This window comes from Eschrichtius robustus, chromosome 4 (genome assembly GCF_028021215.1).
Source record: "Eschrichtius robustus isolate mEscRob2 chromosome 4, mEscRob2.pri, whole genome shotgun sequence".
NCBI lineage: Eukaryota > Metazoa > Chordata > Mammalia > Artiodactyla > Eschrichtiidae > Eschrichtius > Eschrichtius robustus.
The window spans coordinates 78,394,051-78,884,709 of record NC_090827.1 but is presented as its reverse complement, the minus strand read 5'-3'; the positions used below and the strand labels follow the sequence as shown (position 1 = coordinate 78,884,709).

Genomic DNA, 490,659 nt, shown 5'->3' with positions numbered 1-490,659 from the left:
CGAATAGTATGGTCTTGGCACCTGGAAAGTTAGTCTCATCATTGAAGGAGTACCAGCACTGGTGACCCAGGAAGGGAGGCATTTAATATTTATTTATTTATTACTTTTTGGCTGCGCTGCATGAGGGATCTTAGTTCCCTGACCAGGGATCAAACCCACGCCCCTGGCAGTGGAAGCACAAAGTCTTAACCCCTGGACCACCAGGGAAGTCCCTAATCTTTATTTTTAACATGGACATTCTTTACTTCTGGTCAACGTGCCCTTTTCTTTAATAATTAAAGAAGAGGTACAAAGTATGATTCATAGGCCACAAACAGGCTAGTTAGCATAAAATTCAAGTTAACTCATGGATAAGCCAGAATGACTTCCCCATACCTCAATATATGAAAACTTCTTTTACCAGTCACCTCTAACTTGTCAAATGCTTTCACATTTGAAACTTCATTTTACCCTTGTTATCCTTCCAAGAAGTGGGTATAAAATGCTATTTTAATATATCAATTTACTGATAAGGAAAGTGAGGAACATTGAAATGACATAACTAAAGTTGGCAATGAATAGTATAGTCGAGCCTAAATGCCATATCTATTCAAAACACATCTATTAGTACTTACTATCTACTAGATACTGAGCAAGGCACTTTTATTTGATCTTTACCTCCCGTCATCATTTTAATCATCATCTACTGAGCATTCCCTTTCAGTACTTCTCAGAGATAGATACATTAAAACTGATGCTTTGTTGTTTTTGGCTATTTTTTTAAAATTTATTTATTTATTATTTTTATTTATGGCTGTGTTGGGTCTTCGTTTCTGTGCGAGGGCTTTCTCTAGTTGCAGCAAGTGGGGGCCACTCTTCATCGTGGTGCGCGGGCCTCTCACTATCGCGGCCTCTCTTGTGGCAGAGCACAGGCTCCAGACGTGCAGGCTCAGTAATTGTGGCTCAAGGGCCTAGTTGCTCTGCGGCATGTGGGATCTTCCCAGACCAGGGCTCGAACCCCGTGTCCCCTGCATTGGCAGGCAGATTCTCAACCACTGCGCCACCAGGGAAGCCCTGTTTTTGGCTTTTTTTTTTTTTTTTTTTGTGAAGAACCAGCAGATCTCTCTCACACACACACCAACACAGACACACATACACACACACACAGTGGAAAACAAATATCATCAGAATATATGGAGTATCGTAGTTTGATAAGGTCATAATTTTATATAATATCTTCAAGCTACCTATCTTTGAAGTCTCCCCTGGTGGGAGATAAAGATAACTTTAACTAAGGAAGTCCATCCAGGCAAAGAACTCAGTTTGGAAGCAAGGAAGGAAGAGGTTTTTTAAGAGTGGTTATTAGTGATTTATGGGCTTCTCTGCTTGTGAAAATCTTCATTTTCAAAGCTTAGCTCAAATGCTACCTCCACCATGAAGGCGATTCTGATGCATCAATTATTATTCATCAATTCTTCAGTTCAGTTTAAGTAATGCCTTGAAAGACAAGCTCATTTTAGGCAGCTGAAAGGAGAAAGAGGCTCCTCAGCAAAAGGCAGTTTGTTCTCCCATGAAACCACCAAAGGTCATTACAGACTCATAGAATGATAAATAGAAACATAAACAGACAGGACTGTGAGTGATTGCCTTATGATACTCTCGAGCAGAATGTAAAATCTTCACTTTGTTACTGTCAGTAGAGGCCAAGAAGATCTCCTAAGTGCTAGGCACCACACCAGGAATTAGAACGACATATAAGAAGATGCCCTGTTTGAGGGAGGATTTGGTGAAGAGTCTTAGGAAAACAGATATGTAGTCAAATAATTACTATATGATGTGATAGACACATGCCACGGAATCAGCATAGTGTGCAGAAAGGAATGATTAGCTCTGCACTACCCACTCCAGAATAACTCTAATCTCATCTATATATCCCCTCTCTCCCTCACTCCACTCCAGCTACATTTGGGGTTCTTTGAATGCTCCAAGTATGCTTCTGCCTCAGGGTCTTTGCACTTCCTATTCTCTCCATCTGATAGGGCTTCTCCCAGAAATTCACAACGGTTTACTTCTCTCCGTTCAGGTCTCTACTTTTGTACCACCTCATTAGAGTGGCTTTCCCCGACCACTTGATATAAAATTGCATCCTATCCCTCTTCATCACTTTGCTCGGGGTCCCCCTTTCCTGCTTACCCTACTTTATAATCCTTATCACTATCTGACATACTGTACATTTATATGTTTATTGTCTGTCTCCCTTTCATTAGAATGAAAGCTTCACGAGAGGAAGGACTTTGTTTTACTCATTGCTGAATCTACATAGTTTAGAAGAGTCCTTGGCACTTGGTAGGCCCTCCATAAGTATTTATAGAATAAATAAAGAAATGGGGTTCAGGAAAGATTTCAAAAGTTGACTATATTTCAACAGACTTTAGAAATACGCAAGGGATTATCCTCTTCAGATAAGGGAGACTGAGAATAGCAATAGAGGAATGTTCAAAGGTTAGGGAGATTAAAACCACATGATTTGTTTAAATAGCATGAGATGGTGTGGCATTGGTGGTATAAAAACACTTTGTGCTTCTATTAAGACCTGCTTTTCCCTTGTAGGAGAGTTAATTGTTTACCATCCTTCTGCCTTTCTCAATAAATTGAGAGCTCTCCAAGGGCAGGGGCTGTGTTTTACTCATACTTTTATTTCCCTAGTTCTTAAACAGCAGATATTCAATAATTGTTAAATAAATAAACGAAAAAATACGATGAAGCCCTTAAAAAATGAACATAGTTTGACATACACAAATATGGAAAGGACCTCCAAGACACGGCTGAGGAAAAAAAAAAAAAAAAAAAAACCAACCAATCAAATAAAAAAATCTACACAATGATACATACAATATTGTACCCTTTAAGACTCATTAATCTCAGGTTCTGTCACCAAAACAACACACGTGTAGCAAATATGTATAAAATTTCATAATGCTGCACATGAAACAGAAAAACAAGGGCTACTTCTGGAAAGGAGGGTAGTGGATGAGAAGGTCTTTGACTTTTTGACAAAGAGAATGCATTATTCATTTTTAGTTTGGCTTTTGTTTGCTGTTAAGATTAATTTTTCAGGAAAGTGGGTATGAATTATGATTTCTTCTCTAATGAGAAACAGGGACTGATAAGGCAACGATTCTGTATCAAGTCTGATGCAACAAGTAAAGAATGAAACAAGGCCTTCCGGAAGATTTAAAAAAAGCAAAACAAAACGAGAAAGCAAGCATCGCATGCAGAAAGTAACAACGGCGCACTCTCCAGCAAAAGCAATACAGGTTATCAGAAGGAACGTTGGGGGAGGGGAATCGTAGCCTACGTAGGACGTCACGGGAGAAAGCCACGCTAAAAGGCAAGCGAGATCCCGTGGGGGCGGGGTCAACTACGGTGCGCAGGCGCAACCAGGCTCAGGTGGCTGCCGCCGCGGAAGCGAAGCCACCTAGAGACTCCGTGCTGCTTGGGTGCTGCTGCGCGTGCGCGGGCGCGGGCGGCGCGGCGCCGGAGTCGTGTTCTTTGCCGCCTCCGCCGCCGGGCCATCTACTCGGGATTTGAGTCTCGCGCCTTCTTCGTTCGCTCGCCGGGGGTTCGCGCCCCTCTCGAGACCCCGGGCAGCGAGGCTGGGGAAGGGGTTGGAGGGGGCTGTTGATCGCCGCCTTTAAGTTGTGCTCGGGGCGGCCATGTCGGCCGGCGAGGTCGAGCGCCTAGTGTCGGAGCTGAGCGGCGGGACCGGAGGGGATGAGGAGGAAGAGTGGCTCTATGGCGGTACGGAACTTCCTGTCCCTTCTCTCTCTCCCGGGTTCTCTCAGGCCTCCCTTCCCGGCCCGCAAACGGCCGGCGTCCTGGGGCCCTCACGCCGCCGCCTGGGGCCTCTTACATGGAGCCTCATGCGGCCTGACTTAGGCCGAGCGCGGCGTGTGCGTCCCCCGCCCCCCTTGCCTCCTCCTGCCCAGCCCACGCCCCCAACACGCACCCACCCGGTGGTGGCTGGGACCCCGCTGGGCAGGGGACCAGGGGCCGGGCCCCCAGCGTCGCCGTCCACTCCTCCCGGGCTTCTCGGCCGCCTCGCCTCTGTGCTCATTCCTCTTGTTTTCTTATATCGATTCTAAGCTGTGTTGGTGTGTCTCTTCTTGCCCCTTGACTGTGGGATGCCCTTCCTGTCCCAGGAACAGTCATTCTGTAATAATAGCTAAATAAAGTTGATGCTGTAAAACTAACGTCTTGTTTCTTGATGGTCAGTTTGTATGGAATGCACCTGCAAGGGTACCTCCTTGTGTGAAAGTCGTGCTTTAAAAATAATTAATTAAAGGGAGAGAGAGAAAGAAAGAGAGAGATGGAATACATTATGGCCCATAAAGAAAACCCCGAATGTCTCCTGTATTAAGGTGAAGTTTTTCTTTTTTAAGAGACTGCGTTTTAACCCACGTAGAAGTACCTCATGTCCCTTACGCTTATGGTTTTCAGTATCACCTCGTGTATATCTTTTTCATAAAATAAATTTACTGCATCTTTTACTTCCCCCTTGAAAGGGAGTTGTTTGACATCTGGCTTTTAACTTCCATGAAGTCACAGCCCCTTCTTGTCTGTTGCCGGTACTAGATTTGAAAGTTAATGTGTGTTCCTTGCCTAAAATGCGTATTCTTGATTGTCTTTAGGATAGTTTAGTAAAAGTGCACGTTTGGGCACCACGCAGCTCCTTGATGATGTGACTTCGACAAACTTTGATTTTGATAAACTTGTAAAATACGTTATCTTTGGCGGCAAGATTTAGCATTCGTAGTGCTGTTTGAAATGTAAATGTGTAGGGTTTCTTTTACAAAGGTCTAGAAATCTTTAATACTTCTTAAGTTTATTTTTATAGAAGTAAAGTCTGATTTTTTTTATTTCTTTATTTTTCATAAAAGACATATCTTGTTAAGTCATTATAAGGTGATCTAACTTTGGATGTGCTTATAGGCCCATGGGACGTGCATGTGCACAGTGATTTGGCAAAGGACCTAGGTTAGTGCTTGTGATGATCACTTCAGATTTTTATAATACTGGTTTCTTTAAGAGTGGTTTGTTTGTTAATTTTATTTATTTATTTATGTATTTTTTTTGGTAGATGAAAATGAAGTTGAAAGGCCAGAAGAAGAAAATGCCAGGTTAGTGAAATTTCTTGTCGATGCTTATGCAGATTGTGCGGTACAGTGGTCCTGTCAACAGATTGTCAAAATTATTTCGTTATCATCATTGGCTTGATTACATTTTGACAAAGATAGCAAGACACTGAGTCCTTTATCGTTTTATTACTATTTCAGGACGTAATCTTATACCAATTCTATTTATTTGCTAGTAGCCCAGGGGACAAAATGTTTTTGAAGTAAGGGTTTGGATATTTTTCACTATTAAGTAACTTTGTACTCTTAAATGAGCTCAGTAGTGGAGTATACAGTATAACCATCAGACTACTAAGAAAAAAAGTTTTAACTTAAAAATTTTTTAAAAATAAAGAATTCCTTGGGTAACTACTTCTACAACTTAATATTTTTGATGGTGTAATGCATTGTGGTTATAATTTCAATGTTTCGTATTTATTTAAAATTCGAAGTGGAATTAATGAATTTGTTATAAGATTGATTGCCTTTGTTAGATTACTAGTAGAAAGGTCTGAGTATCATTTACAGAACATATCAGGGAGCCAGAAACTTATTCTAAATTTCAGAATAGCTCATGGATACAAGTACATGGATACGCTGACATCACTGAGCACATGCCTTAGTGTCTTATAATGGGGGAGGCGTGATTACAAAAAGGACTTTTAAAGAATATTTGGGTTTAAAAGAGGAGGAAATATGACTTCACACCCACTAGGATGGCTGTAATCAAAGAGACAGATAGTTAACAGGTGCTTGTGAAGATACAGAGAAATTGGAACCCTTATACACTGATGGTAGGATTGTAAAATGGTGCAACTATTATGGAAAACAGTCTGATAGTTCCTCTAAAGGTTAAACGTAGAGCTACCATATATAGCAGCATTATTCATAATAGCCAAAAAATGGAAATAACCCAAGTGTCCATCAAATGGATAGATTTAGAAAAGTGGTATATCCATACAGTGAAATACTATTTGGCAGTAAAGAGAAATGAAGTACTGATATGTGTTAGAACATGGATGAACCTTGAAAACATGCTAAATGAAAGAAGCCGGTCACAAAGAACTACATATTGTATTTCTTATTTTTTTTTTTTTTTAAATTTATTTTTATTCATATTTATTTTTGTCTGTGTTGGGTCTTCGTTTCTGTGCGAGGGCTTTCTCCAGTTGCGGCAAGTGGGGGCCACTCTTCATTGCTGTGCGCGGGCCTCTCACTATCGTGGCCTCTCTTGTTGCGGAGCACGGGCTCCAGACGCGCAGGCTCAGTAATTGTGGCTCACGGGCCCAGTTGCTCCGCGGCATGTGGGATCTTCCCAGACCAGGGCTCGAACCCGTGTTCCCTGCATTGGCAGGCAGATTCTCAACCACTGCGCCACCAGGGAAGCCCCTGTATTTCTTATTATATTAGATGTACACAATAGGTACATCCAAAGTGACAGAAAATAGTAGTTACAAGGACAGGGGAAAATGGAGAGCGACTACAAATATATAACGTTTCTTTTTGAGGTGATGAAAATGTTCTGGAATTAGATAGATAGATACATACATACACTATTCTGTAAACGTACTTAAAAACCTTTCAGTTGTACACTTCAAATGAGTGGATTGTGTGGTATATGAATTGTATCTCAAAGCTGTGATTTTTTAAAGTTAATGGAGGGAAGAAGTGAGAAGTGGAAACAGCTCAGGGAGTGCTGAGATAATTGTCCCTCGCTTAAAAATACCCCTATGTTGGAAGATTTTTTTTTTATTTATTTTTTTGTTTTGTTTTTTCTTTTATTCATTGCTATATCATCTGAAATCTTTCATTTAGGGTTTTTTGTTTTTTTTTTTTTGTTTTGTTTTTGTCCGCCTCTGGTGGCATGCGGAACATCCCCCTGGGATCGAACCCCCACCCTCTGCAGTGGAAGCTTGGCGTCTTAACTACTGGACCACTAGGGAAGCCCTTGTCATTTAGTTTTGAAATGGATATATCCAACCCAGTTCCTAACCCTGCTCTCAGTTAACCACAGAGTTGGGATTTGTGTAGTTTAATAGTTATGAAAGTAATATTTCTTCATACCCTGTTTTTCAGTTGATCAAGAAATTAATGATAACAATCAGATACACATTTTTGTGAACTAATTTTTATTTTACTTTGTTAATATTAGTTCTTGGCTGCAATTCTTGAAGCTTATTTTCTGATTAAATATTCCTCAATACACAGCTTGATTAAATTGATTGGAGAGGAACCCTTCTCCGTTCCCTATCACTGTCAGAATGTCTTCATATTCCTTATTAACACTTTATTTGGAAAGCTATTAAGTTTATTTCATCCAAAGGAAAAGATCTACCCTTAAAATGTTATTTTTGTAGATAAGCTTATAATTTTAGCATGTTTCTAGTGTTTTAATGGTGATAGAGAATTAAAACTTTTAAAAGTCTGTTGGGGAAGAGAGCTCTGCCAAACTTGTGTTTTACTATCCAGTGCAGTACCTACTTCGTTGCCCTAACTGAGCCGAGTCTTTGCCATTAGAGTTTTCCCCAGCTTCTTTGTGATTGGCCCATCGTTAAAACTGTTCTTAACCACTGCACTGTGCCGTCTCTGTCTTGTTTTATATCCAAGTTGTGGCTAAACATACTGTTTTGTGACATAAAGAACAAGCTCAACTTATATCTGAGAAATGTACTGAATAATTATAATTGCAATTTTTTTTTTGGGTCAAGCAGTAGAACTATGAAAATTTAACAGATAAGTTTTCAGGTTTTGTCCTTCATTTTGTTTTGTCTGGAGATTGTGTTACAGAATACCACTATAGAGATTAAATTGGTTTATATAGAAACTGCTTGACAAAAAGTGAGGTTTAGAAGAGATTAGCAGAAACCCAGTGAAAAGAGCTTTGAACTATATTAACATCTGGACGGTTTTCCTAGAAATGCTACTAAGTAATTGTCAGTTGCCTTGTATTTCAATTTCTTTATCTATAAAATGAGGTTAATGGTTAATTCCCACTTTCAAACTCATAACTATTAAAAATATAAGGAACCAATTGCACCATGGTACTAGAAGTTTTATTTCATGGTTAATGGCCATACACTTGAGTCTCTTGAAAATAAGTGTTTATTGTTATATGTCAATTTTGTTGTAACAAGGCAAAATCAAGTATTAACTGGCTTTAAAAAAGTAATTATTTTTTAATGCATCAAAATTAGGTCTGGAGCTCCTTAGTGTCAAATTGGAAGGCAGTCTTACATGAAAATAAACTTTTTTTAAAATTTTAAAATTTGTTTTTTATATAACAAAGGACATATATCCAATAAGACTGATAAAACAGAAAACTAGGAGGAAGCGTGTGTGTTAACTCAGTACTGGGTTAACGTCATCATACCGCACATCTGAGTTCCTTGGGCACCAGGGGAAAGAGGAAACTGTGTGTGTTACATAGCCCTTGGCAATTCCTAGAATACTTTGACGTTCAGTGTAGTTTTAGGATAAATAAAATTGATTAAGTATGATGCATATTTTAAAAATGTAAAAACTCAAATTATATCCCACCGTCAAATTGCAAATTTGGCATCATTAACAAATTGTGGAGGCAATTCCATTCTACTTCCAGTGTTGAGTGTACACGTTTTATGTTGGGCATTAGGAATAGCAGAATAGGACAGGCAGTTTTTACCATCTTTTTTCGTCTCTGGTGGAGACAGTAATTTCAGGAAACTATCAGACATAGATTAAAAATACTAGTATGCTCCGTCTGTACTTCAGTAAAGTAATACCAGTTGTGTACTTATTTTTGTTGTTTGTAGTGCTAATCCTCCATCGGGAATTGAAGATGAAACTCCTGAAAATGGCATACCTAAACCGGTAACATAAGGCTTTGAGATCTGGTTACTTATCTGTTTAAAATCTTTATCAATATCTTCCCGTTCACTTAGGAAGAAAACCAAAATTTAACATGACTGCCAGTATTTTGCATGATCGGGCCCCTTTTATATCTCCTGTGTCATCTGGTGCCGTCAAAAAAAGTGTAACCATGAGAAGAAATAGTGGGAGGAGAGTTCAGATGAAATGGGGCATGTGCAAAGGCTTGATGTTTATTGCTACCAAGGAACCCAGTGGTCATAGGTCAATTAGATAGATCATAGTGAACCTGGTTGTCAAAGCAAACATTGAGTCTTTCAACCCAAGTTTGTCAAGTTTTTTAGCAAAAATTATTTTTTATATAAGTGACAGTCTGACCTCATGCCTGTTAAAAGTGATGTTTTGGGGGGGGTGGTGAACAAATCATTGGTCCCATGAGAATTTTAACATTTTAATCCTGTAAAAAGAAGGAAATTGTTATTCTGCAAGCTTGAACTTGTATACAAAAAGTACTTAGCCTTGGTGATCTACTTTTTAAATTTACTATTATGTGACTAAGCACAGAACAGCCTTTTAGAGCCAAAATAAAGCCTTCATAAATGTCCCTACTTTTACTCATAGAAACAAAGTATTCCCTCAATCATTTGCATGCAGGGCCTTTTCTATGTGTACATGAATGTCAAGAATAAGTGAGCTACTTTTTAACTATTTGGTGCTTTTAACGATGACACTGTGACCCTTAAAATTAGTTGTTTTCCTCTTCATGTTCTTTTTGCTAAGAATTCCTCAAATATTTTTAAAAAATTTATTTTCTAGGTATTTTAGTACATTGCCTTAGATCCTTTTTGCAAGAGGAGCAGTTATAAATAGTAGGAAAAAATACATGTAGTATTATTTACAAAAAGACAATGTTGAAAAAAGGTTTTACTTCACATTCTTATCCCTTTTTATCATGCAAAACATCAAAGCTGTAAATGAGTTGAAGTAGGTTGTAGCACTATAACTTTTTCCTCTAGAATTAGCTCAAAAAATGCAAAATGGTTACCTTTTCAGTTACTCATATCAGACGTTGAAATGGATTATTGAGTGTATTTTGTGGTTGTTTATGTTGATATAGAAAGTGACAGAGACTGAAGACGATAGTGATAGCGACAGTGATGATGATGAGGATGACGTTCATGTCACCATAGGAGACATTAAAACGGGCGCACCACAGTATGGGTAAGTTATTTTCAAGTAACAACTGTGTGCTTAAATCAAAGGTACTGTGTCTATATCAAACAATTAGTGGTTGATTCCAGTGTTTTTACATTTTTTCATCTTACCATGATATGAAAGAACTCGTTAAAATTTCACGTGATGAGTTGCTAAGACGTAGGTAAAATCTGTTGACACGAAAAAATATATTTGTAACTATCTTTGGTGATGGATGTTAACTAAACTTATTGTAATCATTTTGGCAGTTTGTATATATATCTAATCATTATGTTGTTTACCTAAAATTAATACAGTGTTATATGTCAAGTATCAATATATCTCATGACTAAAAGGAATTTCACCATGAAAATATTTTTTCTTAAACATAAAGTTAATTAGGTAAAGTTACGTGGAAGCAGCAGCAGTTTTTGATTCCTGATATTGAAGTGTTTTTACAAATGAATTGAGTGATACAGATTATTTTTTTAAAAAAATTTATTTGTTTATTTGGCTGCGTAAGGTCTTAGTTGCGGCACGTAGGATCTTTTCGTTGTGGCGCATGGGCTCTTCTTTGCAGCGCGCGGGCTTCTCTAGTTTTGGAGCAAGGGCTTCTCTAGTTGCAGCGTGAGGGCTCAGTAGCGGTGCACGGGGCTTAGTTGCCCTGTGGCATGTGGGATCTTAGTTCCCCTACCAGGGATCCAACCTGCATCCCTTGCATTGGAAGGCGGATTCTTAACTGCTGGACCACCAGGGAAGTCCCCAGATTCTTTAATTAGAATTAGAAAACCTTAAATTGCTGTTTACATCTATATTGTTCTTACATTTTATTACTTATCCAGAGTTCAGTTTAGGTTTTTAATTTTTTTGTCCAATAAAAACAATATCAAAAGTATTTCTTTTTGCTTTTCATAGTGTATTTTTCAAGTGGTTAATTATCCTGTATGCTATTTATGCCAATAGATTGTCTCAAAGTTTATAGTCTGTAAAGCTGGATCAAGTGAATGGACTGTCATTGACTCCTTGAGCACATAAAGACTCTTACAGAAAGATTGGGAGGGAATAAAGTACAGATTGTGATTTTGTTATGGTGGTAGAATATGAGTTGATGTTTTCTCTATTCTTTTCAGATTGGATGTATGATGTGGTACTAGTGCGTTGGGAATATAAAGTAAATTTTTCCTTAATTGCACTATAGTTCATTAAGCAGCCTTATCTGAAATGAACCAATATATACATAAATCCTTTTGAATATTTTATTTCTAAAGTAGAGAAATTTTTTCAAAAGTTATTTCAAGAAGCTTAAAGGTAATTCAGTTGTCATAATCAGTTTTGCATTATAATAATGACTGCTGATGTAATTTTAAGACCCTAGCAACTTTTTTAGGGAACAGGTTTGAGAAGAGACTAAATTATTCAAGTTAGGATAACTCTTGATGTTCTCCTCATCCCCACTTACAGTAAATAATTAGTGTTGAGCTATGATATTAGTAAGCCTTTATGCTAATAGGCCTTTATCCGTCTGCATTATGCAGAAGGAACACTTTAACATAATACTATAATAATCAATTGCATATTTAGTAAATACTTATATTTAATATAAAATTATTTGTATTTTGAAGTACAGAACAATTAAAGCAAATGGTGATTACTTTTTATTAATATGACCAATTTTGGGGTGGGACTTGCATGCAAATATTAAATACATATAGGCTCCCATAGTGCTTTATCTGAACTTTATTTCTTATAACAATTTCCAGTTTCATGGATTGAATTATGTTTGCACGTGTTTATTACCTTTAGATTCTAAATTCTTTGAGTGGTTTATGAATTTTCCTATTCCTTACATTGTCTTAAATATAGTAAGTATTTAGTAAGTGTTTATTCACTAAATTGACTGCGTGTTAACACAATTGTCTTTGAACTTTTTTTTCTCAACATTTGATTATGAAAATTATCAAACACTCGAAGTTTAAGGAATTGATGTGAACACCCATTTATTTACTCATCACCTGGATTATACGATTTACGTTTTGCTGTGTTTGCTTTATCACCTATCTATCTACCTACCTACCTACCTATCTCCATGCCTCCACCCACTCATCAATCCATCTTTTTTATTTCGTACTTTTAAAAATTTTTATTTATTTAGTTAGTTAGTTGTGCTGGGTCTTAGTTGCGGCTTGCCCGCTTCTTAGTTGCGGCACATGGGCTCCTTAGTTGTGGGATGCAAAGACTTAGTTGCGGCTTGCATGTGGGATCTAGTTCCCTGACCAGGGATCGAACCAGGGCCCCCTGCGTTGGCAGTGCGGAGTCTTAACCACTGTGCCACCAGAGAAGTCCCCTTATTTTGTATTTTTTATGCATTTCAAAGTAAGTTACAGATCTTTCTGAAGCGTATAAAGCTTGTTTAACCTTAATATCTCAAGATATATCCATTGAAAACTGAAAGAAAGCCAGGGAGAAAATAAAATTTGATGATTATTTACTTTGCACAGCATTTCAGAGGCAAATTTAAAGAGCAAATTGTTTTCAAGGAACAATACTAAATTGGTTTATTATAAGGTGTTAGAAGTTAAAGACTAGAATTTTTTTTAGGTGACATACTTTTGTTACAGAGCTTATTGTATCTGTAAGTAAGGTATGAGGAAAATCAAATCTTAGGGTAGGAATAATTTACCTTGTATAGAGGAGTGGTTTCTTAGCTGTATCTTTGAAATTCAGCCGCTCATTCATTAACACTTTTTAAAGGCAGTTTGTTTGGCACTCTAATAATTGATGATGGGAATATCAACTGTCCTTATTTATCAAAAGTAGTGAGGAAGATAGACATGTGAGCAGATACTTTCCTTGCAGTGTAAATGCTTGAATAGAAACATGTACAGGGTGATTTGAAAGCTTTGAGAGGACAGTTGCTAAAAGTCTGCATGTGTTGAAGAGAAGATCCTAGAGGAGGTAATATATGAATTTGCTTGAATAATTCTCGAGACAGAAGGAAGAGGACTGATGATTTTGGCAGAAGAAACTACTTAGATGTAGTGGAAGCATGACTTAGACGAACCACAAGACTGGAGGATAAGGTAGATGAGAGAGGACGCTTGAAACCACAGAAGAGGGGAGTTAGGATGTTTTTGCTGTGTCATCATGGAGCCCTTAAAGGTTTTTAGGCAGGGCACACTGTTTGAAAATATAACTCTAGCAGTAGTAGTTGAGATGGACTAGATAGAACTTAGTTAATAGATTTGAAGTAATCATCCAGATGGGATGGTAGTCCAAACTAAACCAGCAGCAGTAATATAGGGATAGATGGAAGAATTCGATATATCTGAGTGAGTAATAAATGGAAATAACAGGGGTAATGGGTTGGTTGTAGATGGAAAGGGAGACAAAGGATTCAGTGACTTGGAGCTTTCTAGAGTAGTTCAGTGTGTATATAGCAGTGTATTACCATATATGGGTCAGGTGGGAGGAGCAGGTTAAGATAAAATTTTCTGATACATTTATTTTTAAGTTTTTGTAGACATCCAAGTATATAGGATCTAGCCCCTAGAGAATCCTGAGACCTCATGGTGGGTGCTATTGAACGGTATCAGATTTACTTAAGTGCAATTTTCCAGACAGCTAAGGTTCTTTACACACAATGAATGTGAAGGCTTGGAGGCATTAAAAAAGAAAAGTAATGTTTTAAAGGGCAGAATGGGGAAGGAAGGAAAGTAGCTGGGTGGGAAGCAAAGAAGTTCATTTAATGAACTATGGTAAACCTTTTATAAATACTGTTTTGGTTTATCCTTTAGCAGTTCTGTAAGAGGACCATTTGGAGACAGTCCTTGGTTTTTGTATTTTGACTTTCAAACAGCTAGGACTTTTGTACATCATATATAGATATCTCAGAGTGCTTTGGCTGTGCTGAATTTAGCTTGTTGAAATGTAAGCATCATGGGGCAGGAACCATATTTGTCCAGCTCCTCATTTTCTCTCCTTGGCTTAGAACTATATGTGATGTATTGTTGGAGCTTAAGCATTTATTAGAGAATTAGTCAATGAGATGATTAAACCTTTCAAGTTGGTAATGATAGTACAACTTGACAATACCAATTTATTTTAGGCTCCTTCATACTTCTTGCATTTATAGTAGTGGATCTTTATACAATTATTTGAATATTTTATTGAATATATCCTTATTTTTTTAAGCAGAATAACCTAGGTCTCATAAATTTAATACATTGGAGGCAAAAGATGGAAATTGTTAGGCAGACCAGAAGCTGTGAGTTTTCACAAGTCCAGTTGGATGACTGGGAGGCAAGGAAGTGAAAACAAGGCATATAAACTATTCTTCCCTTCCCAGCCAAATTTCTCGAAAGTTTGTTAGAGTGGGATATTGAGTTAATCGCAGGTACGTTTTTGAGATGGAAAATTAGTCAGACTTTTAAAAAATATTTGTTTTTATCTTTTATTAAGCAAGTGACAGACTTTTTAAATTAGTTTAAAACATTTTCTAAAATGTTTGAGTTAGTGTCAGTCTATCTAGTTAATATGTGGGTATATAATTTATGTGTACATATTGAATATATTGCTGCTTTTGTTTAAGCATCTCAGGATAATTTTTTTAATTTTGCTTTTAGGAGTTATGGTACAGCACCTGTAAATCTTAACATCAAGACAGGAGGAAGAGTTTATGGAACTACAGGTAAAATTTGTATTTGCAGTTACATCAATAGAAAATAGGGCATATATCTGAATAGGTCATGAATAGATTTTAATAGCTATTACAGCTCAATTAAAAAGAGCAGTTTTTGACCATATATCATAGAATGGGCACTTTTCTGTAAATGGCTAGATAATGAATAGTTTAGGCTGTGTGGGTCACATGGTTCCTGTCGTGTGTGTGTTTTTTTTTTGTTGTTGCTGTTGTTTTTTGGTTCTACAACCCTTTCTTACAGCTCATAGACTGTACAGAGACAATGATGTAAAACATGGAAGTTAACTTCTTGGTACAGGAATCCCTTATTATAAACAAAAAGTCTCTAATCTCTCTGTTTTATCTTATAGCTACACCATAAACTTTGACCTCACTTTTTATTTGTGGTAACCATTACTACTCTGTTTGGAATCTTGGCCATATTTAGTGCTGATAGTAGTAAAAAGGTGTCATTGTTTTCTGTTTGTCTGTGGTATCTCTCAGCTTCTTATTAATATAGTTCCTTCACCATTTTGTAATTTTCTAAAGTAGGAACGAAAGTCAAAGGAGTAGATCTTGATGCACCTGGAAGCATTAATGGAGTGCCACTTTTAGAGGTAGATTTGGATTCTTTTGAAGATAAACCATGGCGTAAACCTGGTAAGATTATTGTGGATTATATCAGTTTCAGAAGATTTTTAGTCTAAACAATTATTAGAAAAGTTTTTTTTCAGCATCAATTTAGAATATTATTTTTTAAATGTAATTTTCATTATCTTAAGCACATGAGTGATAATGAACCTGTATTATTAAATCTTACAGGTGGCCTAGCATTGTATAAAAGTAGACTTGCATATTGTTTTATTATAATGCCAATTCTTTTTTTTTTTAACATCTTTATTGGAGTATAATTGCTTTGCAATGGTGTGTTTCTGCTTTATAACAAAGTGAATCAGTTATACATATACATATGTCCCCTTATCTCTTCCCTCTTGCATCTCCCTCCCTCTCACCCTCCCTATCCCACCCCTCTAGGTGGTCACAGAGCATGAGCTGATCTCCCTGTGCTATGCGGCTGCTTCCCACTAGCTAGCTATGTTACATTTGGTAGTGTATATATGTCTGTGCCACTCTCTCACTTTGTCCCAGCTTACCCTATAATGCCATTTCTAAAGAGAGTAATTTTGATCAAAAATTTGTATAGTCCTGTTGCTTTATGGTAGTGATTGGGAGAATTGGTAAAATTAGAAGATGAGACTAATAAAACTCTAAATTTATTTTTACAGTTTATTATATTTTATGTGCTGCATAAAAATAGAATTGAAATATTTGTACACTAAAAGTGTGTTTTATCTTTAGGTGCTGATCTTTCTGATTATTTTAATTATGGGTTTAATGAAGATACCTGGAAAGCTTACTGTGAAAAACAAAAGAGGATACGAATGGGACTGGAAGTTATACCAGTTACCTCTACTACAAATAAAATTACGGTAATTAGTAGATATTCCAAAATACCCCAGCCTTTTCTACCATCCCAGTTTTGCTCCCTAAATACATCAGTTTTTCCCTGTAAAGGTGGTTAAATGCTATATGATAGTTTAAAAATTCCATTTTACCGTGTTTGTTTTTTTTCCCTTCCTTCCCTTTCAGAGTTTCATATTAATGATTATCTGATGTTTTTAGTTTCAATTCACAGTCTAGCCACAGCTGGTTTGTCTTTATGTGGCCTATCAATTAAAAATTATGTGGTATCTTAATGGGGAATATGTTATTTAACTTAGGCCGAAGACTGTACTATGGAAGTTACACCAGGTGCAGAGATCCAAGATGGCAGATTCAATCTTTTTAAGGTGAATTTTAGTAAATTATCCTTGGTTGCTCTCATTTTTTGTTCTTGAGTCTGCTCCCATACCACTACTCAAGGGACAAGATTAAAGTGGAAATAGCTACCTTTTTTCCAAACCTTCAGCTTCCTGGTGACTTACAAATTTGCTGATTGTTGTTTTATCTCCACTTTTGCAAGCATGTGAATTATAGCCTATTATACTAACAAATGCAAAGTAAAACTATTCTTGCTATATGTTGTGATTTTATTTTGAGTCAAGTGTGTGTTTGCTTGTAGGATATAAAAGTTCATGCCAACAGGCTAAGCACTCATTGTAGATTCCGCTATAATCTTTATCAGAATTGGAGACTTATTTGTCCTAATTTTCTGTTAAAAAATGGTAAGGTAGATGACATACTGCTTATTATCTGTATGAGACTGAAATCTTTGGTGTAATGTCTTCTGCAGTTTAAGATGTCTCAAGAATCTTAGGTGTTCTTTGACAGTCGCCAAGAAAGACTCAACAAAATTAGGATAAAGTCATTGATTTTTTAAATTAATATTAAAAGGAGTAGGTTTAATGAGGGACTTGCAGGTTGATACCACTTGGGTATCAAGTCTGACTTCTGGCTTCTCCATTCCATAGGATCAGTCCCAAGAATAATAATATATTTTCATACTTGTGTGATACACAGCAACCTACAAACTGTTTTCAAAATCTGATTGTAAACTCTTCTTCCTTTACCTTAATTCTTAATTCTTGATTCTTGTGTTGAGTGACACGGGGATGAAGACTGGGAGTCACTTTTAGATTGGGTTATATACCCAGGGAACTTTTGTGGGCAGGAACTTCTCTGTGTCCCGTTTGGGTCTACAGCCCTGTCCACCAAAATACTGCCTTATGCAATGCATGTGCTATATCCGCAGATGTAGCCGCTCTGCTGGACACAGTTCTGTATAGAGAATTTAATTTTAATTTACATCCTACTTTGGGTAAGTATTTGGTTCTTGTTCTGCTGTAAATATTTTGAAAGTGTGTGATGATGTCTATCTTATTTTAAATGGTCATCAAGTTCTTTTTGGTGATATCTACTTATTGAGACATGGAATATATTGTTTTTCATGATTACAATGAATAATTAGAAAAGTTATCTTGATGAGGAAATAGTTTGTTTGCAATGGTGCTTTTAATTTTCTTCCAACAGAAATGAGAACTGCCTTTTTAAACTGCCAGCTCCTCTATACTTTGTCTTTTTGCAGTAAACTTCTAAAACTAAAGGATAAAAAGAAACTCCTAGAGTCTGGTCTCTTATTGAAGGTAGCCATTGTTTATAAGTTATATACATACAGTCTACTAGAAAAATTATTTTGAAGCTTCTTTTTATCATGTGAGAGGAGGTCATTGTTCCATTCTGATTTATTTAATTCTGAATGAATAAGGACTTGAATTTGACGGGTATAGTCAAATTATTTAAGAAATCAGCTTTATTGGATCAGAGAGTTCTTTCTGGAGAAGAACAGAAGACATGGCTTTGTAGAGTGTGGTTTAATTTTAGAAAGCCTAGAAACCAGAAAGATGAATTGGTGGAATTACTGCCTGTTAGTGATCAGGAGAGTGACTTGTAGTAACAGTATTCTGGCAGCAGTGTATGGTATGGTTGGATAAAGTCCAAGCTCTTGTCCACTTATCTACCATTTGAACTATAATCAGTAGGATTGGTGAGAAAGAGATAGAAGGAAAAAAGCTTGTCCAGCTTTCTTGATGTATCTGAGTACCTTCAGTGTGCCCAGCACTGTGCTACATGCTACAGTAAAAGAGGGTCTTTGTATTCAAGGAGCTCATGATCTGAGTGATGTGTACATGTGAACTGATAACAATGATGTATTGTGACAAGTGTTATGTTGGTGTATTGACAAAATGCAGTAGGGAGTTCAGAGGAGAGAGTGGGTTATCCTGCATTGCAGAGTCTAGAAGGATTCAAATGGGATGTGATAAGTGAAAAATGAGTGAGTTTTCATTAGTAGGAGACAGGGGAGTATAGAACATTGTAGGCAGAGAGAGCAATGTGAACAAAACCAGATAGCATTCAAGGAGAGTTGGGGTAGATGACAGAGGAGAGAAGCCTGGAAATGGTAGAAATGATGAGAAAGATCTTAATCTAAAACTAGCTTGCAGACATATATATGGGCAGTAGGAAGCCATCTCAAAGTTCTTGGGTAGGAGAATAGTATGAGCAAATCTGGTTTTTAGAAGAGAACTGGTACCAGGGTAAGCTATAGAATGTAAGAGGGAAAAAGGGAGACAGAGACTAGATAGGGAGCTGTTGGAGTACTATAGGTACGAAATGAAGAAAGACCCAGACTGATACTGGTGGATGGACAAAGGAACAAATTTAAGAATCAAAATTTAAGTTATTTTCATATCTACTACAAAGATATTTTTTCATCCTTAGTCAAGTGAGAGACAAGCAACTCATCAGCATCTTTAAAATAATTTTTTTTTTTTTTTACTTTTTATTAAGTAAATTTTCAAACATTCTTAACAAGTAGATAGAATAGTACAAGTGAACTGCCATGTGTTTATTATGGCAGTGTCTCAAGTGATTTATCAACATTTTAACATTCTTAAAGTCTTTTTATATACTTCAATATAAAAGATTTTTTATATTTTTTTTAGCAGAATGAAAGATGAAATTTAATAAGTATAAAAATAAAATCACTCAGTTGGGTACAAAAGCAGTTGTATAATTACATAATTTGGGGTGAGGGCAAGAGAGGAGTGACTAGTGAGAATGGGTGCACACCTGCATAGATGTGTTTTTTTCCTCTGTGGAAGCATGTATGAGTTTTGTCACCAGTGTTGTGAATTTCATAAGCATGTGTCTTGGTCTGTTATCAGCCATTGTACCAAGCTTTCATTTGTACCTTCTTAATCTGGAAGTACATATCCTTCACTTCTGGGATATTTTCTTATGTTACTATTATTTTTTTTACTTTTTCTCTGCTTTCATCTGCCTTTTGGACCTCTTATTCAAAAATTGGACCTCCTTATGCTGGTTCCTTTAATTTTCTTAGTTTTTCTCTTTTCCTTTCTCTTTGTTTTCCGTTATCTGGGAGATTTCTTCAGCCTTAGAATGCTTCTGTTCACTTTTTCATTTCTGCTATTGTATTTTTGAATATCCAAGAAGATTTTCTTTCAGTATTTAACTTTAGCCTATTTGTATTCATGCATGCAGTGATGCAGTATTTTTTCCTCCCTCTATCTTTCAGAAGATCTTAATGTTAATGATAGATTGTTTCTGTTAAGTTTTCTTTTTGTGCATGGTCTGTTTTCTACAAGTTCATCTTTTAAGTTTGTTGTTTTTGGCTTCTGACTTTGACTTTTCTCAAGTATTTGTTGATCCTTGCCCATTATTAACTCACGAGAGAAGGGGCCACTGAAAAGGTGATTGGAAGCTCTGTGCATGTGGGTAGAACTTGTTGATTGTAGGCTTTACTGTAGGGCTAAGTTTTTCTCACAGTCTCTGATGTCAGTATCTTTATCTTTGTTTTTTATCTTTTTGTTTTTTCTTTTTGTGATAATCTGAGTTTTCAGAGAAGACATTCTAGTATCCTGCCTAGAGGGTTTATATTTATACTTGGCTGCTTGAAATGTTCTGGGAGCTAGAGTTGTCAATTCCTGAATCTTTGCGGGTCTTGCTGTGAAAATCAATATGTCTTTGCTTTCTCATTGCTGACTTAGGATTCAGATTCTTTGGTCTGCTCAGTTACTATTTTTTCATCTGCTTTCAAAGTCCTAACTTTTGTTGCCTTCCCAGTCTTTTTGTTCTTGTGAGTTGAAACAAAATTGTAATAAATAATTTATGTGATTTTCTATTTTTTCTTTTTTCATCTTAACATGTAAATGTTTTCCTAGGTTATTAAAGTTTTTTGATAAATAACACTTTATAAATAGTTGCATAATCCATTATTTGGGTGTTTCACAATAATTTCTTTTTAGATATTATTTTGTAGTATTAAACTTTTATAAATAATGCTATGAAGGGCAGTTGAAGGAAATTTTACAAAATAATTAAGTTTCAGCATAATTTGAGTAAAAATCTGATAATTTGTTTTTATAAAATCAGTCATAATGTCTTACAGTCATTTCTTAAAATATTAGATCATGTGGAAAAAATAATCTCATGTTGTGATTAAACAAATTTTGAGTCTATGTAATGCTGAGTGCAACATCTGAAGACAAAGTGATAATGCAGGTTGATTAGGAGGGTTGCTAAAATGGTGAAGACTTTCAGAATTGTTTACTACAATGAGTATATTATGAAGAAATTAACAAGAAAAGAAAACTAAGTTAGGAAACACAAGCAATTTTTACATGTTTGAAAATGTACCATGTCTTCCTGATACCTTTTCTCACTTTTTCCCCTATTGTAATTACTCTTTAATTTATAATCTCTTGCCCCTCTTTCTACTTCTTTCCAACCCTTCTCCCTTCCTCCTTCCCAATTTTTATTATTTATTTGTTTACTTACGTGTTTGTTTATTTTTAAGATTTAACATATTATTTTATCTTTATTACTTTCTTTAAATTGCCTTTCCAGAGATACTCATGTTTATGTAGTTTTTGGCAGAATAACATTAATACCCCATGTTTATAAAGTGGTTTCCCATTATCTCACCTGATCATCACAAGAGCTTGGTGAAATAGACTGAGTAGTTGTTACTGGTATTTGATAATAGGGATAGAAGGATTAAAGACTTTCTCAAAGCCTCAAGAGCGGAGACTAGAATCCAGGCCTTCTGGTGCCCAGTAGAGCTCCATTTCTGTGAGACCAGATTTGCTGCTCTGCTCCGGTGTTAGGGTTCCAGTTGCTCTCCAGATCCCAACTTTTAATTGAACATTGTCTATGTCAGGAAGTGTCTTAGGTTTGGGTGGAGAGGGGAGGTAAGCATTATAGACATAGACTTTGTGGTCTTAAGAGTTTATCTGACTTAATGGGAAAGATAGGTAGTAATTAGATAATCGTGCCAAAAATTATATAAACTCCATGTTGTATGAAAGACTTTAAAGAAGTGACATTTAAAGCTGAATCCCAAAGCCAATCAAATAGCAAATATATTTGAGCACTCGTTACATGCCAGGCAATGTATTTAGGCACTTAGGATACAGATTTGAACTGGACGCCATCCATGTCTTCAGAGATCCTATGCTATAGTGGCAGCAGGCAGACAATAAACATAAAATAAGTAAGAGGACTTAAGATAATGTGAGAAATTCTATGAAGAAAATGCGAAATGATATGATAGAGATAATATGATAGAGATTGGGATTGGCCACTTCAAGGAGACATTTGAACAATACTTGAGCCATGATGATCTTTTAAAGCAGAATGAACATCTAGTGCAAAAGCCCTCATAAAGGAGGAACTTACCTGTTAAAAAGACAAGAAGAAAGGCCATTGTGACTGGGCATAGTTAAGGTAAGTTGGGGAGGAATAGAGGAAAACAAAGTTGGAGAGGTAGGCAGGGCCCATACCATAAATCCTTGTAGGCCATGATAAGTTTAGGTTTTATTCTGTTTGCATCGGAAAGCTATTGGAGAATTTTGAGCAGGGGAGAGACATGAGCTGATTTACATTTTTAATAAGATTGCTTTGGCTGTGTACAGAGGATGGATTTTAGAGAGGTAAGATCAAAGCAGAGAGACAGTGTAGTAGAACACATGAGTTGTGGTGGTGGGTTTGACCTGAGTTTTAGGAGTGGACAGAATGATAAGTGGTTGAATTTGGTGTATATTGTCAAGGTAAAGTTGACATTGGTTGTTCATATGTATTGGATCATTGCTAGGTTTTTTTTGTTTTTGTTTTTATTTTCTTGAGCAACTTGATGCCATTTACTCATAGGAAGAAGACTTGGAGAGGATCAGATTGGGGGATAGCGGGAAATCAGTAGCTTTATTTTGGCCATGTAAGTTTGAGATGCTTAGAAGACATGTGAGAAGCTGGGTATAAATTATTGGGGCTCAGGGGAACAGTTGAGACCGTAGTGTCAACTCTGAGTATTCCTTAAATCCCCAGGAAGAATAGTGCATTTCTTCTTCTGTGTTCTCATAGTATGTTTTATCCCAGGGATATTTTTTTCATAACAGTTGTTGTATTGCTTTGGTGGTTTGTGTGTGTCTTTTCCCACAGTCTGGAATTTTGTTGTATTTCTCTCTGTGGTCTCAGTTTCCAGTACATAATAGATATTCAGTAAATGTTTGATGAATAAATCATGTTTATTTCCCGTCACCACATTCGGTCAGTTTTACCTGCCAAATGTCTAACAAATCTATTTCTTTCTTTCTATCCTCATTGTCTTAGTGCTGATCCTCATCATCCCTCATATAATTAGCATTAACATTAATATTTTACTTGAAAATGAGTTCCACATAATGTTTATTTGAGAGGTAGATGGTTTCTAGAATTGAATCAGTGGTTTGAATGTATCAGAGTCAAGGTGTCTGAATTCTCTTGGCCTTTGCTTCATAAGGAAGGAGAGTGATGCTGAATTTAGACTGAACAGGGGCAGTAGAATTTAAATAGGGCCTAAGATTTAGTGATGTTATTTAAGTATAGGGCAACTTGAACTTTATTTAAATTTAATAAATTAATGACGATTTTTAAGATAGGAAGGTGAGTATAAAAGCAAAAGAGCATAAAGAAGATTTTCACCAGTCTAAAGGAATATGACTGGACCATACTTCAAAGGATCTGGCAGGAGCACAAAGGATGGGCAGATATGGGAGAAATTATGAAGTAAGTGGGTAACTGGCTTGAAAGTGAACATAAAGAGTGAGAAGAGGGATTAAGGAGACAGATGACTGACTTCAGGCTTCTGGGTATACTGAATTCTTCAAGGCCTTTCTTGAACTCTGAAACATGGAGTCTTAACTGAGTATCTTGGACTTATTTATAGTGGTCTGAGAGAATTTATGAAAGTCCTTAAGAGTTATAGTTTATTGGACTTTTAAGTGACATTAATTTGAACTTTTTACTAGTTGGGAACATTTTGGTCCCATAATCCATCTTTGGTGCCTTTCACCTAATGCTGTTCTAAAATAAGTTTAATTTTATTATATACTGGGCAACGAAGCATTCTTCATATTTAATTTCAAATCAAATGTTATGAACTTATTTTAACATCTTTACTGTATTAGGTTTGAGTGTTCCGTTGAATTAAACAAGCTAATAACCCTTTTTTTTAAGGTACAGCAGGGAAGAACTGGAAATTCAGAGAAGGAAACAGCGCTTCCATCTACAAAAGCTGAGTTTACTTCTCCTCCTTCTTTGTTCAAGACTGGACTCCCACCAAGCAGGTTAGTGAGATATTGATGATTCAGTTTATTGAAGGCATTGGTATCTTCACCTTTAGTGCTATATGAAGTATAAAAACTCTGAATGATATACCAAAAAACTGGAACACTCTACTTGGTTTTAGTACAAAATGAATTCTTTGTGAAAAACTCTTCTGGGTGCTATTTCATCTAAAAAAATCTAGGTAAGCAAGAAATGAACAATGGAATATAGTTACATGTATATATAAAGAAACAACAATCTCACATTCAGGACAGGTGGTGACAACAATGGTCGCGCTGTTTTCTGTGCTTATTATTCTTACATAAAGAATTATTGAACTTCCTAAGTCTAGATATACTGGCCTAAAGATGTTTCACTGATTTTAGTAAAAGAGGTTGTAGAAATTTCAGCCTGAGAAATTTTTCAAATTAAAATCATTTTCTTTTCTTTCTTTGGTTTGTTGTGATAATACCTAACTTTGAGTTCTACACGGTACCAACTGTAAGAGGCAAAGATGTTGGCAAATGTCCTTTTAACTTAAACATCACAAGTGATTAGCCCATTACCAGGAAAATGGTAAAGGATAAGCCAAGACTAGGGAAGTTTTATGTCAGCAGTTTAATCTTGGGTTAAAGATGACTCAAACCAGTTATTTCTGTGAGCCTGAAACAAGTCAGTAACTCAACTATTACTAGTTCTCAGCCAGATCATTTACCTTTTCTGTTACTTACTTAAATTTATTTTATGTAGTTTCCTGGTTTTGTCATTCTGATATTTCATACTATATGAATGCAGAAAGAAAACTTGTAATTTAGCCCTAAAATAAAGAGTTTTGAAACTTTCAGCCAAAATTCAATATCATAAAGCCATCTCAGATTTTGACTGTCTCTTCCTAACAATTTCTAGTCATGCATATATACACTACCAAATGTAAAATAGATAGCGAGCGGAAAGCAGCTGCATAGCACAGGGAGATCAGCTCGGTGCTTTGTGACCACCTAGAGGGGTGGGATAGGGAGGGTGGAAGGGAGACGTAAGAGGGAGGGGATATGGGGATATATGAATACATATAGCTGATTCACTTTGTTATACAGCAGAAACTATAATACAACATTGTAAAGCAATTATACTCCAATAAAGATATTAAAAAAAAAAATAAGGGGAAAAATGACTAAATCACAAAAACAAAAAACAAAAAAACAATTACTAGTCATGGACTTTTCCAAATAAGGTTTTTTAAACCAAATGCAATCTCATAAAAGTGTTTGTCTAAGAAGTTATGATAGCTGAGGAATATTGATTCTTTTAATATGTAGTATTCTTTTTTTTTTTTTTCATATTTTAAAAGAGGCCAACCTTCATTCATTGAGTTTATGGTGTTCTGCATTGTAGAATGATATTAAGAGCTTGGACTCTAGAGCCAGACTTCTGGCTCAAATTCTGGCTCTATTACTTACTAGCTGTGAATTACACTAGCTGTGTATTACTAGCTAGTGTGTACTGGGCACATCGCCCAATCTTCTTGTTCTTTCATTTCTTAATCTATAAAATACAGTAATAATACTACATGATACTCTCACTGAATAGTTACGTATATTAAATGGATTAATTTATGTAAGGTGTTTAGCACAGTGGTACATACATAATAAATATTCTATGGATGTTTGTTATTATCATAATTAAACTAATTGAACTTTAAAAAATCAGTAGCAGTTTTTTTGTGTTTTGCCCACTTCCACCCCCCTCCCCTCTTTTTTAAAAATTTGGGCCAGATTATATAGGACATTGTGCCATTATAAGGGTTTTGGCTTTCCCTGTAAGTGAAATATATGGGGAGTCACCATCAGATTTTGAGCAGAGGAATGAAATAATCTGATTTAGGTTTTTAAAGTCTTCAAAGTTAAATTAAATTTAACTGCTTTATTAAGCTCAAGACTACAGAGGAATTAAGGGCAGTAATGTGGAGGCCAGTTAGGAGGCTGTAACAGTTATCTAGACAAGAAATAATGGTAACTTAGACCACGGTGGTAGTGGTGCAGATGGTGAGACACAGTCAGATACTGGATACATTTCAAAAGACATAAAAGATCTTTTATATCTGAGGCGGAAAAGACTATAGGAGGAATGCTTTTTGGAGGGAGGAGACCAAAAGTTCAGTTTAGAATCTGATAAAATTGAGGTGCCTGCTAGTTATACAAGTGGAATATTTGCATGGGAAGTGGATAAGTAGATCTGGAGTAAGGGGAAAGGTATGGACTGGAGGTACAAATCTGGGAGTGATCAGTGTTTAAATAGTACTTAAATGAATCTGTGAAATTGAATTAGATTGTAAATGAGGTAAGTATTAATAGAGAAGTAGTAAGAAGACAGCCTTGAGGCACTTCAATGCAGGTCAGAAAAATAAGGATGGAACAGTAAGAGGAGACAAGTAGAGAAGAATGACTAATCAAATAGGAGGAAAACCCAGTGTATGTCTTGAAAAGGGTGTGTTTCAAAATAGGAGGAATGTTTTAACTATCAAATAAATATTGATTGGCCAAGAAGAAGAGGACTGGGAATGACTTTTGGATTTTAAAATGCAAAGGTTGTGGTGATTCTGACCAGGACATTTTATTTTCAGTGGTATAAGGTGAAGATTTAAAAAAAGACTTTGTGGAATGGATTCAAGAGAGAATAGGAGGAAAGGAATTAGAATGCACAATTTTTTGAGTTTTTTTCTTTTTTCTCTTTTGAGGGGACAGAGAAATGGGACAGTATCTGGAGGGAAATGTGGGGTCAGGAGGAGGGTTTTTTGCCAAAATGAAAGAAATTACAGCATGTTTTTATATTTATGAGAATGAGTTACTAGAGGGGACAATTGATGATGCAGGAATTGAGAAGGGACAGTTGTTAGAGCAGTGTCCTTAAGAAGGTCAGAGAGGGGGGGATGTAACATGCAAGTGGAGGATTTAGCCTTAAAGAGAAGCATGAACAATTCCCTCATTGTAATAGGAGGAAGGGCAGGTGAAGGTAGGTGGGTGGTTAATGGCGATGGAAACAACTGAAAGTTCTCTTTCTGATTGCTTCAGTTTTTTCCAGCAGCATAGAATGCAGACTTATCTGGTGAAAATGAGAATAGTGGAAGAGGGTGTTGAATGTTTGAGAGGAGAGGAGGTCTGAAATAGTTATTTAGAGGTGTGTGAATAAATCTGGGGGAAAGGAGCAGGTTTGCTAGGCAGTTACCTGGAGGGAAATGTGGGGTGAAGAGATGGCTTTTTTTTCCAGGTGGGAGAAATCACAGCATTTTTATATGCTGATGGGAATGAGCAGAGTGAAAAATTTATGACATGGGGAGAGACTGTACATTTCCAACTTTTCTTGAGGTTAATGGCCATAGGTTGAAAATGAAACAAGTCAGCTTGTTTGGGTGTGTTTGTCTTTCCCTTGTCAGGTATTCATGTGTTCATGAAGAGTAGCTAGAGTCGGATTTAGCAGGGGTTGAAGTTATACCAGGCAAATATGCCCAAGGGAGAGAGGGGCAAGGAAGGCGAGAGTGTACTTGAGAGAGTGATTATAATGATGGATCATGGATCTAAGGAGAGATGAAGGAGAGATGGATAAGGAGTGATGGGAGGACACTGGTGGATAAGGCACAGTAAGAAGGAAGTAAAAAAAAAAATGTCAAAAATTAGCAGATTCATCACTTATGCTGAAAAGAATGGATAATTACCACCACAGTTTGTAGAAACAGACGCAACATGTCAATACTGTCACTTTTGGATGCAGAGAACAGTACTCATTGCTCATTAGAAAAGTTTGTTTTCTGGATTCATCTTCGCTTGATGGAAAGGATACTTCTCAGCCACTGTGAAGTATTTCCCTAAATATCTGTGTTTTATTCTTTATATTTATAAAGTATTTCCATTTTATTCTCTGTATTTATGGAAATTAGATGTTTTTGGAAGTAAAATTTTATTGACTTTAGGGAGAAGACAATAATGTCATGTAAGTCATAATAGAGACTGTACAGCAAATATTTAGCAGTAATGAAGTGTAGTACTGACCTAATCACTGTATTTCTGTTGTTTAAAATCTTAGATTGCCATATTAATATATAAATGGCTAATGGTATGTTTACACAGAAAAATTTTTTTTTAATGGTTCTTTGTACTTTATCAGTAGGAATGTTGGATTTCTAACTTTCTGTACTGCCCAGCAAATTGTTAATATTTGATATATCAGAATGTTTTGTTTAATCTTTAAAAGTTTTCATATAGATCAATAAGCAGAATGTTACCATTACTACCAGCAGCCCCTGTTGTGCCCCCTTCATTTATTGTTTTCATTTTTTAATGTTTTGTTTTGAAAAAAATTCAAACTTACAAAGAGTTGCAAGAAAAGTATTAAAGTCTATACACTGTTTACTCAGATTCACCAGTTATTAACATTTTGCCATATTTGCTTTATAATTTCTCAAAAATATTTTTTTCCTGAACCATTTGAATGCTAATTGTAGACATTGTGCCCTTTTACCCCTGAATACTTCAGCATATATTTCCTAAGAACAAAGACATTGTGTTCCGTAATTATAGGAAACAGTTAATCAATGTCAGAACATCTCATAATGAATCAGTACTTTAATATACAAGCCATAAATTTTGCTGATTATTTCAATAATATCTTTCACGGCAGTTCTTTTCTTTCCTCCTTGATTTAGGATTCAGTCCAGGATTATTCATTACAATTAACTCTTTTATCTCTTTATTCTTTTTTGATTTGGGACAGCTTCTTGAACATTCTTTGTATTTGTTGACATTGACTTGAAGAGTACAATCTGGTTATTTTGTAAATCATCCTTCAGTCTGGGTTTGCTTGATGTTCCCACGTTATTAGATTCAGGCTTTGCTTTTGGGGCAGGAATACTACATAAGTAATGTGGTGTTCTCAGTGAATCAGCCTGTAGGTACATGATGTCAGTTTGTCCCATTATTAGTGGTGATAACTTTAATTACTTAGTCGTGGTGGTGTCCTTTGCGTTTCTGCAAAGTTACTGTATAAATAAGTAATCTGTGAGGGGACTGCATAAATATTCCATTTGTCTTTGAACTTTCCATGAATTTTAATGTCCGTTTATGATTTTTGATTTAATCTATTATTACTGTAATGACTGAAAATAGTCATTGTCTAACTCTGTTATTCCTGTTACGTTTATTAGTTGGCATTCTACTTTAAAAATGAGCTTTTCCACCTCCCTCACCTACTTACTTATTATTAGACTCATTAATTTTTATTTTATGTGTGAGTGTGTGTGAGGCTTATAAATGGGGTATATAAACTATATATATACACATACACACACACACATATATACGTATATACACATATATATATATATATATATATATATATATATATACTGTAATTCATATTGATGCTCAAATTGTTCCAGATTTGGTCCGTGGGAGCCTCTTCAAACTGGCTCCTCTGACCTTTTGACATGTCCCCATCATCTTTTTTTGAGGATTTCTTTATTTTCTGGTGTTTCAGTCTTACGTTGTACTTTCCCTGCCCCTTCCCTAGAAGCAGCCATTTCTTGAAGGAATCCTGATGCTTTTTAGTGGGAAATGGTAATTAGAAACCACAGTCTTGGCAATAGTTATGCTCATTGCTATTGGGGTGTCACTATTTCTAGGTCTTTTCAGCACTCAGAGCTAGGAAAAAGCAAGCAATTTCAATGTGAAATTGCCGTATGTATGTTATTTTTATAAAATTTTAATCATATAGTCATGTTTCTTTTACTTCTAGTTTGACACCACAGGTTCTACTCCTCTTTCCCTATTTTGTATTGCATCTTCCTTTTTCCCACAGTGAGAACCTAGTTCCAACAAGTTCAATATATACACTCATTTGCTTAATAATGAAATACAGACAAAATAGATTAGAACTGTGCACCTACCATTACAAAAAACAAACCTATTAAATAGAATTCAAGATTTCTTTCAATTTTTCTTTTTCTTAGATTGAGGGTATATAGTCAAAATATTGTGTTCAGAAATTTCCTTCAGAGTGGTTATATACATTAATCACTTAAAAGATAATTTGATCCATTGTTTCTGTTTCTGTTCAGTATTAGCATTTCTTTTCCTCCATGCTTATTGACTTACTTTCTACATATCTAGAACATTTAACATAGTTCCAAAGGCAAGACTATCCAAAAGTATACTCAGATTAGTCACTCTTTTTGCAATTTTTTTCACTCCTGTCAGTAAACCGTTTCATCTAGTTACTGGCTTAGTCTTCCTGTGTTGTTTTTTTTTTTTTACATAAATAAGCAGCTACATAAACATGTTTTTCCTATTACTTTGAAAGAGTGTCTTATTACTCCTTTAAAGGATTGGCAAGAGTGTAAATAGGTGAACACCAGGGATAAAATTAACTTTTATTAGAATTTTACTTTGAAAGACTTTAATTCTGAAATGGAATTTTAATGAAATATATGCTTAATATAGGCTTTTATGAAACAGTGTTGCTGTTAACTGGTTACACTAACAATATTTATTTCTATTATTGAAGAATTAGGGAAAGAAATACCAACATTTCAAATAAGGTTTTATGAAACTGCAGAAATTAATAATTTGTAAAAGCACTGAAATTTATTTCTGGATAATATATATAACCTGAAGTAAGCCTTTGGTTCTTTTCTCATTTCTGCATTTTGACATCATACTATCTATTTTGAGAAGTATTTCTAAAAATATTCTAGAATTAATAAAATGTTGATAACAAAGACATCTATATTTGAATACCACTAGCAGTCTTAGTTCCACAACAAGTATTTCATATAACTTGAAGAGAATGATACTATCAGAACATGCTAAAGGACTTTAGAAAAAGCATGTCAAGGAAAAGAGAAACAGAACAAGGGGGGTCAGAGACAACAGTATGTAAGAAAAAACATAGAAAATTTATCTCACCAGAAACAGCACCTCTTCTCAGTCTCAGACAAGTACTGCCTCCAAAAAAGCCAATTCAAGCGTTGGGAAGTGGCAGGATCAATATGGGAGGGCCGAATCACCTGATCTAAGGTAAGGCTATTTTTAAACATTGGATACTCCTGATGTTTAGGTCATCAGTGTTGTTTTATCTTATTAGAAAGATAATAAATTTTGACTAGGCTGTACCATTTTCCCCCCTGAATTACACTGTTTCAGTATAGAATTGAGGGTTTTTACACTTACCTTATGAATCAGCCCTTACCACCTCATGTCTCGCCCCTCGTCTCTCTAGCTTTTTATAACATAAATTGCCTGGAACCATGCTAATGGGTGCTCAATAAATGTTTTCCTTCCCCTTGCTGCAGGTTCAATTTTCCTTTCTTGTATCATACCCTATTCAAAAACCCCTGGGTGCTTTTCACTATCTGGAATAAAATTGAGCCCTCTGAGCCGGTCTTTAGGACCTATAAAATTGGACGCCATTGAATCTTTCCAATCTTTATTTCCCAACTACAGTGCATAAACCTGCCATTCTATTAAGTGGGTCTAGGAAGTACTGTCTCCCTTATTGTTGCTATGCTTTTTCTTCATAATCCACCCTCCATAGAATTTTGGTTTGTGTTCTAAATCTTAAATTTACAAAGCATACAAACCTTGGATGGATATTGTAAACTCTCTGAGCCTGTGAAAATGGGAATAATAATTTCTATCCTAAGCGATGTAATGAGAAGCAAGTGTGTTAGGGTATGAAAATGCATTGCCAACAATAAGCAGTTATACTTTGCTTGACTATACAACCTAAGCAGTTATACTTTGCTTGACTAGAAATACAGACTAAGATACCTTCTTAATTTATCGTTTGAAGTTTTAAATAAGGTAATAGTATATGGGAGTGTATTTTGTTTGTTTTTTTTGGTGAAGAATTTAAAGCTTTCTTCCTGGGCAGCTTGATGCTGTATTAATGTGTGTTTTGTTTTGTTTTTTATGTATTTTATTTTATTTTTGGCTGCGCTGGGTCTTCGTTGCTACGTGGGCTTTCTCTGGTTGTGGTGAGCACGGGCTACTCTTCGTCGCGGTGCGCAGGCTTCTCATTGTGGTGGCTTCTCTTGTTGCCGAGCTTGGGCTCTAGGCGTGCTGGCTTCAGTAGTTGTGGCTCGCGGGCTCTAGAGTGCAGGCTCGGCTCGGTAGTTGTGGTGCACAGGCTTAGTTGCTCCACGGCATGTGGGATCTTCCTGGACCAGGGCTCGAACCCGTGTCCCCTGCATTGGCAGGTAGATGCTTAACCACTGCACCACCAGGGAAGTCCCATGCTACTATTACTTTAACATCTGAAATTTCTTTTATATAAACCATTTGACTTATAATTTTTATCTTAAAATAGTTATGCTTTTGATATAACAGTTTATTTCTTGAAATAAATTGGCCATTTTATAAGGAAAATATTAGTTTTTAAATCTGAAAGTGATACATTTCAGTGCTTAGACTATGTAACTTCCCCCTCGCTACCCGCCCCCCACCCCCCCGTACCCCAAAAGATGGTTTGGTAACTCAGAAAACTCCCTATTCTGATTTTGTGATTAGTCTCAGGGAGTATATAGGTAGTAGGAAATTTGACACTGTATTTTCAGTGTGTATTTTGTGCTTTTGAAAATTAAAAAGAAAAAACAACTGTAGATGAAAGCTACATACACTTTCTTATAGCATAAGATAAAAAATGAGATTCCAGCTCTTGTAATTAATGTAACTGAGAAATGGGGAGTTTTTTTAAAGCATTCCTTAAGTCTCTTTGTAAAGAACGATTAAATGATGGTTGAGATCCTTTTCATAAATTACTGTATTTGGAGACCCAGACTTTTCTCACCCTGTTACTCTTAATTTATATATTATAGTGTTTTTTAAATCTGTAAGCTAACTATAGTATATAACAATAACATTTTATTGGTGCAAGTTTGTTTTGTACAGATTTGTAACTCTTGTAAAGCGAATTAGTGAGAAGAATGAAGTAGTTTTAATGAACACAGAAAATTGGAATAGGCAATATGGATGATTGCTATAACCTTATGCCAATGTCCAATTTATTTCTGTATTTTGTTTCCATTTTACAGTCTTAAACTATGCTCCTTTTAGGTAATTAGTTGCAAATTCTAGGTTGTTTTATTAAGCTTGTTTTCCAATATCAGAATACTTTTAAACTAACCCAGACTCTTGAAGGAGGAATAGTAAAAATTGCTTTACAATGTAGAATCACTAAAATATTTAATCCTGCTTGCGTGTTTTATAATAGACAAACAAAACTTAAAAGTGGATGTTAAATGAACATTGAATCTAAGATTGACTCCCTCATTTGTTCTTGCTGCTTACTATTATGTCTTGATGAAGTCGTTTACTGAAAAAACGTACCTGTACTTCATAGCATTTGAGCACTCTGAATGCATGTTGTTATACGTGTAGCTTGTAAGATTTTATGTGATTGGACATATGAAGGCCTTTTTTTTTTTTTTAATTACCTGTAGAAACATATCTTTTCCTATCAGTGATACATTTAAAAAATGCAACTAAGCATAAATATGGCTGGTAAAGCTTTATTCCAAGCTCTGCACAAAAGTAAGTAAACTTGGCTGCCCTAATAAACACAATTTATGTCCTGCAGTGAGTCAAATTTTGGCATATTTCACCTTTAAGTATTCAAGGTTTTTTGTTTGTTTTTAATATAGCTTAACAAGTAACGTGACATTTTAAAAATTCAGGACCCAGAAAATTAGCATGGAAAACATTCTGTGGGTGGGAGGGGGTTTGGAGTTGGTCATACCCAAGCCTGAATATTGACGTTGGCGCGGTACTTCACAAAAGAGCCTCTTTCCACATCTGTGAAAATGAAACTGATTGGACTTACACCTTACTTTCAATGTACTTACGGATGAAATAATTTTTAAGCCTGTGAAAATGCTCTTGCAGGGCACCCACTAAAGTGTTAGTTCCCTTTGGATCTCTGCTCCCATCATAGGCTTTACCAGTCTCTTTAAATATGGTGTGATAGGAAATTAATGTCCTGAAGACAGTTTTTAAATTCTGTGATTTTTTTTTTTTTGGACATGTATCACTTTTCTAGACAGAATTCTTTTTTATTAAGAAGTCTCCACTTGAAAAATGGAATGTAAGTATAGAAGCAGTACTGTCAGTCCACAGAACTCAAAAGATCAATGTGAAAGTATGTATGTAATGAAATCCTTACCATAATTGCTAAACCTTTTTAGATATGACTTTAAATTTATTGAGTAATAAAAACATTAATTTTTATTAACTGCTTTTAGTTCTTTCTAGAAGAGGACAAAATATAAGTCTCTTCTTTGGGCATGCCATTAGTTGTAGTCCTCGACTTTAGCTCTGTATTGGAGTTACATGGCGAGCTACAAAAAATATTGATGCTTAGGCCTGAGAGACTCAGATTTAACTATTTGGTGTGCACTCTGGGCATTGGGGATCTTAAACACTCACTCTCTAGATGATTCTGATGTGCAGGCAAAGTTGAGAACCCCTAATCCATTAGTGGGGTGTGAAATCAATTTGCTGGTCTCAGCCACCAAATATTTCTTGGTTTTATTTTGTTTTTTTTCCTGTGTTATTTGTAAATATTAATAAAATCATATTTGATATTAATGTTATTCTTTTTCCTTTATAGTAAGTGTAAGTAAGTACTGTTTTATGAAATATTTGTTTTTTTTAATATAATGTATATACTGGATTGCTGTGCAAAATGTATTTCCTAAATAACTGTTTTGTGGTTTAAAAAGTTTAAAAACTACTGTACTCTATCATACTTTGACTTAAGATGGACTCAGAGGAGAAACTTTTTTCTTTTTACTTTCGTCTTTAAAATGGGAATAATAATAGTTGCTACCTCATAGGATTATTATGAGGAGTAAATCTATATAAAGTGCTTAAAACAGTGCTTTCCTAGCACCATAGTAGGTGTTCAGTAAATACTAGCAATTGTTATTACCAAGAACAGTAATCTTCAGAGCTGGTGCTTTGTTTTTCTCTTAATGCACATTAAAGACTTTTGTTATGAAGACTGTCCTTTATTTTGGCTGGTAAAAAATAAGCTCAGAGATAAATTTGTGGTCAAAGATTAATAACTAACCTTTTGTCTGTTTTCCCTTGGTTCTGATTTTGTTACTCTTAGGATTTCTATTGTACCTATGTAAGTAGCTCTCATACCCTTTCTGGAACATCAGAATCATCAAAATATGTCATTTTAATTTAATTCCACTAAAATTTCAGAGATATTTTCATATTCATCTGTGCTAGGAGGACAGGTAGAGGTTCTTGTGAATATTCACTGCCTGTATTAAACTGTAGATTAATGAAACTGTAGCTGTCCACTGTGGTTAGTTGCTCTCTCTTTCAGCTTTTTACTATATGATTGAGTCCAATATAGAGAAGAGAATCTTGATAACTGCATTAGCTGTCTGCCTTATTGAACAAATTTGTAAACCCAGTTAAACCTGTGCTATGTAGAAATCCAAGTTACAGTAGATCCTCATGGTGAAGCTCTACTAAATTTTTTTATTCATTGAAATAGAAAGTGGTACATCAGAAACTTTAATAATAATGTGGTTCAATATTGTTTTCCGTAATGTGACATCAGAATTGATGTTTAATTATTCACCTGTGTTAGATATTAAGTGATTTTTGTTACTTTGGTACATATGTGTCTGTTGTAAAATATTTCTAGCAAAATTTCTGATTAAGGTAAATCAATTTGTGTGGTAAAAATGCTTGGGCAAGGAGCTGTTACTATTATGGACATACAAGGAATTGCAATTTTCTAGACTCCCTCTAGTGATATACTTTTATTAAGGAGAATTTCTCATTTGTATGTTTTTATTTTATTTTATTTATTTATTTAAAAAAATATTTATTTATTTATGGCTGTGTTGGGTCTTCGTTGCTATGTGCAGGCTTTCTCCAGTTGGCGGTGAGCGGGGTGCTACTCCTCGCTGCAGTGCGTGGGCCTCTCATTGTCGTGGCCTCTCGTTGCGAAGCACGGGCTCCAGGCATGCAGGCCTCAGCAGTTGTGGCACGTGGGCTCAGCAGTTGTGGCTTGTGGGCTCCAGACCTCAGGCTCAGCAGTTGTGGCACACGGGCCCAGTTGCTCCGTGGCATGTGGGATCCTTCTGGGCCAGGGCTCCAACCCGTGTCCCCCGCATTGGCAGGCAGATTCTTAACCACTGCACCACCAGGGAAGTCCTGTATGTTTTAGAAACATAGTATTTACCATTTTGAATCTTTAGTGATAGAGCAATCCATTTAAAGCTGAAAAAGGTAACCAGACATCTCTGAACATATTGAAGATAAACTTTAATAAATGAGTACTCCCATGTGTCCCAGAATTTTTGGAAGCAGAAGTCCTTAGAAATCCATGGTCAAAAGTTATAGAATCTTTCCCCTTTTGCTACTTTTAACAATTCAGAGAACTTATAATCCAAGTTGCAAATCCAAACAAATTTGTGAGAATTTGTTCTTGATGGGAATAAATTTAAGAAGATGGAGAGGGGAGAATCCAGCGATTGAGAATAGAAGAGAATGGAAAAGAAAATAGTAGGGTAGAAATAAGGATTTTTTTTACAATGAAGTTTAGGTAGTAATAAATGGTGAGGGCAATCCTGGTTTCAGAATATACACCTTTATCTTTTGGGCTGTTGGATCTGAGATGTATTTATATATGGGAGAGCTGATGGCATGTGCTTTGATATGAAATTATAGTGGTCATAGCTTTGTAAGTATTGTAAGTTTTAGGAAAAAATTAGAGCAATATTTGTTTTGTCAGAAGTATTTCAATTTTTATAATGTGTGACTGTTAGGATAGTTTCCCAGCTGCACTGAAGTGTACAAGTTAAGTAAAATCACTTTTGATCTTTGAGATCATGAGGGAACCTAGGGGGTCAATGACCTAGGCATAAAATCAGAAAGGCTTGAACATTTTTTAAATGTATTAACAGAAATCTTAAGTGGCAGGATGGTAAGCAGGAATTAACTATGTAGTTGAAGACATTTCAGATGCCATTATAGACTTTTTATAGGGCTCTCTTCTTGTTTTTGTGAGCATAAAATTATTTATGGGGCTTTTCAAGGTTTACTTGAAACATAGTTTCACTAGTTTTTGATTTCCAAAAGTCTTAAGTTTTTCAAAGGCTGCTTATCTTGCTAGAAGGCAGCATGGCTCAAGGGAAGGGGTCTGAGGCTTTGGAATCAGGAAGACTCAGGTGTGAAAGTTAGTTTTGCCATGTAATTATTACTGAGGTCAGTGACATCACTCTGGCTCTAGCTTTATCATCTCTAACAAGTATATATTAATTTTTTAAGTTAAGGGTTATTGTGAGGTTTAGGTATAGAATGTAGTCATTCAATAATTGGTAGCTGCTGTTATTAGTCATTTTAGGAACCTAATAACTGTGGTGACCTGAAGGATCTATTGTACTTTGATTGTTTTACTTCTATAAAATTTTAAAAACAGAATTGTTCAGAACTGAAAGATAGGTGAAGAGAAATTCATCTAATTTGCATCCACTTTTCATTGCCAATTCCTACAAGTGACTTCTGTATCTTGTTAAGCATATATATTTTTATAAGGTTCTTAGCTACACGTAAAAATGGCTTTTAATGTTATTTTATTTTCTTTTATTGTTAGATTTTCCTATTAAATTTGCAGCATTATTTTGTGATAGACTGTTTTTCCATCTACTCACAAACTTTAATGGTTGTAAATACAATTGGAGGTGGGGCTGGCATTTAAATATTTGAATTTTTCTATCTAAAGGCAAGTTATCAAGAATGAAAAAGTGGTTCCCTATTTATTTTTTCTAATTCTCAGAATAAATCACTAAGGAAGATAACCTTTATGTATCAAAATGAGCATCATTTCTTTTCAAGCCCTTTTGAGGAATTTTTAAGATTTCTGTAATAGAACTATGATATGTGTTACAATTATAGTGGCCAAAAATTTTTATTTCCATTTGTTTAGCATTTGCTACTGATTCAGTTCCACAAAGATAAATTCACTTGGAGACTATTAAAAAATAGTAAACTTTGAAGAAAACCTACAAAAATACTTAAAATTTAGCATTATGATCATTGTTGGGTGTGTTGGTCTTAGCTTATTAATAAAACTTAGTTTTTATGACTATGCAAAGTAGTGAGACCTAAGTGATGTTTTTTCAATGTGTGTTGTGATCTGATTTTATTTTAAATTACATTGCAAAGGGTTTTAGGCTTTATTTCTCACCTAATATTTGTGTTATTGTCCAAACATCTAATTAGGTGAAACTGAAATGATTTAATTTTTATGTTACAGGAGATTACCTGGGGCAATTGATGTTATTGGTCAGACTATAACTATCAGCCGAGTAGAAGGAAGGCGACGGGCAAATGAAAACAGCAACATACAGGTTTAGTATTTTAAAAGTTTTTTTTTTTTTTTAAATGAAGGATTATATCTGTGTTCTAATTTAATTTATTCATTCATAGCACTATGCTATGTGTAAGGTGATTTAGGTGCTACAAAGGGGATTTAAAATGTGGAATCAATCACCATGTTATTTAAATGGAACAAAAGCTGTTCCATTTAAAATTTATAACCTTTGGATCTTTTTCAGTAAGATATTTTTTTTTCCTTGCTATAAATGTGATATATAGGCTCATTGGACTAAAAAAGGAAAATATGGGAAAAGTTTAAAGAAGAAAATAAAACAGTCGATAGTTCTGCCATCTAAAGATAACCACTCTTGGGCTTCCCTGGTGGCGCAGTGGTTGAGAGTCTGCCTGCCAATGCAGGGGACACGGGTTCGAGCCCTGGTCTGGGAAGATCCCACATGCCACGGAGCAACTGGGCCCGTGAGCCATAATTACTGAGCCTGTGCGTCTGGAGCCTGTGCTCCGCGACAAGAGAGGCCGCGATAGTGAGAGGCCCGTGCACCGCGATGAAGAGTGGCCCCCGCTTGCCACAACTAGAGAAAGCCCTCGCACAGAAACAAAGACCCAACACAGCCATAAATAAATAAATTAAAAAAAAAAAATCACACACACACAAAAATTCTTAAAGATAACCACTCTTAACATTTTGGTACATCTCTTCCTCGTCACTAAGCAAGATTGGGATAGATGCTACTATGGTTATATTTTTGTGTATCCTTTTTTTTTTTCCATATAAAATTATCATTTGCATTTTCCCATATTCTTAAAAATATTTAACACCTCCTCATGATAGATTTATTGTATGACTATACCATAATTTATTTAATGTGACATTTCTGGGTGAAGTACATCTCTTGTTTTTCAAGTGAAAGAATGAAAGAAGATGAGTTATTAGTAGCTTGTATAATTCAAGTTTGAACTTTGAGTAATTGAGACTTTCAGCTATTAGCTTGACCACACTTTTTTTCATTATTTATTTTCTTTCTCTGAGTACTTTAAAAGATGTCCAGTGTTTTGATTCTTTATTACCTTTAATAAATTATGTAAATGTTCTTTTTAACACCTTTAAAGGTAAATTATTTCTAAAATGGAAGATAATCCTCTTTTTTACCCCCACCATTAAAATGCCATGCTTTCTTAAAATAATACTGCTTTCTACTTTAAAAACTAGCTTATCAGCATAAGCCTTACAAAAATTACTGTACTTAAATGTAGGAAAAGTTAATGAAAGGAGATTATATGTTTAAATGATATGCTTTAGGCAGCAAGGATTTGGAAAATATAAATTAAATATATAACATCATGTTGCCTGTTTTTTCTAGTTTTCTCAAACATGTTTGCACATCAGAATCCCTTGGGGAGCTTGTCAAAAATTCAGACTTCTAGGTGCCACTCTCCTGTAGGTTTGGTTTCTGTCCCTTACCTGTTCACATAGATCAGTATTTTGTAAATACTTTTACTTTTTAAGTATAAACCCTTGTTCTTAAAGGTACAAGGCTCACATGAAGAAGTTTTTTATGTATCTGGCTGCCTGTTAGTTGCACCCTATTGATGCATGCCTTACAGTCTCTTACTTTGCAACCTGATAATGACAGGCCTTGGTACAGTGAATATCGGGTTCTATTGCTGTGTTAATTTCTTAATGCTAGTATCTATGACTAATGATTATATCGCCTTAATTTGAATACTTTAACTTTGGTTGGGTAACAAAGATAATACTCATTACATTTTATTTATGAAGTACTTAATTGTCTCTTGTTTAGAATATTTTTAAAACAATTATTCCTTAAGACTTTTATTTGTAATGATTCAGTTTTGTCTAGGCTTTGAATATGAACATTTAAAAAAGTGTGTTTGAGAGTGAATACTCACATCTGTATAATATCTGTATAATATACACACATATCACACACACAGAAAAATTACTCCTGCTCCCCCAGAATATGTGGAAGTGAATAAAACTTATTTCTTAGATTAAATGAGATTCACTTACTGAGTTTAATCTTAGATAAGAACATTTATTCGTCTTTTTAATTAACTATGCTCTAATTTTAGGTCCTTTCTGAAAGATCTGCTACTGAAGTAGACAACAATTTTAGCAAACCACCGCCATTTTTCCCTCCAGGAGCTCCTCCCACTCACCTTCCACCTCCTCCATTTCTTCCACCTCCTCCAACTGTCAGCACTGCTCCACCTCTGATTCCACCACCAGGTAAATAGTAAATAAGACATTTGATTTTGAAAGAAAAATAATCTATGAGTGTATTTAAAATTTTGAGTTTAACAAAGTATGTATTTGAAAATAGCATCTTCATTGATTGCACTACATTAAAAGTAATAGAATATGAAATTGATTATGTAAAATCTTCAGTAGGTTCACACTGAAACAGATGTATACGTGTCTTACTATTTCAGTAAAGCAAAGAAGCAATGTACTAAAATAGGGAAGAATGGACAGACACTAAAATTGTTATCCAAAAATATGATAGTGATCCCCAAATTAAAGTTGCTACTTGTGTATGTATAAATTCACATTGAATCGTATTAACTTGTTTTGAAAAAAAATTTAAAAATACTTTCAGAATGGCATAGGTCAAAAAAATTATATCCTGTGAAGGGATTGAAATGAAAATCTCAGTCTGTCTGGTCATCTTTCTTTGTATACTGGTTTCCTTTTAGGAGACTCTTTCTGGGTGCCAGGTATCTGATATTTACTTCTATTAAACAAGAGAGAAAATTAATGTCAATTTTTATCATATTCTTAGTCACTTTTGGTTATTTATTAAAAACTAAATCAGTGACAGTAGAAAAAAATTCACAAATAATTACCAAATTTTATACTTTCATCCTTTTGTCTGAAGACCTTTGTTATTTTATTCACAACAGGCTTTCAATATTTATATCCCTTAATCAATTTTTAATGAAACTAACAGGATTGATTGAGATAATAATTACTTTCTTCCTAGGGAGAACGCCAGTAGTAAATGTTAAAAATTAGCCCCTGGTCCTTACCAGAACTACATGCGCTACATATGTTAAAATTTGCTTTCTATTAATAAAATCAGTTTATACTAGAGAGGCTTGTCCACTCACTTTGCATTTGCAAGAGAGTTGTCTTTGTTTTAAGCGGTGGTGATTGTAATTAGAGTACAGAAGCACTTAAAGAGTGTGACTAATCTTCCCTGTAATACTCATCCTTGACCTCGGAAATTCACCTACATTAGCCCCACAAGCACAACGCCTTTGATTTTCTTCTGAGATTACTTCTGCTTTCAAAAAGGATAATTATGAAACCTGACTACAGCTTTAGGGAACCTGTTGTCTCAGAAATAGAGGAAAGAGAAGACTGGAGAGGTTACTCCAGATAACATTATTTCTAAAGTTCAGTGAATTTCTTGTTCCAACAATAAATTGCTTGTTCTGAATCCGAACCCATTCAGAAGTTGTGCCTGGATCTGTGACTCTTGAATCTTTAATGTGGTGAGAATTAACTAAATGAAAAGAGAAAATAATGAGGATTTAGTGATCCATAAATGAGTCCTTTGTCCTATGAAAAAGATAAAATGTAGAAATAGTTAATTTTGAATGTATTTGATTTAATGAGACTAAAAAGGTGATCAATGTATGTGTTAATAGTCTTTACATTGCTTTGTAATCTTATTTAAGCTTTACTAGCTACTAAAGGTGATTTAAAAGAATTTTCTTATTTACTAGCTAATATAGTATTTTCCCAGATGGCTAACATATATTTCAACACTTGCTATTTATTAAAGTAAGTGAGAGAGAGGTGGTATGAACTAATGATAAAAAAATAAATACTTCCCTGGTGTAAGAATATTTAGAAGCCCTGTAGGATATTGATAGGCAATGGCATTATCTGGATGTGCGTTCTTTTTCAAAATGGCAAAATCATTCCATTTCTTTGCCATATAACCTCTGTTTATAAGGATGACAAATCTTTTAATTATGTTTAGATTATCTATGGCATTATACTGTAGAGTACCAGTGATTATTGCTTAAGCTGTCTATTTAATATTAATTTTCAGCTACATGCTTTCCATATTTTAAACACCTGTCCAGATTTCCTTTGATGCTTATCCTTAGAGAACATTTCCATGTCATCCTGTCAGCACTTAAGGAATACAAATTCAGATGAATTCTAATGCTGGTTAAGCAGTACCTATCTGTGGTATATTTGCTGGGGGTGGTAGTGAGGGAAGGATACCAATTCATATTAAAACCGAATATTTGTAAATTGAGACTATCTGGATTACTCCTTATTTTACTAGATTGTGAGCTGTTGGAGAGAGCATAGGCTGTGTATTTCCATTTATGTTTCCCCGCAGTGCTAATCACAGAGGTCTTGTGTATACTTGACATTCCCTTAATATGTTAGCTAATTGAGTTAACAGGATATTTATGTATCCATAACACCAAAGGGATTTTCACATTGACAGTTGGTACAGGCACTTATTAATCAGAACGAGCACTGGCTTTAAACTACAGTATGGCTGCATAGATATATATACATATACCAGATGAATGTAGGCCTTGATTATAGCCACATTTTCAGTTACCATTTACCACAGAGTCACATGCTTACAGTATATTCTGTAGAGTTTACTGTAATTTAGATCACCTTAAGAAGCATAAGCAACTAATGAAAGAAGGCTGTGGTTCAGGAGTCTTTTTGTAAGTACTGCCTTAAAAAGTACTCCATTTGTCTTTGAGAAACCTTGGGTTTTCTTTTTGCTTCCTTGAGAAATAATAAAAGGAAAAATGAAAAAAAATCTTTGGAGAATTAATTTGAACATTTTAATGTTGCATTTGTTAACATTAGCTTTCAAATGCTTAAGTTTTTAAGACTGTAGTTCTGTATATGATGGAACAAATATAGTAATGATGTATAATGCCCTTAATTTGGGGTGTTATCCAGATTTGCTTGGAATAGTCCTATTATACCTTTTGTCCCAGCTTAATTATTACTATTCACTCTCAGAAACGCCCTGGTGTGGAGGATTAAATTTATGGTCAGCTCTTGGAAGATTACAGATGTGGCTTCTTGCATGAGTGGACAGTTACTCCTTAGCAACGATGAATTGATAGAGACAGCTTCATTCAAGGAACTTTTACTGTCAGATAGTTAACAGAAAAGAAGAGGTGTGTTGCTTCCTCTCCCCCTCAAATACACATACATCTAGAACATACATGAAAGTGACAGGCCACAGTCGTATTTCTGGCCACAATGGATTTGTACGGAGACTAGAGGAGGTTTTGTTTTGGAGAGTACAACAAACATGTAAGGTCCTAAATGAATGTTGTGAGTTCTGGATTAGCTTTTTTAAATGAAAAAGTATTTAATATGGTTCCTTGCCACCATACTAACAGTAGCTTGAAAACAAACACTGGTTATTCAAGATCTTCCTTAATTTTCAGAAAATCTATTATTTTCATTTTCTAGTGAACCAGAAAACTAGATTATTAGATAATCTAAAATTAGATTATTTTCCTGTTAGCAGTATGGTTTCTAGCACAGCGGCTATCAAACTTTTTGGTTACAGACCCTTTTATACTCTTAAAAATTACTATAGACCCCAGAGAGCTTTTATTTATGTGTGTTATACCTATTTTTTATTAGAAATTAAACCTGAGAAATTAAAATATTATATTTAAAATATTATTTTGAGAGTATACATAATAATCCCATTACATATTAAGATAACATTTTTATGAAAAATTATTTTTCCAGAATGACAAAAAACATTTAGTGCAAACAGTGGCCTTGTTTTACACTTTTGCAAATCTCTTTACTATGTGGCTTAATAGAAAAAAACTGGAGTCTCCTATTTGCTTCCACATTAAATCTGTTGTGATTTCACATGTCATGTAGCCTCTGGAAAACTTCATTGTACACTTGTAAGAGAATGAGCATGAAAATGGCAAATAACATCCTAGTGTTTACGAAAGGAGTTTTGACCTTGCAGATTCCTAGAAGGGCCTTTGGGACGCCCAGGAAGCTCCAGATAACACTTTGAGAACTGCTGCTTTGGCAGAAGCTTGGCCTGTATTCGATGAATATTTTCTGCATCCTTGAGGAAGTACAATTTTGTCCCTTTATTTGAGAAGCTATTTTGTGAATATAACATTTATTAAGCTGATTTTATAGTTCCATGAAGATTTTTGGTCTTACACAGCAAATCTGCATATTAACTGATGCTGTTTGCCAAAAATGTAAGCATTTTAAAAATGTAGTTTCTAGAAGTACCTTTTGAAAAATAATTTCTTGAAGTTTTTGAGAACAGTACTCAGTAGTTTTCTATTTTGTTGTGTTTTTCTGTATTTTTTTTTAAAAACCAAGTCTGTCAGTGTTTTCAGTAAGCTCAGAGTAGGGTATAATGCTAATTATCTGTAACAAACAGTATTTTTTGGCACAATTAAAGTTAATTTAAATTTAAGTTTTAATAGAAATTAAAAGCTCCTTCAGGATGTTGATTTTTTTAAATGTCTTTTTTCCCCATGGACGCTCCCTTTATAATAGTTATATTTTTAATACACCATAGATGCTGTATTTTGTAGAATTTAATTATGGTTTAATATTTGCCTTTTGTTTGTGCTACTCTTCCAGTCACTTTGCCATTAGATGTGAGCTTGTAGAGATTAATTCCTTTACAAGTTATTTGTAAAAATATTGCTATTTCTATCAGAGACGTTTTTATTTGTCTAACATAGAATTTTTGTTTTCCATAGGCTTTTAGATTACTTTATAATGGGAGGATTAAGAGATCTTAATAAAGATAAAATAGTTCACCCATTTTATAGTTAATGTAAAATTATCTTTTTTACTTTTTAGGTGTGGAGTATGCTGATAACTATTTTTGTTGCTTTAAGTTTAGTGACCATAGCACCTTTTAACATATTTTTTCTTTAAAATTGCTTCCATTCCTTTTTGCACCTTTGTGATTATTTTACTTTATTAAGAAATAATTTTATAGTAGTCTACATCCTGTTTTTTTTTAAAGGGTACGTGGTAGATGATGTATGTGTATATACAGTATTTAAAATATTGATACCTAGAAAAGCATGTGGTGGAAGGTAAGATTTAAAGATTTTTATAAAACTTTTTGTACTCAGTTTTTTTGTGCAGAATTTACTTACGAGCTTGATGACTTGAAAGTAGAAATTGGTGAGACATAAGGAAAGTGATTAGCCTATCTATTTGTAACATACTTAGTGTTGATGAAATTTGTAATTTCCAAGTGAGAAATAGGAAGCATAGTTCACATAGTTCTTCTGCTGTGCTTTTTTCTTTCATTTGAACTGAATAGAGAAATGATAGGTAGTAACTATATGTATTAGTTAGCTCTTGCTCCATAACAAATTACTGTAGAACATAGTGGCTTAAAACAACATACATTTATTATTGAACAGTGTTTGTGGGTTAGGAATGTGGCGCCAGCTTAGCTGGTCCTCTGCTTCAAGTTCTCTCACAGGCTTTGAGATGGTCATCTCAAAGGCTTGACTAAGAAAAGATTTCTGTTCAAGTTCACTGACCTCTTTGTTGAAAAGATTCACTTCCTTTCCAACACGGTAGCTTGCTTCATCAAAGCGTGAATGCTGAGAACACAGTAGAGGAAACCAGCAAAATAGAAGTCACTCTCTTTTGTAACCTAGTCACGGAAGTGACATCCCATCATTTTTGCTGTATTTCGCTTGTTAGAAATAAGTCATTACATCTAGCCCACACTCAAGGGGAGGATATAAATACCAGAGGTATAAAAAGACATGAATACCAGGAGGCAGGGATCTCTGGAAGCCATGTCAGAGATTGCCTATCACATCACTCTTTTTTGCCATAGCTATATAAAATAATGATGGGATACATTGAGAATGAGTTCATAGATAATTTTGATTCATTTATCTTTTGAGTACAGAGCCTCTATTAACTTTGTGAGAATTTTTGAAATTTAGATGAGTTGCTCTTGATATGTTTTGCTGGTCTGCTGCCTTTCTGTTTCTTTGCATCAATTCCTTCAGTCCCTAAATAGGATTTTAGGTCCCCCCCACCCGTATGCTTCTTTACATTTACAAGTACTTATTACATACTGGAATTAGTTAAATCCTATTCTCTTTCTTTTGAAGATGGCAGATAGTATAGGCTGTCATACAGCTGTATTGTTTTACTTCAGAATGTCACATGCTTTGTTTGTTTCATAGAAATTTGAAATGGAATTTAGTTTATATGTTTTGAATATTGAGGTGCTCAGCAGTGCAATTAGTAGAGAAGTTTGAATGTAATCCAGTGATTCGCAAAGTATGGTCTCTGGTCAGTGACATCATCATCTCCTTGTTTGGGATGCAGATTCTCTGCCTCACTCCAGACCTACTGAATCAGAAATTCTAGGGGAGGGGCCCAGCAGTCTGTGTTTTAACAAATTCTTGAGGTGATTCTGATGGCCCCTGAAGTTTCAAAACCACTAATCTATTCATCATTCCCTTTAGAACTTGAATATTACTTTTCCAAAAACTTTTGGCCTGTAATAGAAATCTTGCTTTTACTATTGTATACAAAACTTTCCAGGAAAACAAACATTTTTTCCCTACTCATTTTACAGATAAAGGATACAAAAAAGAAACACAGTGCGTGCTTTGTGTATTTCAAGCCTGTTGGCTGGGCAGCATGTATGTTGGCCAGGAAAGGTGGGATTGTTGAGGGAGACAGGACCGGTAATTTTGAGATGCATTTTCTTTTTCATTACATTGTTTCTTTTGTTAACAAAAGTCAAATACCGAACGGTGATTATTTTAGATGAAAATTGTGTTGGTTTAACATTATATCACATATTAAATTTTCTTAGTAGCGTTTTGAAAATACATCTGCTAATTGTCAAAGAATGGGTTGTATAGTGTTTCATCAACTTTTAAGTTCTGTTTCAGTGAACACCTAACCAATAAAGATTTGCATTGAATTATCTTAGATGAAATATAGGTCTCACAAGAAGGACCCTTTATAAGTTCTCATGCCAGCTTTCTGATGTGTAGATACTGTTTGGAAAGACATCTATATCTGTCTATCTATGTTGCATAATTTTTGTGTTCTTAATTCTTTTCAGTTGATTTTTTAAAAATCTGTCCTATGATACTACTGTAGTAAGATTAAAATGTAAAGCAAAATGTTTGTAATTTTAACTACCTTCGTAGCATACTTAATAGTTTGGTTATATTCTTTTATTTTTATGTTTTGTGAAAGTTTGATAAATGTTTTTGAGGACTAAATTTTGAGAGGGCTGACTAGTATTTTCTTACTTCACATGAATTCACATTGTAGTTAGCTGAAGTGATGCATGTTGCTCGTGTATTTACTTAGGTAAAGTTATTAGGATTACAGAGTGGGTTGCTGAATTTGGTATGGTTTTTTATCTTACACACCTAGGACAATAGTCATTCATTTAAATAGTCATGTATTTAAATGTGAAAACTAGGTCACATAGTGAAGTCCAGTAGTGCTCTAAAAAAATCTGTACTGTTCTAAAGAAAATCAAGTAATAGTAGACATTAAGAACATTTAATATGCTCTACCTTCCTTAATTTCCCATTTAGTTTGGTGTCTGGGACTCTGCTAGTTTGTATTGTTTGCTGGATTCTTTTAGCTTAGTAATATAGGAAGCAGCAAGGTACCTCAGGATGGATGAGAATTACCATGAAGTGTAGCTCATTTTAGTAGACTTGTGGATGCCTAATGATTTTTGAAACATGATGGCTGCCTTATATATCTTTTTCAATCTTCTTGGTTTTGTAAGTTTAGCATATCCTTTTATTGCATGGGTGGTTAAATAAGGTGCTTCATTCTCCATTTTAAGGCCACTTGCTGCTTTAAGATCTTTCTGTATAAACCTCTTATTTTGGTAAAACATGCACAGAAAAAGTTAAAATAAATTATTGACAGATGTTTCATTGACAAGCAAACACTTGAAAGCAGTTTTTTTCACTATTTTTTCCTATGCATTTAGTTAATGAATTAGATTACTTTTTCCTCTTTGGGAATAGTTTTGATGCAGTTTTTAAGATTGGATTTATTAGTAAACCATTCTGACTTTGTTGAAGTTATGGTATAAAATTGTCCTTGAAAAAGTTTTTTATTTTTTTAATTTTCCTACTTAGAAATGTCATTTTTCTTCAAACAAGAAACTGTTGTAATTTGCATGACACATAAATTTTAAATTAGGATTTATGGGCACATTCGACCAATGTAAATCGAGAATGTTTATACATAGCTTATTTCTTAAAGTTTATAATGTGTGCTAATGAGTGAGAGTCACTCAAATTAGTATTTACTGACTTCTATAGAAGTAGACTTAGTGTGCCCTAGGGGTTTATATATATGAATTGGCTATACCCCCTATCTCTGCTCCCACAAGTCAAGGGAAGTAATAACCTTTCCACACTCCTGTCAACAACAGTAAAACAATTCACACTAACACTTGAACCTCCCTCGTAGCTTTACTAAAGTGAATATCCATCATCTTCCAAGTTACCTTGCACTACCTGCAGTATTTAAGAACCCATTGATCACTTTCCCTATTAAACTGTTAAAATAACAAGATCAGATGTTGATTATCAAACTTAGTGTTAATTTCATGGAGTTTGATATTTGTGTATGCACAGGTGTGCTTTTTTAACTGATGTCTCACTTCGTTTGTGATTACAACTAGTGGGGGAAACCTTGTTATGAAGTTGTTAGACTGGGATTTCATCAGGAAGTCTGACGTTACATTTGAATTGTTGGTCCTCCGCAAGAAAACAGAATGCTGCTTTTGACTGAATAAGCCAGGACAATGAGGCGAGGGGTTTTATTTCAAGGTTTTCTTTGGTGATGGCATAAATACATAACAGGTTATGAAATCCAATTACTATATTAAATTTCATCACTTGTTTTTTAGGTATTCCAATAACTGTACCACCTCCAGGTAAAACTTTTTTCATGTTTTCTCCATCATTGTTAATAAACATGAAATTTCAAGCTTACAGTTACAGGAGGGACAGTGTTGATGTGGTTAGAATGTGGAATAGGCTATTGGGATTTCAAGGTCCTATTTTCAGCTCTGCCTTTGCTTCATTCGAGTTTTGATTAAGATATTTAGTTTTCTTATACTTGTCTTACCCATTTCTGTAGAAATAGAGATTCTGAGAAAATTCTTACCATATCAATTTATTAAAGAAAACAGTATAGGATTAAAAATAAATTTTTATTAAAAATTGTTTTTTCAGACCAATGAATTTTTTATATATGATGAAGTGACTGCAAGAGAAGAGAAAGATCATTTATCTTGACTTTATCATGGTTTCTGATTTTTTTTTTTTTTTACCCTGCTGGCATAACTCAATGTTGTGAGAAAGTATGTTCTGAACCATACAGATAGGTTGACAGCTGGGCAGATGGTTGTTCATAGAGCAGTGATTAAATTGTTCATTGTTGTAAAGATATGATCAGTAGGAGTTTATATGTGGCCCAGTGTTTTTTACATTTTTTTTCAGTTCTTTTTTTATTTTTTGGTAGTGTGATACAAATATGATAGCAAGTGTGTTTACTGAGTTCAGTTTTAAAAGTCAAGTATAAAGAGAATGAGAGGTGACAATGCTTGGAAGGGTGGGTCTAAATTCAAAATGACCTTGATAAACAGAAAATAGTGGAGTTTAGATAGCATGGGATGGGATAGTATACATATTTAGATGTGAGATAGAGAGTCACTGATTATGTATGAATATGTCTGAAAAAGACTTATTAAGAAAAGTCATAAAGGAATCATTGGTGTGTCTTTATAGGTTAAAAAGAAGTGTGATTTTAAGGCTATATAAAGTAGGATTGTGACTCTAGGACTAATGTAGTAATTGCTAAATTTTACACTGCTAGGATGTTTAATAGAGGAGAACCTAATACTGGACACAGTGAAGATGAGCATGGTGAATTTGAAACAGCTTGAATCAGGGCTAAAAATGGATTTAAATGGACTTTTGAGTAGGATTAGGAGAACTGGGATTCATTTTTACCTAGAATACTGAAAAGGAAGCTTAGTGGAAGTGTTTTCAAACATGTATTTCGATGGATTGCTTTTTGTCCTCATGCAGATCAGCATATGATTTGTAGTGAGAGAGATTCAAATTATATAATTTAATGTGCTTCCTAATAGTCAGGGTTATTAAAGCTTGGCAGGAATTGGTGTCATAAGGAATTGGTATCATAAGTTGTAGAATCTTCAAGTCTTGTTGGGATATTTTATTGCCTATCTGAATTTGAAAGTGCAGAGTAGATTAACTGTTAAGGTCCCTTGTAGCCATACTCTGTGGTATTTCATTTAAGTTTTGTGAATTATTCAGAATGCAGACCTCATGATATAAAGGTGCAAATTATTTCCTTTCTAAACTAATTAAAAAACTGTATTATGTGCCTTTCTTTATAAATTAGTTCTTTAGGGTTGTGCTATTTAAAACGTATTTTATGATGGATGTTCTCAGCCTTAAGCATTTATATATTTACTGGTAAGATTTTATTTATAAATTATACATTTTAAGGAAATTTCTATACATCTAAACTCTCAAAATATTTTTTGAAAGAGGTAAATGCTATTTTATTTGCTTTTCTTCTAAAATACTTAAAATATATCTGGTGGCAACACTACTACTGTTTTATATATGGAAAAGGTAAGGCATTGAGATTAACTTTCTCACACTCACAAAATGGGCTGTGTGTGGTGCTGAAAATAAGACCGGGTGTCCTGACTCCCAGTTTGTGCTCTGTGTATTAGACCAGACTGTTCACTTAAAGTTATATTCCTCCAAAAATCTGTTCATAAATTTAAGCTCCATTTTTTTTCTGTCCATTATAACATAGAGAAGCACGTTATATCCCCAGAGAAATTTAGTGACACACAGCAACTTTAACTCTTGGCATTAAGTGTATGTTCTATTAACTTTTTTTATCTTATGATTGAATGTTTCAGGTTTTCCTCCTCCACCAGGCGCTCCACCTCCATCTCTTATACCAACAATAGAAAGGTAATCAGTATGGATACTGTAAACTTTTTTATCATTGATAGGCTTCTGACAGAAGAATCATATGTATCTTGGTAATATTTTCAGAGGTTTAATTTTATAAACAATAGTACCTGCCTTTTAATTCATAAGTCTAGATCTATATTAGTTACTTGTATATAAGATGTTGGAACTATAGCCTAATAACAAAACAGGACAAAGAAAACTAAATGATAGTATTTTGAAATATCTTGCTTTGATTTACGATACTCTTATTAAAGAAACCCCTAGATTGTAAAAACTTGGCTGTAGTCAAGTTTTGTGGGATGTACAAACAGATGACTAGTAATCATGAATAATGCATGTCTGTTTTAGGATTAAGTAAGGATAACTATTTTCAGGGACCACAGAGCAAAGCTGCCTTATTCCTCGCTACCCAGTGCAACTCAGCTTCCACAAAGGAAGATTGGATCCCTTCTGCGTGGCAATAGCCTTATTTTTCATACCCTGCGTTTATGGTTTATGTTATTTGGAATGCTGTGGTAAAGAACATTTACCTCATGGATGGCAATGCCATGTTTAACCCCACAGGTTTTGGAATCACACTAACCTGGTTCAAATTTGGCTTCAGAATTTCCCAGCTTTGTGTTCTTAGGCAAGGTTCAAAACTATTCATTGAGACTCAGATTCCTCTTTTACCAAATGGGGGGTTGATAGAGTTGTGAAGATTAAAACAGCTAGTGGATATAAAGCATCAGCACCATTCTTTGCAGATAGAAATAACTAATAAATGGTAGCTATTATTATTTCCTCTTAAGTGGCAAATAAACTCTATAAAAAATACTGTATTTCTGAAAAAGTGATTTAAACTATATAAAAAGAAAAGTTGTGAGAACTTTACATCAATAACATCAAACCATGCATATGTTTTTCAAACGAAATGATAAAACTCAGTGAAGTGTGACTTGTGAGACCATAGGATTTAATTTTAAGTTCTTGTTAAACATATATTTGTTTTCACGATCAAAATGTTAAAAAGTATTTGTTGATTCTATCAGTAGGGCTGAATTTCTGATTTTTAATCATTAAAGTCAGTTTTTTAAGGCAAAATTTTAACTAAAGTCTGAAATACTTTGTTAACCTCAAAGTTTCTGTTACTTACTGTGAGTCAGGCTTAATTGATTGGATTACTCATGTTAGTACTAACAAGCTATATTTTCTTTACAAGTAGGTGTTAGGTTTTGAGGTTAAATAGCCTGTGTTTTAAAGTATTAAAAAATAAAGTTACAGAATTACAGCTACCATTATATGGTGGTTAAATAAAAGCCGTAATTCTGCCTTATGTTTTGCATTTGCACCAAATTATTAAAATTCAGAACTTCCTTGCAACACATAAAAATATATTTTTCTTCGACAGTGGACATTCCTCTGGTTATGATAGTCGTTCTGCACGTGCTTTTCCATATGGCAATGGTAAGTGTTATTTTTTAATTGCCCAGATTCAGTTTGAATCAGTAAAGTACTTAAGTACTTTTAAAACAATAGAAACATACTTCCATGGTTTAAAGTACTATCTTACAGAGCAATTAAAAAATATTTACTACAGGAAGAACTAGGTCCTACATATATTCCAGGTTACTTAACAGAATACTTTTCATTTCTTTATCAACTATACTTTTAAAAATTAACAAATGGTGATACAACGGGAATATTTGTCCCTTGCCTTTTCCTAAAAGGATTTAGGATTTGTCACCAAATTGTCGATCTTCATTGTCCATAATCTTTTTTGTTTAACTCACACGGCATCTGACTAACCTCTTTCTCATCTTTCCCCCTCACTGGTTTATCTTTTCTTCTAGATCATTTGGCAGGTTCTCTTTCATGTTCACTCTTGACAACTTTGTCCCTTCTAAAGCCTTCTGATACCACTTTCTGCTTAGATTTCTTGATCCATTCATTTATTTTAGAAGAGCTGTGCATTGTACTAGGTTTTAAGGATGCAGTAAACTAGACATAGGTTTGCTTGCCTTCAACAAATTATAAGCTAGTGAGGAAACAACCAGGTGACAGAAGAGGGTATCATAGGAGCATGATGGAGGGGTCTCCCACTCCACTGGAGTGGGGTGTAGATAATTTGATTTGGGGTTCAAATCATGTTCAGAAACATGGGGGTGTGAGAGAGTGTGGTAGGCTTTATGAACTGAATGAAGTGTGGTGTGGGCGGAGTGTGGAGAACACGATGAACATCTAGAGATGAGATAAGAAATGGTGTGGGGCGTTACAGCCATGCTGTAGAGTTTAGACCTTAGTCAGAGGGCTGTGAGGAGCCATTTAGTTTTATGCTGATTTGCATAATTGTTAGGTTTACATTTGAAAAGCGTCCATTCTGGCTACTTACTGTGAGGAAATTGGGGATTTGTAGGGTGGGAGAAAGGTGGGAAGGGCAGAGGTGCCTGCTTGATTGGGAGAACAAGAGGCTGTTAGAGTAATCCAGGGGAAGAAATTTATAGTCCTGAATTCAGCTGATACCATGGGGGATGGAGAAAATTAGTGGTTCCAAAGGCATTTATGGAATAGAATCTGTAAGTCTTGGTGAGAGATCAGATCATAGTATCAGTCATATACTTTCAGTTAACCTTCTAGGTGTCTGTGTCAGGGTTTTTTACTGTCCTTCAGACCCACCTTGTTCAAAGCCACATACTCCATTCATTCACATCAGAAGGTGGTCTTTCTGTTATTTGTTTCAGTGGTTATATCACATTTTTCCCCCTGGGCTCCCAGGAAGTCATACTCTTTGGGTTGGAATCTTGCTTCCCCCTCTCATTATTTATGTGACTTTTGTAGATCTTTAACCATTAAATGGAGAGCAAAATTCTTCCTCATGAGATCAGAGAGAATACACTGAAGCACGTTAGTTCTGCCATTTAATAAACACTCAAATATTAGCTGTTAATTTTCTGATTATCCCCATCTCCAACAAGCTCCAAGTTCCTTCCCTTTTCTGCACTTGGAGGTGGTTATTTTTCACATCTGTTAATTGAATATAAAGGACTCAGCACACTGCCTATAATATGTACATACTCGATAAGCATTACTTATAAAATTAATTAAAATTTATTTTTACCTTTTTTATGGCGCTTAACATTTTCTGCTTTGTCATTAAATTCCTGTGTGTGTGTGTTTCAGTACAGATGAACTTGAGGAATAGCCCATATCAGAAAGAATAAGACTTTATTCTTGAGAGATTACCCGTGCAGTTTCCTTGTGGAAGATTTCATTTTAAAAAAACTGGCTAAGCATTTAACTTTTTCTCGAAGTAATATATGCACATTTTTAATAAAAAAACAAGAGTTTTCTGCTCACTCTTTACCACCCCCTCAGAGATGGGCTTTTTCCCCCCCTTTAATGAGGATGTCTTTAGTACTAACAATGATAAAGCATAGCACAAGAATTACATAGAGGAAAGTTAGGTGTCTTTATCCCAGGCAAACAAAGCCTTGGAATGAAGATGATAAATACTACTTCCTCTTTATTGGTAATTCTGTTTTACCTTTGTTTATTTTAGAATTTTGTAGTTCATCCTCAAACACTACTAAGTAACTGTAGATGGAAACAGTGATTTTTCTTGATGTGCATATTAAGATTGTGCTTATAAAGTAATACCTAGTTAAAAAGTAATCTTTGCAGGAATATTGAAGAACTGCAGAGACAAACATTTTTAATGGTTTTTAGTTCTTTTGATGGTCTGCATGGCATTTCTACATAGGCTTATCACCCTATTTCTTGATTATATAACTTTAGATACCATCTGTTATCTTCCTAGTGTGATAGATGTGTATTTTACTCACTTACCATCATTACTCCTCTCCTATTCTCCTGAAGTGAAATTATATTACTCTCTTTCTTCCCCTTTTTATTTATATACCTACCCTCTGTTTCATGTACCATCAGTCTCTACTACTGTGTGTCTTTCCAAGCCTTCACCTCTTTTTCCATCTCTGCCTCCCCGCTTTGATCAGCTATACTTCTAATATTCTGTCTTGTAACCAAAATTATCTGTGCCCTGACAAATATTTTATTCTAAAAGCTAAACAATAAACCATAGTCGCATTATTATGACTGTGTAAATATTCTGTACTATAGCGATAATTATACTCAAGCCCCTCAAAGAAGAAATTTTCTATGGCAAATACGTTAAAAGTATCATTTTTTTTTTTAACACTTCATCAACTGTGCAGTCATACCACATTTTAATTGGGTTCATATTTGAACCATGAGTTTCTCTACCTCAAGTATACAAAGATATTCTTTAATACATTTTTCCCCAAAAAAAGTTTTCAAATTTCTTTTTCCTGTGTAAGTTCTTAAGCCATCTGGAATTAATTTTTGCCTACGTTATAAAGTAAAGATGTAATTGTCCCAGTGTTACTTGTTTATCCTTCCCTGAGGGATCTACAGTGTCATCTCTCCATTCGTATATCAAGTTTCCCTGCATGCATGGATCTGTTTCTTACCTTTCTAGACTGTTCATTTGGTTAATTTAACTGTCCCTGTGCTAATAATGCCACACTACCTTACTTTTGAGTTGTATAGTAAATCTGATATTTGGTCCAGCAAAATCTATCTACCTTATTCTGCTTCAGAAGTATTTTGGGGCCATTGCTCTTACGTATCTATTTTAGAATCAACTTTGCAAGTTCCATGAAAAACTCTGTTGATTTTTATTAATAATTAACACTTATATTATGCGTACAGTATGATAAACACTGTGAATTCATGTAACCCTGACAGTTTGTAAAGCAGGCATACTGTTACGACTCTCATTTTATGGACTAGGGAATTTAAGAACAGCCAGATTAAGGCCATTTTCCTAATGTCACACAATAAGTGGCAGAGGCAGGATTTGAAACCTTGTAGCCTCGCTCCAGAGTCCTTTCTCTTACTATACCATGTTATTGTTACATTGATGATCTAGAACAGTTTGTAGGAATTCATACCTTACGACATTGAGTTAATGTATGAACAAGTACTCTCCATTTAGGGAGGTGTTCTTTAATGTGTTTCAGCTGAGTGCTATAATTGTCTCCATACACTTCTTGCACATCTTTGGTTAGATTTAGTCACAGGTACCTAATATTTTTTTTTGTTCTTATAAATGGTGTATTCATTTAAGCTCATGTACTATTTGTATTTGCTTGTATTTAGAAATATAATTGGTTTTTGTTTTATTTATATGTATATATATTGATTAATATATATGTTGATCTTGTAACCTGTTACCTGTTGAACTCTCACTATAATTTGTCTGTGAATTTTCTTCAGGCAGTATCATCTGCAATTCCTTCCGTTTCAGACTCTTACTCCTCACCTCCCCCTGCCCCCAGCCCCCTTTTTTTGGTCTTATTGTTCTGGCTAGGATCTCCGTATAATATTGAAGTACTGAAAGTGGAGTTCTTGTCTGGGGACACCCCCCCCCCTTTTTTTTTTTAAAGGAAATGCTTTTATATTTATACTACTAGATTTTTACTCTTAGGTTTTTGATAAAACCCTGTGTCAGTATAAGGAAAATCTCTTCTTGTTTTCCAAGGGCTTTTAAACTGTGAACGGATATTGAGCTTTATCAGATGCTTTCTGAGTTGATCATATTGTTTTCCTTCTCTGTTAATGTGGCAGATTTCTAAATTTTTCTAATATTGAGCCAGCTTTTGTTTGCTGAGGTAAACCTAACTTGGTCATGATTGATTACCTTTTTATTTTTTAAAAATAAACACTGACTTATTTAGGATTTTGACAACTAAGTTCATATGTAAGATTGTTCTGTGATTCTCCTTTATTTGTACTGTCCTTAACTGGTTTTAGTATTAAGGTTATACAAGCCACATGGGATAAGTTAGGCAATAATCTTTTTTTCCTATTCTCTGGAAGTTTGTATATTATTAGAGTGATCTGTAGTAAAAGTCACCTGTAAAAGCCATCTGGTCTTGTGGGAAGGTTTTAAATTACGGATTTAATGTCTTTAATAATTATGGGACTAGTCAAGATGTCTTTTCATTCTTGCGTTACTTAATGTGTTGGTCTAAAGTATATAATATTCTCTGTGTTGTTTAATCTCTGCAGCGTCTGTAGTTGTAGTCCCTTATTGGTTCTGATAATTTTTATGAGGTCTCTTTTTTTCTTAATCTTGTCAGAAGATTATCATGTTTTATTGGTCTAGTCTTTAAAAACCAACTTTTAGCTTTGTTTATTGTATGGTAGTTTTCTATTTACTTGATTTCTACTTTTATCTTTATTATCTCCCTTCTGTTAGATTATTCTATTTTTTCCTAGGTTCATAAGTTGAAAGCTTAATTCATTCCCTTTCCATCTTTTCTAATGTAGTGTTTTTTAAGATTAATTTCCCTCCAGAACAGTTTTCATCTCTAGACTTTTGATATATTGTGTTTTTATTTATGTTCGGTTTTTAAATTATTTTAAATTTATGACTTTTTTGACCCCTGAGTTATCAGAAGTGTGTTTTAAATTTGATATATATGGAGATTATTTTCCCATAATTTTTAATTTTTACTTCTAATTTAAATTGTATGGTGGTTGGAGAACATGGTGTCTATTATACTTATCCTTTGAAAGTACATAGTATAATTTTATAGATGTTTCATATGGGTGAGAAGAATAAGTATTCTTTACCTGCCCTGGGCAGTATTCTATGTTATGTCCATTCAGTCAACTTTGTTAGCGGTATTTTGCTCGGTCCTCATGTATCTATAGTGATTTTTTTGTTTGCTTAAAGTGTCAGTAATTGAAAAAGTATGTTAATCTCCCATGATCATGGTGGATTTTTCTATTTCTACCTGCATTATTTCTATTAGTTTTTACTGTATAAAAAGTAAGGCAATGGTGTTAGATATTTGGAAGTTTAATTTGTTCTGTCTTCTTGGTCAGTTGCATCCTCCACCTTCAAGTAGTCATCCTTTCTTCCCCGAGTAATCCTTTTTGTATGAGTCTGCTTTAATACAGCTACTCATATGGAAATTGGGGGATATTAGTATTAGTATTTTATTTTATTACTATTTTATTAGCATTTTATTTTATTTTATTTTATTAGTATTTTCCTTTTTTTCCTCCCATTCTTTTACTTTCAACCATTTTGTGTGTTTTTTATGTCTCTTCAGCATTTAGGTAGAATTTTTAAAAGTACAAATCAATAATCTCTGTCACTTAACTGATTAATTAACTCAATGCCTTTTGTATTATTGTGATTTTTGAGCTATTTACACTTGTCTCCCATACCCGCATTCTTTCTAATTCTGTTTTGAATTGACTGAATTTTTCAGGTGATTTTTAAAAAATTCTATTTTTCCCTACATTGTTTTGAAATAATATACTTATTTCTGTTTTTTAGTGGTTACTCTTGAAATGTAATATGCATATATCTGGTAGAAGTTTTTTTTGGTGAACTCTGTTGTTTATGACTTTCGCTTATTTTTGTTTATGAATGCCTTTGTTTTAGTCTTATTCTTGAAATATAATTTTGAGTACATATTTCTAGGTTGATTGTTACTTTCTTTCAGCACTTTGAAGATGTCCTTATGTATTCTGGTTTACATTTTTTTTTTTTTTAAACCCCACATTTGTTTATTTATTTATTTTTTGGCTGTGTTGGGTCTTCGTTTCTGTGTGAGGGCTTTCTCTAGTTGTGGCAAGCAGGGGCCACTCTTCATCGCGGTGCACGGGCCTCTCACTATCGCGGCCTCTCGTTGCGGAGCACAGGCTCCAGACGCGCAGGCTCAGTAGCTGTGGCTCACGGGCCTAGTTGCTCTGCGGCATGTGGGATCTTCCCAGACCAGGGCTCGAACCCGTGTCCCCTGCATTAGCAGGCAGATTCTCAATCACTGCGCCACCAGGGAAGCCCCCCTCTGGTTTACATTTTTGATGTATTGGGAAGTTTGTGGTGTATCTAATTCTCGTTTGCTGTTCACGTTGCAAAATGAAGAGTCTTTATATGTTAGATCTTTAAGGTTTGTTTCTGGGTATTTACCCAGACTGTGGGTATTCACCATATGTTATTTCTATATTCTATATATAAAATAATTTTCTTTTTAATCTAGTGAAGCATTTTTGTGGGATATTTACTTTTTTTGGTCTTTTTTGTTTTTTAAGTACCATAACTTTTGTTTTTAACTATTATTATTTTTTTCTGTAGTTGCCTTTCCCCACCTTCCTGGTTCTGCTCCTTCATGGCCTAGTCTTGTGGACACCAGCAAGCAATGGGACTATTACTCAAGAAGAGAGAAAGACCGAGACAGAGATAGAGACAGAGACCGAGAACGAGATCGTGATCGAGACAGAGAAAGAGAACGCACCAGAGAGAGAGAGAGGGAGCGTGATCATAGTCCCACGCCGAGTGTTTTCAACAGGTATGTTCAGCGTACAGGAATTTGTACACCTGTATTTTATATGCACTTTAGAATTTATATTCAGTGCCAGGATGGAAAATCCACTACAATTGGGAAAGGATTGCTTGAAGAGTAGTTAAGATAGCCATTTTAAAAGCATCAAGGCTGTTTATTCGTAAGGACTTCCCACTATCTAAAGCAGCAGTCTTCAAATTTGTTTGTTCATTTCTTCCTTAAAACAATTTTGAAAACGTCGTACCTCCTCACATATTTTTATCTTGCCATCAAAAATTTTTCACCTTAAATATAAATAGTTGGCTATATAGATATAATTTCCAGTCTGTTATAAATCTCACAATTTTAAAATAAAGTTATCGTTACTCTATTAAATATATCCAGTGGATTAAGAATACTATAGTGATTTGCTAAACATCATTATCCATTTTTAAAAAATGTATAAACAAGCTCTGTAACAGTTGGAAATTCTCTGCTTCTTTTTGTGCTTGAATTCTTACTTCTGAGCCACGACCCCCAAAGAATTTTATTCTAATGCAAAATATTTTTTTTCTTGAAAAAGTTTTTTTAATTGATCCATCCTGTCAATCTTCCCTGCAACATACCTATGTAAGTTAAAATGTATTAAAAAATTAATGACCATAAGATTAAGTATTTTAAATTGTTTTGATTTTATTTATTTTTATATATAAATATAATACAAATTATGAAAATAATTTAACAGAACTACATTCTTTAATGTGGTGAAAGAGCTTCTTCCCATCCCTAAATAATATTTGTATCCATGAATGAATGTTACTACTGTTAGGGGAAAAAAGGCTTTGCCATTAATTATATTTCTTTCTTTTTTTTTTTTTTTTTTTTTTTTTAATATATTGATGTAAGCATTGAGAAACCTTGTTCACATAAAATATGTAAATAAGAATTGATGGAATTTTGTTGCGGCTCTGTCACTCAGTTATTTGAACACTTTAAGATTTAGTGATATGTCAAAATTACACAGCTAACCTGTCATCAAAAGTTATTTTTAAGAATCTGTTAGCTCATGGCTCAGTTTTCTTAAAAGCAGATAATTGGAAACCAACTGATTGTTACTTGGTGTAATTGCTTTCTATGGCTGCTGCAATAAATGTACCATAAACTGGTTAGCCTAGAATAACAGAAATTTACTCTCACAGGTCTGGAGGCTAGAGGTCTGATATCAAGGTGGCAGCAAGTTTAGTTCCTTTTTGTAGGCTTTGAGAGAATTTGTGCCCCGCCTCTCTTGTAACTTCTGGTGGTTGTTAGCAATCCTTGGTATCCCTTGGTTTGTAGATGATGCTTCACTCCAATCTGTGTCTCTGTCTTCACACAGCATTCTTCTCTCTGTGTCTGTGTACAAATTTCCCTATTTTTATAAGGATAACAGTCTTTGGATTAGGTTGCAACCAAATCCAGTCTGACCTCATCTTGCCTTGATGATTACATCTGCAAAGACCCTGTTTCCAGAGTCTTTAGTTTTCTCACTTTCTTGGAAGAACACCAAAAGGGCTTTACCAAGACTTATCAGAAGACTACCAATTATACTTAATACTCTTTATTTTAGAGGTACCCTGTTCAACTTAATGTGCTTAGAAAGGGTTAGGAAAATGGAAATATATCTTTTCCAAAATGTCTTTAAGAAATGAAACACCTTTATGTGTATTTGATATTTATTTTCATGCAAACCTGGAGCTGCAAATTTCCCCCATTCTATTTATGGAAAATAGCTACCAAATAACTTAATTGGTAAAAGACAGCTCCTATTGTCAAGCCAGCCAGCCACATCACACCCAATTTCTATGGGAAAAAAGTCTGACTTCATTTTTCTGTTCAGTTAAATGAGTTAATCCATATTTCCTATCTAAGTCTAAGATAAAATAGTCACAGAACTCAAGGTGCTGCCTCCCCAGCACTTTGTTTTGCTTTCCTTCAGAAGGAATTTTTGGTTTTCTTTTTTTTTACTAGTTCAGGGAAAATTCTTATGACTCCACCACACTACTCTACACGATATCTGACGTTAGAACATCCCAGGACACAGGCCAAAATATTCCATTTCTTACTTCATACTTTGTAGCAGACAGATGTATAAGAGAGAAAGGAAGGCCTAAAGCCGTATAGAAGGTTTATGGTTCTTTGAATAAAATAGGTCTTACTGACACTAATATTTTAAATTAGATCTTCTTGATGGCATGATGGTTTTTATACCCTGAGCCAATAATGTACTATAGTAAAATTGGTGAAAAGAATGCCTTTCTTTTGTAAAAGGCCAGGAACTTGATGGAGGAGAGGTTAGCCAGAGAAGTGGCATATGTGTTACCTGCAGGTGTATCATTAGGCAGTTCGTGTTTAGGAAAGAATAAATATGGAAGTTGGGGATCTAGAAATTGATTCCCTAAAATTTTCTGTGCCATTGGAAAGAATTCATTTATTGCGAGCATAAAAAATAAAGTCAGAATTCTTTTTATGATCCATAAGTCACAAATTCAGTGCACCTTTCTATATTTTAACCCCGGTTCTCTCCCAAGGCAATATACTGCATGCTCTAGCTACACTGAACTAGTTGCTCTTCTGGAAAGCCTCATAGTTTAACACTTCCCTTCTTCATGTTATTCCTATCCTCTCTGCCTCACAAACTTTTACTGATTCTTCAAGGTTGGACTCATATTTGTCTTCTGTGAGCAACTCTGAACCTGAAAGAAAGAATTAATTATTCCTTCACATGCTCCCTAAGCATTTTATGTATTTTCTTTAAAGCATGTCTTTCTCTTTCAGGGTGTTGACTATCATTTTTCATCTCTGTATCCTCAGTACTTTGTACAGTAATGCCTGGAACATAATGAATGTGTCAGTGAATAAAATGACTTAACACGTGTCAGGGAGGAGGGTGAATACAATAGAGAAAAAACAATCTTGAAAGCTGTCGGTGAAACTGTGTTAGCTAGATAGGTTTTGAAATGGATAAAAATCAACCTTTATATCAAAGCATTAATTTGGGCATCTTTCTAATTAACATATCCATTTAGGTACCTTCACAATGTAGAATGAAATAAGTTAAAGATAACTTTTGTTATCAGCTATTTTTATGGATAAGATAAATGTAAGGTACACAGTTTTCTGATTTTGCTGGATGAGATGAAGTAATATATCAGTTCAAGATGTGAGCATGTGCTTGATTCAGACAGCATTTGTTTTGTTAGATGTGATCATGTAATCATATACTTCTTAATCCAGAAAGGTCCTTAGGGGTTATCCAATCTAAATTTTGATTTGTCAGATGAGGAAATGGAAACAGAAATTAAAGCAACAGTAGAGCCATACTATCTACTGGAAATATGGTTGAGATATTACTTAAAATCCTTTCTAGTCTTGAAATTAGGTAGTTTAAAAATTCTATTACTTTTCATTTGTTTTTATTACTCTTTCTGTACTTGATTTTTTTTTTTTTTTTCTTCTTTCCGGAGTGGTGGGGAACCAGATTCATTCTTTCATTCATGTAACTGACATTTTTTTTAACATCTTTATTGGAGTATAATTGCTTTACAATGGTGTGTTAGTTTCTGCTGTATAACAAAGTGAATCAGCTATACATATATATCCGCATATCCCCTCGCTCTTGCGTCTCCCTCCCACCCTCCCTATCCCACCAGTCTAGGTGGACACAAAGCACCGAGCTGATCTCCCTGTGTCATGTGGCTGCTTCCCACTAGGTAGCTATTTTACATTTGGTAGTGTACATATGTCCATGCCACTCTCTCACGTAACTGACATTTTTTTGAGTCCCTGTTATGTACCAGGCACAGAGTTGTGTGCTGAGGATACAGAATTACTCATACACTGTCGTTATAGATTTAACCATATAATATTGTCACGATAGCTAGGACTGGTTAGAAGTTTAAAACTTTATGTAAAAAAAAGTACAAGAAGAAACTCCATAGGATTTATTAATCTTTTTCCTTCCTGTAGCTCCTAATAATATGACTTATACATTGTAGGCACCTGGTAACATTTTATTGACTAAATAAGTAAAGGTATGGTACATACATACATGTTTGTGTGTATGTGTGTGTATGTTGAAGTATATGTTTTGAGTTTGTGTGGTGGGACATGTGCTGTTAATAACTTCAGTCACATAAGTGCATGAATTCTGTTAAGTTCAAGGGCATTACTTTCTGGGAAGTTGAATTGTTTCTAATGTAGTTAAAATTAATATATTTGAGATAGTACTGTTATCTCTAGAATGTACATGTTCACACGGTAAGGAGCTTAATGCAAAACTTCATAGGAAAGAAGTCTGAAATGAATTGCTCTGCTAGAGCTCGTAACTTTTCTTTGCATAAATAATAAGTGTTTATAAAATTCTTTGTCCATTTCAAACACACTCATGCACAAATGCTACTTAATTTTTATTGAAGCTAAAAGGGTTAATGGTTAAACCATATTTGATTTTCATGTTGCTAGCTGTAGGGCATCAGGAGTAATGTTTACTTAAATCTGACTAAAAGTTCAAGGCCAGAGAGGGAAAAAAAGGTGGAAGAATTTTGTGTTGTTCTGAATTATCCCAGGAATAAAGTGTTCTCTGGAAAATCCAAATGAAGTATAAGTAAAGGCCATTTGTTTCTCAAGACTGAGATTTCAGCAATATGGCATGTAGTATGTGTTGTGTTACAAGTTACAGTCATTGTTTTGAAAATTACAGACCAGTTTCAACATCTGTTTTTTAGGCCGCTTAACTGTGGGCCAGAGCGAAGGCTGGTCATTCTAGGGTGTTTGAAATGAGCTCTAATGATTTCCAGGCTCAGAGAAACCTTTGTGCTGCAGCTGCTTATCAGAGAAGGGGTCTTTATATTTTGTGTACGAGACCAAATCTTCCACCATCTGTAGGAAGGGTCCCATCAGATGGCTGCCTTCAGAATCTTAAAGGTCTCAAAGCTAACAAAAATTGGCGTTAGGGTGAGAGGGAAAAAAGAGGGTTACAAAGGACAAATTATGAGATAATTGACCTTAGTTATTTTTAGGTAAATCCAGTTGGAATCATTACAAAGAACCTCATTTTTAAAGAGGATAATATTAATGCTAATATTTGTTTGTTATGGTAGGTGTGAGTTTATTCTCCTTTAGAAACTTTATTAGAAACAGTCACCTTTACAAAAAGCGTTCTGCTTCTGAAAATTTTAACATTAAATTTAACGAAGATGGTGAGCCTGCCTGTTAGCGGCCATTTGAGGGCCTGCTCTTGTTCCAAACACTGTTATTTATTGCCAGTTCTGCAACAACCCTGAAAAAGACTGTTGCCAGTTTTACAGATGAGAAAACTGAGTGTTCACAGAGGTTAAGTAACTTACCCTGGGTCATACACTTAGTAAATAACAGAGTCAGGACATGCTCCTGGGCCTGCTCTGCACGGACTCTTCCTGCTACTCCACACTGCCTGTCATGGTGCATTGCCTTTCTGATGACATGCTTCCACCTTCCCAGTGCCAAGTACACATTTATGATTAGAAAAAAAAAATCGTGTTTGTGTATGTATATGTGTCCATATGTGTGTGTGTGTGTGCGTGTGTGTGTATATATATATAATCCATATATATATATATGCATATATGAATACTTTTTAAAATAACATTAAAAATTATCACAGGCAATAATAACTTGGTCAGCAATATGACTTGGCTTTAGGTGTCACACTCCTGAATTACCACTTTTGCTAAGAGACCACAGTTAGGCTGATTTGTTTTTATATGGCTTATACTTTCACCTGATTCTGTCTCCTGTTATTCTCTCTCAGATTCCTTAACATCTTGACGCTATGTACAAATTCTAATTTAATAATTTGTATTAAACATATATTTCTAGAAACCAAAGCTCTTTAGCACACAGTGTTCTAAAAGATATTTTTATTCGTTCTAAGAGAGTTTACTGACATTAGGATGTACAAAATGTTGACTTCTATGCTGAACAAAAAGAAAAACTAGACTTGAAGGATTGAGAAAAATAGAAGTATGTCTGCATTTTCACGAAAGGACACGACAAGAGAGACAGGTCTAAGAAGGTAAAGATGACTACCATCAGTCCCAGTTTCCCTAGGTCCATTCTCTCCAGAATCAGAAAATGGAGGCAGAGCTTAATATGGATTTGAAGTTGTTCCCATGGTCCCCTCCCTCCAGCTTCCTCCAACCCCTTCCACCCCCTGCCCCGCCTTCCTCATCACACAGACAGTGTTAAGTTATTGGGATGTCAGAATTCAAGTATGTCCACAGGCAATTTTCTGCCTGCATTTTGTGTGGATATTGTGGAAGTTGTTTTTTTTTTCCAGTCTTTTTCATAATACTTTATTATCAGCGCCACTTTTCTAACAGGATTTGCTCACTTCGTGTTTCTTTGTCACATTTTGGTAATTCTCACAATATTTCAAACCCTCCACCAGCAAAACGTTATGACTTGCTGAAGACTCAGGTGATGGTTAGCATGTTTTAGCAATAAAGTATTTTAATTAAGGCATGTACATTGATTTTTTAGACATAATGTTATTGCACACTTAACAGACTACAGTATAGTGTAAACAACTTTTATATGCATTGTGAAATCAAAAATTCGTGGACTTGCTTTATTGTGATATTTACTTTATTGTATTGGTCTGAAACTGAACGTACGGTTCATATCATTGAGGTATGCCTGTATTCATAAATTTGCACATCTACTAAGAATGCCAATATGACAGTTTACAATTGCCTAATTTTCACTGGAAAATGGAAGTTGCTTTGATGTCACTCTGTTCTTAATGTTTATACCACTTCATTAGATGAATATATACTTTATGTGATTCAAAAACTTAAGAACCTTTATCTACTTTCCACTATGTCGTCATAAACCAAATATTTTTAATATATTTTTAGAATCTTAACTGTGTGCCTAAGATTTTATAAATAATCATAAGAATTTTGGTTGGAAATCTGAGATATACGAACATGCTTTTATCTAAAAAGTAAAACGAAGCTGCTGATTAAAATTTAAATCAGTTACAGCTCCCAATTTTTGAAGAAAAACAGCATTTATATAAAATTTCTACCCTATAACTGTGAAAGCACAGAACAGACTTGGCCCTTTAACATAATGTGTAATTATTATATATTTTGTATTCTTGTATTAGATCTAGTGCTAATTTGGGAACAGCATTGTTTTCCTCTCAGTTCAACAAATATATACTTTGCACCTATTCTGTGTAAGATGCTAACATTGGGGCTTCCGGTTTCGACTCAGGTCACATCTTTTGTAGCTTGAAGTCATTCAGAATCAACAATCCAGTTGTCAAGAAAACTTGTTTCTATTCTGATTTCAGTGATGAGGAACGATACAGATACAGGGAGTATGCAGAAAGAGGCTATGAGCGCCACAGAGCAAGTCGGGAGAAAGAAGAACGACACAGAGAAAGACGACACAGAGAGAAAGAGGAAACCAGACACAAGTCCTCTCGAAGGTTTGCTCTTTAATAGTGAATCATTTTGAAGCCAAGAGAAATTGATTTGACTTCAGGAAGTAAAAGCAAACATTTCTAAGTAACCACTAGAGCATATATGTGTTCCTAATTGGAAGACTATAGTTGGTTCCTTATAGGTTTCAACAAAGATATTGAAATCTAACCAGATTATAATTCCCATAAGTCAAAAATTAGCATGGAATAAAAAATATGAGAATTAGACTTACTACATTATCTTGGGTGGGGGAGAGGAATTTGTCATTTGAATCAGTTTTTAGTAGTAAATGTTATTAAACAAACTGATGTTCAGTTTAATCAAAGAAAATTCAGGGCCTTGTGGTTCCCCCCCCCACACCCCCAAAAAAATCAGCATTAAATTTTAATGCCTATTGTTTGCCTAAAATCAACTCTAGGAAGTATTTCCTGTTCTGATCTAGTGCTTCAGTTTCTAATTTGTAGTTAGTCTTTTAGAATAAAGTATATGGGGCCTGGCGGCCCTCTTGGCATAGTGGGCAGTGTGTCAGTCTCATAATCTAACGTATATGGTTCTTAGGGTTCTAGGAGAATATCAGTGAAGGTGAGCATTAAATGTAAATATAATCTCAGCATAAAAGTCACATAAAAAATGATTACTCCCCAAAATGTGTTTGAGAAAAAGAAAGTATTAGATTATTTAAAACCCACTGTTATACCGAGAATTTACCCAAAGTAGGTTGATCTGTCACTACTTAAACATTTTTAAGAATACACCTTTTTTCTTTAGTAATAGTAGACGTCGCCATGAAAGTGAAGAAGGAGACAGTCATAGGAGACACAAGCACAAAAAGTCTAAAAGAAGCAAAGAAGGAAAAGAAGCCGGCAGCGAGCCTGCCCCTGAACAGGAGAGCACCGAAGCTGCACCTGCAGAATAGGCGTGGTCGTGGCCTTTTGTGCACAGTAGTGCCGGAAGTAGATGCTATAAATCTTCTTGTTCTTCTGGATGATGTTTAAGAAATTTGCCTTTAATCTTGTTCTGTTTGTTAGTATGAAAATTTAACTGTTTTCTTCTGAAATAAAAGAGTGAATTTTTCATGTTAAGTTAAAAATCTTTGTCTTGTAATATTTAAAAAATAAAAAGACAGTAATGACTTTGTATCGAAGAAAGTAATGTGAATGAGTCACTTAGCAGGGAATTTAAAGAGCTATGTTTAGCTGTGTACATAATATCTGATTGATTGATAAAGGTCAAGGTTCCCTCTTGGCCAGTTTCCTTGAGTGAGTTAGTTAGTTAATCAAATACCAGTCTCTTAAGAAGTTGCACTGCAAAATGCATCAAAATGCACCTCTGAGTCGTCTTGAGATTAAAACTAGTCTTTCTTTTATATCATCACTGCTGTGGCACTGTTGCTTTGCATCTTAAAGAACTCCTCATACAGTTTTGATACTGCAACTTTTTGATAGCAGGTTTTCAGTGTTCTAAAATTTGGGTTCATGGTGAAACTAAAGGGGAACTTCTTTTCTATCCAAAGTAATAAAATCTAACGGCATTTGGGTGGCCTGTGAAATAACGTGCCCTAAATGTAGTTTCTGGCAGGCACATGGACAAATACTCGTCACTGTGACACAAATTTGAATTGCCTCAACGCCATCTTTTATGAGCTAGGTCAAGCTGGTTTGGCCTTTCTTGATGCTTCTTCCAAGGCTCATTGGTTGAGCAGCACGTAGAGTTTGTATACAGTTACTAGCTATACTGTGAATAAAAATAAATAAGAGCCTTGGATTAGTCATTTCCCATTACATTTAAGAAAGTACAAGTTGATATAATTCTGTGAACATTTTTAGGGATAGCCCTTAGAAGGTATTTGTCAGTGATGGTAGCAACATGGTTTTGAAAGAATGAATTACTAGGAACTTTTAGATAGTGATAATAGAAACGAACTTAGTATCACATACTAAAAGACAGCTACATAATTTTTGAAAAATATTTATTTCTCATTTGATGAACATTTTTCAGCAATGCACTTTTAAAATCCTCTGTCTGGAAATTGTTTTTAAAATGCCCATAATGTACCCTTTGCAGACCTCAGCATATACCAGATTTTAATTTAACTGTATGATTTGAATTCAGTGGGGGCATACAAACCATGTCAGCTGTTTAAGAGCTTTTTATTGAATAGAAAAATATAAACTTAAAGTTCAGAGTAATGAGAAATGCTCCACACTGAATAAAAACTATTAGTAATGTTTATATTTTGAGACTTATATTTTCTGAGGTGTAATTGGCTTTTCATTAGATCCTTTTTCTGACATTAAAGTTTATATTTTTACATTGTAGCCTTCAAATGCAAAAATTGACAAGATAAATAGATTGTTTCAACTTAGCTTATTTGTGATTTCCTGTTTTTCTATGACCCATCACTGATTCTATAAAAAAGTGCCAGGCCAAGAAGCAATGGTGAGAGTAATTTTTCCTTTAAGTTCTTTTAGCATCCTTGCCAAGCAAGCATGTATCATTCCTGATGTACTTCTGCCATTGACAGCAAGAAGAATATCACCACATCTAAAAAAAAATAAATAAGGCACATGATTAAAATTTTTGAGCCACGGCTGAAGTTAATGCAAGTTTTTGTGGTGGTCCTAGTTTTTGCTTCATCTGTCAGTTTTAGTCATATTATCAATACTTCTAATTAAGGTTCTCCCTACACCCCTCACTTAAATTCTTCAAATTCTATCGTTCAACTTGTTTTAGAAAGAATGCTAAAAGTATAGGAAGTTGCTGTATGGGACCAAGAGTTAACAAATCATTTTGGATTTCTTAGAAATGGAATGCTGCATAAATGTTTGAAATTTCTTACCAATAAAAAAAGATACAATAAATAGGTGCCTTATTTCAAATGGGGCCAGGCTTTTTGCACGTAATAAAACACAATCTTTGAATGTAAGTTTTTTGTTAAGTAGTCATTATTATTACCTGATTCTTCCATCGTTGTATGCTGGTGTTCCTTCAACAATGGATTTGATAAAAAAAGGTTTGTTCCCATTGTATTCTTCATAACCTCCTACAATGCAGAAGCCCAGACTTCCAGCTGTGTTTCTTCGCAGTATAACATCTTTACAGTTGTACAGGTACCTGAAATAAAACGAAATCAATGTAAATGCACAGTTAATTTGAACTCATAGTAATTACTGTGATTCATCTCCCATTCCCTTTATTGGCGTTATTTTTTTTAGGCTTAATAGCACTGGATGGGTCTCACTCAAAATTGTGTCATAGCCCAGTGACCTTTGTGCTTTTAGCTGGCTTTTTCTAATTGAACTCCTCTTTTCCAGAGCTAACCACACTTTTAAAAGTGACACCATCTATTATGTTCTGTTTATATGTCTACTGGGAAAGAATCATTTCTGGCTTAAAGAAGATTTAATTTCTCAACTTATATTAAAAAGTTAGTTATGCCTAAATCTTTACTGATGAACCACATTCGAGCATACTTACCGTATTTTTGTTTCCTTATGGATGTAAATAATTTTTAATGAAGGAAAAATTCTTTGAATAAATGGTTAATATCTCAGTGAAAAAAATTTAAATGTAACCCTAATTAATTCATTGGCTGAAGTTCTGACTTGAAAGATACCAGTTTATACATAGTTCTACATGTTTGATAGGTTGCATGCAGGCAGCGTAATATAGTGAATGGAGATTGAGGTGCATTTAAAGATTGTAAGAATGATTCATACTGAAGGAGAAAAAACTGGCGGTAAACTGAATAGCAAGTTATAACAGGAATGGGAGAAAGACCACAGGTCTTTTGTAAATGGGTAGAAGCCTCAGCTAAAATAGAAAATTAGATTGAGGAAGCTGTTCCTTTTATTATTCGGTGGCAGTTGGATCAGTGTTAACATAGGTGCAGGCTAAGTACAAAACTGTGTTACAGTTATGACAGAGGTATGTCAGCAGCTGGATTTGACTCCAAAATCCCCCAGTCCAGGAACTGGTTTGAAAGAGAATTAGCATTTTCATGTTGGTAAAAGTCAAGATTTGGTGATTTTGTTTATAAACTGTACCTTGAAATACTAATTTTTTTGAAAAACCAATAAAAAGTCTCTTGAGAAATGTTCTGGTGATGAAGTTGGTCATTACATTTGTTACTGACCTTGCTAATCAATGTAACATGAATTTTTCATGGCATTTCGACTCCCATTTGAAGTAAAACAAGCTTTGGGTTTGTCTGGTGGGTAACTTTAAAATGTGCTAAAATTCAACTCAATTTTGTTTTGTATCTGTTGTCATACATATATATCATTTACAATAATTTCTTTCGCTGAAATTGCTGAAAAATATGAATTTCATTAAATGAAACATAACCATATTTTTATTATAAAATATTCATTTGCTGTATTTCACAGTAATACTTGATGTTAGTAAATTCATCCTGTAGGAGTTGTGGTGTGTTTGACGCCACATTTACACAGTGGCTCACTGACTGCTCATGTTCAAAGCAGGTAATTGTTCCTCAGACACTAGAGCATTATGTTCCCACCTATGCCCAATGTTTGGAGGAGAGCTGGTGGGTGCTTCTTACCCAAGGTTATGATTAAATATGTCTTAACGTTCTTTAAAACATATAAATGGGTACATGGAGCAATACTCGAAACTAAGTATTTCTCACCCTTTTGGCCATTGGGTTTTTCATTAATTATCACTTTGGACCTTGACTCTTAATATTTTATTCCATGTGGACAAACTATAAAAATAATCATCTAAAATGTTTATGTTACCAATACAAAAATTTCAACATAACATTAATGAGTCATTCTCATTTTCTTACAAGCATATGGTGACATTTTCCCGAGGACATGTGATAGGTGATCTGGCAGGACACTGAATGCAGAAGTAGATATGAGAGTCCAGAGTTATCTTCTATTAAGCCAAACATTAAAGAGGTTTGTAAAAAACATACACTGCCACTCTTGTAATTTTTAAAAATACTGCTTCTTATAAAAGATGTTATTTATGTTAATATATAATGGATTATTTTAAATGAGTTAATAAAATTCTTCAGATTAATTTATCATAAGGTAAAATATTAGTAGGTATAACCTATATAAGCAAAAGCTCTTGGGGATCATCAATACTCTAAATAAGTGTAGGGGTCTTGAAACAAAAACTTTGGGCATTGCTGCTGTAGACATGTTTATCAAACTTGATGTTCCACTGGTATCTCAACCTCAACATGTCCAAAACAACTAATATCTCCTCATTCTTCCTTACTGTGTAAAATAATTACATTAATGGCCCCAAGTCATCACCCTTCCCTGGTATCATCCGTGCCACTTATTGTATAATTTTGTGGTGCCCTCCTCCAATTCTGGATTCAGCCATAAGATCATCAGTGGGATGTTGGCCAGAGCCAGCCAAATCTAGACCCAGGAGCATGGCCAGCCAAGATTAGCAGAGCCACCTAAACGACCCAGAAAGGGCTGCAAATGCATGAGGGAGCCAGCCAAGATCAATCACGCCTGGCCTGGATCAGCTGAAGCTGATCTGTGTCTGACGTTCCCTGTGGAATGGGCATTCTGCACATCAGAGGGGCCGCTCACTGTGGGCCCAGGGCTCTGCAGGCTTGGCCTGCACGCTCCAGATGTGGGCAGCCTCACTTCCATCTTCCCTCTTTGACTTTCACTTTCTGCTACTGAGGTTTTGTGGCTAGTTTGTTACGTACCATGACTGTGAAAAGTAACTGATACTCTTAACTCTCCTAGTTTGGTTATATCCTCCAGCTAGATGAAACATACCACCATTCACTCCAATGTATTTTCTAGGTTCCCAAAGCACCCTGTGCCTACATAATATTTTAATTATAACTTCTTTAATTTATAATTTTTAATAATTTACTATGACATGTTGTTGCTTACTATATTATGAAGTCCATGAGGGCTATTCCTAGAACTTACTCTATTGATTATTTCATTCAACAAATGCCTGCTAAGCAGAGCCATTTAAAGACCTACAGAGACACTAGGGATTCCTGTGGAGGCTCCACCCACTATTACAACAAACACATTAAAGTGCATTCATATCCCACTATAAATATAGGTGAGTTTCGGGCAATTATAAAAGACTAATTTTGCTCCTTAAATGACTTAGCCAGGAGCTACTCATTTGCTTCCTGATTGACTGTGACTTATTAGCAAACATCACACAGGGAAGGTAATGGTGGGAGGTGGGGAGGAGAATGGCAAGAAATTTGAGGCCTAAGAGGCTAAGCAAATGAAGAAAAATACATACTGTGCTGCTGGGTGCATGAAACATCCACTGAATGACAGAAATCTGAGGCGTTTACAGTCCTGCAGAACTTGTTTATGGTAGAGAGAGAAAGGGTAAGACTCAAATTATAAAAGCTAAATACAGGCTTCACATCCTCTTAAAGGATGCTCACCAAACATTGCATAGTGGTTAAGATCCCAACCAGGCAGCCTGGTTCAAATCCCAGTTCTGCAATATTAACTAGCATGTTACCTTGGGCAAGTTACTTAACCACTCTGTGCTTCAGTCTCCTATCTTTAAAGTGGGGATAATATTAGTACCTAGATCATAGGACTGAGGTGAGTTTTAAATGAGTGAAAAATGCAAAGAACATGTAAAGCTCTTAGCAGAGTGCCTGGCACACAGAAAAGGTTATATCAGTGTGAGCTACTGTTGCAGTTGTTATTTCTATCCCGGGTTTGGATGTACTTGACAGTGTCCCTGTCCTATAGTTAAAATGTAAAAGTTTTTGACTTAAAAAAAAAACAACCCATGATATTTGCCTCCCTGCTCTTCAATACAGACCAATCCTCATCAAAATGCTTTATGAAGTTCAGGAAAGTGAAAGGTTAAATTCTTACGCAAGAGAAGAAATGAGTTAATGTGTATTACTATCATACTAGTCTGGATGAGAGCATGTTTTTCAAAGACTTCCAGATGTGGAGTGTGGGCCCTGAGAGCCAACAGTGAATAAAGCAGAAGGTCTTCAGTGTTTTCTGAATCCCCTCCAATTGAATGGCATCTGATAATTTGTATAGCTTAGAGCCCATGTCTGGAGCTACTGCCCAGGGGTGCACAAAAGGCACCCCTGATAAGGGTGAGACATATTTGCAATGTCCTTAATAACCTACTTTTACTCTCTGCTACTGTTTATTATATCTGACACCCACTGGTTCAGCATACTAATGGTACCCTCTTCATATACATTCATTCTATGTGTTGGACTGCACTTGAGGACATGATCACAATGTCCTAGAAAAGAGATTGTTTGTTTCTAGACCTGCTGACATATCACTTTTCTTCACTGGTAGGGAATCTTAGGTAAGTGGCTGGATCATACTTTAGGGCAAATAGTTTTCCCTCAAAATCTGTTAAGCAAAAGGGGAAAAGGTTTGACTGGGTAAATGTATAACTTGGAGGGAAATGTCTTCTTTGTGAATTAAAAAAAAAAAAACGATTTGCAGCCTAAATCTCTAGTGGTTCCGGCAGGCAAGTAACTTTTGCTAAGGCCTGAAACTCTTAGGACATCACTAATGCCAAATGACTAGAGAGACATTTATGCCCATGGTATTGCATCAGTGAGGGAGAACCTGGCACCTTTGGGGCTCTATGCAGTCAAGATCAGAAATGCCAACCTGCAAGATGGCCCTGGTTCCTTCCTTTTATTATAAACCTCCAGCAAACAGCCACTCCAGGAAAAATTTAGCTCAAAGGTTAAAAAATGAACCAGAGACACATTATAAAAGAAAAGGCGGAGAGTAACAGTAAAAACAGTAACAGACAAAAACCACTCACCAGAAGAATGCTGCCACAGAAATTAAATGCTGCTAGAGAAAAGGAAATTTATAACCAACCCTGTTACTGTGAATTTAAAATACTTCTGAAACAATGGCTCTGTAAAAGAGATCAAGGCAGAGATATAAGATTTCAAGGGGAGATATAAGACAAGAGGAGAAGAAATGGGCCGAGAAGAAAGACGTGGAAGGGAAAAATAAGAACACAGAAATGAAAGTGACTACAAAGATGTACTACTGAAAACACAGTAAGGGTTATGAAGGACAGATCAAAACAAGCAAAGAAAGCAGAATGAAAGTAAACAGAATTGAAAAGGATTCAAGAGAAAATGAAAGATATAAAACAAAAAGAGGTAACAAATACATATCTGGACTCCCTGAAAAGAAGACGCCAAATAACAGAACATTTATCTTGAACGTTAGGTAGAAAGACCAAGCCACACAGAGAAGGAAAGAAATGAGGCAGGCCTCACTTCTCCACATCACCACTCAGTGAGAGTCAGTGATGCAATGCCTACGAAATCCAAAAAGAGGTGATCAGATAGTTTTATAACTAGGTAACCTATCACAGGGTTGTACAGATATAGCATGATTTCTTTATCCAGTTCCTGTTGGTAGTGGACACAACAACAGCGCAATGAGCATCACTGTACCTTCCTTATGAATTCTTTTTGCAACATTGCTTATGAAAGATGAAAACAGCCTAAGTGTCCACTACCAACAGGACTGGATGAATCAATATGGTACTTCTATACAAGAGAATACTATCGACAATAGAAAAGAAGGAGGCAGCTTGATGTGTACTGATGTGAAATGATACCCAAAGTATATTCTTAGATTAAAAAAAAATTACGGTACATCACAGTGTGTATGTTACCATTGTACGTGTGTGTGTACATATATACCTAGACTAGGGGTCAGCAAACTACAGCCCAGCCCAACACCCAATTTTATAAATAAACAGGCATGCCCATTCATCTATGTATTGACTGTCTATGGCTGCTTTCACACCACAACAGCAGAAATGAATAGTGGCAACAGAGACAGCATGACCCTCCAAATCTGCACTCTCTGGCCCTTTTCAGAAAAAGTTTACCAACCTCTGACATAGACACTCCCTGGGAAATTACACAAGTCATTGGTAACTGCGACCTCTGTTGAGCAGATCTGAGGCGCCAAGGGTGGAAGACTCACTTTCACTCTCTCTCTACCCTTTGGTGCCCTCTGAATGTTCACTGTGCTTATTACTACGAGGAGAAGAGGGGATGAAGGAAACTAAGAATTGCCAGGGTGACTGCAAACCAGTGTTGTCTTTGCTGGCTTCATACTTTCTATTCTTTTAGAGGAAATGAGCAAAATCCAGATTGGACTTCTGATAAGAGCAGGGAAGTGCTGTGCCCAAAGTCAAGGGCAAAGGTAGAGGGAGAGAAAGCCATTCACTTGGTTGTATGTGAAGTAAAACACATCTCACATTTGTTCTGTCTTTACATGAATGAACGGCAAGGAACTCTGTTTTATAAGACAAGTAGCTTTCAAGCACAAAACTTTTATTTAAATGATCCATTTTAATAGATTGAAGTTTTAGAAATTTTTTTTTTCATACGATTTCAGTTAAAGTAACATCTCTTCTTCCACCCAGGAAGAAAATTTTTTAAAAAACTTAAAAAAAATTTTAAACTCAATGCTCAGTTTTTAACTTAAAATGTACTCATTTAAAAAATATTTTATCAACTAGTGAAGGCTAAAAAGGGAATCTCAGTGTGTATTTGAGGTAGGGATGTTTTTTAAAACCTCATTTAAAATTAAGAGAGAGAGAGAGAGACCAACCTATCTCCACCCTCGAGAAAAATGTACTAAAACCAAACATCCTACTTTCATTCATTTAATCCTCTGCCAGCATATCATCATCAGTGACTCTAATGTTTAACATTTAAGTCGTGTATTTGGAATTATTAAGGCAATCCTTTGAAGGCCAAGAGCTTACACTCTGATGCAGGTGAGCAAACCCCAATTTATCTGTCCTTCGAATATTTGATTTCTGTATCTAGCCATTTAGCAAGGCTGCCCTCAAATCCTTTCCTGAACTTTCTGAAACATTTATCTGGCTCCCCTCTAAGGCTCTAGTTACATCTCACTGAGATGACAAACTAGCTGCTTCCTGAAGGTTTACACAAGGACTTTTCAAGAGCAGGAACAAGGGAGAGGTGATCTGAGACAGGCCCTCAATCAACACAGGACCCAACATCTGGGCAAAGGCAAAATGTGCTGCTGCGTTGCTCTGGGTTTAGCTGGGGCCACCGGAGAGCTGGAGAGGTGAAGCCACAGACGGGTTTTACCTCATTGCAAGTTCCTAGGCCCGCCACTAGCCAATTGGGAAAAGGTGACCTTGCCCTGCTCCAGAGTGTGTGAAAACAGCGCCCTCTCTCTGTCGACTGAGCTTCCTGACGCACAAACAACCCACACAGTCGAACGTGGCAGCCCTACGAGCTCCTCGAAGGCCGAACAGTGTTTCCACACCCAGGCTTTCGTCCCTGCCCAAGAATTACTGCAGTTTCAGTTACAAAAGGGAACACAAATTCTTTCAAATAGACCCGCAACCAAGCCTGGACCTCATTAACATGTCAGTGCCCTGAATCAGCCCAAGAGAGTGAAACAGTGATCTAAGAACTATCATCGTTTCCTCCCACACCTCCGCAAGGAGGTCACGCTGGGACTCACCGTGGTAATTCCAGCCACATGACCCAGGAGGGGGACCGGTTGCCAGGTGGGGCCGTGACTCTGTGGTTGGAGTCCAGCGCTGCTGGGCTGCTGCCTTCTTCCTGGGGCTCACGTTCTCTGACTTCCAAAGCTTTAAGTACCACCGAGGAGGATGTGCTTTTCAATAAAGCAACCGCCTCGCTCCGGCTGATCTCTGTTAGTTCGATCCCGTTCACATTCAACAAAACGTCACCTAGTGACCGGAGAAGCAGAAGCCATTCTTAGTGAGAGTGCAAACTGGAAAGGCAAAGGGGCAGGGACTGACTGGGATGCGGGTACGTGGGGAGGGCAAGGGGCACTTCCTTAGCCTCACGTCGACATGCGGCTGGGTTTTCACACATCAAGTCGCGAGCAGTGCGCATGTGCCAAGGCGCTGGTAAATCACGTGGGGGGGATTCTAAAGCACACCTATTGGTATTTGGCTCTTGCCTTAAAAAGGGGGAGAGGGAGGGAGGAAAGAAGGAAGGAAGGAAGAGAGGGAGGGAGGAAGGAAGGAAAGAAGGAAGAGAGGGAGAGAGGGAGGGAGGGAGGAAGGAAGGAAAGAAGAGAGGGAGGGAGGAAGGAAGGAAAGAAGGAAGGAAGGAAGAGAGGGAGGGAGGAAGGAAAGAAGGACGAGAGGGAGGGAGGGAGGGAGGGAGGGAGGAAGGAAGGAAAGAAGGAAGGAAGGAAGAGAGGGAGGGAGGGACGAAGGAAGGAAGGAAAGAAGAGAGGGAGGGAGGGAGGAAGGAAGGGAGGGAGGGAGGGAGGAAGGAAGGGAGGAAAGAAGTGAGGGAGGGAGGAAGGAAGGAAGGAAAGAAGAGGGAGGAAGCGAGGAAGGAAGGAAGGAAGGAAGGGAGGAAGGGAGGAAGGGAGGAAGGAAGGAAGGAAGGGAGATAAAATAGCCACGTTCACTATTTAATCAAAGAAAACCTTTTTTTTTTTCTTTTCTTCCCATTTTTAGCACAAAGGCGGAGCATGTGGCAAAAGCGCCCACCACCCACACGGAGCCAGGCATGTAGTAGGCACCCAATAAATAAGGGTTGAATGAATAAATAATAAGCTTCCCATGAGAGAGTCTGACAGATGAGTCTGCGGCAGTTAAGAACAATGGGCCTGGAACTGTGTTCCTAAAGAGGTGGGAAGAAGAGGTTCCGTTTCTATCCAGTGCGAAGGTGCTGACAGCTACCACTGGTTAAGCCCCTACTGTGTGCGGGCCATCCTATCATATAACCCTCTGCTCACGTTCTCTCACTAATAAGTCACTTCGTGGTTGACCACATCGTTCCCCACCTGGGTGCTTGGGTGAAAAAGAAAAGAGAAACTAAAGTACATACCTCCCCTACCCTCCATTTCCTATCTTTTTATCTCCCTCCTTTAAATATCAACTTTCTCACACAGAATAACCGTAGCAAGAGTAAAAGGACAGGAGGAGAAAGATGGGAAAGGCCTTGAGTTCATCCTGAACCCCAGAGAAGCACCGTTAGGTTGGCTGACTGAACCCCTTCACACATGCCATCCCCCTGTGGCCCCTCAGGCTGAGCAACTGTACTTCAAAAACTCCACATTTTATTTCTTGAATCTGAACACCCTGAAAGGGCATATCGGCTCAACCATCAGCTACCCATCCATGGGAACTGACATTACTATCAAAGATACAAATTGGACATCTCCTTCCTTCACTCTAAGGAGCCCAAGTCACATAAGATTAAAGTAGTGAAACACTTTTCATCAATGGGAAAGTACCTGGCTTGGTATTTTCACTTAATAAATATTCACTGAATCAAAATCCATCAAATTATTTCTCCTATCCAACCCATAAATGGAACGATTCATGAACAGTTTCATCACTGGATCAATCCACCGAAGAATTACTTAGAATGAATGGAACCAAATTATGCCAGTTAATCAAGGCAACTTGCTCATAACTGTAGCTCTTCCCTATTAATTCTTGGCATTGTTTGCAGATACTCACTTTACCAGCAAGCAAGGTGGCCCACATCAACCCACATGAACCAAGAGGGGTGAAACCCAGTCCAGGAACTATACTCAAACCAATCATGGTCAATGGGTAACAGATGCCCTGGCCAGATCACCCTCACATTCTCTTGTTAATTCTGGAAACAGTTACCTAACCCAGTAAGCTGCTAATTCCTTTTAACACTCTGCTGCCCCAGTACCTTAAGTCTCTTTACTTTTTACCTGTTTTTATTCTTCCGTCTCTGCTTATGACTCCTCCGGGCTCAACACTGATGACGTAGATTGGCAAATTCCACTCCCTATGTGATGCTCCCCCTGCAACGGTCATGCCGAGTGATTCACTGGGGTCTTTTTGGACACTTACCACCTTCTCATGACAAGTGACCGCAGGGTGGAGGGGCTGAAGGTGCAGACAGAAAAACAAATATAGCACATTTGTTCACAAGTGGGTTTGCATTTCTTTTTTTTTTTTAGAAAGTAAATCATCACCTTTTTTGACCAGGATTCTTTCTTTATTTATTTATGGCTGTGTTGGGTCTTCGTTTCTGTGCGAGGACTTTCTCTAGTTGCGGCAAGTGGGGGCCACTCTTCATCGCGGTGCGCGGGCCTCTCACTGTCGCGGCCTCTCTCGTTGCGGAGCACAGGCTCCAGACGCGCAGGCTCAGTAATTGTGGCTCATGGGCCCAGCCGCTCCGCGGCATGTGGGATCCTCCCACACTAGGGCTCGAACCCGTGTCCCCTGCATTGGCAGGCAGATTCTCAACCACTGCGCCACCAGGGAAGCCCCTGCATTTCTTACATACAAAAAACTACCACGATTGCATAAATATATGATGGTGGTTCTTGGTCGTACATAGAAGGAGGGAGAGAGAGGGAGACAGATGCAGAGAACTCCTCACTTGGTCCTCACTCAACAGAGTTACATTACCCCAAATTCCATAGGCTGACTCAGAGAAAATTTATATTCCAAATGGGAGAAGTAAAAAATGGGAAGAGGAATAGGTTGGAGACCACTGGAGAAATATTAAGTATACAAAGTGAACTGCACCCAAAATTTTTCAGGTGACCCATTTATTCCTGATACAGTGAGTCAACATTTCGTAAAACTCTTGTCATGCATGAATATCAGGAAGTTTTTCTAAGTTAAAAGGTAACCATATTTAAATTAAATAATCCCAGTTTAATTTATGCAGGTAATGAATTACAGAAATCCTCAAAGAAAAATAATGAATTTCCTAGATATTATACTCTAAAAACTCACCGATATCTAGGTTTGCCCCAGCTGACAACTTTACTCTTACTTTAGCAGTCCTAAATAATGTGCAGTTATAGCCTTTAATTTTATTACATAAAACATATACATTATATAATACACATTGTAGACCAACTTTTCAAAAGCAAATTAATTGTGATTTGATTCAACAACACTAGATTAAAAACATTGAAGCCACATTCAACGTTATCTTGAAGCAATAGGAGTAGGTCAAGGGTACTGCTTTATCAATGAATATGTATCAATATATATTTTTCTAAAAAGTTATTCTCCTTCCTGCTTGGGCAGTGACCTAGGAGACTAGGTGGGCATTTGCACTGCAAATAAATACTTATAACCCTTGATCAAACCTCAAAGAAGTCTATGGTTCAAAACGTAGCTTATAGTTCTATCTAAAGAAAGAAAATTTAAAAACACATCTGACAAAAATAACCAAGCTACAGAACAAAATATAAGTACACTACCTTTCATTTAAAAAAAAAAAAAAGGAGGGAAATAAGAATTTGTACTGATATTTGCATTTTCATAAAGAAATTCTGGAAGAAAAAGTGGTTTCATGGGGGTGGAGGGGGAAACTGGGCAGATCAGGGAAGGGTGAGAAACTTAATATATACTTTCCATTTTTTGAACCCTGTGAATATATTATCTATGCAACAAATCAAATGAATTATAATTAAACTTCTGTAAATTTGATGGTTGACATCATATAGAACTAATGCTTGCATGTACAGAATCAATTTTTAATGCTTCATTATGAAGCAAGCCTAGGATTTTTGTGCATTTATTATCTGATGATTTCCTATGGTTTTAAATAACCCACGTCTGTTTTAATGGCCTTATTGTATACGGTAATGCCCTGTGACTGTATCCCTAGCCCTGAACATTGTGTTTAACACATTGATGATGGTAAGTACATGTTTGTCGAATAAATGGATGGATGAATTGCAAATTGCCACATTGTTTTTGATAGTAATAGAATAATAAATTGGAAATTAAGATTATAGCAAGGTATATGTTACAATTAGTACTTGTAAGGTCTGGGTTGTGTTTATATAAACCTTAGAACTTTGAAGTGCCCTGTAGAGACTGGTTGTCAGATGAGGGCTGTAAAACTGAAATGGGGCTTTCTTCAGAGAAAAGTTTCAAGACAAGACAAGCAAGTAACAGTATGAACATAGTGGTCCTAGCATTCCAGCTGAGGCAAAGGAGTAGACTTGGAGGGGATCTCAAGATCTGTCCTTAGTACATGACTTTTCCTTTTTAAAAAGCAATTAGATTCAGGATGTCTCTTCCTTTAACCACAAATAGCTCTCAAAAGATCCCAGCTTGGAGATGCAGGCAGTTCTGAAATGCCCCCAACTCAGGGCAAAGCTCTAAACCCAGAGACTCCAACAGGCTGCCCTGCTGCTTCAGCTTGTTTCTGGGGATATTCATAAGGCATTTACTCCCTGTGCTCTCAAAGAAGGGCTTAACTCTATTATTTCCAGGGGGCCTGGGGTATTGTAGGGGTAGTTAGTCAATCTCTCAAGGTGATGCCTTATACACATATGGAATGCTCTGGAAAATAAGGACATCTTTTTGATGTAAATACACACACACACACACACACACACACACACTTTATCTCTTCTTGAACAGCTGCCTAGTATTTCATCGTGTGAATATGCCATATCCACCATTAATGACCTTTTGGGTTTTTTACAGTCTTTCACAAAATTAAAGTGTCACTGTGACTATCCTTAGACACACATATCTTGTGCACTTGTGTAAATATTTCTTCAGGCTAATGTCCTAGAAGTATAACTGCTAAATCAAAGAGCCTGAGCGTTTAACATTTTGATAGATATTGATAAATTACCTTTGAAACAGCTCTATCATTTATAATCTCAACAATATGCTGTGAAAATGCTAATTTCCCACAATTCATCCAGTACTGGGTTTTAGCAATACAGTATTTATAATGTTTACCCAGGTGAAAAAAATTCCGATAATTTAATTGCCTTTCTAGTAGGAAGTCTGAACATCGTTTGTTGCTATTTGGGTTCTAAAAGTAATAAGCGAGAGATTTTATAAAACTGTAATCACTCCAGGTTCCTCTGACTTCATCTATAAAATGGGTCAGAATGCCCACATGCTGCAAACCTGTGGCTAAAAGAAATGCAGTTAAATGGAAGATATGGCTTTTATCTGAGAATACTTTGGTTAAAAAATGTGTTACTAAATTCATGTAAAAGCAGCAAAATTACATATCCTATGAAATATTCCAGAAGTTCCATTGGCTTCTCTCCTGCCACTCCAGTTAATAGGGAGTATTACTGAGGCTTTAATTATTTTGTCATGAATAAATATTGCCTGAATAATGTACAGACTGGCCAGATACTCCTTTAGGAAAAGAAAAAATTATTTGTTGTTTACTTCCATGTGTCAGGCCAGGCAAACCGAGGCTCACCATTAAAAAAAAATTTGATCAGTGAATCGCAACTGGCAGGAGAAAGATTGAGTGCTGAAATCTAGGATGTCTGGCCCTAAATCCTTGCTCTCCCCTGTACACCGCTCTGCTTTTAGAGGTACCATTTAAACACGTGATATAAATTAATCTATCAAGTTTCAGGTGACGGTGGAAAAACACACATGAAAGAATTAATTACCCAATTATTCCAGAAAGAATTTGTCTCACTGAATAGAGAACTCAAACCAAATTTGATGCTGTCAAATAAAATACATGACATGTAAGATTTGAATGCTGAAAGCTATGTCCTCCTGGCTGCAGAGGTGTGCTGTCTGTGCTTTCAGATACAAGTCCCTGGAGACAAAGTCTTTCCATCACACCTCCTCAGTGCTCACCAAGCAGTCTCGCTGCACTGAGCACAGGCATGCTTTGTCGAGCTGGTACAGCTGTGCTCAGCACGAATGTCTGGGCTACCCCCAAATCAAGGTGTCCTGTGCCTCCGACAGCCACTGGGTTCCCCGCCAGAGAGAGATCCACGTTAGGGACAGAAAAACCCAAGTCATCATCCCCCGACACCCCGAACCCTTCACACCCGGAGTTGCCTAACTTTGGTTGGGAGAAGAAGAGCTACATACGACAGAGATCTTCTTCTCCATCCGTGTTCTGTCCCCACCCCCTTCCCTACTGTGGAGACCTCAGAATATTCCCTAATGTTTAAAAATATAATTTTTTATGACACAGTTCAAACTGATTAAAAAGTATCACGGGCACCTGTATACTCATCATTCAGCTCTTAAAATACGTTATGGAATGTTCGCTTGGGATTTTTAAAAGAAAACATTTCAGACGTATAATAAAAGTATAAAGATGAACATAATGACCTACCCGTGTACTCTGCAACGCAGCATCAGAAATACAGGTTCTGTGTGCAGCTCAAGTCCCTCTGTGATTTTCCTCTGGTCACGTTCCCTTTCCTCTCCCACAGAGGTAACCACACTCCTAAATTTGGTGCCTATCATTCTTTAACTTTTCAATTGGCTAAAAACTTCTCTGTCTCACAAATCTTGGTTTGCCTTCTTTGGTATTTCTTTGAATCATTTAAGCTCTTACTTTCAAAAAGCCATGTTGATTCCTAAATAAAACAAAACTTTAGTAGGATCATAAAAAACTAAATCATCAAATGTCTATATGTCTTAGTTTAATTTTAAATATGCCAGTGTGTGTGTGTACATTTCAGAAGGCAGATAGAACTATAAATTAAAATGAAAATAATTACAATTTCCCACTAGGCCAGTCTGTTATATATGTTTTCCAGGAACTGGACACATGACAGGAGGTTGCAGCAAAAATTTTATCAGATTACCCCGGCTGTTTCCATCATTCATGATGGTTAGGCAGAAGGGATTTTGAAGCCCACAGTGCTGGTGGAAGCTGCATTCTTAGTGGTGTAATGAACCAGAATATAATATGGTCTAGTTAACTCAACTATAATTAGATTAAAACTTTAATTAATTGAGCTAATAAGCTAGTTTTCCATTAATAAATACCACTGGGGCTTCCCTGGTGGCGCAGTGGTTGAGAATCTGCCTGCCAATGCAGGGGACGCGGGTTCGAGCCCTGGTCCGGGAAGATCCCACATGCCGCAGAGCAAATGGGCCCGTGAGCCACAGTTACTGAGCCTGCACGTCTGGAGCCTGTGCCCCGCAACAAGAGAGGCCTGCGCACCGCGATGAAGAGTGGCCCCCGCTCGCCGCAACTAGAGGAAGCCCTCGCACAGAAACGAAGATCCAACACAGCCATAAATAAATAAATAAATAAATAAATAAATAAATAAATAAATAAAATTAAAAAAAAAAAAGCCTGTGTAAGAAACACATAAGAAATTAAAAAATAATAATAATAAAAATACCATTGGTTTAATTTAAACACTAATGGTATTTATTAGCAAAAAGACACCAGGGAGTCCTTATCCATAAAAGGTTTTAGCAGGAGGTACTTGGTTTTTCTAGATTGTTTATTGTAAATAAACCTGAAATTTATGGATTTATGGGGCATGGCTGTCTGGCTGGCTGGAGAAAGGAGAGGTGGTGTAGCTTTGTAGGCTGTGCAATTAACAGTATATAAAGCAGAGGTATTCCAAAATCAAAAATTTGAGTACTGTTTCTGTATCCACTGCTCAAAAACTCAAACTCATGAGTTATTCCAAACTGAAACACAGCCTTATGTAGAATGTAGGTATTCCTTAATCTCTGTTGCAAGAAGAATGGGCTACCTATAAGATTTTAGTGACAAGTGATTTAATGAAACCAGGTCCCAGGAGGAATGATGGCTAGAAACTCATTGCCATCACAACAGGATGCCGAGCCAAGGCTATAAGACTCTGAATTTGCACTAAACAAGGTTTGTGTTGCTTAGATACCTATCCAAATGGAGAGGTTACAGTATTGCCTCTAATAAAAGCCATGACAGAAGTACATATCGCGCTGAGTCAGTCACCTCACTTAAAGATAGGCTACATTTTGCTGCCTTGAAGGAGGCATTCTGCCTAGAGATGCATTCTGCTTCATCCACAGTGTTTTAAAATTTTTCTGGAATTTAACACCGTAAGGACATATGCTCTCTGGTTTGTCCCGATCCCACCACTCCCTAATGTTACATGAACTTCAAGTGTTTTTATTATCTTTCTGGGTCCTTCTTGCAAAAACAAACTTACTAAAGGGGAATCATTAATTTTCAGGCAGACTGGGAACTTCAAAAACTAGAAACCAAGCAAACCTCTTGTTTCATTTCAAAGTGAATGGGAGCAGTCCTCAAACAAAATGCCTGTTGGAAAAACACGACATCCATCTGGCTTAGGCTAGAAATTAGGTCCCCATATGAGGTCTGGTTTTCAAGATCAGGTTTCAAAACTCTCACGCACCTTCCTCTCTCCTGCTTGGATGAAAGACACCTGTTATCTCACCAGTTCTCGAAGATGGGATTTGGGGCTTTCCATTTCACAAGACAAGTCAAATAGTGTTTAAGTGATGAAGTCCAGAGGTGACACTTAAAAATGTTCAAGTATGCAGCCTTCCCAAGAAAGAGCTCCCTGCAGGAGCTGTGGACATACCCTGGCTGGGCCTCACCTTGGGAGGGTTGCTCCTGTCCCCTGGCCCTGGGGACCGGCTGCCGCTGCTGTTCCAGCCAGCTTCCTGAAAGATGTCAGGACTCTGCTGCCGAAGCTGGCGGGACACGACGAGGTGAATGCGCCTTTCACTGGCCTGTGTGATAAGACACAGGTGTTAGCCACTCTGAGCTTCCATTCAAAGCACCCAGCACCAGTGGCTTACCAAGATATGAGTTTGGTTTTACCTTTTTTTATGAAAAAAAATTATTTCTAGTATTTTCCATGGCCATGCCCGCTTTATAATTTGGCAAGAACTTGAGTTATTTCCTTTATCCCTAAATCGGGTAATGAACATCGCTTCAAGGGAAAAACTAGGGAAGGTTTGACTCATTCAACAGTCTTTGAAAAGACACTGTTGGACATTGCTAATTTATTTTTAATGAATGGGCTCCACTGCGCACAAGCCATGTCTGTAGGACTTTCCAGCTAGAACAGAATGTACAGCGTAAAGTGGTAGCCCAGCCCAAATCCCAGATCAAAGGTCTAAGACCACAGGTAAACAATAAAGAGAAAGAAATGGACTTGGTGGCAGCAACACTACCACTGCAGGAAGAGGAATCCTGTGTCTGACAGTTTCAAACATTTGGGCATTGGAAAGGATGAGCGTTTCAGAAATCTGAGGATGACGGCAGGTTATAATGCAGCCTGATTAAAGGCCTTTGCCTTGATCCTTTTTTATGTGACAGCCACTAACTGTGATGACTAGTCCTCTCTGCTATGTACCCTGACACTTGGACAGAGCACTGCAAATAGCAAATGCACTGATTATTAGGAAGGTTCATTGCACACCGTAAATTTACCTATTGGCTCTCTGCCACAGATGAGTTTCACTTGTGTCTGAGAGTGTGGGTCATTATTCCAGAACTGCTGACTATTGAGGTTCCAGATCTGCAGGCCAGATAGACTAGACCTTGGACCTGTGAAACATCCGTAACAAGGCTCCCTGATGGTCCAAGATGAAGCAGTCTGCTGACCTCCCTGTCACTTGAGTAAAAGCTGACCGTGGCTAAGTCATGACTAGATTTGATTAGAAACCAGGAAAGGCTAGGATTGAGGACGAGGAAGGCGGAGAAGAGAGGAATAAGTTCTAGGCGTTCCCCTCTACATCTCATCCCCAGACGGCTCAGCATAACAGCACAGATGGACAGCGGCCTGCCTGCCTTCTTCCTTCACAGGCACGGTTGCCATACCATGGACAAGTCAGGTCGTGAAAGGAGGCCATGGAAAGTCCACGCTCTTCTCCATGGGCGCAGACAATGCGAGTGGAGATATTCGCTTCCTGCCTCTCTGCAGCTTCCTTCCCATGACCCATAACTCACTCCCACTCTCCGGAACAGGGACCTTGTCTTAAAACCTTAAGCAATAAGAACCCACCAATAAATCAAATCCCCACAGTCGTCCAGCCCAAACCTTCATGACTTTACATTCTTATATTAATGTCTCTTCTCGGCGATCTCTTGAAGAAGCTTAGGGGTCATCAGTTGGGTGGCTATACGTTAGATGAATGCTTAAAAACACCTGTGAAAGTGCAGTGTCTATTGTAAACATCATGGTGGACGGTGGGCCAGGAGAGTTGACTCATCTCACATAAATGTAGGAAACCCTACAAAGAAAGTTTAAGTCCTTCACTCAGTCTCCTTCACATCAAGCCTGACCATCACCTCCGCTGCCCTGCCCAGTCATCACTTACATACCCTTCCTCCGCTCATTTGCCTATCTTGAATTCCCTGGTGTCTCTCATCATATATAAAGCCTTTGTCAGAACAGGATAAAAATAACAAGCCCAGGAAACAATAATGAAGTAAGCTGACATGAAGAACTATGGTATTAGCCAACTAAACTCAGTTCTTGGAAGAGTATTTTGTAATAACTGTCTCTTTCTTTATACCATAGGCCTCACTTGTCCAAATGAGGTTATCTCATTTGGAACTTTCTGAAGGAAAAATTATTAAAAGATAAGAAGTGGCAAACATTCAAGTCAAAACTTCAACTGCTGAGCCCAGATGTGTTCCTTATCTTCAGGGAAACTCCGACGTTTTGAAGGATCTCGGTGGTGGTGGTGTGTTTGTGTCCAGGCCCACATGTTGTACCATGTGCATTTTGGACCAGCAGCAGCGGCAGCAGGCCTAACCACCTCATAATAATTGAGAAAATCTGAGACTTTTACATACTGAATCAAGTTGCTAGGCAAAATCCCAAATGCCAAGATGTAGCCTAAGAACTATTTAATTCACATTTTCCAGCACGAATTTCTCAGTGGATTTTCAAATGCCGACTTTGGCAGGAATACACCCCAATAAATAGCCCTGGTATCAACTTACTTGGAAATAAATTCCCTGCAAGGCTGGATCCCTAGCTCTTACCAGCCACCTTATAAATTGCTCTCAGAGAGATTCTATTTGATGCTCTTTCTTTCCGAGCATTTGAAGTTGAAGGTGGAAAATGGGCTAATGTGTTTATCCTGGCTCTAACTCTCAGGACCAGCTGGATTCAGTGTCGAGAAATGGCCCTTAGCACCAGATAGCCTTTCTTTCCACTGGTGTGAGTGTGGGCTGAGTGTGAGAAGAGGGGAGTCACAGAAAGACTGAATGAAGGAGAGAATGGCAGGAGCTTGTTTATTTCATACTCACATAATCTGTGCCAGGAAGATGGGGGCAGCAGGCCTGTCATTTAAATAACAAACCTCGGGACTTCCCTGATGGTCCAGCGGTAAAGAATACGCCTCCCAATGCAGAGGATGTGGGTTCTATCCCTGGTCGGGGAACTAAGATCCCACATGCCACGGGGCACCTAAGCCCGCAGGCCACTACTACTGAGCTCATGCGCCTCAACTAGAGAGACTGCGTGCTGCGAACTGCAGAGCCCACGCACTCTGGAGCCCGTGCGCCACAACTACAGAGTCCACGTGCCCTAGAGCCCACACACCACAACTAGAGAAGAGAAAACCCACACGCCACAACTAGAGAGAAGCCCGGGCGCTGCAACGAAAGATTCTGCATGCCTCAGTGAAGATCCCGCATGGCGCAACTAAGACCGATGCAGCCAAAAAATAAATAAACAAACAAAAATAAATTAAAAAAAAAAAACAAACACTCAAAGGAAGAGGGAGCACAGCATCTTTCTTGCATTTCTTGGGATGCTGTAATTTGGGCAAAAGGACTGTTTAACAATTGTGACTCTTTCAAGTGGCAGACCAGTCTAGAGGTAAACCCTTTTTACTTTTTCCTCTCCTCTCTTCTCTTCTCTCCCTTAAACATTCTAGATTTTGATCTAGACAAATTCTGGACACAGTGGTTACCAGTTGCACAGCCTGGCTGCTGGATCGTTTTCTTTCTACTCTAAGAGCCCAAGCATTAACTCCCTCTTCTCCTTTCCTTGGCTAGGGGGAAGGGATTCTGATGGCCTCCATGTTCTCCCCTGTGGACCTCCGCTTGTCAGCAGGTCTCTTCTACAAACATTCTGTCCCTGTGGCTGACAGGTGCCTGCTCTGGACCAGCCACTGCACTAAGAGCCTTGGGAACATGGCTCCTGCCCTCAGGGAGCTTGTCCTACTTCAGGGAGACTCAGAAGCAGGTGCCAGGAAAGAGATATGGGTAGCACACAAAGGAGTCTCCTGAGGTGGGACCAATTGCTTCTAGCTGAAAAAAAACAGGACAAATCTCATATTCAGAGAAAACCAGAGGGCTAAAACCGAGTAGCATTTCTCATGGAAAGGCTTGTCTTTGTTTCGTTTAATGACTTTCTCTCTGCTCTTTTGAGATTTGACTCAAAACTGCCTATAATGTTTATACGATGGGAGTAAGCAGAGGTCACAGAAGGCAGCCATAGGCCGGCAGCCTCATTTATATTTAGCCCATCTCAAAATAATACGATCCCATCTCTTACAGCTGGAAGGAAGAGTCTGAGAGCGCTACACTAATGCCTCACAGGGCAAGCATCTTCCATCGTGTTCAGCTTGGAAATGGCTCTTTTCTCTACAAAATCCACTATGGTTGATAAGAACTGCTCATATTGTCAGGATGCAACACGGACCAGAAGCTTCACAGAGAGATGTAAATCAAACACGCCACTGCACAAGGGGCCAGGAGAGGCATTTTGCCGAGCTGTGCTTTGGAGCCGAGTGAGACTTTGTACTGACCCAGTGTTGCATGGGTCCATGCGGTGGCTGCTTAGCCAGTAATAACTAGGGCAGAGCAAGAGTTGGTAGAGTACCTGTACTTCAAGGTATGACCTAGCCAAAGGCTCTACCTATTCATTTGCGAAGGAAGATTGGAGTTAAACCAAATGTACTCTAGCATTTGCTGCTTTTAAACCATAGATATATATGCATATGCTTAAAAAAAACATTTGGTAAACTGTAATTCATGTGGGTTTGGTCACTGCGTTGATATATTAGCTTCATAAAATATCCAGTTAAGAGCTACCACACTCGTGCCCCCTCAATGCCACAGGGTATAGTTCTACACAAACACATAAAACAGAGGACCCCAAACTGACTGTTGGGCATTGAGATTGTGCTGCCCACAGCAGACAGACCATGTACACAGCCCCCTTTATGACATAGTACAGACCCTCTTGACTGGAGGTCCCTCTTCTTACAGAGATAAGAGCTGTAGTTGGATTTATAATAATAAGCTATTTACAGAGTTTGTCTCCACTTAGTGCTCCATCAATTAGTATCAGATGTCCTTTTTTTTTTTTTTTTACAAATAATTATAGTTTTATTTTTTGTTTCCAAAGACATTGTAGTATATAATAGAATGGTACATGTCAGGTGCAAGATGCAATAACTCTGCCTATCCCTTCGAAGGAATGTCCCAGCCATAGGTCACTCTGTGGGAAGATTGAAAGAAATTGCTGCTATATAACTCTTCCCATGGCATTATAGTTTCTATCCTCAAGAGGTCATAGACTCCAGTGTATTTGATAGACTCTGGGTCTAAGACTGGCTCAGGTCTGGAATCTGAGAGAGGGATTGTGATTTTTCAATAGCAGCTATAAGCCAAGAGAATTAACTGTTAAACTATGAAAAGCAATAAGAGTTTGGTAATTTTACTGAATAAAACACTAACACACTAACAATCAGCGATTTTCTTATATACCTTTTTTTTTCTTCAAGGTAACAGTAGTGTTTTTTTTTTTAATTGCACACATCTATAAACCTAATAAATAGGTTTTCTCTATTTTTTTTTTATACAGCAGGTTCTTATTAGTCATCCATTTTATACGCATCAGTGTATACGTGTCAATCCCAAACTCCCAATTCATCCCACCACCACCATCCCCACACCCCCGCTGCTTTCCCCCTTGGTGTCCATACGTTTGTTCTCTACATCTGTGTCTCGATTTCTGCCCTGCAAACCAGTTCATCTGTACCATTTTTCTAGGTTCCACATATGTGCGTTAATATATGATATTTGTTTTTCTCTTTCTCACTTACTTCACTCTGTATAACAGTCTCTAGATCCATCCACGTCTCAACAAATGACCCAATTTCGTTCCTTTTTGTGGCTGAGTAATATTCCATTGCATATATGTACTACCTCTTCTTTATCCATTTGTCTGTCGATGGGCATTTAGGTTGCTTCCATGACCTGGCTATTGTAAATAGTGCTGCAATGAACATTGGGGTGCATGTGTTTTTTGGAATTACGGTTTTCTCTGGGTATATGCCCAGTAGTGGGATTGCTGGGTCATACGGTAATTCTATTTTTAGTTTTCTAAGGAACCTCCATACTGTTCTCCAAAATGGCTGTATCAGTTTACATTCCCACAAACAGTGCAAGAGGGTTCCCTTTTCTCCACACCCTCTCCAGCATTTGTTGTTTGTAGATTTTCTGATGATGCCCATTCTAACTGGTGTGAGGTGATACCTCATTGTAGTTTTGATTTGCATTTGTCTAATAATTAGTGATGTTGAGCAGCTTTTCATGTGCTTCTTGGCCATCTGTATATCTTCTTTGGAGAAATGTCTATTTAGGTCTTCGGCCCATTTTTGGATTGGGTGGTTTGTTTTTTTAATATTGAGCTGCATGAGCTGTTTATATATTCTGGAGATTAATGCTTTGTCCGTTGATTCATTTGCAAATATTTTCTCCCATTCTGAGGGTTGTCTTTTCATCTTGTTTATGGTTTCCTTTGCTGTGCAAAAGCTTTGAAGTTTCATTAGGTCCCATTTGTTTATTTTTGTTTTTATTTCCATTACTCTAGGAGGTGGATCAAAAAAGATCTTGCTGTGATTTATGTCAAAGAGCGTTCTTCCTATATTTTCCTCTAAGAGTTTTTTTAGTGTCTGGTCTTACATTTAGGTCTCTAATACATTTTGAGTTTATTTTTGTGTATGGTGTTAGGGAGTGTTCTAATTTCTTTCTTTTACATGTAGCTGTCCAGTTTTCCCAGCACCACTTGTAGAAGAGACTGTCTTTTCTCCATTGTATATCCTTGCCTCCTTTGTCATAGATTAGTTGACCATAGGTGTGTGGGTTTACCTCTGGGCTTTCTATCTTGTTCCATTGATCTATGCTTCTGTTTTTGTGCCAGTACCATACTGCCTTGATTACTGTAGCTTTGTAGTATAGTCTGAAGTCAGGGAGTCTGATTCCTCCAGCTCCATTTTTTCCCCTCAAGACTGCTTTGGCTATTCGGGGTCTTTTGTGTCTCTATACAAATTTTAAGACTTTTTGTTCTAGTTCCATAAAAAATGCCATTGGTAATTTGATAGGGATTGCATTGAATCTGTAGATTGCTTTGGGTAGTACAGTCATTTTCACAATATTTATTCTTCCAATCCGAGAACATGGTATATCTCTCCATCTGTTGGTATCATCTTTAATTTCTTTCATCAGTGTCTTATAGTTTTCTGCATAAAGGTCTTTTGTCTCCTTAGGTAGGTTTATTCCTAGGTATTTTATTCTTTTTGCTGCAATGGTAAATGGGAGTGTTTCCTTAATTTCTCTTTCAGATTTTTCATCATTAGTGTATAGGAATGCAAGAGATTTCTGTGCATTAATTTTGTATCCTGCAACTTTACCAAATTCATTGATTAGCTCGAGTAGTTTTCGGGTGGCATCTTTAGGATTCTCTATGTATAGTATCATGTCATCTGCAAACAGTGACAGTTTTACTTCTTCTTTTCCCATCTGTATTCCTTTTCTTTTTCTTCTATGATTGCCATGGCTAGGACTTCCAAAACTATGTTGAATAATAGCAGTGAGAGTGGACATCCTTCTCTTGTTCCTGATCTTAGAGGAAATGCTTTCAGGTTTTCACCATTGAGTTGCTTGTAGTAGTCTCCTAGGATGCTTTGTATTTCTGCTGTGCCTGTTGTAACTTCTCCTTTTTCATTTCTAATTTTATTGATTTGAGTCCTCTCCCTGTTTTTCTTGATGAGTCTGGCTAATGGTTTATCAATTTTGTTTATCTTCTCAAAGAACCAGCTTTTAGTTTTATTGATCTTTGCTATTGTTTTCTTTGTTTCTATTTCATTTATTTCTGCTCTGATCTTTATGATTTCTTTCCTTCTGCTAACTTTGGGTTTTGTTTGTTCTTCTTTCTCTAGTTCCTTTAGGTGTAAGGTTAGATTATTTATTTGAGATTTTTCTTGTTTCTTGAGGTAGGCTTGTATAGCTATAAACTTCCCTCTTACAACTGCTTTTGCTGCATCCCATAGGTTTTGGATTCTTGTGTTTTCATTGTCATTTGTCTCTAGGTATGTTTTGATTTCCTCTTTGATTTCTTCAGTGATCTCTTGGTTATTTAGTAATGTAGTGTTTAGCCTCCACGTGTTTGTGTTTTTTACGTTTTTTCCCCTGTAATTCATTTCTAATCTCATAGCATTGTGGTCAGAAAAGTTGCTTGATATGATTTCAATTTTCTTAAATTTACTGAGGCTTCATTTGTGACCCAAGATGTGATCTATCCTGGAGAATGTTCCATGCACACTTGAGAAGAAAGTGTAATCTGCTGTTTTTGGATGGAATGTCCTATAAATATCAACGAAATCTATCTGGTCTATTGTGTCATTTAAAGCTTCTGTTTCCTTATTTATTTTCATTTTGGATGATCTGTCCATTGGTGTAAGTGAGGTGTTAAAGTCCCCCACTATTACTGTGTTACTGTCGATTTCCTCTTTTACAGCTGTTAGCAGTTGCCTTATGTATTGAGGTGCTCCTATGTTGGGTGCATATATACTTATAATTGTTATATCTTCTACTTGGACTGATCCCTTGATCATTATGTAGTGTCCTTCCTTGTCTCTTGTAACATTCTTTATTTTAAAGTCTATTTTATCTGATATGAGTATTGCTACTCCAGCTTTCTTTTGATTTCCATTTGCATGGAATATCTTTTTCCATCCCTTCACTTTCAGTCTGTATGTGTCCCTAGGTCTGAAGTGGGTCTCTTGTAGACAGCATATATATGAGTCTTGTTTTTGTATCCATTCAGCAAGCCTGTGTCTTTTGTTTGGAGCATTTAATCCATTCACGTTTAAGGTAATTATTGATATGTATGTTCCTATGGCCATTTTCTTAATTGTTTTGGGTTTGTTTTTGTAGGTCCTTTTCTTCTCTTGTGTTTCCCACTTAGAGAAGTTCCTTTAGCATTTGTTGTAGAGCTGGTTTGCTGGTGCTGAATTCTCTTAGCTTTTGCTTGTCTGTAAAGCTTTTGATTTCTCCATCAAATCTAAATGAGATCCTTGCCGGGTAGAGTAATCTTGGTTGTAGGTTCTTCCCTTTCATCACTTTAAGTATATCATGCCACTCCCTTCTGGCTTGTAGAGTTTCTGCTGAGAAATCAGCTGTTAACCTTATGGGAGTTCCCTTGTATGTTATTTGTCGTTTTTCCCTTGCTGTTTTCAATAATTTTTCTTTGTCTTTAATTTTTGCCAATTTGATTACTATGTGTCTCGGCATGTTTCTCCTTGGGTTTATCCTGTATGGGACTCGCTGAGCTTCCTGGACTTGGGTGGCTATTTCCTTTCCCATGTTAGGGAAGTTTTCGACTATAATCTCTTCAAATATTTTCTCAGGTCCTTTCTCTCTCTCTTCTCCTTCTGGGACGCCTATAATGTGAATGTTGGTGCGTTTAATGTTGTCCCAGAGGTCTCTTAGGCTGTCTTCATTTCTTTTCATTCTTTTTTCTTTATTCTGTTCCGCAGCAGTGAATTCCACCATTCTGTCTTCCAGGTCACTTATCCGTTCTTCTGCCTCAGTTATTCTATTGATTCCTTCTAGTGTAGTTTTCATTTCAGTTATTGTATTGTTCAACTATGTTTGTTCTTTAATTCTTCTAAGTCTTTGTTAAAGATTTCTTGCCTCTTCTCCATCTTTGCCTCCATTCTTTTTCCGAGGTCCTGGATCATCTTCACTATCATTATTCTGAATTCTTTTTCTGGAAGGTTGCCTATTTCCACTGCATTTAGTTGTTTATCTGGGGTTTTATCTTGTTCCTTCATCTGGTACATAGCCCTCTGCCTTTTCATCTTGTTTATCTTTCTGTGAATGTGGTTTTTGTTCTACAGGCTGCAGGATTGTAGTTCTTATTGCTTCTGCTGTCTGCCCTCTGGTGGATGAGGCTATCTAAGAGGCTTGTGCAGGTCTCCTGATGGGAGGGACTGGTGGTGGGTAGAGCTGGGTGTTGCTCTGGTGGGCAGAGTTCTGTAAACTTTAATCTGCTTCACTGCAGGTGGGTGGTGCTGGGTTCCCTCCCTGTTGGTTGTTTGTCCTAAGGCAACCCAACACTGGAGCCTACCTGGGCTCTTTGGTGAGGCTAATGGTAGACTCTGGGAGGGCTCACACCAAGGAGTACTTCCCAGAACTTCTGCTGCCAGTGTCTTTGTCCTCACGGTGAGCCACAGCCACCCCCCGCCTCTGCAGGAGACCCTCCAACACTAGCAGGTATGTCTGGTTCAGTCTCCCCTGGGGTCACTGCTCCTTCCCCTGGGTCCCGATGAGCACACTACTTTGTGTGTGCCCTACAAGGGTGGAGTCTCTGTTTTCCCAGTCCTGTTGAAGTCCTGCAATCAAATCCCACTAGCCTTCAAAGTCTGGTTCTCTAGGAATTCCTCCTCCCGTTGCTGGACCCTCAGGTTGGGAAGCCTGACGTGGGGCTCAGAACCTTCACTCCAGTGGGTGGACTTCTGTGGTATAAGTGTTCTCCAGTGTGTGAGTCACCCACCCAGCAGTTATGAGATTTGATTTTGCTGTGATTGCAAAATCACCCCTCCTACCGTCTCATTGTGGCTTCTCCTTTTGTCTTTGGATGTGGGGTATCTTTTTTGGTGAGTTCCAGTGTCTTCCTGTTGATAATTGTCCAGCAGCTAGTTGTGATTCTGGTGTTCTCACAAGAGGGAGTGAGAGCACGTCCTTCTACTCCTCCATCTTGGTTCAGGCCTTAGCATCAGAGGTCTTAATGACCATTTCTTAAAAAAAATTCATCCTGCATCTGCATTCTCCACTGGTTTCTTTCCCAAGGATCCCAGAGTGAGACAGCCTAGCTTTAACTGTGGGGATGGTTCTTCCTGCACCTTTGGGGGCTGCCCCACTTTAGCTTCCAGCTAGGGCTCAAGTATCATTTTCAGTTCATCTATCTTGTGCTCACAAAGCCCCGGGGAACTGTGGAGCAGTGGTTGCACACAGCCAGGAAGCCACAGCCACGGAAGAGATGGCAGACATCATCTAATCCAACATTTCCTCTGTAGTTTGTGCTTTAATTCCACTCCAAAATCCTTGCCGTGTTGTCACCCAGCTCATGCTTCAGTGCCTTCAATGACAAGAAACTCACTGTGTCCCAAGGCAGTGCAGCACTAATTAGCAAGTTTTTTAGAGAGCACTAATTAGCAAGTTTGTCCTTAGGTTGAGTTTAAATTTGTCTTTCCCTTGTTTGCCCACTGGTTCTCGTCATGCCCTCTCGGGCAACCCCAAATCAATTTCCATGTGACAAGCCTATTTGAAAATAGCTCTCATTGCCCTCCCTGATCTCTTTTTCTTTCCAGGTCAAGTATTCCTAGTTTCTTCACTATTTAACATGTTTTCAAGTCACCTCAAAAACTTGATGAACTCTTGATGACTCGCTGTAATAAAGCTGAGGTGGGTGTGTGTATGAGACTTGGACCTAGAAGACAAATCCTGGTCTGACCAGCAGAGCAGGGACTTTTTTTGGATGGACCAGCTGCACCCAGGATCTCACTGATGGAGTTCCCATTTTGCCATTTCACGTGTGCATAGGGATTGTCTCTGTGTTCTATGGAGCCAAGAACTCCATAGATGTCTGTCTTCGTTATTACTGCATAACTGAAAGATGACAGGGAAGCTCCCAAGACGTTGCTGTGAAACACATCACAGCAGTGCAACCTGGCTCTGAGATCACATGTGGCCCACAGACCCTACCTGGCAATACAGACAACAGGAGGCATCTGAACAGGGTTACCCACTGATATGCTAGAAAAATAACAAAGTTGTCAGCCATTCCTGTTGACATGGCAACATACTGCACAATGAGGTACAGAAACAAAATCCTTGCCTAACGGTCCTGCCAGTGAGCAAGAGAACATTTGAGAAACAGAAATCTCTCTCACTAAAAGGAAATCCTCCTACACTGTTGGTGGGAATGTAAGTTGGTGCAGCCACTGTGGAAAACAGTATGGAGGTTCCACAAAAAACTAAAAATAGAATTACCATATGATCCAGTAATCCCACTCCTGGGCATATATCCAGACAAATCTGTAATTCAGAAAGATACATGCACCCCTATTTTCATAGCAGCACTATTCACAATAGTCAAGGCTTGGAAGCAACCTAAGGGTCCATCAAGAGATGAATGGATAAACAAGATGTGGTACATATATACAATGGAATATTATTCAGCCATAAAAAAGAATGAAATAATGCCATTTGCAGCAACATGGATGGACCTAGAGATTATCATACTAAGTGAAGTCAGACAGAGAAAGACAAATATCACATGATATCACTTATATGTGGAATCAAAAATATGACACAAATAAACTTATCTACAAAACAGAAACAGACTCACAGACACAGAGAATAGACTTGTGGCTGCCAAGGGGGAGGGGGTACGGGGGAGTTTGGGATTAGCAGATGGAAACTATTATATATAGAATGGATAAACAACAAGGTTCTACTGTATAGCACAGGGAACTATATTCATTATCTTGTGATAAACCATAATGGAAGAGAATATGAAAAAGAATATATATATGTATAACTAAATCACTTTGCTATACAGCAGAAATTAACACAACATTGTAAATCAACTATACTTGAATAAAAAAAGTTAAAAAAAAAAAGTCTCACTAAGCAATAAGTTAGGGCTCCAGAATTACAACTCTAGGATGAGCTAATGGTGCACTGTTTGTTTCTAGTCCCTATAAAATGAGCTTGGTGAAAGCAGATCTGGTGTGTGTTGATTTGTTCACCACTGAGACTTTAGCACCTGGCATACATAGAGCCTGGTACATTCTGAAAAGAATTGTGAGTATCTTCTCTGGAGAGGCAGCAGCTACTTTAGTGAGTTAAGGGTGACCAGAGTCTGGCCAAGGAAAAGGGAAATTAAGGAGGCTTTGAGGAAAAGTGCTGAATAGGACCTTAGGATTTGACAAGGGTAGAAAAGAAGATTTGAGACAGCAATTTGATCTATTTTTCCCACTAGACTTTAGCTCCAGGTACATCTTTATGTTCCCAGAAGCATATCTTTTTTAAGTGCTAAGAAATTAACGATGACAGTCGGACTTATACAGGGTCATACAGATGTCAGTGAAAAGCTCAAAATAAGAAATTAATTCCTGAGTAAGCAGAATGACCTAAGTCCTCAAACACCATTTCTTTTATGGTATCTGGAAGTTACTCTGATTCTGTTCCATGGTAAAAAAACAAAACAAAATCATGTCGGGGAATATGAGAGTTGGAGAAGGGTAGTGAAGTTTCAAGATCCCCTAATATTTGGAGTGTAGCTGGGCAGGAGATTCACTCATAAAATTCTGAGTTGAAAGGCTGAACAGTTTTGCAAGTCATACTTTAATCATGAATGCATGGAATTTGGAGCCCTATATAAAAATCATTTGGACTCTAAGAATTCAGCTCAAGAGAATGTTTTTAAAATTAAAAAAAACTGTTTAGTCTTATGTGCATTAAATTTACTACCACACTGCATTAAGAAAATTTGTTTAGATAGGGATTTGATTTTATATTAGCTGTGCTAGTCTATAAAACACACACACACACACACACACACACAGAACTGTCAGGTCTTATTTCTTGGCAATTCTTACTGGCTCCAGGGGACAAAAGTTCTGCCCCAGAACTCATGAGCTGGAATCACGTATTTAGAACAAATGTAGGCAATGGAGTAGTCCATTATTTAATTTCTGGCTCTGTCTAAAGGCCTATCACATTCTTTTAAAAAGTCTGAAGAAGCTTCTTGTCAATTGTTCTTTGGTGAAGTAACTTCTCATTTAAATATTAATTCATGTGAGGGGAAAAAAATCACACAGGCCAGTATTAACGAAAACCCATTGTAGCACAACCTCTGCAAATGGCTTTGAATTATTTCAACTTCTGCATCAAGTCTGGGAAGCTGGCTAAGAAAAAAAGGCACAAAAAAGAGATACTCAAATTTGAAATCCATCATTGCTTTCTTCATTTATTAACTGTATATATTTGAACTCCTAAATATGAATTCACTGATCCATAACTGCGGGTAGATGAGAGCATCTCAAAACAGGCATAACTCTCAGCAGAAATCATTCTCATATTGAATATTGGGTAGATATACGTGGAACCTCCCAGGTTTGGGATGTTGAAATGTCTTTTCCCCCCCTAGGGTCTCAAACCTTTGGCCCATATATCTTTGTTCTATTATTTTAGGTATGACATCAGACAGTTCAACAACTCTCGTAGAGAGATTCTAGTCATGGTGCTCAGAAAGCTTAAATTGACAAGGGAGAAATATAAAGTTGTACTAAGTGGCTAAATAAGGCAATTGCCCCATAATTGAAGCTTCTGTCTCCATCGGGTTTGTCTCTGAGAGGAGTACGACTCTCCATCTGTCTAACTCTGGAGTCCGGCCCTTAGGGCTGCTGCTGAGTAAGCCAAGGTTAGGGCTCCACATATGTAAAGCTGGTCAAATTTAAAACAGTTGTGGCTTCTCTGTCATAACTTTTCCCTGAAGTAATGTAGAAAAAGGCAGAATGTGTGGGACTGTGGGAGAAAACATGACCAAAAGGACATGTTGCTTGGGAATTTCTTTGTAAGGCAAATATGATTCATGCAGTGGACACACAAGGCCAATGCAGCCAAGGATTGGTTGGAAATTTGAGTCTCAGCTTTTGAAGGGCATTTAGTTTAATCGCCCCAGCCTGATGCGTGTTACGAGTATCTCATAAATAAAATTCATGCTTGAGATCGCTTAACTGAGTTTGCCCAGCATTCTACTTTTTCCATTTCTTTTCCAACTAGTTTTGGCCAAGTTTTTTTTTTTTTCTCCCTCCTCTTCCACTGCCTATAAAGCACACTGGCTTTGTTTGGTAAGCAGAAGAATCTTTTAGGAAATTCCACTGTTAGGCAAGATTTTATTTCATAAATTAACTTTCTCAGGGAAAAAATATTTTCCTCTTCTGTTACTAATCTACAAAAGTAGAATGTCATATGTAATCAAGAGTTTTCCAAGTGACATGAGTAAGGGAGTTTTTCTTTCACCTATTGGGAAGGATAGTTGGCAGATGATCTTCAGAATGTGAGCTGCACTGACTGACCTACAGAGGGAGTTGACAAGTGTAACAGGGAAAAAAATATTGATGATCACCCAAGAGTCTGCTTTTTAAGGAGAAAAAAATCATGCTCAGAGTGCAGTTTCTTCACAAAGAAAAAACCAAGGGCTCTTCCGTTTCCATGGATTAATATTTTCATAAACATTGTCTATATCCTGTTCTCACCCATTGGCACATATAGGCTGGACCACCTGCTCAGTGCTGACTTAACTGTATTTGAGGAGAGGTGGGAATGTATTCCAAGCTCCAAGAGGCCAGGACTGTGTCAGTCTTGTTCACCGTTGTACTACACACCTCTTGGCACTTAGAAGGTGCTCAACCAATAATAACTGAGCAGATTCAAGGCGACAAAAAGTAGAGATCTACCTTGGGGACAAATAATGTAAAAGTGGATTTGGTGCTTGTTCTTCAGTAAATGGATTGACAAAAAATATCCCTATGAGATGGAATTAATATGTGAATTATATATAATTATACATTTTTATAATTTGACTAAACTTATTCATTCAAATATTTATTGAGTGCCTATTACTGCCAGGCATATCTCTAAGGGCTTGAGATATAATACTCTACTGTACTATACTATGCTAGATTGGCAGGTAATAATACAATAATTTGTTGGTAGAAGATAAAGAAGATTAGGGACTTCCCTGGTGGTCCAGTGGTTAAGACTTAGCGCTTCCAATGCAGCAGGCATCGGTTCGATCCCTGACTGGGGAACTAAGATCTCACAAGCCACGTGGCATGGCCAAAAAAAAGAAGATCGAGAAGATTAGAGGATACAGAATTGAGAATTGAGGGTGGGAGATGCTACTTTAAGTGGGATTGTCAGCGAAGTTGTCTCTGAGGAGGTGACATTTGAGGAGAGACCTGAGTGAAGTGTAGGAGTTATACAGACATTTATAAGAGTCTTTTGATCAGAGGGACAGCAAGAACATCAGCCTTGAGTTGAGAAAGTTCTTAAAAATGTTTGAGGTATAGCAAGAAGGCAGTGTGACTGAGCATGGTTAAACAAGGGGGAGAATACCAGAAATTCTCCCCTTTGCTTAAGATGAGGTTGCAGAGACAACTGAAGACCAGATGAGCATGGCTCTGCAGGCCACTGTAAGGATTTGGAATTTTAATCCGAGTGCCTTGGGAAACATCAGAGAGCTGAGGGCAAGAAAGCGACATGGTGGAATTGACTCTGTAAAGTGGTCATTCTAGCTGCTGAGTAGAGAGAGAGGTGAGGATCATGGAATATGGAAGCAAGGAGACCAGTTAAGAGGTTCTTGCAGTGGCCTAGACCAGAGATGATGGTGGCCTGGCTGATCCAAGCCATGGAGTTGGTGAGAGATGAATTGCAGGCAGGGGATGTGGGAGAGTAACGATTCTTTCTGGTCCAAGTAACTGAGTAAATGGTGGTGTCATTTCTAGAGATGAGGAAAGACTGAGGGGAAGAGCAGGTTTGGAAAGGGGTGGAGGGGGGAGAAGTCAAGGGTTCACTTTTGGACATTAAATTTGAGATGCCTTTTAGACAGCCACATGGAGATACCAAGTAGGCAGCTGTCTATGTAAGTGTGGTGTTCAGAGAAGTTGGAGCTGGGCATGTAAACTTGGGAATAGATGGCATAAACTCCAGAAGGGAAATGTCTCTTGTAACTCTGGTTTTGTTCTCCACCTGCTCCACAGGGTATGACCTCAGGCCCCATAGGGCAGATGGACGTCCATCAGGTTAAGAATCACCTTGGAACTGGGGCACCATCAAAAGTCCCAGCTCGGGGACCAAAGCACCACATGTACTTCCTGTCCTGGTGGACAGAGGAAGCAGGTAAGTCCCCTTGCACCCTCTGCCTCAGGCTTTCCACCTTTAAAATGACAATAGTTTCATCCACTACTTGGTTCTCCTCAAAAAAAAGGGATAAGATGCCACACATACGACAGTGAAAAGAGTTGCCCACACAGAGTTGTTCAAGGAAGAACTCCATGACTGGAACCCAAGGGTAGGGAGATTTGTTTGTACTGAGATGATCAAGCCCTTGAGAGTAGGCTCTGTCTTCTGAATGTCATCCTCGATGGAACTTGGTACAAGGACCAGTCAGCTACTGCTGCTGACTCTCTGTCTATACTTGAAGAATTAATACTTCAGTCACTAAGTGGAAGCTGACATGATGTGCCGGATAACTGCAAACGCATCTTAAGGCAAGGCCTCTGTTCTTGCCCCTCTCCTATCAGCTCTCCACTGTCTCTAGAGAGATCTTGCTAGAAAATCATGTCACTTCCTTTCTTAAACCCTTCCAATGACACCTCATGGCCTTGGGGGTAAGGTCTGAGCTCCTTATCATGGCCTGTAAAACTCTACATGATCTGGCCCTTGCCTACCACTCCTGCCTTATCTATTGCTGCTTTTAAAATGTACACCACTCTCCAGGTGTTAACCATTTCCCTAACTGGCTTTTGGGGAAACATTCTTCTGTGTTGTGTCTCCTTAGAATGACCCTCCCTGCCTCATGCACCTAGAGAACCTCTGCTGATCCATCAAAACCCCAGTTCAAGATTTTCCTCCTCTGTGAAGAATTTCTAGACCCCATCTCAGTAAAAAAAAAAAAAAATCTCTCCTTTGTCTACACCAGCACTATACTTAATTTCCCCATTACACACTGTCACACCACATAGCAGTCATTTAGAAAAAGTCCACCTCCTCTACTAGACTGTGGACTCCTTTGGGAGACCAGCCTAAGAGGTCATCATCTCCCTGTTCTCTGCACCTAATCTAGGGCTAGGCAAGCAGCAAAAACTTAATACATTTTGGCTAAATGAAGTGGATTAAAGGGTTAGAATACAAGAGCCCAGAACAAAGCCTGTCTCTCTAGGAATAAAGCTGGAAGCTTAGAGAACATTAGAAAAACTCATGATGAAAAACAAACAACCCAATCAAAAAATGGGCATAAGATCTAAATAGACATTTCTCCAAAGAAGACATACAGATGGCCAACAGGAACATGAAAACATGTTCAACCTCACTAATTATTAGAGAAATGCAAATCAAAACTACAATGAGGTATCACCTCACATCAGTCAGAATGGCCATCATCAAATAATCATCATCAAATAATAAATGCTGGAGAGGGTGTGGAGAAAAGGGAACCCTCCTATATATACTGCTGGTGGAAATGAAAGTTGGTAAAGCCACTATGGAGAAGAGTATGGAGGTTTCTTAAACTAAACACAGAGTTACCATATGATCCTACAATTCCACTCCTGGGCATATATCTGGAGAGAACTATAATTCAAAAAGATACATGCACCCCAATATTCATTGCAGCACTGTTTACAATAGCCAAGACACAGAAGCAACCTAAATATCCACCGACACAGGAATGGATAAAGAAGAGGTGGTACATATATACGATGGAATATTACTCAGCCATAAAAAAAATGAAGAAAATGCCATTTGCAGCAATGTGGATGGATCTAGAGATTATCATACTAAGTGCAGTAAGTCAGACGGAGAAATACAAATATCATGATATCGCTTATATGTGAAATCTAAAAAAAAAGATACAAATAAACTTATTTACAAAACAGAAATAGATTCACAGACATAGAAAAGAAACTTATGGTTACCAAAGGGGAAGGTGGGGGAGGGATAAACTAGGAGTTTGGGATTAACATATACATACTACTATATATAAAATACATAACCAACAAGGACCTACTGTATAGCACAGGGAACTACACTCAATATTTTGTAATAACCTATAAGGAAAAAGAATCTGAAAAAGGATCAATTATACATATATATGTAAAACTGAATCACTGGACTTCCCTGGTGGCCCAGTGGTTAAGAATCCGCCTGCCAATGCAGGGGACACGGGTTCGAGCCCTGGGCTGGGGAGATCCCACATGCCGCGGAGCAGCTAAGCCCGTGCGCCACAACTACTGAGCCCGTGTGCTGCAACTACTGAAGCCTATGCATCTAGAGCCCGTGCTCCGCAACAAGAGAAGCCACCGCAATGAGAAGCCCGCGCACCACAACAAAGAGTAGCCTCCGCTCGCCCCAACTAGAGAAAGCCCGCACGCAGCAATGAAGACCCAAAGCAGCCAAAAAAAAATAAATAAATAAATATTAAAAAAAAAACAAAACAAAACTGAATCACTTTGTTGTGTACCTGAAACCAACACAACATTGTAAATCAACTATAGTTCAATGAAAAAAAAAACCCAAAAACCAACGACAACAAAAAGAAAAACTCATGGTGACCCAGCCAAAGTCAACAGGATGCATGCCGGGGCTTGGTAACATCACGCCTGTCAGGAGAGTGAATTAGTTTGAACTAATGTCAGGCTATCGTGAGCTCTATTTGCCTGAGTAATGATAATTTGTATGCCTCTCTTATAGGGGGACTTCCTTAGGTTCATACTTGAGTTCCCTTGGGCTTTCAAAGGGGGCTGGACTTAGCCATGGAGACAGGGCTCGGCCTTAGCCAGTCCTACAGTGGTTTCTCTTCCACAGGATCCCTGGAGGGCACATGGCACAGCTTCTTACAGGAGTTGGTACAACCGGATGTCTTGGAAGTGTCCAGAACACATCTGAGTGAGCCCTGGGTCTATGACTATCATACTAGGTACAGGGATGACACAACCCCGCTGACCTTGAGCGATCTTAACCTGGTGAGGTTGCAACACCTCGCCCAACGTGTTTACCTGCAGTCAGACTGGCTGGCTGGCAACACCAACGGAATGGCCATGACCCCAAGACACACCATTTGCTGGAGTAATATTCCTCCCTGGCCCTCCACCCTCAGCTCCTCGAAAGGGAGGCACGGTATGTCACACGGGGTAGTAACAGGGTAGGTGGGTCAGGGTGATGAGTGTTCCTGATCACGTTGGCAATTTCTGACTGGGATCTTGTAATGACCCGTGACCCACCTGAATCAGATGAGCTGCACTTTCCGGGCTGCCGTACCGAAGGTCATGTCCATTGATGGCCAACACACGATCGTTCTCCTCCAGCTGACCGTGTCGGTCCGCCACGCCACCATCCAGAACGTTGGAAATAAACACACCAGGCTCATCCACCTTGCGCACCAGTTTTATTCCAAGCTGCTCCTCCGGGCTGCTTTTGTTGAGGATCACGTGGAAATGGTCATCCCGGGGTTCGTAGGTGTCCAGGGGCTGCGCATCAGTCCTGCTCCGGACTTTCTGCTCCCGCAGCACCGTCAGCCACAGCACCTGGCAGGGCTGCCGCAGGAGGTGCAGGGCATAGTTGTGCCGTACGTTGCCGATATCCATCCCGTTGACCTAGGGCAAGGGGACCTCAGAATCTGCAGTGACCGAGCCGTCTGCCCCACCAGCCACAAGCCTGCCCAAAAGGCCCAGCCCACAGGCTCACTGGGGCCCTTCCTGAAGGACCACTCTGCTCTGTCACCTTCTTCTCTGTCCAAATACCCCCATCTTCCAACAGGACTTGTAACCCGGTTTCCTTGAGTATTACCTGCACACCTTTTCAACTCTCTCAGCAGACACCATCTTTCTTCAGTCTTGTCCTTACACAGGCCCTTGAATTTATTTATATAATCCTAACCCTCCTTTCTGTTGCTTGCTAAACTTATTTTTCAGCTGAAGGGGGGAGGAAAAGGAAGAAAAAGTGGGAAAAGGCAAAAGAAGAAAAGAAAATTTCTGATTAATGATTACATTAAACTGCTGTTTAAATCAAACTGAGTTGGCATTTTCTTTCCAAACATCTCCAGATGAATTTTTCTCCCTGGATCACCTGTACTGGAACTTCCAGGACCCACTACCGTGTGTGTGTGTGTGTGTGTGTGTGTATGTGTGTGTGTGTGTGTGAGAGAGAGAGAGAGAGAGAGACAGAGAGAGAGAGAGAGAGAAAGAGAGGGAGGGAGGGAGAGAATGTGTGTGTACATGAAAATATTTGTGTGTTGGCAAGTGTGTGAATGTGTGTGTTTGTGTGTGTCTGTGTGTGTGTGTGTCAAGTCTCCAGGTGGTCACCTACAAGGTCTTTTGCCCATGTTCTCAGCCAAAGAGAGAAAAAAAATCTCTACAGTTTCAAACAAACTGATGTGAATGGAAGCTTCTAGGCTCTTTTATTGAAAGGCGGGATCACGTTATTAGGCTGCTTAAATGTCCTCCAGCTTGGCCCACTCATTTGTGCCTCACTAATGATCTTCAGGGCTGATGTTGCATGGGGCTTTCTGGTTTTAATTACTCTAGGCAGGCCCAGCCTGGAGGCTTCAGCTCCCAGTGGTGGTCACTGCCTGGGAAGAAAATAATTTCACAGCAGCACTACACTCTGTGCTTAAGGAAGGAGGCCTCACAGAAGAGAAACAACCTTCTTGAATTTCTATGGTTTGGTAAGATTTCCTGTACTTGCAGCCAACTGTTAGAAGAATCTTGGAATGAGATTTCACGGGCCTGCCTGCACCGTGCAATCGCTCGGCCTCTGTTGCATCTCCAGGGATGGATGGAGGCTCCCTCGTGCTCGGACAAGGCTCATCACCTCTGTCCAAGCACAGGTGAGCTCAAAGACCTGGCTCTGCTCTGACACCTTATCCCGTGTCTGGTTTTCCCCATCACACCCAGGCCAAAAGAAAGTCAGGGTCGCCTGCTAAATACTCCTGGCAGCTCTTTTGCTTGCAAGTGCTAGTTGAAGGCCACAAGAATCGAAAAGGTTTTCCTTATGCAACCCTCCCAGGCAGCATAGTTTCCACAGAACTGGGAGAAAGCCATGCAGAGTGTCGCTGGTTGCACAGCTGACTGTCCCTTGAGGTTGACGGGCCCTGCCTCATACTCCACCTCGGAGGCCAGTGAGAATATCAGTGTTTCTACAATAACTGCTTTAAGTTCCTTCTCCTCTTATCCCAAACAATAAGAGTTTCTGTGCCAGAGAAACAGCTCATGATGTATTAGGAGCTGGCCCCTCAGCAACCTAGAATGGATGGGATGAAACTGTCATCTGAGTATCAGACTGGAAATATATGACCAAGGCAGGGATTTTTTCTTATCACTTTTGGCACATGTTGGACTTCTGTCTGATAAACAACTCTTCCTTTATCCTTTCTCTTCTTCTGAAACTTCCTCCCTAGTACCCTTCCCCTCGGTCAACCCTCAGAGGACAGTAATGCCCAACGTGTTCTCTTCCACCACCTGTCTCCCCTGGAATGTCTGTGGGTTGGCAGGATAGCTTAGGGATTTGTGTGTGTGTGTGTGTGTGTGTGTGTGTGTGTGTGTGTGTGTGTGTGTGTGTGTGTGTGTGTGTGTGTGTGTGTGTGTGTGTGTAGGGCCATTAAGCTATAGGAAATTTACTTTAGAGGGGTGTGTGAATGTAAGTGATTAGATAAAATATAAAATGTTCCATTAATCTGCTCTAAAAAAAATTTAAGAAGATATAGGCTGCAGTTTTATATTGTTTTATGTTATTGCTACTTAAAGTGGGAGGAAAGGGTGAGAGAGGAAGAGAGAGGAGGGAGGAAGAGAAGGAAGAGAGAAGAACGCAGAGGTAGAGAAAAGGGAGGGGGAAGACAGCAGAAGAGGAAGGAGGGGAACACAGAGACAAAATGATACAGAGACAGTATTTATACAGAGAGAGAGAGAGAGAGAGAGAGATCAAAAGAACAAGAAAGGGAATTCCCTGGTGGTCCGGTGGTTAGGACTCCGCACTTCCACTGCAGGGGGCACCTGGTCAGGGAACTAAGATCCCACATGCTGTGTGGCATGGCCAAAAAAAAAAAGAACAAGAAAGACAGAAGGGTTAGGGACCTATCTCAGATTACAAATCTTGTATGAAGAGTCATATCAACATAAGAACTATGGAAAGTGACGGCTCCACATTTATGCTGGTGCTTTACCCATGCGTCCGTCCATCCATCCATCCATCCATCCATCCACCCACCCACCCAATGATTTGCTCTGAAGTGACTTTTGCTAAGCCCCTCTTCATGGCTCCACAGCCGTGATCTCTACCTTTAGGATGATGTCTCCTGGCAGTAGCCGGCCGTCTCTGGCAATCACCCCATCACGATAAATGTGCTGGATAATGATATGGACCAGCGGGGTTTCATTGCCTCCCACAAGCCTAATGGAGAGGCTTTCATTGGGATCCGTTCGATTGATCTTGACTCTGGTAATTTCACCATATGGAATCAGGTGATACAACCTTGGAAAGACTAAAATGGACAGAGACAGTATTTAAGACACCCCACCAATGGACATTTCCAACCACTCCTTTTCTTGCCAAACTTTGGTTCCAGCCAAACTAAACTATTCATTGTTCCTTGTACATGTTTTCCATCTTCCTGCCTCTGTGCCAGCATTAAGTTTCTCTGCCTGGAATGTTTTCCATTCTAGGCTTAAACCCAATTTTTCCTTCAAGGCCTGCATGAAATGATCCCCTCTAATTAAACTCTACCCTGATCCCTTTTCCCCTGCTCTCTCTAAACTTCCCATTTCCCATAAAGCTTTATTTCTCATGGCACCGAGCCTTCTATTATTATTATTATTATTATTCATGCCCATTTCTTATACCCACCATTGGACTCTAAGATCCTTGAGGACATAATTTCTGGCTGTTTTGTAGTTCTGTGCACAGACCTCTGTACACAGGAGACTTCAGCCTATGTTTGTTGAATGAAGAGGAATGAACGAACAGTCATTATGGAATGGACTGCAGTTTGATCACTTACTAATCAAGGGGCAAAACAGAACAAGCCTGTTCTGCTCTTTTTGATCATTTTGAAGATTTCCTCCTGGGAGGCCCTGCTTTTCAGGCTTAGTGAATCAGTCCTCTCTACCCGACCCTGTTGTCAGTAAAGGGAAGTCAAATGGCCTAATTCATGATCAAGGAAAGAGGCCCAGGCCTAGCTGGTGGCGTCAAGAGGTTCGTCCCTGATCTGCTTGTATGGCTGGATTCAGAGCCAAAAGGAGATTCAGAGACCCAGGCTGGGGTTTCCAAACTTTACCTTTTCATTGAGGACTCTTTCCCCTTGAAATCTTTCACTGGTCCCCCTGCCCCCGCCCTGCTGGGCCCACACACAGAAGAGCTTCTCAGGCTGTGTAGTTTGACAGTGACAGTCAGACCTTTGTTTCACAAGGGAGGATGCATGAGCTCGGAGAGGAGAAGTGACACGACTGGCTGGAGGTGGCAGTTAGGTGGTGGTTCTCAGAGCCAGGTCAGAACCCGGGGCTCCTGATGACGCTCTCTCCTGTCACCTTCCTCAGAGTCCCCTGAAGCCAGGGGTCCACAGCCGGCAACGGGTCCACAGGGGACTTGGTCTACAGACCCATAGCCAGCAGCAACGACTGGCGCTGTTCTCCGCCTCGGTTGGAATAGAAGCCTACGGGGGGGTGGGGGGGACACCAGGAAATGCCGGCCCCGAAGCACCTAGTCTGACGGGAGCTGCAGCTCCTCCCCAGTTGCTTAAGGCTCGAGTTAGGATGCTGAGAGCGCTGATGCTTTTGTCTCCTGTAGCTGCTGACAGCTGCCTCTGCCCTATGATTCGCCCTTAATTATGTCATCGGGAAAGATCAAAACTGCAGGCCTGGTTCTACATAAAACACTCTTTCTATTTTCAAAACCCATGACCTTAATGCATTTTCCCTAATGAACTACGAGTTCATGAATGAGTACTCAACTCTCTAGGAACAATACAGAAAGAATTAAAATTATTTCTAAGTATTGCAGAACATGATAAACAAAGCAATTTAGCGGCCAGAGGAAGCTGGAGACGTTGTAAATGTGGGTCTTTACCCCCCACTGGGAGTTAATTTAATGTAAGCAATTGGGCTTTGCTGTGAGGCTGTGGGCAGCAGCCTTCATCTGTCAGCTCCTGGTGCTGGGTGATCGAGTTCAATTAATGTTTAAACTATCTTGATTACCTTAAGTAGGCTCTATCCACAAGTATTTGTTGGAACAGGTCTGGTGACAAGGAAATGGAAGTTCTTTAAAAAAAAATCATTTTGAGCAAAGAAAGATTTGGAAATTATCATCAAAGCTGCTGGTTTTCTCTCTCTCCTCCCCCTCCCTTTCTACTCTTTTTCCCGGCAGATTTACAAAAACCATGCTCCAAAAAAAAAACCAAAAAAAAAAACCATGCTCCCAAATCTAACCAATCAAGGATGTTTGATAGTCTGAAAGGACATACCCAGTCACACTTGGAAATGTTAATTAGAGCTACAATAATGAGACCCTAGTGACCTTCGAGAGTTAATTTTTAAACTGCCAAACTAGTGCTGGTCTGAAAAGAAACAGTTGTTCAATATTGTGTCCTTACTTAAGGACTAAGGGATATAGTATCACTTACCAAGTGTTTATTATATGCTGGCCATTGAGCTAAGCAATTTGCATGATATTTTGTTGTTTGTTTAGTCCTCACAGCAACCCTTTGAAATAGATTATTATCATCCCTGTTTTTTTTGGATGATGAAATACTAAAGCTTAGAGAAGTCAAGTAACCTGGCCAGGTCACGCAGCTGATAAGTAGTGAAGCCAGTCTCTTTACTGATATGAAAAGGATGGATAAACCATGGGCGTTCACCATACTAACCGCGGGTGACTTACTGAAGCAATGAGGTCCTAATGCCATTTTTAAAAGCTTTGTTGCCTCACAAACCCTGTACCAGCCTCACTGAGTCTTAGTACCTCACCCCATTGTGGAGTAATAGCTTCCTGGAGCACCTGAGGAAATCCATTCTCTCCTACTTGAAGCCCCTGCACACATAACACAGCTGCCATCTTCATCTTCCCGAAACACAGCTTCCATCCTGCTATAACTCTACGCAAAAGCTTTCAGGTGTGTTCACTGCCCCAAGTCAAGACTCCTAAATGGCATCCAGGACCCTTCGAATCCAGCCTTAACCTCATCTCCCACTACTTTCCAACACACAGTCAAGATCCCCATGCCCATCCAGGTCATAACCACTCCTTAAACACGGATTACACTGTCCCACTGGGAAGTGGTGCTCCTCTCCCGACAGCTGCCATTTTCGTTTATTTATATCTCACTCTTTTTTTTTTTTAAATCTATTATTTATTTATTATTTATTTTTAGCTGTGTTGGGTCTTCGTTTCTGTGCGAGGGCTTTCTCTAGTTGCGGCAAGTGGGGGGCCACTCCTCATCGTGGTGTGCGGGCCTCTCACTATCGCGGCCTCTCGTTGCGGAGCACAGGCTCCAGACGCGCAGGCTCAGTAATTGTGGCTCACGGGCCCAGTTGCTCCGCGGCATGTGGGATCTTCCCAGACCAGGGCTCGAACCCGTGTCCCCTGCACAGGCAGGCAGATTCTCAACCACTGTGCCAACAGGGAAGCCCTATATCTCACTCTTTATGGTATTTTATTTTTTCAGTCTGGAATGAACTTCTTGGAGCCAGGAGCTGGATTTTATAATCTTTATATAAAATACAGAGCTTAACTATATAAACAACTCATACAACTCAATATCAAAAAAACAAACAACCTGATTAAAAAAATGGGCAGAAGTCACAAAAAGGCATTTTTCCAAAGAAGATGTACAGATATGGCCAACAGGCACATGAAAAGATGCTCAACATCGCTAATCACCTCACACCTGTCAGAATGGCCATCATCAAAAAGTCTTCAAATAACAAATGATGGCGAGGATGTGGAGAAAAGGGAACCCTAGTACACCGTTGGTAGGAATGTAAATTGATACAGCCACTATAGAAAACAGTATGGAGGTTTTTCAAATAACTAAAAATAGAACTACCATATCATCCAGTAATTCCATTCCTGGGTATATATCCAAAGGAAACAAAAGCATTAATCTGAAAAGATACATGCACCTCAGTGTTCATAGCCGCATTATTTACCAAGATAGGTTGCTTCCGTAGCTTGGCTAAGTGTCCATCAACAGATGAATAGATAAAGAAGATGTGGTATGTATACAATGGAATACTACTCAGCCATAAAAAAGAATGAAATTCTGCTGTTTGCAACAATGTAGATGGACCTGGAGGGTATTATGTTAAGTGAAATAAGTCAGACAGAAAAAGACAAATATTGTATGTTATCACTTACATGTGGAATCTAGAAAATAAAAACAAATAAACAAAACAGAAACAGATTCACAGATATAGAGATCAAACTAGTGGTTACCAGTGGGGAGAGGGAAGAGGAGAGGAGCAAAATGGGGTAGGAGATTAAGAGGTACAAACAACTATGTATAAAATAAATAAGCTACAAAGATATATTGCACAGCACAGGGGATATAGTCAATATTTTATAATAACTATAAATGAAGTATAATCTATAAAAATATTGAATCACTATATGGTACATCTGAAACTAACATAATATTGTATATCAACTATACTTCAGTAAAAAAAAAAAGTACAGAGCCTAGGCCAATGTCTTAAACATAGTAATCTCTTACTTTAAAAGTTTCTGCAATAAACATGCAAATCAATCTTATTCAGGTAGGAGAAAACTTTACATGGAATGGAATTAAGGAGCCTTTAATAAGGGAGGAAGACTGGCAGAAAGGAAGTTATAATCCTTTTATTCATTGCAGAAACATTCAGCAAAAACTATTATGTGCCAGATATGGTGCTTGGCCTTGAGAACACAAAGACTTAGATAAAGAGCCCCTGCCCCCATTGGTACAGTTATGATGAAAGGTGACATTGCTATAACAGAGATACAGGTGCTTTGAGAACACAAAGGAGAGAGGACTGAGGGAGTCAAGGAGGGCTCCCAGGAGGAGGCAAAGCCTATGCTGAGCCTGGAAAGAGGAATTAGGATGCCAGCTGAAGGGGTGTGAGAGTACAGGACAGACAACAACATGGAAGTGAGAGAGACACAGTATTTACAGGACGGCAATAAGTTCAGAGTAGTCAGAGCATTTAGCGTGTGTACAGGGTGAGAGGGATAAGCAGGGGCCTTATACGACTGCTCGCAAGTTCTCTGAGAACATGATAAAGACGGTGGTTTCGGATTTACCTCCCAACCTCGAAGGAGTGGAGGGTGCTTAATCCAGTGGGTAAACGAGTGGGGCTCTGTAGCCAGAGGACCCAAGTTAAAATCCCAGGTCTGCCATTTTCCAGCTGGGTGACTTTGGACTAGTTACCCAATCTCTCGGAGTCTAAGTTTCTTCTGTAAAATGAGAATCACGATCACTATCCTTAGCACTGTGACCTTTAAATGACTTAGAGCACTACCTGGCACCCAGGAAAGCTCAAAAAAAATTTTAAGCTACTATTATTACTGCTGTAAAGGTCTAATATTAGATGAAAAGAAAGGACAGGACAGTATTTTCTCAGCTCCATTTATATTGGGGAAAACACATAGGATCTAAGATCCAGAAACTTCCTTTGCATAGATTCTAGAACCACATTAACCTGGATTCCAAGTTTAGAAGGGCAATTTGGGGCAAGCTAAGTAACCTCCTGGTGTCTCAGTTTCCTCATCTGTAAAACACGGATAATAATAGTAGCTGCTTCAAAGAGTTGTTGAGGATCAGATGAGTTAATGCATGGAAAACACTCAGAACCACACGTCACACAAAGTGGTAATAAGAATAAATACCTACATAGCATTTACTATGTGCCAGGCACCGTTCTAAATGTTCTTCACTTAACTGTATTATTCTTGGGACTTCCGTGGTGGCACAGTGGTTAAGAATCTGCCTGCCAGTGCAGGGGACACAGGTTCAATCCCTGGTCTGGGAAGATCCCACATGCCGTGGAGCAACTAAGCCTGTGAACCACAACTACTGAGCCTGTGCTCTAGAGCCCACGAGCCACAACTACTGAGCCTGCACGCCACAACTACTGAAGCCCGTGCACCTAGAGCCTGTGTACCACAATGATGAGTAGCCCTTGCTCGCCACAACTAGAGAAATCCCACGCGTAGCAACGAAGATGCAACGCGGACATAAATAAATAAATAAATAAATAAATAAATAAATAGAGGCATAATTCTGTTTAAAAAAAAACAAACTATATTATTCTTTATTTGCACTAAGCTAGCACCTGAAGGTAAGGGTTCCAAAACCTTTTCCCTCAATCTATGTAAAAAGAGAACAATAATTTCTGCCTTTGGTTGCTTATGGAAGAAGTAGGCTAATCAAGGTAAGAAATATTTATGCCCTTGGGAAGAGAGGTGTCATAGAAAGCGGCGGGGGGGGGGGGTGGTCTGGTTGTCATCACGCCTGGAGTCGTCATTCTGGAAGCCCAGGCTTACTGGGAGGCCACTTACCGTCAGGGGCAGTGGTGTTTTCAGAATTCTCTCTGCCCTGCTCAGCTTGGTTGACAACTGTACTTCCACTCTTTGTCCTTCGAAGAACACTCAAGGCTCGGTTTATTTTTTTAAAAGATCTGCTTCTGATGGTGGATCGCTCAAAGGGCCATGCTGAGGACAAGAGAGAAGGGAGGGAGAGTAGCTACACATTCATAGAAGTCCTCTTTTACGGACACGGCTGGTAAGACACGCACAACACAATGTGAACGGTGATTACTTCTAGGTGGTGGGATGATAGAATTTGCTTATCTGTATATTCTCAGTTTTCTACAATGCAATATGGATGGTTTATTTAAAATCTGCTTGGTTTTTTTCCTGGGCTGGATGGAATATAACAGCACTTTTCTCGAGCCACCTGGATGGGAAGGTAGGGACACCGAGGGAGTGATGAATCACTAGGTCTAACTTCAACCCCTTTCACCAGGTCAGATTACACACATTTCTAATGATCTCAGGTCCTCGTGGTTTCATTTCACTCTGGAGAACTGGATGTTGGGTTGCTGCCAAAACTACCAGAATGTTTTTCTCTTGAAAAAATGTTTCTATAACTTTCCACAGAGGGCAATCCAAAGGCCAAGGAGCCCATTCCCGGACAACCACCCCTTTGACTCACCCCTTGTTCGGTTGCTCCGGCCAGAGTCGAGGGGGCTGTTTGGCTGACCGTCCTCTGCTGTGGACACGTAGGCAGGGTTGTCTAGGCCAGGCTCGTCTGTCATTAAGGAGACGGCGGCAGCTGCAGAAACCTCTGGGGAGAGTGCTGTTGCTGTGAGGCTGGCACAGCCGTCTGGACAGCCATCATGAGAGTGCCTCTTCCTGTCTTTGGTGAGGCCATAGTGGGAGGCACCTTTGCAGCTGCAACAAAACCAGCAGGAGGTCAGAGACGGCTTTGCGCATTGTTCAACCAGGCCTCTTCGAGTACACGCGCTTGCTACCCTTGGAAATTGACTTGCTCACCCCTGGTTCCTCTTCCTTTTCACATGGACGTAAGTCAATATACACTTGCCAACCAAATGAATGAATGACTTGAAAGAACAATTTTTAAAAGATGTCTACAGCATTCTGTTAAAGCACTCTCTACACTGGCCCCTGGAATGCAAATTATGAGAGCTGTCATGGGGTCTACAAGATTAGGGCTTGAGGCTGGCAGTCTTCAACTATTTGGATGTGGTAGTTCCTTCTTGCTGGTGTTTATTTTGACCATGAAAGTCCTTAGTCACCCTCTCAGTCCCTTCTTTCGGGTTTAGTTCCCAAACCACTGACCATAAATACAAAGCTCTTCCCAGATTCCAAATTTAACTGTCCATGGAAACAGAAATGCCCTCACTACAAAGCCACAGGAGTTGGTTCAGCTTCACATTCTCTAGAGGCAGGCTTGCTGGTTTCCAGTCTCCACTTCTGGGCTGGTCTCAGAGTGGCCAGGACCAGGGGCTGGGGGCTCCCATGTGCTAAAAGTTTTCACGTCTTTTAACGTTGGGAAGGTAAAACAACATTCATGGTCTTTAAAAAACAGGTCTATATCCATTCCCCACGCATGTTAAACAGCAAGCCTAAAGGCCAGGACACCGAGGTTTGAGCCGATCTAGGTCCATATTTTGCTATGGATGCACTTCCATTGTCACTGGGCAAGTCGCCTCAGCTCTTAGGTCAGGTTTTGATCAGCAAATGGTGAGGATTTAACTCTCTCATTCACTGTGGTGAGGAAGTGCCACAGACAGCCAAACCAGCTCCCCAGTGGTTATGAAGGCAAAAATCAAATGGGCGAGTCCCTTTAAGAAGTGGTCATTTGCATATAATGGATGTTAATTTATAAATTATTTTTACCAACTCATTACAGAAAACCTTATATGGTTGAGCTATTTTAAATAATGCTTTGAGAGCCTATTTGGAGTGATGCTTATGAATGGAATCAAACAGCAGTCTGCAGTTGATATGCACATGATTTATATGGCCTACAGAACCAGATCTATGGTTTTTGTCTGGATGGGAATCCTTGCTCTGAAATTTACATAGCTGTGTGATCTGGGACAATTTTGTTAACCTGGTTAAACTTTCTAATCTGCACATACATCTTGGGTTGCTGTAAGGTCTGGTTGACATTAAGTCTTGTCAAGAGTTTAGTTCTATATATCTTGCCAGATATATAGAAAATTCTCAACAGATTGTAGCTACCTCCATAATTCAACCATTCTAAGATGCCTGTTTTGTCACATTTTAACTTCTCTGAGATTAGGATGTGTGGGTGATTGATGGGGTCCCACAGCTTCAGTTGCCAAGCTGCAGTCATGACACAAATGCCACTGTCCAAGGAAACATGGTCACAGGTGTCCATCTCGTCCCTTCCATTGAGTTGCCTCCACTCTTGGTACTATGCCATTGAGTTTAATTGCTCTTCAGTGTCTTAGAAAAGATTACATTATGATTAAGCATTGCAATGATAAGTTACTGTGTATATGGAAAGTCTCAAAAACGGAGCAGTGGCATGTAAATTTGATATTGGTGGTAAATATTTGTCGTTAGAAGGAGGGCAGCAATTTCTGATTTTCTTGCAAAGAGACAAGCAAATGCTTTATTTGCTTAGCAAGAAAGATACCCCCAAGGAGATGAAAAGTGATGTCACACTTTGTTACTGAGATCATCCAAAAGGACAGGCCTAGTTCGTGCCAAACAGTACAACTAGAGGGCAGGAGAGGTCACCATATTTGTCTGAATGGATTTCAAAGTCTGATCTGACCAACCCATGCATTGCAGGGATATCTTTAAAGGTGTTTTGGAATGATTTAACCAGTGGCAGTTTTAAAATTTTCTTGTTAGGGGACTTCCCTGGTGGTACAGTGGATGAGACTCCACGCTCCCAATGCAGGTGGCCCGGGCTTGATCCCTGGTCAGGGAACTAGATCCCGCATGCATGCAGCAACTAAGAGTTTGCATGTCGCAACTAAGGAGCCCTGGAGCCACAACTAAGGAGCCCGCGAGCCACAACTGAGACCCGGCGCAACCAAACAAATAAGTTAAAAAAAAAAAAAAAGAAATAAAAACTTTTCTTCTTGTTGGTACATAAAATATGATGCTTCTTATAATCAATGATGATGATTTGATGAAATGTGGTTTTAATATTAGTAGAAAAGGACTCTGATTATACAACCCTACATCCTTATCTTATAGAAGATGAAACAGGCCCCCGGTTTCTAATGCTAGTTTTTCCCTCACTGAAAGAGTACAAGCTCCCTGCTTGAATTGGTGAGGTTTTACTGTTCTGATTAGCTACTTTGGCTCTGAACTGTTCTGCTTAAAAATAGCAAAGTGGTTGATATGAGAAACTCAAAAATTGGAAGAAACATTGTGTGATGGAAAAAATAAAAGCCAGCGTGCATTTGAGCAGCTCCAAAGTCATAAACATACGAGTGGAACACTTCTCTGTAAGCCAGCAGTATCGGGTTAACAACGCATGGTTAGGAAGTTCCTAGGCTATTTCGTTGGACTGGAAACGGTATTTCTTTTCTTGGGGCAGCAGTGCCCTTGACCATGTGCCCTGCCAGAGCAGGAAATGAATTTTCCAGTTGGACAAATGGCTGGCAAAGGCACAAGCCAGGGCTTTCTGAGGGGACATAGCATATCCCAGTGGAAAAAAAGTAGCATCTTATTCTGCTGCCACATCTGTGAGAAGGGTTAAGGTATTTAAACATCTCTGAATCCCAAGACTATGCCATTAAGAAGCCATTTCTGTTTCAAATCCTTGGGGTTCCAAAGACACAGTTTAGTCCAGGAAAGGAAAACCTCATAAAATGACTCAGAAGCCTCCCCTCTGGCCTCGTATCCCAGACATCCTTACAGTATCTGGGGATGGTAGATTTAAACATTCAGACTCATAAACCTTGTATAAAAATGGTTCTGCTAAAGAGGCTCATACTTGTGCAATGTTGCTTGTTTCAGCTTCTTGGCTTAGCTTGAATCTGAGGCACAGGGTGATCTATGAAGGTAGCAGCTTGTACTTACTAATTATCTCTTTTGTGTTGACTAATTCTGGGGCCTCTTGATTTACAGGCACAAGTGAGGGGAGGAGGGGGAAAGAGCTGATTAGCCTTGGCCAGTACAGGAACATATGCTGAACCCTGGGCTGTGTTCAAAGCAAGCAGGATTTATTCTCCCTTTAGTTATCCCTGAGCACTAAGTACTCTCAGGTGGTGATGGGCGACGGCCATGAACTTGAAGGATGCACACAAGGAACATGGAAAACCATTTTTCAACCACTTTGGATATGCCAACTGTTCAAAGCAACTCTGACGACCAGTTTTGTTAATAACAGAGTTGAGATCCTGAGCTCCTATATCAAAGTGAGTAGAGGCAAATCTGTCTTAATATAAGAATGCTGACACTGGGTGGGTGTGCCATGGAATTTTTGCCTTTTTTGCAAGGGTAGGCAGAGGGGGGGAGGGGGGGAAGTAAGAAGAGAAAATGACCCTCCTTGCAAAAATTCCTGAGTCTATGAGTTCACTACTAATGGGGGTTGACCTGAAGCAGGATGGACCCCCGGCATACTTCACAGAGGCTCTAAGGGGCTCAGAGCTCAGCCAACTGGGTGGCACAAGCTAGTTTGCAGGGGAGGGCTCCTTTCGTTTCTTTTCTTTTTTTTTTTTTTTAAAGATATTTTGATGTGGACCTTTTTTTTTTTTTTTTTTTTTTAAGTCTATTGAATTTGTTACAATATTGCTTCTGTTTTATGTTTTGGTTCTTTGGCGCCAAGGCATGTGGGATCTTAGCTCCCGGACCAGGGATCGAACCCACACCCCCTGCATTGGAAGGCGAAGTCTTAACCACTGGACCACCATGGAAGTCCTGGGGAGGGCTCCTTTCTGATGACAGAAGAATAAAAGTGGTCCACGACAAATTGAGCCTCAATATACTCATCATAACAGTCTGGGAAACTACACAACCTCCCCTTGAGCCTTCTAACTTCCTTTGCATTCTTTCTTTCTCAGTTCACTTCTGAATTAGGTAAACATTGAGTCTGCTCTCATACTGAGATCATTAATTGCCCAGTCTGCTCTTACTTGAAACCAGGGCTTGCAAATTCATACGCTAATCAGGCCAGGTGGGGTACTGTGGCGAGCAGTGCTGTTCCATTTCAAGGGTGCAGCAACCTCTACAGACCTTCACTGAGTGTTGCCTCAAGACGACCAGCCCAAGAGCCATTAATCAAGAAATGAAAGTTATCCAGATTGGAAAGGAAAAGTGAAACTGTCACTCTTTGCAATGACATGATATTATATATAGAAACCTTCAAAGACCCCACCAGAAAAACTGTTAGAATAAATGAATTCAGTAAAGTTGCAGGATACAAAATCAATACACAAATATCTGTTGCATTTTGATACACTAACAAAGAACCGTCAGAAAGAGAAATTGAGAAAATAATCCTGTGTACAACTGCATGAAAAATACCTAGGGATAAATTTGACCAAGGAAGTGAAAGATCTGTACACTGAAAGCTATAAGACATTGATGAAAGAAACTGAAGATGACACAAATAAATGGGAAAATATTGTGTGCTCATGGACTGGAAAATATTGTTAAAATGTCCATACTACCCAAAGCAATCTGCAGATTCAATGCAAACCCTATCAAAATTCCAACAGCTTTTTTCATAGAAATAGAACAAACAATCCTAACATTTGTAGGGAACCACAAAAGACCCCAAATAGACAAAGCAATCTTAAGAAAGAAGAACAAAGCTGGATGTATCACACTCCTTGATTTAAATCTATATTACAAAACTATAGTAATCAAAATAGTATGGTATTGGCAAAAAGCCAGATGTAGATAGATGGAACAGAGTCCAGAAATACACCCACACATATATGGTTAATTAATTTATGACAAAGGAGTCAAGAATATACAATGGGGAAAGGACAGTCTCTTCAGTAAATGGTGTTGGGAAAATTGGACAGCCACATGCAAAAGAATGAAACTGGACTCCTATCTTACACCATACACAAAAGTTAACTCAAATAGATTAAAGACTTAAATGTATGACCTGAAACCATAAAATTCCTAAAAGAAAAACAGATGGTAAGCTCCTTGATATTGGTCTTAGAGATGATTTTTTGAATCTGACACCAAAAGCAAAAAAAGCAAAAATAAACAAATAAACTAAAAAGCTTCTGCACTGCAAAGGAAACCATCAACAAAACGAAAAGGCAACTACTGAATGGGAAAAAATATGTGCAAATCATATCTAATAAGAAGTTAATATCCAAAATATATAAAGAACCCACACAGCTCAATAGCAAAAAAATAATAGGATTAAAAAAAAGGGAATATTTGAATAGACATTTTTCCACAGAAGACACACAGATGGCCAATAGGTACACGAAAAGATGCTCAACATCACTGTCTAATCAGGGAAATGCAAATCAAAACCACAACGAGATATCACCTCACACCTGTTAGAATGGCTATTATCAAAGAGACAAGAGGTTACAGGTGTTGGTGAGGATGTGGAGAAAAGGTGAGGATATTCCTACTGCTGGTAGGAACATAAACTGGTGCAGCCACTATGGAAAATGATATGGAAGTTCCTCAAAAAATTAAAAATAGAACTGCCATATGATCCATCATTTCCACTTGGTATTTATCTGAAGAAATCGAAAATGCTTACTGGAAAAGATATATGCACCCCCATGTTCACTGCAGCATTACTTACAATAGTCAAGGCATGGAAACAACCTAAGTGTCCTCTGATGGCTAAATAATGAAAACGTGGTGTGTATATATATATATCTATATATATATATATATCTATATATATATCTATATATCTATATCTATATCTATATCTATATCTATATATCATTGAATATTATTCAGCCATGAAAAAGAATGAAACCTTGCCACTTGCAACAACATGGATGGACCTTAAAGGTCCTGCATCACCCGCTGCAGGAAGAGGTGATCACTGTCAGAGAGCTGCAGGCTCTCCTTCGTGTCCTCAGACAAGGCACCTGGGAGACGGGCCATTGGGACCCTCAAGGAACCACAGTGCTCTGGCTCAGAGAAAGTCTGTGTCAGGGTGCCGGTGACCCTGGGGGCTGAGGGTGGGCCTCAGTCATGTGTGCCTGGCTCCCAACTCCATCTCCAGGGCCTCCACCCTGGCCCTCCTGACACCATGCCTTTGCAACACACCCTAGCCCATCTCCCTGCTCCCAATCTTTCCCCTCCTCCCCACCATCCAATCCATCCTAACCACAAACATACCAACACAATTTCTTTTTGCTCAAAAACTTCCCATGGAAATATTTCCCAGTGCTTACCGGGTCAAGTCCCAACTTCCCAGGCTGACAGCCCAGGCCATCCCTGAGCCGTATTGATCATGGCCTCATCACAGGGTCTGGCAACACAGAAGGGGGCTGGGAAGAGCTAACATCTATTGGTCTACTGTGTACTGTGCATTATGCTTCACATACGTGGTCTTCTTAAACCCTCCCAGTGGTCCCAGCTGTCAAGTCAATTAAACCACCTCCACTTTGCAGATGAGGGTGCGGAAACTTGGATAAGGCTTTCTTCCCTTCTACCAATCAGAGTGGAGCTGGGATTTGAATCCAGGCTGTGAGGCCATGCTTTCTCCCCTCCCATGGCCTGGCCTCCAGCCCAGAGCACCCCCTGCACTCCAGACTCCTGCATCAAACTGCTCATGCCACATCTTCACTCCCATGTCCAATAGGCATCTCAAACCTCACACATCCAAACACCCCAACCTTCCCTGCCAAACCAGCTCTTCCCACCTCTTTCCCGTTTTACCTTACATCCTTCTTGTTGTTCAAAGCAAAAACCCCGGAGTCAGCCCCGATTCCTTTCTTTTTCTCGACACTCCAACGATAATCAAGCAAGATCGATCCAGAATCTAACTCCTTCTCATCACTTCCACCGCCACGGCCCTAGTCCAAGCCACCATCATCAAAGCCTGGGTTATTGCAATGGCCTCCTGAGAGGTCTTCCTGCTTCTACACTCTCTGCCCTGCCCCATCTATTCTCAACACAGCAGCGGTGTGATCCTTTTAAAATGGCTCTCCATGTTACTAAAACACAAGGTCCTCACAATGGCCCACAAGGCCCTGTATTCTCTGTCCCTGTTACTTGCCCCCTCATCTCCATCCCCCGCACATCTGGCCTCCTGCTGGTCCTCACACTTGCCCAGCACGCTCCTGCTTCAGGGGCCTTGCATTCTGCTGTCTCTCCACGGCCCCCTCCACCCCTCTCCGCAACACTTGCTCCAGATTCCTGTCTGGTCTGCTCCCTCATCTCCATCAGGTCCGTGATTAAAGTCTACCTTCCCTGAGTACCCTTTTTAAAACAGCAGCTTTTTCCCTGGCACGTCTTAACCCTACTTATTTTTCCTTGCTCCTCCTCCCTGCTCATTTTTTCTCTATAGAGTACAAACTCCAAATGGGGCGTGGGTGGGGGGAGTCTAGTTCCATAATTAAGCCAATAGAACCAAACTTTGAAAACTTTATCCCTTTAGGACCAAGAGGGCTTCATCATATTGGTGCTTGGGAAAGAGCAAGCTCATGGATTCCCATGTCCCTCCTGGCTGACGGTCAAGACACACCAGCCCTGCCTCAGCTGCCCAGTCAGCTCTGGGCACGTCTTGCTCCGCGGGGCTGGAGGGGGCTGGGGGGAAGGGACAAAGTCTTGCTCACCTGGTGTCTTTCAGAGGGTCCACATACCATATAGATTTCCTAAGGCAGGCACTCAGCAAACATTTATTGAATTGAGCTTAAGTCCCCTTTTGGGTGTTCTGTCTATTGAAATTACCAAACTGGGAATTGATGATTCACCCACACAGTCCTGCTAACACATAATTGTGGTTGGTTGTGATACCCATGCCAGGCTCCCTTTTTCCCTCAGCAAGCTCATGATTTCCCTGCACTCCAACTTGAGATGAGAAAAGTGAGAGGAAAGAGGGAAAAGTGAGACTTTTTAAAAATTCTTCTTTTTCACATACTTCCCTGATGACTTTAATAGGATTTTATTGGGTCTGGGTTGTAAAACTATTATGTATATAGGAGGAATAAATAGTTGCCATATACCTTCTTTTGATGGATTATGCTGCTACAACAGGATGGGTGATTTCAAAATACTTTTTTTTCATTCAATGAGCACATAAGGAGGACCTCCTGAGAAAGAGGGCACAGTGATGTGGAACAAGCTCAGGCTTTCAAGTTTAAAACATCTGGGTGTGAATCCTAGGTCTGCCACTACCAGCTGGCGACTTCGGACAAATTCCATGATTCCTCTGAGCCTCATTTCCCAGATGTAAAATGGGCACAATGGTTATTTACAGTGAGATTTAAAGATTCATGCCAAGTCCCTAACAGTACCTGGAATATAGTAACAACTCAATAAGCAGTAATCAACATAATTATTGTATATCAAGCATAATGTCAGACACTATGGATGCAAAGAAACATATTATACAGTGTATGCATGCGAGGAGACTGACATGAAAACAGAAAACTGCCATGCCACATTATCAGAGAGAGATGGAGGTATGAACCAAGTGTTGGGAGAGCTCAGAGAAAGGGGCCACTCACTCTGCTTGGGGTAACCAAGGAAGGCTTCCCAGAAGAGGTGACATCTGAGCTGAGTCTAGGAAAATGAGTGACATTGGTCTGACAGACTAGGTGTGAATGCCACATTTAAAGACCTGAAGGATGCAAGTGCACGGTAGATGCCAGGATTACTGAATTCGATGCAGACTTTATCCCAAGGGACATTGATGGAGAAAGTACAGAGCTGAAGTGAGACCAAAGAGGAGGACAGACGCTGGGGGTGGTGCTGGAGGCCGCCTGACTACCCGTCTGTTGCCGCTTCTGGGGTTCAGCAGGGCTAAAGCCATGCCCGTGGGCACAGGAGACAAGTGGGCATTGAGAAGTCGGATGCCAACACGGGAGAGAGTAGGGGAGAGCAGGAGGGACGAAGGGGACAACAGAAAGCTCAAAGTCACCTCCTCACGGAGGCTCCGTGACTGTCGTTTAACGCGGATCGTCTCTCCCTCCAGCGCCCACTTTCACTTCCCAGCACTTAACGTCTTTGGAAATGATCCTGTGTGTTTACTTACTTCTCTTTTAAATCACTGTCTCCCCCCAAAAGTAAAAGTCCGACGTGTCTTGCTCACCACTATATCCTCGACACTGCACACAGCGCTCACAGGCACGGGGTCAGCCATGTGTCAGAGCAGCCTGAGAGATTCTGGGAACAGCTGTGTTTCTTTCTTGCTCCCTTTATTAGATGCTTTCTGTTTATGCTTTTAATTGTGCTCGCCTAGATACGTTTTATTCCCTTTGATAGATTTTATTGAGGTATAATTGACCTGTAACATTATATTAGTTTGAGGTGTACAACATAATGATTCGATATTTTTATATATTGTAAAATAATCGCCACAGTTAAGTCTAGTTAACATTCACGGTTAAATTTTTTTCCCTTGTGAAGAAAACTTTTAAGATCTACTCTCTTAGCAACTTTCAAATATGCTGTGCAGATTATTAACTGTAGTCTCCATGCTGTATGATACATCCCCATGACTTACTGTATAACTGGAAGTTCGTACCTTTGGGCCCCCTTCACCCCTGCCTCTGGTAACCAATCTGTTCTCTGTATCTGTGATTTTTTTTTTTTTTTTTTTAAGATTCCACATATAAGAGAGATCATACAGTACTTGTCTTTCTCTGACTTATTTTACTTAGCATAATGCCCTACGCTATGTTTTTTCTAGCTCCTTTTATTAGATGCTTTCTGTTTATACTTTTAATCATGACGACACAGATATGTTTTCATTGTTGCAGGCTGTCTTGATTCTTTTTTTTGGAGGAAGACAGGCTATGTTTTTTAAATACGTGATAATATTTCACGACTTTTTAAATGCAAAACACTAGAAATCTTTATTATGTTTAAGATAAAAATAAACGCATCAGTCATCTTCTTCCAAAACAGATGCATTTGAGCTCTCCAAGCCCACACTCCAGCAGGACCCACCCTTGCTAATTAAGTCCTGATCACTTTACTTGGAAAAGACTCAACACTAACACAACTTCTAATAATACGACCGCCCTGGTTTCCAGGCAGCCAGGTCCTAAGTACCAGAACTCTTTGGGGAATTTTCTGAGTTCAGATTGGATAATTCTATTCTATATTTCACTCACTATACCTGCAGCTTCTTAACTAATCTCTCTTTAGTTTTAAGGATATTAAGTAAAGTAATTCTTCCTTGTTTGGATTACTTTTTCTCCTCTAGATTAAAATTCATGTACCCTGGGATCGAATTATACATGGCCACTCATGAAGTTACCAGAAGCCATACATTAAAAAAAAGTCATTAGCACTTTTGTGTACTCATGGGTGAAGCAAACATCGGTTAGGAAGTAAAAGGGTCATCAGCTGGGCAAGCCCACCATCCGGGAGTCAGCTTAGACCAAGAGTATGAACTTGAGTGAAAGGCCCTCACCCTGCAGAACTGAGGGACTTCTTACATCACCACCAACTGTGCTCTCCTTCCTCTCATTAGCCCCTTTCTTCTGCCTCCAAACCACGGGGAAAACATCCCCAGAAATTCCAACCGCCCCTGCCCCACTTGTTAATGAATCCCAGAAAGGGAAATTTAAAACCAACTGGAAAGCGACGTGGAAACACAGGCCAAGATTTGGGCAGCTGGAACCCCAGTCCTTTGGGCCTGGTGAGGTGGGGTGAGGGGCGGGGTGCTCTTATGGTGGAATCAGCTCCACAAACAAATGGTCCGATGACAACTAAGCCAGCACATGTGACTCAGTTTACCAAACATGCCGATGTGTTCCTGTGGGATTGATGACCCGGTGCTGTACAGGCATGAGAAACAGCTGGCCTGTCTCTGCACAGTGTCTATTTTTATTTTGGGGGAGGCAGGGAAAAGCGGATACTCTTTTACCTAATGTTAACAGCTCTCCTTTATTTTCTTCTGTTAGTTTGCAGAGGTAGGTCTGTCAGACAACCCGTGGCTTCATCTTTTTATCCTTCAAATCTCAACTCACATATTAATAACAACTTATAATTGCAGCCAGCACTTTCTGTATACTTACTATGGACCAGGCACTATTCTATGTGCTTTATGCATATTAATTCATTCAGTCCTCACATCATCCCAATGAGGAAGATCCCTATCGCCACTTTGCTAATAAGCAATTAAGGCACAGAGAGGTTAAGTAACTTTCCCAAGGTCACACAGCTGGTAAGTGGAGGGGCTGGGATTTGAAGCCAAAGCAGACAGGCTTTTGGTTGAGGCATGCACCTCGGGACTGTACTCTGGTGGCTGATGATCTGGAAGCGACTGCAATATAGCAGGCAGGGAAAAGGCAAGGAACATGAGAAGGTTCTTTATAACCACATACTCTTCACTACAGCTATCGTTCACTGCCAGCTACTGAGTGGCTGCTATGAGAAATACAAACAGCATGAGCTGGCAAGTGTGGCCTGTTCTAATCAAGTCGGCATCTTCAGGCCTGCAGCTGACAGGCATGAGCCGTGAGCTTTGAGCTACTTGTGCCTTTGCTTCTGCCCTGTCAACAGGGCCATTTGTCAGCAGAGCACACTTGGTGGGCCGGTGGTGGAGGGAGGCAGCTGCACGGTCCCCATGTGTCCTGGGGTCTGCTGTCTCCCTGCCGTTCTTCCTCTCCAAGCACAACCTAATTACCTGAGAAGAGGTACGGCTCCAAGCATCCTAAGAGGCAGCTGCTTAAAACGATCTCCACCCGGTGGGTGCCTAACATCTTGTGATTTACTTATTCCTCCTCTAGAGGGAGCTCTTTAGTCCAGGCATTCAGATACTCAAATACACAGCACTTGTGGTGGAAAACAATTTATCAGGGGAAAAGAGGCAGACGTATCCGTCCCATGCCAGCTAGGAGTGCATCACCTCCTGTCCTATTAATAACAAGTCATAATAGTAATCACCTGAGCTGTTACTTACTCCATGTTTGGTCTTTATCACCAGGCATAGTAGCGGGGCTTATGCTATCAAACACTGCTCCAGCTGGCTTATATTATCCCCATTTTACAGAGGGGGGAAAACGAGGCTCAGAGAGGTTAAGTAATTTATCCAAGATGACACAGCACTAAGGCAAAGGAGCTGAAAATTAAACATAGCTCTGTCCGGGATTTTGTTGCTGATTTAAACCGTGTGTAACTATCAAGTTATCTTGGTCCTTAACATGGGTCAGGCGGTTTTAAGCACTTTCCCCTCTGTTCATTCAATCCTTACAACCACCTAATGAGGTAGACGTAATTATCATGCCCACTTTGCAGATGTGGAAACGTAATACAAGGGTTCACTTGCCCAGGGTCACACAGCACCTAGGGTGATTGGCCGCCCCAGCTTGCCTTTGACTGGGTTCCTGAGATGTAGGACTTTCAGTTTTAAACCCAGGCCAGTCCCAGGCAAACCAGGATGAGCTGGCCACCTTATAAGGGGCAGAAACAGAGTTCAAAGTCAGAGTCATGACTCCAAGGCACATGCTCTTCTCCATGTACTCTGTGACATTTTTTCCCTTTTATTTGGCCCAAAGTTTTAATAGAAACAAATGAGTGAGGTGGGAGCTTTTGCGGTTTCAGGTGCCTCCCAGCGTGTGCTCAGATGACACCCTCTTAGCAGGGCCTCCAAAAGGCCACCCCCCAAACTGCTGCTTCAGCTCAGCCTCACAGCAGCCCTGGCAGGCCCCAAACACACACAATTCCAGGGCTTTCCAGCAACTAGAAGAATCGACTCCACTGTTTAATTAGGAAGACCCATGCTGATAGGCAGGAGTGCCTGATAACTACCAGTGCTCCTCCCTGGGGTGATGCCTAAGAATTCCAGAGCCCAAACCAGATGCGAAGTTGACAGTGGTTAATGAGGGATGGCCAAGGGGTCAGGCACAGTCCGCTTGCCAGGTCAGTTCCTCACAGAGACGTCACAATAGTTACCCACTCTGTGAGTCGCCAGCATCTTTGGGGTCACGGAGTTGTTTTCCTGGACGTTTTGGGGGAGGGAGAGCAGACAATTCCCATACCATAGATGGAGTTTTCCGTCAACTGTCCATGGATCAGAGAGAGAGAGAGAGAGAGAGAGAGAGAGAGGGAGAGAGTGAGGGGCAGGGCGGGGCGGGGGGAGGTTGTCTTCTTTTCGGCTAACATTTAGGTTCATGCAATTCTTGGTTCCATTCAGAATTATCATCTTTACTTTTAAAACACTTAGAAATGACCAAAGTCCAGCTTCTCGTTTTTGGGAAACTGGGCTATGGATCAGTTGTGCTTTCTATTTCAGGGCTGAGTAGGAAATGTTTTTCGGGGAATGGGAAAGGGTGGATTTCACGGTGGTGAGGGTTTCTAAATATCGGAACTGACCGCCCAGTGAGGTTTTCCGACCAACTCTGAAAGCAGCCTAGGTTTCCAGCCTCCTGGGATGAGTCTTCGAGGGCCTCAAATTTCTGTGAAGTCTGCACAACCCTGGGGGCTGTTCAAAGGTGACAGCTTGGCCTGGGGATGGGGAGGGGTGGGAGAAGGTAGCAGGGCATTCGAGTGGAAATCATTTCCAGATGACATTTTAAAGCGTTTCCTTCTTTCCTCAAAGCGCCCTCCATTCCAGCCCTTAGGATAACTACGAAACGCTCGTTTTTCCAAGCCCTTTTTGGGCTGAGTGTCCGGAACCCTCCTGGGTGCACTTTACACGACTCTCAGGTACTGAGAAAGTGGGTTCCTCCTCACTCTGTGTTTGAGAATATGTCATGAGAAGATATTTGGCTCTTTTGTGCCAAATCTTTTTGCATGAAACAAAACTCCTATTTTTCCAGCTAACTTCTATTTGCTAAATGAGCTGCTTCTCCCTTGCAGTATACTGAAAGGAAACAACCTGACTTCTGTGAAGCATACTTCATTTCCCCAAAATTGTGTTATGCAAATGGCGGAGGGAGCAGATGCAGGAAATCCTGACTCTCTTATTGACTTATTGGATAATAGAACACCTCTTTCTCCCTCTCTCTTGCCAGGCCTACTTTTCGGCTACGGCTCTGCCCGATTTCTTTGGTGTGGCACAGTCACTGCACTCGACAAGGCTTCTGCAGTGGAGCACATATGCAAACTGTCCCTCCTCATACGCAATGACCTCCACCACGGGCCTCTCACCTGGATCTGTCTGAACGGTGGCCACTCCGACTCATTTTATCCAATGATAAATCTAATCTCAAGTCTAATTTCTCCGTTGACGCTTCATAGTAATCTCTGTTCTCTGAACTCATTCCTTCCTTCCACAAATACCCGAGTGGCTTCCAAACGTAAGCCCCAAGGCTAGGTGCTCCTAAGACTCTGTCCTCTAGTAGTTAGTGATCTAGCACAGAAACAAGACAGGCAGGTGAACACACATGGTCTGAACCACACCTGCTTAACCCCAGGACTCAGTGTTTCATTACATGTTGACGGACACTGGTTACATCTCTTTGACTAGATTGCAAACCCCCTGAGACCATGTCTCCTGTATCCTCCACCATGCATACACAGTTGAAGGCATGATAGATATTCATGAAATACTTCTTAGTTTTATTAGAATCAAATAGAAATAGTCCCTTTTTTAAATTTCAAAAGCAATAGAGGTTCAGAGAAGAAATTTTTGAAAATATAGAAAAGAAAAAACCCATAATTCTACCCCCAAAGAAAATTCTTGCTAGTCTGTTAGTATTTATTCTTCCAATCTCTTTTTAATACATAGACACACATATACATGTTTATGCTTGTGTTTCTTCCATAACTGGACCAAGTGAAATGCACATTCTTAAGGCATTTGATATTAGTAAATAAATCTATTATCAGTGTATGGACACGCTTGTTCCCCTATCCAGCGGTTCTTAACCTTATGAACAGAATCACCTGGGAAGACTTTTTAAAAATCCAGCCTATCAGGTACTTTAGACGAATTAAATGAGAATCTCTGCGTGGGTCTACCATACGTCAGTGTTTTGTAAAGCTCCCCAGCTGATGTCAATGTGTAGCCTACATTTCTCACTGTTGATGTCTGAGTGACCAGGTGTCCCGGCTTCTAGGGTACTACTGAGTTATTTCCCTCACTCCTCCCAGAAGGCTGTGCTGGGAACCATCTGAGGAGATAATGTCTGGGGTAGTGGGAAGTGGGTGTGCAGCTCCCTCAGGAAAAGAGGTGGGGGGGGGGGAATAGGGCTTCTTTCCCTGCTATGGCATCATCTGGACTTGCAAAAGGGAAGGATTATGTCTCACTGCCATTTACTCCACTGGAGAGCATCCACTTAACCCTGACCTTCCACAGTGCACGGGCTGGGCTGGGGGCATGGGAGTGGGTAGAGGGTGGTGGTTACAACGTGCTGCACAAACCAGTGTTTCATCTAAAATGCAACTAGTTGAATTCTTACAGTTTTCTTTGCATGATATAGTTAAGATATAATCAGGCAAACAACCCATCAAGAGATGGCCAGCATGATCACAGCATATTCCCAAAACTTACATATAGCTCAAAGGGTAAATCGAAAGTCCACCTCAATAAACACAGTGGTGGATTTTTATGGCTTAAAATAAGCCACGTTAAAGTTTTCCCTATCAGGTTAAAAGGTTAAAACCTTTTAATAGAACATATTGGGTTCTCTTTCAGCTCTAACTTCTATAAGCCTAAAATAATAAATCCTTATTGGGAGCTATGCTGAGTGCTTGATATATGGTAGGCTCTCTGAACACTTGTTAAGTGATGATGCAGGAATATTTTAATAATTAGATTCCTGATTCCAACAACCTATGTAAAAATGTCACTCTATTTCTGGTTTGATAGTCTCATTTAAAATTGAAATAACTTTAACAATACTCCTAAATTTTCCATCATCCCATTTATTTCCACACACACTTTTAAAAATCTTCCCAGGTGATTCTACAGTTCACCCAAGGTTAACAGCCACTGGATAGGGGAAGAGGCATGTTGATACACTGATAGTAGGGTTCTTTCTACACCCCCTCTCCCACTCTCCTCACTTTCTCTCTCTCTCTCTCTCTCACACACACACACACACACACACACACACACACACACACACAGCTTATAAGATCCTTGAAGTGGGTAAATGTCTTAAGGTACAATTTACCAACCATGTGTTCTTAATGATTTCCAATAAGCAGAGTTTAGGGTTTGCATCCTGTTAAACATTCTGTCTGTACCATGACCCTTCAACACTTCAGTATTTGGTTTCGACCATTATTACCCTGACTGAATCCTAAACGTGGCAATAGCCCTGACTTTCTATCACTTGCGAGCTCAGAAGTTGCCTTTTTGGTTTCAATCCATTTGATTCGTTTTCCTTTTATTTCTCTAGGAATTCAACAATCCCTAGGGAAGAGATAGCAAAGAAAGAGAAAAGAAAAAGAACATAAGGGAAACCTAAATTTTGGCCGCTTGCCAACCATCTAATTTATCACTCAACCTGTTCACGACTAAAATCTATCATCGGAGAACTGCACTGAAATCAATGGGGGTCAAACAGTTAAATCTGTCCAATTATTCCACAGGGAGTAAACAGAGTTCCCAGATTTATTAGGACAACGTGGACTTCCAAGTTGTTCAATCCAGCTTTTACCCATCTGCCAACACTGGGAGCTGGAAATAGGGAAGTAAAGTCACAGAGTATTATATAAAACTACAGGGACTCATGTCTTTATAGGATGGAATTTGGTGCCAACATCCTTTGGATCTGAACTAGATATTTTAAACTTTTATTAAGATGTTAGGCATTTCATCTGTTATGAGTTGTTTATTATCATATAAAAATTGCACAGACCTCCAAGTAGATTAAGTAACAGGACCCTCCAGAAATCTTCCAAGGAAAGATCAACCTAGGCATGGGTTTATGTTCCTAACTAAGGATAAGTAAATGATTGTTATAGACAAAGAATATTATATTTTGATCACTGAAAATGAGTATCTCGAATAAAAAGCCAGGAAGATGGCAGAAAAGTAAGATGCAGAGATCACCTTCCTCCCCACAGATACATCAGAAATACATCTACATGTGGAACAACTCCTACAGAACACCTACTGAATGCTGGCAGAAGACCTCAAACCTCCCAAAAGGCAAGAAACTCCCCACATACCTGGGTAGGGCAAAAGAAAAAAGAAAAAACAGACAAAAGAATAGGGATGGGACCTGCACCAGTGGGAGGGAGCTGTGAAGGAGGAAAGGTTTCCACACGCTAGGAAGCCCTTCGCGGGCGGAGACTGCGAGTGGCAGAGGGGGAAGCTTCGGAGCCACGGAGGAGAGTGCAGCCACAGGGGTGCGGAGGGCAAAGCGGAGAGACTCCCGCACAGAGGATCGGCGCCGACCAGCACTCACCAGCCCGAGAGGCTCGTCTGCTCACCCGCCGGGGCGGGCGGGGACTGGGAGCTGAGGCCCGGGCTTCGGTAAGATCCCAGGGAGAGGACTGGGGTTGGCTGCGTGAACACAGCCTGAAGGCGCTAGTGCGCCACGGCGAGCCGGGAGGGAGTCTGGGAAAAGGTCTGGAGCTGCCGAACAGGCAAGAGACTTTTTCTTGCCTCTTTGTTTCGCGGTGCGGGAGGAGAGGGGATTCAGAGCGCCGCCTAAACGAGCTCCAGAGACGGGTGCGAGCCGCGGCTAGCAGCGCGGACCCCAGAATCGGGCATGAGACGCTAAGGCTGCTGCTGCCGCCACCAAGAAGCCTGTGTGCGAACACAGGTCACTGTCCACACTGCCCCTCCTGGGAGCCTGTGCAGCCCGCCACCGCCAGGCTCCCGTGATCCGGGGACAAGTTCCCCGGGAGAACACACGGCGCACCTCAGGCTGCTGCAACGTCACGCTGGCCTCTGCCAACGCAGGCTCGCCCCGCCTCCTCTGTACCCCTCCCTCCCCCCGGCCTGAGTGAGCCAGAGCCCCCGAAGCAGCTGCTCCTTTAACCCCGGTCTGTCTGGGCGGGGAACAGACGCCCTCAGGCGACCTACATGCAGAGGCGGGTCCAAATCCAAAGCTGAACCCTGGGAGCTGTACGAACAAAGAAGAGGAAGGGAAATCTCTCCCAGCAGCCTCAGGAGCAGTGGATTAAAGCTCCATAATCAACTTGATGTACCCTGCATCTGTGGACTACCTGAATAGACAACGAATCATCCCAAATTGAGGAGGTGGACTTTGGGAGCAAGATATATTATTCTTTCCCCTTTTCCTCTTTTTGTGAGTGTGTATGTGTATGCTTCTGTGTGAGATTTTGTCTGTATAGCTTTGCTTTCACCATTTGTCCTAGGGTTCTGTCCGTCCGTTTTTTTTTTCTTTTTTTTTTTTACTTAAAAAGTTTTTTTCTTATTAAAATAAAAAATAATTATTAACTTTATTTTATTTTATCTTACTTTATTTTATTTTATTTTATCCTCTTTCTTTCTTTTTTCTATTTTTTCTCCCTTTTATTCTGAGCCGTGTGGACGAAAGGCTCTTGGTGCTCCAGCCAGGCATCAGGGCTGTGCCACTGAGGTGGGACAGCCAACTTCAGGACACTGGTCCACAAGAGACCTCCCAGCTCCAAGTAATACCAAATGACAAAAATCTCCCAGAGATCTCCATCTCAACACCAAGACCCAGCTTCACTCAACGACCAGCAAGCTATAGTGCTGGACACCCTATGCCAAACAACTAGCAAGACAGGAACACAGCCCCATCCATTAGCAGAGAAGCTGCCTAAAATCATAATAAGGCCACAGACACCCAAAACACACAACCAGACGTGGATCTGCCCACCAGAAAGACAAGATCCAGCCTCATCCACCAGAACACAGGCACTAATCCCCTCCACCAGGAAGCCTACACAACCCACTGAACCAACCTTAGCCACTGGGGACAGACACCAAAAACAATGGGAACTACGAACCTGCAGCCTGAGAAAAGGAGACCCCAAACACAATAAGATAAGCAAAATGAGAAAACAGAAATACACACAGCAGATGAAGGAGCAAGGTAAAAACCCACCAGACCTAACAAATGAAGAGGAAATAGGCAGTCTACCTGAAAAAGAATTCAGAATAATGATAGTAAAGATGATCCAAAATCTTGGAAATAGAATAGAGGAAATGCAAAAAACATTTAACAAGGACCTAGAAGAAATAAAGAGGAAACAAGCAATGATGAACAACACCATAAATGAAATTTAAAATACTCTAGAAGGGATCAATAGCAGAATAACTGAGGCAGAAGAACGGATAAGTGACCTGGAAAATAAAAGAGTGGAAATAACTACTGCAGAGCAGAATAAAGAAAAAAGAATGAAAAGAACTGAGGACAGTCTCAGAGACCTCTGGGACAACATTAAACACACCAACATTCGAATTACAGGGGTCCCAAGAAGAAGAGAAAAAGAAAGGGACTGAGAAAATATTTGAAGAGATTATAGTTGAAAACTTCCCCTAATATGGGAAAGGAAATAGTTAATCAAGTCCAGGAAGCACAGAGAGTCCCATACAGGATAAATCCAAGGAGAAACATGCCAAGACACATACTAATCAAACTATCAAAAATTAAATACAAAGAAAAAATATTAGCTCTTTCGTGGGGCTAATGGCGGACTCTGGGAGGGCTCACGCCAAGGAGTACTTCCCAGAAGTTCTGCTGCCAGTGTCTTTGTCCTCACAGTGAGACAGAGCCAGCCCCCACCTCTTCAGGAGACCCTCCAACACTAGCAGGTCTACTAAAGAAAAAGCTTGAGCAGAAGCAAGAAAAACTAATCCTGCAGCCTGTGGAACAAAAACCACATTCACAGAAAGATAGACAAGATGAAAAGGCAGAGGGCTATATACCAGATGAAGGAACAAGATCAAACCCCAGAAAAACAACTAAATTAAGTGGAGATAGGCAATCTTCCAGAAAAAGAACTCAGAATAATGATAGTGAAGATGATCCAGGACCTTGGAATAAGAAAGGAGGCAAAGATCGAGAAGATGCAAGAAATGTTTAACAAACACCTAGAAGAATTAAAGAACAAACAAATAGAGATGAACAACACAATAACTGAAATGAAAACTACACTAGAAGGAATCAATAGCAGAATAACTGAGGCAGAAGAACGGATAAGTGACCTGGAAGACAGAATGGTGGAATTCACTGCTGTGGAACAGACTAAAGAAAAAAAGAATGAAAAGAAATGAAGACAGCCTAAGAAACCTCTGGGACAACATTAAACACAACAACATTCGCATTATAGGGGTCCCAGAATGAGAAGAGACAGAGAAAGGACCCGAGAAAATATTTGAAGAGATTATAATCGAAAACTTCCCTAACATGGGAAAGGAAATAGCCACCCAAGTCCAGAAAGCAGAGAGTCCCATACAGGATAAACCCAAGGAGAAACACGCCAAGACACATAGTAATCAAATTGGCAAAAATTAAAGAGAAAGAAAAATTATTGAAAGCAGCAAGGGAAAAACGACAAATAACATACAAGGGAACTCCCATAAGGTTAACAGCTGATTTCTCAGCAGAAACTCTACAAGCCAGAAGGGAGTGGCATGATATACTTAAAGTGATGAAAGGGAAGAACCTACAACCAAGATTAGTCTACCCGGCAAGGATCTCATTCAGATTCAATGGAGAAATCAAAAGCTTTACAGACAAGCAAAAGCTAAGAGAATTCAGCACCACCAAACCAGCTCTACAACAAATGCTAAAGGAACTTCTCTAAGTGGGAAACACAAGAGAAGAAAAGGACCTACAAAAACAAACCCAAAACAATTAAGAAAATGGCCATAGGAACATACATATCGATAATTACCTTAAACGTGAATGGATTAAATGCTCCAACCAAAAGACACAGGCTTGCTGAATGGATACAAAGACAAGACCCATATATATGCTGTCTACAAGGGACCCACTTCAGACCTAGGGACACATACAGGCTGAAAGTGAGGGGATGGAAAAAGATATTCCATGCAAATGGAAATCAAAAGAAAGCTGGAGTAGCAATACTCATATCAGATAAAATGAACTTTAAAATAAAGAATGTTACAAGAGACAAAGAAAGACACTACATAATGATCAAGGGATCAATCCAAGAAGAAGATATAACAATTATAAATATATATGCACCCAACATAGGAACACCTCAATACATAAGGCAACTGCGAACAGCTATAAAAGAGGAAATCGACAGCAACAAAATAATAGTGGGGGAATTTAACACCTCACTTACACCAATGGACAGATCATCGAAAATGAAAATAAATAAGGAAACAGAAGCTTTAAATGACACAATAGACCAGATAGATTTCATTGATATTTATAGGACATTCCATCCAAAAACAGCAGATTACACTTTCTTCTCAAGTGCGCACAGAACATTCTCCAGGATAGATCACATCTTCGGTCACAAATGAAGCCTCAGTAAATTTAAGAAAATTGAAATCATATCAAGCAACTTTTCTGACCACAATGCTATGAGATTAGAAATGAATTACAAGGGAAAAAACGTAAAAAACACAAACACGTGGAGGCTAAACACTACGTTACTAAATAACCAAGAGATCACTGAAGAACTCAAAGAGGAAATCAAAAAATACCTAGAGACAAATGACAATGATAACACAATGATCCAAAACCTATGGGATGCAGCAAAAGCAGTTCTAAGAGGGAAGTTTATAGCTATACAAGCTTACCTCAAGAAACAAGAAAAATCTCAAGTAAACAATCTAACCTTACACCTAAAGGAACTAGAGAAAGAAGAACAAACAAAACCCAAAGTTAGCAGAAGAAAAGAAATCATAAAGATCAGAGCAGAAATAAATGAAATAGAAACAAAGAAAACAATAGCAAAGATCAATAAAACTAAAAGCTGGTTCTTTGAGAAGATAAACAAAATTGATAAGCCATTAGCCAGATTCATCAAGAAAAAGAGGGAGAGGACTCAAATCAATGAAATTAGAAATGAAAAAGGAGAAGTTACAACAGACACCGCAGAAATACAAAACATCCTAAGAGACTACTACAAGCAACTCTATGCCAATAAAATGGAAAACGTGGAAGAAATGGACCAATTCTTAGAAAGGTATAACCTTCCAAGACTGAACCAGGAAGAAATAGAAAATATGAACAGACCAATCACAAGCACTGAAATTGAAACTGTGATTAAAAATCTTCCAACAAACAAAAGTCCAGGACCAGATGGTTTCACAGGTGAATTCTATCAAACATTTAGAGAAGAGCTAACACCCATCCTTCTCAAACTCTTCCAAAAAATTGCAGAGGAAGGAACACTCCCAAACTCATTCTATGAGGCCACCATCACCCTGATACCAAAACCAGACAAAGATACTACAGAAAAAAGAAAATTACAGACCAATATCACTGATGAATATAGATGCAGAAATCCTCAACAAAATACTAGCAAACAGAATCCAACAACACATTAAAAGGATCATACACCATGATCAAGTGGGATTTATCCCAGGGATGCAAGGATTCTTCAATATATGCAAATCAATCAATGTGATACACCATATTAACAAATTGAAGAATAAAAACCATATGATCATCTCAATAGATGCAGAAAAAGCTTTTGACAAAATTCAACACCCATTTATGATAAAAACTCTCCAGAAAGTGGGCATAGAGGGAACCTACCTCAACATAATAAAGGCGATAAACGACAAACCCACAGCAAACATCATTCTCAATGGTGAAAAACTGGAAGCATTTCCTCTAAGATCAGGAAAAAGACAAGGATGTCCACTCTCACCACTATTATTCAAGATAGTTTTGGAAGTCCTAGCCATGGCAATCAGAGAAGAAAAAGAAATAAAAGGAATACAAATTGGAAAAGAAGAAGTAAAACTGTCACTGTTTGCAGATGACATGATACTATACACAGAGACTCCTAAAAATGCCACCAGAAAACTACTAGAGCTAATCAATGAATTTGGTAAAGTTGCAGGATACAAAATTAATGCACAGAAATCTCTTGCATTCCTATACACTAATGATGAAAAATCTGAAAGAGAAATTATGGAAACACTCCCATTTACCATTGCAACAAAAAGAATAAAATACCTAGGAATAAAGCTACCTAGGGAGACAAAAGACCAGTATGCAGAAAACTATAAGACACTGATGAAAGAAATTAAAGATGATACCAACAGATGGAAAGATATACCATGTTCTTGGATAGGAAGAATCAATATTGTGAAAATGACTATACTACCCAAAGCAATCTACAGATTCAATGCAATCCCTATCAAATTACCAATGGCATTTTTTACGGAACTAGAACAAAAAATCTTAAAATTTGTATAGAGACACAAAAGACCCCGAATAGCCAAAGCAGTCTTGAGGGAAAAAAGCGGAGCTGGAGGAATCAGACTCCCTGACTTCAGACTATACTACAAAGCTACAGTAATCAAGACAATATGGTACTGGCACAAAAACAGAAACATAGATCAATGGAACAAGATAGAAGCCCAGAGATAAACCCAATCACCTATGGTCAACTAATCTATGACAAAGGAGGCAAGGATATACAATGGAGAAAAAACAGTGGCTTCAATAAGTGGTGCTGGGAAAACTGGACAGCTACATGTAAAAGAATGAAATTAGAACACTCCCTAACACCATACACAAAAATAAACTCAAAATGGATTAGAGACCTAAATGTAAGACCAGACACTAAGAAAACTCTTAGAGGAAAACATAGGAAGGACATTCTTTGAAATCAATCACAGCAAGATCTTTTTTGATCCACCTCCTAGAGTAATGGAAATAAAAACAAAAATAAACAAATGGGACCTAATGAAACTTCAAAGCTTTTGCACAGCAAAGGAAACCATAAACAAGACGAAAAGACAACCCTCAGAATGGGAGAAAATATTTGCAAACGAATCAACGGACAAAGGATTAATCTCCAAAATATATAAACAGCTCATTCAGCTCAATATTAAAGAAACAAACTACCCAATCCAAAAACGGGCAGAAGACCTAAATAGACATTTCTCCGAAGAAGACATACAGATGGCCAAGAAGCACATGAAAAGATGCTCAACATCACTAATTATTAGAGAAATGTAAATCAAAACTACAACGAGGTATCACCTCACACCAGTTAGAATGGGCATCATCAGAAAATCTACAAGCAACAAATGCTGGAGAGGGTGTGGAGAAAAGGGAACCCTCTTGCACTGTTTGTGGGAATGTAAATTGATACAGCCACTATGGAGAACAGTATGGAGGTTCCATAAAAAACTAAAAATAGATTTACCATATGATCCAGCAATCCCACTACTGGGCATATACCCAGAGAAAACCATAATTCAAAAAGACACATGCACCCCAATGGTCACTGCAGCACTATTTACAATAGCCAGGTCATGGAAGCAACCTAAATGCCGATCGACAGATGAATGGTTAAAGAATTTGTGGTACATATATACAATGGAATATTACTCAGCCATAAAAAGGAATGAAATTGAGTCATTTGCTGAGACGTGGATAGATCTAGAGACTGTCATACAGAGTGAAGTAAGTCAAAGAGAAAAACAAATATTGTATATTAATGCATGTATGTGGAACCTAGAAAAATGATACAGATGAGCTGGTTTGCAGGGCAGAAGTTGAGACACAGATGTAGAGAACAAACTTATGGACACCAAGGGGGGAAAACTGCAGTGGGGTGGGGATGGTGGTGTGCTGAATTGGGCGATTGGGATTGACATGTATACACTGATGTGTATAAAATTGATGACTAATAAGAACCTGCAGTATAAAAACAAACAAACAAAACAACTAATACTAAACTTTCATTGGGATATTTGTATGGAAATATGTTAATATAAATGTTTCAGACATTACATGAAATTTTTAAAAATCTTATATGTTCTGGTATAATGTTATAAGTCATAATTCTAGTTATTACTTTAAAATGTATATCTCAGAAATAACTAAATTTCCTTGTCAATTGCATTATTATGAACTTTCATCAAATCTTTAACCGTGGTCATTTTTAAGTCTTTTGTCATTTACAGACAGTTCTGGGTGTACTGTGATGCTTTCGCAAATATGTTACTATAAAAGGGTTTCATCTTCAAGGAATTCATGGAAAAGACTCTGACAAGTACAGTTTCTGGTAACTGATTGTACTGCTGAACTGAATGATAAGCATTTTCAGAACTTTAATGAAAAACTGATGAACTCATAAAAGTGCTAACAAAAGATCAAGATAAAAAAAAATTAATTACATGGGACTGAGTGAAGTGATGAGGATGATTATAATTTTTGTGACTTTGTTTGAATTAAAAAAAAAAATCCCACAAGGACTCAGAAGTAAAGAATATACAAATCAATTTTCACTGCAAAGTAAAGGAGCTGTTACAGTGGAGGATTACTGGACTGAATGTCAATATTATGACATAGCATGAGTGTGTTTTGTCTTTGGTAATAGCAATCATTGTTGCTTTTGTTGTGGTCATCCATCTACAATGCTTGGTGTCAGTCTATTTATCTCTTGTAAAACTAAAATACAGTGTGTGTGTGTGTGTGTGTGTGAAAAAAAAAAAAGAAAAAATATTAAAAGCAGCAAGGGAAAAAAAACAAATAACACACAAGGGAATCCCCATAACGTTAAGAGCTGATCTTTCAGCAGAAACTCTGCAAGCCAGAAGGGAGAGGCAGGACATATTTAAAGTGATGAAGGAGAAAAACCTACAACCAAGATTACTCTACCCAGCAAGGATCTCATTCAGATGTGATGGAGAAATTAAAACCTTTACAGACAAGCAAAAGCTGAGAGAGTTCAGCACCACCAAACCAGCTTTACAACAAATGCTAAAGGAACTTCTCTAGGCAGGAAACACAAGAGAAGGAAAAGACCTACAAAAACAAACCCAAAACAATTAAGAAAATGGGAATAGGAACATACATATTGATAATTACCTTAAATGTAAATGGATTAAATGCTCCCACCAAAAGACACAGACTGGCTGAATGGATACAAAAACAAGACACATATATATGCTCTCTACAGAGACCCACTTCAGACCTAGGGACACATACAGATTGAAAGTGAGGGGATGGAAAAAGATATTCCATGCAAATGGAAATCAAAAGAAAGCTGGAGTAGCATTTCTCATATCAGATAAAATAGACTTTAAAATAAAGACTATTAGAAGAGACAAAGAAGGACACTACATAATGATCAAGGGATCGATCCAAGAAGAAGATATAACAATTGTAAATATTTATGCACCCAACATAGGAGCACCTCAATACATAAGGCAAATACTAACAGCCATAAAAGGGGAAATCAACAGTAACACAATCATAGTAGGGGACTTTAACACCCCACTTTCACCAATGGACAGATCATCCAAAATGAAAATAAATAAGGAAACACAAGCTTTAAATGATACATTAAACAAGATGGACTTAATTGATATTTATAGGACATTCCATCCAAAAACAACAGAATACACATTTTTCTCAAGTGCTCATGGAACATTCTCCAGGATAGAGAGCATATCTTGGGTCACAAATCAAGCCTTGGTAAATTTAAGAAAATTGAAATTCTATCAACTATCCTTTCTGACCACAACGCTATGAGACTAGATATCAATTACAGGAAAAGATCTGTAAAAAATACAAACACATGGAGGCTAAAAAATACACTACTTAATAACCAAGAGATCACTGAAGAAATCAAAGAGGAAATCAAAAATACCTAGAAACAAATGACAATGAAAACACGATGACCCAAAACCTATGGGATGCAGCAAGAGCAGTTCTAAGAGGGAAGTTTATAGCAATACAATCCTACCTTAAGAAACAGGAAACATCTCAAATAAACAACCTAACCTTGCACTGAAAGCAATTAGAGAAAGAAGAACAAAAAACCCCCAAAGTTAGCAGAAGGAAGGAAATCATAAAGATCAGATCAGAAATAAATGAAAGAGAAATGAAGGAAACAATAGCAAAGATCAATAAAACTAAAAGCTGGTTCTTTAAGATAAACAAAACTGATAAACCATTAGCCAGACTCATCAAGAAAAAAAGGGAGAAGACTCAAATCAATAGAATTAGAAATGAAAAAGGAGAAGTAACAACTGAAACTGCAGAAATACAAAGGATCATGAGAGATTACTACAAGCAACTCTATGCCAATAAACTGGACAACCTGGAAGAAATGGACAAATTCTTAGAAATGCACAACCTGCCGAGACTGAACCAGGAAGAAATAGAAAATATGAACAAACCAATCACAAGCACTGAAATTGAAACTGTAATTAAAAATCTTCCAACAAACAAAAGCCCAGGACCAGATGGCTTCACAGGCGAATTCTATCAAACATTTAGAGAAGAGCTAACACCCATCCTTCTCAAACTCTTCCAAAATATAGCAGAGGGAGGAACACTCCCAAACTCATTCTACGAGGCCACCATCACCCTGATACCAAAACCAGACAAAGATGTCACAAAGAAAACTACAGGCCAATATCACTGATGAACATAGATGCAAAAATCCTCAACAAAATACTAGCAAACAGAATCCAACAGCACATTAAAAGGATCATACACCATGATCAAGTGGGGTTTATTCCAGGAATGCAAGGATTCTTCAATATATGCAAATCAATCAACGTGATACACCATATTAACAAATTGAAGCAGAAAAACCATATGATCATCTCAATAGATGCAGAGAAAGCTTTCGACAAAATTCAACACCCATTTATGATAAAAGCCCTGCAGAAAGTAGGCATAGAGGGAACTTTCCTCAACATAATAAAGGCCATATATGACAAACCCACAGCCAACATCGTCCTCAATGGTGAAAAACTGAAACCATTTCCACTAAGATCAGGAACAAGACAAGGTTGCCCACTCTCACCACTATTATTCAACATAGTTTTGGAAGTGTTAGCCACAGCAATCAGAGAAGACAAAGAAATAAAAGGAATCCAAATCGGAAAAGAAGAAGTAAAGCTGTCACTGTTTGCAGATGACATGATACTATACATAGAGAATCCTAAAGATGCTACCAGAAAACTACTAGAGCTAATCAATGAATTTGGTAAAGTAGCAGGATACAAAATTAATGCACAGAAATCTCTTGCATTCCTATACACCAATGATGAAAAATCTGAAAGTGAAATTAAGAAAACACTCCCGTTTACCACTGCAACAAAAAGAATAAAATACCTAGGAATAAACCTACCTAAGGAGACAAAAGACCTGTATGCAGAAAATTATAGGACACTGATGAAAGAAATTAAAGATGATACAAATAGATGGAGAGATATACCATGTTCTTGGATTGGAAGAATCAACATTGTGAAAATGACTCTACTACCCAAAGCAATCTACAGATTCAATGCAATCCCTATCAAACTACCACTGGCATTTTTCACAGAACTAGAACAAAAAATTTCACAATTTGTATGGAAACACAAAAGACCCCGAATAGCCAAAACAATCTTGAGAACGAAAAATGGAGCTGGAGGAATCAGGCTCCCTGACTTCAGACTATATTACAAAGCTACAGTAATCAAGATAGTTTGGTACTGGCACAAAAACAGAAATATAGATCAATAGAACAGGATAAGAAAGCCCAGAGATAAACCCACGCACATATGGTCACCTTATTTTTGATAAAGGAGGCAAGAATATACAATGGAGAAAAAACAGTGTCTTCAATAAGTGGTGCTGGGAAAACTGGACAGGTACATGTAAAAGTATGATATTAGAACACTCCCTAACACCATACACAAAAATAAACTCAAAATGGATTAAAGACCTAAGTGTAAGGCCAGACACTATCAAACTCTTAGAGGAAAACATAGGGAGAACACTCTGTGACATCAATCACAGCCAGATCCTTTTTGACCCACCTCCTACAGAAATGGAAATAAGAACACAAATAAACAAATAGGACCTAATGAAACTTAAAAGCTTTTGCACAGCAAAGGAAACCATAAAAAAGACCAAAAGACAACCCTCAGAATGGGAGAAAATATTTGCAAATGAAGCAACTGACAAAGGATAAATCTCCAAAATTTACAAGCAGCTCATGCAGCTCAATATCAAAAAAACAAACAGCCCAATCCAAAAATGGGCAGAAGACCTAAATAGACATTTCTCCAAAGAAGATATACAGATTGCCAACAGACACATGAGAGAATGCTCAACATCATTAATCATTAGAGAAATGCAAATCAAAACTACAATGAGATATCATCTCACACTGGTCAGAATGGCCATCATCAAAAAATCTAGAAACAGGGCTTCCCTGGTGGCGCAGTGGTTGAGAATCTGCCTGCTAATGCAGGGGACACGGGTTCGAGCCCCGGTCTGGGAAGATCCCACATGCCGCGGAGCAACTGGGCCCGTGAGCCACAATTACTGAGCCTGCGCATCTGGAGCCTGTGCTCCGCAACAAGAGAGGCCGCGATAGTGAGAGGCCCGCGCACCGTGATGAAGAGTGGCCCCCACTTGCCACAACTAGAGAAAGCCCTCGCACAGAAACGAAGACCCAACACAGCCATAAAATAAAAAATAAATTAATTAATTAATTTAAAAAAAAATAAAAAAAAAAATCTAGAAACAATAAATGCTGGAGAGGGTGTGGAGAAAAGGGAACACTCTTGCACTGTTTGTGGGAATGTAAATTGATACAGCCACTATGGAGAACAGTATGGAGGTTCCTTAAAAAATTAAAAATAGAACTACCATATGACCCAGCAATCCCACTACTGGGCATATACCCTGAGAAAACCAGAATTCAAAAAGAGTCATGTACCACAATGTTCACTGCAGCTCTATTTACAATAGCCAGGACATGGAAGCAACCTAAGTGTCCATCAACAGATGAATGGATAAAGAAGATGTGGCACATATATACAATGGACTATTACTCAGCCATAAGAAGAAACGAAATTGAGTTATTTGTAGTGAGGTGGATGGACCTAGAGTCTGTCATACAGAGTGAAGTAAGTCAGAAAGAGAAAAACAAATACAGTATGCTAACACATATATATGGAATATAAGAAGAAAAAAAAAAAGGTCATGAAGAACCTAGGGCTAAGACGGGAATAAAGACACAGACCTACTAGAGAATGGAGTTGAGGATATGGGGAGGGGGAAGGGTAAGCTGTGAGAAAGTGAGAGAGTGCCATGGACATATATACACTACCAAACGTAAATGTAAAATAGCTAGCTAGTGGGAAGCAGCCGCATAGCACAGGGAGATCTGCTCAGTGGTTTGTGACCACCTAGAAGGGTGGAATAGGGAGGGTGGGAGGGAGGGAGATGCAAGAGGGAAGAGATATGGGAACATATGTATATGTATAACTGATTCACTTTGTTATAAAGCAGAAACTAACACACCATTGTAAAGCAATTATACTCCAATAAAGATGTTAAAAAAAAAAAAGAAAATGAGTATCTCAAGATGTATAATGAGCTTTCAAGTATGAATATGCATATCTCATGTAAAATTAGACAGTGGTCTACTAGAAGGAAACCATGGATTTTCTGATTCATAGGTGAACTTGGAAGTATAGTTTTGTCCTCTTCAAATGAAGACAGGCCAGATACATTGCAGAAATCACTCTGGATTCAGATAGTTTCACACACTCTTTCCTAATTGTCCTAAAATACCCTCTGAGGGCTCCATTTACACTGTTCCGCCATCTTCCTGCTTGCCTGTCAGTGACAGAGGATTTGGGTAATTAAAGGATTTCATTAATTATAATACTTAGAAGTGATTTTCAAAAGAAAACTTTTTCTATTAACTTGTCATCTGGCTGGTCGGCCTATTCTTAAATTGACCATCAATTGGATTACATAAAACTGACATTTTGGATAAGTCTTTGTTCTCCCAGAAAACCAGGAGATTTGGCTCACTAACATCTGCTCTCTTAATGTTAATAGCATCGATGTGTTTTGGAAGATATGGTTTGATAAGAAACACTCCAATGTTTAAACTAAAGTGGGCTTTCCCCCACTGTCCCCTTTTTAAAATTATAGTCAACAAGGCTTTCATTGGACCTTGGTAGCACTATGGTCATTATCTTGTTGAAATTTTGTGGTGATTTGAAGAGCTAGTGATGGAAAGTGAGGTTTCCTGTCCCAGGAATAACCAATGAGCCAGCTTTGAAGCAGGACTCAGCTGGGCGGACATTTGTTGAGCCCTGTACTACTCTTTCATACGTGGTATCTTTCACATTTACTGGGCAGCCTACGTATTGTTGGGTCTCCATTTTATAGATGAGGAAACAGATTCAGAGACACTAAGTCACTCACCCAAGATCACACAAGAAGACCAAGATGATTTTCCTGGAAGTCATTCAATTCTAACAACTGGTAAATGGCAGATCAAGAAATGAAAAATGGGTCCATATGACTTCAAGCCCATATCTTACTATCGGTCAACATTACCTCCAGAACTAATCCAATACCTGGGAAGTTCATTGCATTTCCTAAGGTTTAGGGGAAACACACACAGTTGGGCAGTTTGGATCCTGCACAAAAGTGCCCAAGCAAGGGCTTGAGGGGTCCAAGCTAGTGCTTTGCCTCCCAAGCCAAGTGCCAGCAGAGGATTCATCCGCCAAGAGGTAGGGGCCCGTTTTGTAAAAAAAAAAAAAAAAAAAAAAAATTAAAAAGTCTCTGTCCACTTGCGAAGGGGGTGCTTTATTCTAATTTGCACATGATCTAAAGGAGGTTTAGCGTGGAGGGAACCTTAGAGTGCACAGGTGGGAATTTCTGCTTGATTTGGAAGCTTCCAGAAAGCTCTTGTGTGTAGCACAGACAGTAGTCATCTATATTTTGTAGCCTCTGCAGCCGCAGGGCCTTCACATACTTCACATGCTCTCATGCTTCTCTTTCACTCTCATTTAGAGCTCCCAGAGCCACTCGATGTGGGCTATGGGTCCTCCTTGTTACGGATTTTAAAGAACGAATGAAAGGCTCTGCCATTTGCCCAAAGTCATAGAGCTGGTAAACCAGGAGGATTTAAACATGTCTTTTCCCACCTCCTTTCTTCTAGTTTTTCAGTTCTATGCTTTCAGCCTAGCTTATCTAGCTAACCACACAGGAAGATGTTTGGTTTCTTGTCTGCAATTTCAGCTCTATTTTGATCTCAGCAAATCTCAGAAATATGTCTGTCCCTTAGTCTACAAAGTTGACTGGCCATGACCACCATAAGGAAAGAACTGTCAGTCAGGCTGGTGACTAGAAATAGCTCAAGTTTAAGATTTCTTAAAGGTAGACACTCAGTCACAGAAGGTTCTTGAATCAAAAATGTGGTAGTGTTGGTGCAGCCATTATGGAAAACAGCATGGAGGTTCCTCAACAAACTAAAAATAGAATTGTCATATGATCCAGCAATTCCACTCCTGGGCATATACCCAGACAAAACTATAATTCAAAATGATACACGCACCCCTATGTTCATAGCAGCACTATCTACAACAGCCAAGACATGGAAACCACCTAAATGTCCATCAACAGATGAATGGATAAAGATGTGGTACATATATACAATGGAATACCACTCAGACATAAAAAAGAATGAAACAACTTTCAGCAACATGGATGGACCTAGAGATTATCATACTAAGTGAAGTAAGTCAGAAAGAGAAAGACAAATACCATATGATATCACTTGTATGTAGAATCTAAAATATGACATGAATGAACATATCTACGAAACAGAAACAGACTCACAGACATAGATAACAGACTTGTGGTTGCCAAGGGGGGTAGGAGGGTGGAGGACGGAAGGATTGGGAGTTTGGGATTAGCAACACAAACTATTACATATAGATTAGATAAACAACAAGGTCTTACTGTGTAGCACAGGGAACTATATTCAATGGAAAAGAATATGAAAAAGAATGTATGTATAACTGAGTCACTTTGCTCTACAGCAGAAATTAACACAACACTGTAAATCAACTATACTTCAGTAAAATTAAACAAACAAACAAACAAACAAAAACGTGGGAGTGAATGCTATTATCCTGTGGCTGAAATAGCGCCTTCCTTTCAGGGAGAGGACTCGGAAGGGTGGGAACGGGGTGTCCCTGGGGGAAGGCACTGGCAAGCTGGGTGGGTTGTTAAAATAATGAGGTTCTTTGTTAGCTCAATCACATTTTTAGGAAATACCACCTGATCAGTGCTAGCATGTACCCTGTCATTTAATAAAAAAGGGGTAATTTGCAAATTGGACTTTGCAAATTGCCATCGTCTATCTAATTACTGTTTAACCAAAATAATCGCTTGGTTATGGGTGTTCAATTTTTTAAAAATACAGGCTATTTGTTTAGAAGCTGCCTAAAAGAAAATTATAGCATGTTTTGGAACTTTTTAGAAAGAAAAAATATAATAAAGATTCCAGGATAATTTAAGTCACATTCAACAAGAAACCTCTTCTAATCAATGATGATATAAACAAACAAAAAAACTTAATCACTGGACACATTCCTAAGTGTCCATTCCTACGTTTACGTTAGAAATTCAGTTTGGGAAGTTGATACATGTCGATGTAAGATGATGAGGACTGGTTACTGTGTAAGTGACACACAACTTCTGAACTTTTTCCATTACCCTGAATTCTCATGTCTGAATTACCAGTGAGTCAATCCACCCATGCCTGGCACCCACTGGGGAAATCAGCAAGTGTAACTTCATATTAGAATAGCAATTTCTGGAAGAAATCTTGAAGTCCAACGAAAACTGTTGGCTAAGCATCTAGTAAAGGTACAGAACAATCTACACCCCTTCGCTGTCACAGCCATGAGAGGCTCTCCCTCCAGTAGCCAAATGGCCACCACCTCAGTGCCTTTCTATCTGCTCTAGTCTCTGCTTGCTTGGCCTCTACTAGGCTTCTGAGGGTAAAATTATTCCCTTTTCTTTTGAAACTTTATAACCTTGGGCATTTATTAGTCGTGAATTCCTCAGTCTCTCCAGTTAAACTGTGAGTATCTTAATGATAGAGGGTCTTAAAACCTTTATATCCTCAGCAGCTAGCTCCATGGAAGGCTCACAATGTTTGTAGAATGAATTCAAACGTAGAGCAAAGTCCTCTTTGTAAGGTATACACTCATCAGAGAGTAGTAGAAAGTAAAGTAATAGAATATGAAGTAATAGCAAATGAAGCCTAAATGAGGGGTAGGGAATGCATGAATCAGAGATCAAATACATGCTGGGTCAAATAAAGTTTCAGACTCCCCGACCATCCCTCCCCTCCCCCCACCATAAAAACCCCCCAAAAAACCCAAGGGGGGAAAAAGAAAACAAAAAAACAACCCAAGCTTGTGTTTATAGACCTTAGTTGCAACTAAAATATATCGCTAGGAATTTATAGAAATTCAGTTCTATATTCTCAGCACCAGGTCAACTTCTTCATTGCATCTTTATAAACTGAGATACAACGATATCCATTCACTGAAACTACTTCTACATATTCAATGAACTAGCTGACTTCCAGGTTCAAGGTACAAATAAGCTTTTTTTTTTTTTTTTTTTAAGTCAACGGTTGTTTAATTACCCATTGTAACTAACTTTCTTCTATTTTAGGAATTTATCCATTTAAATGTTTTCCTAATTTGGTGTGGTACTCATTATCTGATGGCTTCAAAATCCTTGAGAAGGGGTCTGCCTGATTCCCCGCACCCAGAATCAGCTCCCACACACACGCCTGGTTCGGCTCTGTTGTTATAAAAGTCTTCAGCCCCAGGGCATCCCTGGCTCCATCTTGCAGGCACAGCCCAGTCCCTTTTCAAACTCTTCATTATGCCCAGGAAATGCTTTGATGCTTCTGGACACTTCCTGTGCCTTTACCTTCTTCGGCACTGTCCCCATCACTCAGCCAAGCCTGAATTCTGGCTCCTCACTGGATCGGTAAAAACCCATGCCCACAGATCCAACAGCAGAAGGTGGAGAGTGCAGCAGGGGGTCGCAGCAGGGAAAGGCAGTGCTGGGGCTGACAGCTAGTGGACTCTGAAGACAAAGACCTTGTGAAAGCTACCCCCTCACTGAGCGATTCAGACCTTCCCCCAAAATCAAAGAGCAAGCAGAGGGATTCTAATCCCATTACAAGGGCAAAATGCCTCCAGCAATTAGATGATGATGATGATGATTGTGGTCTGATATAGTCTACTTCTTTCATTCATTCATTCAACCCACAAAATATTAATTTTGAGCCTACTACGTTCCAGTTTCTGGGAATAAAGTTTTAAGTTTTCTAAGTTTACCTAAACTTAAGTGCCCATGTTCAGTTAATTGTCTTTCTAATTTGTCTTCTGAGATGCCTTAGAATCTTGCCTAACGTTGTTGCCTAACCCTTTGTGTCTGTTTTCCCTCTGAGAATGGCTCCTCCATTTGAAGGGACTTCAAGCAATCAGTCATGTAGGCTAACCTGGGGATGATATGGAAAAGACTTAAAAAGCTAGCGTGAGGTTCTGGCAGGTCCTGAGTTCACTTCCTCCCAGAGACACACTGAATCTACAGCTACAGTTTGGAACGATCTTTATGGAAAAAAGACGAAGAACTAGCTGGGTGACTCCTGCCCTGGGAGCAGATGAGAGGGAAACCACACGGAAGCAGGAGACGGAGGCTGAGACACAAGCTCGCCATAAGCCCCATCCCTGGCACAGCGTCCCACAACCAGGAGGGAGCTCAAATCTGGAGCTTCTCCCTGAAAACCCCACATCAGGCACCCAGTCTTTTAAGACCTGCACCTGAAAGATGAGTCCCTCCAAACACCTGGCTTTGAAAACCAGTGGAGTGCATGTACATGAGACCCATGAGGATGTAGCAAACTGAGAAATGAGTCTAAAAGGGCTCTCAAGACTGGAATCACCCGCCCCAGGGCACAACACAGAAGCAGCTCTTTGAAAAGCACCCAGACTTTATGGGAAAGACGTTCATTTGCTAATGTTAAAGTGGTGTCCGCCGGAGGGGCAGGGGCTTGCTGGGATACTCTCCAGGAACAGAGGCTGGTGGATGCCAGCCACACGCTCTCCCTCTGCCTTGCTAAAGCCTGCAGGTGCCATTGTTTCCTGGTGGGTGCCACACTCCAGACTGCCAGTATCAGCTGGAGGGTAGCTTCTATATACACATCGGGTGCTGCGTTTACGCAGCTGCTGCCCAGGGGACGCCCCTTGACTGGCTGGCTCTGAGGCCAGGGGAGCTTGCCTCCCTGTGTCCCATGGGACTGCAGCGACTGGAGAGAGAGATCTTGGCAGGTCACCCCAAGGCACTGCCCAGACCAGACGGAAACACACCTCCAGTCTTTCTGAGAAAGGCGCCTATTGCTTGCCCAGGAGCTCGGCTCAGTGCAGCCTCTGGTCTGGCAAACTTCTAGGAGCTACGGAGGTGCACTCAGGGAATGGAGGCCGGGGATGCAATCTTTGCACCCTCCACTTGCCTGCCTCCAGCTCACCAACATCTTCTAGAGACGGGCTTATACCCTGGTCTGGCACCCCGATTTTTTGTGGCTGGGGCCAGGGGGACACCTCTACATCGCCTGGGTCTGGTGACCTGAGAGGCTGATTCTTGTGGGTCCCACAGGACGGTAACCAACAGAGAAAAAGTGCTTAAACCGCTACCACCCTCAGGGCACAGCAACAGACCCAGGGGCTCATTCTCCTGAAAGAGGCCCATTAGCTTATCATCTTAGCTGCAGCCTGAGGGGCGGGCATCGAATGAAAAACACATCTGAGGGCTGACTGTAATCCTTTCCAGAGACCTGGGAGGATGGGCACCGTCTTCACGCTCTCCAGAGCACCAGTATCACTTGGAGGGGAGTTCTTACAGGCCTGGTACCTCAATTCCTACATCTGGTGCCCTGATTTTTTGCGACTGCCACCCAGGGAATATCCACTGATCGTCTGGCTCTAGTGGCCAGAAGGCCTTACAGCGCTGGGTCCCATGGGACAGTAACAACCAGAGATAGCTCTTGGCAGGCTGCCACCCCCAGGGCACTGCACAGACAACAGACTGAAACACACCCCCAGACTTTCTATGAAAGAGGAATGTTTGCTAGTCCTGGAGCTTTGGCCTGAGGGGCCAGCTTCAGATTCGGCACACACCTAGGAGCCTACAAAGGTGCTCTCAGGGGGAATAGAGGCTGGGGGACACCATCTTTGCCCTCTCCCTCTGCCTCGCCATAGCTCACTGGTATCTTACAGAAAGCAGCTTATACACACATCTGGAGCCTCACTTTTTGCAGCTGCACTCAGGAGATACCTCCAGATCATGTGGCTCTGGTGGCCTGCAGGACTGTATATATTTGTATACTTTAACAGCTTCTGCCTGAAGCTCTGGCTTCCAATCAACCTGAATCTAGATGCTGACTAAGATCCTTCTCGTTGAAACACTGACAGGTCTTGGCATACCCTCAACTACGGGGAGCTATTAAAAATAAAATAGGCTGTTGGACAATCAGAAAGGTTTGAGAGACAACCAAGAGCTCAGGCAGTGTTGAATGATGAGGTTTATCTCCTACACGAGCCCACTCCTTCAAGACTGGGACAGGTGGCCGTTTCATCAAGTCTTAGAAACCAACACAGAGAGTCAAGCAAAAGGAAGAAACAGAGGAATATGTTCCAAATGAAAGAGCAAGATAAAACCTCAGAAAAGGGCTTCCCTGGTGGCACAGTGGTTGAGAATCTGCCTGCCAATGCAGGGGACACGGGTTCGAGCCCTGGTCTGGGAGGATCCCAAATGCCATGGAGCAACTGGGCCCGTGAGCCACAACTACTGAGCCTGCACGTCTGGACCTTGTGCTCTGCAACGGGAGAGTCCGCGACAGTGAGAGGCCCGCGCACCGCAATGAAGAGTGGCCCCTGCTCGCCGCAGCTGGAGAGAGCCCTCGCACAGAAATGAAGACCCAACACAGCCAAAAATAAAGAAAGAAAGAAAGAAGCTTTCATTTAAAAAAAAAAAAAAAATCCTCAGAAGAAACCTTAATGAAATGGAGTTCAAAGTAATGGTCATAAAGTTGTTCACTGAACTTGGGAGATGAATAGATGAACACAGTGAGAATTTCAACAAAGAGACAGAAAATATAAGAAAGGACCAAATAGAAGTCATGGAGGTGAAGAATATAATAACTAAACAATAACAACAAAAAAGCCACTAGAGGGGTTCAACATTAGACTAGATGAAACGAAAGAAAAGATCAGTGAACCCAAAGACAGGGCAGTGAAACCAACCTAATCAGAGCAACAACAAGAAAAAAGAATGAGAAAAAGTGAAGATAGCTTAGGGACTTAGGGGATAACATCAAGCAGACTAACATTTTCATTATAGGGGTCTCAGAAGGAGAAGACAGAGAGAAAGGGGTAGAAACTTATTTAAAGGCATAATGGCTGAAAACTTCCCTAACCTGGGGAATGAAGCAGACATCTAGATCCAGGAAGCCCAGAGAGTTCCAAATAAGAAGAACCACAGAGACCCACACCAAGACTTCTTATAATTAAAATGTCAAAATTTAAAGATGAGGAGAGAGGGACTTCCCTGGTGGTGCAGTGGTTAAGAATCCACCTGCCAATGCAGGGGACATGGGTTTGATCCCTGGTCTGGGAAGATTCCACATGCCATGGAGCAACTAAGCCCATGAGCCACAACTACTGAGCCCACGTGCCACAACTACTGAAGCCTGCGTGCCCTAGAGCCCATGCGCTGCAACTACTGAGCCCATGTGCCTCAACTACTGAAGCCCATGCACTCTACGGCCTGTGTGCTGCAACTACTGAGCCTGTGTGCTGCAACCATTGAAGCCCGTGCACATAGAGCCCATGCTCTGCAACGAGAGAGGCCACCGCAGTGAGAAGCCCATGCACTGCAGTGAAGAGGAACCCCTACTCGCCACAACTAGAGAAAGCCCCTGTGCAGCAACAAAGACCCAATGCAGCCAAAAAAAAAAAAAAAAAAAAAAGACAAGGATAGAATCTTAAAATCAGCAAGAGAAAAAACGACTGTTACATACAAGGAAACCCTCATAAGACTTATCAGGAGACTTTTCAGCAGAAACTTTGCTGGCCAGAAGGTAGTGGCACAATAGAGTCAAAATGCTAAAAGAAAAAAATGCCAAGAATACTCTACCCAGCAAAGTTATCATTCAGAATTGAAAGTGATGTGTTTTCTAAACAAGCAAAAGCTAAAGGAGTTCATCACTACTACACTGGCCTTGCAGAAAGTGTTAAATGGACTTCTTTAAGTTGAAAAGAAAATGTGCTAATTAGTCACAAGAAATATATGAAAGTATAAATCTTACTAGTAAAGGTAAATATATAGTATAGGTAGTGGGTTAATCACTTGTAAAGCTAATATGAAGGTTAACACAAAAAAGTAGGAAAAATAATAACTATAATTATTAGTTAAGGAATATGCAAGATAAAAAAGATGTGAAATGTGACATCAAAAACATAAAATGTGAAGGGAGGGGAAGAGTAAGATGTAGAGCTCTAGAATGTGTTCAAACTTAAGTTTTATCAACTTAAAATAGACTGTTATAAATATAAGTTTTTATATGTAAGTCTCACAGTAACCACAAAGCAAGATCCTATGGTAGATACTCAAAAGATAATGAGAAAGGAATCTAAGCATAACATTAAAGAAAGTGATCAAACCACAAAGGAAGTGAGTAATAGAAGAAAAGTAATTGCAAAACAATTAACAAAATGGCAATTAGTACATATCTATCCATAATTACTCTAAATGTAAAGGGATTAAATGTTCCCATCAAAAGACAGTGGTTGAATGGATAAAAAAAACAAGACCCATCTACATGCTTCTTGCAAGAGATCCACTTCAAATGTAAGGACACACAGAGACTGAAAGTGAAGGTATGGAAAAAAATATTCCATGCAAATGGAAACCAATGGAAAGCTGGGGTAGCTATATTTATATCAGAAAAAACACACTTTAAAACAAAGACTGTAAAAAGTGACAAAAAATGGTACTAAACAATGATAAAGGGGTCAATCCAACAACAGGATATAACATTTGTAAATATCTAGGCATCCAAAATAGGAGCACCTGAATATATAAAGCAAATATTAACAAACCTAAAGGGAGAAATAGACAGCAATGCAATATATAGTAGGGGGCTTTAGTACTGCACTTACATCAATGGATAACTCATCCAGACAGAAAATTAATAAGGAAACACTGGCCTTAAATGACACATTAGACCAGATGGGCTTAGACATATACAGAATGCTCCATCCAAAAGCAACAGAATACACATTCTTCTCAAGTGCACATGGAACATTCTCCAGGATAAATCATATGTTAGGCAACAAAACAAGTCTTAGTAAATTTAAGATTGGAATCCTATTAAGTACCTTTTCTGACCACAATGGTACGAAACTAGAAATCAATTATGAGAAGAAAACTGGAAAATTCACAAATATGTGGAGATTAAACAAATGCTACTGAACAACCACTGGGTCAAAGAAAAAATCAAAAGAGAAATTTTAAAAATATCTTGAGACAAATGAAAATGGAAGTACAACATACCAAAACTTACGTAATGCAGCAAAAGTAGTTCTATGAGGGAAGTTCACAGCAATAAATGCCTAGCCTCAAATAACAAACAAACATAAAATCTCAAATAAGTAACTTAACTTTACACCTCAAGAAACTAGAAAAATTAAGAACAAATGAAGCCCAAAGTTAGTAGAAGGAAGGAAATAACAAAGACCATAGTGGAAATAAATAAAATAGTAACTAAAAAGACAATAGAAAAGATGAAACTAAGAGCCAGTTCTTTGAAAAGATGAAAAAAATAGACCAATAGTAAGGAGATTAAATCAGTAATCAAAAGTCTCCCAAAAAACTGAAGTCCAGGACCAGATAGCTTCACTAGTGAATTCTACCAAACATTCAAAGAATTAATAGCAATCCTTCTCAAATTCTTCCCAAAAATAGAAGAGGAGGGAGTACTTCAAAACTCATTTTACAAGGCCAGCATTACTCTGAAACCAAAACCAGACAAGGCAAGGAAGACACAAGGAAAGAAAGTTACAGGCCAATATCCCTAATGAACATAGATGCAAATATCCTCAAAATATTAGCAAACCGAATTTGACAATACATTAAAAGGATCATTCACCATGATCGAGAGGGATTTATTCCAGGGATGCAAGGATGGTTCAACATCTGCAAAATCAATGTGACACGTCGTATTGACAAAGTGAAGGACAAAAATCATATGATCATCTTAATAGATGCAGAAAAGGCATTTGACAAAGTTCAACATCCATTTATGATTTAAAAAAAACTCAAAGTGTTATAGAAGGAATGTACCTCAACATAATAAAAGGGCATATATGACAAGCCCACAGCTAACTTCTTACTCAATGGTGAAAAGCTGAAAATTTTTCCTCTAAGATCAGAAACAACAAAAGGATGCCCACTCTCACCACTTTCATTCAGAACAGTATTGGAAGCCCTAACCAGAACAAGTAGACAAGAAAAAGAAGTAAAAGACATCTAAACTGGAAGGGAAGAAGTAAAATTGTGACTATTTGCAGAGGATATATATAACATCGATGTTATATATATACATATATCTATATAAAATCCTAAAGGCTCCACCAAATAAACTTTGTTAGAATAAACAAATGAAGTAAAGATGCAGAATACAAAATCAATATACAAAAATCTGTTGCATTTCTATACACTAATAATTTCTTTTTCAGACAGTTTGTTAAAAAAAAAATCCCATTTACATTTACATGAAAAAGAACACCTAGGAATAAATTTAACCAATGAAGTGAAAGATCTGTACACTGAAAACTATATGAGATTGATGAAAGAAATTGAAGACAACACAAATAAATGGAAAAATATTCCATGCTCATGGATTGGAAGAATATTGTTAAAATGTCCATACTACCCAAAGCAATCTATATAGTCAATGCAATCCCTATTCCAATGGCATTTTTCACAGAAAGAATCCTAAAATTTGTATAGCACCACAAAGACCCTGAATAGCCAAAATAATCTTGAGGAAGAAAAAAGCTGAAAGCATCATGCACCCCGATTTCAAACTATATTATAAAGCCATAGTAATCAAAACAGTATGCTACTGGCATAAAATCAGACACATAGGTCAATGGAACAGTATAAAGTCCAGAAATAAACCCACACGTATGTGATCAATTAATTTATGACAAAGGAGCCAAGACTATACCATGGGGAAAGGACAATCTCTTCAATAAATGGCGTTGGGAAAACTGGACAGCCACATGCAAAAGAATGAAACTGAGACACCATATTACACCATACACAAAAAATAACTCAAAATGGATTAAAGACTTGAAACCATAAAACTCGTAGAAGAAAACATAGGGAACAAGTTCCTTGACACTGGTTTTGGTGATGATTTTTTGAATCTGACACCAAAAGCAAAAGCAGCAAAAGTGAAATTAAACAAGTGGGACTACATCAAGCTAAAAAACTTCTGCACAACAAAGGAAACCGTTAACAAAATATCCTACTGAATGGGAGAAAATATTTGCAAATCGTATATCTGATAAAGGGTTAATATCCAAAATATATAAATAACATATAACTCAATAGCAAAAAACAAACAACGTGAAAATAGGCAGAAGATCTGAAAACACATTTTTCCAAAGAAGATACACAGATGGCCAATATATACATGAAAAGATGCTCAACATCATGCTCTAAGTTGTCAGGTAAATGCAAATCAAAACCACAACAAGATATCACCTCACACCTGTTAGAACAGCTATTATCAGGCTTCCCTAGTGGTGCAGTGGTTAAGAATCTGCCTGCCAATGCAGGGGACATGGGTTCGAGCCCTAGTCCAGGAAGATCCCACATGCCGTGGAGCAACTAAGCCCGTGTGCCGCAACTACTGAGCCTGCGCTCTAGAGCCCGTGCTCTGCAACAAGAGAAGCCACTGCAATGAGAAGCCAGTGCACCACAACAAAGAGTAGCCCCCGCTCGCCACAGGTAGAGAAAGCCCGGGAGCAGCAACGAACACCCAACGCAGCCAAAATAAATAAATAAAATAAATTAAAAAAAAAAAAAGATTAGCGATTATAAAAAAAGACAAGAGATAAGTGTTAGCAAGGATGTGGAGAAAGGGAAACACTTGCACGTTGCTGGTGGGAATATAAATTGGTGCAGCCACTATGAAAAACAATATGGAGGATCCTCAAAGAATTAAAATTAGAACTACCATATAATCAAACTCTAATTCTGGGCGTGTATCTGAACAAAAACTAACTTGAAAAGATATATGCACCCCCGTGTTCACTGCAGCATTATTTACAATAGCCAAGGTGTGAACACAACCTATGTGTCCATCAATAGATGAATTAAGAAAATGTGATATATATACAATGGAATATTATTCAGTCATGAGAAAGAATGAAATCTTGCCATTTGCAACAAATGGATAGACCTTGCAGGCATTATGCTAAGTGAAATAAGTTACAGTGAAAGACAAATATCATATGATCTCATATGTGTAATTAAAAAAGAAAACCAAGCTCAGAGAACAGATTGACAGTTGCCAGAGGCAGGCGTGGGTGGGATAGCACATGTGGGCAAAATGAGTGAAGGGGTCTGTCAAAAGGTACAGAATTCCAGTTATAAAATAAATAAGTCATGGGGATGTAATGTACAGCACAGTGACTATAGTTAATACTGTATATTTGAAAGTTGCTAACAGAATAAACCTTAAAAGTTCTCATCACAAGAACAAAGTTTGATAACTATGCATGGAGTTAGATGTTAACATTATATTAGCTTCAGGTATACAGCATATGATTCGATGTTTGTAAACACTGCAAAATGATTGCCACAATAAGTCTAGTTATATGTCAATTATATCTTAATTTTAAAAAATAAATAAAAAGCAAGAACAGCCTACATAGCAACCAGTGAGAATAGATCATTGACCAATATTAACTGAAGCCAGCCTATACGGACTGGTGGACCATATCTACCCTGGCACCACCTTTCTTGGAGGAGGGAAGGGCAAGGCGTGTGATCTAACTTACCAGCCAGGGTACCCATAGCTAAACGGATTGGGTCCAAGATGGAGATGTGACTCCCATCAGATCAATCCAAGTTGGGACTCTGCATTTCAATTGGTAGGAAGAGGCTGCCTGTGAAAGAAGCCATACCAGGGGAAAGCAGAGCGCGAGACGGTGAGAGAGAACCTTACTGATGAAGGCATGGAGACCCAAGATCCAGTGATGCCTGATGTCTTCAGTACGAGCCGTCCTATTTTTGCTTGTTTGACATCTACAGCTAAAGAGTCCTGACCAACACACACACACACACACACACACACATATATATATATGAAAACAGAGGTCAACACAACACAATTAAGGCATGAGAGGTGGGTGGGGAGAGAGAATGAAAAAACTTAAAACACCAAAACTTAGGCAATGAACTGACACAGTCTAGGAGATAGGGGTGCTGGAGTTGGATTGAGAAACCCAACAGCTACTTTGCCCCATACACACTGATTCATGAAACAGAACAGAATCGGCCCAGGGTTGGGGAGGAAGAGAGAATTTTTCCATGCCTCTGTCTTCTCCCTGGTCCAGAGACAGAGACCGAGAGACGTTATTCCAACTGAAAAAGAGGATAGTACAGGTGCTGGTTTTTGAGGCAACCAATCTACTAGAATCACATTCACATATTTCTACATTCATGTGGAGACTGAGATTCCCAGGAAACAAGAGAACAAAGGTCAAAGGGAGAAGGGGCGACGTGTACCTAGCCAGTGAAACAGAAGAAAAAAATTGTTCACTCTCACTTGTAGTTAAAGTATAACATTATAATTAAAGAAACAACATGAGATAGTATTTTCATGTATCAAATTGGCATTGATAATATCCAAAGTACTGGTCAAAGTGTTTAAAGTGAAGCACTTTGATAAAAGCTTACAGCAGGAACTTAAATTTTTAGAAAGCAACTTAGCGTATGTATCACACTTTTAAAATCTCCTACTTTGAATAAGTAATTCTACTTCTAAGACTTCAGTCTAAAAAAACAGGGATTTATATTAAAGGATGCTCATCACAGATTACTTAGGAGAGTTAAAATTTGAAAATTTAAATATATGGCTAAGTAAATGTCCCTATGTCTAGAGAATAGTTCAATCAATTACGACATGCCAAAAGACAGAATGCTAGGTAGCCAGTGAAAAACATTTTGTTGAGGTATTTCTGGGTAAAATTATTTATTTCTGGGTAAAATTACATAATGTCTGGAATTTGTTTAAAAGTATTCCAGCAAAAAAAAAAAAGGGGGGGGGGCAGGGATGAAATAAAATTGCAAAATGTTGATAATTGTTAAAACTGGGAGATGTACACATAAGAGTTCATTAAACTATTCTCTCTACTTTTGCATATGTTTGAAAAACTCTGCCTTACAAACTTAAAATCATAGCTTTAAAGAATAGCAAATAAAATGGAAACATGACTCAATCACGAATATTAAACATTAGGAAGTACAATATTAAATAAGAAGTGCAAGATAGAAAACTGCTTATATATTCATATAGTTTCTAACCTTTTAAAATATATTTTAATATTTTATATTTAAATATAAATATATATAAATATATAAAATATATACTAATATATATATTTTAAAAGGTTAGAAACTATATGAATATATATTTTAAAATATACAGTATAACTTTCATTTCATTCAAGTCTTTTTTTCCATGCATAGTTTAGAGCATAGAGCTGTCCAAAAGAAAAATCAATGAAAGCCACATAGGTAATTTAAAATTTTCTAGTCACCATATTTTATAATGTAAGATTTTTAAAAACAAGTGAAATTTTAACATATTTTAACATAGTATATAATATTACCATTTCAACATCAATAGAAAAATTATGAGATAACTTACATTTTTTTTCATACTAAATCCCTGAAATTGACTCTTCTACGTCTACAGCTTATCTGGACTTGGAAGTGCTACATTTCCAGTGTCCAATAGCCACACGAGGCTCGTGGCTATCATAACGGCAGTACAGAACTAGCCCTTTTAAGCCTCTCTCCCTTCGTACTGGACTCCTGGGTAGTCTAATTGCACAATGATGAACAATGATGCTCTAACCCCTAGCCTGTTCTCTTAGAAGACTGACACACCAAGCTCAAGTACACCCGGCCCTGTCAGACAATGATAAGGAGTCCTCAGGGCCCATGTACTTGACCAGGTAGAAGCCCAGCTTCCCTTCCTTTCTTGTTTCTTCTTCTTTCTCCCTCCAAGGTCCTGGCATGAAATGATTATGCCTCTCTGACAGGCCTCCAAGGGACCTTGTTCATGTTCTTCTCTCTCTCTTTCTCTGTTACTCTCTTTCATTTTCTCTTTTGTACAAAAACATGCATGTACCTATGCTGTATGGACTGAGTTTTTTCCCTCCAGTTTTATGTTAAAGTCCTAACCCCCAGTACCTCAATATGACACTATTTGGAGATGGGGGTCTTTAAATAGGTAATTGAGGTTAAATGAGGTCATTAGAGTAGGCTCTAATCTGACTGGTGTCCTTAAGGAAAATTAGGACACAGAGGGTAGAAAGGGAGGACCACATGAAGCCACAGGGAGGAGATGGCCATCTACAAGCCAAGGAGAGAGGCCTAGAACAGATCATTCCCTCATGGCCCTCAGAAGAAAACAACCCTGCTGACACCCTAATCATAGACTCCTACCCCAAGAACTGTGAGAAACTACATTTCTGTTGTTTCAGCTCCCCAGCCTGTGATACTTTGTTGTGGCAGCCCAAGCAAACTAATACACACTACATGCAACTTCAGCCTTCTCTTTCCTCTAGTAAGCTAAGTTCAATTGGCATTGGTTGAGAATTTTTCTCTACTTTTGTCTAGCGAGGAAGTGCTGTGGACATGAGGCAGGGAAAGAACACTTTATGGGCAACAGAATTCTGTGATTTGCAGAAAACTGGGTCAGAAATTAAGATATGCCACCTGTCCTTTTTCTGCACCAGCTTGCTGTGTTCTCTAAAGCAAACCACTTAATTTTCCAGGGACTCAGTCTTCTCATCTGTAAAGTGAAGGCTTGAATTCAATCGTTTCTCTTGCCCCGAATAATCTTAACATTCCACAGCTCAGCCTGGCTCAGACACGAGTCTGTCTCCTATTCTACACCCACAGCTTCCTGGATGAGGCACAGAGAAACAGACAGTGGTTAGGACAATATTTAGCTTTCAAAATGTTTTTAGTATAAATTATTTTAGCTTGAAGCTGGTTGTTTGCTTTTGCCTGCTCAGATGCTTCCCCGCTATGTAAACATATAAGCTTGGGGAGAATGTACAGGGAGGTGAATGAACTCGCGATCATTGTGTAAACTGTGAATGAGCATTAAATGTGAGACTGAAATGCCTCACGTTTGTGATACGTTTGAACCACGCTGCTGGTAAACCACGATTTCTGCACTTCATTTTTCTTGACATGGGACCACAACGCTTGGAGTTCTAAGAGGGAACTTAGGACTTGTCCTATCACATCACCATCCTGGTGATGTATTTACTTCTGTCTCTTCAGGGTTGCTTAGGAGACACAGTGTGGCCTCTTTGAGGATTAGAAACCACCTTCTGCCTCAGTTGTTCTTTTTTCTGGAAAGGAGTTAAAGGCCTCTGGTGTTATAAGAAATATCCGAGTCATGGGCGGACACCAAAGCATCTATTCCAGCCTTCCAATGAGAAACAAATAAAGGGCACATTATTTCTAAATATAACTGCAATGGCTTAAGTTCTTCAGAAAAGGTGGACTGGGACTTCCTGGGTGGCGCAGTGGTTGAGAATCTGCCTGCCAATGCAGGGGACACCGGTTCGAGCCCTGGTCCCGGAGGATCCTACATGCCGCAGAGCAACTGGGCCCGTGCACCACAACTACTGAGCCTGTGCTCTAGAGCCTGTGAGCCACAACTACTGAAGCCCACGCATCTAAAGCCCGTGCTCCTCAACAAAGAGAAGCCACCGCAATGAGAAGCCCGTGCACCGCATCGAAGAGTAGCCCCTGCTCGCCGCAATAGAGAAAGCCCGCGTGCAGCAACAAAGACCCAACGCAGCCAAAAATAAATAAATAAATTTATATTAAAAAAAAAAAAAGAAAAGGTGGACCAAGGACACCAATGCCATCAATATAGTCAGTGTCCTCTTCGAGAAAGCACCTGTTGACACAAGGCCACCAGCTACAACAGCTAAAGCCTCAAGGAAACCCACAGACCAGAAACCCTTGTGTTGCCAACTGCAACCAGGCTTAAGCAAAATGTTCACTTTGGGTAAAGAGCCCCACAGAAGGCCTTCCCGCCTTGAATGGACCAGCTCGGCCAGAGCACAGCACTTATAGTCACCATAGGAAATTCTCCTCGTGCCAGTTGTAAAATAACATCCCCAATATGACTGTTTGGAAAGGAAGTTCCAACCACAAGAGACAGACTAAACAGCTGAATTCCTGAAAGCATCCAAGTCATTCACGCTAGAACAAAGGCGTCAGATTCGGCTTTGCTGGTGCCCAGCTTGTGCTGGGCTGCAGGCTGATGGGTCTCTGCTGAGGCTACCTCACCTGCCCATGAATTCAGGTCCAGCCTTCCGTCAGGGAAGGCTCCAGGTTGCCCCAGGAGTTGCTACCAAGAATCATCTGCTCTAGATATTTCCCACTCCAGAAGCCAGCTACACCGATGCTCTTTTCTCCCTTTGGGTCCAAAGATCCCATCAGGGGAGCCTATTTATTGTTTTCCTGGCTTATACAACAGCAGCAGGGACATTCCCCCAGAAAGGGCTCTGGTATTAAGCACATATGCTCCCTGGATGCAGAGAGGGCCACTCAGCAGCACAGAGCAGGATTTTGTTTATTTAGTTAATTGCCTCTGGGCGGCACAGCTGGCCTGGCCTGGGAAGGGGAGAACCGAGCTTTACCTTTTATTAAGACTGCAGTAATCCTCTAGGCGACCGTGGAAGCAGTGGCTGAAGGACACGGGGTGTTGAAGAGAAGAAGAGGCCCAATAAGTCACACGCAGCAACTCGATTTGCCTGAGAAGCATGTTAAAAAGAGAATCCTGGGCTCTACTCTTCCATTAGGAATTAGAATTCCAAAGACAGTAGTTCTCAGCCAGGGAGTCTCTTGCCCCCCAAGAGACATTTGAAAATGTCTAAAGACAGTTTTGGTTGTCACAGCTGGGGAGGGTGCTAGTGGCATCTAATGGGTTGGGGCCGGGATTGCTGCTAAATATCCTACAATGCACAGGACAGCACCCGACAGCAAATCATCCAGCCTAAACATCAATACTCCAAGGCTGAGAAACCTCGCTCTGTGGGTTAGAGGAGTGCCAAGTACCTGTGTTTTTAAATAAACTCTGCAGGTGATTCCAATGTACTCTGAGGTTTGAGAACTTCTACCCATGTGTTGTCAACTAGCTGACAACATCAGGTCGTCAGGGCAGTGAGGGTGGGTTGAGGTAGACATGGAATACACTCAAATCAGTAGCACTAAAGACAGTCACAACATACTTTACAAATTTATTCCACATAAGACCCATGGGAGACTTTAATAGGACTTACAATGGAACCGTGGGCATGAGTAAACATAGGGTCCAGTTACCCCAAGCAGAAAGGCAAGGGAATGCTGAGCAGCTGTGCCTCTGAAACATCAGCCTCTGCCAATTTTCCCATCATTATAGCTTTGCTGGCTTAACTGATTCTTCAAGAGTTTGCAAGTCCTCTTTGGCAGTGTGCTATGCTTCTGGGTAGGGCCGTATCTTCAACCTTAAGTGTCATAAGTGGATCATGGGGAGAACAGGAGTTACATCTAGGGCTTGTATTTTGGTTATTTGTCGTGCCACAGAAGGCGAAGGGAAGATGTGAAAAAGTTCAGGAGAAACCTCTCAACTATCTTCTAGTGCTCAAGAGTACCATATTGAGAGTCAAATGGTTTCTGCTCTACGTTCTCTCTCTCCTCAGCAGCCATACACTTGGGCCAAGCTGCTATCTCTGGGGGGCCCTGGTGTCCTTGTCCAAGATAATGCTTGGCCTGTCTAACTCACTGAACTGCTGTAAGGATCACTGAGAGCAGGTCTGAGAAAGGACCTCTTAAAAAATTAAAATGAGGACTTCCTTGGTGGTCCAGTGTTTAGGACTCAGTGCTTTCACTGCCATGGCCCCAGGTTCAGTCCCTGGTTGCGGAACTAAAATCCCACAAGCCGCGTGGAGGGACCAAAAAAAAAAATTAAAATGGAAAGAAGCGATTGTGCTTGTAGGTGGAAGGAAAGAAACCAGTAGCGGTAACCTGTTGTAAATGGAAATGTTTTTCTATTAAGTCATGGAGTTGAGTTGATGAAGGTGTTTATCATTTTCTTGGAATAATTATGATTCCTCATGGCTGTAAAGAATCCGAAGAGAAATAGAAGCAGACTTTTCTTTCTGCATCATAATTTGAAGGTTTAGACTTTTTTTTTTTTTAAGGAACACAAAGAATATAATCAAAGTCATATGAGACCCACCAATATTTCCATTACAAGCTAAGTCTGTTTAATTAGGCTCTGTAGATCCCCAAAACAACTGAGACCAGGCTTTGTTGTTTTGGTTGCTTAAGGCATGATTCTTTCTCCTTTTTGCAAATTCTACTACAATTGTTGTCTTCCTCCTGAAATATTATTTCCATGACATGAAACCTGCATCCTGATATGGCCAGAAATGAAATATCTCCCCTCCATCCAGAATAGCAAACTATTTTACTCTGTTTACCTACAAGGGCACATGAGAAATCAATTCAATAAAACACATTGGCTCACTACATTGTAATGAAACTGAACATTATTTTTATTATTAGTTTTACCATTCTATTCTATTAGTGACTATTTTAAAACACCACGTTAACGTTCTCAAAGGTAAACATTATTATAAAAAAACATGTTACTCCCTTGATATAGATTGGAATGAAATGAGGGACGACAAAAGCCAGGGAAATGTGAGTTGGTTCAATGGTCAGCCGCACGTCCCTGAATCAGCTCCCCCGCCCCAGCACTGCATGGACGCCAAGTAAATAAATACTTCCCAGTCTCCCCTTCCTGCTACATCAATCTCATTTCCCCTGTTATTTCTCATTCATCTATTGGCTCAGATCATGAGCACACGGGGTTGGGACTATCTTTACTCCTACGTTTGGTAGAGCATCTAATAACTTGATAAAGGCACCAGCACCCCCATTTTGCAAAAGGGTAACCTCAAATACTGGAGTATTAGACTTAGTCAAGGCCAGTACTTCTGAGAGGTTTTCAGGGACTGCATCAGTATAAGCCTTGTGGGTTAATCACTTGACCCTGACCTGAAGTCTTTCCACCTGCTTTTAATAAGTAACTGTCTTACCATTGTTTAGTTAGTTATTCCACATAACATGGTTTTCCTTATTTGACCACGAGGAAATAGGTAGAGAATAACTAAGGCCATTTCTACATAAATGCGATGCCCTCTGTGAATATACCTCCTCTAGTCTCAAGTTCAAATCAAACAGACTCTCGTGAGAATCTCATGGGAAATGCCTAACAGGATTTCCTCCGTTAACTGAAGTCACTCATCACCCAGCGAAGATGGAGAGATTCTCACTGCACCCCTCCTTTGGAAGACGACCCTAACACAAATGGTAGGGCCCCTGAGGTTGCCCCCGAGGAACTGTTACTTTGGCAGACAAGCACAAAATGGTCATAGCAAAGTATCCAGAAATGTCCCCGAATGGAAGGGTGCCTAGACCACAAGCAACTCCTGACCTAAAAAGATTTCCCCTTTCTCCTCCACCTTTGTCCTAGAACTCAGTGTGTTCTACAATTGTGCTCTATCAAAACTTGCTTAGCAGTGTTAATGTACCAACTCCGGATTAGATCTCAGGCCACGACATTCCTAGTCTAGTGCTTCTGTTCTCACGTCACTTATTTACAAAGAGTTTTAGATACTGAAGTGACACAGCTTCCTTGGATGAATGCTCTAAATGCCTCTCAAGAGACTTTGATTGCACTGAGGAAGCACAAAGTGTTCACGAGAAATTTCTCCTTTGTTTTTCCTGTAATTAGCCAGCTCTCTTCCTCTTCTTTTTTTTTTTTTTTTTCCTCTTCTTGATTCCCCACATAATGATGCATTGACTTGGGTGAACAACAACACAAAAGATGTGCGAGACTGCATTTATTACACTATGATGCAAATATTAGCATCAGGGTGGAATTTCTGCTCCAACCCCAGGAGCATTACTTTCTCTGCTGGTAGCAGATTCTAAGTATCGCTAACATGGTTTCAGCAGCGATCACTTCCTGGTTACTCAGGAAAATTTACCCTTTCGTTTATTACTTTATTTCTAGCCTAAGCTGGTCATTAGCACACCACTAGTGAAAAGACTCACCTCTAGGTCTGTTCCCTTTGCATTTTAGGGTGGCAGTGGGGAAGGTACATTGATTTTCCTGTGAAAAGTGATTTGCCTTAAACTGTGTGACAAAGATATATATTTAAAGGCAGCCACCTGCATGAACACCTGGCACTTTTTACGCAAACACCCAGCAAATCATAAAAGAATTGTGAGAACGTCTATACATGCTTCGAAATGGTAAACAACACCCTTGAAGTTCTACGTGTACAATAGCCTTAGGTTCATCCTTTCTTAATTGAATGAATCTTTTGTCTGAGGGCCAATTTCTCATCCTATGTCCAGTCTTGCTCCTGGGTGGAGAAGGGAGGGAGGGAGGCTGTGGTGTTTCTATCAATTGGTAGCCAGATGTTGGTTCTTTGGAAAGCATTGATTAGTTTTATTCCTTTTATAGGAGGGCACGAGCTCATGCCCACATGCACACACAGTGAGAAGTTACAAAGGATTGGGATGTGGCCACTTTTCAGGCTCCATTAGTATCTTCTCACTCTCTCCACTTTCTCTAACTCAACTTTGCACCCAGCCACCAGGCTCTGCCGTCAGCCTCATGAGACTCAGTGATGCCCAAGCCCCTCAGCAGTAGGCAGCCCTGGCACCTGCCTTTGCATTGCCTCCCCGTCTGACAGGAGTCCCACCAAAACACATCCTATCACACAGCCAAGGCAGAGAAGGTCTTTGTCATTGAAAATGGAAAGAGCTTTCCATGAGTAGCACTGCTTCCTCATAAAAATACACACTCTGGTCCATCCAGTTCCTTCTTTTCAGGGGCTGATCTGAGACAGTATCCTAAGGCTGCGTGGAGCTCGGCCACTGTCAGTAACTGCTTCTCTCTTCTCATTCAGAATGTGAAATATTAGGGGACCCAAAGTATGTAATGAAATTTGCATAGCAATTGGTTTCAATCAGCCACTGGCTAAATATAAATGTCTCATAAAAAACAAAAAACAACCCACAATCACAAAAAAACCCACTCCCAAGCCCATTACCCAGAACAGAGAGGAATCGAAAGTAACACACAGGGCCCTCAGGGCGGGTGCCTGGATGGCTCCTGGGGCTGGGACACTATGGTGTCTGGGCTTCATCTGCACCCCTTTCTACTAGCCTGGCCACAAACCCACTATGTTGAGTGAGACCTCACCTTCAAGCCTAAGAGCCAGGATCAGCAATGACAGAAAAACACCTTTGGCAGCACCGTCTTTTGCTATTTAGAACAGCTTTTCCTTACAGTTCGGCTGCATTTGGGGCTCCTAACTCCAGGTGAAATGCAGGAAAGAGACACACACATAACTGGAGGTGAGGTAGGAGATCAGAACCCCTATGTTTCTTTGCTGAATGGATTAGGGTTCATCTCTGGAAAACCACTAAATTACAAATTTGGTCCAATTAATCTGAGTTAAGTCTTACATTTTAGAAAAGCCATCAATCCGCTTGCTCTGCCAGATGGCTTAAGCCCACTATCATGGCATGTGTTTGGATAAAAAGCTCTTCCCCATGTAGCCCAAGTCTTGCTGATTCATCTGCAATTCCAAAGCTGTGATTGAAAGAGACTTCAAATTCGCAGGTGTACAGCTCACTGGGGACATGACACAAGATTCAAAATGCAGGTGTCATTAGTGTCTAGTCTCATGATTTTCACATGGTCAGGAAAGGCCAAACATGAACACACCGGAACAAGGGCTGTTTTGGGGGGGCAGGGAGAGAGCGGGGGTGGGGGGAGGAAAAAAAGGTAACTGAACACCCTCAATAGGGACAACATGTTCTACACCTTCTGGAAGCAATCAGAGGGAGTAAGCCAAACAGTCGACTGACATTCGTGCACTTTCACCTGCCCGACTCCCGGAGAGCTGACTGGCTGAAGGGGCTCCAGAAAGAGGGTGAAATCAACTTGGTCCCACTGAAAGCGGGGTCAGTTCCAAGGGCTTAATCTGTTTCAATTCTTTTTTCTGCTTTAAATAAGGTAGATTTCCTGGCTAAAATCGGATCAGCTGTGTAACCATCTTGCTTCATCTAAGGAGCCCACACGGGTTAAGGGCTCCCTCTGGCACGAATGGGGCCACAAGGACCCTCTGCCAGGTGAAGCTGCCCAAGGCTAGACCTGAGCTAGAGAGATGCCCGCTGTTCCCTTCCCAGAAGGTCCCCAGCAATATTTCCTACCCTTCTGGTCCTCTAATCATGCAGAGTCTCAAGAAGTGGCAACATTATTTTACCTCCTGTCCATTAAGATGTACATAGATATTTACCCACGAGTTACGTCTGGGCTGATAAACGTTCACATGTTCCTTAGTTCTTCTTTTAAAAATGACTCGTTTCAGTATAAGATTTTAGAACTTCTGTAAGTAATATTTTATTTTTTATTTTTATTTTTTTTAAAGGTGAAAGCAAGTTTATTTAGAGAGATACAAATTCTGCAGGCAGAATGCAGACTGTCTCAGGTGAAAGTGGCCCTGAGGTGGAGGCGTGGTTAGTTTGGGGCTCAGTCAGTAATATTTTAGAACTTTGACATTTTTCTTCTAGTAGCAGGAACAAGATTATACAAACATCCTTTCATTTGCAGAAACTGATTCAGCTCTCACTTGTTCGCTTTAACCACTGCTCTGATCCCTTTAGAGTGTATGTATACAGAAGTCTCCAGATACCAGGACTTCTGTTATCTAAAACTGATGCTATCAAAGACGTTGTTTACTGCATGTTTTAAAAGTTTGCTCTCAGAGGACAGCGACAACAGCTTCTTGTAAGCTGCAGGGGAATCCACCGCTGCGAGGCTGCTGCCTCTTTTGCCATTAGCGGTAGTTAGTGTTAAGTTCTGCCGTCCTCGCGTGGCTCATCCATGACAAAGGTTGACTTGGCCACAGTTAAAACTGGAAGTTTACTATTTTGAGTTGTTCCAGTTCTGTTTGCCCAGGCTACTGATCAATACCAAATCCAATGCCTCTAAATGAAATAAAATGGCACAGCAACTACACTGTTCTTGCCAACAGCTTCAAATGACAATGAAGCTTCACTTAACTGTACTCTGACACCAACCTCCAAGTCAAGTGCTACACCAGCTTGCAAAGCTCATTAAGAAGGAGGATTGGGACTTCCCTGGTGGCACAGTGGTTTAGAATCCGCCTGCCAATTCAGGGGACACGGGTTCGAGCCCTGGTCCGGGCAGATTCCACATGCCGTGGAGCAACTAAGCCCAAAGTGCCACAACTACTGAGCCTGCGCTCTAGAGCCCGTGAGCCACAACTACTGAAGCCCACTCACCTAGAGCCCGTGCTCCGCAACAAGAGAAGCCGCCGCAATGAAAAGCACACGCACCGCAACGAAGAGCAGGCCCTGCTCGCCGCAACTAGAGAAAGCTTGAGGGCAGCAATGAAGACCCAACACAGCCAAAAATAAATAAATTAATTAATTAATTAATTTAAAGAAAAAGAAGGATTATTGCATCAGGAACAGAGCTTTCTGTCGGAGTCATCATTGGCAAAGAGTTTTTACAGATTTAAGTGTCCTTGCTTATTGGGGTCAAACATTTGTCTTTAGTAAAATAAAGGCGTTGGAATAGATTCTAAAAATAACTGGCAGGAACGTGTTCTATGACTTGAGGCTTCTCCAGTGGCTGGGTGGAGGTATTGACCAAGTCAGGACACAGAATAAACTTCAGCAAAATGCTCTCTAAAATCATTTGACTTGGCAAGGTCATGTTAAAAAAAAAAAAAAAAAGAGACAGGCTGGGTTGAATACAATGATTTCTCGGAGGAAAAGAGTGAAAAATCAGTGCCAAACTATTTGCATGGTGGAAAGTTCTACACTTTGGGAAGATGAGACTTGGTTTCTAAAAGGCTGATGAGCATATTCCATTGCCTTTTTTTCTGAAAGAAATTTATAGTTCATAATTCTTTAATTCCAGTCTCTATTTATATCAAGTGGAAAAAGAGGACATCTATTCAGATGTGTGTCAGAAACTCTTAGGATCACCAAACAGTTCTGAATACTTAAGACAAGAACAGTAAGATGCTCAGACAATGGACATTATTAAGCTCAACAGAGAAGAATACACATAAGTTGAAACAGGAGGATTTAACACTTAGCAATAGCTTTAAAATCTGTAAGCTCACCCTGAGTCATCAAAAAAATTAGGCCAAGAAGCTTGAAAGAACACAGATCTATGTTTTTAAAACACACAAACACTGAAATGAAAATGTGAACACGTGAAATGCTAAACTCCTTAAAAAATATCTTTATAAGTATAAATAAGTATAAATAAAAATTTGAAGAATTAAACTAACACAGAGAAGTTTTGACAAGAAAAAATTAGGTACAGGAATATTTGGCAAATACACACACACATAAATCAGCTGCTCCAGATGACATATACCCCCGGGGAATAAAAGAATTTGACTAATATGCTTACTGAACAATGGTGCAGTAAAGATGAATAATTATTTCTGAAAAATTACCTTGCACACAGGGGGAAGTCAGAACATTGGAAAAAGACCAACAACATGTGATAGTGATGTAGAAAGAAAACAGAAGGAAAGGGCAGTGAAAAATTAGTGTATGATATATGCAATTGCTGGTTTAAAAGCTGTGGAATAAACATTAAGGAGGCAAAATTTAAAAGGTTCAGAACAAGGGATGAATAAACAAAACTATCTGCATTTAGAGGACTGCAGATGAGCGGTCTGAGATTATGCTGAAGACTTTAATACAGTTCTTGTTGTAGTTAAGAATGTAAAGGGCTGGGGAGGGGGGCATTAAGGTGAACATGCGGTGTCTTGGGAAAGATTTTATTTCCACTATTAGTCTAAAGATTCAGAAGGGGGGCTGAAAATGGACAGAAATTTCAAACAAAGAAGGTATTAAGCCCAGTCATAAGGACGTGTTTCAGAAGGTGTCTTAACAACCCGCCATCACATCAGTCTCAATCATTACCCTGATGGACAACCCGAGATGGGGTGTCACAAAATTTATGGATGACACCCAGGTGGAGAGAGCCACAGAAGATGGGAGACGGTGGAAGAAAAAGAAATAAACTAGGTTAGACACAGACTCATCTGCAACTGGAGAGAATCCATTGAAAACAATGATATGAACAAGCTGGAGAAATAGAGAAAACAACACAATTTAGGGATGAGAAAATTAACCATGAATTCACACCGAGCAAGAATGGGGGTGTGTGGAGAGGGAGGTCATTGGTATTTGACATTCCAATGAAAACTATATTCAGAGCATGAGACCCAGAGTAAGGTTTAACTAGGTACAAATTCCTCCCCCACCCTTGTTCAGGAATAATCCAGCAAAGAAAGATGAAAGCAGAAGCAGCAGGAAGTTCCATCGCCCAGCCTGCCCAGATGCCAGCTCTTTTTCCGTGGGTATCACTGGCTACTCACAGGAATCCTGTGCTGTAGGACTCACCATTCCCATTTCACAGATGAGACAACCGAGGCCAAAGAGGTTAAGGCCACATAAGGAGACGTAGAACTAGAAAGTGTCAGATCTAGGGTTTGCAAACAGCACAGCCTGACTCCAAAGCCCACGCTCATCCCAACATCAGATGCCCTCATAGCTCCCTCCCTCACTGCCTTCTGGTTTCTGCTCAAGTGTCTCTTCCTTTATGTAAGAGAGTCTTCCTTATATCAATAAACCATGGCAAAGAGATGCTGTTTTATTTCACAACACTTATTTCTATTTGATATGCTATTTATTTTCTTGCTTACTGCCTCTCACTGGAATATGTTTATTGCACAATCCTCAGTCTCGAACATGCCTGCTATTTCATAGGTACTCAATAAATATTTGTTATTAAATTATACACTTCCCAGAAATGAATGCTTTCTTTTCCTTACCTAAATGCACACTAATTCATCTACCACTGGTCGCCTAGTTTGGAAAATTTTTAAAAAAAGAAAAGAAACCCACACACTTATAAAGCAAAACGCTGAACAGAGAATAAGAACTTCTAAGAAGTGGGAAATGTCTTGCTGGATTTTTCCAGAATATTAATTTATGTCTACTGTACTAAGCAGTCAGTCTGTTTCTGTAAGGTACTGTTTTCATGAATAGAAATTCCCTGCTTTTGTTAAATAAAGAATCTGAAGGCGAACCAAATCATTGGATTCCTTGGAGGTCCACATGCCTTGATCTAACTCTATCAACCAAACCAAGGAACTAAGAGGAGATGGACCTATGTGCAGAGAAACTGAGTGAACGGTGAGAAAATCAATTCATTGACCTGATGCTTTCTTTACTGATGCCAAGCAACTGAATGGGGGATTAAAAAACAAACAAACAAACAAATTGACCACATTTCCCACAGAATAACCTAAATTGTCTGGTTCTTTTGTAACTAAAGAAACAATGCCTGAGTTACAAAGAACGCTTTTTCATAGTCTCCTTTACCCTCCCCCTGTCCTGTATTTGAGTCCTAGACACCATTCCTGTCTAGTTTCTATTTGGACTTTTAAATTCTCTGAAGCTGACTATCAGTGTTTGGGGCCTTTTCATGGAGAATCAGTACCTCTCAGGGGTTGAATCGTTTTTTTGTGATGTTAAAAGGAATTATAATTCCCTGATGGAGTTGGGCTGCCATCCCGAGTAGAACCCAAGGAGGTCAAAAGAGGGGAACCTCCTCAGGGAGAAGACTTTAGAACTCAGACACTGACACCACCACCCAATACCACCACATGGGTATCTTTTTAAAATAGAAAAATATGCAGGGAGCAAAGAAAGGAAGTTGGCTTATAGAGTAGCAAAGATGGAAGCATAAGAAGAGCTCACATTGGCCATTAATGCTCACGTGGCAGGCATGGTACTGGAGCTGCATGTGATCTCACTTAGTCCTCCATAAGGCTGATCTCGGAGGTTAGGGCAGCTAAGACACACACTTAGCAAGTGACAGGTCCAGGGTCTGTCTGGCTCTCTGGAGTCCACACTCATGACCATAATGCTACATGACTTGCACATCCCTGATGACACTTCCGACCTTCACAGGGTTTGTCACATGGTGGGGGGGGGGGAGTGAGGGTGGAGGGAGCTTCTACTTTTGATGGTGCCCAGATGTTTTTCTATAAAAACTGCGGCAGCATCTTGGAGGGAAGGGTTATTCCAAATGCATTTGCAACAGAATCCCTTTGATCCTCTTTAATCTATCGTCAATTAGCTCATGAGGCCAAAAAACATTTTTGGCTGACCACTTTAAAGAACATCTTGGGGACCACTTGTAGTCTGCCCCCTTATGCCTACTCCAGTGGAAAAAATAGTTGTACATGCTAGAAAGTCTTCAGCATAATTTCAACTGGCCAGAGAAACTACCCAAATATTTCACCCAGAAAAGTTTCATCTATAAAGCAGTTTACTTTTCGGGTTCAGAATCCGTCTCAGTCCCCCGACCTGGCTCTAGTGAATTGTAAAGGCCTGGAACAACCCGAGACACCCCCCAGCAATGCCATCTCCATGGCAGCAAAGGGAGATGCAGAGGAAAAGCAGCCCTGGTCCTAGAATCAGGATGCCTGCATTCCAGGCTGGCTGGATCATCTTGGGGAGCTTCCTTAACCTCAATGATGTTTAGTTGTCTCATCAATAAGATGGGGGTTCACTACATTTGCTATGAGGTTCAAATGAGGTAGTTTATCATCACCATGGCTAATGTTTAAAGTGTCCTTGCAATGCTCCAAGCATCTACTAAGTGTTTCATGTGTATATTTAATTTTTACCCCATAGGGTAGGTACCATCATTAAAAACTGATTTAAGGATGAGAAACTTGGGGCCCAGCTTAAGTTAAGTAATTAATCTAGCCAAAGTTACACAGCTGGTGATACGCCAGAACTTGAACTCAGATCTGAGTGACTTCCGAAGCCACGGTTTTAATCACTACAAGCTGAAGCTTGTAACTGTTTCATGACTGGGCTCCGCCCTGCCTCTCTGCTGCCACCATTTGTATATGAAACCCTTGGAATTATATGAAAATCCTCGGATTGCCACATTCCAATATGAAGCTTTATTATTGTCAAATGGCCTCAGGTTGCATTTGTACAAAATTGATCAAGGAAGTCCCATGATAGGCCTCTCTGAGCATGCCCAGGTGGTCATATATCCTCAGAGGACACTCACTTCCTTAAAGGCAACGTGTGTGGTCACATGCATCGTTATATCACATCTATGCCATTGCTTTGCCCAAAGCTGTTAAAGTTTTAACAACTAACTCGTTTTATTGTTTCCTGAGGGAACATTAGAATAATGAATGCGTTAGCACTGTCTCCCCAAAAATGTCATGACTTGTTTGAGGTCACACCGCTTGTTACTGGTAGGACTGAGTTATTTGGGTGAATTACTATATACCTCAGTTTCTTCTACAAAATATGGGCAGACTCGGCTGGATCATCTCCACAGCCCCCTTTGGCTCGAAAAAAACCATGGCTCTGGGCCACGGATTCCACCAGCCAAGAGACATGCTGGATCCAGCGTTCCTGTGCAAACTGGGGAAGGGGGAAGATGGGTAGGAAAGAGGAAAAGAGAAGTAGGAGCTGCAGTGTCAAGGTAACAAGACAAGGAGCTAAGTGGTGAGGAATGACTGCAGGGAGGAAGCGTGGAAGATGGTCCAGAGAGAAGGACCCACCACGGAAGCAGAGCTGTGTAGGAGGCGGGGCCCTCATCCACTGACAGACAGATGGCTCAGGTGCCTCCCCAGGCTTCACCCAGGAATGCTAGTCACCCCTTTCTCAGCTCAGGTAAGGCACTTACCTACCTCTTCAGTGAGGGAGGGAAGGAGGGAGGGAATGTACGGTTTCAGCAACTCCATTTCCTTGACCTTAGCCCATCCCTGCTCACAGTGGATGAAGTTTAGTTATTATCAAATGTCATTAAATCGAAGACTCCATCTATTGTAGGTGCACCATTATTTTACAGAAATAGAAAAAAGCAGCACTGCCCATTATCCTTGTACAGTGCCACTAACAAGATGCAGCCTACTCTCATACTAAGAAGTATCTTAGAATTGATCAGTTGTTCTAATAACTACTGCTATTACTAATAATAAAACCCATAATTTAAGGGTTTGCTATGTACCAGGAACTGTACTAAATGCTTTATTTAACTGCATTCAATACAATCCGTGAGACAGGTGTTACTACCCTCATTTATAGATGAGAAAAAGCTCAGAGAGGCTAAATAACTTGCCCAAGGTTGCTCAGCTGGCAGAGACTGAATAGAAAGCTGAGTCAGCCTGACTCCTGAGCATGTGCCTTTAATCACCAAGTTATCTCACCTCCAACTCTCCAATGGTGGGCCACTTGATTACGGATTTCAGGGTGACAAAGGGACTTCCCTCATGGTCTTGGGGCCCTGGTGTCTCTCTCTCTCTCTCTCTCTCTCCTATTCTTCTGGGTAGAACTGCCAATGAAGGAAGAGGGTGAGGAAGGGGCCACAGGTACTCCCTTGGCCCACTGATCATCAAGAAAGCTCTGGATAGGCAGGAGTTAAACACAGGAGCAGTGGGCTTAGAGGGGCACCAGAGTTCCCAGAGCTGGTTCTATAGGGAACTAAAAAAGAGAAAGAGAAATGAGGAGGGGGAGGGACACAGACACACAGTTGGTATTTCAGTGCTCTCACAGGAAGGGGGGTTACTCTAAGACCTATGATTATACCTCAAGGCATGCATGAGCCCTTCCAAGAACCTGACCGGGGACCTAGCCAGTATGAATTCATGATTCTGTTTGTTTGTTTGAAGAGGACTCCTCTAAATGCTTCAGTTTTCTGTATGGACACCGAGGGGGGAAAGCGGGGTGGGAGTGGTGGTGGGATGAATTGGGAGATTGGGACTGACATATATACACTAATATGTATAAAATAGATAACTAATAAGAACCTGCTGTATAAAAAAATAAATAAAATAAAATTAAAAAAAAATGCTTCAGTTTTCATAACCCTGGACCCTCCCCTGGCCCCACTCTTGGGGTTTATGAAAGCAGGTGCAGTTCGGGGTAGAGGAAGCTGGGAGAGAGTGGGGTCCACATGGGCCAGGCAAAAGAAGGAATGATGGTCAAAAAGGGGGAAAATAACTAGGAGAAAAGATGTCATTCTCTCGCCTGCAAGTTTTCGTTGGCTTGCAGAAAAGGGCCATTTCCTGCCCTTCCAAGGCCAATCCCACAGCCTGGCAGTGGAAATTTCCCGTTTACTTTAATGAAGGGATTGTGTTCTGATGCCAGCCAGTCCTGAGAGACTGTTCCTCCGCCGGTGGTCTCCAAAGTGATGACACCCATGAGGAATGTGTGGAGACTGTAACAGAACTCTTATGTAGAATTTCCTGATCCTTTAACAATATTTTTGTATGTCTTACAATGGATATAATACAGTAATACATGTGCATAATTTATAAATCATATGTATGACAGGCATATGAACAAATTTATTGATACAGGTCTGTGACGAAAAAAATTGGGGGCTTCCCTGGTGGCGCAGTGGTTGAGAATCTGCCTGCTAATGCAGGGGACACGGGTTCGAGCCCCGGTCTGGGAAGATCCCACATGCCGCGGAGCAACTGGGCCCGTGAGCCACAACTACTGAGCCTGCGCGTCTGGAGCCTGTGCTCCGCAACAAGAGAGGCCGCGATAGTGAGAGGCCCGCGCACTGCGATGAAGAGTGGCACCCACTTGCCACAACTAGAGAAAGCCCTCGCACAGAAACGAAGACACAACACAGCCAAAAATAAATAAATAAATAAATAAAAATTTAAAAAAACCAAAAAACAAAAAACTAAGAATACAGCAATGACATAAGACAATTGAGACTTAGTTTAAAAAAAAAAAATTGGGAGATTATCACCTTAGGGAGAAGATATTTCCCCATCCTCTTTAAGTTTCCTCTCTTAAAGCTTCTGGGTGACAAGGTCATCAGAAACACCCATCTTGGTTAAATTCACAAGATTGTTCAGTGCTTTGGATCTTGTCTTCCTTACATTTCCCTCAATTTGATAGGAAATTAAAATAATTGCTGTATTTTCCTTTTTCAGCTACTAACCCAGTATTGGGAGTTTTCCAAAGTTATATTCCTCAGAATTTACCTCAAGAACACCTTTGCTTCCATGGAGTCTGGAGAGGGAAGGGAGGAGGACTTGGGATATGGCAACCAGTTGTAATGTGTAAACTTTATTTAGCTCACGATTCAAACAAACTATAAAAAGTTATGAGGCAAAAGGGAAAATTTGAACTGACTGCATATTTGATGTTAAGGAATTATGGTTGTTTTTGGTGTGATATTAGTGTTATGGTTACATTTCTTAAGAATCTTTATCCTTTAGAGGTAAATACTAAAACGTCTGCAGATGAAATATGATGCTTGAGATTTGCTTCAAAGGAGGATACAGAGGAAAACAGATATCCATGAATTGTTACTTATTGGAGGTGGGTATTAGGGTACATGGGGATTCCTTATACTCTACTTTGGCGTTGAGATTTATCATAAAAATAAAATAAAAAAATCACCAAACATGAAGCAATCAGTGAGGCCTGATATTAAAAAAAAACAACAACTCCACTTTGTCTTTCATCCACCTGACATAGTCAGGTGACACCAAGAAAGACACAATTTGCCAAGCACTGTAGTGGTACCTGGAAGCCCTCGGGTTTTGCCTTTTAGACCAGAAAGCAAATGGTTTGGGACTGGTGTTGCTTTTCTGCTGGCAAAAGAGAACTTGTTAATTCTCAAGGAGAAAAAAAATAAGACCATTAAACAGAATCACTATGCTCTTTGGACAAAGAATCATTACAAAGCACCATTTTGATGAGTGAAGTGTAAATAGATCAGGAACATGCGGCTTCAATTTCCTTCCAAATACACAAGTTGTAGATTTAAGAAAAAATGCCCTATTAGACGTGTGTGGAGCTGCCACTCTTTGAAAGACATTGAGAGTCACTGAACCCAGATGGGCCCTGGCTTTGCTCCTCTCCATTGGAGTAGGATTTCTCCACCTCACTCCATTTCCTCTGTAAACTCTCTCTCCTTCCTTCTAAATCCTAATCTAAACTCAACTTCAGATTCTCAAAACATAGGATGAGAAAAATCCAGAGATCAGCAGGGGTTTTTTTTTTTTCCCCTTTTCAATTTTGATGAAAAAGAAACAATTTCTTTGAGACTCAACTTGGAAAGCTTTTCCTGGCAAACCCATAGAGTTTGCCCTATTGGTTTAAACTTGGAAAGTGTTGGGAGTCGTTAATACAGTGCAAATGAAGTGAGGAGGAAAAGGACGCTGAGGTCATCCCACTGCACTCCTCTCCCTCAACCCTCTTCCTCCTCATTCACACAAGAAAGAATCCAACAGCAACAATCTAGATATGCCCTGTGCCCTTAAAAAAAGATGCCTCCCCAGGCTGTGTAGTTCATGGCCAAGTCTGGCTGAAGCCAGCAGGGAGGAGACTGGCGTTGCTGCATGACCTTTACCCAGAGAAGGGGAAACGGAGAAGTCGGACCAGGGCAAACCATCTCCTCATTTGAAAGCCCAGAATGCCTAGCTGGGTGTGATTTAAGGCTCTTTTTGGCCCGTGAGCCCCAACAAAGACAGTGGAATTTGTCAGACGGGTGTTGTACAGGTTGGTTCAAGGAAGTTCTGCCAGGGAGGCTATGGGTGGTTGGGCTCCTTGGACCCGAGACACGTGTCCCAGGAAGGACACACACAGGGCTGCCTCATAACTCCTGCTGCTTTTGGCAGTTTCTCCAGGAGACATTTTTCCACAACCTTAAATGATTCAAGTTGCAAAACTGGAGTTGTTCATTTTAATTTCCCGAGCACAAAACTCGAGGGGGAATAAACCTTCCCTCCTTAGAGTTACTATCTCTACAGGAGTCAGGGGAGAGAGTGTAATTTTTGTCTCCAGATACGGGCATGGGTACTTTTCATAGTGACGCCGGTTCCCAACCAGGAATATTTGACTGTAAGCTAGAAAGACAGCCAGCATGCCCTGGCTTTCTGAGAAGCCACACAGCTACAACAGTAGCACCAGTTTCAGGGACCTCTCATCCCCCAGCGACCACGCCTAGCTGTCTTATCAATACCTTCATCTCTAAAACAATGGACAGTTACCTACTTTGAAAAACAGGGCTCCAACTTACTGTACGCCTACTCAAAACTCACTCAGACTTTACACCATGGGCATGAACACACCATCTACCAAAATAGGACACAAAGTAAGAAGTCTTTTCAGGGGCTGTAGGAGCTAGAAATTTGAAAGGCTAGGGAAAGATGACAAAACTTTCAATTTTCTGTAAATGGCTCTTGAGAGTAGGGGCTGGACCATAAAATGCATCTCACCACCCCACCAAACTCTAAGGATTTTCCCTGGGACTTTTGCTAAACAACATATTTAAACAAATGTTACAAAAGCCATGGGAGATCACTAACCAGAGAAGCAGCCATCTCAGTTATTCATGCCCGGTGCTGCTTTCTGCAAAACCTGAGATAAGGCCAGCTTGCCGAGGAATTAGCCAAGACATGAGGCAAATCCATTTCATTTAGTTCAACTTAAGCTTACATTGCGCAGAAGCTGGGTGTACAGAGATTAACATCTCTCAAAAAGCTCTCCTTCTAAGGACTCACCAGGCAGAGGAGACAGACAGGAACGCTGCAGGTGATATACAGCAGAGGAGACGCAGAGGAGGAGAGAGATTTTCCATGGCGGAGAAGTCAGAGTGAGTCGACCTCTGAGCTGGATCTAAAGGTTCTTAAATTATAGTGCCCATAAGGATCACCTGGGGAGCTTGTTAAGAATGAAAATAGGATGGGCTCCATAAGAACCACCTGGGGAACTTAAGCAGGAAAATGGATGCACCCTCCTCTGCCAAGATTTTTGTTTTAGTGAATTGATTTAGAGCCCAAACATCTGCATTTTAAAAGACAAACCGGGCCCTCGGTACTTCCGTGTGTGTGTGTGGGGGGGGGGGTCCTCAGAACCCACGCTGTTCCAAGGACTTCATTCACCTGTAAGTCTTGTCATGCGTGAGGCTGTAAATAGACCCAGAATGATGAGAAGGCTGGATCCAAGCTCAGGTCCGCGAGACTCAAAGTCTATTTCATAAATTTGCTTGGGGGTCTAGGAAGTTCAAAAAGAGTTTGTGGGAGTCCGGGGAGGGGTGAGGGCTTGTAGAAGAAAGCATTGCCCTTGATCCTTAGGGCATGGTTTTTGTGGACCCCAAGAGCAGTCCTTGACTCCCTGTCCCCTAACCTCTGACTGGGACTCCTTTACACCAAATACTCTGGTTTTAGGCTTCTTCCGTGGAATTCACTCTCCTCTGGGTCATGGCAACAGGTGTCAATGGAAATGTTTAAAGAAGCAGCTGCCCAGGGTCATAAACTCTTGGCCCTCAAGGCCAAACCAGGCAGAAGCGATCTGCTGGATTGCACATGGTGTTTTTGTTTTATTTTGGGTTTAAATGCCTTTAGATATATATATATATATATATATATATATATATATATATATATATATATATATATATATATATGTATTTTCTCAGCAGTTGTTCAGAGGCCTCACCTCTTCCTGTGGTCTTATACCCGAACGAGTCACATGTTCAGATAACTCCTGCCCTGGTTCCTGTAGGCATTTGAGTTTGAGACCTCTAGGTGCCACCTCTTAAGTTTGAATCCGTTTACTGGATTAGCTCCAGTTTTCCAGCAGGGCCCCGAGGGAACAGGACTCAGCCTGAGAGAGAGCCTTGGTGTCAGAGAGAAAGGAAAATCCAGGAGGAGCTCTGTGGCTGCAAGCTCGGGACACAGGGCAAGCCTCACCGAAGGCCCGGATGCCAAAGCTCAGACGAGGGTGGCAGGGGGAAGCCTGGCTTCCCACGCTTCCCAGTGAGTCCCCTCCACCTTCGAGATCCCAGCGGCCTACGGTAGCGCCTCGTCACCCCACGGCCCCTGCTCTGAGAATGCTGAGCAGACCCAGCAGCACCACTCATGGCTCTCAGTTGTTTTCCAAACCTTTGCTGACAACCAAAGGGTTAGCAACCTCCTAACCCTTTTTACCAGTGCAACTGACCCTGCCTGAAACGCTTTCTCTCTCCATCTCTGACTCTGCCTAATTCCTCCCTAATTACTTCAAGATCCCACTCAAACCCCCAACTTCTCCCCAAGCTTTCCCTGATCAATTTCACTGAAATGCACAATCTCCACCTCCTCTCAACCGCTTACCTGCCCTATTGTTTAAAGACTTACCCTCTTATGCCTTGGATCATTGTTTATATTTCTTATCTGCATAAATGTTATCTTCTCAATTAGATTGGCAACTCCTAGAGGGTGGGTAGTGTGACTAATTTTTTACTGCCCGTATTCCTTCCAGCACCTGCCACAGTACCTGCAATGTGTCATTAATTCACCGATTAGTCCATTATCACCAGCAGCATCAGGTAACAGCTGCACAGAATTCTCTTATAAAGCATCCCTAGCAACTGGAAGCTTCCAAGAAAGTTCTGTCAAATCAGTATGGGAACATGGTCTTTGCAATTTTCTGGCATCACGCTTCCTGGATTGCTTCACATTTCAGAAAGAATGGCCAGCTTGCGTTCACTCAGTTATTCAACAGAAAAGTTGCCTTTGATTCATGTATTTGCAGAAAAGAAAACTGTAAGCCAGTATGAAGAGCCTTCCTTTAATTAGGCTATAAAACAGAATAACTCAATGGAAAGCCTCCTCATTAGCACCTGTCATGAGTTGAATGGTGGCCCCCAAAAGATATGCCACCCAGAACCTGTGAATGTGACCCTATTTGGATAAAGAGTCTTACAGATGCAATTAAGCTAAGGCTCTCAAGATGAGATCATCCTGGATTATCCAGGTGGGCCCTAAATCCAGTGACAAGTGTCCTTATAAGAAGAGAAGAAGATGTAGAATTAGAGAGCACACACAGTGGAAGGCCATGAGAAGACAGAGGCAGAGACTTGAGGGATGCAGCCACAAGCCAAGGAATGCCTGGAGCTACCAGAAGTTGGAAGAGGCAAGGAAGGATTCTCCTCTACAGCCTTCACAGGGTGTGGCCCTGTTGACACCTTGATTTCAAACTTCTAGCCTCCAGAACTGTGAGAGAATAAATTTGTGTTGTTTTGTGTATGTAATTTGTTACAGCAACCCTAGGAATCTAATACAGCAACTAACAAGGATAGCAGATGGGGGCTGGGGGTGGAGGTGGAGGGGCGCCGGTGACAAGGGTGGGGAGGAATGCTTTTTGGCAGTAGATTTCACAGATACCTTCGGCATCCATCAAGAGAGAGGAAAGGGCCTTTTCACCATCCCAATTAATTCCGCCATTGTATATTTGTCTAGAAAAGCTTCCACAATGTCATTATCACCCCGGAGATGCTCACTATTCAGGCTTAAGCTAGTTACTTTCTCTTTGAACCTTCTTATCCAAGGTGGACTGGGGTAACATTCCAATAAGGTAGGACCAGGAAATCCTGAAATGAAGAGTCCTCAAAATGAATGACGTGCCTCCAAAGACCCAGGTCATTCATTCTTTTCTCTACTTATGGAGCATTTATTGAGCATCTACTGTGCTGGGCAAATTGGTTAGTCTGGCTAACTATAACAGAGGCACTGGTTATATCTAAACACTTGGGGATCTCTATCTAAATCTGACCAGTCAAGCTTTTCTAGTCTGGGCTCTTTGGACTCTGTTTCTAGAGTCCCTCTTCATTTGCCCACTGACTCTAATTTATACATAAGCCAACTCTTGCTATTTTCACCTGTCTGGTGAGTAAGGAGAACTACATTTCTGTAAACTCTGCAAACACTGAGGCACACACAGCAGCACCTTTCACCTGATTGCTAGAAGCTGTTCACATCAGTCTGCAATCCTCTTTCAAAGCTTATTAACAAAAAAGAGCCAGAAAACTATCACCGTAAAGGTTGGAGACATGAGTCATTTCCTCTTACAAAATGGGCATAGGTCATGGAGGAAAATGTCTTTCTTTTTTAGAGATGCGTAATGAAATATTTAGAGGCAAAACGTTATGATGACTGCAATCTACTCCAAACCACGTCCGTAAAAAAATAAAACAAATGAGGCAAAAGTGACAAAATGTTAATCATTAAATCTAGGTGACATCAATATGGTGTTCACTGCAGCGTTCTTTCTGCTTTCCCATGTATAAAAATTATCAAAAATAAAAACAAAATGGATGTAGTTTTTTTTTTTTTTACCTATAGGGCTATCTTGCCTCTGTACTGATACTCTTTGTGTTTGCAGGTATGGAGACTGACTGTCTCAAAAAAGGATGATATCTGCTCATAACTAGAAATGCCTGATAGAGACTGCACATCTGTGCATGCAGCCTCTGTTCTTAACTGTTCTTTGGTTCTATTTATGGAAGGAAGAGAAGACACATCTATTGAGAAAAAGCAGAGTACCAACAAAGAGAAATCAGTGTTGGCACAGAAGCAGGGAAGAAAATGCCTTGTTGGGAAAGCATTGCATCAGTAAGATGGTGTTTTTTTGTTAAGTCACAGACAGCTAAGCACGCTGCTTGAAACTGCCGGCAGTGTGTTTTGTCCAAGTGCATCTAGTGCATGTGGAATTTATTCCTCTAAACCGACATACCAGCCAAGGAATGGACTCAGGTCCCACCCCCGACCATACCCAATACACAAACACAGGCAGGCACGGTGAGAGGGGGGACTCACAGTTCTGAGTACAGGAAGTGTAGGTTGCCCACATTGTCAGTGTAGTTGGCAGGGCTGAGCCAAGGCAGGACCAGCAATAGAAGCGCCTTCATTTTCCGATTAGAGGGCAGCTTTTTCCCCAGCCACCTTCTGTCTGTCAGCTGCAGGGGCCCAGCCCAGCCCAGTCCCTTTAAACAACCCTTGCCATGTTCCCACAATCAGTAGATCATAGAGAATCAGACTTAGAGCCCTTAGCTGGAGCTGTGCTGATAAATCATGGGCTCATAAGAGGATTGTGTGCTCTGATTCTCAGATGGGGAGATGTGAGAACGGAGGGACCCACCATGGTTGGTGAGAGGGCTTAGGCTGAGAGCAGGCAGCAGGGAAAGGGACCTGGGAAAGGGACCTGCCCCTCCTACAGGATGCCGACTGGTTCTTGGGAAGCAGCTGGTACATTTACATCACTGGCTGGGAGCAGATGGGCTGCAAGCTAATCTGTGTTGGAAGAGGGCATGAACGTGGCATATTCAGAGCCCACCGTGTGAATAAGCAAATACTCAGAAGCTGTCCTCCAGCTTGTTGGAGGAAGACACTGGATGAAATCAGCATTTTTGGAACACAGCTTGGAGCCCTGAGCTCAAAGTGAATCTTTGGATATTGTGACACAGGAATGTTAAAGTGAACCAACTCCACCTATACATGTATATTTAGAATATGCATTTCAGGTATTTTACCTGTCGCTGTCCTGACTACACTGACAGAGGCAAGAGAAGTGATGGTTTCCTTGTGAAGCTGCAAACTGTCCCAATGTCAGAATAGGCTGTGTCATTCTCTCTGAGACTAGTAAAGAGCCTTGACAGACAGACATAAAGTTCTGTCCAAACAGTGTACATAGGCTCCTGATCTGTAAGAACAAAAGTCACTCCATTCCTCCCGCTCCCCTGAATAATTGAATTAGGCTCTGATACTAACTGTTGGATTCTGGGCATTTCATTGAAGCTCTAAGCTTCAGTCATCTCACCTTTGAAATGGAGCTAATAATGCCTTACCGACCTGGTTCTGTAGAGGCTGGGCCATATCATCTCTTCCGGCGACGAGAGCTGTGATTCTAGACTGTACTGTCTATCTTAACACTAGGGCTACTTTGCATGCCTAAGTTCTGGAATGTCACAGAAGCCCCAGACTCCTCTCCTTCTAGCTCATATTATATTTACAAACATTAAAATCCATTTTGCTAACTGAAGGCCTAAACCTTAATAGAAATGGCTCAAAGGGATAGTTACATTAACGACAACCAAGCAATTACAGCAAACTCCACTTCACAGGAAGAAGACCAGACAAAAATCTCCAGGATGAGACCAAGTGCAATAAACAGTGTAGTCAGAGGGAATTTGGCATCAGAGGTCTGCATTCACCCAAGGCAGGGCTGAAAGAGTTAACTACGGTAGACCCTGAGAATGTACAGATTTAACTCCTACACTTTAGATCTTGAGAAAGCATGGCATCTATTAATTTATAATTTTTTTGAGGTCCTAATTTGAATTCCATTCTCTTTGTCTGGTATGCAAGAGTGAGTCAGATCCGGCGAAGAGCCGTAAAACGGAAATTAGGTTTGGAGTTTAGATGCTGTAGTCAAACAGGCTTGAGTCTGAACCCTAGCTCTGCCACGAATGAGCTGTGTGACACTGGGCAAGTTGCTTAACCTCTCTGAACTTCCATATCCTCCTCTGTAGAGGAAAGACAATGATAGTATGCTTAACTCACAGTGTTGTTATGAAGGTGGAATGAAATAATGCCTGTAAGAACAAAGGACTCAATGAGTGTTAGCTATTGTTATAAATGCTGTTATTAATAGTCACTAGTAATAGTGGATGAGACTAGCTGGCAGCTCGCTCAGCATCTATTTCCAAGAGGCTTTGCTATCCTGGTCCTGACCTTTCTTTCCTCCTGCTCTATTAGGGATGTGACATGTTACAGTCTTTTCCTGAATATAGAGTTTCAGAGTCCTGGGACATACTCTTCTTGAATGTCCAAGATCTACTGTATAGAGCATAACTCATAAGCAACATCATATATGACATATGCTGCAGGCTTCAGAGTGTACTGGATTGTATTCCTGATAACCTTGGGCAGGTCAGATTGCTTCTCCAAGTCTCTGTGAAAAAAGAAGGATGTCTGCCTTTCACCTCCTTGTATTTCCATAGGATAAGATGCATAAATGGATATGATGCAATATAAAAATGAAGGTATTGTTTTTTTGTTGTTGCTTCTGTCGCTCTTGCAGAAACTGCTGGTTTCTTATCCAATATCTAATTTCCTCTTCTTCCTTTTAACAGCACCCAAGTTTTGTTCATGGTGGTGATGCTCTTTGCCTCTCCTATAGATAGGCAGCCATGTAACATGATACTAGCCAATGAGGTATAAGAAGAAATGACTGGGTGAGGCATCCCAGAAAGCTCTTTAAAGGAGGGAGTCTCACTTTGTACCTTGCATTTTGCCCTTCCTGCCTGGTTCCTTCTGCATGGAACTTGGATGTGATGATGGATTTTGAACAGCCATCTTGCAGCCATGAGGTAACAAACTTGAGGATGAATGCTAATCGAAAATCAGGAGCCTGGATTCCTGATGGCATCATGGCAACATCATACTAGTTGTGGGCTTCCTAGCCCCTGACTTTGTGTTAAATGAGAACAAGAAAACTTTTACATAGTTAGAACAATATAACCTGAATTTTTTATTACCTGCCATCAGATGTAATCCTACCTAATACAATCTTTTGGAAATAAAATCCTACTTACAAATGCTCATGGATTGCTGTGTAGCTTCCTTGCTAGTAAACAGTCCTAACCCTAATCCTTGCGCCCAGGCTCTGCCTGTCTGAGTCCTATTTATCCTTAAATGTCAGCTCAGACATCACCCATCACCAATCACCTCCTGTTTTCTTGTCTCTTTTCTCTTCACTAGACAGGGAACTCGTTGAGGGCAGGAGTTCTACTGGTCCTGTTCTCTATTGTATCCTTACCACAGTGCCTAGAACACAGTAGATGCTCAATAAATATTTGTTGAATGAAAGAGAGTTCAACTCACTTAAAGAGACCATTTTTTGGACCAATCTTTCTTGATCAGAGGCAAATTAGCAAAAAAGGACTTCAAACTTTATGAGAGTGATGGCAGAGATTGAGCATGTATATGGATGGATAATAAAATGTCCAGGAAGAAAGGAAAAAGGTAAGGAAGATTTCTGGAAATAAGTGCTCAGGAGACTGTGGTTTCTTTAAAGAATTGCTTGGAGCATAATCGATGGACACTCAATGGTTCTCTCAGAAAGTAACGCAAAGACATTGCCTCATCTCTTTCGTGCCCAGGAGAGCTAAAAGAGCAGCCCTCAGCCAGGTAGGGCCAGGAGAAAGTTGAGTTCAGGGTTGGAAAGTCACATGAAGGATGTATGTCAAACACAGTTAGGGTGGAGATGTTGACCCAGGCTGAAATGGCCAACAAGACTTGTCACCTGCCCACCTTTCCATAGGGTAATACTCCCCAGACCTTCACTCTGGCAGTAAAATCTTCCCTGCCCTGTAGGCAGCTAGCTGAGCCTGTGTTTCTGGAACACACTACAGAAAAGGGCCCCTGAGAGAAGAAAAGGTCAGGAGAGGTTCCAGGGTAGGTCTTTGGGGAAGAAACTTCCAGGACATTGGGCTTAAAGTTAATCAAGAAAATAACCCTAGAGTACCTTCAGTCAGGTGTGCTAATGCCATCACGTTTTCATTCAGGGCTGTTTTCAAAACACTGAACAATGAGCTCTTTATTCGTGCCAGTAAATGCTGAAGGAGGGTCAACTTCACTATCTCCCATTTTTATTATCTTCCATGAGAGAGAAACTCAAGAGCAATGTGACTTGTCCCATGAAACAATTCAATGTGTACGTGTTTTCAAATTCTCTCTTTTACCTTTCAAAGGTCATTTTCTCAGAGGCAGAAATCATGGCTTATATAGATTTTTCTTTCATTCTGGGCCTGGCCTGTTGTGGATCCTTGATAAATATTATATATGCAGATGATGATATTGCATAAAGCTGTAGCGTTGAGACTAAGATAACTCCCACTCAGGATCAAGGAAGGAAAAGCTTCGCCTCCACATGCCCTCTCACTGCTGGTCTGGGTCAAGAGAGATGCACTGAATTGACCCTCTACTGTGCCCTCACCATGTCCATTGCCAATGTCCCTTGGTTGGGGAGGCTGCCATTTGACTCAACAACCCCATCGCCCTTGTGGGCATTGTTTAGAGTAGACCCATGTGACAGGAGTCTGCTAGCATCTAAGAGGGCAGAAGTCAACAGAATTATCCAGAAAATTCCAAACATTAGCTCACACGCTCAGATCTACTTCCACAGAAGAACTCTCTAGTCTGAAGTCAGAAATAGTTGTCCAAGTCATTGCTGGTCCAGCCAGGCATGCACACTCACAGTTGGTCCTACACGTTTTACTTCAGGATTTACATTCAACCCAGTGTCTGAAGTAGTAAGATAACAATGTTTACAAATGACATGGATTCTGCAGAAAAACAGCCAGCATCCCTGGCTCAAGTCTACTGTTATTATTAGCGTGATCCTATGGACAGGCCATGAACAGAGACCTTGGGAAAACAGTTCTCGAACACATGTTCTTTTCTAAAGGGACAATGGAAACATTCTAAATGTGATTCATTTCTGCAAGAGCTTAGTATTCAAGGAGCCAGCTGAAATAAATTCCCATTGTACAGGTGGAGAAACCTACATGCGGAGTTTCTCATGAAGCCCTGAACTGTTAGCTCTCTAGGACCCCCTGGAAGGGCGTGTGTGGGTCCACATCAGTCTCCTGGTGGTTCTCAACCAGAATTACAGTGAAGTTCTCCATTCTAGGTCGACTCTCAGCCTGCCTAGTTTATATTCATCAAAGCGCCATCAGCCAAAGAATTTTTTTTTTTTTTTTTAGCTGCACCGCCTTGCATGCGGGATCTTAATTCTCTGACCAGGGATCAACCCCATGCCCCCTTCAGTGGAAGCCCAGAGTCTTAACCACCGGACCACCAGGGAAGTCCGAAAGAATATTGTTTTTAACTCATTCCATTTTAAATACTGAAAACAAGAATGCAAAAATGATAAATAAATCTGTCTTCTAGTACAAACATATGACCACACTCACACACAAACAGCCACCAACCTGGGGGCGTCATATAGGAATGTAAGGAGAACACTTGCCTCCTGGTAACCTCTGAGTTTTCCTAGTTTAAGGGACTCCAGAGGTAGCAACTACTTAATCTAACCTCTCTTCTAAGGGGAGGAGGAGGTAGTCTACCGGCCCAGTCACAGGCACAAGGCCCAAGAGGGCTCTAGAGTCAGGCTCTGGATTAGCTCCAAATTCTGAATCCTGGCTAATGCTCAGGAAGCTTGAGGGAAGGAAGTGTATATTAAGCATTTGATGACTAACAAATATAACATATTTTTGGAAATGTTGGTCTCAACCTACTTAGGAAGCTGAAGCGTGGAGAGACTCACAGCAAGCATGGGGCCCAACATCCCCCTTCCATGAGAGTTTCCTCCTCACCGAGGGTGCTGATGGGGCCTGTGAAGGACTCTGAGGCCGCAGCTCAGAGAGATGATTTCAACTAGCTTTGGGTTCTTTCCTCACTGTTGTCTTTCACATGTGCATCTCGTTATCAGCTGAGGGTTCAGGAGGTCTTTTTCCCAGGCTTCCTTGAGGTGTGTGGGTCACATGGCCTGTGTGGGCAGGGGAACGATATTCCCACTCTGGGCAGCTGAGGTGCACTTGTGTCATCTCTCTTCTGCACCCCAGAGGCCCCCCCACTGCCTCTTCCCAGCCCTTCCCCTGCACCACTTCTGCTCCGGCCTTGCTCTCAGATCCAGGTGCTATCTTATCCCCATTTTTAGGGATATTCTTGGCCCCAAATCAGTTCTTGATCAGGGGCTGAGGAAGGACTGCTGTGTTTCCACTTTCTCTCCAGAGAGTGCTCCTATTTCTTTCCTTGTCTCTCTCCTCTCTACCCTTCCCCCTGCAAAACTCCAGCGGTGGGCAGAATAATGACCACCATCACCCCCAAAGACGTCCACCTACTCATCCTCAGAACATGTGAATATGTTACCTCACATGGCAAAAGGGATTTGCAGATGTGACTAAGTTAAATCTTGAGATGAGGAAAGGAGCCTGAATTATCCAGGTGGATTCACTGAGTGGATCCCAGTGTCCTTATACAAGAAAGGCAGGAGGATTAGAGTCATAGAAAGAGATGTGGTGATGGAAGGAGAGGAGAGAGACAGAGAGAAAGAAGAGAAAGATGGGAGAAGAGAGAGAGAGATTTGACGCTGTTGGCTTTGAAGATGGAGAAAGAGGCCACAGGCCAAGGAACGCAGGTGGCCTCTGGAAGCTGGAGGCCATAAGGAAAGGGATTCTCCTCTAGAGCCAAAAGGAACTAACCTCCCAACACCTTGATGTTAGCGAGACCCATGTTGGACGTCAAATCCTCAGAACTGTAAGATAACACAGTTGCATTGTTTTAAGCCACTAAGTTTGTGATCATTTGTTAGAACAGCAATAGGAAACGAATACATCTCCCAAAACAAATATATAGACGGCAAACGTCGGGAACACAGGAATGTGGGAGGGAGGTCTACCAGAGCCTTTTCTCCTCCTCATGCTCCTCACCTCCCCTACCCAGTGTGACCTCAGTCGTGGTCCTGGCCCCCCATCAGCATCTGTCTGCATCTAACCTCTGACCCCAAACCAACTCCCCGTCCAGACAATGCCTCTCCTACCTGGGTAAAACTTGCAGCAAAGGTCACATGTAGACTCCCTTACCCCTTCTCCTCTGGCCACACTTCCTTCCGGGCAATCAGAGAAGAGCCACATCCTAGTTTACACACCAACAATCACAGAGGGTCAGAGGCAGCCCAGAAACCTGAGATAGATGCATTTGGTGCAACATCTAGAGGAGAAAAGTGAGTTCACTGACGTAATTATACGGAAAACATGTGTGAAGCATTACACCCAGGCCATTGCTTTGGACGCAAACTTCCATGTTAGAGATTCTGCTTGTCCCCAAAGACAAAGACTCAGATTCATGACTTAAGGAATGTGACCTTTAGAAAAAACACTTGCACCTGCCTCTTGCTCTTGTTACAAAAGGAACCAAGATAAATACCAGCTTCCAAATTTCCTCTTACAAAATAACTATGGTATTATTGTTCACGCTTTATTAAGCACCTTAAATGCTCTAAGAGAGTGACTCCTATGCCCAAGACCCAGGGGTGCCCCTGGGCCATCCACACGAGGAACATTCAGGACCATGACAATGTGAGTGGACGAAGTAAGAGGCGGACAGGTGGAGTGGGTGATGTTGGCCACCAGCAGGAGTGGTCAGACTGGTGTTCTACCACCAGTGTGTGTACCTTGGCTGAAAAATTTGCAGAACAAATCACTTGAAGGACAAAAGGTTTCTAAATTTCTCCTTTTAAAAACTTAGTTGAAAATACCTCACAACTCCTCAAAGGAGAGTTGGACGTTGCCAGTTCTCATACAGAGAAAACTCTAATAATCATGGGCCAAAGTGGGAGACATTTTTTCCTTACATAAAAAATAAGCAGACTTCCCTGGTGGTGCAGTGGTTAAGAATCCGCCTGCCAATCTAGGTGACATGGGTTCGAGCCCTGGTCCAGGAAGATCCCACATGCCGCGGAGCAACTATGCCCGTGCACTACAACTACTGAGCCTGCCGTCTAGAGCACACGAGCCACAACTACTGACCCACGTGCCATAACTACTGAAGGCTGCATGCCTACAGCCCGTGTTCTGCAGCAAGAGAAGCCACTGCAATAAGAAGCCTGCACACTGCAATGAAGAGTAGCCCCCACTCGGGGAGAGACAGCAGAAGCAAGAAGAACTACAATCCTGCAGCCTGTGGCACAAAAATCACATTCACAGAAAGATAGACAAGATGAAAAGGCAGAGGGCTATGTACCAGATGAAGGAACAAGATAAAACCTCAGAAAAACAACTAAATGAAGTGGAGATAGGCAACCTTCCAGAAAAAGAATTCAGAATAATGATAGTGAAGATGATCCAGGACATCGGAAAAATAATGGAGGTAAAGATCGAGAACATGCAAGAAATGTTTAACAAAGATCTAGAAGAATTAAAGAACAAACAGAGACGAACAACACAATAACTGAAATGAAAAATACACTAGAAGGAATCAATAGGAGAATAACTGAGGCAGAAGAAAGGATAACTGACCAGGAAGACAGAATGGTGGAATTCACTGCTGCAGAACAGAATAAAGAAAAAAGAATGAAAAGAAATGAAGACAACCTAAGAGACCTCTGGGACAACATGAAACCCAACAATATTTGCATTATAGGGGTCCCAGAAGGAGAAGAGAGAGAGAAAGGACCCGAGAAAATATTTGAAGAGATTATAGTCGAAAACTTCCCTAACATGGGAAAGGAAATAGCCACCCCAGTCCAGGAAGTGCAGAGAGTCCCATACAGGATAAACCCAAGGAGAAACATGCCAAGACACATAGTAATCAAATAGACAAAAATTAAAGACAGAGAAAAATTATTGAAAGCAGCAAGGGAAAAACGACAAATAACATACAAGGGAACTCCCATAAGGTTAACAGCTGATTTCTCAGCAGAAACTCTACAAGCCAGAAGGGAGTGGCATGATACACTTAAAGTGATGAAAGGAAAGAACCTACAACCAAGATTACTCTACCTGGCAAGGATCTCATTCAAATTCGATGGAGAAATCAAAAGCTTTACAGGCAAGCAAAAGCTAAGAGAATTCAGCACCAGCAAACCAGCTCTACAACAAATGCTAAAGGAACTTCTCTAAGTGGGAAACACAAGAGAAGAAAAGGACCTACAAAAACAAACCCAAAACAATTAAGAAAACGGTAATAGGAACATACATATCGATACTTACCTTAAATGTGAATGGATTAAATGCTCCAAACAAATGACACAGGCTCGCTGAATGGATACAAAAACAAGATCGATATATATGCTGCCTACAAGAGACCCACTTCAGACCGAGGGACACATTCAGACTGAAAGTGAGGGGATGGAAAAAGATATTCCATGCAAATGGAAATCAAAAGAAAGCTGGAGTAGCAATACTCATATCAGATAAAATGGACTTTAAAATAAAGAATGTTACAAGAGACAAAGAAAGACACTACATAATGATCAAGGGATCAATCCAAGAAGAAGATACAACAATTATAAATATATATGCACCCAACATAGGAGCACCTCAATACATAAGGCAAATGCTAACAGCTATAAAAGAGGAAATTGACAGCAACACAATAATACTGGGGGACTTTAACACCTCACTTACACCAATGGACAGATCATCGAAATTGAAAATAAATAAGGAAACAGAAGCTTTAAATGACACAATAGACCAGATAGATTTCATTGATATTTATAGGACATTCCATCCAAAAACAGCAGATTACACTTTCTTCTCAAGTGTGCACGGAACATTCTCCAGGATAGATCACATCTTGGGTCACAAATGAAGCCTCAGTAAACTTAAGAAAACTGAAATCATGTCAAGCATCTTTTCTGACCACAACGCTATAAGATTAGAAATCAATTACAGGGAAAAAACGTAAAAAACACAAACACATGGAGGCTAAACAATACATTACTAAATAACCAAGAGACCACTGAAGAAATCAAAGAGGAAATCAAAAAATACCTAGAGACAAATGATAATGAAAAGACGACGATCCAAAATCTATGGGATGCAGCAAAAGCAGTTCTAAGAGGGAAGTTTATAGCTATACAAGCTTACCTCAAGAAACAAGAAAAATCTCAAGTAAACAATCTAACCTTACACCTAAAGGAACTAGAGAAAGAAGAACAAACAAAACCCAAAGTTAGCAGAAGCAAAGAAATCATAAGGATCAGAGCAGAAATAAATGAAATAGAAACAAAGAAAACAATAGCAAAGATCAATAAAACTAAAAGCTGGTTCTTTGAGAAGATAAACAAAATTGATAAACCATTAGCCAGACTCATCAAGAAAAAGAGGGAGAGGACTCAAATCAATAAAATTAGAAATGAAAAAGGAGAAGTTACAACAGGCACAGCAGAAATACAAACCATCCTAAGAGACTACTAGAAGCAACTCTATGCCTATAAAATGGACAACCTGGAAGAAATGGACAAATTCTTTGAAGGGTATAACCTTCCAAGACTGAACCAGGAAGAAATAGAAAATATGAACAGACAATCACAAGTAATGAAATTGAAACTATGATTAAAAATCTTGCAACAAACAAAAGTCCAGGACCAGACGGCTTCACATGCGAATTCTATCAAACATTTAGAGAAGAGCTAACACATATCCTTCTCAAACTCTTCCAAAAAAATGCAGAGGAAGGAACACTCCCAAACTCATTCTATGAGGCCACCATCAGCCTGATACCAAAATCAGACGAAGATACTACAGAAAAAGAAAATTACAGACCAATATCACTGATAATATAGATGCAAAAATCCTCAACAAAATACTAGCAAACAGAATCCAACAACGCATTAAAATGGTCATACACCATGATCAAGTGGGATTTATCCCAGGGATGCAAGGATTCTTCAATATACACAAATCAATCAATGTGATACACCATAGTAACAAATTGAAGAATAAAAACCATATGTTCATCTCAATAGATGAAGAAAAAGCTTTTGACAAAATTCAACACCCATTTATGATAAAAACTCTCCAGAAAGTGGGCATAGAGAGAACATACCTCAACATAATAAAGGCCATATATGACAAACCCACAGCAAACATCATTCTCAATGGTGAAAACCTGAAAGCATTTCCTCTAAGATCAGGAACAAGACAAGGATGTCCACTCTCGCCACTATTATTCAACATAGTTTTGGAAGTCCTAGCCATGGCAATCAGAGAAGAAAAAGAAATAAAAGGAATACAAATTGGAAAAGAAGAAGTAAAACTGTCACTGTTTGCAGATGACATGATACTATACATAGAGAATCCTAAAGATGCCACCAGAAAACTACTAGAGCTAATCAATGAATTTGGTAAAGTAGCAGGATACAAAATTAATGCACAGAAATCTCTTGCATTCCTATACACTAATGATGAAAAATCTGAAAGAGAAATTAAGGAAACACTCCCATTTACCATTGCAGCAAAAAGATAAAATACCTAGGAATAAAGCTACCTAGGGAGACAAAAGACCTGTATGCAGAAAACTATAAGACATTGTTGAAAGAAATTAAAGATGATACCAACAGATGGAAAGATATAGCATGCTCTTGGATTGGAAGAATCAATATTGTGAAAATGACTACACTACCCAAAGCAATCTACAGATTCAATGCAATCTCTATCAAATTACCAATGCCATTTTTTACAGAACTAGAACAAAAAATCTTTAAATTTGTAAGGAGACACAAAAGACCCCAAATAGCCAAAGCAGTCTTGAGGGAATAAAAAGGAGCTGGAGGAATCAGACTCCCTGACTTCAGAGTATACTACAAAGCCAAAGTAATCAAGACAATATGGTACTGGCACAAAAACAGAAATATAGATCAATGGAACAGGATAGAAAGCCTAGAGATAAACCCACACACATATGGTCAACTAATCTATGACAAAGGAGGCAAGGATATACAATGGAGAAAAGACAGCGTCTTCAATAAGTGGTGCTGGGAAAACTGGACAGATACATGTAAAAGACTGAAATTAGAACACTTCCTAACACCATACACAAAAATAAACTCAAAATGGATTAAAGACATAAATGTAAGACCAGATACTATAAAATTCTTAGAGGAAAACATAGGAAGAACACTCTTTGACATAAATCACAGCAAGATCTTTTTTGACCCACCTCCTAGAGTAATGGAAATAAAAACAAAAATAAACAAATGGGACCTAATGAAACTTAAAAGCTTTTGCACAGCAAAGGAAACCATAAATGAGACAGAAAGACAACCCTCAGAATGGGAGAAAATATTTGCAAATGAATCAATGGACAAAGGACTAATCTCCAAAATATATAAACAGCTCATGCACCTCAATATTAAAAAAACAAACAACCCAATCACAAAATGGACAGAAGACCTAAATAGACACTTTTCCAAAGAAGACATACAGATAGTCAAGAAGCACATGAAAAGCTGCTCAACGTCACTAGTTATTGGAGAAATGCAAATCAAAGCTATAATGAGGTATCACCTCATACCAGTTAGAATGGGCATCATCAGAAAATCTACAAACAACAAATGCTAGAGAGGGTGTGGAGAAAAGGGAACCCTCTTGCACTGTTGGTGGGAATGTAAATTGATACAGCCACTATGGAGAACAGTATGGAGGTTCCTTAAAAAACTAAAAATAGAATTACCATATGACCCAGCAATCCCACTACTGGGCATATACACAGAGAAAACCGTAATTCAAAAAGACACATGCACCCCAAGTTTCATTGAAGCACTATTTACAATAGCCAGGTCATGGAAGCAACCTAAATGCCCATCGACAGACGAATGGATAAAGAAGTTGTGGTACATATATGCAATGCAATATTACTCAGCCATAAAAAGGAACGAAATTGGGTCATTTGTAGAGACGTGGATGAATCTAGAGACTGTCATACAGAGTGAAGTAAGTCAGAAAGAGAAAAACAAATATCGCATATTAACGCATATATGTGGAACCTAGAAAAATGGTACAGATGAACTCGTTTGCAGGGCAGAAATTGAGACACAGATGTAGAGAACAAATGTATGGACACGAAGGGTGGGAAAGCAGCAGGGGTGGTGGTGGTGGTGGGATGAATTTGGAGATTGGGATTGACATGTATACCCTGATGTGTATAAAATGGATGACTTATAAGAACCTGCTGTATAAAAAAATAAATAAAAGAAAATTAAAAAAAAAAAAAAGAGTAGCCCCTGCTCACCACAACTAGAGAAAGCCTGCACACAGCAGTGAAGACCCATCACAGCCAAAAATAAATAAATAAATAAATAAATAAATAATATAAATAAATTTAATAACAACAAAAAAGATAAGCAATGCCCTCCAGGAAATCTTTTTGGGGACCAGGAGCCTCAGAGAAAGCTGCTCATCAGATTTTCCAGTATCTTGCACATTTCAAATGGACACAAATGAACTAAGCCAGTCACAAAAGTACAAGCATTGAATGATGCTTCTTATATGAGGTTCCTAGAGCAGTGAAATTCATGGAGACAGAAACTATTGTAGAATGGCGATTGCTAGCGGCTGGAGAGGAGGGAATGGGAGTTTTTGTGTGTGTGTGTGTGTGTGTGTGTGTGTGTGTGTGTGTGTTTTAATGGGTATGAAGTTTTAGTTCTAGAAGATGAAAAAAGTTCTGGAGATGGATGCATGGTAGTGGTGGATGCACAACTATATGAATGTACCTAATGCCACTGAACTGTATACTGAAAATGGTAAATTTTATGTGACGTATATTTTAACAAAAAACCCCAGTCCTATAAACACACACACGCAACTCACACCCCACAACTCTACCACATACTGTTTCCTCACCCTGAACCACAGCCATTAATACCTAAGACCTTTCTTATTTTGAATGACTCCTTCCATTGGTTGCAAAGCAGAAGCTAGAGAAATAGGCATCTCGGGAAGCAGCCGGGCCCTGGAACACCCCACCCTTCCAGCGGCCGCCCTGAGGGCGGGGCTTCGCTGGATTGGCGGAGGAGAAGCCCCTCCCTACCTCATTTGAAAGTGATGGTCAAGGTCGCAGCGCTGTAGCACCTGCGCGCAGTGCTCTGTGAACGGGCAAGTCACCAGCAGCTTGTTGAGGAGCTTGTTGACCAGGATGCTTGATTTCTTGCAGTGCTGCAGGATCACAGGCTTGCGATCCACAGGGCAGAAGTCCTTCTCCACCAGGAAGTTGGTAAGGCAGAGTGTGCAGTAGGTGTGTCCGCAGGGAGTGTCCAGAGGGTCCAGCAGAGCTTGCAGGCAGATGTGGCAAATGAGGTCATCGTCCACTTCTTCTGTGTAGGTGTAGAAGTGGTTTTCCTCAGGGGCGTGGGCTTGGCCGCACACCACACAGAGCAGGGCAGGGCTGGCATCTGGGTCCTCAGCAGGGTCCAGCTGGTTCATGGTTGACTGGGTGGGGACAGGGCAGTGTGACAGGAAACCGACCCAGATAAACGATGTATCCTCCGGAGAGAATCAAGATCTTCTAGGAGCCATCCACAAACCTAAAAGAAAGCAAGACTGCTCATCTTGGTTATGGGTGCGAGGCGGTGCTGCCAGTGGACAGAACCGGGCCGTGACTCAGAAGGCCAGGGCTGAGTGCCCACTCAGGTGACTGACATGACCTGGGGCCAGCAGCCTTGCCTCCTTATGCCTCAGTTTAACCACCTATCCCAGCAGGAATAATATTTCCCTTTAACGTCCTCATGTTGGTGTAGTGAAAATTATTGGGGTAAGATCTGGGAAATGCCCAGAAATACACCCTCTGAAATGTAATTTGTTAATAAAATAGCCCAGTGATTTATAAAATTCTCTGTCAGAGCAGGACCAGAAGAAAAACAGTTAATGCTCTGATGGCTTTCTCGTATCTGTCTTCCCTACCGTTCTCCAAAACTCAGAAAATATAGGACCTCAGGGTCTTCAGCTAAATCATCTGAGAAGAAATGAGAGCTCTTGGGGCAGTTGTATTTTTACGATGACGAAAGCATTGTTTTCTTCTGTATGCGTTTCATTTACTCAGTCATGTAGTGGTAAAGTGGGTTCTGGAGCCACACTGCCTGGGCCAATCCCACCACCACTGTGCGCCAATAATTTAAGCCTCTGTTTCCATGTCTGTAAAGTGGGGATAATAACAGCCTACCTCAGAGGGTTGTTGTGAGGATTAAATGAGATATGAGGCATAAAGCTCTTAGAATTATGCCTGGAATATAGTAAGTGCCCAATAAATATTAACTATTCTTACATGTATTTGTTACTGAAGTCCTTCTGTCTCCAGTCTAGCTCAATTGGCCTGGAAACTGAAAGCTAGAGTTCTTCTAAGGGGTCTTTTTGCTTTGTTCTCATAGTTCTCTTTCATTCAATTATATATATATATTTTCAAACTAGCAGAATACTATCACACTATGTATTTTCCTTTAGTATCAGAGTTTAAAATGGAGTTTTCAACATGCCTGATTAACATCTAGGAAGTCTACTGATCAGTCAATAAACATATTTTTTGGCCTTCAGTCATTTTTATTAATGAACTGCAGTAATGTGAGATGAGTAACAATGATAATCATAAACATCTCTGTTTTCAAAAAACATTTTTTGAGCGCCAACCTTGAGCTAGGTAATGAGTTGGCTATGGGGGAGACTTTCAAGAGAGCTTTAAAGGACATGCCTGCCCCCATGGAGTCCCCAGTCCAGGGGAGGTGGACATGAACACAGTAATGAGAAGCCCGGGTAAGCAGTGCACACAGAGGTCAGCGCTAGGGGACTCTGGGTCAACGCTCATGACAACAAAGAATCCTGCAATACCCCAGCCCCCAACTCAACTTTCTTCTTTTCTGAAAGTAAATAAAATAACTTGAAGCTTTCCACAGGAACATAAGGACACATGAATAACCTAACAGGAAACTAGCCACGTTTGGAAACAGCACAGCAGTCATAAACTGCCTTGCAGTTTTTTCTTTTCCAAATCAAGTCCGAGGTTGTTTGTACAAACATAGCCTTATCTCAAAAAGAAAATACATTGACTTCAAACTTTCACTGAGTCAGCTTCGTGTTTACATTTCTGTACTGCAGTAATATGGCTTGAAGAACGCTCTGGTCAAGAGGTGGAAGTAAAGTACCCTGAATGTGAAACATTTAGAAAGCATAGCATTTTATTTAGCATCAAAAGAGACCACAGGCAGCTAAGGTAGAGGGTGCAGGAGGGGGTGAAATTGTTTCTAGTCAAATTTCATGGAAACCTACACAGCTTCTCTTTGTCCTCAAGGCTGATAGAAGGTACTGGAACCACACAGGAAATGCTTTAAGTGGCATGAAAAACAGTTGAAAAATAAACATGAAAATGGAAATGGGCCACCCAAAGGTTATCATCTGCTATAGGAAAAGAAGTTCACATATTTTGAACTAAAGCTCTAGATCTTTAGACCTGCAAGAGTTGGGTCAAATACTCCCACGTGTTCTTTCTTGTTGTGCGCTACTGGAGACTGATAGGAATGCAGGTGATAGCTCTGGTTGGACCAGTGGAAAAACAACGTCACATTTCTAGGCCATTCCCTTGTTGGTGAAAAGGTGGAGTTGGACCAGATTTTTGGTTTTCACTCTGCTCTGGAAGGTGTGTCAGTTGCCTCAGGGTCTTCCAGGGAAGGGAAGGGGGGATGGTGGGCTGTGTCCACTTTTCCACTCCACCCAGACCCAGCTCCACTTTTATTTCACACGTTAAAGTCCTCATAATATTTGGTTCAAAGGACTGTGGCTTAAGTAAAAAAAAAAAAAAAAAAAAAGCAAACCATCAGACTAGATACTGTGAAATCCCTTTCAGAAATAGAGTTCTATGTATCTGTGCTAATAAAGTGGAGGTGTTTTATTTTGGGGTGGTTGGCTTTTGGGAAAATCTTTTTTTTTTTTCTTTCTTTATAACAGCTTTTTGAGTATGCCAGGCACCATGTGCCAGGCACTATGCCGGGGCCTTATATATATTATGTTATTTAATCCTTACAAATCCCCAGGGATTTTGTTTTGTTTTTAATTTAACAGATGAGGAAACTGAGGTGCAGTAGGTAAGTAACTTGTGAGTTGCACTGACTCCTTACTGCTCTTCACCATTTTGCCACTTTTCTCCCAGCATCTTTTTTGATTATGACCAGTCAGAATCCCAAAATGTAACTAACTAAATAAAAGAGCCCCAGGAAATTAGAAAGTTAAAAATCTCTTTAGGCCACATTGCAGATGGGTTTTCCCAAGATCTCTGAATAAAAAGATTCTTTGACTTTACTGAGTGTTAAAATGCCTGACACAGCATGAGTGAATTGGGGCAAGCAAAAACGGCAGGTTTTAGCTCCAACGCTAATTTGTTTTTGTTTTCTTTCTTTTTTCTCTGATACCAATTTGAATTCCCTGGCAATTGTCCCTATGAGAAAATCAGATTCTTCACATAATATTAATGTAAACACTGCTGTATATATTTTTCAACTTCGCTTTAGACTAAATAAAGCCTATACGAATAGACACAGATTAAAAGAGAACTGGCTGACAAAACAGTTTGGGCTCTAAAGAAAGAACTAGGTAGACTTTAAAAAAAATATGATTCATATCATTTACCTGACGTTTCTTATTTCCAGTTTACATCTTATAAGCATGTATGATGTATCATGTTTTTAGACATATATGTGCCTTGCTGATGAATTGAGGAGAAATTATCAAAAATGATTAAGGCTTAAAAGGTAAACTATTTTCTCCCCTAAAAGTGAGATGGCCTATCCACCCACATCAGTCAATGTGTCAGCTGTCAGCACTCTGATCCTGGCTGGGGTAAGGCAAGAGAGCTGCAGGGTGGCTTTTTTGCAGTTTGGAGTGAGAAAGAGCAGGAAGTAGATTGCCTCCTTGGGTGTGTGGTTTGGGATGGAACTCTTATTCTGCCTTGATACAATGCTCTTGTGACTTGGGAACCATTTTTCCTCCTTCTCCTCTTATGTGGGGTGGAAGAGACACCCGAGGGGACTTTTATAGAGATGTGTAGTCCACCAATGTCACGCCAGGAAGTGCCAGGAAAAATAACAAAATCTCCATTTCTGTTTGTCCTTAATCCCTGCTTCCTTTCCCCCTGGTTTATCTTGCCTGAAATCTGTCCAGAACTTTTTCTACCTAACTTTCAAATTCTAAACGTCTGTGGCTTGTCAACAAAGATACATTTCATAGCAAACGTGAACCAGCACCATCCGCAGCCAAGAGGGTCGTTAGAGGTCATAGGTACACTGTCGCCTGCACTGGAAAATTCAATAGACTGAAGACTTAATATCCTTAAGAACAGGCTTTAGGAGGGAGATTAAGAGGTATAAACTTCCAGCTACAAAATGAAGGAGTCAGGGGGTGAAATAATACAGTCAATAATAATGGGTAGTATCTTCATATGGTGACGTATCATAACTAGATTATCGTGGTGATCATCTTGTAATGTCTAGAAATATCAAGTCACTATGCAATGTACCAGGAACTAACATGGTGCTGTAGGTCAATCATACTTCAACAAACAAACAAACTCAGAGAAAAAGAGATCAGATTTGTGGTTACCAGAGTGGGGGGAAGGGGGGATGGGTCAAGGTGGTCAAAAGATACAAATTTCCAGTTATAGGATAAATAAGCACTAGGGATGTAATGTACAACATGATTAATAAAGTCAACACTGCCATACGTTATATATTAAAGAGAGTAAATCCTAAGAATTCTCATCACAAGGAAAACAATTTTTTCCTTTATTTTATATCTATATGAGATGATGGATGCTCAGTAAACTTACTGTGGTGATCATTTCATGATGCATGTATGTCAAATTATAATGCTGTATACTTTATACAGTACTGTATGTCAATTATATCTCAATAAAACTGGATGATAAAAAAGCACACACACAAAAGAACAGCCTTTGGGATATAGCCTATTTGGAAGTAGAAAAAATTTCGTATGAGATAACCTACCAGAACAATGGGGTCCCTGGTGGCTATTGCCCCACTAAGTTTCCTTTAAATGCACCCTGGCTTTATAGGAAATGGTTATCCGATGTAGTCAGAATAATCCATATACTCCACTTTGGAAAGGTGCTGGATAAACATGTCATCTGGCATGCTGCACTGACAATTTCACATTTTCCTTCTACTGAAAGGTCAAGACATGACTCTAAAGCATCTCTTGAATAGTTGCATGAGTCCCATGCACTATTCAAACAATAGTAATGGGACCTCAGAATATTAAAAAGAATGTATCCTTGTAGTCAAATGGCAGTGTGTCCTGCATTGGTACTTTACCCTTGACAGACATGAATCATGGTAGCCAGAAACTTTTTGGGTTGAAAGGGAGCCTTGAGAGATGGTCCTTAGATGAAATAGGCCTTAATTACTTTATAAAATAGATCATTCTGCCTTTGGATAGCTCTAATCTCCTAGGGAGGGGAAGTCCATATATTGACCAAAAATTTGCCTCCCTGGAACTCACCCACCCCCTCATGGGTGCCATTTAGAATATGTCTAATTCCTTGAATCCCTCAATTATATGAAGGCAGCCCCCAAGTCCTCCCCCTAAGGTTCAGTAGCCTTAGGTGCATCTGACATTCCTTCAGGTTTCCTTCAGAATCCAAGAGGCTGACCACACTCTTCTGCAAGCTCCCAACTTAACAGTGTCCTTCCTACAGTGTATGGATAGCGTCCAGGACAGAATGAAGCGGGAATAACCAACTGCTCCCACAGCCAAAGACTGCATCTGCTTTCTTGGTGGCAATACACGCCTTGGCTGTTACTGCAGTCCTGCCGGGGCTGAGCACAGGACACTGCCCTGAGGCCTGAACGAATCTATTAGCAATTCTTGGCCACAGAGGGAAAAAAAAATTAAGGGTAATAAAGTAGAGAAGTAGATACTTTTAAAAGCAAAAGCAAGGTCTAGGAACAGTTTAGAAAATGCAAAGATATTTAGTGGCATTAGTTAGATTTATATAAACAGAATAAAGTCCTTAATGGCTAAACAGTTTCAGTATTAGAATTCTCAGCGTATAATCTGATCTGAAGAACGGATGGTATTTGGGGAATTTGGGGCTCTCCCATTTGTTTGTAAGCATTCCTTTATTTTGACAACTCTTGTTGTTCTAAAATATCCTGACATATGTAACACAAAAGAAATGGAAATCATTTAAACAAATGGTAAATCAGAGATAATTTTTCCTATCCAGAGGATAAACACTGATGAGCTTTCACTGAAATTCACTAATAAATGAAAAAATTAAAATAGTGGCAGGCCAAGGGCCGCTGACGGAGGGGTGGGCGATGGGATAAACTAGAAATCCTGAAGCTCCAGATGCTCTTTGAGAAGGAAAGTGTGTGAGGAGCCTTATTAGTCAGGCACCTTGGACCATTAGCGTTCTCCCCTTATCTGTCAGAAAGCCTTCTGGAAAAGGCTTCTGGAAAATTCCTACTTAGCCTATGACAAACAGTGTCAGAAAAAATCCACTGAAGACATTCCTAAATAACAGATACTTTTATCCTATCCGCACTATGTGGTCCGTGTTGCAGCCTAAGGCAAAAGGAAACGTGGGTACTGATATACATGTTTTTGTGTATTTTTTTAATGGTTATTTTTTTCCCAGATCATTAAGACAGTTGAAAAAATGTGGGAAACATGAAAAATATGTATATTAAATGTACAACATTATTTTAAGTTTAAATATTTTACTTATACTAAAACCAAAATTTGTTTCCCATAGTTTCATTTCCCTGGCTTTAAAGGAAGCAAGCCCATCAATACTATTTTCAAAATCTACCTCTTTACCTGTCTGATTTTCAGTTGAGGAAATTGCCATGTTTGACAATTTCTTTTGACTAAGTGATAATCTTAAATAACCTTTAGATAACTTGAGCTACCAATCCTTGTCTTTATTTAAATTTTGATCACCATGGATTTATTTTGCATTAATTTTGGTTTTAAAAAATAATACATTAAAATACTACTTACAGTGATTACTAAGTGTTTTTTTTGGTGCCCCCTTAAAATTTGCACCCTAAGGTGAGTGCCGCATTTGCCTCACCTACTCATGGCCCTGTCACTGTTATTTTTAGAGACTCAGGTAGAGACAGTAGGGTGTTGAGGCTGTGGTTAGGACCCAGATCTGCTTCCAACACCTCCTGTGGGCCTCAATCTTTTCCTTGCACCCGCCCTGGTTCCCAGCCAGGTGCAATGGCAAAAGTGGAGAATTACAACCTTGTCACAGGTGTGCCACTAAATTTTAACCAAGGTCTAAATTGACTGCTCTAACTGATTGTTATACTTGATAGAGGCACCAGGTGAGCCGTTTGCTGAAGGGCTCATGAGGCAAGAGGAAGAACCGGCTTCAAATGAGAGGAAGAAAGTGTAACCTACAGCCAGGTCCCCAAAATGATCACAGAACTATTGGATCCTGAAAGAGCTTTGTTCTGTGAGTGTATAAGAGAGCCCAGTCAAGTGATAGAAACTGCTCTCTAGAGCAAGGACACGCTGTGGATTGTGGCCATACAAACAGCATGAGACTCTGCCCTACTGTACTCAGTGTGCTTCATAATTTTTGCTGACTTATTTAATGTTCAAAATCTTTGAATCCCTTCAACCAACCTTAATGTTTTACAGTGTGTCTCAAACACGTAAAGACCAAGAATCCCTTAGTCTTTCCCTTCAAGAAACTAAGCTTGTGGGGTTGGGGGGAGGGATAAACTAGGAGGTTGGGATTAACATATACACACTACTATATATAAAATAGATAACCAACAAGGATCTACTGTATAGCACAGGGAACTATATTTAATATTTTCTAATAACCTATAAGGGAAGAGAATCTGAAGAAGAATATATATATTACTGAATCGCTGTGCTGTACACCTGAAACTAACACGATATTGTAAATCAACTATACTTCAAATAAAAATTGTTTTAAAAATCCAAGATGAATTAGCCGTTAAAACAAAACTGAGCTTAAGGTTTTCCTGTTGTTGATGATACTTTAAAATTTGGATGAAGCTCTGCAGGGCAGAAAGGCTGCAGAGTTGGTTTCAAACTGGTCACTAAGGCCACACCTCAGTGCAGAGATCACAGTTACAGTCAGGAACACCATCTGGAACCATGAAGACCAGAAATACACCCACAGGGCTTCCCTGGTGGCGCAGTGGTTGAGAATCTGCCTGCCAATGCAGGGGACACGGGTTCGAGCCCTGGTCTGGGAAGATCCCACATGCCGCAGAGCAACTGGGCCCGTGAGCCACAGCTACTGAGCCTGCGCGTCTGGAGCCTGTGCTCCGCAACAAGAGAGGCCGCGATAGTGAGAGGCCCGCGCACCGCGATGAAGAGTGGCCCCCGCTTGCCGCAACTGGAGAAAGCCCTCGCGCAGAAATGAAGACCCAACAAAGCCAAAAATAAATAAATAAAATTTAAAAATAAATAAATAAATAAATACACCCACAGAGCAATAGGGTGGACTAGTGCCAATAAATTCTTCACACCAGCGGCCTCGTTTCTCTTTCTAAAATGATTATCTAGCAGGCGTGTTCGTCTAACCACTGCTATAGCTCTGGCTTCAACTCCTAAATTAGATTATTGGGGGAAAGTAATTGCCAAAGTTAGGGCAAACTCTATCTTCCTCTATTAAACAAAGTAAATTTACAGTTAAATTATAGATAAATTATGTGAGACTTGGAGGTATCAAAGTGCCATCAATTATTTTATAAATACCAACTGTGAACTAAGGTGTATAAGAGGATGAAGAAGTGCTCTGTGGGCTATTCCTTAGCTTATAGACACATATATAACAGGGAGAAATTAGTGCTTTAGTGACCTGAATAAAAGTAGTCAAACATGGGATAAAAACTGTCTTTGAACCAAGAGCCTAGGTTGGAAGTGGAGGCTGGGAAGGCAGGGGCGCCATTTGCATTGCAGAGGACAGACAGAGGGAACAGAGGGAGGGCAGGTGCGTATGGGCTGCTGCAAAGGTATAGGTTAGCTCTGCTCCTACTTAATATCTAAATCAATGGTCTCCGAGAGAGTAAGCAATTCATTAACGCAGTCTGTGAATGACACAAGTCTGCATAGTGTTGCCAACACTAGAAAAGACAGAAAAAATATATATAAATGGTCTTTAAAGAAGTTGAAATATGGTCAGGAAATGAAAGAACTGAACTAAAGGGAGACAATGTAATATATCTGGAGTCAATAACTGAGAACATAGGTGTTCAGAAAATGGGAAAAACAAGGGAAGTGTTAAGTGAGAAGAGTCCCGGGTGGCAAGCCAAATAGATGCAAGTTTTAGAAGTTAGTGATGGACTTTCACAAGCCCGAGGAGCTTTGTCTCTCTTGACAGATTTTACTGTCTTTCCCCTGGGGTGTCATGGCACACCTTTAAAACTTGGGTTTGTTTGTAAGAACTCTGGCCCAGAAGAGATATCCTTCCAGTTTCTGGTCTACCAACACGGTGAAATGGAACAGACCCCCTGCCAATAACAAAAATGAAAGTAGAGTGTTTTGCATTGACCAAGGGCTCTGTTCATGCAGCTAGTTGCCATAGGGTCCTGGGCAGTGCTGATGTCAGAGGAGAAGCATGGTAAAGAAGCAGGCTGGCCTTCTTCCACTCAAAGCTGAAAAACATACTCAGGAAACGCTTATGGTTTTTTTTTAACAGACAACCAAGCTTTAAGGAAGGAAGGACAAGGTGGAGGAAGGTATTTGAATTCTCAACATTTTTCTACTGTTTCAATTCTACAGGTGTTCACGTATCATCTATTACCTGCCTGACGTTTGTCTGCATTTCTGTGGGAGTTCCCATAGCAATTCGATTTCATCCTCAATGAGTTTAAGTCTATTATGAAAATGGAGCTTACATCCAGAAAAAAAAAAATAGTTAAAACACTGCAAGAGAATCCACAATGAGTATGGTCCTCCAAAATAGGAGCCAGGGACACAAGTGTGGAGGGAAAGGAGTAAGATAGCAGTGTAGTCTGGCCCAGAACAGTCAAGGAAAGTTCATGGAACAGATGGTCCTCAGGGAGGATCCTGAAAGATAAATGGGATTTGGGCAAGTGGGAAGAAATCCAGGTGGGAGGAAGAACCTGAGCAAATTCCTCAATCAAGGAAGAGGAAGAGGAATCCACCCGCTGGTGTCTGATGTTCCCACATGATGATCTATATTTGAGGTTTTAAAATTATTTAGAAGTCACAGGATTTTGAGTTGGGTAATGATCTTAGATTCTCACCAAGTGCAAGAATCCTCTTTACAACATCCCAGACAGATGACCTATCAGCTTCTGTTTGAAACACCTCCAGTGATGGGGAGCTCATCAGTTTGCCAACAGCTGAATGAATGCTTCCCTCTTGTTAATATGACCTTTGGCTCTTGTTCCGCCATTCAGTGTAACATAGATCACATTCATTCCCTCAAAACATGCCAGTCCCCCAAATTAAAGACAGTATTGTGGTTTCTCTCTTGTCTTTTTGTCTCTGGTTCTTCCAGTTGTCTTCCTGGGTAGTCCAGGTAGTGGTAAAGGGTCCACCCAGGATGCCCTCTAGTTTGTTAAGGTCCCTTTGAAAACGTGGCTCCTGGAAGTGAAAACTTGTGCTTTGGGCTCAGGGTTCAGTGGAATAGTCACTTCCTTAACCAGGATACTACTTGTATATCAAAGCAACCTAAAATGACCTTTACTGATTTGCTTTTTTTTTTTTTTTTTAATTATTAGCACCTTTAATTTTTATTTATTTATTTATTTATTTATTTGGCTGTGTTGCGTCTTCGTTTCTGTGCAAGGGCTTCCTCTAGTTGCGGCAAGCGGGGTCCACTCTTCATCGCGGTGCGCGGGCCTCTCACTATCGCGGCCTCTCTTGTTGCGGAGCACAGGCTCCAGATGCGCAGGCTCAGTAACTGTGGCTCACGGGCCCAGTTGCTCTGCGGCATGTGGGATCTTCCCAGACCAGGGCTCGAACCCGTGTCCCCTGCATTGGCAGGCAGATTCTCAACCACTGCGCCACCAGGGAAGCCCCTACTGATTTGCTTTTGTAGATAAATTACACTATTGACTAAAAAAATTCAGTAGGTCTTTAGAATATGAAACACTTAACTATTGTACTTTGAAGATAGGAATAAATAATGGTAGTGGTGAAGGCTGCCAATTCTAACTCTCCTTGCTGGATTCTGCACAATATTTCAGCCTCTAAGTGGACAAGGAATTTCTCTATAAGTAGTGGGAGGGGCCTGTGTCCCCCCAAAAGATATACCCATATCCTAACCCCCAGAATTTGTGAATGTGACTTTATTAGAAAAAGTCTTTGATGATGTAATTAAGTTAAAGATCTTGAAATGAGATCATCCCGGATTATCTGATTTATCCTAAATCCAATGACAAGTGTCTTTTTAGGAGACAGAAGAAAAGACACAGATACAGAGGAGAGGGTGATGTGAAGACAGAGATAGAGACCGCAGGGATGCAGCCACAAGCCTGGAACACCTGGAGGCACCAGAAGCTGGAAGAGGCAAAGAAGGATTCTTTCCTGGAGCTTCCAGAGGAAGTAAGGCTCTGCCAACACCTTGATTTCAAACTCCTGGCCTCCAGAACTGTGAGAAAATAAGTCTGTGCTGTTTTAAGGTGCCAAGTTTAATTCGTTACAGCAGCAATATGAAGTGAATACGAGGTCTCTGTATGTCCAGGGGTATTCCCCAGGAATGCGGTACACATTCCCCAGGATCCTCTCCGACGCTTGTCTGCACGGTTCAGGGTTTAGGGACAATATGCTGAGTGGCAGCCACTTAGATAGCTACATACTTAGGGATAGCAGTTCTGCCCTGGTATAAAAACCTAATAATTTTCTTTTAATCCATTGCTAAGTTAGAACACAGAAGTCTTCAGAGATGACTGTTAAACCAAATTTGCTAGGGTCCCAAAGGGGAAAAAAGACTACAGGTAGAATAGCTGAGTTTGTATGTGTGCTGTGGAAGACATAATACAAGCATAATGATAATAATTAATGAGGAGTTTGAAAACACCAGATGACTCATGTATTAACATGAGTATGCAGAAGCCTAAACACACAGCGTACTATTCAAACAGGCCATGCGACTGACAGAAGTAGTCATAAGCAAGTTATGTAAATCATCTCAACAAATAGCAATGACATATTTAGTCCTCACCATCATATGTGCGCTGTTGTCATGCTCTGCACCAAGAGGCCATTAAAGAAAATTCTTGGAGAGTTTCCACTCTGCTGTTGGTGAAGTCTTTTATGTCCTTGTGACAAATGCATCAAACACAAGAAGCGACTAAGAGTCATTGGAAAATAATGGTGGAATTTAAGTCCACACATTTCAAGTCACATATTAGTGATACTAAAAAAAGAGTCTCTGGTTAATTGGGACAGAACCTAACCACTGTTAGGAGTGTATTGTCAATCTACCATGTCAAGGAGCATGGCTCCCTGGAACAGGGGGGAGAAGTTCTTCTAGAAAGGCAGACACAGAAGGGCAGGGGTGAAGAGAACAGGAATAGAGAGATAAGCACAGAAACCGCAAATCTCAAATTTGGAGGTCATCTTGTCTACCCTCTACCTGAATCCCAGGAACCCCTTCTCTCCTTTTAGAATATAATATAAAATAAAACATAATGATTATTACTATTTAATGAGCAGTTCACTAAGTGCAAGATACTATGCTGGGTACTTTCCATGTATTTTCTCATTTAATCTTTAGAATGATCCTATGAGATCAGTGATTATAGTCTTTATTTTACAGATGAGCGGCATATGCTGCTAGAGAAACACAAATCTTCTTTGTCACTCATTCATTCAGCAAACATGTACCAGGTACTAAATATACCAAAAAACAATCACCTTCAGTGACAGGGAACTCAGTGCCCTAAAAGGCAAACTACTGGATTTTGGGACAACTCTAATTTTTAGAAAGTTCTTCCTTGTATTGATCTGAAATATATCTGTGGGTAACTAAGCAACAGGTCACTGTTGCTTAGTGACCTAAAGGCAAACTACTGGATTTTTGGACAACTCTAATTTTTAGAAAGTTCTTCCTTATACTGATCTGAAATATATCTGTGGGTAACTAAGCAACAGGTCACTGTGGTGTCCTCATGTCCCTTAGAACAAAGTAAGAGGAAAAGATGAATGTAAAAAGTTTATAGGGGACAACCAACATTTTCTGTTTTTGATTTCAGCTCAGTGCAGTTTTTGTGCTTTGCAATTTGTATGGCTTTCATGTAAACCTTTATTCTTTGGAGATAACAGATGGTTAAATCCTATTAACCCAGAAAGAGTGATGTAGTCTTCCTTCCAAATGGTTTTGAAAAGCCCTTGATACTTTGGAGGCCCTGTCAGAGGACAATAAATTTGCCACCCACATGAAAGTGAGTCTATGTGATGCCAGCACAGAAATATCAAGAATAGTTATGTACCACCGGGGAGTCCATGGATACTGAGACAATGAGGAGGACACATTTTAGAGCATCCCTCATACGTCCCCTCTTGGTAGCATCTTACAAAATGGCCTTTTAAGTAGTCAGAATCCTAGCAGACCCTATTTCTCCACTTTCAGTGAGGAATTCAAATCTAAAAAGGAGACACTGCAAGCCAGGAAGCCAGGAATCACTGCTCCAGGAAAACCCACTGTTTATTTACATCGCAGAATCCTACTGCCCACTGTTCTGCAAAGGTTCAGGCATTTCAACTGGCAGTTCCCCTCCCCTGGAAGTCCAAGATAAACAAGAAAATCTTTGTTAATCAGGTTCTCCTTTTAAGCCTTTGGGGGCCTTTTGGGAAGTCTGTTTTGCTCAGAGAATCTTTGGTTCTCAAGTTACTACTGTTTCCATCATTATCATATCCAAACTGTAGCATGGCCTTAGAAGTCTAGCTGTATCCAATATAACAATTGTTTCCTATAATAATATACAATTTAACATTTATTGAGTGCTTACTATATACCAGGCACTTTATATAAAATCATTTCAGTTATTCCTCGTGACAGCACTGGGTTTGGTAAGTATTCTGTTTTCCAGATGATGAAACTCATACGAAGAGATATTAAATTGCTTCTTTAGTTTAGTAATTATATGGCGGGACTGGCTCTCTAACCCAGATCTGACTGATTTTACCCAGGGTGCCTTCCTTTCAAGAAAATAATACTAGTAATAGCTGACATTGTGCCAGGGACTATTCTAAGCACTTTGTACCTTTCAACTCATTTCAACTTCACAATAAGCCTATTTTACAGCTGAGGTAAAGTGAGGTTAAATAACCCATCCCAGGTCACAAGGCTAGTAGGAGGTGGAGCTGGGTTTTGAACCAAGGGAGTCTGGTGGCTGAGACCGGGCCACTCTTCTAAAGCAGTAGCACCATTCCACCTAGAATTCAATAAATAAGATTAATATTTCCTAGGGAGGCATTGCCCACTCCCCTGCAGTCAACCTGACCTACCCACCTAGGTGTGCAGCCCATCCAGCTTCTGTTATGGGGCCCAGGGGCGTGTGAAGCACACCACGTTAGCGTCCCTTTTGCGGGAAAAGGTAAACAAGGAAACTGATGGAAAGGGAGGTTGAGGTGTTTCCCCAAGCTAGCAGTCGGATCAAGGTTTTGAACCCTTGGTCTCAACCCACTAAGCTGTTACCTTGCTCTTGAATGGCGAACAGTTGCCTTATCTTTTCAGGATGGGGTGAGACCTGGAGAAGGTCCCAGGGCCCTGGGAACATGCCTGCCCTCATGCAACGGCTCAAGGTCATCAAAGGACACACGATAGTCAATTGAGGGAATTATCATATCCAAAAGACCTACAAGTCCCCCTTCTTCAGTCCAAGGCTCCTGCTCCCAGCGACTTGGCCCTGCAGCTCACCAGGCTGTGGCCAAGGGTGTTTATCTGCAAGCCTGGAGGAGACCAAGCACCAATCTGCCCTGCAGATAGCACAACTGAAGGCAGAGAGGGCTGCCTGCCAAGTCAGATTACAGCAAATGACAGCAGGACATTTCCCCCAAAGGCCTGCGAAGGACCACATTTTGTGGGACTGTTGTGGGATGAGAGCCTTGAGGAGGGAAAAGGCAGGAGTAACAAGCGGCGGACAGCTCCTAAACCCTGCCTGGGAGGTCGGTGGAGACCAATCTGCCTGGCCTGTTTAATGACACAGTTTAAGCATTTTCCTGCCTCCTGCCTGTTTCCTTTCTCTGCACTGTGAACATTGGTGTTAATTACTTACAATTAATAATGGTAACAAGAACTATCAGGGCCCCTAACAATTGCAATCACATTAGACCTTTAATCTCGGTAAGGTCAGACTATCTCTTCCAAGCAACCCAGATAAATGCCTTAAAGAAGGATGTATATAGATGCTCTATATATGTTACCTCATGTACTTCTCAGGACCACTTTATATTGTAGGGATTATTAGTTCTTGTTTTACTGATGAAGAAACTGAGGCTCAGAGAAGTAATATAAGGAAGATGTAAATGAAAGAGACTGTACATTTTTCAATCAAGCCTTTTTGCCACTTAACCAAGGGATGGAGTTACTACAGGAAGGGAACCACTGTGGATCTTTTCATCCCTTTGGACAAAACTCATGTATACATTATCCAAGACACCAACTGCATTCTGGATCACTGTGAAGTCCAGTCTCTGTAATTTTTTCCCTTTCTTATATCTGGGGGTGTAGGGACTTCCCTGGTGGTGCAGTGGTTAGGAATCCGCCTGCCAATGCAGGGGACACGGGTTCGAGCCCTGGCCCGGGAGGATCCCACATGCCGTGGAGCAGCTAAGCCTGTGTGCCACAACTACTGAGCCTGTGTGTCACAACTACTGAGCCCATGTACCACAACTACTGAGCCCGTGTGCCACAACTACTGAGCCCGTGTGCCACAACTACTGAGCCCACGTGCCACAACTACTGAAGCCAGCGCACCTAGAACCCGTGCTCTGCAACAAGAGAGGCCACCGCAATGAAAAGCCCACGCATCGCAAGGAAGAGTAGCCCCCGCTCGCCACAACTAGAGAAAGCCCGCACGCAGCAACGAAGACCCAACACAGCCAAAAATAAATAAATAAATAAATAAATTTATATCTGTGGGTGTAGTGTCCTTGGCTTTTTTCCTTTAATAGCCAGGGGCTCTGACATATAGTGATGAAATGATTGCTTTAACCATACATGAACTACTATGCAAAGAACTAACAAACCATGGCCAACAGAGGAAAGGCAATCTTGTCGAGAGGTTTGTGACTTTAAAGACACAATTTTATCCGGAAGGTTCAGGATCTAAGAGATCTTTTTCTCTTCTGCTGACAAAACTCGGAATCAAGTGAGCACACTGGTGAGGGACAAGCAGCCGTCACCACCCAAGCACAGGGCTCAGGGGAAAAGGACAGACTCGAAGGTCACTTGAAGAGCAATATAAGCCTCTGAGGAGTAAGAGAAACTGGCAACAAGTGCGGAGCAGAGTCTCGGGGGAGAAGCAACTGTCTGAGACCAAAGTGTTCTCAGCTTGTTTCAATTTATACTTTTGGAGAACTGCCATGCGCTTTGAATTTCTGGGTGGAGGAATATGAGTATTCATAGGAATATGAATATTCCTAACATATTATTCCCTTGCTAACTGAAATCTCAGAAAAATAGCCCATGAAGGAATCCAGAATGAAATGCCTCTCTCCCAGGTTGAGTTTTCTCCCCCATTTTTCCAGCTCTTCCCAGCAGGGACCTGGGTTTGGAGATGGCTTCTTTTCCCCTAACAACAGAACTGAGTGCGGTGTGGCTATTGGGCTGTCAAGAACAGAAGTAGCAACAGGCTGTGTGGTCAGGATTAGGAAAGCAAAAATGGATCCTAGAGGTAAAATTACTTAAAAAAGAAAGGTCCTGGCAGAACAATCTCCTTGGTATATTTGCTAAGAAAAGAAAGAGAGAAGAAAATGGAAGAGTTCCAAAAAATTACAAATCAGACCTGAATTTATATTCTTGTAAACACTGAGGAAATAATCTTTACTTTAACCAAAGGTCAGCAGGCAGGCACTCAGGGTCTGAATGTAAACAATTTTAATCCAGACTGCAAAGTGGTTTTAAAAAGAACAAAGAACAAAGAAAATAGTAGACTTTTTTAGAGTAGAAAGAGGGAGGAACGCTGGAGCGCAGGGCTGCTGAGTAAGGGCAACAGAGCTTACCTGTTGGAGGAACAGACTTGCAGGAGAAAAAAAAATTGAGGTCATCTCACAGGTTTAGATGGAAATTGCCTCTGGTGAACGCAGAAGGTAAGACAAAATAAGGCAAATACGGCAACTCTGAATTCAGCCACCTCCCAACATGGGCTGAACAGGTCTGCATCTTTGAGTTAAGTTTCAAAAAAAGTCCCCACTCCACTTCAGGGTTTAAAAAAATAATAATTAGTTCAACTTCCCAGACAAGCAGAGGCAGGATTAATGATTAAGAGAAACAAAAAGGATTAAATATCTGGACTGGGAGAAAGTTCCTGTGCCACCAGAATGACAACGGCATCTCTTTTCCTTTCAAAAAGGGCTTCTCCCTCTGGGTCAAACACCCAGGGCTAAACCATTCAGCTTACGTTTTTCATTCAAATTCTTCCTTAAGATCCTTCCGGGGCCAGTGGTCTAAATGCCCAGAGAGAAAAATGGAGGGTTTCAGCTCACCTTTTCGAGTGCTGCCTGGGGCTCTCAAAGCAGCAGCAACTCTGCAGCTCTCTTGCCTTGTGGGTTAATCCAGCAGCTCCTTGGGCCACCTGAGCAGGACCGGCCTCCACCGGTCGTACAGGTGCCTTGAGGAAGGAGGAAGGCACTGGTCGGTGGAGACCAGGAAATGTGTGACATCACGGGAGCCTCGACAGATAAAACATTGCTGGGACCTTAGCTATTGAAACAGTCAGTAGGTCCCGCCCACCTGTCATTTACCTGAATACCTGGGAGCAGGTAGGTGGTGTCTCTGCTTGGACAAATGAATCAGAGCAATTAGCCCTATGGAATTTACTTTCTTTCCTGAGCACAGCGCGTGCCCAGCCCCGTGGGCAGATCTGAATTTATACGCCTGGTTGCTTCCTCAGTCCCCTCCTCCCACCCCCTCCTAATAGTTGCCTACAAAAGAGTTAAAAAGAAAGTTTATTTACTTTTCATTTTAAAAACTTTATCTTTTAAAATTGAAGTATAGTTGATTTACAATATTATATTAGTTTCAGGTGTACGACCTGAATATTGAATCAGGTGTAGTGATTCAATATTTTTATAGATTATATTCCATTTAAAGTTATTACAAAATAATGGCTATACTTCCCTGTGCTGTACAATATATCTTTTTTGCTTATTTATTTTATACATAGTATTAGTTTGTACCTCTTAATCCCCTACCCCTATCTTGCCTCTCCCCACTTCCCTCTCCCCACCAGTAGCCACTAGTTTGTTCTTTATGAGTCTGTTTCTGTTTCGTTACGTATATACAGAAACAGACTGTTTTATCTTTTAGATTCCACATATAAGTGATAACATAGGATCTTTAAACACAAAACAGACAGTCATTTAATGAGCATAAGAAGGAAGTGTGTGAAGATTGACTGCTTGGAATATATCTGAGATTTACCCCCAAATCGCCTTTCTTAATGGCATCCATTTGGATCCCAAGTGCGAGAGGTGACATTTCAAATTCATTAAAAAAAAAAAATCTAAATATGATGCTTGTTAGTAGTTTCAGAGTCAAGTTTTCAAACACTTCCCCCCCCCCCTCCCCCCCCAGCATTTCATCCCATATTCAGGAGTTTGGGAAACTTCCGTCATTCCTACCGCCCTGGCCTGGCAGAGTCACACGGAGGTTAAAGTTCACCGCTGGCCTGCAATTAGGAGCAATTTAAATGATTCCGATTCGAACGATAGTACATTAATAAGGTGGCTTTGTCAGCTGGGTAGAGCCCGGAAGGAGCAGTCAGGATTATTTCTGTCCCAAGCATGGTACGTGACCCTGGGCAAGTCATTGTGTTGCTTCAGCTTTTCCAGTAGGAAAAGAGTGGAACGCTACAACTCTTCTGGTGTCACAGCGGCTGCTGTGAGCTATTGCGACTGACTGTTAAACCCTTTGGCATCTTTCAGAGGACTGTAAACAGCTTCCATCATTGTATTTAAATGTCGTGTATTTCTGTGGCCCCCCTGCCCCCGTCCAGTATCTCTGGACAATTTATTCACTCTCTGGAATGTACTACCTGGGGAAATCGTGGGTTCTCCCTCCCGGGAGGCTGGCCTGCTTGCCCAGAGATATATTCTATTTTTTTCCCTTGAAGAAAAAAAAAAAAAAAAGTTGAAATTCCGGCTTTTCCCCTCTACTCTAGCTCCCTTGTCTCTTGATACTGGAAATGCTTTGGTTCCATAGTTCTAACACTGTCCTTCTTCAGAGGTTTTTGGATTGGTTGGTTGGTGTTTTGGCTGGGGGAGGGGTGGAGGAAGAAGGATAAGTGGGGGGGGAGGGGAGGGGAGGGGGATGGGTGGGGATGGGAGGGGGAGGGGAGGGGGATGGGAGGGGAGGGGAGGGGGAGGGGAGGGGAGGGGAGGGGGAGGGGAGGGGAGGGGAGGGGGAGGGGAGGGGGGAGGGGAGGGGGAGGGGAGGGGGAGGGGAGGGGGAGGGAAGGGATGGAGAGGGGGAGGGGAGGAAGGTGTTGATTCCATTCTCTTGGCCTCCACATTGACTGGGTGCCGCCAGTCATTCGATACCTTGTAAAACAACCAAGGAGGGAAGGAGGAGAAATTCTAGTCAAGGGCTGGGGTGCTGCAGGGCGGGCTCTGGATACTTCACTTGCAAAAGAGCTGGTAAAACAACCAGGGAGGGAAGGAGGAGAAATTCTAGTCAAGGGCTGGGGTGCAGGGCGGGCTCTGGATACTTCACTTGCAAAAGAGCTGGCTTCTCTCCCCAGCCGTCCCAGAGTGCTCTAGACTACCTGCCCCACTTGGGAAAGGGTGCACTTAGTAGAGAGCTGAAGCTTAAAAAAAAAAAAACAACCAAACAAAAACCCATTCACGTTTTTATCCAATAGAAACTATGGTAGGTGTGGCTACTACTTTATTATTAACAACGACAACAAAATAAGACTAAGGCAGCAAAACCTTCTACTTGCCGGTGTTTCCGGAATAAGTACCGGCCCGCCAGCAGGAGGGCCAGCCCAGCCGCCAGCCTGGTGAATCATCCGGAAGGCCTGCCTACAGTTGCCTTCCCTGTGTGTCAATCATCTTTGAAGGGCGCCAGGCCCCACCGGGGAGGGGGAGAAAATCACAGACTTAGGGAGGGTAGACGGGGAACACGGTTTCTGGGTAAAAGAATTTGCAGGAAGTGACAGCGCAGAAAGCGTTTTCTAAAGCCGTCGAGGCTTTGGGGCTTCACTTGCTGTATTCAGATACACAGCCTTCTGCTTCTGGGGTTTGATGAATAAAAATTGAGAACAGAAGTTGAACCATGAGTGGAGCTTACTCCCAGAAACGGTGTATAAAAGGAAAGGAAAAAGTAGATGTATCTCACACAGTAAGCCCCTCGACTTGGTACTCCTGGATTTAGAATAATCTTTAAAGACTAAAAAAATCAATATGGGCTTCATTATTCCATTAGGGCCGTTGCATTATTTAGGGAAATGCTATTTCTAAAGTACTGGTGAAAAGATATACACAATAATCATAAGAAACAAACACTGAATAAGTGCTTAGCTGGTGCTACTTAAGTGTTGTAAGCACTTTGTACCACAATCCTATAAGTTAGGCACTATTACTATTTGCATAGACGCTGGAAAACCGAGGCACAGAGACGCTGAACACTCGCTGAAAGCCAGCACAGCCAGCAAATGGCAGGGCCAGAGCAGTTTAACCCACTGGGAAAAAATGGGGAAAGGTTCTGATTTCATGCTCCCTGGACAACTTCCTGGACACTAATCAAAGTTCTTACCCATCCTCTATTCAGAGGGAAGTGTCTTGTAGAAGTAGCCCTGGGAAGTGTAGTTTCTGGGAAGGACTGTCTCCAATTGCAAATGAATTACTAATCTGGTTTATACACTGAGTATGTAAATATAGAACATATATACATATGGATACATTTATACATATATTTATGAGAAAACACGCCAGGAAATCCATCATCCCTGGGTGCATCCTCAAAATCATCTTTTTGGGGTCTGTCAAACCAACCCCAAGAAGGGAAGGCCAACTTGAGGGACCCCTCAAGAATGGGGCTTCCCTGGTGGCGCAGTGGTTGAGAATCTGCCCGCCAATGCAGGGCACACGGGTTCGAGCCCTGGTCTGGGAAGATCCCACATGCCGCGGAGCAACTAGGCCCGTGAGCCACAACTACTGAGCCTGCGCGTCTGGAGCCTGTGCTCCGCAACAAGAGAGGCCGCGATAGTGAGAGGCCCGCGCACCGCGATGAAGAGTGGCCCCCGCTTGCCACAACTAGAGAAAGCCTGCGCACAGAAACAAAGACCCAACACAGCCATAAATAAACAAATAAATAAATTTAAAAAAAAAAAAAAAAGAGCCTCTTATTCTACCTTTAAAAAAAAAAAAAAAAAAAAAAAGAATGATCAGTTGTAACTCTCTATGACATCATTTATGGTTATTTCTCTCTAAAACTTCAACAGTCTATCCCTTTAAAATCTGCAAATGTTATCAGAAGGGTCATAAGAGCATAGGACTGCATACAACTGGATTATATGGACAACATAATATTAAGTTCCAATACAACCACTACCAAGTTAGATGGTTTAGACCAAGCTTGGCAAATACTAGACACACACCGCTCCGTTCCCTCCTCCCATATCATTCTCACTGTCATTGCTAGAAGGCCGTGGTGCCCTTGAGCTCAGAGGTAACCTTGGAATCTTCAAGACCCAAGTCCAAGCACAGCAGCAATTTCTATCCTTGGTTTGAGAGTAAATGGGAGGGATAATCAGGAAAGGAAAAGATTGGTGTTGGCTGGTGTCATTAGGCAAGATTTCATGGAGAATGGAACATGAATCAAACCTTTTAGGATTTGGAGAGATAGCTGAGAAGGGCACACAAATCCAGGCAGGACAGCAGGTGGAGGCAGGGATGATCCCAACTTGTGTGTGTTGGGGAGGAAGGTATGAGAGGGGGATGAGGGAAAGGACAAGAAAATGAAAAGTGCACCTTGCTGGGGTAAAGAGGAGCTATCCTATGCTTGGTTTGGATGGGTAAGGTGGGCCAGATGATAAATAGCCTCAAGAGCTGACCCTTCACATCTTCACATTACTGCTGGCTACTTCTCCCATGACGATTAAACAGCGAAAGGAAGAAAGAAAGACAGAAAGAGGGAGAAAGAAAGGAAGGAAGAAAGGAAGAGAAAGGAGGGAGGGAAGGAAGGAAGGGAGGGAGGAAGAAAGAGAAAGAAATTCAGCATCTAGGGCATGGGTCATTTATTAAGAGCGACAGTATTTTTGGTGCTGAGCTAAACTTCTACAATATGCCATTTCGGCTACCATATGATCATCTCACTCTTTAGAAGCAAGCCTCCTTTGCCATCAACATATCCTGTAAACTTTGTTCTTTGGAGAGACAGGTGGAATACATTAGAAAGCTCTCTGAACTCAAGGTTGGGCCTGTCCTAGTTAGCCAGCCAGCTCACTTGGGCTTTTTGATTAGTCTGAATTCTTTTATGTATCTTGACAGGGAAATCTATGGGGGGAAAGGAGGTCTGTTTTCAAAGCTCTTTCCTTCTAGATCACTACAATGAAGGTTGGCATTCTCAAGGATTCTTCCCGGCAATGAACTATTGCTAAGACCGTACCTCAAGATTCATCAGAACTACCTTAGCCCCTCTTTGCTTCCTTTTTCTTCCCCCACAGCATATTTGTAGAGTTGTCTAAGATGACTGAATGCCACAGCAAAAGTGAACATATTCCATCTGATTGTAATAAAAGGCATCTCTTTAGCTGAAAGTATTTAGCATTATGAGATGGAATTGCTGTACATATTGCATCATGTTGGCCTCAGTTTCTTTTTTGAACTAGCTTAGCTCCAAATCTTTTATTGGATAATTACAAGTACTTAGCAAGTTACAAGTAAGCAGAACCCAGAAGGCCAATTATGGAAAATAATAGTGATAATCACAGATATCAGCTGATGGGATAGATGCCGTCTGGTTCTGTGTATGTGGAAGAGATTGCATTTCTCTCACAAACTCACAGCCCATGTGTTATCTGGCTTGCAGATGAGCTTCTAGGATACTTGATGGATGTACAGTTTGGGAGCACTCTCTGGGTTGTGTGCTTTTGGCGGGAGAGGGAGTACATTGGTCACTGGAGGTGGCACACATTTTGTGACCGTTTCCTACACAGACCTGCGGCCAGCACGGCACACTCTTCTTTAGTAGAAAAACAAAAAAAGACATCATTATTGCTCTCTCTGTAAATGTCACAAGGCCTATATTCCACAAATGTGAATATCTATGTTTTTATGACTCCATCCTTGCATAAACCAGGTGGGTTATTCAATTTTTTTGCTGATGGTTGTTGCTATTTTGAAGGTTTTCGTATCTTTCTTTCTTGGTTCCATCATATATAGCTACTATAACTGACCCAATACCATGTGCCAAAGGTGTAAAATGTCTCCTCTCCTTTTGAACTTTGGCCTCATCCTGGGGGCTTCCATGTCTTTGTAGACAACCCCTCTACATCCTTGACCTTGTCAACTCTAAGGACATTTATCACTACTCCTCTTAAGCTGCCCATTTTCGGGGCCACCGCTTGGATCTTCTTATCATGCAAAAATCTTCAATTTCAAGAAAAAAATCTGAGAATGCTGCTCTCTCCTATATTCTTTTAGCCATTCAGATTTTCCACTCCCCTACCCAAATTTTACCTTCCTCTTTGAATTGATTGTGATCCCTGGTTCTTGACTCCTAGAGGCTGCCCAAGAATACTGTTCCCTACTGTTTTCACTTCAAGCCTGTCTGGTCCAGATCCCACTTCCTCGCCTGCATCCTCAACTTCCTAATGGCCTGGCAGAACCAGGGTGCCAGCCTTCTTTCTTCCTATAAGCACGATGGTTGGTGCCACCATATCTGTACGCTCTGCAATGCCAGCCGCGCTAGTCAAGTCTCCTCGGCAGTCCTGGTCTGAGACTCTTCTCTGCAGCCATCCCACCTTCAGTTCATTTGCCTTGCCTGGCACAGTAGGTTTTTCGTGACCTGGCCCCTACCTCATCAGCACCTCCACATCCCTTCCATCCACAGAATACCACCCACGCCCCAGCCCCCATGCCCTGGTAACACTGTGTTAGAGGGACTGCCCCCCCACACCCCCATTTCCACAGGAGAGTGGTTTCCAAAGCAAACTCCGACCATGCTTCGCCCTTCACTCATTCTGCCCCTGCAAGTCCATCACTGGAAAAATGGAAAAAAACCACAGGCGAGCTTGGCTTCTCTCCTCCCCTTTCTGTCTTGGGAGTGAGCCCGAGCTTTCCTCTGCTGCTGCACGTGCTGAGGCTTCCCCAGGCAGGCTTCTGTTTGAGAAGCTGCCGTGCCCAGATCTGCTCAGGCCGGGTGCCTTCAAGCTCTGTTTTTCCTTGTTCCAGGCCTCGTTCTCCAATTTAGCTATTACCATTTGAAAGGCGATATTTTGGCCTCCATGATTACTCTTTTGAATTTTTCTCCAATTATTCCAAACTTAGGAGAGTCACTGTTTGTTGGGGTCCCCTTGGATATCCCAACAAACCTGAGTGTGGTTCCCATAACAGCACAGTGTCTCTCACCGCTAGGCTCTTACCCATGCAGCACCATCCTGACAGGTCTTGCTCATTTACCATCGCCTGGATTGATGTTATGCACTTGTATATGTTCTCTTACAGAATCCTGGCAGAAACCCCATGAGCTAGCTCTACTTAGCAGATGAAGAAGCTGAGTCTCTGAGTGGTAAAGTAACTTGTCCAACATGCCCAGCAGGTTACAGGCAAACCTGACACTCAGGTATTTCTCCTCCTTCAGCTTGGGTAACTCCTTCTCCCTCTTCATGTCTCAGCACAGATGCCACCTCCTGTATAGAATCTCCCCTGGCTTTCCCAAGCCGACATCCGCGCCTGCGCTGTGCTCTCCTCACGCCCTAGTCCAGCAGTTATTGTTCTGATTGTAATTTTTTACACACAATCCTCTCTAGACAGTCAGCTAGTGAACACGACTTTTCCTAGACCTTCAGGACGTAGCCCAGTGCCTGGAAGGAACACAGCCCAGTGCCTTCAATAAATATTAGTTAAAAGAACTAAAGATGACTATAAAACAAGGGAAGGAAGGAGGGAAGGGAGGGAATTCCCATTGTTAGGTTAAATTTGGAACTATCCCTCTTTCCTTTTCCCAGGAGTCTGGGCTTGTAGACTTTGGGAAGGGAACTAACTTTATTACATTTAATTTTCACAGTAATACTACATTCTAGACATTCATTCTTCATTCATTCACTTATTCAAAAAAAATTGTTAAACACTGTTAAGGATGAGAAGAGTCTCTGTTTCCAGGAACCCATAATCAATGGAGAAGCAGAGTTAAAGACAAAGGATTAAAGCACAAGTGGAAATTACCGGGTGCTTGTGCAGTTGCAGGAAAGAGGAAGGTCAGCTTGTTTCTTCTCATGCAAAGGCTTTAAGTTGTTAAAGAGTTCTGCCCAAGTTCACCCAGCTAGTAAATGACGGCGCTGACACTGGGGTGCAGATCTGCTTACTTTAGAGCCTGTAGCTTTCCCAGGCTCCACATAGCCTCGCCTTGGCCCTTAGCCAAGAAGGGGGCTCATGGGAACAGGGACTTGTCCTGCTTCTAGATTCTGTGTGTGTCACTCCAGAGAACCTGAGGCTTCTTACGCCTTTAACAATTTTCACGAATGTAGAGACGGGTTCTCTGAGTGGGTAGAAAAACTAGCAACTTCTCAAATGTGGTCTCAGAGTTTCATGCCCACAGTCAGCATTGGCTGGCACCTTGAGAAGAACTTGAAAAAGACCTGTGCTCTCAGGTGACAGTAACATCTGTAGATATTTAGACGAATTGAAATTCCTTTAAAGAGGAGTTGACGACTTCGGTAAACATTAGTTAAAATCCTCACCTCAAACTTCACAAGCTTTTTCAGTGTTGTATAATTTAAATCCCACTTAATTCTATTTTTTGTATACTCAGTCCTCAGTGAAGAAGACCATATGACCATTCTCTTCACAAACCCTCCATATACTTGCTGTCTTTTATGTTGTCTAATGGAGTGCTCTGTCTAGGCCTAAGAGCCCAACTTCTTCAAACTTTTTCCTGAGAAATTTGAAAGTTCATAATAACTAGTAACGTACAGTGACTCACAGATACACACACAAAACGGCCCAATAAGGGATGGAGTGGAAAAGGCAAAAGCAAGAGGGGAATCACGTTGCTGGTTCCTTCGGGTGTGATAAGCACAGAAGAAGCTAATTTCCTAGATAGGGAAGTGTTTTCCTTCCCACTGAACTTCTGCTTCCATCCAAGAGAGGGGAGGTTCTCAAAAACGGGGATCATTGCCAAGAATCCTGTCCTTCAGTTCTCCTAAGTCAAAGAATATAAGAAGGGATATCAGGAAAACCACTCACCGTTAATGTGGAGACAGCTCTTGGTCTGACTCTGACTAACAGAGTCTCAGCAAAGGGAAGTTCGTTTGTCTGTTCTCAGATCAAGATGCTCCTCTCAGCTCGGACAATGAACCTGGATGGTTGCCTCTCTTTTCCGCCCTTCTTAGAGCTGAATTTCCCTGGGCACCTGCCACTACTCCATGATGAGGTGCCTGGAGTAAACAAGGGCGCTTCCCGGTGGTCGTGAAGCCACAGCAAGGTGGAGCAGTGAACATGGATTCCGGTGATGTGGACGAAGGCATCTCCATGGCCAGTTCTGGTCACTGTGGTTCCAGGAGCTGCCAGCTCCTCCCAAGTTCAGCGTGGAAGCTGCACTTCCAGTCGAAGTTTAGATTATCACAGAGTAATGAATACTTTCCCCTCCTACTCTCCCTCGCCAATTATGAGAATGTGGAGTTGTTGCCATCATGAACCTTTCCTGGAGTCCCCCATTACTGGGTGGCTCAGCTAATCCTGCATTGGAAATGTTGACCTCAACTGCAACCAAGGCGCCAAAGTGCAGACAGCAGAAGCTCATTCTCCCTGGGGTATGAGACTGTCTGAAAGATGCCTGCATTTTATTTTCAAATCCATTCAGCTCAGTTCGATGAACATTCGCAGAGGGTTAAGAGCTAGGAGCAGTGTTATAAACCGGCCTGGGTAATAGAGGCCCCGGATCTCCAGGTTCTCTGTTTGTACTGCCATAATTGAGGCTTTGTCAATGTCAGTACCGGCCATCAGCCTAGGGCGGCGAGGCTGGTCTTTTCAGCTCAGCCTGTCCCCCTGAAGTGGCATGATCCATGTGGCAAGGGAGAGGCTAGCCTTCAGTCCTTTCTCCCACTTTCTCTGAGTCGCCCCAGGAGGTGGAGTGGAAGTACGGCTTTGACAAGTCCTGCCACGGGTGTATTCCCACCTCTGGGAGTGTTGGGTGACTCTCACTAAAGTGTCTCCCCAGGGTGGCCAGTCCTTTTACATGATTTGGCTGCACTTGGATCAGCACTGTTCATGTTCCATCCGCCCACCTATAAACTCGCAGCTGTGACTATGGAGTGTATGGGGCAGCAAGCCAGGTGTACCTCAGGATGCTTGTTCTTCGATGTCATATAGCTGTGCAGTTTTGGCAGAGGGGACAGCAGTTGTGCTGGGCATGTCCCCTCCTCATCTCTGCCCCAAGGGGACGCTGCACACACCAACTCCTTTGAACTTGAAGGTGGAAGAAGACCTGTGAGTCTTCTGATCTACCCTCTATCCATCTGAAGGTAGCATCGTCTCCAGAATAAAGGAACCAGGAACCACATGCCAGAGGTCACCAGCAGGTCAGTCCCAAGTGCTAGTCATCTCAAAGCCAAACGTTCTAAACTGATTGCCATTATTTCTCCCTGTCCCCATCCCCCCTCCTACAAATCTCCTTGTTCTATAGAAACTGTATACTACCTACCCTCTTCATCCCTGCTTAAATGGAAAGAGGAACATAGTGAGAAAGAGTAATCAGGGTCTGTCAATGCGCCTGCCCAAAGTAATGGAAATGAAGTTACCCTCTGTAATGATCCAAGGATGGATTGACCCAAATGTAACAAGCGAGCTCTGCTGTCTATGATCTTGACACCACCATTAGGAGTTAGTCTGGGTCCTGGGAGAAACAGATGCCAGGATGAGGTTAAGCACGCAAGGACTTAATTAGGGAAGATACCTGTGTGAGCGACAACAGGACAGGAGCTGAGAAGGGTTGGGAAAGCACGTGGAAAAGCTTACATGTGTTTGTTGAATGAATGGGTGGATGGATGGATGCATGGATGAATGTATGAATGAATGGGCAAAGTATAGTTTGGAAAGGGAAGGAGAAAGGAAGCATCTGGGTACAAAATGATGTGAATTAGCAGAGTTGCTATTAAGTCATAGGCAGGGTAGATATTCAGCTGGGGCTGTACTGGGTGTTTACTCCTGACATCTCTTCTGATTGTTCAGGTCTATTCAGACTGGTTGATGCCTGTGCTGTACTGATTGTTAAACATTTTGAAAATCATCCCTAGTTACATGGACTATCATATCGCCTAGAATATTTGGCGATGTTTTCACAAACGGAAAGTTACTTATTTCTGATGGCCATTCCACTGCAACATGGGGCCACCACACATACTAACAATTCTCGCAGATGGTGGTGGTGCCATAATCAGGGGAGCCACCCCAATTCATTTGTTGTTCTATGACTCTGATGGAGGGCAATTTATCAAATTGAGGCTATGTCCATTCCAAGTTTCTGAGGAGCTGCTGATTTTTGCTCTACTCTCCCTAGGAAAGAATTTATATTACTTCCCCCACCACCCCATCCCAGTAAAAATATACCAGCAACCAACGCTGGTGGACTTCTTTGTTCTCTTATCAGAAGCACAGGACGGCCTCCTTAAACTGGAGAGTATTTGAAGAAAAAATAAACTGGGACCAAATGAAATGTGACCTGTTATTAAAGTTTTTATACTCACATGCTGAAGTAATGGGAATACCTGGGGGGCAAACTGATGAAATGTCTAGACTTAAAAGCCAGGTTGACAAGAAGCAGAAGTGACAGATCCCATGAGGATGTGGGAGTTGGAGACAGGGAGGAGCAAGAGAAGAGAACCCAGGAGCCCCGGAGATTGTACCAAGGACTCTGAACTCTCATGGGCGGTGGTATTGGGGTTAAGGCCAAGTTGAACTAGAGCTCCAAAGAGTAGATAAGGGGGTACACCTGGTATCTGGGGTGTACTTAGGCTAGCTGGATTTGTTGTTTCTTGTAACCAGAAATGAATTATGAGTATCAGTCCAAAGTCAGAGACAGACTAATTTGGCTTTCATATAATTCTCCAAGAATGAAAATCTGTGCCCATGTCTGGGATGGGGCTGAACCGCTTGGGTGGGAATAGCAGGTCACAGGTCACCAAGAAAAGAGCAACGCAGGAGCAGGAAACTGGAAAAGATGACGCTTTGGAGGTATAGAATTCTGAGGGAAGTGACATGCTTTCTTACGTGCATTTAAACTCCCCTTCCAGAGTAATAGAGTGCTTTCATTTTCTGACACAGGGCACAAGCTCTCTTTCTCTCAGAGTTTTAGCCACTGCTTCTCTCCTGTGTGGTAATGCCTTCACCCACCCACCGAAACACACACTGTCAGTAGCCCTGAGTCTGCACTGTCCCTCTCCTCACCTTTGGAGATGGCCCCTTTTCATAAGCTGTTTTCAATGACTGGATTTGACTACAGCACCTTTTTGCCACCCAGATTGATACAGTGGCTCAAAGTCACACACAGCCCTCTTCTTTCCTCTGTACCAAAGGTCTGCAGGAAAGAATAGCTAAAAATCCCTGCCTCTTCTTGTGGCAGGTGAAGACAGAAATGAGTTTAGGGCTGGGCAGCGGAAAACTCAAGAATTTAGACTGGAGATATCCCACCTCAGATATTGATCAAACTTGTGAAAATTAGGAAAAAGAAAAAGCTTATAAAATAAAATCAAACCAATCATAAACGAATTGGAGAGAAGAAGTAGAATTAAGCATATCCACCATCATGAAGAACATGGCATTTCCCCGTCACTCCATCAAAACCGCACACCCTCAGCCAAGGTACCAATGACGTCCTGTTGCCAGATCCATGCCGATTCTCAGTCCTCATCTACGACTTTTCCCTTTCACTCTACTCCAGCCACACTGGCTTCCTGGCTTTTCCTCGTACACAGCAAGCATACCTCCTCCTTACAACTTGGTATTGGCTGTTCTTCCTGCTTGGAACACTTCCAGGTTCCAGGTGTCCACATGGACTGCTTCCTCCCTCCTTTAATTCGGACTCAAATGTCACCATCTCAGTGGGGTCTATCATGACCACTCTATTTATAATTACAAACTTCTCCCCCTTGTACTCCCAATCTTACATACCCTGCTCTACTTTTACTTTTTTCCACATCATTATCACTTCTAACACGTTATGTTAATTGCTTATTTATTATGTGTATTGTTTATTGTCTGTCTCCTCCCATAAAATTTCTTGAGATCAGGGGTCTTTGTCTTTTACACCAATGCCCAGATATAGTCTAAGACATAGTAGGCGCTCAATAAATATTTGCGGAATATGTAAATTTCAGAGGCTTTCAAACACAAAGTTTAACTAAATGCTGTTAACATGATGAAACGAGGGCAGGAAAAGAGGCAAATGAAAAGATAAAAAGACCTGAAGTAGCGTATTAACATCAGCAAAGGTAAAATTTAAGTTTAAAATCACTAAACAGGACAAAAAAAAAGATATTCCATTATGATAAAAGATACTTTTTATAAAGAAGGTATAACAGTCATAATCCCATTTGCATCAAACACCAAAGTATGCATCAAACGTTAAACATCTAACTATGAACCAAACACTTTTAGAAATATAACAACAACTTGACTTTTAAGAAACACAGTTCTGGTGGATAACTTTAGGATGCCATTAGAATGACCTTGGAATTGTGAACACAAAATCAGACAAGACAGAAGAGATGCGCAAAAATAACGCAAGGTAATGTAATGATCTATAAGAGTTGTTGAAAGGATCTAAAAATACTTGAGACTAGAATCAAGTAACAAAAAGATGAACAGGCTGTAAACAAGTGCTAAAGCAACTTCTCTCTCCTCACATACTCATCAGAGAATTAAGGGAGAATCCAAGGAACCTGGATCACAAGATCACTGCAAGACTTGGAGTCTCCATTAGCCTAGTGAAGTGGAAGATGCCAGGTCAGTTATGGTCTATGACCAGAACTTGTATAGCATAACTTCTCCCATATTCTAATGGTAAAAAGAGTCGCAAGGCCACCCAGATTCAAAGGGATGAAAAAATACTTTCTATATCATGATGGGAAGTGTCAAGGTCACATTGAAGAGCATATGGGATGGGAATTGTGGTGTGGTAGCCATTTTGGAAAATACAATCTACTACAACAGATAATTGGAATACTTAAAAAGAAATTTTAATATATTATCTTTACAATTTACCATGCAGTTGAACATGTTAAAAAATTTAATAAGTTAAGTTATAAAAGTACCCTAAGAAGGGATTATATATATGTGTGTGTGTGTATATATATATATATATTTTTTTTTTTTGCTAGATTTATAAATTAAATAATAATGTTTGTAAATTACACTTAAAATCTAAGTAGGTGGATTCTTCTTAGAATATAAAAAACTGGAAAGAACATCACTCACACCCTAAGAAAGAGTAGAATAATCTACAAAATCATAACTCTTCTGGGGTCCATTAGTGATCTGAAGTTGTAGGGCAACCAGCTAGCCTGAAATCTAAGACAAGATAGGCACTTCCAAGGAAAAAATATGAGTACTAGCTAATCTGAAGCAGAGCATGGGAAGAAGGCAGATCTGCCGTGAAAGCAAGTAAGAAAAATTCAGCTAAAATCTGTAATAAATTTCTAAAGTCAAGTTTGGGCTATCATGAGAGTATAGACACCCTGGGAGTCGCAGGTAAAAAGAGGAGTCATACCTAATCAGAGGCTCTTCTCCACAGACCTCCTGAGAAAGACTGGTGCAGGGTAGAAGGTGGGAGAAACGCTTCCTCATGGATCAGGCCTGTGGAAGGAAGATAAGAAAGATCAGACTTCTCGTCAGAAAGGAATAAAGCCTAAGGCAATGGGGGAACATCTTTAAAATGCTGGAAGGGAAAAACTGTCAACCCCAAATTCTACACCCAGTGAAAGAGCCTTGCAAATATGAAGTGAAATTCAGACTTTTTCAGATAAACAAAGACCTAGATCATTTATTACTAATAGACCTGAACTACAAGAAATCTTAAAGGGATTTCTTTAGGGAGAAGGAACATGATTTGAGACAGAAACTTGGATTAACACAAAAAATGAATGGCACTGGAAATTGTAAGAATGAATGGACTGTGGAACTCAGTACACTTAACATCATTTTGGGAGCACATCTGTAATCCATTGTGATTATACAGGCTACTTAATTTGCCTGAACTGCTCTGAAGGAAATTCAGCATTCTAAAGTATAATGAGAATGGTTATTTATGTACTATTTGGGGGAACAGGCAACTTAGTTAAGGAAGAATGAGACTGGGACTAAGTTTATTAAAGGGCAAAGAAATTCTAATTTGTGTGGTCAAATGTTAAAAAAAAATAAACGTAATGGAGATAAGAAAAATTCAAGGAAGTAAAATGAGCATTGAAAATCTAAAGAAAAAAAGGATTACATTTAAAAATCTATCACTTTAATAATTTAAAACTTAAATTAAAAGAAAATAGTACCAGAATAATGTTCTGACACACGAGCCATCCTCAAAAACACCAAAAAACTTATACTAACCCAATATATCTCTTTGACTGTATTGGACAATTCTGGAGAAAGAAGGAAATAAGGACATAGATGAACTAATTCTTTTTGTTTACAAACAATTAATTACATAGCATTTGGTATGTGCTAATTTCTATTCTAAGTACTTTATGAATATTAAATAATTTAATCCTCACAAAGACCCTATGAGGCAGATACTATTATTTACATCTTACAAATGTGGTCAAGGTCACATGGTAAGTTCAAGATTGAAAATAAACATATTTTCCCTAAAGTCTTTGCTTTTAATCTCTGTGCCATACTGCTTTCCAATACAATAATTGAACAAAACCCTACATTTCAAATAAAGATAATTTTCATTACTTTTTATATGCCTGCAGAACATTTATAAAGACTGATCATGTAGCTGACTACAAAGAAAACTTCTGAAATTCAAAAAATAAAGATTTTATAGGTTATATTATCTGATCCTAATTCAATGAATAAGAAAAAAAATTATGAAAAGATGACCAAAAACTGTCTACTTGAAACTTAAGAAATACTTAGAGGGCTTCCCTGGTGGCGCAGCGGTTGAGAATCTGCCTGCTAGTGCACGGGACGTGGGTTCGGGCCCTGGTCTGGGAGGATCCCGCATGCCGCGGAGCAACTGGGCCCGTGAGCCACAGCTGCTGAGCCTGCGCGTCTGGAGCCTGTGCTCCGCAGCGGGAGAGGCCGCGATAGTGAGAGGCCCGCGCACCGCGATGAGGAGGGGCCCCCGCTTGCCGCAGCTAGAGAAAGCCCTCGCACAGAAACGAAGACCCAACACAGCCAAATAAATAAATAAATAAATAAATAATAATTAAAGGTGCTAATAATTTAAAAAAAAAAAAAAGAAATACTTAGAAAATATTTGGCTTAAAGAAGAATCAAAAGGGAAATTACCAACCATCTTGAAAGCTATGAAAAGGCAACCTTTGTAAAATACTCTAAGACTCTATGAAATTATACTAGAAAAATTTTACAGCCAAAAGCCCTTCCTTGTGAAAGAATAAATATGAGAAGTAAAGAAACTAAATCCACATTCTAAGAAATGAGAAAAAGAACAATAAAGAATGATTATAAAGGTAAAATCTTAAATTAATATAATAGAAAGGAAAAAAGTAGTTGAATACATAAATAAATTTAAAATCTTGTTGTATTAAAAATCTATACATTTGATAAACAACCTAATTTTTTAAAAGGAGAAAAAGCAAAACTATAAAAGATCAGGAAGTAGAAAGAACAGATATTAAAATGACTAAACATATTAAAAGAAAATATAATTTGAAACTTTATGGCAACAAGTTTGAAAACTGGAAAAAACATTGGAAAGGAAGAGGAAAAATGATCTATTTTTGCAGATGATATGATTGTAAACCTAGAAAACCCAAAGGCATCTAGTAAAAATCCCCTAGAATTAAGCAGAGAATTTTGTAAAGTAGATGGATCCAAAAATATGCCCTCCCCCCCAAAAAAAAATTAGCTTTTCTCTACTCTAGCAATAAAATAGGAATGGAAAAAAAATCATTTAAAATCAACCCCTATGGAATATTTGGATATAACAAAAAAAGGAAATAACAAAATCATACTAAAATATGTAAACGGAGAAATGGAAAGACATGCCGTATTCTTGGATGAGAAAACTCAATGCCATAAAAATGTTCCCTCAAATTGTGTATGGATTTCATGAAAACTCACAATAAGGTGGGTATTTTGGTTGTTTGTTTTTGGCAATTGGATAAAGTGATCTTAAAGTTTCTAGAAAAAAATTAAATACTAAAGAAAAGCTAAGTAATTTTAGAAAAGTAAACATGGGGCAGAGACTTCATCATCAGTTATTAGAACTCTGTAGAAAGCCACTGTATTCAAATAAGTACCTTATTTGATCCCAGTTTGATTGCACATCCAAGGATATAGTACAAATATATGAGTAAAAATATAAAGCAAAGCTCTTGCGAGAAAATCTAGTAGAGTATATGTACTATATTGTGCAGGAAAACTTTCCTGATCAAAACTGAGAAGTCAAAAGCTACGAGAGAAAAGATAGGCATATTTGACTCTAAAATTATAACTTTTAAAGCAAAGATATCATAAAAATATCATTGACCATAGTAGGTTTGCAGAAATACATATCGTGCAGATAGTATATTTAATTTTTATAATATACAAATATTTATTATAATTTGACAAGAGAAACAAGAACAAACCAGGGGACTTCCCTGGTGGTCCAGTGGTTAAGACTCCATGCTCCCAATGCAGGGGGCCCAGGTTGGATCCCTGGTCAGGGAACTAGATCCTGCATGCCGCAACTAAAAGATCCTGAATGCCGCAACGAACATCCTGAAGATCCCTCATGCAGCAATTAAGACTCGGTGCAGCCAAATAAATAAATAAATATTAAAAAAAAAAAAAAAAGAACAAACCAGTAGGAAAATGGACAAAGTCTGTGAATGGGCAATTCACAGAAAAGCAAATCCAAATGTCTGAGAAACAAGGAAAGATCCTCAAATTTACCCAAAGTGAGGGGAATGCAAATTAACAATGAGATATCATTTTATACCTATCAAATTGTCTAAAATTTAAAAGATATGAAACACCTCTTGCTGGCTGGGTTGTAGGAAAGGGATCACTTTCATGGTCAGAATGAAAAATGCTACAGCCTCTTGGGGAAGCAGTACGGCAATATCTACTTCAAATTTAAAATACATATACTTTTTAGGCCAGAAATCTTTTTCCTGGGAAACTCTCCAATAGAAATAAAGTCACTAGAACATAAGGGTTCATATAAAGTGTTTTTTTGGAAGGAGGGAGTTGTTTTATTTTATTTTTTTCAAATTGTCTGTGAAAGCTACAATGTTTCAAGCAATAGGGAATGGCTGAATAAACTATGGCATAGCCTATGATAGAACAACACAGCCACCAAGAAGAATGACATAGAGTTCTGCTAACTGACAGGAGGAATTTCAGAAGGTATTGTTGACTGAGTAAAGCACAGTGCAGAAAAAAAAAGGGTAATATTTTTCTATTTTGTAAAACAAACAATGATCAGAAAGCACCTGTGTGTGTATGTGTGCATCTTTATATGATTATATAGCCATCAGTAAAAATAGGAAAGATACTTATTAGATTATTAATAAGGGTTATCTGGGTAGGTGGTGGGTTGGGAATTGATATGCTTGTAAGAGAAGAGTAGGCACCAAGCCTAAAACAAAGGAAAACAAACAAAAAGACCACCCACACATGACCACACACATGTACCTATGTTTAAATCCATCACATACATGCATTTGTGAAAATGTATGAATGTGTATTGTTCAGACATAAAGAGCTCACCCGGCCAGTTCAAAGGGCTCTGCCTCCCAGATAACTTCTTCCGTTCTAGGAACATTTGCGATTCCATTTGTACCCCTGTACCAAAACATTCCCCAGGTAAGACTTTCTGATTCTGGGATTCCCATTCTTAATTCTAAGACCTACTTTCCCATGGCATAGTGTTTCATCTCAGAAACAGCGCTCAGAAAGGCTCCAGCTTCCTTCTAGAAATGAAAGTTGTCTAAGTTGTGAACTTCTTCAGGATCAAATATGAGGTAAAATATAAGAAGACAAGAAGACGAACTCGAGATACCATTGGTTCAGCCCATGCTGCTGACCACCCCCTCGGTGTTTACAGAATGTTTACTAGTTTCACAGCCCGTGCTCACATCCACCTGCTTCCCTCCGCCTCCTTGTGGTGGAGCAATTTCCTTCACTTCAAAGGAAGCTCCAGATGCAGGGAGGACCCAAGGGGTGTGGCCCCCCCCCCTCAGAATCTGGCTCCTCTTCTTAATGAAACATGTCCTCTCTTCATCTTATCCCAAGTTGACTTTTGGAGCTATTCCTCAATTCATTCATCTGCTTTTGAACTCGGAGAGTGAGAAAGAAATGTAGTTTTCTTTTTTCCTCAAGTCACTGACCCTAGCTTTGTCATGCCATTTCAAACTGATTAACCGCAGAAACAGGAGGGATAATGACACATGTCACTAAAGAGAAAATGACACATGGTAAAGGAAGGCGAATAGGCTGTGGGAGATTAGTTTTAAGCCATAACTTTTGGGATGGTTTGTTAATGCAGAATTAGTTAACTGATGCTGTGTCCAACCCCTTTGCCATATGATATGCTTCTCCCAATAAGAATTAGGGACCATTTCTCCACCCCTGTGATCCTGCCTGCACTGGCCTTGGCATGCCGTGGGAGTTTCAGAGCCTAGGCATTGAGGGACTTTACAGCTTCCACTCTTGCCCTCCTGGAACCCTGAGATGGCCATGCTGTAAAGAAGCTCAGGCAAGTCTACTGGTGAATGAGAGACCTTTGGAAGAGAATGGAGGCTCTCACGAATGGCCAGCACCGACTCCCAGACATGGGAGTGAGGCCATCTTGGACCTTCCAGCTGAAGGCAGCCTCACGAGTGATCCCAGGCAAAATCTGCAGAGAAGTAGCTCAACCAACCCCCAGAATTATGAGAAATAATAAACGGTTGTTGGTTTAGTCACTGCGTTTTGAAGTGGTTTATCATACAGCAATAGCTGATTAATAGAGTGGCTTGGATGTTTTAATTGAGTATCTATCTTTTCTTTCTCTATTCTAGTGTTTCATGTATAACAGGGCTCCTTTTTAATTTTTTTCCTAGAAATCTGGGAAAACACATTCTCTGCATGGACACAACTAACTCCTAAATATCATGTATTTAATAGTTCCTGGGAGATAGAAGATTGCAAAGGCAGGCACTACATCTTATATCTACTCTTCAGTAACCCATACCCAGGATAGCACCGTATGGCTGGTGGGAGGTTAGCACATGTTGACCAAATTAAGTGTCTCCTGGGACACCTGTTGCTGCTTTCATCTCATTTTCTTAATACCTGCATGTGTCACAAAACGAATAGCGACTTGTTGTTGATTTGGTTTAGCTGGCCAGCTCTGCAGATGTTCCCTTGTTGCCTCACTTTTCCACATAGAAAGCTCTCAAAGATTCCAGCACGGAAGAAGAGAGCCTCTCTCCACTTGTGGAGGAACTGATCTCACTGGTCAAGAGTGTACTGATTATAGTACTACTAGTGGCAGAAGCGGCAGCTAATGTTTATTGACACCTTATCAATATGCCAGTCATCACGCTATTCGCTTTACATGAATTAACTAATTCAGTTAATTAGTAATCTATCATTTCCATAAGGCAACTGAGGCACAGATGGGCTAATTTATCTGCCCAAGCTAGCACGGTTACATGGCAGAGCCTTAGTGCTTAGCAAACACTCTGACTCTTCGTGGCTAATTGTATGGTTACAGCTGAAAGGTTTAAACTACGGAATATTAAACATAGTCATTTATAAAAGTTATCTAACAAGAAATCACCTATAAATGACAATCTCCAAAACTTTTAAATATCACTGTACTTCTCATTAGTCAAGAAACAAGTATTACTGAGAGTATGTGTCTGTGTGTGTACACAGAAAGTTATAAAACATATAAACAAATACAAAAAATAACATCATATAAGAATCTTGGCTTTAAAGGCATTTACACTATTCTGAAGAGAGCAGACTTATACGATGAAATGGCCAAAGAATAAGACAAGATACAACTAAAAAAAGAGCAAAGTAGTTCTGAGACCTCACCTCTTGCAGGGAAGAATAAGAGTCATATTTCAAATCTCCCTTTCACCTCGAAGCAAAACCACAGCTTTCATGTTTGGATGTCACGGCACTAAAATATGGTTCAATAGCCCAGACTAACCTGTGTTAGCAACTAGAGTAATCTCCAGAAAAGAAAATTTACTTTGGGATTTAAGATGATCAAAACTGATTACTTTTCAAGAGGCTTAGCAACCCAAAGCTGAAAACGCAGCTGGGGAAACACTTGAATGTGAGTCCATAAAAACTCCAGTGAAAAATCCATCCTTCTGCCTCATGACGTGGATACTACACAACATACATGAGCCTATGGGGAAGCAGTTAATATTTTTATACAACCTTGTTGGTGAAGAGAAGAGAAAAATGTAGAGAGACGTTCCCACCCACATCTTTGATGTGTGTAATGTAAATATCTTTCTTGTTTTATTGAAGTAAAGGCTAAAGGATTACGTTAAGTCCACCTAGTAAATTGTAACATAGGGATATTATAAACAAACTTGTAAAAATCTGATTTATCTTCTCAAAATTTAGTGCCAGTAGAATTATTTTTGTTAGGTGAAAAATAACTGTTCTATTTTTTGACCAACAGTTAATAGAATTGGGGCCAATTTTCTCTATATAGGATTATTTTGACCTTTCTGTCCCTGGAAGGATAGGCCTCTATATATTAACAATGATTATCTCTGGTAGTATGATTAGGAATTGTTGGTTATTTACTTCTCTTTGCTTTTCATTGTTTTTGAAATTTCTCAAAATAGCATATATGGTTATTATAACAAAAAGATATTGATTTTTTAAAAGCAATCAACTACTTAATTTCCTTACTGATAGACATTTCTACAGTATTCAAATAATTTGCCCTTAACTACTTTGTCTACCAAATAAATCCTTGTCTTCAGTTTATTTAAAAACAATTTTCCCAGGTGGATGGACCTAGAATCTGTCATACAGAGTGAAGTAAGTCAGAAAGAGAAAAACAAATACTGTACGCTAACGCATATATGTGGAATTTAAAAAAACGGTACTGATGAACCCAGTGGCAGGGTAGGAATAAAGACGCAGACGTCGAGAAGGGACTTGAGGACACGGGAAGGGGGAGGGGTAAGATGGGACGAAGTGAGAGAGTGGCATGGACTTATATACACTACCAAATGTAAAATAGATAGCTAGTGGGAAGCAGCTGCATCGCACAGGGAGATCAGCTCGGTGCCTTGTGACCACCTAGAGGGGTGGGATAGGGAGGGCGGGAGGGAGACGCAAGAGGGAGGGGATATGGGGATATATGTACACGTAGAGCTGATTCACTTTGTTGTACAGTAGAAACTAACACAACATTGTAAAGAATTTATACTCCAATAAAGATGTGGAAAAAACAAATTTTCCCTTCCAGAAGAATTTTTATGATCAATTTTCACTGATACCTAGAAATTTATGCCAAGGCTAAGAAAACTTTGACACAGACTTGAGTCTTGGAAAAAAATTACTGTGAGGAGGAAAGAAATTACGCCTTAAATTTTTTTTCCAGATGACTTGCTGTGTAGTTCATTAGCAAGAGACACAAGAAGTACTTTCTAAAATAATGGTCCAGAACCTCGCTCTTTGAGATAACAAGGCTCTGTTTTTGCAGGTGGCCTTCTGCTCAAAGAACAAAAACTGGAAGCATCCATTGAATTGCCCTGTTTACATGTGTTGAGTCATGCTAATGGAAGAGAGCTAATCAAGCGCTGGGTACAAAGCCCTTTATGTAAAGGAAACGGACCAGCTTCAGATTCACTAACCCCAGATGCAAACACTTTCATGTGTCTCTACAAAGACTCAAACCTACTAAGGAGGACCCTGGAGGCAGATCAGGCCAATAGAAGGATCATGTGAGCCACATACAGAATTTTAGATTTTCTAGTGGCCACATTTTAAGTAAAAATAAACAGATAAGTAAATTTTACCACTATATTTTATTTAACTAAATATATCCAAAATAGTATCACTTCAGTATTAGAAAGGTATTTAGATAATGTACATTCTTTTTTTAAAAACAGTCTTTGAATTGCAGTGTATATTTTTTTACACTTACAGCACAGCTCACTTTGGACTAGCCACATTTCAAGAGTTCAAGAGCCACACGTGGCTAGTGGCTGCCTTACTGGACAGTGCAACTCTAAGATGAAAATGTTATTCTCACCAAGTAGGATTACAGGGTCTTAAGTAATTTTTTTACATTGAGATATAATTCACACAATGAAATTCATCTTTTTAAGGGTACAATTCAGTGGTCTTTAGTATCATCACAAGACTGTTTATCACCGCTCTCTATCACCGCAGTCTAATTCCAAAACATTTTCATCATCCCCCAAAGAAATTCCATACCATTATCAGTCACTCCCAGGTCTCTTCTTTCCCTAGCCCCAGCAGCTACGAACCTACATTCTGTCTCTATGGATTTGCCCCTTTTGGACATTTTATATAAATGGACTCATTTATATGTGGCCTTCTGTATCAGACTTCTTTTACTTAGCATAACGTTTTCAAGTTTTATCCATGTTGTAGCACGTATCAGTACGTCACTTCTTTTTAAGGTTGAATGCTATTCCCTTGTATGGATATATACCACATTTTAACTATTCATCAGTTGATGGGACTTTGGGTTCTTTCCACATTTTGGCTACTATGAACAATGCTGTTATGAACATTCATGTAAAAGTTTTTGTGAGAACATATGTTTTCAATCCTACTGAGTATATACCTAGGAATGGAATTGCTGGGTCAAATGGTAACACTGTGTTAAACTTTTTAAGGAAAAACTTATTAAACCGTTAAACTGTTTTCCAAAGTGTTTGCACCAGTTTACGTTCCCACCAGCAGTGTATGAAGGTTCCAATTTCACCACTGTTTGTTATTGTCTGTCTTTTTTATTATAGCCACTTTTTAACAAATGTGGGGTCAGCTAGTGTTTCACAAATTAAAAAATATTAAAACTGTGCTTACAAAAATGCAACAGGGGCTATGATATTCCTACAGATTTCAGAAATTAACGATTAGGCTCACATTTGCCAAGTTTACCTGTAAAGAAACACATTGCAGCTTTGTTAGGAAGCTGTTTTATTCTCTCTGTGCCATCAGCCATTGAGGTGAGTTTTTTAGCAACAACAATTAATACTTATCAGCAATTCCCCGGTGTTTTATATATATTAGCTCGTTGAATCCTCACATTGGCCCTAGGGGGTAGGTGTTATAATTACCACCTTCATTTTATGGTGAGCATTCTGAGGCCTGGCGAGGTTAACTAATTCCCCAAGATTCCACAGCTTAGGGTCCATGCTTTTAAGCCATTAACTTACTTTATCTCATTTGTTAACACTGCTTGGTAGGAAGTAATCACACCTGCATCTGCATCACCTGTGAACATGTTAAAGCATAAACTCTAGGGCTCCAGCCCAGAATTACTGCATCACAAACTCTGAGAGCGGGATCCAGCAATTTCTGTCTTAACAAACCTTCCGTCATTTTTATGTATGCGAACATCGGAAAACCACTGATCTAGAGCAAGAATATCATAGGATCACAGTTTATGGACAAACCCCTATGAGTCAGATACAGTGGCAGGTGTTAGATGCATTAGGTCTTGAGGCTTCAACACTGAAAAGGACATTACTGTCCTTCTGGTGCTTAGAGTCAAGTGAATTTGATAGATGGGTGGCTCAGCATTACCTTATAGTGTGATTAGCTCTAAATTAAGGTATGCACGTGACGCTCCGCCCAGGGAAGGGTGAGAAAACTTCCCGGAGGAAATGCCTTATTGAGCTTCCAATAAACTTAGAAAGCCGACATCAGTTGCAGATTATTCAAGTCTATTTGTTACTCCTGTGACTTTCCGGAGAGAATCCAAATTCTAGAGCATGACCTTCAAAATACTTTACTAACCGGCTCCTACTTCTTTCCCTACTTCATCGGCTCTGTAGCTCCTTGCTACTCAAAGCGGGTGGGGAGGGCCACAGCACGCTGACATCACCTGGGAACTCGTTAGCAATGCAGAATTTCAGAGCTCACTCCTGACCTACAGAATCAGAATCTGCATTTGAACAAGAACCCCAGGTGATCTGCATGCATATTGAAGTTTCAGAAGTACAGCTCTGGCTACTGGGAAGGACCGAGCCATTCTCCAAAACTGCCCAATTATAACCTCTGTGCAGCACCCTCTGTCCTGAATGCCCTTCCCTCCTTTGGCTCCTCTGACCCCCAGAGAAGTTGGACATCCTTTCATGACAGCACCCGGACTGCAGGTTTTTTATTTACCTGTCTTCAGTACTAGAGTGAGAGCATCTCAAGGTCAGGGAGATCATTTTGTTTTCCTCTGTAATTTGCAGGGATTCGGGACTTACTTGCCGCGTTGCACATAATGGGTGCTCAGTCAATGTTCCTCTGATGAAACAACGTGTGGATGAATGAGATGTGACACTCAATGCAGACACCACATCTTGGGTGAATTTCACCTCGGGACTTATACTCCCCTCTGTCTCAGTCACATAATTCTGGTCAGTTTTCTGGTTCATAAGCATCAGAGAGAACCAGACAGAAACTTAGGACAACAGGGGACTGGGAAGTGGCCAGGAGTTAAAAGAGAAAATCTGGGCTTCCCTGGTGGCGTAGTGGTTAAGAATCCGCCTGCCAATGCAGGGGACACGGGTTCGAGCCCTGGTCCGGGAGGATCCCACATGCCGCGGAGCGGCTGAGCCCGTGCGCCACAACTACTGAGCCCGTGTGCTATAACTACTGAAGCCCGCATGCCTAGAGCCTGTGCTCCGCAACAAGAGAGGCCACGGCAATGAGAGGCCCGCGCACCGCAAGGAAGAGTGGACCCCGCTTGCCGCAGCTAGAGAAAGCCTGTGCATGGCAACGAAGACCCAACTCAGCCAAAAATAAATAAATAAATAAATTTAAAAAAAAAAAGAAAAGAAGAGAAAATCTAGTTTCTCCTTTTGAAAAGATTGCTTTATGATTTCTCATTATATTTTGATTTACCAGATCCCACCTCAAAAGACAGAGACCGGGACGTGACAGGAAGTGAGCACGGGCTGGAGAGCTGGGTTCTGAACACGGCGCTGATCCGGGGAGAATCACTTTGGTCCTTTCATTTCACCTCCTCGGGCTCTGTCTCCTCATTAATAGGTGAGGGAGTTGGACTAAGCAGTCCCTTAGGTTTCCCCCCACCCCATCATAGATCGCTTTAAACACTAAAGTTCTAATATTTGTTAGATATTAATGTAATCTAATGTAGGCAACTTTGGGAAATTAAGGTTTCATTTGAACAGGCCTCTGGAGGAAAATCAGCTTTCAAAATCTCTTTCATAGGCAAGTAACACTAAGCTATATGCCTCCCTTATTTCCATAGACATTTTAAAAAACATGGTATATTGTATTTTAAGGTTTTCATGAGAAGGAAACTATTGAATGGAACCTGCTTCAGAAAGATGTAGGCGTGTCATAAGCCAGGAAGAGTGGATTTTGATCAAGAAAGTTGGCATTTGCAATAAACCCAACTTTGTTCTGAGTGATTCAGTACTTTAGAAACCCCATTGATGCCTCAAAGAGTGCATCGATTAGAAAATACTGACAATTTTCACAACACTAGCCTTGCATGTTAAGGCCCCGGTGTCGCGGGAGGGAACAGTGAAGCCCTGTTGGCACACACTGGGCAGCTCTCACACACGGAGACCGTCAACCTGGCCGGCCTGGGGAGACTAGGGCTCCCCTTGTTTCTCTATCACTCCCCCACCCAAGGGCTGGCAAAGGACCATTATCTCTCATTCTGACATCGGAAGAGAGAATCTGAATGCCAGGAAGGAAGTTTTCCAAATCGGTATAAAAACAAAATCCTCTTATTACAACAGGATACAGTAAAGAAAACAAAGAACGATGCTCATGAGAGGGAAAAGGTTTAAAAGTATAAACAAAACATTTTTGAGAAAACGAAAAATTTCTGAGAAAACCAAATACCCCTAACGCAGCGCAGTTACTTGTATTTGCTGGGGAAAAACAGCATCTCTGGAGAGATGAGAGAATGAATGGGGCTGATACATATGTTGCCAGAAAGATCGCTCACCTTTGTCTATGTCCCACGACTTTAAAATCTAACTTCAGTAACTGGAAGTCAATGGCATTTTCTTTCACAATTCCATTTCTCTTAGAAGTAAACTATTACTCTTTGTGGGGGAAGTTTTCGTGAGTTTTGCCCAGAAATGAATATGGTTGTACAAGAAAGGTGGAAAGAGCTTGTCTTTTCATTAACCAGAGATTAAGGAAAATGGTATGTGGCAGTATGTAGTCATAAAGAGCTTTAATAACTTATCCTAGCTCGGGCTGGAAGAGATTTCAAAACAGTGAAATCTAGTGCTGATGTTGTCACTCAGGACCCATCATCCTAGACTGAGCACGCAGTACGGCTAGAATACATCCAAGTCCGCCACTGTGAATTGCTTGACTAAAATGAGAGCTAACTTCATCTCCTTTACTCCAGGGGATGGAAGGGGAAAGAGGTTTGACTCCATAGAACATGAATGAAAATGAGTCAAGAGCCATTCTTACACACACCGTATGTGCCTCTCAGATATTTGTCAAGAGTACTGTGACTAAATGGTAGGAAGAGGGTTAGGATAGAATAAAATATCATTTCAACCAATTAAATTCTCAATTGAAGTAACATGGATGTGTTTCATTTCTGCTAGAGCTACAGAGAATGTGTAACTATCTAGAGATTTATATGTAGTCCTCCTAGAATCCTCACACAAACAGCCCGATGAGGTAGGTCTATTATTGATCCCATTTTATAGAAGAGTTCAATAGCTTGCCCACAGCTGCTCGGCTAATGAGTAGCAAAGCCAGAATGTAAACCCAGGTCTGTTTGCACCTGGAGCTCAAGTTCTATGCTTTGAACTTCTTTTAGTTTAAATGACAACCTTGCACTGAAAAATCGATTACATTTATAGGTAGTTACTCCTCAAAGGAATATAGGTTTTTCTGATTTCCAAGTTACTTTTGTAACCTATGCTCTTAACGCTATCCTTTCTGCTTGTCTCTGAGAAGCAGACTCTCAGTTTCTCCTTTTCTTGAGGATCTTCAGGCTCACCTTCTTACTGACTGTCTCCTCTCAATACACTCATGCTCCAGTTTCCCTTGTTTTGAATAATTCTTTACTTGACTCTTTTGTACCTTCTAATAATTACTCTATTTCTCTCCTTTCCTCAACAAGTGGTCTCTTTTGCTGAGACTTCCCGGCCCTCACTGCCCACCCCTGACCCTGCTGCAGTTGCATCCTCACGGGCACTTGTGATCTCTAACCACCAAACCCAAAGGCCTTTCCTTGCTGTCCTTCACCTTGACCTTTCTGCAGCATTTGGTCCTGCAGATCATCCAATGCTTGGAGAGCTGCTTGTGCACGTTAGACACACAAAAATTTAATAAATGATTGGTTAAAAATATACTCAAAGATTTTCTAAATTCTTAAATACAATGTATATATGATTAAAAACAAGAAAAAAAATTTTACATGTAAACGTCCTTCTACATTTTTAAAGAATTCATAAGAAAATGATTCTAGTTAAGGAAACTGCCCAACATTTCAACAACAGCCCTCTTTTGCAGAGTAAGGAATAAATTCAATAGTATTTGAAAAGATTTATATATATTTGATTAATATTTTAAAAATTATAGGTATATAACATATAAAAATTAACTCAAAATGGATCATTGGCATGGTAACTGCAGTTAACAATACTGTATTATATATTTGAAGGTTGCTAAGAGAGTGGATATTAAAAGTTCTTACCACAACTTTTTTTAATTAAAAAAAATTTTTTTATCGGAGTGTGGTTGCTTTGCGATGTTGTGTTGGTTTCTGCTGTATGGCACGGTGAATCAGCCACTCGTATACATATATCCCTTCTTCCTTGGATTTAATGGTAATGTTTTAGTGTATGTCTATTCGAGCTATTTATAAAAGCAATATATTCATAAACATTTTAAAAATTAGATAATACCGTAATACTGTTTTCTAATCTGCCTCTTTAACATAATAAAGTTTGTGACTATTTCTTTAAAAAAAAAAGTTCTTACCACATTAAGAAAATTTTGTAACGGACTTCCCCGGTGGCACAGTGGTTAAGAATCTGCCTGCCAATGCAGGGCACACAGGTTCGAGCCCTGGTCCGGGAGGATCCCACATGCCACAGAGCAACTAAGCCCGTGTGCCACAACTGCGGAGCCCGCGTGCCACAACTCCTGAAGCCCACACGCCTAGAGCCCATGCTCTGCAACAAGAGAAGCCACCGCAATGAGAAACCCGTACACTGCAACGAAGAGTAGCCCCTGCTCGCCGCAACTAGAGAAAACCCATGTGCAGCAACGAAGACCCAATGCAGCCAAAAATAAATAAATAAATTTATAAAAAAGAAAATTTTCTAACTATATGTAGTGATGGATATTACCTAAACTTAATGGTAGTGATTTTGCAATATATACATATATCAAAACATTATGTTGTATACCTAAAACGAATACAATGTTATATGTCAATTATACTTCAATTTTAAAAGACGGATCATTGACTTAAATGCAAGAGTAAAAGCTAAAACTCTTGGAATAAAACATGAGTCAATCTTCATGAATTGAAGATTGAATTAGGCAATGATTTCTTAGATATAACACATAAGAAAAAACAACAAAAGGATAAATTGGTCTTCATCAAAATTAAAAACGTTTGTGCTCCAAAGGACACCATCAAGAAGATGAAAAGAGAACCCAAGGAACAAGAGAAAATATTTGCAAAGCATATATCAGATAAGGAACTTATCTTCAGAATATATAAAGAACTCTCCAGTTTCGCCTCAATTTCTGTGCTTGAGCAATAAAGCGGAAATAATTTTAAAAAGAATATATAAAGAACTATTACAATGCAACAACAAAAAGACAAGCAAGCCAGTTGAAAACAGGGCAAATGATTTGAATAGACATTTCTCCAAGGAAGATATACAAATGGTCAATAAGTACATGAAAAGATGTTCAGCGTCACAACTTATTAGGGACATAAAAATCAAAATCATGAGATAGCACTTCACACCCAGTAGGATAGCTGAAATAAAAAAGACAGACAAATGTTGGCCTACAATGAGATATCACTTCACACCCATCAGGATGGTTATTATTTAAAAAAAGCAAAACAGAAAATAAGTCAAGCCAGGATGTGGAGAAATTAGAACACTTGTGCGTTGCTGATGAGAATGTAAAATTGTGCAGCTACTGTGGAAAACAGTATGGTATTTCCTCAAAAAAAATTAGACATTGAATTACCACATGATCCAGCAATCCCACTTCTGGGTATGTATCAAAAAGAATTGAAAGCAGGGACTCAAACAGATATTTGTACACCATGTTTAGAGCAGCATTATATAGCATAGCCAAAAGGTCAAAGCAACTCAAGTGTCCATCAATGGATGAATGGATAAACAAAATGTGGTGTATACATACAATGGAATATTAGCCTTAAAAATGAAGGAAATTCTGACACATGCTATGACACAGATAAACCTCGAAGACATAAGGCTAGGTGAAATAGGCCAGTCACAAAAGGACAAATACTGTGTGATTCCACTTATATGAAGTACCTAAAGTAGTCAGATTCATAGAGACAGAAAGTAGAATGGTGGTTGTGAAGGGCTTAGGGAGAGAGGAATGGAAAGTTATTGTTTAATGGGTACAGATTTTCATGCTGGGTAGATGAAAAAGTTCTGGAGATGGATGGTGGTGATGGTTATACAGCAAGTGAATGTACTTAATGCCACTGAACTACTTAAATATGGCAAAAACAAAACAAAACCAACCAAGCAAACAAAAAAACAAATGTTGGCAAGGATGCAAACAAAAAACAGATATTGGCAAGGATGTGGAGAAACTGGAAACCTCATACATTACTGAGTTTTTAAAATGGTAAACTCGGGACTTCCCTTGTGGCGCAGTGGTTAAGAATCCGCCTGCCAATGCAGAGGACACAGGTTTGAGCCCTGGTCCAGGATGATCCCACATGCTGCAAAGCAACTAAGCCCGTGCACCACAACTACTGAGCCTGTGCTTTAGAGCCCGTGACCCACAACTACGGAGCCCGCATGCCACAACTACTGAGCCCGAGCGCCTAGAGCCTGTGCTCTGCAACAAGAGAAGCTACTGCAATGAGAAGCCCGCACACTGCGAGGAAGAGTAGCCCCCACTCACCGCAACTAGAGAAAGCCTGTGTGCAGCAACGAAGACCCAATGCAGCCAAAAATAAAATAAGTAAATTAGTTAGTTAAAAGGTACAATCACTTCTGAGTTTGGTAGTTTCTCAAAATGTTAAACAGAGATGCCATATTACCCAGCAATTCCACTCCTAGATAATATATATCCCTAAAAAATTAAAAATATATGTCCATTTAAAATATGTACACAAATGTTCATAGCGGGGCTTCCCTGGTGGTGCAGTGGTTGAGAATCTGCCAGCCAATGCAGGGGACACGGGCTCGAGCCCTGGTCTGGGAAGATCCCACATGCTGCGGAGCAACTAGGCCCGTGAGCCACAACTACTGAGCCTGCGTGACTGGAGCCTGTGCTCCGCGACAAGAGAGGCCACAATAGTGAGAGGCCCGCGCACCGCGATGAAGAGTGGCCCCTGCTTGCCACAACTAGAGAAAGCCCTCGCACAGAAACGAAGACCCAACACAGCCATAAATAAATAAATAAATAAATAAATAAATAAATAAATAGAATACCATGGCCAAAAAAAAAAAAATGTTCATAGCAACATTCTTCATAATAGCCAAAAAATGGAAACAGCTCAAATTTCCATGAACTGATGAATGGGTAAACAAAATTTGGTATATCCATATAATGGAATATTACTCACCAATAAAAAGGAATGAAGTACATGCTACAACATGGATGAATCTTGAAAACATTATGCTAAGTGAAAGAAGCTAGACACAAAAGGCCCCATATCATATGATTCCATTTTAAAGAAATGTCCAGAATAGTCAAGTCCATAGAGATAGAAAATAGATTAGAAGTTTTCAGGGGCTGAGCAGAGCGGGGAATGGAGAGGGATGTGACTGGGTCTGGGTTTCATTTTGGGGTGACGAAGATGTTCTGAAATTTGATAGTGTTGGTGGTTGCACAACCTTGTAAATGAATTGTACACTTTAAGGGGATGAATTTTGTAGTATGTGAATTATAACTCAGTAAAGCTTTTTTAGAAGAAAAAATAAGTAGGGATTAGCTACCTGCAAGCTAGTGTTCATTTCCTCATTCATTCATTTACCAAGTATTTGTGGAACATCCCTTGAGCAAGGGATTGTGTTAGGTACTGGGCCTAACAGCATTTGGAAAAAGATTCACGGTGAACAGATTGGAAGGGCACCAAGAGCCATATGGACAGGTGACAATATTGGGGGTTAGCCAATACAGAGAATCACATTGCTTCTCAGTCGAAAATCATTTCTTTACATTCTTTTTACCATAAGTAGACATACCAAGGAAGGAGAACAAGCTCTTCTTCAGCTCTTCTGTGCTCCAAAGAAAGCTCCATGGTGTCTGAGGGGCTTCAGAACTGAGCTTTATAATCATAAAAACCAGACTTGAATATTAATTTTACTTTTGAAATCGAATAAAAAACACACCATATGCCCATCTTTGCCAAGAGCCTGAAGTGAAAAGTGAAGCTAGGAGAGCGGCAAGTGGTCTGGAGGACTGGACCTTCATTCCTCACACATCGTTGACAAAAAACACTGTATATAATGAGTGGCCAAGGAGCTGAGGCCAGCTTGGTTGGACAAGAACGGCATGTGAAAGCGCCACCTGCTCCAACATGGCTCCTTCTTGTTCCCTCAACCGCATTCGCCCCAGGTACATTCATAGGTTTTAATGGGGCTGTGTGGCATGGGACAGTTCATACCCAGACTTTGTCTCTTAGGCCAGTGGTGTCTTCAGGGAGAAGGAAAGCTTACCTAGTGTAACAAGACTCCCCTATGGACTTCCCTGGTGGCGCAGTGGTTAAGAATCCGCCTGCCAATGCAGGGGACATGGGTTCGATTCCTGGTCCGGGAAGACCCCACATGCCGCGGAGCAACTAAGCTCGTGCGCCACAACTACTGAGCCTGCGCTCTAGAGCCCGCGAGCCACAACTACTGAGCCCACGTGCCACAACTATTGAAGGCCGCGCGCCTAGAGCCCGTGCTCCGCAACAAGAGAAGCCGCCGCAGTGAGAAGCCTGCGCACCGCAACGAAGAGTAGCTCCCGCTCGCTGCAACTAGAGAAAGCCCACGCGCAGCAACAAAGACCCAATGCAGCCAAAAATAAATAAAATTAAAAAAAAAAAAAGACTCCCCTAGATGGTGTGAAGGGGACCGGGTTTGGAGTTATTGATTACCTGTTAACTCTCTTCTCACTGTCCTTGAAGGTACAGAGTGGTCCTCAGGCTGTATTCATCATCTTTCCCACCGTGAACTGCTCATTAACATTTGTAAGAAAAGCCCAATCAAGTTTTGTTAAACTGATTCTAACAGAGCTGAGCCATCTTGTTGAAAGTTTAATTTGCTTCCAAATAGCTTGGTTGACTCTCACATTACTTCCATAAGAATTCCTACGGATGGTGAGCTCTTACGTTGAAAAGAACTCAGTTACAAACAACGCCATCAAAAAAATGAGATTTTTTTTTTTTGCTTTGAATTGATTTTTTCCTTTGACTCCAATAAAATGATATAATCCCCAAATAAATGCTCCCAACCTAAAGCAAATTCAAACATTAAAGCAATCAAATAACTGTTGGCTGTATGGAAGCAAAGTAACTTATTTCTCTTTCTAAAATGTGCCAATGGGTAAGTCGGTCTTGAGTTAGCACCCCTCTGAAGATGGATGCCATAATCTGCTCAAATGTCATGCTCTGAGCAACATGGATGGGCTTGGAGGGCAGTATGTTAAGTGAAATAAGTCAGACAGGGAAAGACAAATACTGTATGATCTTACTTATATGTGGAATCTAAAAAGTACGACAAACTAGTGAGTATAACAAAAAAGAGGCAGACTCACAGATACAGAGAACAAACTAGTGGTTACCAGTGGGGCCGGGGGTGGGCAATATAGGGGTGGGGAGTGGGAGGTACAAACGATTGGGTGTAAGGTAGGCTTAAGGATGCAGTGTACAGCACAGGGAATATAGCCAATATTTTGTAAGAACTGTAAATGGAAAATAACGTTTAGAATTGTGTAAAAATGAAACAATGTACAAAATTTTAAAAATAAAAAAACTAAAATTTTCAAAAAATGTAATGCTCTGAGTTGACCCAGAACCTGTCAAAGCCTCCACTGCCATTGCTGCCCTGCTGAAGGATCCGGAAGTGGTTTTTAAGGAGCCTGCGCCCTCCTAATTAGCCAGTTCTCCTTCTGCACTTCCCACGGGAGGATTCCAGGTGGGTGTTCAATGGGAGTGCTCAGCTCCCCTGGGTCAAGTGGACCCAGGATTTACATAATTCCAACTTCACAAGTCTTTGAGGGAAACTGCATTTAGGAAGCCAGGAAAAGAGAAGATCGTGGGTGTCAAGTTCACAATGCTCCAACCTGAGGGCATTTTTCTTTAGCGCCCCTTCACGTTTTCAAGTGGGAGTGAAAATTAAATTCACTGGGAACAGAATCATCTCCAGGATTTCCATTAGGCAAAGCCTGGAGGCAGCCATTTGGTTGGAAGGATGGCGCAAGTACAGACTTCTTGAAGCTGAGTGCACGGGGCAAGGGCGTAGGTTTAGAATGTTTGTTTGGGCTGGCTAGGGGGCTACCTGAGATGGGAGGGGTGGGGAAGCCCCCTCCTTCCTGCCTCCAGCCATCCCTCGGTGCATCCACAAATGAAACAGGACTGGATGCTGCCCTTGGAAGCCAGAATAATGGCCACCAAGAAACAGACCAAGCTCACACCACCTCTAGCAAAGGGACAGAGTTTCAGTGCTAAGAGCTTGCTCTGGCTCCGTCTGGTCTGTGTTGGCCCATCCTTTCAAATATGTCCAAGGCAGTGCCAAAGCGTGGCTTCTCTCCCAGACCTGGAAAGAAAGAGTGTTGTAAAAGATGCAGTGTGCCTTCCAAATGGCCCATCTGCACACAGGCTGCAGCCCAGCCCAAGGGTGCTCTGAACCAGGAGCAAAGCCTTTTGCAACAGAACGGAACCAGAGGTCAGAGACAGGCTCAGACCTGGGAGGGGAGGAAAAAGACATCCACTTCCCTTTTCTGCTCAATCTTTGGGGTGATCAGGGTGGTGGTGGTTAGTCTGTGCCTCTTCCCAACAGATCTCAGCTGGACAACACTGAAACCAACACCCCTGGCTTGGATGGAGTCTTTTGTTTTGTTTTACATGACAGAGACACCACGGTTTGATTTTTTTAAATGAATGATACCATTTTGAACAAAGGAAAAGAAAAAAAAAGATCCTCTCTATGAATCCACAATAAAGACCACAAATATATCTATTTTTCCCATTACAACAAAACACTCTTCTAGCGAAAAGCCAAAATCTACACAATGTACCGATACTGATTTTTTCTATTAAGTTTCGTTGGTTGGGGGGAAAAAACCTTCAATCATCTTTGCAAATATGAGTATTTTTTCACAGAAATAATTTCTTGCTTAAAAAAAAAAAATAGAAAAAGAAGAAGGGTAACAGCACTGTGTGAGTTTTCTCTGGACCTGAGCTCGATAATATTTCAGGAGCTCTTGCTTAGAACATAGGCTGTTAAATTAATAGCGAGGCATTAAAACATCCTGTCAGAACAGGATGCTTACACAATCGACCCTCATTATTTGTGGATCCCATACTTGTGGATTCCTCTAGTTACTAAAATGTATTTGTAGCCCCAAATTCAAAGCTTGTGGCACTTTCACAGTCATCCGTGGACACGCTCAGACACATTTGCCTTCTTTTATCAGCTCTCATACTGTAAACGTGTCCTTTTCATGGTCTGTTTAATGCCACATTTTTTTTCTTTTGCATTTTTGTGCTTTCCATTGTTGATTTCAGTGTTTAAAATGGCCCCCAAGTATAGTGCTGAAGTGCTGTCTAGTGTTCCTAAGTATAACAGGCAATGATGTGCCTTGCAGAGAACATAGGTGTGTTAGATAAGCTTCATTCAGGCTCGAGTTATGGTGCTATTGGTCATGAGTTCAATGTTAATGAATCAATACTATACATTAAGGAGTGTATAAACAGAAACACGTATAAAACAAGGTTATATATTGATTGATTGCTGAGAACGTGTCCAGAACCCTGCAGGAAGCTAACCCTATATTTCTCCTGGGAACAATGTTCAGTATTTGCTGATACAGTGTTTGCAGTGACTTTATGGAATATAGCTACTGGGAATATGGAGAATCAACTGTATCACTTTTAGAAGTTGGAGGTGCAAATCAGGATAGGACATGAGCCTACCTGGGTGGGTCAGGGCTTACCTGGATGCAGAGGCCAGTTCGAGCAGGCCAGTCCAGATAAGCCAGTGAGGGGAACTAGGTGAGAACTTTGCAGTGAGGCCCACTGGGCTAGAAGTGCAGTACTATGGACTGGGTCAATATGGAGAATTGGGGGAGGGGTGGGGGGAGGGAGGGGGGGGGCAGAGGCCCGTGAATGTGAGGGATGCAGCCACTTGGAAACAATTTCAGTACCCAGTGGCTGGTTTTCATGGGGTCTGTATATCCAGTGGGGGTGAACGATCAGGAGCAGGGTGGGATAATATAGGCGCCTGAACCATCTTGATTGGATAAATTAATTCTGGGCCTGATCTCAGGTACAATAATCCCCTTCTCCTCGCACCATTTTTGGGATAATCCTCCTGTGGACCTCCAACAGAAAACTTCTAACAGAAAGCTTTCCAACAGGAAGACCTGAAGACACAAAAAGATTCCTGAAAAATCTAGTTTTACTTTATATTTGATAGGAAATCTAATCAAACTGGCTGTTGGCTGTCAAATTAAAAGGGAGAGTTTCTTCTTTCACTTCTGTTGCTACTGTCCATGGAGGCCTCTTTTCTTTTCATCAGGACTCTGATCCCAACACAGTTCCAAACCACCCTATGCTTCCCCATGGCACGATTCAAAAAAATCCCCCAACTTTCCACATTGGCTGCACATTTGAAGCATCTGGGGAGCTTTAAAAAACCCTGATGTCAGACCCCCACTTAAGACCAGATCAGAATTTCTGGGGGATGGGACCTGAGCATGGGTATTTTTTTCAGTGCCCACGTGATTCTAATATATTGGTCCCAAGTGACTGAGGTATGCCTGGTACAGTGATTCTCAATCCTGCCTGCAATTAGAATCACTCTGGGACTTAAAATAAATCTCAAAAATAAATCTCAGGTGAATTGATTCAGAACCCCCTTGCAGGTAGAGAAAGCCTGGGCACTGGTATATATTTTTTAAAGTCCTTGAGAATCCCTGGCTTAGTGAGATGCCATAGTTACCACATGTTTGAAATAAAGTCTGCTAGAGAAAAGCAAGGAAGAGAGAGTGCAGAAAGTGCTGGTGATAAATATGAATGTGGTGAAATATTTGAATTGATAAATATATGAATATAGTGAAAGTGAAACCAGGCATTGGGTACCTTCAAAGATCCTGGTCCTCTGATTCTTCTAAGCTATTGAATCTTCACCTGTGAGGGGAGGCAAGTGGGCCATTGAGGGGACCAAGGGGGGTTGGGAGGGGCAGATCTAGGGCCATATTATCCAGGAACTGCCCCAGTGTGAGGTCTACTACCTTCAGTTTGGCTGCTGCAGTTGGCCAGGCCTTTGGAACTGACATTGGCACTCAGCATGGGTCTCCAGTGACCACTGGGGCAGTGGTTTCTTCTCTTCAGGGCCCCCTTCTCTTACACAGCTGCTCCCCTGAGATGTTATGCCCCCCATACCCCTCTCTACCCTGGCCAGGAGAGACGGCCCACAGACAATGACTGACTAGTAGGGGTGTCGGAGTCTGACCCCCTTGCCTCAAGGTGGGATGAATTCTGAAGGGTAATCCATGTTCTCTGTCAGATCAGGCTAAAGCTAGAGTAACTGTGGCTCTATCTTTGCTTACAATTTCACTGCCCTATCCTGCTTTCCTAACTCCCCTTCTCCTGAGAGCCCTACCTCAAGAAATTCTTTGTACAAGAATCCTTGTCTCAGGCTCTGCCTCTAGATAACCTGTCTTATGACAATAGTGATTAGATAGTATGTGGGTGATGGGGAGGTTGGGGCAGAAAGAATATGAACTTGGGAGTCAGATATGTCTGGGTTCAGCACCAATGTTATTACTTCTCAGCTGCAAGAATCTATCAAGTTACCTGGAAGCTATGATCCTCTGTTTCTTCTCTTTACAATGTGGGATGGCCACACATCCCTTGCAAGGATGTTGTGAGGATGACATTACATGAAACAAGAGAATGGATGTGAATGACCATGGCACATAGTAGGGATCCAGTAATGTCAAGTTTTCTTGCCTCCTGGAATCTTCCTGCCATCTCCCTCTAAACTTGGTTCTCCACTGTTCTCTTTGGTCCCCATGCACGATGATTTTCTTAGCCTCTCCATTCTCTTTCTCTTTCTTTCCTTCTATACCTTCCTTTTAGTATCTCCCTTTCCCAGGTTTCTCACCTCATTTTTTGTAGTGTTTTCCACTTCCTCCAGCCATGATAGACTAAGAAAGATATACAGTAATATCCAGAAATACAGATCCTTGTTCTGTGGGCCATGGCCAGGGAAGCTGCAGTGAAGTTATCCGTTTTTGCCAGCTCAGCAGAATTAGGCTGCGTTCAGTTTTATCAACAGGACTCAGGAGGCTGGTTTGTAGCTTTTTCTGAGACAGTGTTTAGCCAGGAAAGGATATGCTATTTTCCTTGTAAGATGAAAATAAGGCCATTAAAAGCCAATTACACTAGTGCTTGCCATAAAGAACCCTCATCAACTTCAGTCTTCAATTTCTGGACCCAACAGTGGAGCAGAGGGAGCTGATCCCCACAGTCAGGACTTGAGACAAGAGTTTACTGGCTCAGCCACAAACTAGTTGTGGGACTTTGGGGAGATTGCATAACCTCCTTAGGGCCTAGTTTCTCCATCACCAGGAAAGCTCTATAGCAAAATACGTGCCAGCTACTTCACAAGGGACCTCCTGGAATTCAGAAAATGTTGTTTTGGGGAAGCACTGGAACCCTGTGCAGAAACTGATTGAGAACAATATATTTTGTTACAAATATTCTTGCTAATAACATTATGAAACCATTGCAATTCATCTCTCCAGGGCATGGAGTATATGGTAAGTCATGTCTGTCATGATGACACTCTCCAATGAAGAGGGTGGGAAATCTGAAAGTCACACATTAGCCTGGAGCGCCCAATACCAGCTGCTCAAGTGGGTTTTTATAATAATAATTATTATCATAAGTCTAATGGAACAGTCTGAGCTGAGCAATATTCTGTGTCTGCCCAACTACATTTTCCTCTCCTTCTGGCATCAGCACTCCCTTTCCCCTTGGGATCTCCATCTCCACCCCTTGGTCCTAGTGGGGCTGTGATCAGGGCGTCTCATTGCCCCACCGGCTCACCCCGCCCCCCTTGCAGGACGGGTGGGCACAGGACCCAGCCTCTGCTGAGCACAATCCACTTTCTCTGGTCACAGGCCTTGGTCCAAGGGGTAGATGGTTCATCAAGTCAATCGGAATCCTTCTCCAGCATTTTGGAGTAAGAGGCAGAAGGACAGCATCCGCCACCTTTTTGAAAACAAGCTGTTAGGATGAGGGCTGCCATCCATCTTTCCTGTCACATGGGGTGGGGGTAGACAGAATGCTACCAACACACGCGGAAGCACGAGAGATGTGCAGAGGCCAAATGTGGAGAGAGAAGAGAACACGGACATTCTTTGAACCGGATCCCCCCCTCTGGACTTCCCAATTAGGTGAGCCAATGAAATCTCTCTTTTTCTTTAGTTGGTTTGAACTGAGGTGATGTTACATAACTCACTACAAAGTTAAAAAATCTAATTTTAAAAATATAAACTTCCATTCAGATAGATGTTCTCCTTCCTCAAGTATCTTATATTAAAGAATATATGTGATTAGAATAGAATGGGTCCATTCAGTGTTAATATATTGCAATTACAATTGACCCTTGAATAACATGGGTTTGAACAGTGTGGTTCCACTTATATGCAATCTTTTTCAATAGTAAATACAGTGCTACACGATTGAACATTGGTTGAATCTGAGGATGTGGATCGTGTATACGGGGAAACGTGGATACCGAGGGCTGACTATAAGTTATATATGGATTTTCAACTTTGGTTAAGGTTGATGCCCCTAACCCCCAGATTATTCAAGGGTCAACTGTATTTCAATATTATTATAAAGAGAAGTAGAATCAATATCTTGGTGTAAGTTATATATGATTTAATGTAAAAAAAAGTCTCTTGGGAGGTAGGGGCATAACTTGATCAATATTCTTTCCAACACAAAACCCAGACATCTTATAATGGGCTTTTACTACTTTTTCCAACATAGGGTGTTTTAGGGCATCATGAGCCTGGGAAGGCTGCAACACAAAGACGACTTTGCTCATCCTTTTTCATCAGTGCACTTCTAGGTGGGCACAGATTTTAGGTCTCCTGGTCAAAGGTGTACTCTCTGCTCAGAATATTAAAGAACAACCAAGAGATGGGAAAGGGCAAAGCAGTCGTCTTGAATCTTGGGTCTCCCGGGTTTTAGTCTAGTACTTTTACTATCAGGGGTGCTGTGTCCATTTAATTCAAGTTTATATTTCTCACATCTGTTTCGCATGCACATGCATGTATGTGAAAGTACTTCTTGTCCTAACTGTGATGGGGAAGATATTTAAGGCTGTAAATATTTACTAAGTGTATATAAAACAGCAGTGTGGGCTGCTACGGCCAATGAAGGAGAATTACAGCACTGGGGCCCCACTTCCGGATCCACTGCTCATTCCTGTGTGACCTTGGGCAGGCCAATTAAAAACTGTGTTCTTGCACTGCATTTAAGCAAAGAAGATGCTAATCTTTATTGGCCAGCTCTCCAGAAGCAATAACCTCTGAGGACAATACCTGCTATTCAGAACAGAAATTGAAGAGGTGTCTCATTGGGACCGCACTTCTATTACTTTTTCTCTCTTTAAGGGAGGAGGAGTGGTGGGGCGAAAGGGATGTATCCTTGACAGGCTTGTGAAAGACAAAACTTCATTGTCTCAAAAAAATTAGCCAGCATCTGCTTCTGCAGGTCACTGTGTGGTAAGAAGACAACCATGTGAATAAAGTAGCCAGTTTTGCAATTCCCCTCAGAGAAGGTGGTAGGAAAAGTGGATGGCAGGGCGATTGTCACCACATCTCAGGGACACTGGTTGGCCCTTCTTGCCCCTTAGAATAGAATAGCAGGGCTTTGAGACAGGATTTCGGTGTTAAGGTGATTCTGTTCCTCACTCTTGCGACTTTAACAGAAATCGTCTCACTTCGAGTGCCAGGTTTTGATATTAGAAACATGGAAATAATAATGCTCATATTTAGGTGTGTTGAAACAGTTATACACAAGCACCTAACGAAATGGCAATTAGAAGCAGCCCTGGTTTTCTACCCCCTTCCATTTATTCATTTACTTTGATAGCATTTGGTAATAAGACAACAGATCTCTATATTTTGTTCTCAGGGAGCAAATGCTCAGCAGACATTCAGTCCTACACACACAACCAGCGGATCCCATCATAGTCTATATTTAGACTCCAGAGAAATGTCTTGGATTTCTATTGTTCCTTTATATCAAGGAACGAACCAACATGTATAAAGAAACAAGGCCAAGATCTGTTGTTTAAAACTTCTGTTTGGAGTGAAGGTGTTGTAAGCTTTCTCTTATACACAGGTTCTAGGTAACCCTTCTCCCATCCACCCCTTCCAAAAAAAAAAAAAAAGCAATTTAGGTAATAATCTGGATGACCTACATGGAAGAATCTTGGGTTGTATTAATAACTTAGGACTGAATTATTGCCTCAATTTTTTCACATCCCTTTTACCACTGAGACAACAGAACATATGCAAAAGAAGTTTTATGAGCGGAAATCCAATTTCCACTGGCAAAGAATCTCATAATGCAAATGGGAGAATCCCAATAATCAAGTCACATGTAACCTCACATTTGCAACATTATAGACATGGAGAAAGGAATGCTCTGGCCTCCAGAGAACTTGTGTTTTGCTTTTCCCAAAGCAGTAGTTCCCAAACTCTTTTTGGAATCCATTTCCAATGACAAAAACATTTCATGATCCACTAAACTAATCTGTTTGTACCAACCATTGCATGAAAAATATAGTCGTAGAAGATCGTGGGTGCAACTTTCATGAAATTTCCTGAGTAATTTCAAAAGTAAAAGACTGATCTATTGCAGGAGCAAGTAAATACTCCCAGTCCTGATAAGAATCCCCTAATTTGCAAGTGCTTTGCACTGTTCATATCCTTTCACACTCTATTTACTTTTTCACATCAACCCTGTGAAGCTGTAGCATTGTCCAGTCCTCAAGATAACATGAGGTAAGTATCATTATTCTTGTATTTCATCACTTCTAAGATGCCAAAGGGTGGAATATGCACGTTTATTTTATGTACCACCCAGAAAGAAAACAGTATGTTGCCTGTTAAATGATGACACACAATCAACTGTAAAACAAAACAGAACAAAAAGACCATGCAGTTTCAGATATGTTAAGATGCTAAAGAATGAGTGTCTCAGAACTGATGAACACTGGACTTCCCCTTTTACAGAGGAGGAAATGTATGCCTTGTTCAAGGTCAGGCTGCTGATGGAGACTGAAGCCTGAAGCAGCACTCAAACTCAGACCTTCTGACCTGAAACCAATGTTTGAAGTTTTAAAGAGAAGTCTAGAAAGGTCGAGAATGTTTGTAACATTCTTTTGTTAACATTTCTAATTGTTGGTACTCCTTTGGAGATTTAGACATTAGAAAACAAGCCAGATGGTCGGGAAGGGGAGGAAACAGCCCCTGACAGAGGGTGGTGGCTGGGGCAGCAGCAGAGCAGCCCGGAGAGCTCAGCAGGAATTAACTCCCCTGCAGAGTTGTCCTTCTCCCTCTGGAGTGCTTCCTTGGCTGCGGAACAAGCTGACTTGATTATAGAGGAAGAACAGGGCTCCATATCAGCTTCTTGACCTTTCAGCCTTCTCTTTAAAAAGTCAGTAAAAGAAACATGAGGAGGGAGAAGAGGAGGAGTAGAGAAAATGAGTCTGTGGTCTTAGTGCTTTTTTGCTGAGAATAGAGCACTGGCTAGCATATCAAGCACATGCTTATTTGCTAACAATGAGGGGCACAAGCCTTTTAAGCCTTGAGGTGAAATTGAGGATAAAGAGCCACCAGTTACAGAGGGACCACCCTGCATCTGTAACTCTGAAAAACACATCAGCTTAGGGGGAACTGTTGTCAATGGTGGAAACAAGCAAGGAGACTGTGCCATTATAGAAATACTGCGCCTCGCTGGTTTGCAAAAGAAAACTCCCCAACTTAGCAGAGGAAGTGGAGGGCCTTGGAAGGCGGTTTGTTTCCTTGCGGCCAGTGACAGATTTTCCACCAAATGTGCATTGGCTAATTCTCACAAGAGTATTTACAATGAAGGGAGGGTTTCAGGTTGGACTCACATGAGCTGCTTTTCTTTGGACAGTCTTTGTTTCCTCCCGTCTGGTCGGCAGTCCTTCCGGGACCTTCCTCAATCCCTGGCGGGGGCTGAGACCCAGTCCTTGTTCGGGATGAAAAGGTATTGGAAGGCCGGCTGCTCTAATTGGAGTTTGCACCTGCAGACCGCAGCCTCGGAGGCGGCCGGGCTCTGGTGCCGCTGTGTGTGGGTGTGTGTGCGCGCGTGCGTGTGTGCGTGCGTGTGTGTGTGTGTGTGTGTGTGTGCGTGCGCGTTTGATTTTCTCAATGAACACTGGGACACTGAACGGTTTTTTGGCCTAAATAGGCTGGAGAGGATCCAAGCCACTTTCTCCACTCTGGTTGGGAGGGACCCTCTTCTCTCTCCTGTCTAAGAAGGAGGGATTTTCAGCCCTGCAAGTGTATCCAGTGTATTCTGATCTAATCTCTTCTGGCCCCAAGAGAACTTACCCCGATAAAAGGTGCCCTTCAGGTAGTATGAGAGGGTGTCACAGCCGGGCTTTCACCCACCCAGAAGCTGCTGCATTTTTTATGAGTTTCTAACACTTGACTCTAGTAACACAATTCAGGCAGCGCTCAAGAACCATGGCTACAGCCTCTGCGCTCAGCCTGAGGAGAGGGAGACGGAGAAACTGCCCAGGAGGATTTAATTAATGACTGTGCCTCTGTCACCCTCAAGCACCCGAGTGCCTGAGCTCCATCCTAAAGCACATATTTAATGTGTACAATCTGATCAATTTTGGCATCCAGATATGCCCACGAAATCATCACCACCGTTGACCGAAAAAAGTGCACAACCTAAAAGTTGGGAATTATGTTTTACTTGGCGGACAAAACTGAGGACTTAAGCCCAGAAGATAGCCTCTCAGGTACCTCTGAGGGACTGCTCCGCAGAGGTAAGGGAGGGGCCAGAACATATAGAAGCTTTGCAACAAAAACTGGGTAGTCGGAACATCAAAAGGTTGCTATTAATTAAAGAAAACCTGACATCTCAAGTTAATAAATTTAGCACTTTTCTATGTATGAGAAGATGCAAGATTCTGGGCTCATTGAAATCATTCCTTTGATATGCACCTTAACTATCTAGGGCCTGGATCTTGCTTTTCTCCATCCTGAATGCCCTCAGGGTGCACAGTTTGGGGGGGCTGCAGTGGCTGCTTGCTGGATGGTCGCAACATCCTTTGTTTACTGATATGGCAGGTGACACTCTTCGTCCACACCACAGTTGAGATAACAAACATGTCCATCACCTCCCAAAGTTCCCTTATGCTCCTTTATAATCCCTCCTCTCGCTCGTCTCTCCATTCCACATCCCTAGGCAACCATAAATTTGCTTCCTATAACTATAGATTATTTGCATTTTCTAGAATCCTATATAAATGGAATCAGACAGAATGTTCTTTTGTCTGGCTTTTTCCACTCAGCAAAATACTTTTGAGATTCATTCATATTGTATGTATGAAAAGTTTGTTCCTTTTTACTGCTGAGTAGTTTTCCATGGTGGTCTGTCCATTCATTCACCTGTTGATGGGCATTTGGGTTGTTCCTAGCTTGGGGTGATTACAAATAAAGCTGCTGTGAATATATGTGTACAAGACTTTGTGTGGATATAAGCCTTCATTTTTTGGTAAATTCTGAGGCGTGCAACGGCTGGATCGTACGACAGGTATATGTTCAACTTTTTAAGAAACTGCCAAACTGTTGTCCAAAGTGGTTGTACCGTTTTTTTTCCCACCAGTAGTTGCAGCTCCTATATGCTTTCCAACATTTGGTATGGTCATCCTTTCTAGGTTTAGTTATTCTAAAATGTATGTAATGGTGTCTCAATCTGGTTTTAATTTGCTTTCCCCTAATGACTAATAATGTTGTGCATCTTTTCCATGTGTTTACTTGTTATCTGTAAATCTTCTTTTGGCAAAGTGACTGTCCAAATCTTTTGACCATTTCTTAAATTGGCTTGTCTGTTTTCTCATGATTTAGTTTTGAGAGGTCATTATACATTCTCCCAGGGATACTTTTTATTTAAAGAATTATCCTGGAATGTAAGACATCGCGTAGACAGTTTTCATGGAATTTTCAGCACTTAAGAGCACATGCGGAACAATTTGGGGGCCCAAGGCCTTCTAGCCCCTGGAGATCACTCTCCCTATGTGCCTTGCTCTGCCTTATAATGATGAAAGCAGGCTATGTCAGAAGTTAAGACAAGCCTGGGCCATGCGCACTTTTTGAGGCTCTTGGGATATTTAAAATAAAAGAAATTCCAAAATAGACATGTGAAAAGCGTGATATATTTTAAATGTATATATTGAACAAATTAGTGCTTTTGACCACGTGCAAAAATTCAGCATGTATATAACATGGGAGAGGATGTCAAAATTTTAAATTTGAGGCCCAGTGTGGGGCCTGAGACAAAGGACTCTGGCGTCCCATTGGCCACCTTGTGATAAGCCATGAGACACCAGCACCAGCCTGGGCACTTCCCGCATACCCCGTATACCCTAAAGTCATATCTGGCATGATCACTCTTTGGTCATTTATGCTTGGGATTAAATGAATGCCACAGAGGTGGCTATGGAAGAAAGGACCATTTCCCAGCTAGACACAAATTTCCTGCCAGAATGGTGACACTGGGAAGGTTAATCATGGCCATCAGGTTCTTTTGGAGGGATCCCCCCTTGCTCCACCCGCATGCCAGCCTATGGGGCCCGAGGCTTCCTTTGGGTGATTAGTTTTGGCCTTTTCCACTTAGCTTGAGGTCAGAATGGCAAGGTGACTAGGAGTGGGGTTGCTTCGCCTAAAGAATTCCCAGAGGCCTCCCAGCCAGACCCACAGAAACTCCTGCCCTCTGGGGAATGTCACCATCACCTCTGGAACTTTAATCTCCTTTCACCTCTCGTTGTATCAAGTGCGGTGGTTCTCCGTATGGGGTGGTTTTGCCCTCCAGGTGACATTTGGCAACTTCTGGAGACATTGTTGATTGTCAAAACTGGGGAGATGTTACTGGCATCTAGTAAGCGGAAGCCAGAGATGCTACTAAATATGCTACAAGACAGCTCTCCACCTCCAGGAAATATCCAGCCCGAAATGCCAGTGTTGGCGAGGTTGGGAAACCTCAATCTTGATGATTTAATCAGGTGTCAATCAGAACTAACAGAGAAAATGACTGATGTAGATTCTGAAAAAGCGGTTCTTTGTCCATTAAGCAGACAAGCACCACAGTATGGACGTAGAGAGTTGATCAGGAAGCTTGAGGGGTTGTGAAGGGTGGGCTACCCAAGACCTCTCACCCTCTCACCACCTTCCTCTGCCTTCCCTTCTACCTCCTGTTAAGAGCTTTGAAGTATAACAGACCTGGTTTCAAACCCAGTCCTGCTGCTTGGTGACTTTGGGCAAATTACTTAACCTCTTTAAACCTCAGTTTTTCTACCTGAAAAATGGAAATGATCATAGTACCTTTCAGAACCATGTGAATTAAACAAGATAAGCCAAGCCATGTAAAGGGTTTGATGGTGTCTGGCACATGAGAAGAACTCAGTAAGTGACCGATTATTATTATTTCACAAGTTGAGCACCTGCTGAACTCAACGCACCTTTTCCAGGTGTTTCCTGGCCACTCAGTGCACGTTGGTGACAAGTTTTCATTAGTCTACAAAGCATTTACTCTAAAAGTCTTAGTAACGATAACACTTAGCCTTCAGAAACAAAGCCCGATGGGTGTGTTGGATGCACTGTATTTTCAACTTCACTTTAGTGGTAAAAGAAATGAATGAAAAATGATTTAAGTTAAAACAATGTAGTCTTAGCACTATTTACAATAGCCAAGACATGGAAGCAACCAAAATGTCCATTGACAGAGGAATGGATAAAGAGGATGTGGTACATATATGCAATGGAACATTACTCAGCCATAAAAAAAGAACGAAATAATGCCATTTGCAGCAACATAGATGGACCTAGAGATTGTCATACTAAGTGAAGTAAGTCAGACAGAGAAAGACAAATATCATGTGATATCACTTATATGAGGAATCTAAAATATGACACAAATGAACTTATTTATAAAACAGAATCAGACTCACAGACATAGAAAACAAACTTATGGTTACCAAAGGGGAGATGTGGTAGGGGGAGGGATAAATTAGGAGGTTGGGATTAACATATACATACTAGTATATATAAAATAGATAATCAACAAGGACCTACTGTATAGCACTGGGAACTCTACTCAATATTCTGTAATAACCTATAAGAGAAAAGAATCTGAAAAAGAATGGATATACGTATATGTATAACTGAACCACTTTGCTGTACACCTGAAATTAACACAACATTGTAAATCAACTATACCCCAATATAAAATAAAAATTAAATTAAAAAAAACAATGTAGTCTACATTGAGGTATTTATGCATGTGTGTAGATGTAAGAATATTTGTTTACGGTCCATGGAAAGAAATTTACACAATGAAGTTTGTCAGAAGCACAGCACTAGCTGGGACTCTTGGAGCAAATCCTTGGGAACTCTTGGGCTGTCCCCTTCCAGGACAGAGCAGGATTCCATGTCAAGTGACTTGGATAACATCTCACATGGGGTCAGTTACTTTGGCACCAGAAGGGCCTCTTTGCCAGATGGCCAAGCATAGACTGTGAGGCTAGAGCCAGACTGAGCTCAGGGTGTTTCTGGAAGGTCATTGTTGCAAACCCAGAGAACCAGTTCTGTGAGGTTGGCTCAAAGGGGATATTTAGTCAGAGTAACAGAGAGGTATGGTAATGGAGTGGAGGAAGTCTGGGTAAGGATTATAACCAGCCCAGTCAAAAGGCTCTTCTCAGCTTTCAAAAGAGTGAGGGAGAAGTAATGCCTGGCCCTGGCCCTCAGACAATGCCTCGATTCTTGCCAACTGCAGGAGAGTGAGCCCACAAAATCGCCAGTGAGCCAGGAGACAATCCCGGCGACAAGGACTCAGCCAGGCAGCCCCCGGGCCAAAAAATAAGGGCAGAAAACTTGGTTTAACTATATTTCTGCCTGTGTGTTTTCTCGCGGGGGGGTTGACACATTTAAAAACATAGGTATGCTCTGCACTTGGGGCATACACAATGGAGCTAACACAAAGCAAGAATCCTTTGGGCTCCTTTGGCAAGGGAACCCTTAGGAAGCTTTGGACACTGAAGCGATGAAAGAACTGCCTAGGAACATTCTAGAAGACAGGCTAGATTTCCCAGTGTTTGGTCACCAGCCTAGGAGTGTGGCAGAGGCTTCTTGTGCAGGGCGTGAATGAATAGATGTAGGAACTTCCTTTCCTCACGTGGGCTGGTCTCAGTACTAAGCAGTCAGAATGTGTAACATTAGCATTTCCCCGCTGGGCTAGTCCATAAAAAGAAAGAGATTTACTTACTTAAGTCAAAAGGTTCAAGGACCACAGAAATTGTCTTTTAGTAATAGGAGTGGCTGTCACTGAGGAATGTCACAAAGAACTGTTAATTCTACTCTTTACTTTCCTTCTGTCCAACCAGCTGAGAGAAGATAGATTTATGGAAGGAAGGGAGTTTGAGTGACAGGCATTCTGTCCATTCTTCTGATACTCTGTGAATTGAAATCAGCAGGAGCAAGAGGTCTGCATGGCATTATCTTGACCTTTCATATAACAATGTTCTCATAAGAGACGCCCTCATCTCTTATCTATGGACACCAGGGAAAAAAGGGAAAACAACAGGCATTTTTGCGTGGCCAGTGCTTATGTTAGTGTCTCGACAAAAGGGTTTTGAATGCATGACTGATCAGTGGGAAATACCATACTTCTGTGCATGTGTTGGTGAGGATATTGATCACTATATCACTCACAGTTCCCTTTCTAAAGTCTGATGTGGTCAATTTCTACTCCAAGTTTAGGTGAGGAAAGCTTTGTACCTATAAAGGAATGGCTTTCTTTCTTCCTTTCTGAAAATGAGGATGATGTCGTTGAACATTATCTCCCTTTTGCTCTAGTTGCCAGGAAGTTCAGGTTTAAATCTGATGCCCAGCTCTACCAATGATGAAGGCTCTTGTGGCATGCACACTTGATTCTTATTTCCTCTGCTCTTGTTATCCTAATCTTATTTACATTTCCCCTGTTCCTAATTTAAATTCTTGATTATATTTCCCGTCATCGTACTGCAGAGTTCTTAGCCTCAGATGCCTCTAATTGCCAGGCAGGTAGCAGTAAATGACTGAAGTAAGTGGGGTAATAGGGCATGGAGTGGACTGTGGCAAACAGAGAGAGGTCCTTCTTGGCCATTCTACTCAAAAAGCATTGTCCCCATCCCCCATTGTCAATCTCTAGCCCCTAACCGTGCTTATTCATAGCATTTATCATTTTCTGCAATTATCTGATTTATCTGTTTACTCTCTCTTACCATTGCTATATCCCTAGCACCCAGAACAGTGCCTGGCACAGAACTGTCACCCAATCCACATCTGCTAGGTGAGTGAATCAAGGCATGAAAGTGGGACCAGAGTGGCTAGGTTTTTACTACATTTTAACAGAATTTGAAATTTGGATTTTATATGAAATCTCCTGATTTTTAGATGTTGGTGGCAAGTATAAAAAATTAAAAACCCTCTGCTGGCCAGAAATGGGCCATGTTAGCATGAGCCACTGTTCTACTTTGTATGTGCCAGCTGTAGCCACCAGTTTCTCTGTGGAATGAAGTAGAACACAAATAAATAAAAACCCGCATCTATTTTATGGCTAATGAAGCACCACTGCCCTCTAGTATTTCATTATTGTTCTAATTTTACATATGAGGAAATTAAAGCCCCTGAGGGGATAAAGTGAACCGGTGAGCTTAGAGGGGGAGGAGGCTTTGAAAGGCAGGGCTCCTCCGGGGTCAGAGCTGGCCTCCTGGTCAGATATTCAGGAACGAGGGAGGAAGAGCCCCTTCTTGTGTCAGTTCTTCTTTTCTTCCTGTCCCAGAACCAGGGGTTAGGTAGATGCTTCTCCTGACACAGGCTGTGACCTCGAATTCAGAGTCAGCCTCATGCTGGGTCTGTTTTTCTGCCTTTCAGGGCAGAAGGGACCATCAGTGTAGATGTTTCTTAAACTCCTTTCACATACCTGGCTCCCCTGCCACCAGTCAAGAACTATAAGCTTAAAATGTTTTAGGAGCGTGTGTGAGTGCGCACACACACACACACACACACACACAATTGAATAACCAAACACACCTTGCAGTGCCTCTTTCATTTCTGTATCTTCAATATGATGTTGATCTTATTTGTTTTAGGAGACAATCTCCTTATATCATTGGTAGAGTTGTAGGTTCTTTGTGATCTAGCAGACAATACCTCGTTTTTGAGAGCATGCCCAAGTTCTGACCAAGACTTATTTTCTTATGTATTTACCTTCCCAGAGAAAAGCTTTAAAATAAAATTTCAGTATTGAAATTTAGGTCTCTAACATTTTTAGGAAACTCTGAGATGTGGAAAATTCTCTATAAATTATAGGATTTTTTTCCTTCTACAAGTTCGCCTAACCATTTTTTCCAGAATCCCTTTGTTAAGGAAAAAAAGCCAGGTTTTACTGGCATTTCTTAATTATTCTTTTAAATTGTGGTAAAATATACATAATATAAAATTGACCATTTTCACCATTTCTAAGGGTACATACGGCTCAGGGGCATTTAGTACACTCACATTATTGGGCAACGATCAGCACCATCCATCTCTAGATCTCTTTTCCTCTCCCCAACCTGAACCTCTGTACCCATTAAACAAAAACTTCCCATTCCCTCCTCCCCCCTGGCAACCACTATTCCACTTTCTGTCTCTATGAATTTGACTACTCTATGTACCTCATATGAGTGGAATCATACAGTATTTGTCCCATTGTGATTGGTTTATTTCACTTAATATATAATGTCCTCAGCGTTCATCCATCTGTGGTATGTGTCAGAATTCCCTTCCTTTTTAAGTTTGAATAGTATTCCATTGTATGTTTATACCCCACTTTGTTTATTCATTCATCTATCCATGGACATCTGGGTTTCTTCCATCCCTTGGCAATTGTGAATAATGCTTCTATGAACAAGGGTATACACATATCTGTTTGGGTTCCTGTTTTCAATTATTCTGGGTATATACCCAGAAATGGAAGTGCTGGTTCATACTGTAGTACTATTTTAAGTTTTTGAGGAATCACCATACCAATTTCCCATTTTCCACAGTGGTTGCCCCATTGTGCATTCCTACCAACAGTGCACAAGGGTTCCAATTTTTCCTCATCCTCGCTGACACTTGTTATTTTGCGGAATTTTTTTTTTTTTGATAGCAGACATTCTAATAGTTGTGAGGTGGTATTTCCTTTTCCTTGTGGTTTTGATTTGCATCTCCTAATAATTAGTGACACTGAGCATCTTCTCATGTGCTTATTTGCAATTTGTATATCTTCTTCGGAGAAACGTCTGTTTTGCCCATTTAAAAATTGGGTTGTTTTTATTGTTGAGTTGTAGAAGTTCTTCATATAGTCTTCATATTAACTCCTTATCAAGTATATGGTTTGCAAATATTTTTCCCATGCCATGGGTTGCCTTGTCACTCTGTTGATTGTGTCTTTTGATGCTTAGAAGTTTTAAAGTATGATGCACTACTGACATTTCTGAGCTTCCACTTTTGGTTCCACCGGATCTCAGCGGATGTGAATTGTAGGGAAATGAGGACGGCCTCACAGCTCCATCATCAGAAGGCTAGAAGGCCACTGCTGAAATGCTGCCAACTCCTTTTCAAACAGACTTTCAGGACAGTTTCAAGAATCTCTTCATTCTCCACCCTTCCACCCCCAACACACATTCAGGGTGTAGAACTATTTTAACAATAATTGAATTTCAAGATGGTCCCCCTTCAGCTTCGGGGTGGCCTTGGTTGGTGTTGGGTTTGTCAGAACAATGTGACATGGCTATTGGCCTGGACCTCAATGGGTGTGTATAACAGCCAGTCCTAACAGGTCTTGGTGAATAAACCAATAGAAGAGACGAGGTCTCCATAGTCTGTCTCCTCTGTAACGCTAGGACCTTTAGAGGCCAAAACAATGAAAAGATTGTGATGGCCTCCCATTCCTCCAAGTATATGAAAAGTAAAACAACAGTAAGCCATAAAATGAGCTTACAGTAGGGCAATAAAGTTCTGATTTTTCTCAAAATAACAATTTCAGAGTTTCTTTTGAAATGCCCAAATCTATTCTTTTAAATTTCTCTTTCTTTTAATTAGTGGTATGTTTGCTGCCTCTGCTTTGCCAGTGACCTAATCTGTTTTTGATCCACCTATTGGGAAATAATAATAGCAGCTAATATTTATTATACGCTTTTTTTTTATACAGCAGATTCTTATTAGTTATCTATTTTATGCATATTAGTGTATATATGTCAATCCCAATCTCCCAATTCATCCTACCACCACCACCACCCGCCCCCGCCTCTGCTTTCCCCCCTTGGTGTCCATACTTTTGTTCCCTATGTCTGTGTCTCTATTTCTGCCTTGCAAACCGGTTCATCTGTACCATTTTTCTAGATTCCACATATATGCGTTAATATATGGTATTTGTTTTTCTCTGACTTACTTCACTCTGTATGACAGTCTCTAGGTCCATCCACATCTCTACAAATGACGCGATTTTGTTCCTTTCTATGGCTTAGCAATATTCCATTGTATAAATGTACCACATCTTCTTCATCCATTCCTCTGTCAATGGGCATTTAGGTTGCTTCCATGACCTGGCTATTGTAAATACTGCTGCAATGAACACTGGGGTGCATGTGTTTTTTTGAATTATGGTTTTCTCTGGGTATATGCCCAGTAGCGGGATTGCTGGGTCATATGGTAATTCTATTTTTAGTTTTTTAAGGAACCCCCATACTGTTCTCCATAGTGGCTGTATCAATTTACATTCCCACCAACAGTGCAAGAGGGTTCCCTTTTCTCCACACCCTCTCCAGCATTTATTGTTTGTAGATTTTCTGATGATGCCCATTCTAACTGGTGTGAGGTGATACCTCATTGTAGTTTTGATTTGCATTTCTCTAATAATTAATGATTAATTTCTCTAATAATTAATGGGCAGCTTTTCATGTGTCTCTTGGCCATATGTATGTCTTCTTTGGAGAAATGTCTATTTAGGTCTTCTGACCATTTTTTGACTGGGTTGTTTGTTTTTTTAATATTGAACTGCATGAGCTGTTTTTATATTTGGAGATTAACCCTTTGTCCATTGATTCATTTGCAAATATTTTCTCCCATTCTGAGGGTTGTCTTTTCATCTTATTTATAGTTTCCTTTGCTGTGCAAAAGCTTTTAAGTTTCATTAGGTCCCATTTGTTTATTTTTGTTTTTATTTCCATTACTCTAGGAGGTGGGTGAAAAAAGTTCCTGCTGTGATTTATGTCATGGAATGTTCTGCCTATGTGTTCCCCTAAGAGTTTTATAGTGTCTGGTCTTACATTTAGGTCTCTAATCCATTTTGAGTTTATTTTTGTGTATGGTGTTAGGGAGTGTTCTAATATCATTCTTTTACATGTAGCTGTCCAGTTTTCCCAGCACCACTTATTGAAAAGGCTGTCTTTTCTCCATTGTATATCCTTGCCTCCTTTGTTATAGATTAGTTGACCATAGGTGCATGGGTTTATCTCAGAGCTTTCTAACCTGTTCCATTGATCTATATTTCTGTTTGTGCCAGTACCATATTGTCTTGATTACTGTAGCTTTGTAATATAGTCTGAAGTCAGGGAGTCTGATTCCGCCAGTTCCGTTTTTTTCCTTCAAGATTGCTTTGGCTATTCGGGGTCTTTTGTGTTTCCATACAAATTTAAAGATTCTTTTGTTCTAGCTCTGCAAAAAAATGCCATTGGTAATTTGATAGGGATTGCATTGAATCTGTAGATTGCTTTGGGTAGTAGAGTCATTTTCACAATATTGATTCTTCCAATCCAAGAACATGGTGTATCTCTCCATCTGTCTGTGCCATCTTTGATTTCTTTCATCACGGTCTTATAGTTTTCTGAATACAGGTCTTTTACATCCTAGGTAGGTTTATTCCTAGGTATTTTATTCTTTTTGTTGCAATGGTGAATGGGATTATTTCCTTAATTTCTCTTCCTGATCTTTTGTTGTTAGTGTATAGGAATGCAAGAGATTTCTGTGCATTAATTTTGTATCCTGAAACTTTACCAAATTCATTGATTAGCTCTAGTAGTTTTCTGGTGGCATCTTTAGGATTCTCTATGTATAGTATCATGTCATCTGCAAACAGTGACAGTTTTACTTCTTCTTTTCCAATTTGTTTTCCTTTTATTTATTTTTCTTCTCTGATTGCTGTGCCTTGGACTTCCAAAACTATGTTGAATAATAGTGGCAAGAGTGGACATCCTTGTCTTATTCCTGATCTTAGAGGAAATGCTTTCAGTTTTTCACCATTGAGAATGATGTTTCTTGTGGGTCTGTCGTATATGGACTTTATTATGTTGAGGTAGGTTCCCTCTATGCCCACTTTCTGGAGAGGTTTTATCATAAATGGGTGTTGAATTTTGTCAAAAGCATTTTCTGCATCTATTGAGATGATCAAATGGTTTGTATTCTTCAATTTGTTAATATGGTGTATCACATTGATTGATTTGCATATACTGAAGAATCCTTGCATCCCTGGGATAAATCCCACTTGATCATGGTGTATGATCATTTTAATGTGTTGCTGGATTCTGTTTGCTAGTATTTTGTTGAGGATTTTTGCATCTATATTCATCAGTGATATTGGTCTGTAATTTTCTTTTTTTGTAGTACCTTTGTCTGGTTTTGGTGTCAGGGTGATGGTGGCCTCACAAAATGAGTTTGGGAGTGTTCCTTCCTCTGCAATTTTTTGGAAGATTTTGAGAAAGATGGGTGTTAGTTCTTCTCTAAAGGTTTGATAGAATTCACCTGTGAAGCCATCTGGTCCTGGACTTCTGTTTGTTGGAAGATTTTTAATCACAGTTTCAATTTCATTACTTACGATTTGTCTGTTCATATTTTCTATTTCTTCCTGGTTCAGTCTTGGAAGGTTATACCTTTCTAAGAATTTGTCCATTTCTTACAGGTTGTCTATTTTATTGGCATAGAGTTGCTTGTAGTAGTCTCTTATGATGCTTTGTATTTCTGCAGTGTCCATTGTAACTTCTCCTTTTTCATTTCTAATATTATTGATTTGAGTCCTCTTCTTCTTTTCCTTGATGAGTCTGGCTAAAATGTGTCAATTTTTTTAATCTTCTCAAAGAACCGCTATTAGTTTTATTGACTTTGCTATTGTTTTCTTTGTTTCTATTTCATTTATTTCTGCTCTGATCTTTATGATTTCCTTCCTTTTACTAACTTTGTGTTTGTTTGTTCTTCTTTCTTAGTTCCTTTAGGTGAAAGGTTAGATTGTTTATTTGAGATTTTTCTTGTTTCTTGAGGTAGGCTTGTATAGCTATAAACTTCCCTCTTAGAACTGCTTTTGCTGCATCCCACAGGTTTTGGATTGTTGCGTTTTCATTGTCATTTGCTTGTAGGTATTTTTTGATTTCCTCCTTGATTTCTTCAGTGATCTCTTGGTTATTTAGTAATGTATTGTTTAGCCTCTATGTGTTTGTGTTTCTAATGGTTTTTTTTTCCCTGTAATTTGTTTCTAATCTCATAGCATTGTGGTCAGAAAACATGCTTGATATGATTTCAATTTTCTTAAATTTACCAAGGTTTGATTTGTGACCCAAGATGTGATCTATCCTGGAGAATGTTCCGTGCGCACTTGAGGAGAAAGTGTAATCTGCTGTTTTTGGATGGAATGTCCTATAAATATCAGTGAAATCTCTCTAGTCTATTGTGTCATTTAAAGCTTCTGTTTCCTTATTAATTTTCTGTCTGCATGATCTATCCATTGGTGTAAGTGAGGTGTTACAGTGCCCCACTATTATTGTGTTACTGTCAATTTCCTCTTTTGTAGCTCTTAGCATTTGCCTTATGTATTGCGGTGCTCCTATGTTGGGTGCATATGTATTTATAATTGTTATATCTTCTTCTTGGATTGATCCCTTGATCATTATGTAGTGTCCTTCCTTCTCTCTCGTAACATTCTTTATTTTAAAGTCTATTTTATCTGATATGAGTATTGCTACTCCAGCTTTCTTTTGATTTCCATTTGCATGGAATATCTTTTTCCATCCCCTCACTTTCAGTCTGTATGTGTCCCTAGGTCTGAAGTGGGTCTCTTGTAGACAGCATATATATGGGTCTTGTTTTTGTACCCATTCAGCGAGCCTGTGTCTTTTGGTTGAAGTATTTAATCCATTCACATTTAAGGTAATTAAAGATATGTATGTTCCTATTACTGTTTTCTTAATTGTTTTGGGTTTGTTTTTGTAGGTCCTTTTCTTCTCTTGTGTTTCCCACTTAGAGAAGTTCCTTTAGCATTTGTTTAGAGCTGGTTTGGTGGTGCTGAATTCTCTTAGCTTTGGCTTGTCTGTAAAGGTTTTAATTTCTCTGTCAAATCTGAATGAGATCCTTGCCGGGTAGAATCTTGGTTTTAGGTTGTTCCCTTTCATCACTTTAAATATATCGTGCCACTCCCTTCTGGCTTGTAGAGTTTCTGCTGAGAAATCAGCTAAACTTATAGGAGTTCCTTTATATGTTATTTGTTGTTTTTCCCTTGTTGCTTTCAAAGATTTTTCTTTGTCTTTAATTTTGTCAATTTGATTACGATGTGTCTTGGCATGTTTCTCCTTGGGTTTATCCTGCCTGGGACTCTCTGTGCTTCCTGGACTTGGGTGGTTATTTCCTTTCCCACGTTAGGGAAGTTTTCGACTATAATCTCTTCAAATATGTTCTCGGGTCCTTTCTCTCTCTCTTCTCCTTCTGGGACCCCCATAATGTGAATGTTGTTGCATTTAATATTGTCCCAGAGGTCTCAGGCTGTCTTCATTTCTTTCCATTCTTTTTTCTTTATTCTGTTCTGTGGCAGTGAATTCCACCATTCTGTCTTCCAGGTCACTTATCTGTTCTTCTGCCTCAGTTATTCTGTTATTGATTCCTTGTAGTGTATTTTTCATTTCAGTTATTGTATTGTTCATCTCTGTTTGTTTGTTCTTTAATTCTTCTAGGTCTTTTTTAAACATTTCTTGCATCTTCTGATTTGTGCTCCATTCTTTTTCCAAGGTCCCGGATCATCTTCACTATCATTATTCTGAATTCTTTTGCTGGATGGTTGCCTATTTCCACTTTATTTAACTGCTTTTCTGGGGTTTTATCTTGTTCTTTCATCTGGTACATAGTTCTCTGCCTTTTCATTTTGTCTGTCTTTCTGTGAATGGGGTTTTCGTTCCACAGGCTGCAGGATTGTAGTTCTTGCTTCTGCTGTCTGCCCTCTCTGTTATATGTTTTTTATATGCTATGTATTTTTCTGTGCACTATGTAAAATCACTAATTTAATCATTATGTCAATCCCATGATGTAAGTACGATTATAATCTCCAGTTTTACAGTGAAAGAAACTGAGGCACAAAACAGTCACTTGCCTAACATCACACAGCTAGTAAGTGGCAGAGTCAGGATTTGAACCGAGAAAGTTGGGCTCCAGAGCCTCATGTCCTAAAGTCTAAAATCCAACCATGTTAATAAAGACGCAGATGTAGAGAATGGGCTTGAGGACACGGGGAGTGGGAAGGGTAAGCTGGGAAGAAGTTAGAGAGTGTCACTGACATATATACACTTCCAGATATAAAATAGATAGCTAGTGGGAAACAGCCGCATAGCACAGGGAGATCAGCTCAGTGCTTTGTGTCCACCTAGAGGTGTAGGATAGGGAGGGTGGGAGGGAGACGCAAGAGGGAGGGGATATGGGGATATATGTATACATATAGCTGATTCACTTTGTTATACAGCAGAAACTAACACAACAATGTAAAGCAATTTTACTCCAATAAAGATGGTAAAAAAAAAATCCAACCATGTTAACCTGGCATGTGTGACACACCTCCACCAACCTGCACCTGCCTTTTCAGCCCCTCGCCTTGCCTCTGGCCCTTCCACACACTTTTCCCTATGCCTCCTCTCCTGCCTTGCCTTACCTTGTTAATCCCTGCCCATTCAGGGTTCCCCTCGGGCATCGTCTCTCTGCCCACCCCATCTAGGTTAGGTGCCCTCTAGGTTAGGTGCAGGCTGTTCAGACAGCTCACATTGCACTTTGCTGCACAGATTTATAACTGTCTGACTCTTGTCTGCATCTCACGGTGGACTGAGAGTTCCCTGAGGGCTGAGACCAAGGCTTTAAATCTCTATGTCCCAACCTAGCCAAGTACCTCGTTTTGAGTAAGTGCTTACTATCTAGTTTTAAATAAATAAATAAGGCAGAGCCCAGACTAGAACTCAGAATAGAAAAAGGAGCAGTGATTGCCCAAATAGTAGTTTTCAACCTGGAAATATTGTTGGTACCCTGAGTAGACAGTGAGCAGCCCATGTCCATATAGACTGGAACAGTGTTGAATGGAATAGAATCAGTAGTGTGAACCTCATGCCTTCAGTCCTGGTACTGGGGACATATGCCCAATTCGTACGGAAGAGACTGCTCCCCACAAAACAAAGACAGTGACAACACATACTCGCACAAATGCTGACCATGGGTCACAGAATGACTTTTTTTGAGTTTTTCAAAAATGTTAAAAGTGAATGAATATCTTCTTTACCTTCCCTTCTCTTCCTAAATAATTCAGTCCTTAAAGCTATTATGTGGAGAGATAGGGCAAGATGGCGGAAGAGTAAGACGCGGAGATCACCTTCCTTCCCACAGATACATCAGAAATACATCTACACGTGGAACTGCTCCTACAGAACACCCACTGAACGCTGGCAGAAGACGTCAGACCTCCCAAAAGGCAAGAAACTCCCCATCTACTTGGGTAGGGCAAAAGAAAAAAGAAATAACAGAGACAAAAGAATAGGGACGGGACCTGCACCAGTGGGAGGGAGCTGTGAAGGAGGAAAGGTTTCCACACACTAGGAAGCCCCTTCGTGGGTGGAGACTGAGGGTGGCAGAGGGGGGAAGCTTTGGAGCCACGGAGGAGAGTGCAGCCACAGGGGTGCGGAGGGCAAAGCGGAGAGAACCCCGCACAGAGGCTCGGCGCCGAGCAGCACTCACCAGGCCGAGAGGCTTGTCTGCTCACCCGCCGGGGTGGGCGGGGCTGGGAGCTGAGGCTCGGGCTTCGGTTGGATGCAGGGAGAGGACAGGGGCTGGCGGCGTGAACACTGCCTGAAGGGGTAAGTGCGCCACAGCTAGCCGGGAGGGAGTCCGGGAAAAAGTCTGCAGCTGCCGAAGAGGCAAGAGACTTTTTCTTCCCTCTTTGTTTCCTGGTGCGCGAGGAGAGGGGATTCAGAGTGCCGCCTAAACGAGCTCCAGAGACGGGCGCGAGCCGCGGCTATCAGCGTGGACCCCAGAGACAGGCATGAGACGCTAAGGCTGCTGCTGCCGCCACCAAGAAGCCTGTGTGCGAGCACAGGTCACTGTCCACACCGCCCCTCCTGGGAGCCGGTGCAGACCACCACGGCCAGGCTCCCGTGATCCAGGGACAACTTCCCCGGGAGAACGCACGGCACGCCTCGGGCTGGTGCAACGTCATGCTGGCCTCTGACCCCGCAGACTCGCCCTACCTCCGTACCCTTACCTCCCCCTGGCCTGAGTGAGCCAGAGCCCCCGAATCAGCTGCTACTTTAACCCCGTCCTGTGTGAGGGAAAAACAGACGCCCTCAGACAACCTACATGAAGATGCGGGTCCGAATCCAAAGCTGAACCCTGGGAGCTGTATGAGCAAAGAAGAGAAAGGGAAATCTCTCCCAGCAGCCTCAGAAGCAGCGGATTAAAGCTCCACGAACAACTTGATGTGCCTGCATCTGTTGAATACCTGAATAGACAACGAATCATCCCAAATTCAGGAGGTGGACTTTGGGAGCAGGATATATTAATTTTTCCCCTTTTCCTTTTTTTGTGAGTGTATATGTGTATGCTTCTGGGTGAGATTTTGTCTGTATAGCTTTGCTTTATAATAGCTTAATTTTATTTCATTTTATTTTATCCTCTTTCTTTCTTTCTTTCATTCTTTCTTTCTTTCTTTCTATTTTTTCTCCCTTTTACTCTGAGCCATGTGGATGAAAGGCTCTTGGTGCTCCAGCCAGGCATCAGGGCCGTGCCTCTGAGGTGGGAGAGCCAATTTCAGGACACTGGTCCATAAGAGACCTCCCAGCTCCACGTAATACCAAACGGCGAAAATCTTTCAGAGATCTCCATCTCAACATCAAGACCCAGCTTCACTCAACGACCAGCAAGCTACAGTGCAGGACACCCTATGCCAAACAACTAGCAAGACAGGAACACAGCCCCATCCATTAGCAGAGAGGCTGCCTAAAATCATATAAGGCCACAGACACCCCAAAACACACCACCAGACGTGGACGTGCCCACCAGAAAGACAAGATCCAGCCTCATCTACCAGAACACAGGCACTAGTTCCCTCCACCAGGAAGCCTACACAACCCACTGAACCAACCTTAGCCACTGGGGACAGATACCAGAAACAACGGGAACTACGAACCTGCAGCCTGTGAAAAGGAGACCCCAAACACAGTAAGATAAGCAAAATGAGAAGACAGAAAAACACACAGCAGATGAAGGAGCAGGGTCAAAATACACCAGACCTTACAAATGAAGAGGAAATAGGTAGTCTACCTGAAAAAGAATTCAGAATAATGATAGTAAGGATGATCCAAAATCTTGGAAATAGAATAGGCAAAATGCAAGAAACATTTAACAAGGACGTAGAAGAACTAAAGAGGAACCAAGCAACAATGAAAAACACAATAAATGAAATTAAAAATATTCTAGATGGGATCAATAGCAGAATAACTGAGGCAGAAGAATGGATAAATGACCTGGAAGATAAAATGGTGGAAATAACTACTGCAGAGCAGAATAAAGAAAAAAGAATGAAAAGAACTGAGGACAGTCTCAGAGACCTCTGGGACAACATTAAACACACCAACATTCGAATTATAGGGGTCCCAGAAGAAGAAGAGAAAAAGAAAGGGACTGAGAAAATATTTGAAGAGATTATAGTTGAAAACTTCCCTAATATGGGAAAGGAAATAGTTAATCAAGTCCTGGAAGCACAGAGAGTCCCATACAGGATAAATCCAAGGAGAAACACGCCAAGACACATATTAATCAAACTATCAAAAATTAAATATAAAGAAAACATATTAAAAGCAGCAAGGGAAAAACAACAAATAACACACAAGGGAATCCCCATAAGGTTAACAGCTGATCTTTCAGCAGAAACTCTGCAAGCCAGAAGGGAGTGGCAGGATATACTTAAAGTCATGAAGGAGAAAAACCTACAACCAAGATTACTCTACCCAGCAAGGATCTCATTCAGATGTGATGGAGACATTAAAACCTTTACAGACAAGCAAAAGCTGAGAGTTCAGCACCACCAAACCAGCTTTACAACAAATGCTAAAGGAACTTCTCTAGGCAAGAAACACAAGAGAAGGAAAACACCTACAATAACAAACCCAAAACATTTAAGAAAATGGGAATAGGAACATACATGTCAATAATTACCTTAAATGTAAATGGATTAAATGCTCCCACCAAAAGACACAGGCTGGCTGAATGGATACAAAAACAAGACCCATATATATGCTGTCTACAAGAGACCCACTTCAGACCTAGAGACACATACAGACTGAAAGTGAGGGGATGGAAAAAGATATTCCATGGAAATGGAAATCAAAAGAAAGCTGGAGTAGCAATTCTCATATCAGACAAAATAGACTTTAAAATAAAGACTATTACAAGAGACAAAGAAGGACACTATATAATGATCAAGGGATCGATCCAAGAGGAAGGTATAACAATTGTAAATATTTATGCACCCAACATAGGAACACCTCAATACATAAGGCAAATACTAACAGCCATAAAAGGGGAAATCGACAGCAACACAATCATAGTAGGGGACTTTAACACCCCACTTTCACCAATGGACAGATCATCCAAAATGAAAATAAATCAGGAAACACAAGCTTTAAATGATACATTAAACACGATGGACTTAATTGATATTTATAGGACATTCCACCCAAAAACAACAGAATACACATTTTTCTCAAGTGCTCATGGAACATTCTCCAGGATCGAGCATATCTTGGGTCACAAATCAAGCCTTGGTAAATTTAAGAAAATTGAAATCGTATCAAGTATCTTTTCCGACCACAATGCTATGAGACTAGATATCAATTACAGGAAAAGATCTGTAAAAAATACAAACACCTGGAGGCTACACAATACACTACTTAATAACGAAGTGATCACTGAAGAAATCAAAGGGGAAATCAAAAAATACCTAGAAACAAATGACAATGGAGACACGATGACCCAAAAACTATGGGATGCAGCGAAAGCAGTGCTAAGAGGGAAGTTTATAGCAATACAAGCCTACCTCAAGAAACAGGAAACATCTCGAATAAACAACCTAACCTTGCACCTAAAGCAATTAGAGAAAGAAGAACAAAAAAACCCCCAAAGCTAGCAGAAGGAAAGAAATCATAAAGATCAGATCAGAAATAAATGAAAAAGAAATGAAGGAAACAATAGCAAAAATCAATGAAACTAAAAGCTGATTCTTTGAGAAGATAAACACAATTGATAAACCATTAGCCAGACTCATCAAGAGAAAAAGGGAGAAGACTCAAATCAATAGAATTAGAAATGAAAAAGGAGAAGTAACCACTGACACTGCAGATATACAAATGATCATGAGAGATTACTACAAGCAACTCTATGCCAAAAAAATGGACAACCTGGAAGAAATGGACAGATTCTTAGAAATGCACAAACTGCCGAGACTGAACCAGGAAGAAATAGAAAATATGAACAGACCAATCACAAGCACTGAAATTGAAACTGTGATTAAAAACCTTCCAACAAACAAAAGCCCAGGACCAGATGGCTTCACAGGCGAATTCTATCAAACATTTAGAGAAGAGCTAACACCTATCCTTCTCAAACTCTTCCAAATTATAGCAGAGGGAGGAACACTCCCAAACTCATTCTACGAGGCCACCATCACCCTGATACCAAAACCAGACAAAGATGTCACAAAGAAAGAAAACTACAGGCCAATATCACTGATGAACATAGATGCAAAAATCCTCAACAAAATACTAGCAAACAGAATCCAACAGCACATTAAAAGGATCATACATCATGATCAAGTGGGGTTTATTCCAGGAATGCAAGGATTCTTCAATATATGCAAATCAATCAACGTGATACATCATATTAACAAATTGAAGGAGAAAAACCATATTATCATCTCAATAGATGCAGAGAAAGCTTTTGACAAAATTCAACACCCATTTATGATAAAAGCCCTGCAGAAAGTAGGCATAGAGGGAACTTTCCTCAACATAATAAAGGCCATATATGACAAACCCACAGCCAACCTTGTCCTCAATGGTGAAAAACTGAAACCATTTCCACTAAGATCAGGAACAAGACAAGGTTGCCCACTCTCACCACTATTATTCAACACAGTTTTGGAAGTGTTAGCCACAGCAATCAGAGAAGAAAAAGAAATAAAAGGAATCCAAATCAGAAAAGAAGAAGTAAAGCTGTCACTGTTTGCAGATGACATGATACTATACATAGAGAATCCTAAAGATGCTACCAGAAAACTACTAGAGCTAATCAATGAATTTGGTAAAGTAGCAGGATACAAAATTAATGCACAGAAATCTCTTGCATTCCTATACACCAATGATGAAAAATCTGAAAGTGAAATTAAGAAAACACTCCCGTTTACCATTGCAACAAAAAGAATAAAATACCTAGGAATAAACCTACCTAAGGAGACAAAAGACCTGTATGCAGAAAATTATAGGACACTGATGAAAGAAATTAAAGATGATACAAATAGATGGAGAGATATACCATGTTCTTGGATTGGAAGAATCAACATTGTGAAAATGACTCTACTACCCAAAGCAATCTACAGATTCAATGCAATCCCTATCAAACTACCACTGGCATTTTTCACAGAACTAGAACAAAAAATTTCACAATTTGTATGGAAACACAAAAGACCCCGAATAGCCAAAACAATCTTGAGAACGAAAAATGGAGCTGGAGGAATCAGGCTCCCTGACTTCAGACTATATTACAAAGCTACAGTAATCAAGACAGTATGGTACTGGCACAAAAACAGAAATATAGATCAATGGAACAGGATAGAAAGCCCAGAGATAAACCCACACACATATGGTCACCTTATCTTTGATAAAGGAGGCAAGCATATACAGTGGAGAAAAGACAGCCTCTTCAATAAGTGGTGCTGGGAAAATTGGACAGGTACATGTAAAAGTATGAAATTAGAACACTCCCTGACACCATACATAAAAGTAAACTCAAAATGGATTAAAGACCTAAGTGTAAGGCCAGACACTATCAAACTCTTAGAGGAAAACATAGGCAGAACACTCCATGACATAAATCACAGCAAGATCCTTTTTGACCCACCTCCTAGAGAAATGGAAATAAAAACAAAAAGAAACAAATGGGACCTAATGAGACTTCAAAGCTTTTGCACAGCAAAGGAAACCATAAACAAGACCTAAAGACAACCCTCAGTATGGGAGAAAATATTTGCAAATGAAGCAACTGACAAAGGATTAATCTCCAAGATTTACAAGCAGCTCATGCAGCTCAATAACAAAAAAACAAACAGCCCAATCCAAAAATGGGCAGAAGACCTAAACAGACATTTCTCCAAAGAAGATATACAGATGGCCAACAGACACATGAAAGAATGCTCAACATCATTAATCATTAGAGAAATACAAATCAAAACTACAATGAGGTATCATCTCACACCGGTCAGAATGGCCATCATCAAAAAATCTAGAAACAATAAATGCTGGAGAGGGTGTGGAGAAAAGGGAACACTCTTGCACTGTTGGTGGGAGTGTAAATTGATACAGCCACTATGGAGAACAGTATGGAGGTTCCTTAAAAAACTAAAAATAGAACTACCATATGACCCAGCAATCCCACTACTGGGCATATACCCTGAGAAAACCATAATTCAAAAAGAGTCATGTACCACAATGTTCACTGCAGCTCTATTTACAATAGCCAGGACATGGAAGCAACCTAAGTGTCCATCATCGGATGAATGGACAAAGAAGATGTGGCACATATATACGATGGAATATTACTCAGCCATAAAAAGAAATGAAATGGAGGTATTTGTAGTGAGGTGGATGGACCTAGAGTCTGTCATACAGAGTGAAGTAAGTCAGAAAGAGAAAAACAAATACAGTATGCTAACACATATATATGGAATCTAAGGGGAAAAAAAAAAAGGTCATGAAGAACCTAGTGGCAAGACGGGAATAAAGACACAGACCTACTAGAGAATGGACTTGAGGATATGGGGAGGGGGAGGGGTGAGATGTGACAGGGTGAGAGAGTGTCATGGACATATATACACTACCAAATGTAAAAGAGATAGCTAGTGGGAAGCAGCCGCATAGCACAGGGAGATCAGCTCGGTGCTTTGTGACCACCTAGAGGGGTGGGATAGGGAGGGTGGGAGGGAGGGAGACGCAAGAGGGAAGAGATATGGGAACATACGTATATGTATAACTGATTCACTTTGTTATAAAGCAGAAACTAACACACCATTGTAAAGCAATTATACTCCAATAAAGATGTTTAAAAAAAAAAAAAAAGCTATTATGTGGGCTGAGTAAGGCAGTCACCCTTGTGTGGGGGTGGAGGAGATATGGTGGCCCAGACAGGGTAAGGAGATCAGCCACAGAGAAGGGCTGACACAGCACCAGGGCCGGAGCCTGGATGGGCAGCGTCAGAATCCAAGCGGGATGAGGAGGGCACGTGCGTGGGGAAGGGGGCAGCGGTCATGATAGCAGCTGGTTACATTCAGGGGACTGATCAAATAAGCAAGTGTATTAAGGATAATGGAAATCAGGCTCCATAAGTGTTAGAGAAGGAACTTACAATATGGAAAGGGAGAAAGCTAGGATGAACCCTGTGGTGCTGGATTGGAATTGGAAGTACCAGAGTGAATTTATGGTTTTCAGTATATATGGATTATCTATAGAAATAATATAGATGTATATATACACACACTAGCTCTGTCCACTGAAAGAGTCAGGGAACAGCAATACCTAAAATAGCAGTGAGCACACCGGGCAGTCAGAATTGGCATTCTAAATAATCCCGCACATAATGGAACCAGAGCTCCTTGGAGAAATAGCTAATTTTAAAGCTGGAACATGTCATTGTAACAGGAAGTAAAGAAGTGTTCAAATGATGATGGGAACATGTCAAAAGGGCACACTGACAGCTTGGGAATGAGATATTTACATAATTTCAAGGTCCTTTTCTAAGAACACTTATTAATTAAAAAAAAAGGAAGAAGAGTAACTTTCCAGTGGAGTACCCTAGCAGACACCACTTTAATCAAGTGATCTCAGTGAAATTCAAAATCATCTGCTGCCTGATAGGATGCAGTGGGAAGAACACAACATCACTTCTGTGATATTCTTGCCAAAGTTGTAGAACTTGAATCTAAACGTGAGGAAATTCAGACAAACCCCAAGAGAGGAACGTTCTACAGAATAACTAGCCTGTATTTTTAAAAAGTGTCAAGGTCATGAAAGTGAAAGAAATACCGAGGAAAGGTTGCATATTGGAGCAGACTAAGGAGATGTGACAACTAAATGCAGTGCTTGATTCGAAAGTACTCTTTTTGCTATCAAGGCTATTATTGGGACAACTGACAAAAACTTGAACTGATCTGAGGATCCAATGACAATTAATGAAAACTTACTGGGGTCTGAGGATTAGACAATAGTAATGTATCAACGTTAAGTTCCTGATTCTGTGGCTGGGTAGGAGAATGTCCTTGTTTATGGGAAATGCACACTACAGTATTTGGGGAAGATGAGGCATCATTTTGGCAGCTTATTCTCAAAGGGTTCAGGAAAAATATAGTATAAAATTCTTTGTAGTATACGTGCAACTTTTCTGTAAGTTTGAGATTTTTCAAAATAATCTATATCTATATCTATACCTATATCTACATCTACATGTAGTGGATATCTTAGGTTGGAATTATAATGTTTTTCAGACTTGCCAGGACACAGGTACCCAGAGGCTGCTTTGGGAGGACAAAGCTTGGAGTGGCTGCCCCAAGAGTAGAATCAGGGTGTGTCTACTACATGTTGGTTCTCTGCTGAGGTGTAGGAGATGGGCATTCTCACCCCACTCATTTAGTAAAGAATGGACAGATTCCTGAATAACTAGAGAGAGAGAACACAGTATCTATAGGGCTGATCATGCCGGCCACTCGACTTATCTGATGATGGGCTCCCTGCCAGAACCAAGGAAGTAGAAACATTGAGCGTCCGTTTGTCCTCTGGGGAATTCTGTGGGATAACTAAGGCCCGGTTCTTTAGTGTCTATCTGGAATGTGGATTGTGCAGGGGATCCCATGTTCATTTGAGGCTTGGCCTAAAATGCTGATAATAAACACCACTGCCTATTGGGTGCCTTCTAAGGGTCAGAAACTGGGATAGGTGGCTCATGTGTTCTTATAATCATCACAATGGTTCTCCTTTTAAAGTATTGTCCCCATCTTATAGATGAGGAAATCAAGCTTGGAAAGGCTTAGTAACAGGCTCATTGTTATGGGTTGAATTGTACCCCCCCAGATGCCTATGCTGAAGCCCCGTATCTCAGAATGTGGCTGGATTTGGAGATAGGGCCCTGAAAAAGGTGATTAAGTTAAAAAGAGGTCCTTAGAGTGGACCCTAATCCAACTGATTGGTGTCCTTATAAGAAAAAAAAATTTGGACATGCAGAGGGACACCAAGGGTACAGGTGCACAGAGGAACGACCATGCAAGGACACAGCAAAAAGGTGGCGGTCTGCAAGCCAAGGAGAGTGGCCTAACCCTGATGTTGGACTTCTAGGCTCCAGAACTATGACAAAATATGTTTCTGCTGTTTAAGCCATGCAGGCTGTGGCATTTTGTTATGGCAGCCTGAGCAGACTGGCATGGTTATGCTAGGCATCTGGTGGAGATGAAGCTGGTATTCAAAATCAAATCCGTGTAGCTCTGTTCTATGTCACCTTCCTACACACAGGGCCTCTGCTGTGAAAATTCTTCCCACCTCCTCCAACAGGCCGCCCAGAACAACCATCCAAAATCTCACCGACTGAGTAGATCCCTCCTCTGCCGTCCCACAGCCCTTACCACTCTGCATAGAGTTAGTGGCACACAACTAACTCACAATACTGTGATCAAATTGAGAGTAGGGCTCCCTTCATCTGTATCCCCGGCATCTCCCATGGAGCCAGGCACATGGTATTTAAGTAGTTAGTATGTATTGAGCACTTACGTGCCAGCAAAGATTTTACATGCATTATCTCATTTAAACCTGAAGACAACTCCTTGAGGTAGGTACCGCCATTATTCCCATTTTACATATCAAAAAACTGAGGTCAGAGGGGATAACTGAGTTACCCCAGGACATAGAGCTAGTAGGTGGTGGAACCAGGATTCATGTCCAGATGGTCTAATTCCCCGGTCTGTGCTCTGCACCCCCTGCCCTGCTTTCGCACTCTTGCTGTAAATGCCCACTCCCTCCCTACCTGGGGGGCCGTGCTGATCTGAAAAGCTCTCCTTCAGTACAAGTCCATACTTCATGCTAAGCCCAAGTGTGAAGCTCCCCTCCTGTGGAGAGCCTTCTCACACACAACCTCCCCTCTCAGGCCCCGCTCTGTACTCTTTCAGCACCTCCTGGGCATACGGTCTGCACCACACCCTGACATGTGACCCAGAGCTGGGCATTGGGGCCATCACTTAGCGACATTTGTTGAACTGGCATCCATGCCCAGGGATGGAAGTAAACAGGGATACGTAACATGGTGGCATAGTCCTGGATACTGTGACTCTCCACATCTGGATTATCTAGGAGAGTTCCAGTTGCTAAAATTCCATCCTCTCATCAGATCGTTTGCCAGAATATGTGGCAGAGAGTGTAGTCTGGTATTTGGTTTAGAAAGTAGAGTCACCATTCTACTGAAAAGAGGCAGGAATGGAGACGAGGTGAGCGGTCTGTCACTCACCTCCCTACGTGCTGCTGGGCAAAGCACGATTTCTCTGGACCTAAGTGTCTCCGAGGGTAAAATTGCAGTGGCAATGCCCATTTCTCCGGTAGAAATGGGACAAAACCTGTGAATGTGTTTTCAATACTGATGAAGAATAATGTTATATAAACCCAGTCACCATTAGTGGGATTGCTTACGCTTTTACTGACCTGTTTTGGCCAGTAAAAAATGAAATAAAAAAGTAGTTTTTATTTTTGAAAGTAAAGGAAGAGGTGTCCATGAAGAATGCAGAAAAAATCGAACATAAAGAGAGCAAATGTCCTGAGGCCTTTCTACAGTGCTTTGAAAAAGACAGAACTAGATATTCCTAGGTTCTTCTCAACAAGCTGGGGTGTGCGTGTGTGTGTGTGTGTGTGTGTGTGTGTAGTGGGCTGGGTGGAGGCTGGGCTGCGGTAGTCAGGGGCAAACTTCTCCCCAGTTGCCTGAGATACCACCCTCGGGAGGAAGCAGGCCTCTTACCTTTGCCGCATTGCGGTCAGTTTCCAGCCGTGTGAGGCCTCCAGGTAAAGTCCATTTGGGAGCTGAGTTTTTCTGACTCAGCAGTAGCCCAGGAAAATTTCCCTTCTCTTTCCTGTGCCCCGTCTTCCAGACATGCACGAGAACCACTCTGCCCTGGAGTTAATCAGCTGGTCCTGTGCCCCTGCTGCAGGCTCTGCACAGAGCTGATGCATAAACCTGAGAGCAGCCTCTGGGGAGCTTCCAGGGAGAGCGGCCCCCGCAGGGCAGCCACTCAGGAACATCAACGACAAGTCTGCTCTGGTTTGGATGGGGCCGGGGCTCCCTCCAACTTCCTTTCGCTCTCGCCAAAGCCGGGATCCTTTTGTTCACCTTTAGGGCTGCCAAGTCAGGCCTACCGCACCCCTGGATGTTGTTTTCCTGCAGGCAATGGGAAAATGAGCTTGGAGCCAGGGAAGGGAAATCAACAAGGAAATAAACACAGGGTCACTGCCCCTCCATGTCCTCACCAGACTGGGACATCATCGTGCTGGGACCACTTCCTAAAGAGGCAGGAGCTGGCTGCTGCCGGGATGGACCTCAGAGTCCCAGGCATCTTTTAATTTTTATATGTGTAAAGAAGTGTGCATTTATATCAGAAGCGTGAGATCTGTATCGGACAAATCAAGCAATCCTGACCGCTCCAATGTCTTGCCAAATCTTTCAAAGATTTTCCATAGGCAGCCTCTCTCGTAACCGAACACTGGCAAACATTTGTAGACAAAGGAAAAGAAGGAGCAAGTTTATGGCTGACGCTAGCTAAGACTTTTAAAGATACAGATAAGACTTTTAAAGATATCCTCTATTCCTTAAAAAACTAGAAATAGAACTACCATACGACCCAGCAATCCCACTACTGGGCATATACCCTGAGAAAACCGTAATTCAAAAAGAGTCATGTACCAAAATGTTCATTGCAGCTCTATTTACAATAGCCAGGACATGGAAGCAACCTAAGTGTCCATCATCGGATGAATGGATAAAGAAGATGTGGCACATATATACAATGGAATATTACTCAGCCATAAAAAGAAACGAAATTGAGATATTTGTAGTGAGGTGGATGGACCTAGAGTCTGTCATACAGAGTGAAGTAAGTCAGAAAGAGAAAAACAAATACCATATGCTAACACATATATATGGAATCTAAGAAAAAAAAAAAGGTCATGAAGAACCTAGGGGTAAGACGGGAATAAAGACACAGACCTACTAGAGAATGGACTTGAGGATATGGGGAGGGGGAAGGGTGAGATGTGACAAAGTGAGAGAGTGGCATGGACATATATACACTACCAAACGTAAAATAGCTAGCTAGTAGGAAGCAGCCGCATAGCACAGGGAGATCAGCTCGGTGCTTTGTGACCACCTAGAGGGGTGGGATAGGGAGGGTGGGAGGGAGGGAGACGCAAGAGGGAAGAGATATGGGAACATATGTATATGTATAACTGATTCACTTTGTTATAAAGCAGAAACTAACACACCATTGTAAAGCAATTATACTCCAATAAAGATGTTTAAAAAAAAATAAAGATATCCTCTAAAGATACAGGATTATTGTTTATGTAAAGATTTCTTCTACTTACTCTTCAATGTCACGGTCATCATCGGCAGCATCATCGTCGCTAGCATTTATTGAGAACTTACTGTCCACCAGGTCCTGGGCTAACGACCTCACCTGTGTTAGTTCATATAATTCTTGACATAATACTGTCATTCTCATTCCCATTTTGTAGATGAAGAAAATGAAGATTAGAGAGATTAAGTCACTCCTGCAAAGCGACCCGGCTAGTTAAAAATGCAGAAATTGCCTTTCTGGAAGGATGCTCTTCTGAGCCTTGCTTTTCCCAACAGTCAGCTTAAGCACTTCTGTGGACTGACAGCTCCAGTGATGGCCAAAGAGTTGCTTAAACAAACTCTTAGGTCTGGGAATAGAATTCTAAACAGAAACATGGCTCATTGTTTAGTTAAGTGGTCTTTCCCTGGAGTTATGAATTGATGCTACCTTTATGTAACTTGAACATAGGACACACCTAGCCCAGAGCCTTCTCTTCTCTTTAATCCAAGGGGGTGCTGCTGACTGCTGTCACCCGGCTCTCCACTGTGATTCTGACTTACCCACCAGGAAGTGCCCTGTAAATCTCTTGGCCTCTGCGTGCGCTTCAGTTTTGGCCTGATCACAAATTTGTCTTTTTGACTTTAGAAGCCTAACAGTTACAGGCTTCTTTTAATCAATAATCCAGGGAATGAACGATTCTAAGTTCCAGCCTGGAAACTTCTGCTTGATGAGAAGAAATCAGCATGTGTATTTTCAGTCCTCGGGTCCTACTGCAACTTTTTTTTTTTTTTTTTTTGGCCTCATCTTTACTTCCAACTGTTAGCATGTAGCTCTCCTGTGCAGTTACCCAGGGCAGCTGGCCGCTGGTCAAATGAAAGTAAAACCTTTTATTAGGAGACAGGGAGATGCCTCCCAGCAAAGTCCAAATTGTCCATTGTTGTAAATATATGACTCGCAACATCAGGGCAGCTGCTTGCCCTTGGGACGTTTGCATTTGGTTTGGCGGAGCTTGGGGGTACTTTGCTGTGGGTCCACATACGCCTTTAAACTTGAGGCTGGTCAGCTTTTCATTCTCAACAGAAACTAAAGACTTATTTACTGGATTTATGGCAATAAAAAAAAGAAGACTGGAAAGGGGCCGGGCTTTAGTTTAGATGTCATTTCATTTTTCTTCCCCAGTGGTTTACAACTAAACACAGTGTCCAGATATGTTTATAGAATCTGGTCTTGGAGTTCTTTGATGAGAAGAGGCAATTTATAACAGTCAAATGGGCCTTTCAACCTTATCGCATGAAATGAAAACCAAAATATTGGAAAGGACCTGATGTAATGAAGGCTTTCATGTTCCTCATCTGCTTCACAGCTTTTCACCAGCAGGGGATAAAGACAGTAGATTTGGGAACGGTCAGACACTTTGGGGGTTTCCATTAAGAAAGGTAAGTAAGGTAGATGGATTTTATTTCTCCTTCCTCTCCTTTGAGCATCTAGATCAGTACTGATTGAACTGGTTCCAAGATTTGAGTCCATTCTGGGATAAACAATAAACACACAAACCTCCAAAAAACTTTTTTTGCATGGTCATGTAACCAAGACAGCTGACTATTGGAAACAGAGAGAAGTCACAGATGAAAAACAGGACGTATTAATTTAGCTTTACAAATATGCCCTTTCCAAAGCCAGAATTACTCACTCCCTGGCAGCTCACAGCATGGGGACCTGGGTCTACTCAAACTCCATGGCTTTAGAATGTCCTTTCCATGTGGTGTGGGATGTTCCAGATGAATGACAGGCTCCAACTCAGCAGAAACCTCTAGATGAAATTTAAATCCTCATGTATTTTAATCATCATGGGAAAGCAAACGCAACTTCGCCGTGCAAGGAAAAATTGCCCATTTTTAGAGTGTCCCACAAAAGTAACATGCCCAGTTATATGCAGAGAAAATGTTCTCATTTTGGGTGCATTTTGAAGGAGGGATATTAAATCTGAGCTATGTAAAATGCTAGAGGAGCTATTTCAGTATTATTTTTATTTCATTTTTTATTGAAGTATAGTTATTTTAGTTTCAGGTGATAGTTTTACAGCAAAGTGATTCAGTTATACATATATATATATACATATTCATATATATATATATATATATATATATATATATACTTTTTCAGATTCTTTTCCCATATAGGTTATTACAAAATATTAAGTATAGTTCCTGTGCTATACAATAGGCCCTTGTTGTTTATTTCATATATAGTAGTATGTATATGTTACTCCCAAATTCCTAATTTATCGCTCCCCCCCCCCCCCATATTTCAGTATTCTGTGATCAAGAAATCAGAACCTGAGCAAGCTTTCTCTCAGGCTTGTTTTTACTCTTATAAGATGCTTAGGGTGAACATGGATTTATCAAAATAGGAGGTAGAAAATGGTTTCCTTAAACCATTATGGATTGCTTTTCTTTTCCTCGTCTAAGCACATAACTGATAGTTTGCCCACCCGTGCCCACAAATGGGAGAGGCAGTGAGGAGTCCGAAGCTCCACCCAGAGGCTTTAAATCCCATCTCCCATGCCAACAACTCCCATATTTGTATCTCTGGCTCAGACCTCTTTTCTGAGTTTCCGACCGTGTTCTCAGAGTCTCACTACCATCTCCAACTCCACCCATCCGAAAGCAACTCTTCATCTCTTCTTGTTTCTATGTCAGCCAATGGTCCTTTCAAACACCAGCTAGGAGACAACTCAGTAATCCAGGTGAGAGCTGAAGGTGGGTTGGCAATTGTAGTAGAAATAGAAGCAACGCTGCAGCCTCCCCCTCCAGTGGCACAGCCAATCCATGAGTCCGTTCTGACAATTCCACCTCCAAAGCTGATATCAACTGCAACCGCTGCTTCTATCTCCACTACCACAATTGCCGACCCACCTTCAGCTCTCACCTGGATTACTGAGCTGTCTACCAAATCTGTACTCCACATTCCAGTCAGAGCAGACTTTTTCAAAAGTAATTCAGATGATCCCATTAGCCTATCTAAAAGCCTCAAGGCTTTTTAGTGCAATAAGGAGGAAATATAAAATCCCCGACTTGGCCTGCTAGCCTTGGCATAATTTGATCCCCGCTCACCTCTCCAATGTTACCTCGGTGACACTAGCTTGGCTTCAGTTTCTTGAACACTCCCAGCTTTTCTCCATCTCACAGCTTTGCTATTCCTGGGCTGGCTTGTACTGATCTCCACCCCCCATCCTTAGCTCCCCTGCCAAAAGCATACAAACTCACTCTCTTCCTGCCTCTTTCTCATCTTTCAGGTCTCAGCTCAAATGTCATTTGCTAGAGACATATTCCCCCCACACCCACTTCCTTTGTAGTACCTGACGTGATCTGTAAGTATATTATTTATTTGCCTATTTGCTTAATATAGAATTTATATAATTTACCCTCCCACACCCACCCCTCCACCTACAGCTAGGTTTCCTTCCATGAAAGCAGGAACTGTGTCTATTTTATTCGCAGCTACGTGTCCAGGGCCTGGTACCTACCAGGTTCCTGGTTTTTTTTAAGTTGAATGAAGGAATGAGTAATTGAAAAAAAATTGTTTTTCTCTCAATTCAGATCACTTAAGGAAGAGTTTCTTAAATAGTTGTCGAGAGGTACTTACTTGTCCTTATTCATAGGCAGATATAGTTTTCCCTGTGTAGATGTAGAGAATTAGCAAATAACTGTGGTCTTAGAGAATCTAACCAAGGTCTCCCTTCCAAGGAACCACTTGCTATTGCTTCTGGGAGTGCCACCCCGCAGCCCAGGGAAACGTGGGGGGAGGAGAGGGGGACGGACTGGTATGGACCCAGGACTGATGTATTTCTGACTTTCCGTGTTGGATTTTGTAATTCGTCCCCCACGAAAACAGTAAGGCAGAGCAGAGACTGTACTGCTATAAAAGCTTTGGGGGACCAGCTTTGGGAAACCAAACACCATTTAGATTTAGAACATCAGTTTATAGGGGAAAATGTGTTCCAAATTCTAACAGCCAACATACCAAAAAACCCCCCAAAATGAAAAACCAGACCTCTCAGAACAAAAATTCTTTCTAAGCGGGAGCGGCCCGTTTTGTGTTTCATATGAATCGTCAAATATATGGTGACTCATTACCAGCTACGTCCCCCCTGACTGCTCATCTTAATTTGGTTCCTAGTGAGCATGTGTTGGATGGCATTGGGGAGGCCCATGAGATAATTTACTCACACAGGCGTTGTGTTTATTTGGGTTGAGGCACAGCCCGGAAACATTTATTTTCCTGTCCATATTTCTGAAGGAAATTCCTGCTCATTCCCCAGGAAGGAGCAATCTGGGACCTCACTTCCAGCCACCTCCCTAGCTCCCATCTTGCTGCTCCCAAGAGGAGAAGTAATGACCAATCTGATTGGTGAAACAGGGTGAGCAGGTCCTTCCCTGGGCCCCCTATGCGAGGTACTGGGTTGCTGCACTGAAAAGCAAGGGCCTCTTTCCCTTTGCCCCTTGGCTTTTGTCTGGTGAGTCTTGGATGAAGGGAGGGCGTGCCTGTGTGGCCCTTGTCTCCCCGTTATAGGCAGGCCATGTGGGGACGCCAGGCCTGAGGACACCAGCCTCTGCTTTCTTGCTTCAATTTTCTTCCCTCTCACTGGTTAGAGGAGTCAGACTCTCGTGGGTCTTATAGTTCAGGAAAGGTGGCAGGAAGCTCTGCATTGGTCTCCGTCCAGCTCCTCAGAACTCAGATGCTGTATTAAGAGTCCCCCTTGCTCTAGATTTCTGTCCTCAACCAGAAGGAGACATCCGCTTCCCCCCAACGTCGGTAATTTGTGTTTGTATTTTAACTTGTTTCTTTCATAAACATCTTTTCTATACCTATGTATAAAATACACACGAAAATAAATCTCACACTGGAGTTAGAAAGTGTGTGAATCAGGTGTTTGCCTTGTCTCCAATACCAGAGGTAAAATGAAGTCTTTCTGTAGCCTAGATTTTTCAACAAAACCCAGGAAAACTCCCTGAGGAATTTTATATTAAGCGGCTTTGGGGACTTCCCTGGTGGCGCAGTGGTTAAGAATCCGCCTGCCAATGCAGGGCACATGGGTTCGAGCCCTGGTCCGGGAAGATCCCACATGCCACGGAGCAACTAAGCCCGTGTGCCACAACTACTGAGCCTGCGCTCTAGAGCCCCCAAGCCACAACTACTGAAGCCCGCGCGCCTAGAGTCCTTGCTCTGCAACAAGAGAAGCCACCACAGTGAGAAGCCCGTGCACCGCAAAAAAGAGTAGCCCCCGCTCGCTGCAACTAGAGAAAGCCCACGCGCAGCAACGAAGACCCAACACAGCCAAAAAAGAGGAAAAAAAAAAAAAAAAAAAAAAAAGTGGCTTTGCCCTTGAGTCAACCCAAACAAATGCACACAGCCATGTGTCCCATCTCCATACCTAGGATTTCTGTTCTACACTTTCGTCATCCATGTAATAATAGGTTTACAATGCTTTGCTCACAAATCAGCATCATGTCATTGAAGGGAAAAGGCCTAGAAGGATGTAGGGGATTGCTCAAAACCACAGTGAGTCTTGGTGCTGGGCACACAAATCAGATATCCAGCTCTCAAACCTGCATGCCAGGAACCCCAAATTAATTCTCAAGGGCTGCAGTTTCTCCTAACAGGTTCCTGGGAAAACTGTTTGCAATCTCTGGGGAAAGGCTGTCTTTTTCATATTTATACACATTAGGTGCCCCAGATTACTGTCTTGAAGGGGATTTGGGGGCAGAAGTTGGGCAATAAAGAAAAATAAAACGAGTTGCTACACCAAGAAAAATCCAGTTTTCTTTGCAATGTCTGTAAGTTTTTAATCAGAGTAGGAAGAACACATAGATTTGAATTCTTCCACTAAGTCACAAATATTAGAAATTCTGAGCAATCCGCTTATGAGCTCCATGAAAGATGTCTTTACATATATATTTCCTTAAGCTTTAAATTTTTTTTAATTTTTAATTTTTTTATTGAAGTATAGTTGATTTACAGTGTTCTGTTAGTTTCTTATTAGATGCTTTTTTTTTTTTTTTTTTTTTAAAGTTAAGGATATTTCCCTTTGAGGTGAAACTGCCTCTTTCAGGACTGTGTGAAATGCCATGAGACTAAATATTGTACATTCTGGGACAGTCATAGAGAAGAGGACCAAACTGTAATCTATTAGGCAAAGACTATTGTCTTCTCTAGAATTTTGTTTCCAGCCCTGAGGATACTGTGAATACTTAATAAATAATAAATGAATATCACAATAATAACTATTATGAATGAAGGTAATAATGTAAGGGGAACTCAGATTTCTTACAATCCAGAAAGAAATTTGTGGAGTTATCTCAGACTTTAGGAAAAAAAATCCCAAGACTCTATGACACTTACCTCTATTTTCAGGTGACAAAAGGCTTTAGATTCCTTATTTTGAAAAGGGCTGGTCAACTGCACTGATGAAGTGATTGGGTCGGTTGATTTTTAAAACCACATTGCAATGAAAAAGCGATTGGAAAACATATAAACACATTCTGTCTTCAAATGTGACGTTCTCTAAACTGGTTCAGACAGCTGGATCCCATTTTGTGTTTGTTTTTTCAAACAGATTCTTAGTGTTCTAAACTCGATCCAGCTGTATGTACTAATTGCATTTCAGTGACTAGGTTGGATGTTGTCTTTTCGGGAAAACCTCATTTAAGAAGAAAACGGATGCTTAAATCTCATTGTTGTTGCCTTATTACTGTAGTCTCGATGCTATCCTTGGTCAGAGAGCCTTCATCTCGGTACACCAAGCCTGTGCTGATGTTCTGGGGGCATGCGGCACAGTTATTAGAACTGAAATGTCCAGAGCAATCGTGCCAGAGGGCCGCTGAAGACCCTTAAATGGATTTGTACCTCTTTCCCCAGCCCAGTTACTCATATTCATGTGTACATACAAATGCTTTGAATATCAAGAGAAATTATTTTTGTTTAAAAAATTATAGAAGTAAAACATTCTTAGGGAAAAAACTCAAACAAGTCTGAAGAAAAAAGGGCCTCAACTAAAAAATATGTCTTTCTGCCTCTTAGTGCCCGACATCAACAACACACACAAACACACACTCACTTATTCCCAGCCTCTAGGGATAATCATTAGATAGATAGATAGATAGATAGATAGATAGACAATATTTATCTTTGTGTATGTATATGTGTATATTTATGTGTGTACACACACACACACCCTTATTCCCAGTCTCTGGGGATAATCATTAGATAGATAGACAGATAGACAATATTTATCTTTGTGTTGTATACGTGTATATTTATGCGTGTGTACACACACACACACACACACACACACACACAGAGGTCATAAATTATTTGCATCTCTTATCATCTAACGCTGTGTAACAAATCACTCTAATATTTTGTGGCTTAAAAGAACACTAACCATTTACTATCTCTCAGCTTCTATGGACCAGGAATTAGGGAGAGGCTTGACCAAGTGATTCCAGGTTCCGGGGGGGTTGGGGGTTCTCATGAGGTTGTAGTCACGTGTTGGCTGGGGCTGCAGTTGTTTGAAGATCTGACTGGGGCTGGAAGATTCGCTTCCACCGTGGCTCACTCCCACAGCTGACATATTGGTGCCGGCTGTTGGCAGGAGGCCTCATTTCCTCTTCATGTGGGCCTCTTCACGGGCTGCTTGAATTTCCTCATGAAATAGCATCTGACTTCCCCTATAGAGAGAGGTCCAAGAGAGCAAGGTGGAAGGTGCAAGGTGTGGTATGATCTAGCCTCAGAAGTTCTGTTATCACACAGCTGGTCCAGGTTCAACAAGGGAGGGACTATACAGAGGCATGGATCTCAGGAAGTGAGGATGACCGGGGGGCATCCTGGATGACAGCTTTGAGACAGCAACTGCCATTAAGAGGTGAAGTCTATTTCTCCACTCCTTTATTCTGGTCTAGCTTTGCAACTTGCTTTGACCAATAGAAACTGGGGGAAATAACATTGTCCGGGTCCTGAGGCAAGCTACCAGATTTCCTTTTCCTGCTCTCACCCTCTTGGAGTGCTGCTGCTATGTGAACAGCCCGGACTAGCCTCCTTGGGGATGAGAGAACAGGAAGAGAGAGGCGCCAGGTGGAGGGCCCTGTCCCCGTCACCTCTGCTTAGGCCTCAGATATATGAGTGAGCACAGCCAACACCACATACGGCAGAGACAAGCTGTCCTAGCTGAGCCCAACTCAAGTTGCCAAATCACAGAATCATGAATAAATATTGTTGCTTTAAGGCACTAAAGCTTTTGGGATGGTTTGTTAAACAGCAGTAGAAAACTGATACAATATGATAAACAACAGTCCGTATTCTGTTGTTTTTAAACTCAACAATATACGGTAAGCATCCTTTCATGTCAGTACATAAAGATCTCCCTCATGTTTTAAAAAGTGTTCCAATATAGAAATTTCATAATATGGAAATGCCACAGTTATTTAACATATTTACTATTAATGGACATTTAGGCTGTTAAAATTTTTTTGCTAAGGCAAGCAATGCTTTATGAACTTTATTTCTTGCTTACGTTCACAGAAGTGGAATTGCTGGGTCAAGAGAATTATGTATTTAAATATTTCACGTGTCAAATTGCACTTCAGAATGCCAATTTCCATCCCACTTAACAGTATATCAAATTTTAAAGGAAAATCCTAATAGCTACTTTCCATCCTCTTCCTGAATTTGCCCTAGTTTGAAGCCAGGAGATTGGGAAACAGAGCTGAGATGAGGTATAGGACTGTGTGAAACTAGTACTTGCTTTAAGCTGTAGTGAGAACAGACCAAGGAGTCAGACGCAGGAGCAACGTGAGAGAGGAGTAGACGGAATCTTGGAGGAGGTTGGCACCTACCATAGGACCCAAAGACACTTTTTCCGTCTCTGAGAGCTTTTTCGGAAATAAGTTTAATAGACAAGGCTGCCAATTAAAAGCTTTTAAAAATATATGACAATATTAAGCATTAAGTCTGAAGAATTAAAGACAGCCATCGTGGTTAGGGTCCTATAAAAATTTAACATTACAGCAGCTTAAATCCGACATGTCTGTCAAATTTTCAGCCAGAGCATCTGGATGAACCCCAAGCCCCAGGAGACCCTCTGTGATTCTAGCAAATAGCCATGATGCCTAACAGGCAGCATATGGCAGATACTATAAAGGGCTTTTTTTATTATTATTATTGGAGTAAAATTGCTTTACAATATTGTGTTAGTTTCTGCTATACAATGAAGTGAGTCAGCTATATGTATACCTATATCCCCTCCCTCTTGGACCTCCCTCCCACCCCTCACCCCCCATCCTACCCATCTAGGTCGTCACAGAGCACAGAGCTGAGCTCCCTGTGCTATATAGCAGGTTCCCACTAGCTAGCTATTTTACACATGGTAGTGTATTTATATCAAACTTAATCTCCCAATTCGTCCCACCCTCCCCTTGCCACCCCCACCCCCGTGTCCCCATGTCCGTTCTCTATGTCTATGTCTCTATTCCTGACCTGCCAATTGGTTCATCTGTACCATTTTTCTAGATTCCACATATATGCATTAAGATACGATATTTGTTTTTCTCAAAGGGCTTTACATGTATCATTGAATTTACTTCACACAGCAGAGGAAGGAACTAAGGCACTGAGTAACTAAGTATCAATAACTTGCTCAAGTTTATAGTGGTATTAAGTGGAAGAACCGGCATTCTCCCAGAGGTTCTGATCACATCAACTTCGGCATGGTCAACCTGTTGGCTGCCATCCTTCCTTCCTGGAAGAGGCTGGAGATGTGTTCCCTTCCTGCCTCCCTTGCAGCTAGAACGTGTGATCCAGTATTGACCAATGGGACCTCAGGAGATGTCAGCTGAGGGAATTTCTGGGGAAGGCTTTCCCTCCTAATAAAAGAAGATGCCGGGAAAGAAATCTCTGTCTCTCTCTCTTTTTCATTTTCTCTCTCTTCCAGATATTGTGGGGTATAAATGTGTTGCCTAGAATGTGGCAGCCTTTTTGCACCTATGCTGCCGACCTTGAAGATGTCAGAGTGGAGAGAGGAAAACAGCTTCCATCCTTAAGGATGCTGCTGATCTGCTGATCCAACCCTGTCCTTGCCCGTCTACCTCTCAAATTCTTGTTTTGTGAGATTACTAAATTCCTTTCTGTTTAAAACCACTCTCAGTGGAGGTATTCTGTTACTTGCAGCTGAAAGCAACTGAACTAAAACATTACTCCGTTATGCTGCCTCCCAGAAAATTTAATAATTGTAACCCAGGTATTTTAAAATTGTATTTTAAACAGAACTAAGAAATCTTGAAAGAAGAATCCAGAGCACGGCTTCCATAAATAATCATGGAGCTCCTGCTTGATTCTACTCTTTTTGCTACAAACACAGGAAAGGTTATTAATGACAAGTTTCAACATTTTAAAATGACTCATTAGCGACAAGTACAAAGGGAAAAAGCTAATTCATTTTTTAAGTGATGGAAAATCCTGGTTTTGAAAAGTGCTCTCTGATGTAACTGGCTGTGCAAAGGCCAAGTACTTATTGTTGAAATAAGAGGGAATCAGAAATATTAATTGGAAGTATCCCCACTATGGACCAGGAAACTTATATTCTGCCCTGCCCTTTTACCATGACCAGTTTTCAAATTTTTATATAATTATTCATCAAGAAATGGTCATCTATATTTGGAAAGTTTAAAAATTCAAAATGGCTCCAATTTCTGCTAGTCTCCACTGGAAAACAGGATCCTTATTCTCTGATGTTCTGAGAAAGGATATTATTTAAGGGAATGAAATCTTGAAAGCAGTTTTGATGGCAAACAAATTTTTGCTTCACATTGTACTGCCCTCAATGGTAATCTCACTGCAGGTAAATTAGTAGGGGATTAGCATGGCAAACTTCACACCATCTGGTGAACCGCCAATAATGGCTGAGGTGATTGCTGGGAGGGGGTTAGTTTAGGATGGATAGTGGTGGAGGGAGAGGCTGAGTAACTGTTGCTGCCCTGAGACCACTGCAGCCAAAGGAGCAGTGGTTTGTCCTGCTAACCTCCCTCTTCTCAGTTTTCCCTCAGGAAGAGAGGCCAGTGGGAAACGTGGAGGAGCTGCTTCCTGAACCGGTGTGGAGAAGCAGAGCTTTGTGGTGTAAGGGGTGGATTGTGGTCGCATGGAGGTGCACGTTGTGGTTGCATTGTGTTCCCCCCTCCACCATTCAAGTGTTGAAGTCCTAATCCTCAGTATCTCAGAATGTGACCATACGTAGAGACAGCGTCTTTGCAGAGGTAACTGAGTTAAAATGAAGTCATCATCCAATATGGGCCCTAATCCAGTGACTAGAGTCCTCACTAAAAGGGGAACTGTGATCACAGAAACACACAGAGAAAGACAATGTGGGGACACAGGGAGAAGATGCCATTACAAGCCGACGAGAGAGGCCTGCCACACATCTTTCCCTCGTGGCCCTCAGAAGAAACCAACCCTGCTGACACCTTGATCTCTGACTTCTAGCCTCCAGAACAAGGTGGAAATAAATTTCAGTTGTACCAGCCCCCCAGCCTGTGGTATTTGTTATAGCAGCCCTAGCAGACCCATACATTGCACTGTTCAGATCTCCCTCAAGACAACCTGCCATGGGGAGGGCTGTGTACCGACAAACCCCTGCTCCCACCATCAGATCCACAGCAGCGTTCACACCAAGGCCATGCTGCCCGGGCCACTCCCTGCCGATGACTGAGCAGTGGGGGCCACTGGAACTGGGCTTTCCTGCCCAATGTGGGATCCTCTAATGGGCTGCCATTGCTCAAGCCTCCTCATCAGCCTGGCAGAGACTTTCTCTGGACCTCACTGTAGGCTGAAGCTCTTCCTACTCAATCCTCCTTCCATGTAGCTCTTCTTTCACAGGTTTTACACTTTACTTGTGCTGTCTAAGGGTCTCTCCACCTTCTTCAGCAACTTCCTACTTTATTCTTCATAGACTATATATATATCATATAGACATACATAGGTATATATCATAGAGATATATTCTTCCTATCTATCTATCTATCTGTCTAATTTTCAACCATCCAAGTCTTTTTACTGTTATATAAGTTTAAAAGCTTCCCAGCTAGTGTATATGGAACATCATAATTCATCAAAAGCCAAATACAAATGGAAGTTGACAAAGAGTTGAGAAAACATCTCAGAGTATCATTTTCTGAGCTTAATGACTTCACGAATTTCCTTTAAATAAGAAAATCGACAGCTTGACCAAGGGAATGGTAACACATATTGGCATATTATTGGTAGAAGTTAGTGTTAAGTACTTGGAGGCAGGAGAATGGGCCAGCTAAACCTTACAGGGTGGGACATTTCTGTTTCTATTTACCATATTGATAAAGAGCAAACTCAGCATCTCAGTGAATTTGACCCCTAAATAAGACAAAGAGTTATCTCTTAAATGCAAGGAAGGACTTATCAAGCAAATCAAAGAACTCAAATCTCTGCCTCTACAGCATTGAAGGAGGGGAAGTTTCCAGCTAGCCTCATATTAATTTTAGAATTGCAGAGCCCAGGACATGAAGCCAACCAAAGTCACGCACACATCGTGGGTCAACAACGCCACGCCAGCTGCTTTGGACCAGGCCAAACATATGGAGGGTGAAAACAAACAAGATTTCCTCCTAAACATTTGTTTATTATTCTTTACAATCTTTGTTCTTAGAGAAGAAAAATGAGATTGGTTAGAATTTTGGATCCATGTGTTTGTTTGCTTGCTTATTTATTTTTAGGTCTCTTTATTAGTTTTCTCCCATTAAAAATTAATAGCATCCCCATGAAAGAAAAAAATCTCAGCAGCCAGGGTTTCCCTGGTGGCGCAGTGGTTAAGAATCCACCTGCCAATGCAGGGGACATGGGTTCGAGCCCTGGTCCGGGAAGACCCCACATGCCGCAGAGCAACTAAGCCCATGTGCCACAACTACTGAGCCTGTGTTCGAGAGCCCGCTAGCCATAACTACTGAGCCCGTGGACCACAACTACTGAAGCCTGCGCGCCTAGAGCCCGTGCCCTGCAACAAGAGAAGCCACCACAATGAGTAGCCCTGCTCACCACAACTAGAGAAAGCCCCCACGCAGCAACAAAGACCCAACACAGCCAAAAAAAAAAAAAAAAAACTCAACAACCTAGAGGTAGATAAGGGAACAAATGAAAGTCCCTCAGTGTCTCCTTCCCCAACCCCCATTCTCCTTCTGCCCCGTGGCCGTCCCATCCCTCTTGTAGAGGGATAGTCCCGCTCTGAGTCCCACTGTTAGTCATTGAGTGTGTCTCCTTCTAAACTTTTTCCGGTGCACACGAAAAGATAGTAGACTCTTTTAAGAGAAAAATTCATTGCCCATTTTTTTGAGGTAACCAATACTTTTTGTTACCACTCTCGAACATCTCAGAAAGATGAAAACAGGAGAAGGTCCAAGCTCAGGAACGTCCTGTCTGTGTCTGTGTGCCTCCAGAGACTCCTATACCTAATTTAATTAACATAAATTTACATAGTCACATGTGGCTGGCGGCTACTTGTGGGACAACACAGACCTAAGAAAGTGATCTTTCTCCAGCGAAGACCCAATTCGTCAAACATGGAAGGAATCTGATCCAGGTCCCCCAGCTCCCTCTACCTGGTCTCTTTTTCAAGTGATCCAGCCCTGATCCATTACATAATTTGGACTCTGAAAACTACAACCTTTAGATATAGGTGATGAATTTTTTAAAAAGCCACACTCATTGGAAGTCGAAGTAGAGAGGGAGGATGGGGTTGGTCCCCAGTGCTGTTTTCCTCTTGAGATAAAGTAAAATATGAACTGTCTGTAACCACACATTGGGAAATTGATGAAGTCCATTTCTGTGCCTTTATTAGGACAACCACATAAATAAATCCTGTTAGATGTTCACGTGTTTACTGCTAAGAGGCCTGCAAAGAAGGAAATCCCCAGCCTGCCTTCGTTCTCCAGGCCAAATTGAATTGGCCTCACTCTAAAATACTCAGGGGCATTTTGATTCTTACCTGTTTTGATTCTTGTCTACTTCCTGGTCCTCCCTGTGGAGTAATCATCATCTCTCCTCTTGGATTCCGATTTGGGAAAACCTCACTCATTTTCCCTATTTGTTTTGTGAGCTTCTTATACTAGATCCTGGCTAATCACAATTAGCTGTAAACTGCTCAGTGAGCAAATGGTGGGAAAGTTTGAAGGTGATGTTGCGTGGGGACACAAAATACCAGACAGCCTGTTCTTGGAACCAGAAAGGGTATGATGTGTGACTGGTATAGCCTAGACACACTCTCAAATTCAAAACCGGGTTTCTGGGCTTCCCTGGTGGTGCAGTGGTTGAGAATCTGCCTGCCAATGCGGGGGACACGGGTTCGAGCCCTGATCTGGGGGGATCCCGCGTGCCGCGGAGCAGCTGGGCCCGTGAGCCACAATTACTGAGCCTGCGCGTCTGGAGCCTGTGCTCCGCAACGAGAGAGGCCGCGGTGGTGGGAGGCCCGCGCACCGCGATGAAGAGTGGTCCCCACTTGCCGCAGCTGGAGAGGGCCCTCGCGCAGAAGCGGGGACTCAACACAGTCATAAATAAATAAATAAAAGAACGTGAATTTCTTTAAAAAAACAAACAAACAGGGTTTCTATCTTCTTTTCTTCTATTTCTTCTCAAATTGTTTTTGTGGCCAGAGGATATTACTTTACACACAAATTCGTTTTGAAACTTCCAAGCATCCCTGAGGCAGCAATCACATTTGAAGCTAGTGGATACATGTGGTGGTTTCTGTTTCCCAAATAACAATGAAAAATGAAAAAAATACCTCATTTTTTCCGATTAAAAAATAATTCTGGCTTATTATTTTTAAAAGCACAGAAAGTAGAAAGAAGAAATTAAAAAGCACCAAACCCTTCCACTCTAATCACAGCTAATCATGCATATTTTTTATGAATATTATTTTAGACATTTTTTTCTGTATGTACGCACAAATATATAACTCCTTTCTTAGGCTTGCAATGTCTGGAAGGTTACGAAGGCAGAACTCAGTTCCATAAAGAGAGCAATCTTATGGGTCCAGAAGATGGTTCAAAATGTTGCCTTTCCCCTGGAATCGCATTTCAGGCAAACAGAGCCATCTCAGGTGGGAACCTGGCCCGAGCATCTTCTCTGGTCTACTTCCCTCTTCTCCCCATCCCCACACAATTCCCACAGTCTTTTCTAGCCCCTGCTTGTTTCCAGAGGGCTCAGATCCACTCTGGAGGGTTAGGGTCTTATCCTGCCTCATCCTGAAAGAGCTCTTCTTCCTGTGCAGGGAAGGGCATGAGCCTTAGAGCTGCAAGGAGAGATCAGCTTTGAGGGCCAGCACTCACCATCAAGTTCATCTTGACGGCCAAACCTCTGTCCACCTGAGTGCTTCTGTCTCACGCTCTTGCACCATTCTGTGCTGGAAAGCTGTACAAAGAAGAGGGGGATGTGACTTATTCTAGCACTTAAGGATAAGAAGACACATCAATAAAACCTGAATTCCATTGCGATCTTTTGGCAGTCAGGCCAGACTCCCGCCCAGGAATTCCCCTTTTTAGCCTGGATGTTTTCATCTATAAAATGGGGATAGTGATATTCACTTCACAGGGCTGTTTGGAAGGTAGAATGAGATACATGTAGCAATTTACATAAGGCCAAGAGTAAGGCAGACCCCTAGATTCCTGGCTCATTGTTCTCCAAGAGTCCCTACAAAGTATCAGCACCTGGTGGATCTAGGATCTGGTCCTTAGCTTTGCATGTCCAGAATTTGTATTATTAGTTCATCTAGATAGGGCCATGGGGTAGGACAAGCTATTGTGCATAATTTAATTACTTTATGGGGTTTTTTTTTTTTTAGTTGAATTCTCACAGAGTAATCTTACTAAGTTCTTTGGGAGATGATGCAATTTACATAACATACTGAAAACATGAAGCTTGGCTTAGAAAAGGTGCTATAATGTTCCACACACTTTCTTTCATCTTCCCAGTCAAAGGATAAATCCTAATGAGAATAGGAAATGGGAAAACTCAGCAGGTTATTTTTCTAAACAGCCTCATGACCCTGGGGCAAGTTGTTTATTCTTGGACCTCAGTTTCCTCATTTGGAAAATGAGCAGCTATCTCTAAGGTGCTTTCCAGACCTCAGACTCTTTTATGTCTATATTTGACAGGATCTAGAACAGCATTGGAGCAAAGATAGCGCTCAATAAATACTTGCTGATTGAAATGGGGCCAAGGTAACAAGATGCACTTTTAGCTGTTCCATGAGTGCCAGAACAAAGTGTTCCCACAAAGGCATGGAAGAGTAAAAGGCTAAATGGAGGGCTTTTGGGAAACCTTAAAGCAAGAGGGGAGAGTCCTCCAAAGCAGAACTTGGCTAGATTACCACAGAAGAAATAGCAGGAAATTGCACAATTTTGGAGTAACCAGATTAAAAATGTTAATGAAAGGAGACATTCCACTTTTAAGAAACAGGAAGCAGGAGACAAGAGGCAGTTCTTGCTCAGAGTGAAACAGTATAGAAAGTCAACTGGCTCTAAATGTCTTCTCCCCCACAAATGGTCTGTTCTTGTTGGAGAGATTTAAAAATAGGACAAAGGGTTATCACTCCCACCAGCAGACACAGTGCTCTAATATTTCCAATCTCAGTTCTCTTCCTTGACCCTGCCTTCTGCCCTAATTACCCTTACATTGCTGGTTGCATCATCCCCTTCTATATTTTATCTCCTCATACCCAAAGGGAAAGACAACTTTTGGTTTAATGATGCTTCCATGTCTTCTATGGATGCCATAAAGAAGCCTTCAGTTCTAAGGATGTATCAGGCTTCTCCCATGTTGCACTGAGTGGAACCAACACTCTGGGGGGAACCAGAGGGGTACAAAACGGAAATGGAGACAGAAGGGACAAATGGAGAGGCTGATATGATTATACCCGACAACAGAACCTTTCCAATTGTGGCTGAGACTGCTGGTCGTCTCCTAACATCTATTCTTCCCTTCTGAATAGAAATTTAAGCCAGGCACATGGAAGTTTCACTAACGCATCTATTTCCCAGCATGCTTTGCAGTTAGGTTTGACCATGTGATTAGTATCTGGCCAATGGGATTTGAGTGGAAGTGATGTGTTTAAATTTCTCACTATGCCCTTAAAGAGAGGACTTGTGCCCTTCCCTGTTTTCCTTCACTGCCTTCTGGCTGAGATGTGGATATTGTGGTGGGAGCTAGAACAGCTATGTTGGGCCATGTTACGGATGAACTGTTTCCTCCAAAAATTCATATGTTGAAGCCCTAACTCCCAACGTGACTGTATTTGGAGACAGCCTTTAAGGAGGTAACTGAGGTTAAATGAGGTCATAAGGGTGAGGCCCTAATCCAATAGGGCTGGTTCCCTTATAAGAAGAGGAAAAGACTCCAGGGATATGCACACACACAGAAAAAGGTTCATGTGAGGACACAGAAAAAAGGCAGTTACCAGCAAGTAAGGAAGAGAGGCCTTACTAGAAACCAACCATGTTGGAACCTTGATCTTGAACTTCCAGCCTCCAGAACTGTGAGAAAATAAATTTCTGTTGTTTGTGCCCCTCAGTATGTGGTATTTTGTTATGGCAGCCCTATCAGACTAATACAGGCCATGAGATAAAAGTCATATGTTCAGGACGACAGGACAATAAGATTAGGAGGAGCCTGGGTTCATGGTGGTTGTGAAGCTGTTATACCAGCCCTGGATCACCTTCCTGATTTTCTATATGAGAAAGCACAAACTTCTGTGAAATCACTGTTGTTTGGGGGTCTTTACTAAGGCATCAAAGCTTGTATCCAAACTAATACAGTAACCCTCTTAGGTAAAGAAGGATTGGTGGTCAAAGTGAAACATTCCTATGTTGTATGTTTGTAATTCGTTATAATGTTTAACTGTATGGTAATGTCAGTTAATAATTCATCCATAGTGAAGAAATCATTTCAAACATATCTTTTTTGTCTTGCAACCTGATTAAGATCCCTAACTGGAAAAAAAAAAGAAAAAAAAAATCCCTAACTGGATATTGACTGAAAACAATTATTTGAAACAAGATGATATCAACTAAATATATGTTCTCCTAACTGCTATCCCTACAGGGATGTTCTGGTACATCTTTGTAGTTACCCTGCTCCACCATTTTCCATTAGATAGAAAAGGAAATGGCATTGGGGATTCAGAATGGTCCCTAGAAAAAGGTTAGGTACCCATGGTGTCTGTGATACTTCTGACTTGTAGACTCATGCACCCTCAAGAAATTAAGCAGAGATGAAAATTATGATCTATAATTGTTATCGTCAGAAATGTCACAAAAAGAATTTATTATTATGGAAAGGATTTTGTGGTAAGCTTAAATTCATTATACTGGTTGGTTATCATGTTAAAAAAACTCAGAGTTTAAGTCAGTTCCTCTCTTTGCTTAGACTATGTAGACACAGACTCTAAAAGTTATGTTTTAAACTTTCTTAAAAGCAACAAAGTTAATCGTCTTGTAATAACTTTGCAGAGTTGATAGAAGGGATATGTTGAGATAATTTGTTTTCGTGTATGGAAGCCTCTCCTATATCATGATTCTGAAGAATGGCTTGGCGGCCTGTGAAATCTTTATAGAGTGCACATGTGTGTATATACAATACACTTACAGACTCCGTATGCTATTTGTCTTCCACCTCTCAAAAGTCCTCTTCAGAACCGAAGCTACCTCTGCATTTGCTTATTTCCTGTGACATTTGCTATTTCTCTGCATCTGGCCCAGTATCTTTCCTCTAGGTTTACAATAACCATCCCACCCGTTAAGGATATATAGACAGCAACCTCTCTCCAACTCTTAATTCTGCTCTTCGAGTGTATGGCACTATTTTTGCTGAGTATTTTTAAGGATTCATAAAATCAAGTACAAACTTTTAATTTGTCATTCTTGAAGTGTGAGAACCTGACCTCTGATATAGAGGCCGTCCCCTATCATTCCATCTCAAGTAAGTTCCATCTCTTCAGCTTCTTAAAAACATACAGTTACTGAGCATCCATTATGTGCCAGATGTCATATTAGCTTCTTTTGCATACACTGTCACAGTGAATACTCACAGAGCAGATTCTGTTGATATTGTCTATCCAATATCACATACTCCTTTCTTCCTTGTTTACAGAACCTAGATTTTGTTTGCTGAGGAAATGGACTTGCTTTCCCACTTTCCCTTGCTGCTAGAGGTGACCTTGTGACCAGCCGGCTAATGAATGTAAATACAAGTATAGTGATGGTGGGAGATTAGCTCAAGATGGCGGAGTAGACGGACACAAGCTCACCCCTTCTTACGAAAACACCAAAATCACAACTAACTGCTGAACGAACAACCATCGACAAAAAAACGCTGGCACCTACCAAAAAAAGGATATCCTACATCCAAAGACAAAGAGGAGGCCACAGCGAGACGGTAGGAGGGGCGCAATTGTGATAAACTCAATCCCATACCCACCAGGTGGGCGACCCACAGACTGGAAAACAATTATACCAACAGAAGTTATCCCACAGGAGTGAAAGTTCAGAGCCCCATGTCAGGCTTCCCAGCCTGGAGGTCCAGCAACGAGAGGAGGAGTCCCCAGAGAATCTAACTTTGAAGGCTAGTTTGGTCGCAGGAGTTCCACAGGACTGGGGGGAAGAGAGACTCCACTCTTGGAGGGCTCACACAAAGTCTTGTGCACGCCAGGACCCAGGGGAAAAAAGCGGTGACCCGATAAGTGATGGGCCAGACCTAGCTGGTAGTATTGAAGGGTCTCCTGCGGAGGCAGGGGGCAGCTGGGGCTCACTGTGGGGATAAGGACACCGACAGCAGCAGTTCTGGGAAGTACCCACTGGTGTGAGCCCTCTCCAAGGCCACCGTTAGTCCCACCAAACAGCCTGTAGGCTCCAGTGCTGGGTCACCTCAGGCCAAACAACCAACAGGGTGGGAACACAGCCCCACCCATCAGTGGACAAGCAGATTAAAGTTTTACTGAGTACAGCCCTGCCCACCAGAAGGACAAGATCCACCTCCACCCACCACTTATACAATGTTATATGTCATTTGTAGCTCAATAAAACTAGGGAAAACAAAACCAAAACCAAAAAACAATGGCTTCTTTTTCCCTTGCTTTTTTGTATCTCATTATTTTTCATTGACTGCCTGGCATTGTGTTTGAAGAACAGGAGAGATAAGTAGCATTCAGTCCCAGAAGTGGGCATGCCTCTTCTTCTGTCAGGCCTTTATTGGGGGGGAAGTGAGTCAATCTACTCGGTGGTTGAGCTGCATTGGGGTTTACTGTTGCTGTCGTTACCTTCAGTGCATCACACACTTCACATTCTTCCAGTGGTACCCTGTCTTACCTTCTGCTTAGTGAGAGGGCTCGGGCACCAGAGTAACTTTTTCTGAATGTCTGCTGCACCCTCAGATTTCAGCAGTCCCTGTATGCAGTCACGATAAAAGGGTTCTCCTTCCCTCTTCCTGCTCCTCCTCTTGCAGTGGACTTGTTGCAGTGGTGCCTGTTGCTTGGTGCTAAGCTTCTGATCTGGGGCAGGAGGGGATCCTCAACTCTCCTGGTCCAGCCTCAATCTTAGGCAGGAACTGTGCACTTGGCCTTGCAGGGAGGGCCTCTCACCATTCCTGCTATTCCCCTCCCCGCCCCCCATGGCAGCAACGCTCTGTCTCATATTGGTGTGTACTGTTGGACAGGAGATATTTTTCTGTCCCTTCCCCAGCAGTAGTAGACCTCTGCTTTGTATTGATACAAGATCCAGGCACCAAGAGATTTTCTTGCCCCTTCTCCAGGGAAGATGGTTTTTGCTTCTATCCTTCCCCTAGAAGCAGTGGATCTCTGCCTGGTTCCTGGGGGGCAAGAAGGAGGCTTTTATATACCTCCCCCAAAGGCAGATGGGTTTTCCCTCTACCTCTCCCCAAGGAGCTCTGGAGGTGAGATTTTTTGCTGTATTTCCCCCAGCAGCATAAGGCTTTTGCTTTGAATGACAGAAAGGTTGGGGAAGCAGGCAGTGGTTTTTACCTGTTTGCAATGGCATCTAATTATTTCCTACACACCTGGGCTACTGAGGGTGCTCTCTCTGGTCCCCTGCCCTGCCCTCAACTCCTGTGAATACCTGTTAGAGGCTCATGGAGAAGAGCTTGAGTGAAAACTCACCTTGTGTCTATAGCTCCCAGGTATACTATACTGGTACACCAGCCACGTTAGGCCTTTAGGAATTTGCTAAAATTTTAGCTTGTTTCTTCCAACTCTCTTCTATGGCAGCCACCTCTTCTCCCTGAGTCTTGCCAAAAGGGGAACAGCCTGTGTATCTTGTTTCTCCTAGGAGAATCTTGTCACTTTTTTGAATTCCATTTCTTTGGTTGCCTTGAGATGTCAGTTCTCTGACGAACTTAAGAAAAGTTATGATTTTATAGATGTTCCAGATTTTTCTCATTGTTAGTACGGGAGCAATGTACTCTTGTGGTTTTCTACAACCTAAGTAGAAATGGAACTTTGAGAAATTAATCAGTTTTAAATTTAAAATTTGTCTCATATCTGACCACCTGAGGGGGACCTTCAAGATGGCCAAGGAGTAAGAAGTGGAGATCACCTTTCTCCCCACAAATACATCAAAAATACATCTACATGTAGAACTACTCCTACAGAACACCTACTGAACGCTGGCAGGAGACCTCAGACTTCCCCAAAGGCAAGAAACTCCCCCACACACCTGGGTAGGGCAAAAGAAAAAAGAAAAAACAGAGACAAAAGGATAGGGATGGGACCCGCACCAGTGGGAGGGAGCTGTGAAGGAGGAAAGGTTTCCACACACTAGGAAGCCCCTTCGCGGGCGGAGACTGCGGGTTGGCGGAGGGGGGAAGCTTCGGAGCCATGGAGGAGAGCGCAGCCACAGGGGTGCGGAGGGCAAAGCGGAGAGATTCGCACATGGAGGATCGGTGCCAAGTAGCACTCACCAGCCCGAGAGGCTTGTCTGCTCACCCGCCGGGGCGGGCAGGGGCTGGGAGCTCAGACTCAGGCTTCGGTCGGATCGCAGGGAGAGGACTGGGGTTGGCGGCGTGAACACAGCCTGAAGGGGCTAGTGCGCCACAGCTAGCTGGGAGGGAGTCCGGGAAAAGGTCTGGAGCTGCCGAAGAGGCAAGAGACCACTGTTTCAGGGTGCGCGAGGAGAGGGGATTAAGAGCTCTGCTTAAAGGAGCTCCAGAGACAGGCACGAGCCGCGGCTATCAGCGCGGACCCCAGAGACGGGCATGAGACACTAAGGCTGCTGCTGCCGCCACCAAGAAGCCTGTGTGCGAGCCCAGGTCACTCTCCACACCGCCCCTCCCGGGAGCCGGTGCAGCCCGCCACTGCCAGGGTCCCGTGATCCAGGGACAACTTCCCTGGGAGAACGCACGGCGCGCCTCAGGCTGGTGCAACGTCACGCCGGCCTCTGCCGCTGCAGGCTCGCCCCGCATCTGTACCCTTCCCTCCCCGCCGCCTGAGTGAGCCAGAGCCCCTGAAGCAGCTGCTCCTTTAACCCCGTCCTGTGTGAGCAAAGAACAGATGCCCTCAGGCAACCTACACACAGAGGCGGGGCCAAATCCAAAGCTGAACCCCAGGAGCTGTGTGAACAAAGAAGAGAAAGGGAAATTTCTTCCAGCAGCCTCAGGAGCAGCGGATTAAATCTCCACAATCAACCTGAGGTACACTGCTTCTGTGGAATACCTGAATAGACAACGAATCAGCCCAAAATGAGGCAGTGGACTTTGGGAGCAACTGTAGACTTGGGGTTTGCTGTCTGTGACTGACTTGTTTCTAATTTTTATGTTTATCTTAGTATAGATTTTAGCGCTTGTTATCATTGGTGGATATGTTTACTGGTTTAGTTGCTCTCTTCTTTTTTTCCTCTGTTACTTTTTTAAAATTTTAATAACTAAAAACATTTTTTTAAATTATTTTATAATTATTATTTTTTCTTTCTTTTTTTCTCCCTTTTCTTCTGAGCCAAGTGGCTGACAGGGTCTTGGTGCTCTGTCCTGGTATCAGGTCTAAGCCTCTGAGGTGAGAGAGAGAAGTTCAGGACATTGGACCACCATAGACCTCCCAGCCCCACGTAATATCAATCAGTGAGAACTCTCCCAGAGACCTCCATCTCAACACTAAGACCCAGCTCCACCCAACTGCCAGCAAGTTCCAGTGCTGGATGCCCCATGCCAAACAACTAGCAAGACAAAAATACAGCCCCACCCATTTGCAGAGAGGCTGCCTAAAATCATAAGTTCACAGACACCCCAAAACGCATCACCAGATGCAGTCCCACCCACCAGAAAGACAAGATCCAGCCCCACCCACCAAAATACAGGCACCAGTCCCCTCCACCAGGAAGCCTACAAAACCCACTGAACCAATCTTACCCACTGGAAGCAGACACCAAAAACAACAGGAACTATGAACCTGCAGCCTGCAAAAAGGAGACCCCAAATACAGTAAGTTAAGCAAAATGTGAAGACAGAGAAATATGCAGCAGATGAAGGAACAAGGTAGAAACCCACCAGACCAAACAAATGAAGAGGAAATAGGCAGGCTACCTGAAAAAGAATTCAGAATAATGATAGTAAAGATGATCCAAAATCTTGGAAATAGAATGGAGAAAATACAAGAAACGTTTCACAAGGACCTAGAAGAACTAAAGAGCAAACAAAAAATGATGAACAACACAATAAATGAAATTCAAAATTCTCTAGAAAGAATCAACAGCAGAATAACTGAGGCAGAACAATGGATAAGTGACCTGGAAGACAAATAGTGGAAATAAGTACCGCAGAGCAGAATAAAGAAAAAGAATGAAAAGAATTGAGGACAGTCTCAGAGACCTCTGGGACAACATTAAACACACCAACATTTGAATTATAGGGGTCCCAGAAAAAGAGGAGAAAAAGAAAGGGACTGAGAAAATATTTGAAGAGATTATAGTTGAAAACTTCCCTAATATGGGAAAAGAAATAGTCAATCAAGTCCAGGAAGTGCAGAGAGTCCCATACAGAATAAATCCAAGGAGAAACACGTCAAGACACATATTAATCAAACTATCAAAAATTAAATACAAAGAAAAAATATTAAAAGCAGCAAGGGAAAAACAACAAATAACATACAACGGACTCCTCATAAGGTTAACAGCTGATCTTTCAGCAGAAATTCTGTAAGCCAGAAGGGAGTGGCAGGACATACTTAAAGTGATGAAAGGGAAAAAACTACAACCAAGATTACTCTACCCAGCAAGGATCTCCTTCAGATTTGACGGAGAAATTAAAACATTTACAGACAAGCAAAAGCTAAGAGAATTCAGCACCACCAAACCAGCTTTATAACAAATGCTAAAGGAACTTCTCTAGGCAGGAAACACAAGAGAAGGAAAAGACCTACAAAAACAAACCCAAAACAATTAAGAAAATGGTAATAAGAACATACATATCAATAATTACCTTAGAAGGAGATTGAAGTGCAAGGAGGTAATTAATTAAGTGTATACTTAATCAGCAAACATTTAAGGCCACTACTAGGTGCCGGGGATCCAGGGCTGAACAAAAATAAGACATGTTCACTGCCCTTAAAGTGCTCATGATTTTGTTTCTTGATTAATATGTGATAGCAACAATAATAATAGTAACAACTGCAGTCATGTGTTACTGCTTTCCATGTGCCAAGCTTACTTCTATGTGTTCTGTACACCTTTATTTCATTTTAATCCCCACAACTCTTAAGAGGTGGGGTCTGTTTCACATACTTCATGGTTAAGGAGACTGAGGCTCGGAGTGGCTAGATAACTTGCTCAGGGTCTTGCAGCATGTGGCAGAGTTGGGACTTGAATACGAGTCTCTGACTTTAGGACCCAAGCTCTTTATACATCAAGAACATTTCTAGCAAGAGTTGAAATAAGTAATTATGTGAAAGGAACATCCACTGTGAGCTGTGATTTTGGCAGAACTTTGTGTAACTTTGACTCTGCCAGTAAATTTATTTTTATAGTTAATTTTCTGCTATATAACCTCCTATTCTAGAAGTCATCAGAGAGTTTTCATGATTCATGAGAGATATTTTTTGTTTTATTTTTATTAACAACAGTAATGTACAGTCCCTCCAGAAATTCAGGAATTAGACATAAACAAAAAGTACACATATGAATAAATGATACTACTTGGAAAAAAAAATAATTACCTTAAATGTAAATGGATTAAATGCTCCAACCAAAAGAAATAGACTGGCTGAATGGATACAAAAACAAAACCCATATATATGCTGTCTACAAGAGACCCACTTCTGACCTAGGGACACATACAGACTGAAAGTGAGGGGAAGGAAAAAAAATATTCCATGCAAATGGAAATCAAAAGAGAGCTGGAGTAGCAATTCTCATATCAGACAAAATAGACTTAAAAAAAAAAGACTATTGTAAGAGACAAAGAAGGACACTACATAATGATCAAGGGATCAATCTAAGAAGAAGATATAAAAATTGAGGATATTTATGCACCCAACATAAGAGCACCTCAATACATAAGACAAATGCTAACAGCCATAAAAGGGGAAATCGACAGTAACACAATAATTGTAGGGAACTTTAACACCCCACTTTCACTAATGGACAGATCATCCAAAATGAAAATAAATAAGGAAACACAAGCTTTAAATGAAACATTAAACAAGATGGACTTAATTGATATTTATAGGACATTCCATCCAAAAACAACAGAATACACTTTCTTCTCAAGTGCACATGGAACATTTCCAGGACAGATCATATTTTGGGTCACAAATCAAGCCTTGGTAAATTTAACAAAATTGAAATCGTATCAAGTATCTTCTCTGACCATAACGCTATGAGACTAGATATCAATTACAGGAAAAAAAGACTAAAAGATACAAACACATGGAGGCTAAATGATACACTACTAAATAACGAAGAGATCACTGAAGAAATCAAAGAGGAAATAAAAAAATACCTAGAAACAAATGACAATGAAAACACGAATACCCAAAACCTATGGGATGCAGCAAAAGCAGTTCTAAGAGGGAAGTATATAGCAATACAATCGTACCTCAAGAAACAAGAAACACCTCAAATAAACAACCTAACATTACACCTAAAGCAATTAGAGAAAGAAGAGCAAAAAACCCCCAAAGTTAGCAGAAAGAAAGAAATCATAAAGATCAGACAGAAATAAATGAAAAAGAAATGAAAGAAACAATAGCAAAGATCAGTAAGACTAAAAGCTGGTTCTTTGAGAAGATAAACAGAATTGATAAACCACTAGCCAGAGTCATCAAGATAAAAAGGGAGAAGACTCAAATCAATAGAATTAGAAATGAAAAAGAAGTAACAACTGACCCTGCAGAAATACAAAGGATCATGAGAAATTACTACAAGCAACTATATGCCTATAAAATGGACAACCTGGAAGAAATGGACAAATTCTTAGAAAAGCACAACCTTCTGAGACTGAACCAGCAAGGAATAGATAATATAAATAGACCGATCACAAGCACTGAATTGAAACTGTGATTAAAAATCTTCTAACAAACAAAAGCCCAGGACCAGATGGCTTCACAGGTGAATTCTATCAAACATTTAGAGAAGAGCTAACACCCATCCTTCTCAAACTCTTCCAAAATACAGCAGAGTGAGGAACACTCCCAAACTCATTCTATGAGGCCACCATCACCTTGATACCAAAACCATACAAAGATGTCACAAAAAAAGAAAACTATAGACCAATAACACAGATGAACATAGATGCACAAATCCTCAACAAAATACTAGCATACAGAATCCAGCAGCACATTAAAAGGATCACACACCATGATCAAGTGGGGTTTATCACAGGAATGCAAGGATTCTTCAATATACACAAATCAATCAATGTGATACACCATATTAACAAACTGAAGCATAAAAACCATATGATCATCTCAACAGATGCAGAAAAAGCTTCTGACATAATTCAACACCCATTTATGATAAAAACTTGCCAGAAAGTAGGCATACAGGGAACTTACCTCAACATAATAAAGGCCATATATGACAAACCCACAGGCAACATGGTTCTCAGTGGTGAAAAACTGAAACCATTTCCTCTAAAATCAGGAACAATACAAGGATGGCCACTCTCACCACTATTATTCAACACAGTTTTAGAAGTTTTAGCCACAACAATCAGAGAAGAAAAAGAAATAAAAGGAACCCAAATCAGAAAAGAAGAAGTAAAACTGTCACTGTTTGCAGATAACATGATACTATACATAGAGAATCCTAAAGATGCTACCAGAAAACTACTAGAGCTAATCAAAGAATTTGGTAAAGTGGCAGGATACAAAATTAATGCACAGAAATCACTTGAATTCCTATACACTAATGATGAAAAATCTGAAAGAGAAATTAAGGAAACATTTACCATTGCAACAAAAAGAATAAAATACCGAGGAATAAACCTACCTAAGGAGACGAAAGACCTGTATGCAGAAAACTATAAGACACTGATGAAAGAAATTAAAGATGATACAAACAGATGGAGAGATATGCGATGTTTTTGGATTGGAAGAATCAACATTGTGAAAATGACTATACCACGCAAAGCAATCTACAGATTCAGTGCAATCTCTATCAAACTACCAATGGCATTTTTTACAGAACTAGCACAAAAAATTTCACAATTTGTATGGAAACACAAAAGACCCCGAATAGCCAGAGCAATCTTGAGAAAGAAAAACGGAGTTGTAGGAATCAGGCTCCCTGACTTCAGACTATACTACAAAGCTACAGTAATCAAGACAGTATGGTACTGGCACAAAAACAGAAATATAGATCAATGGAGCAGGATAGGAAGCCCAGAGATAAACCCATGCACATATGGTCACCTTATCTTTTTTTTTTTTTTTAAACTTTGGGTTTATTTATTTATTTATTTATTTATTTTTGACTGTGTTGGGTCTTCGTTTCTGTGCGAGGGCTTTCTCTAGTTGCGGCAAGCGGGGGCCACTCTTCATCGCGGTGTGCGGGCCTCTCATTTTCGCGGCCTCTCTTTTTGCGGAGCACAGGCTCCAGACGCACAGGCTCAGCAATTGTGGCTCACGGGCCCAGTTGCTCCGCGGCATGTGGGATCCTCCCAGACCAGGGCTCGAACCCGTGTCCCCTGCATTGGCAGGCGGATTCTCAACCACTGCGCTACCAGGAAAGCCCAGTCACCTTATCTTTGATAAAGGAAGCAAGAATATACAATGGAGAAAAGACAGCCTCTTCAATAAATGGTGTTGGGAAAACTGGACAGCTACATGTAAAAGAATGAAATTAGAACACTTCCTAACACCATACATAAAAATAAACCCAAAATGGATTAAAGACCTAAATGTAAGGCCAGACACTATCAAACTCTTAGAGGAAAACATAGGCAGAACACTCTATGACATAAATCACAGCAAGAACCTTCTTGACCCACCTCCTAGAGAAATGGAAATAAAACCAAAAATAAACAAATGGGCCCTAACGAAACTTAAAAGCTTTTGCACAGCAAAGGAAACCATAAAGAAGACAAAAAGACAACCCTCAGAATGGGAGAAAATATTTGCAAATGAAGCAACTGACAAAGGATTAACCTCCAAAATTTACAAGCAGCTCACGCAGCTCAATAACAAAAAATCAAACAACCCAATCCAAAAATGGGCAGAAGACCTAAACAGACATTTCTCTGAAGAAGATATACAGATTGCCAACAAACACATGATAGAATGCTCAACATCATTAATCATTAGAGAAATGCAAATCAAAACTACAATGAGATATCATTTCACACTGGTCAGAATGGACATCATCAAAAAATCTACAAACAATAAATGCTGGAGAGAGTGTGGAGAAAAGGGAACCCTGTTGCACTGTTGGTGGGAATGTAAATTGATACAGCCACTATGGAGAACAGTATGGAGGTTCCTTAAAAAACTAAAAATAGAACTACCATACGACCCAGCAATCCCACTACTGGGCATATACCCTGAGAAAACCATAATTCAAAAAGAGTCATGTACCACAATGTTCATTGCAGCTCTATTTACAATAGCCATACGACCCAGCAATCCCACTACTGGGCATATACCCTGAGAAAACCATAATTCAAAAAGAGTCACGTACCACAATGTTCATTGCAGCTCTATTTACAATAGCCAGGACATGGAAGCAACCTAAGTGTCCACTGGCAGATGAATGGATAAAGAAGATGTGGCACATATACACAACGGAATATTACTCAGCCATAAAAAGAAAGGAAATTGAGTTATTTGTAGTGAGGTGGATGGACCTAGAGTCTGTCATACAGGGTGAAGTAAGTCAGAAAGAGAAAAACAAATACCGTATGCTAACACATATATATGGAATCTAAAAAAAAAACCAAAAAAACGGTCATGAAGAACCTAGGGGTAAGACAGGAGTGAAGACACAGACCTACTAGAGAATGGACTTGAGGATATGGGGAGGGGGAAGGGTAAGCTGGGACAAAGTGAGAGAGTGGCATGGACATATATACACTACCAAATGTAAAATAGATAGCTGGTTGAACGCAGCCACATAGCACAGGGAGATCAGCCCGGTGCTTTGTGACCACCTAGAGGGGTGGGACAGGGAGGGTGGGAGGGAGACGCAAGAGGGAAGGGATATGGGGATATATGTATATGTATAGCTGATTCACTTTGTTATATAGCAGAAACTAACACAACACTGTAAAGCAATTTTACTCCAATAAAGATGTTAAAAAAAAAATCTAGCCACCTCTCGCCATCTTTACCGCTTCCATTCTGATCTCATCTATCATCATCCTGTGCTCATATTATTACAAAAGCCTTCTAACCAGAATCTCTGCTTTCACCCTTGTTTTTCATGCAGTCTTTTCTGAACATGTCAGCCAGAGCAATCCTTTTAAAATACAAATCAGATCATGACACTTTCTTGCTCAATACATTCCAAAGTTTCCTCACCTAAGATCAAAATGAAAAGTGCCCTCCAAGGCCTTACATGGTCTGTCCTCATTTCCTACTGCTCTCTACCTTGCTCACTCTGCTCCAGTCACTTTGCCTTCCTGCTGTACCCTGAACATGTTCTAATTTTGAAGGCTTTGCAATGGCTGTGCCGGCTCCCTGAATCTCCCTTCCCCCAGGTCTCTGCATGATTCCCCCCCCCCATCTCCTTCATCTCTGTGCTCAAATGACTACCCTGACAGACTATTTAAATTGCTGCCCGCCCCTTCCCCACAGCACTAATCCTGCCTACCCTGATCTACCTTTTCTCTTTCCATGTCACATTTATCACTTTCTAACATATTATGTAATTTACTTATTTATTATCTTTTAATTTATTTTCTCTCTCTGCTAGATTATAAACTCTAAAAGTAGAGGAATTTTTATCTGCCTTTTTTTGGGATATATCCTAAGTACCTAGAACCACACTTGAAACATAGTAGAGACTCATATAAATATTTGTTGAATAAATGAATTCATAGCAGGCTTATTTGTGGGTTGAATTGTTGAAGGCAGTCTGCATATCCATCCCTGGGACAGCAGATGACTAAATGCTGATGTCGCGTATCATAAGATCTATAACACAATACAACGTGCAAAACTAAAATGCATATGTACAAAAGCACATTATTCATTTTGCACACACACGTACATACAAAAACACATATAACATGTTAGAATGGATGGCGATGTGGAAGGGAGATAAGAGGTAAGAAGTAAGGAAGAAAGGAAAATGGAAGGAAGGAAGAAGAATGGAAGGGACTGCCCAAGGACAACTTACAATAATACATCATGAAATGAGGAATGTGAATTAATTCCACACTAGGCATGGGAGGTTAAAAAAATAATGCACTTCAGCTATTTTGCTAACTCAAATTGCTCTTCACCTTCACAAATCAGAACAGAGAGTGTTTACTGTGATTTCACTCCTCAAGTGGGGAACGTGCAGTTCAGGGTGGGCAAGCGATACAGGAGTTAAGCCTGAGAAGACCTTAGACTGCGAGGCTCTGTGCCTTGTTCAGGGGTGTGATGCCCCTTGTCTATAAGGGAATGACGGCACGGTGAGCATGCAGCTGAGTCAGCCGGCTCTGCAATTGGTTTACTCACATTTTGTAGCTTGTCCCAAGACCCATATGTTTTCTGCCCTTAGCATTCACTGTTTCTCTCCCTCTTCTATCTCTTAAAAATAAAATGTTTTCAATTCAAAGACAAAATTCTCATTTAAATTTCTCTTTTGCTGCTTACAAACAATGATGGGGTTTTTGAGAGTTCTGAAGTTACCTACCTACGCAAAACAATGAACAACCGAATATAACAAATCCCAAAGAGGCCAGTTGTAAGAGGCATTAAACAGAAAGCGCTCAGTCCCATGTGGTTCATATAATCCGAAGTTTTCCTGGAATAGAGCTTCACGTGTCTCTGAACAGGAGGCATAAGAATTTATTATGAAATTCTCCTCTTCTGACCTGCATGGGACAAACGTTTTGTTTCTAATAACACTGAGCAAGTTCTTATCCTGTCCAACTTTTTGGTGTGTTACTATTTTGCATTATTTTTTTAATATCCAAAAGCCTAAAAGAAATCATCTACCACCTTCCGTAAAGTGATACACAGAGGAGAGGTGGTCAGAGAAATGAAGCAAATCTCTGCTATTTAGGAAATGACAGCATGCCCTAGGGCTGGGACTGTATCACCTGTGTGTGAAGTTCATTCAAGGCAGACCCACTGGGAGATGGGTCTGTGCTCTGAAAAAGAAACAACCAGAAAAGTCACAGGTGAGCTCTGAGAGTAGATTTGGAAACAGGTTAAGACTGAATCAGAAGACTTTGCCAGTGAAGATGGCGACAGGAAATAGAACTCATTCGCAGAGAACGGGTTGAAAGGTCTCCAGCATTTCTCTTGCATGGTGCTTAGAAAGCAAGACTTCCTGAGGTTTTCAGGATAAATGGGCCAGAAACATATGGATTATATTTTCTCAGAAACTCAGATGTCTTTCACAGTGAAGTGGAAAACTGCTCTGAAAATACACACTGGAGGTTACCCTCAGTCTGCAAACCTTCCAAATGTTTTTTAAGCTATTTTGCTGATTTTCATAACTAAGGGGATTTATAGAGATGACTACTTTCTGAGCTCTGATAGTAAATAATAAATGGTGGCTTGTCAACCCTCCTAGGCAATTTCCCTGGACTGAGCATGACTGGCCAAGCCCAGAGCCCCACAGCCTGGGAAGAATTGTTAAAAAATGGAGGTTATCGCCTCTTCTTCTTCCTGCTCTCATGACCCCCGTTCCCCTCTCTCGTTCTCCAGAAAGGGTGCCGGGTGTGCAATTTACAACAGAGGGAGGATTCCTGAAGAGAGAGCAGGTCATTGGTTCGTTCAAAACTTTCCTCATGGGCTTCCCTGGTGGCGCAGTGGTTGAGAATCTGCCGGCCAATGCAGGGGACACGGGTTCGAGCCCTGGTCTGGGTCCACATGCCGCGGAGCAACTAGGCCCGTGAGCCACAACTACTGAGCCTGCGCGTCTGGAGCCTGTGCTCCGCAACAAGAGAGGCCGCGATAGGGAGAGGCCCGCGCACCGCGATGAGGAGTGGCCCCCGCTGGCCGCAACTAGAGAAAGCCCTCGCACAGAAACGAAGACCCAACACAGCCAAAAATAAATAAATAAATAAATAAAAAATGAAAATAAAGGAATTCCTTTAAAAAAAAAAGTAAAAAAAAAAAAAAACTTTCCACATGAATTTATTTATCCATCCAATAAGTATTTATTGAACACTTCATATGTGCCAGGCACTTTTGCAAGTGCTGGTCATTTCCCCCTTCTCTGTGATGAGGACTGTATTCTTTTCCTAGGGCTGCTGTAACAGAGTACCACAGACTGGGTGGCTTAAATGACAGAAATGTATTGTCTCCCAGTTCAGGAGGCTAGAAGTCTGAAATCAGGGTGTTGGCAGGATTGGCTGCTTCTGAGGGCTGTGAGAGAATCTGTTCCGTCCCTCTCACCTGGTTTCTGGTGGTTTTCTGGTGATCTTTGGTGTTTTCTGGCTTATAAACACTATCCTGACCTCTGCCCTCGTCTTCACAGACATTATCCCTATGTGCACGTCTGTCTCCAAATTTCCCCTTTTTATAAGGACACCATTTGTATTAGATTAGAGTCCACTCTGATGGCTTCATTTGACCTTGACTGCCTCTGTAAAGACCCTATCTCCAACTCAGGGCATATTCTGAGGTACTGGGGGTTAGGACTGCAACATATGAATTTGGGGGACACAATTTAACCCTTAACATGGACTAAACGATATCAGACTGGCTGCCTGTGTTTCCCTTTTATCCATCCACCCCTTTTAGCTACAGAGGTGTCGCTCCTTTGCATACCCTGCTCTCCCAGTCCTGGGAAGTAGAAAATCTATCTAGAAGGTGCATTTGGACCTAGCGATCTCTTTAGTAGCTTCCTCAAAAGTCTGTGATAAAGAACATACCTCCCAATTTGATTCAGGAAACTAATGGGTTATATGGAATTCTCGTTCCTCTTCTAAGATAGGAGACAGAGGCACAAAGCTGGGTGGCACTATTGCCTCAATGTCCCGGACTAGCAGCATTATTTTGCATTGAGTAAAATATGATTCGAATAGAATTCTCTTCCTCTAATCAACAGATCATTATAATTCAGTTTGGGGTTGGGGGGAAGGTCAATTTATCAATACTAACATGTTACCCAAGGGAAAGAAAACTGCTCTAAAATATTATTTTCAGATATCTTCAGCCAGTGTTAAATAGTTGTATTACACTCATATAATCAGGGAATTCTATTTGATTGCTATTTTATTTCATTTTATTTTTTAGAATCAGAGAATTTTACACCAAAAAGTAGCTTTAGAAATCAACTAAACATTTAATTAAGGAATCTGTGTTTCACTAAGGAGAGAGGTTTATTCAAGGTCACAGCCAAGCTAACACTCACCACGTGCCCAGCGTGTGCTAAGCACACTCAATAGACATCTGGTTTCTCTGCGTGTCCAGTATGCGGTGGAGCTGAGATGGAACACAGGGACCTGACTCCAGAGCTGGATGCATAACCACTGCACAGTAGTTGCTTAGTGGCAGAGCTGGGCTTTGCGGCCAGGCCTCCTGAACGCGGTCCAGCGTTTTTCCACTGTCCCACCCTGCTTCCTATCTTGCCTTTGCTCTATCTACACTCTGCACACAACTGCTAGAACAAATCTCTGACAGGTGCAACCTTAATCATAACTTTTTCTGATTATACTCCTGCAATCTCTTGCCTACAAAGAGGTGGTACAAATTCCTCACCTGATCTATTGAAGGCCCGTGACAAAAATTTTCAGCCTTGTTTCTGAACATTCCCTGTGTGCACTACTAAACTCTTCAGCCAACTTGGCTACAAGCCCTTCTCTGTAAGAGGCCTGTCTCTTCTGCCCTTGCCCAGGCTCTTTCCCAGGCCTGGACTTCCCTCCCTCACTTTGTGTTAGAATAGTCTAAATCCTTCCTCTGTGTACTTTTTCTTGTTCTTCTAACAGATGTAGCTTTCTGGGTCTGAGGCTGCTGGTTGTCTATCAATATCCATTCCCCTTCTTCTTTTAGAAAGAGAGGCTCTGAGCTTTAACTAGGCACATAGGTCCCTGGAAGGAAGATGTTTCCTCGCTTCTCGCATGACTCGGTGTGGCGATGTGATTCGTTCTGGCCAAGGGTCTGGGAGTGGACGCAAAGTGTGCAGTGATGGTCACAACTGAGAGGACACAGGGACTCCCTTCTCTCTCCTCCTATGGCATGAAATGCTGACCCAGTGGATACAGTGGGCACAATGCCATCTTCAACCATGCAGCTGAAGGCAACACCACAGGTGATGGCAGAGCCAAGAATTAAAAGGAGCCTGGTCCCCAACACAATGGAGCTGGCATATGAGTCCAGGGTTGCCTACATTTGGACGTTTATGTGTGAGAGAGAAGTGTTGCCATCTCGTTTAAACCACTGTTTGGTTTTCGTAATTCTTGGTTCTCTTCATTATAGCAGCCCACCTTTTCTAGATGAATGCATTCTTTTTTTTTTTTAAATTTATTTATTTATTATTTATTTATTATATTTAGCTGTGTTGGGTCTTCGTTTCTGTGTGAGGGCTTTCTCTAGTTGCAGCGAGCGGGCGCCACTCTTCATCACGGTGCGCGGGCCTCTCCCTGTCGCGGCCTCTCTTATTGCGGAGCACAAGCTCCAGACGCGCAGGCTCAGTAGTTGTGGCTCACGGGCTTAGTCGCTCCGCGGCATGTGGGATCTTCCCAGACCAGGGCTCGAACCCGTGTCCCCTGTGTTGGCAGGCAGATTCTCAACCACTGCACCACCAGGGAAGCCCGATGAATGCATTCTTGCTTCTTCCTCCTGCAGCCCTTGGTGTTTTTCCTAGGACATGTCCTCAATTTACCACATAGCAGAGAAAACGTGGGATTTTAAGTTGGATAGCCCCAGCTTTAATTCTAGCTCTACCACTTATCAGCTGGGTGACTCTGGGCTAGTGACTTAGCCTCTCTGAGCTTCAGTCTCCTTATTTGTAAACCTGGAGTAACTTTCCACTACTTTGAGCTGCCTCTCCAGGGTGATTTTCATCAGGCCGTGGGGACACCGTGAGTCACTCTTCTCCACTATAGGAAAATAACAACCACAGAAACCAAAATGTTCACATTTGCTCCTCAGGTACCCTCTCTCGTGAAGTCAGCTGGAAATGCTAACGTGTTCTTCAGTTCTCCCTTGGCTGCCATCTGGGCAGAGCCTCTCCCCTCTGTTTGTAGATGTAAGGCTATGATTCACCCTTCTTCTAACCAACTCTTTGCATAAAGAGATTATTATAATTCCGAGGTCACAGCTCATTGTTCATATACCCATTGATGCTTAGAGTTACAAGGCACTTGAGGGTTGCACGGTCAAATCTTCTCTGTCAAATCTACGGGGTCCCGCAAGGCCCACATTCATCCACAGCCAGCCTCACCAATGATCATCTTGCCTCCACCGAATGGTGTCCCCCGTGTCACACGGCAGCTTGTCCTGTTTCTCAACAGCACAATCATAATCAAGTTCTTTTTGATATTTTTATCCTGTGTCATTTCTGGAAGTCTCATCACTTAGGAATGTTAATTCCCCACACATGGTGGGATATTCGGGGACCTGGCCCAGTAGAAAGTGAATCTAATTCCTTATATACATCCTCAATAGTGTCAGTTTGGAAGGAACTTAACTACGATCCTTCTTCCTCTACTATCTCACATATGGCTAGTGTTTTCCAAGTCTTTTTGATCAAGCACCTCTGTCAGTAAAGAATTTTTGAGCATGCATCTCCCAACATACACATATTTATTATGTAATAATAGATGTACTACTGTGTTAACATGTTATAAAATAAGACACATATAAAGCTAGATGTTTAAGGAGATAAGAAATATAGACGTGGAAGTTCAAATATTTTCTAGCCACATACCAAAGGACCATGTCACCCATCCCTGGACTCCACGTCTCTCTCTCTTGGGAAACCTCTGAACTACACAGGATGATTTTCCTCACCAGTGTGCGAGCTCTGTATGCGGGCAAAGATTCTGTCTGTTTGCTGCTATATCCCATGGTTTAGAACAGTATTTGGCACACCAGACACACTCAGTACATGTTTGCTGAATCAGTGAATGATTCCCAAACCTTTATTTATAACATAAACTCCTCATTTCCAACTGTCTACCAGACAGCTTTACCTGCATCTCCCTAGATACTTTAAAGCCAACACAGGCCAAGCTGAGTTCTGTCTTCCTACCACATAATGTCTCCCTCCACCGAAGCGTCATCTCTTTTTTTTCTCTTCCTACATTACACCTGCACCCATGTGGCTAAACTGGCTGGAGTTAACCAGCCTGACTAAACTCACCTGAGACCGTATTATTCAGCCACGAAGAAGAAGGAAATACTGCCATTTGCAAGAACATGGGTGGGTCCTGCAGGCATTATGCTAAGTGAAATAAGTCAGAGAAGGACAAATACTGTATGATCTCCTACGTGGAATCTAAAAAAGCCAGACTCCTAGAAACAGTGTAGAGCTCCGGAGAGCTGCGGGCTGCAAGAATATTAAAACCTGTGAGTACCTCCTGGCTCCTAACTTTGCGCTCTCGGCAACGTGCAGGAGGTGATCAGGAATGGAAAAAAATAGGAAGATACACAGAGCTATGTGAATATAGAATAACAACCTTTTTGGGGCTTCCCTGGTGGCGCAGTGGTTAAGAATCCGCCTGCTAATGCAGGGGACACGGGTTTGAGCCCTGGTCTGGGAAGATCCCACATGCCACGGAGCAACTAAGCCCGTGTGCCACAACTACTGAGCCTGCTTGACACAACTACTGAAGCCCACGTGCCTAGAGCCTGTGCTCCGCAACAAGAGAAGCCACCGCAATGAGAAGCCCTCCCACCACAAGGAAGAGTAGCCCCCGCTCGTTGCAACTAGAGAAAGCCCGTGCACAACAAAAAAAGAGCCAACGCAGCCAAAAATAAATAAATAAATAAGATGTTTAAAAAAAAAAAAAGAATAACAACCTTTTTTTTTTTTAAAGGAAACTAGAATGTATCCATTTTAAGCTGTCCTTCCCCATAGTTGTCTTGTTGCATTATCCACTTAATTTATTGTCAATGCTGGCAATAAAAGTTTTTCGAAGTAATTTGGAACTGTCCAGTTTGCAAGTCACATCATAAAATCTTTCATTTAAAAAAATGAGAGAGAGAGAGAGAGAGAGTAGAATGGTGGCTGCCAGTGGCTGGGGGACAGGGTGGGGATGGGGAACACGGCGAGATGTTGGTCAAAGGGTACAAACTTCCAGTTCTAAGAAGAACAAGTTCTGGGGATCAGCGTGGTGATTACAGTTAACAACTCTGTAGTATATACCTGAAAGTTGCTAAGAGAGTAGCTCTTAAACGCTCTCACCACAAAAAAAGAGATGGGAAACACGTGCCATGATGAAGGTGTTAACTAAGGTTACTGTGGTAATCATTTCACGATATATAAGTGTATCAAATCAACATGTCTTACACCTTAAACTATAAAATGTCATATGTCAGTTAAATTTCAAAAAAGGTAGAAAACAATTAAGGACCGTATATCTCTTAGGTGAGCACTTGCAACCGCCTGGCAATCCTAATACAACTGCCACCCAACTTGCTCTCTCAGTATAACAGCTAGGGACTTCCCTGGTGGTGCAGTGGTTAAGAATCCGCCTGCCAATGCAGGGGACACGGGTTCGAGCCCTGGCCCGGGGAGATCCCACATGCCACGGAGCAGCTAAGCCCGTGCACCACAACTACTGAGCTTGTGCTCGAGAGCCTGCGAGCCACAACTACTGAGCCTGAGTGCCACAACTACTGAAACCTGCGCACCTAGAGCCAGTGCTCCGCAACAAGAGAAGCCACCGCAATGAGAAGCCGACGCACCGCAATGAAGAGTAGCCCCCGCTCGCCGCAACTAGAGAAAGCCCGCGCGCAGCAACGAAGACCCAACGCAGCCAAAAATAAATAAATATAAATGAATTTTAAAAAATATCGTGGCTACTCTTTATACTCCCCCTACCCATCTCCGGCCTCTCAAAATTCCAACATCCCTTCTACTTCTTTACTCTCAGCTTTATTTTCCTTTCCTTTCCTTTATTTTACTATACTTTGCTTTATTTTCCTGAGAAAGTAAAACCAACCCGAGAGGACTCTTCCTGGTAGGACCAGGCACCTGTTCCTCCACGTTCTGCCGTTCCTCCTCTTACAACAGGTGGGATCATACTTGTTCCTAAGTCCAACCCCTCCACTGTGCACTGCATCCCATCCTCCTGCTTAGTCAAGGGTTTGACTCCTGCAATTTCCTCTGCTTTCTCCTGTATCATTAGCTTTCTCTTCTCTATTGGATAATTCCCATCTGTACATAAATATGCTGTGAAAACAAAACAAGATCAAATCCCCTTGACCTCTTGCCCCCATCCGGCTCTCACTTCATCTCTCTGTACTCTTTTAAAGAAAATCATTTTAAAACATCGTCGATGGACCTTCTCTTCACTTTCTCACCTCCCAGTCTCCTTGTGTTTCGTCACCACCACTTTGCCAAAACAGCTTCTGTCAAGGTTGCCAATCATCTCCATCTTGCCACGTCCAGTGGTCAATTCTCAGGTCTCATTTTACTGGACCTCTCAGCAGCATCTGGCATAGAAACTCACTCCTTCCTTCTGGAAACGAATTTCTTCACTTGGCCTTTGGGACACCACCCTTGAAGTTTCTTTTACCGGCATTGTCATCTCCTTCTCAACCTCCTTTACTGGCTGCTTCTTCTCCACTCAACTATTATCATCCTGAGTGAACAAGAATCAATCCTGGACCACCTTCTCTTTCCAATCTGTATTCAGTTCCCTTGTGACCTCATTCAATCTCATGACATCAAACACCTTCAAATTTTTATCTGCACCCAAACCTTCCCCAAGAACTCCAGACCTGTGTGTCTAGCTGTCTTCCCATATTTCCTCCTGGATGTTTAATAGGCTTTCCAAGTGAAGTATGTCTGAAACAAAACCTTTGATTCCCTCCTTCATTGCCTTAAAACCTATTCCTTCCCAACTCTTCTCAACCTCAGTAAAGAGTACCAACATTCAACTGTTTTTCCAGGTGAAGAACCTAGGAGTGATTCTTGATTCTGTTTTCAATCCATCAGCAAGTCCTGATTTTTCCACCCTCAAAAAAACAAAAAGGCTAGCTACTTCTCAACACTCTCACTGCTACAACCCAAGTCTCAGCTGCCGCTTTCTTTTGACTTGACTACTGCTTCCATTCATGCATCTCTAAAATTCATTCTATACTTCACAACCAGAATAATTTAACAACAACATCAACAAGAAGAACATAAGTCAAATTATGTCTCTCCCTTACCCAAACCCATCTAATAGCTTCCCATCACATTTCGTATGAAATCCACGCTCACGGTCACGGTGGGCAAAGCTGTGAGAATCTAACCCCTGCTACCCTCCTTTATCCTGTGACTTAACTTACTGAGCTCCAGCCACACTGACCTTCTCACTGTTTGTCAAACAAGCCCCCCCTTGTTTCAGTCACAGGATCTTTATGCCCACTCTTCCCTCTGCTTGAATGTCTTTCCCTCCAGATCTTCACGTGGCTTTCCTGTGCCCTAATGATTCTTGGAGAATCAGTCCTTGTCTCCTGCATAAAATAAACATCATGCTCCGTCTTTTTACCATGCTTTATTTTTTGTCATAAGGCTTAACACAATCTGAAATTCTACTATTTCTTTGTTTACTTATTTAGAGCCTCTTCCACTTGGGCTTTTCGTATTTTGTTCAAAGCCATATTCCCAGTGCCTAGATTAGTGCCTGGTACATAGGAGGTTCTCAATAAATAGTCTTTGGATGAATTTATATATTTACTTTAATTACCCAAAAGACACTTGGGAGAGTCATGTTCATCTTTTTCTGCTCAAGTCAGTCCCCTCTCCACCCTCCGCCACGGGTCATCAAGTCTTTAGAATCTGCTACTCCAATGTCTCTTAAATCCCTCCTCTTTGTCACACCCAGAGTCACTCTATAGATCTTTGTCATCTTTCAACAGTTCTACTGAGCAACCTCTGAAGCTGGTCTTCCTAGCTCCCCGACAACCCACTTCTTTCCCCATAGGACTTCCAGAGAGGTCTTTTTAAAACATAAATCCCATCATGTCTCTCTTCTGCTTAATAGACTTCAATAGCTCCCCATCACCCAAAGAAGGAAGTCAAAACTCCTTAGCTGGACATGAGCTGGAGTTGGTCCACATTTCCAACCTCATTTCATGCATCCGTTTCTCCTATTGTACCCTAACTACCTGTAGGTCCCAAACAGGCATGTTCTTTTGCTTACACTGTTCCCTGTACTTGAGTACCTTTCCCCTTTTCTTCACCTAGCTACTTACTACTTATCCTTTGAGATTAAGTGCAAAGTCACCTCTTTGAGTCAGCCTTCCTGGTTTCTGTATACAGATGAAATGAGTTGTCCGATCAAGAGACCAGAGCTCCTGGAGTTAGCACTGTTTGTTTTTCTAGTGCCAAATTTTACAGGATTTCGTTTCCAGTGGGTAGGCTTTGTTTTCTGCTTATCCTAATTGAGTGGCCCGTAGGCCACATTCTGTGGACAGTATGGGTGTTTGCATGGGGGCCAACACCACCAAAATCTGATTGTGAAATTGTTTTTAAAATTACCTTTGGACATTTGAAATATGCTTTTTAAAAAGATCAGTAAAAATCACACATTTCTCCAAGGCAGGCTGCCTTAAGTAATCAAGCCCCGCCCCCCCCCAAGACGCCAGGTGCATCTTAGAATACAGTCAAAACTTGTTTGGAACTTAAGGCAGACCTCGGACTGTCAAAACTCATCTTGCTGGTTCTAATTTAAGGATCAAAAAGGAAAAGGCATTTTTCAAAAGATTCCAAAACAGTATTTGGATAAGATCATTGAGAAGGCTTCATGAACCTGTGAACTAATTTTTTTTAAGAAAGGGGAAATACACAGGGAGGTGTTAGGGGAACTGGGTAGTTCATTAAATTCACTATAAAAGTGGGTGGTTACTAAGTGTCCATCGACAGATGAATGGATAAAGAAGATGTGGCACATATATACAATGGAATATTACTCAGCCATAAAAAGAAACAAAATTGAGTTATCTGTAGTGAGGTGGATGGACCTAGAGTCTGTCATACAGAGTGAAGTAATCCAGAAAGAGAAAAACAAATACCATATGCTAACACATATATATGGAATCTAAAAAAAAAAAGAAAAAAATGGTTCTGAAGAACCTAGGGGCAGGACAGGAATAAAGACGCAGATGTAGAGAATGGACGTGAGGACACGGGGAGGGGGAAGAGTAAGCTGGGACAAAGTGAGAGAGTGGCATGGACACATATACACTACCAAATGTAAAATAGATAGCTAGTGGGAAGCAGCCGCATAGCACAGGGAGATCAGCTCAGTGCTCTGTGACCACCTAGAGGGGTGGGATAGGGAGGGTGGGAGGGAGACGCAAGAGGGAGGGGATATGGGGATATATGTATATGTATAGCTGATTCACTTTGTTATAAAGCACAAACTAACACACCATTGTAAAGCAGTTATACTCCAATGAAGATGTTAAAAAAAAAAAAAGGTGGGTGGTTAGATGTCCTCCCAGAGTTGTAAGGCTTCAATGATATAATGTACCTAAAATACCGTGCATCAGGCTTACCACAGAGTGGCACTCAAGAAATGTTTGTCCCACCCTGCCTTTTCCCTTAAATGTCCCCATTATTTGCTGCAGCCTCAAATGTTCTCAAGCCACCTGGCCTCCCAGAAATGACAACATCACTTTTCTGATTTCATAACAAGCAGGGCCACCATATGACCTTCGTGGGCTCCTTCCTCATGACAATATCAAAATGAAAATTTTTGATAGAGCTTTGAATACTGCAACATTTTATTTATTTTTTCTTTCAGGCAAAATGTCATCGATTTTTAGAAATCCTAAAATTTCCATTTTTTGCTGCTGTGAGATAAAACAAAAACATTTTTTACCCCTGAAATTTCATTTGTTTTTCCTTTTGATTATAAAAGAAATGAAAACACTTTTGTGGGCCCTAAGAGCATCGTGGGCCTCAGCTGCTGGGCCTAATGGGTGAGTGGCTGAGAGAAAGAGAGAAAAGGGAAAGCAGCTTGAAGCTGCATGAAGAAGGGGGTCTTGATTCCATGGGAAGTTGTACTCGTCCCGTCCCCTAAATGGGTTTTCCCCACTCCCAGCCCCCTCATCCACTCTAGAGGGCTGGCGTGGGGAGGGACAATATCAGCTCTCTCCCTTGAAACTAAAGGAAAAATAAAGAGGCAGCCTGTAATGCGGTCGGTAAGTGTTAGCTAACGTGAACCAGAGCAAAGGCTCATCTAACAAGGAATGAACTCTTCCCAGGCTCGCATAACCAGGCCTTGGTGTAAGTTCTGCCCCGGGCATCAGGAATGAATGCCCGCAGCCCCTCCAGACGCCCAGGAAGCCACCCACCCGCAACCTCAGGGGCCTCATGTCACAGCTCCTGAGAGCCAGCTGCCGTGACTGGCAAACAAAACCAAAAGGCTGAGCCTTCTCTGGGGGATAGGTGATTCCTGGACCCCTGGGGAGTGTCGGAAGAGATGAACTGCCCACCGAGGGGGACCCTCTAGCCACTTTCCTGCAGGACTGGACTCCTCCCAGCATCTCTAGGGAATGTCATGAATAAGTGCTTCAGAGGGAGACAGTATGGACAGAAGCTTCCGGCACGGAGCTAACTAACCACAGTAACCTTCTTTTCAACCCTCCCAAAGGTCTCTGGAAGTCTCTTATTGCCCTGGAGGATAAGTCTTGGTGACTCGTTAACATTCTTCCTAACTAGGCTCTTTTCCTGGTATCTGGGGGATAGAATAGTGAGGAAATAATGGAAATAGATTGTTCTACTAATAACTCATCTTGTCTTTTCATTTCAGTTCCTTTGTTTTATTATCAGTTTATTAACAACAGGCACAACATCCAATCATTCATTCATTCACGCAACAAGTGTTCACTGAGGATCTACTATGTACCAGGCACTGTTCTAGGGATTTGGAATACAGCAGGGAAATAAAGACCCCTACCTTTGTGGAGCTGATATTCTAGAGGGCAGAAAAGACTAAGAAACAATAACATAACACCGTAGTTTATCATCTCTAAGATGGCAATGATATAAGATGTACCATTATTCTGTGTGCCATGAAAAAAAGACAGAACGCTAATACTCGCTGTCAATTATTTTTAAAAATCCTGATTTCATGTATGTTAGAATGTATAAAAAATTGTGCAACTCAGAATTAATTACCTATAGTAGATAAATTATATAGTATATTAGGTGATTATGAGAAACAAAAGCGGAGCAGGCAAAGAAGTTTTGGGCGGTGTGGTGACACTGAACAGTCTTTAAGGAGATAGGGCTGTTAAGTTTTTATAAGACTATTTTTTTTATAGCTCTTTTAGGTTTATGATAAAATTGAGAGAAAGGTCCAGAGATTTCCCATATGCCCCCTGCCCCCCTACACGTGTAGCCTCCCCCATTATCAACATCATTCACCAGAGTGGTACCTTTGTCCCAGGATGAACCAGCATTGATACACCATAATCACTCAAAGTCCACTGTTTACCTTAGGGTTCACTCTTGGTGTTGTCATTCTGTAGGCTTGGACAAATATATAATGACATGTATTTATCATTATAATATCATAAAGGGTAGTTTCACCATCCTAAAAATCCTCTGTGGTCCATCTATTCACCCTTCCTCTCCATCCCACCCCTGGCAACCACTGATCTTCTTCACTGTCTCCATAACGTTGCCTTTTCTAGAGTATCTTATAGTTGGAATCATAGAGGATGCAGCCTTTTCAGATTGGCTTCTTTCACTTAGTAATATGCATTTAAGGTTGCTTCATGTCTTTTCACGGCTTGGTAGCTCACTTCTTTTTAGCACTGAATAATATTCCATCGACTTTTTTTTTAAACAGCTTTGTTGAGGTATTGTTTACATACCATAAAATTCAATGAATTTAAGTAAATCTACAGTTATGCAAACATTACCATAATCCAGATTTAGAACATTTCTTTTTCTTTTTCTTTTTCTTTTTTTATTGTGTAGGAACACTTCACATGAGAACTACCCTCAACAGTTTTCATATGTGCTGCACAGTCCTGTGAGCTCCAGGTACTGTTACACAGCAGATCTCTAGAACATATTCATCTTGTAGAACTAAAACTTTATACTCATTGAATAGCAATTTCCCATTTCCACCTCTCCTCAGCCCCTGACAACCACTCTCCGTTTCTATGAGTGGAATCACGCAGGCTTTGTCCTTCTGTGACTGGCTTACTTCACTTAGCATATCTTCCAGGTTCAGCCATGTTGTTGCATGTTGTAGGATTGCTTTCTTTTTTGAGTCTGAATAGTATTCCATTGTATGTATATGCCATATTTTCCTTATCCATTCATCCATCAATGGACATTTAGGTTGTTTCCACATTTTGGCTATTGTCAATAATGCTGCAAAGAACATGGGAATGCTAGTATCTCTTTGAGATCCTGATTTCAATTCTTTTGGATGAATACCCAGAAGTGAGATTGCTGAATCATTTGGTGGTTCTATTTTTAATTCTTTGATGAATCGCCATACTGTCTTCCATAGTGGCTGCACCAGTTTACATTCCCACCAACAAGAATTCCAATTTCGGGGCTTCCCTGGTGGCGCAGTGGTTGAGAGTCTGCCTGCTAATGCAGGGGACACGGGTTCGAGCCCTGGTCTGGGAAGATCCCACATGCCGCGGAGCAACTGGGCCCGTGAGCCACAACTGCTGAGCCTGCGCGTCTGGAGCCTGTGCTCCGCAACGAGAGAGGCCGCGATAGTGAGAGGCCCGCGCACCGCGATGAGGAGTGGCCCCCGCTTGCCGCAACTAGAGAAAGCCCTCGCGCAGAAACGAAGACCCAACACAGCCAAAAATAAAAATAAATTAATTAATAAAAAAAAAAAAAAGAATTCCAATTTCTCCACATTCTTGCCAACACTTAAGTTTTCAAAAATATAATAGCCATGCTAATAGGTGTGAGGCAATATCTCATGATTTTGATGTGCATTTCTCTGATGATTAGTGATGTTGAGCATCTTTTCATGTACCAGTTGGAATAGTGGCTATTTATTGAATAACCATGAGCTCCATGGGAGCAGAGATCATTTTGTTCATTGCTCTGTCCCCACTGTTAATGAGTCTGACACGTGTTAGGTACTCAATAAATATTTTTTGAATGAATAAACCACCATGTGCCAGGCACACCACAGATATTATTTCCAAATTCTTATCAAATCAGAGGTAGGCATCAACATCCCCATTTTATGGATAATGAAACTGAGACTTGGAATAATTGCTCAAGATCACATAGCCAGGCAGGGGGAAGATATAGGACCCAAAACATGGGTCTCCCTGATGTTAACACACAGACCCTTCCTCTATACTTCACTGGCTTCTCTGCTGCTGGCCATTTTAATATCCTTTTAGTGCAAAAAACCAAAGGCAAATTGGGACAGCAGGCAAGCAAGACCCCTGGATAAAAGACCAGACTCACAGAAACCAGAATGAAACCTCCAGGAATAGAAAACCCAGTCTCGGAAATGGGTGTGAATTGCAGAGTTGCAAGCAGGTTGGCTTGTTATCTCAGATCTCAACTTCTAGCTGCCTTCACTTTAAAATAAATTATATTGGTGCATTAAAACTCCCCACCTCAAAAGGGATGATTATTATAAAAATCTTTTCTCCTCTTCGACAGTTTTAGCTCAATCCGTTAAAACACAACTGTTAAAAATAAACTGACTTTGATACTTTACAATGCGTAAGGCCAAATAACAATGCATGTGGAAATCTACCACAATCTTTCTCAGACTTAATAAGACCTCCAATGTGTAGAAGAACATCTTGGGTAAAACCCATTAAGCCAATATTGGCTTAATTCAAAAGTATACCTAATTTGAAACAACTGCTTTTTCCTTGGTCAAGTGGGTACCCTATTGTTCTTTAATAAAAACAATAGAAATTCCAAATTAAAAGTCAATTTCTCCCCTAAGAGAGCTATGTTTCATATTAACAAGGCTCTACTGAAAACCACTCATGCTATGAGCAGGGGTCTCCATCATTACCCCATGGTGGGAGGATTGTGAGTGGTTAGCCAAAGTCCTGAAAGACTTGAAATTTTGCTTTCAAATGTGAGGGAATAATTAAACTTGGTTTGAACAAACCAGCCTTTGGAGCAGTGGAGGCAGAGATCAGAACGTAAGTACCAAAGGCCTTGATCAGGCAAATACCCAGAATGGATCCTATGTACCAGTAGCCATGCTTTTTTTATTGCAGCAGAATACTCCACTGTGTGACTTTACTTGTACAATGTTTACTTATCCATTTTTGTGGTGATGGACATTGGGTTGCTTTCAGATTTGAAGTATTATAAGTGAAGTATTGGCTACAGCCAGGGACTGGGGGAGGAGGGGGGTGGTGTTTGTGCTAAGGACTGAACTCTGTTCCCCTAAAATTCATATGTTAAAGCTCTAGCCTCCAAAGTGACTGTATTTGGAGACAGAGCCTTTATAGAAGTAATTAAGGTTAAATGAGCTCATAAGGGTGGGGCCCTGATCTGATAGGATTAGTGTGCTTGTAAGAAGAGACAACAGAGAGCTCTCTCTCTCAAGATCTCTCTCTTGGTGCACAAAGAAGAGGTCGTGTGAACACACAATGAGAAGATGGCCATCTGCAAGCCAGGAAAACAGCCCTCACCAGAACTCAACCATGCTGGAACCCTGATCTCAGACTTCCAGGCTCCAGAACTGTGAGAAATGGGTCTCTGTTGTTTACACCATACAGTCTGGGCTATTTTGTTATGGCAGCCTGAGCAGACTAAGAAGGGTAGATTGGTTGTGAGCAAGTCACTGACTAGACAGGGACACAAAGGAACTTTTCACACAAGGGTGAAGGAAACAGTCTGTATCTTGATCTGACTAATAGTTACATGGGTAGATACATAGGTAAACAGATTTACAAAACTGTTTCAGGTTTGTACATTTTTATGTATGTAAAGTTTACTTAAACTTCAAAAAGTCCTTCCTAATTCTTAGTCAGTTAAGGCTGCTATAACAAAACACCATAGACTGGGTGGCTTATAAACAATAAAAGTGGATTTCTCACAGTTCTGGAGGCTGGAAGTCTGAGATCAGAGTGCCAATATAAATGTTGTGGGCTCTCTTCTGGGTTGCAGACTTCTTGTGGTATCCTCACATGGCAAAGGGAACAGGGATCTCTCTGGAGGCTCTTTCATAAGGGCACTAATCTCATTCATGAGGGCTCCACCTTCATGACCTAATCACCTCCCAAAGACCCCACCTCCTACTCCCATCACTTTGGGAGTTAGGAATTCAACATACAAATTTTGGAGGGACACAACATTCAGACGTTAGTACCAAGGGAATCTGCGTTTCAAAAAGATACCAATATAGTCCTAATGCCTTTGAGCAAGGCTGGTAGGAAGGAAATTGGCATATATTATTTATGTCTGGTGTATTTATATACATATTTGCCTGTAATAAATAACACAGGGGATTATACAACTTGTCCTAGATTGAGCAAGTACCAAATGGTCGAGCTGGATTCAGGTCCTGCCCCTTTCCCTAACCACTGCATCTGATAGTAAACCCATTCAGCCAAGGGAATGTGCAGGAAGGACACCCTGAAGCATCCAAGGCCACAGAGTAGGCAGGGAGGCCTGAGGTTAGGAGGGCAGCTCTGTGGGGCACAGAGCCTGAGTTTCCCCCTCTGTGGGACACCCTGCCTGTGCTACCCCATAGGAAGGTAGCTGAAGCGAGGCTGACTGGAAGGAGTAGGCAGTGAGGAGCCATGGCTCCAGGAGAGGAGCTGCAAAACCAGCTGGGCAGCCTGCCCAAGAACAACAGGAAGCTTCCACCACACCCCTGCTCGCTGCAGCCCTGGCCCAGAGACTGGGGTCATTTTCTCCAAAGGCCCTTCTGCAGATGTTACATAAACAAAACCTCCATTGACTCCAGTCTGGACCTGGCCTAAAATAGCCCACGGGCTTTCCCCCAACTCTGCAGTTCACCATCTCTCAAGGTCCCCAGCGTGGGTGAGCTTCTTCCCTCCATGACCACATGGGCGGACATCACTCTACAGCATCCCCAAGAGATTTCCCCGGGCAGCAAAAGGCGGGGTCCTTTTGTTTTCCCTGGCAGGCATCCCTCCACGCCCTAAGACCTTTGATGGCTACTGGGCCAAGGGACACATCTCTCCTCACCAGCAAGGCGGGAAGCAGGTTCTGAGAGACAGCTGGGTTGGCCGGCAGCAGGCATGAGAGGGGCTGGCTTGGTCTCTCTTGGTCTCTCTCTGTCTCTGTCTCTTTCCCCACTCCCCTTCACAGGATGGAGTTTGACTGAGAGCCCAAGAGCAAAGTCTCCAGGTAAGAGCACGATGTTTCCTCGTCAGGGTTTCTTTTTGAGCTTGCTCTAGTGATTGAACCCTCTGTTCCTAACTTTTTCTCTGAGCTCCTGTAAGCGCCCGTGACTCCATTTACACTTCATTTTGCAGAAAACTGTTCCATCTGTGCACATCTGGAGATTCACAGAGCTGTGACACAGCATGGGGTCACCCTGGGCTTTACCACCTTGACACAGGCCCCTGAACTCATGATGATCTTTCATCCTGGCCCCCTGCATTGCCCCAGAATCCTAAGTCATAAAAATAACAAAACACCTACAATTTTTAAAAACATTTTGTTAAATATTATACTATGTGCCAGATAAAATACTAAGCATTTTATGCTGTTATATTTTATTTCTCATTGAATAGTCCTATGAGGTCGGTACAATGATCATCTCTAGACTACAGAAGAGCAAACTGTAATTTAGAAATATTATAGGACATGTCAAAGATGCGGCAGAGGTGGAACGCATACACAAGCCTGTTGGGGTAGTTTTCGTGTCTTAACCACTGCCTCACATTTCCCAGAAAAGTCAGTAGGGGTTTATGGCACCTCTTTTCCACAGTCTTCCTTGTTCAAAGTCTAAGCTACTGTACCTGTTATCAGTGTAATTGATCAATGTTTAATTACACTGTAATTGCTATCAGTGTAATTGTTATCAGTGTAATTACATTGATCAATTAATTATCCAACCAATACTTATTCAGTATGTTATGTTCTCTAGGCAAGATGGTATTTGAGTCTACACAGGCCAAAAAAAGAAAAAAGTATGATGTATAGTATGTGAATATTTGGCTCATATTTTATTAACTGTTGTACTTCAGTTGTGAGAGGGTCTTGCATTTCCCAAGTCGGAGATACTCAAACCAGGTCTCCAGCCAGGAACTAGCAGGTCCGTCAGCCTGGAGGAGGGAGGGTGGAAAGCATATGTGGAGCTGGGAGGGACCTCACCAGATCCACAGGAAAGGTCCACACTCAGGCCGAGGGACCAGTGCCAGGACGTGGAGATCCATCAGGGGACTGATGTAACCTGGGAAACCCGGGCATTCGGAGGAATTTAGTTCAGATTCAGATCCTCTCTACTCTGGCAGCCTCTGTGAGGCTGGCTGGTTCCAGGGTTGCTCTAGGATAACCACAGGACTGAGGCAGCTGTGTCCTTAGACCGAGTCAAAGCCTTAGTTTGTATCTAGAAAAAAGCCCTTCCTCTCTGGGTTCCCACAGTTTTATTCTTTATTCATGTTATTCATCCATCCCTCCCTCCCTCCCTTCCTTCCTCCCTCCCTTCCAGAAACATTTCTTGAGCATCTACTATGTGCTAGTACCAGGGAGACAGAGATCAGTAATGCGTACAACATGATCAATAGAATGAACGCTGCTGTACGTTATACCTGAAAGTGGTTAAGAGAGTAGATCCTAAGAGTTCTCATCACAAGGAAAATTTTTTTTCTTTTTTTTTTTTGTATCTATATGAGATGATGGGTGTTCACTACACTATTGTAGTCATCATTTCATGACATATGTAAGTCAAATCATTATTCTGTACACCTTAACCTTACACAGTCCTGTATCTCAATTATATCTCAGTAAAACTAGAAGAAAAAAAAGAAAAAAGAAACAAAATATTCATCACCTGCTGAACCCAAGAACAAAGTCTGGTATGTCCATACAATGGAATATTACTCAGCAAGCAAAAGGAATGAAATATTAATATATACAACAATATGGAAGAATCTTAAAATCATGATTAGTGAAAAAATCCAGATGAATCTTCTCCCAAGAAGAAATTCTTTTTCTTTTTATTGTATCTTTATGAGATGGTTAAAGTTATCGAAACCTGTCACGGCAATCATTTCACAGTGTATGGAAATCAAACCATCATGCTTTATACCTTAAACTTACGCAATTATGTACGCCAATTATTTCTCAATAAAAGTGGAACAAAAAAAAAAAAGCAATGCAATACAATCTTGACTTCCAGGAGTTCAAGCTCTAATGGAGGAAGTAGAAAAGAAAAATAGTGGTGACGCAGAATATTAAGGGCAGTGATAGATATCATCACAGGCTATGAAAGCATGGGGAGGAGTCCAGACTCAGTCTTCTTGGGAGGTGCTAGTGGTGTGTGTGTGTGTGTGTGTGTGTGTGTGTGTTTGTGCCCGCCTGTGCCCTCACACAGGGAGGGAGGGTGAGTATATACAGAGGCTTCCAGAGGAGATTGTTGTGGACACTTACTTCCTTGTCTTGATGCTTCCTTCCACGTGGACACCTTCGCTAGAGCACCGCTCCTGGCTTCTTACCACCCCTTTATTCATCTCCCTGGGGGGGGGAGAGGGATGACTTATCTGATCACTGAGTTCAGGAGAGGGAACTGGGACAGAGTGACTCAGTCATTCTTTGGCGGGGACTGTTCCTTCTGCCCTCCTGTGCTGTAAACTTTACAGAGTCAGGCTTTTGCCAGGAACTTACTCATTGTAACCTTCCCAGCAAACGCCTAGGAAGTAAGTTCAGCACAGAGGGGGTGATCGGAAAGCCACTTGGTTCATATATTTAAAGCCACGCTCACCAACCCAGCTTTTATCAGCACTGTCATTTTGATCTCCATTTGCCTTATTGGACTCTCTCAAACCCCAACACAGGCAATGCTTACTTGGAGTCTGGGCAGACATGTAGATGTGTGTAGGGGGCTGGACACTCCACTCGGGCTGGGCTGAGAGTAGTCTTCACTCCATGTGCCAAATGAGACCAGGATGACCCTGAGCTCTGTAGAGAGAGGAGACACATTTTCAGTGACTTTCTTTGCCTCATCCCCTGCTTTAGAGCTTCCTGTTACAGGATGAAAGAGGCAGATCAGGACTGTCCTTGTTTAAGAGTCTGTAGCACTTGGACAAAGGTCATGAATGGCCTTTGGTCCAAGCCTGGAACTCCCACTGATGTCCCAGATCAGACTCTTGGAAGAACTGCCTGCCTTCCTTTCAGTCTGCCTTTATTTTGAAAGGGTCCCTTTTGTGAATGTGTTTTGGCTTGTTTTTCTGGAACACCTTTGCCCTGTTGTTTCTCATGCTTGTTGACTTCCTGTGGAGCTAAACTTGGAAACATATTTGTTCCTAGAAGAAAATGCTGTAATCGTATTAACCTGTACCTTTTGGAAGGCCTGTCAGGATTACTGCCCCCTTTTTTCTCAGGTGACAAGTTGCTGAGATGCAGAGGGACCAAATGTGGCAGACCACCCAAAAAGCATTGGCAAAAACCCAGAGGATCCCACTTATACACACCCTAGTATTCTCACATCAGACAATGCCCTTTCCTCATTGTTTCTATCAGCTGGTTCCTCAATTGGAAACTGGGCTGGTTCCTTTCTCCCAGGTTTTATGACACCAAAAACTTCAGAGTGACTAATAACCCAGTAGAGGGAGCTGTGTTAAACAATTTCCCTAAGTTGAATGTAAAATACTTGCAGTTAGCCAAGCAGGTGGCCCCTGTGGACATTTTGGAAGCTTCATTTATCAATAGGTGGTTACCTAGACAAAAGCTCTGAGCCAGAGCAAAGCTTTTGCAAGGCGGTGTCTTGGGGTTTGTGGGCTGCCCTGGATTGTGCATCTTGCTTCCATCAGCAAAACTTGGTTTTGGCTTAACATGACAGTTGCCACAATTTGACAAGTTTGTAGATTCCAGAGGCAGGGCCTGGCTCCAGTGTAGTGAGGGAGATGGGTGATTCCGCTGACTTTGCACTCATACACCGGGCAGGGGTGCTCATGTTCACGGTCTCCAGAGACAGATCCTGCGCCAGAGAAACCTATCACTTAGGAGGTTTGTTAGCGACTGGCTTTGGAGGCAGTGGCTGGGGAGGAGAGACAGTAATAGGAGAATCTTACAGAAATGTTTGGAACTGGTGTTCATCTAACCCATTAGCTCCTTGTGGGGTGTCGGACTGGGCTAAATTCAAATCCTGGGTGGCCCTCGGTAAAGACTTGTATTGAATAAACCTCGGGTACCAAGACCATTATGAAATTAGAAAATATCAAGCAAAAGCAATATGTGTGGTGTGTGTGTTTGGATTTATGTAAGAACAGGAATTACCAAAATTGATCGCAGGTCATAAGAGATATAATGGCAGAGACAGGAAAGCTGGGAAGACTAGCATCTTTGAGGACCCATAGTTGCTCACAGTATTTTTAATGAGCAAACCTGTTGGGAAATAAGAAGGAAACAAGATGGTATATGGGGAGGCTTGACCATGTCTATTAGTTTGCTAGGGATGATGTAACAAAATCCCACAGACTGGGCGGTTTTAAAAACAGAAATTAATTGCCTACAGTTCCGGAGGCTGGAAGCCTAAAATCAAAGAGCTGGCAGGCTTGGTTTCCTCTGAGGCCTCTCTCCTTGGCTTGCAGGAGGCCACCCTCTTGCTGCCTCTTCTCACGGTTGTCCCTCTGTGCACTAGCACCCCTGGTCTATTTCTCTCCCTATAAGGACACCGGTCATGTCGGATTAGGACCCACTCTAATGCCCTCATTTAAACTAATTGTCTCTTTAAAGAACTTACAATGACATTCTGAGATACCAGGGGTATCAATGTATGAATATTACAGGGGACACAGTTCAGCTCCTAACACCATGAATGTCTATGACAAAGAAATTGCACTGATTACTGTAAGTAATGCTAGTTGTTATAACAGATAAATCCTGAAGTCTTAGGGCTTACCACCATAAGAAAATTATTTTCATCCACATCAAAGTCTGTTTCATTCAGTTAGAGGCTGTGGGGTAGCTGGACAAAGGGCAGTCATTTAGGGACCTAGCAACCATCTTCAACATGCAAGGGACACTTTGGATGAAGAAGTTAGGTGCAAAACGTGGAGAAGGCACACAACTCTTAGCGGCCTTGACTCAGAAGTGACACATCGCTTTCACTTCCACTCCATCAGCAAGAGCTAGTCTCACACTCCCACCTGGATGAAAGGGCCTGGGAGACGTAGTTTGTATCTAAGCCCAGGAGGGGAAGCAGGTTGGGTGACCACCAAGTCAGTCTCTGCCATAGGAGTGAAGCAAGCCAGTCTCAAGTCTAAAGATGGGCCAGTTGTTCTGGGGACTGGTGACCAGGTACTAGAGAGAGAGTCCAGCAAACATACTGAGGATAGAGGCAGTAAGGGACCCTTCAAGATTCCCAAAGCCAAGATGAACCTTGATCTTGAGAGGAGCTTCCCAACCTTATTCATGTCCTGGCACATGTAGAAAATGATCATTCGTGTACTGTGTATGAGACTACAGATGAGGCTATTCAAGGCCAGAGGTGAGAGTTCAAGAGGCTCTAACCACTCCAGGGGGCCACCTGACCATTGTAAAGTAATAAACTGGGGGAGAATTACAAAAGAAACCCAGACATGGACATTCATACCCAACAGGAAATACAATGAAGGACAACAGAACAGAATAGCCTAGAAATAAACCCACACATATACGGTGAATTAATTTATGACAAAGGAGCCAAGAATATACAATGGGGAAAGGACAGTCTCCTCAATAAATGGTGTTGGGAAAACAGGACAGCCACATGCAAAAGAATGAAACTGGACTCCTATCTGACACCATACACAAAAATCAACTCAAAATGGATTAAAGACTTAAATGGAAGGCCAGACACTATCAAACCCTTAGAGGAAAACATAGGCAGAACGCTCTATGACATAAATCACAACAAGATCCTTCTTGACCCACCTCCTAGAGAAATGGAAATAAAACCAAAAATAAACAAATGGGCCCTAACGAAACTTAAAAGCTTTTGCACAGCAAAGGAAACCATAAACAAGTCGAAAACACAACACTCAGAATGGGAGAAAATATTTGCAAATGAAGCAACTGACAAAGGATTAATCTCCAAAATTTACAAGCAGCTCATGCACCTCAATATCAAAAAAACAAAAAACCCAATCCAAAAATGGGCAGAAGACCTAAATAGACATTTCTCCAAAGAAGATATACAGACTGCCAACAAACACATGAAAGGATGCTCAACATCATTAATCATTAGAGAAATGCAAATCAAAACTACAATGAGATATCATCTCACACCGGTCAGAATGGCCATCATCAAAAAATCTACAAACAATAAATGCTGGAGAGGGTGTGGAGAAAAGGGAACCCTCTTGCACTGTTGGTGGGAATGTAAATGGATACAGCCACTATGGAGAACAGTATGGAGGTTCCTTAAAAAACTAAAAATAGAACTACCATATGACCCAGCAATCCCACTACTGGGCATATACCCTGAGAAAACCATAATTCAAAAAGAGTCATGTACCAAAATGTTCACTGCAGCTCTATTTACAATAGCCAGGACATGGAAGCAACCTAAGTGTCCATCATCGGATGAATGGATAAAGAAGATGTGGCACATATATATAATGGAATATTACTCAGCCATAAAAAGAAATGAAAGTGAGTTATTTGTAGTGAGGTGGATGGACCTACAGTCTGTCATACAGAGTGAAGTAAGTCAGAAAGAGAAAAACAAACACCGTATGCTAACACATATATATGGAATCTAAGGGAAAAAAAAAGGTCATGAAGAACCTAGGGGCAAGATGGGAATAAAGACACAGACCTACTAGAGAATGGACTTGAGGATATGGGGAGGGGGAAGGGTAAGCTGTGAGAAAGTGAGAGAGTGGCATGGACATATATACACTACCAAACGTAAAATAGATAGCTAGTGGGAAGCAGCCGCATAGCACAGGGAGATCAGCTCGGTGCTTTGTGATCACCTAGAGGGGTGGGATAGGGAGGGTGGGAGGGAGGGAGACACAACAGGGAAGAGATATGGGAACATATGTATATGTATAACTGATTCGCTTTGTTATAAAGCAGAAAATAACACACCATTGTAAAGCAATTATATGCCAATAAAGATGTTAAAATAAATAAATAAATAAATAACAGTTTATAACTACAAAAAAAAAAGGATTAAAGACTTGAATGTAAGACCTGAAACTGTAAAACTCCTAGAAAAGACCATAGGCGGTAACTCCTTGACGTTGGTCTTGGCAGTGATTTTTTGGATGTGACACCAAAAGCAAAGGCAACAAAAGCAAAAATAAACAAATGGGACTATATCAAACAAAAAGCTTCTGCACAGCAAAGGAAACCATCCACAAAATGAAAAGGCAACTATTGAATGGGAGAAAATGTTTGTAAATCATCTATCTGATCAGGGGTTAATATCCAAAATATGTACAGAACTCATACAACTCGATAGCATAAGAACAATCCAATTTGAAAATGGCCAGAGGAACTGAATGGACATTTTTCTTTTTCTTTTTTTTGAATTTTTAAATTTTTTGGCCACACCGTGAGGCATGTGGGATCTTAGTTCCCTGACCAGGGATTGAACCAATGCCCCCTGCAGTGGAAGCACGGAGCCCTAACCACTGGACTGTCAGGGAATTCCCTGAATAGACATTTTTCTAAAGAAGACAAACAGATGGCCACTGGATACATGAAAATGTGCTCAACATCACTAATCAGGGAAATGCAAATCAAAACCACAATGAGTTATTACCTCACACATGTTAGAATGGCTATCACCAGAAAGACAAGAGATAGTAGAGTTGGAAAGGGTGTGGAGAAAAGGGAACCCTTGTGACTGCTGATGGGAATGTAAATGCTGCAGTCACTATGGAAAACAATATGGAGGTTCCTCAAAAAAATTAAAAATATAATTACCATATGATCCAGCAATTCCAATCGTGAGTATATATTTAAAGGGAATGAAAACAGGATATCAAAGAAATATCTACATCCCATGTTCATAGCAGCACTATTTACAGTAGCCAAGACATGGGAGCAACCTAAATGTCCACTGACAGATGAATGGATAAAGAAGATGTGGCATATATATATATACATTATATATATATATATATACACACACATATATATATACACATATATATATACACACACACACACAAAATGGAATATTATTCAGCTGTGAGAAAGAAAGAAATCATGCTATTTGCGAATGGATCTTAAGGGCATTATGCTAAGTGAAATAAGCCAGACAGACAAAGACAAATACTCCATGGTATCACTTATATGTGGAATCTAAAAAAAAACAACAGTCAAGCTCATAGACACAGAGAGTAGAACAGTGGTTGCCAGAGGCTGGGGGCTTGGGGAAATAGGGAGAGGTTGGTAAAAGGGTACCAAATTTCAGCTGTAAGATGAATAAGGTTTGAGGATCTAATGTAAAACATGGTGACTATAGTTGAGAACACAGTACTGTATGACGGAATTTTGCTGAGAGTAGTACTTAAATGTTCTCAAAACACAAAAAAAGAAAGGATAAAAATATGTAAGGTGATAGATATGTTAGTTAACTAGATTGGGAGAATCCCTTCACAACATATATCAAGTCATCACAATGTACACTTAAATACCTCACAATTTTATTTGTCAATTATACCTTAATGAAGCTGAAATTTAAAAAAAAAAAGAAAGAAAAGAAAAGCACAATGAAGGAGAAGAAAACAGAACATAGGTTCCTGAACATTGAACATAGGTTCAATGTTAAAAAAAAACTTATACATGCTATCTTTGGTTTGGTTTAAATCACCTCCACTTTCAATTAACAAATATTTAGCTTCATCTATTAATAAAGCCTCAGTTGATGCTTACAAATTATGGAAAAATGTAGGTAGATCACATCACGGCAGAGAGGCTGGAGGTTGATTAAAAAGCTCATATGTTTTTAATGGACTCTCCACTGAAGGAAATAAACTTGCATTCCCGTGATTATCAGAGAATCTTTGCAATGTTATTGACTCTGGACATCTTAGATTACAAATGCCAGGTAACACTTAAAAGTAATTTACAGTGTACTTGGAGATTAAATGGCATTTTTGCCTAAAAACCAACTCTTTCACAGAAATTATTTTTGCTTCCCACGAAGTTATGAAAAATAAATTGGAGAAATGATTTTTAAAGCAAACAAATAGCTTTCAGGATAATATTCAAATCTTTTGTCATTTCCTTTCTCCATTTTCACCAAATATAGGAACGTTTAACCACACAGGAAGAAGTTGGTGGGTTTGGAAATTTGCTGAATTCTTTTATTTGAATCAATCCACATTAAACACAAGCTGTTGTTTTATGAGCAAGTAAAGGATAAACATAACTTATGCTGAGTGGAATATGGAAGAGAATTCCCTCTTAGCCCAGAGATCCTGGAACAAAAGAATGATTCTATCAGAAACCCCGAAGAGAGAAGGATTTCCTGAGACTGTGTCAGACCAAACCATGTACATATCAAATCCTTGCCCACAAAAATGCAGCCTCAAAAATCGCGGACCCCTGAGGTCTGTGCACCACTCTGGGGGGGAGGTGTGAGATGATTTTAGGAGGTGTAAAGATGAACAATTGTAACATTAATGTATTCCATTTAATGTATGTTAGAAAAAATATATCCTGCAAAATTAAACCATGATTTCACCAATAATGTTACCTAGAATGAGAGTAGACTAACATTTTAAATTATTAGGGAGGCAATTAATAAACAGTAAGCACAATTGATCCTCATTATTCATGGATTCTGAATTTGTGAATTCACCTACTTGCTAAAATTTATCTGTGACCCCAAAGCCAATACTTACAATGCTTCCACGGTCATTTGCAGATGTGCAGAGGGACAAAAAATTGGGTTGCCCAACCCTCAAATTCTCAGCTGAGATTGGACAGGTGACTCGCTGCCTTCTTTTTTCAGCTCCCACACTGTAAACGTGTCCATTTCGAGGTCTATTTAGTGCCACTATTTTGTGCTTCTTGTTGATGATTTTGCTGTTTAAAATGGGATGAAGAGAGAGAGTAGCACTGACATATATACACTACCAAACGTAAAATAGCTAGCTAGTGGGAAGCAGCCGCATAGCACAGGGAGATCAGCTCGGTGCTTTGTGACCACCTAGAGGGGTGGGATAAGGAGGGTGGGAGGGAGACGCAAGTGGGAGGAGATATGGGGATATATGTATACGTATATACACTTTGTTATACAGCAGAAACTAACACAACGTTGTAAAGCAATTATACTCCAATAAAGATGTTAAAAAAAAAAAGATTAAAAGAGAACATTAACACACAAAAAAAATAAAATAAAATGGCCCCCAGGTGCAGTTCTGAAGTGGGTCTAGTGTTCCTGAGTGCTAGAAAGCTGTGATGAGCTTTATGCAGAAAACATGTGTGTTAGATAAGTTTTGCTCAGGCCTGATTTGTAGTCCTGTTGACTTTGAATTCAACGTCTATGAATCAATAGCATATAGTTTAAAAGGTGTCTTTAAAAAGAAACACACATCAAACCAGGTCACGTATTGATCTGTTGGTGACAATGTTGTGATCAGAGGCTCATAGGAACCTAACCCCTGCATTTCCCCAGGAGCAAAGTTTCACTACTTGCTAATTCAGTGCTAGTTGACTGGTAGTTGTGGCCCACTCGGAAAGGCATCACCCAGATCACCATTTAAGGAAGGCCTTGCTGCCCAGCTGCAGGGAGTATGGTCAAGAGTCTTCAGCTGGCAGCTCCTCTGGGTCCAATCCTACTTCTTCCCCTGTGCTTCACAGGTGTTGATACCTAGGGAATGTCTTATATCCCAGTCTTCATCTCAGCTTCAATTTCTGAAGAACCCAACCTGCTAAGGTGGTTCACAAATTCGGCAAAGTATGCATTCCCTAACCAAACTTGGGTCCACTTGCCCAAGCACAGTAAAGCCAACCTACTGACGCTGCGTTATGGTGAAGGAAAGTGCAGCATTTATTTCAGGGTACCAAGCTAGGGGTCCAGGCAGTTAGTACTTAAAAGACCTGAACTCCCTAATGGCTTTCAGGGAAAGGTTTTTAAAGACAGGGTGGGGGACAGGGGTTGTGGGGTGCATGATCAGCAATCTTCTGATTGGTTGGTGGTGAGGTAATTAGGAATCAACATCATTAACCTCCTGGTTCCAACTGGTCTGGGGTCTACGTGCTCATGGTCAGTATATAGTTAACTCCTCCCACCTGGTGGGGATCTTAGTATCTGCAAAACAGCTCACAGGACATGGCTCAGAATACTGTCTATAGCCCTTGAGGAGGAACTAAAGGTCCTTGACTTTGTTTAATGGCTCAACTATTATTATTTTTGTCTTGCTTGACTGTTTTCCTTTATTTCTGCATTTTCTCACTTCTCTGATTAAATTTATTATTTGGAACTCAGGGAATGCCTAGGAGGCTAAAGTTTTTCTATGGACAAGAGGCAGGCAGAGGACATGGGGGTGGTGGTGTCTGTCCTGGGAAGGCCTGATAGGGTCCTTCTCAGTTCCATATAGAGAAACACTTTGCTAAGACCCTCCCTTCTTCCTCTCCTGCCCTCCACAGATATCAGCCTACTTGCTCTTATCTTCCTGGTTCTGGACTCTTGGTCCAAATGCAAACTCAGACACCTACCCCCAGCCCAAGGCCACTGCTTGAGGCTGTGAAGTCTGGGTCCTGGTCAAGGACTTATCTGTGGAGATGTGAGGGAAATGGTGGGGGGCTGAAATCATCTTGTGCTCCCCTCACCAAATCATGGGTCCTGGGAGGAGGGGTGCCTGTCCCTAACTGGCTCCCTGGAGCCCACGGCTGGCAGTGGCCAAGGCTGTCTCCCGGGCCCTACCCTCATGGCCTGCATCCCTCCTCTCCTCTCTCCCGCACTCTGAAGTGAGGCCTTCACCTCAGAATCTTCCATTGTTTAGGCTCCTCCTTAATTACGCCTTAATTCCTTCTTCCACCAAGAGGAGGAGGGCAGATGACAAAAACAATTCCATTTCCAAGCCTTCCGAAAGCTTTTCCCTTCGAGATTCAGTGCTCATACCAGCAAGCACCTGTGAGAGTTAGCTCACGTTTTTATTCCCTCCCGGCCTCTCTAAATCATATGTGTGTCCTGCAGGCTAAAATAAAGACAGTATAAGTATCTCACTGGGATGTGCTTCCAAATATCCAAGAGGAATTTATAGGGACTTACTACATGTCAAACGCTCTGCTGAGGGCTTCACATATTTTATTCCATTTAATCCTCCTAACACCCTTAAGAGGTGGGTATTAATAGTCTCATTGAATAAGGGAGGAAACACAGGCTTAGAGAGGTTAAGGAATTTGCCTTGCACCTAGGAACGCGCAGACTAGGATGTCAGAGGCGCTCTTCTCTGACCACAGAACTAGGTGTGATGTCAGGGGACTCGGGTTCAGCCTGAGGCAAAAGCTCCTGTGGCCAGAAATAGCAGAAGGACAGCGGGGACCAGGCAGCAGGACTGTCCCTCCCTTTGGAGTGAGGGGAGAGCGATGTTCTCTCTCCCCTTTAAAGGAGGGAAACAGGGAGTGAGAAATTAGGAGTGCGGGCTTAACAGATACAAACTACTATACATCAAATAGATAAGCAACAAAGATCTCCTGTATAGCACAGGAAATTATAGCCATTATTTTGTAATAAGCTGTAATGGAGTATAATCTGCAAAAATAGTGAATCACTGTGCTCTACACCTGAAACTAACACAAAATTGTGAATCAACTATTCTTCAATTTAAAAAAAAAAAAAAGAAAGAAAGAAAAATAAGGATTCAACTCAAGCCTAAAGTTGCACCAGGATGAAGGGCTGAACATTTGAGTTTGGTTGGCTTCGTTTAACGATGTGCCTAATAATCTGTCATCATTTGAAGATCATTTCCTCTGCACCTGCATTCAAAACATATCCAGGGTCCAGTGTTTTAAGGAAGAATTACTCAGACCCTCTAATTTGCTCAAATGCAGCCCCTTCTGAGCCGTGTCACAGTTTGTGGATGTCAGGGTCTCTCAAAGTCGGGAGGTGGAAACAAGGAGAAGTGAGGCTGATAATTCCTGACCATTTGGTTCTTGAAATTTCAAAGGAGGAGCTGGAACAAAGACTTGAATGGAGGTTAAAGATTGAGCTGTGGGTTTCAGTTATAATTTATGTCATTTCTTCCCTGAGAAACTAGAAAATTGACAGCCTTTGACAGATTTCTGCTTGGATGTTTTGTCACTCTTTGGAGAGTCTTCAGAAATAAGTTGATTGTAAACCAACTATACCTCAATTCAAAAATAAAATAAAATAAATATTAAAAAAAAATAAGTTGAATCTCATCCTCAGATTCTTAGGTTGAGCCTTGCTGTGGATCATAGCAATGGGATGGGCAAGAGGACTCTTCTTTTATGTTTCTCCAAGATTCAACAAGAAGATCAGTTTCTGTTGGTGAATAATCTGATTTATTAGTCCACCAATTGGAGACCCAAACAGGGATGTTAGCGGCATTCCAAGCTTCAACCAGACACCCCAAGCTGTTTGCCCGGCTGGTATGCTGGAAGCCCTGGGGTCATTCTCCTTATAGTTTCTGGGATTCCTGGGCCCTTAGATTTCCAGCCACCATTCGCTGATACTCAGCTCGCTGACTGGCTGTGCTGCATTTCACAGACTCATCCCACCCAGCCCAGGCCCTAGGGAACTGCCTTAACTCTCAAGCATCTTTGCAATCTACATTTTTGTGTTTAAAAGAAGAGACTGGAAAGGGCAGCAAAATCAGAACTCGTCTCTAAAAATCCTGGAGGCTGGAGGTTAAGATTACCAGCTTTAGAGTCAAATGGATCTGGATTGAATTCCTGCTCTATTGCTTATTAGCTGTCTGACCCTGGACAAGTTACCTGACTTCTCTCTAAGCCCCAATTCCTTATCTGTAAAATGGATATAGTTGTATAAGCCTCATCCCACCGTTGTGAGGATGAAGTGAGATTATGCATATACAGCACTTAAAGATGGAGAGGCACTCGATATTGGAAGGCTGTTAGAAGAGAAGTTCAGCATATCATCAAAACCTCTCATCCAGAATCCTAAAAACACTAGGTGAAAGAAGCCAGAAAAGAGGCCACATGCAGCCACTTATACAAAATGTATGTCAAGAATAGGAAAATCTATAGAGACAGAAAGTAAATGAGTGATGGCCTAGGGTTGGAGGGTTGGAGGGATTGGGATTGAGTGCTAGTGGATATGGTATTTCTTTTGGGGGGATAACAAAAATGTTCTGGAAATAGATAACAGTGGTGGTTGTAGAAATTGGTGAATATACTAAAACCCACTGAATTGTACACTTTAAAAGGATAAATTTTATATATGTAATTATATCTCAAAAAATGGTTATTATTTTTTTTTAAAAGAACTATCTTTTATGAGCTAAAACCGTGGATTTTGAAGCTAATTTGTTTCATGGACTCTCTACCTCTTCAGCACTGGAATTAAAATGATCCATCTCTTTGGAAGACTGTGTCTCTTTCTAGGTGAATCATTTGTTCTCTGATCATGGCACAATAAATGTCAACCCACTGCAGTTTCAGCTTTTGTGGGAATCAGTAGCACATAGCTCTCTTGTCGTTCCATGAAAGACTGCTGAGCAGCCTGAATTCACGGGCAGGAAGAGCCAACCTACCCCCTTAGATGGGGAGGTGCCCTGCATCTCGGCTCATCTGGGAGATGGTCCAGGTGGTAAATGAGATGTTTTCCCTCCATCTGGGAGGGGAAAACAGAGGCAGGAAACAGAAATGAAAGTCTATTGGATTAACTGTGAATATTTTGATGTATCATAGCGGTTGGTTCTAACTGAATTTGTGTGTGTGTGTGTGTGTTGAAGGGGGGTGAGGAAGAAGGGTGACTTTGCCAAAAGGAAAGAGGGGAGGAGTTTTGGATGAGTCAGTGCCTATTGTGAAACTAGCGTGGATTAATTCTGGAATTTCATTGAGCACATTCAACGCTTCCAAAATATAATTGAAAAAATACACAGTGTTTTCAGATTCACGTCTCAGACAGGGTTGTCAGCACTCTTTAGGGACAATTTCTTTCAGCGGGAGTAAGGTTACAGATTTTGATAAAAATTATTCCTTCACTGTTTGGAATGTCTGAATAGATTTGTGGTCTTTCATTTTGCTTTAAAACATGATTAAATATGCTTTAAAAATCAAAGACTTCTGTCTGGTTTTTGAATTTCTTCCAGACTCATAGCTGGTTAATATTATATACGCCATGCTGATTCTTTTTTTTTTGGTCCTATAATGTCAACTGAGATTCGTTCAAAGAAAAAAATGGTTTATAAAAGAGAAGGAATCATTTGTATACCACATTAAGATATCAAGAAATTTACCAAAATCTTTATCAGGAACATTTAATTTAAAAAACTCTTTGCTGGAACTTCTAGGCGGAGTATACAGCCAGTGGGAGAAGATGAGAGAGATCTCAGGGCAGGAAGAGAATCAAAGTGAAGGTAAACCTGAATAGGTTTACCTATTACTACCTCCTTGGACTAGCAAGGACACACTCGCTCTTTTATTCCCTTTGTTTTTATTGAGAATGTGCTGTATATTCAGAGTTGAGACTGAAGGTCCTGCTTGCTGTGCCATGTACTAACAACCTTTAAGAGACTACGTAAGGTATCTTAGCTCAAGATGCTATAGCAAAATAACCAGAGACTGGGTGGCTTAAACAACAGAAATGTATTTTCCACAATTCTGGAGGCTGGAAAGGGTAAGTTCAAGGTGCCAGCCAGTTATGTTCCTGATGAGAGCCTTCTTCCTAGTTTGCAGGTTATTGTCTTCTTATTATATCCTCACATGACACAGAGAGAGAGAGAGAGACAGACAGACAGACAGACAGAGGTTTCAAGTCTCTTCCTCTTCTTACAAGGGCACTAATCCCAACATGGGGGCTCTACCCTCATGACCATATCAAACCTAATCACCTCGCAAAGGTCCCACCTCCAAATACCATCGCATTGGGGATTAAGTCTTCAACATATGACTTTTGGGGGGACACGAATATTCAATCCACAGCACGGGGAAGGAAAAATATTCCCACGAGGATGACCTGACTATTTAACAAGCAGCAGATAACAACACCTACCATGTACTGACCATTTAGTATGGACATACCATTTAGTATGCCTGGACACTCTGCTAGGAATTTCATTTATTCTTCACAAAACCCAGTGAGGTCTTTGTGATCCTGTCCAGTTTATAGCTGAGAAGATCTGGGAGCTTAAATAAATGGGCCTAAGGTCAAGCAACATGGGCGTAGTTTGTCCAAAATTTGAACCCAATCCATTTGGTTCATGCTTTTGACTCTGCAGACTTGCAATCTTGAAACTGGGTTAATAACACTCTGTTTCCAGAATCTGCCACCACTTGTTTCCATGTCCTTAGCGATGGTCTCCCTTTTACAGCCTGGTGAACTGCTCCTTCTAATGTCTTCCACTCGTGAGTGATGGAATTGCTCAAGTCAGAAGCCTGGAAGTTAGTAAAGGTGCTCCTTTCTCCTCAGCCAGAACACCAATAGATCGAGTTCTAGAGGTTCTACCCCTTTCATTTCCTTGCAACCCATCTTCTCCTACTCAATGTCTGTTACTATTGTTCAGAAGTTCACCATTTCGTTGCATTACTTATAACAGCCTCCTACCTGTCCTCTCTGACTCCAGGCTTGCCCCCTCCCATCCATGCTTCCCAAAGATGTTTTCACTCCCAAGAGTCATTTTTCAAAAAATCTGAATCCTATCTTGTTCATCTACTGCTAGAAAACATTCACTCTCTTTTCATTGCTTCAGGATAAATTTCAAGTTTCTTGATATTCCTTCAAATGACTTTATTGTTTTGGCTTTATCTTTCCAGGTTCATTTACTATCTAATACTCCCTGACTCAAGATTAGATTTGGTCACAGGTGATAGAAAACTAAAACTAACAGTGGTGTAAACTATAAAAAGTTGATTTTCCTTCTTCCCATATGACAGATATGTTTTTCCAAGTCTCTAAAACTCAAGCTCTTCCTCTATCACTGTTCCATTTTCTTCATCACATGGCTTCCACATTATCAGCCAAGATGATGATGATCTCTGCTTGAGATCCAGCTCTCAGATGCACATTTTAGCCCACAGGAAGGAGGAACCAAAGAAAGTCTTACTCTTCCCCTGATGGTCCCGTCTAAGAAGTTCCACTTAGGAACCTCCATTTAGTTTCCACGTAACTTTGTCACATGGCTACATTTGCTGCAAAACAGATTGGGAAATGCAGTCACTGTTTTTGGTGGTCATATAGCCAACAAAAAACTGGGGACAAGTAGCAAACTCTGATACTTTCACTCTCAATCATTTGCAGCAGCCTCTGCAGAAGCTGGTCTTTCTGCCCTTGGTGTGCATCTCACCCGCACGTCCTTAGGAGCACTGATAATGCACCAGACGTGGATTTTCTTGTGTGCCTCGTCATTAGGCCGAGAATTCCTTGAGGGCATGGATGACTGTCTGGCACTCAAGTCCCAAGTTTCTTTTTTTGTTTTGGCTTTTTCTTTAAATAGATCACTCTCTTTAGCTTAAAAGCAGAAACATAACTGTAGATGTCTGAGAATGTGGATACAGCTTATAATTCTGCACAAGAAACATGCATTGCAAGGGTACTCCAACAACTGATACAGAGGCCTCTTTGAGGAGGGGCTCTTTGAGCTGAGACCAGAATTAGGAGAAGGAGCCAGTCACACAATGATATCAGAGGGAAGAGCCTTGTAGGCAGAGAGTTCAGCTAAGACAAAGGCTTTGAGTTGAGGCAGGAAGGACTTGGCATTTACAAGGACAAGAGGAAGCAGTGTGGCTGGAGAACAGCACTTAAGAGGGAGGGAGGAGGTGCTGCTTTGGGAGCTATGGTAGGAACAGATCACATGCGCAGTGTAGGCGGCGCAGCATGGAGGTTATAAGTGTGGGCTCTGGAATGGGCCACTTGGACACCCATGGTTCTACTACTTACTAGCCGGGAGGTCTTGAGTAAGTTACTTAGTCTCTCTGTGCCTTAGTTTTCCCATCTGTAAAATGGTTATAGAATGTATCTTTATAGAGTGGTTGTTAGATTTTAATGAGTTAATGTGTGTCAAGCAACATCTGAAACACTGTGAGTACTCACTGGTCCTTTACGTCTTCATACCTGCCTTTCCTAATGTGTGTCCAGCTTCCTGCCACTCCTGTCTTTCCAATATCTTATACCCACATCCAGACTCCTGTCACCCCACCACTGCCCCCCACCAACCCTGCTCTCTACATTCAATTAGTTGCTTTCTCAGTTAGGATTAGGTCAGACTGTATATAACAGAAAATGTATAGCAGGTGTTAAACAGAGGAAACTTATTTTCCTTTCAAGTAGAAATCCTGAGGTGGGCAGGCCAGGGCTGAGGTGATTGCTCTGTGGATATTAGGGACCCTGGTCCTCCCATCTGTCTTCTCTATCATCTCTGACTCTGGCTTCAGATAGTTGCTGGAGTTTCAGCCATCATCACGTCCACATCCCAGAAAGATGAAAGGTGGAAGGGAGAAAGGACAAAAAGGTGTACTCCTTTGAAAACTGTTCCTGAAGCCCTATCCAATAACCTGCTGTCATTACATCGGCCAGAATGATTCACATGGCCATCCAGCCCCAGCTAGAAGGGAGGCTGGCGCACTGCATGGGGTTCGATTGCTAAGACCAAATCCTGCGGGGATAGGTCCATCTTCTTTCTCGTTGTCCAGATTCTAACCCAGACTCTCATCCTTTGTCTCGTACGCCACTTCCCGTGGGCTCTCTGCCTAAAGGTTCCTGTCTTCAACCCACTTTACCCATGAGCAGTCTTCTGGATGTTAAGTGGTTCCCATCTGCATCAAGCAGAGCCACAGACCAGTATCTCACAAACTGCATCCAGCCAACACAGTTTGATTGACCTTCATGGTATTTTGAAAAATAAGTGAATTGAACTACTTATCAAAATTTAACAAGCCAAAAATCTCTCTAAAATTCTATGTTTACTTCTTTCAATAGCAGAGGCTCTGGGCCCACACCCCTGAAGAGCAATAATTAGTTGTGGTTGAGTAATCACTCACGGCTTTGGATAGAGTTTGGGATTTCCAGTTTGCCCCAATCCCTACCTACTCTTCCTCTTGCCTCACACCCAGACCACTTCCCTGATTCACATTGCCTGAGCATCCCCTGGCAGCATTTGAGGTTATGGGTCTTGACTGAAAGTCTAAAGTCTAAAACTCTTTGTCTGCTCCTCAAGGCCCTCCTGCAACCTGGCCTATGCCCTTTCTCCTGGCATAACTTCCCACGATCCCCACTGTGTGCCCTGTGCCCCAAACACTCCCCACACAGCACCTCTTGACTGTAAGTTTCACGAGGCCGGAGGCCATGTCGATTTTGTTCATCAAATTATTGCCAGCCCCTTTAGCAGTGCCTAGCTCATAAAGAATGCTCAATAATTCATTGTTCAATGCAGCAATGAATCAATACTGGTATTTTGCCACTTCCCTGTTTATGTTCATGTTTCCACTCTCTAAAGTGACCTTCTCTTGTATCACATGATTGGGACTTAACCATCCTTCAGAGTCAAACCCATCCTCTGTGAAGCCTCCACTGACCCACTTGCCGGAAGTAACTTTCTCCTTCTCTGAACTCCTGGTAAACCCTCGTGCTTTTAGGAGTCATGGAGCTCCCAGGCCATATCCCAAAGTCCCCAGGGCTTCGATACTCTGGAAAGACACCAAGTTGGGGAAGACTCAACAGGACTGAGACTCAATATGCCAGATGACTCCGGTGACTGTGTTTGGGGAGGAGTGAGAAGAAGATTGGAGGCTACTGAAGCAGTCCAAAGCAAGAAATGATGGTAACTGTGCCCCGTGGGTTGGCAGGGAGGGTGGAAAGAAGTGAATGGATCTGAGAGATTTTTAGCACATAAGAGTGTTGGGACTGGATGATATAATGGAAAAAACAGTAAAGGTAAAGGAAAGGGAGGGTTTCAAAAGTGATGACTTGACTGCTGGCTCATGCAAGATATGAATAGCACTATCATTCCCTGAAAGAGGAAATAGGTAGGGGGAACCAGGCTTTGGGGGTTTGCTTTGGCTTTGTTGATTTTGAATATCCTTGAGACATTCAACTTGAGATGTCAAGTGAGAGGTTAGGTATATGGGTTTGGATAAACCTTTCTGGGCTGAGGATATAAACTTGAAACTTATCAGAATTTTTAGTTGTTTAAACTCTGGAAATGGTTATGGTTGCTGGATGCTGAGGGAGATAGTATGGAATAGAAGAAGACAACAGGGCTCATGGCCAAGTCTTGGGAAGCCGACACTTAATAGCCAAGAAGAAATTGAGCCTGCAAAGCAGATAGAGAGGGAGTGTCCAAAGACCCAGGAGCAAAGCAGGTAAGGACTGTATTGGAAAGCCAAGGAAGAGAGTGTCTCAAGGTGGAAGGAGTGATATGTTGGTGAGAGGTTAAGAAAGACGGGAACTGAAAGAGACCATTGAGGTAGCATTGTGTGTGTCATGGGTGACCTCTGAAGGAGCCATTTAGAAGACTGCTGGGCCTGGTAGGAGAAAGCCTACTGGAGAGTGTTGGTTGGGAGATGAGGAAAGGCAGACAGTGAGCACAGCTGTGGTACCCTAGGACAGTGCTGGATAAGTGACGTGGGCATTAAGGTTATCCCTGGATATGGCTGAAAGCATCTAAGGGATTCAGTGATATGGAGATCATGGGTGTCCTTAGGAAGAGGCAGCCACTGTGGAAGGGTATTAGGGTTGGAAGAGAGGTTAGGGGAGTTGAGGATGGGAAGAGAAGGAAATGGAGACTGTGAAGTCGATGTGGCCTCATAGTGAAAACCGACTTCCCTCTGCTTTGTCTCTCCGCCTCCACCTGCATAAGTGCTTAATGGGAGCCTCATTAACTCGTCTGCCTCCCCCAGCAAAAGAATGGACAGATGGTGGCAAGGAAGAGGACATACAGTGTATGAAGAAATCCTTCAGCCTTTCTCTGTAGCCCAAAGACAGTTAGTGCATTGGATTTTTTTTTTTTTATATATAAACCATACCCCCTATATTGGGTTTCCTCATTTGTGTGTGTGTTTAAATGATTTTAATGTCAAACCTGAGACCTACTGTTGATTTAGAGTTCAAAAGACTCTCCCCCGTAGTCCAGGGACATCCCTGTGTGGTTTCTAAGAAAGATGAGGAGTTCAAAAAGTGAAGGCAGTGTCACGCATAAAGAGAAAATGAATTCAGTGTGCAATGCAGGAGGGACAGAGAGTAGAGCATGCAACTGGGATCTGGGATTCCATCCGAGACAGAGAGACAGCACTTGAAACTTCACACTTGCATTAGAGGACAGGGTATTCAGATGACACAGATGGTGGTGAAAATGCAAAAACAGAAAAGGTGTAACAACTGACTGTTTTTTTCATCAGTCATTTAACCTGTACTCTAATGGCTAAGTACCTAACCCAATTTTCAAAACTCCATTGAATTTTAGGCAACTAGATATTTACAGCAAAAGATGAAAAACATTGAAAAATTTAATTGATCATCTGAGCTTTAGAGAAGCCCTGCAATTTAAATCCATCACTCCTCTGGACTTGTAACTGTCCCACAGCAATATAAGGTGAGCCGTGAATGTAATTTTTAATTTTCTATTAGCCTATGTTAAAAAGTTTAAAAGAAACAGGTGAGATTATTTTAAGAATTTTTTTATCCTAATATATCCAAAACAGTATCATTTAAATGTATAATCAATATGCAAATATACTAATGGGATATTTTCAGTTCTTAAGTTCACACTAAGTGTTACAGCACATCCAGTTCTCACGAGCCACATTTCAAGTGCTCAGTAGCCACATGTGGCTAGGGCTACTCTACTGGAAAATGCCAAACCTCTAACAATCATTAAAGAATCATGTACAGGGCTTCCCTGGTGGCTCAGTGGTTGAGAATCTGCCTGCCAATGCAGGGGACACGGGTTCAAGCTCTGGTCTGGGAAGATCCCACGTGCCGTGGACCAGCTGGGCCCGTGAGCCACAATTACTGAGCCTGCGGGTCTGGAGCCTGTGCTCCGCAGCAAGAGGGGCCACGACAGTGAGAGGCCCGCGCACCGCAATAAGGAGTGGCCCCCGCTCACCGCAACTAGAGAAAGCCCTCGCACAGAAACGAAGACCCAACACAGCCATAAATAAATAAATAAACAAATACTTAAAAAAAAAAAAAAAGAATCATGTACAAAGAAAACCCATCTAGCTGGAAAATAGGGAATGTTTATGGAGTACCAACTATGTGATGGCCACTGGGTTGACAATTTTACTTACGTCACATCATTTGCTCATCACCATAATTCTGCCACATAGACAACATTATCTTGTCTCTATGGAGGGGGAAACTGAGTGATTAAATAAATTGTGCTTCACTAAGAAGCATCAAGGTCACGTTTTAAACTCAAGCCTGTGCTTTTTTTTAACACACAACCTTTGACAGCATAAACAATCAATTATAAATAGACACTTCTCCAAAGAAGACATACAGATGGTCAAAAGACACATGAAAAGATGCTCAACAGGACTTCCCTGGTGGTGCAGTGGTTAAGAATCTGCCTGCTAATGCAGGGGACACAGGTTCAAGCCCTGGTCTGCGAAGATCCCACATGCCGTGGAGCAACTAAGCCCACGAGCCACAACTACTGCAGCCTGTGCACCTACAGCTCATGCTCCGCAACAAGAGAAGCCACCGCAACGAGAAGCCCGCGCTCCTCAACGATGAGTAGCCCATGCTCGCCGCAACTAGAGAAAGTCTGTGTGCAGCAACAAAGACCCAACCCAGCCAAAAATAAATAAATAAATAAAATATTAAAAGATGCTCAACATTGCTAATTATTAGAGAAATGCAAATCAAAACTACAATGAGGTATCACCTCACACTGGTCAGAATAGCCATCATCAAAAAATCTACAAACAATAAATGCTAGAGAGAGTGTGGAGAAAGAGGAACCCTCCTACACTGTTGGTAGGAGTGTAAATTGGTACACACACTATGGAGAACAGTATGGAGATTCCTTAAGAATCTAAAAATAGAACTACCATGTGACCCAGCAATCCCACTTCTGGACATATACCTGGAGAAAACCATAATTCGAAAAGATACATGCACCCCAATGTTCATTGAAGCACTTTTTACAATAGCCAAGACATGGAAGCAGCTTAAGTGTCCATCAACAGATGAATGGATAAAGAAGATGTGAGATTGAGATATATATACATAATGGAATATTACTCAGCCATAAAAAAGAATGAAATAATGCCATTTGCACATGGATGGACCTAGAGATTGTCATACTAAGTGAAGTAAGCCAGACAAAGACAAATACCATATGATGTCACTAAGGCCACCAAATATTTAACACTCCAGAGAGCAACAAGAAAGGAAAGGGACACCTCATCAAATCCAAATTCTTATTAAATAATAGATGTTAATCCACCTGAGAGCACCTTCCTCATATAATAAGCATTACAGAGGACAAAAAGAAGTACACAAAATTACCTGGCCCTGACCCACCTTTGCATGCTCTGCCCTCCTCATTTTCTCTCACAGGAAACTTCCTGACTCCCATTTGGGCACCCCCTGTTCCCTCTGGCTGGAAGATCCTCCCTTTGCCTCTCTGAGCAATTAAATCTTTCTCATCCTTCAAGGCCTACCTTTCAAAGGTCACTTCCTACAGGAAGCCCTCCCTGACACCCCAGGGAAAATGGATCATTTTGCCTTCAGGCATTCACAGCATCTTTCTGTCAGAGCCCTTATTACACATTTGTTCCTAAATCTGTTTCCCACAGAGTGTGAGCTCCCAGAAGCAAGGAGAGTGCCTTATTCAATACTTGTTGAGTAAGTGTCTAACTCAGCTATCAGCTAGGGTCACCTGGGCCTTTAAACTCTAGATAAGGTGGATCCAATTCCAATTGCACAGATTAAGGAAACCTAAAGCACTTCCCAAGGGTTCTCCAAATTTGGGGAGAAGTTCTTATAGACTTCTGATTAATTCAGTTCTCATGTCCTGACTTCATCAAAATTCGCTCTGCTCTATGTCTTGTAGCTAGTTCTTCAATTCTGCTCTGGCATCAGCCCCTATATAACATACAACTTCTTCTCTGACTCTCCCCACCCCGAAAGCAACCATGAGAACAAGGCATTTTCCTAAAGACCAAGTGATCACAGGGAGGGGTGACATTGCATACAATAGAGCAAACAACTTAAAATCATGTATTAGATCTTTCTGCAACCCTGCTTTTGCTCTGCATGGCAGAGTTGAGTCGTTTCCACAAAGCCAAAAATATTTACTGTCTGGCCCTTTACAGAAAAAGTTTGCTGACCCCTATCTAAGACATTTGCAATGTGGGGTTTAAGAAAAGAACAGATTTTGAAGTCAAACAGTCCTGATCCAAGCAGTGGGCCTGTCACTTTCTAAGTGTGGCCTTGGACTAGTTACTTCACCTCTAAGGTTAGTTTTCTCATTTATAAAATAGGGTTAGTGTATATTTCACCAAACTTTTGTCACGCTTCAATGAGCCCACAGGTGAAACACTCAGTACGGTGCTGGACACACACAAAAATACTATTTTCCTCTCTTCTCTTTTTCTGTCCACATAGCAATTGATTGTAAAATAATGATGCAGTCATCTGGTTTTCAGTAATTCCTGAACAAAATCGATTGCTGTTTAGATAATATTAAGGCAAGCAGACTATCACACACAAAGGATTTAGAGATTCTCTTAAAATGAGCTTCAAGGGCATTGCTAAATTTGCACATTGCTCTTTTGTTTATAAGTGGCATAAAACCAAGGAAAAGTGGCTTTCTAAAAAAGAATATTTATTGGTTCACATAACTAAAAATTCCTGGTTGGATCTTTGTATATGGTGGGTCCAGACACTCAAACCCCTGCCATCAGGAATCTGTGTTCTCTTTGTCCCCTTCCTGGCAAGGCCTTCCTTTGAGTGGTTTCATTCTCAGGCAGGCTCTCCCCACGCAGTGGCAGATGTCCAGGAGAGCCACAGACTATTAGCCCAGCACAGGGGTCCACAAACGATAGCCCTTGAGTCAAAACCCACCTGAGGCCTGTGAGCTAAGGAGAATGTTTGCATTTTCAAGAGTTGTAAAAAATGCAAAGAAGACTATGTGACAGTCAGAAAACATGGCTGGCAAAGCTGAAAATAATTATTATCTGGACCTTTACAAAAAGGGTTTGCCAACGACAGGGCAGTTCCAGTACAAAAAAAGAGCTATTCTTGTCCATTGTTTCCAGTAAAAGGCCCAAGACTGCCTTCCTGGGACCACTTGTTTCCCTGTACAGCGTTCTGGAAATTTTTCCATCTGTCTCAGATGTCAGCCAGAATTGAATCAAGTGCTTCCCTGGTTCTCCCTTCAGCTGCCCTTAAGTTTGTAACCTTGCTCCTTTCTCAAAGTTCTATTTAGCACAATCTGCTTAGTCTTTTTGATGGTTTCTTTCTATTTATTTATTTATTTATTTATTTATTTATTTATTTTTAACATCTTTATTGGAGTATAATTGCTTTACAATGGTGTGTTAGTTTCTGCTTTATAACAAAGTGGCATGGACATATATACACTACCAAATGTAAAACTGATGGTTTCTTTTTTCTCATTACTTCTTTTTCACCTTTAATCACTTTATATACTCTTATTTTATAGTCTCTATCTGAGATCTGGTTTTGGAAAGACTGATACTTCTTTGGCTCTGCCTGCTGGCATTGGCTCATGCATTTGGTGTTTTTAAACATCTTGGATTGTGAATTCATTTCATCTAGTGTTTTATCCACAGGAACCCTGGGGCTCTAGGTTTGAGGATGTCTCTCTAGTAAGGCTTCTCCTCTGCTTTTGCCAGGAACTTTGGGAGCACCTAAGAGCTGTCTCTAAGCTAATTTAATATCCAGGAGCCATATAGGGAGTTCACCGTTGAAGCCCAAAGCTAGTGAGGGCAGGACTGGGGTTTCAAATTTTTCCCCCGCTGAGCGCTCACTCCGAGAAACGTGAGCTTGCCTGTCATTTCCCTTGGTCTTTTGGGGGCCTTTTTTTCTCCTTACCCTTTCACTAGGAGTAAGAGCTTTACATGGGAGTTTGAGGTTTCCTGCTGTCCCAGAGTCACCTCTAAATCCCCACCTCCTCAGTTTCTGAGGTCATCAAATCCCCCCAGCTAGCCCCAGCTTCAGTTTGCAGATTGCACGCTGGTTTTCAGTTTCCATTTCATTTTTGGTCCCTGGAATTTCCTTTTCTCTCTTTTGAGCCCATTTTGACATTTAAAGGGATGCTAGCTCTATTTTATATCGCCTTTCCAGGTGTCTCATAGCAGGAGGGCTGTCTGTAATGCAATCCACCATGTTGCCGGAAATAGCAAGCCCGTTAGGCCCCCCGATACCCTGTGTAAGACTCTGGCAGCATCATGTGCCACCTGCAGACATCTTCCTCTGCTACTGTTTTATCCCCTAGAATAGCACCTCGTGAGGTCCTCACAAGAGGTTCGCTGGAGATGATCATTTGAGTGAGTTACCAGGAGAGCACAGCGGAGGCTGCTGATAAAGTGTTTTCCGTGTAGGTACTCGATACCCTCATATGTAGGGAAGAAGCACCGTGGTGGGGTGGGGGGAGTTTTCTGAGCACAAGCTCTAGAATCAGATTGACTAGATTCAAGTTCGAGTTCTTCTGCTACCAAGATGGGTGACCTTGGGCAAGCCATTTAACCTCTCTGCACCTTCATTTCCCAACATGTGAAGCAGGAATAAGATAGAACTCACTCCAGGGAGGTGCTGAGAACATTAGATGAAGCACTGTACACAAAGGGCCCAGCACACAGTATCTCTCCACAAGTGCCTCTCTCTCTGAGCCTTTGTTAGTCTAAGGGAAAGGCCCTGCGCTGGGGAGGCTCTTCTCTAAGCTCTCACACACCAGACCAGCGATGGAGGGATAACACATCAGGGTTGTCCTGCCCCTTCCCAGAAGTAAAAACGAGAAGGAGGATGAAAAAAAAAACAAACCCTGAGGTCATCACCTTTGTAACTGAAGAGGTTTTGACCCAGTCCTCAGGAAAGATAAATAAATAAATAAATAACATTCTAAAAAAGTCCCTTTGAGAGGGAGGAGATATGGGAACATATGTATATGTATAGCTGATTCACTTCGTTACAAAGCAGAAACTAACACACCGTTGTAAAGCAATTATACTCCAATAAAGATGTTAAAAAAAAGAAAGTCCCTTTGAAAATGTAGAATTGGGCGAGGATTACCTCAAGTTTGTGTGCATTGATCTAAAAATGAAACTCCACTGTAATAAACCATAATGGAAAAGAATGTGAAAAGAAATATATATTTATATATAAGTATAACTGGATCACTTTGCTATACACCAGAAACTAACACAGCATTGTAAATCAACTATACTTCAATAAAAAATTTAAAAAGTAAAAGAAAAATGAAACTCCACAGTTCTCAAGCACAGAGATGTCAGCCTCATTTAGGGAGGTTGTGGGGAGAATCAGCAAAGCACGTGGGCCTTCCAGCAGGCGGGGGTGGGACTGTGGGGAGTCAGGGGTCTCTTAACCTCTACCACTTTGGATCTCTACACCACCCTCCATCTGCCTCTTATCTAACGCCCAAGTGTCAGTATTGAAGTGCCACACAAATTCCTTAGAAACATTTTCTCTCAAAAGGAGAACAAAAGACCATCAGAAGCTCCTAAGCATGTTCAAGGGAGATTTGAGCTGATGCAAAATGCAAAAAAAAAAAAAATCTGTAAAATATAAATACATTTCTGTTACAGATTAGAATCAGCATTGTTGAAATGATTTTTTTTGAAGTATTTTCAAAACATTTGGCTACAAGAGCAGTGATTTGTCCAAAAAATATTTCCAAATGGGTCATTTGGCACTGCCTGGCAGGAGTGTGCAGATTAGGAAGTGGTCCTTAGGCTGTTTCCTCTTGAGAAGTGGTTTGACCCACTGGGAAATGTGTATCTCACTCAGCAAGTGCTTATTCAGCAGCCTGAGAGGCGGAGAGAGGTGATAATGGCCACATATCAGGAGCAATCTTTCTAATTTTTTTTTAAGGTTGCCAACATTTGTAAGAGTACCTACCTATGAGCCTTTAACAAAATTTTGTAGGATTCAGTTAAATTCAGATTACCTTGCTACAAAGTTAATCTGTGATTTTTACAGTTAAAATCCTTTTTTTTTTCCTGCTGTATGTTTCGGGGGCACAAGTAGAAAACAGTTCACACAAATTATTGTGATCTGTGTTGTTCCTATACAGCCCATTAAATCTTTTCCTTTTTTTAAGTTTATTTATTTTATTTATTTATTTTTGGCTGCATTGGGTCTTTGTTGCTGCGCACAGGCTTTTCTCTAGTTGCAGCGAGTGGGGGCTACTCTTGGTCGCGGTGCATGGGCTTCTTATTGCGGTGGCTTCTCTTGTTGTGGAGCACGGGCTCTAGGCACGTGGGCTTCAGTAACTGTGGCACGTGGGCTTCAGTAATTGTGGCACGCGGGCTTAGTTGCTCCGTGGCATGTGGGATCTTCTCGGACCAGGACTCGAACCCATGTCCCCCGCATTGGCAAGTGGATTCTTAACCACTGCGCCACCAGGGAAGTCCCCCATTAAATCTTTTCATTATTATTTGTTTCTTTTCAGTACGCTGATGTCTCCACGTTGTGACAACTTCAAATGATGCCCGTTTTGCCACCTGGTGAGCAGGGCAGAACTAGAATCTCTAGGCTGAAGTTCAGGAAAGCACATTTTGCCTTAATACACAGAGATAACTACCAACACTGAGGGCTGTCCATTGCTTGAATCCACTTGGCTTTGCCCAGCAGTGAGTTCCCATCACAGAGAGCAGGAGAAGCCATTATCAGGAATGCTGTAGGAGGATTTCTTAGTTGGGTGTGGGATTAAAACATAAGATCCTAGGTCTATTCCAACCTTAAGATTCTACGATCTCATCTTTTAAAAATAATATTTGCATAGGACTTCAAAGTGTTTGATAAACCTCACACGATCTCACTGATTTTTTTTTTTTTAAGTAATGGAGATCACTTCTTTCTGACTTTATAAGTGTAAGTGAACATAAATAATATAGACTTCTGAAGAAAGATGGCCGAATGAAGGCAAAGTAGAGATTCTCCTCCCTTGCTATCTAGTATATGAACAAAAATAATGAAAACCAACAAGAAAAGGAAATTAGCAGTAGCAAGCAAATAAGGAAATGGGTACAAATAAGGAAGTGATGTCATGTACTTCAAAAAGGAGAGGACAAGGAAAGAAAGGGGAGCTTTTAGAAGAGTAGAGGCTCTAACCCTGTGCTCACCCTGGAAACCTTGAATTATCAAGAATCTTGAGCATTTTCATTAAAACCTCTAAATCTGGTAAGAAGCAAACTAGCTGGCTATATTGGGTTATAGAACAGGTTAATAAGAATATGAATTCAACGTACTGGGGACCAAAGGGAAAATGATAAAACAAGACAAAGATCTGGAAAAAAATGGACATTTTGATTCTATAGAAACAGATCAAAGACCAAAACAGCATTCTTATGGAACTAATAAATAAATAAAAATAGCAAAAAGCTGAATAGACACAGCTCAAAATAAAATTACAGACAGAAAAAAATGCTTGAGATAAACATAGTGAATGTATGTGAAAAGCACAAAGCAATTTGAGCCTGTTTGTTATTCCTAAAGTAGAGAATCCACAGATAGGACCGACTAAATATGCAAAGATATAAAATAAGAAAATTTCTCTGACACATGAAGAAATGAATCTGCAGACTGAAAGGGCACAACAGGACCCAGGAAAGGAGATACTGAATAACAGAGACACAGCCTCTTTAACTTATTGAACATCAAGGACTTAAAGGGAAAAAAAAATGTCCTTTGGCATACTGACATTAAAAGTAAGGGAAGTCAATTGGGTTGGCCTCTAACTTTGATAATCAATATTCAATGCCAGAATATAATGAAGCACCATCTAGAACTTCTGAGGGAAATTGTGACTCAAGAATATTTCACCCATCCCAGAGGAGTTCTAGTATAAAAGCCAGAGACAAATATTCTGACATAGAAAAGGAGAAGAGAAGACACTCCCATGGGTCTTTCTTGAAACAACTATTCAGTGATGAGACTCAGTCAATTTAAAGATGAGGCAAAATAAAGCATTTGGGAAGAGACTAGCTGGGATAAAACGGACGTATCATGAACATATAATTCACTTAAATACCGAACTGATGATATGAGACAATTATGGGAGTAATGTTTCCACAACAGAATGTGAATGTTGCAAACTATGATACTGTAAAACCAGTAGCAGAGTCAGCCCTGGGAGGTGAGGGGTGGTGAGATGGGAGGAAGTGCATCTTTCATATACACGAGTTATTCCATACTGTTTAAAATTGAAAACTGTTCTTAAAAAATAATGATTATGGGGCTTCCCTGGTGGTGCAGTGGTTGAGAATCTGCCTGCCAATGCAGGGGACACGGGTTCGAGCCCTGGTCTGGGAAGATCCCACTTGTCACGGGGCAACTAGGCCCGTGAGCCACAACTACTGAGCCTGCGCGTCTGGAGCCTGTGCTCCGCAACAAGAGAGGCTGCGATAGTGAGAGGCCCGCGCACGGCAATGAAGAGTGGCCCCCCGCTTGCCACAACTAGAGAAAGCCCTCGCACAGAAACGAAGACCCAACACAGCCAAAAATAAATAAATAAATAAGTAAAGCATGACACAAATTAAGCAATGTGAATACCATCAAGCTTTCATCATCATTAAAAAAAAATAATAATAATAATGATTACAACATCTTAACATTTTTCATAATTTCTTTTCTTAACCTTATTTCCCCAAGAGGCTATTTTAAGGAAATAATAACCTTTGTGGTAAAGATACATTTAACGAAAGGGCAGCAATTCCTCCAGTTTTACTTTAGTTTTACTTTTCTAATGTTTAATTCAAGTAATATTAAATCTATTATTTTATTAAAAATAGCATGTGTAAAATGCTCATATTTCTGTAAAAATATTTCTTCCTCTCTAGGTCTGTGTCTTCCAGTCTCTTTTTAGCATACCTTCCCCTCTCCTCTCTTCTCCCTTCCAAATAGTACCCTGATTTTCATTTAGATATCCATCTCTCCACCAGAAAATGTATGTCCTTCAGGGGACTCTGAACCCAGCTCCAGCTCTGGGGTGGATAATTACCAGGATAATCCCATTTCTCCTTATCCCAGGGAGCTCAGGGCGAAGGCAGCCAGAACGTGGCATAGTCCTGCCGCAGAATCTGGAATGCGCTGTGACCCAGCTAAGTAAGGCCAACGTAGCTTGAGGGAAGGTTTTCTGGGGACTTCTGGGGAAAAAGGTACCCTAGTTTTTATAGTACACCCACCACGCTCACCATGGGAGGTTCCTTCTCTCCCTGTGGACTTGGTGCGGGAAGGTGCAAAACCTAGAACAGCTACAGCCATTTTTACCACAAGTGAAGCCAGCCTGAGGCTTACACCTCCACAGACAGAGGGTAGCGTCACAGAAAAGTGAACCTGGATCAGACTACCCGGTCTCTGAACATCAATTAGGGCAGTCAACACATTTCCATATGAGTTAAACCAATTTGAATCAGATTTTATATATTTTTTGGAACGGAAAACATTGTAATTAATACATCTGCTTAGAAAGGTGTGAAATATCATTCATCGAATGATAATTATTTGGGGTTATTATAAACATGTACGTTTCTCCAGTGCTTAAATACTTCATAATGAGCATGTTTCATGTTTACAGACACAGAATAGTCATTCTTCTTGGATATTAAATTATTAAACATAAAAGCCATATATATTCATTAAGAAAAAAATCCAGACACTTTCACTACCAAGTGCCCCAAATAGAATTAGGGAGAAAGAAAGAATGTTTGCTGATCAGAAAATATAATAAAAATGATTTTAAAAACTGTTAACATCTTTATTATGCTAAGCATTTTATATGAATTATCTCATTTAATTTTCACAACACATCTACAAAGCAGGTAACACTACTGTCTCCATTTTATAGAGAAAGAAATATCTTTTTCATCTTTCTGTGATTGCCTGAATTTCCTTTGAAAAGAGACAAAGTCTTTAATAACATGATTAAACATCAAAAGTTTATAACATGCATGTGATGGAGAAAATTAATATGTACACATGAGTAATGTTACTCAAATGGTAAATGCAGGTAAGAGCTGTTTTCCTGGTTTGGTAGGTATGGGCTAGATTGGAAGTCCCCAGGCTTTTGGAAGTTGGGGGTTGCTGGGCTTTCTCAATCTTGTAAAAACGAAGTCCCAGATCTCTCTCTGAGAGCTGTTACCTCCTAAAATTGGACCTGTGGTATTTTTAATAATCTACCTTATTCATTGTTGTCTCTCTAGCACTCATCACAGTACCTGGTACATAATGGGTGCTCAATGAATGCTTGAAGGAGGAAAGAAAGGAAAGGAAGGAAAAGAAGGAAAGAAGGAAGGAAGGAAGGTAGGAAGGGAGGAAGGGAGGGAGGAAGGGAAGGAAAGAAAGAAGCAGGAGGGAGGGAGGGTCGGAGAGAGGAAGGAAGAAAGAAGCAAAGGAGGAAGGAGGGAGGGAGGGTCGGAGAGAGGAAGGAAGAAAGAAGCAAAGGAGGAAGGAGGGAGGGAGGAATTATTTTCAGCTTCACTTCTGATCCACCCACCTGTACCTTTCTCCAAGTTGACGGTGCCTTGGGATGAACATGGTCTTCCGCTTTCTCCTTTTTCTCTTCCTACTGGTGGTAAGACACATGACGGCAGGAGCTCAAACAGCCATCTTGGGCCATGAGAGCATGAAGGAGAGGCTACATTTTGAGGATGACAAAGTAACAAGATAGAATCCTAGTTAAGCCACTATTACAGCCTGGACTGCCTCCCAGACTTCTGCATGGGGGAATAAAAAAAGTCTATATTGTTTCAGTTGCTGCATTTTGTGTAGAAATAGCAGCCTGATTCTTGACTAGTTGAGTCAAGTATGGACACATTCTAATAGAAACCAAAGTTACCGGGGTGGTAAAATCATTGACATTTCCTTAATTCAGTTCTTTATTTTATTTTTTAAAATATTAGATTACTAGAAACTGGTTTGAGGGAATTTATTGGATCATATGATTAAAAACTCCAGGGGATTTGGGGCCCAAGGTATAGTTAGATCTAAGGATTAAACAATGTCTGTAGAACTCAATCCCTCTCTCTATCTCTTGGCCCATCTTTTCTCTATATTGAGTTGATTCCCAAGCAGGACTTCTCTATGATGTGAAGGCTGAAGTTCCTGGCTCACAGTATCCTTAGAGAGAGCAGTTTCAGTGGGGAACAAACAAGCAAACAAACATACTCTTATCCCCAGAGTTCCCATAAAATCCTCAAGGTTCACTCTCATTGGACACTCATTAGATCATGTGCCCATCTCTGAACCAATCACTGTGGCCAGTGATTCAGGCCTGGGACATGTGCCCACCCCTGGAGCTGGGGATAGTTCACCTCTACCTGAGCCAGGTGCACTGAGAGTGGGAAAGGTGAGGTTTCCCAAAAAGCTCCAGGTGCTCTTCCCAGAAAGAGGGGAATGAATACAGGCAGGCAACAGCTGCAGATGTCTACTATAATTTATTCCTTATTTAACAAATATTTACTGAAGCACCAAGAATGTGCCTGATCTTATCTTAGGCAATGGGCATGCAGACTGAAGAAGGCAGACAAAAATCCCTGCTCTCCCAGAAGGTCCTCGCATTCAAGAATGAGGAAGCAGTTTCTTGTGTTCTCTTAAAACGCTTACGTGTATCTTCTTCTGGGAATACTACCAAACTCACCAGGGGCTCTAGAATAATCTTTAGGTCCACAAAGATGCAATTGGGGCTTTTAAATCACAGAGAGGGAGCGTGCAAAGGCTAGGTGGAATTTTCCTTGTGAACAAAGAGAGGAGACATGAGAAGGTAAAGGAAATACCCCCAACAGTTTATAGGTGGAGTCTGGGCATTTTCAGGTGATGTCATCTCATTCCAAGGAGAACTCAATTATTCTTTTTTTCTCCTATCCTAATCTTACTGCAGAGTTTAAAGGGCTGGAAGAAATATTAGTCTGACATATGGGCACCAATTAGGCTTTTATAGGTCCAGGAAATAAAATACTAACTTCTATAGTTGTTTCGAGTGAAAATTGCAAAGTAATGTGTCTGCTGGAGAAGTATGGAAGCACTTGCCGTGGTTTCCTGTTTTGCACGCTGTCTCCCTCCATGCCAGCTTGTTGTCTCAACAAATTAATTTTCAATGGCGGTAGGACATACGCTTATAATTTTAGGAATGGAGGCACTTGAGATAAGGTGGAACTTGTCACTGGAAAATGAGCTCCAGTGAAGTTGGAGCTCATATGTCCTGGCTTCATATTTCAAGATATGTTGGTTATCCTTCCAAAAGTGCCTGAATCAACAAAATTGGTTCAGAGCTTTGTGCAAACGTCTGACACAGGCACAGGCCATATTTTAAATGACACATAAACATTTGCTTTGTACCCTGTCTCCTCAGCTCTGGTCCTCTTCTCCCCCACCCAGCTGCCACATCACAACTTGGCCGATAGTGCTAACCATAAGGTTTTTATTTATGTAAACAAATATCTGGTGAAGAAAGAAAATGGAAATAATCAAATTTTGGTGGTGTTTGGGGGGTGGAGGTGGCAGTGGGGGAAGAGTTGAGAAAAGATCAGCAATGCATTTCATTCTCCTCCGATAGTCACTAGGGTGTCTGGGGACCTTTTACATCCTTGCCAAAAGCAAAACAAAGGGGCAGGCTTGATAGAGGTGAAGAAAGTTTTTGTGCATACCCTTTGATTCAGCTTCTTAAAACCAAAGTGTCTCTTATAGATGTGCTTACAAGTTATTTTCTCCCTCTGAGAATCAGTTTTCTTTATCTGTGAAATGGGATTAATAACACATAGATTCTAGGGTATGGTCCTATGTAAAGCACCAAGCATGCTGGCAGGCACAGAGGGAGTGCTTAGGACAAGGTAGTCACTCAACACACACACACACAAACCCCCAATGTCATTTTTATGGCGTTGTTTATGTCACATTTAGAGAGTTGGTCATAAAGCCTGGGGCTACAGTCTTTCCATATACAGGTGACCCAACCTGCAATGTCTCTAGACTCAACTCAGGAGCCACCCCGGCATTTGAGTGACAGGATTGTTCAGAGAAACCCACTTCAAACCTAGACAAAGACGGCTCTCCTTGATGGCTGAAGCATCTGTTTCCCAGCCCCCAATAGGCCATTTAGATAACAGAGGCAAGTCTGAGATGGGAAACAGCTGATAGCAGCCCAGAAATAGAGCAGGTCTGAGGTGGAATAAAAGCCCTCTGTTGCCCATCAGTGTCAGTGGCACCTCCGTGTGAAAGGTGCTGGGAGCTTCCCGTATAAGGCAGAAGATGGCTCTCCAGGAGACAAGGGCGGGGTCTGGAAAACTGATGAACTGGAATAGGTCTTTGCTCAGGTCATCAATATGACATAGACCCTGGAAGAAACCTTCCGACTGTCGCATCACCCAAAGAAACCGAGGCTCACAGAGGTTGAATGAATTACCCAAGATCATTTCCTTAGATGGAGACAAAACTAAGAAGGATAACTCGGGTCTCCTGCCTCTCAACCTGTCAGTGCCTTCTCCTTGTTTCCTGGGGTCATCCGACCTTGTTGGAGCTTGAGAGTGATTATTCTGGCAGAATCCAGAATGGAGGAGAGGGAAGGCCCTGTGAAGCAGGGAACTGCCAAAGAAGAAAGAGAAGGAAGCTTCTTTTTAAAAAAAGGCAGGAGAGCAAGAAGAAGAGAAAGGAATGCATTTTTAAATATAAAATTGATATATGCTTACAAAAATGAGCATTGTATAAAATAAAAAGTAAAAATCTCACGCCACTTGTCAAGTACAGCCTCCCTCATCCTGCTCCCCAGAGGTAAAAACTCAGAGTTTTTCTATACATTTATATGTATATTTTTTTGGTTGACCACAGATGAGATTATACAATAAATATCATTCAGCAATTTACTTTTTTGATTTAATAATATATTCTATTCATCTTTCCGTGTCGATGCTTCTAGATCTACCTCAATGTTTTAAGTGTCCCTACAGTGTCATCACATCGGTGAAAAGTGATTTACTTAACGAGTTCTCTAATGATGGGCATTCAGATTGCTTCCAGCATTTTTCTCACTAATACAAACAAGCCAGCAATGAGCATCTTGTTCAAATACCCCTATCCACCTGTATGAGCATATCTCTCATAAATATTTTAAATTAGGTCAAAGAGCATACACATTTTAAATTTTGATAGATTTGCCTAACTTTCAAAGACTGAATCAATTTGTATTTCCGTCAAGAGTGTAGGCCAGTTCCCCTTTTTCTACACCCTCTTCAGCACTGGATAGCATCCATCTTTCTGCTATTTTCCTTGTGCTGTTTTCATGCATATTCTTGACTCTGAGTAGAGTCAAGCATCCATTTATATTGTGAATAGCTCTTTGTAATTATTTTTGTGTAAGATGCTTGTTTTAATCTTTTTTTCCCCACTTTTCTGTTTGGTTTTCAACCTTTTCTTGTTGGATTATAGCAGTTTTTTTGTAAATTAAATAAATGAATCTTTGAGATATGGGTGGCAGTTATATGTTCCCATTTGTTTTTCGTCTCTTGGCTTTCTGTGTTTGTTTTTCTGTTTAAAACGTTTGTGTGGTCAAATCTATTCTTTATACCTTTTGGGTCTTATGTCTTGTTTGAAAGAGCTTCACCGCTTCAGAGGATAAAATTCTACCTTTATTCTAAAGTTTTTATGGATTTTCTACATATTGCAAATAACAGACCAAAATGGAATTTATTTTAGGTGCGATGCAGGGCCTCAGCCTTCTCTTTCTCCCTTTCTCTCTCTCTCTTTCTCTCTCTCTTTTTTCTCTCTTTCTTTTTTTCCCCAGATCACTAGCCTATTGTATCAACACTATTGATTGATTGACTGATTTGTTCTTTGACCACTTATATAAAATGCTACTGTTTCCATGAATCAAATTACTTTTCATACTTGGGTATTTCTCTGGGCTCTATTTCATTCCACTGATTATTCTGTTCACCTATGTACTAGCAGCATTCTATTTCAAATACTGTGGATTTATAATACATCTTTAGTTTCTATGAAGGCTACTCTCTCCATAACTCTTTCATAAAATGAAGGTTTTTTGTGTTTTTTTGTTTTTAAAGGACACTTGGTTATGCTCCAAAGAAAAGACATAGTATTATATTTTACAAAGCCCATTATCATACATATCCTTCAGGTTTTAGGTCAGCAAAATCTTACAATGTATATATGCTTTTTCCTCCTAGGTCATTATATGTTCCAGACCGCTGGGCACACTGAGATTTGACCCTAGTTACTGTTTTAGTGACAACAAGGGGTATATGTGGTGGGTCTTGAGGAGAATGAGCTTCCCCTTGCAAGCCTTCTGTCCTGGGTGAGATCTCCACAGGGCTTTCAATCACAGGAAGGCTCGTCCCCTCCGACACAGGAGGATGAGCTACTTGTACTAGCAAGGGGGGCTCAGAGTGACGTGGGGGTGCTAGAGTATCAGTTCCAACATAATGTCCCCCTTCCAGGTTTCAGTGTCTCATTCTTTTCCAATCAATTCCCTGACTTTTACATGAGAAACTTGGTAAGGCTGTGAATTCAACTGACATTGCAATTCTGCAACCCTCCCAGTTACATTTTATTTGATTTTTAGCAATATGAGCCTGTGGCTATAATAAATAAAAGATTCTTTTAGGGCTGCCATGGAAACTTTCTGGCTCTCAGATCATGACTTGAACTGAGATTGAAAGAACCTTAGCTGTTTGTAGATGCTCCGGTGCCCTCAGGAGAATCCATCCAGCACCACAGTCCTTGCTTCCATTTGTATGTCATCACAGCCACCTAGTTTGATTAATTATGAAGCCACCAAATGCCATGAATTATTAGGATCCATTTCCCCTTGGCAAGGAGCTGATCATTGCACTCAAGCTCATATAGAGAGAGAAAGATTAATTATGGGGAATTGGCTCATGGGATTATGGAGGCTAAGAAGTTCCCTGACTGCCTGCAAGCTGGAGACCCAGGACAGCAGTGAGGCAGGGGAAAAAGGAACAGATTCCTTCTTCCTCCACCTTTTGTTATATTCAGGTCCTCAATGGGTTGGATGATGCCCACCGACTTTGGGGAGGGCAATCCACCTCACTAAATCCAACCATTCAAATGCTAATCTCATCCAGAAACACCTTCACAGACACATCCAGAAATACTGTTTAATCTGGGCACCCACTGCCCAGTCAAGATGACATATAAAATTAACCATCACACCCCTTCAATCTGGTGCTTGGTTTTCTCCACATATTGGCATTTGAAATCTACAACATCAGCATCTCTTGGTGCTCAGGTTTATGGTTCGTTTGCAAGGAAAACTTCCAGAATTGATGACCTCTTTGTGGGAAAAGACAGAATAAAAGAATATAAATCTAAACAAGGAGACCAGCCTAACCAGAGCACGGGATGCAGATGAGAGTCTGTTTCCTTGAGCACTACTAACACGAAACCACCAGCTTGTAAATAAGATTCTGAGCTGAAGTCATAATGTCCCTGGAACGTCATGAGTGGGATGATGAACATGAAATGTTCCCCTCTGTTCCTATGATGAGAACTATATCTCTCGGTTAAGATTCTATAGCAAAATTCAAGACACCAACTAAAGGATTACGCCTATCCTAAGGATAAATCAGTGCCTACCACTAATACAATGGATCTTAAAATATGTCCCCAGACCATCAGTGTCAACATCACTTGGGAACTTATTAGAAATGCAAATTCTCAGACCCCACCCCAGACTTACTAAATCAGAGACCCCAGCAACGTGTGTTTTAACAAACCCCAGATGATTTGATGCATATTAATGTTTGAGAGTCACAAGTTTACACAGACCTGAAATCAAGTCCCTGCTTCTCCACTTAAAATCGGTGTGACTTTGGCAAGATTTTTAAGCCCAGCTGCAGTTTTCCCATGTGTCAGCTGGACCTTGACCGTAGCTACCTGATAGGATTGTTATGAAAGTTAAATAATAAAATAAGTGTACAGAGCTTAGAAAAGAGTCTGTCACAGAGCATTCAAAAACTGTGGGTTTTTTGGAACCATCTCTTAGGGCTGTCATGAGGCTTAAAAGGGACTATGTTATTAAAGTTTAGTATAGTAAACACCAAGCACATAATAAATAGTCTGTGCTCAATAATGCTGGCCAGTAGTAGTATCAGTGGAGGTGGTAGTAGCAATTATACTTAACACCTGTATTGAATTTATCTTTACTAGGTATGTTTGTGAACCTTGTACATACTGCATTTTAATACTTAAAATGACCCAATTAAGCATAATTATCACTGCTTTTGAGATGAGGACATCACGGTACAGAAGCGTTAAGTTTCTCCATCAAGACTATATAGCTATTAAGTGATGGAACAAAGATCCACAACCAGGTTGTCTAGTCCAGAGTCTGTGTGCTTAAGCACTAATCTGGGAAGATATGGAAGAAATGCTGGGAGAGGGAGAGGGGAGAGGGCAGGGGAGAGGGGAAGACAGAGGAGGGGAGGAGAGAGGAGAGAGAAGATACCATTTTATATTTATTCCATTTTCTAAAAATGGAATCCATCTTCTTGCACAATTTGCAGCCAAAGAAATGATGAATAATGTTGCCTCCAGCCTGAGGTTCCAAGGAAGGGAAGAAAAATGTTCAGCAGGAGCCCCCAGGGGCAGGGGTTGGCCAGCTCTGGGTTTACATCTTTTTCACTGGTAATGATCTGGGAAACAGAAAAACATTACCTGTCAGTGTCATTGGAGCTGGTGCTATAGGGAAGGGCCCCAAAGGACACACGAAATGTTCTAATAGAGAGAATTCAGAAATTCTGGCCCACTTGGGCCAAGACAGCTATAGAAAAATAATCCAAATCACACTCAGGAGAGGAGACAGGGGAGAGGCAGGGAAGGCACAGGTCTTTAGGTCAACTGTCCTTCTGTGACAGGAAAGCCAACACTCCCCAAAGAGCCAAGGCCACAGTAGGGAGAAACTGGAGAGGTAGTGCCCCAAAAGTGGAGAAAGGGAACCCCTTTCCTCCTTCCTTTGCAGCCTGCAAGGGCACACCTGGAAGGTGGCCTTTTGTAGTTGCAGGGAGACTTCAAAGATAACTCCAGTTTCTAAAGATACTCAGGGAAGAGCAACCACAAAAGACTGAGGAACAGAAGAAAGGAATTCTCAGATGTGAGAAATCTAATTAGGTTGGTAATGACTGGAGGACATTGAGACTCATTTGCTAGTACATGAAAAGGAGAGTTTCAATTCAGCTGATCTGGTATTTATTACATGCCTACTATTTGCTAATTACTCTCTAGGTTCTGGTGCAGTAGAAACAAATGAAACCCAGCCCTGCCCTGAGAAGTTCCTAGTTCAATCAATGCAGGAGAAGAATTGTAATTAGATAATACATGCAGTGTAAAAAAGGGCCATTAAAAGGATATCCCGAGAACACAAAGTAGGGGTATATAACACAGTCCAGGCCCAGAAGGGAGCAGGTATCAGGGAAGACTTCCTGGAGGAGGTAGTGCTTGAGTTGAGTCTTAAAAGATAAGGAATATATCAAGTAGTATGCCTTTGGCTGCATGTAACAAAAGATCTAAACTCAACTGTCTCACAAGATGGGGGAACTTATTATACTACATAATATAGAGTCTAGAGACTGTCAAGGACCCAGATTCTTTCCATGTCTCTCTTTTTCCCACCTCAACATGTTAGCTGTGTTTCCAAACCACCATCCCTCATGGTCATAAAATGGCTGCAGAAATTCCAGACATCACATCTGGACATACACATGTCAAGAAGAAGGTAAGTGTCCTTCTCTTTCTGTCTTTCTTTGAAGGAAGTAAATCCTTCACAGAAGCCTGACCTACACACTTTCCCTCATATTTCATTGTCCAGAATGGCTATTCATCCCCACACCTAATCCAAAAAAGGAAAAAATACACCATAATTAGGGGAAAAAGGGATTTAAAAAAACCCATAATTAACTTAGTGCATTAGGGATCCACCACCCAAGAGAACAGTAGTTACCTAAACAAAGACAATAAGGGCCCAGATTGCAGAGGATGCTGTATAAACTGCATTTATAGGGCAGGTGTTTACAGCAACCCCGTTTTTTCTCTAACAGTTTTATTTTGGTATAATTGATATATTTAAATTTTCACATACTTGTAAACAATTTGATATGATTTGACACATGTATGCACTTGTGAAAGATCACCACAATCAATATAATGAACATAACCAGTACCCCTAAAAGTTTTCTCCTGTTCTTTTGCAACCCCCCCTCAGGCCCCTTCCTACCCACTCTTTGCCCCTAGGCAACCACTAGTTGACTTTCCATCCCTATAGATTAGTTCATATTTTCTAGAATTTTAGAATTTTCTATAATTGTCAATAATCATGCAAAGTGTACTCTTTTTTTTTTTCTGGCTGCTTTCAATCAGCAAAATTATTTTGAAATTCACCTATGATTTGTGTGTATCACGTGTTCATTCCTTTTTATTGCTTAGTGGTATTCCATTGTATGGATAAACTGCAATTTGTTTACCCATTCATCTGTTAATGGACATTTGGGTTGTTTCCAGTTTGGGCTATTACAAGTAAAACTGCCATGAACCTTTGTGTAGAGGCTTTTATTTCTCTTGAATAAATTTCTAGGAAGATAACAACCAGATCATGTGGTAGATATATGTTTAACTTTTTAAGAAACTGTCATACTGTTTTCCACAGCGGTTGTACCGTTTTATATTCCTGCCAATGGTGTTTGAGCATGCCAGTTGCTCTACATCTTCACCAACACTTGATAATCTTTCTAATGTTACACATTCTCATAGAGGTCAACAACTCTTTCTATAATAAATACTTTGCAACACCCCCTGTATTATCCAGAAATAAAATTTGTTATTATACCTACCCATAATGAGTAATTACAAAAATGTCAACACAATGCCCTAACTGTAAAGTGAAAGAGAAATTTAAAAAAATTTTTCTAATAAAATAATGTGTTTCAGTATGTAAATAAGTGGGCATAAACTAGAAGCCATAATTAAGTAGTCAAATGCTCACACATGCATGTGGAGTCACTGTGAGGGCTCCAATGACAAACGCAGATCAATGCAGGTGTGTCATTTGGAAACCCAAACCCCATAAGCGACACTGCCCTCAGTGATGTGATTTACCAAAATGGTGAACAACTTTGCCTAAATTTCCAGACAAATCAAAGCATATTCTTTGTTTTGTTACCTAGGAAATGCATTTGTATAAAATGTAATATTTATTAAAACTATGGAAAAATTGCTTTGTACTTACTTATAAAGTTAGATCCTAGGCTCAGATGCAAAGAGATTTATTTAATTTTTTATGCACCTGAATGTCCAGTGGGTGTTAGAAAGCCATGTGGGCAAGATCTTTGATTATATTCTGCATTAAAAAAAAAAATCTAGAAAGGACATTATTGGTACAACTTGGGAAATTTATAAATATGGACTGCAAATTATTAATGTAAAAGAGAATTGTATCAGTGTTAGATTTCCTGAGTATATAATCTGCAGTTATGTAAGAGAATGTCCTTGTTATTAGAAGAGTTAAGGTGAAATATTTAGGGGTAAAGTATTAGGATGTCTGTAATTAAATCTCACATGATTCAGCCAAGGAGAGAGAAAGAGATTTTCTTATATATACACAGAGAAAATAATAAAGCAAAAGTGCCAAAATATTACCAGTTGGAGAATATAAATGAAAGGTACCCAGGTGTTCTTTGAAATATTCTTGCATATTTTCTGTAGGTGTGAATAGAGTCAGCCCTCAGTATCTGTGGGTTCCACATCCGCAGATTCAACCAACCATGGATCAAAAATATTTGGGAAAAAATTCCAGAAATTTCCAAAAAGCAAAACTTGAATTTGCCTTATACCGGTAACTGTAGCATTTACATTGTATTAGGCATTATAAGCAATCTAGAGATAAAGGATACAGGAGGGTGTGGCTAGGTTATATGCAAATACTACGTCATTTTATATAAGGGACTTGAGCATCCGTGGGTTTTGGTATCCACAGGGGTCCTGGAACCAATGCTCCATGGATACTGAGAGACAAATGTATTTTCCAAAATAAAAAGCTGAAGAAGGGGGAAAGCTTTTTGTTGGCTGCAGAGCTTAAAGAAAGCAAAGTTATGCAGTATGGGGGATAATTCTTTGCCATGTGAGGCAGCTGTATGCTTTGCAGAGCATCTAGCCCTTCCTGAGCTTCAATCTACTAAATGCCGATAACACCCCTAAAGGCTGTGGAGCCCACAAGTGTCCCCACCACATTTCTATTAAGAGAGAAAGAGGGGCTTCCCTGGTGGTGCAGTGGTTGAGAATCTGCCTGCCAACGCAGGGGACACGGGTTCGAGCCCTGGTCTGGGAAGATCCCACATGCCGCGGAGCAACTGGGCCCGTGAGCCACAATTACTGAGCCTGCGCGTCTGGAGCCTGTGCTCCGCAACAAGAGAGGCCGCCATAGCGAGAGGCCCGCGCACCGCGATGAAGAGTGGCCCCCACTTGCCACAACTAGAGAAAGCCCTCGTGCAGAAATGAAGACCCAACACAGCCAAAAATAAATAAATAAAAACATCTGATTGTCTTTAAAAAAAAAAAAAAGAGAGAGAGAAAGAGACAGAGAGCGAACCTTCTCCTGGTACCTCTCCATCACTGGAGGGGACGCCGGGTAATGATGGGCACTGGGTCAGGGGTCAGAAGAATTCGTAGCCTTTTGGAGCTAAACAGAAATGATCTCATTTGTCAAAGAAGAGTTCGTGGACCAGCAGTACCAGCTTACCCTGGGTGGGGGGAGAGGGGAGCCTGATTGAAATGCACAATTTCAGCTCCTACCCCACTACCCCGCCCCACCCCCAAACTGACGAATCAGAATCTGTGTTTGATGTTACTGCACGTTCAAATTTCAGAAGCACTGCTTTGGACTGATGATTTTAAGCCGTGGTCTCTGAGCACGTCCCTGGGGTGGCGTGGGCCTGGGGAGGGGGTCACCTTTGTTCCTGCTACAACCAGAGGCTCAGCTCCTTGGGCTTCCACTTAAGCTTTGGGTTGAGGAACAAGCCAGACAGCTAAAAACATTAGAAAGCAACCCCTCAGCTCTCATTTTACCAATGAGGAAACAGAGGCCCCTGGAAGTGATGGGACTTGCCAGCACACACTGGATCCATGGATGAGAGTCAGGACTCAAATCCAGTACCCCGACCCTGAGCACAGGGCTCTTCCCACAGTGCTCTCGGCTTGTTTTCCTCAAATAAGTCCAGTAAGAAGCCGGACTGGGTGACGGCGGGTGTCACTGAGCACCGGCAGACCGCAGCCGAGCCCACTCCCCGCTAGAAGCTGGGCCGCAGACCCCTGCAGCATCACCCACCCCGCTGGCCTGACAGACTGACCACCTTTATTTTCCACAGTGCCCACTTGCAGATGTCTGGGCCATCAGCAAATACTTGGCGTGTTGGCTCAGATCACTGAGGCTTTTGTTGGAGATCCTCCAATACCGCCGCCAATCAGCCCACCATCCCTGCCCTAAGTCTGTGCAGGTCAAAAGAAACAGTTTTCTTTCTAATCTAAACTGAGTTAGCTCTGGGATCTGAGATTCATTTGTTGCATTTCTTACAGCAAAAGAGAAGGCTGTCACGGTGGATGTTCCTCCCAACTGTTTTACCTCCCAAGGGCTGTCTGAGACATTTTGCCTGCACAGGCCTTTACAAATTATCATCTGCCCCTTAGGCAAAGCCGTCTTTATTAACTCATGATCTGAGGCATTATTAATTTATTACTCTTTGTGTAGTGACTTGTCTTAAAAAGGCCCGCAATTAATCACATCTCCCTGCTCCAAGAGTCTCAGTTTAACTTCCTTTTATGTTTTTACTCCTATGCACGAGTTTGAAACGGTGAGACGACCCTAAAGCATATATGAAATCTCAAATTGGGTTTTTGCATGTTCAAAAAGTGGAGTAAAATCAATTTAAAAGAAAATATTTTCCTCTCACTGGGAAAGATTATGACCAAGTTTTATTTATTCAGATACAATCTTTCCTCCTCAGAATTGGAAGTATGCCCCCGAGGAAGGCACACTACCAGCCACTCAGACTAAGTCAGTAAATAGGCTGATCCAGTTTTCCTGTTCCAGCTGACTGATAAACACAAACTAAACAAAAGCATGAAAGCTAAAGGGCAAAGTGGGAACCGACTGTTCTTTTGCTTTTACGTTTTCTGCTATTGTTTACTAACTTGAGGCAGAGAAACTAGTGAAAAGTCCACTCGTATTTCTACCTTAAATGAGTTTTTAAATTGTATATTCTTCTAACTGGCTCTGGATAGATCAATGATCAATCTTGAGATTATCCAAATTAGCTCAAGTAAAAATTGTACAGATTGACCAGCTGCTACTGCCTGGTAACTGGGTCCAAGAATCTCACTGTTGGGCCACAACATGTGCATTTACTCTTTTTATGAGTCCTTTGTCTCAGATTCACACACGGGAGGCTGAAAGCCCAAGAGCACCAATGTTTGGGCTTCACCTCTCATTGAAATCCTGGTTGCCCCATGTAATGGGCTGAATTGTGTTCCCCTGAAATTCATACACCGAAGCAACCCCCAGTACTTTAGAATGTGACTGTATTTGAAGATAGGGTCTTAAAAGAGGTAATTAAGTTAAACTGAGGTTGTTAGGGTGGACCCCAATCCAATATGACTGGCATCCTTATTAAAAGAGGAAAATTGGACACAGACATGTACAGAGAAAGACCGTGTGAAGACACAGGGAGAAGACGGCCATCTATAAGGGAAGGAGAGGGGCCTCAGAAGAAAATAATCCTTCTGACACCTTGATCTTGGACTTCCAGCCTCCAGAACTGTGAGAACATAAATTTCTGTTGTTTAAGCCACTCAGTCTGGGGTACTTCGTTATGGCAGCTGTAGGAAACTAATACACTCAACTTTCATTCAGGTCTTAAGTTTACTATTTAAGCTAAAAAAAAATAATACACTGGACTGTAAAAGTGACATATGTTTGTAGTGAGTAGAAATCACCTGTGAAGAGAATTTGGAAATCTTGGCAAACTCATAGCCATCAGGTAGGCAGATTCTTGCCAGGGACTTGGTAACTGACCAGTTGGAAGTCATACTCTTAAAATGAGCTTCTCCTGTTACAGGTGAGGAAGGGACAGATTATGCATGAGCTGGAGAGGCTTCTCTGAGTTTCTTACCCAGGGGAGCTGACATAGCCCCATGCACATGCCTCCTGGTACAAGAAATGTGGTCTGAAGAGATTTGAATGAAAGTATATATGTATCTCAATCACTAGGTGAATTAAGATAATTAACATAAGCTACTTCAAAACTTTAGGGTCTTTATATGAAAAAGTTTGATGTGTCTTTACAATAAAAACTGATGTGGAGACTTCCCTGGTGGCGCAGTGGTTAAGAACCCGCCTGCCAATGCAGGGGACACGGGTTCAATCCCTGGGCCAGGAAGATCTCACATGTCGTGGAGCAACTAAGCCCGTGCGCCACAACTACTAAGCCTGCACCCTAGAGCCTGCAAGCCACAACTACTGAGCCCACGTGCCACAATTACTGAAGTCCACGCACCTAGAGCCCATGCTCCGCAACAAGAGAAGCCACCGCAACAAGAAGCCTGTGCACCCAACAAAGAGTAGCCCCTGCTCGCCGCAACTAGAGAAAGCCCACATGCAGCAACGAAGACCCAAAGCAGTCAAAAAAAAAAAAAAAAAGATGTGGCTCAGCAGGAGTTCTCCTCGATTCAGGGATCCAGGATCCCCCCATCCTGTGATGCCGCCATGTCAGCACGGGGCTTTCAAGACAAATACTGTATGATATCACTTATATGTGGAATCCAGAAAATACAACAAATTAGTGAATATAACATAAAAAAGCAGACTCAGATATAGAGAACAACATAGTGGTGACCAGTGGGGAGAAGGAAGCGGAGAGGGGCGGTGTAGGGGGAGAGGATTAAGAGGTACAAACTATTAGGTATAAAATAAGCTACAAGGATATATTGTAGTACAACACGGGGGAAAGAGCTGATAATTTATGACTATAAATGGAGTATAACCTTTAAAAATTGTGAATCACTATATTATATACCTGTAACTTATATAATATTGTACAGCAACTATACTTCAGTAAAAAAATAAATAAATTTTTAAAAACAAGCCTTTCAAGATCACCATGGCAGGGAGAGAGAAAGAGAGCGTACAAGCCAGCTTTTAACTGCCTAAACCCAATGTGACAATATGTTCATGACCCATTCGTTCCAACTAACATCAAGGGTAGTTGGGAAATGTAAGGGAGCACTTAGAATGTTTGCTGAGCTATGAGGGTCTCTGTCACATTTTTTGAACTTTCATTACGTACTAGCTATAGCGCTAAGAACTTTACATATAGTGTCTTGCTTCATTCTTTTTTAATAAATGTGGAAACTGAGACTTAAGAGCTTAAGTTGCCCAAGGTCAAATAAAAGTAAGTGGTAGAACTCACATGGGAATTCAGATATGTCTATTTCCAGAAGTCCATAGCCCTAGGCTATACTGATGGGAAATTTTTTTACTAAAAGTCTCAAAGCCCTTATCTTTACTTTTATTTGTCTTCTGAATCACTCTGAAAACTGAAGGGGGAAATGAAAGGTTAAAATCCTGAAGTATGATGTCTGTACCATTCAAATTATCTGGGTGACTTGAAGATATGGAGACTTGGGTTTAAGACTAGTGATTCTCTTATATCAAGTGCAGCATTTTATTTTTAATGTTAAAAAGTTTCACTGAGATAGTATTTCCTCATCTGCTTTGCTTTATTTTAAAAGGAAGATGTTCAGATGTTTCACACACTTTTGACAGATTGTTCCCAAAGTGTCAAAGAAACGAATAATGAAGTAAGATGATGGCACACAGCTTACAGGGTTGAAATTTCATGTACACCCTCAGAAAAGGAGATGCTGTCCTCAAGATAACCTGTGACTCATAAACTAAGAACTGTGTAATGCTGAATGGTCAAAAAAGGCCTGAAAAAATACCAGAGCAGGGAAAGGTCACTGGCCCCAAACAAATCAGACTCACCCGAACGTCAATCAGACCCATGTCTACTTCATGGCTGAAGTGAATTCTCTTTGCCTATTTGAGTTGTGATGGAATATCATTTTTAAATCACTGGTCATCTTTAAAATATGGTCTTTGGTTTTGGCCCCAAACCCACTCGCCCATTTGGTTTGAACACTCAATAACTTCAGTAACTCAATGATTTTATTTTTTAAAAATTATTAAGAGACACATTTATGTGGCTCAAAACAATACTCTGACCTGTGAGACTTGCCCTTAATTTGACCTCGTCTCCAAGAACCTTACTGGAGACAATAGGAAAACCTCAAATATTCAGACTAATTATATGGTGGGGGAGGATAGAAACCAGATGAAGTTAGTAGAAAGTCTGAGTTGTAAAAGATTTTAAGAAATACCATCTTATTTTTTTCTAAGCTAGATTCAAAATCAAAGTCTTGTTAATAAGAGGCCAATGGATAGACACTCCCAATATTAGTTCCTTCACTGGTGCCAGTCAGTGGCTTAGGGTCCTGTTTTCACTGGTTTGAAGCAAAAAGAAAAGCAAGAATTGTGCAGTGATTTGTTCATGGGTTAAAATTTATTCAGCTTTCAAATTCTGAGATTATTTAATTCTTAGTGTTTTAATTTTAATTTAATTTAATTTAATTTATTTTTTTATACAGCAGGTTCTTATTAATTATCCACTTTATACACATCAGCGTATACATGTCAATCTCAATCTCCCAATTAATCCCACCACCACCACCACCACCCCCGCCACTTTCCCCCCTTGGTGTCCATACGTTTGTTCTCTACATCTGCATCTCAATTTCTGCCCTGCAAACCGGTACATCTGTACCATTTTTCTAGGTTCTACACGTACACCTTAATATATAATATTTGTTTTTCTCTTTCTGACTTACTTTACTCTGTATGACAGTCTCTAGATTCATCCACGTCTTTATAAATGACCCAATTTCGTTCCTTTTCATGGCTGAGTAATATTCCATTGTATATCTGTACCACATCTTCTTCATCCATTCGTCTGTCGATGGGCATTTAGGTTGCTTCCATGACCTGGCTATTGTAAATAGTGCTGCAATGAACACTGTGGTACATGACTATTTTTGAATTATGGTTTTCTCTGGGTATATGCACAGTAGTGGGATTGCTGGGTCATATGGTAATTCTATTTTGAGTTTTTTAAGGAAACTCCATACTGTTCTCCATAGTGGCTGTATCAATTTACATTCCCACCAACAGTGCAAGAGGGTTCCCTCTTCTCCACACCCTCTCCAGCATTTGTCGTTTGTACATTGTCCGATGATGCCCATTCTAACTGGTGTGAGGTGATACCTCATTATAGTTTTGATTTACATTTCTCTAATAATTAGTGATGTTGAGCATTTTTCATGTGCTTCCTGGCCATCTGTATGTCTTCTTTGGAGAAATGTCTATTTAGGTCTTCTGCCCATTTTTGGATTGGGTGGTTTGTTTTTTTAATATTGAGCTGCATGAGCTGTTTATATATTTTGGAGATTAATCCTTTGTCCATTGATTTGTTTCCAAATATTTTCTCCCATTCTGAGGGTTGTCTTTCCGACTTGTTTGTAGTTTCCTTTGCTTTGTAAAAGTTTTTAAGTTCCATTAGGCCCCATTTGCTTATTTTTGTTTTCACTTCCATTACTGTAGGAGGTGGGTCAAAAGAGATCTTGCTGTGATTTATGTCAAAGAGTGTTCTTCCTATGTTTTCCTCTAAGAGTTTTATAATGTCTGCTCTTACATTTAGGTCTCTAATCCATTTTGAGTTGATTTTTGTGTATGGTATTAGGAAGTGTTCTAACTTCATTCCTTTACATGTAGCTGTCCAGTTTTCCCAGCACCATTAATTGAAGAGACTGTTTTTCTCCATTGTATATCCTTGCCTCCTTTGTCATAGATTAGTTGACCATAGGTGTGTGGGTTTATCTCTGGGCTTTCTATCCTGTTCCATTGATCTATATTTCTGTTTTTGTGCCAGTACCATATTGTCTTGATTACTGTAGCTTTGTAGTATAGCCTGAAGTCAGGGAGTCTGATTCCTCCAGCTCCATTTTTTCCCTCAAGACAGCCTTGGCTATTCGGGGTCTTTTGTGTCTCCATACAAATTTTAAGATTTTTTTTGTTCTAGTTCTGTAAAAAATGCCATTGGTAATTTGATAGAGATTGCATTGAATCTGTAGATTGCTTTGGGTAGTATAGTCATTTTCACAGTGTTGATTCTTCCAATCCTAGAACATGGTATATCTCTCCATCTGTTGGTATCATCTTTAATTTCTTTCATCAGTGTCTTATAGTTTTCTGCATTCAGGTCTTTTGTCTCCCTAGGAAGGTTTATTCCTAGATATTTTATTCTTTTTGTTGCAATGGTAAATGGGAGTGTTTCCTTAATTTCTCTTTCAGATTTTTCATCATTAGTGTATAGGAATGCAAGAGATTTCTGTGCATTAATTTTGTATCCTGCAACTTTACCAAATTCATTGATTAGTTCTAGTAGTTTTCTGGTGGCATCTTTAGGATTCTCTAGGTATAGTATCATGTCATCTGCAAACAGTGACAGTTTTACTTCTTCTTTTCCAATTTGTATTCCTTTTATTTCTTTTTCTTCTCTGATTGCCGTGGCTAGGACTTCCAAAACTATGTTGAATAATAGTGGTGAGAGTGGACATCCTTGTCTTATTCCTGATCTTAGAGGAAATGCTTTCAGTTTTTCACCATTGAGAATGATGTTTGCTGTGTGTTTGTCATATATGGCCTTTATTATGTTGAGGTAGGTTCCCTCTATGCCCACTTTCTGGAGAGGTTTTATCATAAATGGGTGTTGAATTTTGCCAAAAGCTTTTTCTGCACCTATTGAGATGATCATATGGTTTTTATTCTTCACTTTGTTAATATGGTGTATCACATTGATTGATTTGGATTTACTGAAGAATCCTTGCATCCCTGGGATAAATCTCACTTGATCATGGTGTATGATCCTTTTAATGTGTTGTTGGATTCTGTTTGCTAGTATTTTGTTGAGGATTTTTGCATCTATATTTATCACTGATATTGGTCTATAATTTTCTCTTTTTGTAGTATCTTTGTCTGGTTGTTGGTATCAGGGTGATGGTGGCCTCATAGAATGAGTTTGGGCGCTTTCCTTCCTCTGCAATTTTTTGGAAGAGTTTGAGAAGGATGGGTGATCTCTTCTCTAAATATTTGAGAGAATTCACCTGTGAAGCCATCTGGTCCTGGACTTTTGTTTGTTGGAAGATTTTTAATCACAGTTTCAATTTCATTACTTGTGACTGGGCTGTTCATATTTTCTATTTCTTCCTGATTCAGCCTTGGAAGGTTATACTTTTCTAAGAGTTTGTCCATTTCTTCCATGTTGTCCATTTTATTGGCATAGAGTTGCTTGTAGTAGTCTCTTAGGATGCTTTGTATTTCTGCGGTGTCTGTTGTAACGTCTCCTTTTTCATTTCTAATTTTATTGATTTGAGTCCTCTCCCTCTTTTTCTTGATGAGTCTGGCTAATGGTTTACTAATTTTGTTTATCTTCTCAAAGAACCAGCTTTTAGTTTTATTGATCTTTGCTATTGTTTTCCTTGTTTCTATTTCATTTATTTCTGCTCTGGTCTTTATGATTTCTTTCCTTCTAGTAACTTTGGGTTTTGTTTGTTCTTCTTTCTCTAGTTCCTTTAGGTGTAAGGTTAGATTGTTTATTTGAGATTTTTCTTGTTTCTTGAGGGAGGATTGTATTGCTATTAACGTCCCTCTTAGAATTGCTTTTGCTGCATCCCATAGGTCTTGGATCATCCTGTTTTTGTTGTCATTTGTCTCTAGGTATTTTTTGATTTCTTCTTAGATTTTTTCAGTGATCCCTTGGTTATTTAGTAATGTATTGTTTAGCCCCATGTGTTTGTGTTTTTTACCTTTTTTTCCCTGTAATTGATTTCTAATCTCATAGCATTGTGGTCGGAAAAGATGCTTGATATGATTTCAATTTTCTTAACTTTACCGAGGCTTGATTTGTGACCCAAGATGTGATCTATCCTGGAGAATGTTCTGTGTGCACTTGAGAAGAAAGTGTAATCTGCTGTTTTTGGATGGAATGTCCTGTAAATATCAGTGAAATCTATCTGGTCTGTTGTGTCATTTAAAGCTTGTGTTTCCTTATTAATTTTCTGTTTGGATGATCTGTCCATTGGTGTAAGTGGGGTGTTAAAATCCCCCACTGTTATTGTATTACTGTCGATTTCCTCTTTTATAGCTGTTAGCGGTTGCCTTATGTATTGAGGTGCTCCTATGTTGGGTGCATATATATTTATAATTGTTATATCTTCTTCTTGGATTGATCCCTGGATCATTATGTAGTGTCCTTCCTTGCCTCTTGTAACATTCTTTATTTTAAAGTCTATTTTATCTGATATGAGTATTGCTACTCCAGCTTTCTTTTGATTTCCATTTGCATGGAATATCTTTTTCCATCCCCTCACTTTCAGTCTGTATGTTTCCCTAGGTCTGAAGTGGGTCTCTTGTAGACAGCATATATATGTGTCCTGTTTTTGTATCCATTCAGCAAGGCTGTGTCTTTTGGTTGGAGCATTTAATCCATTCACGTTTAAGGTAATGATCAATATGTATGCTCCTATTACCCTTTTCTTAATTGTTTTGGGTTTGTGTTTGTAGGTCCTTTTCTTCTCTTGTGTTTCCCACTTAGAGAAGTTCCTTTAGCATTTGTTGTAGAGCTGGTTTGGTGGTGCCCAATTCTCTTGGCTTTTGCTTGTCTGTAAAGCTTTTGATTTCTCCATCGAATCTGAATGAGATCCTTGCCAGGTAGAGTAATCTTGGTTGTAGTTTTCCCTTTCATCACTTTAAATATGTCATGCCACTCCCTTCTGGCTTGTAGAGTTTCTTCTGAGAAATCAGCTGTTAACCTTATGGGAGTTCCCTTGTATGTTATTTGCCATTTTTCCCTTGCTGCTTTCGATAATTTTTCTTTGTCTTTAATTTTTGCCAATTTGATTACTATGTGACTCGGCATGTTTCTCCTCGGGTTTATCTTGTATGGGACTCTCTGCGCTTCCTGGACTTGAGTGGCTATTTCCTTTCACATGTTAGGGAAGTTTTCAACTATAATCTCTTCAAATACTTTCTCGGGTCCTTTCCCTCTCTCTCCTCCTTCTGGGACCCGTATGATGCGAATGCTGTTGCATTTAATGTTGTCTCAGAGGTCTCTTAGACTGTCTTCATATCTTTTCATTCTTTTTCTTTATTCTGTTCCGCAGCAGTGAATTCCAGCATTCTGTCTTCCAGGTCACTTATCCGTTCTTCTGCCTCAGTTATTCTGCTATTGATTCTTTCTAGTGTATTTTTCATTTCAGTTATTGTATTGTTCATCTCTGTTTGTTTGTTCTTACTTCTTCTAGATCTTTGTTAAAGATTTCTTGCATCTTCTCGATCTTTGCCTCCATTCTTTTTTCAGGTCCTGGATCATCTTCACTATCATTATTCTGAATTCTTTTTCTGGAAGGTTGCCTATCTCCACTTCATTTAGTTGTTTTTCTGGGGTTTTATCTTGTTCCTTCATCTGGTACATAGCCCTCTGTCTTTTCATCTTGTCTATCTTTCTGTTAATGTGGTTTTTGTTCCACGGGTTGCAGGATTATGTTTTGATTTTTAAATTATTTTTTCTTTCAAGAAATGATGATGGAATAGGCTTTAAAAAAAATAAAGAACTTGTTCATTTAGCAAAGCAAAAATTTGACACCCCTTTGTCTGACTCCCAAATAGTTTTAGAATTTTACTCATCTGTAAAATCTAGCAATGTTGGCCTCAGTGTCTTTAGAGACCTACTTTTCTTAATGAACAAGTAACAGGTTGGTAAATATCTGGATATCAATCATCTCTTTTGCCACAGAGTCAGTAGAGAGTAGTGTTTGAGAGCCTGGACTTCACAATCAGTCAGACTTCAATTCCAACCTTGGTTGTACCACTAACATCAGTAAGATCTTGGGCAAGTCACATGACATCTCTAGACCTCTGTGTCCTCATCTGTAAAATGGGGATAATAACAACACAGTATCTATTTCTTATAGTTAATGTGAGAAAGAAATGAGAAAATGAATGTGAAGGAATTAGCCCATAGTAAATGATCAATGAACATTATTATTATTATTAACATTATTAATAAATAAATGAGTGCTTGAAACATGGACTCTTAGAAAGAGTTTGGATTGCACTCTTCCATATATTATGAATTTGCCACACAAACCATGTCTTCTGGGATGTTTCCAAAATGAATTGGTTTGGCCCCTGTTAGATGAGTCTGGCTTTCAGATTATAGCATATTAAGTGTCGAGACTTTTTTACCTGATTCTCCCCCCTCCAAGAACAAAGGGAAGAAAGTCATCTCTGCTCTCCCCCCACTCCCCATCTCGGACTCCCTGGCACCAAATGCCTTGGCCACCATGCTGCCTTGGATGCCCCTCATGTCTTTCAGTTTCCACAGAGACACCAGGACAACCAAAGACAGACAGTGGTGGCTGCCCTCCGGGCTCCTATCACAGCCACACACAGACTCTCAAGGGAGCTTAGAGACAATGTCTGTCTGACCTTTTCATTTTATCCACGAGGTAACTACAGTGGAGGATGTCAAAGTGACATAGCTGTAAAGTTAGGGAGGAAAAGAGTCAGGGCTGAGTGCATGTTCAAAGTCATTAATTCTTCCTCTCTAAATAGCACACTGTATGACCATAACTTCCTTCACGGGGCTAAGGCAGTATGCATATATATGTACCTGTCCATCACCAAACATTGAAGCAGAGTTAACCTGGGGATCTAGCTGAATTGTGTCGAGCATTCATCACCACCTACCATGCTGAGCCCCTCCCTGCCTCTCATCTGGCATCTCTTTCTGTCTCCTCCCAAACACCCAGTGCCCTCAGATCATGCTATTCCAGCCCCCTGTTATCTGTTTTCATAGCACCTTGTATTTCTCTTTCCCAGATGTTATCACAATTCAAATTTTACTTCTCCCCTTCCAGACTCTAAACTCTCAGAGTGGCTCAGTCTGTTTTTGCTCAACATTGTATCCCAGCTTTTGGCATGATTTCTAGAACATCACAGGCCTTCAATAAATATCTGTTAAATGAATGGATGGAGGGAGGGAGGGATGAAGAGATGGATATATGGATGGATGGATGGGGTACCCAGACTACTATCATCCCCTGGAACTCTAAGGTTAGGATCTCTCACTACTTCCTGTCCCATCAAAATGCATTGCCTTGTTTTCCATGTTTATATCTCCTTGCTCTCTGAGTCTTTTTAATTTTTTAGACACATCTGAATAAATGCTCTCCAGAGCAAAGCACATGCATTTTAACAGGAGCCGTGGTCAAAACAAAATGCCTGAGGAATAACTCTAATAGAGAGACTCCAGGCCTTGTGGACGTGGGGAAGAGTAAGAGATTGAGTCACAAGTCCCTTTGGTAACCTCTAATTCAGCAATTCTAGTAAAGAAGTGACTCAAGTAAATCATGGAGTTGACATAGTGAATGGTTAAGAGCCTGGACCTGGACTCTGGCTCTACCACTCGGTGGCTGCGTAACCTTGGGCACATTACTTAACTTCTCTGTATCTCAGCTTCCTGCTCTGTAAAATTGCGATGATGCTATTCATCCCATGGGGTTATGGTGAGAATTAAATAGGACATTCTATCCAGAACACTTAGACTAGTACCTGGCCTGCCTCAATTAACATCAGCTATTGTTTTATATGAACTCATGCCTTGTTTTTCCTTTTTTCTTTTTTTCACAAAGAAACCATAAGCTCTTTTTTTAAAAAAATTTATTTATTTAATTTATTTATTTTTGGCTGCATTGGGTCTTTGTTGCTGCACGCGGGCCTTCTCTAGCTGCAGTGAGAGGGGGTTACTCTTCGTTGCGGTGCGCAGGCTTCACACTGTGGTGGCCTCTCTCGTTTCGGAGCACGGGCTCTAGGTGCGTGGGCTTCAGTAGTTGTGGCGCATGGGCCCAGTTGCCCCATGGCATGTGGGATCTTCCTGGACCAGGACTCGAACCCGTGTCCCCTGCGTTAGCAGGCAGATTCCCAGCCACTGCGCCACCAGGGAAGCCCTCATGCCTTATTTTCCGCCCCATATAAAATGACTGTGTTGATCACACGCTTCCCCTATCAGATTTCACCATCTGTCTCAAAATCCAAGCCAAAGTTTGACTTGCCACCACTGAGAAAGCTCACAGGACTTTGTCTTTGCTTGTAGGCCTGTGCAGAACAGCATTCCAGGTGGCCCTGGTGGACGATATGATGTTCCCATGGCGTGGTGATTTTGAGGGCAATCTCCATGTGGAAGCATAAATTCTGGAATGCATGTTTTTTAAAAAAGTCAGCTGTACGAAGGAGGTGGGCTCTGCTTAGCTGAGATCATGTCTTGGGAGCCCAGATGTAGCAGATGAGGACACACAGACCCCGTGTTCTTTCCAGGTTTTGGGTGCGGAGCCCTGTTCCCAAGGCAACAGTGGCATCAGACCTCTGTCTGATGGCTCTGGATCCCTGGTGACCTTTACCTTTGGCCTCTCCCCCTGCTGATAAGCCTCTCGCAGGGCCTCTTGGTAACGTTCCCGTTTCAGTGTGTTTACCTTTATGACAAAGGCACATCTCATTATTAATGGGGGCTCGGGGCGAACAAGCAGCTGTTGTTTCTCACTGTGCTTTACAGACTTCAGAAGCCTCCATTAAACTCCTTGGACAAAAGTGTCCGAGGGGCCTCGGCTCACACACCAGCCACCCCAGCCCCCAAGTCCTTGTTTACGTGGAAAGTGAAGGAAAACGGAGAGCAGCCAAAAAAGGTGAAATTCAAGGAACCAGACACTGCCGCTTGGATTAAAAGCCATACATCCCCTTTCCCGCTTTTACTGAAGCCTGGCTGTTGTTGAAACCTAGAGAGAGAACTTCTCATAAACTGGTGGGCCCGCAAATAAAGGAAAGGAATGTGGCCACATCCCAAACTTCCAGGGACAATGATCTCAGACCTTTTCCAAAAAAGCTCTGTGTGAAATAAGCCAATCACTAAAAGACAAATACTGCATGACTCTACTTATATGAGATACAGAGAACAGTCAAAATCATAGACACAGAAAGTTGAATGGGGGTTGCCAGGGGCTGGGAGTATAGAGGAGATGGGGAATGTTGTTTAATGGGTAGAGTTTTTAAACATTTTTTTTATTTTTAAAACTTTGGCCGCACCATGCGTCTTCCGGGATCTTAGTTCCCCGACCAGAGATCGAACCTGCGCCCTCAGCACTGAAAGCGCCGAGTCCTAACCATTGGACAGCCAGGGAATTCCCAGAGTTTCAGTTTTATGAAATAAAAAGAATTCTGGAAATGGAAGGTGGTGATGGTTGGACAACATTATGAAAGTCTTTAATACCACTGAACTGTACACTAAAAATGGTTAAGATGGTAAATTTTATTACAATTAAATATATCTATATACATATATATTTATATATAATTATATTATATAAGTTATAAATATATACTTATATACATTTATATATAGTGTGTGTGTATGTGTGTGTGTGTGTGTGTGTGTGTATATATATATATATATATATTCTGCTCCTTGGAGAGCAATTTGCATTAATTCAGAGCCAAGGGCACGACATGTGGAAGTAGCTTCCCTTCCAAGCTGTTTAGAAATACGTGTCCAACTTAACTTTGCCTTGGACTGGCTTGAAGAACAGATGACATTAAAGTGGCTCTGGACTGGCCACACTGAGGAAGGTTCAGGAAAACCTTGTGGAGTTAGCCTGTTGCAAAAGTGTGGAGAAGGCGAGGTTGGTCTTTCCCTCATCTCCCATTTCTTATATTTTCCCTAATTTTATCTGGATTTTAGTCTCTTGTCTGACTTTCTTTCATCATAGAGCAAGATTTGCCACCTCCTTGAAAATAAAACTGTTTTTGGTCCTTGCACCTGGTAGACACTTTTTAAATATTAGTTGAATGAATAAACTATTTCCCCCTGATAGTACTGATTATTTGTAAAATCCATTTACTCTTTCCAAACCTCTTTCATTTCTGTTACTTCATTCTGTCCTCCAAACACCGGTCTCGGGTTTGCCATCCCTGGTAACTTGGCATGAGGGCCATTAGTATTGCCTTTTATCAGGTGAGAAAAACCAAGGTGCGCTTGGTCAAGGTCACGTGGACAGTATTTGGAGATGCAGGCTTAGCATCAGTGCTCCTGGCTGGTTTCTCAGTGCCCTTTGCACAGAGCCAGGATGTTTCACTCTCAGGAGAATAGCTGGCATTGATCAAACAGGTATTATGTGCCAGGCACCATGCTGAGAGCCTTACGTGTGTTATCTTCTTTAATCCCACCGTAACCCTCCGGGTAGCTATTATTATTATTATCCCCATTTTACAGAAGTGTAAAATAAGGTATGGTGTGGGGTGGTAAAGTAAAGGGAAAGTCACATAGTTAGTAAATGGTGCAGCTAGGATGGGACCCCAAGCTGTCTGGCTTAAATCCATGCACTTAAATACTATAAAGTTACTGTCTAAGATGAAAGTGATGTAATATTACCCTGCAAAGAAATTTTCTCAAGGAAAACTAGAGAAAGAGGGAATGGTAATCAAAAGGATGACTTCCTAAAGGAGGACCCTCAGGTAGTTGGGGACCAAAGGAAGCAAGCATATGGGGCTAAAAAGGACTCTATCTCTGGTAGTCCCTAGTCTTTGAAATCTATTCAAGTGGAATAGATTTTGCAGGAAAACTCTCAAATACATTCTGGTTTAAAGGGAAATTCTAGATTGTTGCCCCAATTTTTACTGATCCCGGTTAATCTTTCATGTTACCCAAGGGAATCATTTTCAATACAGAGTCTATTTTAATTCTCAGGCCCAGAGGATTTCACTACTTGTATCCAAATCATGTCTCCACTCTTTTGATTCTGTTCTAATTATGATAGAGAGGATGATATTGATCTTTTGATCCTATTTTCCTCCCTGATGATACTACAGTCCATAGAAGGGCTTAGCTAAAAATAAATAGAATAATATTCTCACAATGAGTATTTAAAGAATTGCAATTACTTTCCCTCATAATATGGTAGGTATAATGCTTATTATTATCAAAAGTAACTTTGGAGTGGGTATAATTTTAATATTTAAGAAAAAGGAAAAAGAATATTTCCTGTATTTGTCAGTACTTTTAAGGTAACAAATGAAAGAAACTCAAATAAAACCACCTTAAATAATGAAGTAAATGGGTTCATATAACTAGGAAATTTAGAAATCAAGAGGGCCTGAGGATCCTTTAAGACTCAAATGATGTCATTTGCTCTCTCTCCCTCTCTGTCCCCACTGCCGGTCTTTGCTTTTCTTGGTATTCGGGCCTCAGTTCCTCCCATGATGATTGAACCTCTGCCATGAAGAGGAACATGGTCTCTTACAGCTTTGAGCATAATCACTCCTAATGAAAATTTCCAGAGGAAACAGAGAGGTTTTCTCTCTGAGCATTTAAATATGCAATCCAACAAAGTACCCTAACTGGTTCTTGTTTGATCAAATGCTAAATGCTGGGCCAGTTCCTGTGGCCATGGAGAGGCTTGAGACTGGCCGGGTATCCAACACATGCTCACTTCCATGGTCAAGATGTGAGTGTTGTGATTAAGTGCCTTTCTAGATCCTCTGGGAGAGGGGGTGGGTGCAGTGCCCCAGGGGGTGTTAAAACATGTAAATAGAAATTGGTCAGTGTCATATGGGCCATTCTGTGGCCCTGGCAGAGCATAAACTGCAGTGAAGGTCAACTCCAATCTAGCCTTAATCATTTGGGCTAAATAGGGGATTTGGACTAGAAATAGGAAAATTACTTTATTATGGTCCAGAACCTACTCTCCCAATGATACACACAAAAAAGTCACATACACAAACACCTACTGACTGAGTGCCTACAATATACTAGAAGGACACACAATGTTGTGTTTAGTGAAGAACAGACTCTATCGATTATCAAATGTGTGACTGGATGAGCTACTGCCCCTTTCTTATGTCCTAGTGTTTAGCGGGAATAATGGTGTTAGGAACATACCTCATAGGAACATAAATGTGTTCATATATGTAAAGCAATTGGTGTACTCCCTGCCTGGCTCACAGTAAATGCTATCTAGTTGCTTGGTTTTTTTAGTACTGCTATTAATATTAGTATTAGTATTATGTGACCTTCGGCAAGTTGCCTCACATCTCTGTGCTTCAGATTGCCTCTCCATAAAATGGGAGTGCTACACCTATTTTAAAGTGTGAGGTATAGGTAAAAACAACACATACAGAGCACAGTATATTGCAAACAAACAAGGCTGGCCATCATCAGGTGGGAAATGTCCTTGCTTTACAACTCCTGGCCCCGTTCCTGCACGCTCACCATGGAGAGAGAACCAAGACCCAATGGGAGACAGAGCCCTGCTGTTTACCCCTCTCCAGTGAGTGTAATCCCGTGTTACTTTTGAATATTCAGTCACTATAAGAACCCCTTTGGTCGTTCCCCGACTACAAACAGTTTTAACATTTGATCTAAGTAAATTAGCAACACTAGTATACATTTGATAGTGAAAGAGAAAAGGCAATTTCTCACCATTTAAATGATTGTTGACTCTTCTCTTTTCCTGCTTCATGCTTCCTGTTCCGATCCATAGAGTCTTGTTGGAAATTTTAGCCTTAAAAATGACCAATAAATACTGCCTAAATCATAGGCCACAAGAACTGGGGAGAAGTTAACACTATGATAACAATTAAGGTGGTGCCTGAGCAAAGGCTGAAAATGTTAAAGGTTGTTTGAGAGTGGATTCCCAGTTGTCTCCTGTGTATACCAGGAGCTGGTCCTATGCCAGCTTGGTCTTCCATAATTTCTGGTGGAACTTTATCACTTTGCTTTCTTTCTGATGGCAAGTTACTCTTAAATCTCTTTTCCCGGAAACAGAATCTTGTTTTAAGTTCTCTTAGATTCTGAAAGTAGGCAAAATAATAGTTGGATAAAATGTAACACTTTAGAAAGTTTTGCCTGGGCCAACATTATTTCCTTGCAGAGTTTTTTGGTTTTTTAACTTAAACACCTATTTATTAGTAACAATGCAGGGCAGTACAGAGGACTCTTGGCATTGGAAATAGGCAATGTTGGATATAGGGTTTTGTTTTTTCTTGTTTCAACAGCTTTATTGAGGTATAATTGACATATAATAAACTGTACGCATTTAAAGTGTCAACCTGGATAAGATTTGACATATGTATACACCTGTGAAACCATCATCACAATCACGAAAAAGAAGATATAAGTCACCCCCAGAAATTCCTGGAGTTTGTATGTCTATTTCCCCTTCCTCTAGAATATGTGCAATTTTTCTAGGGTAAACAAAAACACTATTTATTTATCATTAGAAGCAAAGATTTTTAATACATATGGGGAACCTGGGCAGAGGAGCTGGGAATGGGATGAAAACTCCATTACAAAGCTGACTTTAAGAGCTGTAAGAGGAACTAATTACCCCATTATGGAGACTCTCTGCTTTCCTAGCTGCAGGTCTGCTAACTATGAAAAAGGCTTTTGGGGCACGAGTGTCCTTCAGGGATTTCTAAACACTCCATAAACTAGGCTCATCCAACCCGATGGGGCTGTCTGAGGCCTTATTATAAACAGATGGGAAAGAAAGTATATCGACTCTCTGTGACCTTTTTAGAGTCACTTAGAAAGACAGCAGTGAAGGGGATGGTCATGGAGATGTAGTCCCTTGATTTCTGAAGCCGAATTCAACCCACAGGATCCAACAGGCCTAGATAAAGCTCAAGACATACACTTAGAAACTAACCTAAAAGAAAAAAAAAATAAGACTGAAGGAAACATTCATCCTCTTCTGATTCACTGCAGCTTCTGAGCTGGATCCCCTAGTGAAGGGTTGAAGAATTATGAAACGTTTTGGCTGGATGGGAAGGAGTGTTCACCAGATTGTCTTGCAACGTTCAGTGCAGGAAATTATCCATCAGGTGGGAGAGGATAATCCTGCAATTCTATCCAGATGAGGCATGATCAGAGCCACGAAGGGTCTACGTTGAAAAGTGAAACAAAACCAAACGAAATCAAAGGAGATGAGTTGAGGTTAGAGTGAGGGATTGGGAAGGATAGACGCCTTGGAAAACATGTCAGTTCTGAATACTCCTGGACCTCAGAAATATTTCTATTATTCCCTCTCAGAGCTCTGATTCGCATCTCTCAAATTCCTTGGAAGTCCAGGCCTAAGGGGAGGGGCAAAGGGAACATCTATTGTTCAGGGGATGGGGGGTGTAATGTGTAATTGTTGAGATTCATTCAATATGACGGAATCTAAATAAACACACAGCTTTATCAGTTAGAGATGAAAGGGTCTGACCAGCCCTGAGCCTCTTTCCCTGACAAGCATAGAGATACCGAAAGGGAATCTTATCAAGGGGTTTTAGAATCCAGAAGGAGATACGAACAAGCAGACTTAAAACATACACAAGGTAGGATCTGGGGACAAATTGAGCTGACTCGAATTCCCTTTGTCTTTCCTTCCACTTTTCTTTTTCTCTTGTAAAAGCTGATAAACGTCTGCGTGCAATGACAGTAGAGAATTCAAGAAACATTATATTTCTAAAGTAAAAGGAAAACCGGCCCTGGAGTATGTGAAAAGCCCCTTCTCCTTCACGTTGGCATAGTGAGGAAGGCTTCGTTAAGCCTTGGAATCGCTTGTCAAGGCATAAGGATCAAAATCCCCTGGTGTTGGCCAGGCTCGCTTATCCCTGCTTCAGGGGCTCCCCCAATGCAATAGAACCAGGCACAGACACCTACCATGAAATTAGAAGCTGCCCTGAGCAGGGCAGATGGGTGTTTCAGTTCTGTCTTCCCAAGAGATTTGTAGGGACACCCCAGAAAGGAGGCAGAAGTATCCGTCTCTCTCCCAGCTGGGAGGGGATGCCTAAGGTCCCTGAAAGGTCCCTGTTCAACTAGGCAGTTTACCATTCCTCAGTCTTTTCTTTCTTTTTTAATGTTACAATCTTCATTTGTGTTCATTTAAGATAAATGAGAAAGTACACATGGGCCAAAAAGAAGAAAACCACTGTTAACACTTTCTTAAATATTCTTCCAAAGCTCTCCACAGAAAACCAAATGACAGATAACACTAAACTTCTTTTTTTTATAATTTACTTGTTTCTCCCACTACAATGAACATGTCATAGTATGTTTAATTAATTCCCCTGTATTAGACAGTCTGGTTGTTTCCAGTATTTTATTCTTATAAACAACCCGTAGCCTTAAATCTTTGTGCAAATTCCTTATTTCCTTAGGATAAATTCCTAGGTGTCGGGTCAAAACTGTGCATATTGTGAGGCTTCCTAGAATGGTTGTTTCCAAATTGCAACCTTCCACTCACCCACCTTCCACTCCAAGTTTTATCAGTCCTCACTCCCATCGATTCTACCCGTGGCTAACTCTGGGTAGCGTCACTTTTCTCTTCTGCTTATCTGATTGTGTAAAAGTGGTGTCTCGTTGTTTCAATTTGCATTTCTTTAATTACTAGTAAAATGAATTTTTTTCATATGTGTATTATCCACTTGTTTTTCTTTCATTAACTTGCTATTCACGCCCTTAGTGCATTTTTCTATTGTGGTACAGTATTCCTCTTTTTCTTCATAAGAACCCTTTATATGTAAAAGATATTCGTTATCAGCTTTTAATACAAGTTACACATTTCTTTAAAGTTTGTCATTTGCCCTTTAGCTTTTTAATAGTGTTTTGCCATATACTTAAAAGTTTTTTCAGATTTTAATAAAAAGGTTTCTGCCTTGGAATCATGCTTACAAAGTTCTCCATTTATCTCTGCTCTCTGAGGGAAGATGGAGGCTTTTAGACAATGCTTCATCAAACCTCCATGGCTATCCTTTATGCATTTTTAAACAAAAAGAACAGAGGCAGTGAATAGACGCAGTGAGACTTAAATTACAGTGGAATAAAATTCCATATATTTTTGCTTACCAGAGCTGGCTTGCTTTTGATTATTTATCACAGAGCATGAAAAGTCCAGCAGAGCCCTGCAAGAGAGAATAATGCCCAAAGGCATGCTGCTTCTTCATTTGAATGCTCAGATTCATTTGGGACCCTGTTTCTTTGGGGGTAGTTCTGAGCAGGCACACTCACCTGACCTCGAACTCCTTTCTCACCCCTGAGCACCTTATGTGTTAAATGCTCAGTTTGTTAAACTTGTTGGAGTACTGCCTCTAAAGCAGGGCCAAGGCAAGAGCTCTTTGTTAGGGGAGAGTTTCCCAGAGACTTGCTTAGGACTCAAAAGCGATCAATCCATGGGGGTAGGAGAGGGGTAGGGGGGTGAAGTCCCCTACTCAGCATCACCATCTTTCCAAAGACTCAAAGCCTCAGAAACAACTGACTTCTAGGAATTCCGTGGGTGTACATGTGCTTTGCACATGAGAAATTCATTTTACCTAAAGGGGATTATTTCCTACAGCAGGGTAATAGCCAACAGGAAAACCTCACCAATATATTATCTAGAAATCCACTCTGTTATTTGACACAAGTCTCAGCGTCTAGAGTACATCTCAGTTTTGTGCCTGCCTAGCACCTATTCTCTCTTCTTGGGTTGATGGAACTTTGATCTTCTTTGAAGAATCTTACTGCCCTCATTCTCCAAATATGTAATTTGAGGACGGAGGTGCTGAGACCAGCCCCTGACACTATATAGACATACCAGTCAGACCTAGACAATCAGAGCGTTTCATTCCCCTTGGCTACAGTGATTGGTTCAAGAATGGGCACGTGACCCAAGCTAGACCAATAAAATTCAATTCTTAGACTTTCATTGATATTATTAGGAAAGAGACAAGTTCTTTTCACTAGGGATGCTGAGAAGATAGGTTGTGAGCCTGGACTTTGGTCTCCTCCTTGCCCAATCATGGGAGGGGCCTGTCTAAATGAAACCTGCTCAGAGGAAAGCAGAAATGGAAGGTGGCTGAGTCCTGACTACTGCAGTAAGCCCCTAGACTGACCCACGCCTAAAACTGGAATCCCCCTAAACTGTTTCCGGAGCCAGTAAACCCTCTTTTTTGCTCAAGTCCATTGAGATGAGAGTTTCATCACCTGAGCAATATTTCTGAAAATAGCAACTTCGTTATTAGCTCTAGACACCTTGGCAATAAAGGCAAGTTGAAAAGGAGTTGATCTGAGAGTCTGGATTGTAGCCCTACCACCACTAATTACTTTCAAATCCTTGGGCTAGTGGCTTTATCTGCGTGGGCTCACTTTTCTCATCTAAAAGAGGTTGTTGGAAGAAAGAAACTCTAAATATCTCTTCGAGGACCATAAGTCTCGGCTCTGTGATAACATTGTGTCAACACTTCAAGTTAATCTGAGATTCTGTCTCCAACTGCCACCTCCATATCCAATGACAAATGACACTGATTTATTTTAAAAGTTGAAAACCAAATCATAAAGACTACATATGTTTAAGGGACTAGCAGATAGAGCAAGACCATCTCTAAAACATTACTAGGATGTAGATTTCTCCAGAACTATGTTAATGAAGTGAGTAATATACTAATACATTAACTATTGTAACTATTGTATAGATTGGTAATAAATATTTTGCTTTTAAAAGGTCTACTGCTCCAGTTCTGCTGAGCTAAAGTAAACAAAGCTCCTAGTATGTCAACAGATGGCACAAGTGTTCAGAAGTGATGCTTTCTGCTCCAAGTAGATGAACAGAGAAAACAGGAAGAGAAGCTGGTCACACTCCCAAGTCTCCTTAGTCATATATCCATTACTTACTTTGATGAATTATCAATGCTCAGGACTTCAGACACAATCATGGAATGACCTTTCAGAAATACAAATTGAATCATATCATTCCTCTGCTTCAAAGCTTTCATTGATTCCCGAGTGCCTTCAGGACTAAGTTCAAAAACATTGATACGGTTTATAAGCCCTCAGTTGTGTGAGCCTTGCTTTTAATTCCATATTGCGGCATCATCTCTTGCCATTCCTCTTTACGTACCTAACCTACACTAAGTAAATAGGTGAATGCGTATAAAACACTTAGCATACTTCCTGGCATTTAATAAGTGCTTATAAATGTTGGCTCTCACTATTGCACATTAGTGAAACTCGTAGTTCCCCAAAGATGCATCACTGGTCCTGGGCCTGTTTGCCCTGAGTCCAACCTCACCCTCCCCTTGCTTTGTTATTATCCACCACGGCTGACGCTTGCAGGCTGCATTGTTTCAGATGGCCAGCTGGTTAGGTTAGGCCAGTGAGAGGCACTGGTGAAATAACAGAGGATGGGAAGAATAGGATATTGCTCCCCTTGCTGTCTTGGTGGCTTCTGCAGCAGTAATTATGTCTCTTCTGTAGCTCCAGCTCTTACCAAAGAGGCGCACTGTGGTTTTAGTTTCTTGTCCCTTCTTTTTCCCTCTAGGAGAGGTGATACAGTAAGTCCCCTACATGCGAACATTCAAGTTGTGAACTTTCAAAGATGCGAACGTGCGTTCATATGTCCAGTCACATAAGTTAATGCACGTTTCTGGCGTACATTGTCACGTGCATACATCCTCTACAAGTGGTTGTGCTTTTGTGTACTTTACTGTACAATACTGTTGCTGTGCAACACGAGGAGCTTATTAATGAAGACCTGATGGAATTGGAGGCCCAGAGAAAGGACGAAGAGAGATAAGAGGAAGAAGAAGTAACTGAAGAACCAAAGAGATTCACAACACAGGAAATGGCAAGGGGATTTTCTTTATTTGAGGAGGCACTGTTAGTTTTTCAGACACAGGACCCAAATGGTACGCGAAGGTTGCAGCAGCCGTTCAGAATGCAATCCAGTGCTACTGTGCCATCTATGAGGAGAAAAAAAGAGCTACTACCCAGACATCCCTAGATCGTTTTTTCAAGAGGGTAGATAGAATTGAATCCAGCAAGGAACCAGAACCTGTGCCATCAACGTCAGGTGTGAGTGAAATTGCAGTTTCCCCCCATCTTCTATTGCTGATGATCCTTCAGCTCTACCATCTCCCACCTCCTCTCCCTCCTCCAGTCAGTAACTCTTCTTGCCTCTTCACTCGATGCCAGCCCCCGTATGCCAGCTGTTGTACTGCACTACTGTACTTTCCAAGGTACTGTACTGTAAGATTAAAAATGTTTTCTTTATTTTTGGTGTTTGTTCTTTATGTATTATTTGTGTGAAAAGTATTATAAACCTATTACAGTACAGTACTATATAGACGATTGTGTTAGTTGGGTACCTAGGCCAACTTTGTTGGACTTATGAACAAATTGGACTTAATGAACGTGCTCTCGGAACGGAACTCATTCACATGTAGGGGACTTACTGTAGTGGCTTCTTGCTGATGCCTTTTCCTGCATGGACTCATTATCCCATGTTTAACTCTCAGCATCTCTCTCCACCATACAGCCAATCCCCTGCTTTAAATTCCCTCTGTTGTAAATACTTGAGGAGGTGTCTGTTTTCCTGCAGAAACCTGACTGATTCACATAACCTGTCTTCCCACCACAGGCCTTTGCTTATTCTCTACCTGTGCCTCCTCATCCCCAAGGCCTACTCTTAGTCAGCCTTTAAGACTTTGTTCAGATACAAAAGGACCAAATCCCACTGCTACTTCTGAAGAGCCAGGAGCAAAAACAAGATGTTGGGAGCAAAAGCAGGGTACTGTGCATGTCCCCTGTACTCTACACCACCAAAGGGGTGGGCAAAGCCCCTAAGCCATCCCTCCGGCCAGACCCCTGGACACACCCCTACTCTCACCCCATATAGGAATGAGCTCATCCCTCCTTGGGGAGCGAGCAAGGGAGCCTGTTACTTATTTTCGCTCCCCTCTTCTATAGCAGGGGCCCCAGTAAAGCCTTGCCTGAAAAAAAAAAAAAAAAGACTTTGTTCCACCATCACCTCCTCTTTGAAACTGTCCTAGTTTTCCACCCACTTCTTCCTGAAGAATGAATTGTGTATCCCTCTTCTATCACCTCTCTCTCATAATAAGCGGTTTATTCTTGGAAACCAGTATAGACTTAATTTTCTTAAGAGCAAGTACATTGTTGTATTAAATGTGGTATCACAGACCTATCATATAGAAGTAAGTGTTTATTAAATGAATGACAGAATGCAGAACTAAAGAAACACTTTTCAAATCCAGATAAAAATAATTGTATACTGTCCTTGTGGCAGACACTATAAGTTACCCACTCAATAGTCACATCTCCTTTTTTCTTGCTAACAGAACCCTAGATCTGTTTGCAGCAGCAATGTTTCCAGCCTCCCTTGCAGCTCAAGGTGGCCATGTGACAGGTCTATCCAGTGAAACAAGTGAAGACTGCCAGGGAGGTTTCTGGAAAAGCTTTGCTCTCCTAATAAAAGGGAAAAGGCATAGCCCATACTACTCTTTCTTCCCACCCTATTTTTTCTGTGCCTTGAAAGTTGATGTGATATCCAGAGCTACTGCAGCTAATGTGAAACTATGAGCGTGAGGGAAGCAATAAGCATGAGGGGGGAAAAAACCCAACACATGTAAGATAGCAAAGCAAAGGATAGAAAGAATATGGGTCTCATGGCATCACTGGATTTCTTGATACAGGAGGAAAGTTAATTCTTCCTTTTAAGCTATTGTTCTTTCAATTTTATATCACTTGCAGTCAAAGCCATTTCTAATGTATAGAGTCTGCCATTCAGGAATAGTCTACTATTGTTCCCTTTTATCATCCCAGATAAGGATGGCACAGTCACAATTAGATGATCCAATACCAGTGACTAATATGGGGAGTCCAAAGAAAAAACAATAGATTAATGGGTATGGTGGTTAAATTTATGTGTTCAACTTGACTAGGCCATGGTATCCAGCTATTTGGTCAAACACCAATCTAGATGTTGCTGTGAATGTATTTTTCAGAACAAATTAACATTTAAACCAGTAGACTTTGTGTAAAGCAGATTATCCTCCATAATGTGTATGGGTCTCATCCAATCAGTTGAAGACCTTAAGAGAGAAAGGCTGAAGTTCCCCAAGGAAGAGAGAATTCTGCCTGTAGACTGCCTTTGGACTTGAGAAGCAACATGAACTCTTCCCTGGGTTTCTAGCCTGTGGCCTGCCTTATAGATTTCAGACTTGCCAGCCCCCATAATTATAGGAGCTAATTCCTTAAAATCAATCAATTTCTCACATATATATATGAAACAGAACCATGTATCCTATTGGTTCTGTTTCTCCAGAGAACCATGACTAATATATTGTGTATATAGAAATTCAGGGAAGGAATAAACTTTTAAAAAATATATTTATTTTTTGCATGTGTCAGGTCTTAGTTGCAGCATGCGGGAATCTTCATTGCGGTATGCAGGCTTCTCTCTAGTTGTGGCGCGTGGGCTCAGTAGTTGCGGCACACAGGCTTAGTTGCCCCGCAGCATGTGGGATCTTTTTTCCCTGACCAGTGATCAAACCGGCGTCTCCTGCATTGCAAGACAGATTCTTAACCACTGGACCACCAGGGAAGTCCCAAGAATAAACTCTTAGTGGGAAACAAAGACCCTCGATATATATACCTCAGGGGAAACCATTAAGGATTTTCATTCCAGATTTTGTTGAGCATGTTTATAATTTTTTTGTGTGTGTGATTTTTGGATAAAGAAAAACTTGATTTATTCCACTTTCTCTTTTGATCACAGAGTAGTCTACATTCCTTCCAGGATCAATTTAATTAATCTTCAGCCTTCTTCTTTTCCTCTCTGTGAAGTCGGATCTGTTAGAACCTGGCCCAGTGGCCAGTATCTTCACGAGCCAGTTTTCTACCAACTGTAGATGGGAGTCTCCTGGCCCTGGGGTTGTATCTTTGATCTCATTCTATCATCCATGGGGATCCTTTGCTGTTGTCAGAGTTAAAATTGTAGCCCTGTCTTCTGCTGCTTGGAATGAAAGGTTATGGGATGAGGAGAACCTATCAACATGAGTGAATTATTTATGAAATCAGGTTTTGGCATTTTAATTTCTGAGCATCATGCTGGGTTGGATTGCTGGAAAATGACAGCACTTTTGAGTAGTGAGAAGAGAGCCATATTGAAGCACAGATGTTAGTCTGGTTCTCACCTGTTCTTCACTAATGGTGGCAAACTCTGAAACAGGCTGGGTTCAGGCAGAATCAGGCAGTGTCAGGATCTGACTCTGTCTTCCAGGTCTGCTTTACGTCCTATAGCCAGTTAATCCCTTCAATGAGTCCTTTCCCTTTGGTGCCACCATTCCCATCTCTTCCTCTCCTGATAGAGGGAGAGAAGACAGAAAACTCCTTTCTCTCTTAGATACCTCCCAGAGCCTCCTTTATGCAGATGGATAATCTAATCAGAAAACTGTGAGTCTCTTTAAACCTTCCTCTAGCAGGAGTCGGCAAACCATGGCCCTTGGGCCAAATCCAGAGACTACAGGTAGCCTACAAAACCTAGCTTATTTACTCTCTGGCCCTTAAAAGTTTGCTGACCCCTCTGGATTCTAGAGGAGTAAAGCCTTTAGCAATGGGAATTACAGGCATGAGTGAGGGGTGGAGGAATTTTGTGGTATGAGGCTTGGGCCAGCTTTGTTTAAAAACAAAAATAAAGATGCAAAGAGAAGTCCTTGAAAGATTGCGGTTGAGCAACTTGTCCACAGGAAACGGATGCACTGTTGATAGACTTCTGTGACTGGGAGAAGCCTAGTGTCTTGATTACCATGGATTCTATTGAAAAGGAAACACTAGGGGTTTCTGTTAATTATACATACTTACCAGGTAAGTGTGTATACCTACCAGGTACTGCCCAGAGCACATTTCACACATTTATCCCACTTAATCTCCACAGCAACTCCCTGAGGAAGATGTAGTTACTAACCCTGGTTTGTGGATAAGTAAGACAAATCATACATATCAAATTGGTCCAGGATACATAGCAGGTTAGAGGAAGAACCCAGGCTCAGATTCATGACTGTCACCTTACATGCCACCACCCTATGTTGCTTTCCGGTTCTGACCAACGTAGTGCGGCAGGTTTTCCTTCCACAGTCCGTTGGAAGGCTCTTGATTCTTGAACATGCTTGCCCATGTTTCTCTGCCCTTCTGTTTCCCATCCTCCGGCCCATCTTCTCCAGCCTACTTCCTCTCCTAAACTTGGTCCTGGCGCGGGGGTGGAGAGAGACGCAGGCAGGGCGGTCATTTAACTGTATTATGCAACCGTGTAATAGATCCCAGTCCTTCAGGAAGTTTGACAAACTAGAATATGTGTTTAGATTTCTAAACTCGGAGACATTTCAGAGGAAAGAGGATCAGGCTGTGTCCTCCAGATGGTTACAAATGGTTTTACTCTTCTGTGTACGATAGGGATGCAGCTGCCACTGGAACACAGCTGTTTACAGAGTCTGTGCAGGGGAGTATGCGGGGAATGTCAGAGTTGTGGGCTGGCTTCTTTATCCCTGAGGAAGGGAGAGCAGCCTGGCTTGCAAGTTTCTGATGTGAGAACATGCCCATTTGTTTCAAGAAGAATTTATTGAAGAGTTGCAAAGGGTTCAAGGCTCCCACCCTGCATGATGCAAGCTTGGGTGCAGTGTGCCAGTGGGTATGTATTAGTTTCCCGTGGCTGCCATAACAAATTACCATGAACTGGATTGGTTAAAACAACAGAAGTATATTCTCTTATGGTTCTGGAGAGAAACACAGAAACCCAAAATCAAGGTGTCAGCAGGGCCACACTCCCTCTGGAGGCTCTAGGGAACAGTCTGTTCTTTGCCTCTTCCAGCTTCTGTGGCTGATGGCTTTCCTTGATTCATGGCTGCGTCACTCCAATCTCTGCCTCTATGGTCACAATCACTTCCTCTTCTGTCTTCTCTTCTGTGTGTCTCTTATGAGGACACTTGTCACTGGACTGAGGACCTATACAGATAATCCAGGGTGATCTCCTCATCTTAAGATCTCTAAATTTATTGCATCTGCAAAGACCTCTTCTTCCAAAGAAGGTAACATTCACAGGTGCTGGAGATTAGGACATGGACATAAGTTTTTTGGGTCCACCATTCAGTCCACTGCAGGTGTGTACTAGCGTGAGAGAGAGGAAAAGAGAGAGGCAAGGGCATGGAAGAAACCAGTTGCCTACCCTAGGATCCCAGCATCGATTCAGCCAGCTCCAGCCCCTAATCCCACTTTTTAGTCATGGGGAAATATATCATTTCCAGTTTGCAATTAGTGGTGAGTATCATAGACACAGTACTCAAACAGTGTAGGTGTTTATGTTTATCATGTAATGAGAGTTAAGAGATAGATATCTTAAGACTATTATGCTGCTCTATCATCATCTGGGACCCTTCTGCACCTTGTCTCCCCATCCAGCCTTAGTTCAAGCCTTCCATCCTTAGATGACCACATGGTGCAGCCAGGCTGCTGAAGCTTCAGCCATCACATCTACATTTTAGGCAGGAAGAAGGAGGAAGATTAGGAAGGGCAAAGTGGTAAATGCTTTGTGACTCGGCTCACTTAAAGAGCTTCACAGAGGGTACACCTAGTGCTTACATCTCATTGGTCAGAACAGGATGGGCCATAGCTGCGAAGGAAGCAAGGAAAATAGATGTCTGTGTGTGTGTATGTGTGTGTGAGTGTGTTTAATCTAGGTACACTGCTATGTTGAATAAAATGAAGGGTCAATTACTAAGGAAGAAGGAGAGACTGGCTGTTGGGTGGGCAACCAGGGCTCCATACCATGGGGCCCTTGTAAGCACACAAGTCTTAGCACTCATGTGGCAGAGGCAGAGAGCAGAGAACAGAGGCAGAAGCAGAGAACACTGTCACCACCTCTAACTTGTAATAATAATAAAAGTAGCTAACATTTGCTGAGGGGTCCCCAGCACTGGGCTTTGTTCCTCCCAGGTTCATTAAACTTCACAACAACTCTCTGAGATTGGTCCTATTGCACTGTTCCCATTTACAGATGAGAAAACTGAGGCTCAGTTAGAGCAAGTAATTTGCCAAGGATCACATGACTGGAAAGTGGCAGAGCCAGGATTGAACCAGATGTGCCCGTCGCATAGCCCCGGTTCCACGATGGCTGCCCCACCTGGCTGTGCTGCTCTGAGACCTTGAGGAGGCTGGAGGGGAGGGCTTAGGTCACCCCGTGGGATAGTAACTGAGGGAGCACGGCCGCAGAGCTGCCTCATCTTTCTTATCTTTTTTCGGCTGCACTGCACAGCCTGTGGGATCTTAGTTCCCCCCACCAGGGATCAAACCCGTGCCCCTGCATTGGAAGCGTGGAGTCTTAACCACTGGACCACCAGGGAAGTCCCTTGCCTTTCTTTTTGCTACATTAACTAGGTGTGCAATACTGACTTGGCGACGATCGGTGTTATATGTCACTATTCCTTTAAAAATATTTTTCTTAATGGTACAGATGAACCTGTTTGCAAGGCACAGATGTAGAGAACAAACATATGGACACCAAGGGGGGGAAGGGGGAGGGCGGGATGAACTGGGAGATTGGGATTAACATATATACACTAATACGTATAAAATAGATAACTAATAAGAACCTGCCGTATAGCACAGGGAACTCCACTTCGCCGTACAGTAGAAACTAACACAACATTGTAAAACAACTCTACCCCAATAAAAAAAAATTTCTTAATCTTCCCACTTTCTACTTACCCCATAGCCTCCTATATTCATATATAGGATTATATATGAATTATATTATATATAGAGAGATGTACGTGTATATAAATTATTTGAGTTACACTTTGCTGATTCCTGACTGATGGAACGCGTGGGGTGGCAGATGAACTCTGCCCGACAGAGCTAACTCCCAGGGCACGAAGTCTCTGCTCCTTCTCTGCCTGAACATTCTGTCCACTTTCCTACCTCCAGGACTTTGTACCTACCAGCTCCTTTTTTGGTATGCTCTCCTTTCTCTCTCTCTCTCTCTCATTGTAAATGTAAGCTGCTTCCTCTAAAACCCCAGATCAAGTGTCCTTTTATCACAGTGTCTTCCTTCTCCGACTGCCCTTGCTGACAGCTCTCTCCTCTCCTGTCCCCTCCCCTCCCCTGTCCCTTTCTCTCTCTCGACCCCTGTCCATTCTCAACACCTCTTTTTCGTACCACTCGCTTGGCCTGGAGTTGTCTTTTGGGCCCACATGGGGTGGCACATATTTTAAGCCGTATGTTTTCCGAAGGCCGGTGGTGCATCTCATGCTTTTCATGTCCCCTGAGTCCTCCACACCCCAGCCCTTCATGCCCACCTCTCTCCGAAGCCTGTGATGCGGTCACAATGCCTTAGAGCACTGGTTCAGCGAGTTACACGCTCACTGAAGAGCTCTTACGCACTCTCGCGTGTTGCATGCACATGTTTGTGTGACAATCCTGTTTATGTAGCCAAGATACAGAGAGAAAGGGAAGGGAAGTGGTCACACAAGGCAGGAGCAGATGCAACGTGTTTCTTGGTGGGGTTTTTCCTTTGCTGCTGGGTCCCCTTGCAACACACAGCTGCCGGCAGCACTCTGCAGATGGGGCTCTGCCAGAGTTGAGAAAACAACCCAGGCTTGCTCGGCCACTGTCGTTTTAGCCCACCCTGGGGTGGCTCACCCCACCCCAGGAAGAACTTACACTAACAACCCATGTATTTGCATCTGTGGGACTGTTTATAAGTAGCAAGCTCTCCTGGATCTGACCTGGACTCAGCACCAATGAGACCACATCCTCAGCTGGGATCAGAAGGCAGGGTCAGTGCCCAGAAGACGCCAGCTGGACAACATCTCTGCCCCAGCTCTCAGCATCCCTGATGGCCCAATTTCTTGACTTTCTGAGTCTCACTGTCACCTAGAATAACAACTCCATCCAAGCGGAACTCCAGGTGCCTTAGGAAGGACATGAGGCTGATGGCAGGGCAGAGCCAACCCCACTGTACCTCCCTGGCTTTTCTGATGATGCCCAGGGAGGTGAAGCCTTATGCCCACAGTGGGTTCGCTGCCTCTCCTTACCTTTGCTTTCTGCCCAGGGCTTCTGAACTGGCTTCACCAATCGGTATCAGGAAGAGCAGGTGTCTGCTCTGTGTACATTGTGAACCCATACATAGGCCCCCTCAATTCACAGTGACATCAGCTCCATTGCGAGTGACTGCACCCCCTTAATTCACAGTGACATCAGCTCCATTGCAAGTGACTGCACCCCCTCAATTCACAGTGACATCAGCTCCATTGCGAGTGACTACATCCCCTCAATTCACAGTGACATCAGCTCCATTGTGAGTGACTGCACCCCCTCAATTCACAGTGACATCAGCTCCATTGTGAGTGACTGCATTTAACAGATTTTGGGGAAAACTCCAAATTCCACCCCATTCAGTCTTATCAAGGATAAGACAGAGAGCTGATGTTATACTGAAGTATTCCCTGAGATATTTCTTTATCCTCTGAATGCTCCTGGCAACTCAGCCCATGAATTAGATGTGTAGTCAGGTTCCATAAATGGGATAAGCGCCTAGTAGGTAAGTCAACGACCATTTACTGGACACAACGACGTAGGGCACACATCTAGATTCTGGGCCTCGGGAGCACCTGAGATCCCCTCCCCTTCTTCAGATGCCCTCCAAGTCCCATACTAAGTTACCACGTCTTACAGACTATTCCTTTGCAGAACCCATCCCTGTCTTCCCAGACCCGTCATCCGCACCCCTCCAGCTGAGGCATTTATCTGCTCGCACCTGGATGGATGAAGAAGTTGGAGGCAACAGTGCAATTTGTCTTCACTCTACCTTAAAATCCCTGTCCTTACACCCTCCCCTCTCCTCCTATCTTTATCTCATCCACCTCTTTGCTTTGCCCAATTTCTCTTCTTTCTCTCTCTCTTTCTCTCTCTCTCTCTCTCGGAATAACCTATAACAAGTGCACAAGTCTTACCTGTAGAGTGCCATAAATTTGTACATAGGTGCACACCTGTTCTATCCCCACTCAGTCAAGATACAGAACATTTCCAGCCCCCCAAGCTGACTCCTTCGTGGCCCTTCCCAGCTAGACCCTCCTCAAGGGCAACCACTATTCTGACCTCTATCACCATACACTAGTTATGCCTATTTTTGAGCTTCATATAAATGCAGTCATACAATAGGAATTCTTTTGTGTCTGTTCTATTTCAACTTTGTGCTTCTCTCACTCAGCACTGAGTCTGTGAGATTCATCCAGGTTGTTCATAAAATACCAGTATTCTAGCTTTCCTTTCCATATGAATGAATACGCTGCAGTTTCTTTAACCATTCCCCCATTGATGGACATTTGAGTTTCCAGTTTGGGGCTATTCCAAATACAGCTGCTGTGAACATTCTGGTCCAAGTCTTTGCTCGTTCCTTACGCCCTTCCCCGTCAAATCTCTCCTCGAGTTTCCAATCCCTTCCTTTCCGCTGTTTCTTCACCTCAGCCTACACACGTGGCCAGAACTCTGAACTCTTCTAACTTACAAGGAAGAAAGAAAAGAGGTTTTTTTAAAAAAAAAAATCCTTCTCCCGACCAAAGTCCACCTATTCACCACTCCTCCCATCTCCTTCCTATATCCCCACACGTCCCCCCAGAGACGAGGCGCACCCCTGTTGGCTCCGTGTCTGAGGTGTCCACTTAGGGTGCAGCGCCTCATGGGGCTAATCCTGACTTTCCTCTGTCTCCCGGCCCCGCCTCCTATCACGCTTACAAACGCAGGCCATCTCCTCCCCTGGAGCTTGTGATAAAATGGCACCTAGGATGCTTTCTGTCCTCTCATCTCTCTGCCTGCAGACCCAATCCTGCCCTCCCAGACTGACTTCTAATATCACTAGCATTACCTCCTCCATTCCCCCAGCTGGAGTAATCCTTCATGCCTGTGCCGTTTGTCATGTAAGCCTCTTTCATGGCATTTACCATCTCGTCTGCCTCGCCTTATTGCTACTTGGGAGTACGTCACATTACCTGCCTGGGCCTGGAGTCTCTGGATGTATTACCTGTGTCTGTGACATCTCTGATTTCTCCCAACACCAAACACTGTGGCTGGCACTGATGAGGCTTATTATTAAATGAACGATATTATTCATTTATCATTTATTATTAATAAATTATTAAGTGGTTTATTATTAAATTACTTGCTACCTGTCCCTATATTATGAAGATTCTATCTCTGAAACACATATGAAAAGTTTAAAGCTTTTAAACCTGAAAGAACAAGGTGAGGAAATCTATCGTGTATGTGTGTGTGGTTGTCAGGACTCTCAGGGTAGGGCGGCCTTGAGTTGGCAAGCACATCAGTGCCTGACTGTTTGGGGGCCTTGGGGGGCCACTCAGGCCATGAGAGGGCAGGCTGCTCTCGAATCAGGTGGTTTCAAAGATCCTTTAGCCCTGAGTCAACCTCACTGAGTACTGGAATACTCAGAAGAGGGCAGAAGAGGGAAATGCTGGCAGGCATTTAACAGACCCCCATGGCTGACTGCAGCTAACTCAGCCTTGCAGAATTTCTTTGTGATGCCTCACAGTCTATTTTTTATCCCAATATTTTCACTACTTAATGACAGCTGGTTTTTCTATTTGATTTCTGTCTGTGTGCACCAGGATGTGATCAAAAGGAACCAACTTTATCCTCCAGTTTTCCTCTTAGTCTTGAAATGCAACCAATCTAACTAAACCCACATTTACCAAAAGTTAGGTGGGTATGACATCACTTTTGGATGCCAAACACTTAAGTTTTTCACCATAGAATACGTCTGTCTGACTCTGCCCAGCAACCAGGGGAATGATGCCCTGTAGGGGAACACGGCCTTCTTTGTAACACTCAGGCCCAGGCAGTTTTGTTCCCTCGGTGGGCTGTCCTTAAGAGATGGGCTGGGAAATTATCCTCTCCTTTCCAATGAACACCATCAAAAGGGCAGTGTTCTCAGTTGCCCGGGACTAACATTTCAGAAGAAATGCTAGTTCAATGACTTCTTAGTGTTACATTTTAATCCAGAAATATTATTTATCTAGTGGTCTGAATATCAACCTTGGTTTTTATCCTCAAGGGGAAAAGAGAAGACGGCAAAACTTGCTCAAGAGGCAGTCTCCAAGTTGGGTCTTGTAATTATGAAACACTGACATTTTCTGGGAGGAAAAAAAATGATTGGCTTTTTGAAAATACACAGATCTTATTTTTTAGAGCAGTTTTAGGCTCATAGCAAAGTTTAGTGGAAAATACAGAGTTACTGTATACTCCCATCCCCCCGCATATGCCCCCATTATCAACTTCCCCGACCAGAGTGGTACATTTGTTACAACTGATGAACCTACGTGACACATCATAATCACTCCAAGTTCATAGTTTAAATTAGGGTTCTCTCTTGGTGTTGCACATTCTGTGGGTTTTGACAAATGTATAATGATATGCATCTGCCATTATAGTATCAGAAAGAGTGGTTTTACTGCCCGCCAAATTCTCTGCACTCCACCTACTCACCCCTCTCTCCCCCAACCCCTGGCAACCACTGATCTTTTTGTTGTCTCCATAGTTTTGCATTTTCCAGAGTGTCATATATTTCAAATCATATAGTATGTAGCCTTTTAGTGGCTTCTTTCACTTACTAATACACATTTAGAGTTCCTCCATGTCTTTATGTTCTTTGATAGCTTATTTCTTTTTAGCATTGAGTAATATTTCATTGTCTGGTTGTAGCACTGTTTATTTATCCATTCACCTACTAAAGGATGTGTTGTTTGCTTCAAAGTATTGGCAATTATGACTGAAGCTGCTATAAAAATCTGCATTCAGGCCTTTGTGTAGACAAGTTTTCAACTCGGTTGGGTAAATGAAAATGATTATTGTTTTTTGCATTTATTTATTTTTAACATCTTTATTGGAGTATAATTGCTTTACAATGGTGTGTTAGTTTCTGCTGTATAACAAAGTGAATCAGCCATACATACGCATATATCCCCATATCCCCTCCGTCTTGCGTCTCCTTCCCACCCTCCCTATCCCACCCCTCTAGGTGGTCACAAATCACCGAGCTGATCTCCCTGTGCTATGCGGCTGCTTCCCACTAGCTATCTATTTTACATTTGGTAGTGTATATAAGTCCATACCACTCTCTCACTTCGTCCCATCTTACCCTTCCCCCTGCCCACATCCTTATGTCCATTCTCTGCGTCTGTGTCTTTACTCCTGCCCTGCCCCTAGGTGCAGCAGAACCAGAAAATGATTATTTTTTTAAACAAACCTGGCAGCCACCCTTTCTGACTCCCATCATATGCACAAAGCTTCACCACCATTTGCGGGATTCTGTACTCCACAGAGGATTGTTCTGCGTGCTATAGCGGAGGATGCGGAGAAGAATAGGTGTTTCTGTCCTTATTTCATGGTATGAAAGGGAAGGGCAACATGTAAACTCACTGAGAAACATGACAGCATGTAACTTGTGCTAAGAGAGAAACTCTACAATGGCGAAGTGGAAGTTAAAAAAAAGCTAAATAATGAAGCACACCTATAACAACAGAGAAAGAGAGAATAAGAAAAGGTGAAAGTCAGTACCTATTTCCCTAATATTTGGATTTACACTGTAAAGCAACTGCAGTTGTCTTTACATCTTCCACCGCTTTCAGTGTCTCTCCCTCCCCTCAGCCTCCTCAGTCCAGTAGGGACACAGTGTGGGTCCCCAAGCAGCAAAGAGTAAAAATGGCTGCATGTACCCCTTCACATGGAGGAGTTGATGAACTTATGTCTAAATGAATGTATTGCCTCTGCGCTTGGTTGAATGATGGCCCCCAAAAGGTATGTCCATATCCTAATCCTTAGAACATGTGAATGTTACCTTACTTGGGAAAAGGATCTTGCAGATGCAATTAAGTTAAGGCTCTTAAAATGAGGAGATCATCCTGGATTATCTGGATGGGTGCTAAATCCAGTGATAAGTGTCCAATTGAGAGACACACGGAAGAGAAGACGGACAGAAGAGGAGGAGGTGATGTGACCAGAGAGGCAGTGATTGGGATGATGTGACCACAATCAAGGAAAACCTACAGCCACCAGAAGCTGGAAGAGGCAAAGAAAAGACAGTCCCTAGAGCCTCCAGGGGAAGTGTGGTCCTCCGGACACCTTGATTTCATGTTTCATGTACCATTTGACCATAAAACAGAAAGTCCACATGACCTCCATGAATTAAAGAGGCCAACAATGCTCTTAGAAATATAAATTTCTAATAAATCCCCCTTTTCCCAGCCTTTCCTTTTCCCATATATACTCTGTACTATAGCCAGACTTACTTTTCTAATATGTAAATGTAATGATTCTCAAATATTTTCATTGGCTCTCCATTGTATAAAGGCCAGAGTTGAAAGCCACTTAAGGGACAAAACATGGAAAGGACTTCACAATCTGGCTTCAAACTTCCTTGTAGGTTAATCTGTCATCTTTCCACCCTCAAATGCTGCATGCCTCAAGGGCATCATGTTCTTTCAGTCTTCAACTTGAGCCAAACTGGGATACTCAATAACCCCCAACATGCTAGCCTCTTCACCTGCAGCACACCATTTCTCCTCCCTCTATTGTATCATTAATTGTAGCAGAGACAATAATTTATGAATACCAAACTATTTCAATTTCTTCCTGGACACATTGGAAGACTACATTTTTCCAGTTCCACTGTATCTAGATGGCGTCATATGTCTAGTTCTGGCCAATGGTATCCTTGTGGATGTGATGTGGATCACTTCCTGATCTGGCTTCTAAAATGTCCTGTGGGATTCTGCATGCTCTGTCTCTCCTATCATCTGATGGCTGGATGTGGACGACTTCAAGATCCCATAGGACTGTGGGATGAAAGATCCAGAGTCCCAGAATCACCATATGGAAGCCCACATACCCAATACTCAATTAGAAGTGAGAAAAAAATGTTGTGTTGTGTTGTGTTAGTCACTGAGATGGGACTGTTTGTTACAACATTATCTTATACTGCCTAATATATTCATTCTTGAACAGCAGCTAAGTATCAATTTCCATCAGTTTCTATGAGTTGCCCTTAACACTCCTTTCTAGGTATTTTCATAAGCCTTTGTTGGTGTTGTTTTCTTAACAAAAACTTTAATGTTATTTTTAATGATAGGATTAATAGAATAATATCATAGACTGCTTGGAAAACAGTTTTTAAAAATTACTCATAAACCCATCACTTTAGCAATAACTTTTATAATTTTTGTATAATTCCTTTCTGTCTTTACTACACACATATTTTTCACACATATTTCTTTTCTTTTGAATTTTATTTTATTATATGTTTTATACAACACGTTCTCATTACGTATCTATTTTATACATATTAGTTTATACATGTCAATCCCAATCTCCCAGTTCATCCCACCACCACCCCACCCCCGCCACATTCCCCCCTTGGTGTCCGTACATTCGTTCTCTACATCTTTGTCTCTATTTCTGCCTTGCAAACCGGTTCATCTGTACCATTTTTCTAGATTCCACATATATGTGTTAATATACGATATTTGTTTTCCTCTTTCTGACTTACTTTACTTTGTTTGACAGTCTCTAGGTCCATCCACGTCTCTACAAATGACCCAATTTCGTTCCTTTTTATGGCTGAGTAATATTCCATTGTATATATGTACCACTCTTCTTTATCCATTCGTCTGTCGATGGGCATTTAGGTTGCTTCTTTGACCTGGCTATTGTAAATAGCGCTGCAATGAACACTGGGGTGCATGTGTCTTTTTGAATTCTGGTTTTCTCTGGGTATATGCCCAGTAGTGGGATTGCTGGGTCATATGGTAATTCTGTTTTTAGTTTTTTAAGGAACCTCCATATTGTTCTCCATAGTGGCTGTATCAATTTACATTCCCACCAACAGTGCAAGAGGGTTCCCTTTTCTCCACACCCTCTCCAGCATTTGTTGTTTGTAGATTTTCTTATGATGTCCATTCTAACTGGTGTGAGGTGATACCTCACTGCAGTTTTCATTTGCATTTCTCTAATAATTAATGATGTTGAGCAGCTGTTCATGTGCTTTTTGGCCATCTGTACATCTTCTTTGGAGAAATGTCTATTTAGGTCTTCTGCCCATTTTTTGATTGCATTGTTTGTTTTTTTAAATATTGAGCTGCATGAGCTGCTTATATATTTTGGAGATTAATCCTTTGTCTGTTGATTCATTTGCAAATATTTTCTCCCATTCTGAGGGTTGTCTTTTTGTCTTGTTTATAGTTTCCTTTGCTGTGCAAAAGCTTTTAAGTTTCATTAGGTCTCATTGTTTATTTTTGTTTTTATTTTCCTTACTCTAGGAGGTGGGTCAAAATAGATCTTGCTGTGATTTATGTCAAACTATTCTTCTTATGTTTTCCTCTAAGAGTTTTATAGTGTCTGCTCTTATATTTAGGTATTTAATCCATTTGGAGTTTATTTTTGTGTATGGTGTTAGGGAGTGATCTAATGTCATTCTTTTATGAAATTTTTCCCAGTTTTCCCACCACCACTTATTGAAAAGACTGTCTTTTCTCCATTATATATCCTTGCCTCCTTTGTCATAGATTAGTTGACCATAGGTGCGTGGGTTTATCACTGGGCTTTCTATCCTGTTCCATTGATCTGTATTTCTGTTTTTGTGCCAGTACCATATTGTCTTGATTACTGTAGCTTTGTAGTATAGTCTGAAGTCAGGGAGTCTGATTCCCCCAGCTCCGTTTTTTTCCCTCAGGATTGCTTTAGCTATTTGGGGTCTTTTGTGTCTCCATACAAATTGTAAGGTTTTTTGTTCTAGTTCTGTAAAAAAATGCCACTGGTAATTTGCTAGGTATTGCACTAAATCTGTAGATTGCTTTGGGTAGTATAGTCAGTTTCACAACATTGATTCTTCCAATCCAAGAACATGGTGCATCTCTCCAACTGTTTGTGTCATCTATGATTTCTTTCATTAGTGTCTTATAGTTTTCTGAGTACAGGTCTTTCACCTCCTTAGGTAAGTTTATTCCTAGGTATTTTATTCTTTTTGTTGCAGTAGAGAATGGAATTGTTTCCTTATTTTCTCTTTCTGATCTTTCACTGTTAGTGTATAGGAATGCAAGAGATTTCTGTGCATTAATTTTGTATCCTGCAACTTTACCAAATTCATTGATTAGCTCTAATAGTTTTCTGGTGGCATCTTTAGGATTCTCTATGTATAGTATCATGTCATCTGCAAACAGTGACAGTTTTACTTCTTCTTTTCCAATTTGTGTTCCCTTTATTTATTTTCCTTCTCTGATTGCCATGGCTAGGACTTCCAAAACTATGTTGAGTAATAGTGGTGAGAGTGGACATCCTTGTCTTTTTCCTGAATTTAGAGGAAATGCTTTCAGTTTTTCACCATTGAGAATGATGTTTGCTGTGTGTTTGTCATATATGGCCTTTATTACGTAGAGGTAGGTTCCCTCTATGCCCACTTTCTGCAGAGTTTTTATCATAAATGAGTGTAGAGCTTTGTCAAATCTTTTTCTGCATCTATTGAGATGATCATATGGTTTTTACTCTTCACTTTGTTAATATGGTGTATCACATTGATTGATTTGCATATATTGAAGAATCCTTGCATCCCTGGGATAAATCTCACTTGATCACGGTGTATGATCCTTTTAATGTGTTATTGTATTCTGTTTGCTAGTATTTTGTTGAGGATTTTTGCATCTATATTCATCAGTGATATTGGTCCGTATTTTTCTTTTATGTAGTATCTCTGTCTGGTTTTGGTATCAGGGTGATGGTGGCCTCATAGAATGAGTTTGGGTGTGTTCCTTCCTCTGCAATTTTGGGGAAGAGCTTGAGAAGGAGGGGTGTTAGCTCTTCTCTAAATGTTTGAGAGAATTCACCTGTGAAGCCATCTGGTCCTGGACTTTTCTTTGTTGGAAGATTTTTAATCACAGTTTCAATTTCATTACTTGTGATTAGTCTGTTCATATTTTCTATTTCTTCCTGATTCAGTCTTGGAAGCTATACCTTTCTAAGAATTTGTCCATTTCTTCCAGGTTGTCCATTTTATTGGCATAGAGTTGCTTGTAGTAGTCTCTTATGATGCTTTGTATTTCTGTGTTGTCCGTTGTAACTTCTCCTTTGTCATTTCTAATTTCATTGATTTGAGTCCTCTCCCTCTTTTTCTTGATGACTCTGGCTAAAGGTTTATCAGTTTTGTTTATCTTCTCAAAGAGACAGCTTTTAGTTTTATTGATCTTTGCTTTGTTTTCTTTGTTTCTATTTCATTTATTTCTGCTCTGATCTTTATGATTTCTTTCCTTCTACTAACTTTGGGTTTTGTTTGTTCTTCTTTCTCTAGTTCCTTTAGGTGTCAGGTTAGATTGTTTATTTGAGATTTTTCTTGTTTCCTGAGGTAGGCTTGTATTGCTATAAACTTCCCTCTTAGAACTGCTTTTGCTGCATCACATAGGTTTTGGATCATTGTGTTTTTGTTGTCATTTTGTCTCTAGGTATTTTTTGATTTCCTCTTAGATTTCCTCAGTGATCTCTTGGTTATTTAGTAATGTATTGTTTAGCCTCCATGAGTTTCTGTTTTTTACGGGTTTTTTCCCTGTAATTGATTTCTAATCTCATAGCATTGTGGTCGGAAAAGATGATTGATATGATTTCAATTTTCTTAAATTTACCGAGGCTTGATTCATGACCCAAGATGTGATCTATCCTGGAGAATGTTCTGTGCGCACTTGAGAAAAAAGTGTAATCTGCCATTTTTGGATGGAATGTCCTGTAAATATCAATGAAATCTATCTGGTCTATTGTGTCATTTAAAGCTTGTGTTTCCTTATTAATTTTCTGTCTGGATGATCTGTCCATTGGTGTAAGTGAGGTGTTAAATTCCCCCACTATTATTGTGTTACTGTCAATTTCCTCTTTTATAGATGTTAACATTTGCCTTATGTATTGAGGTGCTCCTATGTTGGGTGCATAAATATTTACAATTGTTATATCTTCTTCTTGGATTGATCCCTTGATCATTATGTTTTGTCCTTCCTTGTCGCTTTTAACATTCTTTATTTTAAAGTCTATTTTATCTGATATGAGTATCGCTACTCCAGCTTTCTTTTGATATCCATTTGCATGGAAAATCTTTTTCCATCCCCTCACTTTCAGTCTGTATATGTCCCTAGGTCTGAAGTGGGTCTCTTATAGATAGCATACATATGGGTCTTGTTTTTGTATCCATTCAGCAAGACTGTGTCTTTTGGTTGGAGCATTTAATCCATCCACATTTAAGGTAATTATCAATATGTATGTTCCCATTACCATTTTCTTAATTGTTTTGGGTTTGTTTTTGTAGGTCTTTCCCTTCTCTTGTGTTTCCCACTTAGAGAAGTTCCTTTAGCATTTGTTGTAGAGCTGGTTTGGTGGTGCTGAATTCTCTTAGCTTTTGCTTGTCTGTAAAGCTTTTGATTTCTCCCTCGAATCTGAATGAGATCCTTGCCGGGTAGAGTAACCTTGGTTGTAGGTTCTTCCCTTTCATCACTTTAAATATATCATGCCACTCCCTTCTGGCTTGTAGAGTTTCTGCTGAGAAATCAGCTAACCTTATGGGAGTTCCCATGTATGTTATTTGTCATTTTTCCCTTGTTGCTTTTAATAATTTTTCTTTGTTTTAATTTTTGTCTATTTGATTACTATGTGTCTTGGCGTGTTTCTCCTTGGGTGTTTCCTGCCTGGGACTCTCTGCATATCCTGGACTTGGGTGGTTATTTCCTTTCCCATGTTAGGGAAGTTTTCAACTATAATCTCTTCAGATATTTTCTCGGGTCCTTTCTCTCTCTCTCCTCCTTCTGGGACCCCTAAAATGCAAATTTTGGTGCATTTAATGTTGTCCCAGAGGTCTTTTAGGCTGTCTTCATTTCTTTTCATTCTTTTTTATTTTTTGTGTTCTGCAGCAGTGAATTCCACCGTTCTGTCTTCCAGGTCACTTATCCATTCTTCTGCCTCAGTTATTCTGCTACTGATTCCTTCTAGTGTATTTTTTACTTCAATTATTGTATTGTTCATCTCTGTTTTTTTGTTCTTTAATTCTTATAAGTGTTTTTTCTTTGATTCTTCTAGGTCTTTGTTAAACATTTCTTGCATCTTCTCGATTTTTACCTCCATTCTTTTTCCGAGGTCCTGGATCATCTTCACTATCATTATTCCGAATTCTTTTTCTGGAAGCTTGCCTACCTCCACTTCATTTAGTTGTTTTTTGGGGGTTTTATCTTGTTCCTTCATCTGGTACATAGTCCTCTGCCTTTTCATTTTGTCTGTCCTTCTGTGAATGTGGTTTTTGTTCCACAGGCTGCAGGATTGTAGTTCTTCTTGCTTCTGCTGTCTGCCCTCTAGTGGATGAGGCTATCTAAGAGGCTTGTGCTAGCTTCCTGATGGGAGGGACTGGTGGTGGGTAGAGCTGGGTGTTGCTCTGGTGGGCAGAGCTCAGTAAAACTTTAATCTGCTTGTCTGTTGCTGGGTGGGTCTGGGTTCCCTCCCTATTGGTTGTTTGGCCTGAGGCAACCCAGCAATGGAGCCTACCCGGCTCTTTGGTGGGGCTAATGACAGACTCTGGGAGGGCTCATGCCAAGGATTACTTCCCAGAACTTCTGCTGCCAGTGTCCTTGTCCCCACGGTGAGCCACAGCCACCCCCCACCTCTGCAGGAGACCCTCCAACACTAGCAGGTAGGTCTGGTTCAGTCTCCTATAGGGTCACTGCTCCTTCCCCTGGGTCCCAGTGCACACAGTACTTTGTGTGTGTCCTCCAAGAGTGGAGTCTCTGTTTTCCCCAGTCCTGTCAAAGTCCTGCAATCAAATCCCACTAGCCTTCAAAGTCTGATTCTCTAGAAATTCCTGCTCCCATTACCGAACTCCCAGGTTGGGAAGCCTGACATGTGGCTCAGAACCTTCACTCCAGTGGGTGAACTTCTGTGGTATAAGTGTTCTCCAGTTTGTAACTCACCCAACCAGCAGTTATGGGATTTGATTTTATTGTAATTGCGCCTCTCATACCATCTCATTGCAGCTTCTCCTTTATCTTTGGATGTGGGGTATCTTTTTTGTTGAGTTCCAGTGTCTTTTTGTTGATGATCGTTCAGCAGTTAGTTGTGATTCCAGTGCTCTCGCAAGAAGGACTGAGGCACATCCTTCTACTCCACCATCTTGAAACAATCTCACACACAGCATATTTCTAAAATGTAATCTTTATTTCTGTCTCACTCCAAAAATTATTATAAGGTAGAGATATATATAATTTTGTATCTCACATTTTCTCTTCATATAACGGCATAAGCATTTTATTACATCAAGAGATTCCTCAGAACCATCACCTTTAATGAGTGTATAATATTGCATTAAATGGGTTGGCTGTAATTTACTTCATTATTGCTCTGTTTTGGGGCATTTGACTGTTTTTAGTTTTATTATAGATAAAAATATGGTGAATATCCTCAAAATATAGCTTTTCATATTTTGGTCCATTTTCCTAGGATAGACTCTCAGGAGTGAGTTTACTGGTGCAAATATTTTTATTGGCTTAACATGGTCGGCCTTCCCATCCATGGATTCCGCATCCAAGGATTCAACCAACTGCAGATCTAAAATATTCGGAAAAAAAATCCAGAAACTTCCAAAAAGCAAAACTTGAATTTGTTGCACTCTGGCATCTATTTACACAGCCTTTACATTTGTATTAAGTAATCTAGGGATGACTTAAAGTATACAGGAGACTGTGCATAGGTTGTACGTAAATACTACACCATTTTTTATAAGGGACTTAAGCATCCCTGAATTTGGGTATCTGTGGGGGTCTTGCAACCAATTCCCCCATGGATACTAAGGGATGATTGTATTTTTTTCTAAATTGCTTTCTAGAAATTGTTGTACTAATGTACGGTGCCAAGAGCAAAGTGTACAATGTTCATCTTCCTGCATCCTCCCATAGATTATTTGTACTATCTTTAATTTAATAAAAGAAAGATTGAACTTATTTGTATTTTAATTTACTTATTACTAATTGAGTTAAACTTTTCTCTGTATTATTATTTACTCCTATTTTCAATTTGGTTAATTTTCTGTTTGGGTCTTTATAGAGTTGTCTATTTTTAACTATTGATTTGTTTCTTGCTTGTGTTTACAACATACTTAATAAAGGTGTCAATCCTTTGTCATGTCATCCATAACTGTTCAAATTTATTCATTCAACAAACATTTATTGAGCACCACTTTGTGTCAGGCAATATCTAGGTACTGTGGACACATCGGTGAACAAATCAGAGAAAATTATTCCTGTCCTCATGTTTCATCTCTCTCATTGGACAGTAATTGTAGGCTTAATTGTATTATCCCTTCCAAATAAACTGTGAGTAGCTAGAGGTTAGGGATGAGATTATAGCTTATTTATTTTGATTTCTCCATTGCCTTTCATCACATATATGGCACATGGAAGATGCTCAGTGCTGGTTTGTGCATAGAGACAGAGGCCTACAGGGCAAAATGTTCAAATTATGTTTCCAGCTCCCTAACATCTGAGATCATTTTAGCTTAATGCTTTGCATCCACGATAATAAAAACTGGTCTCTCTACTGCCACCAGCCTAAGAAGGATGCTGACTCCATGATTATCAACCATAGCTGCCCATCAGAATTACCTGGCAAGTTTAAAAAACAAAAACAAACCACCTCATTTCCAGTACCTACTCCTAGACTAACGAAGTCAAAATCTCCCATATTTTTTAAAGCTCCCCAGTGATTTTAATGTGCAGCCAGGACCAGAAACCACAGAAGAGGCTAAGATGTTTGAAGGAGGATCAAGTGAGAGGAACTGGAAGGTATTTCTTCTAGGGGGCAGGAAACAGAGCTGCTTGAGTTCTTTGCTTCTCCTTCCCTTTTTTCTGTATGTAAATAGCATCCATTCATCCAAGTCCACCCCTTACAGACAGTGACCATGATATGGAAAAGTCCAGAGCCAATATTTGATGGAAAGGATTATTCACTTTAGACACTCAGTGTAACCCTGAAAGCTACACTCAGATGGAAGCTCTGTGAGAGCAAGGACTTTGTTCTGCTTACTTTGTGTCCCCAGAGCCTAGTGCCACGTCTTGGGGATGCTTGTTACAGCACCTAGCGCAACCTGACTAATCTACTCCTTGAACCTTCTGTGACACATTTCCCAATTCTCCCAGGAATAAATGAAACACATCAAGAAAGTACTGTTAGCCCCCACCATTCCCAGAGACAGGAGAAAATGCTGTGACCTGTCTGGCAGGCACTGGCTAGGACTTCTCTTACTGCAGTTACTTTTGGCCGTCTGTTACTAGTGGATGGCAGTGCAGGTGAGTTCCTGCAGGCTGGCAGCAGAAGCAAGTGTAGCAGCCCTGCCACTACTAGGAAGCTGACCTCACACCAGCTACTGTCAGAGAGGAAATGAGAGCTTTCTGGATGGCCCCACTTAATTCAAAAGTGGTTTAGAATGGAGTCTATTTTAAATGGACCATCTGGTATAAATTCACATACTAAAAAGGGATAAATACAAAATCATCTCGTCCTCCTCAGAAACATCAAAGTCTTGGTCGTAGTCTTTTCTTCCACCCCTAGATAATGTAAATGCCAAAGCAAACCTCTTTTGTTCTCCTTCCTCAGAAATGTTCAGACCAGGAGGCCTCAACATAAGTTTGGAAAAAAAGCAATTTCTCGTGATACCTGGAAATATTATTTTTCTAAGTCAATCATTCTGTTTTCTTGTAAACTGTGAGCAGTTTATAAGAAAACAGAATGATTACCAGTTGCTTAGTTAACACTCACCGGAAATTAAATCTGATAACATAACTGTAATATGCAAATGACGGGCACTTTGGAATTCTCTGGTATTTGTGCTTGGGATGAGTTTTCCATAGCCTGTTTCTCAACCATGTAGTAAACGGAAATAGCTCTTAAAGTTTTTGAAAAACTCAACCATGAAAAAACAACAGTATAGGGATGTGTTGGACAATCAAGAGGTTATTTTGTTGTTTGACCTCCATATAGAGATGTTTGTCACTGTTGGTATCTTTCCCCTGGGGAATCATCTCTTGAAATCAAGAAGAAACTCATCTCTTGAACAGGTTGGAGAGAAGTCAGATGGCATCTCATTTCTATTTCAGAAAGACCAGAATCCTTTCCAGTTTGTGCAACAGCCTTGCCCAAAACACTGAGGTCACATCTTAGTTTCTCCAAGAGAAACAGTTGCCCAAAAAGCCACCATCCTGTCTACTTTTGTTTCAAGTACTTTCTATACTCCCTCTGATGTGGGAGGTCAAATAAAGAGAGCGACCTTCAGTTCCTGGTCAGACATGATGAGATGTATTCCCCAAATGTTCATGTTCTGATTTGCAAGCTTTAGAGGCAAAGGAAGTTCAGCTCTTCCCCTAGCCTGAAAGTATCGTGCAGAACTTTAGGCCATTAGAGGACATAAGACCTAAATAGACATTTCTCCAAAGAAGACATACAGATGGACAAGAGGCACATGAAGACATGCTGACATCACTAATTATTAGAGAAATGCAAATCAAAACTACAATGAGGTATCACCTCACACCAGTCAGAATGGCCATCATCAAAAAATCTACAAAGTATAAATGCTGGAGTGGGTGTGGAGAAAAGGCAACACTCCTACACTGTTGGTGGGAATGTAAATTGGTACAACCACTATGGAGAACAGTATGGAGATTCCTTAAATAACTAAAAATAGAGCTACAATATGATGCAGCAATCCCACTCCTGGGCTTATATCCAGAGAAAACCATAATTTGAAAAGATACATGTATCCCATGTATCTTTTCAGCAGCACTATTTCATTGCAGCACTATTTATGATAGCCAGGACATGTAAGCAACCGAAATGTCCATCAACGGAGGAATGGATAAAGATGATGTGGCACATATATACAATGGAATATTACTCAGCCATGAAAAAGAATGAAATAATGCCATTTGAAGTGACATGGATGGACCTAAAGATTGTCATACTGAGTGAAGTAAGTCAGACAGAGAAAGACAAATATCATGTGATATCACTTATATGTGGAATCTAAAATATGACACAAATAGAGTCACAGATGTAGAAAACAAACTTATGGTTACCAAGGGGTGGGGGGGTGGATAAACTGGGAGATTGGGATTGACATATACATGCTACTATATATAAAATAGATAACTAATAAGAACCTACTGTATGGCACAGGGAACTCTACTCAATACTCTGTAATGACCTATATGGGAATAGAATCTAAAAAAGAGTGGATATACGTATATGTATAACTGATTCACTCTGCTGTACAGCAGAAGCTAATACAACATTGTAAATCAACTATACTCCAATAAAAATTAATTAAAAAGAAAGAACTTTAGGCCATTAGGAAATCTAAGAATTCCTCCATTACAGCCCAGAATCAGTTGATGTCTTCCAATACATCTCAAGTAAATGTCAAGCTTTGCCAAGTGAATCGAAAGACATTTAAAAGTGGCATTTTGGTGGAACATGATAGGAAGTAGTAAATAGCTTTAGGGAAGAGGCAAGGTTATCTTGGATTTATGGGTCTTGCAAATATTTATGCAAGGTGCTAAAAAGTAGCATCTCTCCCTCTTAAAATTATTGGCCAAAGTGGGCTTATGCTTTTACTTTGTAAGTAAATATTGCTGCAACATCCTAAACAGATTTATTAGGCTTGTCACCAACAGCCAAATATTTATGTAAGCTCCATGGGTTGAAAAGGTAATTTAAGGAGACTGTTTTAACCACAGCATTGTAAATGTTTAAGGTAACATCCTGTCTCTTTGAAACCATCCCACCTAGCCATATCATCATATTTATAATAAAAAGACAACTTGTTCAAAGTGATGCATTATTTCCTGCTGTCCAGAGTGAGGCTTCTGTCTTTCTACCACAGCCAAGCAGAAAAAAAGAAATGATTTCAGAGAGATCCTTCTATGCAATACCTGGGAGGAAGCCACTGAAAATGTTACTAGTGGGAGTTGGGAGAGAGAAAATGTAACTGTTGCAGCAGATGCAAACACAGGCATACCTCAGAGATATTGAGGGTTCGGTTCCAGATCACCACAATAAAAAGACTATCCCAATAAAGCATGCACACGATTTTTTTTCATTTCCCAGTGCATATAAAAGGTGTGCTTACACTATACTAAGGGTGCAATAGCATTATGTCTAAAAAAATGATATATATACCTTAATTAAAAGGTACTTTATTGCTAAAAAATGCTAACCATCATCTAACAACACAGGGTTGTCACAAACCTTCAATTTGTAAAAACAAAAACAAACAAAAAAACACAGTATGTGAGAAGCGCAATAAAGCAAAGTGCTAATAAAATGAGCTATGGCTTTAAAAGGGAATAGTTTTATTTATTTATTTTTGGTTGCATTGGGTATTCGTTGCTGCGCGCGGGCTTTCTCTAGTTGCGGCGAGCAGGGGCTACTCTTTGTTGTGGTGCGCGGGCTTCTCATTGCGGTGGCTTCTCTTGTTACGGAGCACGGGCTCTAGGCACGCGGGCTTCAGTAGGTGTCGCTCCCAGGCTCTAGAGCACAGACTCAGTAATTGTGGCGCACAGGCTTAGTTGCTCCGTGGCATGTGGGATCTTCCCCCATCAGGGCTCGAACCCGTGTCCCCTGCATTGGCAGGTGGATTCTTAACCACTGCATCAGGGAAGTCCTAAAAGGGAATAGTTTTTGTTTGTTTGTTTTTAATTTTACTTATTTGTTTATTTATTTTTGGCTGTGTTGGGTCTTTGTTTCTGTGCGAGCGCTTTCTCTAGTTGCGGCAGGCGGGGGCAGCTCTTCATTGTGGTGCACAGGCCTCTCACTATCGCGGCTTCTCTTGTTGCGGAGCACAGGCTCCAGATGCGCAGGCTCAGTAGTTATGGCTCATGGGCCTAGTTGCTCCGCGGCATGCGGGATCATCCCAAACCAGGACTTGAACCCGTGTCCCCTGCATTGGCAGGCAGATTCTCAACCACTGCACCACCAGGGAAGCCCAAGGGAATAGTTTTTTAAAATGCAATTAGACCTTGCTAAGAATACACAGATATATTTACTAGTTGTATTCATTTTTCAATCTATTTTGCTTTAAAATACCTCAATAACTACTGATAAGATTTGGTCCCAAGTCTGGTCTGATTATCAGAATAAGCTCTGTGTGTGTGTGTGACTAGCTGAGTGAATTCTGGACTTTGCTAAGCTCTGACCAGTCTCATTTGCTTGTGGTCCTATTGGGCTCAATATCAGACTATGATATATCATTTAGGACTCTTTCAGTTGCTCATGAAAGAAACCAAACTCAACTAGCTTAAACTACACAGGCCATGCATTTGCTTACATAATGGAAAGGTCCAGGAGAACACCTTCAGGCACAGCTGGATTCGGGTGCTCAGAGTCGTTGCTAAAATCCTTTACTCTGCTTTCCTTTGTATTGACTTCACTCTCAGGCAGGTTTTAGTTTTGTGGTGGCCAAGATGAGCCCCAGAAGCTCCAGAAATTTTTTTTCTACCAGCAAAACTATGGACAGAGATTTAGTTCAGACTGGGATACATGGCTATTCACAACCATCATTGTGACTTCATGTGCCTTCCTTTGGAAACAGGGGTCGCTTATGGGAGTGGGGTCAGCTGTGATGTGACCCCATAGATTGAAAGAGGAAAAGGTGTGGCTCCTGGAAAAAAATCTGAGTGAAGTAGCAAAAGCTGGACTTTACTGAATGAGTAAAAATGATGGATACCTTTCACAGTTATGCACAATCACAAGAAGCTCATTTTCAGATTCTAAAGATGACACAAAGATATACGTGTTGAACAAGTATCTAGAGACCAGAAGCTACCTGCAAAACTGGTAGTCGGTGACATGCCGAGAAATTAAGAGGATGGGGGAGATAAAAAAAAAAAAATAGTTCATTTGTGTAGAAGTTTACTAAATGCCCATCACTAAGAATTTCACCAGATCTGCTCAAATTTGCTAGCAGCCCAGTATTGATTAACCTAACGGCATAGTTAACGATTAAGACAGTTTATCCCAAACACGGGCCCTGTTTCACCTGAGGTGCTTATAAAAGTGCAGAATCCTGGGGCACAGACCTCCTTATCATGCCATCTGGGAATAGGATATCAGCATTTTCACATACTCTCCAAGAAATGTTTAATAAACTGGCTTACATGGTAAAATCTGGGGATTTTACACCATGGGGTGAAGGTTTCCATTTAATTCCATTTGCTATCTGCTCAGCACCTGGTTAGTTGACATCTTGTTGACGCCACATGCACAAGAAACAATGGCCCCAGGTCATGACTAGAGTACAGATGGAGTGTTTTAAATAATAGAATTAGTGGAGTAAATTGAATTAGCTCCAATTCTTCATCTCCAGAGACACATCCTTGCCTTAACCTCATATTGGCAGAGAATACTTCCCCACGCCTTGACTTCGAGTTTGCCCATATATCTTACTTTGGCCAATGGAATGTGGACAGACGCAACAGTACCCAGTTCTCAATCTGGGCCTTAAGAGACCTTCTGTATCTCCAATTGCCCTCGCACATTTTTGCCAAAGCACTGAGAGGAGTTTCCCCTGAGTAGTTGCCACCTTTCATTCCAGGCCCAAAGTGAACACATTTGGAGCAGAGCTCCCCAGAGAAGTCTGGCTGGACCCACAGCTTGAAGCAGAGCCTCCCAGACACACCAAACTTAGATCAGCCAAGCTCACTGATAGACTCAAGAGAAGAAGCAATTGCTGTTTTAAGTCACTGAGTTTGGGGTGGTTTCTTAAGCAGCATTGTGTAGTAACAGAGCTAACCAATACAGTCAGGGGCTATAAATATCTTTGGGGGATTGGTTTGGTTTGTTTGGGGTTGACTCCTACCTGAATTGAGGAAAGCAATTTGGAGAATAAGCAGTGGCAATTTCAGTAGGAGGGATCTTTCTGGGTGACAGGTGGCCCTAGCTTCATGGGAATCCAGAGAGATGAAGGTGAAACTTGTGTTCATTGTAAGTACCATTATCGTAAACAGCAAATGTTGAGGGCACCTACTGTACGCCCAGTGCTGGGGGAAACTCTGAGAGGTGTATAGTAGGACCAGTGCTCTAGAAAAGCTATGATCCCACTGCAGGACCAAACCTGGGATGGAGGGGCTGAGACCACCCCCTGACACTATATAGATATAGGAGTAAGACCTAGCCAATCAGAGCATTTCACTCTCCTTGGCTACAGTGATTAGTTCAAGGATGTGCACGTGACCCAAGCTAGACCAATAAAACTCAATTCCTAGACTTTCATTGATATTATTAGGAAAGAGATAAGCTCCTTTCACTAAGGATGCTTAGCAGACAGGTTGTAGCCTGGACTGCGGTCTCCTCTTTGCTCCATCAGGGGAGAAGCTGTCTGAATGCAATTCCATCTGAATTGACTCAGACTGGCTAGATTTCTTTCAGGGCACACTGATTGAGAAATAAGAACTTTAAAGTGAAAAGATTCTTCCTGATTCTACCCACCACCCTAGTATTTACACCCAACAACCCTTCATCACAGAAGTTTCCAAGCCCCCAGAGCTGAGTGGATTGACTTGGAGTTAGTGATCTTGAGCAGTCCTTCTTCACTAGTGGCTCGCAGGGTTTCAGGAGGGCAAAGCTGAAAGCTCACTTGATGCAGTAGCTCTAATTGAAATCCATTTCCTTCCTGATGTCTCTATTCTTACATTATGGTTCAGACTGCCACCCAGGACCTCTATATAATTTGCAGGGGTCAGTGCAAAATGACAATTCAGGGCCCATTCAAAATTTACTCAGAATTTCAAGACAGTAACCATAGAACATTAAACCTGGTGTGGACTCTTCTGAGTGTGGGACCCGTTGTGACTGTTCGGGTGTCACACACAGGAAGCCGGCCCCGCTGCCACCTGGAGGGTAGTTCCCATCGCCAATGTCTACCGGTGTTAAAGGAAGCACCAGCCAAGGGTCCAATCCTGGGTGGAATCAGAAGATGATCCCCAGACATTCATTCAACATTCATGGGACCAACCATCTCCAAACCGCCCATCAGGCAAAGTAGTTAAATCAAGTGAGGGCCAACCCCAAGGAGAAATCAGCTGCCTTCTCCTGCCCAGCCCATCCCGGGGGCTGAGGGACAAGGGCGGACACAGCAGTGACCGGGAACCTTTCCGCAATCCCAGTACCCCCCCGCCAGCTGGGCCCTTCCCAGCAATCATTCTGAAAATATTTGTCCGTGAGCCCCCAAAGTACTTCAGATAAAGTTCCGACTTGCTTGTGAGTTTGAGCGATCGCAGGTGTATCGCAAAAGTTGCACAAGAGGAGCACAGCGTCTCCACTGCTGCACGTGGACAGCATTTCAGGACAGCCTGGAAATGCTCAAGCCAGACTCCGCCAAGGTAAGACGAGGCCCTGATGCTGCAGCAAGTCCAGGGGCTCCCAACACAGAGCAACTGCTCAGCACGTGCAGACATTTGGCCAACAGACCCTCCTTTGAAGTCCAGGCAAAACTGGGCAAACTTTCCTGCCTGGAACATGTGGCCCTTCCTCAGTGGGAGGAAGGGTAGCGTGGAGGCCCCATCTCTCCTCCCCCAAAGTTTAGGAGCTGCCGCTTCTTTTCCTACAGAGTGAGAGCTTCTGTCGTCCACACAGAGCTCAAAGGCTAATCTACTCCTCATCGTCATTAAAAGACTCAGCACAAAGCTTAAGGCCAAGGTGAAAGTGCCCACTCTGTGTGCTCCTGATTTCCCTTGAAAGAAATAAGAAAGGGGATGATGTAGTTACGCGTGGAGAGAGTCTAAATCAGTGGTTCTCAAAGTGTGGTCCCCAGAACAGCAGTATCAGTAACCTGGTAACCGGTTAGAAATGCAAATTGCAGGCCCCACCCCAGATCTACGAACTCAGAAACCTGGAAGGCAGGAACCAGTAATAGTTTAATAAGCCCTCCAGGTGATTCTCAGGGTGACCCTCATCGCCTAAAACCATCGCACCACTCATTTTCAACAATAAGCATTTTAAGGATGATCACAATGCTAATAGCCAACATTTATTCAACATTTCTGTTTGCCAGGTACTGTGCTAAGTGCTTTTACATGCATGATTACCGTTATAAGCCACACAGTTTTGGTGTTTTGTTACAGCAGGCTGCGCTGAAACAATTGGAGATCCCTAAAATAATGCTGCCAGGTCTTTATGGGATGCAGTTGGGGATAGTGTGTTGAAGATCAGCATCAGTATCAGATTGACACGCACCACACACAGCAACTATGCTGGGCTCTGGGCATCTTTGACCAAGCAAGCCGATACAGAACCACAGTACAGTGTGACACGATGGAAAATACGCCATAACTGAAGTATGCAAGCATCCTCTGCTTATGCTGACAGCTGACATTGATTGAGAACTTGCTGTGTGCCAGGCCCTGTTCTGAACACATCACGGATTGTTATCCTAACTGAACAGAAGAGGAAATGGGAATGTATATCGGTTAATGCGTGTCTTGTTTGCTCCAGGTTACACGGCTGGTGACTGATGGTACCAGAAATCAAGCTCAGGCAGTCTGGCTCCAGAGTCTGGGGCCCTTAACCACAACACTACCTCCTCTTTAATGGGATCTGAAATGGAGTTTGGCTGCAGAGAGAAGTGTACCCCGAGTCCCCCTGACCCCTGCATCAGCCACCAACAGAAAGCAGATCTAAAAGGAGCCACAGAAGTTCACCCAGCTTGACTCTTAGCCACAACCCAGAGAAGATGTTATTATCAATAGATGAAATAACCAAGGTGCTTAGGTTAAAAAAATAAATAAATAAATAAATGGTGGTTGAATCACCAAGCATTTATGACACGTGTGTTCAATTTGGTGGAGTCTAGTGGGCCATAAATCAGAAAAGGCCCTGGTGGCTTACTGGGGCCTCCTCACTGGACTGTGTTTGTACCATCCCAGGGCTGGAGCCGCAGCTCTGTGTGAGGCTGGTCGGACCACACGGAACTCCTGGGGCCTGGCACGCTGCTTGTTTGCTGGTGGTTTTGCTAACGGCTGGCCCAGTCCAGCGGGCAGCTGGGAGGCCTCTCCTACTCACATCCAGCCCCTGCCCCTGAGCCCACGCAGCTGGGCACAAGGCTGCTGCCAACATCCTGCCTGACACCCTCCACAAGCAAGAAGGGCTTTAGGGAAATGGCCCTTGGGGACCTTGCTGGGTTATGGGGACCTCTGCAGAGAGAAGCCAGGTCAGAAATGAACCAGAGGACCAGCCCTCGGCAGGATTTCTGAGGAGAGCTCATGCACCTAGTCCTTCTCTTGTTCAGCACAAAGTAAAAAGACTTGCGGGCACTCCATGGTAGGGTACTTCAAGCAACCCACAACCTATGTTCCCTGAAATTTGGGGAGACTGGGACTTCCCTGGTGGCGCAGTGGTTAAGAATCGGTCTGCCAATGCAGGGGACATGGGTTCGAGCCCTGGTCCGGGAAGATCCCACGTGCCGCGGAGCAACTAAGCCCGCACGCCACAACTACTGAGCCTACGCGCCACAACTACTGAAGCCCACGCACCTAGAGCCTGTGCTCCGCAACGAGAGAAGCCACCACAATGAGAAGCCCACGCACCACAAGGAAGAGTAGCCCCCGCTCGCCGCAACTAGAGAAAGCCCACGCGCAGCAACGAAGACCCAACGCAGCCAAAAATAAATAAATTAATTAATCAATTAATAAAATAAAACTATTTTTAAAAAAAGAAAGAAATTTGGGGAGACTGGTATTCTCCCCTAAAATGTCTAAAAGCCAGTGTGGAGTGGAGTAGCAGCTTGCCTAAGAAAGGTCAGTGCTTGCCGGGTTTGGGATGGGGAGGGTGAGGATGCACTCACGTTTCCTGGGCCAAGTGTGGACCCTGAGGAAGGGAGCTGGTGTGGGTCATCTCTGAAGGAATATTGCACAAGAGAGCCGCCTGCACCAAGGTTTCTGGTGCATGAATTCCTCCAGCAAATGTGCATTTGTCACCTGCCATGCAGGCCCCATGTTAGCTCTGTGGAGCTGGCTTCCATCTCTCACCTTCTTGTAGTCTTTCTGATGCTCTATGTATCCAGGCCTCTCTGGACCAGAGAGATATGGCTGTAATCTCATCACACACACAAAGCAAACAAACATGGGCATGGGTGTTTGTGGCAGAGACTGCTAATTGCTCTTCGGTATCTATTCTTCTGTTCTTTCATTGTATAGAATCCTTGATTTTCACTTGGGCACAAGGCCGCCCCTTCCATCCTCCTTGGTAGCAACAAAGTTCTGGCCAGTGGGATGTGAGTGGAAGTGATGTATGCAACTTCTGAATTATGCCCTGAAAAATAAGAAGCCATGCCCTCCCGTTCCTTTTTCCCTCTTCCTGCTGGCTGGGATGCAAGCAAGGTGGTGAGTCATCTTGTACCATGTGGATGGGAAGGATAGCAGAGAAACAAGATGGAAGAAGCCTGGTACCCTATATTGGTTGTATTATTTCTCTATAATAATCCACCCTAAAACATAGTGGCTTAAGTGACAACCATTTATGATCTCACAGTTCCTCTGGGTCAGGAATCTGGGTACGGTTTTGCTAGATCCTCTGGCTCAGGGTCTCTCCCAAGGCTGCAGCCAAGGTGTTGGCCAGGACTGCTGTATCTCAGAGCTCAACTGAGGTGGGATCCACGTCCAAGCTCACTTACGTGGTTGTTGGCAGCCGTCATGTCCCAGCTGACTGTTGACCTCTAACGTCAGTTTCTCGCTCTGTGGGCCTCTCCATGAGGCAGCTCACAACGAGGCAGATGGCTTCCCCCAGAGTAAGCAAGAGACTGAGAGAGAGCCAGCAAAATGGAAGGCAGTCCTTTTGTACCCCAGTGTCAGAAGCGACACCCCATCACCGCTGCCATGCACTGTTTGTTAGAAGGGAATCACAGGATCCAGCCTCCATTCAAGGGGAAGTGATTACACCAGGGCATGAAGACCAGGAGGAGAGGGTCACCAGGAGCCATTTTAGAGGCTGCCTGCCATGGGTCCTGACACCGTGGAGTTGCCCTCTCCTTGCTGGTCTGTTTATGCTACAACCGTTAGGGGAGGTTAAATAAACGCTCATCTTCTTTAAGGCAGGGTGTACATTAGAGTAGCCACACCTGTATTCTAATTGATAGTATTTGTTTCATTCTAGGAAACATTATTCCAATTAATGAAGACCCTGCAGTAGCCATTTCCTGGAATAACTGCCCAACTAAATCCTTTTCTTGGAAAATTTCCCCCTTTCTCCACCTCTGCCCCACCTCTCCTTTCTGGGAACTTCTGTGACCACTTTTGTAATAAATAACTTCAGTCCTCCCTGGCTTCATCTAATTGAAGAAAGTTTAAATAGCTGAACTAATGGGCCAACTCTGTCCCACAGGCATTTAGAATCGAGATCCAGAGACCCTGGTCGGTGCCCTGCAGAACCGGGCATCATGTAAAGCTAGGACAGGGTCTGCATGTACATGGGAAATCGAGAAAGCCAGTTGCAGAGAGAGAAGGAAGGAAGAGGCAGATGTGCAGAGAGAAGCCTTCAGAGTGGCTCAGCTCAAGCCTTCCTGACCAGGCGCTGCCGAAGCCCGACTCTGCCCCCAACCCAAGCGTGGGAGATGCCTCCGTACCATTCCAAAAATATGTCCTCACCTCCCCCCACCCTTTTCTTTTACTTAAACTAGTTTGAGGGATCTTCAGGTCTTTGAAATTAAACAATATCTGACTACAAAAGGCCCTTCAACACCCAACCTTAGCATTGTCTCAACCAGCCCATGACAGCCTCAACCCTCTCCTCTACTTCCTCCCTGAAAAAATAATGAAGTCTTGCTGGAAAACACTGAGGTGGAGTCAACAGAGCCCACTCGGAAAGAATAGTGCCAGGGAGGGCACTGTATCTACATGTCTGTGATCCGATTCATTACTTAGTTGGAGGTCAGAAAAGGAGATGTTTTAGTTGGGGGGGGGGGGGGGGCCGGGAGACAAAGGACTAAAGAAGTCATCTTCTCTTGCCTTAACCTTCTGTGCACTCACATGCTGCTGGTCTAGACCAAAACCGAGTTACTCCGCATCCTTGTTACTGAGTCGTTAGAAAGACCCCCCACTCTGAGCTCACCCACACAGTCTTCAAAGCCGCTCGGGTTCCTTTTGAGTTCCCTCATGGCTCTCTAAGAAGCAGTCTCTGCTCTGAGACAGCGTCTCTCTCCACACATCCTCTCAACATGTTACTCTCCGTCTGAAATTTTTACTGCCGAATTCAGGCCAGGGTGCTGCGGATGGGTTGTATTTCTTTAGTGGAATTCTGCACGCCCCTTCCTGAGTCACACTCTGCATTCCTTCGGTGCCTCCTCTGAGCTGAAGGGTCACTGGGCAGCAAAGCTATTGGTTGCACAGCCCCTGGAGGGCTTGTACCCAACCTTATCCTAGCAGCTGACCCTCTTGTGTGGAAGAAGGCAAAGTGGGATATAGTAAACAGGAAGGCAGCAAGCCCTACTTGGCCTGGAGAGCAGGAAACATCAGGGACCACGCTCAGCCCTGGGCCCGGATCACAAGCTTCTGAGTTTGCTACGCCTCCCAGGCTGGTTCCAAGATCGTTCCAGCAGCTTGGGGTTGTCAAGGCCGCAGGAAGAATTTGTCCTAAGATGCCACCTCAACAATTTCACGGTTTCTGAGTCTGGTGTGATAGGTGGATGAACAAATGGATGAGAGGAGGAGAAGGTGGAGTTAGAGGGAGCAGAGAGGGACAGGCTTACCCCCTGCCACCTTATTGTAAACTGTTACTGACTCCACACAGCACCCCCTCCCGTACTCCAACTTTCCCTCACCGAGCTGTATTTCTCTATTTCTACAACCTCTAACATACTTTATTTCTATCATCTGTCTTTCCATTCTAGAATCAGCTCCATGAGGGCAGGGATCTTTGTTTGTACCCTGATAGTTCCTATGAGCCTGCACAGTGCCTGGTACAAAACAGGTTCTCAACAAGTATTTATTGAATGAATGAATGGATGGATGGATGGATGAGTGAATAAATTTCCCTAGGGATGCTTTTAACAATATTCTTACTACATGTCTTTTACTCTTCTCCTCCTGTTCTCCAAACTGGGAATGCCCTCTTCCAACCCTACCAATCATAATCTGATTCATCTTCCATGGGTCAGCTCCATTTCCACTTCTGCAGTGTGGCAGAAGAGCCAGGCTTCCAGAGTTCAAATCTCTATTCTACTGCTTGCTCACTGTGGAAACTTGATTAAGTTACTTCATATCTCTAAGCCTGAGTTTTCTTATCTAATGGGATTACTGTGAAGATGAAGTAATACGATTTCTGAAATATGCTTAATTAACACACCTCTGCTACTGCACCCCAGTTGGGTACCTTCTCTTCCTCCTTTGAAGACCCATATTACATTAAGTCTTTCTTAAGAACTTGTCACATTTTCTCTTATATTCTAGTTGTCTTTATATATATAGTACTTTCCTTAACAGAAGGGATCTTCTCAACATAGCTAATCATCTGGGAAATGCAAATCAAAACCGCAATGAGATACTACCTCACACCTGTCAGAATGGCTATCATCAAAAAGAACACAAATAACAAATGTTGGCCAGGATGTGGAGAAAAGGGAACCCTCGTACACTGTTGGTAAGAATGTAAATTGGTGCAGCCAGTGTGGAAAACTGTATAGAGGTTTCTCAAAAAAGTATAAACAGAACTACCATATGACCCTACAATTCCACTCCTGGGTATATATCCAAGAAAAACAAAATCACTAATTCGAAAAGATACATGTACCCCAATGTTCACTGCAGCATTATTTACAACAGCCAAGATATGGAAGCAACCTGAGTGTCCATCAACAGATGAATGGATAAAGAATATGTGGTATATATACACAATGGAATACTACACAACCATAAAAACGAATGAAATTTTGCCATTTGCAGCAACATGGATGGACTTGGAGGGCATTATGCTAAGTTAAGTAAGTCAGACAAAGAAAGATACTGTATATTATCACTTATATGTTGAATCTAAAAAATACAACAAACTAGTGAATATAACAAAAGAGAAGCAACTCACAGATATGGAGAACAAACTAGTGGTTACCAGTGGGGAGAGGGAAGGGGGGAAGGGCAATATAGGGGTATGGGGATTAAGAGGTATAAGCTATTAGGTATAAAATAAGCTACAAGGATATATGGTATAGCATGGGGAATATAGCCAATATTTTATAATTACTGTGAATGGAGTATAGCCTTTAAAAATTGTGAAACACTATATAGTACACCTGTAACTTATATAATATGGTATATCAACTATACATCATTTAAAAAATAAAAATAAATGAAAGAAAGGGAAAAAAAAGAAGGGTCCTTCTGACACAGTACTTTGCAACTATATGCTTTTAAACACCCTCCTTGAGTATTTATAAATGCAGCAAAGAAGTACCTAAGCCCAGGAGCGAACATTGCTGGGAAGAAAGAGAGAGGATGAGATCAGTACTCAGAGGCTGAGTAATATTCCATTGTATATATGTGCCACATCTTCTTTATCCATTTCTATGTCGATGGACACTTAGGTTGCTTCCATATCTTGGCTATTGTAAATAGTGCTGTAGTGAACATTGGGGTGCATGTATCCTTCTCAATTAGTGTTTTTGTGTTTTTCAGATAAATACCCAGGAGTGGAATTGTTGGGTCATATGGTAGCCCCTTATCTGGAAGGGCTTGGAGGATAAGATATTGTGATGCAGAAACACATGATCAAAAAACCATTTACCCAGCACAGCCATTCCACGTCATGAGCCGCAACTCTATACAAGTTTCTGAGTGAGAGCCCGTGAAGAGGAATCGACCATCTCCTATGCATCAGAAGCACCCTCAGGAGTGAAAGTCAGGCTCAGACTTGAGGCAGCAAAGCCTTGTCTTCTGAAGAAAAGGACCTGCCCCTTGCTGTTACAGGAATCCCTGGAAAGTCGCTCATGATAAACACTGGTATGTCTCTGCAATCTGGCTTTCTTCCCTTCAAAGGTTCCTGAACTGGTGGCAATTAACAGATCTGGGGAAGCCAAGAAAATGCACTGTGAGTATAGACAGCCTGACAGGACATTTACACAGCAGCAGTCGGAGCAGAACACTCCTTCCCCGGTGTGCCAGAGGTCAGCAGGGGAGATTCTGAGAGCAAGACGCCCATCTTTTCTCTTCTTTCTGAGATGCGCTTCTTCTGTCCATTACAAGAGAGCCTGGTTGAGTTCTGGGAAGGATGAGTGACTGGGTGGGATTGCAGGGACAGCGGCAGGTGGAGGAAACTTCACCCACTCCCACTCAGGACCACCAAAGCTCTTTTATAGGAAACAGAAGGGAAGTCACAGTCTAACTTCTTTTCCAGCTTTATTTAGGTATAATTGACAATCCCCAGCCCCTAGTAACCACCATTCCACTCTCTGCTTCTATGAGTTTGACTATTTTAGATTTCACATATAAGTGGAATCATGCAGTATTTGCCTTTCTGTGTCTGGCTTATTTCATGTAGCATAATGTCCTCCAGGTTCACCCACCTCGTTGCAAATGGCAGGATTCCCTTTTCTTTAGGCTGAGTAACATTCCTTTATATATATCTATATCAAGAAAACGCTTATATATATATATATATGGTATGTTTATCCACTCATCCATTGACATTTAGGTTGTTTCCATGTTTCCACATCTTGGCTATTGTGAATAATGTTGATTTGAACATGGGAGTGTAGATTAATTATCAGGGAAATGCCAGTAAAACCACAGTGAGATATCATCTCACATCTGCTAAGATGGCTGTAATCGGAAAGACAAAAGATAACAAGTGTTGGAAAGGATATGGAAAAAAGGGAACCCTCATGCACTCTTGGAGGGAATGTAAATTGATACTTTTGAAAGCCGAATGAGCCAACCTGAGTTCACTGTCCTATCCATGGTCAGGATTCAGTGATTAGAACTTTATCCTCAGTATCCTCCTTGCCTGTGTGCCAGGCTAGAAGGATCCTTTGTCTTGGAAAAGGTTTATAAGGGTCTCAGAGTATATACATGTGAGTGTATGCCTGAAAGATAGGCAGCTTTGAGATCCAACAGTGGCTTTGCCATCTACTGATAGCAGACTATCAACCTATCAGACCTGGGCAAGTGACTGACCCCCTAAGCTTTGCTTTCTCTGCCTCTGAAATGGGAAGAAAGTTAATACCTTCCTCACTGGGATTGTGCTTAGGAATAATAAAGAAATAAGCCGATTCCAGGTTGCCAAATGCCCTCAACGAAGTGTGGTTCCTTTGATTATTACTAAAAGAAGAAACCTATGTTCTGGGTTGGAGAGAAAGGGGCCCTCATGTCAAAGAAGGGAGAAGACTTGGCTTTTAGAATCTGCGTAGAATGCGTGTCTTGAAGCCATATATCTGGCTTTCCAAATTGAAAAGGAGATTACAACTTTTCAGTAGGGGTGATGAATAGGTTCACTGTGTTGATTGTGGAGTTGTATACATATGTCAAAACATATCAAATTATATACTTTCAATGTGTACAGTGTATTGCATTTCAGTTGCATCTCAATAAAGCAGTTAAAAAGGAAAATAATTCACTTGGAGAACAGCAACAAAAAGACCATGATAATGATTTTCAGGCAGGTGATTATAGGTGGATGGGTATACCCGTACATGAAAGCTCCAGTATAAACAACACTGTTCACACGTGATTATTCCTTGCAATTTTCTTAAAACCCCTCCTTTTCCTTCCCCTTCATCTATCCATATCCTTCATCTTTAAGCCCCAGCTTAAGTCCTACCTTCTCTCAGAGGCCTTCTCAGGCCATTCCACCTCATCATAGTTGAACCCACCTATGAGCGTCTTAACCTATACACACTCTAATTTCTCAAATAGTGCCTGCGACTCCTCACGCGCTCTCGTTCTATTATTTAAATCATCGTTTAACTTCATATGTGTCTATGATGCTTTTGAAGGAGACACATCTTTTGTGTCTTATGAACACATAGTGCTTGATAAATATTTCCTTATTGAATAATGACGTTTAGAGTTCTACCTCCTAGGCTTGACTCTAATTGCCATGAACTCTAAGGAATGATCTCCAGTCTTCCACTGGATAGAAATTTTACGGTATCAATTATTACTTGACTAAGTAGGCCATCAGCTACATTCTGATTGTTTATCATTTGTTGTCATACAAGGAATCTGTTTTAATTGTATTGACTGGATTCGTCCATAATGGCTTTTCATATAAAACTAATGGCTCTCAGACTTGAGAAAACTGACCCCCAGGAAAGCCTAGTTTGATTGCATCAGAGTTTCAAAGCCTTGTTCCAGCCCCATCTCCATGTCAGCAGCATAGTTCTCAATGGCAGTCAAGCCGGGGGCCCGGAACGCAGGGTGCCTGGGAGCAGCTCCCCAACGACAGCCCTGATCCTATTCCATTATCCTAAGCCCTTTCCTTTTCTGTTTGTTTGTTTTGGGCTCTCCTGGAAGTCTAATGGAGTCAGATACCACGTCTCCCAGAAGAGGAATGACATTTATAACCCCCTTCTGCTGCTGCAAATGGAGGGGTTATCTAGCTCTTTCCCCGATCAGCGGTCCCTGCCATCTCAGGCGGCCTCTCAGACTGGTGCCCTTGGAGTCAACTCCAAGGCTGGTGGTTTCGGCAGCCAGGGAGCCTCAGACCTGAGCAGCAGACCCACGGTTGAGAGTTAGCAAGACAGCTCTAAGTATCCTCTTCCTGTTTCAGAGAGTTGCTGGCAGGTTTCTGCAAACCTGCAGCTTATTTATGTCTTTAACGCTGGGCTCCTGGCCACTGCTCACTGCAGGACTAGATGGAGGTCTGTTTAATATTAGGCCAATCCTCCCACCCCGGCCGCCATCTGAATGAGGAAGGATGGGCCCATCGTGCTCAGCGCCTGCCAAGGAAGCAAAGTGACTGGAGATTGCCACAGGGGTGCACCCTTGGGAGTGGCGAGGAGGGATTTGTTTCTCTGGTATCTAATGGTAGACAGAGAGCAGCTTTTTGGGTAGGAACTAAAAAATACAGGAATATTTAAGAGGGATGCTCTTTCCCCAAAACAGTCTCTATGGTTCTATTTTTCCCTTAAATAATAATTTACTGCTGAATTCACTGTTGGCTTAGCATTTCCTAAACAGGGATCCATGGTGTCAATAGATATTTCTTTTTTAAAAATGTAGAAAAAAGTTGGGGAAATAAAGATCTGGAGAACAAGGGCTCTAGGACCAACCATAGGAAGCGGTAAAGGTTACAGCAGTCATGGAAATGCGATGTCCAAGGCAGGCCTGATGCAGACCAGGCAGAAAGGAGGTGTGTTCCAGGCAAAAGGGGTCAACGAACAATAAAAGGAAAATGCTCAGGGAGAAAAGAGAGACCTCTGGCTTGGAGAGTTCGGTGCAGACTAATTTTTACTGGAGTAATTCCAGGGACGTTTTCTCCCTTCTCATTGCTTTCAGGAGACATTGCAAGCAGCCTGCTTGTGGCCAACCCTGTTGTTTGCCTCTCCTAGAGCTCACACTTGCACACGCATGCAAGTGTGCATACACACAAACACACACTTCTTCTTGGTTCTGTCTAGGTGGCCCACCCCCAAGTTGTCAGGGAAAGGAACACCTCACCCCAGAAGATGAACATTGGTTAGTTTAAGCTAATTATAGTAATTTCTTACCTGTTGCCATGAACTGGTTGGGCACGACCACGTAACACAAGTCTGACAAATGGAGCCTGAGGGGTGGCCCTTTCAGGGCTTCTGGAAAGATTTTTCTCCATAATAAGAAGAGGCAGACACATGGAAAGAAACACCCCCTTCTTTGCTGGGTGTGGATTTTCTGTGTGACATATCAGGAACTACCACAAGCATCATGCAGCTCGGCAGGAGATGGGGAGAGGGTTGTAGACATTTTGGGAATGGCGGAACAGCGGGATGTAAATGACCTGGATCCTTGATGACACAGTCAAATGGCCAGATTGACCCTGGAACCACTCTTCCTCTGGACGTGGTGAGATATAAAGTCCATTCTGCTTAGGCCACTGGTAGTTGAGTCTTCGGTTCCTTGCAGCTAGATGTTTCATGTTAAGAGCTTTTCCCCTTCACGGAACACATCTAACAACATGACCATTAGGCCACCCACCTAATTCCTTGGCCAAACTCTTCACTTAGCTCCATCAGAATGTAAAATTTGGTCCTCCAGGCTGCCCCTGGCCAATGCCTTCCTCTTGTCCCCCCTTCTCCACTTCCTCTCCTTTGGGGGTGCCCTGGCTCTCACCCTCACCAACTCCAATCACCATGGGTTACCTTGTATCTACTGATGGTTCAGAACACAGGTTTTATAGTCAAACAGACTTGAGTTTTAACCCTGGCTCTACCACTTGTTCGTTGGAGTCCTCATAAAAGTAATTCAACTTCCCTGAAGTGTAGTTTCCTCAGCTGTAAAACAGGAAAAGTATCTCATCTCATAGGTCTATTTTAAGAATTCTATGAGATGATAATGAAAAGAGCTTAACAGTACCTTACATGCAGTAAGTGGTCTGTAAGTCATAGTCTTAAAAATGTTAATGATTATTTTAATTAAAATTGATAATTGCTTTGGATTAACTAAGGCTACCTGATTCAGATTGGATCGTTCAAATGGCAATAGGGCATTGTTGCCACCAAATGCAGTATAGCAGCAAGGAAAGGTAATAATAACTAGTCTGGGTACCTTGCCTTATAATCTGATATTTTACCAAACATATTTTAATGTTTGTTTACTCCCCAAAAGAATCTTTTAAATATCAGTATCATTCCCACTTTGCTGAAGCAAATGAAGTTAAGAGAGCCTAAGTTCATGCCTCGGCTAACATAATTGGTGATTGAAATATAAATCTTAACAAACTCCAAAATACATTCTCTTTCCACCACACTGCCCTACACATTCGCATCCATCTAGCTGCTATAGTCAATTGCTCTCAGCTCCTAAACTTTTGTGACTGGCTTCTAATACATCCTAGATTGGCTGGTTGCTTTCTGTTTAGAAACTTTCATGTTAATATTTCTTGAAAACGTTCAGTGGTTCTGAGAGTGTTTCTGTGTTGGGGGAGAGGAGGAGGATTATGGCGAACAGCCCAGTGTTCTAGCATCCTCTATGGAAGGCTGAGTTTGCCACTGCGCTTTGTATAAGCCGCTCCTGTTTTGGGCAATAATTTGTGTATTCACTCTACTTCTTAGCCTTTCTTTGTTCCCCCAGGGGGTGAGACTTTGTGATAAGCAGTCTCTAATGAGGTTTATGTGACTAAGAGTGGACATTGCTGCTAAAACTGTTTACCATCTACCGAGTGTCAACAGGGTCCACTGTGTGACTGTCAAGAGATGCTTGTTCAAACAGAGAAGGACAGAAAAAGAGAGAGAGAGAGGAAGGAAATATTCTATCCAGGGAAAATAAGGATGGGTTAGAAACTAGAGAAGGAAATCTTTTGGAAATTCATTGCCAAAGAAGCAACTTAATTTAACGCTTGGTTTAATGGCTTGGGAATGTGTATAAAGTCCACTTTTAACTGGTATTCTTGTAGATGACAGTCTAAATTGTTCTCACTCAGAAACCACCCATGTATTTTGGACATCTTTTGTTATCTTCCTTCTTTTCTAGTGTCTACCAAGGTCAACCCAAAGTGGGAACTTAAATATGAAGGGCTGAGTTTCTTTGGGTTTTCTGTTGTGTTTTGCAATATTCGAATAGAGACTTGAGATGATCACTGGTCAGGGATCTTTAGAAGAGAGGCTCTAGCTTTGAGTGGGAGTTGTACTGAATTACCATTTGAACCCTTTCCGGCTCCAAAATTTAACTGTGTAAGCATTGGTTGGCTGTTGAGTTATTCTACTGTTCTGTGCATCTGGAGTAACAGTCTCCTGGTATATCTTTTGGGTTCATTCTACTTTTGTAAAGTTCAGATTAAGAGTATGACCTCTCTGAGATACATTATTCTTTAGGGAAGATCTTGGTCTAGGTCTGGGTTTCACTACAGGCAAAAATTTGAGTGCCAGTTGTTTATTTAGGGGGTGACCATGGGAAGCACTGGTAAGGAAGTGAAGAAGTGGGACAGGAAATGGAAGGAAGCCAATGAAGGGTACATTTCAGAGCCTGTTAGCAGGGTGGGCAACTGGAATTCAGTCCTGCTGGGGTGCTCTGGGAGATAGTGTAGAACATGCCTCAGAGTTATCCCAACTGAAGGATTAAGAAGCTGGGGGATTTACCCACCCATAACATCCCCAATCTGCCACTGATTCAAGGGTGATTCCTAAGGGAATCCGGTATTAATTAAACTCTGGTATTAATACCAGATTGTACACAAGCTCCCCTGTGTACAAGTGGAACTTGATCCTGCAATCAGGTAGAAAGTCTTCAGGAACAGAGTTGTCGATGTTCACAGCAAGCAGCCTTGGGTGTGTAGAGGCGAATGCCAAGGCAACTGGCAAATGGTGTGTGCTAGATTGTTGTCTTTGTGGTTCTCAACTTTTGAAATTTCTTTCTGCTGATTCTAGGCACTGGTCTTTTTCATGACCTTCAAGAGTGAAGAGGGGAAGGGGGAAGGTGGAAATAGCTTTGTATTCCACGACCACATCTGTTCCTAATGCTACAGCTCTAGTCAGCTCCTTGACATTGGAGCATAACTTAGAAGCACATGATGAAAACTCCATCTGTTGTAAGTGTTTGTGGATCGAGATAAATTGGATTATGCATGTGAATTAGTGAAATCTTAATGTGGATTTTTGAATATGCTGTTTTAAAAATCTGTTGCTGCAGAATCTCTGAATGGATTATTGTTTCTTTAACATATTAGAACAACCCTTTGTGGTACTGTGTGTGTGTGTGTTTCCCCAACTAGATAAGCTCTTTGAGGATCTAGTACAATGTTGAGTATACAATGTTGTATAAATATCTAACAAAAAATTTATTATTATTATGTACCTGTTATGGAGTACATTCTAGGAAAGAGGTTTCGGTTATGAGGACAGTCCTTATCAGTGAAGAAGGCAGGCTTAACACAGTTAAAATGAATAGTAAGGAGCAGAGACAAATTTCAGTGAAAATTTCTTTCTCCTGGAAGAAAGATTACAAGATCCTGTTGGGGATTTCAACTAAAGATGTTGGATTGAACGCATGTCTTAATGTCTAGTCCCTCCTGAAATTCCTCTAAAATAACAGTAAAAGGATTAAAAAACAAAAAGGCATAAACATATAAAAACAAAGAATTCCAGAGAGGATACAATAGCAACGAAATTTTGGAAGTTGGAAGGCAGATGCCTGCATAGTTACTGATTATCTCAACAAAGATAAATCTTAAGCGAGGGAAGTGGAGACACAATTTATAGTGAAGAACCCACAAAAGTCTTAGGAATTGGGGGTACTTGTAGAAGCTGGGGGAGAGGTAAGCTTACAAGAGGTGGTACTGAGTAAAAGTCTGTTTAAGAAGCACTGAGACCCTTCATATCCCTTCTCTCCCATGGAGCCAGGTGACAGACTCCCCCGCCACCCTAGAAGAAGAAAGAGGGTTGGTCTTTGGAAAAGATAAATCATAGTCTCTGGACTGGAGGACACCAGCCACAGCTGAGGGTGGAGATGGTGTAATAAAAATAGGAGGATTAAATGAATACTTACTGAATGTTGAAACTCAGACATTCTTCTCCCTCTACTTGGCTCTCAAAACACTGGAAATCAGGTTTATATCCTCCACACAGAAAATTAACAGAGCCTTCTTACTGGAATCTGATCAGCTTACAGGAAAAGACCTAAAGATCTTAGGGTTCTGCAGAAAATGGCTTGTCCAGCTCACCCTACCATGAAGCTCACAGTCGATAACCCCACTGACTCAGAGTTTCCAATCAGCCTTTGAGCGTCCTGCTTTTAAATATGAGCATCTAGCCAAGCCAGACATATTAGGGGAAAATCTCAATTATATAGATTAGGAACAAAACCAATACACAGAGGAAAATAACTTGGAGGCAGAGAAAAACTGAAAAAAACCCTATAATATCTTTGGGAAAAAAGATATTGCAGCCATAAAAGAGAAGCAGGAGACTATTTAAATGAAGAATACTCAGGGACTCCCCTGGTGGCACAGTGGTTAAGAATCCGCCTGCCAATGCAGGGGACATGGGTTCGAACCCTGGTCCGGGAAGATCCCACATGCCGCAGAGCAACTAAGCCCGTGCGCCATGACTACTGACCCTGCGCTCTAGAGCCCACGTGCCACAACTACTGAGCCTGCACTCTAGAGTCTGCGTGCCACAACTACTGAAGCCTGCGTGCCTAGAGCCCGTGCTCCGCAACAAGAGAAGCCACCACAATGAGAAGCCCATGCACTGCAAGGAAGAATAGACCCCGCTCGCCACAACTAGAGAGAAAGCCCGCAAGTAGCAGTGACGACCCAACACAGCCAAAAATTAATTAATTAATTAATTAATTAAAAAATAATAAAAAAAAAAAATAAATGAAGAATACTCAGAACAAAGAAGAGGTCTCAGAAATTAAAAACAAGATAGCAGAAATGTAAAAACTCAGAAGAAAGATAAAGAACAAAATGAAAAAGAGAACCAGTTTGCAGGGCAGAAATAGAGACACAGATGTAGAGAACAAACGTATGGACACCAAGAGGGGAAAGCCAGGGAGGGGTGTTGGTGGTGGTGTGATGAATTGGGAGATTGGGATTGACATGTATACACTAATATGTATAAAATGGATGACTAATAAGAACCTGCTGTATAAAACAATAAATAAAATTAAATTCAAAAATTCAAAAAAACAAAAAGAAAAAGAGAAGGAAAATAGGAAAGGACAGATAAGGAGATGACAGAAAACCATTCCAGCATCTCCAACATCCGAATAAAAAGAGTTCCAGAGAAGATGATGTTTTCAACAAAACTATCGAAGAAAATTTCCCAGAACTCTAGTATATGTTTCCAGAGTGAAAAACAATCATTGTGACCTTCAGAACATGTGTCTAGAAGACATCACTGGTACCTTGTCCAGATCCCCTGTATGAGGCCAGCACATCCAACTGCTGACCACTCTGGGCTCACAACCCCCTTCTCTGGGGAACTGCCCTCAGCCAAAGGGCAGCTGTGTCTCCTGGGAGGTTCCACCCACCACTCCAGCTCCTACACAGGAGAGCTCACACCAATGACTGATGGGAAATGTCTAGAGTCTTGTCCCGAAAGGGGAACCAACTCTGGTACAATCTGTGCTCCAGAGCAGAGCGGGGTATCAGGCCAAACTAACTTCCAGCCAAATCACGTCCTTAGCTCTTTCCCCAGAACCATCCTCCTTCCCTCATTTATCTTCTCCTGAGATTAATCCCTCAATTAGTCACATGCACCCAAAATCCTGTTTCAATCTCAGTTTCTAGGAAACCCAATCTAAGGTGATAGAAGACAAAGAGGATTCTAAAAGCTTCCAGAGTAAAAAGCAGGCATTATACAAAATCTCAAAAATCAGAATGGCATCAGCTTTCTCAGCAGTGGAAGCTGAAAGACAAGGGAGCAATTCCTTAACAATTCTGAAGGAAAATGATTTCCAATATAGGATTGGATGTTGAGTACCCAAGATAATGAAGGGGAAGAGGAAATCAAAGGATTTTGGATTTTCAGACTCCAAGATCTCCAAAAGTCTATCTCATTTTCATTCTTTCTCAGAGATACTTCACCAAAACAAGGAAGTAAACCCAGGAAGAGGCAGACATAGAATGCAGGAAATAGAAGACCCAACGAAAAGGGGAGGTGAAGAGAAAGTCCAGGAAAATGATGAAGGAAGATCCCAAGATGACAGCTGTGAACAGGCCTATAGGGCAGACTCCAGGAGGTACCTCTTCAGAGCATATAAAATTAATAGACTCTCTAATGTATGTGAAGATGCGGAAAGAGATACACAGTTGGGGGACAGTTAAGGAATATGGTAATGACAGTTGCACAGAAAACTAAGCACATGTAAAAACAAAGCCATTATTAACTTTAGGACAACAAATATTTGTGCTGGGAAGGTAATCATACATGACTCAGGTATGGAGTTTACAAAGTCATCAAGTGCTACACATCAATCTAACCAAAATTATAAAAGACAAGGGACAAAAAAAAGTCTATGCGTAGCAGACTTGGGTGGCGGATGGGAAAGAAGGATAAATCCTCATCTTCCATAGTTGGAAGTCAATAGATGATGTTTAACACTGAAAAATCAAGAATTGCAGTTGAACCATGTTAAGGATAAAGACCACAAGAAAGGTCAAAGGGGTTGAAAGCAGGGGCTTTGGAGGAGTGGTAAATGGATGGGGAGAGGCTGCTGTGTTTTCTGAAAGCTTTGTAGATGCATTTGATTCTTTAAATGCTGTGCGGTATAACCTTGATTCTTAAAACTACATTAAAAATTAAAATGCCTCCAGGGATAGACACCAGGGGACACAAACTAGATTGTTGGATTAAATGCTGTGAGGAGGGCAGTTTTGATCAGTTGCTGGCGTGGAGCCCGGGTTGAGGAAATATTTTTCTCAAGGGACCTAAAATGCTGAGAGAAAAAGCTGACTCTGGCCCAGAGGGTGGAAGTAGAGTGATGACATGGGAGGGACCTAAGAGCTCCCCGACCCCAGGGTCGGAGCTGGAGCCTGCTGGTTGGGAGGAAATTGGGAAGAGTCCATCGTATTATTACGGGCTTCTGCAGCTTGTGAACTCCCGAGGCGTCACACTAAGATTAAACCCAAATTAGAGTCCCCACTTGCTCGTTTTCAGGACAACAGTCCTCACCCACTTCAAAGTCTCCTCAGCTCACTGGGGGCGTCTTCAAGGGCATCTTCACGCAGGCTCACAAATCTGCCAGCTACAGTCAACACGCCTAGGCCACGGTGGTATTCCTTTCTGGCCCCTCACTCTCCTGCCCAGGTTGTCCAGAGGTTCATCCTGTCACTGAGTCTCACTCAGCGCTAAATATGGAGGCCGTGGTCCTAAGCTCTCTCGCACTGGATTAGATGTCAGTATACTCTTGACTAGATACCCAGGGTGAGACTGGTTGTCATGGCAATAGCTTTGAACGGGGCTAAAGGTAAAGCACGGATGCAAATCTCAAACCTGACTTTTGGAGGCACCTTTCCTGTTTTCCCAGGAGATGGCCAAGGAAGTTATCCCAAAGGTGATAAATGTGGGAGACCCACTGGGGGACGCTCATGTCTAGTGGTGCATCCTTCGAGAATACTCAGGGTAGGAAGAGAATTGCCTAGCCGACCAACATAACTTCTCAGTTGAAATAAGACCACTGGCTAAACATCAATATATATATTATTATATCCATTGGATTAACCAGAGGAATTACCAGAAGATTCATTTAAGTGGTGAATTCCTCTCTTTCTTTAGAAAATGAATCAATTTACCTAAGGGTGATGGACACACCTATTCTGAGTCTGTAAATTTGAGTAAATCAGTAACAGACTCACAGCTACTGCTCCCAAGGGCCTGGACAGAACTTTACAGAACTGGTTCCTAGAGACCTGAGTTCCTTTTTTAACCTTAGTGAAAACCAAGACTCAGAAAGGTTAAGCAACATGCCCAAGTCACACAGCGAGTAAATAGCATGTCTACACATTCCAAGTCTGGATATCTTTTGGCTCAAATTCTCTGCCCTTTAAAGTGAGGCAACCATCTTTACAAAGATGTAAAGTTGAACATATTCCCACATATTCCTAAATCTATTATCATAGTTCTTGTGGGAGTCTGACAGCCATGGATTACTCAGCTCAGACATCAGATGCTGATATAAACCAGCAGCCCCAGACCCCTGCCCGCCTTAGAATCTTCTACCGTAAGCAAGAGGGAGTGGATGGGCAGGCGGGAGCAGGAACAACAAAGAACAATGAACCCAACAGGCTGCCTGGCTTCCTGCACAGAGAGCACATGAAGAGCTCTGGTTGGGAAGCTTAAACGTGACCTCTTTGGCCAGGGCAGTTCATCAAGACCGATGGTCAATGGATTCCACGGCCAACATTAAATTACCAAATGACACCTGAGAAGTTCAATCTCTTTTTCCCCCACAAGTAACCCACTACCTCTCTGCAAGCCTCCTACTCTCCTCCACCCACTCACATTTAGGTCTCTCCTCTCTGACAGCAGACCTATCTCACTTCCCATTGCCCCAATCTGACAACAGATCAAAGATGTCAAATACCTTCCATTCCTTTCTCCCCAAGTTACTTTTGTAGCCCTCCACTTAAACACCTCTCTCGTGGTCAGACCAGCCCTGGGATTCCATAGAGAGAGGATCTGCCTTTCGCTTTGTCCAACCGCTAAACAGGTTCAGGAAAGTTTCTTGAGCATGGGATCCAAGGTCACTAGAAGAGATATCAACTATAATAGTGGGAGCCTTGGAACCACCCATGAGGCCTGTCTTGCAACCATATAAGAATTAGTCCTGAGAAAGCCTCCATACCCTTAGGCTGATTTCTTTTACAAAGAGTAAATGAAAATAATGAAACATCATATGATTGAGGAAATGAGAGGAAACTAAGTGTGTCTGGACCCATACAGAGAGACTCCATACTCGTGGGGATTTGGGAGCCTTTAGAGGAATCACCGCCCTTATTAAAACAAAACACAGACCCTCTAAAGTCTAACACTGCAAACAAAAGCCCCAAGAGGGGAAGGCGAAATGACCCACTAGTGCCACTAAGTACAGTGTCAAGGTTAGAATTCATGTTCTGGAATCTGACATATTTAGATTCCAATCCCAGCTCCACTTCAGCACTATGTAGGGTTATGAGGGAAATTATCTAAGTCCCTTGAGCCTCAACTTCATCATTAGTAAAATCAGTTAATGTCTTCACGAACTAGGGCACGTGAAGTATGCACGCAGTGTCAGCTCAAGGCAAGCAGTCACTGGATGTCAACTGGTGTTATTAGGACAGGGTCATCTTCTGCTTAGGGTTTGATCACTGTTACTGATGCCACCTCCACAGTAATTCCCAAGAGAGTGGTAATTCTCCCTCCTTTAGTGATTTACAGTGGGGTTTTTTCCTGTGAATGTGTGTGTGTGTGTATATGCACACAGAGAGAAATATATTTACACAGTTGCAATCTACAAAGTGGTAGAGCTAAGATTTGAACCTGTATCTGACTCCAGAGCCACAATGAAGACTCAGGGATATTACATTCAGAAAACCCAAGTGCCAACCACACAAAAAGGAGAGAGGATCTTCCTTCCCTTCTCCCCACCTCCCTATTCACTTCCCTCCCACCCTCCTTCCAAACAAAGAAGGATATTCTGCTAACATGAATGGGGAGAGACCAAGGCATCTGTTAGGTCACTGTGGCTAGTAGGCATGGTTGGTGCACCATTTTCCACTCACTCTCTTGCTCCTGCCTTTTCTCTTCAAGCAGTTAAGTGTACAAGTCAAGCTAGTACCTACTCTGCTCCTTCAACTTCCTTCCTCTATGAGTCTGGACAGAGAGCAGAGAGGATGTGAGTGGCTGAAGATGTTAGCTGAGACAGTGAACTTTCCTAAAGTGCCTTTTTGGTCGACTGTTATCACATTTAGAAGATCAGGCAAAGTCTATCAGTTGCAGATTTGGCCTAGTTATTTCTGATACAGGCTGATGGGCAATCAGTCCAATTAGCACACAATTTTGACAAGGTCTAAAATTCCAAATCAACATTCTAGCCCTCCTAGTTGTGCTGTACATTCTGGGACTACAGAGACTATAACTACTGACACAAACGGAAATATCTCACCTAAATTATCCTTCTACCTTAACTACCCATCTGTGACGGTTAATTTTATGTGTCAACTTGACTAGGTCATGGGGGAACCCGGATATTTGGTTAAACATCATTTCTGGGTGTGTCTGTGAGAGCTTTCCAGATGAGATTAATACTTGAATCAACAGGGACTTCCCTGGTGGTCCAGTGCATAAGACTCCATGCTCCCAGTGCAGGGGGCCTGGGTTGGATCCCTGGTTGGGAAACTAGATCCCACATGCCACAACTAACAGTTCACATGCTGCAACTAAAGATCCCACGTGCCGCAACTAAGACCCAGTGCAGCCAAAATAAATAAATAATATTTTTAAAAGGTATTTGAATCAGCAGACTGGGTAAAGTAAATGGCCCTCCCCAATGTGGGTAGGCACCATCCAATCCTTTGAGAGCCTGAATAGTACAAAAAGGTGGAGGAAGGGAGGATTTGCTCTCTGCCTGACTCCTTGAGCTGAGGCATTGGTCTTCTCCTGCTCTGGGATTGGGACTTACACCTGGTTCTCAGGCCTTTGGACCCAGACTGGAACTATGGCACCACTTTTCCTGGGTCTCCAACTTGCAGACAACAAATCGTAAGACTTCACAGCCCCCATAGCTGGGTGAACCAATTCCTTAAAATAAATCTCACATAAGTGTGTGTGTGCACACACATATACATATCTTCTATTGGTTCTTTCTCTGGAGAACCCTGACTAATACACCATCTGATCTTTAACTCCTCTAAAAGCTACTCAAGAGCGGAAACTGTATCCTTTACTAATTCCATCCCTTTGAAGCCTGGAAGAACACACAACTCTTGCACAGACTTACTTTACTTACTGCCCTTTATGGATTTCTGTGATAGGATGATATTTACAAATAGTATCATAGAGTAGTTAAACGTTAAAGATGTTATCCCATGAATCAAAATCAATTCCAAGTGAATAGAAATTTAATATAAAAATCCCAGCCACCAACTAATGAAGAAAATGTAATATTTTTCAAAATTCTAAGTAATTCTAAGTAATTTTTTAAGCAAAGAAGACAAAAGACAAAATTCTAAACATAGAAGTAATAGAAGAGGGAATTCCCTGGCGGTCCAGTGGTTAGGACTCTGTGCTTTCACTGCTGAGGGCACGGGTTCAATACCTGGTTGGGGAACTAAGATCCCACAAGCCTCACGGTGCGGCCAAAAAGAAAAAAATTATATTAAAAAATAGAAGTAATAGAAGAAATAATAAGGGAAGGGAAGAGATTGATTGGTTTCACTACATTTCAGTATTTAGAACTAAAGATAAAAAATAATTGTAAAGGCTAAGATAAACAGATGTTGAAAGTATGTTTGAGAAAGAGTTAAAAATTTTTCAGTCCTGAGCTGATAAAAATAGATAACAAAACCCCTAAGACACTGGTAAAGAAAATTACTTGGACAAAAATTCCCAAAAGAAGATTTAAAAAACTTGTTTGCAAATATTTATAGCCACTTTATTCATAGTTGTCCAAAGAGGAAACAACCCAACTGGCTAATGGATAAACGAATTGTGACACATTCGTACAATAGAATATCATACTGCTAGAAAAAGGAACAACCGCTGATATATGGAACAACACGAAGTCTCAAAATCATTATGCTGTGACAGAAGCCAGACACAAAAGAACCACACATACTTTATGATTCCGTGTATGTGACATTCTGGAAAAAGAAAAACTGTAGGAACAGACAACAGATTAGAGGATGCCAAGGGCTGGAGATCTAAGGAGAAGATTGTCTACAAAGAGAACTTTTGGGGGTGGTGAAGAATATTTTATATCTTGATTGAGATGAGGGGGGTACATGATTATAAACATTTGCCAAAAACAATACATCTGAAAATGATGAATTTTACAAATATAACTGATAATATCCAACTCTGGCTAGGTTTCAAATAATCTAGTATTCTCATATAGTAATGTTGGTGATGTAAATTGGAATGACTTTTTGGAAATCATTCTTGAAATATGTATCAAAAGTCATAAAATGTTTACTCTTCGACTTGGAAATACGATTTATGGGAATGTATGCCAAGAAAATTCTGCAAAATGGTTTGAACAATCATGTTCATGGAATAATTTATTGAAAACCTTAAACAATTAGAGAAACTCAGTTTCCAATAGTGGGGGAATGGCTCATTGAATTATTATGGAAAATTTTATGGTAGTACTATGCAATAATTAAAATGATTGTTATAAAATCTATCCAGCCACATATATATACAAAAGTATGTATATGATGTAACATTACTGAAGAGAGCCAAATACAGACTTAGATGTGCATTCTAGAAAGGCAGTAAGTATAGTGGTTAAGAGCATAGATTCCATAGCTAAACTGGCTAGGTTCATGTCCCAGCCCTGCCACCTACCTGCTGTGACCTTGGGTAGCTTACTTAACTTCTCTGATGCTCGATTTCCTCATTTGTAGAGTAGGAAAAGTAATAATAGCTTCCTCACAGGTTTTTTTCTAAGGGTTAAATGAGTTACTATCACATAAAATTCTTATACTAAACTACTTGGCACAGAGTAAGCACTTTATGTAAGTGTTTGCTGTGCGGTTTTATCTCTGCAAATGCAAAAGTGCTGGACAAAAATAACACAACAGTATCATTCTGGTGTATGTGGTTGTGGAAATATTACATCAGGATGGTTAAGATTGTGGGAACTTTTGACTATTTTTTCCATTTTTGCATTTTAAAAAATCATTTTGATTTTTAAAGGCTTGTGTAGATCTCACAACAGATTTACATTTATATTTCATTAAATGGACATTTTTTTCAGATTTTTTTTTTTTTTTTTTGGCTTCCTGTTAATGGATTTCCAAGTGATGGTGTGACTAAAGAGCTAAAGGGATACATACACCAATGATCCCTGTAAGTGCCATTGAAAGAGAGACTCTGAAAACTAGGAAACATCACAAAATGGTTTGAAGGTAACCATATCCATGGAAATACTAATTACAGATTATTTATTACGTTAAACCATTAGAAGAAGCCCGATTTCCAATAGCAGGAAAATGATGAATTAAGTTACAAGATAGCTACCCAAAGGAATATTATCAATAATTTAAATTATGATTGAAAAGATTATATAACGATCTATACACACGAAAATGTGTAGGAACAGAAGTCTGGGGAAGAAAGTTGAATATTTTTGTCTGGAAACAAAGCTTAAGATGCATGGGGGAGGGATGGATTCCTCTCTCTTGGGTCTCTATGCTCCTCAGTTTCTTGGAATTTCTTATTCTGGTATTGGAGGTAGGTAGTGCCTTCCAAAGCAGCCAATACTACAGCTCTGCTTTTCTCTGTGGCGCTGGCTTCCACATAAGATACATGCTGGGTGGACACAGGGCAGCACAGGCCTACCTTGGCGCTTTCTGCCTGTGTGTTCCGGGCAGCACTGAGAGCCAAGCCTGGACTCCAAACAAATCTGGGGAAATTTATGCTGACACTTGGTTCCACATCTGGAAATGCTGAGGGTCAGTTATGATTCTTAGCATTGTGGTCATTTTCTTCTTCAGCAAAACTTCAACATACCTCGCAGTCAAGCGTTCTTCTTTCCAGACGCCCTGGGCGTTCCAGCAACCAACTCTCCGAAAAAGGGATGGGTTTACAGGTTCAGGCCACAAGGTGAAATTTTCCAGTGTTTTCGGCTGGAAAAATCCAGACCTGTGTAGATCTGCTACCTGTTAGGTTCTGGTCACAGGAGGCAGGAGACATATTTTTAAATAATACTCCCTAGATTAAATAGACCATTTGAAAAAATGTTTTCTTCCAAGACTTTGCATGTCTTTTAAGAACCGATTAAACTTGACAATTTAAATCTTGTGCCTTAGACCTGCCTAAGGGAAAATTATGAAAAAGAAACAAATGGACTTTTGGTAAAGTTAGAAGACCAATGGAAAATAGAAGTAACTTAAAGGAAGTTTTTATCATTATTTTACATAAAAGAAAATGGTCAGCTGAAGCAAATAGAAGTGTCTACTTCACAGTTTAAAGAGAATTTTACTTATACCTTGTCCTATCTTTTGCTTCATAGCTTGCATAATTTGTCTTTCAGCAGAGGGAAAAAACGTTGTTTATTTATGCCTTGACCTAGACAGAGGGAAGGGACTTCAGTGGGAAGATTTTAACGTCATGAGGTACTTTGTCAGTCAATAAACTGCTTTTCAAAAGTGCTGTATTATTACCCACCCCCCCTTATTTTTCAATGTCATAATTATTTATAGGGCCAGTTGCAGGCTTGACTCTGCTAAAACCATTTCTGGGAGGGCTCTCAGCCCTTATCCCAAGCACAATACTGCTCTATTAGGCCTCTGCACAGATGTTTGTTCATATGGATCCTGACTCAGCTCTGTGTGTGTGTGTGTGTGTGTGTGTGTGTGTGTGTGTGTGTGTGTGTGTGTGTGTGTGTGTGTTAGTAGTGGCAAGGGTTACTCTTAATCTGGGTTTTTCTGGAACATGGAGAGCACAAAGTGATCCTCTTCATTACCCTGTGCCAATAAGATGGTCTTGATGTCACGGGCGACACAAACCCCCTACCCACTGTCCACCCAAATGGGAAGCCGGTAGGGTTTTGATTCGCCGTGGCCATGGAAATTGGACCACCCCTGAGAAAAGCACAGACAGGTTGTGCGGGGTCACGAGATCCTCACCAGATATAGACATGCAGACCTCATGCTCCTTGACATGGCAGGAGTCAGGAAAGCTTTGAAAATCTGCTTTGGCCTAAAGTGCATCTGACGTTAGGCAAGGAGACACCCTGTAAAGCTGAACATCTTACCGGGCACCCTAATGTGGCATGTCCTTAGACCCGGAGTGCTGCATCAAAGATGCGACCTAACAGAGAGATTAAAAACAAGGACTTGGGAGCCTGCCTGCCTGGATCTGGATCCTGCTCTGCCACTTCTGAGCTGGGGAACCCTGGGCAAATTACTTAACCTCTCTGTTTATTTTTCTGTAAAAGGGTGATGTTAATTGTACCTACTTCATAGAGATGGTAGGAGGACCCTCATTTGCCAAGTGCTTAAACCTATGCCTGGTCACTCTTACATCAATGTATGCTGAATAAAATGAAGAGATTTGCAGAAACGATTTCATTTCTGGTGCCACCTCTTTTCATCCAGGGATTCTGTTTCATTTAAAAACAGTACTAGAAGCTTTCTTGCTTATCTGAGATCTTTTATCTTTGTCTTTCAAATTAAATTTATTCAGGTGGGGACAACTTTGCCTTTGGAAGCAGAAACATTGAACAGAGATCATGCATTCATTACATGAAGATTCTGGGTTAAAATATGAATTCAACACTCAACTGTAAGGGCTTGAGAGAGTTTCTTAAGTTTTCTGAACTCAATTTATTCATTAGCAAGTTGGGGATAATACGAACCTCTTAGGGTTATGAAATTAATAAAAGTTATTGTGGAAAGTACTTGGCAGATTGTCTGGTGGTGGAAAAAATATTCTCTTCCTGGTAAGATTCAGCCTTTATCTTTTTGCTTTAGCCGGCCTGCATTTAACTGATTTTCTTACAATTTTCAAAAGCCTGATCAAGGATTCATAGTAGATTTGGGGGTGATTTTCTGATGTAAACAGTTGAATCTTTCTATTCTTTGAGTATTGTTACTATTAATATTTTTATTAAATCATGTGTCTATCTGTTCATTTAATCTGAATCACCCCCTTCCGATGATATCGGTAAGATCCAAAGAGCTGGTGAAAATTATATGGATTGATAAGAATATTTTGAGAAAGTACATTTCAGGAAACTACTCCGGATCGTGGTTGTGGCTCTTTAAGATCTTCCAACAAATGTGTCCTAGGAATTCTCTCACATTTTGGTTGTTTTCAAAACTTCACGTCCTTAGGCAGATGTCACCCAGTGCAGCTTGCCTTTTTCAACAGGATTTTTTTTTTTGAAAGGTGAGCTTTTTAAGAGAGAGTTTTCTATATCTTATTTTCGATTAAAAATTAAGATGTGTCAAAGTTACCCAGGATTTTCAGCTGCCCAACATTTGTCTCACGTATGTTCTTTCTTAACAAAGATTTTTCTTCTCCCCAATGTCAAGTTTAAGATCCCAAATCCTCCTTTAAAATCTATTTCAAATATTGAGAAAGTTACTCTCCATGGGGTTTGCTGACGCAGGGGCGCCTGTGTTTGTTTTGACAAAGGAATGGCCGTTCCCCAAGTCCTGTTCCTTCATTCTCTGAATGTTTCCCTGGAGAATTCAGCAAACTGACAAACTGTCTCTCCTGGAGAGAAGAATCCAGTAGCCCTCAGTGTGTTTGCCACTCTGGGCTTCTGTCACAGATACACATGCAAATCACAAGCTGCGGAGGGGGGACGGCTGGAATCCCCCAACCCCAGAGGCAGCTCTCAGCCACAGAGACATGATGTCTTTTCTCCAAACAGCTTACAATCAGCCCCGTGCTTGACGTTGCTCCACCAAAAAATTAAAAGGTTTCTGTGGTCCGGCAGGCTAGGAGAATCTTAGGAAAACATTTTAAAGTATGTTGCAAATCGTGTTCCCTTCTCAGAGTCACAATGCACATTAGCATATTCAATTTCTTAGTAAAGAAATTCAGCTTCACCTCAGGCTACCCGGAATTGTTTAACCTGGAACCCCATTTTTCATTATTATCTCATGAAAATCGAAGAACTTGGAGTTCCATGGAAGGTACCCTGGAAAATACTCTTTTACATCAAAAATGCACACATGAAATTAGGAGTTTGGGATTAAGAGATACACACCACTATATTTAAAATAGATAAACAACAAGGACCTACTGTATAGTACAGGGAACTATATTCAATATCTTATAATAACCTATAATGGAAAAGAATTATAGATAGCTCGATCGATCTTGTTCAATAGCTCCCATCTCTCTTAAAATAAAGGCCAGCCTCTTTATTCCACATGGCTCAGCAAGATCCGACTCCTGGGGCTTCCCTGGTGGCGCAGTGGTTGAGAAGCTGCCTGCCAATGCGGGGGACACGGGTTCGAGCCCTGGTCTGGGAAGATCCCACATGCCGCGGAGCAACTGGGCCCGTGAGCCACAGCTACTGAGCCTGCGCGTCTGGAGCCTGTGCTCCGCAACAAGAGAGGCGGCGACAGTGAGAGGCCCGCGCACCGCGATGAAGAGTGGCCCCCGCTCGCCGCAACTAGAGAAAGCCCTCGCACAGAAACGAAGACCCAACACAGCCATAAATAAATAAATAAATAAATAAGTAAGTAAGTAAGTAAGACAAATTAAAAAAAAAAAAAAGATCCGACTCCTGCCTTCACTCAGATTTCAACTTTTCCTGCCTCACATGTTAGTATCTAGTCAATTGCCACTTGCTCCCAGTTCCCACAATACAGTCTCTGTGACTCCCTCTCTCGAAACTCTCTAGCCCAGGGGTCCCCAACCCCCGGGCCGCGGATGGGTAGCGGTCCATGGCCTGTTAGGAACCGGGCCGCACAGCAGGAGGTGAGCGGCGGACGAGAGAGGGAAGCTTCATCTGCCGCTCCGCATCGCTCGCATTACCGCCTGAACCATCCCCCCCCCCATCCCCCCACCCCCGTCCTGTGGAAAAAATTGTCTTCCACGAAACTGGCCCCTGGTGTCAAAAAGGTTGGGGACCCCTGCTCTAGCCCATTCCCTTCCCTCACCCAATTTCCCTGCCCCTGCCCCTGCCCCCAGCCCTATGCCTAGCTGCTTCCCCCTCATCTCTTACGTCATGGTCTAGACATCATTTCTTCCAAGAAGCCTTCCCTGACACTTGCACAAAGCTGGCTTGGCTGACCCTTCTCTGGCCTCCCTTAGCAGCTATACTACCCATTTCACAGCATTCCCTACGCCTCACTGTGAGTCTCTGTATTGATCTGTCTCCCTCATTGGCTGTCAAGTCCACAGGGACAGGAATTCTGCATCACTCCCCACCGTACCCCCAGGGCCTGGCTCAGAACCTCGACCATGGCAGCTGTTCAATAAATACATAGTGAAGGAAAGGATCAGTCAGTGGATCAACCTCAGCCTTGTTGCCAAGTGTAAGGGCAAGATTCTATCACCAGATCCCCAAATCTCAAATTCTCACTCCTGAATCTCTCAGATGAATGGCATAACACAATCCAAGACACAGTCTCTCTGAAGTTACCTTCCTCAGACTCTCGAAGGTATGAGGCAAGGAGTGAAGACTCCTCTTATTGACAAAATCAAGTACAACCTCCTGTTGTCAGCTCTCCTATGCTGGACTCAGCCAGTTAGGGCCATGCTTCCTCCCATCAGACTTCCTAAATAAATCATCAGATTCAAAACTGTTGAATTGGGCCTATACTCAGCCTTCCCAGAAAACCTGCTTCCTGTTCTCATGACAAATCATGCATGCTCTAGGGCTCTAAGAATCCGCTTATTTTTATTTGTCTCATTGCATAATAAAAGACAGACACACAGAGTCACACGTGAGCTCAATAACACCCTTGTTCTCCCCTGTTCTTGTGCAAACTGAACTGAAGCCTTATCCAGCTGCCAAGTTCATATTCTAATAGGATGACACGTAACTATTTCTCTAACGTAACCATGAATCAGTCTGTGTCAGACAGGACTGTTCCCCACAACGCCCTTCCTGGTTGGAAAGCAAAATGTGTAAGCTGGATGGTTTCAGAGAAAAAAATTGCTTCTGGCTGCAGAATGAGATGACTGTATAGTTGACCAACTATACAGTTTGCATGACCAAGAAAAACATGCAAACACATAAAAACACCTCTATGAGATGAATTACTTGAAATTAGGAGGCCTACATTCCTGGGGTCAGATAGCAAAACTATTTCACCCCCTTAAGACATGATGCTAGAGTTAGTCAGACATTTCCAGGATTTCGCTCTGTGGAAAAATATGTTGACCCCATTGCAGAAAACTGCTCTAAGAGGCACATGTTGTAAGCATACCCACTGCAGAATAAAGCTTTTCAATGGTATTAAGAGGAGGCTCTCTCCACAATCCCTGCCACCACTTCAATGACTGGAATTGTGGAAAGAGTTTTAAGACCGTGGAGGGTGGCTCAGAAATGAGACTGTAAAATGACACTCCACCCAATGGTTGGATCCATGACCATACGCTTTATCCTTTTCAATTCTCTAGGATGTCCAAATCCAGCAAGACAATCTACTTCTTTATGTACTATTGACTACCCAGCTATCAAAGTTCATTCTTGGCCCTCTGTACCATTGGTGTGTAATACAAATTAAAGGGTGTCAAAGAATGTAGGAGATGACTAGTAGGGAATGTCGGTTTTTAGTCCAGTTTCATGGTTCTTTATTCATATTTCTTTGGTAATAAAATTTCCTCAAAAATATAGTATGTTTCCCATCTATCTGCCTCCAGTCAGTTGCAAATGTCAGTTCTTAGATATGATTCTAAAGCCTGATACATTTCTTTGTTCTCTTGCCCTCATGACTCTCTCTTAACTTAATGGCAACCAACTTCAGGCCATCCAGCCTGGATAGAAAAGCCGTATAATCTGACCTTTACTATAAATCTGCATCTTAATAAGCCATTGTTTTTCAAAGGGTTTCTCCATCTTATTTCCTACCGCTTGGAGTCTAGAAGCAGATGGCTTTTTAAATCTTTCAGTACCCAAATATCTGAACTCCTTAGATTCATTTTTATTTATATTTCCAAATCAGCAAATCCTTGTCTGAACTCATCTCTTTCTTCTAATAATACATCCAGTCACAACCAACACACACTATTAACATTCTATCTTCCAAACCTTTTCCTTGAAGTTAAAGAATTGGTAGCTACTTGATCTTCCTGACACATGAGCTCAGGCACAATCTTAACAAATGTGTTTGTCACTGCAAAACTTGGATCACTGTCTTCCAACCTCCAATATCACTGCCTGCCATCTGACTACTAAAACACTGTCACTTGATTTAATTAGAGTATTTAGTCCACTTATAATTAGTGTAGTTAATGATATATTGGTGTTTTTATTTAGCATCTTACCATTTATTTTATATGTAACCCATATTTCTTTTTGTCTCTTTTCCTGCCTTTTTTGATTAATATCTTTTATTATTCCATTTTTCTCTTATGCACATTTTACATCTCTTTTAGTGCTCACTTACATGTTAAAAAATATTTCCTTAACTTACTATGATCTAAATTACTATTTTTATTAATTCCCATACAATGCCAAAGCTTTAGAAAATTTTAACTGCATTTATAACCTTCTCAACTTTTGCATTAATGTTGTCCTGCGTTTTAATTCTATATATATATACACACATAGAGGGAATATATATAATGATTAATATTATATATAAATATTATATATAATCATATATAAATATATGATTAATATTTAGTCAATATTCATTTATACCTACCCATAGGTGTATAACAACATTTCTGTCGCTCTTTGTTTCTTGCAATTCTGGGGTTTCCTCTGCGATCATTTTCTTTCTGTCTTGAGAATTCTCTTTAGAATTTCTCTTAATTGAGGTTTGTTGGCAATGAATTCTCTCATTTTTCTTTTCTGAAAATATCCTTTTTTCCCTTGATTTCTGAAGAATATTTTCACCGGGTATAGAATTCTGGGTTGATAGATTTTTCTTTCAGCACTTTAAAGATATCTTTTCATTGTCTTGTAGTAAGTTATCAGACTAATTTTTGTTCTTTTGAGGGTAATGTGTGTTTTTTCCTAGCTCTTTTTGAGACTTTTCTCTTTGCCTTTAATTTTCAACTGTCTTACTATGATGTATCTATACGTGGTTTTCTTTGTATTTATTCTGCTTGGGGTTTGCAAAAATATCCTGAATCTGTGGGTGAATATCTTTCATCAGTTTGGGAAGTATTCTTAAACATTATGTCTTCAAATATTATTTTGTCCTATTCTCTCTCTGACCCATTATTTCTCTCTCCTCTTTTCCTGGGACTCCAATGACACATACGCCCCACATATCTCAATAATCTTTCCTGCAGTCCCATTCTTTTCTTCTCTCTGTGCTTCTGTTTGGTTATTTTCAATTACCCTGTTCCCATATCTTGCTTTATCTAATCTGCTGTTAAGTCTATCTAATGGGCTCTTAATTCCGGATATTGGTCTTTGCTCCTAGAATTAGATTTTATTCTTTCTTACAGATTCCAATTCTCTGGTGAAATTCTTTTATCATATATTTTTCTCTACTTTTCCTCTATTTTTTAAAACATAGTGGTCACAGTTATTTTAAAGTCCTTGTTGAGACTTCCCTGGTGGTCCAGTGGTTGGGACTCCATGCTTCCAATGAGGGGGGAATGGATTCAATCCCTAGTTGGGGAACTAATATCCCACGTGCCACGTGGTGTGGCCAAAAAAAAAAGTTCTTGTTAGCTAACTTCAATGCATGACTATTTCTATGATCTGTTTTATTTCTTGGTTTTTATTCTTGTCATCCTCTCTTTTGCCATGGCTAATAATTTTTCTGAATGAATGAAGGATATTGCATATTAAAGGGTGTAGGGGCTTCAGATGATGGCAACTTCTTTCAAAGAGGGTTTCAAAACCCTACGTTCCACTAGGTCAGTAAATGTTGTGTTATATCAAACTCTGTTGTGGCTCTTGTAATTTAATATATTTCTTGTTTTCCCCTGACCTATTGGGTTTTCAACTGAGACCCTGGTATATTCTACACAATCCCTCTTCCTAGCAGGTCTTGAACACCAACCTTTGCTTTGCAAGATTGCCAAAATTCTGGGACTTCCCTGGTGGCACAGGGGATAGGAATCCGCCTGCCAGTGCAGGGGACATGGGTTCGATCCCTGGTCCCAGAAGATCCCACATGCCGCGGAGAAACTAAGACCGTGCATCACAACTACTGAGCCTGCACATCTAGAGCCTGTGCTCCGCAACAAGAGAAGCCCCTGCTTGACTAGAGAAAGCCTGTGAGCAGCAACGAAGACCCAACACAGCCAAAAATAAATAAAATTAAATCTTAAAAAAATAATAAAATAAAAAAATAAAAGACTGCATCCTTTGAAAAAAAAAAAAAGATTGCCAAAATTCTGCTCTGATTCTCAAAGTTCCTTGACCTATGTCTGTGACCTCCCACCCAGTACGGCCCCCAAATTATACAAAAGTCCTGAGTCAAAAGCTGATCATGTGCTTGAGGCCTTCAATTCTCTTCCAAAAGATGCAACCCTCTTCAGGTATAAACCTGAGATTCTTAGCCTTCAGGTTGAGGCCAGAAATGTCAAATACTCCCAGGGTTAAATCTGATGCAGAAGTCAGTTCCCTTCTCTGAAGCCACCCATCTCTGGAGTCCTACAGTTCTCTTTGCCTCATCAGCTCTCTATGCCTTCAAATCCTTTAGGAGATCTTGATTAAAATGCAGGTTCTCAGGCCATGCTCCCAAAAGATTCTTAAAATGTAAGGCTGATGAGCAAGGTCAAGAAATCTGCCAGATGATTTGATGCAGCTAGACTAGGGATTACTTGTTGAGAAATACTGACCCAGATACTTGCCTATTATTCCCTCATGGTACCATCTCTACCTGGGAATTTACTTTGTACCTTCTGCAATTACTGCTGTGAATTCAGATGCTGTTCTGGCTGTCAGGGCACCTTCTAACACCACCCCCAAGAGGCCTCCTCACCATGTGCCAGCTACTGCTCCAGATACCAGAGCCCTGAACCACCCAACACAGAGCATGTTACTGCATTCCTTGCTCATCCAGTTGCCATCCCACTACCACTGCAGCCAGAAATCTCAGATGATGTCTGCCACATTACACAAGCTCATGGATAATCTCTCCTTTGACTGATGGATGTCAACAAACTCTCAACATGGCTTTTCTTCTCTCACATGTGGCAGGAAAAAAATCTTTAAATGAGGCCCCAGTGCAGTTCATCCATGAACTATCAACTGTTTCTCAATGTAAGATTTTATCTGTGACATAGAACAGAGCTTTAGTACTAGAGTATTTTTTTTCTATTCCTGGAATTTTATTCTAAGTTTCTCCCATGGGTGCCATGGGAAACGTATCTCAACTATCTGCAAAAACTTGAGCCCTATCTTCTTTATCCATTCATCTATCATTGGACATTTAGGTTGTTTCCCTGTCCTGGCTATAGTAAGTAGTGCTGCAATGAACATTGGGGTACTCAGCTCAGTACTCTGTGATGACCTAGATGGGTGGGATGGAGGGGGGAGGGAGGTCCAAGAGGGAGGGTATATAGGTATACATATGGCTGATTCACTTCATTGTACAGCAGAAACTAACACAACATTGTAAAGCAATTTTACTCCAATAAAAAAAAAAAATTAAAAATTTTTAAAAAGAGAGAGAAAAAAAAAAAAAACTTGAGCCCTGTTGGTAGGAAAGAACTAAACCCACGCTAGACTTCCTGATGAGTGAAATAACAAAATATCTTTATCTGTTTGTTACTTGCAGCCAAAAACATTCTAATTCATGCAAATTTAAGCACACCACAGCAACCATGATGGAAAATAACATCTTGGAGGCACACATCCAGAAGTACATAACTCATTCTAGTTAGGAAATAATGTGGAAAAAATAATCAAGAGTTGGTGATCTCCAAAGGAGTTCCCTCGTGGCCTAATGGTTAGGATTCTGGGCTTTCACTGTCATGGCCCGGGTTCAATCCCTGGTTGGGGAACTGAGATCCCACAAGCTGCACAGCATGGTCAAAAAAAAAGAAAAGAGTTGGTGATCTCCTTAGTGTGGACCTCATTCCAAATGAACAAACCTATCCCTTGCATCTAAGTGAGGTTTCATGGCTATAGACAGGATTACTTGTAACCATACATCAAATTGTACTAAACACCATCACCTCCAGATTCCCATGCTGTAGGTAATAGCCTGGGAAGAACCACAGGAGGAATTAGAAAATAAGGAAGGCAAACAGAAGGTCTGCTGGAAGTCAAGTGTTTGAGGCCACATGTGTCTCGTTATGGGTCATGACTCATTAGACCAACTGCTGTTCTCCCTTGCCTCATTTTTTTTTCCACAGGAGGACAGAGAAATAGAAGCAGGAAAGCTGCTGGAGAATATCCTAACATCCTTTTTTTATGGGCTATTTGTTTCTTCTCTTGTATCTATTCGTTCTTGGCCAGATGCATTTCTGGTTAGCTCAATACCAATTTACCCTGAAGTGATAAGGCACTTGGTGCTTCCTAAATTCTCACCTCAGAAGGTGGAATGTTTGCAATCAGTGTCCCCAGAGAATTCTTTAAAACTCCAGAATCCAGGCTGCTTTGGAATATTACTGACCTCGGGGAATTCTTTATAGATAAAGTACCGCAGAACGTTTTTCTAAAGCGTTGATTTGAATAATTTAGCTTCAAAACCAACAAGGGACTGCCAGAGGGATTCTACTGAGTGGAAGGCCTAAATTCATGTCTACAATAAGATAATCACTACCATCTGTTAAACATTTTTTATATACCAGGCACCCTGCTAAGCTCTTTACTTGCTCTATCTCTTGTAAACATCACGATGACCCTCTCAGGGTGGTTCTGCTATTCCCATTTTACTGATGAAAACACTGAGATTCAAAGAATTTGGATTACATAACTCACACAAAACATTCATAAAGAGGACTAGGAATAAATGAAACAACAGTTTGAAACAACAGTTCAAACACAGTGATAAATGGCAATGAACACAGCACCATTTGGGCCCCCCAAATGAAAGGAGACCTTGCCCCAATTAAGGGGAGCAACCTCTCTTCAACTTCAGCCCCTTTTGCTGTGAGGGTGCCCAGGCCCAGTCTTTCTAAATCTCCAGTCTTTCAAGAGAAAGCAGAAATCCAAATTTTTATGTGAAATTGAAATCTTATTGTTAAATGTTGGCAGCTATTAAAAAGTTTTTCAGCTCTCTGTAGCCAAACAAAATACAGCTGTGGGCTGGATTCAGCTTGTAGGCTGTTTGCAAACTCTGTCCTCTGTCCTGGGCAACTGGGGATCATTTGGGGTTCTTTTGTTCTCTTAAGGAAACATGGCTCCTTCAACCAGAGGCCAGAGAGTTTTAAATTATCATTAATGGTTCAATACTGAGGCATAGCCATTACCTGCCCATCCACCTGCCCTTAGAAATACAAAGATCCATGACATTACTCCTGGGAACATCCATGCGTAATTTGTGAAATCATTACCCTGTGTGACTTGAGGGATCTGGGTTGACGTAGGGGTGCCCAAGGAAGAAGAAGATACAAGGAAAAAAAGGAAAAATGAGCGCCCAGAGAAAGACACCAGGGCACCCTGCTGAGTGCTGCCCACCCCCCATCCCAGGCCCCTGTCTGTTTTCACCATTCGGACCCCTGAAGCCTCACGTCCAGAGCCTCAGCCCACCATTCTTCATTTCTGATTTCTCTCCTCTGAGGAGATAAGGACGACCCAAGGCCTCTCGGTGTGTTTTACATCAAAGGCCACTGAAGGGTCCTGACAGCCTGGATGTCAGGGCTGCAAATAAACCATTAATCACTCTGCCATTTCATGGACATACTTTTCCCGGAGGGCACGAACTTTCTCCAGGTCACTAATATAAACCACATCTTCCCTGAGCCAATGGGGGAGGCAGAGGGGGGTGTTAGAGGGCAGAGAGCAGGCTCCGTCATTGACACACCATTATTTTCTCTTAACCCTACAGGCCATCGCTATAGTCTTAGTGGATTGTAAATGGTCAGTTAAAAAGGAGATGGTTGAAATGAATTAAACAAATGAAGTCACCGTTTCAGGGAACGTGTATACCCCAGAGCAGCTGCTTCCAACCCTCCAAAACTCCCCACCTCTAGATCAAGTACCAAGGGAGAGGCCACAGGGACATAACAGGACATTAATGATTTTGCCACTGACCCAAAGCAGAGTGCCTTTGGCAGAGCCCCAGAGTCTGAGTTCCAAGAAGTAGACCCAGGGGAAAGGCATAAAATGCCTTTCCAGGACAGTTTCTCCATTGCACAAGGAAGTCAGGATCACCTGACCAATGGTGCTAACTTGACCAATGCACCCACTAGAGGCCCAGTCTCTGGTGCAAATTGGTCCATTCGCTGAGCCTCTCCTGGGGGCAGGCACAGTGAAAACACAGGTGAGGTCCCTGCTCTCCTGGCATTGACATTCTCATTGGGGCAGGCAGCCAGTGAACGGACCAGATAAACTCAGGTAGCGATAAAGCTATAAAGAACATAAAACAGGAAGGTGGTGTCAACAGTGATGGCAGTTTTAGTTTGAGTGGAAAGAGGGGAGCTTTCATTCACTCAGCAGCTAAACAAGGTAGGAGGCCCAGGGGGTTACCAAAGGAATAGGAGTGATGATTCTGTTTGAAGGACCTTATGTGTAGCTGGAGAGGTGAGAGAAGTATCTAAGAGTTCAGAAGAAATTATGAATATGCAAAAACCTACATGCAAACCTGGAAATACAGGACATAAAGCCGTGATCAGGGCAAGCGACAGTGAGGAAGGACAGGTGTCTCAAGAAGATGAGTCTTAGCAGCTGGGGATAAATTGTGCATCTGGTTGTATCTGGGGGATGGGGGTGGGTGGGAGGGAAGAGCCTTAAGTCCTTAACACTGAGCCACTGGGAACAGGGTCAAGATTTGGTCCTGGGCTGAGATTCCCAAGCTGAACTGTCAGGCAGAGGAGATAACAAGGTACCAGCCTGAAGTCAGATTTGGGAGGAAGGGCAGAAAGAGACACAATACCGCACTGGCCTCCAAAGCACTGCCTGCCTCCCCTGGGGTCTTCCACCTCCCACTCTTGCTGCTGCCATGCTGCCCTCTCTCCCACACTCACCCGGGCTCCACTGGCCCGTGGGGACTTTGCATCTGCCAATTCCTCTGCTCAGAAAGTGCCTCTTTCAGAACCTCCCATGTCTGGCTCCTTCTCGTCAACTAGGTCTTGGCTCAGCCATCTCCTCCTCTGCGAGGCTGTGGCTGATCTTCTTCCCCAATCTCTCCCCATCCCCTCGCCCTCATATATTCTCTTCAGAGCACTTTACTATCTAGCCTCTTTTATTCCTTTATTTGTTTCCTTGTCTCTGTCTGCTTCTCCCCTCTAGAAAGTAAGTTTGGTTTGAGCAGGAAGTTATATGCGTTGCTCTGCGTCTCCTCCCACTGTTGAAATGCCCCCTGGTACAGAGCAAAAGCTGAATAGATGCTTGTTGCTCAGAAGCTAAGTGCCTACTCTGCCCCCAGCATCATGCTGGGCTCCTTCCATGATGATGACATCATATGACATCACATTTAATCCTCCCGACAGTGCTGAGTGGCAGGTGTTGTCATGCTCATTTTACAGACGAGGAAACTGAGGCCCAGAAAAGCTAACATCGCAGGGCTAGTAAACAGCAGTGGAACCCAAGTCTGTCAAACCCTGAACTCTCCATCCTTTTCTACCTCACTACTTTCTTTCCACAAGGAAAACAGGAAGTAAAATCAGGGACATAAAGGAGCTAAATCAGGTTAAGATTTTCAGACCTCAGATAGGAACCCATGAAGGTCAGTCCAGTTGTCAGGTGAAGACCAGGAACCCCAGGGGTCAAGACCAGCCGAGGTAAGGATGGCACCCCTGGAACAACGCAGGACTGGGGAAGGAGGTTGCCAACAGAAGGAAGAGGGTAGGACCCTTTAATACCGAGCTGAACCAAGCACCATACAGCTAAGTACACCCCTGAGTACAGTACACCTGGGCTTGGTGCCACCCAGCATCACTTTCTCCTCCAGAGCTCCGACAAACAGGGCATAAGCAAAGATTGGGGAAAGGGCATGTTCAACACAGAGTTGGTGAGATTCTGTCATAAAATAAGAACTGTGCACTTATTCTCAGCTCATGTCATTCCTAGTTTTGCATGTTTAACTCTTTCTTTTATAAACTTAGAAGGTAAGAGATGATGGTTGCTTTTTCAAAAAATCCTTGGCAAAAATAAGAACTGATAGTCCTCCCTTTTACAGTTTTACTATTTGAAAACTCCAAATGTTTAAGAACCAAGGCACTTTGCACCACGGTGGCCCACCCCCAATGACAGAGGCCGCAAACTGGGGGCTCCTGAGTCAAATTCAGCCCAAATACAGAGGTATTTTGGTTTTGTCACAGTGGATTTTAACATTCTACATTAACTGACAATATTTCCAATAGGAGAATTTATGTACAAATCTGGATTTCTGGCCTCTCTTTACAATTCCAGGGATCTGGCTACACCGGGTCTCCACTCCATCTGGAACGTGGAGCTGGGTGGTGGCGGCCCCCTGTTGGAGAGGCATGCTGTCACGTGCTCCCCTCCACCTGCAGCATGATATCTGGGTAGACTGCTGTGGTCATGGCCAAGGTGTCCGTGCCTTTTGGCACCGTGCCCTTTCATTATCATCTTCACACTCCTATGACTCCGGGCTTGCCCGTGTGACTCACTCAGTGGGACCAGAGCAAATGTAAGCACAAGCGGACGCTTGAACAGTGCTTGCACGTGGTGGCTTGTGTCCCTGGCTACTGAGAACCCTGAGGCCACCGTGTGAACAAACCAAGCTAGCCTGCAGGAGGGGCCGTGAGCAGGCAAACCGAGCACTCTGGCTGGTAACTCAGGGTTACCCCAGACCGGAAGGCCAAGCTAGACCATCCAGCCCCAGCCGAGCCACCACTGACCACAGTCGCATGGATGAGCCCAGGGGAGACCAGAGGGAGAGACACCAAGCTGAGCCCAAACCAAGTTCTATTATTAAATCACTGTTGCCTTAAGCCACTAGATGAGGTGCTTTGTTATGCTAACTGATAGCACACCCACCCTGGGCCTCACTCACTTACCTTAACACCTGCATTATGAAAGCACTTGGGTCTGTGACTCGCACTTTAAGATATCGAAGACCCTTTCCACGGGCATATGTGTACACACACTCACGCACACTCATTTATAGGTATCTGATTATTAAGTGACGGCAGGGAATTTAAATTGTTCCCTCCAGCCCCCAGGACAGCACCTGGCACACAGTTGGCCCTTAATAAATACCTTTTGAATGAATAAATGAATTCACAGATGTTTCCCTGAGTAACTTAATTTAAGAGGTAGCCTAGAGGTGGTCACAGCCCCAGGAACTTGGCACTAGAGGAATCCCCGAGATCATCTCCAGGTAGCATTAAGGATCCTTGAACACCCATTGCAGCCAGGCCCCTGGCTACCCAGACAGCTTGCTGTATCTGCTAAAATACAGCACATGTGAACTGACTCAGTGGGGATTGAGGTTTGACAGCGCTTATAATCACAACCTATTTGTCATTTGCGCTTGGCTTTTCACTGGCGTTGACGGAGGTCTAGATGGCAAGGGGCTCTCCTACAACAGCCGAGGGAGATACGACGGAGCTGCGGGTGTTAGCTGAAGAACGGCCACCATGAGAGCTGGGTCCTGCTCGCCTACTGAGTAAGTTGTGACTGTTACTTTTCAAGGGATTAAAAACAGGAATGCCTTGTGAACAAAGCACTGGGAACTCTGAACACCCAGACATGAACACACATCGTTCTTGTTTGACCATGAGAGCTTGGTCAGCAGAGGAAACTGCCTCTCTCCTTCTACCATTTTCTTGCTCATTGTTTCCTTTTTCAAAAAGAAGAGATGTTTATTAAATTAATCAAAGACACTATTTGGGGGAGGTGCATAGCAACCTGGAAACCATAACACTTGGAGAAATGGACAGCAACTCAGAATTGCAAAACTGGAAGTCCTAAATTTTAGTGCAATTGCTTGCTTCGTAATTACTTCGTGACTGAGGTAGCCAGTCTGTCTAAACCCTAGATTGCGCATCGACAAGACGGGGGAAATAATATCCGCTCTGCCGACTTCATAGGGGTTTTGAGACGATTAAATGAGATGACAGAAGTGAAAATGTCATTCAAACATTAATAATTACAGAATAAAACTTGGTAATGATCCATAGGCACAAATACAGGAAGAGAAATGAAATCTGTGCCAGGCCCTCCTACAAAGACACTATGAACCCATCAGAAGCCGTGGGTAGGGGGGCGGAGCACCAACACCAAACCATCAAGGGAGGAAACAGAGAGGAATCAGGACCAGGTCAACGGGCTGGATCAGAGACACACAGATGTGGGGCTGGCGGGGAGTCCAGGCCTTCAACAGGACCAGGACACAGAGATGCTGGGGGTCAGCCGCGGGGGGCCCAGGGCATGGAACCGACAGCTGCTGTTGTGCCTGCCCAGCCCCCAGTCCTCCTTCCCGGCTTTCCTCCGGAGGAGCTCGCCGCTCCCTCGTTGCGTGCGCCATGCCCACAGCCTAACCAAGCGCTTTCCCTGTGGCCGGACCTAGTCCAATCACATTCCATTTGCCGGGAGTAGAAATCTTTACTGGAATGACAGAAGGATGGGGAATATTTGGGGTGAATATATTTCTAGAGAGCACCCTGAAAGACCATTCCTGAGTCCTGCTACCGAAATCTCCAAGGCTGCCTTGTTTTCAGTCCTTTCTGAGGCCTAATTGCTCTGATAAATCAACCTTTCCTTGAGTCTATGAACCACCCAGAATCCTTCCAATATTTTCTCTTTTACTTTTTATTTTCTTTTCTTCTTTTTTTTTTCTTAAGTTAACCAGAGTTCAGGACTTCCCTGGTGGCGCAGTGGTTAAGAATCCGCCTGCCAATTCAGGGGACACGGGTTTGATCCCTGGTCCGGGAAGATCCCACATGCCGCGGAGCAACTAAGCCCGTGCGCCACAGCTACTGAGCCTGTGCTCTAGAGCCTGTGAGCCACAACTACTGAGCCCATGTGCCACAACTACTGAAGCCCGCGGACCTAGAGCCCGTGCTCCACAACAAGAGAAGCCACCGCAATGAGAAGCCCGCGTGCCACAACGAAGAGTAGGTCCCGCTCACTACAACTAGAGAAAGCATGCGCAGCAACTAAGACCCAACTCAGCTAAAAATAAATAAATTTATTAAACAAACAAACAAAAGTTAACCAAAGTTCATTTCTGCTGCTTATAAGTAAACAAGCAAATGCAAACGATCCAGGCATCTACCTAAGGTCTAGTTACATAGAAGGGGACAGGTGTCTTGCACCCCTTGTTGCTCTTGGTGATGTTGACCTCCCCTCCCTGGCCTACCCTGCTTGCTTCTGTGAGTTTTCTGACACAATCTGAGAAAATTGTTGGGCCCCTGAACAGGGAGTTGTGGAAAGACAAGGGCATAAGGTGAATCCAGGCTTAAAGCCAAGCTGCTACCAGAATCTAAGAACAGAGATGGGGCTAAGCAGTGCCGCTGCCTCATAACTAGTGCAGGCCAAATCGTCATTAGCACATCATGACTAACTTTACACTCCCCGACCTTAAGAGAATCTGAGGAAAGCCACAGTGAGAGAAGTGAGGCAGCATGGAGTGTGGCTAAGGGACTGCCAGGGCCCAAAGCCTTGTTCTGCCTCTCAGGAGCAGTGTGACCTTGGAAAAGTTACTTAACCTCTCTGTTCCATTTTTACCCCCTCTCTAAAATGGAAATGATAATAACACATATGCCTATCTCATGGAGCTGTTATGAGAATAAAATATTTTGGTATTTGTAATGTACCTAGAATCGTGTGTGGCACATAGCAAGGGCCGTATAAGGGTTTGTTAAAATAAATAATCAGTGTTTCCCCTAAGTCAAAGTTGGGAACCTGAGGTGGTTTATTTAGCCTGGAGAGGAAGTCTTTCAAAAAAGACAAGAAAACCTCTCAATAGCAAATATGAACTTTGCCGAGCTAACCACATGCCCTTTGACACTGAGAAGAGGATCAAAGGAAATCAGCCCACAGGGTCTTTGTGTCATGGTTGTTTGGGGTCAATTCTATCAATTGACCCTTATTTATTTTGTTTGAGAAGAGGAGGATAAGCCTCCCCCAAGGGTAATGAGGCTTTGGCCCATTGGTCCATGCAATGACAAGCTATCTTAAAACACAGACAGAGGGGACAGCCCCACCCCCTCAGATTTGGGGACTCCGTGTGTTGGTCATTTTTTTGTGTTGCTTGGTAGTCAGGCATACTTATGGGCTCCATCCTTCTCTCTTTTTACCATCTCAGCCACTCACTTCCTGCCTCCCCTGATAATGGGATGTCCTTTTCCCTTGGTGATGGGCACACAGGTGGCAATGTGGGGAACTGCAGCCCAGCCGCCCCGCTGCAGGGGAATCTCCCTTGGCTCATGGTTAATGCCTCCTTTTCCAAGGAGCCCGTGCTCCAGCCATCACTCAAGGATGGAAAGTCCCTGCCAGCTCAGTCTCTCTGGTTTTTGTTGGCATATTCTAACCCTCTGCTCAATGAAGATGGATTGTAGCACGAAGGCCAGAGAAAGGGAACAAAAAGGGGGAATGTCAATGGTGATATGAGAAAGGACAAGTGAATTACTAGAACTAGAATTGCTCTTGGCATCAGCTCCCACTTAATTGTTCCTATTTAGCTAGAAGTATTTGTGGTTTGGCCTGTCAGCAGTTACTTCTTCCTTCTCCATCTGATGGTTTTCCCTGACCTACTTGCTGAAAGATGCTTGGGCAGAGAATCTTTCTCTCCACTGACTTAGATGCTGAAGTGGGGGATCTGCTGCTGGTAGGACCATCAGAGGGCTTCCTTTACTCCCCCTTTGTTCCCACTGGGTCTCCAGAACCATCCCATTTCCTGGCACTCATGAGCCTCACTGGCCATGGCCTGCACACCCGGTCAGTCTCAAATTCCCCCATATTCCTCTCTCCAAATATCTTCCATTTGCTCTGCATTGCTGGCCAATGCACATTTCCCAGCCTTTGTTAGGGTTATTTTAAGACCTTCAGAGACCCTAAGCATTCTTACTTCTGGAGGCTTCACCCCACATCAAAGCAGACATCCTAAACTGCATCCACTTCCATCATTGAATATAATTTCCATTTAATGACAGATGAATTGAGTTGCATATGACTGACATATGATTACTTTTTATAGATATTTAATTAAACATTTTAATTGCAATTTCGCAGCTTTCTTTTTATATTTTAGAACCAGAATTTTTTTCAAAAGGAAAACACTTTTCCTGTCCTATGAAAATCTCATAGGCCCTAGATATTGTGCCTGTAGTAGATTAAATGGCCCTGTTCTTCAACCAAAGGTAGTGGCTAGAAAGCTAACCAATCTCCTATAGTTTGGGAAGCTAAGCAGTGCATAAGTCCCCTACATACGAACCTTCAAGTTGTGAAATTTCAAAGATGCGAATATGCCCAGAGAAAGGACGAAGAGAGACAAGAGGAAGAAGAAGTAACTGAAGAACTGAAGAAATTCATGATGCAGGAAATGGTAAGGGGATTTTTTTTATCTGAGGAGGCCCTGTTAGTTTTTGAGGCACAGGACCCGAATGCAGAACGGTACACGAAGGTTGCAGCAGCCGTTCAGAACGCAAACCAGTGTCATTGTTCAGAATGCAATCTCTTCATCTATGATGAGAAAAAAAAGAGCTACTACCCAGACATCACGGGATTGTTTTTTCAAGAGGGTAGATAGAATTGAATCCAGCAAGGAACCAGAACCTGTGCCATCAACGTCAGGCGTGAGTGAAGTTGCAGCTTGCCCTCCGTCTCCTATTGCTGACAATCCTTCAGCTCTACCATCTCCCACCTCCTCCCCCTCCTCCAGTCAGTAACTCTTCTGGCCTCTTCACTCGATGCCAGCCCCTGGATGCCAGCTGTTGTACTGCACTACTGTACTTTCCAAGGTACTGTAGTGTAAGATTAAAAATGTTTTCTTTATTTTTTGTGTTTATTTCTTTTTAACGTATTATTTGTGTGAAAAGTATTATAAACCTATCACAGTACAGTACTATATAGGCGATTGTGTTAGTTGGGTACCTAGGCTAACTTTGTTGGACTTACAAACAAATTGGACTTATGAATGCACTCTCAGAACAGAACTCTTGTATGTAGGGGACTTACTGCACATTTAGAAATGGTAAATTTGCACTTACCATGGGATTTTGCTCATCTTAGGGTAAGGAAAACTGTATATGGAAGAGAATATAACTAATGAGGTAAAGATTACACATCTGATTTTATTATCATCATCATAGATTACTATCAATCATAACAACTACCCCTTATAAGTATTTACTGCTTCCTAGAGGTTTTGTATATATCATCTCAGTTAAACTTATAACCTTACGCAATAAATATTATCTACATTTTACTAATGAGACAACTAGGGCTGATGGAGTAATGAGAGGCACAGGTGAATTTGACCCTTGGTCCAACCGACTTCACAGCACACGTTTTCTGCTTCACCATGCTGTCTGGTACTTTCTTGTACTAAAATCATCAGACAAGGTAGGTCCATATGTGCCTGTGATGGTTAATGTTGTGTGTCAACTTGATGGGGCCATGAAGTGCCCAGATATTTGATGGAATATTATTCAGAATATGTCTGTGGGAGTGTTTTTGGATGAGATTAACATGTAAATTGATAGACTGAGTAAAGCAGATTGCCTTCCCTAATGTAGGTGGGCCTCGTCCAGTCAGATGAAGGCCTAGATAGAATTTAAAAGGCTGACCCTCCCCTGAATAAGAGGGAATTCCTCTTGCCTAACTACCCTCAAGTTAGGACTTTTTTGTTTCTGCCTTTGGATTTGAACTGAAATATTGGCTCTTGAGTCTGGAGCCTGCTGTCTTTCAGATGGGAACTTACACCATTAGCCCTTCTAGTTCTCAGGACTTCAGACTTGGACTAAAACTGCATATCCACTCACTTGGGTCCCTGGCTTACCAACTACTGCTCTTGGGATTTGCCAGCCTCCATAATTGCATGAGCCGATTCCTTATAATAAATCTCTTTATTATAGGTTCGCTTCTCTGAAGAATTCTGACTAATCTGATACCCCCAAGCCTTCAGTCTCTCCTCATAACACATTCTACTATAGGACTTCTGCAAACACCATATGTCAGGAAGCAGTATCTGGAGGGCAAGGTTTCCAACTGCAACTCCTTTCTCCTCTCAGGAAAAAAAAAAAATGAGGCATTAATCATGGTATTATTATTTTATGTAAAAAAAAAAAAAGAGAGAGATGCCCAGCCCAAATTTTATCTGGCAGAATTAGAATAATAGTTTCTACCTAATCCAATAGAAGTGTGAAAAAACAAGGCAGCAAGGGCTAGGGGAAGTGGTAATCATATCTCTCACTTGGGGTTTGGGGCTTATTTTGAGATTTATTGTGTTTATGTTTATGTGAGGAGGATAGGATACTACTGGAAATTACAGGCAGGGCAAACTATTCTTGTTGGGCAGGATTCCTTTGCAGACATCCTTAACTGCTTCCAAAATCCATCATCAAAATCAAATATAATGTATGTAAAATAATTATGTAATAGATGAGTTGAGTTGCAATTGACTAGCTGACATATTATTGCTTTTTGATAGATATTTAAATAAATATATTTAATTGTGGCTACTTTCAGTTCTTCTAGTCAAACAGAGGACAGATACATAGCTTAGGGCAGGAGAAACTAGCTCTGTGTGTGTGTATAATACAGAGGCCTGGCCTTGGCAACGTCACACTTAATCCCAGAAATAGCAGGTGTCAGAGCCCCCTTTACCACCTGGGTGGAGAGGAAGGCAGTGTTATAAGACCCACAGAGGAGAGAGGATTCTGGTCTTCATTCCCAGCTCATAGCTCTGGCTTAGCACCTAATGTGGCACAGCTTGGTCTGATGACCAGGATTATGCTCATAGTTTTTCTATGCTGAGACAAAAAAAAGCTAAAGGCAAAGAAAGGAGGTGGCTTGCCCAAAGACATCCAAGTGATGATGATGATGATGACGATGATGAAGAGAAGGAGGAGGAGGACACTTTTAACCACTCCTGCTACGTGTACATGCATATACGATTCCTAACCTTCATAACAATCCTATGAGGTAGATGTAATCATCCTCCTCTTATGGTTGAGTAAACTCAGGCTAAGAACGATTGATTAATTTGATCCTAGTCACGTAGTTTCTAGCGGTTGAGATGAGATTTGAACCCATATCTGCTTAACTCCAAAGTCTTCATACTACTGTTGGATATGTTTCTTTTTTTCACCCTATTTATAAAAATAAACCAGATGGCTAAGCCAATCTGAATTGACTGTCCAGCAGCCAACCTCTCTTCCATGGAATTGTGGATTACATTACCCCAGAGTTAGTAGTTGGTGGAGAAGCATTTTTCGGAGCCTTCTGTTTTTGACTCCAACTGTCATGGTGGTTACCGGAGGCTGACGTAATGCAGCTTTCATTGGTTTAATTGTCAGGGAGCCTTAAAATTACCCCCCACTCCTCTCCAAGATCATGTCTCACGGCCTCCAAATTGAAGACTGGGCCACTCTAACTCCTACTCGTGTCTTTCCAACACTGCCTGCACCATTTCTGGCTGGAGAAGGCTATGTTTTTAAATATACTTTTGCATTTTAACTGTCTGTCTTGCCCTGTCTGATCAGGCCAAGCTGTGGCCACAATTGTGTATAATTAGTTAACTTCACTCACTGTCTCTTGTGTTTACGGTTCTCTGCCCAACTCCAAGTGACAAATGGCTATCCAAAGCCATGGGCTTGACCCCAGGTGACCCTGTGTTTGATTGCCTTCATCCCAGTGCACGGGTCAGCACTCAGAGATTCCCATAGCTCTTGCTCAGCTGGTAATTGATTTCCATGTGAATTCATGGGCCAGTTGGCAGAACTGGGCCATTGGGCACATTGACAGCACAGGCAGGAGGCAGCCTAGGGCATCCACCATTTTAGAGCAGGTCACTGGCATATTGACTTCAAATAAAGACCTGTACTTAAGGGGACATTGCCCACCCAGTGCCAGGAAGGTAAAATGCTTACCAAGGATTCATATCCCAAGGTACCCAGACTTCTCCTGAAAGCAGAAATTCATTGAGCAATTCCCAAGTAATAGGATAGGAGTTTCCCCAGTTTTCTTTTCGACCTTTTGTCTGGCTTCTGTGCTAGCTGATGCCAATCAACTGTCAACAAATGAGGAATAATGCCTAGGTCACACTTCTGTTTTCCACCTGTTTATTTATGCATCATTAATACTTTCACTTTAAGAGTTGTTAATGTATCAAGACAATGTTTGTTCAAGCTCAATAAAGTGCAGTGAGGAGGGAAGGGTCCTAGATAAGAAGTTGGAGGGCCGGGCCTGGGTCTTAGACACCCCTCTGCTTCTGACTGGATGTGTACTTCACCTCTGGCCTCAGTTTCTTCATTAGTGAAAGAAGGAGGAGGAGAAGGAGAAGAAGAAAGAGGAGGATGAAATAAAAAGGGAGAAGAAAGGGAAAGGGAGAAGGGAGGGATGGAAATAGGAAGGAAGAAAAGAAGAAGAAAGAAAGCAGTTGGACTAGATAAATGATTTCAAATTTTCCCTCCAGCTTCCTGCTTTGTGTATTTCAAAGTATGTTATCAGGTGAATAAACATTTAAAATTGTTATGTCCTCTTGATGAATTGAGTCCCTTATCATTATAAAGTGACTTTATCACTGGAAATATTCTTTGCTCTGAAATTTACTGACTATTAATATAATGATTCCAGCTTTCTTTTGATTAGTGTTAACATGGTATACATTTTTCCATCTTTTTTATTTTTCATCTATTTATTCTTCATATTTAAACTACATTTTTTGTAGGAAGTTTATAGTTGCGTCTTTTTTTCCCCTCTGCCTTCTAGCTGGGATATTTAAACCATTCACATTTAATGTGATAATTGATATGGTTAGATTTAAATCTATCATCCTATCTGTTCTTTGTTTCATTTTTGCTCGTTTTTTTTTTTTTTTTTTTTTTTTACTTCTTTTGGATTTCATCTTTTTAGCTATAACTCTTTGTTGTGTTATTGTAATTGCTCATTAGAGGTTATATTATATATCTTCAACTTATCATATTCTACCTTCAAGTGATATTATTCCACTTCACATATAGTATAAAAACCTTGCAGTAGAATACTTCCATTTCTCCCCTCCCAACTTTTATACTATTGTTGTCAGACATTATGCTTTTACTTATGTTAATTCCCATGTTAATGCATTGTTATTTTTTAAACAATCAATTGTTTCTCTTCTTTTAAATATTTATTTATTTAGTTAGTTACTTGTTTGGCTGCACTGGGTCTTAGTTATGGCACATGGGATCTTCGTTGTGGCACGCAGGATCTTTTAGTTGCGGCACGCAGGATCTTTTAGTTGCGGCATGCAGGATCTAGTTCCCTGATCAGGGATTGAACCCAGGCCCTCTGCATTGGGAGCATGGAGTCTTAACCACTGGAGCACCAGGGAAGTTTCCAATTGTTTCTTAAAGAGATTTAAACAAGAAAAAAATCCCTGTATATTAATATTTACTTACGTAGTTGCCATTACTGGTGCTCTTCATTCTTTTGTGTATATCCTTTTTCCACTTGGTACCATTTTCCTTCTGCCTGAAGGGCTTCCTTTAACATTTCTTGTAGTGCCAGGACTGCTGCTCATAAATTCCTTCAGTTTTGTAATTCTTAGAAAGAATATCTGCTGCCATTCTTACCTAGGCTCCTCAGTACATAATGTCTCTTTTTTCTCTGGCTTTTAAAAATGTTTTTTCTTTAACACTGGTTTTGAATAATTTGATTATGATGTTACTTGGTCTAGTTTTCTTCATGTTTCTTGGGTTAACTGGTCTTCTTGGATATGTGGGTTAATAGTTTTTGTCAAATTTGAGAAATTTTCAGCCACTGTTTACTGAAATATGTTTTCTTTTCCCCCTCTTTCTTTTGGGGACTCCATTTACACATATATTAGGCTTCTTGAAGTTTTCCCACAGATCTTTGATGATTGTTTCATTTTTAAAAATTATTTTATCTTTCAGTGTTTTATTGTGGATAGTTTCTATTGCTATGTCTTCAGGTTCACAAATGTTTTCTTATGCAACATCTAATCTGCTATTAATCCCAGTGTATTTTTAGCATTTATTGTAATTTTCATCTCTAAATGTTCTATTTGAGTCTCTTATACCATCCATGTCTTTAACTTTTGAACATATGTTCTGTGTTATAATTACTATCTTAATATCCTTGACTGTTCATTCGAACATTTTTGTCAGTCCTGGGTCAATTGCAATTGACTGATTTCTCTCTCCCCATTATAGGTCATATTTTTATGCTTTTTTACATGGCTGATAATTTTTGTTTAGATGACAGTCATTGCAAATTTTACCCTGTTGGGTGCTGAATATTTTTATACTCCTATAAATACCTTGAGCTTGTTTGGGGGCACAGTTAAGTCAGATGGAAAGAGTTTGATCTTTTGGGTTCTTGCTTTAAGATTTTTTAGCTAGGGGCAGAGATTGCTCATTTTACAACTAATTATTTCCCACTTTGAAGGCAAGAGTCTTCTGTGTACTAAAGAACTCACAAAACTCAAAGAAAACCATCCAATTTTAAAAAGAGAAAAACATTGAACAATTGAGCAGACACTTCTCTTATCTATCAATCTATACAAATGGCAAAAAGGCAGATAAAAATGTGCCCAGCATCATTAGTTATTAGGGAATTGCAAACTAAAATCACAATGAGATGCCACTACACACCTATTAGAATGGCTAAAATTTTTTTAAACTGACTATATCAAGTGTTGGTGAGGATGCAGAAGAATAGGAACTCTCTTACACTGCTGGTGGGGATGTAAAATGGCACAACCACTTTGCAAAACAGTTTGGCAGTTTCTTAAAAAGTTAACCATATATCTACCATATGATCTAGCCATTCTACTCCTAAGTAATTACTCAAAAGAAACGAATGAGTGCATATATCCCACAAAGATTTATACATGAATGTTCAAAGGAGTTTCATTTGTAACTGCCCCAAACTGGAAACCACCCAATGTCCATCAACAAGTGAATAAACAACCTGTGGTTAGCTATACAATGAAATACTACTCAGCATTAAAAAGGAATGAACTATAGATACACTCCGCAACTTGAATGGATTGCAAAATAATTACGCTGGGTGAAAGAAACCAGACAAAATAAGAATACATACTGTATGATTTCATTTATATCATATTCATGAATATGCAAACTACTGTAAAAGAAAACAGATCTATGTTTCCTTGAGGGCCTGAGGATAGGAGGGATCTGGAGGAGGAAGGAGAAATAGGAGAGAGGAATTGCAAAGGAGCACAAGGAAACCTTGGTGGGGAGGCGATGAATGTGCTATTTTGATTGTAATGACGGTTTTAGAGGTGTATACATATGCCCAAACTTACCAAATTGTATACTTTAAATACGTGGAGTTTACTGTATTTCAATTATATCTCAATAAAGCTGTCAAAAAAAAAAAAACCCCAAGCAGTGACTTAAAGTGGGCTTCCACTGTCCAAATTTAGGACAATCTGTGCAGGAAAAGAAATAGTAATGGCATGGAATAGAATAAAAAAAATTATCCATGAGTTCATAGTGACACCAAAAAAGAGAGAAAGAGAGAAAAAGAGAAGTAGGAGGAAGCAAATGTGATGGGGGCTCTTCTTTACAAAAGAATGTCAGCCAACAAACATAGAAAGAATGATGAAATAAGAAAATCACTATTTTTCTACTCCCAGTTTAATAATGGATTCAGGTAAGGAGGAAAGATAGATGCCAAAATATGGGGTGAAGTCAGCTCTATAAATATTAGCCTACTCATCAAGATAAGATTAAATTACACTCAACTATTCTGCTTTTAAAAGCAGAAAAGTATGTATTACTTCAGCTCTGCTTTAATTGCTCCTCAAACAATTAGTCTGTTTGTTATTATTGATTCACTAATACAATTGCTTGATTCATGCCTGAATTCCCACTAGACTGTATGTACCGAGAAAGAGAGGATCTGGTCCTTATTTGCTCATCAGACTTTAACAGGGTACCTGGTAAGAGCTAGTTAACTACTTCTGAAATGAATGAGTGAGTGAATGAATGAAGATCACAGACTTATAGTCAATACCATTTTAACTGAACTGCCCTGTGTTACAGCTAGCTATTAGCTGCCCTTGTAAGTGTCATGAGGGCAAAAACCTGGCCTATTCTTGTCATAGATTTAGCTACAACCCCTAGAACAGCACCTGGCACGTAGTATGCCTTCAGTAAATATTTGCTGAACGAACAACTTAGAATGGGTATCTCCATCAGACTGTAAACTTTGTGAGGGCAAAGACAATCTTTGAAATCCCTCCACGACAAGCACAGCACTCTGCACATAGTAGGGGCTCAATAAATATGTGAGAAGGAGCAAATGAGTGAATGATGAAGAGTTAAATTCTATCCACACTTTCTTACTAAACTGAGTGAAGACCACAAACATTCCAAGGAGAAGCGGCTCAGGGAAGGCGGAAGTGGAAAGGGCTTTGGGAGACAGCACTGGCAGCGGTGTGTATGGAAGGCAGGCTGGTGGAGGTCCAGCCTGCAGGCAGAGGAGTGAACCCCTGAGAGCCCCACCTGCTGTGGTCCCTTCCTCTCTGCAGCCCCTAGAGCTGGATGCATTCTGACTTTGCCAGGAAAGTGCCACCCATGAACTCCCACTTCCCCTCTGGAGAGTCCACAGTCAAGTGTTTCCCATTTGGCGGCCAGGCTGACTGAGCCAGCAAAGGCTCCACGAGGAGGGCTCTGTGGAGTCCGGCAAGCAGGGGGGCACCTTTACTTAGTCTGTGAAAGGAAATGGTCCAGAAGAAGAAAGACCATCATCCAGAGAGTCATCAACACCCCAGGATTCTTTCTGGAGCTTTGAATCTGAAAGTGGAGGTTTCATTAAAGCACCAACCAAATTTAAAGAAAAAAATAAAACAAAATAAAGCAGAGGAATCCAAGCTAACCTTTCTGCTAATGATCTTATAATTTAAGGGAGTATTATGCTCTGAAATGGGGCCTTGTCTGAGAGAATCACAGAATTGTATTGTTCGTATGCCCTGTGATTTGTTTTGGACACAGTGCTGCCTGCCACTGCATCTCAAATCTCATTAGAGCAAGTGCTGCTGGAACAAGAAACTTGTCTACAATCAGAACTACAGACAAAGGTTCATTCATTTAAGTTACACTTTCAACAAGTAAATTCCAGTATGGTGAAAGCATTCTTTACCTAGAGTTTATAGTACTGAGTTTGAACTCATCCAAGCTCTTAAGTTCAGAGCTTCCAACAAAAAGAAAAGGCAACCTACCATTATCCTTCATTCCCACCTGCAACCCTGTGGGAGAGCCCTGACAGACTAAGAAAAACTCCAGTTTGATTCAGGCTGGATCGGAGTCAATTACTAAGCCATCCAAACAGAGCAGCAGTTCCTACTCCATTAGATCACTGAAGAGAAAAAAAAAATGCCTTATCCCCTTGCTACCCAAACTGTAGATCTTGAACCAGCAGCATCAGCATCAGCTGAGAATTTTTAGAAATGAAAGTCTTTGTGACCTTAGATTAGGCAATGGTTGCTTAGATATAACACCAAGAGCACAAGCTACAAAAGGAAAAGTGGATAAAGGAGATATCATCAAATTTATGCTTCAAAGCACACTATCAAGAAAATGAAAAGATAACCTCCAAAATGAGAGAAAATATTTGCAAATCATATATCTGATAAGGATCTAATATCCAGAATATATAAAGAACACTTACAACTCAACAATGAAAACACAGGGAAGTTCCCTGGTGGCCTAGGGTTAGGATTCTGGGATTTCATTGCCATGTCCCAGATTCGATCCCTGGTGGGAGAACTGAGATCCTGCAAGCCACACAGTGCAATCAAAAAAACAAAAACACAAACAGTAAAAAGACAACGAATTTTTTAAATGTGCAAAGGATTTAAATAGATATTTCTCTAAAGAAGATATATAAATGGCCAAATAAACACATGAAAAGATGCTCAACATCATTAGTCATTAGGGAAATGCAAATCAAAACCACAGGGAAATGCCATTTTGCACTCACTGGAATGGCTATCACACACACAAAAATAATCAGACAGTAACGAGATTTAACAAGGATGTGGAGAAAGTGGAACTCTCACACATTGCTGGTGGGGATGTAAAATGGTGCAGCCACTTTATAAACTAGCTTGGGAGTTCCTCAGAA

At 41.0% G+C, this 490,659-nt stretch overlaps 2 protein-coding genes across 36 annotated transcripts; one reads left to right on the top strand and one right to left on the bottom strand.

Moving 5' to 3' along the window:
* The first annotated feature begins 3,442 nt into the window (after positions 1–3,442).
* FIP1L1 (factor interacting with PAPOLA and CPSF1) lies at positions 3,443–71,499 on the top strand. 30 transcript variants are annotated; one of them, XM_068542949.1, is made up of 19 exons: positions 3,447–3,780; positions 4,972–5,016; positions 5,120–5,159; positions 8,945–9,002; positions 10,117–10,220; positions 14,816–14,880; positions 15,421–15,531; positions 16,231–16,361; positions 16,653–16,721; positions 23,944–24,053; positions 30,990–31,097; positions 38,362–38,455; positions 40,536–40,692; positions 49,418–49,444; positions 51,476–51,530; positions 52,924–52,979; positions 59,707–59,920; positions 67,272–67,409; positions 68,173–71,499. In XM_068542949.1, exons 1-19 carry the CDS (start codon positions 3,696–3,698, stop codon positions 68,318–68,320), a joined length of 1,815 nt encoding a protein of 604 aa, XP_068399050.1. In that variant the 5' UTR covers positions 3,447–3,695; the 3' UTR covers positions 68,321–71,499. The 30 variants fall into 30 exon arrangements, with proteins under 30 accessions (XP_068399075.1, XP_068399080.1, XP_068399078.1 ...); XM_068542950.1 differs by having other exon boundaries at positions 3,448–3,780; positions 15,424–15,531; XM_068542975.1 differs by lacking the exon at positions 59,707–59,920 and having other exon boundaries at positions 3,445–3,780; positions 15,424–15,531.
* Positions 69,754–288,809, bottom strand: LNX1 (ligand of numb-protein X 1). Of its 6 annotated transcripts, none has more exons than XM_068542948.1 (11): positions 288,788–288,809; positions 232,824–232,909; positions 116,457–116,695; positions 115,802–115,954; positions 109,555–109,757; positions 106,504–106,875; positions 86,767–86,901; positions 80,142–80,319; positions 77,925–78,156; positions 70,360–70,518; positions 69,754–69,948 (listed from the first exon to the last, which is right to left on the bottom strand). In XM_068542948.1, the coding sequence occupies exons 2-11, from the start codon at positions 232,898–232,900 to the stop codon at positions 69,813–69,815; spliced, it is 1,884 nt and encodes a 627-aa protein (XP_068399049.1). In that variant the 5' UTR covers positions 232,901–232,909; positions 288,788–288,809; the 3' UTR covers positions 69,754–69,812. The 6 variants fall into 6 exon arrangements, with proteins under 6 accessions (XP_068399049.1, XP_068399044.1, XP_068399046.1 ...); XM_068542943.1 differs by lacking the exon at positions 288,788–288,809 and adding an exon at positions 200,739–201,231; XM_068542945.1 differs by lacking the exons at positions 232,824–232,909; positions 288,788–288,809 and adding exons at positions 200,739–201,231; positions 218,381–218,428.
* Positions 288,810–490,659: the final 201,850 nt, after the last annotated feature.

What these genes read in the sequence shown, in the direction of transcription:
- FIP1L1 (XM_068542949.1), top strand. Translation starts at nt 3,696, where the DNA reads ATGTCGGCCGGCGAGGTCGAGCGCCTAGTGTCGGAGCTGAGCGGCGGG. An exon ending in CTACTACAAATAAAATTACG is followed by an intron (nt 16,362 to 16,652) that starts GTAATTAGTAGA and finishes TATTTAACTTAG; the next exon opens with GCCGAAGACTGTACTATGGA. An exon ending in TGCTTTTCCATATGGCAATG is followed by an intron (nt 52,980 to 59,706) that starts GTAAGTGTTATT and finishes TTTTTTCTGTAG; the next exon opens with TTGCCTTTCCCCACCTTCCT.
- LNX1 (XM_068542943.1), bottom strand. Translation starts at nt 201,130, where the DNA reads ATGAACCAGCTGGACCCTGCTGAGGACCCAGATGCCAGCCCTGCCCTG. An exon ending in AAACACCACTGCCCCTGACG is followed by an intron (nt 109,758 to 115,801) that starts GTAAGTGGCCTC and finishes TGTCCATTTTAG; the next exon opens with TCTTTCCAAGGTTGTATCAC. An exon ending in GTGCAGCTCATCTGATTCAG is followed by an intron (nt 86,902 to 106,503) that starts GTGGGTCACGGG and finishes CTTATCACACAG; the next exon opens with GCCAGTGAAAGGCGCATTCA.